The following is a 567,756-nucleotide window of genomic DNA, read 5'->3' as shown; positions in this document are numbered from 1 at the left end:
TCATTTCAGTGTTTATTTCTAAATAGTTTTAAAATGTTTACAAGTTTTTCTTTGAACCATGAGTTTAGAAGTGTATTTTTTTTATAGAAGTGTATTTTTAAATTACTAGTTTTAATTTCATTTGATCAGTGATCATGATCTGTTTGACTCCACTTCATGGAAATACACTGAATTTATGTCCAATTATGTAGTTAAATTTTGTTATGTATTCTCAAGCCTGTTTTGATGCAGTTTCTGTATTTGTGCATTATATCAAAGTAGCAATTTGTGCTGCTCATAATTTACACTTTTTTTTCGGATCAGTATTTTATATTTATTTAACATGTTTTTATTTAAGTTCAATTTGCCAACATATAATACCCAGTGTTCATCCCATTAAGTGCCCTCCTCAGTGCCCACCTCCCCTAAAAGTCTATACATTGGCATTTATTTTCCTTTGGCTATTTGACCTATCAACAGAGGAAGTATGTTGACATTTCATATTATGGTTAGTTATGTGTTGGGGTTTTAGGTGTGTAGGCTGATTTTAAAAAAGTTGAGCATTTTAAGTTGTCTCTTCTCAGGTGTGTATAGGACTCTGTTTTTAGGGACTTTATCCTGGAAGGGAGCTTTCACTGGCTAGTTTTGAGAGTTCATAGGCCCAAAAATGCCTCAGCCCTTTCAGACCTGTCTCACACCCTTTGCTCTCTCAGTATTGGAGAAGGCAACCTCCCCCCCCCCGCCCCCCAATTCAGTTTCAGTGGTGTTCTGGAGCTAGTCTCCGAATTTTCCAGTGACTGTGTTTCCACCTTTTGTGGTTTATATACCTGGTTGCTTTTCCCCTGCTCAGTTACTCATTTCTCACAGGTCTTACACCTGCCCAAATTTGGGGTTCCTAGTTTTTTTTTTTTTTAATTTTTTTTAAGTTTGTATTTATTTATGATAGTCACAGAGAGAGAGAGAGAGAGGCAGAGACACAGGCAGAGGGAGAAGCAGGCTCCATGCACCGGGAGCCTGATGTGGGATTCGATCCCGGGTCTCCAGGATCGCGCCCTGGGCCAAAGGCAGGCGCCAAACCGCTGCGCCACCCAGGGATCCCCTGGGGTTCCTAGTTTAATTAGGATGTTGTACGTAGGTTTTTTGTTATCCTACTTGTCCTGTTTTTTGGGGAGTAGGAGACGGGGAGCAGGTTAAAGGGTCAGAAATTTTACCAGCACTTCCATTTCTGTCCAAGATCTTTGCCTTTAAGATTTTTGTGTTTTCCTTCCATCCCTTCCTATTCAATAGTTAACCTTAAATGTGCATTGGACTATTCAACAATCCAAAGTTAATTAGTGTGTTAAATGCCTTCCTGAATACCGAGGGCCTTAGAACACTAAAATTCATCACCTCTCTTCCAAAGTAAAAATACTTTGTTATCCAGTATTTTAGTTGTCTCCCAACCCACATGTAAACATTACTATTTGGGGTCATTTTGATCATTTTTCTTTGTGTATCTCAGGCATTCCGAAGTAATTTGTTTTCAAAGGATGTATTTCTAGGAAGTTACTTTAAGGGAGTTCAAGATAATCACTCAGTTTTTGTTCATCAGAAAATGTCATTTTACTGCCGATTTCATAAAAAAAAAAGTTTTTTAGCTTTGTTGCAGTTGACAAAATCATATATTTAAAGTATAGAACCTATAGGCACCTGGCTATCTCAGTCAGTAGAGTCGGTCTCTGGGCTGAGTTGGAGCCCCATGGTGGGTGTAGAGATCACATTTTAAAAATGTGTGTGTGTGTGTGTATCTGTAGTGAGAGAGAACATGATTTGACACATATACATCCATCACTTCACAGTTACCTTTATGTGTGTGTTTGGTGAGAACACTTAAGGTCTATTCTCAGCAGATTTCAAATACACAACACTTACTGTTATTCTTGATAGTTTTATGGGTACAGTTCTAATTTTTATCTTTCAACAGTTTGAAGGTATCATTCCACTATTATCTAGTTTCCTTTGTAGTTTAAGTCAACTGCTATCCTCTGTCTCCTATGGGATCTCCTTTTACTTTCTGCTCCTATTAACGTCTTTTCATCATCTGTTCTGAGCTGTAGTTTCTTTAAAATGCATCTAGAGGCGTCTCTGGATTCCTCATTTATCTTTCTGCTAGGAAATTTCAACCACGACCTCTTTGAATATCACTTTTTTTGAGACTTTACACAGAGCTGAAATGAAAGTAATAACAACATAGCTTAATCTGCTGTCACCACCACTGACTAATTTCAACCGCTGTTTTTCATTCCCCAAAGTACTTTCTCTTTTAGGGAGGCTTGGCCTAAAGCGTTCTGATTTTTTCTTCTTTTGGTTTCATTGAGCATTTCATACATAGGTAACTTTATATCCTATGGTTGGGAATTCTGGTATTTGAAGTCGGGGGTCCTAAATGTCTTGTTGCTGAGTTGTTCTTATGGTGCCATTCTACATGTGTGATTTTGTGAATGCTTCCTTGGTTGAGCCTGTGGGAATCCAGAGGTTCTAAGATGGACATGTTCTCTCAAAGACGTCTTGCATTTGCTTCTCTAGGCTGGGAGCTGTCCCTGGACATTTTAGCCCTCCTCTTGGTTCCTGGCCTGACTTGGGGTACTCAGACTTGGCTCCTCCCCTTACCATTCATCCAAGGCTTAGCCTCAATCCCAGTGCTGATGAGGGTATATGTGTCCTCAGGACAACCATGCTTTTCTGTTTATTCACCATTCCTGCTTCTATATAGTCCTTGGAGGTTTCTCTGCTTCCCTGAGAATCCAGTAAGGATTTTTAAATTTTCTTATTTTATCCAAGAACTGATAGTTATGGGAGAACCCTTTGGAGGGTGCCTGACTGGCTCAATAGGTAGAACATGGACTCTTGATGTCAAGGTTGTGAGTTCAAGCCCCCCCACATTGGGCCTACCACTTACTTAAAGAATGACAGAGTATATTCTATTAAAACAGTTACTTGTGGGAGATACTAGAGTGTTGCCACTGCGATTCTAGAGCCAAAGGGCATAGTTTTGTCTTAATATTCACTTACCTTTCTCAGATTACTGCTAGATTCCTTTGTAAAATTTGAGTTTCTTAGAAGGCTGTAACAGGGCTTTCTAGCCCCAGACACTTGCTATATCTTTTAAGATTTTGTTTATTTGAGAGGGTGAGCGAGAGAGCGAGGAGGAGCAGAGGGAGAGGTAGACTACCGGCTGAGCAGGGAGCCTGATGCAGGCGGGGCTCGATCCTCAGACCCCAGGATCATGACCTGAGCCGAAGGCAAATGTTTGAGCCACCTGGCACCCCTTAAGTTTGAGTACATTTAAAAATCAGAAATATATAAAGGATAATTCAGAATATGTAATATTACGTGACATAGATGGATTGATCACTTGTCTCAAGTATCAGTTATTTTATACATATCAGACCCTTAACTTGATGTTATAAATCCCTTCAGAAGTGACTCCAAAGTACTGGTTTTCATTCAGAAAATAATTGCATTCTGCCTGAAACTTTGCAACTTTGCAACTTTTTTTTTAATGTTTCCATTTTGGCCTCCGGCCAGAAGTAATAAAATTTTTACCTGACCGTAAATTCCCTGACTTCCCTCCATTGGTCTGCAAACAATGTTCTTTTTTCCTGCCTGGAAACCAGAGCCCAGGACTGAAATGAATGACACAGTGGCTATTTGTATTATATCCTAACAGCGCTCTAGTTTTCCCTCTACTTGTTTCATTTCTTAGTGCCTATTCTAATGTAATACTAAATCAGTGTGCTTTTTTGGATCCAGCTTTACTGAGGCAAAATTTATATAAAACTCATTCACCATGTTTACAATCCATCACTTAGTAAGTTTACAGCTGTGCCAAAATTACCATAATCCAGATTTAGACATTTTCATCACACCCCCCACCGAATTTTCATGAGCCCTTCTTGCAGTCCATCTCTACTTCTCCCCAGGCAACCAGTGATGTGGTTTCTGTCTATAAAGAATCATATTCTATATGATTTTGCATCTTCTAGTATAAATTTCTTGAGGTTCACCTCAAAAACCAATCTAATTGCTGAATAGTATTTCATCTTATGTATATATCATGTTGCTTATCCATTCACCAGTTGGTCATCTGGACTGTTAACAAATTTTGGCTCTTTATGAACTTTTGACAGCATCTTTACACATAAAAGAAGTAACACCAGTCATCAAAGTAGTAATTAGTAAGTTTATTGTGCATACACTGGGAGTGCTCAAACCACGGAATGAGGCTTAAGGGTTATTATCAAACAGCGTATATAGTGAGAAAGCAGTGGCTGTTTATTCTTCACAGGGTTTGACAGGGAACTGGTTAGTGGTTACCTCATATCCACTTTGGGAAACGTTTCAAGTTTTGCTTATGAATTTTAGAAGCATAAGCAATAAATGACCCAGGTCAAGTGAGTCTTGCAAAATAAACTTAATGTGTGTGACCAAACTGGTTTTGTCGGCCCAGGGAACTGTTAAGGCTGGTCTCTGTTTTTAATAAATGCCTTTTTGGTCATTTCCTCAGGGGGCTGAGAGTACTATTAACCAGTATGGCGGGATTCTCAGTTACTACTGTTGGTGTAGTCGGGATCAAAGAATTGCATGTTCAGTGTTTTCATCCCGCTGAGTTGTCAGATTGCAAGGCATGTAGGCACCATCTTCATCATTTCTGGGGTTACTGTTGAGTTCATCCAGTTGTCTGATCACTGGAATGTGAGTGGCTGCTGCCAGGTATTGAAAACCCTCCAGAGTATGCAGTGCACTGGACAGGTGTATATGATGACTATAGGGAAAACCACACCAACGACTGAAAAACTCCCCAGAGCAGAGATAACCACTTAGAAGAAAAAAAAAAAAATGAAACCCACTTATATACATAGGCACACAGGATGTATTAGCATTCACAGCTTCATTACTTAAAACATCCTTATATTCATCCAATCCTGTTTCAGGTGAGCTTTCACCTAAATTAGGTCTCTATAGAATATGAACAAACCAGTAATGAGATACATTTCTATGGAAACAAAGGAAAAACAAAGATTAATAGTTCCAGCACACTGGAGAGCTGTCAGTTGAGAAAATTTCTAGGGTTGGGTTCAGATGGAGTGAGGGCAGGCAGGGACCGTCTGGCAGATTTTCCAGTTTGCAGTGTGAATGTCTATATATGAGTTATTCTGATGATTTCTCTGAAGTTTGTATCAAGTTGTCCAGCTTTAAGCCATTGGCTTTGGGTAAAGGGTAACTTTAGTTTCATAGTGATTCTATGTCAGAAGAGTGGGAGAAAACTGGATGTGTTAGTTTGGAGTTCTAGCCAAATACTGGAGCAAACTAGAATAATTCAGGATCTAGTCTAGTTTACAGGTAGAAAACAAAACCTCAAAGACAACAGCAGTAGAATCCAATATCCACAAAGGTATATTATTGAAATGTAATTTCTCTCATCACTTCCATTACAATCAGAGATAATGACTAATTTGTTTGCAAATTAAATCTAGTTTCAATAAAGTTGGCCTAATTAATTACATAAGTGCAGCAAGAATAGGGATTGACCATACAGACTCTTTTAAATCTGCTTTGCTGGGACTTTTTATAAGGAATCTTAGAATGGACTTTCAAAAGCCTGAGGCTAGGAAGCCAAGCCTAGGACTTACCCAACTGGGTCCTGTTAGAACAGATTATTGAATTTTTTTTTTCCAGAGGGAGCAAGCATGCATGCATGCACATGCGAGTGTGTGTAGGGGGGCGGGGGGGTGGGGGTGGGCAGAAGAGAGACAGTCTTAGGCTCCAAGTCCAGTGCAGAACCCTACTTGGGGCTCAGTCTCACAACCCTGAGATCATGACCTGAGCCAAAATCAAGGGTCACTCAACTGACTGAGTCACCCAGGCACCCCTGAACTTAAGTTTTCAAAATCTGGAGAAATCAGGTGGAAAGTGACAAATGCTTCAGCCTTTGTTGCAAATATACACTTTACCAAATTGCTGTAAGTTATAGATAGCTTAAGAGAGGAGAGAAAGTGATCCTTTAAATCTAAAGGACAGGGGTAGGGCCGCCCGGGTGGCTCAGCAGTTTAATGCTGCCTTTAGCCCAGGGCCAGATCCTGAAGACCCAGGATCTAGTCCCACGTCGGGCTCCCTGCATTGGAGCCTGCTTCTCCCTCTACCTGTGTCTGTCTGTCTGTCTGTCTCTCTCTCTCTCTCTCTCTCTCTGGCTCTCATGAATAAATAAATAAAATCTTTAAAAAAAAATAAAATAAAATAAACGACAGGGGTCCCCGGGTGGCTTAGAGGTTTGGCGCCTGCCTTCAGCCCAGGGTGTGATCCCGGAGACCCAGGATCGAGTCCCACGTCGGGCTCCCTGCATGGAGCCTGTTTCTCCCTCTGCCTGTGTCTCTGCCTCTCTCTCTCTCTGTGTGTCTCTCATGAATGAATAAATAAATCTTTAAAAAAAAAATCTGAAAAACATTAAGGGACCAACAGTGTTTTAAATGAAGTCATAAAAATTCTAATCATCTTCTTAAGTTCAATTTAGTTGTATGTAATTCTTTTGTTTCATCTTGGGTTAGCGGCTTTATGAATCAGTTTTCCATTAGAGCTTTAGAAATTCTTACCCAGTTCAGTGTTATGAAGTTGTTTAGAAGCCTGCATCTTTGAGTAATTGTCAAGATCTTTCACATGAATTTCTTTCAAAATGAAGCATTTTTGCAGGAATACTTTTGCAAAACCATCAGAGTAAAACTATGGCAAAAGACTTAAAAAACAGACACTTTTTAAAAACATCCCATGAGAGTTCCTATATTTACACCACCAAAATGATACAACTGACAAATTTGGTTATTTTTTATGATCTACAATATTTTAAGATCATACTTGGAACTATGATAATACTATACCAACACATGAAATTCTTAAAGATCTTATAATTTGAATTTTAATGACCTATATATCCCAGAAATATGATCTAAGAAGGTTAAGCAATTACAAATTATTTGATGTTTCCCATGCAATTTAATATATCAAATCAGCCTAAATAAATTAATACTTCTCTTAATTCAGAGTTGATTTGGGGCAGTTTGTTAAAAATGTCAAAAGATTTTTTTTTAAGATTTTAATTCATTTATTCATGAGACACAGAGAGGCAGAGACACAGGCAGAGGGAGAAGCAGGCTCCATGCACCGGGAGCTCGATGTGGGATTCGATCCCGGGTCTCCAGGATCGCGCCCTGGGCCAAAGGCAGGCACCAAACCGCTGCGCCACCCAGGGATCCCCCTTACCTACTTTTCATCTACAGTTGGTTTTCTTAGCCCTATTATTTCTAATAGTTTTAATTACATGTATTAGAATTCATAGCTATTAGAATCTTTAATTACTAATTAAAACTAAGAAAAAAGCAATTGTGTTGGCAAATTTATAAATATATCTCATAACTTCTAGAAGTATATTTTTCCTGATAGATTTTTTGATGTGGCACCATGTTAATTAATGGATCCAAATATCTTTTATCTCCCTGTGGATAAAATTAAAAAGCCAAAGATAAACACTAAATGCTAAATGTAAGTTTGGAAATGATTTAGATATTCAATGAATATCCATTATTCAGTTAAAATTAATATAAACTTCAAGTTAGTGCTTTGAACACTGATGCTTGGATTAGGCATTGAACAACTAAATCATCTTGTTTTTTCTTTCTGGCAAACTTTGAAGATATACTTAATTTTATTAAACTAGCAAACTTAAATTAGCTTTTACGTATCTAGGATTATCTCAGATTATATGACCTTGAAAAACATCTGGGTTCATTCCTATATTTCTGAGAGTATACCTGATAAAACACTTCATTTTCTTTAAATGAATTAAATGTCTAAGTAGGGAGGCTCTGTTTTCCAGCAACTGTTTCAAAACACAGGGAGTCACATTCCACCCCACCCCATTCACTTTGGACTAGAACAGAATGACTCACCAAGGAGCTCCAACAAGCAAACTGCAGGGGGTGCTATAAAGTTGAAGTGCTCAAAATACACAGCACAGCTGAGGTCCCAAAGAGATTTACCCTCCAATTCCAGGGTTAGTGAGGAAGCAGGGAGTTCAGTGGACTTTGTGGGTACCAGCACCTATTTGCTCACTGGCCTTGGAGACATTCAGGTTCTTCTTTGGATCCCACTTCTGTTGCCATGAGATGTCAAAAGTTCAGAAATAACAGAAGCAAAACCAGTCACCAAAGTACTGATTAGGAAGTTTATTGTACACACACTGGGAACACTCAAACCAAAACATGGGATGAAGCTCAGAGGAATATTTGTTAGCAAGCAGCTACGATAGTGAGAAAGCAGTAGCTGTTTATTCTTCACAGCGTTTGGTTATATTAAAATATTCTTAAATGATAGGGAATTGGTCAGTGTGCTGCCTCCTACGAACTTTGGAATCTGCTCAACTTTGTGTATGACTTTCAGAGGCATAAGCAAGAAGTGACCCAGGTCAAGTTAGTCTTGCAAAATAAGCTTAATTAAGCTTTGTTTGTCTGACTAAATTGGTTTTGTCTGTTCAGAGAATTTTCAAGGCTGGTCTCCATTTGTTCTTTATTTTCACACTGCCATGAATGTTCATGAGCATATCTTAACATAAATGTGTTTTCATTTATCTTCATACAACTGGAATTGTTGGGTTGTATGGTAACAGTTTTTAAGAAACTACCAAACTTATCCACAGTGGCTGTACTCTATTATATTCCCATCCGTACAGTAGGAGGTTTCTGGTTTCTTTCCATCCTCTCCAACACTGTATATTGTATTTTTGGTTACAGCCATTCTACTGGGTGGAAGTGGTACCTTCTTGTGGTTTTAAATCCATGTATTTTTTCCTAAGGGAAATGATTGCTCTCTGGTGGTGCATTCTGCACATTACAGTTGGAATAAGGGCAGTAATGAGAAGCCTAAAGCTAAAACTTGTTAAAATTTACATTCATGTCATGTTGTGCCTGCATTGCTTAGCACACCAAGTGCGATTTGAGGCCCAGATTCAAAATGTTTTCCTCATTACCACTAATAATAATCCTCAGGAGCTGGCTCTTGGCTGTGGCCTTTACTTAATCCCCAGAGGTACTTTATAGTCCAAACTCTAAGCTCTTGCGCTTCAGATCTCCTCCACTTGATGCCACACAGATCTTCTGGCGTATGGGTTTACACCTGTGGAGTGGCTAATGCCTATGAATAAGGGGAGGAAGAGGCTAGAGACAGTTTTGTTGACTCAAACCTACCACATCCTTTCAAGCTGAAGCAGTAAATAATTCTTACTAGTGGAATGAATGTAAATTCTTTTTAATGAATTGCACACCAATGGAATGTCTGCTGGCTCCTTGGCATTTTCAGGTAACACTCTGTAAATATGCCTGTAGAGAGTTGTAAAGTTTTAGGAGAATGGGTCTCAGTTGACCCCAGGCTCCTAGGCTCTGCTGAAAGGAGAGAGCAACTATGGGCATTAAAAATAGCAAAGAAATTGAGCCAAGGAAGGAACCCGGCAAGGGATTTACTTACAGGAATGTATATTTGGTAAGTAATGAAAGATGTAGCTTCAGGAAATTAGAGAAGTAGAACCAAACATTTAATGGTATAATGTAAGAACCTACAACATTTGCTTTAGTACAACAGGATATCTCACCTTTTTTTTTTTTCCCCCAACAAAGTGTCCATATGTGAAATTTCCCTAAGTTCCTGTGTTTGAGGTAAGTGCCTTGTGCTAACAATGCATTTTACTATCCTTATATGTCCATTAAATGATCATGGATATTCATTTGTATGTATATACACATAAATACATAGGCATACACAAATGCCTGAGCACAGCATAGTACAGAATATAATGGATGGGCCTCCCTGTGGTTGAGTCCCTGCTCCAGTCAAAGGGAGGCAAGAAGAAGAGAGGCCAAGCCATCCCTGAGTGACATTTCTGTACACAATAATTATACTTCATAGTAAATATAGTTGAATTCTCTTATGTTCCCAATTGAGGTTGGATATAAGGGTATAACGTTTAGGATAGGAGGAAGTCTACTCAACTTTAGCTTAAACACTAGATAGAAGGGAAAATTAAAAGAATTTTTAAACACGTATTAGAACATCAAAAATGTGGCTGCAGGGCAGCCCGGGTGGCTCAGCAGTTTGGTGCCGGCTTCAGCCCAGGGCCTGATCCTGGAAACTCGGGATCAAGTCCCACATCGGGCTCCCTGCACGAAGCCTGCTTCTCCCTCTGCCTATGTCTCTGCCTCTCTCACAAATAAATAAAATCTTTAAAAAAAAAAAATGTTGCTGCAATGAATATTGCCATATATAAAGAATATGTGGAAATTTTGATTAATCCAGCGATGCTGCCATCATCGCCAAAACAAACATAAGGAGATACTGGAATTATTCAATAGGGACATATTTTTTTTCTGCTGCTTTTTTAAAATTGGTGTTTCAGAGCCAAGTCTAATGGGTAGTATTATTTAGCTCTTCCCAGAAAAACTACCATAAAATAAATATGCTTGTCTGCCCATCTAGTCTTGCAAACAACTTTAAAGTGTTCTGCCTCTGTTTGGAACAATTCTGACATGTGTGTACAACTGCCATCCACCACAAGATTATTTTGAAGGACAGGATTTTATTTATTTATTCATGAGAAACAGAAAGAGAGAGGCAGAGTCACAGGCAGAGGGAGAAGCAGGCTCCGTGCAGGGAGCCCAATGAGGGACTCGATCCCGGGTCTTCAGGATCACGCCCAGGGCCGAAGGCAGGCACCAAACCACTGAGCCACCCGGAGATCCCCTCTTTTAAAAAAAAAAAAAAAATTTTATTTATTTATTCATGAGAGACACACAGATAGAGGCAGAGACACAGACAGAGGGAGAGAGAAGCAGGCTCCATGCACGGAGCCCGAAGGGGAACTTGATCCCGGGACCCCAGGACTATGTCCTGGGCCGAAGGCGGTGCTAAACCGCTGAGCCACTGGGGCCGCCCCAAGGACAGTAGTCTTTTTAGTAAATTCTGTGTATCTCTAAATTTTAACCCATTACATTTAACAAATATATTAACATTTTTCACTTCATAGACTTTAGGATGGCCTTTCTGTCACAGGTGAGGAAATAGTACCAGACATTCAGGTGACTTGCACAAGGTAGAGGATGATTATTGTTTTTGGCTTCTGGTTGTTTTTCCTAGACACTGTAACTGTGAATGTGAGAAGCGTCCTGCAGGGCCAAGGCATTCAGTCTTCAAAGTCATACGTTTCTGACCTAAAGGTTTTTTTTTTGTTTTTTTTTTTTTTGTTTTTTTTCTGAGCTAAAGTTTTATTTGGTTCCACTATTCTCCAACTTGGAGGGCCCGGGGGGTGCAGTGGGGTGGGGGTGGGGGAATCATGCTGTTGCCTGTTTCGGTTATTTCATATTTGCTGGGATTTTAACCTTTAAAGCTTACTTTGCATTGTTCATGACTTTAGAACTTTTGTTTTATGCTTGTTTTTTTAAAGGCTTATCACTGAGGTGTACTTTTTAACTATACTTCATTAAACAATCCATGTCCCCATAAAAAGAAAAAAACTTGTCAATTGCAGCAAGCCCTCGAGGTCCACTTGTATCCTGACTAGTACTAGTAAATGGAGAAAATCTACAAGGCATATGTAAAGTAACATCAGACTTGGAAAATCCCCCACTGTGCTAGTCATTGTTTAGTATCTGCAGATTCTCAGGATTTCCTTCTCAAATTCTGTTTTATAAAACCTCTCTAATTCCTACCCATAATCCTATTTTATGAATTGTCTCTAGTGGTAATCCAAAAGTGGTTAACTGTTAAAACAGAGTGAGGATACTGGTTGTAGATGAAATTAAAACAGCTTATTTTAAAAAACAGCTTATATTAGGGTGTCTGGTGCCTCAGTTGGTTAAGTGCCTGATTCTCGGTTTCACCTCAGGCATGATCTCAGGGTCCTGATATTGAGCCCCACGTTGGGCTCTGAATTTAGCATTGAGTCTGCCTGTCCTGGTCCTTCCCTCTCCCTCCCACTCTGCATGCATGTGCTCTCTCTCTCTCAAATAAATAATCTTTAAAAAAAAAAAAAAAAACTTATAAAGGTGCATTTCCTCAGTTTACTTTCATAAGCAAAATCCTTTATAATGAAAAGTCAGACAAATCTGTATCATAATCTGGGTTTCACCTTTTATTAGCTGCTTGATCGTAACTCACTCATCTTTAAGTTTTATCATCTATAAAGCATGATAATGACTAATGTGAAAGGTAATTTTAAAAATATAGACTATGGGGATCCCTGGGTGGCGCAGCCGTTTGGCGCCTGCCTTTGGCCCAGGGCGCGATCCTGGAGACCCGGGATCGAATCCCACGTCAGGCTCCCGGTGCATGGAGCCCGCTTCTCCCTCTGCCTCTCTCTCTCTCTCTCTCTCTCTGTGACTATCATGCATAAATAAATAAAATCTTTAAAAAAATAATAACTTTCTTTAAAAAAAAAAAAATATAGACTATGGAGACTATACAGAACATGTGGTTTAACACACATTCCTTTCCCCTTCCGCATTTTTCCATTTTCTAGGTCTACTGTGCCGTAGGGATGGGGATGTATCATGGATGTAGTAAATGAAAAGGGGAAAGGCTGAGTAGCTCCATTTTGCTCTGAGGAATTTAGGACAGATATATAGGCACAAGAAGCCTACTAGATAAACTGGCTTATGCCATGCTGTTAAGCCTGAAATAACTCAGTCTGAACAAGGGAGCTAGCCACAGGGTGTTAGTTTTATAATAGCATCTATATTAGGACTGGCTGGAGGCAAGGACAATGGCTGTCAGACTGGGAAAGTGACAGATCTGAAGTTACCTGTCACCTGGATGAAAAGAGACATGCTGTCCAGAAGCTAGGCACCCTGACCTATGCTTTGTATTAAAACACTCAAGTGTGTCACTAGACACAAAACAATCACTCAGACCACTGAATGGACAGAAGTAAACTTCATAGGGATAAGAAATCAGTCTTCCCTTGTTCTTTCACCTTAATTTAAAATAAGCAAATATCAGATTAATAGGACTATAGTCAAGTAAGGCTTGGGACTGAGCTGTGATGCATTTTAGATTTGATCTCTGCAGGCCATAAAGAAACCTATAAAAAAAAAAAAAAAAAAGAAAGAAACCTATGGTGAAATTCATTCTGTACATCCATTGGGCTTCAAAACTACCAATATTTCACAGCTTTCGATTTATCAAGGATGAATATCATTTGCTTACACAAGTAATAGGTTTTAAAGATTAATGGACCTTCAATTCCTATGTCAATGATGTGCATGTAGTTTACTTACTTAGGGACTGATCACTGCCTCCTACAGCATTGGAAAAAAGGAAATGGGAATTGTAAGCAGCTCATGGATGATGTTTCCTGAGGTGCAAGCTATGGAGCAAACTTGGGAAGAGTCATGCAGTGGGTTAGAGGCAATCAACAGCCTAGTCCAGGTTTCTTAATTTACAAATTAGAAAAAAAGATAACCTCATAGGAAATGTGCTACGCACAGGAATAGGCATTCCATGGAACCAGAAACAAAGGGCCAATAAATCTGACAAAATGGTCAACTTCATTTGTCAGAGAAGTGTGAATTGTATAAGGTTTTTCATACTGTATTCAAAGCTGGCAAGGATGTATGCCCAACCTGATACAGGCCTTACTGAAAAAACCTACAGCTAATATCATACTCAATGGTGAAAAACTGAGAGCCTTTCCCCTAAGGTCAGAGCAGGACAAGGATGTCCACTCTTACCACTTTTATTCAACGTAGTACTGGAAGCATAGCAATCAGATAACAAAAAGAAATAAAAGGCATCCAAATTGGTAAAGACGACTCACTATATGCAGATAACAGGATATTATGTATAGAAAAGCCTGAAGACTCTACCAAAGAACTACTAGAACCAATCAGTGAATTCAGTAAAGTCACAGGATACAAAATCAACATAAAATGCAATCTGTTGCATTCTTATGCACTAATAATGAAGCAGCAGATAGAGAAATTAAGAAAACAATCCTTACTTACAATTGTATCAAAAAGAATACCTAGGAGTAAACTTAAGAAGGTGAAAGACCTATATTCTGCAAACTGATTAAAAAAAGAAAAAAACCCTCTAAAACACTGACTACTGATGAAAGAAACTGAAGATGACACAAAGAAATAGAAAGACATTCCATGCTCATATGTTGGAAGAACAAATACTATTAAAATGTCTATATTACTCAAAGCAATCTACAGATTTACTGCAATCCCTATCAAAACACCAGCAGCATTTTTCACAGAGCTAGAACAAACAATCCTCAAATTTGTATGGAACCACAAAAGACCCTGGATAGCCAAAGCAATCTGGAAAAAGAAAAATATTACAAAGTGGTGGTAATTAAAACAGTATGGTACTAGCATAAAAATAGACACACAGATCAATGGAATAGAAGAGAAAACCGAGAAATGAGCCCACAATTATATGGTTCATTAATCTTAATCAATAAAGGAGGAAAGAATATACAATGGAAAAAAGAGTCTCTTCAACAAATGGTGTTCGGAAAACTGGACAGTCACATGCCAAAGAATGAAACTAGACCACTTTCACTATGCACAAAAACAAACTCAAAATGGATTAAAGACCAAAATGTGAAACCTGAAATAAAAATCCTTGAAGAGGGATCCCTGGGTGGCGCAGCAGTTTGGCGCCTGCCTTTGGCCCAGAGCGCGATCCTGGAGACCCGGAATCGAATCCCACATCGGGCTCCCGGTGCATGGAGCCTGCTTCTCCCTCTGCCTGTGTCTCTGCCTCTCTCTCTCTCTGTGACTATCATAAATAGATAAAAAATTTTAAAAAAAATCCTTGAAGAGAGCACAGGCAGTTAATTTCTCTGACATTGGCCATAGCAACATTTTTCTAGCTATGTCTCCTGAGGCAAGGGAGATAAAAACAAAAACTATTGGGACTACATCAAAATAAAAAGCTTCTGCACGGCAAAGGAAACAAAACTAAAAGGCAACCTACTGAATGGGAGAAGATATTTGCAAGTGACTTCTCTGATAAAGGGATACTCCAAAATATATAAAGAATTTACACAACTCAACATCCAAAAAAATGAATAATCCAATTAAAAATGGGCAGAAGATATGAACAGACATTTCTCCAAAGAAGACAGACATATGAAAAGATGCTCAACACCACTCATCATCAAGGAAATGCAAAGCAAAACCACAATGAGGTACTACCTCATTACTCTCAGAATGGCTAAAATCAAAAACACAAGAAATAACAAGTGTTGGCGAGGATGTGGAGAAAAAGGAATCCTTTTGCACTGTTAGTGGGAATGCAAACTGCTATAGCCACTGTGGAAAACAGTATGGAAGTTTCTCAGAAAGTTAGAAATAGGAGTATCCTATGATCCAGCAATCTCACTACTGGGTTATTTACTCCCAAAATACAAAAACACTCATTCAAAGGGATACATGCAGTTCTAGGTTTCGAGCAGCCTGATTTACAATAGCCAAACGATGGAAGCATCCTAAGTATCCACTGATAGATGAATGGATAAAGAAGATGTGTTATATACAACAAGAGAGTATTATTTAGCCATAGAAAAGAATGAAATCTTGCCATTTGCAACACGGCTAGAGCTAGAGAGTATAATGCTAAATGAAATGTCAGAGAAAGACAAATGTCATATGTATGATCTTACTCATACGTGGAATTTAAGAACTAAAATAAATGAGGGGAAAAAGAGACAAACCAAGAAACAGCCTCTTAACTACAGAGAACAAGCTGATGGTTACCAGAGGGGAGGAGTGGGGGAAAGGATTAAATAATACACTTATCAGGGACGCCTGAGTGACTCAACCTGAGCCTGAGTGGTTGGGCGCCTCCCTTCGGCTCAGGGCGTGATCCTGGAGTCCCAGGATCAAGTCCCACATCAGGCTCCCTGCATGAAGCCTGCTTCTCCCTCTGCCTGTGTCTCTGCCTCTGTTTCTCTCATGAATAAATAATTAAAAAAAAAAGAATACACTTATCATAATAAATAAATACATAAATGGGAAAAAAATGTATGCCCATCCACAGTTGGTATGAGAGCTTTTTGGGAGAAGTGGTTTAACATCAAAAATTTTAAACTTGACTTATCTTTTGACTCATATCCCCCTTACAAAAATTTATCCTGTAAAAATACTTAAAAGAATACAACATGATGTGGTATCAGGATTCCTTTAGAAAAAAAAAAATCCTTAGTATAGCACTGTTTGTAACAGAATAATGGGTGGGGGAGGGTTACAGGGAAGGCCTGTATGCATAATGCGAGAATGTTTACATCAAGGGTGATATATCCTTATTATGCAGTAGTTTGCAGCCAAAATAGGATTACCATAAAGAAGACTGATATAAAGTGAAAAGAGTCAGAATATGGAATATTCCACATTTATGTTTAAAAACAAGGTATAATTGCACAATAAACGTTCTGGAAGGACATGCACCAAACTTTATGGCTGTTAACTCTGGAGGGAAAGGGATGAAGTATGTTTGCCCTTGCGATTTTTATTCTGCATGCTTTTATGTCATTTGATTTTCCTTCAAATAGCAATCAACAGCCTAGTCCAGGTTTGTGAACTGATTTGTGAATCAGTTAAAAACAAGATTTTAACAAAAAATCCCAAATGATTTGCATTAATCAATGTAGGTTCGGGAAGCTCTGCAAGCCACTCTAGCATATCACAGACTTCCTCCTTAAGATACTTGGCAAGTCCTGTTGTAATCCCAGGTGCCAAGTCCTACCTGCAGGAAGAGTTTCTTCAAAAACTGCAGGACAAAGATGGAAAAGCAGGGCGTCAAATAGTTCAACTGAAGACATATTTCCGAAGCCCACGCAGTTGAGTACAACTCATTTTTCATATCCACGAGTGTATATACCTGTAGAAAAATATGTGTGCGTGCTCCTGTTTGTGTGTGTACTGTTGCTTACATGACCGTTTATAGGAATATTTAGCAGTAGAGAGCTACAAACCCATAATTGTTTTCACTGCCTCCCCATGAAGTAAGGTAAATGAGAAGTTAGGACTGGGCCCTAGTAATAGAGAAGGGTGATTTACAGCACTTATCCAGGGCAGGCACATGGTCTTTTGAAGCTAAAATAGAATTGTCTGTTTAGAAAGTATTCCAGGTCCACCCTCTAGTCTGTTCAAAGGCACAGGTCTTTATTATCAGAGCCTTGATGTCTCACTACAGTCTTGCTTTCGGCGTAGTGTGGTCTACAGGGAAACCACAAACCCTGACACAGTCCTGCTCTAAGACAAAACAGACAAGATGGGTACATTTATCCAACCAAGCACAGCCAAAGTAGCAGCAGATAAACCTCGGATTATGTTACGGTAAAGACCCATTGGGCTTCAAAGTCATTGAGAATGGACTGGAGGACTCTAAACACCTAGATGTCCTAAGGAAACGTAGCCTGGGTGTGACAATTTACATTTCCAACCACCTGGCAAATAGTGAACAAATACCTATTTAAGAAATTCAGGCTCCCAAGTGCCCAAATACTTGCCGGTACAAAGACTGAGCAGCACACGAAGGGCGAGGACTGCTTACCTTGGAGCTGCCGCCGGGACGCAGCTGCTCTGCTCCAGGGGGGACGGCGCGGGTGCGCCTGCAGGGCACCACCGGCAGAAAGTGCACACACACTGGCAGAGGTTGGCCTACATAAAGCAAAAACAAACTTTATTTAAAAGTGCCATAATAAAAACCGAAAAGCAAAAGATAATTTGAGAGAAACCTTTCTAACCTAAGAGATTAATATCTTGAATACAGAAATCAAAAGGAAAAAGATGAATAGCCCGGAAGGGAATCATCTATTCTTTTTTTGCTGCTCAGCATCCTCTCTCTTCCTTAAGAGAACCCTTCCTGCTGGTGAATTCATGACATGATTTAGGTGAAAACCTTCCCCGTGTCTACTGTTTGGGGCATTTGATCTAGGTCTCAGGGTATTGGCCATATAACCCACATGCTGCGAATGGCGCCTTGGTATGTGATGGGGAAAAAAAGAGTGCCACGGGGATAAAATGTGAATGAAAACATCAGAAGACACTGTTTTCCACCTAAAGAATTAGGTGATTTCTTTTTTCCCTTTGCATTCTTTAAACATAATACCCGGGACTGCTAAAGGAATGGCTTGTCGATGCATACTAAAATCACTAAGTGTCAGAAGCTGTTGGGCCATGGAAAAGCCCATATTCACCACAGCATTTCAGGGGTCGCATCTTAACTAAACGTTCAAAGTTAGCATCACTAACAATTTCAGGTGCCTCCTGATAGAACACAATGTGAAGCATACTACATCCCCTGTGGGGTCCTGCCAAATATAATCGTCTAAGATCTAACCTAGTTTGCAGGAAATAAAGGAGTTGGAGGAATGAATTGAAGGACACTTTGGGAAACAAGAGGACATCATATTTTTTAAAAGGTTTTTCCTAATATAATGACTAATGTTATGCATGAAACTTAACTGAATCTTGGTTTGCAAAATTGACCCTTCAGGGACAATTACAGAAACTTTGCCATGAACTGAATATTAGACGTTTGTTGAAAATGTTTCTTAGCTGTTAACATGATATTAGTGTTGGAAAATGTCCTGGGAAATGCATGAACCTGCTAGGGCTGAAACCTCTAATTCAGCATAAATATATACATGCACCCATTTACTTAAGGACAATATGGTAAAGTATTAATTGCTGAATCTGTTTCAAATAGTTTGATTCAGGGAGGTTTGTGGAAGCATTCTTTATAATATCCCCTAGTTACAAATAATCTCAATGTCTAACAAGGAGGTTGGTTAAATAAACTGATACAATCGTACAAAGGACAACTACAACTGAAAATTAGTAACAGACAAGATAGGACATGGGACAGCTTCTGTGAAAAAGATGAAAACCAGAGATTTTATGACCCATCTGCCCTATAGCTTCTCTGAAGAAGGACTAAAAACACTCCCTGCCCCACACTTGCTTGCCATCGTGTGCTTTACCAGTTCTTGCTGCTGGTCGACTCATCACGAGCTTGCGGAGTGACAGTGGGTGTCTGTTCAGGAGGCCCGATGGTAGGCAGAGGTCAGCCTAACCTAAGGAACAAAAAACGAAAAAGGTGGTGGCAGGTAGTGAGGTCTTTATCAGTGTTCAGCCATAGGCTGGGGGGCAGGTGTTGGGGGGACTGTGGTGCAGTAAGGGCAAGGAGTAAACTGAAGGAGCCATCAGCCAATAAGCATTCACGGCAGGCACCACGCTAAGCACTCTCCGTTACCATCTAGCGCAATCCTGATCATCTTACTAGGTAGGTCGCAAATCAACAAAGTTTATGAGAAAACCCCAGAGAGGTCAAGTAACTTGCCCAAGGCCACAGAGCAAACTCAAGAGCCAGGATTCAAATTCAGGGAGTCCGATTTCAGCACCTAGGTTCTTTCTGATTTACTAACATCATTGAGGCAGAACATTAGTTCTTTCAGAGTTACAAAGGGAGGAGAGACCCGATGGCCTTTAGAATCCCTTTCAATACCAACATTCCACCAATCGGTCCACCCAACAAACATTCAAAATAGGCAAATGATGGTCACCATTGCACCTGGCACTTAATGTGGGAAAGAGAATGATGCCACACTGATGATATTAGGCTAATCTGTGGGTGACTGAAGTTCTTAAAAGTAAGCCAAAGAGAAGGATGACCTACCCTCTACCCACCAGTCTTTCCCCATTTCAACACTTAATACACATTGTGAGTAAGGGCATGTTCTGTTATCCCACCATGTCAGACTCTTCTTGGCTATAAATGGTAATTACATATAGCAATTTTAGGAATCACTTTATTCAGGCAAAATGAAAGCATGGATTCAACCCCAATGATTTCTCTAAATTTTTATTGATTTTTTTTAACAGTTCGATCCTCTTGTGAAAAGGAAAGAATTTGAAGATTAACAAGTCAATTACATTTTTTTTAAACAGCAATTAATCCTCATTACAGAGAACAACAAACAAAAGATCTGTGGCACGTTATCTTTGGAAAGATCTTTTGCAAATTTTTCTTCTAAAAAAAGAAAACTATAATTTTCACAGATCACATATGTCTCTTTCAAAGGACTATACAAGGCAGCTAAATTTTATTCACAAAAGCCCCAAGTTGCAGTTCCATTGCTGAAGTAGATAAAATACATGGAGTCCCCCCTTACTCGTGTTGCACATCTTCCCATTGAGAGCATCACTGCTTCCCTATCCTACATACAAAATCACTGTGTGGACTAGATAGCTGGCACATTATTCCACAATAACTAAAGACAAATTCATATTTTAGATAGACCAGTGATCATTTATCAACTGGACAATTTATTCCTTTTTAAACAATTTTAATACCAAGATTTGACTTCCTCTATAGTTATAAGAAAGCAACAAATATATAATATAATATAATATATAATGGTAATAAATTAAAAAAAAAAGGCAACCCTGCTCAGGTATCATCCAAAACATGATCACATTCAGAAAAAACAAAAAAGATTTGGGACACATGCCTACAAACACACACACACACACACACACACACACACACACCATGAACAGTGTATACTTGATATCTGAGGGGGATGTGCAGTAATTTTAACAATACATGTGGATGGCCTGAACAAAAGGCAAAGTTAATACTGCCTGTGTGAAGCATCATTTGAACATCTACTTTGAAGCAAAGCACATTATCTTCCTCAGGTGAGCCACCGCCCACTCTCACCAGCGCAGCTTGGCCAGCCTTGCTGCCAGTGGTCTTATTCCCTTGTCTTTCCAGGCCAATATAGTACTATGTAGGCTCACAGGGAGCTGTAGGTTTCCTTCCTGCCCTTGTGGGTAGAGAAATATAGGCACTTTTCTACCCATCACAGTACCTGTTGATATCTGTTGCACAGCGGAACATAGTGTGATTTCCCCCGGACAAGAGGAAATTCACAGCCCCCTTAAGTAGACAGCGCCTTGCCAACTCATCATAAGAACTGAAGAACATGGCCAGTGGTCATCATTCTTAGTCTCCGAGAAGCCAACACAACTGGATTGCATATTGGAGGTTCATGTGGTAGATATCACTTGCACTGTTTGAAGGAAAAATCCCCCAACACCACTCCACCTCCAGCAAACAAAAGCACAAAGATGAAAAGGCACAGGAAAAACCTTACATCCATTAATTCTGAATAGGACGAAAAACAATCAAAATAGGCAACCCACTACAGAAAGGGAACAAAGGAGTAAGTATCGCCATAATCCTGACACCCCTCCATAGCCACAATGTACAACTCACTTTCCAGTGAGCAAAGCTCTGCATTTATGTTTCTAAAAGAAGCCCAAATATTCCTGCAAAATTTAAATACTGGTAATTGATGATAAAGAGCACAGAAGAAGTGGCAAAGTTTTTCAAAGATTTGTGTAGTGTCTGGGAAAATAAATCCTTAAGAAAAAAGTAGAATCTGTGGTGGGAGGTAGGGAATCAAGCCTAATTTGATGATTCATTTACCTTAAGATGAATAATTATGCCTCAAACTTCACGAAGCAGAACAAAAGATACAAGACCCACATTAACAGGTCTTAAAGCCACATCAAAATAAATACAGCATTATCCTCAAATTAGGATTTCAAAATCAGGCTTGGTTAACAAAGACACAATGAATATATCCAATTCAACCAGCCTCCTGTTCTGTGTATGAATGTATGCACATGTACAACACACACACGTCTCCTTTCATATGTCAGATATAAAACCTGTTCATTTTGGAGGATGCAATGGTTCATCTTTTTGCTTCTAAAAATTACTGGACAGGAATCATAAAAGAAATAGTAAGCTCCTGGTTCTATTAACATAAATATTTCAGGTACCAATTAAGGCAAGCTTTCAGCCAGAAAGGGGTGGACAGTTAGCTTCTCAAAAGCCTGAGATCTGAAATTAAAGGATGTAAGTGTGTTTGAATTTGTCTAGGGGCAAAAGCTAAATTTCTTGATCAAAACAGACCTATAAAATAAAGGAAAGTCCTTTTATTAAAAAAAAAATCAGATTCATTTAGTATCATTCGTAGAAGTCAGTCCTTCTATTGCAGTTCTCGTCCTGATAATATGCCTGCTGGACCCTCGCTTCTTTACCACAGCGAGTGTGCGGTGAAGGTTTTCACATTCTTAACCCAGTGCAATTTGGTAGATTTCAGTGAAGTGTTTTTCATTCTTTATCAGGGCCCCTAGTCTGGCTAAAATCTCAAGTTTAGTGATTCACATTTTAATTATCTACAGAAAGGACAGAAACATTCAACATTTTAAAAAGTGAAACAGTGTTCTTCCATTTCCTAGTAAACACACACGCACGCATGCACGCACACACAAAATTATAGTGCCAAAGGCAAGATTTTACACTCAATTTTCACTCCTTAAGATGTTCTGTATTTGTCTCATTTTATAATCTAGTCCTTTCAATTATCTACCCCAGTACAAATTCTGCCTTTGGGAATTTAAGCATGCAGTGAAAAACTGCTGTGATTTTTAAAATTCTTTAGATTTCTATACACAACTGAAACAAGAAAAAGATCTTATGAACATTAAGGATTCATCAGCCACTATTTTTCATACTCTATTTAAAAAGTAGCCACTGGGAATCCTCTTTTCGGTATAATGCAGTAAGAACTGGAAATATTCCACGATCAAAATACTACAAATTGATCTCTGCAAATTGATGAGTTTTTCAAGGGACAAATAAAATTTTAATACAAAGGTTGGAGGTGGGGAACACTACACAAGAAGAGTAAGGCCACTGAAAAAGCAACCAATTTAGAAGTGGCTAAGAAATCGCTTAGAAATGTCTTTAAGTCACAGGAATGCTGTCGCTCTCACCAACAGAACACACACACATACACACACACTCCAACACAATCTGCATAGATCAGAACCTGTCCCTAAAAGGACATACCCTTCCAAACTGACAGGTGACTTGTATTAGGGAATGGTAGGGGAAACGGGGCCAGGGGGGCCAAGTGAATAAGGGGGGGAAAAAAAGACTTAAACAATCCCATCAACCTGGTTCTGGTGTCTGGTCTCACACATGTAAGAGATGGACACAATGCCACAACCCACCAGGCAGTTAGTGCTCATTTAACCAAAGGTTCTGTTAAATGGCCTTGCTTTAGAACATCAATGAATGAAACAGGCCCATCAAGATCACACATCCAATTCTTACGCTCAGATACTACTACTGCTGTAACTCTGGCTTTCACCTAAACATGAGGTAACAAACCACTACACTAGCTAGGATAACAAGAGGATAGGCTGGATTAGACACTGAAGGAACAGCTTCACGCAAACAATTCATACATGAAAAATCATCACTCCCATCCTCTACACATCCTTATATTAGTGACCAAATCACCAAGTTCTTGCATTCCTCGTACAGATCTTCGACCTCTTTGTAATAAAGATGGTCCACCTTTCTTCATGAATAGTATGAAAATGACAAACATTCTTGATAGGAGTCAAAACGGAGAGGGGCAGAATGGGACGAAGGGAGAAAAAAAATGAACCAACAGTAGTGATAACACTCACTCCTCAATTTTAATGTGTGTGCAAATTCTACTTCTAAAAGGGATATAAAGAATTGGCTTTTTAAAAACACTGCACTCAAAATAATGCTTCCAATAACCTTCAAAGTTTCAATTAAAAAAAATCTGTGCTTATGGTTATGTGGGAATTTTGATTGTGTTCTTTCATTTTAGGTTATTCCCTATGAACTTGGTTTAACGTCTATAATATGGCAATAACAGTGTATGGGAAGGCCACGGTTCCTCTTCAATCCAATCAAATCTAGTTGATTGAGAACACTTTGGAGTGAAGGCATGTGGTGACAAATTTTTTTTTTTTTAAGTCTAATTAACCACCCAAATCTCCACATCCTCTCAGGGAGTTAATTTTACCCTAGACAATCAAGGGCTCAGAAAATCTACTTTTGCTATAAATATAAAATAATTTGTAGCAGAAAAATATAGCCTCTCTAAGAAGTAGTTTTCATTTTTCTTTGCTGACAAAATTGTGTGTTGGTTAGACAACATGAGTTACCACATAACTGTAGACCACAGATCAGCACCTCAAATCCCAGCTCTACTTAAACAAAAATGAAAAAGCATTTTAGCCATCTGGTCAGGTATAAATGTTGGTTCCCTTCTTCCCCAAGTAGAAAAGTCAGAATATAGTCAATGGTGACTGCCTTTCGCTGAAGCAGGGGATGGAGACGGCAGTGCCACGTCCTCCATGGTGCATGCGATCTCAAGATGGCTTCCCCATGAGCGGCAGCTCCTCCCTCCACTGCTCTGACTCAGGCTGACTGCAGCAGTGACAGAGAAATCCGAACTGGGGTGAACGCGTGGTACTCCAGGCAACAGGGGTGTGGGGGGGAGTTGCCTTCAATTTTCTAAATTGTGACAATACTTGGTATTATCAAAGCCACTGTTCATGTGCAGAAAGTGGGGTACAGTGGAGTCCTTCAAAACTTATGCTTTACAGATGACCATTAGAATTTACTAAACAAACATTCCCCCCCTGAACTTAAAAGGAAAAAAAAAATCATCCACAAAACCCTACACCAAAATTCATTGTTTAAAAATTTTTCTGGGAATAGATTGGGGTGGCTACTGAGAGGACATGAACTTGCTTTCAGAGCTGAAACTGCTTCTCCTCATTTCATCTGCCTTTTGCATCCTGTTGGTTTAAAAAAGTACGGAAATGTTTCTAGACCACTCATACGCCCACTTAGTCTACATTGCACTTCTGTCCTTTAGTTAGGAAAGGCAAGATCATCTCTGAGGCCAGCCTCCTCATTGCTGCTTCTGCACAACCACCATGTCCAACCAACGATCACATAAGTTCTTGAACGTTTAAGTGGACACATGTCCTGGCCATCTCATGGTGCTTCTCTTCTCGAGTCTGGTGTCCTGATGAGACAAACGTCTGAACTGTTTTTGAGGCTTTCAATGTGCAAAAAAGTTCCCAAGCCATCAAATCAACTTGGGCCTCCGTTAAGGTGTTTTGGTTGCTTGTTTTAGCCGCTGAAAACCCTGTCTTGTATAGTGCACCAGATCCATCAAACTGCTGTTGAGGGCCAAGGCACACACACTTGTGCTGAGCTGAGCAAAAAATTCTGCAAACAAAACAAAACCAAAACCAAGTAAACACATTTGCACACACGAAAATAAAAACGGATACCTAAAAAGTCAAAGTTTCAGCAACCGTATCCCCCACATTATTCTATACTTCATCCCAGACAAAAAAAAAAAAAAGTCACAATCTACTATAATGGCTCACTAGTTCTCCACATTCCTCCACTAGACTAGAAGGATAAGAACTGGGTTAGTTTTAGAGCTGAATCCATAATGCCTGGCAGATGGCTTGTGCCAGAAAATACCCCAATTTATGCGACTGGATCAATGGATGCGTGAACCAAAACAAAAAAAATCCCCAATGTGTTAAAAGCATCCTTAGTTTGCTATGAAAGAAAATTAAATTGTAAGAAGCTATGAGAAAATTAAGTGGCTAGAGCCGGCTGGCCACCGCTTCCCCTACAGCCAGGAAGAACTAAGGAATGACGGTCATGCGGCAGTTACACAGACGCAGTGACTCAGTGGTCGCGGTACGACACGGAGCAGTTCCTCTGATAGCAGAAGCTCTACCACCTCCTACACCTTGAATTTCTCCAAGGGCCTGCTTCTCAGAGAAGTCTCGGGAATATTCACTACGCCATACTTCTTATACTGTTGCAAACCGTCTTTCTTAACATACGCTGAAAGCAGATAACGTCACTTGCTGTTGAGGTTACGCTACTTCACATACCAAACTGGTTGTGCCCAAAGACAGCCAGTGACTTCCCTTCTTCACTTGCCTTGCCCTTTTGCTAGCATTTCAGTTCAAGCTGGAATAAACGATGCCAGAACTTCTGGACGGGCAAGGTGCTACAACCACTTCTAATTTAATTTTGCTGAGATCTAGTCACAGAAATCTGGCTCCAAGCTGCAGAGCTCATGCAGTGTGGCTCAGGCGTGAGGCAGAACGGAGGAGATGTGAGGAGAGCAAATACCTACATACTTCCTTTTCTTCCAAACACTGAACATAAAGCACAAACCAACCACATTACTCCCTCCCGATCCCCCTGCCCCGGTAATTACCACCACAGAGCCATTTACCTTTATTCTTCCTTGTAAGGACCTCAGCCTGTTCCCAGAGATCAAAGGCGGTAAGGACATGGGAAGTAATGGTGACATAAGAAGATGTCATGTTCTGGATGGTGACAGGCATACCACTGCTCCCTATGCTGCCAGCACTGGACTGGGACCCTACGGAGCTGGCAGGAGAAGGAACTGGAGAGAGAGGGGATGGTGTGCCTGTGTTTCTAGAAGGCGAAAGAAAGAAGACAACTGGTTAATCACCTACCCGAGGACTATGGATTTATTGTCTCTGGGACTGCAGTCCAAATTACAAAGTTCCAGTGTGTACTAGCCAAATTGACAATCGCTTCCAAAAGATCAGAGACACCCTTCACCTTCAGTATTTAGGGAATTTATTTCATGAAAGACAACAAAATGGGACCCACCAAGCAGAGGAAGTAAATGGATGGAGGCAACGTGTCCTTCACTGGACACAGAATCAGGTGGACCTATCTATATTCCAAATATGCTTGCTCCATTTACAGTCTACTCCCTTGGCCTGGAATCCCTTCTTCCCCCCATCCCCTCAATTCTAACTTTACCAAGACAATGCTTCACTGTGAAGACGGTTCTGACCTCCTATACATTCATTCTTTCTTTCGCTCAAATACTTACCGAGCACCTACTCTACACTCGGCACTCTTCTAGACACTAGGGATACAGCAAGGCTTCCCTTCAGCCACCACCTAAGCTGGTCTCTTTGCATTTACCTTTTAATTTATCTACTGCATTTATCACATCCCGTTTTACTTTTCTGTCTATTCCTTTTCCTTCCTTGAAGGCTGGAACCATTTCTTCCTAATCTTTGCATTTCTAGCACTTAGCACAAAGAGTAGGCTCTTCACATGTAACTATTGAATCCATGACTAAATGAATACAGGACAGCTTCCAAGGAGACTGGGCAAAAGGTATTATGCATCGGGGGCTTCACAGTCTTCCCTTCACTCCCCTTTTGGCCGTATACCTGCACATGCAGGTTAATGGGGGCCTTGATGTGCATCAAGTGAGAAATACAAGGAAAACGCTTAGACATAAAAAGTAATGGAGGGTGCCTGGGTGGCTCAGTGGTTGGATGTCTGCCTTCAGCTCAGGTTGTGACCCTGAGATCCTGGGATCAAGTTCCACATCAGAGTCCCCAAAGGGAGTCTGCTTCTTCCTTCCTCTGCCGTGTCTCTGCTTCTTGTGTGAATTAATTCATTTTAATAAATAAATAAAAAGTAATGGAAAGATGGGTCAAACAGGAGCCCCATGATTGGGTACATCTGCCCTCGGGGGCTGCAGGGACCCTAAATGTCTCCTGCAGAATGTATATTGTAAGAACTAGAATGGAAGCTCCATGAGGGCAGAGATTCTTGCCTCCTCTGCTTACTGCTTTATTCCCTGTACCTAAAAACAAGGTTTCGTACAAAGAAGGCTATATAGTGGCTGGACAAATGGTGAAGGAGTTATATAAAATAATGTGACTGACAACTTACTAAGAATTAATATCTCAGAGGTGAGAGTCATGAAAATTTTCAGAAGAAAGAAGTTACTTCTCAATCAGGGCTTTTGCTTTCTTTCTCTTTCTTTCTTTCTGTCTTTTTTAAAAGACAGGCCATAAAAAAAAAAATAAAAAATAAATAAATAAAAAAATAAAGACAGGCCATATGGGAATTTCTTCTCTTGAATGTGCTAGAAATGGGGCAATCTTCTAGGTGATATTCTTAAAATAGCAAAACTTATTAGAACCAGAAACTTTTCAAGGAGTATAACCAAATTAAAAAAAAAAAAAATACTAGGCAAGCACTATAGGGAAGAAAATTCTATCTTCATTTTAACAACCTGCACAAAAATTCTATTTTCCAACATCTTATGGCACAGATGAACAACTTCCTTCACAAAGTGGGGGTAGGGGTGAGGTGGAGGTGAAATTTAGGTAGGAATTTTTTTTTTCGGGGATCCCTGGGTGGCGCAGCAGTTTGGCACCTGCCTTTGGCCCAGGGCGCGATCCTGGAGACCTGGGATCGAATCCCACGTCAGGCTCCTGGTGCATGGAGCCTGCTTCTCCCTCTGCCTATGTCTCTGCCCCTCTCTCTCTCTCGTTCTCTCTCTCTGTGACTATCATAAATAAATAAAAATTTAAAAAAATCTAAAAAAAAAAGAAAATTTTTTTCATTTTTATTATCACTCTCATGGATCCTAGGTAAGGGTATACAGTTCTGGAAAGTTCTTATTACCTGAAATGACAAGACCACATGTCATATAGACAGAGAAAAGACTCTATCTGATTGGCTCTGCCTCTGTTTTGTGTTGTTAGGCCTATCTGAAGATTCTCAAAGCTCTAAAATGTTGACCCTATATTCCTTGTAATTATCTTTTTATGTTACTTAATCAGCAAACACCTGGACTTATAACTATTCCTCAAAAAGGTAGAGATATGCAAATAATTTAAGTTTCAGGGGCAAATCAGCACATAAATATACACAATTTTTGAAAAGCCAGAGTCCTACAGATGGTTGCAAAAAGCAAGAGGTAAAAGAAAGCACTCAATTTTGAAAATTACATAAATTAAACTTTTCATTACCTTGCAATGCATGGAGAAGGTGCCTGGGCAACTTTGAAAAAACTGCTGAAGTGTTCGTTAAGAGCACGAGAATACTTTATTGCTATATCTTTTTTACAACGAAACATCGCCATGTTCAAAATGGACTGACAACGCATGCTATGAACATAAACAGAAGTTAAAGTGAAGTATTACTTTATAGACATGAGTACAGAAAGTCATATAACTAGCCTTTTATAGCCTGAGGAACACATTGGGTTTTCCTCATCTACCTGAGGAAGACTATCTTAAGAATCTTACTGTATTGTTCAAACTATCATCAAAAGGAACTATTGGTAGGGGCACCTGGGTGGCTCAGTCAGTTGAGTGTCCGACTCTTAATTTTGGCTCAGGTCATGATCTCAGGGTCCTGACATCAAACCCCAGGTTGGGCTCCATGCTGGGTGTGGGGCCCGCTTAAGGCACTCTCTCTCTCTCTTCATCCCCACCCCTCAGTAAATATTGGCGGAAAAACACAAATACACAAGAATATCATTCAAGTCACGAGACCAAAGCATCTACTGAGTCAACAGTAAAATGGCAATAGATGCCTTTCATACAAAGTATCAGTGGGATTAACCCCTTTGACCACACATCCTACTTTCTGGTATTGTTCTACCTTCCATTATTAATTTCCACTTTAAAAAAACAAACTTCCAAATCTTTTTTATAACAGCAAAAGGTGCAAAAGCAAATACTATTTAGACAAAGTAAAAAGTACACACCATAAAACAGCAAATATTTTCTCTTGTGGAGATGAGGCGTCTGAGAAGGATTTTAATGACATTATAAATCTATAGGAAAATTTAAAAAATACACCAGGTTAAACAAAGGCAGTTAGAAAACCCCAGATGCAAAAACATCTTATTATATTTGTCTTGGTTTTATGCTGATTTTCCTGAAGATGTGTAGACATGAAAACCACAAAGAAAAAAACCCCAGGCTTTAGAGCAGTAATTCAGGCCATTCAGAAAAGCAGGCAAGGACATGTCTCTTCTCTTCTCTGGCCTGTCTACCTGCTTGAAACCACGTACTTGTGTCCTCACTGGGTCCCCTGCCCAAATACAGATGAAGAAGGGAGCTTTCACACTGAGCTGCCAGCGCATCTGATAAGAAAACCAAACTGGAAAAACCAGCCTCTCTCTGAAAGGTCTGGCATTTCACAGCACACTTGGCAAAAGGACGGAGCTGGACTCAGTCCCTCTATTCTAGCACTTCATCCAGGATACAACTTTCGTCTAGGACCCAAGAAAAAGTCTTGGATCAGTCACTTTTTTAAAGCTCTCCTTTATTAAAGTTGTCTTCCAACTGAGTTCAAATGGATTCAGGCAATAAAGGTGAGGAAAGAGGAAGCTCTTAGGAAGATGGCAAAATGACTTGGCACTTACTTAATGAGGTCTACGGTTTCGGAGTACACCGAGTAAGCCGATTTGGAGGCTGGGCTTTCCGACTCCATGGCAATCCCACACTCAATTAAGGACAAGGCGGCCTCCAAGTACTTAAAAGCCTTCCCAACCTTGTCCATCTGTAGAAGAATATGGTCAGTATTAGGCCCAAGACAGACTTTTGTTTAGTTTCTCAAACACAGTCTTTACCTTCCCTCTCCCCTCCACTGTATTAGTTTAATTATGGCCAAGGAAAACTGTGAGAACAAATGAATTCACAGTGACAACCAAAGCCTGTTGGCTCTGACCTACTGAAAAATTTCTTTTAGAGAAAATTTAATAGAAAAGAGAAAACTATCTTATTAAGACTACTCTAAGTCTTAAACTACATATTCAAAAACCAAGGCAGTAAGCACATCCTCTCCTTGTTATTAGGGCACAATTTCTCATTATATAATTTTCCTGAGAAATAGACTTTTCTACATATCTAGAATGATGCAGACACAAATTTCTTTGTACTTGTGGTGTTTATCTTACGTGCAACAGGAAACATTATGGTTTATAAGCATCTTAAATATTAATTCTAACAATAATTGTTTTATGTATTTTAGAGCCAAACAGATCATCCAATCTCATTTGGAAGTCAGGGCTAAATGTACAAGGCTATCCCTGGGCCAGCCAGCAGGGATAAAATTTCAGAGTCCCTTAAAGGGCAAGTAGAAATATGAATGAAATCGAATACTGGTGCTCACGTAAACCTGAAAGCACACCCTGTCACTGAATGCTCTCCTCACTGGAACACAGCCACCTCCTCCAAGACTGCGATGAGCACCTTCCACCTTTTCTCTACATTTGTCATATGGACCATGTGTTATAAGAGCAATGCATATCCAAGCTCGTAGTTTCTGCTAATGTTTTCAATTTGATATGTTCAAAAAGAATTAATAAAAGCAGCAAAGATGCAAGTGGAGTATAAGAAGATGGTGACAAATCAGCAAGGAAAGATGGTGTGGGGCTACTAATTTTTTTAAAAAATAGCTTGATTCTAAAATATTTTTTCTAGAGAAGACAGGGTCAGAAAATTGGTGACAGTAGGGAGGCTCCTCAAAAAGTTAAAAATAGAACCACCCTACGACCCAGCAATTGCACTACTAGGTATTTACCCAAAGGATACAAAAACACTAATTCCAAGGGGCACGTGCACCCTGATGTTTATAGCAGCAGTGTCTACAATGGCCAAATTATGAAAGAGCTCAAGAGCTCAAGTGTCCACTGACTGATGAATGGATAAACAACTGAACTGCAGGGGATCCCTGGGTGGCGCAGCGGTTTAGCGCCTGCCTTTGGCCCAGGGCGCGATCCTGGAGACCCGGGATGGAATCCCACATCGGGCTCCCGGTGTATGGAGCCTGCTTCTCCCTCTGCCTGTGTCTTTGCCTCTCTCTCTCTCTCTGTGACTTTCATAAATACATACATAAATAAATCTGCACACACAGTGTGCATACACACACACACACACACACACAAAGGAGTATTACTCAGCCATCAAAGAGAACGAAATCTTGCCATTTACAGTGACAAGGATAGAGCTAGGTATTATGTCAACTGAAATAAGTCTGTCCGAGAAAGACAAATATCATGATTTCACTCGTATACGGTATTTAAGAAACCAAACAGATGAACATAGGGGAAGGGAAGGAAAATAAGATGGACAAAGAGAGGGAGACAAACCATAAAACAGACTCGACTGAGAGAACAAACTGAGGGTTGTTGAAGGGAAAGTTGGTGGGGGGGGGGGGTGGGCAATAAAGAGGGCACTTATGTGATGAGTGCTAGGTGTTATATGTAAGTAATGAATCACTAAATTCTATTCCTGAAACTATCACACTATATTGTAACTAACTAGCATTTAAAAATAAAGAAAAATTAAGAAAAACTTGAAACACTATTTAATAAGTGCTGTCAACTTCTTATACTTGAAAAGTGTATTTTGTGTTTAATAAAAAAAAATCTGTTTTACATTCCAAAAAAAGAAAAAGAAAATTAGTGACAGAAAGAATAAGAATCAAATTGGCAAAGCCCACTCTATCAGCAGTATAGGGCTTTAGTGGTTTGCTTCACTGATGAGACTATGACTCCTCATATTTACTTACTCAATGCCATCTCTTTCATGGAATTTCCAAGATTTGTACTGGCCTTAGTGTACAAACAAAAGGAACTATAGTAAAACAATTTGCCAATATCTACTTCTCTGAGGGACGTATTCTGCAAGGCTAATAATGAAAATATTTCCGAGACAGCTCCTTCTGCAGCTCCAGAGACAGTGTTCAAGCAGTAGCATCCTCACCTCCCTACTCAACAGTGAGTACAATGCAGAGAGAAAATACATTCCTCTCTATTCAGTGGTGAACTTAACTACCTGGAATGCAAAATGAACTTATATGAGACCTTGCTCAATTAAAGGAGAATATTATAAAGAGATTGCCATTCTGGGTTTTATGCAAACCAGCATAACTTCACGGTGAAATGAGCTTTTATTAGCTATTAAAATGAGATGCAGCAAGGTATAAATCAGGACTGCCCTGTACACACGGGAATATATGGGCAGCTAAGGTAGGGAGTAGAAGAGGTGCATCTGGAATCTGTATAAATTAATAGCAAAACAGAAAGTTCCCTGGACTACTGTTTGAATAATGAAGGAACCTAGTGGCTGAAAAACATTCAACCTCAAGGTAAGTGTTAGATAACTGGCTGACAAAGCACTGAGTATTTACTCTCTTGCAAAATTCTAAAGGTTCTTACGGTTCTGGCACCAACTTTGGAGAGCTGGAAGACAGGCCAGAAAAAACACTGTCCTTTAGTGCAGACATCTTAATCTGACTCAGGCCATCCTAGTAACAGGGCTGTTTTGGAGACAGGTCTACATAGAGAGGCTTAATTTTGACCCCCTCACAGCATCCCGCATAGTAAGGACTTGATAAACATCTTGACCTGATGAACAGGGACTGATAAAGGGTCTAGTCCAGCCTTCCCTCGCCTGCCTGAGAAGAGATGCCCGCCTACAGCCTGGGGTTGAAGAACACCAGGCCAGGACATTAGTGGCCACCATGCTCTTCTCATGTGGTACAAGGTTCAGTAAGTGGTATTCGTAGGGGTTTGGGTTTGGAGAATACATTAAATAAATAAAAGCGCCCAAGTCTTAGATATTTAAACACAACAAAGGGCAAACATTATCCTAATTATACTGCAGCAGAGAAGTAAACGTACATTTAATTGCGTATGCAATTAACCACAAAAGCACCACTTTCCAGAAAGTCCCAACAGCCACTGGATAAAGACAGCTCATTTTTAAAAGTATGTTCACCAACAGTGCAATCATTACCTCCATCTTAAAATCTTACCTAATGGCACTGGTCTACTGTTCTCTCAGGTTATTATCTCAAGGGCTCTAAGACCATTCTGGAGCACAGACTACCTCATCTCCTGAAATGTTTCAGGTTAAACACAAACTGACAGACTTTGAATAGCAGACCTTGTCTTCTACATCCAAAGAACTGATCCACTGATCCAGTGGCATATATTAATTAAATCAAACACTTTTGGGTGGATTTAACTTCCATTCATTTACATATAAAACTTGTCACTAGGTACCCTGTACATTTGCCTATGTTCAGATGGAGTCAAAGAAAATAATTTCACTAAGAATCCCTTACCCCTCACTCCTTAAGACCCGCTGATCCCGCTTATTTCGCAGCCCATGTTGGCCCTCCCCACCCCACCCCTGCCGTCCAGTGATAGGGAATTCAATGAGACAACAGATATCTATCTTATCAGAAAACTTTCTACCAAAGGGATGAAAGAGCCAAACTGACCATTAACTCTGCTTTTTGCTTCAACTTTTTGGCCTCCTTCCTGTGAAAATCTGCTTGTTGTCTGAAAGAGAAGCAAACATCAGGGGTGGGTCACAGGAACCTGGAATTATTAAGACTGGGACAAGATGACCTTAAGACTATGAGGGCAGAAAAAGGATGGGAGGAGATGGGGGGGGGGGGGCGGTTTCAAATGAACGGGGTTGAGGGGGACAGAACACTCAAGGTCTTACCTGTCAAGCTTCACTGGAGGCTTCCCTGGTTTAGAGTTACCATTTGGCAAAGAAGGCACTAGAAAAGGATATGCACTATCTCCAGAAGATCCCTTTAAAAAAAATCATCATACAGCTCACACTCCAACAGTTAAAACCACTGACCACCCCTCTAAATTAGACCAAAATACCAGTTCAGAACAGAGAAAATCAAGCACTGTACAATTCAGCTTGGTCACCCATTTTCCCAACTAGATTCAACTGAAACTATAGGCTCTGGTTATACTGAGGACTAGAAAGATGTAAGACAAAAATGTCAAAGAGCACAGATAAGCTAAACATAACATTTTCTCTTAGTTGACACACATACACACCCACCCAGCCCAGGTCAGCAGAAGAGAAAGTGGCTACATTTTTCCCATTACAGCCAATAACGACAGTAGGTGACATGCAAACCAAGAACTAACCAGGTAGCATTCTTTACTGCAAGACAACTGATAGAAAATCAGCACGATAAAATCTATTCTGATCTTTCACCTCTGAACCACTTTAAGAAGAATAAACTGACATCTAAACAACATGGAATAGTAGTCATCTTTTTTATTCTCCTTCTCCCTTTTTTACTCTCCCTCTATAAGTTTAAACACAAATAACTCATTATTGCCTTATTAACAGTGATGAAGAGTTCTGAAAAATCATCATTGGGAACTTCTCTTATTTGGGAATTTAAAGTAAAGATGTAATGATGTGTTGATGTATTCCGTTCCGTTAAGTTCCAGCCTTGCCTGCTTACCTTGTGCTCTGTACTGCTTCCAGATCCCTTCCCCTCTACTTTTCTGTGCTTGGGAGTGGAAGAGTCTTTGTGGTTGCCCTTGCTACTACTGGCACTTTGGGAAGCGTCTTGGCTGGAGGGATCAGCTTCCCGCCTTGGCCTCTTTTGTGCAGGCTTGGATGGCTTCTGGGAGGATGAGGATGAGGATGAGGATGACACAGGTGGGGGGGGAAGCATCTCCTTCTTTGAGGGCTCAGAGGAGGGCCTGGATGTTCTGGAAGGAAACATCACACAAAACTAAGTTAAGGCAGAACACGAAACACATTAGCTTAGTAGTTTAGTTGTAAAATGGCTGCTGACACCAAAAATTAACAAATCACAGAGCATGAAATCCATTCTTATAGAAAGGCCAAACTTCAGGGACTTCAGGTACCTCTGAGAGATCTAGTCCTATCTATGAATAATGGATTAAGTTGTGTGATTTGTCACTAAACTCATAGAGTCTGCCAGAGATCCTAACTTCCCCAACCAAGTTAATCTCATTAGCTGTGCCCCAACCTGGACCTTTGCTGGACAAGCGGGCAAGCCCAGCTGTCACCTTCTCTCTGCTCCTTCTTCCACCCTCCCTCTCAAATCTGTTGGCTCCCACCCAGTGACACTATGCATTTACTTTCTTTTGCCAGGTCATTTTATGCAGTGATTTCTTGAATAAACCAGGGAGTGAATAATAACTTTTTATATTCACAACTTCCTGGAATTAGCCGCCTGCCCTGTGGCCACCTCTCCCCAAAGCAGGAGACTTAGTGAGTCAGCCTGGATGTTCCCAGGCTCCCGGGGTTCAAGTGGTAGTTCCATCTGTCAAGAATTTTGTGACTATTGGCATCACTTTCTCTCTGTGCCTCTGTCTCCAATTCTGCAAAGTAGGGATTATAAGAGTACCCTTCCTTTTTCATTAAAAATTATTTTAGAAAGAAATTACTTCCAGATGTTCAGGAAATTTTCCATTGTTAAAATGTCTTTGATAAACCTAGGTTTGGGCTCAATGAACTGTTCATTCCCAAAAGGGCCTCGTGGATGAAAGCAACATGAAACGAACTTAGCAAGTCATCAAAATGAGCTAGACAGTGTGTTGATCCACTCCTACTGCAGAAGAAAAATGATTTTGCCCTGTCGAGCCTGGGGAAGACTTGATCACCTTTCAAGGCCGCTGCTAATCTCTATACTCACTTTGTTTTGGAAGATTCTTTGTGGGGGGATGAAGATAATGACTGCAACTTGGTTTCTTTCTCCAGTCTGGCTTTCTTGCTGTCATGGTCTTTCTCAGCTTCAGCCTGTTAGCGTTGCATGACAAAGTACACTGTTAGGAACACAGGTGTACAGATAAAACAGAAAATGCTACACAGCAAATGGAGTAAGAGTAATTAGACTTCTGGTGACACCTCCACACACAGCAAACTTACAAGTACGTACACTGTATTTCGGGGGGTTGAGGGAAGCAATCGAGATTTGATGAGATTTGTACTGAGACAGGTTTTCACATAAGGAAGGCATATTCTTCCCACCCAGGGAAGGGAGGATGTCTAAATCATAGCTGACAACAGAAGGGTAAGTAATGGTCCTCAATATCTCACTGATGTTTTTCTAAATATAAAAGAATAAAACATGCATATTCACAGCAAGTAACAACAGATGATTTTTATAAGGACAGCCTCTCTCTTTCAAAAGGACTATCTGCTTATATACTTATACCCACTAATTTCTTTTTAAGAGATTGTCTTTATCTTTATATATATACATATGGACACACGTGTTTCTATTTTTCAAAAAATTTGAAAAAAAATGAAGGGTAAGTATAATTTTAATGAGAGAAGAGTATGAGCAGAAGAGCTATCTAATTCTATGGAGAGTCACATACCTCAAAAACATCTGTTTACACCAACTAAAGTGCAAGATAAACACACGCAATCATTAAGAGAACAAAGAATTCTTCATGGCAAAAGTCTTTTTCACTTGTCAACACACAGACCAAGCTTACAGCAAGTCTCACGTAGACTCAGTGACTTCACAGTGGCCTCCTTCCCACTGGTCTGGGCTCACGTAATGACTCCATGGGAAGAACAACAAGTGACAGTGCAGTGATTGGTGGGAGTCCTTCAATTAATTCTGATGCACATTTAGAACTAAACTCCTCCAACTGTCAGTTGTTCACCAAGAGAGAAATCTGGGACACCACCCAATCTAGGACAATCCCTAAAAAACCTGAAATCCTCTCTTAATGCCTTAAAGGAAAAAAACGTTCTTCAAATTAACTGATAGTGGGAGGCCCCAGTTTTCACCGCTGTCTCTCCCTCATTCCCTGAATTTCTCCAAGAAAAAGCAGTAAGTTAAGATGTGCAGGCTCAAGCTCTGCCCAGACGTTAATAGGCAGCCTGACCCCACTCAAAGGAAGGGTAACAGGAAAAACAGTGCCCCTCCTCCACCAGATATTCTGCAAACCAATGTGCCTGAGCATACACGTCCACTCAGCCCTTCACAACTCCACTGGAAAAAGTTTGTCTCCTTTCAAAATGGATCATTCAAGGTACCTAATACCTCCAATCTCCTGATGTGTGTACAAGTGAAAATATTAAGAAGGGAAAATATGGGTAGAGAAGAGAAATGAAATCCAAGGGCAGGCTTTCACTCTCCTAGAGGCCGATTCTGCATGGCCTGTGCACTCCCGACAGCCACCAGACAGTATCTAGATGGAACTCCAACACAGCTAGTCCAAAGGGACCAAGTTCAAAGGCTTAGTGCAAAAAATGGGAAATGTAATGATTTTTATATCGATTAAATGTTCAAGTGGTGCTGTTTTAGATATGCTGGATTAAATAAAAATCTAAAAATTATTTTCACTAGTTTTTTTTTGGTCTTTTTATATTTTTAAATGTAGCTACTAGAAAATTTAAAATTACATATGTAAAAAAAATAAAATAACATATGTGGTTTACATTGTACTGCTATAGTACTGTGCTACGGCAGTGCTGTGCTACAGTTTTCTAGTGCCAATCTGTAAATTGCACTCTGAACTTCCAACTAGTCAATGCAAAGAAGAAACTATGTAATGTACAGGTGAGGGGCCCCTGGGTGGCTCAGTCATTTAAGTGTCTAACGCTGGATACTGGCTCAGGTCATGATCTCGAGGTGGTGGGATGGAACCCCATGCTGGGCTCTGTGATCAGTGGGGAGTCTGCTTGGGATTGATTCTCTTTCTCCCTCCCCCTCTGCTCCTCACTTCCTCTGATAAATAAAATTTAAAAAAAAAATGTATGGGTTAGATAAGATAAAAAAGAGACCAGTTGCCCAGAAATAATAACCATTTATTACAGAAGACCAGAGAAAAAACATCTTGGGAGAGCAGGTAAGGAGATGATGTGATGTACATAAATAGGCACATCTCAAAGGCACAGCTGAACAAGGAGAGGGCAATTCACACAGCTATTTCTCTTGTGGCATGCAGCAGGGGCCGGCCGCAGAATTCTGGAGCACAATTCAGAAGACATGAAAATGAAAGGTACCGGCACATGCCAGGGGAGCCCTCCTAGGTGGGGTTCTGCACAGCACACAGATCCACAATTCAACTCGTCCTGCTAACATTCCAGAGACCATCAATGTTGGCAGAGAAGAGAGTGAATTGGAAATGACTGGGTTAAAACAGAACCCTACTATTCTCCCTGTCAGTTAAAACCCTACTGTGCCTGGGAAGCCCGGGTAGCTCAGAGGTTGAGCATCTGCCTTCAGCCCAGGGCCTAATCTTGGAGACCGGGGATGGAGTCCCACGTCAGGCTTCCTGCATGGAGCCTGCTTCTCCCTCTGCCTGTGTCTCTGCCTCTCTCTCTCTGTGTCTCTCTCATGAGTAAATAAATAAAATCTTAAAAAAAAAAAAAAAAAAAAGGAGCCTACTGTGCCAAGAGTCTCTGCCACCACTGGGCCCAGTGAGTTCTCAGTTTTAAATTAAGGGCTAGAAAGTTGGCCTAGCAAGCCATGCAAAAAGATGGGAGATTTACCTTTAGGCCAAGTCACAGAATTTGCTAAAATACCCAGACAGATATTAACGTGTACAGGAGGTAGTTGGCAATATATACTTTTTCCAGTGGAAGGTATTTCCAGCCAATTAATGACACAGAGAATAAGTCCCCAAGGGAAAACCAGGCATAAACTGTCCACAAGGTTACTTCCTTAAAAACAAAACAAAACAAAACAAAAAAACCCCACCAAACCCCAGAGGTGGAGAGTTAGTTTTTGTTTGTATATCTTCATGCTGCTTAGGACATGCCGGTAACCCAAAGTGGTAGACCTTATATACCACACATGAAAATAAGATTCATAGTGAGTCAATCCTCACAAACTGGACATAACCTTGGCTTGTGCCAGTCGGTGACTCAAGAGAATAGCCAAAATAACCCTCAAGAAATCACCAAACACACGAACTTTGACACTAGCATTTAACACCCATGTTGGCAATAATATGCTCATTACACTGATACGCAGAACTTACAGACAGATAGTATTTGGTAAGCTAGGAGAAAGTAAGCCATTAAACTAAATCAAACAACATTCCCCTTCTTGTGATTTTCCTTGCTTGACTGAGTTCAAGCCTGTGGGCTTGAGGTCAGTACTTCCGTACACTATGCACTTGAAACCTTGTCATCTTCTGTCTGGAACAGTCACAGAGGCTTCCCCGGAATAAACGTTTGTCAAGTGGCACAAGCTGAGCAGCTGAAGGGTGCAGTGGAGGCCCCTGGGCAAGCTGGGCTGTGCGACAACTCTCAGGGGGTGGATTTAGGAAAGCAAGCAGGGAGTCCAGCAACACTCAGTGGCAGGAGATGCAGTCTTGAATTCCAAGACTGAAAAGCAGGAGGCAAGGACTTCTGAAGGTTTTTCTGGGACAAGAAGCCATTTGAAAATGAGACAAGAGTGGGGTACTCACTCTTCAAGAGAAAAAAGAAGTCTCCTGTGCCCGTGGCTTACTTACAGGTCAACCCTGTATGAGGTCTGGGCTTTGGAAGTTCCCTTTTTCCAGAAGGATAAGCATCTCCACAAGCCTGCATCTACACAACAAAAGAAGGCTGTTGACTTGTTTGCTTTTCTCAACCAGTTGGATCAGGTGGCCCAGATTATCTGCCAAAAACTGCTCCACCTACAGGGTACAGCAGAAGGGCAAGTATGAAGACCATAAAAGGAAGAGATGGGACAGTGCTGAGCCAGGGTGGTTTCTGGGAGAGAGCGGCCTCATGCCTGCCCTGGCATCTGGCTCACCATCTAAGTACCTACAGGTAGCAGAGGGAAAATGAAGACAGCTTTTCTAGGACGGACACTCATTTCAGGCCACAGAGTTTCTAACAGGTAGAAGGTTGGTCTCCCTGATGCTTAGTTAGCTATGATAGAGACGACGAGCTTCTGAAAGGGAAATGGGTGGGGATGAGGGCGCAGGCCCTGGAGTGGCAAGAATGGGGACAATGGAAGGACTGAGCCAGGGATGACACTATCAGAGTCCGTGAACCCATCCTGAACTATGACCTTGTGCTTCTCTCCAATAATCCCTCCAACCAGATACCTGTGTACCAAAACAAAAGCAAACAAACAAACAAAAAACCCATCAGGTGTGAAAGAGAAGAACGAACATCACTGGACTGGGCAGAGTGAGCACACAGGAGTTCCAGAACTACGTTGGCTAAGCAGCCAGGTGATGTGAGAGCTTTCCCAGATCTCACCTAGGAAAGGGAGCAGCTGTACAAGCAACCCACAGGCTCTTAGCACTCAAACTCTAAGGCTGTCATCTCCCTCAGGGAAGCAAATGGGCTTGGTAGCACCTGGGGTTAGGAAAAGTAGAGAAGCAGCCATCTGGGAAATTCGAGGTGTGTCCCTGCAGGAGGTTCAAGAAGACGATGATACAGTGCCAATCAGCACCAAGAACGAGGGTGGGGACTTACTGAGAAGACAGATTAGAGGCACTGGGATAAGTATTACAAAAAACCCATTTTCCCCCCTTCTTGGTGACGAAACACACAGGCATGAGGATGGTTTATTTATTTATTTTAAAGATTTTATTTGTTTGTCAGAGCAAGAGAGCATAAGCAGGGGGAGAAGGAAAGGGAGAAGCAGGCTCCCTGCTTAGCAGGGAGCCTGAAGCAGTGCTCAATCCCAGGACCCTGAGATCATGACCTGAGCCAAAGGCACATGCTTAACGGAATGAGCCCCCCAGGTACCCCCATAAGAACAGTTTAAATCAGTCTTCACTATCATGCTCATATGTTTATGAGGCCCTTCTTGGGGTAACTAACAAAACATGATGAAATTAGACATCAATGGCCTTAGGAAACTATAAGGGATGACGTTTTAAACCCTTGATTTTGAAGAATAACTGGGAATGTTGGTCTGAATAAACAATCCAAATAAAGATGGTCAGATCTTGGATAGAAGGAAGGGACTGAACCAACCATTCACAAGCAATAAAAATGCGCACTCCCATCACATCCCATAATTTCCTTTTCCCGTTCCCCAAAACTGACATAATTGATAGCTCTGAAATGTTATTTCCCAAAATGCCAAAGCATCTTGGTCAGTGAAGCCATTATTTAGAAAAATGAAAGGACAGAGATATTTGTCTACATGATGGTTAGGACAGTCTGGCATTTTATTTGAAAGGCGATCTATACAATGATTGAAATTAAATGAGATATGATCTACAAAAGTGCCTAGAATATGCTAAAGTCATACATGGAGCTCTATGCACGTTAGATGTGTCATTAGAATATGCTCAATTGTGCTGCACTGTTTTCATTATATTGTACTTCCTGACTTCCGTTTGTCTTCCTAGTCTGCAAAGACATCAGCTTGATTTATGAATTAAGTAAGTGAAAATACAAGTAGTATTTTAAATTCTAAATTGTAAGCTAGATGATGAAATTCTGCAGTTTCTGTAGGGAGCATGATGTCAAGTCATGCCTATTTACTCCCACACTTTTCTCCATTTTTCGTCATGACCTGCCTCCCTGCCTCGTCCTTTTCTCCAGAGGCAACATGTGACAGCTTCATCAGAGCTGCCACAACCCACCATTATGTCTTTAGGATTATCTTCTCATGCTTTTAAGTCTAAAATCGTTACAAGGATTGGTTAACTCTCTGAAAATGTTTGCTAAATTTGGCACCATGAAAGAAACAGAGTTTAAACGAAAAGCTAAAGTTCAGGGGTGCCTGGCTGGTGCAGTCAGGAGAGCATACAACTCAATAGCAGGGTCATGAGTTCAAGACCCATGTTGGGCATGGGGTCTACTACAAAATAAAGAAAGAAAATACAAAAGAAAAATGAAATTTCACTCATGTGAAGAACCAGGCATGTTCTTCAACTGTTCTCATTACTTCCTCACAGATCTTTTTCTAGTGTTCACACTTAAAATGAAGATGAACAAATCGTCACCATCTGAGTTTGTGAAAGAGTGCACAGGCTTAACCTGAGAACAGCCCTGCCTGCCTTGAGGCCCAGGTGCACATGTTGGGGGGAACAGCTGCTCTGTGGGGAAGGCCTGAACAGGTGAATCAGGGTCCGGACAGGATGAAGTCCACCCATATAGGGCAGGATCTCAGGTTCATATGCTCAATATTCCTAATATCGGGCACACAGCAGGAATAAACCCAAAAGACTGTGATTCTCTGATCATGAAAAAAGTATACAGTTGATTATTTTTAAATTGATTTATCTGAAAGCTTCTAACTAGTGATATACTTTGGCAAGGAATTCCTGGTTGCCTAGATCCAAGATGTTCAAATGTAGCACAGTGGAGGAACTTCTTGAACCAAAGAACTAGCTTTGTACAATCTCAGCCCTGTGGTATGGCTCTGCTCCAGCAGTTCCCAGCTCTGCTAGACATTAGGATTTAGAAAACACCAATGGAGGGGGTAAGGTAGGGGGTGCAAATCCTGCCATAGGCAATAAAGGCTTCCCCAGGTGACCATCATGTGTAGCCAGGGTTTGGAACCACTGGTTCAGACCCTGATCCTGTCAGTATCACAGTAGAGAGGTAAACTGTTCCCAGAGGCAGATCTCTCCCTGCCTGCCAAAGCATTCAAGCAAGCATGTATCTGACTCAGATGAGCAGGTCATTATCTCTCCATCCTCCAAACAGAGAGAGATAAATGAGCCGCCCTGGTGGAGCAGGGCCAAGGGCTGGGAATGGCTTTCTAGAGCCTAGAGCGCACAGCTCAAATACTCAACAGGGAGAGCTGACTTTCCTGTTCCGGAGCTGCAAACAATGCTTCTAGACTTGCACTGGGGTATGGACTGGGACTGAGAACTGTCTGCAGAGCCTCCAATTTCTAATATTCCCATCCGGTTAGTATTTTAGAAGCGAATACTTCTCCCCAATCCAGCTAATGCAGAAGGTTCACTTGAGATTAGACAGGACCATGACAGGTGAGAGGTAAGTGATAAAATATTTCCCAGGAGGAAGGGGAGGTAAAGGAGGGTTGTGTTTTATTTATTTATTTATTTATTTATTTATTTATTTATTTATCTATCTATTTATTTATTTATTAAGATTTATTTATTTTACAGAGACAGGGAGTGGGGGGCAGGGCAGAGGGAGAGAGACTTCAAGCAGACTCCATGCAGAGCATGGGGCCCCGCAAGGGGCTTGATCCCAAGACCCATGAGACCATAACCTGAGCTAAAACCAAGATTCATAGGCCTAACTGACTGAGCCACTCAAGGGCCCCAAGGAGTGTATTTCTGAACCTTTCTCAGGGATATGAGATGCAGGCGTTTTTTTCCTAGCCAGATCCATCGCCATTTCATCCATAAAGTTTTATACCTTTAACACACACACATATCATTTGAAAAGTTCCCTGACATGGGAATATGCCCTCCTCTAGCTGGAGCAGCACTACCAATTAGGACTTGAGCTGCCAGCTGCGGTTACAGTGGTAATACACACCCTCACATCTCATTCAACGAGCTTCTGGAGAAAACAGTCACCCTGTGCTATTTGATAAAGTCATGTTATATTTTTAACCTGGTGGAGTAATTGGTGGAATCACACAGACGGGACAACAGGCTTCAGGATCTTTTTGTCCTTTGTTATTCTTAGTTCAACTTCCACGACTGAGTAAGAAGTTTTTGGTGTACTTATAAAAGTGTTAAAATTTTTATCCCTTGTCAGCAGGAAAGAGTTGGCCCTTCCCGTGCCTTTTACTCTGAATCTGGAACAGATTAGGTTGGAATGCCACTAGGGGAAAAATTCACTTATCTTTCACCATGAAGCATCAGCAAAAAGTGTATCGGGGGCTCAGTGATTCAGGATATAGGAAGAAATGAGACTATCCAAAATAGTGGTATGTCCAAGTTAACTCAGGATCTTAAGTAATGTACAAATGTGGTTTTTTTTCATTGTGTTTGTTCCTTAAATGAAATCTCCAAAAATGGTGATAAATGAAACGACAGATTTTCATTACCTCACAATATATCCTTATCAGCCCGGTATTACTCCACAAGATATCCTAACCGCGTGTTTAATAGCTCTATAACTTTTTTTTATAACTTTCTGCTTATTAATAAAAGTCTTTAATAGAGGTCACAAATTCTAAATCTGGTAGTTTCAAATTAATGAGGTGTTAGGCAGCCATCAGTTAAAATACAGATATAGTATCAGTACTAAAAAGGATCCTACCAGAAGAGTAAGATTTAATATACAGCAGTTCTTTCAGTAATTCAGAATACTGATTAAAATTTCAGTTCATGTAACATATTAATTTTAAGGGCAAAACCTAATAATGGGTCAGGTGGCAAATACCAATGTTATCAGAAAAAAAGTGCACCTGAAAATGCTAGATTATCCTAAAACAAGATAGCTTTTTCAAGGACTGCCTCACCTCTTCTCAAACTAGCCAGACTGCTGAAGGGATCCAGCATTTGGTAATGCCTGCCGGCAGAGTGGGAAGCACGCAGGTCCCCAGGGACAGGGTCATTCTGGTATAGGAGCAAAGGCTATAGCAGATCAAAGCAAAGACTTCCCGCCTCTTCTAAGACAATTCGGGTCACAGCCAGCTCCGGGCCAACAGTAGGTACAATCCACCCTGCAGAGCGCGGCCCTGCCCTCTACACTCACCTTTCTTTTTTTGACCAACTTGCTGGAGTTGTCTGCGCCTCTCTTCTCCAAATCGGGCTTCTTCCCTGTGGGGGGCTGCTTGTCCTCTGGCTTCTTCTGCCGGCCCCCTTTCCCAGGAAGCTGGGGTATCCGAGAAAGAAGGTCCAGGGTTATCTTCACCATCAAGATGGGTGGGGGAGGAGGGTCCCTGAGCGGCGACAGCAGCTTGGTGTCTCTGGCAGGCCCCGGGAGCTTGTCCTTCCTGCGGTCCTCCTGGACCACCACTGCGCGCCGGCAGCCACTAGTCCTGCCGCCACCGCCGTGGGGCGGGCCCTGGCTCTGGGTCAGGGGAACCAGGGCAAAGTGCTCGGGGCTCCTGGCCCCCGCATTGTCCTTCGTGGGCTCGGGGCCCGAGAGTGCCTTTGAGGGGGCCAGCGGCCCGCTCTGGTGCTTCTTGCGGTCACCGGGGCTGGGCGCGGCGGGCTTGGGCTCCCTGCTGTCGCCGGCGCGCGGCCTCCCTTTCGTCTTCACCTTGGGCTTGTCTTTGGAAGGCTGGTCTCTGGAGCCGGACGGAGGGGGGCCCGGCTCGCTCTCCACCTGCAGGCCGGCCCGAGGGTCCGCCGGCGTGGAGGCCTTGCCCGGCTTCTTGGGTTGTTTGGTTCCCACAGTCTGCCTCGGCAGGGCCTCCTGTTGGGCCGGGGACTTCGGACAGCTCCTCCTGCCGGGGTGAGGGCCCTCGGAGGAGCCCCGGGGGGCTTTGCCGGAGCTCTTGAGGGGAGGATCTTTGGATTCCGAGAGCTCGTGACCAGTGGTGGGGCCGCTGCTGTCGCCTCCCCCCTTGCCCTTACTGTCTGGGTGCCGAGGCGGGGGCTCTGCGCTCCCCTCCTGGGTGTCTGGTGGGGCTGCCGGTTGGCTGACTTTGGTCAGCCAGTTGTCCAGCTGCCATTTGTTTGTTGTAGGAGGCTCAGGCTAAAAACAATGGAAAAGAGAAAAACGTGAGCTGACCGATGATGATAAAAACTCTTCTTCTGTGTTAGTCAACCAATCGTACACAACCCCTGCCTCCCACCCCCACCCGGGGAGAAATGCAATCATTCCAAACCTAAGAATTCAAGTCCTTTTTATCTTTCTCTAATTACAGGTCAGAGTCTCTTAATAATTAACTCAACACAATCTTCCAGTCCGTTTGTGCTACAGGAATTTTCGCTGTAGCAGATGTTGACTAGTAATAGACCATGAGATACTGACCAACCTAGACAACTGACAATTGCTGAGAAATCTTCGTAATGTGAAGTATTTTGTCCTAATGGTAATTATAATTTAGACAGAATTGACACATTATTTTGGTTTGTAAACTATCAGAAAATAAAGGGAGAAATGAAATAAACAGAATCCTTTTATAAAGAGGAGTTTCAGAAGGCTAGTGAATAGACTAATTCTTAGTGATTACCTATAGGCTTTAACCCCCTTTTTTGGACCTAACTTTTCAACTGAAAATGACTTTCCTGAAGACTTGATTGCATTACTTTTACTTACTTAAAAACATTAAACACTTATACTTGACAAGGTTTGCAGTATATCATGGATAACAGCCTGACTTTCAAATTTTACGCCTTGGTAAAAGAGTAAGTGAAGTCACAGTAACCCACCTAAAGTTAGTCCCACTTGAATTCTTTAAAAATCAAACATTAAGTCTCCTGTTACAATCTTATCTGAAATAACATCTATTTTTCTGAGAAACACAGGGAGACTCCACAGCACACAATTAAAAGCAGTGAGATTATACTGATTATATATACATCTGACGAATGAACAGAAGTTTCTGACTTCTCCTGATACCCTGTTCTTTAAATCTTTGTTGCTATTGATGTATCCCAACTCATCTCTCCAAGTAGATTATTAACAGAAGACCCAATGGCATTTCTATCTCCAAGTTCCACTATTATCTTGCATATAGTGCTATACATGAGATATTAACTTGAGCATTTCTACAGACCTATTAATGTACCTACACTTATGCCATACGGAAACATATTCATGTCTAATACAGTAAGCAATGATCACATCTTTTAAAAGGGCAGTACAGGGCAGCCCGAGTGGCTCGGCAGTTTAGCGCCGCCTTCAGCCCAGGGCGGGATCCTGGAGAACCGGGATCGAGTCCCACTTCGGGCTCTCTGCACGGAGCCTGCTTCTCTCTCTGCCTGTGTCTCTGCCTCTTTATCTTTCTCTGTGTCTCTTATGAATAAATAAAATCTTTAAAAAATAAATAAATAAATGGTGATGGTACATCACCATTATGCTACATGTTTTTAAGATCCATTCATTCTGATAGGTGGCTTGTATGAATGACTAACTCATATACACAAAGCACCAGGAAATTAAATGAAAGATACTCCACATGGGATTTAACAGGATAGATAGATTATGGATAAGGAGATCATTCTAGTAGGGGGATGATATTTTACAGGGAGGACTGCTAACAATTTTCCCAAGAAGAATGTCCCAAATTATTCAACTCTATAAAAACACAACAACCTAATATATCAGGATGTGTGGATATAATGTAAAGAGTTTTCGGCCAGGAAAAAGGTAATAAAATGACCAGGTAGGTAGTTTGGGCTTGGTGTGATTACAACAGAAGAGCAACTTTAAGGAGCCTGGTAGGACCAAACTTTGGCCACAAAGAAGGCTGCAAAACTGTTTTATTTCTGGCTACCTCTTATTGCTGCTTAATATAATAGGTCTCCTTCAGGATCAACTCTACATACCCAGACTCTTATTTGAATTTCAGAGCAGGGAGGAAGCAAGAAGGAAACTACTCCAATGTGCCAGGTATTTATTTTGCCACAGGAAATCTAAAACTATAGTCCATATTCTAACAAGACAGGATGATGGTTAAGGGTGGAGAAAAGATTAGCACCCAATACGTACTTGTCAAACGATATTTCCTGCAAACACTTGAGGGTGTGGTAATCTGGGTGGCTAACCCGGGACAAGACATTAGGATATATCACTTGCCATTCACCTAAGGAACCAAACCCTTCAAACCCTTTCTTGGGAAGGGAATGGATCTCTCACCAGGGCTAAGTTTACAGCCCCAATTGAATCACTGACAGAGTATTTATTCGTGAACCAAAAAGGAAAGTCATTCCTGGTATAAATAACATCTACTCTCCCCCACCCCAAAACAGGGCAGTATAAGATACATTTAGTAGGGATGTCCTACTAAAGGAATGTCCTGATTACAGAAATAAAACACATTTTCTTCCACTGTGGTCCTAAAAATGTCCAGAAGGGGAGGCATATGGCCCAATTGCAGGGTAAAATTGAGTTTATGTGCCCAGGCAAGGAGAATCAGTAGGGCCAATCCTTTCTACAGACCTGCTATAAAGATGGGAAAATGTATAGAATTCTTTTAAGGTCAGATATTTGGGTGTTGAGATGGGGAAAACTTTTTACATAAGGGATTGATTGAAATAGATTCTAAAATGAATTTTAAGTCTAAGTGCTGGATAGGATCAAGGTCTGGACTTTGTTTTCTTGCCCTACCTTGCCCTGTGCCCCACTGACAGCCACCCTGGGCTGGCACAACCCAAACACTGCACATCAGGTGTGGAAAAAAAATACCAGATTGGTTTTCATTTGGCATTTTTTAAATTTTTTTTCCTTTTTTTTTTTTCATTAGGCATTTTAATAAATGTTTGAACTGCATGTCCCTTTACCTGTCCTAACTCCTCAAATTGTCAGAAGTTCATTTTAGGCTGAATTGTGATATTGAATAAAAAGTTATAAACTATGCACAAATGTCTACATTTTTTTAATAAAAACATCATCATTGAGTATGAATCCTAAAATGAAAGAAAAAGAAAATGAAGAGAAGTATGGTATAGTAGGAAAAAAGGCTTCAGGATTAGATGGCTATGCGCCTGAATCTTGGTGTTGCCACCTTTTTTACAGGTGAAAAGACAGCTCCGAACCCCACAGGGTTGATGGAGAGCTAAGTCAAATAATTCATGAAAAAGTACCAAGCATCTAGAAAAATCAACAAAGGTTGTTTATTACAAAAACAAAAAACTGGACAGTGAACAGATTAGAAAACTAAGTAGATCCCTGAATAACTGAGAAGAGAAGCATTTTTTCTGAACCAAAGCAGTAAAAGACGATGTGTCCCACATATTGTGAAAAGCTGAGATTTACGTTTCGTTTCACACTATAAAGCAGAGCTAAAAGCGGCTTTCCCCCCTTGTTCACTGCCAGCCCACTGACAGGCACAGGACATTTTAGATCTTATAAGATCACTGTCAAATGAACTGAAGACAGAGCCATAAAAAGCAAAATTCTCAGCATTAAAAATAGATTTTAAAAAAGGTGAGAAAGTTAAAATTAGTAACTGTGGCTTATTGTGGAATTCATGTTACTCTCACACAGGAGATTTACAATAAAGCGGGTATTCCTTTTAAAAGGAAAGAAGGTAGTTAAATACACTGGGGGAAATGAAAGGTTTAAAATCTAGACCCAGACAAAATATTTCTGGTGAAATCAAGTGTCAGGAAATGACACACAAACTGTACCCAAGTCTAGATAGATTTACTCGTCAACACAAACATACAAATATCAGCCTATTTGTAAGGCGATTAAAAAAAAAAGTGGGATGGGAACATTTATTTTTCAACTAAGAGTCTCTAAATTTATTCCAGTAACCTTTTGAGCAATAAGATATAATGGTTTCATTAATACAAACACCAGATTAAATTCTTTTTTCAAGTTTCAATTATTCAGCCAAATCTGTACGGTTTCCATTTTACTTGAACTGAATTCTATTATTTAATTCAATTATCTTCCTTCTTTTAGTAACCAAACAAGCATGCAGATTTTTCTAATTGAATAAGGTGAGACATAAAGCAAAGATCTTATAAACAAGGAACAAACACACAATTTGTCTGCACAGCATATTCAATATCTTTTTCCCTGAGGCACAGAAAAATTATTTCAACAGTGATTAGTATCACACAAGGAAACAGCCCCCAGATATACACAGAGTAGTTCCTACAATCTAAAAGGCATTTTTAAGTGCAGTTAATGCTGATTCATGTTTATTCACTCCAGAAAATATTTATTGAGCACTTACTCTGTGTCAGATATAAATTCATATCTAACAACAACAAAAAAATGACTTGGGAGTTCTTTCTCCAGTTTCTCTTGCTCTCAGACATGGCTGTTAAGGCTCACTACATGTTCTCCAGATGTATTCAGTTAATGGTCTAGTGGAACTGCCCTGATTGCTAAATAGCAGAGACAAATACTGGGAACTTTAATGCTTTCTTAATCAGAAAAGCTCATTTCCCAGGATTCCCGTCTAAAATATGCAGAGTTATTTTCTCTATACAAACTGGACTAGCTCACCAAAAATGTCTTTCTTCCCTTTCCACGAGGTAGTCTTCCCCAGCATAATTTTTACATCACTATTTCAAGTTTTGAGGGCATCTGACAACCCTGATTGTTACTAGACTTCTTGCATTAAACAATCCAGTAAAAAAATAGTATAAATCCTCCAGATATACTTAGTGCTTGCGATTTTGCCATCTCATCTGTTTATCTTACAATATCTCCCAAGGGTAGGGGTGACAGGCAAACACAATTATCCCTGTTTTACATGGAGCAAAGGGACCAAGAAACACAGCCCTGGTAAAATCACTTTGCCATCAATTTAATGCATGGCTTTTAGTGATTCAAAAATAGAACCTCTGACGACTTATTTCTAGTTCACGTTCTTGTCCTTTGCTAAATTGGGCTGTCTCCTTTTGATTTCCTTAATTCATGCATTCCTGAAATTTCAAAAAGAATTCTCATTAGTATTATAACAGCAGCCTACTAAAAAACAAGTTTGGTTTTTTTTTGTGGGTGGTTTTTTTTTTTTTTTTTTTTTTTTTTTGCGCAACAGAAGGGAAAAGAAAATGGTGTGCAAACATTTCTTAATGACTTACTCTTCCAAACAACACTAGCAATGACAGAGAAGAACATATTATTTTAAATAGGAGAGAAAGGCCTCTCTCCCAAACCTCTGTTGCCACATGTCTGTAAGAAGTAAATAGAAATAGCTGGCTCGGCTCTACACAGCACAAGAGTAGGAAAGAGGTGCCCGTGGGACAGAACCACTCAGTCCAGGGTCAGTGCTGGCCCACAGTGGACGCTAGCCCCAAAGGACAGAACGCTGCCGTCTTAGACTGCCTCTCTGCCTCCTGGAGGGGACACGGTACCTCAGGAGTCGGAGCTGCTAGGGGCTCATTCTCTTCGCTGTCACTTGAGCTGCTCTCGCTCTCGGAGTCGGAGGAGCTGTCTGAGTCACTGGTGCTCTCTGACTCGGCACTACTGGAATGTGCTGAGGCCGCTGCTTCTGGAAGCGACTGCGGGGCACTGCGAAGCAAGCAACCCGGAGAGAGACTCTGAAGACACCTCAAAGGTGGATTTCTCTTCCCCCCTCTCTACTCATTTCCAACCTCTTGATCATTTTTCTGCTACTCAAAAGCAAGGGCCTCCATATTACTAAATCACCATTATCATCCAGTTGAGGGAAAAGCCCATGGTGGCTCAAAACCCAGTGAAAAATCCTTAAAATAGCTCACCAAATAACTACATAAAAGAAAAGCCTGTGGGAATTTTGCTCCTGAAGAACATTTTGAGCTATACAAAATTTACATTCGATGGTAATGCTTTGTATCAGAAGTTGGTAAACCCCAACATGGACAGGCTGCCTGTTTTTCTAAATAAAGTTTCACTGGAACATGTCCACACTCATTATTTTATATATTGTCTGTGTCTGCTTTTATACTACAGAAGTAGAACTGAATAGTTTTAAGACAGGGTATGTAGCCCACGAAGCCTAAAATATTTACTTTCTGACGCTTTAAAAGTTTACTTTAATTGGGTACATTTTAGCCCAAAGAAGTTAATTTATAAAAGAGCGGCCAATACATAAAATTTCCCTCTATTTTCTATATGAAAACTAACAAATGATAGCCAGAGAATTACTGAATATATTGAATATAAATGGTGTTCCTCTGGTAAGTGACCTCAAAGGTAATCCAGTCACACTCTTAGGCAGCAATGTAAAAGAGGCCTTTCTTTAATGAGTGGCTTAGGATAACCCTCAAACACCAGCCGAAGTAGAAATTAACTACTCCAAGTTTTAAGAATAGGGCAATAACTCTAGGTCAGTGAGAAAACACGTGCTAATCGCACTGCTGGACACACATAGAATTTCATAGCTTGTCATGCCCCAGATGGAATCGGCCAGAGCAGTAAATCAATAACTATAATCTTGAAAGCCTCCACATCTTCCTAAAATACTGACCTAATAAAATTGTTTAATAAGTAGAAAAAAAATTAAAGTCACTAGTTGAAGTAATTTTAAAACACACACACTATGCTATAATTTCCTCATATAAAAATGCTACATCAAGCTTGTGGTCCTTTTCCCACTGGTAACTTAAGTCAGTGATGACTGGAATGAGATGCACTTTCAATGCTATTCCTGCTTCTAATTTATGTCCACCTTTCCTCTTTTTCCTCAACTTTTAAGTTAGGCTCGTCATAATTTTTGGGTTATTACAAGCCATGAAAAATTACTGAACAGAATAGAATATAAATAAATGAGTAGAGCTTATGAATACATGATCTTCCTTCACATGAACTCTAACATCACCTGCTTGACAGGACGGTTTTATTGCTGAGCTTCAGAACGGATGACCCCATCTCAAGAAGTACAACAGCGATAGCATAGTTTAACTCTGTCTATGGAAGACAGGTACTGGTATATTCATTAATGTACCAGTATATACGGGGAATCCCTGGGTGGCTCAGCGGTTTGGCAACTGCCTTTGGCCCAGGGCATGATCTTGGGGTCCTGGGATTGAGTCCCACATCGGGCTTCCTCCATGGAGCCTGCTTCTCCCTCTATGTCTCTGCCTCTCTCTCTCTCTGTGTCTCTCATGAATAAATTAAAAAAAAAAAATATATATATATACACACACCAGTATATACTGGCATATACTGGTAAATTCAGTACCAGAGGAAAATATTATAAAGGCAGTTCCAGTAACTCCCATTTCCAAAACTTAAAGCATCGTATTTTCTGAAATATGGCTACTGTTTACAAAGTAAAAATACTGCCATTTTCCATCACACTAAAATGTATTTTAGGTCATTTTTAAAAGCAGCTGAGGGGCGCCTGACTGGGCTCAGTTGGGAGAGTACGCAACTCCTGTTCTTAGGGTTGTGGATTCAAGCCCCATGCTGGGAATAGAGATTACTTAAAAATCTATTTATTGGGGATCCCTGGGTGGTTCAGCAGTTTAGCGCCTGCCTTCGGCCCATGGCACGATCCTGGAGTTCCGGGATCGAGGCCCACGTCAGGCTGCCTGCATGGAGCCTGCTTCTCCCTCTGCCTGTGTCTCTGCCTCTCTCTCTCTCTCATGAATAAATAAAAATCTTTTTAAAAAAATCTATTTGTGAAATCAAATTGAATAAAATGAAATGAAAGCAACTGAAACAATTAGAAATTCATGACTGGGAAAACAGGTACTATGGAAAACAATTTCTAGAAAGGATTCAGTTTTACAACTTCTGAAAAGCGCAAATAAATCTCCATAAAAATTTTCATACAAACATTGGGCTCTTCAGCATAACTTTGAAAATACTGGTTATATAATACTGAAAAAAGTGATTTGAGCTTATTTTTAAACTCTCAAAAATTTTATATATTTTTAAAGATTTTATTCATTTATCTGAGAGAGTGAGAAAGAGAGGAAAGCAAGGAGCGAGGGGGAGGGACAGAGGGAGAGAAGAAGCAGTCTCCCGGCTCCATCCCAAGGCCCTGAGATCACAACCTGGACCCCAAGATATAGCCTGTGCCAAAGGCAGATACTCAACTGACTGAGCCACCCATAAAGTCTCAAAAATTTTAAACTGATGATTTAGGTGGGTACAGGGACTTTCTCTTTTATAGAGTTAACAACCTCTCTAGGCTTATTTAAGCTTCCAAAAAATTAAACAGGTACTTTCTTCTGTGATCCTTCATGTCTTTCCCTAGGAAACAGCTATGAAAGCACTAAATAAAGCTGTATTTTCCCCATTTGGTAGAAAAATGCAAAAATTTGCTCACACATGCACACAATACCTGGGAGGTGCAGACGCAGGAGGAGGCTTCTCTGGGCTCTAGGGATTCACAATAAGGGGAAGAAGGACCAGGAAAAGAACAAAAAACAGATTAGGATAAGCAGCTCAGAAATACTAGATTTAAAAGGATCCCTGGTATTATGGGGTGTACAAAACTTACTTGTTCGTTGTCACTGTCCTCACTGTCACTGAGCTGAAGGTCATCTTCAAGCATGCTGAAATGGGCAGGGACAAAGACATTGGAGGATTTAAAATAATTTCTAATAATTTCTTTTAGCATATAAATAGAAAATATGCTTAATAACTAAAAAAAGAGAGATGGGATACGGTCTAATTTTTATTTATTCATCAAATGTCTCATTTTCCTGGAAGTTTAAGTTTTACCTTTATAACACAGTCCAGGCTCCTTACCATCTCAAGACTCACTCTTTCACACGTTCTGAGCATTAAAAAGCAGAAATACCATGAGACAGGGCCTTGTGGCCAGCCTCGGGACTCCTGTACCCAGGCCCACACAAACAAGACAAACAGTGACAACCACAAAGAGAAAAAATACACCAAATACACTCTATTTTATTCTATACTCTATAGAATAAATGATTAATCATTAGCTAACCCTGGAGAAGTGAATATCTGTCAAGTGCTGAAAACGGTGCCAAGGGACTCAAGAAAAAAGTGCTCTATGTCAGCTCAGTACCTAGTAAGGCAGATGAAGCTACAGAGGCCACTGTCACCAAACAGTGCAGGCTTCTTAAATAGCTTCGTCCAAAGGACATTATTAATACCGAACTTTATTTTTCACTGCCCCCCCCATACAAATTCTCAAACACAGTCTGCTTAAACATTAACGAGCTGAAAGCTGAAAGAATATACAAATATTATTATTGTCTGGAAAATATGCTTAACTTTACAGGTGTCATTCTAGTGAAAATATAAAAGCTCAGTTCGCTTCCTCAAAGTTATTGTAATACTTCTCTAGGCATTCTGGTTAATGATCAACCTGAATATTAAAAGCAAACATTATATTTTGATTTTTTAAAAAGCCATTTTCAATCTGCATGTGTTTCCTGAAATCTTAGCCCTTCCCTATCTCCTCCCTCTTTTACCATCTTCCATGGGGGATGCCTAAATATCAAAAGAATCAATCCTTCATTAAACTGCTTGCTCCCGTTTCCCCCAAAATTTATGAGCATGACTACTGGAGGAAATGTGCAAATGAAAAACAAAACAAAACAAAACAAAAAAACAACCAATCTCCTTAAGTATCATTAATGCTCCAAAAGGCAAAATTGTATTAGAAGTTATAATCCTTTAGTATTTCTAAAAATACTTCTTCAAATAAATAAATTAATTAAAATAAAATACTTCTTCAATAATCTGATTTTTACTGCAAACCCACTAATCTGCCACTGAAGTAAGTAAGCATGATTATTTTGGGAATCCTTGGTAAAATCATTATATTTTCTAATGAAAATAAATGATAAAACTTGGCTCTTTCATAATGACCACCTACATGCAATGTTATAATTCTGCCAAGGAAATATTTTCACCAACAAATGTACTAAAACTATCCTGCAATAAGTTTCTAAAAAATATGAAAACTGTTAGCTACTTGTAAATGTAGATGCTGCTCAATATTTATCTAATGAGAGCTAACTTCTTATTTTAGCAAGGCTAGAAAACGCAGCCTTCAGATGCAGGATTTGGTAGTAGATATCATAATAGTATATAAGAAAAAGTCACTCAATGGTGTTACTGCCAAGTCCTGGTTTGGCTGGGGCATACCCAAGCAAAAGATAAAAAGATGTACCTTTGAATAAATGTAGGGTACAACACAACCATGGAAAAACAAAAACTAAACCTGACAGTGTACCCAATATTGACCACTACCAACAAAACCACAATAAGTGGAGCTCTTTGTTTCTTACTCATTGGGTTTTATACTAAACTAGCGTGCTTTAATTTCCTGAAACATCAATAATCAGGTAACCAATCACACTTCTTCTTGTAAGCAGAAGGCTAAATATGCTGTAAGCTGTCTGCCTGGCTTCCACAAATATGTTCTCCTAAAATCAGAAAGTATATGTTCTGACTTTTAGCTCTACTTGCTCTTAGGGAATAAAAGGGAATGTAAAAATGCTGTCCCAGATTCTGAGAATTTCCCCTTCAGAGCCTTACGTAGACAATGACAAAATAACCCTGCAGGTATGACACCTAAAGAGATGAGGGACAGTGACCTCTGAAGGAAGAATGCTCCAGATTATCTCCAAAGAAACATTCACTCAAAAAGCAATAATAACCCCACAGGGTCAAACAAATCTACCCCTTATGTGGGATATACTGGTTATTTACACATGGTATTTCATCTCATCAAAATTCACGGTACAATTTATTTGATGCAAAAAATCAGTTTTTTTTTTTTTTTAAGAGTAAGCTCTAATAGGCCCAATGTGGGGCTTGAACTCATGACCCCAAGATCAAGAGTCACATGCTCTAACAACTGAGCCAGCCAGGCACCCCAGTGCAAAAATTGACGAAGTGTATTATCAGTGTCTACCAACCCTGCCAAGAGAAACCACAGCTTCTTCCAGAAACCACAGTTTATTATATCACCAGATGGGCAGCTTAACATAAACCAGCAAGATTAACTTCTAAAGTATTTTATAACAAACATGTACTGAATCTGTAATAAAAAGTAAGTACAAAGAAAAGTTACTTAAAAACCATATCTAAGTTTTACTAATACAGAAAATTAATCATGAATGCTATTGTGATTTAATTAAAAGAATCTATGTAGTTGGGGGAAATCTAACCTAGTAACAGGTAATGGTTTTATTTTTAGAGATAAGGAAAAAAATGTAAAGGAAGCAGCTGCTAAAATCCCCTACTTGTCTCACAAACAGGCCTGAGGCCAAGCACAATACTCTACCACACTTCACATAGTCTATGTAGGAGAACTGGTCCTTCATGTGAAAAACAGCAAAACTAATCACAGCACATCTGGGTGACCACCTCTGCACCCACCAGAAGGGAATCAAATTTCTCAGACCTCACTCATACCAGTAAGATCTAGGTCAAGAGAGCATAAGGCCCAAAAGACATACTCAACTGCTCAATTGTAAACTTTTCTGAGGCAGGACCAAGTCATTTTCACCTTCATATCATCTATATGCAGAACTTGGCAGGTACCCTACAAGGCCAGTTGAATGAACAGCAACCCTTTTGCTGAATAACAGTAACACATAGCTGTGCCCACTGAGTGATCAGAACTCTACCGACACTGCCTTTACGCACAACCCTGAAGGCTGCCTCTCCTCTGATCATCCCCTCGCAGTCTGAGGGAGAGGAAACGGGCTCAGAACAGCCACTGAGCCTGCCTAGATCATGAAGCTGGTACATGCTGGATCTGGAATCCAACAGCCATTCCACCTTCTACGATCGCCTTGCTCCAGCCAATAGAGGGCACAATGGCTAGAGAAAACCTGATAGGGAGGAGTATCTAAGCTCCAGGATCCCTGAAAGACTTTGATTTAAAAGAAAACAATAATTATCCTGTTGGAATAAAATGAATACACTATTTTTCTCTTATGAAAATAAATGAACTATAAGCCTTACATACTTTAAAAGTTGGTTAAATGACTAATTTCACTTCCAAACACCAAGACAAAGCAGTTATTTCAAAGCATATGTCACCATACAGCCTACCTTGGCACTGTTCAAAAGAAGCCAAATACTCAGGTACGGCAACTCTTTGAACTAACACGTAGGTGTGACCACATTTTACATTACTGGTGAGGTAGAGTTTTTACTTAAAGGTTAGAAACAATCCTCAAACCCCTTTGTACAAATGCATTCTTCAGGCAGCTGCTCTGCAAAGCTTAAAGAGCCACGTACAGGTTCCGGCACAGAGGCTTCAGTGAGTCAGAGCCCAAATGTTACTGTGTGAAGACACACAAGACAAGCCTTTATTCCTTTCCCATTCCCCAGTCCTGGGCTTGCCAAAGACTTCACTGCCAATATTCTGTAACATCTCAATTCAAACCCAAAAACTACTTAAATACGTTAATTTTTTTGGCTCAATGTTTCCTAAGATCAGGCCATACATTTTATTTGGGAAAGAGCAAGTGAAGGCAAGCTCGCAGTAATTAATAAGTCACAACCCTGGTATTAGGTGTGGTTAAGATGGCAAGTAATACTTTTCAGAAACCGCTAATGAACACGTGAGAGTGTGTGAACTTCAACAATCTCACAAACTTCAAACTGACATGGGGAATAGAATAGGCGACAGAGTGGGGAGAAAAAGGTTCAGCTCCAGAGCAGATATACCTAATTCCCCAAATCTAAAATTCAATCAGGCTGTGATTCCCTTTTTTGATCAAGGGCGGAAATAAGGACTACAAATGCTTTGCAGGAGATGACAGAAGGCTACAAAGTATGAAGAAGTCTCCACATATAATAAATGAAAAGCTGAAAAGGCAAATCTCCAGCGGCTGTGACACTATATCCAAGGGGAACTCTCTCCAAATGGTGGCAGTGGTTGGCATTATTCAAATTTATGGAGACACTGTCTATGGGAGGTTATGGGTACACAAGACAGAGAGGAAAGTGACAGGAGATCTAGTATTCAAGATTATGGTTGACAAAGTAAAACTTGTCATTAGTGTAAAGGACTATTTAAAATCCATGGATGAAGTGAAGATTATCCGAGGTCACCTGAGGACATGAGAAAAATTATAAGAGTATATAAATGAGGAGAAATTTGAAGTGAGTAAGATTAAATCCGTAAGTATGACAGGAGTGTGTGGCTGGCTCAGTGGGTAGAGCGTGGGACTCTTGATCTTGGGAGTCACTCTTGATTGTGAGTCTGAGCCCCATGGTAGGTGGAAAGATTACTTAAAAAAACAAGTATGACAAATAAGATGCTAATGCAAGAATGACATACTGGACAAACAGGAAAAACCTAGAAAAATCACTGCTGAAAAAAGTTTACCTTTCCAATGGGTAAAAAGCCTATGGAGGGGAATAAAAGAGTGAAGATGGGTACAGGTTGTTTTTCTACGTGGGGTAGTCAGGGAAGTTTGCACTGATAAGGGGATGGCATCCACTGCGGGAATACGGGGTAGTGATTAGGGCATAGAAAACAGCAAGGAAGGGGCGTCTGGGTGGCTCAATCGGTTAAGTTTACCTGCTTTCGGTTCAGGTCATGATCTCAGGCTTGGGGGATCAAGCCACATTAAGCTCCTTGCTCAGCAGGGAGCCTGCTTCTCCTTCTCCCTCTGCCCCTGCCCCCCTGCCCCTTCCCCTACTTGTGTTCTGTTTCTACCTCAAATAAATAAAATCTAGAAAGAAAAAGAAAGACGACAGCCAGTAAGGAGGCCAACGTGGCCACAATGGAAAGTATGCCAGAGTATGGGGAGAAAAGGACAGCAAAGGAGGTTAGACAGGTAAGTTGCTGGTGGGCTTTGGAGGCCCTTGTAGGGTGAGACAGAATACACATTCTTAGGGAAGTAGACCACATCTTGTTGATGTAATAGTCTAGCACCCTACAGTGGGCGGAATACACAAATTGCCTGGGGGCTAACAGATTCTTAGTGAATTAAAACATGTTCAATCTTTCAGTCCCTGTTTAAATTAGCCTATGGTCACTTACTGCAGGAAATTAGCAATTATGATCACCTTTTTTTTTTAAGCTTTTATTTATTTATTCGAGAGAGAGAGAGAGAGAGAGAGAGAGAGGTGCAGAGTCACAGACAGAAGGAGAACCAGGCTCCATGCAGGGAGCCCGACGTGGGACTCGATCCTGGGACCCCAGGATCACGCCCTGGGCTGAAGGTGGCGCTAAACCGCTGAGCCACCCGGGCTGCCCAGCAGTTATGATCAAATATGAGACTAAAATGGACCTCCAAGGGCTCCCCCAAAACCATGTTTTGCATACGCAAAGAACTACTTACTTCAAAGTTGTCACTCCAGTTAAGAATTACTATTCCCCCAATGTTTTCAAATGGCTTCAGGGCCTGCTGCAAAATCTATCAGGCCCCTTTAGCCTTCGCAGAAATTCTCTGCCTCCCTCTTATCATTCAGGCATCAGATCAAATGTCACCTCATCTAAGAGATCTTTCATGACCTCCCTCCCAAAATTATCACCACCACCCAAAAGAATTGCTCCTGAAGCCTGTCACCACACATCACCTAGTTTGCATGACATGTCACCAGCATTAAGTTACAAGACATAGAATGTAAGAATTTTCTTAGTGGCCACTGTTTCCAAGTACCTCAAGCAGCACCAGACACACAGCATGTTCACTAGTTATGCTCTGAATGGATGAATGGAAGCAATTTTTGGAAATCTCTCCAAGTCACCTGGAGCTCAGTCCAGAAAACAATAGATCTAAGGATTCCCAAGTACTAGCAACTGAAAGATAAAAGCATAAAGACCTAGATTGATTTTTAAAACCATAGTACACATGACCCTGAAATGAACATTTTTTTTCTCTGACATACAAAGTGCATTAGACCACCTCTCTGGCACTCTGCCTCTCAAATAGTTTAACTGAATGTCAAAGAACTTAATGTTGACTCTAGATTAAATTAACCTGTGAGCACTAACAGATGTGACATACTAAATATGATACAACGATTGCACTTTACAAATTAATTAGAACACTAAAGTGATTTCTTTTTCCCAGAGTTGCGTTTGGCACTTATCAATACCAGCAGCCCCAGCCCCGGATAAACACAACCACACCACTTTCATCATCTACTGAGCCCTGGTACTACTTTCTCTCCTCCGTCATGCTTCCCTTCCTCTTCACTTCCATGAGGCCTTGCTTTCCTCTCCTCCTTCAATCTATTAGGATCATAATAAATATTATTTTCTAGGTAACTATACTTTTATATATGGCAAATGAATAGTTTTGTACAGGAAGCACTACGTATGTCAGAAGATACAAGTATACCTGTCACACACTTTCAGGCACCTTTGATTTCTGTGGTTTAACTCAGCCGGAGAACTGCTTATCTCTCTGAGGAGCAAAACTGTCATAGAAAATAGTCTAAGTCCGTGGTACCTGGGTGGCTCAGTGGTTGCCTTTGGCTCAGATTGTGATCCCGGGATCCTGAGATTGAGTCCCACATCAGGCTCCCCGCAGGGAACCTGCTTCTCCCCTCTGCCTATGTCTCTGCCTCTGTCTCTCATGAATAAACGAATAAAATCTTTAGTAAAAAAAAGAAAATGGTCTAACTACTCGAGCCTGAAAGCTGATGAAAATGGGTGTAAGAGGGTGTAACTTTGCCCTGGCTCACATCCAGCTGCCTTTCTTCCTCTACCCACAGGCCTAAGGACACAGCGGGTTCCTTCTCTTCGTGTTGCTGCCTCCACACACTGCTCTGTGGGGACCTCCTCCCCTCTACTCTTATTACCAAGGGGGATGCAAGCTGCCCCCAAAGACACTGACAAGGACCTTTCATGGTCTAAAGGACTTTACTACAAATCATTACAAAGATCACAAGGTGTAAAGCTTTGGGGGAAGTTAGAGCCTCCACAGAATCATTAGAATTGTGGTCCCTCAAGCTACAGTTTCTATTCTCTACCAGCCATTAGTTTAACAAACCTCCTCCTTATTGACCTCCAGAATTCAGCAGCCAGTAAAATTTAAAAAGGAAGGAAGAAAAAAAAAAAGAGGGGAAAAAAGGGAAGAAAAGGCACATAGCTTTTAAAAAAAATTTTCTTTTTCTGGTAAAGGAAAATAAAAACAAGCAAAAATCTCACCATCTGCCAGTACCACAAATGAAATAATTTTTATTACATGTACAAAAAAAGTCCATCCTTCAAACTACAATAAATTACTGTTTTAAAAAATCTTGTTATATTGTTCTTTTTCTCTTATTTTGAGATGGAGAATTGAACAGGACATTGAGGGGCTGGCACTTGGCAGTGATTTAACTCAGGTCCCACACTCAGTCATGGTGAAAAGATAATATAACCTCTTTGCCTCGACTACACAGCTTTTCAAAAATATTCAACCCATAGCAATGACCCCTTACAAGATACATGGAACAAACACTGCCCAGAACCAAGCTGGAGCATACACCTGAAATCCTGGGAGGCTGGCAGCTCCCAGTGACTGGGAGTACTGGAGTATCAGTGACTTGTCACTGATTAGATACTGGAGTATCACCTTGTTCCTAAAAACCCTTTGCAGCTGTATGAAAAGAAAAGAAGTATCACTTTGATGCCATCAAGAAATGACAAATCGGGTCCAAATGCTGATTTGGACCCAAATTTTTATTATGCACTTTAAAGTGTTGCAAAACCCCTCAAATGTATCTGGACTTAACTTGCCCTTAATCAAGAACAGCTGGGCAACAGGATTTGTTTTTTATTAGTTAAAATCAGGCCAAAAAAGTGGCAAAAAAAATCATAAATTGTACACATCCTCCAAAATGTGTTTTCCAACACAAAAGCTATTTAAGACTGAAATTTACAAAGCTAAAATTTCTTTTTCCACAGTTAATATGTAAAGAATGGCTCAAATGCCTTTCTTTTGAGAAAGCCCCTTAGCAAACTCTCTTGTAGTACCTGAACCTTCAACAGAAGGCCTTAATCCAAGTATAAATGTAGGGCATTACTTCCTTTTACAATCCAGTGGTAGTTTATGCAAGTCATTACTTGAAAGCAGTAGGGAAAAAAAAAATTTAAGCAATGGATTTACATGGATGGGTAATTACAATGTTACATTATAAACTTTTAATAAACAAAAGCATTTTACTTACGATGTTCCCTGCTGAGAATTAGTGTGGGTTTTTGAAGATGTATCATATTGTTCTGTGGGGAAAGGAAAATGATCAGAGCAGCACAATGAGATATACCCATGAGTTTGCTAGTTGTAAGTGCCCCCCCTTTTTTTTGCTGTCCCCCTCACCCGTCTTCACCTAAACACTTAGTATAAACTCCGTCAACCATACTGCTTGCTATACACACTGCACTTGGTACAATCTCACCATTACATAACAACATATTACCTCTAGAAAGAGGACTTGCTCAGAATTGAAATATCCTGAACAGAGCAAAAACCACAGAAGAGCACCGCTTGCAGCATACCCCACACCACCTGGCTGATAAGTTCCCTACATGCTGGGGAACTGACTTTCCTTGACATCCAGTTGTGGTGGACTCACATGCAAGCGCAATGACAGGGCTGCTCTCACGCCTACCCGGTCTGCCCTTACCTACGAATCAGTGATTGCTAGCAGTCCCTTTATATGTTTCTGCCCTTGGTCGAGTATGCTCTTCCTCTCAACTGCCGCACCCCCCACCCCGCCCATCATTTAACACCTGTCCCCAATCATTTCTTCACACTACCGTACAGATACAAGATGTTCAAGGCACTGAACCCTACCCTCAATGAGCTTACAATTGCCTGAGGGACAGGTGACAGGCACACAGCTATCTACAACGTACACAAATCAATCAAATAAATTAACAGTCTAATCTAAAGAACAGTCTCTCTATTGGGAGTGACTAAGAGGACAAGTTAGACAAAGAGCAAAATGAATTGTGCCACAAAGGATGGATGAGATTTTGACAGAATGACTGCTGGCCCAAGGGAGGCGGGGGAGGGGGAGGTGGAAGGCAGAAGAGACAGTGTGAGCATAGGCACAGAAGAGGGAAGGATTTAAAACAGCACAGATTTGGAAAGGGGAAGGATGGGGTACAAAATGTGTGGACACCGTGGTAAGATGAGTAAAGGTCAGACTTCAAAGGGTGCTGAATGCCAGGATGCTAAGTTATAACTCTGTTAGGCAATGAGACACCACCAAAGGGGGTGTGACAGGAGATTACTCAGAAAGATTAATCTAGTGGTACCACCCGGTAGAACCTAGAAAGGAATGGGGAAATATTAAATGTGGAGGCAACAAACCATGTGGGTAGTTGCTTTAGGCATGAGATAGTAGGGACCTGAAACAGAACTTGAAATGGCATGGAAATACGGGTGCCTTTTAAGCAGCACTGAATGAGATTTCCCCAAAATGTCATGTGGAGACCTTGCAATGAATCACTTCATCCTCATGGTGGCAGCAGCTCTTATGCGATATTTGTAAATGCTTCCCTTTGGGGCTAGAAAGCTAGAGGTAGGATTACAAACTGGAGGGGCTAAAGTCACTCTTCTAAGCATTCACAGGGACTCTTCACTGTGTTTTAAGTGCCACAAAGCTCCAGTTATCTTCAGGCATACTTCATTCTCTACAGACTCCAAAGCCTTAAGATAGCTCCCTCTTCATCTGACGTAAAACTAGAACTCTCTAGCATAAAACGAGGCCCCAACTCTCACAAAAGTAAACAAGGTTCCCCGGAACACTAACAGAGTGGCAAGCAGCATGAAAATCCCTAGGGTAAGTATCTATGGAGCCAAGGCCTACTGGAGACCTGCCAGGGTCTGAAAACATCTCGTGGCAAAGAGATATCAGCCCACACTACTCCACTGGCTGAGAGTGCCATCCATCCTCAGCCAAGAAAGCGCTTACCTACTAGCTCATCTTGAACCATATTTTGCTAAAAGAGGAAATCAAACAATTTAAAGGATTAAAGGGTCTTTCTAAACCAGGAGTGAGCAATCACCAAACCTGTGAGCAACCCAGTTGAAGAGATGTGATCTGCCTGACGGGCAGCCCTACCTAGCAAATGGGGAGCAGGGAGAGCAAGAGGTAAAGGAGCATACAGCAATCCTGTCCACAGCTGAGTTGGTGATCCATCCGAGACTTGTGCCACTTCACTGCTTATCTGTCTCTGGATAGGCTGCCAAGATGTTGAGAAAAAAAAAAAAAGATTTCCCAATCTCCCTAAGAAACTATCAAAAAGATTTCCCAATCTCCCCCCAAGGAGCCATTAATTTATGTTCATTTTACCTTGCTACTTATAAAATACTGTGGCAGGATGATTGGGTTTATTTCTTTGCATTTGGGGGAAATTCAGTTGAGTTCTTTGCAAGATCTTATTCAGTATCGAGAGGAGAGGATGGCAAACTTTCTCTACAAAGGTCAGATAGTAAATATTTCAGTCTTTGCATGCTGTACCTTGTAGCATAATAATAAATGAATGGGCATGGCTGTGTCCTAATAAAACCTTTACAAAAACTAGCTGCAGGGATCCCTAGGTGGCGCAGCGGTTTAGCGCCTGCCTTTGGCCCAGGGCGCGATCCTGGAGATCCGGGATCGAATCCCACGTCAGGCTCCCGGTGCATGGAGCCTGCTTCTCCCTCTGCCTGTGTCTCTGCCTCTCTCTCTCTCACTGTGTGCCTATCATTAAAAAAAAAAAAAAAAAAAAAAAAACTAGCTGCAGAACAGATGGGACTCTCAGGCTAAAGTGGGTCCACCCCGGCTCTAAAGGAAAGTGTATCTGTTTCTTGATTTCCTCATCTTTCCTACTCTCCTCACATACTGTAATTTATTAACTGTGGAAAAATAAAGGGGAAAAAATATGAATGAGGAAAAGGAATGGGGTGGGGAGAGGTGAGGAAGAGTCACCTCCAAGGAGTATCTATGTGCAACCTTCTCCCAACATACAGACAAACCCTACTTCGGTTGTCCTATTTTTTTTGAAGACTAATACTTCATAACTTGGACACCTCACCATATATTCATAAACTAAATGACTGCAAATACCCTAGTCATTTTTATAAGGTTTGAAATGCCTTGTACGTAGCCAGAACACAAAAAATTTATTGAACCAAGGGGTTATCAATGAAGAGAAAAGCTGGATCCAGTTAGCTTACTTCTGTTTCCCTCTGAATTCTCAACTACTTACAATCCATAAAGAGGGACCAAACAAGAACTGCAGGACAAACACACTGAGAAAAACTAAAGAACCTATGTACTCTATTCCTCACACAAATTTCTTACTTTTGAGAGGGAAACACACACACACACATGAACCACACAAAATATCCCAATCTGTTTTATATACTATTCCTGGGTTACAATGCTTTGAGAGTCACATTCGAGATATGTACATATGTCAGGGAATTATATTTGTTACAATTATGACACATTTTATTTGCCAAGTATTTTACTAGGACATCTTCATTAGCTCTTCCTAACAATCTGAAACTTCACTTAAAGAAGTTTTATGTTTGCACTCCATTCCTACTCTTTCAACATAGGAAGCATCTCATCTTGTGCTGGGCTATTTTTCACTGTTTTTTCATATTACAATAAAAACCATGCTTTATTCTCCAATGCAATAATCAGTTCCACTTACTTTGATTTTGGGTCACAGAACTAATGTGCTGAGAATCCTAGAAAGAAAAAAATCTCTAGTTATTAAAATATTAAGGGTTATAAATCTAAGGCTACATCACTGCTAAGTCTAATGAATACTGATAAATCTAATTTTTACATATGTAAAATGGGTTTTTACTTCTTCTACTTATTTCCTCTTCTATTCTATCCTAGAATTTATTTTTCCTGTGGCATTAAGCAAAGACTGACTGATTCAAAGTCTAATGTTTTACCTTAAAACCAGTAATAACGAACATTTAAAACAAACAAACAAACAAACATCCTATCATGAGAAAATATGTAACCAAATTCTGGTTTGAGTATGAAAATAATACCATGGAAAGGAATAGCTATATTAACAATCTGCCTGCATACCAAGCTGAACAGAATACAGATCTGAAGGTGCTATTTCTATACTCTGAAGGTTATACAAAAGTACAAATGAGAAAAGGAAAATGGCAGTGTTTAAAATGCATTGTTCACAAATACTTCAGTGGAAACATCCAAGTTAGCAACTGATTCGCCTGTTATTAAAACCAGCACTAATACAAATGATCACATCAAACTTTATAAAAATTAGTAGGCATGAGAAGTATAAGATTTATGTGTTACGCATATATCTAAATTCCAAATGAGGAATCAGACCTCTACCTCTCCTACTTTTCCTGTACTTCTGTTTTCCCATGTCTAAGTAAAAAATCGCACATGAGAGAATTTACTGAAAAGTGCTGAATGCTTTCATAAGCTATAGAACCTCATACAAATATAAGACATTCTTACTGACATAGTTTGGAGAGTGAAGTGTTTGAAAACATTATGAAGCACTTCAGAAGCTAAATTAGTTGCAATTTTAACCTAATCTGCAGAGATTTCATCAGCGAGTGCTAGATCCATCTAGCTCCCAGGAATACTTCAGACTTTGCACTGGTGTGGATACAATGCCTGCTGGACTTGTAAGGAATTACCTTTGTGGGAAAAGGAAATTTGGAGGGCTCAGCAGTACTAGGCGTGTGTATTGCTGTCAAAGGAGGTGGCCATGAATGGGTCATTTCCTGGAAAGAGATTTGGAAAGGGAAGAAAAAGTAAATTATAAATAGAACATTTACAGCTAAGTAAGTTAATATTTTACACTAAACATAGAGTGGATTGGTAGTAAATAAAAAGAGAAATCATAAAAGTTATTTTATTAAAAAAAAAAAAAGACTCCTACTTAAAGGACTATGTTCCAGCGCTGACAATCTCCAACTCACAAAACAGAGATCAGTTCAAAGAAGAAAAAAACGAGAATACAGAACATGAACAGTCTTAACACTGAATATTATAAAGCATATAAAGAGTAATAGGTATTAACAGAGCTTATGTAACTGTGACCACGGAGTCTCTACTCAATGCTTTCTTTTTCCCCTCAGCTTCTTTATTGAATTTCCTGGAATTATTTAAGTTCAAAGGAAGAAGAACTTTCCTGTTTGACTTAAGCAAACAAGTAATTCAGGTCACTTGTTCCACTTGGGAGAGTTTTAATGGATTTGACCCTCCCCTGATAAACACTATTAGGACATACGAACTTTTTTTTTTTTTTTTTTTTTTTTTGAGGACAGGACCTTAAGAAATTACCTTCCCTTTCCAGTAACAAGTTTTACTTCTATTCACTATTTTCATGGAGGCAAGATTTCTCTGTCTTACAAATTAATACACTTATCTTGACATGAATTCTTTTCTAAGCACATTTATGACCTATAGTCTGCTTTGCTAAAAAAACTGGCAGAAAACAATGTCAGATTAAACATGTCTAATCACAAATATGTGTGCGCGCGCGCACACACACACACACACACACTTATGCACGCACCCACTTTGGTAAAGAGCTAAAATGTAACTGGAGATCATTAATATCAATCCCTTCGTTTTTCCCGAGGAGAAAACTGAGGTCCAAAATGGGTGGATCAGGCTGATGGCTGACAACGCACAGTGTGGGCCTCTTGGCTCATCTAATCTAAGAGCAAGAAATCCATTCCCATATGTGTCCAACTTGCCTGGGAAACTGGCTTAAAGAATGACAGACAACTCCAGCAAGCTGGTGGCCGGAGACTGTGCTGAATTACTTCAGGTGTACAACACTGTGTATTATAACGCTGCATTCTTTTCAAAGTGCAGACCAACCAGCCCATTACCACAGAAACGCCGTCTGATCCTTGAGCAACCAGAGAGGGATCTCCAGCAAGTATTTCCATTGCCAGCCACTGTACCTTTTCTCCTTGCCTTTCCCCAAGGCCACTATCTGGGTGGCTATCACCCCAGGACAGACAAATGATCTGGCACAGTAGCAAGCCAAGTAAGTGATGCTGGCTTTCTTAACTAATTTCTGCTAAAGGTAAAGACATGCCCCTGTCTACTGACTAACCTTCTGCTTTGTTTAGCACAAAGGAAGAATTCTGTCCTGAAACGGAATGGAAAGAGTAGCTTACATTGGAGCCAGAGGCCCAGACTGGAATCTGAACTGTGATCCTTACCAGCCCTGGCAGTCTCACATGCCTGGGCCCTCTGAACAGCTGTGCTCAGGGAGAAGCGAACCAAGACCACTTATTTTCCTAAGTGGAATGAGGGCAATTTAAGTAAAGAGTTTAGATACATGGTCATAGAAAGTACTCCATAAATGAAAAGCATCACAACTTTTAATTAAGTCTAATTTTTAAAGAATTTCAATACTGCACCAAAGAGAGTTCCCTGCTGTTTCATGTATTTGACTATCCTTTAAGGAATGGATCATACCGCTACAATATGAAAATGTAATTAATGCAGGTGTTTGAAAGTATTCTTCCCCTCTTCTGTTTTCCAAGAATTTCTTTAGAATCCCAATGGTATCTATGACTTTTTAGTCACCAATTATTCCCAGAAAACGTCCATTGTACTCTCAATGCCTAAGGCTGCCCCAAGCTATTAAATTAGGCAGTTGGAAAGTGCATAAACTCTTTCAGGCCCTAAGTGGTTTGCCAAAGGTCTGAAAGAATTTATATACTTCCCTAAATGCCTAGCTTACTAGGAGTTAGGCCTTGGGAGAATTGGGGTCATCAGTCAAGGAGGCTGGCCAGAGCTACATGCAAGGTCATGAATTCACTACCCACCCTAACAGTGACTTCTCACACCTGCCTCAGGCTCCACTTCTAGGTGCCATGGCTGCTCTTGCTCCTTCCTCCCTCTCCACCTGGGTCATTGTGCTCTAGGCACACACATGGTCTGGCTCTTGGTGCTTTTCTAATACACCAATCTGTTCCCACCTCAAGGCTTTTTGCAATCTTTCCTCTGTCTAGTCCTCTTCATTTGTCTGCTATAGGACTCACAGCAGACATTTTTATTATATAATTATCTTCTCCCTTTTGAGCGAGAACTCTTAGTCATATGGAATCCCCAGTGCCTAGAAAAGTATCTGAGGCTGAGTGGCTATCTGTTGCATGAATGAATGAATGAATGAATGAGTGCTGCCACTCATTGTACCAACATCACTGCAATGCTACACTGAGGTCATGCCCACGAGTGCTGCACTGACTTCCCCAGGAGGCTGTCCAGGCCAGGCCACTTTAAGTAGAAAATGTGAGCTGCTTCCAAATGCCCATGAGGACATGAGGACATGAGGGCACAGTGCCCTGTCTGGATCCTGTGTGTGACCATTTCCTAGTTTCTAGTAGTGTCTATCTGCTGTCTTCTTACCCCACATCAACTGCAGGAATTACAGGCCACCGCCTCCCCTTCATTAAAACACTTCCACTCTTAATATTTCCACCACAGAACCAAACAATATCCCCTATGATTGATTTTTTTTCTGTTAGGTAACTATTTACTGCTTCTATTGCCCATCAGAAAGATTTGTGTTAGGACCTCTGGCAATCATCATACATTGTTGTTATAAGAGAAGAACAGGAACCATGAGGAGGAGGAAAGTATCTGGATCAGCACCAAAGAGTGGGAGTTAGATTAGACCCTAGAGATCATCTATTAGCCCAGGGCCTTCATTTTACCAACAAGGAAACTGAGGCCCCAGCAGTACACATGATGTAGCTGGAGCTCCAAAGAGAGGAGAAAAGAAGGGGGACAAACTCTAAGTCTCTACTATGTCAAGACCTGTGCCCCTTCCTCAGTCCAGGACAACCTTCTGTTTGCTTTCTGTATGATTTCCAAATGAAAATACTCATCTGTTTGCTTGCATTAACCATTCATTTTCATGTATTTCCATGTAAGGAAAGTGATGTGAAAGTGATGTTGGCTGAGAAGGGAGGGAGAGTGAAAGGGTTCATTAAATTAAAATCACTTATCTGGTACTCTACTGCCATCATCCTAAATAAGATATTTCACAAGTAGTATACTAACACACCACAAAACCTAAGAGTAGCATTTGACATATATAGAAGACAAACTAACTATATTATTGCATTTGCTTTTGAAATAACTATAAAACAAATCACATATACTCTTAGAGAAAATGCTAAGGCCGTATTTTCGAAGTCATTTGTTGTTTTTATGACTCATCATACCAAAGGATTTCAGAAATACCAGGAGAAGATAAAACAAAAGCTTAATCAAGATAACCTGTTTATTATTAATCTTCCTTGCTGGTTCACAAAAATTGCTCAATTCTAGCAGTATAAAGTGTGTTTCCTTAGAGATATTTCTTTCTCAGAAGATCCTAACTGCAAAAGTAGGGGATAAAGAAAACAAAAATGATGAGACTACTTTCCAAACAACCTTTGTCAAAAATGTTGCAAGTGAGAAGGTAACCTATATAATTACTGGTTTCAGGGGCACCTAGGTGATGCAATTGGCTAAGCATCTGAGACTATTGGTTTCAGCTCAGGTAGTGATCTCAGGGTTGTGAGATTGAGCCCCACGTTGGGCTCCCTACAGTTTGTTTAAGGCTCTCTCTCCCTCTACCCATCTCCCGATTTCAATCACTTTTTCTCTTTCTCTCTCTCTCCCTTTTCTCTAAAATAAATAAACAGGGATGCCTGCAAGGCTCAGCTGGTTAAGTATCTACCTTAGGCCCAGATCATGATCCCAGAGTCCTGGGACAGAGCACCACATCAGGCTCCCTGCCCTTTGAGGAGTCTGCTTCTCCCTCTCCTTTTGCCCCTCCCCCTGTTTGTGATCTGTCTCTATCAAATAAATAAAATCTTTAAAATAAATAAATCTTTTTTAAAAATGTTGGTTTCAGTGCCCCTTACTTTACAATGAAAAATTAAAGGGAAAAATTAAAGGGAAAATTTGGGTAAGTATAGTTTGAGGAAAAGTGCACAGTGAAGATACACATGAATAGGTACCTGTGACATATATATTCTACTTCAAAAAAAAAATCAGAAAATAAAGTAAAAGATAAAAGCAAGGTTATCATTAAAACCCACACGGAAGTTAGAAGCCAAAAAAGAGGAATGAGAAATAAAACCCTCAGTTATTACAATTACAGTACTTGAACATTAAATTTAGCTCTAGATTTCCTGGAAATTAAAGCCAAAATGGGAAACAACAGTTTAATATAATTCTTCTCTGATAAAGCATGCCCCCCCTCCACCCCCAAAAAAGCATGCTAGTTCACAAGGAGAATTTTTTTTTTCCTGGAGCTTAATTCTAGGAGGCATTTGTTGTGCTTGTGCAAAAAAACCTTGAACCCATAGATAATGGGGGTTCAATGATGTATCTGTAGCTGAATAAATGATCATGGCACCATCTCAAGAAACAAGAGTGAAAAATAACCCTTTAAGGTAGGTTTATAGATGTCCATTTACTATGTTATTTTTTTAATTCCCTTAAAAATTCATGGCCCCCCTGAAGATGAGGCATACATATCAGGTGTCACCTTACAAAACACCAAGAGGTATAAATCAAGCACTGTTTCACCCCTCAGATACAGAGGACTTTCCTTTCTAAGAAGTGAGCAACTCTTGTGGGTCTTTATGAACAAGCAGGAAAACCTGAGAGGTCTTAAAACACTGGTCCAAATAATGCCTTGCAGCTTGTAGACTTCATTTTAATAAACAATCTGTCAGAGAGCTCAGTAAGGCTCTTAGGGTCCCTCTGTTATTTCTCTGGTTTATTTTGTATTGGGAGGTGTGAGGAGGGGAACCGTTGAAAGGGGTTGGAATGGCAACTGCTCCTTAAAGTCAAAGTGGATATATGTCTACCTCCCTCAATAACTCTTCAAATGGAGAGTGAAGATGAACTCTTCAAATGGAGATTGAAGGTAAATGAACTCACCTTCAAAATCTCTTCAACACAATGAACTTCATTGGAGTAGGTCTGCTGAAAGTGAAAAACAAGGAAAAGGTTAGCACAAATGAACAAAACCCAATTCCAATGACGGTTATTAGTAGATGCTGGTATTATTACAGCAATACTCTTGCAGGGATTGAATCACCCCAGGCGCCATCTTTGAGTGGTTAAGTATTGGAACTTCACATTCTCGATGAAAACAGGACTGGAGACTAACCTGACCTCATCAGTGGGGAAAGGGTTCTGCTGGGAGACTGTGGCAGACTAATATGGACTCTCAGGTCAAAGTTTCCAGAGGAAAATGCAGATCTTAAAGAAAATTAATAAATTAGTAAATCTAGGGGAATAACAGATACTAACAAAAATGGAGGCAGAAAGAAAGAAAACTGGGGTCACAGTTTGCTGCTTCACAGCAACATCTGTCCAGCCAGCCAAGGAAAATGAACACAAAGATGGAAATCATCTGAACACCTCTGTGAGCCCACGGTAAAGAGGCTAACATCGAATCAAGGATAGGTTAGAGTTGTGGTTTTTTGTTTTTGTAGTATTCTAGCTGGCCAAAAATTGGCTTTAAAGTAATGACATTCACTTTAATGTCTCTCCCTCGACTTCAAGTCAGTATTTTCATTGTATATATGTACATATATATATATATATATATATATATGCACATGTATACACAAACACCCACACAGTAAATATTTCCCCAGAGAAAGACCCCAGGAAGAGAGATTTCCTAGTGTCTTGGATGAAAGATCTATTTATACTTCTTCCTTCTCCACACCTAAACAAATGACAGCTGCTGCCACTAGTATTGTCACCATAGTGTCTAGGAAATGTCCTATTACAGTCTTTATAACTTTAAGTGCAAAGAAAATGGAAAAGTTAAAAAACAAAACAAAACACTTTTCCTTCACTAGAGACATGAAACAAATCCCATGACCTCATGCTTTTCCCTGGAAAAGCAACTTCTGGCTCTGTGTCAATTGAGAGCCAAGTGCTCTGGGCAAGTTCTATACAACAACCTCCCTCCCCCCCTTCCCTCAGTTACTGCCACTGCTATGTGCATAAAGCACTGGTCTTCCTAGTCTGTCTGGTCCAATACCTGCCTCCAGCTGGAGAGGACATGAAAGGGTTCTTTTCCAGGCTCTCATTTCTAATCCGAGTGTAATTTAATACAGCATTGGTTGCTAATTCCTGATCTAGGATTCATTAACGCACCATTTCAGTTTAAGGATGAAGGAAAAGGAAAGAAAAGAGCACACAACATTCACACTGTTGTGGAATCAAATCGAATGGAAATGTCAATGTTCACATGTAATTTAACCCACCTGGGTCTGGTTTTAAAACATGTAAATTTCACGGAAACAATTTTGTTGAAATGTCTGCAGTTTGGTATTTTTGAGGAAGGAGGTATAACCGAAGAATCAGGGTAATTCCTTTTATCTGAGTGTCCTATCAGATCTGCCTGTAAGCATTATGCATATCACAAACTACATTTGCTTACCTGCTTTTTGTTATTCAAACCTTGAAGGTGAATCAATACAACAGAGCATATAGCATATTACTACTGACTCTGATCAAACAATTCCCTTATCTCATCTGTTCCTGGAATGGGAATGGGAATCTGATTAACATGCTTGGGAATCAATGAAATAGTAGTGAAGCATGTCGGAAAGAGAGAGAGAAAGATTTGCCTACCACTTCCAACAGAATGAGATGAGAATGCTAAAAGACCTTTGGATCTTTGTAATTATTCAAGGAGTCAACACTTAGCCAAGGTGCTTCACATCACTGAAAGATTCTTTTTTTTTCTAAAGTCTTATTACATCAGATGAAGCAGAGCTAAGGAAATTTTTCTATAGCTCATTATTTATTAGTATCTGGATAAGATAAATATTGCTAGGTAGTCACCATTTAACCCATTTAAAATTGTAAAATAAGGTCTTAAGGTTCAAGTATTAATTCGGTTAATTTACTGTGAATTTTCCTATTAAGTCCATTATGAGAGTGGGAGTATTTCAATGGAGTGTAGAGATTCCATTCCAAATACATGAGGGTATTATCATATTTAAGGACCTCCAAGTGGCACTGTTTATAATTGCAAATACCTGTTAATAATCAAATGCCCAACAACAGTTTAGCTCTAGACCTTCACAGTACATCCATACAACAGTATGATACAGAAAAATAAAATAATGTGAATGCATGGGCTTGCATGGGAAGATGCTCAAGATATTTTCAACTTTTTCTTTAGAAATAATTTTATAGATACAGCAGAATTATAAAAATAGTAAAAGGAATTCCCACAAACTCTTCACCCAGAGTCCCCAAATGTCAGCATTCTACCACATTTGTTTTTTATTTTTCTCCCCGACCCATCTATGTGGAACTGTTCTACGAATATCTTAGAGTTAATGCCCCTAAATACCTCTATGAGTACCAAGACATATTTTTATATTAACAGAGGGGAGGTTACAAGATAGTCTATATAACATGAACCCATTTTATGTTCCATCTGAGATTCAAATCGCTACTCTTCTTCTGACCCAAATTAGAGACTCTTAAGCTAGAGTATAAGTACTTCAAATGTGTCTGCAGAGAAAGATCTGTAAGGACAGGCTCCTTTGTTTAATAAAATACAGTCTGGCACCTCCAAGTCTGCCACTGGAAGGAGACCTTCCAAAAAGGGAGGGGAAGTTCAACAAGCCATCATGGCCTAATCCCTTCCTTAAAATCCACTTTGGCCACCCGGTCTCCAGCTGAGGACTGCTACTCCTGCTCAGAGAAGCCAGGCTCCCGGGAACACACACTGCAGCCAAAGAGTAAACAATCAGCCTCTCTAAACACGGTCTAGTTAAGGCTAAAGATCCTCCGGTAAGACCTCCACAAACAGTAAGAGGTGACAAAAAGCAACAACAACAAAAATCTATGCTAGTTGCATCAATAAGGAAGTTCTAGTTTGCAGGTCCTTCCTTGTCCAGTTCTGCTTCCAAGGTGCAGACGGGCCTTTAGCACTTACAATCACAAATCCCACTTCTGTCTCTCACATGCAACATCTAGGTGCCTACGGGAGTGCAGCTCTGCCCTCCTGCCTGCTTTGTGGCTGCCTCACAAATCTGGTGTCTTGTGTGTAGACTGACCTCGCCTCCCCACTAGGGAATGGCCTTAACACAAGAACCAGAATTCTGATCAATTAAAAATAAAATGAGAGCAGATACTTACTGAATACATATTGTACCTGACACTGCATTAACCTTTTTACACGCCATTGTTTCCTCTGATTGATACCATCTGTTATAAGATGCAAAATCATTAGCTTGTAGGGCAGGGGTAGGGTGGGGGTGACTGTACTAAATGTACCCATCAATTGTAGATACAGCCCTCATTACAGAACCTTAAAAACGAAATACTGGAGCTTACATTCAACTGTGAGAAGCTGAAAGCTTTTCCTCTAAGACGAGGAAGATGTGGATGCCCACTCTTGCCACTTTTATTCAACACAGCACTGGAAGTCCTAGCCACAGCAATCAGACAAGAAATAAAAGGCTGGAAAAGAAGTAAAACTCTCCCTATTTGCAGATCACATGATACTATATATATAAAACTCTAAAGACTTCACCAGAAAACTATTAGAATAAATGAATTTAGTAAAGATGCAGGACACATGGGCAGCCTGGGTGGCTCAGCGGTTTAGCACCGCCTATAGCCCAGGGTATGATCCTGGAGACCCGGGATCGAGTCCCACATTGGGCTTCCCTGTGTGGAGTCTGTTTCTCCCTCTGCCTGTGTCTCTGCCTCTTTCTCTCTGTGTGTCTCTCATGAATAAATAAAATCTTAAAAAAAAAAAAAAAAGATGCAGGACACAGAATTAACATATATAAATCTATTACACTTCTATATACTAATAACTATCAGAAAGAGAAATTAAGAAAACAATCCCATTTGGGGTGCCTGGGTGGCTCAGTTGGTTAAATGTCTACTTTTGGCTCAGGTCATGATCTCAGGGTCCTAGCTAGGATAGAGCCCCGCATCAGGCTCCTTGCTCAGTGGGGAGCCTGCTTCTCCTTCTCCCTCGACCCTTCTTCCCTTGCTCATGCGCACATACGCACTCTCTCTCAAATAAGAAACAAAATCTTAAAATAAATAAATAAATAAAAGGACAAAGCTGAAGGTATCACACTCCCTGATCTCAAACTATACTACAAAGCTATAGTAAGCAAAACAATATGGGACCAGCACAAAAGTAGGCACAGAAATCAAGGGACCGGAATAGAATCCAGAAATATAAACCCATGCTTGTACAGTCAATTAATCTTCAACAAAGGAAGAATATACAATGGGGAAAAGACAGTCTCTTAAATAAATGGTGCTGGGAAAAACCGGACAGCTACATGCAAAAGAATGTAACTGCATCACCTTCTTACATCATACACAAAAATAACCTCCAAATGGATTAGAGATTTAAACCTAAGACCGGAAACCATAAAACTCCTGGAAAAAAAAAAAAAAAAAAAACACAGGCAGTAATCTCTTGGACATCAATGTAAGCAGTATTTTTTTGGATCTTGCTTAGGCAAGAACAGAAGCAAAAATAAATAAATGGGACTGAATCTAACTAAAAAGCTTCTGCATGGTGAAGAAACTATCGACAAAACAAAAAGGCAACCTACTGAATGGGAGAGAGTATTTGAGAATGATATAACCAATAAGGGGTTAGTATCCAAAATACATAAAAAACTCACAACCACTATTCAGAGAACAATCCAATAAAAGAATGGGCAGAGAACCTGAACAGGCATTTTTCCAAAGACGACATACAGATGGCTGACACATGAAAAGATGCTCAACACCACTAATGATCAGGGAAACACACAATGAGATACCACCTCACATCTATCAGAATGGCTAGTATCAAAAAAGACAAGAAATAACAAGTGTTGGCGAGGATGTGGAAAAACGGGAACCTTCATGCATTGTTGATGGGGATGCAAAATGGTGTGACTACTATGAAAACAGTATGGAGGTTCCACAAAAAAATCAGAAATATCATACAATGCAGCAATTCCACTTCTGGGAACTTACCCAAAGAAAACAAAACACTAACTGGAAAAGATAATAAGTACCTCTATGTTTACCACAGCATTATTAACAATAGCCAAGATACGGTAGCAGCCTAAGTGTCCATCGATAGATGAGTAAAGAGGCAATGTAGCTGTACAATGGATTATTACTCAGCCACAGAAAAACGTAAACTTGCCACATGCCACAACATGGATGGACCTAGAGGATATTATGCAAAGTGGAAGAAGTCAGAGGAAGACAAATACTGTATGATTCTACCTACCAAAACAAAACAGAAATAGACTCATAAATACAGACAGCAATTTGGTCACCAGAAGGGAGGAGGGGAGGGAGGATGGCTGAAATAAGGGAAAAGATTAAGAGATACAAACTTCCAGTTATAAAATAAATTTGACACAGGGTGCAATATACAGCACAGGGAATATAGTTCGTAACAGGTAACAACTTTGCAGTGACAGATGTCAGCTAGATTTATTGTGGTGATCACTCCATAATGGAAAGGTTGAATCATTATGTTGTACACCTGAAACTAATATAATATTGTATGTCAATTATACTTCGGCAACGACAACAAAAATCTCTGAGGGAATTCTGTATGATGCTCCAATTCTCCTATCAACCTCGGTGGTAGCTATTATCCCATTTTCTAAAAACGAGACTGAATTCTAGAGAAATTTAGTTACATCTCCAAAGTCACACAATGCTCTGAAGTGACTGAGCTTGGGTTTGTAATACTGTTAACACTACCTTTCCAAAAATCTCAACCTTCAGGCAAGAGACAAATACATTAGCATCTTTTTAAAAAAAATTATTTATTCATGAGACAGAGACAGAGACAGAGACAGAGAGAGAGAGAGGCAGAGACACAGGCAGGGGGAGAAGCAGGCTCCATGAAGGGAGCCCAATGCAGGACTCCATCCTGGGACTCCAGGATCATGCCCTGGGCCCAAGGCAGGCTCTAAACCACTGAGCCACTCAGGGATCCCAAATATATTAGCATCTTAAGGAGGGGATGGGACTCCAGTTGTCCTATGCATGACCAAAAACATTTTTTTTTAAAGAACAATGGTTTGCCTCTGTGAAAAGCAGCAGTTTGGTGTTCAGATCTAACCGCCTCTCTGTACTACAGGTGAGTCAGACCAGAAAAGGCAGCAATGCTGGCCTCAGTCTGATTTCTCACACCTCATGGAATGACGCTATAATCCTAAGGAAATGCATTGATACCAAAATAAAATGTTAGTAAATGTCAGTTTGTTTTAGTAAGCTAAAAAGAGCTGAACCAAAGAACCATACCTCACCACTGAGACCAGGGGGCCCTCACAACACTGTGTTTTAAGTATCTCAAGTTTCAACAGAGCAGCGCTTTTGTGACAATGCTATCCTCAAAAAGGCTTAGTGGCACTAACTGGGGAACCCAGGGGGCTCAGAGGCAGCATGCTGATGAAGGAAGCCAAAAGACCTTGGATTCTAGTTCTGGCCTGCTGAGGGCTGGCTCTCCAATTACGCATGAGAGTCAACTTCTTGACTATTTCCTCATGGTGATTCTAAAGGGACAGTATTACCCATCCTAACCCTCTCCACAGGATTGGTAAGAAGGTCACATGTGAAACCTGAAAGGCCATCATAGGCACAGATATGTGAAATAATGCACGGTGCCAGCATTACTGGGGCATTCTTGAATGGTGTGGATGGACGGAAACCCCAAGAGGATTCTCTATCGTTTAATTTTTAAAAGATTAAAGCTCATGCTATTTTTCTTCAAATACATGTCACCTTTTGGATTATGGATCAACCAGCAGTATCTACTTGCTGCACACTGATCTCCATCTAGGTAGATGAATCATACTTTTCTTGTCCCTATCTCAGACTCTCTTCCTTCTCTCACTGGTGACCACGTAACTTCCACCCAGACTTCTAGTAGCAGATTAAAAAACATCTTTTGGAAAACATTCCCCGAGCCTGTCGCTCCTGAAACTGCGCGCACTCCCACACCTGGCTATACGATCCCTGACAAAGCACCTCCTGCAGCAGCATCTCTGCTGCTTCTTGATTTCAAGTTCCAGGAGAGTAGGGGCCAGTTCTACCTTGGTAAATCACCAATCAGACACTGCTGCCATACAGAGGCAACCAATAAATGTTTGTTGGTATGCCTTCAGGCTCAGAACTCAGAACATGAAAATAAATTTTCAGATTTTAGCTTAGAGCCTTATTAAACACGGTTGTTTGTCTGAATTGTAACTCAAAGTCTTAAGTAACAAACTACTGGAAATAAACATACTAGGGACAAAAGGGAAATTGTTTCCTCCTTTAAAACATTAGGATTAAATAAAAATAAAAATAAAAATAAAAATAAAAATAAATAAATAAAACATTAGGATTACTCTTAGAAACTCTTTTCTCACATATTTGGCAAAACAAAAAAATGACGATACTATGTCTGTAAGACAGACATGAGGAAACAAGCACTCTGATACCCTGGTTGGGGGAGGGTAAAGGGTCAAAACCTCTGAAGACATCAATTAGGCAACAGCCCCCAAATTCTAATTTCCCATACTCTGAAACAGCAATATGACTTCTAGCACCAACTTCTATATGTACACAAAGACACATGTACAGTTATTCATTTCAGCCTAGTGGAAACAGTCTAAATGCCCATCCAGCGGTAACGAAGAAAACTGTGGTACATGCCCTTTACGCAGAAATACCATACAGCTATGACACAGAATGAGGACCCTCTCCACGTATTGATTTGAGGGTAATCTCCAAGATACACTGTTAAAAGCAGGAGGAAAAAACATAGGTGCAGTATACGCCAGGATCTAAATAAATGAAAAGGTGACAGAAGAGAACATCTATGTGGAGTAACTGATTACGAATGAAACATCCCTGGGTATACAGATGAGGAGAAGCCTCTAACATCAATAATGACTTCTAGAAAGGGGAATTCGGTGGCTGGGGGTGGGGTGGGGTATAGCAGTGGGAAGATGTTTAATGTAAAAACATTAACCTTTAACCTATCCTTTAAATCCTGAATCATGCAATATATTATCTATTCGTAAATAAAAACATCATTAGATTTTTTAAGTGATAAAAATGTTTACTCAAAGTACAGTCAAATGTCTTCTACCACATTTATCTTTACTTTCATCTTCCTCTAAATGACTTTCCTTCTCTCGAACACACACCTACGTGAATCTATTCCCAGCTTCTTCCTCAGGGTTCTGGGCTTGCCCCACCAAGCACTCAGCACACCGAGCTGTTCACAGATCACGGTCAGTCCTCCATGAGACTGTGAGCTGTTCCTGTGGAAACTGGGGACTGCTGTGCAGGCCTGGTCCAGTGTTTGCTAGCTAATTCACTCTTTCTTCCCAAACTAACTTACAAAGTCCTTGAAAGAGGTGTATTGTTTGGATTTGCTTTTTAAAAATCAGTCATACTTTAAAAAAAAAAAAAATCAGTCATACTTAAATACTGAGCAGGCACATATGAAATACACAAAACCTCACAGGATTGTTGTGAGGAAGAAATAAGACAGTACATGTTGAAGCCAATGCCAAACAGATAAATGCAGGCATTTATCAAGAAGATGCTACAATCAGCACTTCCAAGAGACAGATTAGAGGAGGAAACCAAAAGGCCTGTCTGAGCAAGGTTTTGACACAAAATTAATTTTATTCTGTGAATACACCATAAATTACCTACATAGCGAGGCCTATTACAAGGACCTGCTCATTCTGCCTGGGTGTGCCTACTTAGGCTGGGAAAGGTATAAAGTTGCTAGGAATAATACTTCTTCAGAAGCATCATGCCCTTTGGGCAACTATCTAAACGTCTACTTCCATACCCAGTATTTTAGAAGAATTTTTAAGATCCCTAGACAGATTTAAGGCACACTTAATAGTACACATATTTTTAAAAAGAAAGCTATAGACTGTTAATATGAAAGGAGGGAAAGTGAGGTAGGAGACAGAAAAGGCACTCTTAACAGTATTATGTAACTGTAAACCAACTTTAACTGTTAAATTCTAAAACAATTACCCTCCCATCTCTTCCCAAATATGTTCAAATAATGGAAAGGTTTGGAATAGCTTTTAAAATGTGATATGCTCTAATATGCAGCAAAGAATCACTCATGTTTCCTTGGAACCCTTTTTTAATGCCAAACTGTCTGCTGCTACACACGAAGGCTACCACAATTAATGTCATGCTAACTGCAGAAATCTCTATGGCTCCTCTCCAAATTAATTTTTCAAGGAAAGAAGGAAAGAGATTGATAAAGCACAAGATTATATTTTAAATGATGAGGGATCTACAGATCACCACCAGTTATCATCCAACAAAAATTTACTGCGGAAAGACCATGCTTTCTACTCTTATCAGGGGATCTAGGAAGAGTGGTAGATGCAAACAGGGGCGTCACAAACACTGGCAGACCTTTCCTGGAAGTCTTCTTGTTCATTGACACTCTACCCACCTTCAATTCTGAAACAGCCCTTGGTGCTTCCATTTGTTCTCCTAGGCTCATTTCCTATTTGGTAGGATCTGGGGGCTTATCCAGCTCTGTGTCTCCCAGGACCCTGGCATAATTCTGAACTAACACAGATGTGTAAGAAGTAGTATTTGTGAAATGAATTTGATTTTGTCATTTCATGGCATCGCTGACAAAATTCAGAAACAAGAGCACCAAAAGTTACGCAGTATTTTATGGTGAATTCTTTTTCCTACATACTGGAAAAGCAATACGTTTGTTCACATTTGTAATATTCCAGACATCCTCACAAAACAATGATTTAAGATACAGATATCCTCCGTGGAAAAAAAAAAAAAAACTATTATAACAAAATTCCATCACCACCCCATCAGATGTTCTTCACCCAAGGAGTAGTTTCCTAAGCTCAATTTAGGGATGTGAATTTCTCCGAGCAAAGTTTCAGATCTGAGAGTTACAGGAGATCATGACAGGTGGGAGAGGGGATATCAGGTATGCGTGGGTTGGGGTAAGGGAAGGCATGTGTCTTCTTGAGACAGGACATTAAGAAATACTCTAAGGATAAACACAGTAGAAGAATGCTGAATGCTTGGAGGATGTGGTGCCACCGCAATTCATTTATTAAACATGAGCTAATATCCCTGGTTTTTAAAAGTTCACCCTTAGGTAAACTGCTTTTTTATAGGCAAATTATTATTTCCTTGTCTTTCACAAACTAAAACTAAAAATGAAAAGAAGCCTAAACATCATTAAGGAAACTTATAAAAGCTCACAAGAAGTATTTTGAACTTTTAAAGATCAATATGATAGTTTGTTTCTTTCCAGTCACATGGATTTTACTACAGTTACATGCTTTAGTGTCACTAATATATTTTTCTAAAATGTGTAAAATTTATGAAAGCTCTTAATTTGTGTTAACTGCTACTTAAAATATTCTGGAAATTCTATTTTGATCTCTGTTAAAGTATCTTTTCATTATAGAACCTAGGATCTAGTTCTTAAGATCTGGTTTAAGTAAAAATAAGAGAAGTGAGCAGCTGTTCTCCACATATAGAACCGTAAAACCTTACTTCATCTAAGTGTACAAATGACTATGAGGGGAGTACTAAAAGGATTGGTTTCACTTATTTGATTACTATTATTTTCCTAAGATCCCTGAATGTGTACATTTTAATGTATTTCCAAGGTTTCTGTAGAGCTACATGAAACAGTTGCTATTTTTTTAAAAATACCATTTTTGTTTATGCATTATATACAGAAATATCTTCAGTAGATATTATTTATAACTATATGTCAACTAGTTTCTTGGTGTAAAAGTTAAGGGGGCAGGGGGTACACCTGAAATAGGTTTAAACTGACTTAAAAACAAAGTTATCATTGTTTGATAGTACTTACGTTTAATCTCGGTTATTCACCTACTTTCTAACTTTTGACTGTGAACCACTACCATTCACCATGTAATAAGGTATCAGAAATCCCCAGTGCTCTTAAGACTTGAAAACACTGTGCCTTTGATGAAAGATCACTTGAGACCCCATGAAGCCCATTGTGGGCATAGCAACCGTGAATGATTTAAGTAAGCCTGGCTACAAAGGCACTGCTATTAAAAAAAGAAAAAGAGAAAAGAAAAACAGAAAGAAAGAAGGAAAAAAAGGAAAGAAAGCAAAAAAAAGGTGGGGGGGGGGGGGAGTATCTCAAAGAACAAGTCTAGACACTGGTTCCATGCTAGTGATAATAAACTGGCAAGTTCTTTCAAATGGACCAAACTATGTGATCCATTCCTTCCACAACCAATTCTGTTCACTAAAACCATCTTCAGTATTTTTTTCTGAGAGATCTAATTTTTATTTTTGAGTGGGTACATTAACATGAAGTCTTTCATTAAAATATGTCCCTGTAGGGGAGGGTGTTACACTGCAGTGTGATGTTCTGTGATCATGCTTACTCCAATCCCCATCCCACCCTTCTCTCATGCATGCTCCCTCTCCCCTCTCGCTTACACACACACACACACACACACACACACAAGTGCTCTCCCACAAATCACATGAACCAATGGTTTTGAGTCAAACCACACTACTAAATTACTTTGTCAACCATGACCGGATTTATAGATACATAAACTTGTATTACTGTTCCTCCTTTGAGTGTATGTGTCTATCAAAGTTAAGTGGCAAACAGTGTTCAGGAACCATATCTAATTCTATGTTACATAGGGTGCCTGGACTTTTTTTTTTTTTTTTCATAGCTGAGCATAAACTAAGACTAGAGAGGCACCAGGAAAAAGAAAAAAAAAAAACTTTCCATCAGTTTCTGGATTAGGTTGAAAGAACCTGAAGTCATATGAATAAGATAAGCCATTTAATCTATGCTTTGTCTGAAAGAACATAAAGATTTTATCTTGGGTTTATTCCAGCAGTAATCTCAACAGTCCCCTCTGGGCTAGGTGTTGGTTGCCTGTCTCCTGGCATGATGACTTTTAAAAACAAAAAGCAGAACCTAGTGAAAGAAAAAAGGAAAGAAAATTATTGAAGCAGGCGTATATGCTCTGAGGAAGCAACCTGAGCTTCAAACCACCTTGGGGATTACTGATACTATAATAAACAGAGGAGAGAAGGAAAATAAAGATGGCCTTGCCCTTTACATCCAATTCCAAACAAGTAAATTCTCCCCTTTCTTGGGGCTTTAATATTAGGTAACAAACCACCAGGTTACTTGCCAGGGTCTACAAAACTGACCAAAGATCATTCTTGGAAAGTACAATTCATCTAATACTGCAATATTATGAATGGTTACAAATCACTTCTTTAATCCTATCATCAAAGAACATCTAAATTTAAGAGACTGTTCTGCTTTTCTATAATGTATTAAGAACGAGATTCGGTCACTCTCTTTAGGAAAAAAAAAAGTTTGCTAATTCCACTGACATTCTGGTAGACTAATAATCTTTCCCTTTTCCTGCATTATCTTTGTATGTAAATTTGGTCTGAAAGTTTAGATAAATTGCCTCAAGATTCCAATAAAGCTCATCTTATAAAGTAATTTACTATATTGCCCAAGATGAAAAAGTTTAATAACAGTGTTTGGAAAAAATATTTAGTCACTCAACAATTGCTAATATTTATTTATATTATATTATTTAATAATTTTAATAATATTTATATTATTTTATTTATGTTATAAATAAAATAATCCAAAGCATGGAACCTGCCTGGGATTCTCTCTCTTCCTCTGCCCCTCCCCCAACTCATGCTCTCGCTCTCCCCAAAAAATAAATTTTATTCTTGCATATGTCTTAAGTAGGTATTTTATATGTGCCAAGGAAAAACATTCTTTGCTTGTAAAATAAATGTACTCTAATACCCGCTAAATTTTTTAAGGTTTTATTTATTTATTTACATATGAAAGAGAGAGAGAACGCGGGCGCACACACGAGACTGGCAGGAGGAGCAGAGGAGAGGAACCAGCAGACTGTGCTGAGTGAGGAGCCCGACAAAGGGCTCAATCTCACGACCCTGAGATCATAACCTGAGCTGAAATCAAGAGCTAGATGCCCAACCGACTCGCCACCCGGGTACTCCCTAATAGCTGCTGAATTTAAAGCATCTAAGCATTCACACTATGCATGATCACAATTCTAAGAGTTGCAACAGCAAACAGTTTATATCCATTCTGAACACATGAAACAGTGACTCTACTCACTTTCCCCATCTCAGTCTCCTTGCTCTTCTCATCCCCTCACACGTGCAGTGAAATTTTAAAAGTACTTTCTGACTTTTAACGCAGAGCCCGTGACCCAAGACTCCAGCTTTTTGGATGATTTAAGGCACAGGGTAGGTCAACCCCATGTGTCCTAACTACTAATATTCTTGCATTTACTGTCATTCCTGTTTTCCTAGAATATAGAATCTAGGTGCCAGAGAAGAGATACTATGAAAAACAGTTAACCATTCTCACAGCTGCAACAAAACCAATTCCTCTTGAAAACTGCCTTTGAGAGAGGGGGAGGGGGAGTGCAAATAGCTGGGGGAGGCAGGGGCGGAGATGATGCTCTTGGAGGCCAGGGCACTTTTTCACTGACATTAGCATAATCACAATGCTGGTTTGGGGGATGCCGATGGGAAGGGACACATGCTATTTAAAAAGTCCTTTCAATTTAAAGTTCTTTAATTGGTAGACAGACGAATCCTCTGTAAAAATATGCAGTACTGGGACGCCTGAGTGGCTCAGTGGTTAAGCGTCCGCCTTCAGCCCAGGGCATGATCCTGGAGACCTGGGATCAAGTCCCACATCAGGCTTCCTGCCTGGAGCCTGCTTCTCTCTCTGCCTCTCTGTGTGTCTTTCATGAATAAATAAATAAAATCTTTTAAAAAAATAATAAATAAGCAGTATTATTTATACAGCCACAATGCTGCCTACCAAGTAACATTAAATGAACCTGAAGGGTTTTAGACCAGCTCCGGAGCAGGTGAGTCTCATCTGTTTTATTATATATTTTAGTAAAAAATGTTTAAAGAGGCATCTCAATGTCAAATGTTTCCTTAATAAAACTCAAAAACTTTTTGTAGGACAAAGTAAGCCAGTTTCTTCTGGGCTTAATTACAACAAGTTCTTTGAAAAACAAACATACTTGTGCCCAGTTTCTCTGCTCTCTCCTCATTGACGAAGATTCACTGCTGCTTAACTGTAAACAAATTCTATCTTCCGAGGGGGAAAAATGGAAACACTGTCACCTTCTCTAGCCTTTCATCACATAAATTTATATCCCACAAAGATACAGACTATGTGACCATGAACTGTTCTGAATCAATTAATAAAAACCAAGTAACTATAAGAACATTAAAATTTGTGTCCTGCCTGCCTCACCAAAGTAAAATTACTTCAAAATACTCTTTCATCACTGAAAATCAAGTATTACTACTTATCAGTTAGAATTTGGGTAGGAGTCCCACAATCATTTGAATTTGACTCAAATTCCATCTGTCTGCTAAAAAACAAAAGCAAAGCAATAAAAGCCAAGGGGAAAAAGAGCTAGGGAGAAGGAGGGAGAGGCAAGGGAGAGAAAGTGGAGGGGGAGCATACACATGTACACACACACACACACACACACACACGTAAGCTTTTAAGCTGTCAGTTATCTTCCATTTGTACCTTTACAAAGACGAAAGAGATCATCAGTATTTGTCAAGAGATCTAGAGGTTCAAGACCGGAGTTTGAAAGATGGACCAAAGAAAGATCTAAGTGGTAAGGAACTGCTAATTTTTTAATTTCTTTAAAATGCATTGCCAAAAATAGGCTATGATTTCATGCAAATACGAAACGATAATGTACTTTCTCTACTTTTACACCATTATTTCATTAAAAGAGACAGTGACAGAGAGAGGAAAACCCATAATCCAAACCAACAACCATGAAAATCTCAAGGGGTATTCGAAGTCTCTAGTGGCAGCCAAAAGGGGAGAAAAAAAAAAAAAAAAAGAACGAACGAACCCATACCACCTGTAGGCTACCTATCAAGTGTATACCAAGGGAGGGGCCATGGGAGGGGCCGAATACCTGTGGCTGGTGAGCTTATTTACCTTGTTTAGAAGGTCACACACTGCAGCACTCAACTATAGAGGTTACTCGGATCCTTCTCTTTGATGTTAGCCCCTAACAGAGGAAGCAAAAGAGAAGGAGAGAAGAGAGAAAGGAAGGAAATGAGGGAAGGGCAGGATGGAGAGAGTAAAGGAGAGGGAGAGAGATTTTTCCTTTGAGGCCTCACTTTCTCACCTCTTTCCCCACCTGAAACCTCAGGCGTACACTTACTCGTACTTACTGTGGGGCAGCTGTTCACTGGGGGGCACTTACCTCTGTGAACATGGCTTACTGCCTTCCTACATGGCAAAAAAGCTTTTCTGTTTTCATACATCCCTTTGCCAGCCCTAACTGGTGCCCCTAGGTCACTGTCTTTTGTGCTGGCGGTTGCAATGGCGGCCCTGACAGGAAACAACTTTTCATCTCTTCCCTTGTACTGAGCCATAAGAAGCAGCAAATGCTCCCAGGCACAACTCCCCTGGCTCTGCTCCTAAAAATGCTCTCTCAAGTACACCGTTGCTTAGCAATATTGGCCTTCCCCCTGTACATCTGAAATTGGCAACATCTGTCCCTTTAGCAGTGTTTTGACTTGTGCAAAGCACCATGCTCATAGTTTAAAAACATACGGCTTTATGAAATGGGCAATCCTCCACTCTTCCCATCAAAACCAGGGATGTGAAGACCCCCAAGATGGTTTAAATCTTTACTTTGCTTTCAAAGGTCGATATAAAAATCTTCGTGATTTAAAATTGACAATAGCACAAAAGCAAAATATTCAAGCCACCACTGGGAGTTCCTATTAAACCCCACCTAATAAGTGCCTACACAATGACACCTGAGGACGTGTCTGAAGTAAATCCCATTCTGCTCAAAATTTTCTATATAACTAATGCTATCACCAGGTATTATATGCAAATACGTACTTGATAAGACATAACGCTTATTAGTAAATACGTATAAGATATAAAGGCAATGAAGTAGATAACCCAACTTCATAATCGAAAATAAACACCAACACAGACAGACAGACACACACACACACACACACACACACACACACACAGAGATCAATGGCAAAGGAAGCTAAAGAACCTAAAGTCTTGAGAAAGAAAATTCATTTAATTCCAACATTATGTATTTCAAAACAAATGATCTTAAGTTTCCTAAGTTTTTTTTTATCCCTCAACAGTCTTCTTAGTATTCTGCTAAAGTTACTCATTAACACGAAAGTAGTTCATAATGCTGTAATGTTACACATAAGAAAAAACCTAACATAAAAATTAGTGTTTTTATGGGTAGTATGTATGTTCTGCAAATAACTTTACTCATCTAACACACTGATGGGAAATAAAAATCAGAGTAATAAAAAGCAAAAAGAGTCAACGAAGAAATGAACCATGCTCTGTACACTGAAACTTTGGTGTGTAGTTATTTTTGTTTCTTTAAACAAGTCAGGCTACAATTTTCTTTTTGGCCAACCAATTTTGACAGATTAAAAACACATGTTTTCAAAGACATTCTATAGGAACAGCTTCAGCTATAAAGGGCAGGGTGACCTACTGGTCTCATCAAGTCTCTACCTGGCACTCATATGAAGCAGAAAAGACTGGGTGATGCTTATGGCCACTAAAAATATACCCTAAAACGTCCTTGATTCTGCAAATTTAACCCCTAAAATCCCATTAACATGCATGGATTTATAATCCTGCTTAGCCAACAAACATGAATTCAATACTCTAGAATCCATTTCCCACTGTAGCTCAACATTCACTACTTGCCCAGATGCACACAGTAATTCTTGTGAAGTTAGGCTTTTTACTGCAGTTTACTTTTTTTATTTTTATTTTTTTAAGTTATTTATTGCAGTTTATTAAAGAAACTTGAGCAGACTTTACAATTGGGGATTCTCAGAAGTCTCAGATGTTCCTCCAAGTCATCCCCAGTGATTCTGGCCTTGCAGGATTGTGCTTATGAGCAAGGGCCTGAGTTGGACATAACTGGCTTTCAGATAAGGCTGCCAGGGACCAACTACAAGCCCCCTGCATGGAGAGGTCTTAAACACCGTGCCTGGTACCCAATGCATCCCCAATAAAATATATCATTTTTACTCTTATACTCTTACCATGACACAAAAGCCTGACTCTCTTAATTTGTTCCTTTTTTTCTGTTCTACTAAACTTTCCCACTTCTCCACCCCATCACCCAAACACAACCTTTATTAAGGTAATCAATGTGTATGAAAACTTCCTCTGGAAGGGAGAAGGGAATTCTGAAGGAATGAATGACAACAAATTTTATATCTTTTAATAACTATATAGTACTATATAGTACAAACCTTGCTTGCATCTTCCTCTGATTTATCATTAAACAGCCAAAGTCTCTTCAGCTTTGGAGCAGTCATCGCCTATGGACGCTTTTGTCTACTTACATTTCTAATAAATTCTGAATGAATTAATGTGGGCAAAAACATTTGTAGAGGCTGGATCCAGGGCCCTGGGCCTTTGGGACGGGGGACTGGGAGGATGAAGGGAGCCAGGGCAGGGGCTGTGGTGCTGTCCACTAGCAAGTGCTGATAAGCCTTGAGGGTTCAGTTGAGCCTGCCTCCAGGATACCCCTCATGTCAAGCCATTTATTGGACAAGGAGAAAGTGCAAAAAAGCTTTCCCTGATAAGAGTTTCAGGGCCAGCAGGGGAAAACAGGACTGGCCATGTCAGCACTGCCCTTCTCCATGACTGCCCTTTTACAGAGTCTACTAAATGGACAATCAATGAGAGGCCACTAGAAAGCTAAACCCTGGGTTTACTTAACCAGCCAGAGCATTATTGAGAATTTCTCCATTCTGATGCTTCTGGCATGAGACTTGTTCTTCAGGATGAATGCCATCACCTATCCCACAGTGCCAATCAACAAATAATTATTAAGTCTTCAAGCAAGGGAAATAAAACACAGGGTGTAATACTCATCAAAATCAGTTGTATCTTCATTACCATGTAGTGATCCTCTACCCTATTCTGATATGCTTAAAAAAATAATCTATGGAGGATCCCTGGTGGCTCAGCGGTTTAGCGCCTGCCTTTGGCCCAGGGCGCGATCCTGGAGTCCCGGGATTGAGTCCCACGTCAGGCTCCCAGCATAGAGCCTGCTTCTCCCTCTGCCTGTCTCTGTCTCTCTGTCTTTCTCTCTGTCTGTCTCTCTGTCTCTGTGTGTGTCTATCATGAATAAATAAATAAATAAATCTTTAAAAAAAATAATCTATGGCTCTTGTACTACCTTCCACCTCTCAAATAGAGCTAAGCCCCAACCTCCTTTAAATCCTACATACCTAATAACTTTGCAGGACAACTGGATGGCATAGTCAGAAATAAATTTCAAACAATACTATCATAAAAGTCTTCTAAAAAATATTTCTCACTCAAGAAAAATGTTAATAGTATGATATTAGTAGGAGCAGTAGCTGCTGTCAGTAGTAGAAACATTTTTAAGCACCAGTTGAATAGAGGAGATGGAAGAAGGGGGAAAGAAAATAGTGGACAAAATTTAGTTCTGATTCGAGGGAAGAAGCTCTTCATGTATGAAGAGGTCCTTCACTGGAGAAGACAAAGAAATGTTTTATTTTTTATTTTTTTAATTTTTATTTATTTGTGATTGTCACAGAGAGAGAGAGAGAGGCAGAGACACAGGCAGAGGGAGAGGCAGGCTCCATGCAGGGAGCCCGACGTGGGATTCGATCCCGGGTCTCCAGGATCGCACCCTGGGCCAAAGGCAGGCGCCAAACCACTGCGCCAGCCACCCAGGGATCCCCAAAGAAATGTTTTAAGTCACCACCAGGCCTCAAGCTTATTTTCCTTCTTTGACACTGGCCCATCTCTAACCAAACTTTATAAAAATCTTTCCTTCATGACTCAAAGTACAGTCTATACCACTTTTACCCAAACTTTAGTCATTCCCACACTATCTTGACAAGGATACCATATTGTATTGCAGTACCACCTGTACTATTTTCTTTAACTTATGATCAATTCAGTTTCTCACTTGCCTCACCGTAAGTTACAATATTTATGAAATCCTGAATTTGATGAGCTGGTACATATATTTTTTCTAATTTGCATTACGATACATAAAATAAATATTGGTGTCCCCATACTCTTAGAAGTTCAGATACTAATCAATATTATTAGAACCAAAGACTGAATGGATGTCCAGACATTTCACTGATGTTTCTCAGTAAAGCTGTGGTGACTTCCCTACTTCGTAAAGTCACCCTATTTTATTAATTTATTAAGATGCCCATCCTCTGTATCAGACTCAGGAAGCCTTCACAAATTACATGAATATGCCTACTCATGCCTATCCTTACTGGATTTGTGACCCAGACCACAAAATTAATACTATATGATCTGCAGTTCAGCACTGTAATTCCCTGCCCCTTCCCCCCAATCCATATGTTTCATGATGCCCAAAAACAACTAAAAGCTCTTCACAAGGCTGGAATTACCCCCCATGGAATTCTTATGACAACTAGTACAATTCTAAATCCTGAAAATACAAAGGAAGGAAGGAAGGAAGGAGGGAGGGAGGGAGGGAGGGAGGGAGGGAGGGAGGGAGGGAGGGAGGGAGGGAGGAAGGAAGGAAGGAAGGAAGGAAGGAAGGAAGGAAGGAAGGAAGGAAGGAAGGAAGGAAGGAGAAAAAGAAAAAGAATAAATCAATCAATCCTGAAAATACACCAGGTACTCAATACTTTACTAGTGGTACAAAATATTCATTCAAATCTCTTATTTTAAAAAGCCTATTTTAAAATTTGAATAAAATTAAATGCATGACATAGAATTTCATCACTTCACCAAAACACCCGAGAAACACAATCAAACCAACCCAAAACATTAGGACACTTATTAGGATTCCAATGACTTCCAACCATAGTTATAGTCAATAAAGACAACTGGAAGACGGGTAATATCTACAGAACCATTTCCTACAATGTGAATTTGCTTTTACTGTCACTGCAGGTCAACAGAAGTGGGACATCATGCAGCCTACTATATGCTAGGCAAATGTATATCCTGTTTCATTCTCACACCAGACCTGTAGTTCAAGTAGAAATGTCTCATTTAAAGATACAGGAAAATGAACGTAAGTATTCTGACTCCATAGTGCCATCCATCATTAGATTACCTCCCACTTGTATTTCTTTAAACCCTTAAAATTCAAAACTATTGGGGTGCCTGGGTGGCTCAGTTGGTTGACCCTGGATTTTGGCTCTGGTCCTGATCTTAGGGTCGTGAGACTGAGCCCCACATCGTGCTCTGTGCTTTGCATGGAGTTTAAGATTCTCTCTCTCTTGGGGATCCCTGGGTGGTGCAGCGGTTTGGCACCTGCCTTTGGCCCAGGGCGCGATCCTGGAGACCCAGGATCCTGGAGACCCAGGATTGGGCTCCCGGTGCATGGAGCCTGCTTCTCCCTCTGCCTGTGTCTCTGCCTCTCTCTCTGTCTCTGTGTGTGTGACTGTCGAAAGAAAGAAAGAAAGAAAAGAAAGAAAAGAAAAGAAAAGAAAGAAAGAAAAGAAAGAAAGAAAGAAAGAAAGAAAGAAAGAAGAAAGAAAGAAAGAAAGAAAGAAAGAAAGAAAAGAAAGAAAAGAAAAGAAAAGAAAAGAAAAGAAAAGAAAAGAAAAGAAAAGAAAGGTTCTCTCTCTCTCACTCCCTCTGCCCCTTTCCCTCCCTCCCACATGCATACAATATCACTCTAGAAAGAAACAAACCTAAAACTATTAAAACTACCCAAATTTCAGATTCTAAGCTGAAGCAAAGAGGTGGATCTGTTACATTTACTCATACATTTAGACAATGTCAGAATAACTATGATAATGACATAGACACAGCAGCTATTAAATATTTACTACATGCCAGTCACTGATCTAATATTTTCTTATTTAAGCCTGGTAACTACCTTATGAGAAAAATTCCATTATTATTTCTGTTGTACCAATTAAGAAATGAAGCATGAACAGTAATTTTTAGTATTTAAGTAATTTATCTGTGGTCTAATAGCTAGTTTGAGATAAAGACTCAAACCCAAGTCTTCCTTAATCCAAAAACTCATGCTCTTAATCACTACCTATAATACCTTAAAGTCCCATCTAATTAGCCAAAAAACAAAAACCCCAAGATTACAAAAAGAAATTAAAGTATATCTTCATTCCCTTCAACAACTCCAAAGTTTTTGGTGGCCCATGGATTATATGTTCTATTATAGATTTATTATTTATTCCTAGTTATTAAGTATTAACACATCAAAATTCTCAGCAATTATATCAATGGGGGTTGGGGGGGTATATCCAACAAGAAAGAATAGTTTAGAAAATCTCCAGAACACTCACACCTCAGTTCTTGAATAGTAGTACTAATTAGGTACACTTGCATATCTGTACAAATATAGAAACCTGTACCCTAAGAAACTTCAACATTAGTTGTCCATATAACTACAGGACCAATATTGTTAAGATCAGCCATTTTGGGGGTGATGGGGGCTTCTGCAGGTACCTAGGACCCAGAGCTGTTGTATCTCTTCCTCTTTTCCACTTCCTGTTTCTATCAATAAAGGCTGTTCATACCATAAAAAACAAAAACATGTATACATGTTGCTAAGATCAAAGGAAGAAAAGCAGCTCTTGTTTGCTGAATGGGTGTTGAAAGCCCATTTCCCATCATTCGCTCTAAAAACAAGAAAAACAAGAAAGCCCATTTCGAATAAAAGGGATTGAAAAATATGCTACTGGGCTCAATATAGGAAATAGCATCAGCATCCAACTGCTAGGAATTCAAATTCCTTTTCTAAAAAGAATCATGATATTTTAGAACTGAGAAGAGCATGAATGACTACTTACCTCCTCATTTAGAAAAACTATGTAAGTATACTTCTAACTGGTGACAAGGAAAATAAGAACCCATGTTCATGGTTTTGGGTAGTAGCAAACAACTTAAAAAAAAAAAAAAAGAAAGAAAGAAAAGAAAGTAGGGCCGCTTGGGTGGCTCAGCAGTTGAGCTTCTGCCTTTAGCTCAAGGTGTGATCCTGGAGTCCCAGGATCCAGTCCCCCCCCCATCAGGCTCCCTGCATGGAGCCTGCTTATCCCTCTGCCTATGTCTCTGCCTCTCTCTGTGTGTCTCTCATGAATAAATAAATAAAATCTTAAAAAAAAAAAAAAAAGTTGTTAAGTAGGCTATCCTTGTGGGGTTTTCTTTAAAATATGACTAAGTGCCTGAATCATACACCTAAAGGCTTATTGGAAAAATCTCCACATTTGGAAACAAGAGCAAAAGATAAAGCAGCAAAGCAGGACCAACTTTGCATAATTTTTTGTAAAAATGTGAAATCTGCAATCAGGGGCACTTGGCTGGCTCAGCTGGTAGAGCAGGCAACTCTTGAGCTCAGGGCTGTAAGTTCAAGTCCCTCATTGGGCATAGAGTTGTTTTTTTTTTTTTTTAAAGAAGTTTGAAAATCATTCATTTTTTTACTTGAACTAGATTACATTAAACACACCTCATTATAAATCCTCCTGGAAAAATACACTTTTTGCATGACTGGGTTTTCATCCATTGGATCTGCCCAAAAGGGAGGAACAATCAAGAGGATATAAAAATACTTGAATTCACTGAGAACACTGACACTCCCAGGGCTCAAGCAAGGACAAGGGCAAGCCAAAGTGTGTGCCTTGAAGGACCAGCCAATTGCTGCTTTGCAGGAATGCAAAACCTGTGTTTTCAGTGCTTAAGGAGAAAAAAGATAAAATAAAAATCCAGACTTCAGTGTTAAGTGTATTAATTTTCAGATGCTGGCAACTCAATCAGTACAACCATACAAGACCCTGCCCCTCTGAGAGTGAGCATTCTCTAAAGCCAGCTTTAATGCTTCCTTCTCTCACAAATAGGGGAATGGGGAAACACGATATTAAGAGCCTGCTCATTTTGAAGACATGAGTCTCTTTTTATACTAAGCATGGCCCCACACACATTATGAACATCTTCGGTTCCCTTGGGGAGATTGTGAAAAGGCCTTCTGTCTGGGGGACCCAGTGTGCGGCGGCCTCCCGGCTGCGCTGTGCGATGGTCTCCTGTTTGCCGCACGAGCGCCTGCCAAAGCCTGCTTCAGCAGATTGGCATATGCAGCCTGACAGATCACCAGAAACATGAACCAAGTAAGCAAAACAAACCACAGTGTAGTTATTTTACATGACTTGCACGGAATAAATCTGTGAACTATAGGTGAGTCATAACATAATAAAGGACTCAATTAGGTTCAGAACAACACACCAGTGTTTTCCCTCATCGTAGCAACTAGCTCACTGGAATCTTGAGAAAATATGAGGGATATAAAGAACCCTGGTGTCTCTGTTTTACCCTTTCCTGCAAGATAATTAATCTTACTAGAAAATTAAACCCAGGTTGCCAGTTGGGCATTTTCAGGGTCAATGATTCTTAAGTTACTAGGATACCAATTAATGATACCCAAGTGGCCTAGAAGAGTTAATGCCCCTACCCAAAATGATTGGCTCATTCCCAAAAAAGTGATTCATTCAATGGCAAAATATTTAAAATTGAGAATCCTTGGAGATTAACAGCAATTTTATTGTATATAAGCACTTATATAAAAAGAAACCCAAAATACACAAAAGGATATTTGGTACCTTATTTAATAGAGAGGAAAGCACCTACATACATGACAGATATAGAAAAAATCATGACTTTCCAAATTTTATAGTACATAAAACCACCTGATTAATCTCTGAACTCAATACTGAAAGTACAGCAATTAGGAGGCTAGAGCTTTACTAGGAAGACCTAATGATCGGATTAGGCTGCTTATTTTCAAATCCACACATAAGAATGCCTAACATGACCTGGGAATACTTAGTCTGAAAATGGTTAAGTCAAACAATTTCTTTAAAAAATTGTTGAACTTATTAGTGCCTGCTTCCCATCCCAGTGTCCTAAATAGTAAATACAGTCCCAAATCAAATTGTTCACCACCCTCCACACACACACACACACACACACACACACACACACACACACACACACACTTATCAGAGATTATCTTTCAGACTCTGGATTTAAGTGAATCAAGTAAGAACTTGAGCTTAGCACAGAACAAGAAAATCCCTGTTTTTGCCCCTGTCCTCACTTGTGCTAAACACAAAGGACCAAGAAACAAAGGAGACAAATGATCCTGCCCTCAAAATGTTTACCATCTGGAAAAAAACACAGACCATAGCACTAAGAAGTGCTGAGACCAGAAGTCTGGGTACCAGGAGCATAGTGGAGGAAGTCCTCTCATTCAGGGTCTGGGTGGCTGCAGAAGGGAAAGGAAAGCATCAAGCAGGGGGGCCATAACCCATGCCTGGAGATACAGGTAAGAATCCCATCAAGAAAGCAACTTGGGGAGGCAGGGTAGGGAGGGGAGAAGGGAACTGGAAATAATCTGGACTTTTTTTTTACCCTGAGCAATGAAGAGGAACTGAAGGATTTTTAAACTAGGATGACTTGATGCTATTTTCATATAATAAAATCACTATTGTGCAGCAGTATCACAGGTACTTTGAAGAGAAGAACGGGGCAGGAAGATACATTAGAAAGAAATTGTAACAGTTCAAAGTAAGCATAAAAATCTGAACTAAAGATTGAGGACTGTGAGGAAGAGAGAGGAGAGGCTTTCAACAATGTTTAGAAGGCAATATCCATTACGACTGGGTTGCCAAGTGGATAATGCAGTCTCCACTCCAGAAAGGAATGGGGACTAATGACCAGGAAGGAGGAGAATGTTCTGTGTGTATGAAGAGGTACAGGAGACGGAACGAAACCTGTTACAGATACTGACTTTGAGATGTCTGTGCAACATCAAGAAGAGCTGCATAAAACAAGCTAGAGCTGAAAAACCTTTCTGCAATTTTAAGCTAGGAAAATCAATTTGGTGATCATGAGGGTGCGGGCAGTTGAATCTCCTTATGTGCAAATGAGATCACCAGAGAAAGGCTGCAGAATGAGAAAAGATGGTTGAAGGCAGAGCTTGGGGAAAGAGGTGGGAAAGAGAGCCTCCAAAGGGGATCATTAAAGCATGTGTGGGGAGGCCAGAGGAAAAACCAGACAAACCAGGGCAGTATTTCAGGGGATGGTGGTCAATAGTGTAAAAGGCCATGGAGAGGCCAAGCAGGCTATGCCCACCTCAACAATACTCCTTGACTCTGTCCATCGGGAGTCCACTGGAGGCAGCACAGTGGATTGGTAGGGGTACACGTCAACTTGCAGTGGGTTCAGAGATTATCTGGGAGGAGAAGAAGCAGGCAAGAAATGTTTACCTACTTCTCTCTCCAGAGCTCTGGCTAGGAAGGAAACAAGAAAGAGGTAATTAAGAGTAAGGGGTGAAAAAAGGTTTCTTAAGGTAACCAAAAAGGGTGCGCAGGTGGAAGGGCAAGAAAAGGATCAGCTCCTTCTACAAGACCAAAGGGAAAGAGGTAAATGGTGAATATAAGTATAGATTGGTGGGGGGAATAATGTAGATGGAGAAAACCCAGAGATCTCATAACTGGTGGCCTCCTTTTTTAAAGGATGGAAACCTCAGAGGAAGCCACAAGGCCATCACGACTAAAACTGAGTTTTAATCACCCTCTCATCTGAATCATCTGTACCACCCAATATTTGCATGTATCAGACACTGACATGAAAGTAAGGCCATGGAGAAAGGTCAGAGCTCTTAATGTTTCAAACAGAGTGTTAAACAAATGATCATTACTTCACAGAAACCATGTTTTGTGATAGAAAGAATACTAGAGGGGTGCCTGGGTGGTTCAGTCAGTTGAGCATCTGCTTTCAGCTCACTCAGGTCATGATCCCGGGGATCCTGGGATCAGGCCTGGTATAGGGCTCCCTGCTCAGCAGGGAGTCTGCTTCTCCCTCTGCCCCTCCCTGCCTTGTGCTCACATGTGTGAGCCCCTTCTCTCTCATATAAATAGAATCGTGGGCAGCCCCGGTGGCGCAGCGGTTTAGCGCCGCCTGCAGCCCAGGGCGTGATCTGGAGACCCTGGATGGAGTCCCACGTCAGGCTCTCTGCATGGAGCCTGCTTCTCCCTCTGCCTGTGTCTCTGCCTCTCTCTCTCTCTCTCTCTCTCTCTCTCTGCATCTCTATGAATAAATAAATAAAATCTAAATAAATAAATAAATAAATAAATAAATAAATAAATAAATAAATAAATAAAATCTTAAAAAAAAAAAAAAGTACTGAAACTAGAAGCTAAGGGTCCTGGTTTCATGCCCCCAGCTCTGCCACTCAGGAGCTTAATTAAACCATTAAACTTCTTAAGACACTCCGTTCCATGGCTTGTAAGATAGTGATTTGTGCCAATGGCCCAAACTCACAAGGTTGCTGTGACAACTGAGAGAAACAAATAAGCAAGGGCTTTGGAATTAAAACGGGGTGCGGTGGGGTGGCAGTAAAATATTCTCAAGGGCCTAAGTTTTTATAAAGGGAAACACTGATACCAGGAATTGCCAAGCTATGGGAATCTGCCTTACAGGAGTTGAGTGCCCCCTATTCTCTCAGGCAGGATTGGACAGTGGTACCCTCACCTCACAAACCAGTTAAAATGTTCTTGATAACCCCACCCCTAATCATATGTTGTTTTTCGCTAGGCTCTTCATTGGTTTATTTTTAATACCTGTACATCAAATTTTTAGGGCTTTCTTCACCTAGCACCTACCTGGGAATTCCTGATCCCTTTGATCTGATTCCACCTCCATTTTTTTTTAAAGGTTTTATTTATTTATTCATGAGAGACAGAAAGAGAGAGGCAGAGACACAGGCAGAGGGAGAGGCAGGCCTCCAGTGGGGAACCCAATGCAGGACTCGATCCAGGGACTCAGGATCATGCCCTGAGCCAAACGCAGACGCTCAACCACTAAGCCACCCAGGTGTCCCGATCCCACCCACATTTCTAAAGCCTATGCCAATAAACAAGACTGTGTTCAGAGTCTTTCTACCTTCCCAACAACACCAACTCCTCATTCTGATATCCCTCTGTCTAAATTCTAACTTTTTCCAGTTCAAATTTTAACTCTAATTGCTCCTACTACCACCCATTGAGCTCTTATGTACCAAGTGCTGCTCCAAGCATTTCTTGTGGACTACCCTCTCTCAATCTAGTAGCCCCACTGTACAGGTAAATAAACTAACAACATGGCAAGGTCAAGTTCCTTGACCAAGGTCTCAGAATTGTAACCCTGTGCTGTCTGCCTTCAAGCCAAAGTAATTTCTCCTTTTTATTAAGCATTGGTTCTTGGATAAATTACTCAATAAGGAACTAAAGAATTTCACAAACTGTCCCCATTCTCACCATGAGGGCTCATCCCCCACCCCACCCCGCCCCGCTCCCCCCACCATTGCTCTGCCCTGCCTCTATCCAACCTCTCTTGATAGGCTCTTCACTGTGTCTTCCCTCAGTGTTTTCTTCTCTCCCAAATACTTTGGCTTAGAATGCACTTTTGCCAATACCCAAAACCCAAAGTGCTACAAAAGTCAACGCTCAAAGAATGTACGGTTTTCAGGAAATCTGAACAGCATGGAATGCTTTCTTTAATTCACACAGCTCAATTCAAAGCTTCAAATTCTGGCCTAATATATGTTTTCAGAGTCCTATTTGTACACTGGAACAACAACAAAAAAACCAACCCTAAGGTGATTTTCCTAAGGGACAGGGCTAGAAATAGGACCTCTAATTACTTAAATGCTGAGGCCCTTAGATTAAAACATTAAACCTCAAAACCCTTCAGCCAAAGGATTAAGGAGATTAGAGTGGGCTTGACAAATTACCACAGGGTTAGGGGGAAAAAATGCAGACAGAAAGTAGGCCAAGCTTAAAGAGGGAATGAAATGAAGTTCAAGAGAAAACTAATGGTGTGTGTGGACTCTGTACCTCTGGGGGGAGGGGAGGCTGTCAACCTAGTGATTTCAACAATTAAAGAAAACAATATCAATATAAAAATAGCGACTTATAAACTTCTCAGAAAATGTGAACATGGAGCAAAGTTAACCTCAGAAAATAACAATTTTCAAATAGATCTTGGCAACTGAAGAGGAGAAATACAAGGCCAAAAAATAAACTTGTTATGATAACAGGAACCAGGATTCTCTCTTAAAAGGAATTCTGCTTAAATAACTCATTAGTATTGGTCACTCCCATCAAAACAACCAAAATCAAAACTACTAACTCGGTCATCAACAGATTCCCCCTTGGAATATTTGGTTTTCTGTCCCTGAAGATTATCAGTTGGCTCAAAATAAATCACAATTAATCTAGACAAGAGCTAAAATGACTCTAGTGGCTATGTGAGAGCCTGGGAGAGCGTGCGACCTGGAAAGATTCTAAAGAGTTGAATGTCTACATTTTGGCAAAGGCACAACATGAGGGACCCAGGGGGGATCCAATAACTCTCCACAAACATCTCAAGTGTGAAAACAACAAGGAGGAACAGGAATTTCTTATCCTGGTACCAAATGTACTTCTGGCATTTTGAGAAGAAACAGAACATAAAACGTACAAGGAAAACAAGTCCAATTAATACCACCCAAAAATATTTTCAAGGTTCAATTGTAGGATTTCTTCTTGGGCTACTTTATGTAATTCCATTATTCATACCAACTCATTTCTAGCGATTTTAGAGGGGATTCAGTAATATCTTGCCTCTATCACTTAGAATGTTGCCTTCGGAATTTAAAGTGTTTCTTCAGACTCAAAAAATTATCAGGATCAGGAAATTAAAGGAGCAGTTTCTACTCAGCTGCAGTTCGTGAAACTGAAATCTGATTTTTCACCAGAATTCTCCAGTTTGTAAATATCGGCTCAAAGGAAACAAAAACAACCAAAACATACACAAATACATACACACTTGAACGCAGGCACATTAGACAGGCAAAACAAAATAGCCCACAGGCCCCGTCTAGCACTCAGGCTGCCAGTTTGTAAGATTCTGCTCTAAAATTTCTATCACTTGCTACTATTTTTCACTTTTATATTTAGGTATTTCAGGGCTCTAAAATTCAGCCAGCCTCTAAGCAGATACAAGTTAGTTACTATACAATATTTCTCCCAGATTCGGAGTATTCCACTCTAGACACCCAGCATCATTAGGGAGTTGTGTACACAGATAACCTTTCTGCTCTGTTACCATTTTCTTAATATTTAAGTAGAGCAGGTCTGCCAAGTTAACTGAGTGCTAGCTCCCAGAATCTAATTTAATTTGCTCAAAAAGTTACTGTAATAAAAATGCTTTTAGAAAACTGAAGCAAGCTAGATAAGATTGTATCAAAATCTTACTCCCTACCACCACCACCCCCAAAAAAAGAGAAAAGAATTTTACTTCCCCCACAAGCCTGAAAATGTTGGGGACACAAGAAAGGAAACAGGAGCAGTGGGACAAGAAAGGAGTGTCTGTAGTCTTTGGAATCTTACTCCCTTGTTTCTTCCCTGAGGCTACTCTCATTTCCTTCTCAGGACAGAAAGTCCCATCAATTCCCAGTGATCCTTTTGCCTGAGGCTCACTTGGGAGATATTGGGACCAGTAAGAGGAAAACAGTCCTTTAACTCCGTGGGGTCTATTTTTGGCTCCTGTGGGGCAGTTTTCATTGCCAGGCTCTAGAACAAATCTCATGAAAAATCACAGATATAGATGTATGAGCCTACCTGTGTACCTGCTGAATCAATCTCCCAGGCTGGGGACCAGGAATTTTATTTTTTACAACTTGTATCTTTAGCAGGCTTCCCCAGGTGATTCTGATGTGCTGCCAAGTTTCAGAAATGCAAAACTCCCCTTTGATCTACACTACCGAGCTCATAACCCAAGAGTACTTGTAACAGTCTCTGTACATCACTGGGCATTAGCCAGAGGCATATGCTGTTCCCTCTTCCTGAAATATTTATGCTGCCTAACTCCTAGCACATCTGCTACAGTCTCAATGTTTATGTAACCCTCAAATTCATGCTGAAATCCTAAATTCATGTTGAAACCCCAAAACTGATGACAGTTAGAGAAGGGGCCTTTGGGAGATGCTTAAGGGCAGAGCCCTCACAAATGGGATTAGTGCCTTATAAAAGAAGTTCAGAGAGATTCCTGCCCCCTCTCACCAAGTGAGGATACAGTAAGAAGACACCAACTAAAACTAGAAAGAAGGTCCTCTCAAGAATGTGATCCTACTAGCGCCTCGATCTTGGACTTCCAGACTCCAGAGCTGTGAGAAATAAATTTCTGTTGTTCATAAGCCACCCAGTCTGTGGTATTTTGTTCATAGCAGCCCAAACAGATTAAGACAACCCCTCACTTCCATCACTTTTACTCGCTATTCAGGTCTTGCTTGAATTCTCTGAGCTCCTTCATTCTCTAAGCCACAGTTCCCCTTCATCCGTCTTGTAATGGTTTGTGGGTTCCTTCCTTTACAGCACTTGCCAAAGTTCTTACAAGTGTTCTGAGTGGTTATTTAAAGATTTTATTTTTTTTTAATTCTTATTTATTTATGATAGTCACAGAGAGAGAGAGAGAGAGGCAGAGACATAGGCAGAGGGAGAAGCAGGCTCCATGCACCGGGAGCCCGACGTGGGATTCGATCCCGGGTCTCCAGGATCGCGCCCTGGGCCAAAGGCAGGCGCCAAACCGCTGCGCCACCCAGGGATCCCTGAGTGGTTATTTAAATGCCAGTTCCTAACTAGATAGTCAAGGTCCAAGAGGATCGAAATGACCTGTTTTGCCAACCTTTTTTTTTTTTTTTAAGATTTTATTTATTTATTCATGAGAGGCAGAGACACAGGCAGAGGGAGAAGCAGGTTCCATGCAGGGAGCCCAAGGTGGGACTCGATCCCGGGGTCTCCAGGATCACACCCCAGGTTGAAGGCGGCGCTAAACCATTAAGCCACCAGGGCTGCCCATGTTTTGCCAACCATTGTAACCCCGTCCCCAGCATAAGGCCTGGCACAACGTAGGTGCTCTAGATATTTTAGTTACAAGTCACAAAATTGATGGTGTATATGGAAGAGAGTGAGATTAACTCCACTGAGTTCTGCATTAGCAAGATACATACCACCAACATACCAGAAGTGAACGGCCTAAAGGGTGAGATCATTTCATAATAAGCAAGTTGTTCTTTTCAAGGTTTAAAATAAGAGAACTAAATTGGAAGTCGGAAAGACCATTTGTGGGGCACCTGGGTGGCTCAGTTGGTTGAGCATCTGCCTTTGGCTCAGGTTGTGATCCCAGAGTCCTGGATGGAGGACTTCTCCTGTGTCTCTGCCTCGCTCTCTGGGTCTCTCATGAACAAATAAATAAAATCTTCAAATAAACAAATAAGGAAAGACCATTCGCACATATGAATGCAAAGTGAATCACTATTACACACAGTTTTCCACTGTGGATTAATTCACACGGTTAGGCTGGCAGTTTAGTGAAAATGGAAAGTTCAATTTAAGACTTGCCATGTGTCAAGGTGGTCCAACAATGAACTTGCAGCTTCAGGTGACACCCAAGTTTTGGAAATTAGGTGACAGAAATCATTCCTCACTAGTGCCATAAGAGGCCACAAGGAAATCAGAGACCATCAGGACTCAAAATCAGATTCATCTGGAGGGGTGTGGCATGGGACCACATAAGGACATCGAAGCAGTAGCAAATTTAAACCACTCGTAAATTCTGCTAGATGCCAGGAGTTATTTTGAGTGAATTAAGATAACTGTACCATTTACATGTATACTTCAAACTCTAAAAAATGGAAACCTATCATTTCTACTACTTTATAAGCAGATTCTCAAGTTCCCAGGATGGTCTTCCACTTTTTTATTTATTTTATTTTTTGGTCTTCCACTTTTATTTCTGAAGATCCAGCTCATCCTCATTTTTCCCACCTGCTGCCCCTTGCCACAGGTTAAGCTGAGCCAGGAAGGGCTTGATTCAGGCACTTTTCAGGCAGACTAGTCCCAAAAGCTTTAAATGCCGACTATATGCAAACACAGTCCAAACTTATCATTACTAGTCTTAACATTTCTCTGAGCTGCTCTGCTACTTATGACTGCCAATTTGTCGCACTGACCTGGACAACCAAATCCCTACCAGTTTTTTGCCAAAAACATCAGGAATTTGTCCAGTCCGCACCAGTCCACTTCTATTATCCTATTCCAAGCCATCAATCATTTATCAACCCCTAACTGGTCTCCCTGCTTCCACCCTTGCCTCTCAAGCCATTTTCCACCCAGAAGCTAAAATGATTTTTATTTTCCAAAAAAGAGAAAGATCTATCACTACTCAAGATCTTCCAGCAGTCTCCAATTGTACTTAACAAGCAGAAGCAGAAAGATCATAGAACTGAGAGTTCGAGCTCTGGTTTTGCTACTAACTATAAATCTTAGCAAAATTATGTGACTTCACCCTCCTAGGCCATACTTGCAAAATGAACGGGCTGTTTAGCTTTAAAAGTCTAATATTCTAAATCCAGTATGCAATTTTATTTTATTTTTTAAAAGATTTATTTATTCATGAGAGACAGAGAGAGAGACAGAGAGAGAGAGAGGCAAAGACACAGGCAGAGGGAGAAGCAGGCTCCACACAGGGAGCCTGATGTGGGACTTGATCCCGGGACTCCAGGATCACGCCCTGGGCCGAAGGCAGGCACTAAACCGCTGAGCCACCCAGGGATCCCCAGTATGCAATTTTAAATGCCCATCTTGGCTTATTCTATTTCTCTGTTTCAATAAAACATCTATTTCATAAATCCTATACCCATCCTGAGGTCTATGCTCAGCAACACAACATAGAGATGCCCTGGTTTTTCTCTCACTTTCATTTGATATCTTCAGGCCGACAAGAGGGATAGGAGCAACTGGGTGGCTCAGTTGGTTGAGTGTCTGACTCTTGATCTCAGCTCAGGTGGTCTTGATCCCTGGGTCATGAGCTCAAGCCCCATGTTGGGACCCACGATGGACATGGAGGCTACTTTAAAGAAAGAAAAGAGGAGCGTCTGGGTGGCTGAGTCAGTTAAGCATCTGCCTTTGGCTTAGGTCATGATCCCAGGGTCCTGGGACTGAGCCTGGAATCAGCTTCTTGCTAGGCAGGGAGTCTGCTTCTCCTTCTCCCTCTGCCCCGCCCCCACCATCACTTGGGCTCTGTCTCAAATAAATGAAACTTTTTTTTTTTTAAAGAGGGATAGAGAGGAATCTCAGCCTTCCACTTGGGCAAGTCCATCTGATGTGGCAACTCTACAGCTGGAAGGTATCCACATAAGATCACCAAGTCCTGGCTGTACCCCTCAGATGGGTCATTTCAAGCTGCTAGACATCTTCCAGTTGACACAAAACTAAAACTGACATGCCCACAGAAAAACCAAGTGCAGATTTTTGTGAGACAGGCCTCTATGTGGTCAGAATATTGACCTCTTGATGATTTTTTTCCCTGTAGGATTTTAGCAAAGACTAAGTTTTAACTGTGAGAATGACTTATTCCAGAAAAGAATATCATTTTTTATGGAGAACCAACTAAAATATACAAACCACGTTCCACAAAATGAAAGGACAGTGTGGTGTAAGGAATTCACATGTACGTGGCTTGAAAATGAAGGAGGCAGGCAGACAAGAGGATTTTCCCAGTTTGGTTCGTTTTTTAAAATACTATTTCATGGAAGCCATGGGGAAGGGGTTGGCGGTGAAGAAACAAGCCACAAAACCCTCACACTCAGAAAACCAGGAAAAAAACCTCCTCTTACTTGCCTTAGGGCAAATTAAGCAAATAAAGGAAAACCACTTAGTTACTCCCACTCCCCTTCTCTCAGGGCTACCAAGAGCCAACTTCCTCTATCGCCATGCTCTATCCTTCTGTCTCAATGTCACAAACAGCCCAAGATATTGCTAATATTCTGGTTCGATATTTAGTTTACCTGCTTTGGGATTAATACCTGCTTTTTCCAACCCCCACTCTAGGCTTTCCTTTGATTCATCAGAATACTAAAATTTGAGATTTTAATCCAACCTACAGTTTAAACAAACAAACAAAAATATTTAATGCCCATTTTCTCAGGTGTGTGAACAGAAAATGAATGTTAAAATCTGTGAAATGTGAGATTAGTTAAAAGAGTTAAACAGATCCAAAACCCAGCCAGAGAGCACCAATATCCCTGCTTCCCAGATTCATTCCCCCTTTACCCCAAGACCTTAGCTCTGAATTCCCTCTTCACAGTGGTTGTTGCCCGGCACCCTCCATCTGCCCAGGGACTCCAAGGCAGTTGGCACCACAGCTGCCACTAGCGTGAGAATCCTGAAGAGAAACTAGACAGAGCTATCCTATTAAAATGAATGCTCACTGCAAACACAGGCCAAAGACAAAATACTTACATCTACTCAAACTGTTGATAGCAGATGACCCTGTGCCAGAAAACCCCATTCTTCAATCACCAAACCTATGGAGGATTTTGTGCATTTCAAATATCCACTCAGAAAATATTCAAGAACCATCGCATGGTCCTATGTTTGAAATACACATTAAATCTGAGGAGCTCTTAGGCCTTAGAGAAATCTCAGCTTGGCTTATCTCTTTTTTTCCACCAAGAAAGCAGTAAGTTAGCCAGGACCCTCTCCCCTGGACAGTCAACTGGAAATCCCATTGGTTGAATGTACCTAGGTCCCCAGCTTTAAGACTGCTGGCCGGCAGTTTGAAACTTTCTCTAGGCACCAAGTAGTAGATAGTCTGGACTCAATTGTTCTCTAATTGTTTCCTGTGTGGAGGCTGACCTATATACTAGACTGTCATCTCGCCTAGGGCAAGGACCAATACTTGCTTGGCATCCTGCCCTGCGCTTAAGCATATGGTCATGCATTTGGTATACAATGCAAATATCTGATTTGTCTTAAAATTTGTTTAAAAGCAATTTTTAGTTGCTTTTTAATTTTTTTAATTAAGAAAATATGTTTGGGACGCCTGAGTGGCTCAGCAGTTAAGCAACTGCCTTCGGCTCAGGGCGTAATCCTGGAGTCCCAAAACAGTCTGCTTCGGGCTCCCTGCAGGGAGCCTGCTTCTCCCTCTTACCTGTGTCTCTCTCTCTCTCCGTGTCTCTCATGAATAAATAAATAAAATCTTAGAAAAGAAAGAAAGAAAATGTTTAAATTTCTCCCTTATGTTTTTTAAACTCGGAAAACTGAACATACCTCATTTGATAAACAAAGCAAAGAAAATCCCACTAAGTTCTTCACTGTACAAATTATAAGGCAGGCTGATGACTGGCCATTATGAAAGGGGATCTCATTTCATTCCATTGGGCTCTAATTTGCTGCCTACCATTCCTCCCAGCACAGCACAGAAAATGTTTAATAAGTATTTCATTACAGTGAAATCTTCATAACTTAAGAGGTTAAAGGCAGAATTCTGCTATCTTGGTCATTTCTACCACTTGTTTTCCTCTCTCTTTCCCATTTTTCCTCAGCCTCTAATCAAGTCACATTCTGAAGACATTCAGACTCACTACAGCTCAAGAGCTGACTGTGGACAGAGCTATAACCTCTTCTAAACCAAAAACTGACACCTCGGAGGAATAGATTTTCCTCCTTCAAGATAAGGGTTATCTTTAAGCTAAGCATCCAGGAGTCTCCCTTGGTTTTGTTTTTAAGCCTTAAGGAATTTTACCTTCTAGCACTATGTAAGAGGACTGATATCTGGGTACACACAAAAGCCTCCGGGTGATGGATATGCAAATTAGAATGTTTATACAATAGATGTAACTAAACCAAGGACATTACCTTAGCAGATAGGCTTTCAGACAAATTCACTTCAAACATTTCACTTTGCACTACTAATCTGAATTTTGGTGTAACTGTTGCTAATTTAGAATTTCAGTGATAAGATGTGTGCTCTGATTCTCTTCATTCAAACACAATGCTGCCATTTACCAAAGGAGAAGAAAAAGGAATTTTTTTTGTTGTTTAAAAAGATCAAGTATTTTGGTTACTTGAAAAAGCCATGAATAACATTCTGTATTGTATATTTGACTCACTCTCCAATAAGACATCATCACACCCCCAGTCTTCATTCTTAGGTGATAAAGAAAGAAAAAAATACTAGAACAGAACTTTAGCTTCAGATTTTCTTGTAATTTACTGGGAACAAACCATTGGAAATGCTTTGCCTTCAATATTTTAACTTTTTTTTTTTTTTTTTTTTACGGTTTGGATCTCAGAAAAACTGAGGCTGAGGAAGTATTAACCACCACCACTCCTTTCTTTTTTTTCCTCTAGAATGTTAAAATAAGTCAGTACTCCCCCAAACATACAAGTAAAAGCAAACAAACAAAAGCAATGACAGCTCAAAACCTTCCTGAAACTTTCTCATGATAAATATGACTGGGTTGTGGGTTATACAGGTGTATACATTTTTCAAAACACAGCAAAATGTACTCATGATCTCTGTATTTCACAGTATATAAATTATGGCTCAATGTTTTTTAAAAATACCTTCCTGAAAATCATATTTCACTGTCATCAATAATTCATCTCAGACCTGAGTTCTTTGTGGGTCAACAAAATCCTAAAGCCAAAAAGGAGTCTCATAACCCAAAAGCCATTGATACCCATGCCCCCAAGTCACCAGAAACTTCCATCTTGAATTCCCCTTCACACTGAAATTGCCCCAGATATGAAATTCCACTCACCTCACCCGACTGAGATGGCATCTTCAGTTTGGTGAGCTTGGCTTTGGCAGGCACTTTTAAGTCTGTTTTTTCAAAGGTCTGTTGCCGGTAGTCCTCCGGCAGTGGTTTCAGTTCAGGTGACTCACTAGGAGCCTGATCTTGACCGTCCATGGGCCGGACGTAAGCCGTGGGCTTCTGCTGCATCGCAACAGTTTTTGAGGGGAGGGAAGGTGGGGGGAAAGTCTGAGAAGGTGGCTGGGGAGGGGCCACCCCAAGGCCGGCAACTGCCACTAAATTGTCTTGAGGGGTCTCTTTATCATGGACCTTTGCTACTAGGTCTTTGGGAGATTTGGCTGGGCAATAGCCTTTACTATTACTGTTACTGCTGTGAATCTTGCTGCTTCCTTGTGTCCGGGGAAGAGCTTGCTGGTTGGAATGTACAGATGACAGGGGGGGCACTGGGGAAGGCAAGGAGAGTAAGGGAGAAAGCTCCCTCTCAGGAGCAGAGTCTGTCACCAAAGCACAGCGGTCTCCATCAGCTCTGCGGTCACCTTTTTTGTGATGACCAGAGCCGCACACCTCCTGACCAAGGCGATCTTGGGTTGGGTGCTGGCTGTCTGGTGGGCCATAGCTTTTGACATGAGGATTTGACATTGGTTCCATTCTTGGCTGTGCCATCTTTGGGTTCTGGCTTACGTTACCAACAGGAAGTGGTCCGGAGGCAGGAGTATTAACAGGCTGGTGGTGGGCACTCGTGTGGAAGGAGTGGGATGGAATGCTGCTCCCCTTTTCAGGAAATAAAGGATATCTTGGCTTTCCCAACCTATTTTCAGAGGCATCCAAGCGATGAGGGTGGGACTTGCTGCTAAAGAACTCCTTCACTTCTTCATAGTTTCCCAACATGTTCTGTATTCGACTGGATAGCTCATCACCTTTTTCTGTCTGGAAAAGAAAAATATAGCAGAGTTAGATACTGGAAAAAAAAAATCTAAGGAAAATCATCATTTAATAAATGTTGTTACATAATACTATTTAAAGAAAAAAAATCCACTTCTATTTAATGTATAACATAAAATGTAACATGCAGTTTAAACTCAATTATCCTGTTGAGAAGCCCACCCTGGACAAATATTACTAAAGACAGGAGACTAACATTACAAAGGAAGACCACAAACTGGTAATTTGAATGGCAAAGTACAGAGAATTTTCAGTCTTTTTTCAAAGACAATCTAAGATAAGTGGTCTTATTTTCATATTTGTGACCCCTGTTCAAACTCACTTTCTATTACAGAGTGAAATATGGTGATAAATCAGGCTTTCTAGTATTCACTGAATACCTTGTAGGGCTCTCCAAAAAGGGGGATCTTTTCAGAAAATGCCTCTTTCTCTTGGTGAGCTTCCTGGTTGCGTCTTTCCTTCTCTCTAATTCGAAGCAGGTTCCGGTCTTCATTGTACAAGCTGTTTCAGATGCCACAAAGGAACAAAAACAATAAAATTTATCAGCGTCCAAGTTTCGTTTTGCATATGTACATGTGTGAGGGAGGCCAGGAGAGGTCAACAAGAAGTGATAACAAAGGAAATGTTTCAAAGAAAGCGTAAGTCCCCCAAACCACTCCTGGATTGAGGCTGTGACCCTCTGGCCTAAAGTCCTGGCTCCAGAAACCTAAGCAGTCACTCTGGAATACTGCCCTTCGTGGCTCAGGACTGACTCCAAACTGAACACTCTTTTATAGGCAGTCGTGGAAGAGCGACAAGATTAGCGTTATTTTTACTTTCAGCTTGCAAAATATGGGGTAGAGATAGAAGCTTTTCATCTGAAGGAGTCAGCAGGATGTGAACTTTAATAAGGCTGTTTTCCTGGATCACTATTATACATTTTGGAAGATTAAAATCAAAAGGTTTATTTCATAATTAAAAGATTACCAAGCACCCAAAACAGCATTTACTTCATTCTCTGCCTATTCTACCGGGAGTGTCTTGGCATGTTAAACCCCAAAAGATAATTTTAATTCTCATTTCAAATGTAAAGGATGGGAAAATCCATTTTTTTTTTTTTTAAATATTCATGAGAGACACAGAGCAAGAGAGAGGCAGAGACACAGGCAGAAGGAGAAGCAGGCTCCATGCAGGGAGCCCGATGTGGGACTCAATCCTAGGACTCCAGGATCACGCCCTGGGCCGAAGGCAGGTGCTAAACCACTGAGCCACCCAGGGATCCCCAGGAAAATCCAATTTTAGATGTCAGCTTTACCTACCGAGAAGTCTGATAATCTGATTGCCCTACTTAAACCACATAAAAATATATCCTAAATCATCAGCCCTGGCACTAAAAGGGTTAAAAATGCATTCACTGACAGACAAATGGCAGAAGGAAACCAACAAGAGTGCAGTTTTAGCTAGCATGTAATCCCAAAGTAGGCTGGCCACAGGTCAGCAACACAGGCCACACTCTCCCGACACTCATATGTGATATATAAGAATAATGATAGTAAGAACTATAAACTGACTTTTGTCCTCATACATGTATTTCTAGGGGAGCTACTGAATCCTTTCCCCCATCATTATGTGAATAAATAAGTAGGAAAAAATTAAACTGTCTTGCCAAGGTCACATGCACACCTTCACAAATTATAGTGCTGATCTCAGACACCCCTTTTCCTGGCCTCTCTGCTCTCATGACTTGTCTTATTTTCTCCAACAAGAGCCTACTTACTGTTCTCCCTGCTTCCCCAACATCTTGTCTCTCTAAACTAGCCTTCTCATAGAAAGAAATCCAACCTAAAGCTCTGGTTCCCATGCCACTACCCACATTTTAAAATAACAAGCATTTGATAGCTCTTTGCTGCTGCAGAATTAACTCTAAATCCTTGCTATGGCATTAAAATTCTCCCAATAATCTAGTACAAATCTACTCTAGATATCACCCTACTGTTTCCCTGTAGACCTGCCTCATGCATTCTCCTTGACAGTCATGTCTACTTCCCAAACATAACCTTTAAAAGCAGCCTCTTGCTCTAATCTCATCTCTAGAACTCTGAATGATAATCAATTCTCCCAGGACCATTTCACACATGGAATATGATTCACCCACAAACCACCTGTATATTCTGGGCATTCCAGACTATTCCTTGCTCCTCACTGGTATCCTGGACCTTGATGCTTTCATTCTAATCAAACAAATTTCCTCTGCTTCTCTCTCAACCTCACACCCTTATCCCCGATTTTCAGCTACCAGCAAATCTCTAGGGTGGTTCCAATGTTACCCAATCTAAAGGCTTCCTTAAATTCACCAAGCATGTGCTAATATAACACAATGAGTGCTTCTCTCTCCTCCTCCCCTTTCCCCCTAGAATGTGAGCTCCATCAAAATAAAACCTCTCACTTCTCTCTCTCTTGATGCTAATGCACGGTACTTTACATAGAAACTAACCATTACTTTGTTTTGTTTTGTTTTTAAGATTTTATTTATTTATTCATGAGAGACACAGAGAGAGGCAGAGACACAGGCAGAGGGAGAAGCAGGCTCCATGCAGGGAGCCTGACATGGGACTCTTTCCCTGGACTCCAGGATCATGCCCTGGGCTGAAGGTAGGCACTAAACTGCTGAGCCACCCAGGGATCCCTAACCATTAGTTTTAAATTAAAAAACAGCCACTATGTTTATAATGTATTTTTAAAGACTTACATATAAATTTTTAAAGATTAACTCCGGAAGACATATGCAAAAACAATTTTTTAAAAATAGCCATCTATAAAGTTATTTTCTGCTTTTACCATAGCCTTAAGGTGGTGAGGAGGCTAAGCTACCTGGCTAAATTTACCTGGATGTGGCCAAAGAATTACCTGTTTAAGCTTACCATAACAAAAACTTTTCCTAAAGAATGGATAGCTTGATGTCATACTTTACAAGAGAACTACAAAGTGAACAATTTATGTTAGTCAACATACTGAAAAAAGTTGGAAAAAAAAAGACTAAACCAGAAACTAGCTATGGAATCTTCTTCAACAGAGTCTGAATCTCACATGTTTTGGACAGTTAGAGTTATTTCTGGTTGAAAGCAGCACAGTGAACCTGATGACCACTCAGGAATTCCTTTCAGTTATTTTATAACTTTGGTAATTCTTCATTGGCTCAAAAAAAAAAAAAAAAATCATGAGGGGCAGCTGGGTGACTCAGTGGTTGAGCCTCTGGCTCAGGGTGTGATGATTCCAGGAACTGGGGATTGAGTCCCACCTTAGGGTTCCCATGGGGAGCCTGCGCCTGCTTCTTCCTCTGCCTATGTCTCTGCCTCTCTCTCCATGTCTCCCATGAATAAATTAAATCTTAAAAAAAAATCATGTAACGTTAACATACATCCATGAGAGCCAATTAAGTAAGAGGGTTGATCAGGAAATCAACTTTTTTCCTTCCAACTTGCTTTTACAGCCACTTGCAGAGCAGGTAGGGCATGCAACTGTCTTGTAAGCAACCCGAAATGCCAAGCTTCTCTTTTCCACAGCTACTTGGTACATGTACCACACACAGGTAAGAAGCAGCTTCCCAAGGGCACCTGCTTTACCATCCTCATCACGAAGGGAGTTCTCCCTTTCTGATTCTGCAGGTTACACCACCACAGTCCCTACAGCTTTATTTGCTTATGAGTGTTCACAGCCTTTGGTTCCACTTCAATAACAGACTTCTGCCCACTTCTGATTTTTACCTTGGTCTCCGAGAAGGTAACCCAAATGCAAAGTTCTCAGTTCCAGATGGAAAGTGAGGGTGTGAGCAGTGGCACCCCAACTATAGGCAGCTTGGGGTCCTCACTTAATTTTTCTATCAACTCCACACATATTTTTAAGAAAAGCTACCCTGGCTTAAAAGTACTCAGGTATTTCTAAATTGATCAGCACAGCCTTATCTCCGTTATCATGGGAGTTTTACCACACTTCAATGTTTTATTTCTTAAGTAACAAAAATTGCTATGGAAATAATAAGAACCCAATTTTACAATGTTTCCAACACAGGCTTATGGCTGCTATGTGACTCAAAAATCCAGGTACCTCCCACAGGGGAAAAAATCCTATTAAATTAGGGACTCGGCTTAATTAGAGGTTTTACTTCATTAGTTTAAAAGTTAAAACCCACACCAAGATTTTATTGGCAGACAAATGTAATACTATACCAATTTTGAAACAACCTTTGAGTGTATTTCTTTTTTAATTAACCATTCATTACCCTTCAACTGAAAAACCTAGTGAGATGAGGAAAGACCTCATGAGTGTTACTGGTAGGATGAGTTTTATGAGTTCTAGACTTTGTGAGAGAAACTCACTCTCCCCCAACTGTCCCTTGGGTCTCACTCCCCAAGGCTCCTGGGCAGGGCAGAGGTAGGCCGAAGAGACAGTAAGTGACCAGTTCACAATTCCCAGGACTACAGAGGACAGGCTGTGAGCCCTCATTCTTCTGGACTGTCTACCTTCTCCTTGCAACTGTCAGGGTTTTACCAGTCACACTGGGGAGCTTTCTGGTTTACTTGGCTTTTACTTACTCTAAGTTTGCAATGGTTTAACGAATGGTTTGCTAAAGTTCATAGGCAAATTTTTTCATGAATATTTTTCTTTATTCTATTTTGACATCAGGGGAAATATTTTTTTTTTTAAATATCAAAACAATTAGTAGTCATGAGTAAGTAAATCACTGTTCAGCCTTACACATCATCTTTAATTCAAGGTGCAAAGACGGGGTCGACAGAAGAATCTCAAACGAGGGGATTTGAAGTACATGTCCTACATGATTCACAGACTTCATTACCTTTGAATAATTACAAGGTGACTATCACTTCATTTAATTAAATTAAAGGTGGCATTTCTCCTCTGGTGTGGAGGAGAAAACATTCTCCCTTAGGGGATAACCCCATCCCAACATCATCCTTTCACTGGACTTTCTCATTGTTCCACACAAAGCTACAAGTTCTCCTTCCCTGCTTTCTATGCAGCATTTTGGATTAGGTGAGAGGTTCCCAAATCAATGAACACTAGAATCAACCTGGAGGACCTGTTAAATCATGGAATGCAGAGACCTATCCCCCAGTTTCTGAGTCTGTAATCTGATGTGGGACGTGAGATCTTACACGTAACAAGTTTCTAGGTGTGCACACTCTACTTGGCTCTATGGATCACTCTAATAAAGCTTACCAAAAATGGGAGCAAGGATGACAGTACCAGCAGGTTGCCAAGAACTGCCACCACTTAGCAGCTGTTGTTCAGTCAGCACTGATTTAGGCACACCACATCGGTCTCCTATTTAATTTTCACAACTCTGTGAGAGGGAGATTATTAACCCCATCTTCCAGACGAGGAAAAAAAAATGAAGCTCAGATTAATTTGCTATTAAATGATAACCTTAAAATTCGAATGCAGGTCTGTTTGGCAAAAAAGCAGGTATTCTTAATCACAGTTCTGCTAGCAAGTTCTGCACAGCAAGGCTATATTAAATAGGGCAACAACAATATTAAATAGGGCAACAACAAAGAAGGTGTGCTGTGTGTTCATTTACTATCACTCGTAATTCCTTGGTCTCAAAAAGGTACACATCGATGATTCAGGTTTTATCCCTGCCAGTAGAGCAATCTCAGAGCCACAAAATGTGTTTGGTTCAATGTATCCACGAGGGTCTGTCCTTGCCTCAGGACCGGACAGAGAGCCCTTTGAGAGAGGAATGGCCAGCAGCATGAAGTTACTCCTCAGGTTATAAAAACCACACCACAATTCTTATTTTAGAGCCTTTAAAAAAAAAAAAAATTAGAGCCCTTTTTAATTTACAGATTTGAGGTTACTGGCTCCATAACAACCTCTAAATTCACAAGTCCTCTCCAAAGTGCTAAGGGGCTCTTCACATTAATTTCTTTCAAGGACAGGCTGTAAATAAACTTGCACCAAAGCAGCCATTACATGCCTGATATCAGGCTCCACTCCCAGGAACTTCTGGCCACTAACCCAGGCAAGTTCCTAGAGCCTTGGTGCCACTTGCTTGGCCAGCCCAGGAGCCCCCTCCCCTGACCTGGGGAGAGAGAGACAGAGACAGACAGAGAGAGACAGAGAGACCACCAAGTCACATGATGATTTGAAGCAACCTAGGGCATTCAAAAATAAGGCCACATGTTGAAGTGCCCCTGGGGGGAGGGTGCCAAGTCTGACCACCCAGCAGATGGTCAGGAGTTTCCGCAGAAGTCTGCCTAAATAAAATAGGGAGTTACTTCCAGCGGCCATTCAGTCACCACTCTGTTGCTTTTGGATCACATACTACTGTCCCCCGTCTGCAAAGGTTCAGTACCGATGGATCAAAAAGATCTCTGCAACAAACCACTGCCCTCCACTTTTCCCCCCTCGTAAGCGAACTAGAAAGACCAAAGGGGAAACCACAGGCTCCAGCTTCCTGTGCCTGGTGGGCCCTGCAGAACACGAGTGCACCAGCCATTACTCGGGCGGAGCGGCCGCAGGTTTGCAGTCACAGAATCCTGCCGCTGTAATCCACGCGGGAGCCCCGGTGAAGCCTGGAAGTCTAACACACACCAGGCTGCTCTCGCTTTCGGAGAGGTGCTGAACTCCTGAGGAATTCAGAGCTGCCCATTCAGCCCCTGAACGCAGTCACTCAGTCGAGCCCATGCTGGGGCCTGTCAGGGCCCATTTACTCTGACTTCTCAAATGTCCCTCCTTGCCATCATGGGTAGATGCGTTACAACACTGTGATAGAATGAAGAAATCACAGTTCTGGTATGGATTAATGAGAGAGATCCTCTTTCTCAATTTCCCTTGCACTAAAAAAGAAAGGAAAAGAACATAGGTGGAAGGAGGAAAAGACACTATAAGTTACAGGAAGGGCCAACTTGAGCGTGAGCGATGGGGCCATCATCTGGCTGTGAGCACCTACGTCCAGGCTGGAGCCCACGGGCCCTGCTGCTAATCTAGGTTAGTCATGCAGGATCACCAAATGCCATTGGGTGCTTCCATGGCAACCCTGGGCCCCCAGGGCAGGCTATGCACAGCTGACTACCCATTTATCACCCTTGACTGACCACTCCACACAGACCTGCCTCTAATAGATGTGACCATTCTCTCTAGAACTCACATTTAAAAGCTGAATTCTTCCTTGGGGGATAGAGTGTAATTTCTCCAGTGTATTTATCTCCCTAGGCATGGAAGAGACATTTGGCAGGAAGGAAAGGAAAAAATCCTAAAATCTAAAACACAGACTAATTTTTGAAAAGAATGAGTCTTTTTACTGTTTTAGGAGGACTATGCCATTCTGATTTGAATGGACAAAAGAGAAAACAAAACGAAAAACTCTCAGTCTATTCACAAAAGTTGGAAAGGGTGGTTTAAAGATTGGTGATATGGGACGCCTGGGTGGCTTGGCGTTTGAGCATCTGCCTTTGGCTCAGGGCGTGATCCTGGAGTCCTGGGATCGAGTCCCACAGCGGGCTCCCTGCATGGAGCCTGCTTCTCCCTCTGCCTGTGTCTCTGCCTCTGTGTGTTTGTCATGAATAAATAAATAAAATCTTTAAAAAAAAGAGAGAGAGACTGGTGATATGATATGTCACAAAGTGACAGAGACAAAAGGATAGCAGCTTTGGGTTCTTACTCTCATGCAAGCGACTTACTTTTAAAGTCCATCTTCAGGCCCTTTGCCACCATGTTTCTCTAGTCCTACAATCTAACATTCAGGGAACATTTTTCACATACTGGCTTTACAGGACAATGTCAACATACTTCAAAGCACAAAGTTCATTTTGCCATTAAATCTGTATTACTCATCAATACACTTTAAACATGAGAAATCAGAGTGGCTCCATGTTTGAAAGAAGAAATGCTGCTTCAAAGAATGGAGAATTTTTTCCCTCTTTTGCTTTGTACATGTGAAAGAATTTGCAACAGGTTTTCTTGTAATAAAAATCACTCAGCTAAATCTTCCAAAGATTTCACCTTTATTACTTCCCCCATCACCTAACACACACAATAAATGCAAAGAAAAAACAAAGATTTAACCCTTAATTTCAAAGACCAAATCTGATTTAATATAAAAGAAAAATCAGCCAAGTGAAATGACAAAATAGAATTATGTCACTCTTTTTTCCCTGGAGGAGCTCCAAGGGGATTATCTCAAAGTACAGCTCTGCTACTCACTTTTGCTTGCCACAGAAGACTCAGCCTCATTAGAATACTGAAGGAGTTGTATATCACTCCATTTTGCAAAATTAAATCAACCTTTAAGATATTTTTATATATCTTATAGACATACTATGAGTTTTGAATTGAGAGAGCATCAACTTGGGCAAACTTGAGTAAAAGGTCAGGCACTTCCATCCTAATGAGAGACACGTTAATTTACCTTTCAAAATGAACCTGCCAGGTCTTTTTCTACATACGTTAGTATGTAGCAAAGGTCTAAAAGGATTCATTTTACAAATATCTATCAGGAAGAAGCACCAGATTAGGGTAGAGGAGGTAAGCAGTAGTATAGTGGTTTAAGGAATATTTTAACTTTTTTTTTTTTTTTTTAATGAGAAGGTATCCATTCATTATTTGTGCAGTTAAAAATTTTGATTAAGAACAAAAGAAACTGCCTCATGTAACAACATCAAGATCAGGGCTAAAGAAAAATTGAGGTGTTGAACATTTTACCACTAACTCTCACTGGAACCTATGAACACTGATTTTGGACCCTGGACTCAGTCTTCAATCATTACTAAAAATTACAGACCCATCTGCATAAAGCAGTGCCTTAGAGACTATGTTCCAAAGTTCAAACACCAGCAGCTGATTTTTTTTTTTTAGAAAACCTGTCTCACTATAGCCCATTTTGGTTACCTTAATAGATCATAAATATATTTGGAGAGGCATTTGTATCCTATTGATGGAAAAGCACAAGAATTTGTCTTCTTCAATAGTCTTAAAAGGGCAGTGAGGGAAGCTGTGTGGGTGGGGATACAGAGCTCCAACAAGAGGACGATGAGGGGAGAGGAGACAGATGAGCTACTGTGTTCCTATGCATAAGACATAGTACTTTACCTTCTAATAAACACATTTAAAACACAAGCACAAAAAAAATAAAAATAAAAAATAAAAAAATAAAACACAAGCACACACATTTTAAACATTTTTTAAAAATCAAAAAACTAGTACTGACTCAGGAAGGCCATCATGCAAACGGCACAATTACACAAACCACAACACTGAAAAGAAATCACTCCCGACCTTGAAGATTTGACAATCTATGTGCTAGGGGTTAGTAAAATTTGCTTTTAATGCTATTTGAAATGAGAACATATTAATGTAACTAAGAAATTCCAGAAAAAGGCAGTCTCTCAGAGGGGATCCCTAAAATTCCGACACTTCCTACTTACAGTTAACTGAAAGCAAGTACAGAAATGACCCTCCCCCTCCCACAGTGGCAACAGGCTCACTAGAGGTAAATCTGCCACTTGACTATTTCTGTTCCCTCATTTAGTTATAAAGGTCCCTGGTGTTCGGAACTACCTCAGACCGCCTGCCTTATTGGCAACTGTACATTTGGCACCAGTCAGAAACATGGGCAGAAGCTGTTGGCTCTCCCCTGCAGATCTCGTCTGTACTAGGATCAACCAGAGCACTGGCCTCATTACCATGCCATTCTTCTTTCACACTCAACTGACCATGAAGGACCACATCACACACCTATAAAATAATGAGGCTGGTGAAAGTCTGTATTATAATAGCCACAAAATAAAAGAATGCGGTGATCATAAACTAAGAAAGAATGGAGACTATCTAGCTCAAAGTTCTAGACTTTTATGCTTGTCTCATTTAATTCATGCTCAACCAAAAAAAAAAAAAAAAAGTTTGGGATATTAAATCTATTAAGCATCCAAAATTTAAATGAAGTGTTGTGTGGACTTCCTTACTTCTGACTTGGGAGCACAGCCCCACAAGGCTTCTTGTCCTCAGCCACTTAGCTCCACACAGCTGCCTCACAGAAAATGCCTTTATAAAAATCATGAATCTGATCTTATTACTCACCTATTTACAGCTTTTCTGAGCCCAATGCTGCCTACAGGATTAAAACTACAGTGGTTAAGCCAAGCAACACCCTTCAGTACCTGGCTTCAACTTACCTCCAACCTTCAAGGGGTAAGACCTCTTTCTGCTCATTTCTCAAACAAAAATGGGGAAGACCCCATTCCTGCGCCCCTTCCCAATACTATGAACACAAAGAACTGGGGGATGTAGGAAAAAAGCACAGCCCTTATCTCTGCCAGTTCTCTTGAGAACTCTCCCCCTTTCGAAGCCTTCCCAAATATCCCTGCCTCTCCATCAGGGTCCCTAGCCCCAAACTCCATTCTCACCTCCAATCTCTGATGTGAATGATTCCTTTCTCTGGAATACATCTATTCCTGCAAGTCTTTCCATGTTTACATTTACAGAAATGAGACAGACTGTACACGTGCCTACAGATTTTCTTTATCAGACTGTGAGCTTCTTAATGGCAAGGACTCTTCCTGAGAGCACAGGGCTTAGAACTAGAAAGTGATGCTTAATCTACTATCCTTGACTTAGTGATTACATTCAAGCATTACTCAATTCCAAACAGTCGAGAATTCTCCTGAAGCCTGCCAGTCTTACTCATTATTTGATGACAAAATACGATTCATTGTCTCATACCTAAAACTGATTTTACCAGACTGTTGTACCCATCAAATGACTCAAACCGAGAAGGAAGCTGACATCTCTCTTTCCTAGGTCAGCCATGAAAGCTGCCTCAGCTAACACCATATGTCTCAGTTAATATTAGGGTTTTTATTCTTCAGTTTGCCATATTATTAGTCATGAAAGTCCAAGTATACTACACCAAAAAAAAAAAAAAGGCTAAATAACATTTATAGCAAATACACATTCATTTTAAATCAAATAAGATTCAGAATAATATTAATAAGCTGTCCCTAGGACTAAAACTTCAACAAAAATCCCACAATGAAAAAAAAATCTCTCCATGCTGTTTTAAATGCATTGTGGGGAAAACAAAACAAAACAAAAAATACAACATCTAGAAAGTTTTAAAATGCAAATGAGATTACATGGCTCCTTCCACTGCTGTAAGATCAGCATAGGCTTCCCTTAGAATTCAAGATTAAAACCCAGAAGGTTGATCTATAAGGCTCTATCTCCAGCACACTATCTCCAGATATAAGCCCCTCCCCCCTGCCCTTCTCAAGTACTAGCCACACTGGCATTTCCATGCCTAGAACCGGTAGAGTTGTGCATTGCTGATCCCCTACTTGGATGCTCCCTCAGGAGAGTGGAGGACAATGTTGCCAGCAACACCTTCGGGTTAAATGAGCTCCTCAGTGAGGTCCCAGATTTAAATGAGCACTTGGCCTCACCAGCAGGAGTTCTGTAGCACTTCACCCTGCTCCATCTCTTTTTATCACTATCTAAAAATTATCTCGTCTATTCATTTATCTGTTCAATTATGTCTGGCTCTCAGGCAGCTCAGGTGGCTCAGCGGTTTAGCGCCTGCCTTCGGCCCAGGGCATAGTCCTGGAGATCTGGGATCGAGTCCCACATTGGGCTCCCTGCATGGAGCCTGCTTCTCCCTCTGCCTGTGACTCTGCCCCTCTCTCTCTCTCTCTCTGTGTCTCTCATGAATAAATAAATAAAATCTTTAAAAGAAAATTATGTCTGGCTCTCCACACTCACTTCCTCCAAGAACATATGCTACAGAACGTCAGTCACCTTTTCTCTCTTGCTCCACACTGTGGAGCAAGCACTAACCCATTAGGCTAAGGAGTACTGACTGAATGGATGGAAATCTGCATACAGATGCAGAACCTCAAGTAGTGTCTTTTTTTTTTTTTCTTTAATGAACAACAAATTATACAATCTGGAGCTAACAGAAACATTTTCAAAAGACAGTATTTTTTTTTTTAAACTTGGCAGTTATGGACAGCATCCCACAAATAAGATTTACACATCAATCAAATTTTCAAGTACCACACAGAAAGCAAGAGAAAAACAAATAATTCCTAAATTCATCTTGTATCTCATGAGACTGCTAAAATGCCTCTAAGGGATTTAAAAAAACAAGAAAAGCAACTACTCTCAAGAAATTATTCAGGAACAAGTTTATTTTTTTGTTTGTTAAGACGAGTCATAAGAGATCAAATATACTAAGGGGATTTTTTTTGTCACTTAACATCTTGAGCAGCATATAATTCCCCACATACATCAAACTGAATGAATTACATTCTACAGAACAGCTAAGACAACTACAGGATTTACCATTCCAAAAGGAAAAGTCCCTCCCAATGACCGAACTTCCAACACACACACATTCCAGAGAACCAATTGCAGCACATACGATAAGAAGAACTGTTTGAAACTGGGCCAATGTACCAAGTGCTGCTTCAGCCAGAATAAATGCTCAGCATTCAGACTCACTAACCAACAGCAAAAAGCAACAGGAAAAGGCTTACTTTTGGAAAATGAAAGGAAAAACAATGTCTATGTATTGATAAGAACAGTCAGGAACAATGGGATAATAAGGAAACTGGCAAGAGGTGATTTATTTTTCTAAAAAAGAAAATGTTAAGAAACATTTATTCTTTAAATGAATATGTAGAGACCCATTAGCACATTTCAGTTACTGAACAAACAAAATAATGTAGGGCTCCTCCTCTGCCCATTTAATGAAACTCATTCCATTATGGGAGTATATTGAAGACTAAACTTAAGGATGGATTTTCCATCCCCTGGTCAACACATAACCTCCAGTGGAAGCCACTGCCAATTATACTTTAAACCTAGTTAAACAAGCTGCTGTGGACATGTATATATGAAGAGATAAACTTTCTACAACTAAAAAAAAAAAAAGGCGGGGGAAGGTGGTTAGGCTCTAACACACATGGATGTAAAACACAAAGATAATCCTAACTCACTTGCATATCACACAAAACAGACAATAATGTAAGAATCAAGTGTTGGTATGTTTTTACAGAATCATCAGGTTTTTTTCTTTACCTCCTGACTTACAGTTATCTTCTTTTAGTTAACTGCCCATGTCACATTTGTTTTCACAGAAAGAAAGCTTAATGTCATAAAAGCTAGAGGCATTCATTATCTCTTCCATTTTATCCTACAGACATTTCAAGAAGGAAGAACAGGGAGATTATTATAGGAGAAGAAAGCTGGAAACGTGTATTGGTATTTTATATGGCAACAAGCAACAATTACATGTTTCTAAATATTCTCATTTTCATCATAACCCCAGCTCACCTCCTACCACCGGCTATAATTGGCATCTCCTGAAAGCTAAACAGTAAGTCATTGTTTTTCTGGAGAAGTCTCCCTTCATTTTGACCTCTGCTAAGCAGTGTTATGAGCCTTACAAAGCTTGTCAGGATTCCTTGGGCTGGATTTTGGCCCAGCCATGGACATTTATATGCAGAATATATCATCTTTTCCCCATCACTGCCAACAGGCAGTTCACTTGCTTAAAACAAAGGGTATTTATCAAACTTAATACAGCACCCTCTACCTTCTTCAACACCAGTAAACTAGAAGCTTGAGAGTTCACTTAATTTTTTTAAATACACTTCAAGAGCTTCAGAGTTTATAATGCTTTAAAATTTTAAATTTGCTTTAAAATTTAACTCTGTCTTTGAAAAGCAGAAGCAAATAGTCCTATTGTAAGGAAACAATAAGCAAACATTTAAAATAACCAAATGCACTGATGCTTTATATTAACAGTGTCTGATTGTAAAATGGTTTCTTCCAACATCATCGCATTTTAAATTTTATTGCACCTAAGGTTATTTAAGAGCACAAATGCACTTCTATGGTTTTCCATAGTCCAACTAAGACCTTCAGCCTCACAGAATAAAAACAGAAAATCTATTTGTTTCCAGTCAATATTGACTCCCTTCCTATGTGCTAGACCTAAGGACAAAAGAGTAAGGATTCTACAATCTAGCGGGAGAAATACAAAAGGGGGTAGGGGCAGACTGCTAAGATTGATTGCAGAGGCTGGTTACAAGTGCCACAAGCACTAAAGAATCAGAGGAGAAAAACATCAACTCTAAAGGAAGGAGTCTGGGATGATTTAATTAGGAGCAGTGACATCTGAGCTTGAAGAACAAACAGGGGTTTGGAAGAGGGGAAGGGGTCCCTATGCCCCTGCTGAGAAAGCATGTAAGTCCTGGAGGGGTGATCATTCACCATGGGATGTTTGCACCATCTTATTTACATCATTCCCCAACTACAACTCCAAATTTCTCCTAAAAAGGGTCCAAAGAACCACTGATAATTCAAGGGGATGACAGCCTTTTTGCAGCCACCCAATCCACCTGGTTGGCCCAGAGCCTCAGTGATATTTTAGGGCAGCAAGCCCCTAAGAATTGCCTGTGGACTTTTCTCCTCCTGAAACAATGACCTCAAATTATTTGTTCATGAAAAACCATCAATTTTAGGTAATGAACAGAGTGGGGATGTCAAAGTTCAGAATGCAAATGGACTTAGCTGTGGCCCCAGATGATCACAAAAACAAAACTGACCACTCCTCCCAGCCCTCCATCCTCCTCATTGCCCCAAAGAACACAGTCCTGGTGCCCAATGGATACAGAGCCTTGCTGTGCAAAGTCTGGCCTGACTTCCTAATTCAAATGGTTTCACACTATTTTCAAGACTTCCTTGTATCCTTGCGTGTTTGTTGAACCAGCAGCCACAATTCCACGATTTAAAAAATTCAGTAATAAATGTAAAAGGAACATTTAGTTGAACATCCCCATGTGATTGTTCCTTGATTTCCTAACATGCTTAGCTCAGAAATTTCAGGCTTTTAAGTAAAATCAATTTAAAAAGAATAAGGCTACCAGCAGCAAAGAGGGAAAAAATTTGTTTGAACATTCCAATTTGAATGATCATTGAGCAATGCTTAAATTTCAACCTAAAAATGTACAGTAAACAAAGTTAGCAGAAACAAAAAGATGGACTAGACCAGAGGTTAGCAAACTGGCTTGTGAGCCAAATCTGGCCCAGCTGCTTGTTTTTATAAATAAAGATTTATTGGAACATAACCCTGCCCATTTGTTTACACACTGTCTATGGTTGCTTTGGTCCTGGAACAGCAGAGCTGACTAGTTGCAACAAAGACTGTGTGGATAGGCAAAGCCTGAGATATTTACCATCTGGTCCTTTACAGAAAAGGTTTGTCAGCCCTTGGACTAGATCCTAAATTATTAAGAAAGACAGAGGGTGAATTTTTAAGTTTATTTTGAAGTGTTTCATTTTAAAGGAGTAAAGTACAGACTATTTCTGAAATGTCTTCTGAAACATGTCAGTCTTTCAGGAACACCAAATTTCTCTCTTATCAGCTTTCCTAACTTGAGGGCGAAAGATGAGAAATCTCTACTCTTATCTCTAATTTTAATGCCTTACTTTTTTATTCCAAAAGACTGGTATAATGTAGTGTGTGATGCACAGTGTGCCAAGCTGGCTGCCTCCAGGGTTTGGCACCATTCACTGTACGATGTTATCTATTACCTCCAGGACTCAGCTCTAATACCCTGCCTGGCCTAATGGTCAACAGCCTCAAAAGGGTTGTAGAAATAGTGTGCTGGTGGAAGCCTGGGAAACGAGGAGGCATAAAAACCAACCCAGTCACTGGTTCCAGCTGCATCTTCAATGCAGTAATAGACTTCATGCTACAGCTGTATATGATTTAGGGTGAAATGAATGGGAAAGGACAGAATATGAGGGAGACAGCAGAGCAAAGGAAAACATCAGGAGAGGCTCTGGGATTCAAAATCCCAAGGCACAGCAAGTCCATCCAACTTCCCTGAGCTATCTACTCCAGCAGGCGGGTGTGGTTTGTGGAAAATATGAAGAATTAAGCCAGTGGCTGCTATTAAAGGTCAGAACTTACTGTTCCTCAAATGTCCTGGTTCTTTAGAAGTCTGGTGGGAGACTACACCACTAGATTTGAATACCTTCATTTAAATAAAAGGACATTTGTCAGGTTGACAGTGTAAGGAAACAGGCTGACAGCCTTGATAAAATTAAACCAAGATCTTCAAAATGAATGTGGACTGAACCTCTTACACACTTTAATCTTATTCCTTGGATTTAAACCTTCTAGGGGATCTCTCACTAATTAAGGCTGCTATCTTCCCTCTGCCCCAGGGAATGCTGCTTCCACTACAACTCTGGCCCAATCACAGATTCAACTAACTATTCCCTTACTATAAAATAGCTAGGAAGTGGCTGAAATATTTACATAAGACTTTACCAAAACCTGGAGAAGAACAGAATAGAAATAAACAGGTAACATTCAATCAGATAATTTGATTGACAAATTACAACTTGCCCCGCTTCAGCTTGGGGCCCCTGGTTGTCTACAGACCCACCACCAGGTTACTTGGGAAAGCATTCCTGTATTCCCAGATTCTCTCATTCATCCTGGTAGAAGACGGAGGCTCTGAGAACCCTGAGCCCACCCATGCAGGATGAGTGACACTGAGTCCACCACTTTCAGGAAAGACCCCATTCTCCCTACCAGTGACTTCCATAGCATGATCCTGGAAGAACACAACCCAAACACCCTGGCGCCCCTCTACTACATGCACTCTTTAAGCATCAGGCTTTAATTGCACTCTGTCACATGCATCCCACTGTTACCCAGAAATAGGGAGGTCTTAAAGAATGGACAGGGGGCTCTACTCCCATGAAGCATCTTGACTGGGCAAAGAGCTAATCCAAAAAAAAAATTCAATGATTTTGGACTTAAGCCGTCAAAGCACTCTGTAAAGAAGGCTTTGCTTGTTTCAAAGAAAGCAGTCCCCATGTTGCCCAGTCACAGACTGAAGAAATTGTAGTCTGTGAGTCAGGGAGAAGTCATTTTAAAAGCAATACTCAAGGGGCACCTGGGTGGCTCAGTCGGTTAAGCATCTGACTCTTGATTTTGGCGCAGGTCATGACCTCAGGGTCCTGGGGTGCAGCCCCACAGCTGGCTCCACGATGGGGGTGGGGAGTAAGGATTCCATCCCTCCCCCTGCTTGAGGTACTATATCTCTCAAAATACATCCATCTTTAAAAAATGAGAAATACACAGAAACTAAACCTTGAAAGGAGGACAAATAAAACAGAGTGAGTCCATTTACACATCTTCTAATCATCTTCCCACATGCACACCAAATATAATGACCCTAAAATTAGTCCTACATTTTTGGAGGGATTTGGGTTACGCAGACATATACTGCTGTCAAATGCACCAGTACACTTAAAGTTTGTGCGTTTCGTGGCATGTGACTTTTGTGGTGAAAGGGGGAAAACCCTGTAAATAAATACTTTAATGACATACAAGCGAAGTATTCTGGGATCTGGAACTTACACAAGAGGCATAAGAGATTAATGGATAGACATAGCAATGAAGAGATGAGTACATATGTGAGAAAACAAATATAATAATAAAGTTAATAGTATAATCTGGGAATAAGGCTTTTTACTGTTCAATTCTTCCAACTTTCTGAATGTTTGAAAAATTTCCCAATACAGTGTTAGGGAAATTAGCCACAAGAGTAAATTCATAGGGACGCCTGGGTGGCTCAGCAGTTGAGCGTCTGCCTTCGGCCCAGGGTGTGATCCTGGAGTTCCAGGATCAAGACCCACATCAGGCTCCCTGCATGGAGCCTGCTTCTTTCTCTGCCTGTGTCTCCGCCTCTGTGTGTCTCATGAATAAATAAACTTTTTTTTTTTTTTAAGATTTTATTTATTTAGTCATAGACACAGAGAGAGAGAGGCAGAGACACAGGCAGAGGGAGAAGCAGGCTCCACACAGGGAGCCCGATGTGGGACTCGATCCCGGGTCTCCAGGATCACACCCCAGGCTGCAGGCGGCGCCAAACCGCTGCGCCACCGGGGCTGCCCCTCTCATGAATAAATAAATAAAATCTTAAAAATAAAAATGAAAAATAAATTTTTAAAAAAGAATAAATGCATAAATATGGTAGGATCTAAGAGGCTGCCAAACACGAAGAGATCCCACATGGTTCCATCACCCATATCTACAGATAAAACTTCAGACTTAGGGCAGCCCGGGTCGCTCAGCGGTTTAGTGTCTTCAGCCCAGGGCGTGATCCTGGAGAACTGGGATCGAGTCCCACGTCAGGCTCCCTGCATGGAGCCTGCTTCTCCCTCTGCCTGTCTCTGCCTCTCTCTGTGTCTCTCATGTTTAATAAATAAAATCTTAAAAAAAAAAAGACACTTCAGATTTAACCAGAAGTCTCCATCAGAAAGGGGGTAAGGTGGTGGGTACATGTGGATGGCTCAGTCAAGTGTCTGACTCAGTTTCAGCTCAGGTCGTGATCTCAGGATCATGCGCTTGAACCCCCACATTGGGTTCCCTGCTCCACACAGAGTCTGCTGGAGATTATCTCTCCCTCTGCCCCTCATCCCCACTTGGGCATGGGCACGCTTCTAAATAAATAAATCTTTGGGGGGGAAGAGGAAAGTGGAAAGCACAAATTCATCTATTAACCAGTACAGTGGCTCCCTGAAAGGAAAGAACTGAAGAATGGTCCTGAACTCTGTGAGACACATCATGACAGCTACTGTTGGCAGAACTGAAGCAGCTTGAACATACATACGCCTGCACACTGCAAGAGTTTATCCATGTGTGTACACGGAGCCAAACCTTTCCTTGCTCTTTCAGAATCTTCCACTTTTGCTCTAATGAGACGAAACAAGGGATCCAGCAGAGATACATACATGCATTTGAAGAAAGACATTTCAGACTCCCATTTGGGAAGCTTTCAAGGCAATCTCCTTAGCAGCCATTGTAGAGGCTTAATTCACCTTTCCCTCCTCCCTCCTCCAATCTTCACCTGTGTAAAAAAAAAAAAATCACTGTTTTCCCCTATTTGAGAACCAGGTTGGTTGTGAGGTTTCAGAAAATTAATCTTCTCCAATTCTTGTCCTGCTTCTTCATGTACAGATTTAATGCCTATAGAGGAACCACTGGAATCACATTTCCTTCTTCATATTTCAAAGTGTTTTCCCTGCAAGTCCTTCCCTACAAAATTACCAAGCAAGAAAGCCCTGGTCTTTAAGAAGGGCTTGATTCTATGGTTTCCCTAGTTTAAGTCACATCTGATATCTAAGATACAAAAGGCCAAGATTTTAGACATGCATTTTACACAAGTAAATTTGTAATACAATAGGTGGTTACCTTATACCTACCAATCTCCCTTTCTGCCTATTTTCTCCCTTGAGTTAGTTCAAAACGCTTCTGCAAATCAACCTCTTCCCTGCTAGGTATGTTAAGGCCCCATGTCACTGAGAAGTCTTTCCTTGCTGCCTTAAAAGGCCTGACTTAGTTCTCTGCTAATGGGCTCCCTCACCTCTGACCCCTGTATGTCACCTCCTGCTGCGGAGCAACCGAAAGGCCACTCAAGGTCCCCAGATGGAGACTGCTGTGTGTCAGTCTCCTACAGCAGCTTTGCTGAATTCGGGGAAGGCAGGGAGGAGGATGAGCAATATGCAGCAGGATGCAACACTCTGGCTACCAGCACAGTAAACTGATGAAGAGCATAGTGTCTGGAATTAGGGATAGGTTTGAACTTGGGCTCCACGACTTTCTAGCAGTGTCCTCTAAGCAAGTCATTTAACCTGAATGTCAGCCAGTTTAAAAAGATCATGGTAACAATGGTAAATTAATGTGAGGTTTAAGTGAGCTAATGTCTGATAGTACAAAGTAAACTGAGAGCACTCAGGTGAGTGAGAAAGGAGAAATCTGAAAATGTCCCTGGATGCACTTCCAGAAGTGCTCTTTATCCCACTCGGGGTTTACACTCTCCAAATTTGCAGCCTGTATATATCCTAGCCTTTGCCCTTCCCCTTGTCCCCTCTGCTTCAACAAATCCTTTCCCCTCCACCACACTCAGACGTGTTTCTTCCATTTCTTCCTTTCCTACAGGGCTGTGTAACCCACATGGTGCCCAGCAGCGTCCTGCGCGCGCGCACACACACACACACACACACACTGTGTCCTAAACAAACAGGTTAAATAACCAACACGTGGGGCCAGCCATGGCTGAGCTGGATGGAGTCTGATTACAATATGCTGATGTTCTCTGCAGCACTAATATACCCATACCTATGAGCTAGGGGGAAGCAGCAGAGCAGGGCTTCTGAACTCAGGCACTACTGACATTTTGGACCAAATAATCCTTTGTGCCCGAGAATGCTGTTCCCTGCATCGTACGATGTTTAGCAGGATCCCTGGCTCGCATCTTAGGTGATGGCAGCACAGCATCTTCCCAGCTGTGACAATCAAATATGTTTCTAGGCTTTGACAAATATCCCTGTGGGGGGTGGGGGTTAAATAACCTCCTCCTCTTTTCCCTGCCTCCCCCGTGTTGAGAGGCACTGCTGCACAGAAGAGAAATATTCCCCAAGTCATAGTGTTGGTGCTCGACTGAAACCGCAACCGCCACAGTGCAGCACACTGCAAAGTGACCCGGGAGATCTTTCCTAACAGCTACGTTTGTGAAAGGCACCTTCGAGAGTCTGTCACTACAAGCTTAGGCCAACAGGGTAGGTCACAAACTCCAAGTTCTAATTGTACCAAAGGTTTAGAACTGTTGTAAGAATGAAGTGAACGAGTGTACATATACATACTTTATGGGACTTTAGTCCCATGCCTAGCAAATAGTTAAGTCTTCAATCCCTGTGCACCATTATTAAGGATCTACAGCTGGGGTCCCAGCGCTGGGCAAAGCAGCACAGGCCTTGGCTCTCCCCTCATCCATTTTTCATATGTTCCTCCCATCCATCTCCCCAAGGAGAAACTAAGATAATACTAAACACAGTACACCGGTCCCTAGAGCTGACAGCATATGAAGCAGGGTAAGAGACCAGAAGAAAAAAAAAGGAGAATCCAAGAGTGGCATGAAAAGTGTGGTGTCCTGCAGCAGAGGCAAAGGGGTGCACACATTTCATACTAAACAGGAAGAAGCAGAAGGAGGTCAGTTTCACTCCAAAATGAGTTTCTTATAAGCAAGCAGCATTCTGAAAGAGGATGAAGGGTACAAGGGATTTCACATCTTTTATCCAGGGAAGTTCCAGCAACATAAATCTCCCTTTCCAAATAATACAGAGTTCCCTGAGTTACAAATACCTCACAACTTCAAACAGTTGCACTGTTTGTTTCCTTAATTCCCCATGTGGCAACGCAGTTGTGGGGAAAAGGCACTTCCCAGTGCGGGGCATTAGGAAATACCAATCTCCCATTTCTTCTGTACCTTTCTTCACCCTGAGACGAATTTTACACATACCATGTTTCTCTACTCTCATCTCATTCCCTCTTCCTGTTTCATACACTTTAATTAAAAGACACAACGCACAGAATCATGCTCCATTTTCTCCATCCTCCCTTTGCTCCATTAGTAAAACCAAGGACCACTGACCATACAGATTAATGTATACAGGACAAAGATGACATTAATGTGAAAGTCTAGAGTAGATTAGTGGAGGCTGTGTGCCAAGTGTCACCTTCTGGCTCTGTGACTGTGATCAGTCATTTAACCTCCATGAGCCTCAGTTTCTTCATCTGTACAACGGGAGTGAAAACCGATACCTTAGAGAGTCAGTGATAATTACCATATACCAAAATTATACATGTCTGTTCCTTCAAAGTACCCAAAGTTCACCAAGAGAAATACTACCAGGAGAATTCTTTATTTCCACATTTTCTTCCTATTAAACCTAAAGGTCTCTTACCTCCCTCCAAAAGAACCCACTTAAGCAGAAGACAAACTATCTTATTCAAGTATGGTTCATCAGCCTTGTTTAATCAATTGCACTGTTTTCCATTTCTGTACCACATGTTTGACATTTTGGCACCGTTAGTGAAGAAACATTCTGGGTTCAGCCTGGGGCCTAACCTTCATCACATGATTTTCATTGCTGCTTCTGCAAAACATTTTCTGTGCTCCAAACCTATTTCTGGAAAAAAGCAGTTTGTAAATAGGAAACCATGCATGCTTTCTTTTTAAATTCCCAACATCTATTGAAGTAACACCCACTCTTACCAGCAATTCAACTATGAAAACAGTGAAAGAAATGATTTTTTGAGTTAAATCAGAAATGTTTCTCTTTAAAAAAAAAAAATAATAATTACAGTGGCTCTTACTGTCCTACAGTTTGGGCACAATTTTTAAAGGAATTCTATAAAAAATATAAGATCTGAATTTTCTGTTCTTGGTAATTTAAACAATTAGATTAAAATTTACAGTTAAAGACAATTGGTAAAAACCTGTTATTTCCTTAACATTTATAAAATGAGATCGCAAAAACAAGAAACGCAATTTTTCATTGGCTAATTTTTAAAAAATATTTAAAAGCACAACGAGAAATAACCTGATTTCAATCTGCATTAGGATTCCGACTTCTAGGGGCACCTGGGTGGCTCTGTGGTTGAGCGTCTGCCTTTTGGCTCAGGTCATGCTTCCAGGGTCCTGGGATGGAGTCCCGCATGGGGCTCCCTGCGGGAAGCCTACTTCTCCCTCTGCCTATGTCCCTGCTTCTCTCTGTGTATCTCTCATGAATAAATAAAATCTTAAAAGAAATAAAATAACACCTTGCTTTATTCAAGGGGAGGCTTTTGGCTTTTAAAAATGTATTCCTAGCATGGCATTTCTAAGCATAAAAGACCTTACGTTCCTCTTCAAATTTAAGACAAAATGACAATCTAAAAAATCACAACCGCCTAAAGTAATCTCTAACTCATCTTTCCCCCTCAATATTGAATAAATCACCTATCAAACATATATCAAGAATGATTCAAAATGTGGTAACATTTAATGTGTAAAGAAAAAATGGAAAAGGATCAAAAGGAAAATGGTCAAGTTGTTGAAAATTATGGAAGATGTTTCTCTTTCATTTTAATCACAATTAACTTTAATATATTGTTGCTTTTGTTTTACCAAACTACAGAATATTTTAGAGCAGAAATTGTATCTATTATGGTCAAGGAAAAGTGAATGGAAAAAAATCTGCTAGGAAGTAAGATTCTCTCAAAGCATGTGGCTGGCTCAGTCAGTGGAGCATGCAACTCTTCATCTCAGGTTTTGAGTCTGAGCTCCACACTGGGTTTGGAGATTACTTAAAAATAAAATCTTAAAGAGTTAAAGAAAAAGAAAGATCTTCTCTACAGCAAATAGAGACTACAAAATCCTCCTCTGCCTAAAGTCCAATGTAAGTCACCTAACGGAAATAGGATTCCACTCTAGAGAGTTAGACTAACAATGCATTCATTTGGGACAAGAGCAAATGTACATTTTCATTTCCTCCTGGAGAAACTGAGGCAAACAACATTTCCCAAATGTCTCCAAGATAAATAAGGGGTGTCTGGCTAGTGATTCAGGAGTCCCTGGCACTCAAACCTACTCTTTTCCATTCCATGAAAATCTGCAAAGAACACAGTAATCCTGTCTAAAACTTTAATACTTCTCAAAAACAGGATGAGGTTTTTATAGGAAGTTATCCCATTAAAAGGCCACCAGCTTTTTTATTTTTTTTAAACAAAATACTCAAGTTGTCTTGAAAAATATCCACGAAAATTCCAAAAGCACGGTCAAAGAAGGGAGGTTGGCTCTAGGCATATTAATACACCTTAAAAGGGCACAGTGATTGAGTTTGACAATAGCTCTTGAATAGTGAGAACAGAATGGCTACTTTTGAGGGAGAGAAAGAGAGGGCTCCAGAACCCTCACTCCTCAAACCAAAATAAAATCCACATGGATAAAAGATACAAAGATATAGCTTTAAAAAAAATACATCAACAATACTCAAAGAAACCTTCTGGAAGTAGACCTAAGAAACTAATACCTTGAAGGGCGGGCGGACAATTTAAAATGAAGACATAACAATTATGAGTATTTATGCAACAAAAGCATTGTAACAATATTCATAAAGCAAAAACTTCAGAAGATTAATAGGAGAAATCGAAGCTCATTAATGTACGAGACTTAGTTTATCTCTCAGTCCACAGAATGGACAAAAAATATGAATATAGAAATTATGTAAAACAGGTCTAATGTACAAACCCACATTTAACTATGGACCCTGAAAATAAATACATTTTTTATATGTTCACAATACATTCATAAAATTATCATATGCCACAAAAGGTCCACAACTAAATATTTATTTAAAAAGAAGTATGAAACAGAGGTACAAGAGATGACGTGACAGTGAATGCAGGATCCCTGAGGTAACTTTATATAATCAGAAATAGCTGTGATGCATGCAGAGGTAAGAACTTTCAGTTCCTATAGTAGTTTGTTGTGATCACATTTTTTTCAAGAAGCCACAGAATCCCTTGAGAAAAAGGTACCCTAAGCTATCTGCTACTGCCTAAAATATCCAACATAGAAGAGTATCCCTTTCCTATTTCTAAATAGACTAAAAGAGCTCCACCTTCCACTGTGTTTTCAATTTAATTATTTTCAATGAGAAGTTTGTTCTTTTCCTTAAACCCTTAACATATATAATTTATTAATCCAAGATCTGTTTTTGGCAGAGGTGGAGGCCATCTTTCACCACACTTCGTATGGCAGTCTTTCACACGCATGAAAGGTTGCTTTGTAAATTAGCCTTTGTATTTAATAGCCAGGCTAAATATCCTCCTTACTGTCTAAACCTTCACTTCCTTATGACCGGACTCACTAAGCTGGGACTTCCCTAATTTTATCACAATCTTTATTTGATGGCTTTCCAAACTAAGAAAAACGTACTCTCAAATTTCTTTCCCACATGTTTAACTTGTTTATATTTATGCACCAATTAAGGCAAAGTCTTAGAAAATATAATCCCTATTTTAAAAATACAATTTGCTATGGAACTCATTTTGCCTTCATTAAAAAAAAAAACAAAAAACCCAGAGCTGACTTTTGATAAAAATTATTTTTGTGGATTAATTCTATTTCAAGAAACTGCCACATGGGGATGCCTGGGTGGCTCAGCGGTTGGGCGCCTGCCTTCAGCTCAGGGTGTGATCCCATGGTCCTGGGATCAAGTCCCACATCGGGCTCCCTGCATTGAGCCTGCTTCCCTCCCTGCCTGTGTCTCTGCCTCTCTATGTGTTTCTCATGAACAAATGAATAAAATCTGGGCAGCCCGGGGCGCTCAGCAGTTTAGCGCCTGCCTTCAGCCCAGGGTGTGATCCTGCAGACCCAGGATCCAGTCCCACATCAGGCTCCCGGCATGGAGCCTGCTTCTCCCTCTGCCTGTGTCTCTGCCTCTCTCTCTCCCTCTCATGAATAAATAAATCTTAAAAAAAAAAAAAAATGAATAAAATCTTTACCAAAGAAAAAAGAAAGAAAAGAAACGAAACTGCCTCAGGACAGTATTTCCTAAAACCATATTTGCCCTGTTTGTTTGTTTATTTATTTTATTTATTTATTTTTTAATGATAGAGATTGAGAGGGAGAGAGAGAGGCAGAGACACAGGCAGAGGGAGAAGCAGGCTCCATGCTCCGGGAGCCCGACGTGGGACCCTATCCCGGGTCTCCAGGATCGCGCCCTGGGCCAAAGGCAGGCGCCAAACCGCTGCGCCACCCAGGGATCCCTGCCCTGTTTATTTATTTATTTATTTATTTTTAAATTTTTATTTATTTATGATAGTCACACAGAGAGAGGAGAGAGGCTGAGACACAGGCAGAGGGAGAAGCAGGCTCCATGCACCGGGAGCCCGACGTGGGATTCAATCCCGGGTCTCCAGGATCGCGCCCTGGGCCAAAGGCAGGCGCCAAACCGCTGCGCCACCCAGGGATCCCTGCCCTGTTTAAAAATGCCATCCTTTCCAGTACTACCATCACTTATTTCTATGTATATTCTGAAAGAGCAGTTAGTTCTAACATATATCATGACCTGCTTTTTCTCCACTTCAGGTCAATTTTGTCAGAGGTTCTTGTGGCTGCCAGGAGACCAAGTTCCACACTCCATTATTCTGTCACAACACCAGACACCCTGTCTTTTGTCACAGTGCTTTAAAAGTTTGCAATTGTTTCATTGGCCAGGCTGTTTGCTTATTTTCCCTCCTCCACCCCCTACTTCCTATCAACTATGAGCTCCTCTTCATGTGGGGAGGCAGATATATCTGTCTGAACCAGCTTAGAGCCCTGTACACACTGTGGCTGGCTCTCAGTAAGCAATGAGGTGTTCATCGATACATGATATGAAAAATATTAAAAGTGCTGCTTGTGTATGTGAATTGGCCACAGTCATAAAGCTATTAATGCTGATATAATCTTTAAGAAGGTAAATTAATACCGAGAAGCAGTGAATGCCAATAACATGCCATAACGTTCTAAGGCTCCAAAGCTGAAGGCATACTGGGCAGACTCATTAAAGGTATCCATGCAGGAGATAGCTAACCAGGGCCTCAGAGCTCTCTAACAGAATAGCAGCAGGAGTGCTGAAAAGATGATTCACTTTAACTACCATCACACATACATCTAAAGACAATTTCAGAGCACTTCATGAGTATTTTTGTTCATAAAATAGATCTATCTTTTCCTGAAGTTTGGAACACACCACCGATTGAGGGCATATGGTCACCACCTTCTCCCAGCAGGACTCAAATTTTAAAGATAATTTCCAGAAGCTCCACTTAGATAACGTATCTTTGCATTCAAGACTGCAGTGAATGGGAACAGCTAATTTTTGCCTGAACACTTTCATTAAAACAAAACACAACACATTTAAATGACAATTTCCAGGGCTATTTTACACTTCTGAAATAAAGGATATATATAATATATTTATATTTATATTTATTGCTATTTGCAGGGTTTATGAGTTATGTATTGGAAGATTCACTTCCTACTTTGGCAAAACATACATGGATACTTTAAAAGGTTTTTTTTTTTTTTTTTTTTTTTTTTAAGATTTATTTATTTGAGAGAGAGGGAGAGAGCACAACAGGAAGGAGGGTCAGAGGGAGAAGCTGTCTCCCCAGTGAGCAGGGAGCCAGACGCAGGGCTCCATCCCATGGAGGACTTGAGCCCAGGCCTCCAGGATCACGACCTGAGCCAAAGGCAGACACTTAACTGACTGAGCCACCCAGGTGCTCCTTAGATGTTAATTTGGTTTTCTTTAAATATTCCTTAATATAAATTTGTCAAAAAGCCCAATTTTAGAAATACTATAAAGTACTTTCTACAGAAAAACAGTTGTGTTTTTAAGCCATATGTATTTAAAACATCACTTTTAATAATCAAATGCAAAATTGACCAGATCTCAAAACCACCAGTTCCACAGCCCAACTGACTCTAAAGATAGCAAAATAACTTGCAAAACATTGACTGAATTAGATCAGTTTAAACATAGGCTAGGGTGGACATACAGTCTGAAAATAGTTTAGTGGTTTCTCAAAAAGTAAGGCATCATCAAACTACCCTAGGACCCAGCAATCTCATCCTTAGGTCTCCAACCTAGCAAAAGGAAAATGTAGATCTAAATAAAGACTTACATGCAAATGTTCATAGAAACATTATTCATAATAATAGACACCCCTACCCATGAACATGAACACACACACACAAAACCGGTTTATCACATTCAGACAGCAGAATACAAGGCAAAACTAACACATGCTATGCCATAGATGTACGTCAAAAAAATTATGCAAGTGAAAAAAAGCCAGATGCAAGAAATCAAAAGATTCCATGTATGTGAAATATCCATCCACAAAAAGCCAAAATTACACACATGGAGCTAGGAACAGGCATTACCTATAAATGGACTAAGGGATCTTACTGGAGAGATAAGATGCCCTAAAAATGATCTAGTGATGGTTGTATGACTCAGTAAAATAAAAATAATTGAATTGTACACCTGAAATGGGTAACTCTTATGATATGTAAAATATACCTCAAAGTTATAAAGAAAAAACTTGAGCTAAAAAAAAATCATAAAATGAGAAGTAACAAGAGATAAAAGATCGGAGTGATAGTGAATGTATACTGATTAAAGCAAGCTATTCCCACCCCTCCTGCCAAAAAAAAAAAAAAAAAAAAAAGTCATTTACCACACTACCAAAAGACCACATAGGAGTAAAATTTCTACTTTACTCTTTAACATAATAGATAATAACCAACTCCTGGAGGTACCCCCAGAATATGAGTGACCTCGAGAAGAAGCCAAGTTTTATTCCAGGCTTATCATGAGCACTGTCATGATCTTTTCAAAGCCTACAAATTAAAGTCCGCATTAAGTAAATCTAATGATTTTCACTTTATCCTTAGAAAAACATGCCTGTTAAAATAAAAATATGAAGCTGTTTGTAAGAATAAGGCACCTGTCGTGAGGTTTAAAACAAAAACCCCACACTATTAGCAAAATGATAAAAATTATCAAACTCAATCTTTTTTTAACTCCCAATCATCTAGGGCTTTTTGTTTCTGGGCACAGTTCCCACTTAAAAACAAAAAACTATGGTTAATCAGTTATTCCGAATTTTACTAAAACCAAGAGACCTGACAAGGAGACAACATTCATCTCTTTATCCTTCCCACGTTTTCAGCTAAAAACTGATTTTGCAAACAAATATAACCCACTGGATTCCACTGTATCTTTTTACTGTGCTAATGTCAGTAAATGTGGCTGCCTAATTTCTTTCCTGTGGTACAAAGTTTATATTTACATAGCTTTTTAAAATGGAGAGTTAGGGCAAGTATGGTTTAACTCTAAAAGGGAAGTGAGTGGGGAAGGAAGATACACAGACTATAAAATTACAGAAAAACAGAATACAGATCAACGTTACTTGAAAAAGTTAGCTATGTGTTACTGTCCAGAATTTTGTACCAATAAATATCCCTTTTAACAACTTTTTAAAGTATTTAAAATTCAGCATATTAACTTAAGAGGTTCTGTTTTCCTTTAAAACATGCACACACACATCCTAATATCATGGGCTCACAGCAGCTCAAGCTACCAACTTACTAGATAGGCCATCTTAGAAATGTCTACTGTAAAATATTAATCAAGAGACAAAAATATGGAATTTCTGCCAAAACTAGGAAAACAGGTTTCATTCTTTTACACAAAAACAATGGGAACTGGTTAATTTTATACCACTTTCCACAAATTCATATCCAGAGTAAATCAGGTACACCTGCATTTTTAAGGCGACAAGAGTAAGGGAATCATTTAACAAGTTGTCCAGATGCACACTGTCCAGGATGAAAGTCACGTGATAGTCTCGGCTCTAGCATGACCACAAAAACATATGCACCAAATCAAAATTTAATTACACTGCAGGACACCACTTGTGAATTGTGCTACATATTTTATCAACTGCTCTGCTTTTGACAGGACAGTTTCCTGAAGGAAAGTTCCAAGAACTGAAGAGTTACAACACCCACATACCAGAAAGTGTTTCCTGAATTTGTTACAGGAACTGACATCTGCTATAATTTGAACATTTACTTCCCAGTAGGAGGCCCATTTAAAATTTTTGTTGAACACTATTTGTTCAACAACAGTAGACATAGACAATGTTTTGTTTAAAAAAAAAAAAAAAATCACCACCACCACCACCTTTCAGTTTCAGAGTTTGGATATAACTGACCAATTCACAGTTCTAACTTTTCCCCTGGGAACAAAAACATCTGCCACCTGATAAACTGGGGGATGCCTGGTAGAGTGTGAGTTTGTTGTTTTGGGAGGGAGCCCAGAGTGGACAGGAAAGGGTAAATTAAATATCCAGGTCCTTGAGAAGAAACAATTTGTAGGAAAGTGCTGCATGATCAAACTTGGGCACTACTTCTTGGTACCTTCTGTTTATTTTTTAAATTTAAGTGCATATGGACACTTCAATTACAGTCTGTAACCGATACATGAATTTATAGAGATGGAGATTAATTCTTCTAACAACCTCTCGTCTATTTCAATGGGGGAAGGAGGACATGTGTATATATGAGTATATTAAGTCAAAATGTAACTGCATTGCATGATATACTTTATGTATCTCTCACACACAGACTCCATTACACAAAGAGTAGTAGGATGGGCCTCTGACCTCAGAGCCAGCAGGGCTCCACCCAAGCTCCACCCGGTGGGGGTGCGGGGGGTCGGGCAGAGTAGAACCAGCACCTTGGCAAGCACTTCTAGTGTCTAGTCAAGTTTGAGAACCTTGAACTTAATAGGACTACATTGCACCTAAAATATTATTTGTCTGACAATCCAGCAGTAAGCAATACTGAAAATAAAGGCAAGATCATTTGGGGTAAAATACAGGCAAGTCAGTAACTAAAAAGTTACATCCTTAACTCTCTCCAGCCCACCCAAGCCAAGGATCATGTGGCCCACAAGTCTCTAAGTATTCATCATCATATGAGCCATTATGGAGAAACAATAATTCTTGGTACTTTTAGAGTGTGGTCAAACTGTGGGTGCCCTTTAGAGATATAATACCTAAATCCATGGTAAAGGCCACTTAGGTATCAATCGAAATACAATATATATTCCACTTCAGTTGACTTCAGTTATTTTTTGACAAGATGTTGCTCCTGGGATTCCCCTTAAGATATTAAACCTGACATCAAATTACTGCTTGAGTAACAGCCTTAAGAATCTGATAGTTCAATCTGGTTAAATTAAAAACAAAGCCAATAAACCATAACAAGAAAACAAACGTTCACCACCAGAAAACAAGACTTCCAGGATATTAAGTCTGCTAGCTTTGTGGCCATCAGGTTAAGCTTTAACTCACTGTGGATAGGTAGGGGAAAGTTTGCACAGGGGAAAGATTCTCAACACTGATCACTGCCAAGACACAAAAAAGTCAGAACTTGGGATGGTTCTGAATTTAATTTTTACTTAGGGACTCTGGGCATTAACACTAAAAGCTGTCTTATTTCTCCCCTTGAGGCCTAAAGCTAAGCTCCACCTGACACATTTATATTTGAACAAAACATTACTGTGCATTCTATCTGCTGTATTATTCTGAGCAAATGAATACATGTATATTTATAATAAACAACCTGAAGCAGAGCTAAAAATACTAGTTTTAGCTCTCCCCTCAATTTTTTTCACTTACGTAAAATAAGAATCATTTAAGCTGCTGTAAAAGTTATGCACACACCCTATACCAATAAAATGTAACTGAACCACAACAGAGATTATGATATCCAAGCATGTTATGTTTGTACTTCTGAGCCAAGAAACTTTGTCCTAAAGATGTAGGCTGAATCTCCAACTAGTACTGAGGGAAAATCAAAATACACCATCACTGTAGTTCTTACTACAACTCACATACAGGACTTTCCTTTTTAAAAGACAGATTTTTGGAATTAGGTTTATTTGCCAATCTTGGAAAACAAAATAGAGAAAATTCCTAATAGAAAACTAAGTTTATATATTTATTTTTGTAAAAGAATTTATTTATTCATTAGAGACAGAGAGAGACAGAGAGAGGCCAAGACACAGGCAGGGGGAGAAGCAGGCTCCATGTGGGGAGCCTGACGTGGGACTCCATCCGGGACTCCAGGATCAGGCCTCAGGCTGAAGGTGGCGCTAAACTGCTGAGCCTCCCGCACTGCCCGGAAGTCTATATATTTAGAAGCAATCAAATTGTGTGTTATATCTCAAAGCAGTGATGAAGATAATTGGCTTCTTACTTCCTCCACTTCACAGATATTAGGTAATATATAAATTTGAATGCTCAACACAAACGACAGTACCAAAATGAGATTTCCCTCTTATCCCTGATTAAGATAACATTTTTCTTTACGGAGAATATGTGAAATTTAAATTGCTTAAATGCAGTGTTCACTAAATTCCATTTTTAAAAGAATACAGAAGCAGCAATTGAATACCTTTTCATGCTCTCGTACAGAATCCCCTAAATCTTTTGAGAGATCACTTGAGTTAAAGTTGCCAAAGAACATCCCCATCAACCAGCTGACTGAAAAAAAATGACTCAATTCTCCTTCTTTATCTTGGAAGAAGCTGTAGTCTGAGTCAGGAAGCTCAGCTGGCTCTCAGGATGAACTAGAAGGAAATCACTTAAGAGACCTGTCTGTTTCTCTTCTGTCAAGGACACTGTTTACAGTGGCGTCATAAGGGAAAAAATGAAGATATTCACTAGGTCAAAATACTGCATAAATTATTTCCCTCTTGAAATTACTTCCTTGAACCGCACTTTCCAAAATACCATAGCATTCTTCTTTGATATCTGCTCACATTTAACCAGAGTTTCTCTGCTTTCATGAATTTTCTTCCAAGGTAATCAGTAGCTCACAAATCAGGAGGGAAGAGGACAGAGCAAAACTGGTTCTATACCAGTTTAAGAGCAATGCTTTTCGCAATGGAAAAATTTCCCTCACCAAAGAGATCCACCAAAAACCGGCTTCATAATTATCTTGGGAACAATCTGACTTTGCTTTATTATTATTTTTTAAACGTCATTAACATTAACTTCAGTCAAATTCAAACAAAAACGCTGTGGCAGAACTAACTAAACCTAATTTCCTTTTGCAATTTGTCTGAAAGTGCTTTCTTCTGAGATGTGTTCAGCCACCAGATGCTACTCTCCAACAGAATTTTAACTCCCCCACTCCCCCCTTCCTCCTGGGGGTGGGGGGTGGAGGAGGGGCAGGGCTTCTCCAAGAGCACAAGGTGCATTTTAAAACTGGTTAATCCCTGGCAGTAGTTGAAGGTATGTATACCTTTCTAGAATTCAAGGATTGCTTCAACTGGGGGCGTAGGGGGAGAAGCAGAGATGAACCAGACAAAGCCCTCCTTTCTGTTTTATCCATGAACACACTCTTCAATATAAAGCAAGCTAATCCTCACAGAAAAGTATAAATCTACAAACTATTATTAAGATTCTATACCCATTCCTACCCATTCAAAGGCTTGCCACCTTCAAAAGAGGGCATGCCAGATTGTATATTTTTATAAGGTATTCTGTGCCTTAGATGAGAATTTGGAAACTAAAGCCACAATCTGTTAACTATTTCACATTAAAGAAAGTTAAGTGTGTTAAAACTCCCATCAAAAAGTCGTCAATGTTATCTGTTGTGCTTATAGGTTCCAAAGAAAGCACACACTAATCTGAGAGCTGAGGCATAGTATAGGTATGTCCTGCTTTAACTGATACTGCATTTCTAAGTGACTGCCTTTCTCCACAACTCGAAAACTCAAACCAGGGGATCCCTGGGTGGCTCAGCGGTTTAGTGGCTGCCTTCGGTCCAGGGTGTGATCCTGGAGTCCTGGGATCAAGTCCTGCATCGGGCTCCCTGCATGGAGCCTGCTTCTCCCTCTGCCTGTGTCTCTGCCTCTCTCTCTCAGTCTGTGTCTCTCATGTATAAATAAATATTAAAAAAAAAAAAAAAACATATTAAAAAAAAACATATTAAAAAAAAGAAAACTCAAACCAAATACTAAGTGCTTTCAAAATAATGACCCAAAATATAGTTTTTAAAACATAGGCAACTTGTGTGCCCGGGTGGCTCAGTCGGTTAAGTGTCTGCCTTTGGCTCAGGTCTCGGTCCTGGAGTCCTGGGATGGAGCCGCATGTTGGGTTCCCTGCTCAGCGGGAGACTGGTTCTCCCTCCTTCCCTCCCTCCCTCCCTCCTTCCCTCCCTCCTTCTGTCAAATAAATAAAATCTTATCTAAAAATTAAAAAATAATAATAAATAAGTAAAACATAGGCAGATGTCTACCACTTCTGGGAAGGGGGAAAAAAAACCCAACTGCAAAATAATCAACTTCCTACTTTTAGGTTTTAAAATGTGGGAGAGAACTGGTCAGCTTCAATTTATAAAGGTTCACAAGCTAAGAAATACTTAGGTAGAACCTCTCATTCAAAATACTTCCAGCCTATGCAGGAGATGCTAAAAATGTGAGATAACATCTTGTCTTAAGGAGCTGACTGTAGAAAAGGAACACACCGCCTAGTCTCTTCACATGAAAAATTAGTCATGGGACGCCTGGGTGGCTCCGTGGTTGAGAATCTGCCTTGGGCTCAGGGCGTGACCCCAGGGTCCTGGGATGAGTCCTGCATCAGGCTCCCCAACATGGAACCTGCTTCTCCCTCTGCCTGTGTCTCTCTGCCTCTCTGTGTCTCTCATGAATAAATAAAATCTTGAAAAGAAAAGAAAAAGAAAAATTAGTCATATCCCAACCATAAGTTTCAAATGAAGAATATTCCCTTACAGCAATGTCAAATAATGAGAGAAAAGTGCCATGGCCATCTCATGTATTCACTATCAGTGCCACAAATTTCATTCTAAGTTCTCATCTACCTCTTCCACCAAAAAAAAAAAAAAAAAAAAAGTCAAATTATTTTAGGTAGTGCACAATGAAACAACTGTGGTTAGAACAAATCGAGCTATGAATTGAGGGTCAATGAGTCTACCAATTCAGACTAATTGTTCCAAGAGAAAATAGATACTGCAGTGGCACATGGGCAAGATTTTACTACCCTAGATTATAAATCAGAGGTGATGGTTCTGTTTCTCTTAGCACTACTCTGAACAATCTGACCCAGCTTGAGGTTTCCTTGAAATCCAAAAATATATGAATTCTTCTTAGATCTCAAAGATTACCTACTGTCCCACAAAATACAATGTCTAAATGAGTACAGACCACAGACCAGATGAGATGTAACTGGAGAAAGTGAATATTTACAACTTGTGAGATCTACTCCCATTATGCAAGCTAGGAAAACAACAGACATCATGGCTTTGTTCCTAGTTCAAGGGCATGTCTGAAGGCCAGGTTAGAAGAGCAGAATATACACAGACCTATTTCAATTACTAGCAAGTTGCACTACCACACAGGTAATTCAAATTTTTCCATTTTATAGCAAAGCACTTTTAGCAGAAATTGCTTTTTGTACACTTATAGTGAGGCTCTGCAGTTCCCTTTTCACATCTCACCTCAAGATTAAAGAGGAAGTCTGGAAGTAAGGAAATGCTGCAGAGCAGCTCAGGAGTCAGGCATTGCTCTACTATGTGACCTCAGGCAAGAAACAGGCTGGCTGGGCCTCAGTTTCTTTAACTAAACATGAAAAGTAATAGTACTTACCTATTTAAGTGACTGAGAAGAATCAAAGAGATAATCCAATTAAAGTAGCTGTGCCTGGCACACTGCATGCAGTGACCAATTAGCTATTATCTCATCTTATTCTTAATTAGTTTAAGAGCCGAGGCATTGAAATCACTTGCACCTGAGTTCAAATCCCAGCTCCATATTATTGAGTTCTGTTGGGTATTTAATTTCTTAGACCAAGGTATCTTAATCTAAGGCTTTATTCCACAGACACCCCACCCCACCCCCACCCTTGGCAGTTAAGTTTCATTAGAGGTTAGCCAAAAAAGATGCAACTTTTGCTTCTCATCCATCCAAGTTTTCCTACTATGTGGTTTCAAGTTAAGAACCCCCCTCCCCCCCCCCCTTTTTTTTTAGAACAACCAAGAACATGGGGCAGGAGATAAACCACTGAGTTCAGAGGATTAAATATATAAAGCAGACAGCACACAAGAGGCAGAACTATTTCTACATGAAATAGTTCTCTTCCTAGAAAATCCTCTTAGGAAAAAAATCTTGAATTTTATATAGCCCACACTTCAGTATTTGAGCATCTTTCTTTCAGGGGTACACCTGGGTTTTCAGACCTGAAACGTTCTTAGCCTTCTAAGACACCCCCAAATCCCTAAACTACATCAACTATCAACCCCAAGGGCCCTCCTACTTTAAATATTTGACACCAAACTGCTTTTTTAGTGAAAGTTATGAAAGAACTCTTAAATGTAACTCTAAGTTGCCCTCAGCACCAACCTGCTGCCACAACTAAAATGAACTCACACTCAACAGTCTGGGTCGTGTAAGGATCACTGATGCCTTGTCATCGGTCCTTAACCCTCGTTACAAGAAAAGGAACCGACCGTGAAAAGTCAGGGCCCGAGGTCCTTACAACAGCGTTCCTCTGACAGCAACTGCACTTCATTACCCCCCCCCCCCCCCCCCCGGTACATTCCCGGTCTTTGCCTACTCAGCAGATTCTCGCACGCTGCGCCGTTTTAGGTGGAATCCTACATGTTAGCCGTTAAAATTCTCGATCACTCACCAGCCGAAATTCTCAACCACCTTCTCCAAGGCGAGCTGCTTTTACATCAACTGCTTTCTAAAATTCCGATCAAAACAGTAGCCGCCAACCACCCCCCACCCCCACCCCCCACCCCCATCCCCCAGACAACTCAGGAGAACCCACGGGAGGTGCACAAAGAAACAAAATGCAAATTCCGGGCAAAGGCAGACAAGTCAAAAACAACTCAATTTCCACGAAAACAACCAATTATTCTGGAAGACGGGAGACATTTAACTTCGAACTCCCCGTCTCTCCTCCACGCTGCAGGAATTGTCCAGTGTGCTCTCTCCCAACTGGTTTTTTTTTTTTTCTTTTTTTTTTTAATCTGACGGTAAGTACCGAACCGCGGCACCCGCAACGATGAGGGCAATGACAAAGCTGCTTCCTGCCGGTCTCCCTCGCGGCACCCAACCTCCCCCCCCGCCCCCCTGCCCGCAACCTTCAACTCCCCCAGCCACCAGCTTAAGAAGTTCCCGTCGGCGCCGGCTCACCTGGACTGGGCTGCCATCGTTCAGTCCGCAGAGCTCAGGGACCTGCGTCCATCGGAGCCCCCGACCCGCGGCCCTGCGGCCAGCGCCGCGCTCACCATCGGCCGGCGCCGGGCGGGGGCCGCCTCCGCAGCACGACTCGCCACGCTCCGGGACTACCTGCTCGGGCAGCCTCGGGCTCCGGCCGGCCGGGCTCGCACCAGCCCGGGGGACATCCGGGCACTGGGGCCTCTGCGGGCCCGCTGCACTTCGGACCGGCTCGGGGAACGGCGCGTCCGGACTCGGAGCAAGCCAGAGCCCCCAGCGCGGCCCCGCAGGAGCCCGGAAACCCAAGCCGCCCGCGCCCCCGGCCCCGCGGCGCTCGGCAACCCCTGAGCCGCACGGGGACCCGCGCCGCGGCTCGCGGAGACCCGAGACGGTCTCCTGGCTCGCTGGAAGTTGTCCGAGTTCGTCGGAGTACCCCCTGCCAGGAAAGTTCTGGTGGTACGGTCCGCCTCCTTAAATGGGCACGGCGCTCCGCGGGCCCGAGCCGGAGGCTGCGCCGGGCGGGGGCACCTCGCCGAGCGCCGACGCAGCCCCGTCCGCCCGCCCGTCCGCCCGCCCGTCCGCCCGCCCGTCCGTCCGCCCGTCCGCCCGTCCGCCCGTCCGTCCGCCCAGCCCCGCCCGCAGGCCCCCGGCGAGCGCGCTCCTGCCAGGTTTTAACAACGTACAAACACCCCGCGGGAACACCCAGTCCCCGGGCGCTCGGAACTCAGCCCCGATCGGAATCTGGGTGGAATAACCGGGCCCTAGAGGCTGCCGCGAGCAAGGAGCGGAAACCACAGCAGCACGCCGCGGCCGCTCCTTTGGGCCGTTCCGATGCGTGCGGCCAGGAAACGTGCGGCCAACGCGCTCTTTCTCGTTTTACTCCGTTCACTTTCAGTTTTGATTTCATGACATTGGAAAAAACAAAAACAAAAACAAACAAACAAAAAAAAAACGTTTACAAAACGCCCTTCCCTTTTTTGGACGACATACTGATGACAGAGTAAACAGTAACTCATTTTGGGGGCCGGCACTTTAAAACCCAAATCATCGAGGATGCAAACCAGCAACACGGTATACAAACACTGTGCGAGAAGTACAGATGAAAACGGGTCCTACACTAAGAGGACAGAGGACCGGGGAAGGAAGGAAAACCTTAGGTGGGCAGAGATGGAGGGAGGCTGCGCTCCAGTAGCTCGGGGGGGGGGGGGGGGGGGGGGGGGGGGTAGACAGCAGCACACTGTGGGAACTGAAAAACTCTTAAATGAATGCCTGCCCAGTAGACTCATCAATTCTACCTTGAATCGTTACAGCGCTGTCCACCTCACAAAGGCATCCTCCAGACTTATTACTAGCGAGCCATGGAATACAGACATGTGTGACTTCTGGCATGAAAAACAGTGCTGGGAGGAAGGCCCCAATGCATCTCTATGCGCGGTTCTCCAAGTGTGATCAGTAGACTGCAGGAGGCCCCAAGAACTTCTCCGAGGTCAAAACTATTTTTAGGTTGACACAAAGACATTATCTGTCATTTTCAACTGTGCTGACATTTGCACTTCTGGGTGCAAAAGCAATCGTGGGGTGACTGCCTTAGCACTGACGGAGGCAGTGGCAGCAAACGGGAGGGACTAAGCAGTACTGACTTCTGCACCACCACACAGAGCAGTTAAAACAAGTGTCCTTTCCCGATGTCCTTAATGAAGCAAGCAGCAGGAATTACTTTTGTTAAATCTCAACAAGGCCTCGAGTAGAGGTCTTTTGGATGTTCTTTGTGACAAAATGTGCACATGAGCACCCTGCTCCTGCAAAGTACAATAGTCTAGAAGAAAAGCACTTGTGTAATCGAGTTGTGAGCTAAACCAGCTGTTTTTTTCATAGACTGCCATTTTTACACGAAAGCACAATTGAGGAACTGTGATCATTCCAACTTGGGTTTTTGGCAGGCATTTTCTCAAAAATGCACAAAGTGAGTCTGTTTCCTCAGGGAAAACAACTGACAGTTACCTATTGCCAATGATAAAATTTGAGCTTTCAAGCATTTTGGGAAACTTTTACATCTGCCACTGTGAGCTTAATAGCTTCCCGAATCATGAAAAGACTTTTCCAATGAGAATGGAGGAAGACTCATTCATCGCCCAGAATGATTCCATTTTGCCTTCAGATCTGTTCCTCTTAACTACCATTTTTCTCCCTCCAGCTTTATCTGGCAAGGGACCCAGAGGGTAAACCATCCAGGACTGGGAACCAAAACTATCCCCTCAAGCAATAAGGACTGCCCGGACTCCAAGCCCGTGTGGTTGACCCCAAGACAATGATCAACCTGACGTTTTGCTGCTCAGCTGCAAGCACCAAACTTTGTTCCGCATTTTCCCTATATAAACTCAGAAGTATTCTCAGCACCTTGGAGATAGTTCTTTAGGACATTAGCCCGCTATCTCCTGGCGTTGGCTTCACTGAACTAAATTCCTTTCTTGTTTCACCACCGCTTGTCTCTCAGCCCTTTAGATTTTGTTAGCGGTGAGTGGCAGAACTTGGTTTGTTTGCCCCCACCACCACCCCTACCCTGGGCCAGGTGTTCCCGCACCCTTGGGCTCCAATAACAAATTTTCTTGTGAGCCAGCCAGGAGCTGTGCTTCCGTTTTGTCCAGCCCTCTTGGGATTCCTGGATGGAGCAGTTGGCTGCAGTGCACCAGGGCTCGCCTGTTCATTTCCCAAATCAGTGACACTGACAGGCTGGAGACAAGCACTAGTGACTAGCTGACCTCAGGCAAGGAGAACAGTCCCTCATAGTGGCCAAAACTTGTTGTGGGCACACTTCCTTCCACTTACCCTGGATAGGAACCGATTGCCTTAACCACATTTGGTGAAGCAGAGAAATGAACTGAGGAATAAGTGGGCCCTGAAAGATGTGGTCCCTGGTAAACTCCTCCACAATGTACACTGGGCCCTGTCCTTCTCAAGTTCCCTGTTGTCTGAGCTCCTTGGAATCATTTTGAGCTTGCATGGCTGGTTCATATGATTTGTAACAAGGAATTTATAAAATTCGTGATTAGAAGTACCATTAGAAGAGGAGAAGGAACATGTGGCAAGTAGGGAAGTCAGGAGAGGTGTTTTCAAGACTCTTGAAATTCGTGTAAGAATGGGAAGTACTGGGGATCCCTGGGTGGCTCAGCGGTTTGGCGCCTGCCATTGGCCCAGGGCGCGATCTTGGAGTCCTGGGACCCAGTCCCACGTCAGGCTCCTTGCATGGAGCCTGCTTCTCCCTCTGCCTGTGTCTCTGTGTCTCTCTCTCTCTGTCTCTCTCATGAATAAATAAATAAAATCTTAAAAAAAAAAAAAAAAAAAGCTCAATCTGAAATTCCTTGTGAAAAGTTCCAGCAACGCAGATTTAAAAGAACTTATATGGCCAATTACTATTCTTCCTGTGCTTGTGTAAATAGTTAGGCCAAGTTTGTTAAAACTGGACTTGTGGGACACCTGGGTGGCTCAGCAGTTGAGCATCTGCCTTCTGCTCAGGTCATGATCCCGGGTCCAGGGATCAAGTCCCGCATCGGGCTCCCTGCAGGGAGCCTGTTTCTCCCTCTGCCTATGTCTCTGCCTCTCTCTGTGTGTTTCTGGTGAATAGATAAATAAAATTAAAAAAAAAAAAACTGGACTTGTTTTACAAAATAGTCTTAATTTAGCTACCTTTGTTGGAAATGAAGGTGATTTTGGAGAGAAAAGTTATGTTTCAATAACGTACTTTTGTGGATGTTAGATTCTAGTTGTGATTATCTTTAAAGGTCTGTTCACCTAAACTGCATAACTTGAGGCAAATTTCAGAGGAATTGCCACAATAACTCAGGTATAGACAATCTTCATGCCTGTTGCTCTGTGGGGATAATAAAAGGACCCATGGGCATAGGACTGAGCAGTGGAACAATGGGAGGTACTTGCTCTTAGGGATCCTTACTACTCCCTTCTCAGTCTACACTGTGTCAGAAGTTGCCCATCGGACTAGCTCTCTCAAATTAATCACCTAGGTCACACAGGCCCTCCCTGGGGGAAGTAAAGGATGGAGCTGAGTATCTGCGGGTATCCTTTGCTCCCGTGGTGGCGAGGTGCAGGTCATTAACATGTGTTTGCCTTAGTAAAAGAACAGATCACCACCACCACCACCACCACCACCACGCATGCCCCTCTTGTGGGAAATGCAGTACATGCCAGAACTGAGTAGCTAACTGCTGAGTAAGTCCAGTGGAATAAAGCTTGTAATATGTAATATTATGTACAATGTAGATTGTACATATGTACATAAAAAGTTATGTACTAAAAATATGTAATATTTTGTAATAAAATACAAATATGTATTAAATTTGTAATAAATCTAATGTAATAAATTATGTAATAATTTACATGTATATGTAAATTATGTATGTAATAAAAAGTTAAATAGTATTCAGGGATCATCTCAGGCAATGGTATGGACTTCCTTTAGTTATGTAACTCACTATTACACTGACAGATTCTATGTGGCGAGTATGGCAAAAATCACTCCCTGAAAACCAAGTGGACCCCACTCTGTTGGGTTAACTATGGACTTCTAGAAATAATGCATGGCCTTACCTTCCTTATGATTGGATTAGCCCATACATTTGGGGATGAATTATCTCCCACTGATTAAACTGGAGTTAAATCCTAGTGATTTCTCATAATTGGGATATTGTTAAAACTCGACATCATGCAAAGTGGGCTTCTTGATGGTTTTCTCCCTTAGCCGTATTTGTCCCAGGAGCCACCTCCATCAATGTGGGGGGCTTTAGGCAAGCATACAACCAGCCACCTTTAAGCAAACCTAGCATACAGTCACTCTCCTAAAATGATGAAACCACACAAATTCCAGAACTAGCCCTTCAAAACTGGATGGTCCTTGACATTTTGACTGCAGCCCAAAAGAGGAACCTGTGCTCTCATTTAAACAGAATGTTATGTCTCTATTCCAAATTACTCAAAAAATGTAACTAAAGCCATAACAGATTTAAACACACATATAACTGCTATAGATGCCCTAGTTCTAGATCCTTTTAGCAGTTGACTAAATTCGATTGCTTTCAAATGGAAATATGCCCTGCTAAGCATTGCTGTATTTCTTGGTCTTCTCTTTGGTTGTTGTCTGACTTTGTATTTTGTCAAATAAGAGCCCACGCATGTACTAGCTCAGAGATCCCCTTCTGTCCTCCTCAGCAGGAACACAAGAAACAAAATTCTCCTAACCTATCAAAATCTTCTATTCCAAAATTGCTACATTAATTATCCCTGGCCCGCAGGAAGCAGTTACAGCAGAAATGACCGCTGACTTTTCTCCTTCCACTGAAATGGAATGATGACTTGACAGTGAGGATTTGAAGGAGGTCCCAGTCATTGCCCAGATTGACTCCATTTAGCCTTCAACCATTTCCTCTTAATGATTTTGTTTTTCCCTCCAGCTTATCTGTTAACTCAGGCAAAAACCCAGCAGGCAAAACATCCCGTGATGGCAACCAACACTACCCCTCAAGCAATCACTACTCCCCTGATGCCAGCCAGACCCCACGACTGACCCCAAGACAACTGTCAGCCTGACCTTTGCTACTGCTGTGAGTACCTACGGATCTTTTTTCCATGTCTTCTCAATATAAACTTAGAAGTATTCTCAGCACCTTGGAGATATTCTTAGGACATTGGTCTCCTGTCTTCCCAGTGCTGACCTCACTGAAATTCCTTTCTTGTTTCACCACTACTTGTCTCTGGGTCTTTAGAATTTTTTAGTGGCAAGTGGCTGAACCTGATCTGTTTGCTGCCCCCACCCACACCACCACCTTGGGGCTGGGTGTTCTTGCATCCTTGAGCTCCAGTAACAAGATGAGAGAAATAAATGTGATTTTAAGAGATCTGCATAACTTTGTAACCAGTATCTTCTAATTAGTACAAAATCATGCATGGAAAAAGATTCACTGAAAGCGTAAAACAGATGAATGGATTTTAACGTATCAAAGTAAAAACCAAGACAAAAAACACCCTAAGTGATAGGATTTCAGATTCCACACTACAGCTAAGCTTTAAGAAAATAGGACTTGTTTCCTTTGGTATGATTAAAATACTGCCCCCTTTTCTGTGTGCAGCTGGATCTTCTTCATAGATTTCAACCAAAACAACATTACAACAGATTGAATACAGAAGCATATGAGAATCCAGCTGCCTTCTACTGTATTAACCTTCTACTTAACAGTAAAGAGATTTGCACGAATGTAAAATAAGGTCATAACTGTTGCTAATTTATTTTATTTCGGATTTTTTTTCAATTACAAAGTATTTAAATAACAAGTAATGGGTTTATTTAATAAATAATATTTAACGTATTAAATATCTCAATTTTAATTTTTAATATGGTATCAATAGATAAAACCCATATATAAAAAACTTTGGGGTTCTCAATAATTGTGGGGCACAAACTTATTCCATGTCATTTGCTAATACTTTCATGTCCCTCTCACCTCTCCACACTTACCACGGCTTCTCTTGCATTATAGGTTATACTCTTATTAACTATTCCCATGTAACCTCTTAGCATCTAAATCAGCTTTGAGGGATCCCTGGGTGGCGCAGCGGTTTGGCGCCTGCCTTTGGCCCAGGGCGCGATCCTGGAGACCCGGGATCGAATCCCTCATCGGGCATCCCGGTGCATGGAGCCTGCTTATCCCTCTGCCTATGTCTCTGCCTCTCTCTCATAAATAAATGAAAATTGAAAAAAAAAATAATAATAAAAAAAAATAAATCAGCTTTGAGAAAATATGGCCAGATTACCTGGGACTTGTGTTAAAAACACAGTGGAGTCTAGAACTATCGAACCAAAGTCCTTGTGTGGTGGGGTCCCACAGCTAAGCATTTCAGCATATTCTCCAGGTAACACTTGTTTCTGCTTATATGTGAGAACCACTTACCTAGATCATGGATATTTAGAAAATAATGTTAAGAGCTTTTGATTCACTTAACGGTTTAAAATCCCTAAAATCATTTTAGAAGTCATGGTTGAACAGCATTTATCTTCAGAGATCGCTATCAAACAAAATACCATCGCATGCATGTATTCTTATTGCCATCACAGAATGATAAACCTTCAAGGAAAGAAAGTATAAATTCAGAGAAAAAGTCTACTCCTAAGAATTTTCTGCTTTCCATTTCCCTCTCCCCCCGCACTTTTTCTCTTTTTTTTTCTCTTTTTCTTCTTAATACCAATTATGATCATCTGTGCTTTAAACAAATTGGTACCAGACATAAGTAAGATGAAACAGTATTTCATAAGAGCATTTACTCACAGAGTCTCCATTTACCACAGGCCAGAAATGTAACAATAGTAATATTAAAATTACGTGTTTCCTCTGTGAACTGTGTTAATTGTTCTGGCACTATTTAAATATGAGGATATGAAAGAATACAGCAAATGGTTACCCAAAAAGAGGGAATCACCAGATTATGATTACACCTGAAACTACTCAGGCTCTAAAAACTGTAAATTAGTGACGGTAATTTGAAACTGAAGCAAGATTATACTTGATTTGTAATAGATCTAAAAATACTAGAGGAAAGTGCAGAGAAATTTTCTGGAACTAGATACTGCCTGTGGCTGCAGTACAGCAATACAAACATGGGTGTTATTACTTCCAAGCATTCTGAAAACACCACTGTGTCCTAACCACAGACTTGACAGACTTATAGAGTAATGAAACTGAACGAAACAGACATTTTTGATCTTTAGGAGGTGGAGGGGCAAAAAAGTCTTTGGTGTTCGGAAAAAATTTGGAGAAAGCCCCATATATAACATTTGTTTACTTTGATGTGTTCATGATCTCCCTGGCACCCACTTAGGGAGCCCATGAGGTTCTGCAGACTTCAGGTGAAGAATCACTGGGCCCTGAAGTATGCTCAAACTGGACCAGCTCATAGACCCAACTTAAGTTTACAAGTTAAGAGGTAAGATCACCTGTCAATCTTCACTGCCCCTTTAAAAACTTAGAGCTATCTTTTTTTTTAAGATTTTATTTTTTTTTTAATTTTTATTTATTTATGATAGTCAGAGAGAGAGAGAGAGAGAGAGGCAGAGACACAGGCAGAGGGAGAAGCAGGCTCCATGCACCGGGAGCCCGACATGGGATTTGATCCCAGGTCTCCAGGATCGCACCCTGGGCCAAAGGCAGGCGCCAAACCGCTGCGCTACCCAGGGATCCCAACTTAGAGCTATCTTAGGAATGCCCAGTGCAGTGAAGAATTGCTAAAGAAAACAGAAAGATCAGAAAGATGTTATAGGACACTAAAACACCATCTATACAACAAAATAACAAGTTTCTCTGTACAGTGAGAATATGCTAATCAGTCTACATTTTCTAAATTAATCCTACAGTGACCAAGTATGCTAAAACCAAAAGTAAGGGGACACAATTTAACAAATAGGGTAGAATTTACAAGATGAGTTAGATTATTTCACAATCTAAACTTTGTTCTTAAATAACAAAAGAGTATTTTTTTATTAGCTCTTTAAATTAATGACCTTTATAAATGACACTTGAACACATGTAGTGGCAACAATATATGGCATATATAACACACCGTAAGTATGATCACAAATATGTACTAGATATTGTAGGGTTTTTTTTAAGATTTTATTTATTTATTCATGAGAGACAGAGAGAGAGAGAGGCAGAGACATAGGCAGAGGGAGAAGCAGTCTCCATGCAGGTAACCTGATGTGGGACTTGATCCCGGGACTCCAGGATCACGCCCTGAGCGCAACCACTGAGCCACCCAGGTGTCCCTGTACTAGATACTGGCATCCAAGAGAGAAGATAGAATCATCTTTCCAATGCTCCACCATTTATTTGACAAAATATACAGACCTATGTTTAGAATTACGTATATATATTTACATTTTTAATTCTTAAAAAACTTTAGAAGGCAAAATCTTTCTAACACACCCTAGTTGAAATTAAAGGAAGAAAAAGAGGGCTACATAGGTTAGCTTAATCCAAACTATAAAATATCTCTTTCAATGTACTACACATTTGGTCCACAATAATCATCCAGTGATTCTACTCTTTAATAGCATTTTTAGGTCTAAAAGTTATATAGGTCAAATCTCCTAAGAATTGCCACTTCATTTCAACGGAATGTTATTTAATGAGGACACTGCAAAAATCACTTCACAAAAAGAGGTCTGCTCAAGGTTGCCACTGGAAGATATCAAATAAAGCAGACACAGGAAAAGGGAGAAGAGGCAGAGGAGGAAACAGATGAGCAGTCCAAGGGGCCAGAACTAGCAGGGAAAACAGTATCATAAGCACCACTGGAAATTAACTACTCTCCTTTCAGCTGTGACCTCCATGCAAAGTAGTTCTCCTCTCACTGGTCTTGAGAAAACCCTCTTCTTCCCCAGGCACGCTTTCAAAGCCTTACCCCACATCTCTCAGGTCCTCTACTATGGTCTTCAAACTGGGGGTACAAGGAAATTCACAAAAGGTATGAGGGCCGAAGTTTTAGGCAAATCTCTTTCCAAGGTCCTTAACTTCCAAATACCCTCTTCAGGCCTTCCTTTCACTTCTCACTTGCCTTTCCCTAGCTGAACAGGAAAAGCAGTCCTCTCATCCCCAATCAACAGTACATTGCTCCCTGGTGTAAACACCTTTGAGGCCCCAAGGAAGAGAGAGAAGAATCCCTGAGCTCAAATCAAACAATAATCATGGGTGATTCCTCATTTAAGACATCCAGGTAGGGGCGCCTGGGTGGTTCAGTCAGTAAAGTGTCTGCCTTCAGCTCAGGTCATGATCCCAGGGTCCTAGGACTGAGCTCCATATTGGGCTCCCTGCTCTGCAAGGAAGCCTGCTTCTCCTTTTTCCCTCTGCCCCTCTCCCTGCTAATGCTGTCTTTCTCTCTCAAATAAATAAGATTGTTTGGGGGGGGGGGGGCGGGGGGGAAGACATTCAGGTAACCAACCTGTAGCAAGGCACATGCTTTCTCTGTCTAGCTATATAGCAGAATTACAAAATGAGGTGAAGATTTTCTCTGATAGGTCTGAAAATGAAGACTTGCAGTTTCTCAACATTCTACGGGGGTGGAAGCGTCGTACACAAGTAAAAAGATCCAGAACTTCCGCCCAACTTCAGCTTACTCTTCACTGAATGAATGTCTTTTTCTCTACTTCTGGTTTACACTTTTCTGCGTCTCCTTCTATTTGTGCATTGTTAGAGCATCCCTCTTTACTCTCCTCCCCAGGACTCCTGTCCTTCCGTACCAATTACTTATTCTCAGCCTACAAACAAGTTCAAGTTTTCCAAACCCCAACCCAATACACACACACACACACACACACACAGCATCTTTAAAAAAGTGTTAATTTTAGAATAATTTTAGATTTACAGAAAAGTTGCAAAGAATTCCCATATACTTCCCCAGTCAGTTTCCATTTTCACATATTATAGCATTCTGTCATCTGCTGAAACTGAGAAATCAACACTGGTTTTATTACTCTTAAACTCCAAACTTTGTTGGAATTCAGTTTTTCCATTAATGTCCTCTTTCTGTTCCAAGAACCAATCCAGAGCATCACACACTGCACTCTGTGACAGTATCTCAATTTTACTTGGCTTTTCATGACCTTCACACAGTTTTGAGGAGTTCAGGCCAAGTGTGCTATAGCATGTTCCCCTCCCTTCCTCCACTCATCTGGGTTTATCAGATGTTATCCCTTCAAGGGAGGGAGGGAATTATACTATACTTATTTGGAATTCTTCTGTGGGAAAGATTTGCTTCTCCTCCATCTATTAATTTATATAACCACTTTTTTATATAAGTATGGGCTCATGGTTATTTTATCCTTTGGGCTATAATTCACTGCTACATGATTTATTTTATTCATCAAATTGTTCCACCCCTGGCCATTGGGTGCTCTCAGATTAACTCTCTGTCCCTTTGATTTGCTCCCATTCTTTTGTCTTTTGAGCACTTCCTTACTTTCTGGTACTACAAGATGCTCCAGGCTCATCCATTCTTCTCTACCCCAATTCTAGAACCAGCTATTTCTCCCAGATGTTAGTCTTCTCTTCTTAAAAGCTATCCCCTGGGTTGCCTGGGTGGCTCAGTAGGTTAAGCATCTGACTCTTGGTTTTGGGTCAGGTCATGATCTCAGCTTAATAAGATAGAGCCCCGCATTGGGCCCCACATCAAGCTCCACATGGGGCTCCTGGCTCAGCTGGGAGTCTGCTTTTCTCCCTCCTTCTCCTCCCTCTCCCTCTCTCTCTCTGCCCCTCCCGCTGCTTGAGCTCATGCTTTAAATAAATCTTCAAAAGAAAGAAAAAAAAAAAGCTATCACCCAATCTCTTGCCATCTTGCAAACTTCCTAAATGAAGAGTAGTCAGTCAGCAACCACCTTCCTTCAAAGCTCTCCTCCAAAGTGATTTTAGGATACCACTCTAATTGGGGGGAAATAATTTTATTTTGTTTTATAATCCTTTCTGTTCACACATTCATTGTAAGACATTAGAAAATTTCAATTAACTCTCATTCTGTATGTGGTCTTGGTCAATATCATCAGTGACACTCCCAAAAGTGAGTTTAACTCAGCCCAAACCTCTCTCCATGACTCCACATTCATTCTTTCCAGCTGCCCAAAAACACCATCCAGAGTATCAAAAGGCACTTGGAAGGTTGTCTGAACATTCACTTACTGAAAAGTGTATCACCCTAGATGCCAAAAGACACCTATCACTCAGCCTGAGCTGTTGCTGGAGTCTGCAAAGGGCATTTTCTCTGTAAAGGATACAATGTTTCCGTCTCCAAAGAAGGGATGGTCAAGAACTGAGGGAGGAAGGCTAGAGCTGGTTCCACTCTTGCAAATAAAAGCAGAAGGCAGAATTTATAAAGGGCTTCCAATTAGCAATCAGGAGGGACATGAGTAACAGAAAACTAAAAAAAGTCATTATCTTTATAATGTGTTTAACTGTGATGAACAGCAATAAGCATCTTAAAATAACAGCTGCTTCCTTAAATTTTTGACTAGCAAAAACCAATGAGTGTGCACTGTAACAGGTGGTGTGTGCAGAGTAATGAAACCTTTTAAAAAAGGAAAGGCAAACAAGATGAGGGAAAGAAACAAAATCAGCCTGAGAAATGGCCACAGACTAGGCAGTGACCCCCAGCAAGTCACGCTCAACAGGGCCAGAATTATTCTGATGCCAGCTCCAACCCAGTCCTCTCCCTCTGGTCCCTTGGCTATCGACCAGTATCCATCACCCAAAATAAAGATCAGTTAAGCACTCCTTTTCCTGGCTCTTTCCTCACATGCAGTTACCACCCACTCAAGAGACCCAAAGGTCTCTTGAGATAGGAGAAATGCAGGGATACAGTGGTGGGGAGTTAGTTCTTCATTTAAAATACTTCTCCATTAAAAAAAAAAAACAAGAATTCTCCATTATTTTCAATTTAAAGATTCTTATTTTGAGAGAGCTAGAGTGAGCATGAACACAAGTACACAGGGAAAGGGTGGAGGGAGGAGAATCTCAAGCAGACTGCGCTCAGCTTGGAGCCAGACACTTAGACTCAATCCCACAACCCTAAGATCATGACCTGAGCTGAAAGCAAGTGTCAGACGCTTAACTGACTACACCACCCAGGCACCCTTCTATTATTTTCAATTTATACAACTATTTTCTAAGTACTTTTTCTTCCCTTGGGTTGAATACATCTTCACTCTCCTGTTTTACAAAAATATTTCATGACATGGGAAGATACTATAATATGGTGTAAGGGGGATGGCTGGGTGGCTCAGGGGTTGAGTGTCTATCTTTGGCCTAGGGCGTGATCCCAGGGTTCCGGGATCGAGTTCCACACCAGGCTCCCAGCATGGAGCCTGCTTCTCCCCGTGCCTGTGTCTCTGCCTCTCTGTCTTTCATGAATAAATAAATAAAATCTTTAAATAATAATAATAATAATAATAATAATAATATAGTGTAAGGTCTTTAAGAAAAGCAATTGTGGGGCACCTGGGCGGCTCAGTTGGTGAGGCATCTGCCTTCCATCCAGGTCATCAGCCCAGGGTCCTGAGATGAAGCCCAGCATGGGGCTCCCTGCTCAGCAGAGAGCCTATTTCTTTTCCCTTTCCCTCTGCTGCTTCTCCTACTTGTGTGTGTGCTCTGTCAAATAAATAAAAATCTTAAAAAAAAAAAAAAAAAAAGCAATTGCAATACAGGTGCATTTGTTAGGAACCCACTTCATCAAAATTTAATTGAATATGTGCATTAAAAAGACTGACTGGGCCTCTGAACCAAAATGCTAGCCATAGATATTTCTGGATGGAAGGATCAAATGGCTTGTCTTATCCTGGGCATTTAAATATTTTCTAAGTGTTATAAAATGAACACATATCTGCATTTCTAGTCATTAAAACAAAACAAAACAAATCACAATTATCATAAAAATAAACTACTCAAATCTTAGCTCCAGAAAGGAGACCAAGGTCATCTAATCCACATCTCTATGCAAGAATGCTTTCTCTACCTAGTTTGTTTGCAAATCTCCAATTTAATCTATTGTAATTAAAAGGCAGCCCCGTCCACCAATAGCCAGGGATGAACACCAGAAAGTTCTGTGCTCCACAAAGCTAAAATTGGCTTCCCTGCAGCCCTCATCCACTGGTTCTACTTTGGCCCTCTTAATCTTAATGTAGCTATCCAGCTTTCTTATGCTTACTGGGTATTAGAGGGTGTTTCTTCTTCAGTCCTTTTTCCTTATACCTATGTATGCTTTCATATTTAAAATGCATCTAAAATAAAATAAAATGCATCTACTCTAAGGGTATTGTGTTGGGTGAAGCCCAGTCTGCTGGATCTTTGCCTTGTAATTGAAATGTTTAGTCATTTATTTTAATTATTGATATTGTTGGGTTTAAGTTCTACCAACTTGCTATTCGTCTTCCAATTTCCCTTGAGATTCCTGTTGCTCCTCTCCTGCATTCTTTTGCAAATTTTCAGGCCCCAGCCAAACCCACATAATCAGAAACTGTTGGGGGGGGGGGGGTAAGGGGGCACCATCGGGAATTTCAACTAGCCCTCCAGGTGATTCTGTTTTCTACTAAAGTTTAGAAACCACTGCTCTAGGGCTAATAGAAGGCATCCTTAACATACCAAATTCTATTTAGAGTACCTATTCCCAGCTTACACTTTCATCATCTAATTCCTTTTGGAAATTTAAAATAATCACAACGTCTTCTAGAACCCCTACCATTCTCTTAGCTCAGGTTTTTTTCTCATATATCATCGTGCTTTTTCAATAGCTTAAGAATTCTCTCTTGCCAACTTTCTCTCCCCACTTAGCCTTCAACACTACTGCCAGAATGTATCATTCCTAAAATACACATCAGATGTTACTCTCTTGTGGAAAAAAAAGATAAAATGCGCGTTTCCTACAGCCTCCAGGATGATGACCATACTTCTTACAGGGACATCCCACACACATACCGGTTGGGTCAAACTTCAGCAGCCCTGCTCATCTACCAACTGCTTCCTCACCTTATCACCTCTACTGCCAGCAAGCTTTGCACAGAGTGTTTTCTTTGTTGGAATGCTCTCTTCCCCCTCCTCCAGCTGGAGTCCCCACTACCATTTTTCAAATCCCAACCAATGCAGCTCTTTTCCGAGGCCTCCTCTGCTAATCTTAACCTTGATGCTATTCCACGAGCTCCTAGCTCTCCTGTATATCAAGTCAACAGGGTGGGACAGGATCAAGGGGATTGTTTGCTTGTTTGAGCAGAAAGGCGGCTAAAAGATAACTCAGCTACGGAAACAGGACTGTGAAGAACTCTGCTAGTGGCAGCTGCAAGGCTGCTTCCTACACCTGAACCCCAGGGAGAGCTCTGCCCCCAACCAGCACCACCCGAGGAACTCTCTCATTATGTAATCGCTGGACTCTGACCTAGGTCCACAAATGAAGATCAGTGAACTATTTTCAACATTTCAAAAAGGCCAAAGGAAAGCATGTATTTGCCCATGGAAAGTATGTGCAGGACTGTGCTCTGGACCTTTCTGGAGCTTATGCCAACTCCGTGTGGTAACAAGAGGGAGTTCATGCTCACCAGGAAGTCTGACTGACAAGTTTATATGGATTGATTAATTTTAATAGGAAAGCGAAGTTGTTTAAATGTATAGTTTGTTTAGTAGAGAGATGCTTTCAAAATACGCAGTTCCAAGGAGAAGGGAGAAATAATAACAGAAAATAATAATATAAAACACACACAGAGGACATGTTTGAAGACAGGCTACTTCCCCACAGATGTGAATAATGGAAATGATTCAGATCCTTCAGACTGGGGCACTGGCTCACAGCCTTGACTCTACAGGAGAATCACCCGGGGAGATTTAGAAATTCCTGAAACTTGGGCCACACCCCTGGGCCAATTACTCTCTGGAGGCAGGTAAACGTCCTCAGGTGATTTAATGTGCAGCCAAGTTTGAAAATCTCTGCTTTTGAGCCTTACGACCTCAAGTGAGGGCTGCAGAGCAGAAGCGGTACCCCTATGTGGGAAGCTGCTTAGAAATACAAAATCTTAGGGGCTCCTGGGTGGCACAGTGGTTGGGAAGCTGCTTCTGGCTCTGGACGTGATCCCGGGGTCCTGGGATAGAGACCTGAACATCAGGCTCCCTGCATGGAGCCTGCTTCTCCCTCTGCCTCTCTCTGTGTCTCTCACGAATAAATAAATAAAATCTAAAACAAAAAAATAAAAAAACAAAAAAAAACCCAGAATCTTCGGTTCCATTCCAGACCTACCAAATCACAGTCTGCATTTTAACAAAATTCCCAGGTGATTCATACACCTAATAGAGTCTGAGAAGCACTGCACTGTAAAATACAGAAGATTTAAGAATTCCTTAAACTCTCAAAGACCAGTGACCAATATCATCCCAATATTAAGTCTAAAACAATAATCTCTAAACAATGTTTGAGGGCTTTTCCATTCCTTCAAAATACCCTCAAATTTTCTTGAGTACACATATAAGAAAAAGGGAAGGATTCAGGGCACCTGGGTGGCTCAGTCTGCCTTCACCTCAGGTCAAGATCCTGGAGTCTGGGGATCCAGCCCCCAAGTCAGACTCCCTGCTCAGCAGGGAGCCTACTTCTCTCTCTCCCCCTCCCCTTGCTTGTGCTCTGTCAAATAAATTTTTTTTTATTCTTTAAAGATTTTATCTTTTCATTCATAAGAAACACGGAGAGGCAGAGAGACAGGCAGAGGGAGAAGCAGGCTCCAAGCAGGGAGCCCGACGTGGGACTCGATCCCGGGTCTCCAGGATCACGTCCTGGGCTGAAGCCGGCGGCGCTAAACTGCTGAGCCACCCAGGCTGCCCCCAATAAAGTCTTAAAAAAAAAAAAAAAAAAAAAGGACAAAAAAGAGAAGGATGTAAGAATTGGAAGAGAGGAAACATTTCCCCATCTCTGCAGACCATTTTCTCCTTTTGTGAGAAAAAATAAGTTTACACAGACAAATCACAATGATCAGTAAATTGCAGTTCATAAATTACATTAAGATCTCATCTTCCCGAAGCGCCTGGGTGGCTCAGTGGTTGAGCATATGCCTTCAGCTCAGATCTTGATCCTGGGGTCCTGGGATCCAGTCCTGCATCAGGCTCCCCATGGGGAGCCTGCTTCTTCCTCTGCCTAGGTCTCTGCTTCTCATGAATAAAATGTTTAACAACAACAACAAAGAAAGACCTCATCTTCCTGCACATAAAAAGAGGTTATGTCAACTACTGACGTTTGTCTATGATAGCCAGGCTTGTCCTAAATGTGTTTTTATTTCTAGCAAATGTTTGAATTGAAACAATTCAAAACCTAATTTGAGGTCCAAGTTTCACATTCCATTCCATTCTATTCCAAGAGGGCAGAAGCTCTTCTTCAAAAACTCAAGGGGAGGTGGTTCACCAGAGGTCTGGAGCTCTGCCCCCTACCTAGGTCACATGCAAAACAGGAAGATTAAAATGAAATGAAAGCAGCATTAAGCATCTAGTATGTCCAAAGCCCTGTATAACCTTACAGGAGAGATTTAAAAGTCCTTGTCTTCTAATCACTAACTCAGGGAAAGGGACATTTTCTAGGTCCTAAATATCTTGAACATACAACAAATCTGACGAACAAAAAGTTGATTCATAACCAACCAATCCATAACCAATTAATTCATAACCAATTCATAACCAACCATAACGAATATAACCAATTCATAACCAATTAACCACCCAGCCTGGGTGGCTCAGAAGGTTTAGTACCATCTTCAGCCTAGGATGTGATCCTGGGGACCGGGATGGAGTCCCGGGTCAGGCTCCCTGCATGGAGCCTGCTTCTCCCTCTGCCTATGTCTCTGCCTCTCTCTCTCTCTCTCTCTCATGAATAAGTAAAATCATAAAAAAAATAGAAACCTCTTCATGATCAAGGATCTCTAAGTTATTGAGTTAATTAATTAGTTTTAACCACCATGTTTAAGAATTCATTTACACCAAAATCACACCAGTTTTAGTTCACCGTGTTGTCTGTAGTCTCAGCAAGGAGGAGACTTTCTGGCTAATCCAATTAGAACTCAGCCAGTTCCAGGGTCCAAGGTGAGAACTCTTAGCTGGGAACTCTACTCCTAGTTGACAGACTAGTTAGTGCCCTTACCACCTCAAAGCCAGCTGGCCTCGCCTCGTGACTTAAAATGATTAACCACTTAATAGTAGTCCCCTACATTTTATCCACTTGGAAATTCAAAGAAAGAGGACTTTTCCCCCAAATACAATATTCCCTCAGTTTGCATCCTTGAAATGGTTAGTTACAACCCTAAATACATGCCAAAGTCTGGGCACAGTGGTAAGAAGGTGCTGGGAATAATTCTGTTAGTGACATTAACTGTGAATGTTTGCTGAGCACCCACAGTATACAGTGCTTTGCCTGTATTAATTCCCACTGCAAGCCATTAAGCCAAGTAACAGTACTGCACTCCCTGCTATATCCATAATGAGGATAAGGCCCATGAAGTTGGGTGATTTCCTCAGTCACAACTGGTAAGTGGTGGGATGGAGCTATAACCCTGGCACCCTAGCTCCAAGAACTCTTGCTCTTAATCACGATGCCAAGTAGACTCTGGAGAAGCTACTGTTACACTGTCAAGCTGTCAATCACAGAACCACTTTTACAGCCTTTCAGTAAATATTTTTTCTGACATCTAGCTATGTTTCATCACAGCACTCCCAAATTTGTCATTACTTTTGAACTCAGCTAGACAGCTTCTACAGAAGGCAAATTAGGGATTTATGATCACAGTTGAAAGACATTCGAGGGGTGCCTGGCTGGCTCAGGCCAAAGAGCTTGTGATTCTTCACCTCAGGGTCATGAGTTCAAGCCCCACATTGGGCATCGAGCCTACTTAAAATAAAAAATAAATAAGATATTTGATATCTGCGACCAGGGCATCTACCATATTTCAATGACTAAAGATAAGGATATAAAAGAAGCACGTTGAGGTAAACATGGAACTCCAGTCCTGGTTTTTACCTGATATTTCAGGTGCTATGAACACTCAAGTTTCCCACCATGAAGATGTGGTTAAGAGATGCCCACCTCGGGGGATCCCTGGGTGGCTCAGGGGTTTAGCACCTGCCTTTGGCCCAGGGCGCAATCCTGGAGTCCCGGGATCGAGTCCTACGTCGGGCTCCCGGCATGGAGCCTGCTTCTCCCTCTGCCTGTGTCTCTGCCTCTGTCTATCATGAATGAATAAATAAAAAATCTTAAAAAAAAAAAAAAAAGATGCCCACCTCCATCCTAGCAGAAAGTCTGCAAAGCTGTAAGCTAATGCTACTGAGTCTGAGGTAACAGTAACACAGTTATTAATAGTGGTGTCATCTATGACAATCACTTTATGAAGAGAAAGCGATTTCAGAATAAGAACTTGGCTGAAACAATTTCAACTAATAGCATTTCTCTCTCCTTTAATAAATGCACAGTTGCAGAGAGCTATATATGTAGGTTACATATTTCCAAAAACCTAAATAAGTGGATCACAGCTGATAAAATAGTAAACAGAAAATCATTCTCTATGCAAACAATTTTTCTAATGCTCATACACTTACTTATTCTCAGCGTTGAACCAAGTTCCTGAGAAAAACAGCCTCACAGCCTACATGTAATATCTAAGCCCTAGTTTTTCAATGAACTTTGATGACATCTATAGCATGTTACCCAAAACAACTTTGGCAAGTAGCTCCTTGTGCTCTGCTTACCCACTGTTAGTGGCTAGCAGTGTTGCTCTTGGATGGCATCCTCTTTGTGGGCAGTCTGAAATTGTTCTTGGGAGACCTGGGATTTCAAGTTATACACAACCTCTGCTGTACAGCTTTCTAGAGATGTATCCCATGGCCTAGTGTTTTCTTCATACTTCTTTCATGTCAACTGCTAACCAAGACTCTTTTTGAGTATTACCAAAACTGGAGTGCTGATGGCACCTCCTGGAAGAGGACCAGCTATCTCTACAATTTATGTAGCCTTAAAGAAGTGCTAAATTGTTACTACTCTAGAACAGTTATTGCCTCTGGTTTCTTCCTGGATATTAGTTATCACTTCTTGAGGAATGAAGTCTTCTATAGAGTGGGCTGACTCCCAGCCAAATCTGACTCAGCGCAGCCCATATATTGTTGTCAAGCCCTCAAAGCTCAGAACTGTTGTGGTCAGACCCTGGCTCTGAGAGGGCAAACGGCCAGGAAAAAAAAAAAAAAGAAATCATAAAGGAGCTTTCTAGGACCTTGGGTCAATCAGACCATTGAGATTGAGCCCTGGAGTTCTTCTACATGAGGTACACTGTTAAATAAAGCCTCATCCACATGCAACACTGCTGCATGCTCAGAACAGCATAAGATTCTGAGGAGGAAAACAAGAGGGAGTGGCTACTGCATAAGGAGCAGAGAAAAAAAAAAGGAATCTAATCCTCTTATTTTACAGGTAAGAAACTCAAGTACCAGGGTTTCCCAGGTTTAAATAGATTTTAATATGATTTTCTTAAAAAATGTGATCACAAGGGAATCCCTGGGTGGCTCAGTGGTCTAGTGCCTGACTGGCCCAGGGCGTGATCCTGGAGTCCCACATCAGGCACCCTGCATGGAGCCTGCTTCTCCCTCGGCCTGTGTCTCCACCTCTCTCTCTCTCTGTCTGTGTCTCTCATGAATAAATAAATAAAATCTTAAAAAAAAAAAAAAAGTGACCACAATAATATTGTCCCACCTAAAATGTTTTCTTTAAATAAAAATAGGGGGATCCCTGGGTGGCGCAGCGGTTTGGCGCCTGCCTTTGGCCCAGGGCACGATCCTGGAGATCCGGGATCAAACCCCACGTTGGGCTCCTGGTGCATGGAGCCTGCTTCTCCCTCTGCCTGTGTCTCTGCCTCTCTCTCTCTCTCTTTCTCTGTGACTATCATAAATAATAAATAAATAAATAAATAAATAAATAAATAAATAAATAAATAAATAAATAAAAAAATAGGGGTACCTGGGTGGCTCAGTCATTTGAGCACCCAAATCTTATTTTCAGCTCAGGTCATGATCTCCCAGTCCTGGGATCACCCAATGTCGGGCTCTGCACTCACTGCAGTCTGCTCCAGATTCTCTGCCCCAGCCCCCCACCTCAGCTCAAGTGCACGCTATCTAAAAAAGTAAACTCTTTTTTAAAAATTAAAAATAGGGCAACCCAAAATAAATAAATAAATAAAAATTAAAAATAATAAAAAATAAAATAGGGCAGCCCCGGGTGGCTCAGCGGTTTAGTGCCGCCTTCAGCCCAGGGCTGATCCTGGAGACCAGGGATCGAGTCTCATGTTGGGTTCCCTGCATGGAGCCTGCTTCTCTCTCTGCCTGTGTCTCTGCCTCTCTCTCTATCATGAATAAATAAATAAAATCTTTTAAAAAAATTAAAATTAAAAATACAATTTTTAATATTAATATTAATAACATTTTTCTATAATGGCCTCAAATGTCCAGTTAGTCTTCAAATTTAATAGGTATGCTTAGATCAAACAGGATCCTTTCACTACAGGGTATGTCTCTTGGATTTTTATATAATCTACATATTTTTTCATACAGAATTGTTAGAAAAAAGATTATTCCTGTAGTGTTCTCACATTATGGATTTTGCTGAAAGCCAGCAGGAAGTGTCCTTTAACACATTTCTTAGTCCAGTGTACTTCCTATAAACTGGCTTGACCAGATTCCCATCCAAACTTTTGGAAAGACTCTTTCACAGGTGGTTTGCCTACATCCCATTGAATCACATTGCGATGTACAATAGTTACCTCTTTTTTAAAAAAAAATCTAATGTTAAATAATGGATCCAGGCGTTATCAGCCACCCTAAACCATCCCATTGAAAAGCTTCTCACCACTTTTTATTATTTTTTTGAATTTTTATTTATTTATGATAGTCACACAGAGAGAGAGACAGGCAGAAACACAGGCAGAGGGAGAAGCAGGCTCCATGCGCCGGGAGTCCGATGTGGGATTCAATCCTGGGTCTCCAGGATCGTGCCCCAGGCCAAAGGCAGGCGCTAAACCGCTGCACCACCCAGGGATCCCTCTCACCACTTATTAAATTTTTATTTATTTATGATAGTCACACAGAGAGCGAGAGAGAGAGAGGCAGAGACACAGGCAGAGGGAGAAGCAGGCTCCATGCACCGGGAGCCCGACGTGGGATTCAATCCCGGGTCTCCAGGATCGCGCCCTGGGCCAAAGGCAGGTGCCAAACCGCTGCGCCACCCAGGGATCCCTTCTCACCACTTTTTAACCTAATGATATTATCAGCTACTGGTGATCACTGCCTATTCAGTTTGAGAATGCCAATACTGAAATGATAGTATTCCAATGCTATCACTCCTTGTTAATTTTTTCCTGTAAATAACGCTTCCTCATTAACTATTCGATTACCCAGTTCAGGAAGCCATGATAAACACTTGGTACTTTATTTTATTTCCATTTTTTAAAAATTATGAGTTGGTTCCCTACCATTTTCCAAAAGTGAAAATGGATTTTGTTGTTTTAATATCAGTTTAAATCCACAGGTTTAAATGTATTTGAAACCAAATACATTTGGTTAATGTATTTGATTAATACATCAAGTGTAATTGATTAATCCACTCAGTTTTATTTTTTTGTGCACTTATGCTGACATTTGGCCGCTGAGAAACCCTTCAAGTTGTTTCTGGAGTCTTTTTTGCTATCACTCCAATAGCCTTTAATAGTGCTTTCCTTTCTGGTAATGACGAGAAATTATAGGCTCATCTTGTACATTTCTAGACCCAGACCTAAAATCAATCTTCACTCCCTAGAGTCCTGGTTCCTTTCATTGGGAAATTGTATGTATAATCCATACTGTGGGATCTGAAAGAGAGCCCTGCTGCTGGGTTGGCCATTTTTTTAGGGTTGTTGTTGTTTTGTTTTGTTTTGTTTTTGGTCAAGAGACAGGAAGAAAATGGATTTTTTTTAAAAAGATTGCATTTATTTATTTAGAGAGAGCATGCAAGCAGGGGAAGGGGCAGAGGAAGAGAGAGAATCTCAAGCAGGCTTTACAACCAATGCAGAGCCTGAGGGAGTGCTTGATCTCACAACTCCAAGATCAGGACCTGAGCCGAAATCAAGAGCCAGATGCTCAACTGACTGAGCCACCCAGGCGTCCCAAAAATGCAACTTAAAAAGATAATAGACATCATTAGTTTCCACTGATGTTTCAATTAAATTTAAGATTTTAAACAGGTTTTTTTACACTGGTGAATTCTCTCAATGTGATGAAGTAAGAGTTCCTTTAACGTAAGCATTACGTTTCTCTCTCCCCCTCTGCCCCTCCTCCACACTCTCTCAAAATAAAAATAAAAATACTGTGATTTAAAATATTAAACACTTTGAGAATTAAAGGGTTTTATTTCTTTGCTTAAAAAAAACAAAAAAAAAAAAAAAAAAACTAAGAGGGCAGCTCGGGTGGCTCAGCAGTTTGGCACTGCCTTTGGCCCAGGGCATGATCCTAGAGACCCAGGATCGAGTCCCACGTCGGGCTCCCTGCATGGAGCTGCTTCTCCCTCTGCCTGTGTCTCTGCCTCTCTCTCTCTCTGTCTCTCTGTCTCTCATGAATAAATAAATAAAATCTTTAAAAAAAAAAACAAAAAACAAAACGTAGAGTACTCTGAACAGTGTTTGTCTTCTTGTCACATAACTCACGACACAAAGCGGGACATCTATCTCTTCTACACCTTGGCCAATTGTCATATTCCTAAGTATGGATCAACTTCCAACATCTTTATCCTTGGCTCTTTCAATGTGGTGAAACGTCTCAATGTGGTGAACTAAGGATTCCTTTAACGTGTTTCCCCTGGAACATCGCCCTCCTTCTCATCCCAAGCGCTTTCCTTATTTATGTCAGTAAGTACCTCTCCACTGGTCCTCTCTGGCTGCACATCCCCAGTCAGCCACTTCTTCTGTAGCTTCCTTTATGCTCTTTCAGCATTTCTCTCTCAGCACTGTCACGTTCTTTTTCTTTCTGCGCTTTCATATTTGTTGGCGAATTTTCTCTTTCAATTATCCATTTATGTGAAATGTCCCAGGGGTTTATCACTGGGAGACAAGGAGTCAACACACCTACAGCCACTAATCACGGCAGGCTCTAACAGAAGTGCCCTGATTGGTTACTGACCATGCTGTCCTTTGTTATTTATACAGTGATTTGTAGAGTAATGAGGGAGTTTGCACTTTATGAAATTGCTGTGCTAACTGAAATTTGAACCACTGCATTTGAGGATTGACATTACTGAAACCATGATAACGGAAATTTGTGTGCACTGGAACTGTGCAAGGCAAGAACAGACTATAATTCCTATCAGTAAAGGCAAACCACCAACTTGAGAAACTATAGATTCATTTGTTCATTGTTCCTTCCCACTTTTAAGGGCTGGTTTCATCCTCCACAATTTTATTTTATAATTATGTCTAACATTTAGCAATTCCAAGATGAGCCACAAAGCAAGGCATATTTAGGAAAGTGTAGTTTCTATTTTTGTCCTCCCATCAGTTTTTCGGTTAGCTATTACTTATTCTTCTGGTATGAGCAAATACATAGACATTTTCATATTCTTCCCTTACTATATTTTACTAGTTTTTTTAAGACTTACTAATTTATTTGAGAGAGAGAGAGTATGTGCCTGCACACAGGTTGGGGGGGGGGGGAGTGGGGAGCAGAAGAAGAGAAATCTCCAGCAGACTCCCCACTGAGCAGGAGGCCCAAGGCAGGACTTGACCCAGAACCCTGGAATCATGAGCCCCAGGCAGACACTTAACCAACTGAGCTACCCAGGTGTCCCAAGCATCTGACTCTTGATTTTGGCTCAGGTCATGATCTCAGGGTCCTGGGCTGGCACCAGGAGTGGGAGTCCTTGCTCAGCAGGGAATCTGCTTCTCCCTCTCCCTCTGCCCCGTCCCCCTGCTCATGCTATCTTGAATAAATAAATTAAATCTTGGGCAGGGGGAGAGTCAGATGCTTAACTGACTGAGCCACCCAGGAGTCATGGCTTCCCTTACTATATTTTTTATTTATTTATTTTTTTTTAAATCTTTTTTTTTTTTTTTAATTTTTATTTATTTATGATAGTCACGGAGAGAGAGAGAGGGGCAGAGACATAGGCAGAGGGAGAAGCAGGCTCCATGCACCGGGAGCCTGATGTGGGATTCGATCCCGGGTCTCCAGGATCGCGCCCTGGGCCAAAGGCAGGCGCCAAACCGCTGCGCCACCCAGGGATCCCCCTATATTTTTTAAAGTAATCTTTACATCCAACGTGGGGTCAAGAGTCTCATCCTCTACTGACCAAGTCAGCCAGGTGCCTCTTCTCCTACTACTACTTTTTCTTTTTTTAAGATTCTATTTATAGGGATCCCTGGGTGGCGCAGAGGTTTGGCACCTGCCTTTGGCCCAGGGCGCGATCCTGGAGACCCGGGATCGAGTCCCACATCAGGCTCCCGGTGCATGGAGCCTGCTTCTCCCTCTGCCTGTGTCTCTGCCTCTCTCTCTCTCTCTCTCTCTCTCTGTGACTATCATAAATAAATAAAAATTAAAAAAAAAGATTCTATTTATTTATTCATGAGAGAAAGAGAGAAGCAGAAGGAGAAGCAGGCTCCATGCAGGGAGCCCAATGTGGGACTCAATCCTGGCACTCCGAAATCATGCCCTAGAGCTGAAGGCAGATGATCAACCGCTGAGCCACCCAGGCATCCCTCTTACTACTTTTCCTACTATCTTACAAAAGATAACATAATTAAACATAGTATTCTGCACCTTCATTTTTTTGGACGGGGGTGGCGGGGGTGGAGGCAGAGGGAGAGGAAAGGGGAAAAAAAGAATCTTAAGCAGGCTCCACACCCAGTGCTGGGCCCCAAGCTGGACCTCAATCTCACAACCCTGAGATCATAACCCGAGCTGAAATGAAGAGTTGGATCCTTAACTGACTGAGCCACTCTGACGCCTCCCCCCATTCTGTACCTTACTTTTAAAAAACGATATATCCCTAGAGATCATTACTTACTTTTTTTTTTTTTAAAGATTATTTATTTATTTATTCATGAGAGACAGAGAGAGAGAGATGCAGAGACACAGGCAAAGGGAGAAGCAGGCTCCATGCAGGGAGCCTGATGTGGGACTCGATCCCGGGTCTCCAGGATCACACCCTGGGCTGCAGGCGGTGCTAAACCGCTGAGCCACCCGGGCTGCCCGAGATCACTACTTTCATAATGAATAAAGTTCTCATTTCATTTTATACTTTGATAATGCTCCATGAAGTTGAAGTACCAGCTAAGTTTATTTATGTATATATGTATGTAACCTCTGCACCCAATGTGGGGTTGAACTCAGGACACTGAGATCAAGAGTTCCATGCTCTTCTGCTGAGCCAGCCAGGTGCCCCCCACAGTACCAGATTTTTTTTTTTAACCAACTTCCTAATGATATTTAGGTTATTCCATCTTTTGCTAATACATTTAGCCTGTAATGAATAACCTGTAGATACCTTTTTTTTTTTTTAATTTTTCCCAGTGTATCTTGGGGATAAATTCCAAGAAGTGAGCTGGCTGAACCAAAGAACAAATGCAATGCAATTTTGCTACCTACTGCCAAACTCCCCTCATAGGGTTATACCAGTTTGCATTCCTGCCAGCTATGTATGAAAGTGTTTTGTCCCCTACAGTCTTATCAATAAAACGTCATCAAATTTTTTAATTTTTATCACCCTAATGGACAAAACATGATAGCTTAGTGTAGTTTTCGTTTGCATCTCTTTTATTTTGCATGACGGAGCATCTTTTCTTATTAAAGAGACATTGTAAAATTGTAATGTAACCGTTCTGACAGGGTTGCTATTTTAGAATAAGTATTTTCAAAGAAAATTTTCACAAAGATAAAAAGTACTATTAAACACGCACCTTAAAAATCTAATTAAAAAAAAAAATCTGAGTAATTTAAATACCCGTCCACCCCTACATAGGCTTTATGTGAATCAGTTTATTGAATCAACACATATTTGAGGGTTTTGCTGTACCAGGACTTGCCCTTGGCATACCATCAGAAGTGTGGTTTAAAAAACAAAAAAAAACAAAAAAATTTTTTAAATAAATAAAACAAAGAAGCATGGTAAAAGGGTATGGGAATGCTAAGGATGAAATGTTCAGTGAGGAGCCCACTAGTTTAAAGACCACTGGAGTGGAGAGTTACCTGAGGTATTTTCAATAAGGAGTAGTTCACTAAGCCAAAAGACAAAGGGTTTTCTGAGTTTAGAGATGGTCTGAGCAAGGAATGATAAATGTTTACAACAGAACAAGTCTGCCTTTAGTATTAAAAAAAAAAAAAAAAGGCAGTGAGGTAGGCTACAGATGCCAGAGAATTATGGTGAGAAAAGCAGGGACAGGGACACCTTGGGTGGCTCAGCAGTTGAGCATCTGCCTTTGACTCAGGGCATGGTCCTGGAGACCTGGGATCAAGCCCCACATCTGACTCCCTGCATGGGGCCTGCTTCTCCCTCTGCCTCTGTCTCTCGTGAGTAAATAAATAAAATCAAAAAGAAAAGAAAAGAAAGAAAAGAAAAAAAAAAGAAAAGAAAAGGAAAGAGAAAGAAAGAAAAGAAAAAAGAAAAGAAAAGAAAAGGAAAAGAAAAGAAAAGAAAAAAAGAAGAGGAGAGGAGAGGAGAGGAGAGGAGAGGAGAGGAGAGGAGAGGCACAGCCAAAAGCTTAAAACTATAGCTGTAATAAAAACCTATAACTAGGTACCTCTAATCAAACAGAAAACCCGATGCTGATTATGGATTAAGTCCAAGAACAAAGAGCCCAGGAAGGTACTTCATCCAAGGACGAGGATATATCCCCCCTGTCCCACATGAGTGGGATAATTTCTATTCAGGATTAAAAACTGAGAAATGAGCAGGCTTACTGTGAAACTTTACACTGTGCAGTGTACTAAACAGATTCTGTCAGGACAGAAAACTGAAACATAACAATGAAAAATAAGCTGCCTTCAACAAGACAGCGTCAAAAAAAATAATTCTGAGATTCTCTGATTGAAGCAATCACTTCTAAACAAAAACCCCAATACAACCAAACCATTCTCATTAAACCTATCAGCAACCATTTACCTTTTCCCTTACACCCACCAATTAATAGTGCAAGAGTCAACACAACCCAGGGCAGAGTACACAGTTGATTCATCTTTGTATCCCCCACAGCACCATGTGCAGTAGGCACTCAATAAATACTTGGTGCATTAAAGAATGAAAACACCCTCCCATAGCAACATGCCCAGACTTTTCCATGGGAGGACCTTTCTCCTGAATTATAAGTTAGGGCAACTCCCTAGTAAAGCTTTCAAATAAATTCAACAACCACTTCTTGAGTGCCCGGAATGTGCCAGTGTTAGGCACTGTCCTTGGCAAGGGTATGTAAAGATGAGTAACACATAGTCCCTAACACCCCGGGGGAATTCAGTCTAGTGGGAGAAACACAAACTATAAAACACAATGGGAAAATGCCACCATGGAGATAAAATAATGTGGGAACACAGGTGAAGGAACACATAATTATGCAGGGAACGAAGAGAAAAGGTGAGGTCAGAGAATCCACAAAAATACAATCCCAGTCCCCTCCTCCCCAACACGCAGGCTCATGCTTGCTCTAAAATGATCTTTGAAAAACAGAAGGATCAAGTCATTCCACTGCGAATAATCCTTAAGAGGTCTGCAATAGGTCATAGCTTAGTTCCATGTAACACTAAGTCCACAATCACCACCCCTGCAGTTTAGTGGCACCTGCTGTGCTAGACACCATTCCAAGTACTTTACAGGTAGCTATTTAACCTTACAATAACCTGATGAGGTTGGTGCTATCGTCTCGGCTTTACAGATGAGGAAACTGAGGCACAGATTTTTTTTTAAAACCTTGTCCTATATAACAAAATGCCAAAGGCTGAGACCTGAGCCTATTTCTGGCTCCAGAGTCCTCTGCATCTTTCCCCCTTCTTCTCAGCCTCATTTCCTTCCTCTAGGTTCCTCACACTATAAAACTTCAGTACTACCAAAGTACTTTAAACCCTGTGAACACAAGTCGCTTTAAACCTCTGTGCTTTTGCATGGAAAGCCCTGCAGCCACCTCTCACAGATCCTTCCACTGCATGGCAGGAAAAACCTTGCAAGCTTTCATACTACCCAAGAGTCCTTTGTTAGCTCCCTGTATCATTGAGTTTATCACACTCTGTTATAACTATTTGTTTGCATTTACATTTCTACACACAGGTCTCCTATACTTACCCTGTGATAATTAACCTTTGTTATGCTTTACAACAATTACTTGGGCTTTTTAAGATTTTATGAGAGAGAGAGAAAGAGAGAACACAAGCAGAGGGAGCTGCTGAGGGAGAAAGAGAAGCAGGCTCCCCACCAGGCAGGAAGCTGACTCTAGGCTCCATTCCAGGACCCCAGGACCATAATCTGAGCCAAAGGCAGATGCTTAACCAGTTGAGCCACCCAGGCGCCCCTATAATTACTTGTTTAAATGTCTTTTTTAAAATGTCACCTCCTTGGGGATGGAGCCCCACGTAGGGCTCCCTGCTCAATGGGGAGTCTTCTTCTCCTTTTCCCTGCCACTCCCCCTGCTTGTGGTCTCTTGCTCTGCACACACGCTCTCTCTCAAATAAGTAAATAGAATCTTTTTATTTTTTAAGATTTTATTTATTTATTCATGAGAGACACACAGAGAGAGAGAGAGAGGCAGAGACACAGGCAGAGGGAGAAGCAGGCTCCATGCAGGGAGCCCGACGTGGGACCCGATCCCAGGTCTCCAGAACCAGGCCTGGACTGAAGGCGGCGCTAAACCGCTGAGCCACCCGGGCTGCCCAATAGAATCTTTTTAAAAAATAAAATAAAATATCACCTCCTTGGAGAAGCTAATCCTGACTCTCCTTTTTTTTAATCTAAAATTGACTTCCCTACCCTCCCAAATTACTTCCTTTCTCAGATCAAAGGGGTTTTTCACTCTCCCAGAACTTCTCACAGATCAGTTTCCAAAATTTGATTTCTTCTCCCCAACCAGAACATATGCTTCATGGGGGGCAGGAAACATAAGGTTTGTTCTGTCATTATATTTCCAACACCTAACCCTAGCACTTAGGAAGATTAATAAATATTTGTGTACCTGCTACCTTATACTATTAACTCCTTGAAAAAAAGATCATCTTAACGAGTTTTTTATCTCCAATATATAACGCGTGCAATAACCTCAATAAATGTTTGCTGAATTGAAACCAAATAAATAAATAATTGTTATGGCAGGATAAACAGGATTTCCCCCCAGGAAAACAAAGTAGTTTTAGAAGATCATTCAAGGCTTGGGATCAATATGGTCAGAAACACAGAGATAAGAAGCAGTTTTTTTTTTTTTTTCATTTTATTTATGTGAGAGAAAGAGAGACAGAGAGAGGGATAGAGATCATAAGCAGGGAGGAGAGGGAGAAGCAGACTCTCTATTGAGCAGGGAGCCGATACAGGACTCGAACCCAGGACTCCGGGAGCATGACCTGAGCCAAAGCCACCCAGACACCGCGAAGAGGCAGCTCTCAGTGAAAAGGTTCTCTGCGCAGCAGGGAGCCCAGAGGAGAGCTAAGGAAAACACTGGAGAGGTCAGCACACCAGGCTGCAGAGGGACTTGCACTATTTGTCTTTAGGCAGCAATGATGTAGCAGAGTTTTTAAGGCGGTTGTGGTTTTTGAAAGATTGTTCCAAACAGAGGGGACTAGCAGAGGCAGCTGTTAGCTGCAGATACAGGGAACTGGAACCTGTAGCAAAACAAGACTGTCGATATATATGTTCAGAAGATGGAAGGAAAAGAAAGAAGGCCTGGAATCTGAGCCAGGAAAGAACAGCACAATCTCCTACACCACAACCTGCTAGCCTGTTCTTTGTATCATGACCCGCGTATTTAGCTAGTCACCAAAATTCTTTTCTGAATTCAATTTATATGGCCAAGACGTTAGGTCCAGCTTTTTCTCTTAAGTGTGTACTAATGCTTTCCTGTGATTCTACACTGTTAGCCTTTAATATGTTTTATATGAATGCTTTTAGAAGAAATATCATCTTTCAGGAAATCACAAGCTAGCAATTCTTGATGGCACTTCTTAATGCCTTCGTCGACACTCGACACTCAGAATCAGAGGGAAAAAGCAACTCCACAGTTACCAAAATGATTACAGTTAATATAGATCACTGCATTTACACAGAAAGTTTAAGAGGCACTAGACTTAAACACACAAGTTGAACTCTTCCATAGCACCACCTCGAGCAGGAGGAGATGACCGCAAAGAAAGTGAAAATGAGCAGAATAACCACAGTTCTCGGGATCCCTGGGTGGCGCAGCGGTTTGGCGCCTGCCTTTGGCCCAGGGCGCGATCCTGGAGACCCGGGATCGAATCCCACATCAGGCTCCCGGTGCATGGAGCCTGCTTCTCCCTCTGCCTGTTGTGTCTCTGCCTCTCTCTCTCTCTCTCTGTGACTATCATAAATAAATAAAAAAAAAAAAAAAAAAAAAATAACCACAGTTCTCATCAGGAAGATCTTATGTAGGGCACTTCACTGCTTTCTACTATCTGTAGCATTTTATCGAGACGGCCCTTAGCCGAACATTTATCTATTACACAGTTTCATAATTTATCTGTGGGCCTATCTTGCTGGCTAAACAGACAGGGACTCTTATTTTGATCATCTTTGATATATCAGATTTTAATATTCTCCCTACCATAGTAAATGTTTAATAAGTACCTGCTGAATGAATGAATGAAAACAATCCTCAAAATGGAGGGATTTCCTAATAAAAACTCAGTCCTCATTCTGATTCTAGGAAATAAAGCTCAGCAAATTTGTTATTTGGATACCTCTTTTCTCTTTACCAAACCAACCTGCTTCCAGAAATAATAAGGAAAAAGAGAAGTTACCGTACTAGTCTAAATATCTGCATTAAATCTTTTTGGTCACACCATAATTTGTATGCTTCCTTTTCTCTCTAGGATAAAGTGTGGTAATTTTAGGAAAAAAAAAAAAAAAAAAAGGATAGGGGATGTCTGAAACAGAAATGGGAAGCCCAGTGTAAAACTGAGCATCAACAAAGCAATTCTGCAGAATATTTCTAGAGGACATCACTCTCTCACCCTGCCCCCTCCAAGAGGCTGCAGCAACCAGTTGTGATGGGCATGGGACCCAACCTAACTGGTCTGCCAACCTCCAGCTCCTGCCAGCTCCACATTTTGCTGCCAAATTAATCTCCCTACAGCACAGCCTATGATCAACAGGCCCAAATGAAATCATCACTGCCCTCCACCCTCCAACGCCTCTGTGCAGCCACGTACTCCTTCAAGTTGATTGCGACATCAGGCCAGAGCCTGGGGGAGGGGGGTGTCACTGACCTCTCCCACACCCACTAGTGTAAATCCTGTAGATCCTCCTTTTCTGGTTGTCTTCTGTGTCTCTCCTTGTTGCCTTTCACCCTGCTTCTACTCCCTCTTCCAGTGTTAGTAGGCCTAACCAAGATCAGCCACAGCCAATAAAAACGTAAAGGGAGGGGGGAATCCCTGGGTGGTTCACGGTTTAGAGCCTGCCTTCCACCTAGGGCAGGATCCTGGAGTCCCAGGATGGAGTCCCACGTCAGGCTCCCTGCATGGAGCCTGCTTCTCACTCTGCCTGTGTCTCTGCCTCTCTCTCTGTCCCATGAATAAATAAATAAAATCTTAAGAAAATAAAATAAAGTAATAAAAAAATGTAAAGGAGGCTACAAATGTAATTTTTAATTTGCCAGTAGTCACATTAAAAAGGTAAAGAGAAACCAGGGCAATCAATTTCAATAATGTTTTAGTTAACACCAATATAACCAAAAAGTAATTTCATTGTTTGACTTAACCGATCTAAAGTTAATGATGAGTAGTTTTACTTTCTTCCCCTTGCCTCCAGATCAGCTTTGAAATTTTTCAGGGCATCTCAGTCCGGACCAGCCATGTTTCCAGTGCCACATGTGGCCAGTGGCCACTGTACTGAACCGTAACAGCTCAGGCTCAGATGTAATGATCCCACTGCACCCATTGCCTCTCTTTTTCACCTCCTGAAAATACTTTAATTTGGCTAACCTATACACTTTCCTGAACCCATTTCCTTCCATGGCACTCCTCTGGCTGTCCCTTAAGTACAAAATGTCTTCTGGTCCTCTCCAAACTTCAATACCCAGTTCAAGCACTACCTCATTCATGAAGCCTTTCCCGTAAGCCCCACTCCTAACTCATTTCTACCTCCTTTGTACTTTTAGTTCTCATCTTGCAACTCTAATAACATTAGTGCTTTTGCAGATTGTAAACTCCTCAAGGGCATGATACTGCTATTTATATTATAGCTCTTAGAGAACACGGCACACTGCTTTGAGTACAGCAGATCATGATAAGCTAGCTTCTGATGATATGAAGTCTATAATTTACCAGCCTTATTTTTTTTTAATCTTTTTTTTTAATTTTTTATTTATTTATGATAGTCACACAGAGACAGAGAGAGGGAGGGAGGCAGAGACACAGGCGGAGGGAGAAGCAGGCTCCATGCACCAGGAGCCCGATGTGGGATTCGATCCCGGGTCTCCAGGATCACGCCCTGGGCCAAAGGCAGGAGCTAAACCGCTGCGCCACCCAGAGATCCCAATTTACCAGCCTTATGATAAATAAATGTACCCTTCACATGCACACTCAAGGTACCAATGGTTCCAAAGCAAGCTTAACCACTGCTTAAAACCAGCTGACGAAAACGAGCACTTGATGTGTAGGTGCATCCAAACCCTGCCATGGAAAAAGCAACACTAAGTCATACTCTGACTCAAAATTTTAGCAAACATCCTAAATCAGAAGCATTATCTTCCTATAAGAAGAAGACTGAGGCCAGAACCCCTAGAAATTCTGTAGCATCATGGGCCTACTACTCATAATAATTCATCAGAAATCTAACTATTAAAAATAACATGCTATAATAGAAAATGGAAAGTCCCAGATTAGATACCCTTACCTGTATAACCGAGTGCTGAAATGACAACCAGGAAAACTCCGGGCCTGATCCTAACTCTGTAATGCTTCACATTCCCAAACCAAACTTTTTCTACTTGTGAAGTGAGGGGGAAGGATATTCCCCATCCACTGCAGAGACGGTTTCTTTTGCTCATGCCTACCACAGTGTAAACTCCACAAAGCTTTCCCAAGTGACCCTGTTAAAAGGACACTCAGACAGTGCTACTCCTCTGATCAAAAATAGTTTTCCAGGGATCCCTGGGTGGCTTAGTGGTTTGGCGCCTGCCTTTGGCCCGGGACATGATCCTGGAGCCCCGGGATAGGTCCCGCGTCGGGCTCCCTGCATGGGGCCTGCTTCTCCCTCTGCCTGTGTCTCTGCCTCTCCTTCTCTGTCTCCCGTGAATGAATAAATAAAATATTTTAAAAAAATAGTTTTCCATCTCATTCCAACAACTTTCCAGTGGCCTACAAGGCCCTGCATTGTCTGGCCTCCTGTTAGCTCTCTCAGACTCCATCCGAACCACCTTCCCCCTGGTCACTGCTCCAGTATCACTGGCTGCTTTGCTGTTTCTCAAACATGCAAAACACACACTGCCCCAAGGCCTCTACACAAGCTCCCTCTGCCTGAAAAGGGCCCCCACCCCCAGCTGTCTGGCTTACACTTCTTCAGATCTTTCCTCAAACATTACCGTATCAGAGAGGCCTTCCCTGATGACTGGATATGAAATAGCACAGCTTTCCTTCACATACCTAACACTGTTTCCCCTGACCAACACCACTTTACAACCCTGAGCTGGTACATGTTTACTCTTAGTATGTCCCTATACTGGACCATAAGCTCCAGAAAAGTGGAATCCTGTGAGGTTTATTTGTTCCTGTATCCTCACTGCATAGAATAATGCCTGGAATGCAAAACAAGCAAATATTTACCAGCTGAATAAGTGAGTAAGCAACACTTTAACCTTCCTTTGGAAGAAGCAGAACAAGAGACCACTGCCTCACTTTTTCAAATAATATTTTAGAAGATGTTTTCAATATTATACATGCACATCAAGAAAAAAATTACCTATAAGTGTACGAATTTAAAAACTGAAAGTCATCTAGTGAGCATCCTAAATAATCTTTTTTTTTTTTTTTTTAATTTATTTATGATAGTCACAGAGAGAGACAGAGAGAGAGAGGCAGAGACATAGGCAGAGGGAGAAGCAGGCTCCATGCAGGGAGCCTGACATGGGATTCGATCCCGGGTCTCCAGGATCGTGCCCTGGGCCAAAGGCAGGCGCTAAACCGCTGCGCTACCCAGGGATCCCGCATCCTAAATAATCTTATTCCCAAGAAAATTATGCACAAAGGTTGGTAAATTTCCTTTCAGATCCGTTTTATGTATGTATGTCTAAACAGATAGAGCTCTACGTTATTTCTATTAAAAAAAAATCTTTTGATTTTATTCTGCAATTCATACACTGTATCCTGCCATGTTCATATACTTAAAATTATCTCATTCTTTTTAATAGCTATTTCTATTCTGTAGGTATATCCTGTATCCTAGTTTAGAATTCAAGTCCTTATTGATGGACTGATTCAAGTATCTTTCATTTGAAATGACAAAGAATGTTGGTTTTGTTTTTTTTTTCCAGGCCCAATAATTCGCCCTCTGGCCAAGACATTAGGATCTCACCTATATACATCCTGAACTCGAGCAGAAATTGATGCAGATTAATGAAGGAACAGGAAGAAACTCCAAACAGAGGGTACCATTTAATACCTGAAACCAATGAACACAATCTTCTGCTCCCTACCAAATGGCCCCTTCAACTCTACTCTCTTCTTCACACTTCAGTGAGCATTTATAAAGCTATAGATAATTCTGAGCCCTCTGTGCCATCTCTGTTTTCTCCTGTTCCTTTTTCCTTCCTTCTGAAAGATGGATTACCTCAGCCCAGCATTAACCCCCACAGACTTAAGAGTACCACCTATCAATTCTCTTTCACCCAAGTGTTCTGCAAAAGATATCCATAAAAGGGCCCCCTGAGACTCCTATAGCAGACTTTATTTCCTGAGCTGCCTTCATGATTTATACAGAAATTTCTCCCCCAATTCTGTCCCCAGCAGTGATCCCAGAGCAGGATGTTGCTCATAAATCTTTTCTCTCGGCTTACCTACCACCCACTGACCAGCTTATTTTTACAAGAGTTGCCATTTCCCATCTTCCCCTAGTGTAAGCCCCCTATGTCACGTAAGTTTTATTCCTGAGGTCTTTGTCTATCACAAGAACCAGGCACAGTCAAAATGTCGTACTTCTGCCATTGGGAGTGCAAAAAATTCTACAAGGCACTATGAAGGAATGTTGATATATTTAAAAACATACCCTAAAAATCCAGACAAAGAGGCCATAAGCATTTCTTGATGGTAGAGGTGAATTCTCATTTATTTTAAGATTTTATTTATTTGAAAGAAAGCAAGAGTGAGAGACAGAGAACATGCACAAGCAGGGAGGAGGGGCAGAGGGAGAAGCAGGCTGCCCGCTCAGGGTCCTGAAATCATGACCTGAGCCAAAGGCAACCACTTAACTGACTGAGCCACCCAGATGCCCCTCTCATTTCTTTATAAAATATTAACTTACTGAATATCTTCTTAGTCCAGGTACTACGCCAGCCCTTGGAGACACAAAGATGATAGCCCTCCAATCAGCTGTCTGATGACAGAATCTTGTAAGGAAGATAAACATCACAGCAATTTAGGAAATAAATGTCCTAATACAAGGCAGTATCTCTGACAGGCGGAGGACCATTGCTGCCCGAAGGTGGCAGGAAAAGTTGCATGGAAAAGGCGACTGAACCAAGAGTTAAAACAGTATTCCATACTCTGAACCATCCTTGCTATGCTCTCTTCTCTCAGTCCCCAAGCTAGCACCCTCTTGTTTTTCCTCCACTTCTTTGCTAATAATCTTCTCAAGCTCCTTAAAATTTCTTATGACTTAGTTTCCTCCTCTTAGGCATTTTCATTTTTTCACTGTCCCAAGAAAATCTCATGGATAACTGTGATTCAGTTTTTACTAAACATATGTATATCTTAGGCCCAGACCTTCAACCAGAGAGCTCCACTCTTAGATAACCAATTGCCCACTTGACATCTCCACTTGCAAGGAGTTTCACTGGCATCTCAAACTTAAACCCTCCCCCAAAGAACCCATAGCACCTCTAGTCTTCCCCACCTTGCCAAGAGCATCTCCCAGTAACAGAGCCAAATAATTAGCAATTGTTCTTGACCCTTCCTCTTTTATATATCCTTCACATCCAACCAGCTATAAATCTTTTCTTGTTATTTCTCCAAAATTATCCAGAACATATGTGGTCCTTTCCAGCTCTCCCATGAACCACTTAATACTCCAACTGGTTTCTCTGCTTCATCTTCCGCCCTACTACACTCCATTCTCCATTTGGTAAGTGACCTTCTAACATCATGTCAAGGATTAGCCTACTTAAAATTCTTTGAGGACTTCCCATTCCCCTAAATATAAAGTCAAGTTTCTTAGCATGGCCCACCAGGTCATTTCCTGGCCTGGTACTCTTATTATTCTCCAGCTATACTGAAGTTTCTTCAGTTCCTCAAAGGAGCCCTATATTTTGTTTAACCCAAACCCTCACAAGTATGTTTCCTTTTACCTGTAATACATTTTTCTTCTCCCTATTCCACCACCCAATTGTTTCAACTGATTAACTCTTAAACATACATTCATTTTCTGCCCAGCCACCCCTTCCTCCAATAAGTCTCCCCTAATTCTTATACAAATCTGCATTTAGGTGCCCTTTCTATAAATTCCTGCAAAGCCCTGGACTTCCTGGATAGCACTTACAGACAAATGAAGCAAAGATGGGAGAAAGCACAGCATATACCAAAGCATATAATTTAAAGAGAAAAGCCTGCACAAGGAGTTGTGATAACTTCTATACCTCTAAGCACCAGGGTTGGTAGAAAGACTGGAGTGACTAGAGATGAGACTTGAAGAAAAGGTTGAGGCTCAGGGGATGGAGATTTAGGATTCATTAAGGGAATCCAACTATAAACAGTAGATGATAGGGAGCCCTGGAAGTTTTTTAGGTAAGGGAGCAAAATGAACATACAAGAAACCTATTGGCATAATGCAGTTCCTCCTATTGAGGAATAGCAAGGGAGAGGAGGAGCAGTGTAGCTGCGCGGGGAGAGAGAATGACTGACCTTTAGAGCCAGAGGAATCTGGAGAGGGAGATGATGGCAGATGTGAACGCAGTTCTGGCTTAGAAATCTAGACGTGGGAGTCACCTATTGTGGTTAGGACAGCCAGAGAGAGACTGTACACAGAAAATCTGTGGTGTAAGAAGGAAGCAAGTCAGGGACAAAGGTTTGAGGAATGACAATTAAATTTTTATGAATCAGGAAAAAAAGGAAGTTGCGTGTGGAAAAGGGAGGAGCTCAACAGAATGGTGAAGAGCTTATGATCCAGTATGAGTGTCCCAGATAAGGTACTGGGGAGGAGGGGAAGGAAATGTCCCACCACGTGCCCAATTTACTGTGTAGCACTCTGCACACAGTAGGTGCTAAGCATTTGCTGGAGTGTAAAGTAATACACAGAGCACCTCTGTTCAGGTTACATATATTCCAAAGAAACTGTAGATCATCAAGACCCTGTCTTACTACAAAGAGATACTCTGGGAGGTAGTTCAGAAAACCACACTTATTCCCTGATTCAAAGGATGCTGGATGTGAATCCTTTTGAAAAGAAACAACAAAATTTTCTTCATACAAGTAATTATCTTCTAACATTTCAAATTGGGGGTTGTTATGTATCGGATCTTCAAAAAGGAAAGAAATCTTGCTTTAGTGTAAAAAAGTCATCTGAGGGCAGCCCGGGTGGCTCAGTGGTTTAGCACCGCCTTCAGCCCAGGGTGTGATCCTGGAGACCCGGGATCGAGTCCCACATCGGGCTCCCTGCATGGAGCCTGTTGCTCCCTCTGCCTGTGTCTCTGCCTCTCTCTGTCTCTCCCTCTCTCTCTCTCTGTCGCTCATGAATAAATAAATAAAATCTTAAAAAAAAAAGTCATCTGAGCGGATGGAATAGGGAAGGGGTACAAAGATTTGGACAACGACAGAAAAACACTGATGGAGAAGACTGGGCATGGGCAAAGGGAAGGCAGAGGCAAATACCCATGAGCTGAAATCAGCATATCATAAAGGGTCAATGGCAAACTGACTGAACCAAATGACCTCTTAGGATTCAAAAATGCTTATTAGTCTCCTAATGATATCAAGTATCAATATTTCCCTTCTGAGCCATAATAAAGCACCTATATTCAAAATACAGGCAATATTCCTGCTTTTCTGGCTACACTGCTTTCCTGAACACAGACTTAGAATGCCAAATGGAGGGGAAAAAGATGCTCTCCCCTATGGGCTATATACCCTTTACTCTGCTTTTGCTCATGAGCTCGTGAGAGAAAAGGCTTAGCAAATATGTGCATAGAACCTGAACATTAACCCAAGCCTAACACTCTGGCTCAAACAGATAACACTAGTGTAAGATGATGCTGACAAATTAGCCTAAAAAGTGAAATACACGTGATTTTTAAGCACCACTAGCTATAAGGCTTGCTGTGCTTTAAAGCAATTTGGGTTTTTGTTTTTGTTTTGTTTTTTAGCAATCTGTTTCTAAAAGGTCAATGAAAACAAATAGGTAGCAGTAAATCACTGTTTACACAATTCTGAAGACTTTCGACACAGGTCTTAAAATGTACTTTTCGATAACTAGGTCACCAAGTAATTGCCCCAAGTGACAGGATTTCACAGAAACACAAGTTAGCACACTAGGAATACAGCAAGAACTTTGAGTTGTCTTTTTGATAAAGGGCAAATAAATACCCATTATAACCATCCTCTATCACAGCCACAACAGCAGCAGCAGCAAACTCAATCATTCATTAATCACAGGTTAGTTGCAAAGCACAGAGATAATGCCAAGGGATTAAACAGGCCTCTGCTGTAAAAGTAGTTAACAATTTACACAGATGTGTCAAATAACACTGAGACTAAGGAAAATAAGCATTAGAGGTTGTATTCGTCTGGGTATAATCAGAAAAGAGAAACCATACAATAATGTGAACAGAAATCTAATACAAAAAATAATTCAGGGCAGCTCGGGTGGCTCAGTGGTTTAGCGCTGCCTTCAGCCCAGGGCCTGATCCTGGAGACCTGGGATCGAGTCCCACATCGGGCTCCCTGCATGGAGCCTGCTTCTCCCTCTGCCTGTGTCTCTGCCTCTCTCTCTCTTTCTCATGAATAAATAAAATCTTTAAAAAAAAAAATTCAACTCTGATAGAGGAAAACCATAAAGGCATAAAAAGAACTCTAAAAGGTACCCAAGGAAGAACAAACTTTGAAGAGGAGTCCCTCCCCAAAACTGAAGCTATCGCTGGTGAGAATGTGGTTGCAGCCCACTGGGTGGTAGAGAAGTTGGCTGGAACTGGTCTACACTAACAGAGCAGCAAGGAACAATCTTCCAGAGGGCAGGCAAGGGGCAAGGTAGTTGGCAGGTACACAGTAGGAGCTGGGAACAGACACAAGGCCTGGAGTGTGCAGTGTCTGCACTGAGACAATGAAAGCAAGGTCAGGAGATCCAGGCAAGGGCTGCAAAGTTACCAAGAGACTGCATGCACGGAGGTAGAGCACCAATGGTTAAGTGTGCCCACATCATGAGCATGCTCACAATGACCTTACAGGAAGAGAAAAAGAAGCAACTACAACCAGGCAGAGACTATCCCTAACTCCACAATGTCCCTTCAGTACCCTCTACTGGCCAAGCTTAACTCCAAGTTCACTGGAAAGGAGAAAGGCTTCCAATCTATTTTAACAGAGCAGGTACTGAAGGGTGACTTTGGGAAAGAGGAGCATTAACTAAACTCTGGCACAGAGGAAAGGACAAAGATGAGTGCTCAAAAAGAGTAACAAATTTCTTGGGTGATCAGAGTTATAAAAGAGGTATTATTTCAGTGGAACCTTGAAGAACAAGAAAAATTTTGAAAGACATGGGGGGAGTGGGGGAGGGTGGGAAAGAGAGAACGCATTCCGGGTTAAGGAGACAGTTTTCTTATTAACTCTGGGATGTTGGGCAAACCATTTAACCTCTTTAAGTCTTATCCACCTTATAAAATACCTATGTGGTTAAAATGCAACAGCATTTTATGTGGTTAAAATTAACAGCAGACTGTTAATGCTCTGAAAAAGCTTTAAAGCACCAGGGGCGCCTAGGTGGCTCAGCTGGTTGAGCATCCAACTCTTGGTTTCAGCTCAGGGTCCTGGGATTGAGCCCCGTGTAGGTCTCCACAATCAGCAGAGTCTGCTGGAGATTCCCTCTCTCCCTCTCCCTCTGCTCCTCCCCCTACTCTCTCTAAAAAATAAATGAGTAAAATCTTAAAAAAAGAAAAAAAAACACAAAAGTTTAAAGCACTAAATGAAAATCACTTGATGGTAATACCTTTACATGATGACTAGAATGCAAGCTCTAATACAAGCTCCTACCAGCTAACCCACTCTCATCCTAGCTCCTTCCCACCCCATCCACTACCCCTAGTTCCTGGTAGGCACTTGTGACATCAAGGAAGGCCCTATAAATCACTGCTGAATGAATGACTGGATCTTAGATTATCAGAAAAACAAAGACTTTTCATTTAAAATCAAACTAACCCAGGGGCACCTGGGTGGCTCAGGTCAGTTGAGCGTCAGTCTTCAGCTCAAGTCACAAACCCAGGGGCCTAGGGTCAAGCCTCACATCAGGCTCCCTGCTCAGCAGAGAGTCTGCTTCTCCCATTTTATCTCCCTCTGCCTCTTCCTCTTGCTAATGCTTGCTCTCACTGTCTCTCAAATAAATCTTAAAAAAAAAAAAAAAAATCAGGGACCCCTGAGTGGCTCAGTGGTTGAGCATCTGCCTTCAACTCAGGGTGTGATCCCGGGGTCCTGGGATCGAGTTCCAAAACCGAGATGCCTGTGGGGAGCCTGCTTCTCCCTCTGCCTATGTCTCTGCTCCCGGTGTCTCTCATGAATAAATAAATAAATCTTAAAAAATAAAATAATAAATCAAACTAACCCAAAGGAAACAAATGATTTATTTCCTTAAAACAAAAGGGTAAAAGAAGTATTATTAAATATTCTCTCTACATAGTTAGGCATACTTATCTTGATGGGTACCCTAAATATAGGACTGCTATTCTGCCTAAATATAGTCTTAATATAACATTTAACAGGAAATATGAAATGAGAATTTTATTAAGAAATGGATGCACAGTGTCATCTAGCACTTTGAATTACCCAAATTCTCAATAATATAAATCCCACAGTAACAAAAATCATTCTCATTCTCACTTGAGCAGCACAGATACTACTAAAAAAAAAAAAAAAAATCAATCTCAATCACCTGAGCAGGACCATTTGATTAAGCAGTTCACACACTGCCAGACCCCTGTCAATGACCAGGTGTTTCAGAGTTGCATCTCAAGGGCACAGCAGGGCTACTTCACTAAATTCTGCTCAATGGGGCCCAGACTTTTAAACCCTACTAGATGCTTTAAGAACATCACGGAGTTCAAATTCTCCAGGCCCTGAACACTAAAATTATCAAAGGCAGGTCAACAGAAAAGGAAACTAATTAATATTTATTAAATACCAATTCACTGCAGGCACACTGCTGGTTTTTTTTTTTTTTTTAAATTTATTTATTTTTACACTGCTGGGTTTTTAAAAAATTTTTATCTCACAAAATTCTTTTCTTTAGGGCAGCCCGGGTGGCTCAGCGGTTTAGCGCCACCTTCAGCCCAGGGTGTGATCCTGGAGACCAGGGATCGAGTCCCATGTCAGGTTCCCTGCATGGAGCCTGCTTCTCCTGTGCCTGTGTCTCTGCCTCTCTCTTTCTCTGTGTGTCTCTCATGAATAAGTAAATAAAATCTTAAAAGAAAAAAAGAAAGAAATAAAAAAGAACTCGAATCAATGACTTAGCTTAAAAAAAATTTTTTTTTAAATAGTCTCCACACTCAACATGAGGCTTGAACTCAGAACCCTGAGATTAGGAGTTTCATGCTCTCCTGACTGAGCCAGCCAGGCGCCCAACATTATTATTTTTATTTTGCAAATGAGGGAAGTGGAGTTTGAAGAGGTTAAGTAAACCACATTACACAATCTGGTAGGGTTAGAATTCAAGCCCAAGTCTAACTGATTTCAAAGTAAACTTTTTCCCTTGAACTTCAGCTGCCTCCAGGTCAAATTCATCAGCAGAGTTTCAGTGAGTCTGTAAGAACTCCACTCACCTGGGTCCCTACTGTAGGTTGAGGACACGGGGACAGAAGGAAAAGTAACGCTGACATTAAGAACTATTCCAAATATCCTCCCCTCCCATTCCCCTCATTGCCTTTGTTCTCAACTCTTTTGTTTTTTGTACAAGCCAACACCTATTTTTAAATATATTTTTTGGGACACCTGGGTGGCTCAGTGGTTGAGCGTCTGCCTTCAGCTCAGGGTGTGATGGCGGAGTCCTGGGATTGAGTCCCACATCGGGCTCCCCACCTGGAGCCTGCTTCTCCCTCTGCCTGTGTCTCTGCCTCTCCCCTCTGTGTGTCTCTCACAAATAAATAAATAAAATCTTTAAAAAATAATTTATTTTTTGGACAAGATATATTCTCTGCTCTCATCTATTAGATCTTCTGTTGTATTTGAAAATCAACACCTTCATCCTTAAATTAAGGAGTTTCATATCTGGCATCAAAGGCTCACTGGAGGAAGGTCAGTCTCACCAAATGTTGAAAAGATAATCTAAAACAAGAACTGCTACAATTTCTGCTCGTCGAGATGTTGACTTATGAACAGGGGCCACCACCTGACATCTGTGATACTCTACAGACTGCACGGTGCTCTCCAAGAGGACACACGACATCTCACGGCGAGGATGACAACAGCTCTGCTAGAGGCGAGTCAGGGCGATCCTATGTTTTGTTTTGTTTTTTTAAGATTTTATTTATTTATTCATGATAGACACACACACAAAGAGAGAGAGAGAGGCAGAGACACAGGCAGAGGGAGAAGCAGGCTCCATGCAGGGAGCCTGATGAGGGATTTGATCCTGGGACTCCAGGATCACACCCTGGGCCAAAGGCAGGCACTAAAGGGCTGAACCACTCAGGGATCCTGGGGGGCGGGGGGAATGACCCTATCTTATCCTAAGCTGGGCACGGGCACCACCTCTGTCCCTCAATTCATCTTTTCCCTGCCATTGGTTCAACAGTCACCCCACTCTCTTTCCTTCCTTTCCTGTCCCCTCTCCACAATCTACACCTTAAAGAAACCAGCTTTGTCCCTTCCCTAGAAAGGATGCATGTTTCTGTGACCACTGGAGCCAGGCTGAAGCACTGTCCCAGGCAGCAACCTTTTATGTAATACTCCTTCATGGTGGCAGAAAAGAACAGTCCACCACAGAAGGTCTCTCTTGCCCAAGCCTCAGACTTTCAAATCAGAGCTCAGAAAGCGGGTTAAAGACTGAGGGTCTGGTGACAGAAGGAAGGTAGCCTGAATATCAACCACCGGAGAGTCCATTAACCTCTCCTTTCCTTTTTTCTTTAAGATTCTATTCATTTATTCATGAGAGACAGAGAGAGAGACAGACAGACAGACAGAGATACAGGCAGAGGGAGAAGCAGGCTCCATGCAGGGAGCCTGACATGGGGCTGGATCCCCCCAGGTCTCCAGGATCAGGCCCTGGGCTGAAGGCGGCACTAAACAACTGAGCCACCCAGGCTGCCCATCCTTTCTTTTTTTCATCTGTAAAATATAGCCTCGTAGGAAACTGAGACTGAAGTGAAATCATGCCTATCAAATAAATACATACTGGCACAAAGTCTGGTCCCTGTGGTCATTAGATATTAGCTGCTATTGGCATCTGAGCTCACAAAGGCAGTGCTAATTGCAGCGTTGCCCACAGGCTCACCTACCATTCTAGTATCAAAGGAGATTTATATATATATATATATATATATAGAGAGAGAGAGAGAGAGAGAGAGAGATTGGACGGCCTCTAATACCCTTATCTCTAGCTGAATTGTCTTGGCTAGAAGACTGCTATTCTACCCCCCATCCAGGGACCTGCTTGCTCCCCCCACAGCTGTGACCTCTGCTCCTTTCTCAAGTTTGACCACTTATTTGGAAGATACACTCAGAAGGTGATCACCGAACATCTGGAAAGGCAGTCAGTAAACACATTAGAATTCTTGGGTGCCCAGCACTGTACTAGTATCCACCTGAGTTACAAAGGGCAATCTCTGACCTCTGGGTTAAAATCTCGTTGGGGCTTAGACTGACTGCAACAAAGGAGCCAGGTGAAAACCAAGCAAGAGATAAGCTCGATGGAAGTTGGGTACACAAGGGAGGGAGTTTACTGAAGGTGGACCTTCAACTCTGCAGAGCTGGATTTAGACAGCAGTTCCCAAGTCTTGGCTCCATAAAATGCTACATGATTAGTTGCTTTCAATATAAACACTGAACATATGAACATAAAGTGTTCAAATCTCATCATTTCGGAGAAAGGCCTCAATCATATGCAAAGCCCTGCACTACACAAACAAAAGGAATCTAACTTTGGGACGTCTGGTGGCTCAGCGGTTGAAAGTCTGCCTTCGGCTCAAGTCCCACATCGGGCTCCCTGCAAGGAGCCTGCTTCTGCCTCTGCCTGTCTCTGCCTCTCCCTCTCTCTGTCTCTCATGAATAAATAAATAAATAAAATCTTTAAAAAAAAAAAAAAAGGAATCTAACTTTAAAAGTAAAATTGAAAAAAAATAAAAAATAAAAGTAAAATTGAGGGGCACCTGGGTGGCTCAATGGTTGAGCACAAGTCATGATCCCGGGGTCCTGGAATTGAGTCCTGCATCAGGCTCCCCGTGAGGAGCCTGCTTCTCCCTCTGCCTAGGTCTCTGCCTCTCTGTGTCTCTTATGAATAAATAAAAATAAAAAATATTTAAAAGTAAAAATATATATCTAAAAGTAAAATTGAAAAAAAAAAACCGCCTTTGGACTCCTTTACAAAGTTCTAAGAATTTACTTAAAAATTGACCTCTTTCTGTACTATGCAGGAGTTAAGGGCATTTTTCTCTTGGTGTTGGGTGGGAAAAGGAGCAGAGGAAGAGTCTAAGCCCTCAACCTCCTCAGAGGTACAGAGCTCAAGAATCCTGCCTTGTTCCCCTTATGGCAACAACCACATAACAGAACCCAGTGCCCTTCAGATCGCCCTCGTGGAGGAACGCCTGTGAAGCTGCCCTGGCCTGGGTGCATTTATGCCATATTTGAGAGTCACAGCAAACCCAGGATAACAGTGGCCACCTCCTCACAGCCTTAATAGAAATCTCCAGCATGAGTAGTCAAAATTCAAACGAAGAGCAGCCCCACACTCAGCACTAGTAAACCCTGTTTTCTTTTAATTAAAAAAAATTTAGAGGTCACCCCCTCAGCTTTGTTTACAAGTAATGAGTCCAGCAGCCCCCATTTATCACCCCTGGAGATTCTTTTACACTTTGATGTGAAAAGAGTCAGGACCCATTGTGATTTCAACTACTCCAACAGCAGTCCTTTCATTTGCAAACGAAGCTCTGGCCCCAGTAAGAAACAACTGTCAGAAAAAATTCATTGCCTTTCCTTCTAATGATTTATCAGAGATGGGGGAAAGAGAAGCTGGCTCTAAGACAACTTTCCAGAAAGGATTCCCAGCACACCCCTGATGCGTTCCCGACCTTTGCTGGTTCTTTCAGCCCCAAATGCCCCTTTTCCAAATCCCATTGCTCATGAAAGGCGACCTTCTCTCTTGAAACCATCCACTTTGGAAGGGCTTTCTCTCTCTGCTTTAAGCCTTCAAAGTACTCCAAGTGGCCTAACTTTACTGACCGATTTTAGGTGTTCTCTCTCTCATGGCAATGCTCCAGAACATGAAAAATACCTGACTGGTCCATAACTGACACTCGACCATCCTAATAATTAGGTCACAAGGCACCTGTTTTATGCCACTGTTATGCTCTTACATTAAATGGAACTGAGTATTAAGGAAGTTTAAGAGAAGAGGATTTAAGGATTTCTTAACATATCTAAGAATTCAACGTGGTAGTAAAAGGTACACAACAGGACTATTAAGACTTTTTCAAGTAAACTTTAATAATTAGAGTATAACACACATTTTAAAAGTATACAGCTCTTGCTGCCATTTGCAACACCATGGATGGAGCTAGAGACTGTAATGCTAAGTGAAGTCAGACAGAGAAAAACAAATATGTGATTTCACTCATATGTGGAATTTAATAAACAAAGCAAATGAACAAAGAAAAGAGAGACCAGAAAAAAACAGACTCTTAAATACAGGGAACTGGTGGTTGCCAGAGGGGAGGCGAATGGGGGGGATGGGTTAAATAGATAAAGGGGACTAAGAGTACAGTTACGGTGATGAGCACAGAGTAATGTACAGAATTACTGAATCATTGTACACCCCCAAATAAAACTGTATATTAATATTTCAATTTTTAAAAAGTGCACAGCTCACACATGCATTTCACAGAGACATACTCTTGTAACCAGCACCCAGATCAAAACACAGAACAATACCAGCACTCTTGAACTATTAAACTATTTTTAGTAAAAAGACTTATCTTGACTCTGAGCTTTAGAGCTAACTTCCATTCTACAGGAAATACCTGGAATAGAACCACAGGGATTCTCAACCTCAGCAATGCTGACATTTGGAGCCAGAAGATTCTTTGTAGTGGGGGCCATCCTGTGCATTGTAAGATATTTAACAGCATTCCTGCCCTCTACCCATTAGATTATGACAACTAAAAATCTCTCCAGACATTGTCAGATGTCAAATGCGGGAGGTAAAATTATTCCTGATTGAGAACCACTGGTATATAAGAACAAGTTAAAAACATTAAGAGTTAATAAACTGTCATACAGACAACTCCATTCTACGACCAGTCAATGCCCCCTACCCCTGCCCCCAAGTAGGGTAGCTGCTCTAGATTAAGACTCAAGAAACAAAACATAGGGGCGCCTGATGCTCTTCATCTTGCACTTGTAAAGTTGTGCCCCACGTTGGGTATAGCAATTACCTAAAATAATTAAAAATTTTAATAACAACAACAAAGAAGCAAAACCAAACACAACATAAGCACTTTGGCTTACGTGGATCAGTATGTAAATAACTTTAATACACTTTTTTTTTTTTAAACATAATCTCTATACCCAATATTCGGTTCAAACTCACAACCCGATCAAGACTTGCATGCTCTACCCACTGAGCCACTCAGGTACCCAGAACTTTAATAGACATTTTTTCTTCTAAGGATTTTTTTAATTTATTCATGAGTGACAGAGACCTAGGCAGAGGGAGAAGCAGGCTCCCCGCTGAGCAAGGAGCACAATAGGGAGCTTAATCCCAGGATTCCAGGATCATGACCTGAGCTACCCAGGCACTCCTAGACACTCTTTTCTTAACCAGAAGTCATGGACGACCTCATGCTTTCTAATAGCTTTAACAAGACATGTTCTCTTGATATCTATGAACATCTTATATAAACCTACACAATCTAGTGTCTACAATTTTAGCAACAAAAATGGTGGCAGTCTGCAGTGCAGTCTATGAAAAACGCATCGTCTGATGGAGGCATTCAAACCTGTTGGTCAAAAGCAGAAATGAAATTGCACCGTGCCTCACATGTTAAATGTTATTCTGTACAGTAATTTAAGAATTTCACAACCAAAACAAACTAGCTGCCCTTAGCATTCCCCATAGTCTGATTCACACATCCAGCTATTAACTTCTCCAGGCCTTTGCTTCCTCCAGTACAAGTAAGCTGATTACCATCTAATCTGACCACTTTACAGGGTTATCATGAGCTTCAGAAAACAAGACTCCAATTCTGAAATGTCCTCCAGGCTTCCAGAAAACCACAGGAACCTGGAACTGAAATTCTCTTCCTCCTAATCCTGTTCCACAGATTCCTAAAAAGGCTAACTGCTACAGCTTAAGAAAAGGATTATTGAAAGAAAGAAAGAAAGAAAGAAAGAAAGAAAGAAAGAAAGAAAGAAAGAAAGAAAGAAAAGAAAGGAAAGGAAAAGGAAAGGAAGGAAGGAAAGGAAAGGAAAGGAAAGGAAAGGAAAGGAAAGGAAAGGAAAGGAAAGAAAGGAGGAAGGAAGTAAGGAAGTAAGGAGGAAGTCAGGGATCGGCATTTACGCAAAAGAAATACCTCGCTCATCCTCTCCAGCAGATCCCTCCCTACAGCCAGAAAGAATAACGAAAGCACCTCAAATAAAGAAATAACACATCACAGCAAAGGATTGTTGTCATTGAAGCCCCCCCAAAAGAAAAAAAGGTTTCCCTTCAAATCAGGAAAGCATAAATTTAGGATCCCTACAAAGATAGTCTAATCCTAAATCGTTTAACTCAATGTCCATCTTATCCACCACCAAAGACCAAAGTATCACGTAAAATGATGTCATGCTAACTACCTAGACTAGTAACCATTATACAGAAGGCACTAAATAATATTAATTCATTCTCTTCCATCTCTTAGCATTAGTAGAGTTCAGGGCTGAAGGCAAAGAGAAAAACCATATGCAAATGAATCTGAAACTGACCCACTAGCACAATGAACCAGAATTTAGAATAATCTAAAGACGACTCTAAACACGAATCTACCTTACAAGAAAGCAATTCTACTTCTAATAACTACCCAAAAGAGGGATCCCTGGGTGGTGCAGCGGTTTGGCGCCTGCCTTTGGCCCAGGGCGTGATCCTGGAGACCCAGGATCGAATCCCACATCGGGCTCCCGGTGCATGGAGCGTGCTTCTCCCTCTGCCTATGTCTCTGCCTCTCTCTCTCTCTCTGTGACTATCATAAATAAATAAATAAAAATTAAAAAAATATTAATATCTACCCAAAAGAAAGATATGTACAATATTCATAATAGCTACAAAGTGGATACTATCCAAATGTCCATCCATTGGTGAACAGTAAATAAAGCATGCTATATTCATACAATGGATTATTTGGCAATACAAAAGAATGAAAAATTGACACATGCTGGGACACCTGGGTGGCCAGTAGTTGACCATTTGCCTGTGGCTCAGGTCGTGATTCTGGGATGCAGTCCCTGTATCAGGCTCCCCATGGAGAGCCTGCTTCTCCCTCTGTCTCTGTCTCTGCCTCTGTGTGTGTCTCATGAATAAATAAATAAACAATCTTTAAAAAACAAAAATTGACACATGCTACAACATGGATGAGTCTGGAAAACTTTACGCTAAGTAACCAGTCACAAAGAAACCACATTTTATATGACTGCATTTATATGAAATGTTCAGAATAGGCAAAACTGTTCAGTAGATTAATGGCCACCTGGAGTTGGGGTGGGAAAAAGCTGAATCTACTGTGAGTGCAATTCTGAAAATGGAATGTAGAAATGGTTGCAAAACTCAGTAAGCTTACTAAAAAATCATTAAATTGTATACTTAAAATGGTGTGTAAATGATACCTCCATAAAGTGCTGTTGTTAATGACGATGTTACTTGCAAAAAAGAAAATACTACGCAGTAGCGTGTTTTTTATCCTATGTGTATGATTGAGGACAATCCCATCACCAATATCAAATGTAAAATAGACCACTGTAAAACTTGTAAGTGTATCCACATGCTCTGCAAATAAACACACATTTTGTTTTTAAAGGTCTGTTTCCTCTATCATCCTTCTTTGTATGAATGCTATTCCTGGAGTAGCTTGAAAAACAATCTCTTTTATCCAAAGAGTTGCCTCGAAACAAAGCCTTTCCCCTCAAAATAGAATTAAGGAAGCTTCTGACTCCCCTGAAATACACCATCCTACCATCATCACCAAAGTAGTAGAATTAAAAACTCATGGGAGATTTATGATGTAGGAGGTACTGTGATAAGCACTTTCCACTTATTATTCTTCTTATCCCCATTTTTTTTTCTTATCCTCTCATTTCAATGAGGTTTTAAGAATTGAACGATTTGCCCATGTAACCAACATGTCAGAGATTGAAACATAGCTATCCCACTGCAGAGTCCTACACTTTGGCTTGCTGTAACACGGATGTAATACTAGCTCAACTGGATTTTACTGGTGAAAGTATGCAGTATTCCTACAGTTTAGTCTCCCTTCCCCAAATTTTAACGGTCCCTTTGGGAGATAGATAATTAATTCTGACAAAGATTTCCTCAGGTCTGGGAGAAGTCTGAAACCAAACTCCTAAACCCATCAAACTAAGTGACTCATCCTAAACTACTTATGACAATGTCACATACTTAACAATTAGGAACTGATTTCTAAAGTAAAGGGATACAATGAGTTCTATATAAGAAACATTATTGCACTTGTAAATTAGGCTTTAAACGACTTAAGAAATACAGGAAACTTTCCTATTTCCCCAGTTCACAATCCAGGTGTGGATTATTTACAATGCCCAGGCCAATCACTGCTTCAGGAAAACACAGCCTCCAGCCATTAATTTCTCTAGTAAGCATCTGGAAGTTAGGCCCCTGATTTACTCACACAAAGAAAATCTGTCCATATAATAGGTGTTAATCAGCTTAACACCTTGTAGCTTCCTTACTAATTGAGGACTCTTCTCAATTAGGAGAGCTAAACATTATTTCAGACTCTCCTGGGGAAGGAGATTGTCCAAGAGTACAGTACTATAATATGATTCAGCTCTCACAAAATCCAATCTTTCAAATCTTTCCAAATATTGAAAAGCATATCTCAGCACATCTCCTAAAACACATACAAGAAATACCTACCCTGGATCCCTGGGTGGCTCAGCGGTTTAGCGCCGCCTTCAGCCCAGGGCATGATCCTGGAGTCCTCGGATCAAGTCCCGCGTCATGCTCCCTGCATGGAGCCTGCTTCTCCCTCTGCCTGTGTCTCTGCCTCTCTCTCCCTCTCTCTCCCCTCCCCACCCTGTGTCCTCATGAATAAATAAGATTAAAAAAAAAAGAAGTATCTACCCTTAAAGGCAGGAAATAACAAAATCACATCCCACAGATCTGGTGATACAGCCTAAAATACAATTTCTTTCATTCTTACATTTTACCTTCGTATATTTTCCACCCATCAAGTAACATTTTCACCGAATGTATCCCCACTTTACTCTCTGGCTTCACTTACCTGGGCCCAATTTCAGAAGAATGAAGTTTAGCACATACTTTGTAAAAATTAATTTTAATTTCTGGATTCCAAAAAGGAAATGAGACATTTCAGTCAAATAGATAAGAATAAGAAGGGGAGGAAGAGGAACAGACTGGTGAAATGGCAAAAAGGTATATTCTCTCAGTAAGAAAAAAGAAAAGTAACTAAAAACTCCAGGAAAAATAAAAACATCAAAGATGAAGCAATTTAAAATGTGGCATGAATTTGAACAATTTGCTCAGCTAAAGAGTTGATTTCTCCTGACCAAAATGAACCTTTCTCCTTCAAGTGGTTATCTGTGATAACTGTGAACCCATATGAAATATAACCCTATGTGAAACATGAAATGAAACTCTAGGGACACCTGTGTGGCTCAGGAGTTGAGCACCTGCCTTCAGCTCAGGGTGTGATCCCTGGTCCTGGGATGGAGTCCCACATTGGACTCCCCCTCAGGGGGCCTGCTTCTCCCTCTGCCTGTCTCTGTCTCTCTATCTCTCATAAATAAAAATCTTAGGAAAAAAAAAGCTCTAAACATTATTTTGCTTCCTGATAAAAGTAATGTAAATAGAAGTTTGAAAAACCTATTATCAATTTAGAGACAAAGCTTTCAAGGATATAATTATAAAATAAAATGTCCTATCTGGACAATTTAAAACTAAAAGCAGGGGCAGCCCAGGTGGCTCAGCAGTTTAGCGCCACCTTCAGCCCAGGGTGTGATCCTGGAGACCAGGGATCGAGTACGTCAGGTTCCCTGCAATGGAGCCTGCTTCTCCTTCTGCCTGTCTCTCTCTCTCTCTCTCTCTCTCTCTCTCTCTCTTTCATGAATAAATAAATAAAATCTTTAAAAAAAATTAAAAGCAGAGTAATAGTTGGAGGGTAGAAGAGGAAAAAATGGAAGAAAGAGTAAGGATAATTATATCAAACTATGGAAAGTTGATGGAAAGGAAAATAAAAATATTCAGGATGGACTATATAAAATATACCTAACATAGCATTTTTATTTATTTTTTAGCATGATTTTTTTTAAAGATTTATTTATTTATTTATGATAGAGAGAGGAGAGAGGCAGAGACACAGGCAGAGGGAGAAGCAGGCTCCATGCCGGGGGCCCGATGCGGGACTCGATCCCCGGACTCCAGGATCATGCCCTGGGCCAAAGGCAGGCGCCAAACCAGTGAGCCACCCAGGGATCCCCTAACATAGCATCTTAAAAATTTTATTTAAATTCAATCGATTAACATATACTGTATCATTAGTTTCAGAAGTAGTGTTCAGTTATTCATCAGTTGCATATAAAACCCAGGGCTCATTATATCATGTGCCCTCCTTAATGTTCATCACCCAGTTACCCCAACACCTTGCCCATCACCCAATTACCCCCATCTCCCCACCCACCTCTCCTCTAACATAGTATTTTAATATAAAATACATTATTACTGAGACAGTTAAAAGTTCATATTTAAATTTATGAAATAGAATAATAATCACAAACATCAAAATTGAATAGAAAACATTAAAAATCATAGTCTATGGTTAAACGCAAATAAAATTCAAAAGCTAGCAAAACAAATTCATGATGTCAGAAGTCAGAATAGTGGCAGCCTTTGAGGGAGTTAATAGCTGAAAGGGGACAAGAGGAGGCTTCTGGAGAGCCGGTATTGTCACTTGATGGGTTACACAAGAGTGTTCACTTTGTGAAAACGCACTGAACTGTACTAATAATGTCTGCTCTATTCAGTTTGTTATACTCCAGTAACAATTTTTAGAAAGAACAAAAAGAACGGGAGGAAAATGAGGGTAGGGGTAATATAAGTGAGCTGCGATTCACTAGTGTCTAATGCTGATAAATCTGCAAATCAGAGAGTAAGTCTATTATTTATAAGAACTAAAACAAATATTGTCTTTACACATTACATTAATATTTTATCCACGCTTATGACTTTTGATAGCCTTGAGCAAAGTAAGGGCTCACACTCAGACTTCTGTTTGGTTTGAACAATTAGAGTTGCATACTCAATACACATCTGTTTCCTTTCAAGTATGTGCTAGCCCTGGACCAGTTCCACGTGAATTTGATGGGATTTTTTTCTGGACTACTAAAAGACTAACCTGTCATGATTAAACATTTAAACAGTGAGCTTACTGATATATATTAAAAATTGAGTTCCATTCAGGATTTCCTCTAACTTTATCACTTGTATTGGGTATTAAAACTAAAAGGCGCATATCAGGAAGGTTATGAGTTGAAAAAATGTAACAAACAATAAAACCAGTTCTATAACTGCCAGAATGTTACTACAAATGCCATTCACCCATTCTAGTAATTATTAACAATAGCAACATATGTAAGTAATAGAATACAAAATTGTTTCAACCTTAACACTGAAAATACTGTAACTATTATAACTGAATATTCTACTAGAAATTATATGGGAGGCAATGTCAACAACTAGAAATTTTTTTTTTTTTAAAGATTCTATTTATTGGGCAGCCCGGTGGCTCAGCAGTTTAGCGCTGCCTTTGGCCCAGAGTGTGATCCTGGAGTCCCGGGATCAAGTCCCACGTCAGGCTCCCTTGCATGGAGCCTACTTCTCCCTCTGCCTGTGTCTCTGCCTCTCTCTCTGTGTCTCTCATAAATAAATAAATAGAATCTTTTTTTTTCTAAAGATTTTATTTATTTATTCATGAGAGACAGAAAGGCAGAGACATTGAGGGAGAAGTAGGCTCCCTGAAGGGAGCCCAATGTGAGACTAGATCCCAGGACCCGGGATCACTGCCTGAGTCAAAGGCAAATGCCCAACCATGGAACCACCCAGGCAGCCAAAAACTAGAAATTCTTGAAAAATCAGACACCCGCAAAAATCTTACAATTTAAATTTAAAATTTCTTCATCCACTTAAAATTTCACCATTCTGATATTTAGATTCCTTTGTAGGGAGACTCAGGTTTAATATGCTATAGAATTAAGCTCTCCCTAATTGATGAAATTCTTTTCTTTTAATTTGTTTATTCATGAGAAACACATAGAGAGGCAGAAACAGGCAGAGGAAGAAGCAGGCTCCCTGTGGGAGCCTGATGCAGGACTCGATTCCAGGACCCCAGGACCATGACCTGAGCCAAAGGCAGATGCTCAACTACTGAGTCACCCAGTTGCCGCCTTAATTGATAAAATTCAAAAAGACCTGAATCAAAATGTCAACATTTTTCTAGAAAATGACTAATGACTTCAGAGGATACATGGAAATGTAATCAGATGTGAATAACTACCAAAATTCTAAAAATGAAAAGTAGTGACAAAGAAGTGCCTGAATATTAAGATCTATGAAAATACAGTGACATAGTATGGCACCATTGCCAGAACAATCAATCAATGGAACAAAAGAGTCCAACCAAATACTCAAGATGGTGATGGAATTTAGATGCAGCACTCAAATCAATGGAGAAAAGAGATGATGTAATAAATTATGTTGAAACAACTGGCTAGCCTTTTGCTTTTAAAAAAAAAAAAGGCGGGATCCCTGGGTTTAGCGCCTGCCTTTGGCCCAGGGCGCGATCCTGGAGACCCGGGATCGAATCTCACATCGGGCTCCCGGTGCATGGAGCCTGCTTCTCCCTCTGCCTGTGTCTCTGCCTCTCTCTCTTTCTCTCTCTGTGACTATCATAAATAAATAAAAATTTTTAAAAAAAAGGCTCCTAAAGTGCCCGGGTGGCTCAGTCAGTTAAGCATCTGACTCTTGATTTCATCTCAGATCATGATCTCAGGGGTCTTGAGATGGAACCTTGCATTGGACTCCCGGCTCAGCAGGTAGTCTGCCTGAGATTCATCCTCTCTCTCTCTCTCTCTGACCCTCCCCTGCTCATGCAGTCAAACTCTCTCACGCAAAAAGATCTTTAAAAAAATTAAATTTTAAAAATAAAAACTAGGGACGCCTGGGTGGCTCAGCGGTTGAACATCTGCCTTCAGCTCAGGGCGTGATCCTGGGGCCAGGGATCAAGTCCCGCATCAGGCTCCCTGCAGGGAGCCTGCTTCTCCCTCTGCCTGTGTCTCTGCATCTCTCATGAATCAATAAATACCTTTTTAAATAAAATACTAAAAGGTCCAAGATCTGGGACCTGGCTGGCTCAGTCAGTAGAGCATATGACTGACTCCTGATTTCAGGGTTGTGAGCTCAAGTCCCACATTGGATATAGAACCTACTTTAAAAATTAATTAATTAGGGATGCCTGGGTGGCTCAGTGATGAGCATCTGCTTTCATCTCAGGGTGTGATCCCAGAGTCCTGGGACCGAGTAGCAGAGCAGATTCCCACGGGGATCCTGCTTCTCCCTCTGCCTGTCTCTGCCTCTCTGTGTCTCCCATGAATAAATAAATAAAATTTTTTTTTAATTGAAAAATTCAAAAATTAAACATCCAAAATCTGAAATGGGTCACAAGTTAAGAGGGCTAAGCAGTGAAGTGAATGTGTGATTCCAACTGTGGAAACTAGTGAACTAGAAAGTACCTGTACTCTTCCGATCTTTTTTTTTTTTTTTAATAGCAAGTCTTTCTGGGGCAACCTGACAAAGCAGATGTCTGCAAGAGGAAACAAGGGGGAGTTCTGGAGTTCCGGCTGACCCACAGGCTGGGAGGATGAACATGTTGGCACACCTGAAAAATACTGATGGCATACCATTTGGTAAGTTCTGAATTAGAACTCATCTAACCTCATGCCTTGTTGCAAAGAGCAGTGGCTATTAGATTGTATCTGAGTGCTGCTATACAGCAACGCAAGGCCGAGGTTGTTAAAACTTCAATTTTTTAAGAGAAGATGGAAGTCTAGATTGTTATGTAAAAAAACATTGGCAGATATATATGTATTTTTTTAGAACACTGTGAGGGGCCAAACAAAACCCATCTGTTGACCAGATCTGTCCCATAGGCCACCAGCTCACAAGTTCTGATTTAAATGCAAAAAATGAAACCATTCAAGTGCCAGCAAAGAACACATGACATTATTTTCACAATCTTGAAGTTGGGAAGACCTTTCTAAGCACAATCAAAACCAGAATCCATAAAGGACAAGACATTTAACTGCATAAAAATTTAAAACTTATGTGTAACTGAACATAATGAACAAGCCTAAAGACAGACGACAACAGCTTCCCCTCGTTCTAGCAGAATGTGAATTGCTGCAGCCTGGGTCACATGCCTTCCTCTGTGGGGGAGGAGAGTGCACCAAGTCTAACAACAGTACCACCAGGGCCACCTGGAACAGAGGAAGAGTTTCCTAAATGAACCAGAAAGGGAAGTAGGAAAGCATCCAGGCAGGACCTTCCAGAATTACAGGCACGAGCATCTGTTAATAAATGTTAGCTGAGTAAGTCTGAGTCTCCATCTTTCATTCTTAAATCTGTTTTTGAATATCTAACAGTATAAATAAAAATTGATCAGTGATATCAAATGAGTTACTCTTAATAACTGCTTCAGAATATTAATATGCTCCCCTCAACCAATCCTGATCATTCAGTATATGCAAGAAGGAAGTTAACTATATGTGCACACTTGGAGGGAGAGATCTGAAAGTAGTAAGATGTAACTGACAGGAAAGCCCAGGTGTCTCAGCGGCAGCCCAGGGCGTGATCCTGGAGACCCGGGATCGAGTCCCACGTCGGGCTCCCTGCATGGAGCCTGCTTCTCCCTCTGCCTGGGTCTCTGCCTCTCTCTCTCTCTCTCTCTGTGTCTCTCATGAAAATAAATAAAATATTTACATAAACAAATAAATAAACTGTAACTGTCAGAATTCCGTCCTTCAGAGTTCTCATGATAGGGCAGATTTCACGAACAGGTGCTCCTTTCTCCAAAACAGTGTAATACAGACCAATATCCTGCACACAGAATTGGGATGCTGATCTACTATAACACCTATATGTTAAAGAAATGAGGTATGAGGTTCCGAAAGCACTAGATCTAAAGAAAATATGTAGCCGGTCTAACAGGGTTGTGTAGAGAAAACTAAGATTTTCACATACCTTCCTGTATCATAAAAATGAAAAGGATCGAGCTTATTCTTTGAAAAATACATCATAAACTCAAATATCATTGCATCTTTGAATCCTGGATTTCACCGTTACCTGCTGCTACTGCTGCTCTGGACTCTTTCAGTAAACGCCATTGCTGCCAGTCAGTGGAAAATAATGAGTCTGTTCATCTGAAAGAGAAAGAGCAACCTGTGAATATTAGCCCATAAGTAAACTCATAGGTACACATGACTGGCAAGAAATTCTTACTGGAAACAGAATTCAATGTTTTCATTTGAATTAGAGACAGTGGTTCTTCATCGACTCTCAAACTGCATGAAGAAACTGGTTATCATATAGCAAAGGCCAAATCATATATCAAAGGCCAAATGTACTTTTGAGCCTCTACTCAAAGCCATTTCAGCAAGAAGCAATGCATACAAGTTTATTATGAGAAGGAAGAAAGGAAATAACATTTCCCTAGTGTCTATTCTCGCCAAGCATTGTGTCGAGCCCTTTTCAGATGGCATTTCAAGTAAACATTAAAATAAACTCGCAAGGTAGATGCTAATACCCCACATACTAATAACTCATTTTATAACTAGGAAAACTGAAACTCGGTTTTAAGTAATTTGCCTGAGGTAACAGGTTGTATCAGCACTCCGTCTAGAATCAAAAGGAAGAAAGGTAAGAGTATGCACAAGAAAGGAAATCAGCCAGTTGATCTTTACATAAGAATACTTAATAAAAAAGTAGGCCAAGTAAGAGCCAATTGTAAGAATTTACTTCCACTCCTAAAAGGTGCTTAATCCCCAAAGCCATTTTTTGAGCTCTCAAAAGAGTACTGGTCCAAAAAAAAAAAAAAAAAAATTTAAGAAAAAAGAAAAAGTTATACAACCTGGGCAGACGGCCTTGGTACTGCCCTGCGTATCTCTAGAAACAACCTCTCTCTATGGTTAACACTATCAACAGCTGTTTCCTTTTCCCTTTCTTGTATGTATGTGTGAACTAACTGCACTTATCCTAACTTGCTTTAAATAGTCTCAATTTTCCCAAACATCCTTAAGGCAAAGGATTTATTACGAATGATCTTAGTACAGATTTAACAAACTGTGATACAAATGAAAACACACTAAATTTGTACCAGTTTTAGCTTGCCTCTTATGTTTAAGAGGCTAACTGTACACTTCCGGCTGAGGCTGAAACTCTGAATATAGTCCAGCTCTACTGTGACACCTGATAAGGTCTTTTATCTCCTCCTCCTCCATGAAATTAAAATTGCTGACCACAATGTTTCCATACCAGTAGATAGCACTGTCTCTCTATCTCCCTCCCCCAAAAAAGAATGCAACATGGACTGCTACAAACATTCTAGTTAAACTCACTGGTAGAGCTCTCAGTTTTTCAGGGTCAAATATGCTTTGGAGTCCCACACTCCTCCAACCAGTATAGTAACCAGGCCTACAGGAGCCTAATTAGGCAGGTTTCCTAAATTCTCCAACTCAAACCCCAACCATTCCCGTCCCATCCCACAACCACTGCTGCTTACTCTCTCTCACTTTCCCTCTATCCAACACAATTTTATTTCCCTTTCCCCTCTTTCTCCATCTTCTTTCCCCCCCCCCGTCCCTTCCCAGCAATACTGTCCCTTCTCCCCTTTTGCTGCTCTCTTTTCTCTCTCTTGATACTAGGGCTGGCACACAGTGGGTGGTCAATAAAATAGTGTGTCATCTCAGCATTATTCTTCGTAACACTGTAAAGGCATCTGAAGAGTCAGTGATGGCAGTCTCCCACATAATCATCCCAATCAAGATGTCCACTTGCTTTGCAACCCAACAGTACCCACCCTAGGTCTTGGAGAGCAAGAGGGCAGTGAGGGAGGAGGTAGGTTGGGTTGCAGAGGAACACCAACCTTGAAAATGGTCCTGAGGGCAGCCCAGGTGGCTCAGCGGTTTAAGCGACGCCTTCAGCCCAGGGCCTGATCCTGGAGACCCAGGATCGAGTCCCACGTCGGGCTCCCTGCATGGAGCCTGCTTCTCCCTCTGCCGGTGTCTCTGCCTCTCTCTCTCTCTCATGAATAAATAACTAAAAATCTTTAAAAAAAAAAAAAAAAAAAAGAAAGAAAGAAAGAAAGAAAGAAAGAAAGAAAGAAAATGGTCCTGAAAAAAATAAAAATAAAAAAATAAAAAATAAAATGGTCCTGAGTTCCCCTATTTGTTCATTTAGTCACTAAGCCAGCAAATATTTCCTGAACATCTACATAGAATAAAAGTGAAGAAAACAGACTTGACGTCAGCAACGTGGCAAAGCGTATAGAATTTATCAAAGAAGAAACAGAAGAAAAATACATAGATATTAGATAGTAAAAGGGTTGCTATGGGCAAAAACAAAGGCAAAGTGTAGAGTGCCAGCAAGGAACCAAGGTAAGGTGTTGCAATTTTATATAAGGTAGTCAGAGAATGTTACAAAATTAAGAATGCAGCAACCGCAAAATATCCTAAAAAAAAAAAGAAGAGGATCCTGTGGCCAGTGTTGCGCTTGGGCAGGGCGCCCTGGAGACCCGGATCGATCCAATCGGCCCCAGGCATGGACCTGCTTCCTCTCCTAGCTTCTCCTCTCTCTCTCTCTTACATCATAAATAATGAAAAAAAAAAAAAGAAAGCTGGACCTTCGAATTCTACGGTGCTAATTATGTGTCAACGCAAATTCATCATTTTAAACTACTATACCACTGTGCTGGGAGATGTTGATTATGGGGAGGCTGTGCATGGGGGCCGCGTGGTAGTGGTGGGGTGGCAGGGAGGTCTATAGGAAATCTCTATAGCTTCTGTCCAATTTTACTGGGAACCTAAAATAACTCTTTAGTCTATTTTGGGGGCACCTGGGCAACTCAGTTGATTAAGTGTCCAACTTTTTATTTCAGCTCAGGTCATGATCTCAGAGTCCTGGGATAGAGCCCTGCATCAAGCTCAACGCTCAGTGGGGAGTCAACTTGCGGATTCTCTCTCCCACTGCCCCTCCTGCTTACACAAGCTTCTGCTTACAGTGCGTGCATGCATGTGTGAGCTCTCTCTCCCTCTCTCTGAAAGAAATAAATCTTTAAAACTCTTTTTTCTTTTTTAACATTTTATTTATTCATGAGAGACACAGAGGGAGAGAGGCAGAGACAAAGGCAGAGGGGAGAAGCAGGCTCCCTGCAAAGAGCCTAATGTGGGACTCAATCCTGGACCTCGGGATCACACCCTGAGCTCAACGGCTGAGCCCAGGCATCCCAAAAGTCTGTTTTTTAAAAAAACTGTTGTAGAAATGGACAAGTCCAACACTGAACATAGGCCAAAACTGTGGGTCTCACCACTGGCTTCTTGGATGAGTAGATACAGTAGAAAGTGAAAGAGACATATTCTCTGAGGGATGCAGCCCCAGGGCACAGCCAGGAACTTGTCTGTTCAACTCAAATTCTTTATTCTTTAATTTGCCAGGAGACAGGAGTCTTTCCACAGAGGCAGGTGCAAGGAGGCTGCATCGCTAGATTATTGACTGTTATCTCAATTCTGTCTCACTGAAAAAAACAAATTCAGCCCACGAAATACTGTTTAAGTGCTAACGTATGATTTATGCAGCTGTACGGGTGGCCACGCAACTCACAAGGTTAGGTTGGAATGGAGGCCTACTGTAGTCAGGAAGTTATTAACCTAAACCACTGCTAAGAAAGGAAATCAGTATACGCTTCAGTTAATGTCTCTTTCAAAGAATCTTTCTTAAAAATACAGTCATGGGACACCTGGGTGGCTCAGCGGCTGAGTGTCTGCCTTTGGGTCAGGGCGTGATCCTGGAGACCCGGGATCAAGTCCCACATCGGGGCTCCCTGCATGGAGCCTGCTTCTCCCTCTGCCTGTGTCTCTGCCTCTCTCTCTCTCTCTCATGAATAAATAAATAGAATCTTTAAAACAAAAATACAGTCACATGTATACAAGGAATCATGTGCAATAAAATATTGTTTAGAACAGTAAGAAAACTGGTAACTTAATATATGCCAACACAGAAATGACTCCATTATGATATATCATGAGATGCAACAGAACATCAAAAAGAATATCTGTATCTTGGGATCCCTGGGTGGCGCAGCGGTTTGGCGCCTGCCTTTGGCCCAGGGCACGATCCTGGAGACCCTGGGATCGAATCCCACGTCGGGCTCCCGGTGCATGGAGCCTGCTTCTCCCTCTGCCTATGTCTCTGCTCTCTCTCTCTCTCTCTGTGTGACTATCGTAAAAAAAAAAAAAAAAAAAGAATATCTGTATCTAAACAAGATGTGTAAAAAAAAATAAAATAAAATAAAAAATAAAAATAAATAAAAAAATAAACAAGATGTGTAACATGTACAATGTGAGCCAATTTGCTTAAGAAAAAAATACTTTTTGTTTATGCACCATACAAACACATGTGTGCATACATATACCAAGCTGTAAATGGTGACTTCTCTGGAAAGAGACCCTCTGTATGCTAGGAATCTTTTATTATTCGTGTAAACATACTTTTCTATAAATATAAGGACTGGGAAGAAAATTGGCCTATAAATATTAAAATCAGAAGGTCCTCCTTTATGTTTTCATTCTTTTTTTTTTTTTTTGTATTATTTTCCTAGATTATAAAGACAAGATGTGATTAAAGAGGGGGAGAAAGAGGCAGTTTAAAATTCTATTTGGAGATCCCTGGGTGGCTCAGTGGTTTAGCGCCGCCTTGGGCCCAGGGCGTGATCCTGAAGACCTGGATGTGGGAGTCCCACGTCAGGCTCCCTGCATGGAGCCTGCTTCTCCCTCTGCCTGTCTCTCCTCTCTTCTCTCTCTCTCTCTCTGTCTCTGTCTCTCATGAATAAATAACATTTTTTAAAAAGGTTTAAAATAAATAAAATAAAATAAAATCCTATTAAAAAATAAAGCAGGGACAACTGGGTATTCATTTGGTTAAGGGTCTGACTTCAGCTCAGGTCATGATCTCGGGGTCATGGGATTGAGCCCTGTGTCAGACTCCCTGCTTAGCAGAGCCTGCTTTCCTCCATGCCTCTCACTGTGTTCTCTCTTGCTATCTCTCTCTCTCAAATAAGTAAAATCTTTAAAAAAATAAAATTAAACAAAAATAAATAAAATTTAAAAAATAAAAACAAAAAGGAAAATACCAACTTGGCAGTATAGCATAAAGAGAATAGATTCAACTGAGACAGGTGATCACTTTGGGTAAATTAAAACCAACTTGGCAGTATAGCAGAAAGAGAATAGATTCAACTGAGACAGGTGATCACTTTGGGTAAATTAAATCCTACCAACCTCAGTGTTCCCATCTGTAAAATGGAAAATAGCAAATTTTACAGTGTTACTGAAGAGAACAAATTATATAATCTAGATAAAATGGGGGTGCCTGGGTTGCTCAGTTGGTTGAGGGTCTCCCTTTGGTTAAGGTCAGGATCCCTGGGTCCTGAGATCCAGCCAGGTGTTGGGGGGGGGGGGGGGGAGTGTCCCTGCTCAGCAGGGAATCTTCTTCTCCCTCTCCCTTTGCCCCATATGGCCCCACTCCACTCCTGTCTTAATGTATATATTTTTAAATCTAGCTAAAATGCCTAGCACACTGACACATCATAGGCATCTAATACATAGCAGCTCATATAGAGCTAGAGGGTGAGGGAGGAGAATTCATTGCAGCTCTTGTTATTAAGTCAGCAACACCTATGTTACATTTTATATAAGTGAAATGAATACATTTCATTTAGGAACGCACCCTGCCAGGTCTCCTATAGTCCTTCCAAATGTATTCAGAAATAAAAATGTCATGTATATCAAATTGCTTTTCTCACCAAAATAACAGGTAAAACAATTCAAATAAAAAAAATTTTGGGAATCCCTGGGTGGCTCAGCGGTTTAGCGCCTGCCTCTGGCCCAGGGCCTGATTCTGGAGTCCCGGGATCCAGTCCCACATCGGGCTCCTTGCGTGGAGCCTGCTTCTCCCTCTGCCTGTGCCTCTGGCACGCTCTCTCTCTCTCTCTCTCTCTCTGTGTCTATCATGAATAAATAAATAAAATATTTTTTTTAAAAAATTTTATTTCATTTTTTAAGGGGTTCCAAACCTAGCACATTCTAGGGAACCTTGTCTCAGAAGTCCTTATGACAAGCTAGTTAAAAGGCCTGCTCTGGAACCTACTAGCTATATGATCTCAAAAAAATTACTTTTTCTTTCCTAAGGTCTCAGCTTTCTCATCAGTTATACGGGGCTTCATGGGATTGAGACAGGGCTAAGTAAAATGTTTGTAATATTTTTAGCACAATGCCTGGCCCATGTTAAGCACTCAGTGAAATGTTAGTAGTTGTTGTTCTAGTTATTTTTCTGCCAATCAAAGCACAGGCTTGGAAGAATCCATATATTGCTTTTCAACAACAACAGAGCTAAGCAGGTCTCAAAGTCCCATGACCATGACCCAGTTCCCAAAAGAGAGTATGAGGGAAAAAAAACTCCATCCAGATTCAAAGGGTGTGTGGACTGGTCAGTAGTCCCTGTCAAGTTTACTTCCCTTCCTCTTCCCCACACATTCCTCCAGGAGTAACAGGCAATGTGTCAGGGGTGAGTCATGGATCATACACTGTTTTTGTCGGCATTCTCCCGAACTCTGCCCCAAGCAGATCATAATCTCCCAAGGCCCCAAACCGATCTGATCACTCACAGTTCCTTTAGCTCTCCAATGAATACAGTACCCACAGCTTAGAAATCCATAACGGAACACGATTTCCCCAACTGTTTCTTCATTTCAAAATCTTTGTTCAAGGGGCGGCTCTGGTGGTACCCCAAACTCAAGTATACATTTCATATCTTGTTGGCTCCCTCTCATCATTTGGACCTCTGTTCAATGATCATTCTCAAAGAGGCCTTCCCTGGTTACAGTAGCTAATGTAGAACAGTTGGGCCTTCAGCCACATCCTCCAACCAATGCACTCTCAATTCCATTATGCTCTATATGGCTTAGGAATGTGTCTAGCTGCAATAACGGCTTTTTTTTTTTAAGATTTTATTTATTTATTCATGAGAGACAGAGAGAGAGAGAGGCAGAGACACAGGCAGAGGGAGAAGCAGGCTCCATGCAGGGAGCCCAATGTGGGACTTGATCCTGGAACTCTAGGATCATGCCCTGGGCCGAAGGCAGGCGCTAAACCGCCGAGCCACCCAGGGGCCCCACAACTGCTTAATTAATATAAGTTTATACTTTCATAGCAAGTTCAGAAGAAGATGGTATAGTTTAAGCTGTTCAATGAGGCCATCAAGAACTCTGGCTCTACTCTGCTGTACTCAGCTTGTTATCTTTTTTTTTTTTTTAACATTTTATTTATGTATTTGAGAGAGGGATATGAGAAAACACGAGTGAGGAGGGGAGGGAGAGGGAGAAGCAGGCTCCTCACTGCTTTTTTTTTTTTTTTAAAGGAAAATTCCTTTATTGTGAATGTCCAAGTTCTTAGGATTCATCTTTAAAGATACTAGAAGATGAGAAAGACCACATACACCAGACTATGTTTAGTCATTAAACTAGCAAATTGCTTTGTATCAGACATCACAGTACATGAGGAAAATCTGCATTTTATGAAGAGCCACCAGGTAGTTCAAATCCACTTTATCATGAAGTGCAGCCACAGGCCAACCAGATACCTAGATAATATAGTCAGTGCAAAATTCAAATGGGTAAGTCCGGGCTTTGATGAGGCTGGCTACACTGCAAAATAGAAATAGCCTGATACAGGGCTCGATCCCAGACCCTGGGATCATGACCTGAGCTGGCAGATGATTAACCAACTGAGCCACCCAGGTGCCCCTTTAGCATATTGTCTTTATGCCTGTCATCTCGTGGTACAAAAAGGTTACTGCTGTTACCAGCTATCTTACCTACATTTAAGGCAGAAAGATGCCAGCCACATCTTTCTCCTTTTGTCAGGAAAGGAAAATCCTTCCCTAAGACTTGACTTTGTCTATCAAAAATCACAGCTAGGTCCCATGGTCTCCTAAAGTTACTGTAGGGGAGGCAGGTAAATTAGGATACAAGTTATCAGCACTGGCTAAGAACAAGCATGATCTATCACCTAAGGCTAGGTACAATGTAGTCCCACACACAATTAAGGTTCTTTTAACAACAACAACAACAAAAATGGGAATGGGCATTGGGTAGGAAAATAACAGTGCTGACCAAACTTATTTTTCATAGCACTTACCATCTGAAATTACTTCATGTACAATAAATAAATTTTAACTGCTCATATTGTCTCGACAGAATGAAAGCTCCTAGTCTAGCTCCACATATATATACACCCAGAGCCTATATTTTAAAATAATAGTCAAGTTTCTCACAGGTATTATATTTATATACAGACACTGGAATATAGTGAGTTTAGTCCAGGTTATTCTGCAGTGGCAAATTAACCTCAAAATCTCAGTGTCCTGTCAGAACAAAGGTTTATTTCATACTCTTTATATCCACTGTATATTGGTGTGTTAGGGTAGGAAAGAAGGCAACGAGCTTTTCTCCACGTTGAGAAACCCAAACTGTTGGAATCTCCACTATCTCAAAACGGAGCTTCAGGGTCTGCCATAGTAAAAGAGAGCTGGAGGGCCTCACAAGAGCCACTTAAATGCTTTAGCTCAGAAATGCATGTTACTCCCACAGAGAGCCCACTGTACAGAATTAATCACATGACTTTTTGTTGTTGTTACTGTTGTTTAAAGTTTACAGGGGGCTCCTGGGTGGCTTGGTTGGCTAAGGGTCTGCCTTTGGCTCAGGTCATGATCTTGAGGTCCTGGGATCAAGACCCACATCAAGCTCCCTGCTCAGCAAGGAGTCTGCTTCTCTTTTCCCTCTGCTCCTCCCCCCACTTCATGCTACCTCTCTCTCAAATACATAAATAATCTTTAAAAAATTTTTAAAAATAAAAATTTATGTTGTTTGTTTGTTTTTTTTAAGTAATCTCTACACCTAACGTGGGGCACAAACTCATGACCCTGAAATCAAGAGTTGCATACTCTTCAAGAGTCAGGTGCTCATTGGACTGAGCTGGCCAGGGACCCCCAGAATTAGTCACATGTTCTATATAATCATAATGAGGCAGAGAAACATGAAAGAATACATGAATATTGGTAGTAAAAGTTTCATTCCCCATGGGCTGGTAAAATAATGCATTATCCCATTTTAAAATTTAGACTCATTAAAGAAGTTCCTTGGAACAAACTCAAAGTTAGGGATACTCAATAATTGCTTTATTCATCTTATAAAGTAATACCATTAAACACACACACATTTTCCTTCAGGAGTAATAACAAGAACTATTTATGTAGCATATATTGTTCTGCTCCAAGTACCTGACAAATTTTAGTATCTTTAATCTGCTCAATTACCCAGTAAGGAAGATCTTATTAAGAATGAGGAGGGTCCCAGGGAAGGCCGGGGGGCTCAGCGGTTTAGCACCACCTTCAGTCCAGGGCCTGATCCTGGAGACCTGGAATTGAGTCCCACGTCGGGCTCCCTGCATGGAGCCTGCTTCTCCCTCTGCCTGTGTCTCCTGTGTCTCTGCCCCTCTCTCTCTCTCTCTCTCTCTCTCTCTCTGTATCTCATGAATAAATAAATAATAAAATCTTAAAAAAAAAAAAAAAAAAAAAGAATGAGGATCCCTGGGTGGCTGGCTCAGCAGTTTAGCACCTGCATTCGGCCCAGGGTGTGATCCTGGAGTCCTGGGATCAAGTCCCACATCAGGTTCCCTGTATGGATCCTGCCTCTCTGTCTCTCATGAATGAATAAAATAAAAAAAGAGTAAGTCTTTTTTTTTCTTTTTAAAGATTTATTCATGAGAGAAACAGAGAGGGAGAGGGAGAGACACAGGAGACACAGGCAGAGGGAGAAGCAGGCTCGATGCAATGCAGGGAGCCCAACATGGGACTCCATCCTGGGTCTCCAGGATCATGCCCTGGGCTGAAGGTGTCGCCCTGGGCTGAAGGCTTCGCTAAACTGCTGAGCCACCCAGGCTGCCCAAGAATAAGTCTTATTAACCCCATGTTGTAAGGGAATGGAAAAGTGATAGAAGCCAGTTCTCCATCGGTCCATGGCATTTCTGCGTATGGTACAAGCAGAGGCACCAACTGCATTTGTTCTAGACAGTCTTCAAAGATGTTCGTATAGAGAACAGCCTTGGAAAATAGAGATTGTGTCTCCTACAGCACAGGGCAACATGTTTACGGTGCAGTATAAACAAAATAATGTCTCCCTCTCTGGAGCAAAGGGCAGGCATACTTACCGCCCATTATAAAAGTTTAGGATTCCGTAAGCCCAGGATTCCTTTCCTGTAATGCAACTCATTTTTTTCTCAGGTGTCATGACTCTCTCGACATCTCGCTTTGGAAACTGGGGCTTAAGGAACCAGTGTAAGAAAATGTTGATACTCTGGCAATAGCTATTATTATGAGTAATAAAGTCATTCCCAAGAGCTCATGAAACTGTGGCAGGTTAACTTGTTAGCTTGAAAGTAGGGTAAATCTCAGAGCCTTCAGTTTTTGACAAAAAGTTAAGTAATTTGCTAAGGTGTGATAGCTAGTAGGCGACAAATGCAAGATTTAAGCCCAAGCTGTCTGGCTCGATAACCATGCTTTAAAATTTTTAAATTCTCTGCTAAATGGCAGTAGTTCTCATAGTGTAGTTCCAGAACTAGCACCATCAACATCACCTGTGAACATGTTATAATTGCAAATTATTGGGCATTACCCCAGACCTACTGAATCAAAAATCTGGGTGTGTGGGCAGGGTAGACGTGTTTTAACAAGTCTTCCATAAGATTCTGACAATAAGTTTGAAAACCACTGCTATACTGCATATATTCACTGAATCTATAAGATTGAAGGAAATGATATGGGTATATTCTGATTCACATAGGAATGTGACTGACCTTTCATAACTTGAACAGATTTCAAATACTAAGGGAGATGGTTCATAAGCCCTTGTATATAATTCTTTTAGAAGGTAAGGATCTTTATATGGTACAAATAAACATCACATGCCCTTTTTGTAGGCCTACATAATATTTTCCTTTGGAGTCACAAATAATATATCCAGAATGCTAAATGAAAATACCTGCTTTTTTATTCCCATAATGATCAGAAAGAATTACTTAGCCAAGGAGAAACACTATTTATATTTTAGAGTCAAGCTGTAATTCTTGAAAAACAGGAAACCACATATCAACAAAGCCAACTCAGTGTACCATAGTGGAAAGGGCACCAGGCTTTGAGTCACAGAGTCAAGTCATTTAACTTCTTCAACTCAATTTCCTGATTTTAAAATGGAAAATGAACTCCAACTTTAGAGCTGCAATTAGGCTTAAATGATACATTATTTGAAAGCTGTTGCTTTCAAATGGCTTTTATGCTACATGAATATTAAGTCCACCTGCATGAGCTCTTTCTTTTTCTTGATCATGGCATTATCACAGTCTCTGCAAAGCTTAAAGTACTGCCTGGCTTACTTTATGCCAGTACTTATGAGGTATAAGGAATGAATATGAGGTATTATATCAGTGATGTAATTGACTCCTCTGGGCTCCACTTATCACAATAATTTCAGCCTTTTAATAAGAAAAAGTCACTCTAACAAGAAATCCTTAGTCATGTTTAAAATGGGCCAGCTAATTTAAGAAAATCAGCTGATTTTCTTCCTCTGGAGAACACTACTGAAGGAGTTCTATCCTAAGGCATAAAACAGAAACTCCTATTAGCAACCCCATAGCCTTAGAACCTCAGAGATTCAAGTCTACAATAATCTGTTGTACATACATCAATAGTCAGGAATAAAGGATGCGTACCTACAAAGAACTACATATTTCACATTTACTTCTGCACTGTGGTAGACTTTTAATAAATGGATTACAGGGTTTATGCAGTCTCTTTTAATGAAATCTGAGATTCAAGTCAGCAAATATTAAATAAACCACTACTGTGTATAAAAAAGAGAAAGACAGCTAGAAAATTTCAGCCAATTAAGTATTGTTTGGGAACAGAATTTATGAGGAAAATATAATTTACAAAACTTTGTGTATTTATGTGAATGCAGTTCCTTAATTTACTCTCTCCAACATACTTTCTCAGTGTCCTGAAAAATTAGTTAATAATCTAAAGTTCTTGAAATCGGGAACTTCACAAGCTTTCAGCTTCAACAGACATATCTAAGTTGGCAAATAAATTCAAGTTGAAGGTCAGCTTTCAGTGCAAGGCTTTAATAGTAAGGACACTATCCCAACTATGTTTCATACTTTCAGAGACACCTGCAAGGTACATTGTTCCCTGCATCTTATAACGATCAAAATATTTATCATAAATTGGCCCTACCTTTTAAAAAGTGAATGCATAAGTCCACCTTAAAATTTGTAACAGCCAATTAACTTCATAAATGACTATGGAAATTTGTTTGATGAAAACACAAATTACAGTTGAGTATGAAACTCCTTTCACTTGCTTCTTAAAAATATTGAGGGGTGCCTGGGTGATGCAGTTGATTAAGTGACCAACTTCAGCTCAGGTTGTGATCTCAGGGTTATGGAATCAAGCATTGCACCCAGCTCCAGACTGAGCACATAATCCACTTGAGATTCTCTCTCCCTCTTCCTCTGCCCCTCCTGCTTGTGCGCACACACACTCTCTAAAATAATTTTTTTTTTAAATTGGAAAGAAAGGAAAGCGATATTGAAAACAAGTTTGCCTTTTCTAAACTTAATTTTTTTACCCATCTAGTAACTCAAGGCACTATAACTCCAACTGAACAATCACATAGCTACAGTGAATTATGGACATTCAAACATGCAACTCATTATGTAACTTAATTGAAGAGTACTCTTCCAAATTTAATCCAACAGTACCTGGGTGGCTCAGCTGGTTGGGCATCTGCCTTCTGCTGGGGTTATGATCCAGCCCAGCATTGGGCTCCCTGCTCAGTGGGGAATCTGCTTCCTTTCTCTCTCCCCTCTTGCAAAAATAAATAATTTTTTTAAAAATGAAAACCAAATTTAATCCAAAATCCAACTGAGAATCTTAGTTAATAAAGCAGTAACTGTTAGCTCAATGCACTCCTTCAAAATTCAAACCAGATAGGAAATAGGAGAGACAGAGACAGCCAGTTTTGATGTAGTCTTAACTACCTCAAAGTAGTTAGTTTTATAACCCCACAGTGAAACAGTGACTTCTGGTGGCAAAAAATGCATGCATACTCCGCATTTTGCAAGAGAAAGCAATGTTTAAAATCACTGGGCTTTTCTGACCATAAATTCACAGTCTCTGATTTTTGTATTCTAATTTAACACACTGTGATTCTTCAAAATTGTATTTTTACAAAGTTGAAGAATTAAGCAAATCACAAATGTCAAAGCCACTACAACGAATGAATAAAACATATTAACTCTGATAAATAACAGTTCATTTTCTTTCCGCAGGTGGAAAGCATAAAGTTCATTCACACTAACAAGTCCTACACCCCCAATCTCATCATCCCTGTATGTTATATTTAGAAAAATTTAAGAAAAAGAGGAGAAGCCCCCAAAATTTAAACTCCTTTTCTTTAAGTAGGCTCCAGAGCCAGCAGGGAGCCCAACGAGGGGCTTGATCTCAGAACCCTGAGATCGAGACCTGAGGTGACATCAAGAGTTGGACACCACTGACTAAGCCACTAAGTGCACCTAAACTCATTTTTTTCAAAGCCTTGTGTCCCACCCTTCAATACCTCTTTGTCTTAAAGATCTCGAGTCCCTTCTGTGGTTCTCTCTCTATTTAGCTAAACTCAAATTGGTTTCTCTAGTTTCACACAACTAGTATTATGAGTTATTCTCTTGCTTTCTCTCCTAGTCTCCATTCTCTTGGGTCATTCTTTAATATTCTACATTCCTTTTCTGCATATTTATCTTCAAAAACAGTATTTTCTGACATTGGCAAGAAAGAGACAACACCTTTAAATTAAAGCACCGGAATCATCCAGAATTTTCAACTCTCCTGCGAATTTATTTCCAGATTATCCACTCAAGGAATACTTTCCACTGAAGATGAAAGGCAAGCTAAGGAAATACATTAGACAGAGGAAGTAAACACTGAAACAGGGCCATGCCTAGGTATTCTCAAGCCTCTGAGCAGAACTGGATTCACAGTCCAAAGGCCTTTTTTTCTTTTCCGTGCCTTCTATCTCCACCCGGAGTCTGACACACGTAGCTCCAGAAATATCCCACCTTTGCCTACCTTCCACGAACTCTGCATGTCTTTGCTCTGAAATAATCTTTCACAAGCAAAATCCCCCACACTGCTCAGGCCTCTCCCTCGCCTGATGTTTCTGTGTCTTAATTTTTGAGCTTTTTTTCCACTTTGCAACCGTCCCAGGGAACACACTAAGTCTTCGCCTTAATCATGGTTTCGCCTTTAAGGTTTTAAATCTGTCGGGTTCCTTGATGATAGGTCACCCCCCACTCACAGCTCTCAGCGTGCACCCACTGGGTTAAAACTGCCCCATCCCACACTTTAAAAAACAGCAAAACATGCTGTGCAAGCGCCTCTCGCACCCCCCGCACCCCCCTCCCCGCCCCCCGCAACAGACTAGCTCCCGGAAGATGCGGACACCTCTCCACCTCCAAAGCCAAAGGCCTTCCAGGGACGATTTGCATGACAATAATGGGGAGTAAGTGAGCGTAGAAACTCCTGGAAGACCAACCTAGTGAGCAACTATCAAGACGCCCGAAGGTCCCTGGCAGATTCATTAATGTAACTACCGTTACGCTGAGGTAGCTACGACTCACACAACTCTCCAGCTCCTTTTTTAATTCGATGACCCTGCGCTTGCAACGTCGGAGGGGTCGAAAGCAGCAGTCACAGGAGGACCAGATACCGGCGGAAAAAACTATGAGAAATTCACCAGTTCCACGTTCTGCAGAGGCCGTCCCCCGGCGCCCCAGGGGCAAGTCTCAGGAGGTGCCTCCAACTTTCCCCTCCCTCCCTCGAGGCTGCGGACCACCGCCACGAGCCTCCCTCCCAATCGCAATTAGACTGGGTTGGAACCACCAAATTAGCTCAGCTAGACGCAAGGGGGAGGGGTGACAATGACGAGGACTGGAGGACGCGGGTTGGAAGAGAGAAAAGCCCCTGGTTTACTCCCCGAGAAACTTCTGGGACACTTGTATTACGCAATCCCGACGCCAGGTTCCAAAACCCAACATCCTTCCGCAAAACGCGGGGCGCACCAGCAGATGTCTGATTTGGGGGAGTGGGGAAAGAAAATGGGTCTGGGCTCTTCCTGTGGTTCCCACCGCTCCTCCCCCAGTTTTTCTAGGCTCTATCTGCCTGGGATTTGCAAATAAGGGCGACGCGAGCTCCGCGTCTCTTTCCCCGTTCCCCCCCGAAGGTTCCCACCGGAAAAGTGGGAACGCCAGCTACTTGAGTCAGCGGTGCTGGGAAGCAGGCAGCAAGGCGGGGAGGGCTGGGCGTCCCAGCAGCCGGCGGCTGCGGCGCTCCCAGCGAGGCTGACCCCGGCCCGGGGCGCACGGGGCTCCGCTCACCTTCCTGCCCCTGGCTCCTCCAGTCTCGAGTCGTGCGCCCTCGCCACCTCCGCCTTCCCCGGACCTGTTGCGGTGGGGAAGGGGCGCGGGCGCGGAGAGCGCAGGCGAACGCGTGCTCCCGGGATCCCGAGGCGGCTCGCACCGGCCTGGGCTCGCCGCCCGCGGGGCCCAAAACGCAGCTGCGCCCGCGACGCGCGCAGGCGGCGGCCGAGGGCGCAGGGGACGCGCGCCAGTCCGCTCGCTGGCTCGCAAGCTCCGCGCGCGGGCTGCGCCGGGACGCCCGAGAGGCGAGGCCACGCCCTCCTCTGGAGAGCCCGCCCCGCCCCGTAGGCCCGCCCCGCAGCCCCGCAGCCCCGCCCTGCAGACCCGCCCCGCAGACCCGCAGCCCCGCCCTGCAGACCCGCCCCGCAGCCCCGCAGACCCGCCCTGCAGCCCCGCCCCGCAGCCCCGCAGCCCCGCCCTACAGCCCCGCCCCGCAGCCCCGCAGACCCGCCCTACAGCCCCGCCCCGCAGCCCCGCAGACCCGCCCTGTAGACCCGCCCCGCAGCCCCGCAGCCCCGCCCCGCAGCCCCGCAGCCCCGCCCTACAGCCCCGCCCCGCAGCCCCGCAGACCCGCCCTGCAGACCCGCCCCGCAGCCCCGCAGCCCCGCCCTGCAGACCCGCCCCGCCCCGCAGCCCCGCAGACCCGCCCTGCAGACCCGCCCCGCCCCGCAGCCCCGCAGACCCGCCCCGCAGACCCGCAGCCCCGCCCCGCAGACCCGCAGCCCCGCCCTGCAGACCCGCAGCCCCGCCCTGCAGACCCGCCCCGCCCCGCAGCCCCGCAGACCCGCCCCGCAGCCCCGCAGACCCGCCCCGCAGACCCGACCCGCCCCGCAGACCCGCAGCCCCGCCCTGCAGCCCCTCCCCGCAGACCCGCAGACCCGCCCCGCCCCGCAGCCCCGCCCTGCAGCCCTGCCCGGTAGCCCCGCCCCGCCCTGTAGCTCCGCCCCGCAGCCCCGCAGCCCCGCCCCGCAGCTCCGCAGCCCCGCCCCGCCCTGCAGCCCCGCCCTGCAGCCCGTGCCCGGCAGCCCCGCAGTCCCGCCCCGCCCTGCAGCCCCGCCCCGCAGCCCCGCAGCCCCGCCCCGCCCTGCAGCCCCGCCCCGCAGCCCCGCCCTGCAGCCCTGCCCGGCAGCCCCGCAGCCCCGCCCCACAGCTCCGCAGCCCCGCCCCGCCCTGCAGCCCCGCCCCGCAGCCCCGCCCCGCAGCCCCGCGGCCCCGCCCCCCCTGCAGCCCTGCAGCCCACGCGGATCCGCCCAGCCCACGCCCTCTGGCTGGCACCACCCAAGCAGCTAGGAACCTCGCCGCCCTCCTCGGGAAACCTGTGGGAGGATCGAGGGGGAGCGGCCGCCGCGGACGGATACTGCAGCGACCGCCCCGGCAGCGTGGGTGACCCTGCCCCCGGCTGATGTGGGGCGCAAGCACCCTCCCGTTTTACAGAGATTCAGCTCAGGGTCAAGTCCTAAGTGTCGAGGAGCCTTCTTTCTGCAATTTCCTATACAACTGAAACAGATTGTGTCCTTCAAAGGAGATAACGACTCACATCTGGAGAGTGTTTTCCAGTTTTTAAAGGGCTTTTCACCCACAGGTCCGACTCTTCACAACCTTATAAAACAGATACATCATTATTGCCGTTCCCCAAATAATGAAACCGACGAGCCAAAAATTAAGCGTGGTGTCCAGGGTCGCAAGCGACAAAGTGGCATGGGAAACATCTCCTGAATCCAGCCTCTGGGTTCTTTGCGTTGCACCAGCTCAACGCCAGAAAGTCCTCGTGGGGCTAGGGGCGCTGGCAAGCAGAACCAAAGGAGAGGCGAAAGCCGAGGTCTAGTCAAGACGCTACCCGACTCCATCTAGGACCACACAGAAAGCATCAAAAGTCGTCGTTGGGCCTTCTCACCTTCCTCACTGAAACAGATGCCGAAAGATGACACTGAGTGGCTCAGCGGGTCTGTGGTATGGTAATGGTTTAAAGTAGGTTAAAGTATTTGGGTGAAGAAGATTGCATTTCAAGTGTAATATAAATTAAGTGTGAATTAATATAATGTATGAAAAGAACCCCCTCATGCCCTCTGTATTTCTCTCCCTCCCCCTCCTCCTCCTCCTTGTTGCTATTGCTTTGTCCCTCTTTACTCCTTCATTGTGTACATGAGGGTGTTGACTGAAAACCTAATCAATAGATATTTGCATTTCCAAATTGAACCTTTGGTTACTTAATTTCCCAGGGATTGTTTTCCAAAATCTAACTCTTCTTTCTACTCCCTGGGCGCCCGTGATGATATCGATGTGGTTTACCTTAACAGCTAAAATGGTGAAAGTGTCCCTGATGGGGATCCCTGGGTGGCGCAGCGGTTTGGCGCCTGCCTTTGGCCCAGGGCGCAATCCTGGAGTCCTGGGATTGAATCCCGCATCGGGCTCCCGGTGCATGGAGCCTGCTTCTCCCTCTGCCTGTGTCTCTGCTTCTCTCTCTCTCTCTCTCTCTGTGTGACTATCATAAATAAATAAAAATAAAAAAAAATGTTTAAAAAAAAAAGAAAGTGTCCCTGATGAAATTTGGTATGCCTCTAGATGAAAGCTTTGGAGGTCATCTCTGAGCAGGAATCACCTCTGACAGACGGGTGTTTGTGTAGTTCTTAAAAGTTTCTAATAGACATTGGTATCTACTCTAATCATAACAAATATTTTAACCTTTTTGTTATGGAACTTACATTTTATTGTAATATATTGCGCATAACAATATGTTATAATCTAAAGGTCTTACCACTCTATCTAAAACTTTTTCCTTTATCATGTTCCTTTTTACCACCCCATACTACTTCCTAATACCTTCAAACTGTGGTTAGCTTAGTAAATAAGGTTGACAGTGAAAGTTTGATAATTTTATTTTTCTGCTTTTGGAGCTGAAAGATGTAATTTTGCAAAGAATTTTTTTGTAAAAGATAATGTAATTTTGCTTCAGAGAGTAGTCCATTCCATTTATGAGTATATTCCTAAGGCAGTGTCCTATCATATCAATAACAAAGGTTCCAGTGCCTAGCAGAAACAAACAAGTAAATAACCAATTCCAATGCATACTTCTATTGATTAATTTCCGGAAAGATGGTAGGTTATTTAAAAAACACTTATCTCGGGCAGCCTGGGTGGCTCAGCCGTTTAGCGCCGCCTTCGGCCCAGGGCCTGTTCCTGGAGGCACAGCCTCGAGTCCCACATCCAGCTCCCTGCGTGGAGCCTGCATCTCCCTCTGCCTGTGTCTCTGCCTCTCTCTCTCTCTCTCTCATGAATAAGTAAATAAAATCTTAAAAAAAAAAAAAAAGAAAGTTGCCTTTCTGAGGCACCTGACTGGCTCGGTCAGAAAAGCATGTGACTCTTTCTCTTGAGGTCCTGAGTTCAAGCCCTATATTGGTGTAGAGATTACTACAGGGAGGATGAGGGAGGGGGAGAGAGGGAGAGAGACAGAATTTTTTTTTTTTTAATTTATTCATGAGAGCCAAAGGCATTCCCTGAGCCAAAAGCAGACAGACACTCAACTGCTGAGCCACCCAGGCACCCTGAGAGAGAGACAATCTTAGGCAGGCTCCACCCCCAGCACAGACCCTGACACAGGGCGGGATCTCACAACCTTGAGATCATGACCTGAGCCGAAATCAAGAGTCAGATACTTAACCAACTGAGACACTCAGGTGCCCCTAAGCAGGCTTAAAAAAAAAATAGTATTATACCATATCTAAATTTTTAAGAATTATGACATAAATAGGGCAGGCCAGACGGCTGAGTGATTTAGCGCCGCTTTCAGCCCAGGGTGTGATCCTGGGGACCCGGGATCAGGTCCTGCATCAGGCTCCCTGCATGGAGCCTGCTTCTCCCTCTGCTTGTGTTTCTGCCTCTCTCTCTCTGTGTCTCTCATGAATAAATAAATAAAATCTAAAAAAAGAAAAGAATTATGACATAAACAAAAGAAAAGTAATAGAGATGCAGATATTTAGACTTATTAGCTACACCTTCTTCTGGTTCCTTTTCTTTTTTTTGTGTTTTTTTTTTTTTTTTTTGTTTTCCTGGGACTCTAGGATCATGCCCTGGACCAAAGGCACCACTAAACCGCTGAGCCACCCAGGGATCCCCACCCCCACTCGCCCTTTTCCTTTTTTTTTTTAATTTTTTTAATTTTTTTTTTCCTTTTCCTTTTTTAAAGGGTATTTTTAAAACAGCCTCTTCATGGAAGGACTCCTGGGATGCTACCTGACAATTTTCAGCCATGATTTTACTTAAAATTTAAAGACAAACAGGTGAACCGCCTGGGACTCAGAAATTCATAGGCTGTATTCTCAGAGCACCTGCATGGTACAAAGGAGCAGGAACATAATGTTAAGATGGGGACTGGTGGGAAATGTGCCTGTATCACAACACAGACGGCTGTTTGCTTGGCCAGCCTGAAATATTTCTAAACTCTGCTGTCAGCAAGACCAGCAGTTTAAATTATACTACTCCAAAATTACTGCATGTATGTTTCAAAGGGATAATTTCTTTAAAGTGTAAATAAATCCCAACCAGACTGAAAGCTGAGTATACACTTGTAAAAGAAAACAAGCAACCTGGAGTTGGGAGGTGTGTAGATGAGGAGGTGATGGTGAGGAGGGAGGTGGAAGATTTAGCATTAACCAGGTAAAGAAAAGTGGCGGAAGAGCCAGTTCCCAAAAAGAACACAAAGAGGGGCATAGTAGGACCTTGGGGCAAAGATCACGAGGGACAGTGATAAGATATAAGACAGGAAAAGTCAATAGGAAACTGTTGGTAAAGTGCCCTACACAGCAACTAGAGTTTTCCTTTCATCCTAAGTGCAGTGGGTAGGATATTTAATCAAGGTGCATTTTGGACAGACTACTGGGACTGTCTTATGAAAATGAATAGGAGACAGTAAGGCTGCAGTCATAGTCCCCGGGGCCACGTAAGAAAGTGTGCTTCGAGCTCAGCAGAGATTGTAGGCAGACACAGAAATTCTGAGCTTTACCTCTCAACCTGGGAGGCAGATATGCAAATATAAACCTGCTGTCTTTTGCTCTAAAAAGAACTAGGTGCAATATTATTAATATTAAAATAATTAAAATAACTATCTTTATCTTATCATGAATATTTAGCAAAATATCATGAAATATTTAGGTCCCAAGTAACCTGACATTATGTTTTTTCACAAGTACAACCTGAGTTTCAATGAGTTTTTACTCATTGCTACTACATACTACTTCCCAATCCCAGTGGGGATTATGAATGTTTTTTAGTCATGTAGTAATATTGGTTTTTTTTAGTCACGTAGTAATATTGTTAAATGGATTTCATATTTATAATAGTAATTTGAAAAATCCCAATGAATCTGGAGCAAAAGAATGTGAGCACAATATCTAGATTTTTTTCTAAAAAAATGCAGGGATTTAACTGGATTTCTACAATTTATCAGACATTTCACACACAAAACTTTAATTCTCTTGAAAACATGTGGATTTATCTAGTCAATGTATAAAGAAGGAATAAGGGCAGCCCAGGTGGGCTCAGCAGTTTAGTGCCACCTTCAGCCCAGGGCGTGATCCTGGAGACCTTGGATCGAGTCTCACGTGGGGCTCCCTGCATGGAGCCTGCTTCTCCCTTTGCCTGTGTCTCTGCCTCTATCTGTGTGTCTCTCATGAATAAATAAATAAAATCTTTTTTTTTTTAATTTATGATAGTCAGGAAATTTCCATATGGTTGTACCATAGGCAAAACAAACTCAGTATAGGAAGTATGAAATAACATACTATTTCTATCCACCCATTCTTCCACAACCCAGGCAATCCAATTCTTCCTATTTTTTTTAAAGATTTATTTATTTATTTATTCATGATAGACACAGAGATTGAGAGAGAGGCAGAGACACAGGAGGAGGGAGAAGCAGGCTCCATGCACCGGGAGCCCGACGTGGGATTCGATCCCGGGTCTCCAGGATCGCGCCCTGGGCCAAAGGCAGGCGCTAAACCACTGCGCCACCCAGGGATCCCTGATTTTCAACTTTTTAAAATGATACTATGATAGACCCAGGATTCCGGTTTGAATGTTCATTACCTACCAAGTCATATTTAACTTTGCATTTAAATATCCCCCTCTGAGATCCCTGGGTGGCTCAGCGATTTAGCGCCTCCCTTTGGCCCAGGACGTGATCCTGGAGTCTCGGGATCGAGTCCCACATGGGGCTCCCTGCATGGAGCCTGCTTCTCCCTCTGCCTGTCTCTCTCTCTCTCTCTGTGTTTATCATGAATAAATAAATAAAAATTTTTTTTTAATAAATAAAAATTTTTTAAAAAAATAAATAAATATCCCCCTCTGCTACAAGTTCCCTTCCTTTTTTTGTTGTATTCATTCTTTCACTGAATAGCTATTAGAGGTCAGGTACTAATTCTGTTCAATTCTGGGATATAATGACAAATAAGAGACTAGCCTTGTCTTTGACCAGTTCACATCTAGCAAGAGAGTACGGAAGGCAGAAATCTAAACGGCCTCGAAGATTACCAGTCTTGGTGTGTATTTGCTATTTAATTTTTCTCTCCTTGAATGCAGGTGAGTCCAACCTAATCAGGTGAGCTCTTTTTTTAAAAGGGGATCTAGGGGCCTGAGGAGATGGAAGACAAAGATATTTGAAGCTAGAGCAGAAGCTCTCCATGTTGGAGAGCAGGCCATACAACAAGATCCTGAAAGTATCTTTGGGGAACTTCGAGTGGTCTTTGGCCACCAGCTGGCAATAAAATAGGAACCTTAGTCATACAGCTGCAGTAAATGAATTCTGCCAAGGAAACTTGGAAGTGGAACTTTCCTTGATCAAGCCTGTAGACAGGGATACAGCTGGCCAACACCTTGAATCCAGCCTGGTAAGATCCTGTGCAGAGGGCATGTTGCCCTCTTAGTTACAGAAACTATAAAGTAATAAATGTGTGTTGTGGGTTTTTTTTTTTTTTTAAGATTTTATTCATTTATGAGAGACACACAGAGGCAGAGACACAGGCAGAGGGAGAATCAGGCTCCCTGCAGGGAGCTGATGCAGCACTAGATCCCAGGCCCCCGGGATCATGATCTGAGCCAAAGGCAGATGCTCAGCCACCGAGCCACCCAGGTGTCCCCAATGTGTGTTGTTTTTTACTGCTAGGTTTGTGGTAATTTGCTATGCAGCAGTAGAAAACTAAAAGAGATAAAATCATTGTCAGACGTCTGCCCCGGTGCTATGAGGGAGATATGCATAGAATGCTATCAGAGCATAGATAGGGGCATCTAACAAACATTGAGGGACTCAGGGAAGACATCCAGCCAGAGGCAGAACTAGGATAATAACAAAGAGAAAGAGGGATTTGGAGAAATGTGAGTCATTGGGAAAGGGCACAATGCTGTGTGGGCAAAGGGAGCTAAATATGCACAAGTCACAAAGTGACAAGAGTTCACAGTGAAGTTTAAAAGCTAGAAATACTTCAATATGTCCAAAATTAAGAGGAAAATTAGAAAAGATGAGGACAGAGGGGTAAGAAAGGGGCGCATCAGTGGCTCAGGGGCTGAGCATCTGCCTTTGGCTCAGGGCATGATCCTGGGGTCCTAGGATAGAGTCCCATATCAGGATCCCCACAGGGAGCCTGCTTCTCCCTCTGCCTGTGTACTGTGCCTCTCTTTGTGTGTCTCTCATGAATAAAAATATAAAATCTAGAAAGAAAGAAAGAAAGAAAGGAAGAAAGAAAGAAAGAAAGAAAGAAAGAAGAAAGAAAGAAAGAAAGAAAGCCAGCCAAAATAGTCCCTGACCAGGCACTGATTGTGGTGGCCCAGTGTGTAGTCTCAACTGAGCTATTCACAGTAACCCCCCATTATATACCCATGTGTGCTGCTCAGTTGCTTGTTTGCCTCAAATTCAGTCCCTGCTCTTCCTCTATTCAGTAGTGAATCACAAGGGGTTGATTCTTGCAAATCACCTTCCCAGGTTTCTTTGCTGGGAATCTGACTTCTGTCTAGGTTTGGCCAATGGATGTTACTGGGAGGAGACTGGAGGAAAGGAAGAGAGAGAGGAGACTCCAGAATGTTTCTCTTCTCTTTCTGCTTTGGGCATGGCTCTGACCCAGTGGCTGCACCTCCTCCCTACCTCTAGCTCCCACAGGTCCTGATTGACAGCTCTGTCTCCTGGGCTCCGGTAGCACTATCTTCACTTAGTTCCAGGCTTGGAAGAGTCCATTGCTTCCTGCAGTTGCTTAATCCCCTGTCTGGTCTTTCAGCTCTTTTGTCTGTAAGACTGTCTTCCCTTATTAAATTCTATTGAATTACCCGGCATGAGTGTTATTTTCCTAATTGGATCCTCACTGAATCATCATGTTTTACAGACAAAGAGACTGAAATTCAGAAAGACTGAACAACTTGCTTAGGATCCCACAGTTAGGATACTGTGGAGCTGGGATGTAGACCAAGTGCAATGACTGTCAAGCTGCATTGTCTCTCTGAGCTTCCATCCCCACACTGAGTTAACTCCTTTGTATTTCACTGTTCCAGTAGCCTCTGAACTGTTCTCCATCCCTCCTCTGTCTTCTCTCTTTAGTGTGTTCTTCACAATGCTGCCAGATGGGTCCTCCTAAAGTGTATCTCTGGTCATGTGACATATCTGGCAATTGCAAAGAGAGTGAAGCACTGACTCCCCATTCTAGACCCCAGACTTCCCTAAAGAGTTCTTAGTCTTTCCAGCTTCACTTTGTTAAATATTTCACTCTCCTGGAAATCTACCCTTAATTTTCGCTTTTATATCTTTGCTTATAAGGTTTCTCTTCTTTTCTTTTAACAAATTTACTTATGCTTTTAAGAAGGCTCTATGCCCAGCAATAGAGCCCAGCGTGAGACTTGAACTCATAACCCTGAGATGAGGACCTGAGCTGAAATCAAGAGTTCGTTGTTTAACAAGCTAAGCCACCCAAGCACTTCTTTGCCTATACTGTCTCCTTTCCCTTTAGCTAGAATGCTCTCTTTTCATCTTTTGTTTTGTTTTGTTTAGATTTTATTTATTTATTCATGAGAGACACAGAGAGAGGCAGAGACATAGGCAGAGGGAGAAGCAAGCTCCCCATGGGGAGCCCGATGTGGGACTCCGTCCCAGGACCCTGGGATCACGCCCTAGGCCAAAGGCAGATGCTCAGCTGCTGAGCCACCCAGGCATCCCTCTTTTCATCTTTTGAGATAATAGCTCTCTCAGTTCTACCTATTGATATTTGTCCTTCAAAGCTTATTTATTCATTCAGTCAATAAATCTGGGCAAGATACATTCTAGGCCCTCAGAATAGAAAGAAGAAAATTTTTCCTATCCTAGAGAGTAGGGATTGGCAAACTTTTTCTGTAAAGGGCCAGATGGCAAATATTTTAAATATTTAAACTTTGTGGGTCGCATGGTCTCTATAGCAACTACTCAAATCTTCCACTGTAGCACAAGAGCAGCCATAAATCATACATAAATGAATGAGTGTAACTATTCCAATAAAACTTTATTTACGAAACCAGGTGACAAGGCCGGATTTAGCCCATAGACTATGGTTTGCTGATCTTTCTTCTAGAAACTCACATCAAACAAATGGAAAAGGTAGCAGGAAATGATAATGAATAAAACATAGCAAAGAAATATGGAGAATAGAAGTAATAGTGTCAGCATCTTTGTAAGAGGAGTTTCAAAAGACAAAATTTAAAAGAATAAAGAAGAGGAGGATATATTTGAAGAAATAATAAATTCCTCATAACTGGGGATCCCTGGGTGGCACAGCGGTTTGGCGCCTGCCTTTGGCCCAGGGCACGATCCTGGAGACCCGGGATCAAATCCCATGTCGGGCTCCCGGTGCATGGAGCCTGCTTCTCCCTCTGCCTGTGTCTCTGCCTCTCTCTCTCTCTCTCTCTCTCTCTCTCTCTCTGTGTGTGTGTGACTATCAAAAATAAATAAAAAATTAAAAAAAAAGAAAAAAAATTCCTCATAACTAATGAAAAATGAATGATTTCAGATCATAAAGTATCCAAGAGAAGACATAAGAAAAAATCAGACCCAGACAAGTTATAGTGAAAGAATACTAGAGATAAAGAAAAGGTCTGAAACTTTCTAGAAAGAGAGAACATACAATCTACAAAGGAATAGGAATCATATTGATGTTAGACTTTTCAACAGCCTACTGGCTATAGGAAGATAAAGGAGTAGTTATGTTATAATGAAAAAAAAATTGAGCCTAGAATCTTTTTTTTTTTAATTTTATTTATTTATTCATGAGAGACACACAGAGAGAGAGAGGCAGAGACACAGGCAGAGGGAGAATCAGGCTCCACGCAGGGAGCCCAAAGTGGGACTGGGACCGGATCCCAGGCCTCCAGGATCACGCCCTGGGCTGAAGGCGGTGCTAAACCGCTGAGCCACCCAAGCTGCCGGAGCCTAGAATCTTGTATTCAACCAAATTGTCTTTCAAATATAAAGGCATAAGAAAAGTGATATTCAGCCTCAAGTATACAAGTTCTCAGAAAATCTGCCACAGAAAGACTCACATTGAAAACGTTTTTGGGGAAGTACAAAAATGAGAAGAAAAATTAGAAATCCTGATGTATTTTAAGAGATATCAGAAGTAATTGTATCATATATTTAGGTAGTTTGCTGTAGCCTTAAAAAAGAAGCAAGTAGAACCAAAGAAGAGAGAAAGAAAAAATATATCCATTACAATGCAGAACTAAAATCCCAGTTGTTATTAATATGATGGATGCTTTGGGAGAATATAAAAAGGGCCAGGAGAATGTGCTAATATATAATCATTAAGATAATAATACAGACATGACAAGTTTAAGAAATGAATTGGAGGAAAATAAAGTCATGTTTGTATCAGTCTGGAGACAGAAACCACACCCATAATTTAGCAGGGAATATTTAATGTAACAGTTAAGAACTAATAAAAGGTGGTTAAAGGTAGAGGTAAAAGATAACTCTACAGAATAACCAACATAAGCAACAGTACTACCTCTAAGCTTGAGGGAGAATATTCACCCACCCGCTTGGAACAGACCCTACCCCCAAGGTGAAGTTGAGTCCAGACCTCCTTGGAGAGAATAAGGCTGTAGCCTTCTCCATGACAGACAAGTTCAGTGGAGGCCCACAGCAGCCCAGAGCTAGGGCACAGCCTGCGGGCCAGGGATGGTCAACTGGAAGCCATCCATTTAGGGTGGTGGTGATATCTACCACTGGGTCTTCACAGGAGACATCACAGAAACTGGAAGATATAGGAAGGGAAGCCACCTCTCTGCTCTGTCTTGTAGTGTCCCTCCAGTGCCCTCTGCTGTAAGGCCCAACATTGTACCAGCTGGAAAATAAGAATTGGTTCACAGAGTCCAGCTCTATCTGGCTTTGGAGCTGACAAATAATAAACTGATAATAGTTCTCTCCCTTTTTTTTTTTTTTTTTTTGCCCTACTCAGTGTTATTTTGGCCTTATTCATCCATGTTCCTTGTTTATAGTTCTTGAATATACTGCCTTGAGCACACTACCAAATTGCTTTTTTCTTTCATTTTTGGGGAGGGATATTTTACTATTTTATGACTGGTAGAAAACTAGTAATAATGCAGACTTAGCCCAGAGAAATGGAAATTAATTGTGTTAGTGAAATCATCAGTTGCAAATTTTTGTAAATTCATTCTAGCACATCTTACATTCTATATACGTGTGGCTGCTGTTTGGAATCTCCTTTGATCTAGTTGTAACATCTTACTAGTTTCTTCACTAATTAATGAGATAAATTAAACCTCTGACATATTCATTTTATATTTGCATGAGATTTATGATTTTAGCTTTCAAAAAACTTGTATCTTGAATAAGCCAGTCCTAGAGTAGTCAAATTCATAGAAATACAAAATAGAATCCTGCTTGCCAAGGCCTGGTGGGAGAACATGGGGAGTTATTATTTAATGGGTACAGAGTGTCAGTTTGAAAAGATGAAAAAGTTCTGGAGAAAGATAATCATGATGGTTGCACAACAATATATATGTAGTTAATACCACTGGACTGTACAGTTACAAATAATTAAAATGATAAACTTTGTTATGCATATTTTATCACAGATTAAACAATAATAATTAAAAGTTATACTTTAGGGGCCCCTAGCTGGCTCAGTGGATGGAGCATGTGACTCGATCTTGAGGTTACAAGTTTTAGCCCTGTATTGGATGTAGAGATTACTTAAAAATAAAACATCTTTAAAAAATTATACTTAAGGGCAGCCCGGGTGGCTTGGTGGTTTAGCGCCGACTTCAGTCCAGGGCCTGATCCTGGAGACCCAGGATCCAGTCCCACGTCAGGCTCCCTGCATGGAGTCTGCTTCTCCCTCTGCCTGTGTCTCTGCCTCTCTCTTTCTCGTGAATAAATCAATAAAATATTTTTTAAAAATTATACTTAAAAAATTATACTTTAACACAGGCTATATTACTATATTGTTTCTCAAATTCAGTCACAATTTTACTAGATACTCTATTACTTAAAAACTAAATTGTAAAGTGAACCTCCAAAAGCTTATATATGAAATAATAATGAAAGGAAAAAATAGTTAATATTTACAAATAAATGCATATATACAACAAACGAGAAAATATGCAAAACTACTGCAGTCCTTGTTTTTGTAACTGTTCACAGGGCCATAGTTAATATTTATGATCCCTTTTTTCCACTACTTATTTTGTTTTTTGTTTTTTTTAAGATTTTATTTATTCATGAAAGACACAGAGAGAGAGGCAGAGACATAGGCAGAGGGAGAAGCAGGCAGTCCTGGATGTGGGACTCAATCCCAGGTCTGCGGGATCACACCCTGAGCCAAAGGCAGACACTCAACTGCTGAGCCACCCAGGCATCCCTCCACTACTTATTCTGTTTTTCTTTTTCTTTTTTTTTTTTTTTCTTATTCTGTTTTTCATTTGCTCTCAGCTAGAGGCTCAGTTGGTCAGTTTCTTAGTGGAATGACCTAAATCTTCACTCTTGAAGCATCTTAGGTCTGATATTCTTGCCCCTTTTTGTTTTTATAAAAGTTTTATTTTATTTAAATTCAATTAATTAACAAACAGTGTATTATTACTTTTAGAGGTGAGTTTCTTATGGTTTGTCTCCCATAAATAAATTTCATCTTATTTTATTTTTCCCTCCCTTCTCCTAGGGTCCTCTGTTTTGTTTCTTAATTTCCATATATAAGTGAAATCATATAATTATCTTTCTTATTTATTTCACTTAGCATAATACCTTTTAGTTCCAACAATGTCATTGCAAATGATAAGATTTCATCCCTTTTGATGGCTGAGTAATATTCCATCATATATATATGTGTGTGTGTGTATATATATACACATACGTAGTATATACATACATATGTATATATATGTAGTATATATGGTATATATATGTAGCATATATGTAGTGTGTGTATATATATATGTAGATGGACATCTGGGCTCTTGCCATAGTTTGGCTATTGTAGACATTGCTGCTATAAACATTGGGGTGCAGATGCCCCTTAGGATCACTACATTTCAATCCTTTAGGTAAATACCTAGTAGTGCAATTGTTGGGTTGTAGGGTAGCTCTATTTTTAACTTTTTGAGGAAACTCCATACTGTTTTCCCTGCCCCTTTTTGAATATAGTTTTCTATTAACACTTACTATTGGGCTTGGAAGTACTAAGATATGCCTCAGGAAATGCCCTGGGTTCCAGATATAGTCCTATTTGTACTGATGGGTTAGCAGTAACCTAAGTTCCTCTTGGTAAGCGGGATCCATCACTCCAGCAGTGGAAAGATGCATTTTACTGCCTATTCATTTGTGACATAAGTCCAAGATGGCCAGGTGGCCCCCTCATCTCCCAATTTAGTGCATGTGTTGTTGTGTCCCCTGGTAGAAGCATTTCTCCCTTTGAAACAAAGACCATTAAAAAAGCAAATCTCAGAGTTGCCTGGACTGGAAGCAAAAATTTTGTGAGTAGCTTATGTGATATAATAATGAGAGGAGCCACTCCCACTTATACCCCTTGATTCCTGAATCCACGTATTCTGGCTGTGGAGAAGACAACACCATATAATGACCTCTGATTCAAAGAATATACTACATTTTGGAACACCTGGGTGGCTCAGTGGTTGGGCATCTGCCTTCGGCTCAGGGCGTGATACCGGGATCCAGGATCGAGTCTCACATCGGGCTCCCTGCAAGGAGCCTGCTTCTCCCTCTCTGCTTCTCTCTCTGTGTCTCTCATGAATAAATAAATAAAATCTTTTAAAAAAAACAACAAAATATACTACATTTTATGAGATAGAACTTATAGAATTATAAGCTGCTGCATTTCTGTTGGTATGAAATGAGTTTCTTGATCAGAAGCAGTGCTGTGCAGAATGTGATAATGGTGAATAAGGTATTCTGTGAGTCTATTGATGGAGATCCTAGCAGAATTATGGGGAGGGAAGGCATCTATACCCAGAATATGTGTATATTATAGTGAGGAAGATTTTCTGCGTTTTCAACTATGAGAGACTCCCAATGTTATCAACCTGCTACCAGGTGGCCGGGCAATGGTGCCTTATCAGAGGTCCAGTGTTGGTCTCTGCTGTTGGCAGATAAGGTATTCAGCAATAGCATTAGCCAGGTCAGGTAATGAGAAGTCCATGTAATTGAATCTATGGCTAGCTTCCATCTCTTCTATAATCATTTTGTTCATGGGCCTATTGAATAAGTGCTTGGTGTCTGGGGAAAGAGGTTGTCTGACATCCAGAGGATGCCATTTTGACCACTTGATTATTAAGAGCCTCCTCTGTAGTGAATATGTTTTGGTGGTCCGCTTCCATCCCTAACCATCCAACCAAATTGTTAGCAGCCACACATGAATTAGTGTAGGTGCATAATCTGTCTTTGTGGGGAGGACACTATTCAATTCAGTATAGTAGACAATCCTACTGAGGGTATTTCCCTTTCCAGCTGTCCATTAGGGTGCTTTCTTTTTTTTAAAATTTTTTTAAAAATTTATTTATGATAGTCACACAGAGAGAGAGAGAGAGAGAGAGAGAGAGAGGCAGAGACACAGGCAGAGGGAGAAGCAGGCTGCATGCACCGGGAGCCCGACATGGGATTCGATCCCGGGTTTCCAGGATCGTGCCCTGGGCCAAAGGCAGGTGCTAAACCACTGTGTCACCCAGGGATCCCCCTTTATTTTTTTTCATTAGGGTGCCTTCTGAGTGGAGTTTTCTTTAAGCATATTGCAGTGAAGTTAAAATTTAATTACAAAAGGATACATGCAATTTCACATATTTGAAAATCAAGTTACATATTATTAAATAACCTTTATTTTTAAAAAAATTTATGTATGTATTTATTCATGAGAGACACAGAGAGAGAGGCAGAGACACAGGCAGAGGGAGAAGCAGGCTCCTCACAGGGAGCCCAATGTGCAGCTGGATCCCAGGACCCTGGGATCATGACCTGAGCCAAAGGTAGACCCTCAATCACTGAGCCACCCAGGTGTCCCAACCTTTATGTTTGTTTGTTTATTTATTAAATATTTTATCCATTTATTCACAAGAGACAGAGAGAGAGAGAGAGAGAGAGAGGCAGAGACACAGGCAGAGAGAGAAGCAGGCTCCATGCAGGGAGCCTGACGGGGGACTCGATCTCAGGTCTCCAGGATCAGGCCCTGGGCTGAAGATGGCACTAAACTGCTGAGCCACCCAGGCCGCCCCCAACTTTTATGTTTGAAAGGAAAATGCAAAGTAGATTAGTACTTAGAAATGAATGATAATGAAAATACTACATGTAAACACTTTATTTTTTTTTTTTTTTTTTTTTTTTTTTTAAGATTTTATTTATTTATTTATTCATGAAAGACTGAGAGACAGAGAGAGAGAGAGCGCCAGAGACAAAGGCAGAGGGAGAAGCAGGCTCCATGCACCGGGAGCCCGATGTGGGATTCGATCCCGAGTCTCCAGGATCGCGCCCTGGGCCAAAGGCAGGCGCTAAACCGCTGCGCCACCCAGGGATCCCTGTAAACACTTTTAGATCACAGTTAAAGTGGTTCTTAGAGAAGAAATTATAATTTACATGTATTTATTAAGAAACAAGACAGTTGTTTTGTTTAGATTTATTTATTTATTTGAGACAGAGAGAGAGAGAGAGAAGCCAGGAGGGGCAGAGGGAGGAGAGAGAATCTCAAGCATAGTCTATCTCACAACCTGAGATCTCACAACCCTGAGATCACCACCTGAGTTGAAACCAAGAGTCAGATGCTTAACCAACTCTGCCATCCAGGTGCCCCAAGAAACAAGGTAGTTTTATTTTTTATTTTTAAAAATATTTTATTTATTCACGAGAGACAGAGAGAGGCAGAGACACAGATGGAGGGAGAAGCAGGCTCCATGCAGGAGCTGGAGGTGGGACCCAATCCCGAACTCTGGGATCACGTCCTGAGCCAAGGCAGATGCTCTACCACTGAGCCAACCAGGCGTCCTGAAACAAGACAGTTTTATTTTATTTTATTTTTTTTTACAAGACAGTTTTAAAACAAAGCAGCTACACATCTAATTATGATATTTGAAAAACAGTAATATACAAAGAAACAAGAGGGAAGCAAATAATAAGAATAAATAAGAAAATAAAGAGGGGGATCCCTGGGTGGCTCAGCGGTTTGGCACCTGCCTTTGGCCCAGGGCGCAATCCTGGAGACCCGGGATCAAGTCCCGCATTGAGCTCCTTGCATGGAGCCTGCTTCTTCCTCTGCCTGTGTCTCTGCCTCTCTCTCTCTCTGTATCTAATAAAAATAAATAAAATTAAAATATCTTACAAAAAAAAAGAAAATAGAAGCAGTAATATATTTTTAAAAATAGAAAACAGTAATGAAATATTAGATGAGATGCAAATCGCTGGCAAGACTGACAGAGAGAGACTGCAAATAAATGGCAATATGAAAAGGGGGAATTAAACAAAGTCTCAACAGAAATTAAAACTTAATAAAGTAGTATTATGAATAAGTATATATAAATACCTTTTAAAAACTAAATGAAATGGACAAAACCCAAGAAACACAAAACTGCAAAAATAATGCAAGAAGAAAGAAAGAACTTGAAAAGATCAATAAGGACTAAACAAAACAACAAAATCTCAAGTCCTACAATGGTTATACAAATAATTTCTGCCCACATTTAAAAAATTAGTTATTTATTTTAGTTTATTTAATCTTTACACCCAATGTGGGGCTTAAACTCATGACCCTGAGATCAAGAGTCACATGCTCTCCTAAATGAGCCAGCCAGGCAGTCCAATTTCTACCAAGTTTTAAGTTATAATTAATGTTCAGTATAAACTCAACACTGAATATGAAAACAAATGGAGAAATCTAAAATGTATTCCTTTGAGATCAGGAAAAAGAAAACAGTGTCCAATATTACTGGTGATATTTAGTATATACACTTAGTTGTCTTGGTGAATGGTATTGAGAAAGAAAAAAAAATCTGAAGGAATATAAGAGAAAAGATAAAACTGATATTTTTCCAGATAATATAATCATCAGTAGAGAATAATCAACAGAATCAAATCATGAACTTAGCAGAATAAAAGAGTGTACATGTTTCTGATACCAGCACAACATACACAAATTAGTTTCATTTCTCCACAATAGTTTACTATTGTAAACTAGAAAATATTATTTAAGAAAAGACACTATTTAACTTAGCAGCAATATATTTATGGGGAAAAATGTTGAACTGCAATAAAGGATGTAGAAGATGATCTGAAGTGAGAAGACATTCTTTTTTTTAAGATTTTATTTATTTATTCATAGAGACACACACAGAGAGAGAGAGAGAGAGAGAGAGAGAGAGAGAGAGAGGCAGAGAGACACAGCAGAGGGAGAAGCAGGCTCCATGCAGAGAGCCTGACGTGGGACTCGATCCAGGGTCTCCAGGATCACACCCTGGGCTGCAGGCAGCGCTAAACCGCTGTGCCACCGGGGCTGCCCTTTATTTTTTTTGTTTTTTAAAGATTTTATTTATTTATTCATAGACACACACACACACACACAGAGAGAGAGAGAGAGGTGAGAAGACATTTGGGTGGGATAACAAAGATATTAACTTTCCTAAATTAATCTATAAATTCATTGTAAATTCAATCAAAATTTTAGTTGAAAATTTTAAGGGACTTGATAAACTCACTCATAGAGAAGAGTAAAAGTATGTAAGTAGCTAAGTCAACCTTGGAAAAGTAGAATAAGAAGTAGGTCTTGTGGGGATCCCTGGGTGGCTCAGTGGTGCAGTGCCTGCCTTCAGCCCAGGGCGTGATCCTGGAGTCCCAGGATCAAGTCCTGCATCGAGTCCCGCATCGGGCTCCCTGCATAGAGTCTGCTTCTCTCTCTGCCTGTGTCTCTCATGAATGTCTCTCATTCATTCTCATGAATGAATGAATAAATAAATAAAATCTTTAAAAAAAACAAAAAAGAAGTAGGTCTTGCTTTATCAGATATTAGGGCATATCACAAAGATAAAGTTATAAATGCTGGATGTTGTTGACACAGAAATAAATAAGAAACAAGGTTGCTATATGGAGATGATAAAACTGGTTCCCTTCCTAATATTACGCACGAAGGTAAACTAAAAATTAAGAGCATAAATATGAAAGATAAAAATATATATTAATAGGAGCACCCGGGTGGCTCAGTGGTTGAGTGTCTGCCTTTGGCTCAGGTAATGATCCCGGGGTCTTGGGATTGTGTCCTGCATCAGGCTACCCATGGGGAGGCTGCTTTTCCCTCTGCCTAGGTCTCTACCTCTCTCTCCGTCTCTCATGAATAAATACAGTCTCTCTCTCTCTCTCTCTCTCTCTCTATATATATATATATATATATATATGAATATATATATTCTATACTTTCTTATATATATATATAAGAAATATATATGTTGTTTTATAGATTTACTTATTTATTCATGAGAAACAGAGAGAGAGAGAGAGGCAGAGATACAGGCAGAGGAAGAAGCAGGTTCCCCGTAGGGAGCCCGATGTGGGAGTGGATCCTGGGACTCCAGGATCATGCCCTGAGCTGAAGGAGATGCCCAACTGCTGAGCCACGCAGGCGTCCCAATGGCACAGTGTTATAAAGGGAATAGAATCTGGTGTCAGAAGACCTGAGTTTAACTCATGGCTCTTTCAATTGATTAAGTGTGACCATGAGCCTTAGTTTTCTCAGCTCCATAAAGTGAATGGTCAAAAAAAGATAAAATTTGTTATGTACTAAATATAGAAGTCAACCTACCAATACTTTGGTTTTCCATTTGGACATCCTCCTTTCTATTACGGTTGATAGTTGGTGTATGTCTGTGTCTGGGAGTATTCTTTTATTCACACATTGTAGACAGCTCAATTCAAACAGGATTAAACAAAATAAAACAAAAAGAGAAGGGGGAATTAATAACTCTTGTTATTTAAAATTCATGAGTGCATCTAACTTCTAGCATGGCTGAATTCAGATGTTCAAAATATGTTTCAAGAAGCTGTCTCACTTCATCTCCTGGCTCTGTTTGTCATAGGTTAGGTGTGCCTTGTGTGTTGTTTCCAGGAATTTCAGGCTTATATTTTCACAGTTCCAAGATGGAGAGAGCTTCTTCTGCTGTAAACTCTCCCCAAAGTTCTGGGATATATGCTGTTCCGGTTAACTTGATTCCCTCTTTCATCCTTGAGCCAAGGATGTAGCCAAGCTGGGGGCACTTATGTTGATCAGCTTAAGCTAATGTTATGTGATCATTCCTAGAATCTGGAGTGAGGTCAGGTGGACCCAAACTATGAGTACTAGAAGTGGGGTGGGGGTAGGAAACACAGGGCTCTACAATAAAAAAGGAGAGGAGGAGGAGGAGATGTGTGGGAAAGAAAAGTATTCTATTTTCTCCCTTTCCTTTGTCTTTATTGCTCATTTTGACAAGAAAACATATATGAAGATGTTGCAGGAACCAGAGACCTGGTGATTAGCCCTTGGGGAAGACCCTGACTTAAATTCAAGGATAGCTGGGTATATGAGAGACAGGGTTGTGTAGGAAGAGTAACTTAGAAATTGATAAAGTCCCTTCCTCACCTCCTCATCATACAGAAAGCTTTAAAAAAAAAAAAACTTTATTCAGATATAGTTCATACCATACAATTCACTCGTTTACAATGCATAATTCAATAATCTTTTGTAATGCAGTATTGTGTGACCTTCTTTACCATCAATTTTAGAACATTTCAGCATCTCCAGGAGAAATTCTGTATTCTTTAGCTATTACTCCCCTTTCTCTTAATTCCTTTGTCTCCATCAGCCTTAGGCAACCATTTTTTGTCCCTATGGATTTTCCTATTCTGGACATTTAATATAAATGGAACAATATGTGACCTTTTGTGACTGGCATCTTTCACTTAGCATAATGTTTTCAAGGTTCATCTATGTTGTTGCATGTATTTGTACTTAATTTCTTTTTTATGGTTGAAATAATATTCCATTGTACAGATATACCATGTTTTGTTTATCCCATTCATTGGTTGATGCATATTTGGGTTGTTTCCATCTTTGGGTATTGTTTTGGGGGTGGAAATACATTTCCATTTCCCTTTGGTATATATTTAAGGATGGAATTGCTGGATCAAATGGAAACACTGTTTAACTTTTTGAGGAACTGCCAGACTGTTTTCCTAAGTGGCTGTATCACTTTATATTCACAACAAGAGTGTAGGTAAGTTCCAGTTTCTCCATATCCTAGCCTGATCTTTTTATTGTCTGTCCTTTAAAAATATTACAGCCATACTAGTAGATGTCAGGTGGTATCTCATAGTTTTGATTTGTATTTCCCTAATGATTAATGATGTCGAGCATCTTTTCATATACTTGTTGGCTATTTGTATATGTTATATATATATATAATTTGCAAATATTTTCCTCCATTCTGTGGGTTGTCTTTCCACTTTCTTGATAGTGTCCTTTGAAGCACAAATTTAAAAATTAGTCCAATTTATCATTTTTTTCCTTTTGTCATTTGATTTTTAAGATGCTGCCCTTATTGATTTTTTGGTAATTATTGTTTTTTGAGTATAGTTGACTTCAAGTGTACAATTTATTTTTAAGTTTTATTTATTTATTTGCCACTCTTGCTGCTTTTAAAACTGACACTTTATACAAAGCTTACCTCTGTTTCTTTTATACATAAGACATCATAAGTACTTTAGATGAGTCCTAAGACTGTTTTTAAAATAATGACTCACAAGCATGGGACATCAGAGCATGAATAAGGTGAGAAGGATCCACTCAGGGGTGGCTGGATGTGAGGGGTCAGAACCCACAAAGCTAGGAGGGCATCCATGCATGGGATGGTTCAGAACTGGGTATTAGAGCCCAAGAAAGGAAGGCATCTACATATGGGAGTAGCCTGATGTGGGGAATCAGAACCTGAATGGGCAATGAAAGGCATTCATGCCAGCGGGGGGGGGGGGGGGGGGGGGGGGGGGGGGGGGGGGGCGGGGAGGGGTTTGGGAGGGTGAGGTGGAGGGGTTGGGGGACTGGGGGGTTGGGGAGCTCAGTGCACTTGAGAACCCAAATGGTGTGAAAGGACTCTCACACTAAAGGTGGAATAGCCTGGAAGAGAGTATGGGAATTCAAATGAAATGAGGAGGGTGTCTGCATGGGGGAGAGGATGGTGGAGGTGATGGGAGATTGATTATATTCAGGAATATTGACCAAATATTAAGGATAATAAGAGCCAGGTTTCTCACTATTGGAGAAGGGATTAAAAGTATATAATCTTTAGATTCTAAATATATCCAAAAATAAAATCTTTAGAAAGGAAGAAAACTAGAATGAAATTTGTGGTGGATTAAAATTGGAGGTATTGGTATAAACTCATGGCTTTTAATATATATAGATCAATATAGAATTGTAGATGTAAATACATGGACAAGTATTTACATATATGTATTCACACATACATCTCCGTACATGCATAATACATCTGTACACACGTGTTGATTAGATATGTCTTTTTAAAAATATTTTATTTATTCATAAGAGACACAGAGAGCGGCAGAGACATAGGCAGAGGGAGAAGCAGGCTCCCTGCAGGGAGTCTGATGCAAGACTCTATCCCTGGACCCCAGGATCACTACCTGAGCCAAAGACAGAGGCTCAAATGCTTAGCCACCCAGGCATCCCTAGGTATGTCTTCCGAAAGAACTTGGGAGTAGTGGCATCTCAACGGCAATCATCAAAACCAGTCCCCAGATAGTGGTCTTTAAATATCATTTTGAGAGCAGGTGAAGCAGTTTGCATAAGGTTAAAGGCAGGCACTGACTATTGGGAGACTGTTCATTCCAGGAAGGTAGAGTTGTTTACAGTCCTACAGTGGCTTGGAGACCAAGCTTTGGATCCACACTAAGAGTGAGTTGGATCCCAGCTCTGGATTTACCAGCTATATGATATATTGATAACAGGTTAACATTTCTGAGCCTCAGCTCTTCATTTGTAAATAGGACAGTACAAGGATAGAAAAGGAAAAAGTCAGTCAAATGCCTGGCATGTTGTGAGCTCTCAGTATTCTTCTTCTTTTTTTTTTAAGATTTTATTTATTCATAAGAGACACATACAGAGAGAGAGAGAGTCAAGAGACACAGGCAGAGGGAGAAGCAGGCTCCATGCAGGGAGCCCGACGTGGGACTCGATCCTGGGTCTCCAGGATCTGGCCCTGGGCTGAAGGCAGCGCTAAACTGCTGAGCCACCTGGGCTGCCCAAGAAACAGACTCTTAACTAAAGAGAGCTGATGGTACCAGAAGGGAGGTGGGTAGGGGTAAAGGGGATTAAGAGTACACCTATCATGATGAGCACTGAGTAATGTATAGAATTGTTGAATCACTGTATTATATACCTGGGATGAATATAACACTGTATGTTAACTATACTGGAATTAAAATAAAAAAAAACCTAATAAAAAAATTAGGAGTCTATGGACTTTCTACTACAGAAAATTTCACTCTTCTTTCACATATACCCACATTCACACCTTTCCTGTCCACACATCCTGCCAGGTGCCAAAGGTGCTTTGCCTCTTATAGAAGTACTCTCAAAGTTTACCATTATCTTTCTGGGACCTTTCTTCACTTCTCATGATGAAAGGCTTATTTTCTGTACCTACCTGTCTTCCCTTCATGACAGAGGTCTGATCTTGCCTACTGGATTCCATGTCTTCCACTCATAAGAGAGGTTCTTGTGTACTGGATCCCAAGTCTTTCTCTTTTTGGTTTACTCCCTCATTTTGGAGAAGCACATTCTTTCTAGTTTCCTACAAAGAATTTAGTGCAGGTATTTTTTGGGAGCTTTTGTGTATTAAAACATCCCCATTCTACTTTCTTAGTTAAATGATAATTTGGTGGGTCTGAAAATTCTACCTTGGAAAATCTTTTTCCTTCATAATTTCATCATCTAGCTTTCAGGGTTGCTAAGAAGTCTGACTTTATTCTGACTCCTATTTCTGTGTGTGGAATCTTATCTGCTTGTCTTTCTAGCCTTAATTCCCACCATATTCCCTGTTTTAGTTGGTTTGCCTTCAGCAGCAAGTAAATGAAAATCAACTCAAAGTGGCTTACAAAATAAAATGTATCTCATATAATTAGTCTAAATGTAGGATGGCTCTAAGGATAGTGAATTCACTGATCAGTAAATTATCATTGACCCCAGTCTTTTCATTTTCTAGCTTTTCCCTCTTCTTTCCTTAGATTAGGTCTCCTTATGTTCATAAAATGGCTATAGCAATTCCAGGTGTATCCAATATCCAGATACAAGAAGGTATAAAGAAGGAAAAGGTAATCTCTTCATCCGTATCTTTTCTAGGAAAGAAGAAACGTTTCTCAGAAACATCCAGTTGATTTTACCCCAGGCCTCATTGATAAGAATGTATCACCTGCCCAAGCCTAATGAGAGATAAAGGGAATGGTACTACCTTGATTGGTTTAGATTAATCAGGATTCACCTTGGGATCTTAGGAAGTAGCTGGCATCTATGCAAGCACACAATCAAGTGGAGAAGCACAGATACCTGGACAAAAGCAGAGCTATAATGGTAAGGAAGAGGGGAAATGGTTCTGGAAGGGAATCAACAATGTGTCCTTTACTCCTGGACGTATTTGGTTTCAGTAATCCTGACTTTATTACAGTTTCCCCCATGCTCATATTTTTAGGCCTCTGACTTGGCATTGGCTCCTGCTGTTTTTATCACTATAGGAAGCTGAAAAGTAGGCTTGATTTCTGGAGTCTCCCTAGGAAGACATTTATCTCTGTACACTTGACTAGTATTTGATGAACGTTGTAACCTCTCTAAGTCAAGTCAGAGTGTTGACACCAGGTGCTCCCTCACCCACGGTCCTGGCTGCAGATCTGTACCGAAGCTCTCCTGGTCTGTCACCATCAAGGTAATTGGTTCAAGGAAAAAATATTGAAGCCAAGCTGAACCCATTGGATTCTCTCCCTATTTGGTATTAGGACTGAAGGAAAGTCAGTTTCCATCTGCTTCAAACAATCACTTCAAGAGGGGCAGCTGGAAAAAAAAAAAAAAAGAGGGGCAGCTGTATTCCATCTTGTGCTTTGAGGAACAAAGAAATCTTTACAGGGAGAAGGAGCAAATGCACAGAGAGAAGCAGGAGTGAGATGGAGTGGAGTATTCCTGCCTTCCTACTCTTGATTTCAGCCCCCTGAGGGCTGGATGCATTCCTTCCCCTTGTCTCATGAGATAAGCAAGTATCTTTATTTTAAATCCCCATTTTGGGGGTGCCTGGGTGGCTCAGTCAATTAAGCATCTGCCTTCAGCTGGGGTTGTGATCCCAGGGTCTTGGGATTGAGCCCTGCAAGGAGCCCCTCATCAGGCTCCCTGCTGAGCAGGGAGCCTGCTGCTCCCTCTCCCACTCAAACTCTCCCTACTTGTACGCACTCTCTTTGTCAAATAAATACATTTTAAAAATTAAAATAAATTCTCCTTTTGATTTAAACTAGTTCCCCAGAAGTTCTGCTATTTTTTATCTACATCATCTTAATTTAAGGAGTTATGACTGATCTTCCTGGACTAGGGCTGTGAAATCTTTTTTTTTTTTAAAGAAAGGATTTAAAAAAAATTTTTTTAAATTTATTTATGATAGTCACACACACAGAGAGAGAGAGAGAGAGAGAGAGAGGCAGAGGGAGAAGCAGGCTCCATGCACCAGGAGCCCAACGTGGGATTCGATCCCGGGTCTCCAGGATTGCATCCTGGGCCAAAGGCAGGTGCCAAACCGCTGTGCCACCCAGGGATCCCCTAGGGCTGTGAAATCTGAGGGCCTGTGACTTTATCTTGTGGCTCAAGGTCTCTTTCTCTCTCATCACCAGGTTTTATTTATCGTAAACCTTGTGGGGAATCTGGTATGCTTGGGAAGGGGAGCTGAGGTGGTGTAAGCAAGAGTGGATAGAAGGGTGTGTGTTTGGTTCATGTAGAGACTAGTAAGATGTTTCACTTTTCTTCCATGTAGCATAAAGTAAGCATGAATAAATATTTGAACAAATAAGCAGTCTCTACCTCAAAAATCTGAATCTGATAAAAGTTTAAATCATAAAGTAATTGTTAATAGCTGTGGGGTCACACTGAGCTAAAAACTCAGCGATCATTTGTAATGGCTGCACCTGTGGTCATTGTGTTGGGGCGTCAGACTTATATTTATGAGCTGAACTTCACCTTCATGTTATGCAACCAGTTTGTTGTAGGTGGGGCAATTCTAGTGCTGACATAGGAGACCACATAAGAAAAATCCTGAGGAGTTACCAATAGCTGGGAATCTCATTCAGACCTTGGGATCTGAGCACTTCTGCTCAGAATTTTTGCATTGATTGTGTCATCTGTTATCATGCATCGGCCTCTTAACCAGCTTTCATCACTTCTTGACCCAATTCCTCATACGTGTGGTGTTACTTTGGACAAATTGGAACTAGAGTTCCCAGAGTCCTCTTCCTTGTGTGATTTAGAGTCGGGGAAAAAAAAAGCCCAGCATGAGATTTGGTAGGTAGTAGTGAAAGAGCAGCCACGCTCTGGAAGAAACACACAGAGAACTTTGCATACCTCAGTTGTCTCTACTTTCTACCACATCAGTGGCAGGTTATGTATGTTCTTGCTCTCCCTGGCCCCACCCCCAGTTCTCTCCAGTGCATGCCTTGCTGACCAGCAGTGCCTCCAGGCTGGGCGGTCCCACTCTGACTGACTGCTGAAGTGCCTGGTTTCTCAGATGGATTTGCAAGCCCACCTTGTCAACACTAGAGGAGGGCTGGCCAGTGACTTCTCTGATCCTTCAATTTCTGCTTTTTCCTGATTCCTCTGTTTCTTCAACAATAGTAGGTTGTAACTGTGCTTTGTTTGCTGTCCCAGAAATCATCACAGCTTCTAGCATATCATGAAATCTCAATAAAGAGTTACTAAATGATCTTTAGTTTACAGAAAGAAGGAAAGAAAGAAAGAGACTACTTGGGGCACCTGAGTGACTCAGTCAGTTAAGTGCCTTCGGCTCAGGTCATGATCTCAGGGTCCTGGGATCGAGCCCCATATTGGGCTCCCTGCTCACTGGGGAGTATGCTTCTCCCTCTCCCTCTGCCTGCCACTCCCTCTGCTTGTGCTCTCTCTCTGTGCCAAATACAGAAATAAAACCTTAAAAAAAAAAAAAAAAAGAAAGAGAGAAACTACTTATCTCATTGAACTGGCCTCGATGCCAGATAGTGGAGATTCTCTTCACTATTTTGGCTAAGAGGAAAAAGGTGCTTTCCAAACTCTTATTACTTCCTTCTTAAAATAATCCCACAAGGCATATTCTTAAAAAAAAAAAAAAAAGGCACAGATGAAATAGAGAAATGAAAGTTGCTTACTTCAGATCCTAGGGTAAAAGGGGAAGTAGACCAAAATTAGAACTTGTAGTTATGTTTTTTCTAATTTATATATTCAATTCAACTTAGTATTTATTGAGCATCTACATATAAGAAAACTTAACAATGGAAGTCAAGTAAGGATGAATAGAGAGCCAATGTGCTATGGTGCTCCTATTTGGAGAAACTTTACTCAAATTCTTTGATGTGGAGCCATTGTTGGTTATTACTCAAGTCCTATTCTCAATACCCTATCTTTTTCTCTTTCCTGAGTTGAGTCTCGGGTTGTGATTTCCACATGAACATAAACCCAAAGTAGCTTAATGAGATTCAGCAGAAATAGGTCCTCCATGCTATGGCTCATCTAAGAGAATATTTTGTTATTTCCTAGGCAGGAGTTCTTAAAATTTACTAGTAAAACTTCACCTGGGAAGCCTATTTATTTATTTATTTATTTATTTAAAGATTTTATTTATTTATTCATGAGAGACACACAGAGAGAGGTAGAGACCTAGGCAGAGGGAGAAGCAGGCTCCTTGCAGGGAGCCTGATGCAGGACTTGATCCCAGGACCCCAGAATCATGACTTGAGCCAAAGGCAGAAGCTAAAGGCAGAAGCTCAATCACTGAGCCACCCCGGTGTCCCTGGAAAGCCTCTTTAAAATGCAGAATCCAGGAGTGTCTTGCTGGCTCAGTTAGAAGAGTATGGGACTCTTGATCTCGGAGTCATGGTTCAAGCCCCAGGTTGGGTGGTGTAAAGATTACTTAAAAATAAAGATATAAACAAGAAAAAAATAAAATGCAGAATCCCAGGCTTCCGTCCTCATACTCCCCCCACCAACTCTGTCCCTGCTGATTAAAATTCAGGTTATCTACAGAATTTCTATTTTTTTTTTAAATCTTTTTTTTTTTTTAATTTTTTTTTTTAAATTTATTTTTGATAGTCACAGAGAGAGAGAGAGAGAGAGAGGCAGAGACACAGGCAGAGGGAGAAGCAGGCTCCATGCACCGGGAGCCCGACGTGGGATTCGATCCCGGGTCTCCAGGATCGCGCCCTGGGCCAAAGGCAGGCGCCAAACCGCTGCACCACCCAGGGATCCCCAGAATTTCTATTTTTAACAAGACTGCAGGTGTTCATCTGATGCAATGGTCTCTAGGCTAATTTGGGGGAAATGTCCAAAAACACCTGAAAGAGAATTGCCTGGGCATTTATTTATTTTTTTAAAAGCTGATTCTTGATTCCTCTGAATTACAATTTTGGTGGGAGTACCTGGGAATATGCATTTTAAATTCATCTCCCACTTTATTCTTAGAAATTCTCAGACCTCCCCCCTTTGAGAAGAATTGGTAGACCTCCTATTTTATATTTAAAGCCCAGGCGGGGGGTGGGGGTGAATGGGTGACGGGCACTGAGGGGGGCACCTGACGGGATGAGCACTGGGTGTTATTCTGTATGTTGGTAAATTGAACACCAATAAAAAATAAATTTATTATAAAAATAAATAAATAAAGCCTGGTTTAGACACAAAGTTATCTGGAGAGAGAAATAGAAAAAAGAAAAGCTTTCTTTGCTAATAAATATTGATTTTAGAATCATTCCTTCCTAACTCTTAGAATCCATTTCTAGCTTATTGCTATTCTAAGTGTTACCTGAAAATGTCTGGATTCCCAAGGTCAGGCAGCCTTTACACCATCTGAGGTGGTCAGGACTGCTGATAGGCCCATCTGAGGTAGCCCTGATTTGCAGATAAAACATAAGCAGGCCCATCAAACAGTGATGGGGCACAGAAGCTTTGGGGGTGTTGGAAACTATCTTCCTGAATCATGGGGTCATGGTCTTTCTGGAGCCAATCTCAGGTCACCTGTCTGCTTCCTCACCCCATCCCATACCGACGTTCCCCATTACCAAAGCCATGTCTAACATGCTGTACCCAATGCCACTTCTGTAAAAAACAACAACAAAAAAACTGTCATTCAGGTCATTTGAAAAGGGCATGATGTGGACATGTGGAGTGAAATAAGCATCCTGAGACTGATATGGGTTTGAATCTTGGCCTCCCCTCTTACCAGGCCTGAGTGTGGACCAGCTACTGAGTCTCAAAAGTGAGTGCAGAGTGATTACTGCTAGGGTGCTGTGTGAAGTCAGGAAAGCTGGTGTGTGAGAGCATTGGAGAGGGACAAAAGACATGGCATGCTCTCCTTTATTCCTGACTTCCTACTTCCTTTTATCCTCATTCCTTCCTTCTTATTCCATCTCTCACCCTCCTGGCTCTACACAATTAGACTGGTTTGTAAATTTGAGAAGACTTTCTTCAGCCCCACCCCTCCCCATGTTGTGGTGGACTCTGTCTGGTAAGACACTACTTTTTCTCACTAGCCTCTCATAACCAGAGCCTCTACTTGGTCGTCTTTGCTGTAGTGAAACTTGCTCCAAGGACTGAAAGGGAACATCTGCCGAGCACAGACAAGGGCCAAGTGCCATGGACTGAAAATACTACAGGAAAAGTGCTTAGGGCAATGGCTGGCTTGTTTAGTAAATTATAACTATTACTCACCATCGTTTTGATATTTATTTCTCAAAGAGAGCCTGGAGAGTGCGTCCAACTACTATTCTGGTCCTCTGTAGGTCAAAAAACTGAGCCTCAGAGGAAAGTAAGTAACTTGCTCCTGATCACATAGCTAGGAAGTGCTGGCACTGGAATTCTAACCCAGTCTAGAGACAGCTCCCAAATCCATGCTTTCTCAACTGCCATTATTAAGACTTGAGTCTGAGGTCTTATATTCAAAACAAATATGGGACAACTTCAGAAAAAGTTGCTAGTTCTGGAGATATGCACATTTTCAGTTTTTTTGTGGTATTAAAGTGCCTTGTAAGTGACTTCAAAAAAATATTCAGTATTTATAGGGAAAGTGACAAGATTAAACAAGACTGGAAATCTGTTGATAAACTGCTGACATTGGATGATGCATGTATGAAGATTCGGCATGTGACTCTCTGCTTGTTTATATATTTGAAATTTTCTTCATTGAAGAGTTAAAAACCAAATTCTTTCACATCTGTCCAAGATGTGGTATTTATGTGCAGTGTAATATACAGTGGCACATTATCTATGGGCCAGGAATTTGTAGTTGGTAGACTTCACATTTTGTGAGGGTTCTGTGGCTTTTGGCTATTTAGAATATTAATTTTTTGGTTTTTAATTCTGAAAATAATGTAAATTTATATTTATTGTATAATATGGGCAAGGCAACTAATAGCCATGACAATCCTATAGTGAAAGTAGAATTATCTTCATCTTGCAGATAAAAAACTAAAGTATTAGGGTAACTCTCTGGCTGGCTGGTTCTTAGCTGGGTGGAAGGGGATTTTGAACTCAGGTAGAATGTCTCAGGTCCACACACGTTTTGTTGTTTGGTTTAAGGGCACCATGTTCAAGCAAATATTCATCTAAAGTATCACTTAGGAATGATTTTACCAGAAATTAAGAAAACCATACTAATTATAGCTTAAGTGGCTTAAACGAAAAAGAACATTAATGTTCTCACTGAAAAAGGAGAATGGCACAAGGCACTCTAGGTTTGATGCCAGCACTCACGCATGCCTCCATGGCTCTAGGTTCGGTTCTTCTTTCCTTATGCTCAGCCACTCCCACTTGATGTCTTCCTAAGATTACACTTATCTTCTCGTTGTCACAAGACAGTAGCCTCACACAACTTTTCAACAGACTTGTGAGGTAGGAAGAAAGGTCAGGGGCAGTGCTACTGAATTCTTAAGCATGTTTCTCTCCTTAGCAGGAAGCAAAATCTTTCGCAGAGGCTTCAGGTAGACTTCCCTGTATGTCTCATTGGCCAAAGCTTTGTCCACTGCCACTCCTAGTGATAAGAAAAACTGGGAAATTATCTAATAAAGATAGACAAAATCACTGGGGATGACATTGATAAGTGGTTCATGAGACTGAGGACACATTAAATTAAAGAAAGTTGGATTATTACTATTATTTACAAATATATAGATCTTTACTTAAAGTTTTTTAAGAATGTAGGGGAGAGATTTATAACAAATAGCACAGTAAAGTTTCTTTCTTTTTTTTTTTAGTAAAGTTTCTTTTTAAATATTCAGAAGTGGGAATGCTGGATCATATAGTATTTCTATTTTTAATTTTTTGAGGAATCTCTACAATATTTTCCATGGTGGCTATACCAATTTATGTTCCCACTAAAGAGTTTCCTTCTATTTCTTTTCTTTTCTTTTTAAAGATTTTATCCATTTATTCACGAGAGACACAGAGAGAGAGAGAGAGAGAGAGAGGCAGAGACACAGGCAGAGGGAGAAGCAGGCTCCCGGCAGGGAGCCCAACGAGGGACTCGATCCCAGGTCTCCAGGATCACGCCCTGGGTTGAAGGTGGCGCTAAACCGCTGAGCCACCCGGGCTGCCCACCTTCTCTCCATTTCCTTGCCAACACTTTTTATCTTTTTTTTTTTTTTTTACTTGTCTTTTTGATACTAGCCATTCTGGCCATTCTGAGGTGATATCTCGAGGTTTTTATTTGTATTTCCCTGATAGTTAGTGATATTTAGTATCTTTGTGCCTGTTGGCCATCTGGATGTCTTCTATGGAAAGATGTCTATTCAGGGTCTCTGTCCATTTAAAAAAAAAGATTTATTTATTTATTTTAGAGAAGTTGCGGGGAGAGGCAGAAGGCGAGAGATTTGATTTTGTTATCTTTGCCTTAGGAAACAGATAAAAAAAAATATTGCTAAATGTGATGTCACAGAGCTTACCTCCTATCTTTTCTTCTAGGGATTTTATGGTTTCAGGTCTTTGACCTGAAGACAAGACATTTAAGTCTTTGATCCATTTTAGATTTATTTTTGTATACGTTGTAAAAAAGTGGTCCAGTTTCATTCTTTTGCATCTAGCTGCAAAAAACTAAGAGAGCTTTTCTTACATATGGGGGAGGGGGAGAAGAGGGACAAATTTTAGACTATGGGCACCAATCACAAAGCTTTGCATACAGAAGGTGCTCAACAGATGTGTGTTAAATTGGCTTGAATCTAATTGAATTAAATCTTATGATGAGCTATAAACCATTGAGATGAATAAAATTAAAAAGACTATATGGATATTGTAAGCCTGGGATATAAATCTTCAAAAAAAGAAAGTTAGGACAAATAAACTTTATATATTATATGAACGTTAATGAGTTTTTTTCTATTTACTTATTTTTAAGTAATCTCTATGCCCAACATGGAGTTTGAACTTATGACCCCAAGATCAAGAGTTGCATGCCCTACCTACGTAACTAGCCAGGTACCCTGAACTTTAATGAATTCTTTACATAAATATGTCAAAATATAAAATAGGAAAAGTTATTAAAAGTCATTTGTTAACTTATTAAAAATTTAGTACTGTAAGTGGAGGATTTAGACAGGTACATGGAATCATAAAAATATTTTGGGATTTCATAAATGACACAAAATGTTAGAAATTTTTCATATTTATAAAGTGTCTTTAGCCCAGTTTTTTTGATTCCTAGTTAGACCTCTTATATAACAGTACACTACCTCTTCATGTGGAAAGGATAAAAGCTCAATTGATATGATTTATTATTTATTTGAAAAGTCAATAAAATATGACTCATTTTAACAAGTATTTAATGAATAACTGGAGATCTCATCTTAATTTTCTAATTGCTCCTACTTTCCTATTTATTTTTTTCCTAGTTATTCTTAAAGTAACTTACTATAAAGTAATTTAGTACTTTACAGGGTGACACTGTAACATGCCAAAGCCCTCATCTATTTTTTTTTATATGGGTAGGCTTTTTGTCCTTTTATTTTTTTAAGATTTTATTTACTTATTTATGAGAGATGCAGAGAGAGAGGCAGAGACACAGGCAGAGGGAGAAGCAGGGAAGCTTCCCTGCAGGGAGCCCGATGTGGGACTCGATCTCAGATCATGACCTGAGCCAAAGGCAGATGCTCAACCACTGAGCCACCCAGGCGCCCCTTATACACCCTTTTCTTCCTTAACTGTCCTAGGAAAACTATTATCCTCTTCATCACTAAACTGAGAGGTACAGATGATGGGGGAAGAATGATTGCTGGCACAGAGTAGGTGCCCAACAATATTTTCTGTTAATATATGTCTGATGAGAAATTAACAGAATATTTTAAAAGGGCAGTTGAAAAAAGATTTACAGGTATATACCTTAAAACCTTGCCTTAATTACAATCCTGGGAGAATGTATAGTATGGTACAGAGAAAAATATCAGAATTGCATAGTCTTGGGTCAAGTTCTGTGACCTTGGAAAAGTTATTCATGCTTGAGGTGCCTCAGTTTTTTTTACTTCTCTAATATCCCTAAAATCATACCACTAAATTGATAACAGCATGTATGGTTGTGATAATTAATGAGGCAATGTGTATGAAGTCCCTTGAACAGTGCCCAAAGTGTAAACATCACATTAATGTTGCTTTTTGGTTGTGTTATGATAGTTATGGTGTCTCTTTGCATTCCTGTTTGTACCTGAGTTCTAACAGTAGGTGGCAGCAATGCTCTCTTAACCAATTTAAAAGAAACCTGCCAACTTTCTGGAGTAATCCGTGAAGGCTTACCCAATTGGATGTGTGTAGGGCACCAGTAAAGCAGAGGGAGAGAGATATCATAGAGAAAAGAAAGAGAGGAGGAGAAAAGGGGGGGGGGGGGTGGGAGACAGAGAAATGTTCAGAAATGATATAATTCAAAAGAAAATACTAAAATAGTCTTTATGAGGGTGGGGTGAGAGCTAGACTTTTTAAAAAAGATTTTATTTATTCATGAGACACACACACACACACAGAGGCAGAGACACAGGCTGAGGGAGAAGCATGTGGGACTGGATCCTGGGATTCCAGGATCACGCCCTGAGCCAAAGGCAGGTGCTAAACTGCTGAGCTATCCAGGTGACCAGAGAACCAGATCTTTACTGGATATCCTTCCACCTTCTATAGGATTTAAGGTTATTTTTGTTCTTTCTAAAAAAGATTTTATGCATTTATTCATGACAGACGGGGGGGAGAGAGAGAGAGAGAGAGGCAGAGACACAGGCAGCGGGAGAAGCAGGCTTTCTGCAGGGAGCCGGATGTGGGACTCCATCCCTGGTCTCCAGGATCAGGCCCTGAGCGGAAGGCAGCGCTAAACCCTGAGCCACCGGGGCTGCCCTGAGGTTATTTTTGTTCTTAAAGACATGTGGGAGACTGGTACTCACCATTTATTTTCTGTGTTGACAGTTTCCAAAAGTTCTTAACTGGTCCTAGATGAGATTTCAGCTGCCCAGAAAGAATCTATAATGTGTTTTACTGTTCATTTTTATCAAATTATTAATCTCAATTATAAACATATGGCTATTTTCCTCTGTGTAAAATATCCCTTCTACAATAAGACACTTAGTGGTATATTAGTTATCTGTTGCTCTATAACAAATACTCTAGGGATCCCTGGGTGGCTCAGCGGTTAAGCGCCTGCCCTTGGCCCAGGGCGTGATCCTGGGGTTCGGGGATGAAGTCCCAGGTCGGGCTCCCTGCATGGAGCCTCCTTCTCCCTCTGCGTCTCTGCCTCTCTCTCTCTCTCTCTCTGTGTCTCCCATGAATAAATAAATAAAATCTTAAAAAAAAACCACAACCAACCCCCTCCCCCCCCAAATACTCTAAAGGTTGGTGGCTTAAAATGATAAGCATTTGTTACCATATTTTCTGAGGACCAGGAATCCTGGAGTGGCTTAGCGAGGTGGTTCTGACTCAGGGTCTCCCGTGAAGTTTCTGTGAAGACATTAGCTGGGGCTGCACTTCTCTGAAGACTTTATGGAGCCTTGGAGGATCTGCTTCTAAGTTGGCTCATTCACATGGGTGGTAGCAAGAGGCCTCAGCACCTCACTAGCTGTTAGCTAGAGGCTTCTATTCCTTTGCATGTGAATTTAACCATAAGGTGACTTGAGCGTGCCCTAACATGGCATCTGATCTCTTCTAGGGTTAGTGATCCAAGAGAGACCAAAAGAAGGAAGCCACAATACCTTTTGTGGCCTGGTCTCAGAAGTCATACTCTGTAACGTCTACCATATTGGTTCAGAGTGAGTCACATAGGAAATAACTAAACAAAATTCTCAGGAATCATACATAGATATACAGGAAATGAGGTTCAAACATGGAGAAATCACAGGTTGTCTCTAATCTCTCTCAGTGGGGCCCTGGACACATATCCTCTCCCTGGATCTTGATTTCTTCCTCTATAAAAAGAAAAAAGTCACAGCACCATGTGCCCCAACTCTGAAGTGGCCTTATCTCTGTCCTATCTGGGTGTGATTTTAATTAACAACTTGGTCTCTCTTTCTCCTTTCTTATTTTTTAAAATACTTTTATTTATTCATGAGAGACATGGAGAGAGGCAGAGACACAGGCAGAGGGAGAAGCAGGCTCCATGCAGGGAGCCCGATGTGGGACTCGATCCCAGGACCCCAGATCACAACCTGAGCTGAAGGCAGACGCTCAACCACTGAGACACCCAGGTGCTCAGGTCTCTGTTTTTTCATCTCTAAAACGAAATGATCTTAGTGGCTTTCAAATTTTTTAGGCCCATTGTGAGAACTGTCTTTTATATAGAAACTGCATACACACACGCAGGCATGAGAAAGAGTCCATGTGAACAGCAAGAATATGTTTCACAAAACAATACTTTGACGGATCTGCACGATGTACTCTAACTCCCCTACCCTCCACCCATTGTATGTTAATTTATTTGAAAAAAAAATCCAGTTCAAGATCTCCTCCATTGATTTTTACAGTCTATTAATGGATTCAACATTGTGTTAAAACTAATACCTTGAGCCTCTCACTCCTTGAGGCTCCTCTTCCAGCGGTAAAAAGAACAGAAATGTTAAAGAGTGGAGTCCTCACCTTCTAATTTTGGGAAAGCAAAAGGCACCCTCATAGGTGGTCAAGCCTACCAGCTTATCCTAATCAGACAGGAGCTAGTTAGTACCTGAGGTGTCTTGTCAGGGTGGAAAGGGTATCCTGTTTAGCTTCAAAAGTTGGCCCTGAAAATCATGAGCTGTGTCTCTTTGGGGAGTCCTTTGACGTCTCTTAATTCATTGAGGAGGAACGAACTATCATTCCTCCTCTTCATAATTAGAATGACAAGTATCCCTTGTCTATCTCCTAAAGCTACTAGGCTCAAAGATAGTCACTTACCATGTTGGCAGAATTTACAGACACCATCTTTAATCCCCACAATGACCCTGCAAGATCCAGAGTATCACACTTGTTTTATAGATGGAGAAATTTAGGATTGGAGAATTTACAGAGGCAAGACCTTAAAGCCATCAAGTGGCGGATCTAGGATTCTAAACCAGTTCTGACTCTAGGAACCTCATGCGAGATGGACCAGCAGGTTAATTTTCATTTGACGTCTAAGGGGTGACCCTCTGATGCATTAAAATACAGGTTCATCCTGAATCACTTCAGAAACGGGCCCATCAGGCCACCTTTTCTAATCTGCCTTGTCCCGAGCACGACGACCGCCTAACATACCGCAGGCAGGGCTTGGGGCTTAGCGTTTAGAGCTGCCCGGGCCGCCAGGGCGAGGGCACATCCCGCTCCTCTCCTCGGGGCGCTCACCGGGAAGGTGAACGCGGCTCTAAGGGGGCGCCCCAGGGCCCGCAAGCGAGCCCCAGGTCGCTCCGATACAGACAACTCCCTCACATTTAAAAGTGCCATTTTTGGGATCCCTGGGTGGTGCAGCGGTTTGGCGCCTGCCTTTGGCCCAGGGCGCGATCCTGCAGACCCGGGATCGAATCCCACGTCGGGCTCCCGGTGCGTGGAGCCTGCTTCTCCCTCTGCCTGTGTCTCTGCCTCTCTCTCTCTCTCTCTCTGTGACTATCATAAAAAAAAAAAAATTAAAAAGAAAAAAAAAGTGCCATTTTCAGGGAAGGGCCTAGCTTACAGCTCTTTTGCTCCTAAGTCTGGTTCCGTCCAGTGTGTGCGGATCTCGGCTGCTTAACCCGGAGGCCCCGCGGCCCCAGGCGGGCAGGGCGGCACCACAAAGCCCTTTATTGAGGCCTCGGCGTGACGACGCGAGGCTCCCGCGGCCTGGGCGCCGCCGCAGCTCGGGCGCGAGCAGGCAGGAGCCGTGTGCCCCGGGGCGGGCCCGCGGGTGCAGCGCCCATGGGCGCCTAGTCGGGGCGCGCTCCGCCCCCGGGGCACGGGGGAGCGCGACCCCCCGAGACCAGCGAGCACCGGGAATCAGCGCCGGCGGCCCACCCCACCCCGAGGGCCCGGCGGACCGGGCGGGGCGCGCGGAGGGGCGGGGCGCGCGGAGGGGCGGGGCCGCGCGTCCCTCCACCCCCTCCGCCCCTCCACCCCCTCCGCCCCTCCACTCCCTCCAGCGCCCCCGCCCCCTCCGGCCCCCTCCGGCCCCCTCCGGCCCCCTCCGCCCCTCCGGCCCCCTCCCGCTCCCTCCGCCTCCCTCCGCCTCCCCTCCACCCCCTCCTCCCCTCCACTCCCTCCGCCCCTGCATCCCTCCAGCGCCCCCGCTTCCTCCGGCCCCCTCCGGCCCCCTCCCGCTCCCTCCGCCTCCCTCCGACCCCCCTCCACCCCCTCCGTCCCCTCCACCCCCTCCGTCCCTCCACCCCCTCCTCCCCTCCACCTCCTCCGTCCCCTCCACTCCCTCCGCCCCTCCATCCCTCCAGCGCCCCCGCTTCCTCCGGCCCCCTCCGGCCCCCCTCCCGCTCCCTCCGCCCCCCCCTCCACCCCCTCCGTCCCCTCCACCCCCTCCGCCCCTCCACCCCCTCCTCCCCTCCACCTCCTCCGTCCCCTCCACTCCCTCCGCCCCTCCATCCCTCCAGCGCCCCCGCCTCCTCCGGCCCCCTCCGTCCCCCTCCCGCTCCCTCCGCCTCCCTCCCGCCCCCCTCCGCCTCCCCTCTACCCCCTCCATCCCCTCCACCCCCTCCGCCCCTCCGCCCCTCCGTTCCTCCGTCCCTCCACCCCCCCGTCCCTCCGCCCCTCCGCGCCCCCCCGTCCCCCCGCCCCCCCGCCCCTCCCCTCTCCGCCCCTCCTCCCGGGCTCCGCAGGCGGCCGAGACTCCACCCGCTGCCCCGGGCGCGCACCTGCTGAGGACCTGCGCACCTGGGCGCCGGGAGGCTCGCCCCGCCGAGGCGTGCGTGGGAGGGGCGGTGGGAGTGGGCGCTTCCTGGTGAGCTCAGGTTTTTTTTTTTTTTTTGAGTCGGGGAACACCCGGGAGGGTTTGCATTCTTTCCAGGCTCGGGCGGGGCCCGGGCAGCTCCCGGCCGCGCGGAGCCACGGAGGCCGGACCGTGCGGGGGTGGCCGGCGGGGGTGGGGCGTGCGAGCCGGTGGGGCAGGGGGGGCGGCGGGGGCGGCGCGGGAGCCCCGGTCCACCGGCGTTTTCTCCGCACAGGGCAGGAGATGATCAAAGGAGTTCATGGAAAATGCGAGAGAGCACAGTGGTACACGAGGAGTTCAGCTTCAAGGAACATTTATTAGGGACTTCCGACTTTCAGAAATGCTCTTTCCAAGTCTTTTTATTACTTGGTTATTAACAGATAGTGAAGTGAACGCCATGAATTCTGTGAGTTGCAAACATTTCAGGTAAAGCGAACAGTACGGCCGGTCATTACATCAGGCGCCTATGTTAAGAAGTTAGACTGTGATCATTACCATGGCCTATGGCTTGCCAAGGAAGAACGCGGTGAAAACCCTGTTCCGGGGCAGTTGTTATAAAATGTAAGTGTTTGCATCACGGTGAGCGTAGACTAGGGGTGCGGAGTGTCCTTGGGAAAATAAAAGTACTGGAGACCCTATGTTCCTCCATGAGATAGTGGACTAGGTGACGTGTTTTCAGTTATCTGAATAGTGATTTCTTTAAGGGAAATGCTTTTTTTAAAAGATTTTATTTATTTATTTATAGAGATAGAGAGAGGCAGAGACACAGGCAGAGGGAGAAGCAGGCTCCATGCAGGGAGCCCGACATGGGACTCAATCCCAGGCTCCAGGATCACGCCCTGGGCCGAAGGCAGGTGCTAAACCACTGAGCCACCCAAGGATCCCCACTGTCTACCTTTCCAATAATTTCTAACATTACTTAAGCCTTTATAACTCTAGCTTATCTCATCATGGCCTTTAGACATTTGTATTTGCAACATGAGTTATTGCTTGTTGAATTTTACATTGTTTTATTTTTTTTAATTTTTAAATTAATTTATTTATTTATGATAGAGAGAGAGAGAGAGAGAGAGAGAGGCAGAGACACAGGCAGAGGGAGAAGTAGGCTCCATGCACCGGGAGCCCGATGTGGGATTAGATCCAGGGTCTGCAGGATCACGCCCTGGGTTGCAGCCGGTGCTAAACCGCAGCGCCACCGGGGCTGCCCAAGGGAAATGCTTTTAATTAGAATTTATGAATTATCTTGGTCTTTACAACAAAACAACAGAAACTGAGGTTTGGAGAAGTGGGTTGATCAAACTCACACAGTCATGTAAATAAGTGACAGGGATGGAAGTCTGTCTTCTTACTCCAAAGCAACTGTCACCTATGTTAAAATAGCTCTGTAGATAGTGTAAGCCTAACTAAAAATGTCTTGGTGTCAAGTATATATATAGATATTTTTAAAGATTTTATTTATTTATTCATGAGAGACACAGAGAGAGAGAGAGGCAGAGACACAAGCAGGCTCCATGCAGGGAGCCCGATGCGGGACACGATCTGGGTCTCCAGAATCACACCCTGGGCTGAAGGCAGACGCTCAACCACTGAGCCACCCAGGCGTCCCTGTGTCAAGTATATCTTAACCAAACACCTAACTGGCTGTACAAAGAGTCAGTTTTGCCTCCTGTACACTTTGGACATGTGTTTTGCAATCAGGAAGACCTGGGCTTGTGCTTCCTTGAGCTGCCCATATATTAAAATTGGAATAAAAACAGAGAAGATTAGCATGGGCCCTAGGCAAGGATGATATGCAAATTTGTGAACCATTCCGTATTTTTGTTTATTAAAATAAAAAGATGTATGTATTTACTCATGAGAGACACAGAGAGAGAGAGAGTGGCAGAGACACACACAGGCAGAGGGAAAAGTGGGCTTCCCGCGGGGAGCCCGATGTAGGACTCCATCCCGGAACTCCAGGATCACTACCTGAGCCAAAGGCAGATAGATGCTTAACCGCTGAGCCACCAAGGCATCCCCCATTCCATATTTTTATACTGCAAAGCTAATCTGTATCATGTACTGAACTGATTTAAAATAAATCTACATTTTTTTGGGGGAAAAAAAAGATCTGAGCTCTAAGCCAGGGCCTGCACTTGCTCCCTATGCTACCTTGAGTAAATTATTTAACTTATCTGTATCTTAGCCTCCACATCAGTAAAATGCACATATCAATACTTGTGTGTGTGATGTGGAATACAAATGTAAAGTACTTGCACATTGCTTGACATACAGTGAACCCATAATGAACGTGGGTGGCTGCCACATGGTATTTTTCTCTGTAATGTCCTAGTGCTACATTGGTTTTTTTGTTTGTTTTTAATTTTTGGATTTGTTTTTTAGCTTCTCTGCCATGGTCTATGACATATTTGCCATTATGAGTCAGTTGAATTTCTCTTTATAAACAATATTCTAAGAAGTAAGAGGAGACATCATTTGGGGTTCTAAAACCAGAGCTTTAGGAAAACCAGAGCAAACTCATCAATGCATTTTATTTAGTTTTGCCATTTCAGTATGTCTTCAGACCTTGAACTAAAGGCAAGTACCATGTTAGTCAACATTATTATAAATGTAATTTTTGTATTAAAGATAGTCCTGTGTCTGGAAAATCATTTAAAGCACTGATTCTGCAGTTTGGGTTATGTAGAATGTAAAAAAAAAAAAATTATTTATTTGAGAGAGAGCACATGAACAGGGATGAAGGGCAAAGAGAGCGGGACAAGCAGACTTCCCACTAAGCAGGGAAACTATGTAGAGTTCCATCCCAGGACCCTGAGACCCTGACCTGAGCTGAAGGTAGATAGATGCTTAACCAACTGAGCCACCCAGGCACCTGGTTATGTAGAATTTTATACCATGAATAGTTGCTGCAAAACCAGCACCTTCTCAATCATTCTTTTTTTTTTTTTTTTTAAAGATTTTATTTATTCATGAGGGACAGAGAGAGAGGCAGAGACACAGGCAGAGGGAGAAGCAGGCTCCATGCAGGGAGCCTGATGTGGGACTCAATCCCAGGATTCCAGGATCACGCCGTGGGCCAAAGGCAGGTGCTAAACCGCTGAGCCACCCAGGGATCCCCCCTTCTCATCATTCTTATAAGAAAGTGTTTGATATCATGTTTATAAGAACAGCTAAATTAAGAGAAAAAGAATGATAGTGACACTGTTTGGGATTCATTTGCTAAGACAACTCCTTACCTTGATTTTTCCATTATGTGTTTTTAGATTATAAAAAGTGTACACAAAATAGGGATGCCTGGTTGGCTCATTGGTTGGGGTTCTGCCTTTGGCTCAGGGCATGATCCCAGGATCCAGGATTGAGTCCCACATCGGGCTCCCTGCATGGAGCCTGCTTCTCCCTCTGCCTGTGTCTCTGCCTCTCTCTGTGTGTCTCTTATGAATAAATAAATAAATCTTTAAAAAAATACACAAAATATTAAAATAGAAGCATTTGAAAGGAAAATAAAAATGCTTTCATTTCCCCATTCCCATCTCTCCCCTGCCATCCCACTCAGAGGGAAAATGTCTTTTTTTTTTTTTTTTTTTTATTTATGATAGTCACACACACAGAGAGAGAGAGAGGCGGAGACACAGGCAGAGGGAGAAGCAGGCTCCATGCACCAGGAGCCCGATGTGGGATTCGATCCCGGGTCTCCAGGATCGCGCCCTGGGCCAAAGGCAGGCGCCAAACCGCTGCGCCACCCAGGGATCCCGAGGGAAAATGTCTTATATTTTTCTAGAATTTCTGTCTGCTATACAAGACATACACACATATACACATGTATATGTTTTTACATGTGATTATCTTGAATTTTTCTCCCTCCCTCACCGTGTCTTGTATAGTAATCATTAAGACCTTAGATTCTAAAGTCTGATTTTCTGGATTCAAATCCTAAATCCATGACCAACACACCTGTGATCTTGAGCAAGTTTTTCTACTCTTGTTTCCCAATCCATAAAATGAGCATAATAATAGCACTTGCCTACCTCATAGGGCATCTATGGTAATTAAATGTGTTCATATGTGTCAACTGATTAAAACAGTACCCAGCATATAGTAAATGCTAGATTAAAATTAGCAGCTTATTGCTCATCTTTCCAAATCCACATATAAGGATAAACCTCATTCTTTCATTATATGTATGTACCACAGTTTCTTTAACCAGGCTCTTCTTGGTAGACATTAAGACTATTTTGTGAGATTATTATTATTATTTTTATAAACAGCGCTTCAGTGAACATTCTTATAAATACATCTTTGTGCCCTTGTTAAAATACATTTATAATAATTGTAGACTTCAAGTAGCTCCTTAAAGTTACGTGATAAAGTAGCAAGGAGGAAAACAAGTAGACCTGTGTATGGAATATCCTCATTTCTTCTACTTGTACCAAAGCAGGTCTTTCTCCTTTCCTAGTGCATATGAGTTCATATTGACTATATGAGATGAGAAGCATGGAGTTGGTATTTTAAATTTCCAAATTAAAATACATAAAGCAATTTGTTTGAAGTTCGTGGTGATTATTTTTAATATTATAGTTTGGGATTTCATCCCCTTCTCCAGTTTTCTGAGGATTCTTTTGGTACTAGTGCTTTTAAATAACAATCCCTAGGCTAAGTACCAGCTCAGTTTCTTAATTCACTTCTGAGTCTCTGTTTTCTTGTCTACCCACATGGTGCATTAAAATAAGATCACACACTCAAAGCCTTAGTGTATGCCAACCACTCCACTCAATGCATGATTATTCCCTCTTTTCCTTCCCTAATATGACCATATTTGTGATCAGCCATAAAAGAATTGGAGCATACAGTTCTTAAACCGTATCCTCTTAAAAGACATGGAAAGATCGGATTGACTATAGGGAGGCTGTTTTTTTTTTTTTAATTTTTATTTATTTATGATAGTCACAGAGAGAGAGAGGCAGAGACATAGGCAGAAGCAGGCTCCATGCACTGAGAGCCCGACGTGGGACCCTATCCCGGGTCTCCAAGATCACGCCCTGGGCCAGAGGCAGGCGCCAAACCACTGCGCCACCCAGGGATCCCGGGAGGCTGTTTTTGATCAAAAGTTCCTGTCATTATGATTAATGATAATTTTTGAATATATCTCTACATTAGTATATATATATTATGCATTGATATGTTTAATGTAAGACTTCTCCTCTGGCTAAATTTACAACTCTGGAAAATCCTGAATTCCTCTCATAAACAAAATGTCGGGGATCCATGGGTGGCTTAACGGTTTAGTGCCTGCCTTCGGCCCAGGGCGTGATTCTGGAGTCCCAGGATCGAGTCCCACGTGGGGCTCCCTGCATGGAGCCTGCTTCTCCCTCTACCTGTGTCTCTGCCTCTCTCTCTCTCTGTGTCTCTCATGAATAAGTACATAAGATCTTAAAAAAAAAAAAAAGTCTAGTGGAAAATGGAACTGAGAATTAAGATGTCTTCTGTATATCCCACAATAGATGCTTAGTGATATTTATTGAATGAATTAGTGAATTTTTGCCCCAGACAGGAACCTTGGGAACTTGCACTGCTTACAAAGACCTGGTACACGAACCTAGCCAACATCAAGTTGCCTTTCTTGGAAGAAATTACATTTGGTAGTCCTGTACACCTCAAAAAAAATAAAACCACTAAGAATGTTCGCCTCCCTTCTGCAGAATGTAAGTTCTATATAAACTGTTTTAGGAAATAGCAATTTTTATCTGTATTATTTTGCTTATTATCAGAGAAAAATTTATTTATTTATTTTTAAAGATTTTATTTGTTCATGAGAGATACACACGGGGAGGGGGGGCACAGACACAGGCAGAGGGAGAAGCAGACTCCATGCAGGGAGCCCCATGTGGGACTCGATTCCGGGTCTCCAGGATTAGGCCCTAGGCTGAAGGCAGCGCTAAAACGCTGAGCCACCCAGGCTGCCCAAGAGAAATGTTTAAATATGTTCATTCGCATCCATACCCTTCATCTGTGTAGCCCCTCTTATTTAGTATTTAAGAATGTGAGTTTTGCCATGTGGTTAAATGTTTGTTTTTAACAATATTATGCCTGGTGAAAAATGTCAGTTGGATTGCTCCATGTATTTTATTTTCCAGCCATCAAACTTGAAAGGGAGTATGAAATGAAGCGCTTGAATCACTTGAAATGTCAGGAAAATGTAGCCGAGGAAATTCAGTTTTCCCTAAGAGAAAGGCCAGTTGGTTTGAGAAGACCTCTTCCGCCTAAGTGATCATCATCTCATACAGGAATCTGCACACTGTGCTTTCCACATCCAAAGGCAGTGAAGGTCTCCAGCCTTTCACTTTCACAAGTTGGTTTGGGAAGACCTTTTTGACCTAAGTGATCATCATCTCATAATCAAATCTGTACTCTGTGCTTTTCATATCTAAAGGCAACGAAGGTCTCCAACCTTTCACTCCAGCCTTTTGCTGTGCATATTCTGGTGCAGACATACGAATGCCTACTGGTGGATGAGCCGGCTCCTGTGGGTTGATGAAACAGCTCTGACGGATCTTCTGGGTCCCTGCCACATATTTCTTCCTTTGTATTGCAAGTGATGACACTGTAAGTAGATTAAAAAGTAGCAGGAATTGAGTCATTTATGTGATTGTTCATTATGATTTTTATAAAATGGCACAAAGGGAAGAGGAAATTCTAACCCAGAGATACTATATTGGTTTTTTGTTTTTTAAGATTTTATTTATTTATTTGACAAAGAGAGCTCAGGGGGAATGGCAGGCAGAGGGAGAGGGAGAAGCAGAGTTCCCCACTGAGCAGGGAGCCTAATGCAGGGCTCAGTCCCAGGAGCCTGGGATCATGACCTGAGCTGAAGGCAGATGCTTATCCAACTGAGCCACCTAGGTGCCCCATAGATACTATTTTGCATTTGTATTTTTGAGACACCAAAAGGAGAGAGAAAATTTTTTTTTAATTTTAAAAATTATTTATTTATTGAAATATTTTATTTATTTATGAGAGACATAGAGAGAGAGTGGGGCAGAGACATAGGCAGAGGGAGAAGCAGCCTCCCCAGGGGGTACTCAATCCCAGGACCCCGGGATCACCACCTTAGCCAAAGGCAGATGCTCAATCACTGAGCCACCAGGGTGACCCCCCAATTTTTTAAATTTAATTTTTATTTTATTTTTTAAAGATTTTATTTATTTATTCATGAGACACAGACACACACACACACACACACACACACAGAAAGAGAGGGGAGCAGACACAGGCAGAGGGAGAAGCAGGCTCCACGCAGGAGGCCTGACGTGGGACTCGATCCCAGGTCTCCAGGATCACACCCTGGGCTGAAGGCTTCGCTAAACCGCTGAGCCACCTGGGCTGCCCCCCGATTTTTTTTTTAAGATTTCATTTATTTATTCATGAGAGACACAGGCAGAGACACAGGCAGAGGGAGAAGCAGGCTCCATGCAAGGATCCTGATGCAGGACTCGATCCCAGGACTCCAGGATCACACCCTGAGCTGAAGGGATGCTCAACTGCTGAGCCACCTAGGGCCCCCCCACCCCCATTTTTTTTTTTAAAGATTTCATTTTTAAGTAATCTTTACATCCAACATGGGGGCTTGAACTCACAGCCCTGAGATAAGGAGTCACATGCTCCACCAACTGAGCCAGCCAGGCACCCCAAGAAAAATTCTTTGAAATATGATAGACTAAAAATTTTGTTTGGTTAAGAAAAATTTTAGATTTCATTTTAGCAACTCCTCAGTTTCCAATGTTCAATGAACCATCATTTACTATTCTCATGCAGTACTTTATTAATAAATAAATAAATAAATAAATAAGCCAGCCCAATGCAGGGCTTGAACTCATGACCCTGAGATCAAGACCTGAGCTGAAATCAAGAGTTGGACGCATAACTGACTGGGCCACCTAGGCACCCCTTTCATGTAGTACTTTAAAGTAAATAGTAGAGGGATGCCTGGGTGGCTCAGTGGTTGGGCACCTGCCTTCGTCTGAGGGCGTGATCCTGGAGTTCCGGGATCGAGTCCCACATCGGGCTCCCTGCATGGAGCCTGCTTCTCCCTCTGCTTATGTCTCTGCCTTTCTCTCTCTCCCTCTCTTCTGTGTCTCTCATGAATAAATAAATAAAATCTTAAAAAAAAAAAAAGCAACTAGAACTTACTTTTTGCTTTTGTTTCCCTAAAGAAAAATCATCTTTTCCTTTTGCCTAATTTCATAGTTTCCCTGGAATGCCCTTGGAGCATGTGGAACATAATACATACGTGAAAATGACATGAAAATGCAAAGACTTCATTTTAAGGAAATTGCTTATTTTACAGAGAGACTAGAGAATGAGGATTTGATTAGCAGAGAAATGGTAGACTAGCATGCACCAATTTTCTTAGAATTTGAACCCAATACAGCGTACTTGGATATGATAGTTCTATTTAAGTACAATTTACTGTTTGTTAGATGAATCAGTGGGTGTTTAGCATCTTATGTTTTCTTAGCCTTGTTCTGAAAGACCTCATGGCCTAGTGGTTAAGAGTTCATACTTTACATCTGATGGCCTCCTTCAGCTCTCAGCTTGGCTGCTTATAGGGATGTGACCTGGGAGAGTTGTTTTATGTCTCTGAGCTTCAATTTTCTTACATGTAAAACAGAGATGATACTGGTACCTACTTCTAAAGTTGTCTTGAGGATTAAATGGAAACTGGACCACAATGAAAACTACTCTAATAGTTATTCTGGTAATTACTGTGAGCATTACTACCCTTGTACTGCTATAATCTCAGGATCAAAGATGTATTCTATTGACTTGACTCTGTTGATCTTTGTGGAGACCAAAAGTCTTGAATTTTCAAGAATTGGGTTTTTTTCTTGTCAATATATGAATGTATGTATATGTGCCAGACCATATATGACCTGATTTTTTAGTTCAAAATCTGGCCATTGTACCTATGGTATCTCCTGATCACTTCTGTTTAAAAACAATAATTTCTGATAATCAGTTTGTCACATGTCTTTTTCTTAAGCATGGAAAATTTGTGTGCAAAAAGCCATATTGTAATACCTTTCCTGTGCAGTCCAGAAACATAGATACCATTTTATGGTCTGCTCTCAGGAACCGTGGGGGAACCTTAAATATCTTACTCCTCACTTCAGAGCCTTACCACCCTAGTTAGTCACATTAACTGGGGGGGATGAGTTATATGCTTCTATATTTCTTCAGAGCTGTTGTGAAAATGAATGAAATGTATGTCTGCTTGCTAAAAGATTTTCAGAAGAGAACATTTTATTTTTTGTTTTAAAAACTCTTTTAGGGCAGCCCCGGTGGCGCAGCGGTTTGGCGCCGCCTGCAGCCTGGGGTGTGATCCTGGAGACCCGGGATCGAGTCCCACATCGGGCTCCCTGCGTGGAGCCTGCCTCTCCCTCTGTCTGTGTCTCTGCCCCTCTCTCTCTGTGTCTATGAATAAAAAAATAAAATCTTTAAAAAAAAAACTCTTTTAAAAATAATTTATTGGGATGCCTGAGTGGCTCAGAGATTTAGTGCTTGCCTTCGGCCCAGGGTGTGTTCTGGAGTCCTGGGATTGAGTCCCACATTGAGCTCCCTGCATGGAGCCTGCTTCTCCCTCTGCCTGTGTCTCTGCCTCTCTCTCTCTCTGTGTCTCTTATGAATAAATAAATAAAATCCTTTTAAAAAAAGAATTTATTTATTTATTTGAGAGAGAGTGTGTAGGCATGAGTGCAGAGAGGGACAGAGGGAGAAGCAGATTCCCTGTTGAGCAGGGAGCCTGACTCTTGGGGCCCAATCCCAGGAACCCAGGATTATGACCTGAGCTAAAGGCAGAGGCCTAACTAACTGGCTGAGCCAACCAGGTACTCTTGGAATAAAACATTAATATTTCTTGAGAAAATTTGGGATTTGAGAAAACTTTAGTTTCCCCTTATTCTCTAGAAAGAAAAATGCCTGCTTGCAGCTTTAATATTCTTCTAACTACATTATAGGCAGATATTTCTGAGCCCGTTTAAAACTATTGTTTAATGCCATAATAATTGAAATGAAACTATATCAGAAAATAAATTTGAATAATATATGTTTATATCTCTCACCTAAAATGACATGAGAGCAGGAATGGTTTCTTACGTATGTTAGTACTCTAGTGCCTATACTTATGCCTAACTCATGTAGGCACTCAGTGTACATTTATTGATTATTATTATTTTTTTAATTTTTATTTATTTGTGATAGTCACAGAGAGAGAGAGAGAATGAGGCAGAGACACAGGCAGAGGGAGAAGCAGGCTCCATGCACCGGGAGCCCGATGTGGGATTCGATCCCGGGTCTCCAGGATCGCGCCCTGGGCCAAAGGCAGGCGCCAAACCGCTGCGCCACCCAGGGATCCCCATTTATTGATTATTGATTGAAAGTTTACTTATGGTCAAAAGTCCATAATATGAAGTATTTTTTATGTACTGTATCCTTTTTATAGTAGAGTCAACCATGATTTGATCGAATATGGGCTCAAGCAGTTTACAGTAGAGCTAAGGCTGAACTAAAATGTAATTTTACATAAAATATCTTAAAGTTGGGATGCCTCAGTGGCTCAGTCAGTTAAGTGAGTGACTCTTGATTTCAACTCAGGTCATGATCTCAGGGTCATGGGATCGAGCCCTGCTTTGGGTTCTGTGCTCAGCGGGGAATCTGCTTGAGATTCTCTCTGTCCCTCTGCCTCTCCCCTGCTCCCTCTCTCTAAAAAAATAAATCTTTAAAAAAGTCTTAAAGTTATAAAAATCTATTCTAAACTGATAAAAATTTTATTTGCACACTAAAATTTTGTTTCTTTACATCTCTGACTCCATTCACATTGTTATTAATGTCACAAGTTACATATTTTGTTGTTGTATATCTGTTAATGTAAACTTACAGTTATCTCTTACATTTTGTTTCTTAAATCTCATCCCAGAATTAAAAGTACTCCACCATTACAGTATCACAGTATTCTGTATTTATATATTTACCTTTACCGGTGATACCTATACTTTCAGATGCTTTTGTGTTACAGTTTAATGCCATTTTGTTTTAAATTAAAGGACTCCCTTTAGCATTTCTTATAGGGCAGATGTAGTGATAATGAACTGCCTCAGTTTTTGTTTATCTGAAAAAGTCTTACTTTCTCTTTAATTTTTGAAGTTCAATTTTGCCAGATATGGTATTCTTGGTTGGCAGTTTTTTTCCTTTCAGAACTTTGAATATATTATTCTACTCCCTTCCAGCCTGCAAGGTTTCTGCTGAAAAGTCTGTTGGCCACCTATTAGGAATACCTTTATACACACTGAGTTGTTTTTCTCTCACTGCTTTCAAGATTCTTTTGTGATTTTTAAAAATTTGATTATAAAATGACTCAGTGTGAATCTCTAGTTGGAGTTTGTTGAACTTCTTAAAGTTGAATATCCATATTCTTCCTCAGATTTGGGAAGTTTTGGCCATTGTTTCTTCAAATAGGCTCTCTGCTCCTTTTTCTATTCTTCTAAGACTTCCATAATGTGTATATGTGTATCTTCTTGATGGTACCCCCCAAGTCTCTTAGACTCTCTTCACTTAAAAAATTTTTTAAAAAATATTTTATTTATTTATTCATGAGAGACACACAGAGAGAGGCAGAGACACAGGCAGAGGGAGAAGCAGGCTCCATGCAAGGAACCTGATGCAGGACTTAATCCTGGGACTCTGGGATCATGCCCTGAGCCCAAGGCAGACACTTAACCGCTGAGCCACCCAGGCATCCCTCTCTTCACTTTTCATTAGCTCTGGTCTCTTGATGCCATCCTAGAATGGTATCAGAAAAAAATCTTCCAATTCAATATTTTCCTGGGGTAAATCTTCCAATTTTGCAAGAGAAAATGGAGATAAAGAGGAAAAAGAACACAACTGGTTGTTGTGTTTTTCAAATGTAACAAAAGTAGCCCAAACAAGAAAATGAATTTTCATGCTCCATCACTCTATAGCACTTCTGAACTCATGGCCAATTTTATTTCATTTATGCTTACTCACTTTCCACCCCCACCCTCTCAAGTCCCAACCAACAGATTATTTTTTATCATATTTTATTATATTTTTAATAAGTTAGATTGAGGGGCGGGGAGAGAGAGACATAGGAGAGGGGCAGACAGAGAGGGAGAAGCAGACTTCCTGCTAAGCATGGAGCCCAGTGAGGGGCTTGATCCCAGGACCCTGAGACCGTGACCCAGGCCAAAGTCAGATTCCCAACCAACTAAGCCACCCAAGTGCCTCCCACCAGATTATTTTGAAGTAAATTCTAGACATTAGTTCATCTATAATTGTAGAAATAGAAATTTCATAAATGTGAATATTTCCAATATTTGTAAGGGATGGACTGATCAAAGTGTACGTAGGGGCCGTAATCCACCCCTGTGGGCCTACAGTTTGACTTTTTTTTTTTTTAAGATTTTATTTTATTTATTTGAAAGAGAGGGAGAGAGAGAGTGAGAGAGAGAGAGAGTGCCCGGAGGAGAATGAGGGAGAAGCACACTTCCTGCTGAGCAGAGAGCTAGTTGTAGGGCTTGATCCCAGGACTGTGAGATTATGACCTGAGCTGAAGGTGGACACTTAACTGACTGAGCCACCCAGGTGCCCTCACAGTTCTACTTCTTACTGGCCAGTTGTATTAGGTGGTTGTTGTTTCAGAATGTTTAGAAGCTATTGTCTGAATTATCTTCAGATACTTTTTTCTACCTATGATATGGTGGCTCACATGAAGGTGATTTGCTCTTAGGAATTATTATGTCAGTGACTCATTTCATTTAGTGATCCTTAGGCCTGGAAAAAGCTGTCAGGAACATGGTTGGGGGGGGTCTATATATAGTCTTGGTTGGATAACTTTGAGGAGGTGGAACCTCCACATTTCTAGTTCAGATTTGCGTTATAAAATTCAAATTGCTTTACATAAGATGCTTATCTGCCAAGCAGAGCCACTCCCAAAGTTTCTTGGTTGAGTGTCCAGGATTATCTGTTACCCAGTTGTACCACTTCTCTCTACCTTTTTTACACATCTGTCCTCTCCAATTGTTCTTTCTTTCATTTGACTATTTTTCCCCCTCCGTCCATGTTATTATTATGACAGCTGAGTTGCTAACTGCTTAAAATATGGGAAATACCATTTTATAACTACACAACCAAAAACCAGTCTTTAGCAAAAATTCAATGTGTTTCTATTTCTTTAGAAATCAAAACCAATTCACTGTTTTCTTTAAAAAAATTAATCATATCCAGCTGTATCAACATTTGTTTTGGACAGTAATGGGATTAATTATGTGTTTGTTTTTGTAGTTCACATCCCAGTGAGTAGCTCATACTTTCCCTTTTAGGGTCACCTACTTCATCTGGACTGGAGATAATACCTCCAATAATTTTTTTGAAAACTAGAAATATTTTTCAATCTAAAGTCCACAAATCTGTACAATGTATTTAACATTGTTGCTATTAGTAAGTTTTAATTTTTTTTTAAAGATTTTATTTGCTTACTTGAGAGAGAGCGAACACAGAAGGAGAGGGAGAAGCAGACCCCTGCTGAGCAGGTAGCCCTATGTGTGGCTTGACCAGAGCTTGACCCCAGGACCGTGGGATCATGACCCCAGTTGAAGGCAGATACTTAACCCACTGAGCCACCCATGCGCCCCAGTAAGTTTAATTTCATAAAAATCAGATTTATGTAAGACAGTAGTAGGAAGAAAACTCAGGTTTTAGTTAATAGATCTGGGTTCCAATCCCCTCCCCCCTTTCCCTGACTCATTGGGTATCCTTGAGAAAACAACTTCTTCTTCTTCTTCTTCTTCTTCTTCTTCTTCTTCTTCTTCTTCTTCTTCTTCTTCTTCTTCTTCTTTTTTTTTTTTTTTTTAAAGATCTTACTTATTTATTCATGAGAGACCAGAGAGAGAGAGAGAGAGGCAGAGACAAAGGCAGAGGGAGAAGCAGGCTCCGTGCAGGGAGCCAGATGCGGGACTCGATCCTAGGACTCCAGGATCACGCCCTGGACCGAAGGCAGGTGCTAAACTGCTGAGCTACCCATGCGTCCCACTGAGAAAACCTCTTAATTTCAATGGAACTCAGACTGTTTCGCTTTTAAAAAATTATCATTTCTGTATATGTACCCCTATGGTTATAGCCGCATTACTTACAATAGCCAAGGTGGAAGCAGCCCAAATATCCATCAATTGATGAATGGATAAAGAAGTGTTTTATATATATATATATATATATATATATATATATATATATATATATATATGAAGTGTTTTATATATATATAAAACTTATATATGTCTTATATATATATGGCTGGAATATCATTCAGCCATAAGTAAGAATGAAATCTTGTCATTTACAATGACGTGGATGAGTGAGAGAGTATAATGCTATGTGAAAGAAGTCAGAGAAAGACAAATACCATGATTTCACTCATATGTGGAACTTAAGAAACCAAACGAATGAGCAAAGGAAAAAAGGGAGAGACAAATCAAGAAAACAGACTCTTAATTAGAACAAACTGTGGTTATCAGAAGGGAGGATGGGAGGGGGAATGGATTAAATAGGTGATGAGGATTAAGGAGTACACTTGTGATGAGCACGAGGTGTTGTATGGAACTGTTGAATCACTATATTGTACACCTGAAACTAACCTAACACTGTGTTAACTAACTGGAATTAAAATAAAAACTTAAAAAATATTATCAGTTATGAATGTATTTTAAAGAGTAAAATAAAATTTGTTTTTTTATTTTTAGAAACAGTAGCTCTGGGGCATCTGTGTGGCTCAGTGAGTTAAGCCTCTGCCTTCAGTTCAGGTCATGATCTCAGGGTCCTGGGATTGAGCCCTGAGCCGGGCTCCCAGCTCAACGGGGAGCCTGCTACTCCCTGGCTCGTGCTCTCTCTCAAATAAATAAATAAATAAAATCTTTTAAAAAAAAACAAACAAATAGCTCTGTGGATCCTTACCACTCATTTCCACTTCTATGGAGGCAACTAATTTTTTTCTTTTACTTGTTTTATTTACCTTTGTATCTCTAAATAATACTTTGATTTTGCTACTTCTTGGATTTTTGCTTTTTAGGTATTGACTTCCCAGTATAGAAGATAGCTTTTTTTCCCCCCATTTCTTTCTTCCATCCTCAACACACCAACATACCATTTCTATCTAACTGTAAATATAGATTATAATTTTGGTTAGATCAGTATTAAATGTTAATGTTATTATGATATTATTCTGTGAATATTATTATATGTAAATACTTCACAGCTGAGCTATGTAGTAGACTACTATTATTTTTCCTGCCATTGTGTGTATGTGCAATATTTAGTATTTTAGTAATTAGAGTTAATATTTGCTTAATTTACAATGTATTTTTTTTTAAGATTTTATTTATTTATTCATGATAGTCACACAGAGAGAGACAGAGAGGCAGAGACACAGGCAGAGGGAGAAGCAGGCTCCATGCTGGGAGCCCGATGTGGGATTCGATCCCGGGTCTCCAGGATCGCGCCCCGGGCCAAAGGCAGGCGCCAAACCGCTGCACCACCCAGGGATCCCAATTTACAATGTATTTATTACTAAATCAACTCCAAGCTCTTTGCTAGTTGTCAGTCTTATTCTGTCAGATGGCTTCTATCATTTTGTCTTCCTGAGAAGTCTTCTGAGAAGTCTTATCCTGCTTTACCCTGCACTATTTTCACAATCATAAGTATCTCTTCTATGACTTCTACATTATCATTATGGGAATTCACTTCACACTCTTTGATGTAGGTGCTCCTGTTTCTTCTGTGTCTGACTACCCTCTTTCTTGGTTTATTATTATTAATTTTTTTCGTTGGACTCCTTTACCTTTATTATTATAGACATCTAGGTAATTGGGGGCAGAGAAAATTGTAATGAGTGATGGAAAGCCTGTCATTTGGCTTTTCCTGTACATTCAATACCCAGCATCCTGGGCTTCACAGGCTCTGATTATTGATAACAAAGTATTATTCAGCAAAAATTCACAAGCTGCAGGGTAACTGTAAAAATGAGAGCACCCTTGGACAGTGTTGTGGGTACAGTGCTCCAAAGCCTTTTCATTGCCATAATCCTCTGAAGGATCGGACCAAAGCTGGTCACACAGAGGCCCAAAGCCTGGAGATTCTTTAAACCTGTCTAATTTCTTAATGTATCTAAACTAGTAATTTCAGGTGACATCCCTCCATGTACACACAGAAACTGCTGGTTTAAGAGGGCGGCAGGAGGAAGACAGTCAAATGTCTCCATACATGCATTATACACCTCTTTAGAATATTTAATTCGACATTCCAGTTTGAAGGTGAAATAGTCTATAAGATGCCTTCTTGATTTCATGATTTCCTCAAAGCAGAGATATCGTTTTGGCACGATTAATCTTTAAACTCCATAAAGACAGCACACACTCTATACTGAAATAGCCTCTATCCACATGGTCACCCAGAAAGAGGTAGTGTATGTTACTAGGTGATCCTCCAACTTCAAACAACTTCATCAGGTCAAAGAGTTGTCCATGAATGTCACCAGACACTGTGATTGGAGCCTTTAATTCTATCATGGTCTTCTCTTGTCTCAGGATGGCAGTCCCATCATTGATTATCTTTAAGTCTATTTTCTCTTCCAGTTGCCCTTCCTTCACCAAATGGTTTTTCAAAACATCAATTTCCCATTCTCAAATACTTCCTTCAAAGTAAGCTGTTGGGTTAGAGGAAAGGAAACAGCTTTGATGACATGTTTGGTGGTGGAGAGGTGGAGGTTCCTCCCCGACATGGTCTTGTCAGCTTCCTCCCGCCTCCTGGCGACCTCCAGAGGAGCGCCTCTGCCTTCGTGTCCAGTGGTGTCAGCTCTCCGGGGCCAGTCTGCTCACCACGCTCCGGCCCTGGCTCCTCCCTGGGGCCCAGGTACCAGAAGAAGGTGGCTATGGCAGCCTGGCCTTGAACCCCACTGACAGGATACAGGCTCGCTGGCTGCTCCCTCCTAAGGCAATGAGTCGGGAGCACCGGTGGCTAAGGGAGGCCAGTTTAATATTATTTTTTTAAATTACAGTGGAGCATATCCTCCAGGAGTGACCTGAGGAAGGGTGCATGGGAGGAAATTTTTTTGAGGTCTGTCCGAAGTCTGTATTTTACTCTCAGATTTCATTGATAGATTAGCTGAGTGTGGGATTATAGGTTGTAAAGGATGTTCCTTTAAAATTGTGAAAAATTTGTGTATTTCTTTTTAATTTTTAATATTGTTAGTGAGCATCCCAAAGCCTGGATGTTTTCCTTGAGACCTGCTTTTTTTTTTTCTCTCTGGAAGCTATAGCATCTTCTTCTAGATCCTACTGTTCTGATAGGAATCATGGTATAGGACTAATAATGTAGCACAGTGATTTGGAGCATTGGGTGTAGAGCATGAGCCACCTGGGATTGAATACCAGTTCCACCACTTATTAAGCTGTGTCATCTTGGACAAATTATTTAACTTTCCTGGGCTTTAGTTTCTTCTTCTGTAAAAAAGTGGGTAGTAATAAGGGCACCTGGGTGGCTCAGTTGGTTAAACATCTGACTCTTGATTTCAGCTCAGATCATGATCTCAGGGTCATGAAATCAAGCCCTGTGTTGGGCTCTGCATTAGGCATGGAGCCTGCCTAAGATTTTTTTCCTTCCATCTGCCTCTCCCGCAACTCATGTGCTTTCTCTCTAAACAAAACAAAACAAAACAAAACAAAACAAAACAAAAGTGGGTAGTGATAGTTGTGACAAGTAAATGAGTTAAATATGTAAAGCACCTAGAGCAGTGCCTGGCACAGTGTAAGCACTAACACAGGATTAGCTTCTCTTACCATTACCCATTGTGCTTAGTACTACACAGGCCCTTGCAATCTGGAAATTCATTTCTTTCAGTTCTGAGAAATTACATTAAATTTTTTGGTAGATATTTCCACCTTTTCATCTTCTCTATACATTCTGGAAGTACTATTATTCATATGCTACATCTTCTGCACTGGCCTTCTAATTTTTTATCTTTTTTCTCCTGCTTTCTGTGTTTTGTCTTTTGCTCCAGTTTCTGGAAGAAGCTCTCAGTTTCATTCATTGTTAAGTTTTTTATTTCTGCTATTCATGTTTTCCTCTGAAGGCTTACTCCTCTCATTTTTAAAAACTAGCCTGTTTTATTCATAATCTATTCATAAACTATTTTCCCTTAGCTCTCTGAGTTCATGAAATAGATTCCTTTCCCTGCATTGTATGTGTTTACTCAACACTGTTTTTCTGTTAATTTTTATCTCTGTCTTTCATGTGAAGAGCCCTCCCAGTAATTTAGATGTGACAGCTCATAGCTTAAGGAAGTAAAGGTGGCATGGCTAATACATGTCTGACTTCGGAGTCACAGAAGAAGTAGGAACCACAAGATAGTGTCATGGATTGGATGTGGTTGAGAGAGAAGATGTGGGTGAAGGAAAGGGAGGAATGTAGGATGAACTCCAGGTCATGGGTTTGGGAAAGGAAGAATTGTCTTGGGTGTGTGGAGATACAGTAATTTTAGGTATGTTGGTATATGAGGTTCTTGGTAGACATGAGTGGAGATCTCTAGTAGCAGTGGACTTTACAGGTATGCTATTCAAGAAGGAGTGAGCTTAGAGAAGAAAGGTGAAACCATAGGTGTCTTTGAGCTCATCCAGCAGGAGTATGCAGAATGACCGAGGGGGTGGTAGTGAACATTCTGAAACTTCGTTTGGCAGTGTAGAAGAGGCAGACCTTTAGGGGAAAATGGCTTAGATAACAAAACCCTAGGTGAATTGCATGCTGTATTTTATTTTTAATGAAAAATATTATGGTATAGAAACTTAATAGTAAATAATTGAAATTTTTGGAGAGGATCTTCATTTTTTTCAGTTGATAAAAATTTCTTCAATGAAAATATTTTCTCAAGGGTCAGAGGAGGAAGAGAGAAGGGAAAAGAGAAAAGAAAAAAACCCCATATAATAAAAACTTAGATGTAGAAGCTCTTTTGGGTGCTCTATTTATACCCTGTAGTCCTCACAACAACCCTACAAAAGAGAAAGCTCAATAATAGAGCAGAGCAGAGTTCTAACATCAGAGGAGGAAGTTTGGGGACAGGGCAGATCTTAAGTCAATGATTGACAGGGCAGCAAGCATGAAGGGGAGAAAAGAACTCTTCCTTTGTTTTCTGTCTTTAAGTACTGTTTACATCCAGTGTAGAACAGATTTAGGACATTCAGTGTAGGGCATGGGCCACCTAGGATTGAACACCAGTTAGACCACTTAATAGCTGTGTCATCTCAGACAAATTACTGGGGTCTTACTATACTTGGCTTCTCTAGCCTTTTTTCATCATGGTCTTCAGAATAATCTTCTTTTTCATTCCAGTAAATGGTGCTGCTTCCATTCCATTTTGTAGACCAAAAACCTAGGGGTCATCTGTGTTATCTTAAAAATTCTTGAAAAAGTGCCACTTTGGGAGAGAGTGATCAGAGGATTTGATTTCTCCTGTTCCTCCCTATATATGCTTTTATGTCTCTTTTTTTTTTAAAGTAATTTCTACACCCAATGAAGGGCTCGAACTCACAACCCAGAGGTCGAGTCATATGCTCTTCCAAATTAGCTCCTTCACCTAACCCCTAATTCTTCCAAAACTAAAATAACCTCCCTAAAGTAACCTCCCTAAGGTGACACAGCTTTAAAAGAGGTAGAACTGAGGGCTCCTGGGTGGCTCAGTTGGTTTAAGTGTTTGCCTTTGGCTCTGGTCATGATCGCAAGGTCCTGAGATTGAGCCCTATGTTGGGCCCCCTGCTCAGTGGGGGAGTCTGCTTCTCCTTCTTCCTCTGCCTCTTCCCTGGCTTGTGCTCTCTCTTTCTCTGACTCAAAGAAATAAATGAAATCTTAAAGAAAAAGAGGTGAAACTGAGATGGAATTCTAGATCCATGTGAATTCAAAGTCTAACCTTTTCAGAAGACTATGCTTAGTTCTCCTTTGGCCTGGTTGTCTGTATGGCCTATTAAGCAAATATTGGAGAATATGGCTGGTATGGGGCACGTAGGTCCTTTACTAAAATTTGGAATGAGGGGTGATTTTAGCTCAGTGGTTCTCTATGAAGGGTGATTTTTGCTTCCCCCTTCCCTCAGGACATTTGGCAATTTCTTTAAACCTTTTTGGCTGTCTTAACTACAGGATATCATAAAGACATCTTATGAATAAAGTCCAGGGATGCTGCTAAATATCCCACAATGCATTGGACATACCCCCACAACACATAGGACATACCCCCACAACAAAGAAATTTGCAGCCCCAAGTGTCACTGGTGTCAGACTGAGAAACCCTGATTTAGCTGATTGGTTTAAGCAACTCAGGACACATTGCTGAAACAGAAGTTTGGATCAGACTGCATGGCTGGGGTAGGGTATTTCCCCAAACGAAATGCAGACCGTGACAGGAGGAGGATGAGTGCTGGGCAGCAATTGTCATGAGTTAGATGTCTCCTGTATTCTTTTGGCTACTTATAATCACTCATACTCTTCTTTCTGTATTATAAACCCCCCTCATTTATTTCTCAAAATTGTATCTGGTTATTGCAACTGCTCCAAGTCCAGGATTTCAGTTGTCTCTAGTCTGGATCTTGCAACCAATGGCTAAATAATACACCATTAACCATAACACAGTTGGCATACCATGATGGATAGATACATATCATGAAAAAGTTTGGCCCTTTAGTCTCACAGGTGGTCTTGGGCCACAGACATGGCATTCTTCCTTTGGTATTTGGGGGAAGATGGCCAAGGAGTTGCTGAAACTATTCAGACTTCACTTAGCCATCAATCCACCATTAGGAACCTCAAAGTGAAAATCATTTATAATTTTCTTTCACTTCATTTGGGAGACAAAAGGGGAAGGAACAGACAATAAGGACATTGTTAGGGAAGTTTAGAGATGTTTTCATTGTACTTCAGAACTAATAGAACCTATAAGAAGAACCTAGTGATTGTGGCTTACTTTTTTTTGGAATTATGGACATAACATATTAGTCTTTTTCTTTTTTTTTTTTGTTTATTTATGATAGTCACAGAGAGAGAGAGAGAGAGAGGCAGAGACATAGGCAGAGGGAGAAGCAGGCTCCATGCACCGGGAGCCCGACGTGGGATTCGATCCCGGGTCTCCAGGATCGCGCCCTGGGCCAAAGGCAGGCGCCAAACTGCTGCGCCACCCAGGGATCCCATTAGTCTTAATTGATTCCTAGGGAAGGCAGTGTTGTCAATGTACTGGGAGTCTCAGGCTCTATTTTCCAATTTTCTAGTAGGCTTCTACCTTCTATTCATGTCTCCTTACAGTTTCAGTCCCTCTCCTCTTTGAATTATCCACCTCCACTCTGAGGACTTGTTTTGCTCCTTGCAACTTTCACAGCATTGGAATGTAGGTGTCATCATCTCATGGACTGCAATTGCTGGTGTCATTTTGTCTTACATCGAATTAACTTTCTGTCAAAGCAACTCCTTCCAAGTTCCAGAAGCAGACTTCCTCTCATTGTGTTAGAGATTGCTCACCAGAGGACTATTTACTGTTGGAATTTAGTCTCCTCCTTTCACCACATATGTAGAACAGGTAGGATAAGCACAACATGAACCCAACATACAAACATTTACTGGGCCGTGTTACCTATACCACCTCCTTCCCCAGAAGCGCTGTTTTATCAGAGATCAGGTGTTCCCAGGAGAATGGCCTTTAGAAATCTGGCAGTGTAGTTTAACATATTGAAATTGATTTACATGAATTGTGGAAATAGCTGACATAATTTCCTTCAAGATAAGAGGAGGCTTATTTCCTAATGGCAGTTTTCTTTTATCATGAAATCACATGACAAGTTGTGTGTGTGTATATAGATATAGATATCTATCCTTCTGTATATCTTTTACCCCTTATGGCTCTTTTAGTATTTGAAAGAAATTTTCTAAGCTATGATACAAGGTTTTGAAAAATTAGAAAATTAGAAGCAGGAGCAAAGGAGACTATTTATTTTTGATACTGACATTGTTATTTTTCTGGGTTAGATGCAACAGATGTTATTAATAATAATAACTAACACAATAGCTAATATTTATTGAGCACTTAAAATGTTCCAGGCAGTAGCTAGAAAATGTCAGATCAAAAATCTGGAAGTATATACCAGATGCTTGCAGTTGATCCCCGGTTTTCCTGTAAAATGTAGACGCTTGAGCTCCACAGCACCCTTTATTTTGATTAATTTTGGTCAGAGTTCTAGGTGTGTGTCCTCTGGCTTAGCAGTGGAGGGTGGAGAAAAAACACTTCTGATCCTTTTCAAGCAAAGGATTTAGGGTTTAACCTCTGTTGAAAATATATAAAAGTAAAGTATATAAAGAACCATTTTCTAGTAGTGAAAGGGAATATAAGGGAAGGGAGAAGAAATGTGTGGGAAATATCAGAAAGGGAGACAGAACGTAAAGACTCCTAACTCTGGGAAACGAACTAGGGGTGGTAGAAGGGGAGGAGGGCGGGGGGTGGGAGTGAATGGGTGACGGGCACTGGGGGTTATTCTGTATGTTAGTAAATTGAACACCAATAAAAAATAAATTAAAAAAAAATAAAAAAAAATAAAAAAAAAATTAAATGAGACCAAAAAAAAAAAAAAGAACCATTTTCAGCATTACTGAAAAGTGTGTGGCTTTCCCTGGTCCTACCCTTTTTTTGGGGGGGCAGTTCAGTTATGTGGTCAAAGATTTGTTTGCTTATATATTCTTTTAGGGAGGCCACTATAAAATAGCTTACAACCTATAGCAAATGCTAGGGATTATTTCTTGAATTTAGGATCATGAGTGTTTGAATTGGGTAGCTACTTCAAAATAAGAGCTATTCAGACATGTAAATTAGGATATTCCCCTCTTCAGCATGGCTATTATTCTTTCACAATGTCCGTCAACACGTTTTCTGTACACCTGTTGCCGCACCTGATAAGGCCTGTGAGTTAGAGGTGTAGGAAAGTGAAGAATAATGACCAGGATGTGACATATAGTTTGAGTGGCAGGAATAATATATTTTTAAAAGATTTTATTTATTTATTCATGAGAGAGACACACACACACACAGAGGCAGAGATACAGGCAGAGGGAGAAGCAGACTCCATGCAGGCAGCCCAACGTGGGACTTGATCCCGGGACTCCAGGATCATGCCCTGAGCCAAAGGCAGATGCTCAACCACTGAGCCACCCAGGCGTCCCAGGAATAATATTTTATATAAGTGGAACTCATGAACTTTTATTACTTCATCTATTTTTTATGTATAGTATGAACCCTAGATTTGACTCCTATGATCTTGCTTATTATTTCTTAGCTTAGCTCATGGCAGATTGTTTAACCTCTAAAACTTTCTCTGCTCTCATGGGTAAATGAAGATAATAATGGTACCTGAATGATAGGATTGTTGGGAGGATTAACTGAGACATGTGTAGGGGAGGAAAACATTTTTTTTCCCTCCCCATTTTGGACTCTCCAACTGGGACCCTGTAAATTAGACCAAAAGACAGATTAACAAGGGAAAATGAAGTTTATTAACATGTGCATTGCAAATACACATGGGAACCCTCAGAAATGAGTAACTCAGAGAGGTGTTAGAACTTGGGTTTATATATCATCTTAAAAGAATAGAGAAGTAACAAGATGAAGAGAAAGGACTTTGAGCCTATAGGGCAGGAAAATTGTGGGAAGGCAAATATATAGGGGAACTAATGGTAGGTAAGGGCTAGTTTTAGCACGGTTTGTATGTAGATTCCTCTGATGTAGATTTCTCTGGGCTGGTAAGAGTCTAGAGGTGTATCTTGGGGTTAGCTTCTGTCATTCCTGGTAGAAAGGGAAAGGGAGACACCTTTACCAATTTATGTCTGTCTTTAGGCAGATAGAGGGGGGACAGGGAGCTGTTCTTGTATCTGCTTCTTCTCAGTTGCCTTTTGCTCAAAATAATCCTTATGCCAAAGTGGCATATTTTGGTGTAGCATATTCTACTACCCTTCACATGTAAGAGACCTATCATAAGACCTGGTACATAGGAAAGAATAAGTGGTAGTTGTTTTTAATGTTATTATCACAGAAAATCAGTATCAGTAATTTGCTCTAGTGGTTGACGAATCCAATTAGTCATATTCATTACAAGGTTTTCTTCTCATAATTCTAGGGTTCAGTCTGTGAAAAAAATTTTTAAGTATTTTATTTATTTATTTGAGAGAGAGAGAGAGCATTAGCAGGGGTTGGAGCAGAGGGGGAAGGGAGGGAGAGAAAATCTAAAGCAGACCCTATGCCAAGCACAGCCTGGTGCAGAGGTTGATTCCAGACCCCAAGATCATGACCTGAGCTGAAACTAAGGGTCGATTGGTTAGTTGACTGAGCAACTCAGGTGCCCCAACGTCTATGAAAATTTATGGTTATAATCTATTAAAAAATTTAAAAAAATTTATATCAAAAAATTTTATGGTTCTAATCTTAATAACATCTGATCTAATGAGCTGACATCAGAAAAGGTCATTGGGAAAAGGACCACAAATACTATTATAAATAGCATGCCACCTGTGCAGGTTAACACGTCTTTCCAGTTGATTCTAGGTGCTTCATTTTCCCTTCTGGTTATTTTATTCTGAAGGTGGAGTAGGTACTGTCTCAGGATCAAGAGTTTGTCAGCCCACTTGTCTATGTTCTGACTTGGCCCATCAGTCCTTCTCACGCCCTTACATTCCATTTTCTGCAGGTATCTCTTTCTGGAACCTTTGGTATTTGTGAGCCTCCCTTATAAAAACCAAAGAACAAAGACAGTGATTGAGTCATCTCAGCAGTCTGGCTGCTCAGAATCATCAGACTGTTACCAACTTTTTGGAACTGCTTAAAATAACCACAATTTCCTCTATCTCTGCTCCTTTTTCTTCAGCTCCTTTTTCTTAATTACAAAACAGTAATTCACAACTGTTTCTGTATGGAATCCTATATATAGAAGCAATCACTGTGAAAATTTTAGAATTAAATTTGGTGTCTTTATGTTATTATTATTTATTATTTTAAGGATTTATTTATTTGTTCATTCATTCATTCATTCATTCTCTAGATTCAGTGTGGGACTCGAACTCACAACCCTGAGATCAAGAGTTGCATGCTCTGCTGACTGAGCCATCTTATTATTTTAACATGGCTGGAAGCATTCTATTCCTACCTATATCTACCTATCTTTTTTTTTTTTTTTGCTTTACCTTCTAACATAAACATTTTTCATTTTCAAAATATTTACATTTTAAATAGCTCCATAATATCTCATTGAATCATAATTTACTTAAATTTATTTCACTTTGGGGATTTAAATTGCCAGCTTTCTGCATTTATAAATAGTCATGGTATTGTAGATAAGAATGTATTTATAAATAACAATGCCATTATAAATAGACACATTTCCCCTCCCAAATTAATAAATTTTTTTAGTATTGTAGGTTATTTATCAAGACAGCTTTTTATACTTATAGTGACAAAGGCTATTTGGTACAAAGTGCCAGGCTTTTCCCTGAAAGGTTATATGAATTTTCAATTCTTCCTGCAGTATAAGAATATACTTTCACTTAACTTTTATCAACAAGGGATATTCATCTTAAAATTGTTTTCATAGTGATAGCACATATTAACTTGTTTTAATGTACTTTAACAATTATTAGTGATATTGATTTCTGTGTATTTTTTTCTCTATGATTGTGAACTTGTGAATTTTCGTTCAAATACTGGGCTGTTTTTTTCTGCAAGATGATGGTATTTTTGAGGTTTGTTTTTCAAAAAGAATATAGAATTAAGTTTGTTTTTAAAAATATTTTATTTATTTATTTGAGAGAGAGAACATGACAGAACCTGAGCAGCGGGCGGGCAGAGGGAGAAACAGACTCCCTGCTGAGCAGGGAGCCTGATCCTAAGACCCCAGGATCATGACCTGAGCCGAAGGCAGACACTCCATGGACTAAGCCACCCAGGCAGCCCCTAGAATTAGTTTTTAAAAAATTTATTTTATTTTATTTTTTTAGAATTAGTTTTTTTTTTTAAAGGTTTTATTTATTCATGAGAGACACAGATGGGGGGAGAGAGAGAGAGAGAGAGAGAGAGAGAGAGGCAGAAACACAGGCAGAGAGAAAAGCAGGCTCCATGCATGGAGCCTGATGTGGGACTCAATCCTGGGGCTCCAGGATCACACCCTGGGCCAAAGGCAGGCGCTCAACCACTGAGCCACCCAGGCATCCCTAGAATTAGGTTTTTTACCTTGTGTCATGTAACAGTCTATTTTCTTACTGTCAGTTTCCTTTAATTTTGAGTTAGATAAATAACTAATTTGGATTAAATGAATAAATAATTAGTTTGGATTAAATACATAATTTCCTTTTGTTTTGAATCTACCTCATGAGTTTACCTAAACTGTTGGAGCCTATAGGATTTTTTCTTTAATCTTTTTTTTAAATAAGCTCTACTTCCCAACATGGGGCTTGAACTCAAGACCCCAAGATCAAAAGTTACATGCTCTACGAACTGAGCCAGCTAGGTATCCTAGAACCTATAGGATATTTTATGTCCTTCAAGCATCTGGATATTTCCCCTTATACTAATTTTCAGAGTTTGGTTAACAATTCCTTAGCCATGTTTATTTACCTTTCCTTTTGGCACTTTCCCTTCAGCCTTTATTATTCCAGACAGAAGAGGCTGGGCTTTTCAGTTGGTTTTCTTTTCTTTTTTTTTTTTTTTTTTTAAGATTATTTATTTATTCATGAGAGACACAGAGAGAGAGGCAGAGATATAGGTAGAGGGAGAAGCAGGCTCCATGCAGGGAGCCCGACACGGGACTCGATCCCAGGTCTCCAGGATCACGCCCTGGGCTGAAGGCGGTGCTAAACCGCTAAGTCACCCAGGCTTCCCTCAGTTGATTTTCTTAAAGAATATCTTTGACCTCTAATTCTATTTGCAGTAAATAGGAATGCATGAAAATGTTTCCTGTGATTTGTACAGCTGGATCTCAAAATTAAGGTGCATACATGTTGCACATATTCAGGTGCATTTTAAGCTTGTGAGCACATGTAATAAATTTAGAGATTGGGGATTAGTTGGTTTATTTCTCCATGTTTATGCCAAATTGTGATGTTTTATCTCTGAGCTATGTTTAACTGAATGCCAGTCTTTTCAGAATGATCCTGCTATCGAATATTTTCATTGCTTCCCATCAGTGTGTTCCAGGGGATGAGGACAGGTGGAGAATTAGACTAGGATTTAAATCCTAATGTTAATTTACTTATCTAATAACCTTGGAAAAATCATATGACCCTAATAGGTCTTTGTTTACTTATCTGTGAAGTGAGAATGATAGTAGTTACCTCTTAGAATGGATGTGCAGATTGAATGGGATCTCCTGAACTACCTCACTACCTTAAGGTATACACTGAGGGGGGCACTTGATGGGATGAGCACTGGGTATTATGCTATATGTTGGCAAATTGAACTCCAATTAAAACAAATATATAAAGCAGAAAAAAAAAGGTATACATTTGGTCATGCTTTTAAAAAATTTCTCATCACTTGAATCCCTACATGCCAATAAATTTAAGATCCCTTATTTAAATCTCCTTTACAATTTTTTAAAAGATTTTATTTATTTATTTACTTCTTAAAAATTTATTTATTTATTCATTCATTCATTCATTCATGAGAGACACAGGGGGAGAGAGAGAGGCAGAGACACAGGCAGAGGGAAAAGCAGGCTCCACGCAGGGAGCCCGATGTGGGACTCGATCCTGGGTCTCCAGGATCACGTCCTGGGCTGAAGGCAGCACTAAACCGCTGAGCCACCTGGGCTGCCCAAGATTTTATTTATTTATTTTAGAGACAGAATGCAAGCAGGGACAGGGGCAGAGGGTGAGGGGGAAAGAGAGAGAGAGACAGAGAGAGAGAGAGAGAGAGAATCCCAAGCTCAATCTGTACTGAGTATGGAAGCCAGTGCAGGACTTGATCCTAGGACCCTAAGATCATGACCTGAGCCAAAATCAAGAGTCGGACACTTAACTGACTGAGCCACTTAGCTGCCCCTGAAATCTTTACAAATGACAAGACTCCAGGGGCTTACTTTTTCAAGGGAGTTTTCTTCCCAGATGGGGACAAACTGGGAAAAGCATGGCATCTACTGGTAGGCCCTGGTTTCAGCTGCTGCTGTTTTGTTGGGACCTTTTGAATCCACTGGTTCCATCCAGTCTAACGGACTGTTATCCATTGCTACCTTGCCCCTTCTGGTCCAGATCTTTGCATACAATGTGGTGGTGCCAAAGGTTGGCCTCTCAAGGGTACTTCTTTTCTTTTCTTTTTTTTTTTTTAAGATTTTATTTATTTATTCATGAGAGACACACAAAGAGAGGCAGAGACACAGGCAGAGGGAGAAGTAGGCTCCCTGCAGGGAGCCTATTGTGGGACTCTATCCTGGGACCCTGGGATCACACCCTGAGCTAAAGGCAGATGCTCAACCACTGCACCACCCAGGTGCCCCTTGGGTTGTCTTATGACAGGCTCACCAAGCTTGGTATAAACATTGGCTTATTCTTGGGCTTGAATCAAGAGCTGGTGGCAATAGGTCCTCATGTGGACCTCTGATGGCCTCCAGCAAGCAAGATTCTCCTTTCACAGCTGCTTTTAAAGTGTCTCTACCTAAGCAAGTTTATACTTTATTCAAATAGTCAGATTTTAAAAAAAGATTTATTTATTTTAGGGGAGAAAGGGGCAGAGGGAGAAGGAGAAAACCTCAAGCAGACTTCCCACTGAACATGGAGCCTTGGGCTTGATCTCATAACTATGAGATCATGACCTGAGCCAAAAACAAGGGTCAGATGCTCAACTGACTGAGCCTCTCAGGTGCCCCTCAAATAGTCAGATTTTATTTTACATTTGTATTTAATTTGTATTTTTAAAAACGATTTTATTTATTTTTTTGAGAGAGCAAGAGAGAGCACAAGCAGAAGGAGGGGCAGAGGGAGAGGGAGAAGCAGGCTCCCTGCAGAGGGCCTTGATCCCAGGGCCCCAGGATCATGACCTGAACTGAAGGCAGATGCTTAACTGACTGAGACACCCAGGTGCCCCTTAATCTGTAATTTTGCATAGTAAACATGCTCAGAGCATTTTGTCATGGAAAATAATTTGCTAATCCAAAAATAAACAATTCATAGCTAATATCCTTCTTAAAACAGGTAGAGGTGTTTTATAAAGTGTTCCTTGTCACCATCCATTGCCCCATAAGTCAACTTTCTGCTTTCTGTGAGAAAGGGTGTGGCATCTGCTCTTTTGTAGTTTTAGTTTCTTGGAACCATATTTTCCTTGTCTGGTTTTCCAATGAAACGTGCATCTGTGTGGTTAAGACACACAGAGGGGCCCCTGGGCCATTGTGGTCAGAGGCTGACCTCAGACTCTGACTCCAGCCTTCAAGACAAGCTCTGTATTACATTCTCTTGCAGAATTCCCAGACCTCACCACGAGGCCCAGGGGTGTGGCATCTCAAAGCTGACTCTGTTCTCCAAAAGAAAGTGACAGCTTCCTTGTATTATTTTGGGTACAGAAATGAGTTTCTACGTGTTTGATGAAACACATCAGGTGCTTAGTACCATATAATTCTTACAGGTGTTTAATTATTGGCTCTAGACACAGATTCTATTTTGAAAGAAAAAAAAACTGAGCGGTGCCTGGCTGGTTCAGTCGGTAGAGCTTGTGACTCCTGATCTCAGGGTTGTGAGTTCAAGCTCCGGTGTGGAGCCTACTTAAAAAAATTAAAAAAACAAAAAACAAAAAACAAAAAACAAAAAACTGAGACTAATTCTGAGGCATTCCTGAATTATCCTTACTCCCTCCCGACGTTTCCTTAACTGACCCTTTGCTTTAATATTTTCAACAGAAATGTTTTGCTAATGATGTGAGGAGTGGCTTTGGCTTAGTGCCTTTGTTTTTTCCAGTCAGCCTCGCTCTGCACAAAACATTGCCTCCTGGTTCTTTGAGATCCCCATTGAATTTGGAGAAATTATGTCTTGGCATTCAACCTATTTTCCTGGAACACAATGCGATGCTGACGACACAGGCTAGTCACTCCACTTGACAATAAATGTGCTTGTCTCATTTCACTTGGATATTCAGTGGTGAGTAAGAAGTGGAAAGCCTGACTTACCACGGTTTATTATATGTTTCGTGCCCGTGATGATTACTTTTATAATGCCATTCATGAATACATTGATCAGATCAGGATGAGTCACCTGGCTGGCCACTAGCTATTGGAATGATTCTCCACGCATGACTGGGTTGCATTATTACAAAACGTGGAAGAACAGACCTGCCCTGCCATCGCGGCAGATGTTCATTTGTGATGCTGCCTTAAGGAGATGAAGAGATGAGAGCAAACTGTTCGAGCAGCTCAGCCTGCCCTGTTAACAGTTCGGAGGAGGAGCTGCCAGTGGGGCCGGAGGTACAAGGGAACCTGGAGGTTGTTTTCACAGTGGTGTCATCCGTGATGATGGGCCTGCTCATGTTCTCCTTGGGATGCTCTGTGGACTTCCGGAAGCTCTGGGCACACATCAAGAGACCCTGGGGCATTGCTGTGGGACTGCTCTGCCAGTTTGGCCTCATGCCTCTTACAGCCTACCTCCTGGCCATCAGCTTCTCTCTGAAGCCAGCCCAAGCTATTGCTGTTCTTGTCATGGGGTGCTGCCCAGGGGGAACCATCTCGAACATTTTCACCTTCTGGGTCGATGGAGATATGGATCTCAGGTAAGTTACACTAGGAAAGCCTGGAAGTCTCCCCCTTGATAGCACTGACACTTTCATGTTAAAAACTCTGCCAATCTTTAGGTAGAGATTCCAGTGGGCAGCATTTTATGGAGTTCAGTCCTGGAAGGACATTTCTTTCTGAGCTTAAGATGTGCTTTGCTGCGATCGTCCTCTGTTTTACTGGCAACTGCTTCTCTGAGTAATTGGATTTGGTTCATATGTAATAGTGGAGGCAGATTTCCTCCTCACCTGATGGTCCGACCTAGGTGTGAACTCACTCTCGCCCACGGTGGCAGCTTTAACAGTCATGGCTTCCTGTGTCCCAGGACATAGGCTGAGAATCCCAGAAGCTGACGATAGGGGTTTGTTCGGTGGGTGTGGTAGTGATGGTGGCAGAACCAGAATGAGATCCTCGTAGCTCTTGATCAGCAAGGGTTGCCTTTGCATCTACTCTATGAAACAAGTACTTGTGGGCACAGGACAAAGGAGTTTTTGGAGTATGTGATGGACATGTCCTGTTTTAAGGGGCGGTGGTGGCCTATTGAGTTGACTTGGGGAACAACGTAAAGACTTTTATGACTAAAAATGTTCTTTCTTGTTGTTTTGCAGACTAAACATTTATCACTGTCATCTCATTCCTTTGGTTTACACCAGGGACCTATCTCCCATTGTGGTGTAAATAAATGTTCCTGGCAGACATTAGGCTTTATCATTTATTTACTCTTTAATGAGGAAGAATTAATCATATATCTTTGGGAGTACATACTTCGATGCTGAAAAAAGGGCATTTGAAGAAAGAATAGAGAAGGCACAATTGGAAAAATAAAAGTAAAAGACGGTGGTCTTTCTGGTTTTTTTGCTTACTTACGAATAGACTGTTTCACTTCCTGCCCAAGGGAAGAATGACTTATGAATGTAAATCTTTGTTCAATGTGTATGTCATTTAGTTGAGATTTATTATGCGATGCCTGAACCAATCAGAGGTGCTGATGGTGTGGGGAGTTCATTTCAGTGAACCAGCGATAGGTCTGGGTTTCTAGTTCCCTGCATGTGCTCAGTACTTAGCTTACCAATATATTTCACTTGTGAATTTTAATGGGCTCAGTTCAGGGAGATGAATTAATTTTCATATGACAATATGTTTAGTTTATATCAGGGGCTTGAAGAGCACTAATTCAAAAACATGCATTAATATACATTGCTAATTCCAATTAAAGAAAGTCAATTATTAGCACAATAATTGGAAGATGATAAATATTCTTCACATAGTCTACATATCAGTGATAAATTTTGGGACCTAAATATCTTTGTGTGTGTTTTTTTTTTTTACCTAAATATTTTTGGAAAGAAAAAGGAATTTTACTAATTGAGTATGTTGCTAGGCATGAGGTAGACACTTTCATGTATTCTTTCTCTTCTTTCTTGGTTCTCAGAATAACCTTGTAAGTGACCTTTTATTATCCTGAATGTTACAGCTGAGAAAATTGTGACTCAGGTTGGTTAAGGAGGTTGCCAAATGCTATAGCTGCGTATGGAAGATGGCAGATTTGAATTCACATCTGTTTCTCATCAGTCTGCAATTTAGGCACTTTCTTCCATGCCATTTATTAACACAACTTGGTTTTCTGTTCTGAGTAAGAGTATAAATCTTAAACCAGTGTTCTCAAACACTTATGCTCTGGGAAAGAGAACATTTATTAACTTCATTTTTTATTAGCTGACATTATAATAAAAATACCAATGAATAGGAAGTCTATAAAAGATAAAGCTCATTTTGCTTCCTCTTGCCAACTCTATCCTTGATTAGCTTCACATTAGTCAAATTATTTAACCTATAAACCTCATTCCTCATTTATAAAATGGGTTAAAATTACCTATTCCCCACAAGTCTAGATTTTAAGGAGGAAAAATACATGCAGGATGCCAGGCACTTGGTCGGTATGTAATAAATATTAACTACTTCCCCCTTTTTTTGAATTCTGGTTTTGAATCTCACAAACAAAACAAAAATAAGCAGAAAACCCCCACAAAAAACCCTGTAAGAAATGAAATTTTAAAATGATGACTAGGGATGCCTGGGTGGCTCAGCGGTTGAGCGTCTGCCTTCAGCTAAGGGTGTGATCCTGGAGTCCAGGAATCGAGTCCACATTGGGCTCCCTGCAGGGAGCCTGCTTCTCCCTCTACCTATATCTCTGCCTCTCTCTGTCTAATGAATAAATAAAATCTTTAAAAGAATGATGACTAAATATTAGATTTTTAAAAGCTTATATATATGTGTAATAAAATCTTGATTCTCAGTAAAAATTGCATTGTAGGAGAAAATTCAGTATTATTGAGGGAAACAATGTCCAAGTTCATTATATCTCATCTGACTTGATTAGCAACAAAAATAACTTCTAAGCCAAAAAAAAAAAGTAGATAGTCCTTGATAGGAATTCTGTTTTCATGCTAGATAAAATTCATAAGAATTTAGAAGAACATCTTCATTTCATAAATGAGGAAATTGAGATTTAGCTCTCTGCAGGTCTCCCAAACATACTTCTCATGCCTTAATTCTATGCTTCACCTAATCTACCTGTAGTTCTCCATGTGTTCACCCCAAGCAGGGCTTTTCAGAATCAACATGTATGAGCCAGTTTCTGCATTCTGCATATCTGATGATAACACCTATCACTGTCACCTGGGCTCATCATCTCAGCATTCCCCTGTGGCTCCTTTCGTTCTTCAACTCATTCACTCAATCCAATGTCTAGACCTGTAGCTCATCCACTTGTGGGCCCAGTCACTCACAGCCAGTGCTTCCTGTTTATCTCCACTGCTGGTTCCTTAGGGTGGGCACTAAGGACCTAGACAATTTCTTTCTTGGCCAATTGCAGTATCTTCACAGTATTCTCTCCACTTTGGGTCTCTCTACCATGGTTTTATAGTAAGTGGGTGAGGCAGACTCTGGGGTCTGACTGTCTATATTTAAATCCTCACTTGGGATCTCTTTCCTGTAACTAAATCGTAACATTTCCCTATGGTATTGTAAAGGTATTATAAATATGCATGTTATGCGTAGCAAGGTTTCTCAACACCTACTAACTTGGGTGGAAACTAAGCCAGGTCTAACCTACTTCTCGGGTTTGTTTCCCAATAAGCACAAAATAGTCTGTAGTCAAAATGGACTACTCACTGTTCTCTGAACACACCCACACTTTCCCGCCTTCCTTTGCCCCTGTTGTTCCCACAGCCTGGAATGCCTATTCTGTCCCTTCTAGTCACCAAGTTATCCTTCATTATAATCATTCTGGAAAGCAACTGATTGGTAAGTATGAAGAGCCTAAAAAATTATTCTGTTCCTGGACTGAGCTCAGCTAATCTTGCCTGGGTTCTTTTACATGTTTGGATACTGGATAAATGTAGACTGGTTTTTGATGGCCTTATCTGGGACAACTGGATTTTTTTTCCACATGGCCTCTCATTCTCCAGCAGGCTGGCCTAGACCTAATCATGCCACAGAGGCAGGGTGCTGACAAAGAGGAAGCATACAAGGTCTCTTGATATCTGGGCTGGAAACCAGTTCATCATCACTTCTACCACATCCCATTGGCCAATGCATTTTGCAAGTCCAGTTCAGATACCAGGAATGATAAAGTGGATTTTTTTTCTTGATGGATAACCTGCAAAGTCACGTTGCAGAGGGCATGGCTAAGAATGGATGACGAATTAGGGACATTTTTGTAGTCTACTGTACTAAACATGGACAGAGTTCTTGCCTTTGAGGGTAGGTCACGAGAACTAAGGTCTGGCATTATACTGTAGTAGCTAAGTGCACTCTGGAGCCAGCAAATGGGACTGTCACTTACTAACTGGGTCAACTTGGCAAATTATATAAATCCTTTAGGCTTCCTGAGTGCCTGGGTGGCTCAATTGGTTAAATGTCCAACTCTTGATTTCAGCTCAGGTCATGATCTTAGGCTTGTGAGATCGAGCCCTTTGTTGGGCTCCTCGCTGGGCATGGAGTCTGCTTAAGATTCTCTTGCCCCACTCCCTGACTTGTGTGCTCTCTCTCTCTTTCAAATTAAAAATAAATTCTTTGTGCTTCAATTTCCTCACTTCTAACATAGGGGGAAGCATAATCTACCTCATGGGTTGTTGTGAGGATTAAGTGAATATATATAAAGTGCTTAGAGTCTCACCTGGCTCAAAATGCTATGAGTCATTATATGTGGCAGGCAAAAGAGCACCTTGTCAGGGTCTGTCTTTTAGTCTTTGTCCAAGATGCTGTGTGACTTTGAGTGACTTACTTCTCTGGACTTCAATTTTCTCTTTGGTAGAATCAATGAGTTAGACTCTCTGAGGTCTTAAAAATGTACGTAACAAAATCTACCATTTTAATCATTTTCAAGTGTACAGTTCGGTGGCATTAGGACACTGACATTGTTGTACAATCACCAGCATCTGTCTCTATATAGTTCTTCTCTGCTCAAACTTAAACTCTGCACTCGTTAAACAATGACTCCCCTGTCCCTTCAGACCCTGTCAACCACCATTCTCCTTTCTGTCTCTATGAATTGGACTGGATATCTCATATAAGTGAAATCATAAAATATTTGTCCTTTTGTATCTGGCTTATTTCACTTAGCATAATGTCTTCAGAGTGCATCCATATTATATCATGTGTCAGAAATCCCTTCCCTTTGAAGGCTGTACATTGTACGTGTATATCCCATGGGTACATGTGCATACATACATCATGAGGTCCCATTCATCTGTTGATGGACACTCCTGTTGTTTCCATCTTTTGGGTATTGTGAATCATGCTGCTATGATTGTGAGTGTGCATGCCTGTTGGAGTCCCAGCTTTCAGTTCTTCTGGGTATAAGCCAGAAGTGGATCTCGGGTCATTTTAAGTTTTAAATATTTTGGACAATAGGAAAAGAAAAGCAAGTTATAAAGTCTGTGTCCCCTTCCCCCACCCCAGTTTTTAATGTTTCTTCGGAAACTGACAGAGTTGCTCCCTACCCCCCATCTCCACAGCACCAAATATGTACTTCTTGTCATCTGTAGGAGGGCATGGCAATAGCTGAACTACTTATCTGCCTGACTCATGAGCTCTGTGATCTCCTGGAGGGCTTGTTCACCTTTGCACTCTTGGTACCAGCCTGGCGGTGGTAGGTGCTCTGCAAATGCCAAGTGAAAGACTGAAGGAAAGCTTCGAACTGCTTGTATGAGATATAAAAACCCTCCTTGAAATGCGATCAGTTTATTGGTGCAACTCAGGACAACTCCCACTATCTTTGAGTTTGACAGCTTTTGATATACAAGGTCCATTCTTCCCCAAGGAGGTAGTTGTGTCCTGAGCTACTGGAATTCTGGTCACCCGTGGTGGAGCCTGAGGGGTTTGGTGGCTGTTTTTTGACCGTTGACCTTTAAAGTAGCTCTTGGTCCTTCAGCAGAGGCTTGTGAAATACAACTAAAGATTCTTCAGGTTACTCTGACATGACCTGGTAGGGACCTGAAAATCATCTTAAGAGACAGAACTTAAATTGAATCCATGCAACTTTCTTTCTTTTTCTTTTTTTAAAGATTTTATTCATTTTTTTTTTTTGAGAGAGAGAGAGAGAGAGAGAGAGAGAGAGAACTAGCAGGTGGAGGGGCAGAGGGAGGGGGAGAGAGGGAAGCAGACTCCTTGCTGAGCAGGAAGCCCCATGTAAGGCTCAATCCCGGGACCCTGGGATCATAACCTGAGCAGAAGGCAGACACTTAACTAACTGAGCCACCCAGGGCTCCTTCCATGCAAGTTTCTATAACTCTCTGTACCTTAGTTTCCTTCCCTATAAAACAAAAATAATACCTATACATATGGTGGGGTGCCTGAGTGGTGCAGCCAGTTAAGTGTCTGACTGGGTTTCATCTCAGGGTTGTAAGATCGAGCCCCACATTGGGCTCCACATGGAATTGGCTTAAGACTGTCTCTCCCTCCCCTCTGTCCTTCCTCCCGTCTAAAATCAATCAATTGATCAATCTTTAAAAAATGTACCTACACATATGGTTATTGTATAGACGAAAAGAGGACATAGGGGTGCCTGGGTGGCTCAGTCAGTTAAGTGTGTGACTTTGGCTCAGGTCATGATCTCAGGGTCCTGGGATCGAGCCCCACATCTGGCTCCCTGCTCAGCAGGGAGTCTGGTTCTCCCTCTTCCCCTCACCCTGCTCATGTTCTCTTGCTCTCACTCTCTCTCAGATAAAATCTTAAAAATAAAAAGAAAACAGAGCATATATCTAAAAGCATGAGGTATAATACTTAGCAGGTAGTGTTCAATAAATGCTGATTATTATTGTTGAGAGGCAGCAGACAGGAGTAACATTTATATTTGGGGATGGAAGACCTGGCCTTGAACTCTTTTCTAGTGCCAAATCTGTTGACCTGATCTGATAGCATATCCCATGTCCCTGTGCCTAGCCAGATGGTTTTTAATTTTTTTCCAGGGGAGAAGCAAGTGTGTACTTTCATAGCTTTGAATGTCAGAGTTCCTGATTTTATTAGTTTGATACTAAAACAACATTTGAATAATTTCAACCCAATTGCAAAATGGTACACTTTAAAATAGACACTGCATTTTAATATAATGCACATATATGTCATTTCCTTGTTTTAAGGGAGGTGCAGGATTTACCGGTTTGTCTAGACTTGCTGAAACTGTCTCATTATTCTCTGTAATAATTGGGGATGGTGATGCCATTCTTCTCAGTGCAAGTGGAATCTTGTTATATGAACTAAGTTTTGCCAACAATTTTCCTATATGTGAACAGCCAAGAGACCTTGTTTAGCCACATCCTCCATTTTTGCTACACTGGGATTTCATGGCAGTAAAACAAAAGGTATGACTTCCACTGTACTCACACATGTTCACTGTGTGCTTTTACAGCTTTGTGGGTATTTCTAACAGTTGTCAGAGCACCGTCTTCAAGCATCACAGGCTTGAACATTTGTGAAGGGTAGAAGCAGAAACCTATGTAATCAAGAATATAGTATCAGTCTGATAGAAGTCTCACATTTGCTTCCCACAGTCATGAATCTTACGTTTCTGCTGTATGTGCCAAAGCAATTCAGTGAGAAAATGCAATGCAGCTTGTCCAGGAGTTCCAGACTAAAGCGATGTAATGTGGAATTTCTTTCAGGATTTAGTAATATGAAGAGCCAAGTAATATAGCATTATCATAGGCTAAGATTTTGGAAAAACTTCCTGTACACCCTCTTCATGGATAGAGGTTTGAGAGCTGGGGCAAACTGCTTTTCTCCCTTTATCTGTTCTCTAGTTAGGAAGAAGTCTTTGCTCCAAGTAAGCATTCTTAATAGGATAAAATAATTTTAAATTTCACATAGAATAAAACATATGTGAGAACTGCTAAGAAAAGTTTGAAGGGAAAAATTGAAGTGGAAGTATTTGCTTTGTCATATGTGAAAACACACTATGAAAACTCTGTAATTAAAAGTCTGATATTTGCTTAGAAAAAACATTTTGAAAAGCAAGAAAAGAAAAAACATTTTGAATACATTTGGACATTTAACATATAATGACTTTGGCACTTCAATTTAGTGGAAAATTATTTATTCAGTGAATAGTATTGACATACTTGCCCCTCAATATAGAAGACAATAGATTAGTCTCAGACCTTCTACCATATAAAATATAAATATCAGATGAGCTAAAAATATAAAAATAAAATTTCAACTTATAAAAAAGTAAGAAGTGGGGGCAATATTCAAATACCCTCAGGATAGGAGGAAATCTTTAACAAGACAAGAAACTCAGAAGCCATTTAAAAAATTGACAGATGTGAGTATCTCAGTGTTAATTATTTATTATGGCCAAAGCCATCAGTGTAGTCAAAAATATACAATAAGTTTGACAAAGCTATTTGTATTGTACATGATAATACATACTCTAATTTTAAAAGAGCTCCTATAAGTAGAGAAGAAAAAGACAAACAAGGCTGTTTGCAGAGGACATCCAAGAGGTCAGTAATATGAAAGAAAGCACAAACTCATAGAGAGTCAGGTATATAACAGAATAACAGATAATTTTTAAATATTTTCATGAGAATTAAAAGGGATTGATCATATCCAGTGTGGGCAAGATTGTGAAATGTAACAATCTTTTTGGAAAATAATTTGGTGGTGTCTATTAAAATAAAAAACAGACCTCTGATACAGCAATTCCACTTTGAGGAATCTGTTCTACAGGAATAAAAGAATTATTTCAAGTAAAATACAAATAGAAATGTTGATCATAACTTTGTTTATAGAGGAAAAGCATTCAAAGCAATTTATTCATCATTAATGAAGTGATTAAAGAAATTAAGGCATATTTAGATTCTGGTGTACTCTGCATTCTTTAAGCAAAAGAGTTTTTGCTGTATGTATTGTCTGGAAGGGATGTCTATGATTAAGTGGAGAAAAATAGCAATCAAGCTGCAGAGTAAGGTGTATTGTGTGATTGCTTAAAAAGAAAAAGATAAGGGATCCCTGGGTGGTGCAGCGGTTTAGCACCTGCCTTTGGTCTAGGGCGTGATCCTGGAGACCCGGGATCAAATCCCACGTCGGGCTCCTGGTGCATGGAGCCTGCTTCTCCCTCTGCCTATGTCTCTGCCTCTCTCTCTCTCTCTGTGTGTGTGACTATCATAAATAAATAAAAATTAAAAAAAAAAAAGAAGAAAAAGATAAAAAGGAAAAACAAAGAAAAAGCCCCTATTCATTGAATAGCAGCTATAAAATAGGACTGTGTAAAAGAAAGGCTTAAATAAAAAACTAAAAAGAAATTAGAAGGACAAATTAAATAAGAGGAGAGAGGAATATGCAGTCACCTGTGAATTATCTAAGTATGGATTTCTTTTTTCATGTTTCATTTTTAAAAAATTTTAAGGGATTTTATTTGAGAGAGAAAACACAAGCAGGAGGGGAAAGGCAGAGGAAGAGGGAGAAGCAGACTCCTGCTGAGCAGGGAGCCTGACTCAGGGCTTCATCCCAGGACTCCAAGATCATGACCTTGAGCCTGAGCGGAATGTAGTTGCTTAACCGACTGAGCTACCCTAGTGCCCTCTAAATCTGGATTTCTGGAAATCAGCTAAGTATTTGCTCCTTAAAATGCTGCTCACGTTTGTACTTGGAAAAGCATGATTTTAGTTATTTAGTAGAAAATCTCTGTTTTTCTGATTACTGTTGAGATGTTTGCCATTACAGTTCAGTGCAAAGGGGTCATTTCACTAAGATTTTCAAGGGTCACTTAACATAGGAAGGAGGCAGAAGAGAACATTGTCCTAGCACCAGTGTATTGACACATTGGTTCATTCTTTGACTCTTAATGTTTATTCAGTAATTATTTAATGAACTCCTCTAATGTGCCATAGCATGAGACTGCCAGGTCCTGGGATGGTGAAGTCAGTAAGATCTTTGCCCTCAAGCAACTCACAGTTGGCCAGTCTGCCACACATCAATAAGTAAACAAGCACTTATGTAGGGTACAGTATATGAGGTAATGCCAGTAAAAATGCCTCAAGGGCAATGCCAGCTGTGCCCCAAGGATAAACCTTCTAAGTGTAGAGAGGTACACAGCAGCCCTGAGGAAGGAAGAGCCCAAGGCCAGCCAAGTTTGGGTAGAAAAATGCTTTCGAAACCTCTGTGCCAGCTTATGCATCATACTATATTTACAGCAAAGCCCCTCAATATAAAATATGATAGAAAAAACCTAAATAGTCAGAATGGTAGAAGTGCTATACAGTCTCCCATACAGATGGACAGATGGAGGGGATACTTACTTATTTATTTTTTATTGTGGGAAATTTCAAATATATATAAAAGTGGAAAGAATAGTGAATTCTTTTGGTCTGATACACCTCAGCAGTTATCGACATATGAATCCATCTCATTTCATTTCTTTTATTTTTTTAAAATATTTTATTTATTTATTCATGAGAGACAGAGAGAGATTGAGAGAGAGAGAGAGAATGAGAGAGAGAGGCAGAGACACAGGCAGAGGGAGAAGCAGGCTCCATGCAGGGAGCCTGATGTGGGACTCGATCCCAGGACCCCAGGATCACGCCCTGGGCTGTAGGCAGGCGCTAAACCACTGGGCCACCCAGGGATCCCCATCTCATTTCATTTCTTTCTTTCTTTTTTTTTTCATTTCATTTCTATTCCCCACTCACCCAATGGAATTTTTTGAGGCAATCTCTAGACATTATTCTGCCCATAAATATTTTAATATTTGTCTTTGATAGATTGCAAAATATGGCCATTCTCACATGCACCTTCCTTTGCAATGTGATAAGGCTGGTTCTCCCAACCAGTTGGGGCACCTGTTCCCCATCCCTTGAATCTGGGCTGGTCTGGTGACTCACTTTGGCCAATAGAATGACACAGAAGTGATGTCCTATGGTTACCAAACTGAGGCTTCAACAGACTTTATAGTTTCTGCTTCTACTCTCCTGGAACTTCTGCCAAAACTGCCAGGTAACAAGATATATTGAATATATGTCTAATAACCTTGAGCACATGTCTTTTCATAGTTTTGACAGTACACCTTTGGAACTCTCATAATCACCTTTGGCATTGTTGGGTTAGAGGGTAATTGCCTGTTTCATTTTGCTATACATTGCCAAACTGTCTCAGGGGGTGTGCTGTTTGGCATTTTCATCAGCAATGAATGACAGTGCAGAGGAGTATTTTTTTAATTTAAATATTTAAATTCAATTTGCCAACATATAGTATAACACTCAGTGCTCATCCCATCAAGTGCCCTCCTTAGTGTCTGTCACCCAGTTACCCCATCCCTCTACCCTCCTCCCCTTCTGCATGCAACCCTTTGTTTCCAAGAGTCAGGAGTCTCTGGAGGAATATTTTTAATATCATTGATCAAAAATGGTTGCTATTTCACCAAGAGTATAAACATTCCCGTAGAAAATGTCAAAATAATCATACATTGTTTTGTAGGCAAAGTAATTAGTTGGAAACATTGGAGATCTGTATTATGAGGAAGGACGACGGTGACTTGCAGGCCTAAGGAAGTACTGGAGGACCCTTGTGATCCCTTCAGAAGGCCTGAGCTCTACAGAGGGTCTCCCTCCTCTCCTCCTTCCTCTTTAGAGGGCCAGGAGGTGTTTTATCTCTGTCTCTTGGCCACTTGTGCCATGGACGCAGATCGGGCATATACAGTGTGCATGGAAGTCTGCTGTGAGAACTCAAGCAATGACTATCCAAAAGTCTCCAGACTCTCTGGACCTGAAGTTGAGGTGGATAAACTCTTGCTCTACTGGGTTGTGCTATGTGATACTCCATTTGCCTCACCTCATCAAGTAGAGCAGCATTGACAATGTCTAGTAGCTGTTTGTACGTGCTTAGACAGATTGTGTGATTTTCCTCTGCAATTGAACGACATTTTCTTGGCCTGAAGAATATCTGATTTCCATTTACTTACTTCCCGTAACTTTACTGATTCACTCTTTCAGTGGTTTCGTCACCCAGGTAGGGACAAAGGACAGCCCATGCTTGGGAGTTGGGCATGGAGGTGAGGGAGGAAAGGATGGTTCTGGTGTAGAGGCACAAGAAACAGGGAAGGCTGGATGGTCCTGAATGGACATCTTGGGTTCTCATCCTCTTTGTTGTTCTGTTGGCATGTAGCCCTCATTTGAGGGCTCTCTTTTCTCAACTTTCATAAAGCATGACCTCCTCGCTCTCCACCTGATCCACTGTTTGCTCTTTCTCTACACGCACTATGGCTCTGCTCCCCACACCCCTGGTCTCTCATTATGTATGCCTTTCCCCCTTGTACTGAAGCGATGCATTTCAACAGGTGACGGAGTCTTGTTCTTCAATTAAGAAATGTCAACACTTAGAAAATAAGGCTTTATATATTTGGAAAAAATAGGAACAACATATAAATTTATGAAGCAATAGCATTCCATAAGATGCAATAGATGTACAGTAATCAAGATAGAGTCTTTACAGATCATGATCTCAGAGTTGTGAGATCGAGCCAGCATGGGCTTCTCACTAGACATGGAGTCTGCTTAGAATTCTCTCTGTCCCTCTCCTTCTGCCCCTCCCCCTTCTCTGAAAAAAAGGAAAAAAAAAAAGAAAAAGATACAGTCTTTAAAGGTTCTAAACCGAAGGATTTTTACTCCTCTATATTATGTTCTTGCAAATCCTCAAGACCCATCATACTATATTTGTTATTCTTTTCACTTGGAGACAATCTCAAACATGACAAAGATAAACAAATGAATTGTCCATCGGAAATTGTTCCAGCTTTGTTCAACAAAGATTAAAACTGTTCTGATTATTCTCATTTGTTTTCCTGGTAAAGCTGTGTGGCTTGGCTCTTGTCAGGCTGTTCGGATTTGGTTCATTGTGCTCCTGCACCTTCATTTCACTTCCCAAGATGGCCAGATTTGTATGTCTAGTGATGACAGCAGCTCTGGTCCTGAGTTTTCCTTTGCCTCCCCAGCATATTTCTGTAGATGTCCTACTATCATCCCTAACTTAACATGTCCCCTCAGATTGATGCTAAGTGGCCAGTTCTTCTGTTAACCACAGCCCTGTTTTGAAGTCCAGAACTCTTACTTTCTATTGTAACCCATCAGTGTACTTCAATTCCTATTTCCAATCACAGGATTATACCATACCAGACATCAAAGAGAACTTTTAATTGAGTCTAGCATCCCACATCAATTCTTTTTTGCTATGGTTCTGTAACTTCTCTCTCTGGCTCGTCTAGCTGGCTCTGAGGATCTGTGCTGTGGGGGTCCCTTCTCTATCTATGGGAAGCTTGCACATGTGGTATTTGGATAACCTCTTCTGACATATTTATAACACTCCACACTGGGCAAACGCTTAGCCTTGTGGCAAGTCTGTCCTGTTCCCACCTCCTGGTAGCAAAGTCAGACAAAGACATTATAGGAACAGAAAACTACAGACCAATATTCCTTACGAATATTTATGCAAACTTTTAAAAATGCAAACATTTTTTTTAAATGCAAACAGTTTCTAAAAAAATTATTGTTTCGGAGTTGGGGAAGGGGCAGAGGGAGAGAATATCCAAGCAGACTGCTGCTGAGTGTGGAGCTTGATATGGGGCTTGATCCCAGCTTGTCCTGTGCTGAAACCAAGAGTCAGATACTCAACTGACTGGGCCACCCAGGCACCCCTAATGCAAACATTTGTAACAGAACACCTTCATACACTGATGGCAGGAGTGTAAAATGGTGCAGCTGTTTGGAAATAGTATTTCCTCAAAAAGTTAAGCTATGATCCAGCAATTCCACTCTTGGTGTACACCTGAGAGAATTGAACTCATATGTCTGCACAAAAAATTATGTGCAAATGTTGATAGCCACGTTATTCACAATAGCCAAAAAGTGGAAACACCTCAGATGTCTCTCAGTTAATGGAAGGGCAGCAATAATGCGGTCTATCCACACAGTGGATATGAGTCAATCATAAAAAAGGAATGGTGTACTGATACATGCTCGAATGTGGATGAATTTTGAAAACATTATGCTAAGTGAAAGAAGCCAGACACACAAAAAAGGCCACATATGGTATGATCATATTCATGTGAAATGTCCAGAATGGGAAATCCTATAAAGACAGAAGGTATACTGGTTGCCAGGGGCCAGGGAAAGGAGAGAATGAGGAGTGATAGCAAATGGGGTATGTTTTTTTTCTGGGGTGATGACAAAATGATGGAAATAGATAATGTTGCATAGTCTTGTGAATATGTTAAAAACCACTTTAATTAATTTTATGGTTTATGAGTTATATCTTAATAGAAAAAACTGTCTAAAGGAAAAAAACCTTTATAGTGCCTAGCAGAATATTAAAGGTAAGTAGGTTCTCAAGTAAATATGAGTTAATGGATGAGCACCAAATATTTCTGGAAAACTTTTTCTAGACCACAACTACTGCCATCATTTGTTGAATAACAACACAAGAGTGAGCTTCAAGTAACTTACCCCATGTAATCTCTAAGGCGTGTCCTGGGAGTTGGTTTTGGTCAGGACTTAAATTCATCATTTCAAACTCTTCCTCTTTTTTTTTTTTTAAAGTAGGCTCCAAGCCCAATGTGGGGCTTGAGCTCAAGACCCTGAGATCAAGAGTTGCACACTCCACTGACTGAGCCAGCCAGGGACCCCTCAAACTCTTCCTCATAAGCATCATTTTATTTTCACCTTCAGCATCACCATGACAACCTGTTCCACAGTGGCTGCCCTGGGGATGATGCCGCTCTGCCTCTATCTCTACACCTTCTCCTGGAATCTTGAGCAGAATCTCACCATTCCGTATCAGAACATAGGTCTGTATGGGGCTTGTGAAATGGAATTATAATTATAACAGTGATGGTAATGATATTAGCTGGTTTTTTTTTTTTAAGATTTTATTTATTTGAGAGAGTGAGTGAGAGAGAGAGAATGAGCAAGAGGGGGAAGGGGCAGAAGGAGAGGGAGCAGCAGACTCTGCAGTGAGCAGGGAGCCAGACGTGGGACTCGATCCCAGGACCCCAGGATCACAACCTGAGCCGAAGGCAGATGCGACTAAGCCACCCAGGCATCCCAGCTGTTGTTTATTATGTGTGCCCTCTATGTGGGTATTTTAAAAAAATATTTTATGTATTTATTCATGATAGACACACAGGGAAGAGAGAGAGAGGCAGAGACACAGGCAGAGGGAGAAGCAGGCTCCATGCAGGGAGCCCAACGTGGGACTCGATTCCGGGTCTCTGGGATCATGCCCTGGGCCAAAGGCGGGTGCTAAACTGCTGAGCCACCCAGGCTGCCCTGTTGGTTTTTAAATAAACTAATTCCCTAACACTTCTATAGATTCTATTACTGGTTCCATTTCCTGGATTTATAGGATGATAGAAGTTAGGTAACTTCACCAAGTTTGTGGAGCTGATCAGCGAAGAACTGGAATCCTGACTCTGGGATCTGATGGCAAAGTCCAAACTTTTTTTTTTTTTTTTAAATCCAACATGAATGCTTCCTTCTGATTATTAGAGCGCATCCACATGTCACAACCATACCCATAATTCTTCCATATCTCCTTTCCTGATTGTCACTTCTCATTAAACTGCCCTTTTTCTAGAGATTTCAGTAAACTTACCAGGCTTGGAAGAAAACCATGGTGAAATGATAAGGTTATTCTCATTTGCTCAGAGTTTTTGGAGAATTGGCAGAAACTGTGATTCTTAAAACTGTCAATCTGGAGTCTCAAGTAATCACTTGAAAGGCCCGTAGTTAAAAAACGTGAATAGAGAGTCACGTTCTGCTAATAACTGAAGCCCATTGAATTTGTAAAACCTGAGGGAAAGCTTAGAAATCAGGATTTTATGTGCAACTTTTTCTGATCAGTCAGTTGTTTACATATTCTGTTTCGATAATATATTCTAAAAGGCACTTGTAAACAATTAAAGCCCAACATGTGATGAGCAACTCCTTTGACTTTGCAGCCAGTATTGCAGGCATCTGGCCAGATTTGGAAATTGACACATGGAAAGTTAGGTGTGTGTGTCCTGTTGGCAAGTGGATCCCTGCTCTCCGCTGAGCCTGCCATCAATGCTTTTATTCACTCGTGCTAATTAAAAGGCATTTTTTTCCCCACCCACCTTTGGGTTACCTGGCTACATTTGCAGAATGAGAAGTTGCTTTGGTATGTGTAACAGATGCTGTTTTTATATCTGCAATAGGAATTCTTTACTTTGTGAAACAAGCCAACCCATTGGCTTCAAATGGGGAAAATAACAGCTGTGGTTGTAGAGGGGTGATCCCATGCAGAGCAACCAAGGGATTTTTACAGACTCCTCCTGTTTTCTAACTTTTACATTTCTGGCTGTCTCTAAAATTCCGTGTCACCGTCAGAGGGATTTTGAGAGAGAAATGACGAAACATGAATAGTGGCATTCAGTAGTAATGTATACCCTTCAAAGACCATCTTCCAAAGATTTTTTCTTTCTTTACATTGGAGGTGGATGCAGATATAAAATGCAGCCTTTATTAAGCCTTTATCTAAAGCCTTTATCTATTTGAAATAGAAATTGTTGAGCACTGGGCAGTCAAGGTGAGAGGGGATACCATCTGATGGATTTTTCTTCTTCTCAGGAATCACCCTTGTGTGCCTGACCATCCCCGTGGCCTTTGGTATCTATGTGAATTACAGGTGGCCTAAGCAATCCAAAATCATTCTCAAGGTAAGCAGCTCCATTAACATGGTAGTTAATGCATCCTTAGACTCAGAGATCGAAAAGACAGAGGAGGCAATAACTGGAACAGAAAAGCCAGTCGAATACAGCCCCGCACCTAGCAATTTTCCTTAAATGTCCTGCATTTTTGGATCTTACCTTCATAAATCCTCCGCTCTTGTCAGCCATGCTCTGTCTTTCCCACAGACCCATACACTGAGGCTTATGACACACTGGCAAGTGTGGGACTCTTGCTTTAGTGACAGGAAAGTGAAGGCCTGGGTGTGGCCGGAGAAAACCCAGAGCCCATGTATTCACCAGGCTCTGCACAAGTGCTCTCAAAGTGAGAGCTCTTCAGGTGTGCAAGTGGTGGAACCTCAGTGTTGAAGAGTAGGGGTGGTTTCACGAATAAGTAGGGCTGTTTTTCAGAAGCATTCCCGAGGAAGCTTCTGAGGTTGTCTTTTGTACACATGAATAAGTAAGTGCTGCGGACTAAATGAGAAAGTGTCAGAATGAAATCACGAAGCATACACCGAAGAGCCTGGCCATGGATTGATGGTAACTGGAACCTCTGACCTCCTCTTGACTTTCTGGCATTGTCTTCTGTTGCTGGAGGAACAAGCAGATGTCCATGTTTTAAAACATACCTCTAAAAACATCTAAAAATGACTTTTAAAAATATAAAAATAGCTTTAAAAATGTCGAGGCATTCTCAACAAAGAGGGCAATATCCTAGGGTGCTCCAGGTTTTTCTGATTACATATCATTTTAGAAGATGTAATAGCATTTATGCTATTTTATGAAGATTTTGAAAATGCTTCACTCGCATTTTACATTTATAAAGAAATAAGCATTTAGGGCTAATTGGAGGTTCAGCAAATACATCTCAGTTCATTTCGATGTGTGGTCTATGGTTTGGTTCTTGCTGTCTGGCTCCCCCTGACAGGGCGCTGCCACTCCCTGTGCCTGCACAAGTGGATGTTGCTTTTTCACTTTGGCACAAGATAGAACAACTCCCACTATTCTTCCGGTCCAACGAGATTAAGTGGGGAAGGAGGGTGGACAAGCAGACAGATCAGTTGTGCCACAGAGAGCTGGAGGAAGACTTAAGTGTCGTGCATTTGGATTGCATATGACTTGGTGACCATTATTTCAGTAGGAGCATGGCAGTGTATGGTTATAATTTTACAAGAGGACAGAGTGTGTTCATGGGAACCTCTTACTTTTCAAATACTCTTAATTTCTGATAAAGTACTAGCAAGTACTCTGTTTTGTTAGGATAATTTTGGTATTTCCAGATCCTCTATTGGTCCCTTAGTGTCAATGGAGAAATCAGATTAATCTGTATATGACTTTTATTATCTGTAAAGAGCAGATTTAAAACCCCTTTCTTTTGCCTGTGTCATAGCATGCGTGGCAGAGGATATTTAACAATACGCATAAATATTCTAGAGCACGTTAGTAAAAAATTAGGGTAATTTCATCATTTTGATATATTTTCATTCTGTTCTTGGTCCTCTTGTAATGTTAGATCTGATACACATTCTGAACAAATTGCTCTTGGTGAATTTTTAAACTTTGAAATCCTTTTTTTTTTTTTTTTTTTGATAGAAAGACGAAGAGGGATTTTGACAATCAGAGAACTTCTTTGTGTGTTCCAGCAACTTCCCATTAAGCAGGGGCCCAGTCTGTCTTTGTATTTGAGCAGTAAAAATCATCCCAGAGCGCATGTAAGGGTGTTCGAGGCTTATTGTCAGATGTCATTTGTTTCATGAATTTGTCCTATCCTTGAAAAACTCCATTACTCAATCCTTCTGGCAAAATCCTCTACTTCAAGCAAAAAAATACTGATCATAAAATAAAGCTTAGATTTGTGTTGAGCCTTACCAATTTCCAGCTTAGCCAGGTCAGTTGATAGGTTTCTTTTCTATAAAATGAGATTGGATTTGGTGGTAAATCCTATCTTTGTTCCAAAACTTCTAGGTTCTCAGCTTTTTAGAACAGTGATGGACTGTTCCAAATAGAATGAAAAGACCACAATGTTTACATGTACTTATTTTATTGGTTTGCTTTAGATTGGGGCCATTGTTGGTGGGGTCCTCCTTTTGGTGGTCGCAGTTGCTGGTGTGGTGTTGGCAAAAGGATCTTGGAATTCAGACATCACTCTTCTGACCATCAGTTTCATCTTTCCTTTGATTGGCCATGTCGCGGGCTTTCTGCTGGCACTTCTTACCCACCAATCTTGGCAGAGGTACAGTTTAATTATCCGTACACTTTTTTTGAGGAGGATAAAGTAAACACTTGGCCACTGGCAGGCTTTGCTGCCAGGCTGTGTCAGGAGACATTAAGAGTTTTGACTAACAAGGTGGACGGAACAGGACCACTCATCATAAAGAGGGAGGAAAGATGATGGTATTTCTCATGTAAATGAGAACAAAGGCCAGATTGATGGGAAATTGTAATCTGTGAAATTAGGATTGGGGTGTTAACACCATGTGTTGAAATCTGGACACATTTCTCTTCTTATTCTAGTAACTAGATAGGGGTGAGATGGTTTCCTTAAATATAGAGATCATTCTAGGGCATGAGCAAAATTCAAGAGATTAAGCATTTTTCCATGGTTTGTGCTAAATTCTATAAAAGTGCTAATTATAAAGGGGAAGAGGAGAAAGAACAAACTGGAGATATAAAATAGGAATTTATCTGAAATATGATCATTACAAGTTAGGGCATATAATTTATAAATTTGTGAAATATTAAAAATGATAATACTCTTGTTATGTCTGTGGATGAGATGAGTATTGACATACAATGTTGGAGGGAACATAAATTGGCATAAACTCACTGGAAGGCAATTTAGTCATATCAATAGCCTCATAAATATTTATAGCTGTTCACTCAGTGATTTTACTTCTAGAAATCTGTTCTGAAGCTAGGACTACCAGATAAACACACGAATATTGATGTGCAAGGATGTTAATTGCAGTGTTATTTATAAATATAAAAAAGGCAATTTAAATATCTAACAATAGAGAGATATTTAATTCATGATGTGTCTATATGATGGAATATGATGCATCAATTTTAATGATTTTGGAAAATACTTAAAAGATAACTTTAAGAGAAAATAGAAAATGGGATGCATTTTGATTCCCAATTTGTGGAAAAAAGCAAAGGAATTTTATCATGGAAAAATACTGGAAGAAATACACCATATGCTAAGTGTTTAATTTTGAGTAGTAAGATTAAGGCTAATTTTTAGTTTCTAAATATTTTCTTGCTATATTTCCTGAGTTTTTCAATGAGTATGCACCACTTCTAAAGTCAGAAAAGAATTATTGAAGAAAAGTGAACTTGGTAGTTGAACTTCAAAGGTGGAGTTTGAGGAACAAAAAAGCTTAAAAGATAGATTTAAATAAAAGAGAATAGAAAGTAGTATGCATTTTGGTTTTTATTTTGTAGAATAAATCTGTTTCTAGTCTACTTGGGAAACATTTAGGATTATCCCAGGTACTGGGTGAGGCTCTGCCTATTGTATGTCATTTACTTTTTTTTTTTTTTAAAGATTTTATTTATTTATTCATGAGAGACACAGAGAGAGAGCGCAGCAGAGACACAGGCAGAGGGAGAAGCAGACTCCATGCCTGGACTCCAGGATCATGCCCTGGGCCAAAGGCAGGCACTAAACCACTGAGCCACCCAGGGATTCCCTGTCATTTACTTTTTTACTACAAGCCTGAGAAGTAGTTACTATTAGTAGCTTCAAATCCTTCATAGACATTAAGTAACTTGACCAAGTTCATGGTGAAGTTACAATTTGAACCAGGATTTATTAGCCAATAATTCGGAACACAGACTATTGAGTGGCTGAAATATAATTGGGTCTTTTTTTTTTTTTTTATAATTGGGTCTTGAGAGAAAGTATTCCTATGGCAAAATGTAGTTAACAATCTTGTTTTTTTCATACCTGATGGCTTGAGAAAGATTGGGATTGAGATATTGCATTTACTTTGTGAATGGTCTAGGTGTGAGGTCCAGGGGTCTGAAAGGAGTGCGTGGCCTAAAGAAAGCATAGCAAGCAAGAGAGTAAGCAGAAAGAAAATAAGAGCTGCAGAACTTGCGCTGTACCAATTCTTTCATGCCCACATTATATCTCCCCTTGTTACCCCCACATTCCAAACCAGCTTGCATAGAGAGGCTGGTTTATATTTGGAAACACCTCTTTCCTCTCTTCACTTCCATCTATAGAAATCTGAAGACCCTCTCTAGAACTTGGAGACAGATGAAACTGCTTAACCCAGCCCCCAACGCCCTGCTTTTGTCATCCTTTTACTCCCTCCAGATTTTTCTTTTTCAAGTGAGGTTTATCTCTCTTTTTGCAATTAGAAAACCAATAAAAGTACAGAAACATAGAAAATAGAAAAGTTGTGTTCCTAAACTCTTTCACCAAAGAGTTTTAGACATTTGGTTTTAGACATTGATTTTCATTTAGGGTTTTTGTGTTTACCTTCAAGTGTTGTTTCATATCTCTAATTCACCTTTCCATTCTCCTATCCAACTCTCACTCCACGCCGACTGGCTTATGGCATATGCACTGCCTTCTAGTAGACACAGCTCATACCTGTCCCTGGAACTTTAATTGTTGTCAGTGTCCCATGGTATACGCCTCTCCCACCATCACTGTTTCATTCACTTCTGTCTCTGTGAAGCCTTCTCTAGCCATTTATGCCACTTTTCTGAATTTCTATAGCATCTCCTTGACCCTCAATCGTATTTTTTAGTGTGTTGTTACTGGACCTTTCCTGTGTGTATATCATGTCTCTCCATTCAGATTCTTAGGGCAGGGTTCCTAGGGTTCTGTTCTGAAGTGCCCCTCAGCAGGCCACCTACAGAGAATGCAGACTCAGCAAGTAATTATTAAATGAGTGGCCTAAACATTTTTACTGGCTTAAGCTCATAGCTTACATTTTTTGCTATATAGAAGATTAAAATTTAAGAGGAGTCCTTATTGCTAGTATGTAACTCTCGAAAACATTTTTCATTGGTAGGTGCAGGACGATTTCCTTAGAAACTGGAGCTCAGAATATTCAGATGTGTGTCACCATGCTCCAGTTATCTTTCACTGCCAAGCAATTGGTCCAGATGCTTAGCTTCCCATTGGCCTATGGACTCTTCCAGCTGTTGGATGGGTTTCTCATTGTTGCAGGTAAGGAGAGTCCCCACTGGTTAGATTTGATTGCAAATTGTCAACTCAATTTACTACTTTTTCAGTCTGAATATGCGTGTGCTACTCTTGTGATACATTGTTAGCTTGACATTTCTGGGAAAAAGAAAGTGTACAAACAAGTTCCTTTGCTTTCATAGCAAATATTAAGAATATGTGAAAATAAGCTTATAGTTATAAACAAATATGCTTCACAAAAAACAATGCATTATTAGAATGTGGACTCTAGGACTTGATATGTCTCCATGAGCAATAATTTATCTTCAAAATGACATTTGTTATGTTTCACCAAGAGCCATGAGGTCTTCCAAATGCCAAGTTATTTCACAATGCTTCTGTGACTAAGAATTATGCTGAATGGTTGTGAAATATTTTCCAACTATAAAATATAATACATGCAGATATTGAAATATGTATTTGTATACATATATATGGGATATATATTTATCTATACAGCCAAATATTCATCATTTTAGAGTCAGCCATTACGTAGTTTCACAGAAAGTAAATTAAAAAAGATATCGATAGGGTACCTGGGTGGTTCAGTCGGTTAAGTGTCAGACTCTTGGTTTTGGCTCAGGTCATGGTCTCATGGGTTGTGAGACCAAGTCCAATGTTGGGCTCTGCACTCAGTGGTTGAGGGGGTGGTCAGCTTAAAGATTCTCTCCTTCTGCCCATCCCCTCACTCTCTCTCCCTCTGTCAAGTAAATCAATCAATCAACTGTTAAAAAAGAGACATCAATATGTGTATACACATATTTTAATCTTGGGCCATTGTAATTTTCACTGTTATCAGGAAACAGGGTCTGAGTTCTATTCAATGATACTGATACAATTGATTACTCATTTAGCAATCAACATAAGAAGTACTTGGGGTTTAATTTTACCACAAAATAAGAGAAATCTTAGCAGAATAAAACTTTCTAGTCTTAGGTCTAAGTTTTAATTCCTTCTCCTTAGTGAAATTGTGAGGGAAGGAACATGCCTGGCTTGTTCCCAGCTATCTTCCAGCGCTCAGGAGAGCGCCTCATTGCAAGCAGGCACTCCACAGGTGTTGCTGGCTGGCTGACTGAATGAAAAAATAAATGAGCCACCAGTGGCCTGAATGATGTATGAATGGGTGAGCTGTCAGTGACCTCAATCACAAATGATCCATTCCAGAGAGACATAGCCATTTTGATACATTGAGTTATTTTGCTCCATAGTTTCATCTTTTTTTTTTTAAATGAGGTATAATTGACATACATTATATTAGTTTCAGGTGTACAATATAATGATTTGTATTTGTATATATTATGAAATGATCACCACAGTAAGTCCAGTTAACATCTGCCCCATATGTAGAGGTTTTTTTTCTTTGTCATGAGAACTTTACAAATTTACTCTCTTAGCAACTTTCAGCTGTTTAATACAGTATTATCAACTATAGTCACCATGCTGTACGTTGCATCCCCATGACTTACGTATTTTATACCTGGAAGTTTGTACCTTTTGATTCCCTTCATTGACTCCCCATCCTTCCCCCACCAGCACCCACCTCTCTATTCTCTTTCTTCATGAGCTTGGTTTTGGTATATTGTGTTTCCATTTTTGTTTGTCTGAGGTGTTTTATTTCACTTCTGATTTCTTTGTTGACCCATTGGTTGGTCAGTAGCATGTTGTTTAGTCTCCACATAGTTGTGAATTTTCCAGTTTTCCTCTTGTAGTTGATTTCTAGTCTCATACCATTGTGGTCAGAAAAGATGCTAGATATGATTTTAATCTTCTCAAATTTGTTAAGGCTTGTTTTGTGGCCTAACATATGATCTATCCTGGAGACTGTTCCATGAGCTTTTGAGAATATGTCTTCTGTCGCTTTTGGATGGAATATTCTGTATATATTTGTTAAGCCCATGTGGTCTAATGCATCATTCAAGGCCAATATTTCCTTATTGTTTTCTGTCTGGATGTTCTATCCATTGACTTAAGTGGGGTGTCAAAGTCCCTTGTTACTGTATTGCTGATAATTTCTCCCTTTAGGTTTGTTAATATTTGCTTTATATATTTAGGTGTTCCTATGTTGTCCATATATATTTACAAATGTCATATCCTCTTGTTGGATTTACCACTCTTATCATTAGGTAATGCCCTTGTCTTTCTTTACAGTTTTTGTTTTAAAGTCTATTTTGTTTGATATGAGTGTAGCTTACCCCAGCGTTCTTTTGGTTTCTACTTGCATAAAACATCTTTTTCTATCCCTTCACTTTCAGTATGTGTGTGTCCTTACATCTGAAGTGAGTCTCTTGTGGGTAGTATAGAGATGGGTCTTTTTATTTTATTTTATTATTTATTAATTAAAAAAAAGATTTATTTATTCATGAGAGACACAGAGAGAGAGAGAAAGAGAGAGAGAGAGAGAGAGAGAGGCAGAGACATAGGCAGAGGGAGAAGCAGGCTCCACGCAGGGAGCCTGATGTGGGACTCTATCCTGGGACTCCAGGATTACACCCTGGCCAAAGGCAGGTGAAGCGCTTAGCCACCCAGGTGTTCTGAGATGGGTCTTTTTAAATCTATTCAGCCACTCTGTGTCTTTGATTTGGAGAATTTAGTCCATTTACATTTACAGTAATTATTGATAGGTATGTACTTGCTGACATTGACATTCATTGTTTTCTGGCTCTTTCATAGTTCCTCTCTATTCCTTTCTTCTCTTGTTCTCTTTCACTGTGGTTGGATGACTCTCTTTAGTGGTATTCTTAGATTCCTTTCTCCTCTTTTGTGTTCTACTATAGGTTTCTGCTTGGTGGTTACCATGAGGCTTACACATAACAAATTGTATTTTTAACAGTCTATTTTAAGTTGATAGCAACTGAAGTTTGAACACATTCTAAAGCCCTACATTTTTATCCCCCTCCATGTTTTATGTTTTTGAGGTCATATTTTACATCTTTTTATTTTGTGTATTTCTTTTTTTTTTTTTTTTTTTTTAAATCTTTTTTTTTTTTTTAATTTTTTTTTTTTTTTTTATTTATTTATGATAGTCACAGAGAGAGAGAGAGGCAGAGACATAGGCAGAGGGAGAAGCAGGCTCCATGCACCGGGAGCCTGATGTGGGATTCGATCCCGGGTCTCCAGGATCGCGCCCTGGGCCAAAGGCAGGCGCCAAACCGCTGCGCCACCCAGGGATCCCTTATTTTGTGTATTTCTTAACTTATTATGGTGGTTATAACTATTTTTTTACAACTTTTGCCTTTTAACCTTCATACTGGCTTTATAAGTGATTAATTCACTATCTTTCTATATGTTTATCTTTACCAGTGAGATTTATACTTTCATATATTTTCTTGTTACTAGTTAGCACCTTTTCTCTTCAGCTTAAAGAAGTCCCTTTAACATTTCATGTAAGTGTTGATGAATTCCTTTAGCTTTTGCTTGTCTGGAAAACTCTCTATTTCACCTCCACTTCTGAATGATAACTTTGCTAAGTAGTGTTCCGGTTGGAAGTTTTTTCTTATCAGCACTTTGAATATATCATACCATTTCTTCTGGCCTGCAGCTTCTGCCTGAAATTCTGCAAATAGGCTTGTGGGGTCTCCCTGTATGCAACAAATTGTTTTTCCTCTTGCCACTTTTATGATTCTCTCCTTGCCTTTAACTATAATACTTTAGTTATAATGTGTCTTGGTAAGGCTCTCTTTGAGTTTGTCTTATTATGGTTTTTCTTGGACCTGGATGTCTGTTTTTTTTTTTTTTTTTTTCCCTGCCTTTCAGTTTGATGCTCTAAAATGAAGAAAGAGTCTCTTCTATATAAACTTCTGGGCACTTTTCAAAGGGTGCTCCTGGGCTGAGGCCTGGGGCAGGTGAGTCGGTTTGCAGTTTCTCCATTCAGCACACCTCTGTGCTTCAACTCTACCAGTTGGTCTTATTAGCCAGATGTTTTGGGGGTTCATCTCTCAGATGCCTGTCTAAAAGTTGGGGTGCCTGATCTGGGATATAAGTCCTTTGCTTCTGAGGGTGAAGCTCCATGTTTTGAGTTCCCTCCTGATAGTGGGTGGCCCTGTCTGGGGTGGTACTTATGCTGAGATTTTATCTCAGTCTTTCCTACCCACTTCTGTGTGGTTTCCCTCCCTTTTGTTGATGTGATGGGGTGGTTCTGATAGTTTTTTTTCCCCCCAGAGGAATTTAGTGTTCTGTGGGAGGAGCTAAGTTTAAGATCTACTTATGTTGCCTTCTTGAACCAGAACCCCTAGTTTCCATCTTTTTGCCTTTCTTTTTCCTCTTCATTTTTGTATTTACACATATATGATCTAAAGCATACAAAGCCCCAGAGTACATGATGCCACTACATTACAGTCTTTGCTAAAGTTATCTTTCAATACTTGTGTGTTTCAACACCTAGCATACAAGATGTACAAGAAGAGATTGAAGAATGAACACAGAAAAAGGGACACAGGTTGTGCAGAAGGCTGCCATAAAAAGAAATCCAGTTCTCCTAAAGAGACTGGTGCTTTCTTGGAGCTGAATGAAGAAGTTGCCATAACTCCTGGACCATCAGTTGCAGTGGATCTCCACACAGCTCTTGAACCAAGTAGCCACATCACTTCATGTACCTAGTAAGGTTTGCTGGCCTGGCTGGTCTTCATCTTCCTCAGTGGCCAGTAAAGAGTGCAGAGTTGATGTGTGTATCTCATTGGCAGGGCCTCTGGGAATATTTGAATATTTATATTTTCATGTGGTTTGTGAATTGTTATAGGATCCATTTTTGGGAATCTATTTGGCCTGTTCCTGGGAGCTTTTTTTGGGGGGGAGGGTTGCACAATATATTTATTGGCTGCTGTGTGTGTTCTTGTCTTCCTTTGCAGTGAAGAGTAACACTTGTTGTCATGTGAAGTCTTCCTGGATTAGATATAGCCTCCCACTGCATACAACTTTTATAAAAAAAATGTGGCCATTTTTTAAGGGCTTGGAAATCTTTTTTTGGATTATAGATATAATACAAGTGTAGAGGGAATTAATGACCACTTGAGGTTAAAATGTGAATGCCCCGTATTTTCACTTCCTCATGATAGGCTCATGTATAGCCTTCTAATTTTTGTTTATATCATTTTGAGAAACGTTGAGATCATTCCATATATACTGTCTCATAAGTCACTTAATGACATATTATGGAGAATCTTGACATGTCAGTCTTTGTTGACTACCTCATTCTTTAGAACAATGGCTTCATACATAAAAGTATTCCATTGCATCGAAGGACTATAATTTATTTAACCATTCCTTATTGGTGGGCATTTAGATAGCTTTGAACTTATTGGTATTACAATGCTGCTACAAATACCTGTACTGTTGTGCAAGTGTTTTTGGAGGATCACTTCCTGTGACTTGAATTGCCAGGCCAACCTCATATTAAAATGTTGGACAGGCTGCTGTCCAGTGATGTATAGCAGTGCCTGAGTGGGGTTGGCTTCCCACAGTTGCACCAGTCTAAAGAATGATCAATTCTGATTTGTAAAAATATCTCATTTAAAATTGCACTTAAAAAATGATGAGTGAAGAGTATTTTTCATGATTACTTGCCTATTCATGTCCTTTGCCTGCCTTTCTATTGTACTTTTTCCTTTTTTATTGATACATTGTAACCTATTATGGATATGACCCTCTGTCTTGTTTTGTGAAGATTTTACCTACTTTTAATCTTTTATCCTTTTTCTGTCTTTTGCCATATAGAAGTTTTATATTTTTTACATATTCAGCTTTATTAGTCTTTTAAAAAATGCTTTTTGACCTTCATATCTGTCAAATATTAGAATATTTATATTTCTGTGTGTATTATGAATTGTGATAGCATTTCTTTTTGAGAATATATTTGGTCCCTTTGCGGGAAGTTCTGTTTGGGGGTTTGCATGATGTATTTACTATCTTGCTGTGTGTACTGTCTGGCAGTAGGTAAAACCCATCCCCCTCTATTCTTACATTATTAAAAATATTTCCCATATATTTTTCTATGACTTTTATGGACTAAATATGTAAATGTTTATTCCATTTTGAATTTACGTTTTTGTATAGTGTGTTAAGAATATAATTTTTTTATGGTTAATTAATTGTTCCAACATCATATATTGAATCATTCATCTTTCCTGATTTGAAATGCCACCTTTCTCACACAACTTCTTATCTAATGTTTTTGCTGGGACTGTATTTAGTTTCCTTTTGCTCTGTTTTTCTGATTTGTAAGTTTTGAAATACGTGAGAAGGAGTATTGTCTAAGATTTAGTGTTTTACAATTTTCAATATTTCCAAGAACCTGTGGATTAGTATAGTGAGTATTGGGGCATTTTCATGACAATTAAGAACAGCTCTGTGGTGATACAGAAACAGACCCATTAGGTATCATAAGTATATTTATATGGAAAAGAACTATGCAGGCTGTGACATGTTAGTTCTCAACTGCTGCTTTATTTCTTGAGGATTCCCATTTGTCTACCTGATAAATGTGTGTGTGTCAAGAAGCTGGTGTGCTGTGTGCAGGCACCTGGGACATGTAGCAGTAACAAGGCAGGAAGAGTTCCTGCTGGCATGGTTCGTAGTCTAGTGGGAATAGATCCCTGCATTGAGCAGTCAGTGGAGTTGGGCATTAACAGAAATTCCCCATTCTAAAATGAGTATTATGGGCGGCCCTGGTGGCGCAGCGGTTTAGTGCCGCCTGCAGCCCAGGGCGTGATCTGGAGACCCTGGATCGAGTCCCACATCTGGCTTTCTGCATGGAGCCTGCTTGTGTCTCTGTTTTTCTCTCTTTCTCTCCCTGCATCTCTATGAACAAATAAATAAAAAAATCTTTAAAAAAAATAAATAAAATGAGCATTAATATGAATTTTAAAGAATCCATAAAAAAATGAATTTCTAAATTGTTTTTCTAAATAGGCACCTAACTCAAACTGGTGAAATCCAATGCTCCAATTCTGAAAACACGGAGTATGTGGTTAGTATCTACCACAGTCAGGACAGGTCTGGGGACAAGACCACCAAAAGCCATCCTTTAAGACAGTCACAACACAAATCAACGTGTAAGGGTTTGAAAGTAGTCTGGTCAGAAAACTGCCATCTTCAGAAGTGGTTTGTAAATGTGTCACTGAGAAGTTGAAGCAGTCACGTTGTCCTGGAGGCTACACATTAGCATGAGGAATGTAATGAGGGGGGGCAAAAAACTCCAAATGAATAAAAATTGCATTTTAACTAATTTACATAATCTGGGTTCTGAAAGTTGGTGCGTATATGAAGCCCAGAAGTAGGGCCGGAGAAATAATGTTAAGAAGGACTTCAGCTCCATGTCTGGAAAAGAGCTGCCAGAGAGCTGAGGCCACATAGCACAGTGGGAAGAACACGGGCTCCTTGCTGTATCCCACGTAAAGAGCCAGGGCACCTTGGGAGCTCTGGGTGGAAGTTAGGTGGACTTGGAGTTGAATTCAAGCTTTGCTCTGTGGGCAGCACTGGGCAAGTGCCACAGTTCATCCTAGACTACACCCTGGCCTGACCCAGTTTAATAAGTCATAGTTTAGCCTCTAAGCAGCCTTCTGACCTGCCTTTGTACTTTGCCCACCGCACGGGACCCCACGTGAATGACTACTCATTCCACAGGACAGAGCAAACCTAAAAAGTTGGTAAAATAGCTTATTAGTGAGTGTCCCGAGTTTGCTTAGCGTGACCTCTAGAATACAGTTTGGGGTGAATGGAGAAAATGGATGAAAATAGGTAGTCGTCTTCATGAAGCTGAAGACCACTTATAAACACTTCCTGTCTGTGAATTCTCAACAGTTAAAAATTCAGATGTTTCTGGGGTCAGGAAGATCTTAAAAGATTGACAGTGTTTGCTACTAAGGAATGGCAGAGCTGAAAAGACACACGCTGCTTGCCTGCTTGCTGCTACCCTGTATCTACTGTTTCCAAGATTTTGTTCAGGACAGCAGTGTGACTAGCTGAAAATAGCTTTCCTGAAAGTAGAGATGCCTATGTGACACAGTTCTTGCTAATAAGATAGAAATCTGCTGAGTGATTTCTGGAAAATTTCATTTTCTTGCCCTAGGCACTGATTGATCCTTTCTCCTTGTCAATCCTATTTCCTTCCTGGAATGTGGATTTAGTAGCTGGAGCTGAGGCAGCCATTTTCAGTGAAGGCAAGGCCAGGATAATTCTGTATCTGCTGACAATCTTGAACTATAGACTCAACTCCAGCAACTGCATACTTTTGAACCTGCTTTCTTAGCGAAAGAAATGTCCAATTTGTAGATGGCCATTTGGTTAGTTTTTGGCAACTTGTCAAATGCAATTCCAAATTATTATATTACATTTGCTTTGGCTTTAAAACATTATGCAGGTTAGGACACCTGGGTGGCTCAGGGTTGAGCATCTGCCTTTGGCTCAGGGCGTGATCCTGGAGACCCGGGATCGAGTCCCACGTCTGGCTCCCTGTGTGGAGCCTGCTTCTCTCTCTGCCTGTCTCTGCCTCGCTCTCTCTCTGTGCCTCTCATGAATAAATAAATAAAATCTTAAAAAAATATTATGCAGGTTAATGTATAATTTGTTACATTTATCTCCACCATAACAAAGTCCCTTGAATATTTCTGAATTACATAAAATGGGATCACGTTCTTTCACTGCCAAGGTGTCTATCACCAGAGGATAACTTTGGTGAGCTGTTCTTTTAATTTCTTGGATATATCCACTTAAATTCTAGTTATTTTATTTATTTTTTAAAAAAGATTTTATTTATTTATTCATGAGAGAGAGAGAGAGAGGCAGAGACACAGGCAGAGGGAGAAGCAGGCTCCATGCAGGGAGCCCGACGTGGGACTCGATCCTGGGTCTCCAGGACCAGGCCCTGGACCGAAGGCAGGTGCTAAACCGCTGAGCCACCCAGGGATCCCCAAAATCTACTTATATAAAAGAGATCTAGCATGCTATCTGAAACCACAGATGTGAACACTTGATTTTTTTTCTCAACTATTTTTCTCCTTTAAACATGATAATTCAGAAATATTCTTATTTTTTTAAAAAGATTTTATTTATTTATTCATGAGAGACACACACAGAGAGAGAAAGGTAGAGACACAGGCAGAAGGAGAAGCAGGCTTCCTGCAAGGAGCCTAATATGGGACTCGATCCTGGATCCTGGGATCATGCCCTGAGCTGAAGGCAGATGCTCAACCGGGCGTCCCTAGAAATATTTTTATTAATGGCATTTACCAAAAGTTTTGATTTGGGGACAAATGCTGTTTCTAGATTTGCAATACTTAGGACTATACTTAAGAAACTTTTTTTTTTTTGTTGTTGTTGTTGTTGTTACAACACACTTCGGTTTCTGTAGCACAGTTGTCATGGGGAAAGAGCTGTTCTGGCCACCTTGTTTCCCAGCTTCTTTGCACTCGGGGGCACCTTATGGCCAGTTCTTGCTGATGGAGGGAGTGGCAACGATGTCCTTTGCTTTTAGGCCTGCCCACCTCAGAAAATCCCCCATGGGTGGTCCTCTATGCTCCTTCCCCTTTCTGGCTAGGGGAATGGAGACAATTCCCAGGATGACCTTGGAAGTTGTGTGTTGATTATAGAAACTCCATCAGCCTGGGTTCCTGAAAACTGGAGAGAGAGCCATCTTGCCGAGCTGTTCCCCTACTTAGAACTGTTAGATACATGAGAAATAAGCTCCTATTAGGTTTGAGCCATTACATGCTCTGGTGTATATTTTATAGTACTTGGCTATCTAATGTGTTAAGAGCCACATTATATTTATCCATTCATTTGCTATTTGAGTGCCTCCATGTGCCACTCTGGCTCTGTGGCCTTGCCATGCGAACGCCAAGTGCTTTATGACCAGAGTAGTCCTAGCAAATGTCTCATCCCATTCCATGGTAGTGGAGCCAGGTCCCAGATGAGGGCGGTAACATGTTTGCTATAATGAAGTTTCCATTCAGGGGTTGTAAACTGAAACCACATTTTCTTGCCACAGTTTCCATTTCCTAGCTACATTCTTTCCAGAAAAAGGATCCTTCAGTTTTCCCCTCTCCCATCTCTGTTGACTGCAGATGATAGCTAATCACCTCCAGCTGTACTGGCTCCCAGCGCCCTGCTGGCCTGGTTTCCTGTGCTTGTGACAGGAAAACAAGGACTCCGGATTCCAACGCGCTCAGAGCAGAGGTTTCCAAATATCTTTTAAAGCAATAGAAACCTTTTCTTTCTTTTCAAGTGAAATCTTCAGCTACAATGCAATCTATAAAAAACTGATCTGATTGAAGTAGGAACAGTGGTGGTGATGCTTCTCTTGCCAGATCTGGAGCTACTTCAGATCGGGTGGGCAGTCAAATGTATGGCTGTGGGGCTCGGTGCACTTACTGATACATCGTGCCCTCAAACAACCTCTGATACTGAGGATTGGGTTCCAGCAAATCATTGCACTTGGGTAAGATCAGAAATTCAAACTTACTAGTTCCAACTGGTTAGTCCCACGAGCACGAATCAAGCGGTCTCCGGGGTTGCACTGGCATCACTCACGGCCGAGGGGAAGACTGCTGCTCGCGAACTAGGACTGAGGGAAACGTGGTCCGGGTTGCGAATGAGAAGCAGGCTCTCCGAGGCAGATCTCTTTCCCTTCAGGCAGAACCAAATATAACCTCCCAGGAAATGTGATACTGTTTTCTTTTGATTACCCCTTGTCAGCTTAGATATTCTGAGTTTTACCACAATTGGAACTTGAAAGTATCCTGATTTATGCATCAGGTACAGTAAGCTGGCACCATTCTCAGGGAGGCAGAGGGGAGATGGAATGAATGTTCTAGCTCCTGTTGGTCAGTACATGACCCTCATGTCAGACCCTGATGAAGATCTACCAGGGTTTCTTTTTTTTTTTTTTTCTACCAGGGTTTCTAACCACACTCTTGGTCCCTCTGACTGGCATGACTGGGACCAAGTGGGGAGACAGGAAGTTGGGGTCCAGGAGTTCTTGCTTCCCCTGGGGCCTGGGTGTTGTTGAGAAATAACACAGAGGGGAGGTGGGTGGGGGAATGGGATAACTGGGGGATGGGCATTCAGGAGGGCACGTGATGTAATGAACATATGCCATTGATGAATCAATAAACTCTATCCCTGTAACTAATAATAAACTTTATGTTAACTAATTGAATTTAAATTTAGAAAAAAAAGGAAGGAAATACACTGAAGGGGCACCTGGATGGCTCAGTCCGTTAAGTGTCTGACTCTTGATCTCAGCTCAGTTCTTGATCTCAGGGTGCTGAGTTCAAGCCCCTTCACACTGTGGGTAGAGCTTACTAAAAAAAGAAGAAAAAAAAAAAAAGAAAACACGGAAAATGTTTGCACACACTTTGGCTTGCTCATATTTTTTAAGATGCATTTTTATTTACAAAGTGAGATGATGTATAACAAACATAATGAAGTTACAAATGTATCTGATAACTCCATTTTCATGAAAAAGTATATAAATATATTACAGGAAATTCCATATAGTAAACATCTGCTACTTTTTTCTATGCCAGTATTACTGTCATTTAAAGCTTAAATACTGGTTTCAAGTATCCCCTATAAAATAATTCTATTAAAATACTGGAAAAAAATTTTGCTATAAACAAGATTGGTGCATTAAAAATAGACTTGGTGTGTCCTTGTAACATCAACTATAATCAAATGCTTCCTTGATCATCCCTAACATGTGCACTGTTCAGTTAGTGTTAAAAACTTTTAAATTCTCACAGGTTAAAGTAGCTGTAAAAATACAGCAGTTCGGCATGACTTATTGTTGTGAAGAATGCCCCTCTAAGGTAGAGGAGAATAAGGATAATGATACTGTGTGAACTTGCTGCCTGTGATCTTTATTTTAAGCAGAGAACAGGAACACCTGTTGGAGGTTTGGAGAGAGATGAAGAAGCATCCAGAGGCTGTTCTTTTCACGTTACTTCAAAAGCTGTGGCTGTTCTTTTTGCTCTTCTTCAGTTTGAAGACGTGTCAGTACATAAAGGATGACTTGATAGCAGAAAATATATTGATCCTATGGCCAAAAAAGAGAGAGAGAGAGAGAGAGAGAGAGAGAGAAAGTAGGATGACTCTAGATGTATAATGTGAAACACACACACACACATACATTGTGTTGGAGTAATTTTGAAAATATGGAAAAATTTTGTTATAATGTTTAATATAAGAAGCAAGATATAGAATTGTATAGTGTCATAAAAATTATAAGAAACAGACAGATTGAGAAAATGAGGAGGGGAAAAGCAGCCGTGGGAGTGAGTGGGTGGGTAGGTGGAAATATCCCAGAGTCCTGACACTTTTTTGTGCTTTGGTAATATTTATGATTTGCTCTTATAATGGAAAAATAAACTTCCTACAAAATTTCCTCTAGATTTATTGGACTCATCTTGATGTTTTGAAATGTCAAGAAATTAATACCCAAGAAGCTACACAAAATAATGTTCTTTAATATCTGGAACCAAAGAATATGGAAATCAAAGTTTTTGGAAAATTAACTTTTTTTTTTTTTGGTGAAATTACTCTGTTAGTTGGTGGTACCAGGATCTGAGTTTTTTTATTACACTCTGCAAGGAATTAATGAGTCTGAAGGTAAATAGAAAAAATTCACAATACACTAAATGGAAAGAAATAAAACAACTACAGTTGAATCTCATTTAAAATAGTTGCCTGTATGTGAGCATTCATGCCTGTGTGCATGTGCTTGGCCTAAAGACTGTAAGAATGTTGCCTAAAACATGAACAATTCTGAAGAGTAGGAATACGAGTCATCCTTTTATTTCCTTTCTGCTCATCTGTATTTTAATTTGTCCACATTTGCACATGATCATCCATGACTTTCTCTCACGCTACAAACAATCCATTAGCAAACCTACTTCACTCAACGTCCTCTTTTCCCTATATCCACACTATTCTGGTCTGGGCCCACTGCCTGCCACCAAACTGACCTCCCTGCTTCTAACCCTGCATCTTCCTCCCCAAATCAGGTCTTATTTTTGCACAGTAAACACAGAGCACCTTGAAAATGTGAATCAAATCATGTCAGTCCACGCTGATAATCCTACAATGCCTCCATTTCACTCAGAGGAAAGCCCAGGCCTTGGTCCCGTCACCTCCCCTTCTCACCTCAGCCACACCGGCCATGGCCATTCTAAAACACACAAGGCCTGCTCCTGCCTCGGATCTCCACACAGGTGCTTCTTTCTGCCTGAGATGCTCTTACTCTCAAATAGCCTCATGCCCTCACTGCACTTCCTCCAAATCTTTGCTTTAGTGTTAACTTTCTCAGTGTTGCTACCTGACTTAAAATACCTCCCCCAGTCAGCCAAGACTCCTCCTCTTTGCCTAGCTCTATTTTTTTTTTCTTCTTCCTCTAAAGCACTTATTACTTTCAAAGATCCTATATAACTTACTTGGTTAACCGGCTTAATATCTGCCTTCCTCATCACCACCCCATGAGAAGATCTTTGTTATTCTAGCAGGGATCTTCGTTCCATTCACTGATGTTCTCCAAGTACTCACAAGAGTGCCTGGTCCATAGTAGGCAGATAAATAAATTATCTGTTAAATGAGTGAATTTCCTAGGTCTAAGGAACCCAGGAAATATACAGATCGGTATGCTTTCTTTACCTAAAAAATCTGTAAATCAGGGGCAGCCCGGGTGGCTCAGCAGTTTAGCACTGCCTTCAGCCCAGGGCGTGATCCTGGGGACCTGGAATCAAGTCCCACGTCAGGCTCCCTGCATGGAGCCTGCTTCTCCCTCTGCCTGTGTCTCTGCCTCTCGCTCTGTGTCTCTCATGAATAAATAAGTAAAATCTTAAAAAAAAAAAAAAGTGTAAATCAGCTTAATATTTAGATTTAACTTGAATCAAAAATATATGAAGGGAAAGTGGGCAAATTTTAATTTTAAAGATAGTAAACTTCTATATTCTTCAAAAGGTAGAGAAATGTGAATTTATAGATTTGTAAAAATAGCTTCCATGTCCCTCCTCACAATATAAACAATAAGGGGAGGGAGCTCTCAGAACAGGCCGAGACTCTACACGAGCAGTTCCTGTAGGTCAGTGGGTGATAGTAACCCATGGTTTGATTTAGAGAAATGAAAACTCAAAACAGGAGACAGAGCCACCCATTCACTCATCCCCAGGAGTGCCCCCTCCAAGCTAAGCACCGCCAGCCTGTCTGCCTTCTGGACTTGCTGTCAATGCTGCTGAATCCATTCCCTCTCAGGGAATTTCTGTGGCAAGAATGGTACCTTCTATATCCTTTTAAAGTTGGAAATAAAGAACACCTCTAATTATACACTATTTTCTACCACCCCAATGCTCCCCCCCCCCCCCCGCCCATGCTGCCCCGTTCTCTGTATAGCGTTCAGTGCAGATACGGCATTTCTTCATTTCCTGTATTTAAATTAAAGGCAAAATTTAAGTGAGATAGCTTTAAAATATTTTCATTCTTTTTCTGAATTAGTCCTCATGCTTAAAAAAAGGTCCCTTATCACCACAAACCTTTGGTTTTATGTAATAAAGTGGGGACCCTTTAAAAAGAGAAATGTTTTAATCAGAGTTTGAAAACATCAGAATCTTCATGAAAATCCTCATTAGGAGACCCCAAGACTCACCTCTGTCTGAACCATTCCATGCCTTTGTAGTCTCATGCAGCGCACTAAGTCAGAGATGTCAAACTGCCAAAGGAAACAAGGTTTGTATGTTAGACAAAAAGGGTTACCGAATTTAAACCCCAAAGATTCCATACCTCGTTCTCCTTCTCCTTCTAGCAGTCTTGGGAAACTGTTCTGTACAAAAGAAGTCAGTGGACTGACTCTGCCATCACTTGATAATTTTATTTATGATATTTTTAAGAATTAGGGGAGGTGATTCTATTTGAAAATCCTGTAACAACAACCAAACAAAAAATCCCCAACAGAAATTCTCTTCCCTTTGGAATCTGACTACTTTCTAATATCACCATTTAAAAGAAACAAGGCAAACTACTTTTCCTACAGTTTGCTTTTCAGAATGACATTCTTGATCTTTTTTTATTTTCACTGATATTAACAATTTGAAACAAGGGAGAAATAAACTGTTTTGTTTTGTTCCACTTAAATTATTATGGTAGATACGATAGTGTGTGAAGAGCAAACTAGAACTGCTTTTAACTGAAATTCTTTAAGAGACAATGATTTTAATTGCTTACGTACAGTAAGATTTCTAACGTTTTAAGTGAGGCTTATACTAATTTAGATTTTAAGTAAAATTAAACTCATCAATTGTGTTTACTTAGTAATATTTTTAAAAACATTTTATTTATTTATTCATGAGAGAGACTGAGAGAGAGAGGCAGAGACACAGGCAGAGGGAGAAGCAGCCTCCCTGTGGGAGCCCAACGTGGGACTCGATCCCGGGACCCCAGGATCATGCCCTGGGCCGGAGATAGATGCTCAACCACCAACCTACCCAGGCATCCCACTTAGTAATTCCTTAAATATACTATCTTCTGTGCTTATATATATATATATTTTTTTTTAATAAAGATTTTTATTTATTCACTTGAGAGAGAGATAGCACTAGTTGGGGGAGGGGTGAAGGGGCAGAGGGACAAGCAGGCTCCCCGCTGAGTAAGACTGATGTGGGGCCTGATCCCAGGACCCCAAAATAATGACTTAAGCCAAAGGCAGACACACTTTACTGAATGAACCACCCAGGCGCCTTATTTTTTAAGTAAGCTCTACACCCAATGTGAGGCTTGAACTCAAGACCCAAGATCAAGAGTTGCATGCTCTACTGACTAAGCTAGCCAGGCACCCCACTGCTTCAATATTTCTATCCTTAAGTGTGATAGTGACACTGACTTTATCTTATACAAGCCTATACTGTAAAGAGTAAAATGCAATACTGTAAAAGGGACTTTTTGGCAGAGAGAGAAAAAAGAAGCAGGCTTCCTGAAGAGAGCCTGAAGTGGACCAGATTCCAGAACTCCAGGATCACACCCTGAGCCGAAGGCAAGACGCTCAACCGCTGGGCACCCAGGTGTCCCTGTATAAGGGACTTTTGAGCACATGTTTAAAACTGGTAAAACAAATATGAAATTGAAGTATTATTTCTTTTTGATTATGGTCTGGGCAGTTTTGAACATTACTAAAATACAATTTGATATAGCAAGAGAATGAAGGCATTAATTTTTTAAAAAGATTTTATTTATTTATTCATGAGAGACATAGAGAGAGAGGCAGAGAGAGATGCAGGCTCCAAGCAGGGAGCTGGATGTGGGACTCGATCCCAGGAATCCAGGATCATGTCCTGGGTCTAAGGCAGGCACCCAACCACTGAGCCACCTAGGCGTCCCCAAATGAAGGCATTCATAAAAGCTACTAAATAGAGGTGCCTGGCTGCCCCGTTGGTGGAGGATGTGACTCTTCATTTTAGAGTTGTGAGTTCGAGCCCCATCTTGCGTATAGAGATTACTTAAAAAAATACTTAATTCCCTCCCCTGCCCCAAACCCCTGCTAAATAAGAAAATTCCAAGATCATAACACGCTATTAAAAATTAGATTCCACTGTTATTTCTGGCTGAATGCTGGTTCAGTCTGTATCTTGTACTCACTTCAAGATCTTGACTGATTAATCCTAAGACCACATCTATGCATATCAGGGTCCCTGAACGTCCAATGCCAGCACTGCAGTGTGTGATGATTGGGCCGGATCTATGAATGTGTCTCATGTAAGAGATAAAAGTAAGCAAGTCATCTGGCTGAGAAGGTGTATCATGGTCTGGCCAGGCAGTGAAATTCAGATGAGAAATATGTCGCATCTCTCCTGTCTGAAATTGTACATCAAAAGAAATAGATAAATATTATATTGTTCACATATATGTTTTAGTTCTTATTAATACACTGTCCTTCAAACTTTGACTTGCCCAACTGATCAAATCAAAAGAAAGGCGCTAGAGACAAAAACAGTACATCAAACAACACATGGAGGGTCTTTATCAAGGAGGTTGCTAAATCCACATTTTAAATACTGGTGAAAACTACTTTTTGAAACCCTAAAAGCAAATTACATTTTAATATGAATAACAACCTTTTCTAAATTGCTGTACTTCATATTCACTCTGGATAAAAGCCAAAGTCATTGCAATGGCTTACAAGCCCTACATAATCTGACCCAGCTACTTCTCAGACCTAACCTGCTCCTTGTGACCACTTTGCTCTACCTACAGGGAACACTCTGTGGTTCTTTTTTTTTTTTTTTTTTAAGATTATTTATTTATTTATTTATCTAGAGAGAGAGAGAGAGAGAGAGAAGAGAGACAGAGAGAGAGAGAGACACCGAGGGAGAAGCAGGCTCCATGCAGGGAGCCTGACACGGGACTCAATTCAGGTCTCCAGGATCATGCTCCAGGCAGAAGGCGTTGCTAAACCACTGAGCCACCCAGGCTGCCCTGCCTGTGGTTCTTTAAAAACACTAGGCACAGTTCAGGTCAGGGTCTTTGCACTTGCTCTTTCTGACTGAAATTCTCCCCCCACCTCTCCACTGCCCCATCCCTGTGGCTCAATCAACTCCTTGAGGATTTTTTCCACAGCAACATCAACACTAATATTTCCTCATTAGCAAGTTAACTCCATGAGGTCAGGGATTTCTTTCTGTCTGTGTTGCTAACTGCTGAATCTCTAGATTTCATAACAGGGCCCGAGCTCTACAAGCCATGTGTTAATTAAACATATCACTTAAGGAATACTGAACAATTGTGTTAGCATAAGTAATCGGTAGGCTGGTATAAATGAACAAGAAAGTATAATCTTCAATTCTTTATAAAATCACATCAAAAACTATGAAGGAGGGATCCCTGGGTGGCTCAGCAGTTTAACTGCCTGCCCTCGGCCCAGGGCGTGATCCTGGAGACCCGGGATCGAGTCCCACGTTGGGCTCCCTACATGGAGCCTGCTTCTTCCTCTGCCTGTGTCTCTGCCACTCTCTATGTGTGTGTCCCTCATGAATAAATAAATAAAATCTTAAAAAAAAAGACTATGAAGGAAATCATTAGGCTATATTTACATGTGACCAATGGACTCAAGTCAAACCCCAAAGGGAAACCAATTACAGTGGACCCTCGAACAACAAGAGTTTGAATTGTATAGGTCCACTTATACAAGGATTTTTTTTTTTTTGTACAATACAGGAAATATTTTCCTTATGATTTTCTTAACATTTTCCTTTCAGTAGCTTACTTTGTTGTAAGAATCAGTGTATATAATACATATAGTAAACAAAATATGTGTTAATTGACTATGTTATTGGTAAGGCTTCCAGTCAATAGCAGGCTATCAGTTAAATTTTGAGTCAAAAGTTCTACATGGATTTTGGACTGCATGGAAGTCAGTGTCCCTAACCCCTATGTTGTTTTAAGGCGTTAAGCTTGTATTACTGGAGTTGGGGTGGGGGTGGGGAGGAGGGTGAAATTGAGGGGGCATGGAGGAGAGTAAAAGTAGCAGTTTTACTTAAGGTGTATCCACTTATCTAATCCATGCTAAATTGATTCAGTGGTTATGTGGCTGCAGAAGGAATTACCCAATGACAAATATTTATGCTACAATTGCCCATGTATTGCTAAATATGTTGTGTTTATAGGGGAATATTTGCTACCTGGAGATTTTTCAAAAACAGGTTATTTCTTTTTCAAAGATATTTCATTTATTTATTCATGAGAGACACAGGGAGAGAGGCAGAGACATAGGCAGAGGGAGAAGCAGGCTCCATGCAGAGAGCCTGATGCAGGACTCGATCCTAGGACCCCAGGATCACTCCCTGAGCTGAAGGCAGATGCTCAACCACTGAGCCACCCAGGTGTCCCTAAAAAACAGTTTTATTCACTCTTTTTAGAGATGATAGCACATAGCTTCTGAGCCATTCTGTTCTATCAGTGAGCAAAGGATAATGGGTGGTCACTTTAAAGCCTGTATTCTCATTTTCATCCTAATACAGTACATACTGGAGGAAACTGGCAGAGTCTGAAGAAGGTCACAGTTTAGTTTCTATTAGGTCAAAAATAGTGGGTGACATTAGTTCCAGTGAAATAGGAAGGTGGCTCTCACTCAGAAATACATTGACGCTATCATGGAAAGTGTCCAGGCCGACATTCTAACCAGGAGATGGAAAGATTTAACTCACTTACCTGAATCTCTTCTAGGGCCATTGCCCTTACTACAAAGCCCTTCAGCTGCTGCATTCTCACGAGAGCCAGCCGAAGCCTGTCATTGACCATTGTTGTTTGGCCTAGGATGTTAGGCCAATAGCGCTGGCATTTGATTTTTTCTCCTTCTACTTCTTGGGTCATCATGGCGATCACTGTAGATTTTTGTTCCCAAATCATCTGCCAGAAATCTCCAACAGTTGTAGGGAGAGGTCCTTGGCAGGCAATGTAAACGAACTCTTCTTTTCCCACTGGTATCTTAATGAAGCTGGCGTTGATATAGCCACCCTCATCTCCAAGAGGCACTCTTGTAGCATCATCTGTGAATTTCCCACCATAAAACAGAGCCATGTATATCATGCATTTTGTTTAAGGAGCCTTATAAACAGGGGTCAAAGATTAGGAGAAATTCCTCAGAACCATAAATGAAATAACAGACACATTTTAATAAAGGTATATTTCAAATTACAGTAGAATTGTTTTATATTTACTCATTTTACTCTTGTTACAAGTATATTTAAGATGTCAACTCAGCAAGTTTCTGACAATTTGAGGTTATTTATATAGATTTAGTTGAAAATTAAAATTAATAAATAAAAAAATATATCAATCGATACATTCAGAACTTCTTAGTAAGTTCCAAGAGAAACAAACATAACTTTGCTACTTCTTATCCAACCTTATTTTATGATGATAATAATGCTCAATTTAATGAATGACAATGCCAAAAGATTATTTCATAAAATAAAAATTAGTATTATAATGAAACTATCTAAGTACTTACTACAAATTTGCATAATTATTTCTTGTTCATCTAATTAAATTATATTCTTTTAAATCAGCAGCCAAAATAATAAACACAATAAATAAAAAGGCAGCTCACTTTATTCTCTAGGCATATAGGCTTCTATCTTTATCCGATGTAATTTCATAGTCAAAATATAAATTTTTAAACCAGTGAAAACTATATGTAAGCCATTTTATCCAAAATAATTAATTTGTACGTACTTACATATCAGAAGCAATTTCTACTTAGAGCATTTATAAATTTAATGGGTAATTTCTATGATTATCAAATTGACTTCAGTAATAGGCTTCAAAATCCTGCATCAGTTGCTCTTCTATCACTTGACTTCTGTCTCTTAGTCCATGGAAACAAATCCACTCAAGTAGTTTTGGATTTACGGCTTATCCCATTTGAATTTGAGAGACTAGTCTGGCCCTTTTTTTGGTGGTGGTGGTAGAGGCTGAAATAACTCCCACTTACTTTATGCTCAATCATTATTACTTTCATTTTTATTTTATTTTAATTAATTAATTAATGATTTTATTTATTTATTCATGAGAAAAACAGAGAGAGAGGCAGAGACACAGGCAGAGGGAGAAGCAGGCTCCACGCAGGGAGCCTGACGTGGAACTCAATCCAGGGATCATGCCCTGAGCCAAAGGCAGACGCTCAACCACTGAGCCACCCAGGCATCCCATTACTTTCATTTTTAAAATGCTAAGATACACTTTTCACAGAAAGTTTTCCAAAATAAATTTTTTGTCTTCCAACTTGGTTGAAAAAATTCTGTTGTATTATTTATTGCATGATTTATCACTATTGATTCTGTTACAGTTCTTTGATTTTAGGACTTCTTGATAAAGATAGGATCGTTGTATCATGCACAGTGTAATTCAATGTGCTAATATATATATAAATATGGCTTATGATTACTAAGAAGTTGCTAAAAATAAGCAAAGAAGTTGCTAGACATTAATATTTTGGCTATATCCATTTATAATTAAAAAATCACATGTTGATTGGTAAAATGGTAAAATGTGGGTAAGAAGAATTGCTTTTTTGCTCTTCTAGTGTCTGAGACAATCAAACATTATAGTTGGCTCAACCATTGAGCCACCCAGGTGCTCCTAAGATTCTTCTGATTAATTTTCAGAATACATAGATAATTTAAACAGGAATTCATGTTGTATATCTAAATGTATTTGTTATTGATGTAAGCCTCTGAATATGTGCTTCTGTGTATATATGTACACTTGTGTGAGAGATAAACTAGCATAAAAATTTTAAATCAGTTCAAACTATATTAGACATACATTTGATTTGAAACCAAATTAAACTTACAGGGAAGTATATTTTTATATCGGTTCTTTCTTCTGTTTTCCTTAGTTTGTCCAATTAGACATTGATCCAAAGGTTTTAAATCTTGAAGATTCTGCAAGGAAAAATAGAAATAAAATTAAATTTGATAAGCAGTAATTCAGCCATAATTGCCAATGCTTTAAATATGCAGGGTATAAAATTGGCTACTGATCAAGGCAGATTTGAGTGTTAAGAAATAGCTTATCCTGTAAAGATAAGCTAGTCTAAAATCCCAATACTACTTTGAAATACCAGTTGTTGAAATATGTTGCTGCAAATATCTTTAGCATGTGGTAGTCAACTTTGTGAGGCTGCACTTCGTAACTTTATTTTAAAGTTCAGTTTAAAGAGGTCTATAATTGTATTTTAGGAAAAAAACCCCACAACAACTTATAAAAGCAACTTTGTCTTAAAGTAATGAGCTGCAGCAGAATTTCTTGACAATATTGTCTGTGGGGTCATGGAATAATCCATAGTAGAGTTGTGGTGAGACAGTCCTAGGTTTTAAAGTCAACTCTCACTTTTCATTCACTCAGTAATCCATCCTTTTATCCCTCCATCCATCCAAATATATATTAAAAATACCTACTAGATACAGGACACTGTAATAAGTGCTGGGAATACAGTGGTGAGAAAGAAGGTATGATTCTGGTTCTCCTTGAGCTTACAGCTTATCGGGAGAAAGAAGCAGTAAAGAAATAAATACTGTGATACATGCTTTGGAGCAATTAACAAGCTGTTATTTTAGAGAATAATAAAGATCTACTTTATAAAGGGTTGTGATGGCAGGTCCTTGGAATGGTGACATTTAAACGTAAGCCTTAAAGAAGATATTATTTCTGCAAAATGGAGAGGGAGAATATATGTCAACTATTGGGAGCTTGTTTCCATATCTATTTACATTATTGAGTATTAAATACAAAGCATCTAATACATACATACATACATACATATATACAAAGCATCTAGCATATTCCAGAAGCTCTCAAGAGAAGTTAGCTCCTTTTGCTTCAGTGGCTATGAAAAGTTTAGGAGGTGGGTAAAGTAAGTATATGGTTTGAGGAAGATAAACAAGGTAAACCCGAAAACCAGTGGTGCTCCATTCCTTTTTTGCCTAGTGGTAAATATGGATGTTGCCAATAAGACCACATGAGCAAAAGCTCTGGACCACTGCTGAGTTGCACGGAGGGGCATATTTCTAGAACTGTATTAAATTAAAAACTGTTGCTAATGAACCATATCTACAGTGTATTAATTATGAAGTTTAATGGTTGGAATTGACACTTGACTTAAAGAAAAAAAAAGCTCTCTATCTCTACTATGAGGCAGGGAAGGTAATCATTGGGGAGATTTATCAAGCTCCAAAGTGGCTAAAAAGAGCTCTTTATTTATTTATTTTTTTAAAGATTTATTTATTCATGAGAGACACAGAGAGAGAGGCAGAGACACAGGCAGAGGGAGACGCAGGCTCCATGCAGGAAGCCTGACGCGGAACTCGATCCTGGGACTCCAGGATCAGCCCTGGGCCAAAGACAGATACTCAACCTGCTGAGCCACCCGGGCGTCCCTAAAGAGATCTTTTTAAATTGATAGTTATTAAGAGTGCTGTTAGTTAGAAGTAAAGGTATAAAGTAATGGGCATTATCAAAATTTCTCCCACTTTTGCATAAAGTTTTGGAAAAGAATCTTTGGTAGTAGCCACTTACCTCCAGCTCCTTTGAAGGAATTCCTTGATCTAATAAACCTCGCAATGTTCGAATGACTGATTTCAACTTGCTACCAGTGTATTTACCAGAGGGAAGCACTTTGACAATGGGGAGTGCAGCAAGTTGCTCATCTGTCAGAAAGGGATGATCTAACAAGAAGACAGAAGTTGATTTTTTAAAAAAAAAGATTTTATTTATTTATTTAGAAAGAAAGCACAAGGGTTGGGGAGGGGTAGCAGGCAAGGGAGAAGCAGATTCCCTAACTGAGCAGGGAGCCCAACAAGGGATGTGTGGCTCGATCCCAGGATCCTGAGATCATGACCCAAACTGAAGGCAGACACCTAAACTGACTGAGCCATCCAGGCGCCCCAACAGCAGTTAATCTTTAAAAAAAAATTTCCCCTAAAACTAATTTAGCCAATAAGGGAACTGATTTGAGCCTATTCTCACCTCATCTATTTTTATGAGAGCAAGAGTCTTAGGAATTAATAAGGTAGGAGAACAGGTAGGCAGATACCTACAGTTAACATAAAATCTGGCCATAGCAAGGCCCTTGTACCCAACTTTTAAGAAAACACTTCACTGTTCAGAATTCTTTTTTTTATTTTTAAGATTTTATTAATCTATTCATGAGAGACACAGAGAGAGAGGCAGATACATAGGCAGAGGGAGAAGCAGGCTCCCTGTGGGGAGCCTGATGTGGGACTTGATCCCAGGACCCCAGGATCACTTCCTGAGCCAAAGGCAGTTCAACCACTGAGCCACGTAGGCGTCCTGTATTTAGAAATTCTTAAGGCTCTTGGCTCTCATGTACTTACGGTTTCTAGAAGAGTTTAATTTTTATTTATTCTTTTTGCTTTTCTTGACTCAAATGACATGATTTTTCTTGATGAAAACGTATGTAGTCTTGTTATTGCTTTGCAAAACTTAAATTAGCTTCCAAGCACATAGGGAAAAGATGAAGGGAGATGCTTCAGAAATTCCTTACAATGGGACATTTCGTTTCACTAGTAACACTGGTGTCTCCTCTCTCTACCCCTCCTTGGTACTCAGTGCCAGGAGGCAGTCTGGCATTTGATAGTTTTCTCAATACAAATGAAACTGTGGGGTCTTCAGGAGCTTATCAAACGAGTGACATCAGTGTCTTAGAAAAGATAAGTATCTAATTTAGTACCCGCTCTATGGAAACTGCTTATATCAGAAGGCAACTGATTATCCTGGAAAAAAGGAGAGGGCTCTTGATACGGTAGCTACAAAGCTACACTTGTAAATTAGTTGATTAAAGTATTTTGATGATGCAGCTACCATGTAGGCAACAATAATGCTAGGCTCTGTGGGTATACAAAGCTGTACAAGATACTTCAAGAAGCCAGACATCCGGTAGGGTGAAGGCTAGCTCTAAATACAGAGTTCAGTCATAAAAAAGAACTGTAAACTTTTACAGAACTGAGTGTAAAGGCAACAGGAGCTCAAAGGCTGGAGATGAGCATGGGCTACAGGATTTGACAAGAGCACCATCAGTGACACCAACAATCTACCTAAATTGAAAAAGTGTTAATTCAACTTCTTTAATTTCCTTTAACAACTAAGACTTCAGATGACAAAACCATGTCGTTCATTCCTTCATTGCATTAGTGTAACATGAAACACTGGATAGAGCTTCATTTCTCCACTGGCTCAGTTATAAAATAAAGAGGCAGTAATAGGTCAGAGCAATGGACTCTTGCTTTTAAAAAATGAGGCTGAGATGCTGGAGTAGTAATTTCCTAGTTTTGAGCTATTCTGCCTATTTTATTATAAATAAAATGTGTTCCTCGACTCTCATTCAGAATGGCAAAATTGTGAGTTTGTGTTTCTTTTTTCTTTTTTTTTTTAAAGATTTTATGTATTTATTCATGAGATGCACACAGAGAGAGGCAGAGATATAGGTAGAGGGAGAAGCAGGCTCCCTGCAGGGGCCCGATGTGGGGACTTATCCCAGGACCCCGGGATCACTACCTGAGCTGAAGGCAGAGCTCAACCACTGAGCCACCCAGGCGCCTGACTTTGTGTTTCTAAGTATTTAACACATTTATTTGTGGGTTTTCCCTCAAGCCACTGAAAATTTCAGCTTATACCTGTGCAAATACCTAGCTATATAATTGAATGTTGGTATTTGTCTATGTGATTTTATTTTACATATAGGGCCAAATAATGTACATTTACAGTTAAATAACACATCCCTATACCCAGAAAACTCATTTTCAAATGCTTATTTTTTATCCATATTTTTCACAAAAAAATTGCTCATAAAATTCTTGCCTTCACTGGAATCTTCATGGTTTGTTGTTTCTATTGGCAATTCATCACTTCCCCATGTTATCTCATCGTCATCTTCAGGCTTCCTTTCTTGTGACTTTTGAATCAAGCTATGATAACAAAACACATTGGTAATATTTTCTTGTTTTGTCCCCAAAATAAATTTAAATATTATGTTCTTGAACCCCTTGTTTCCTCTACAATTATCATGAAATATAAAAATAGATCATCTTATTAAAAAAACCCAAGTCCAGAATTCCTAAAATTCATTGGTAGGTGGAAATTAAACTGAAGTGCAGAATTGTTTAATATAGTTTAAAAAAATGTATCCTCAAACAGATCCTGTCTTTGGACCTTAGAATGAAAGAGTCCTCTTGGGAATAGAGAAAGTGGTGGTTTGTTTCTGCCCTTCAAAATGGATAACCCATTACAATTGTGTTTGTATAGTTCTCTCTCTCTCTCTCTCTCTTAAAGTAGGCTCCATGCCCAGTGTGGAGCCCAGTGTGGGGCTTGACCTCATGATCCTAAGATTAAGACCTGAGCTGAGATCAAGAGCTGGATGCTTAAATGACTGAGCCACTCAGGAGACTCTCTTTTTAACAGTTACCTACTGTTGTACTGTATGGATGTACCTTAATTTATTTATAGAAGTCTCTATTGATGAATATCCATATTTTGCTACAATTGGGGGCTAGAAGGACACTTCTGTATCAGGGTACTCACTTAATGTACTAAAGCACAGTACAAATTCTCATTATTCTATGGGTGCACAGTAGATGCCATCTCCCTGGTAAGGTAGATGGCTAGGGAAGAGAATCTAGGCAGAAGAAATGTTTAGAGATGAGATGAAAAGGATAATATAAAAGGCTGAATACATTTTTACATTTTATGATATTCAGGGGAAACAAAGCAGAATACCTCTGATGCCATGAATAGATACCATTAAAGCAAGACACGTACAATGCTCCTCAACTGTCAATAACAGGGCAGTAATTATGCTGCTTTTATGGTGGATCCTTTCCTCTTCTTCAGCCAATTGTGGGTTATAATTAACATTTTTTTTAAAGATTTTATTTATTTATTCATGAGAGACACAGAGAGAGAGGCAGAGACACAGGCAGAGGGAGAAGCAGGCTCCCCACAAGGAGCCGATGCAGCACTTGATCCCAGCACCCCGGGATCACACCCTGAACCAAAGGCAGGTGCTCAACCGCTGAGCCACCTAGGTGTCCCTATAATTAATATTTAATTTGCAAGCTCTACATCTATAAGGTTGCCTTTGTCATCTAGTAATTCTATTTTGTCTACAAGGGTATAGTTTGGAGATCTTTCCATCAGGCATTCCTCTTATTTCTCATTCTTTTGATTAACTGCTTGTAGTATTTCATAGGTGCTTGTATGAGTATACCTTAATTTATTTTTTGTATATTATGTTTTTCTTTAGAAGTATAAATGATATTGCAATTAAATTTTTGTAGAACTGTCTTTGCACATATATGGTAGTGGGAACAATTCTTAGAAATAAAATTACTAGATTGAAGGTTATGTACTACAATTCTTTGAATCTATGACACCCATAATTGTAAGATAGACTATTATTTTGTTTACATTAAGAAATAATATTTATGATGATAAGACCCTTCATGATTTAAGAGATCTTAAAATTAAAAAGTATATATGAGTTAGTAACATGCAAATAAAACTTATATGTTAATAGTGTGTCTAATTGACACCCAAATAAATTACATACACTAATTTACCCTTCCTCCTTCCTCCTCTTTCCTAACAGAGCAGAGCCTGTATCTTTACAATTATTGGCAGCTGGCCCAGATATTTGCTAATTTTAAAAATTTAAACTGTACACATTTCTACAATAATATGTACTCCTTTTTCTAATTTTACTTGTGAAAAATTCACTGTTAATTTGCTTTTCTAGGAAAAAGCAAGTAGTTCTCTTTGATTGTTATCATCTAATATGGAGCAAAATTTATTCATGTACAATCACTTTGTTGGCCAACAATACATATAACTTTTTAAAATATTAAACAATATATTGGAAAAATCCTATTTTGATTTAGAAACTGTTTTCAAAAAGAAACAATTGTGGGGTTTTAAAATGTTTCTTATCTTCTTTGGTTTTATTTTAATTCTACTAGAAGACAATAATCATCATTTCTGGTACATTCCCTTTTTGACCTTTCTTTCATTTTTTTCCCCATGGTCAAGGATATACTTCTGTTTTTGAGGAATGTTTTAAAAAACACATTGTTACATGTCACTAGACCCTCCCTGTAATAGTAGTTTAAAAATATTATTAATATTCAACCACAGGTCCATAATTTAGTCAAACTTTTTTTATTGGAAAAGGATAAATTAATTTCAAAAGCAACATCTAAATGAAAATCTGAGCACTTCTAAAAAGAAATGAATTATTATACTTTAAAAGATTATTTTCTTACCTTTCAATTTTTACTTTTTCTTCACAATATTCTTCACAGCCATTCATTTTGACAGACTACAATACAGAGAAATAAAACTCACATTAACCCATTAAAAGAAAATCAAATAATCTCATAATGTTCAATTCTTCCCTGTTAGTTATTTCCTATATTTACTGTTATGTCCATCCTCATGTAACAAAGACATACATGACATTCAAATAATGTCAAACTGTGGCTAAGGTATCTTCAGTGACCTACGAGTTTTTGCTGGTTCCACTTATTCACCTTCACATTCATTTTGGCTTTTCATTTCTTATTTAAGGGATATTAATGGTATAGAGGTAAGGAGAAAGCAAGATGAAAAGTTAAAGTATGATTATTTAGATATGCATATTTGGTATATGCTGCTATACTATTTCAATTTTAAGATCTAAAAATGGGCTCTCCAGAAAAATCTTAGTAATATTCAGTGTGTTAAATTATCTTGCCTTTTTATTATTAAAGTGAGGAGTCTCTCCATGAAGAACATAGGTCAATCAGCTCATATTATAATTGAGTATGATGTCTCAGAGACCCAAATACTGTAGGAGCAGTTTGCTACAATTAGGAGATACCAAATTTCATTCTTTTTTAAAAGATTTTATTTATTTATTCATTCATGAGAGACACAGAGAGGCAGAGACATAGGCAGAAGGAGGAGAGGCAGGCTCCATGCAAGGAGCCTGATGTGGGACCCAATCCCGGGACTCCAGGATCATACCCTGAGCCGAAGGCAGACACTCAACCACTGAGCCACCCAGGCACCCTCATGTTTCATTCTTATATGGTTAATAAATAATACATTTCAATCTTTATTAGGACAATTTTTTTTAAGATTTTATTCATTTATTCATGAGAGACACAGACAGAGAGAGAGAGAGAGCGAGAGAGGCAGAGAGGCAGAGAGGCAGAGACACAGGCAGAGGGAGAAGCAGGCTCTATGCAAGGAGCCTGAAATGGGACTTGATCCCGGGATTCCGGGATCACACCCTGGGCCGAAGTCAGGTGCCAAACCACTGAGCACCCAGGGATCCCCTAGGACAAATTATCTTAACAAATGGGAAATTCCCTTCATTTTAAGACTGAATTATCGGGTCTCTACCTCTACAATCTATCTGGTTTTACTTTCCATTTATCTGTGGCTTCAAACCCATGGGTCTTTCTTTTACTTCTTTGAAAATCGCTCACCTCTTTTCACCACAAAGTTCTTCCTATGGAAGGTACCTTTTTTTATTCAATGTGCCTTTTCCTTCTGAGGATGTTCCCTTACCACCTAGTCCAAAGTAGGTCTCCTTGGTTACTCTCTTTCGTAGCACTTTTTTTCTTTTTAAACCTCATAGATCTTATCACAACTTGTAATTGCATATTTATTTGGGTGTTCACTTAATCATTTTCTTGTCTTCTCCATTAGACTGTAAGCTCCATGGGGTCAGGAATCATATCTGTTTGTTTACCACTGTGTGCCTACACATGCTTATGCCTGAGCCACAGAAGGTTGTCTCACTTGTTTTGAGGAAGAAAAAAGTAGCATGTTTTTATCCACTGACAACTAAAAGGAACCTTCTTGAGACCTTACCTGTTTCTAGAAGTTGATTAATTTTAGGCTGGGTTAGATTTTTAATTCCAAGTGAAGTCATTTGGATTTCTTACTTCTCATCATAATCTTGGTCTAAGAATCTACCATGAGTGCAATATTTTGAAAAGTATAAAGTCTTTTATAAGAATCTAGTGCTATTAACATGAAAATAGTGAGATAAAGTCCAAGTGGAAATAATATATAGTACTACTGTAACAATGATATCAATGATAGTGATAACAATTTCCCATCACTTTTGCAAAATTCACCTGTGTATGAGGGAGAACTGGATTAAGGAGACTGGCCTTCAGTCTCTCTTCTCACTCTGGATTATAGGCTCTTTGGAGGAGGAAGTAGCTATAGTGTTGCCTCAACAAAAAGACTGCTGATCTAGACTTTCAAGTCTTTGCTAAGCAACTCCTCCAGATGGAATGCTCTTTCCCATAGCATCTCCCCTATCAAATACCTTTAAAATGCTAATTCTCTAGGAAGCTTTAATAACCATACCCATCTACTCCTGTATAGTCCCTATTATTCCCCAATTCTTTAAAACACTCTCTGAACTCCATATAAACATTTATTAGCACATCTTTCTACTATAGTTTTATTTTATCTTTAAAAATATATTATTTATTTGAGAGGAAAAAGTGAGAGACAGAACACAGTGGAGGGGGAGGGCAAAGGGAGAGGGAAAAGTAGGCTCCCCACTGAGCAGGGAGCCCTAATGCAGGGCTTGATCCCAGGACCCTGGGATCATGACCTGACCTGAGCCAAAGGCAGGCGCTTAACCGACTGAGCCATCCAGCCACCACTTTACTATGGTTTTTAAAATTATGCTTATTTCCATGTGTACAACTCCCAAATTGACTACTAGACTATGCAAGCAAATTTAGGACAGAAACCCTGACATACCTTCTTACCCTGTTACCCCAGATTAATCAGAGTCAAACTAGTTCAGCAATAGCTAAATGAAGTTTTGAAAGTTTGGATGATAATTTACATTATGTATATGACTGGTATTCATTCCTTCATTCATAAATAAGACTCCGACATTGACCTGAAGTATTTCATTAAGAGGTAGTCAAGTAGTCAAGTGTAGGGATGTCTGAGTGGCTCAGCAGTTGAGCTGAGTGTCTACCTTAGGCTCAGGGGGTGATCCCCTCAGGGATTGAGTCCCCCATCAGGCTTCCTGCAGGGAGCCTCCATCACTGCCTCTCTCTGTCTCTTTCATGAATAAATAAATAAAATCTTTTTTTTTTAAAGAGGTAATCATGTGTAGAGTGATAAGTGACTGTGCATTATACTATACTCTTTATAATACCATGATTAGTAGCTTAACCTTTGGCCTATAGGGTGAAAACCCTAAAACTTCCAGGATTGTATATACAATCCAGTCATTCCACTCCTGAGTATTTACATAAAGAAAATGAAAACATGAATTTGAAAACAAGTACTCCTATGTTTATTGCAGCATTTTTTTTAAGTAATCTTTACACTCAACATGGGGCTCGAACTCACAACCCTGAGGTCGAGTCACATGCTCCACCACCTGAGCACTATTGCAACATTATTTATAATAGTCAAAATATGGAAGCAACTCAAGCATCCAGTGACAGATGAATAAAAAAGATGTAGTATATATAAAAAATGGAATATTAGCCATAAAAAAAAGAATGAGATCTTGCCATTTGTGACAACATGGACAGACCTAGAGGGTATCATGCTAAGTGAAATAAGGCAGAGAAAGACAAATATCATATGATTTCACTTAGATGTGGAATCTAAAAAATAAATGAACAAATAAACAATAGAAACAGATTCGTAAATACAAGAACAAACTGGTGGTTGCCAGAGGGGATAGGGGTGGAGGGATGGGCAAAATAGGTGAAAGGGATTAAGAGGTACAAACTTTCAGTTATAAAATCAGTAAGTCATGAATACTAAAAGTACAGCACAGGAAGTAGAGTCAATAATGTTGTAATAACTTTGTATGGTGGCACCTAGGTGGTAAATTACATTTAATGTTGTAAGCAATGCATAATGTATAGAAGTGTTAAATTACTATGTTGTATAACTAAAACTAATACAACATTGTATTTCAACTATATTTCAATAATAAAAGTTACAAAGGGCTATAGAATACACTGTTAAGAACCAATTCAGTAAATAATCTATTTGTTTAGAGTGATCCCAAAGAGGTGCAGTTATGAAAAACTGATATTTTCAGAAATTGTAAGAAACTTAAAACTACTCAAATATAGGCAATATTCTAGAAATACAAGATGAAACAGAAAACTTTTTCCATAATCCTGGCTTAGTCTTCCTTTCAGCTATGGAGATTAGTCATATTTGTCTTTTTCGAATTTGTCTGCTTCTAAATATAATTCTATAGTGATTTTAAAACATTTAGAGTCTAATACAAATGGAACTTCATGTTTTTATCTCAGTACCTTGTTTCCTCCTTTCCTGAATGTTATTAACTTTTTTGTTTTGCTTACTATTAGTCAAAATCTCTTCTGAAGTCCCATTCATTCAAGTGTCAATCTATTAATTTTAAGGATGGACTGACCCAAAATGTTTGTTCTTAAACATCTTGAATTCTCAAGATGCAAATTTGTGGGATCTATCTGTGCTATGGGTGGTAGAACAACTTATATGATATGAACCCTAATTTTATTTATTTATTGATTTATAAAAGACTATTTGAGAGAGAATGGGGGAGAAAGCACAAGTGGGGTGCGGAGGAGCAGAGGGAGAGGGAGAAGCAGACTCCTCACTGAGCAGGGAGCCTGATGTAAGGCTTGATCCCAGGACCCCAGGATCATGATCTGAGCTGAAGGCAGAAGGTGACTGAGCCAGCCAGGTGCCCTTGAACCTTAATTTTTAGATTTGTACTGGACAGTTTTACATCTTAATTTCTTCCAAGTGAAATTTAAAATTATTTAACCAAGTTATTCTGCTTCTTATATTAAAAAAAATCAAAATATTTTATGGGACCATATTTAATTTATGGGTAAATCTAGGGAGGATTTAAATTTTAGGTTTTTTCTATCAAAGAATAAGAAACATTTCTCTTTAATATTTCATTGCTTCTTTGTAGAGCTTTAAAGTTTTCACAATACAGGTCTCACACTTTTTGGGTTGAATTTATGCCTATAGCTTTTATTTGTTTTTAACTATTGTGAATGAAGTTTTACTTAATTGTATTTTATAACTGGTTCAAGCAAAGACTGTTATGGACTGAATTGTGATTCCCCAGAATTCACAGGTTGGAGTACTACCCTCCAATGTGACAATGTTTGGAGACAGGAGGTATTTAAGGCTAAATGAGGTCATAAGGATGGGACTCTAATCCAATAGGACTGGTGTCCTTATAAGAAAAGGAAGTGTACCAGGAGTGCACAAACACAGAGGAATGGCCATGTGAGGACACAGTGAGAAGGTGGCCATCTGCAAGCTAAGGAGAGAGGTCTCGTCAGTAACCAACCCTGCTGGCATGTTGATCTTAGACTTCTAGCCTTCAGAATTGTGAGAAAATAAATTTCTGTATTTTAAGCCACCTAGTTGGTGTTATTTTGCTATGGCAGTCCAAGCACACTAGGACAGACTCAAGCAAACTCAAATGCCTATGGGAACCAACCAAATAAATATGAACCTGTGAATGTCAGGGTTAGGGCAGGTGATGAGCAGTGCTGGAAAATCAGAAATGGTAGAGTCAATGGAGGCAGTGGTAAGGCTTCAGCAGAGAAAGCAAGGTTTAAGTAAGGAGATACATAATTCTAACAAGATACAGTAGCCTAGAGTGTTTATCTAGGTATTATCTTAGATTTTACCTCTGTAAAATCTTCAGGTAGAGGTGAGCCATCATAGTCTGTATCTTCTGCTCTCTCTTCAGATAACTTCCTATTGGTTTTCAATGAATCTGGGAGAGAAATAAATCGACCAAAAGGAATTAAAATGCTCCTTGGAGGTCTTTTTATACTCCTTCATTTACCAGCTTATTCATTCTGATTCATCTACCTGGAACACAGGCATCTTCTGCTGCATTATTTTGGTTTAAAAGATTCTGAGCTTCCTCATCCACCACATCCAGCAGAGATTGAATAACTTCAGCTTCTTGGGGGTCATCATAAATATCATCTTCTTGTACATTAGATTCTTGAAAAACAATAAATTACATTCAAATGAAATAAAATAAAGATTTTACTTTAAAAATATTGATATGAGAAGGAAATACTATGGCAAATTGAATATAGCAGGTCTTTCAAATTTTAAGCATCTACTTTGAAAAGTAGCCATGACTGGAAAAGCAGTTTCCACTCATGGAACCTAGCCATTTCTAGTTCTAGTATTACCCTGACTGCCATGGCAAAGGACAACACAAACACAACTTAAAAAGAATAAGCCAAAATCTATGTCTGTGAATAAATCTTTTCATGAGACTCAATAACTTAATGCTTATTTTCCTAAATTAATCCCAAGTTATTAATTCATGAAAGAAATTCAACTAGAGAAGTTCTGTTATAAAGATTAAGGACATATTGGAGTGCCTGGGTGGCTCAATCTGGACTTGATTTTGGCTCAGGTCCAGATCTCAGGGTCCTAAGATCGAGCCCTTGAGTGGCGTTCCTCTCTGGATGTGGAGCCTCTCTCCCTCTGATTCTCTCTCTCCCTCTCCCTCTGTCCATCCCCTCCCCATCACCCCCACATGTACTTTCATGTGTGCTCTCTCTTTAAAAAACAAACACCCCCCAAAAAAAACCCCAAAACAAAACAAAAAAAGAAATAAAATTTATCCAAGATTAAGGATATAAAAAGGCAGCTCAAACATCCTCAAGAAAAATTTTCTAAAAATTATTAGGTGAGTTGCTGCTTCAAAGAATATAAGAAACACTAACAAAAACAGCTATCTTTTCAATCATTTAAAAATATTTTTAACATTAGAGATGAGAATGAATACAGGACATTTGTACAGTAATGCAGTTAATGAGTAATTTTACATTGTTCTTTTATTTCTTTGAACAATAATCTTTCCTTTTTACACTATAGAAATATGTATGCCCAATACCTAATATTTCTTCATTACCTGAATTATTAGGGCTTTTAGAGTTACTGGATGACTGATTTGGAAAACTACCTTTGGAGAGAATCAAGTTTGCTGATCCCTTCATCTGATAAGTAGAGCATTTTCCTTTGGGGTACAAAACTTCAATTATTTCTTCCCCATTAACCTAAAATATGAAACCAGAGCAAACAATTAGTTTACTACTTTACTAACTTCCTGGATTAGAGAGGGACTGTAGATTGCCCCACCATGTCCTTCTTTTCCCCTTTCTTAGTACAAAATTCATTTTTTATCTCCCCATAATAGATCTGTGTTTCTAGCACACATCAGTACAATGGAATGTACAAAGAGGATGGGACTTTCCATCATCGAAAACCTCTGGAAACAGATTATACAACATCAAATTAGTATTTTTATTCCAAGAACTCTCATAGTGTTTACTACTATAAATTTTGAGTTGCCAAAAAACCCCGTATTATGTAGTATTTCCTAAATTTATTTGACTGCAGAGATTTCTTTTTTGAGGCATATTTTATGGAACTTGTCTTTCATAAAACTTTTTAGGAAAGTCTTCTAGGATCACTAAACTTAGAAATTGAGAGAAAGGGAAAAAATATTATAAGTATTTGTGAAGCTATGACTTGGACACAGACTCTAGTTTAGTACCCTGGTCAACTGCAGGATATAAAGATTTTCAAATCTAGTCTAAATCTCATCTCAATTTAAGAAAAATAACAATGAGTTCATAACTATAAATTAATCATCGAATAGAATGTAACTTTCTAATTCAATGGTAAGTTGTGAACACTTCATAGTGCATGGCTTATTGAAAGAAAAATGATTTGAGGGATCCCTGGGTGGCGCAGCGGTTTGGCGCCTGCCTTTGGCCCAGGGCGCGATCCTGGAGACCCGGGATCTTATCCCACGTTGGGCTCCTGGTGCATGGGGCCTGCTTCTCCCTCTGCCTGTGTCTCTGCCTCTCTCTCTCTCTCTCTGTGACTATCACAAATAAATAAAAATTAAAAAAAAAAAAAGAAAAAAGAAAAATGATTTGAGTAAAAATGCAACATGAAATGACTGGAATAAGTTAAAACAGTTATATACAAACAAAAGGTGGTTTGCTCTGAAGATTTTACTCTTTTTTAATCAAGATAAAAAGTAGAGGGGCGCCTGGGTGGCTCAGCAGTTGGGCGTCTGCTTGGCTCAGGGCGTGATCCCGGAGCATGGAATCGAGTCCCACATTGGGCTTCCTGAATGGAGCCTGCTTCTCTCTCTGCCTGTGTCTCTATCTCTCTCTCTGTGTCTCTCATGAGTAAATAAATAAAATCTTAAAAAAAAAAGAGAGAGAAAGTAGATGCAATAGAATTATTTCCTCATAAATAATTATTCTTGTTTCATAATGTCAAGTTTTACTGGACTGTGCAACTCCAGTCTTCATGAGAAATTCATAATACAGACATTGGCATTAAGGACAGAATATTATTTGAAAGACTTCCTGGAAGATTTGAACTCCAACAACAAATATTTGCAACCACGAATAACAAAGGTCCCACTTTCTAAGGATTGTATATTAATCTAAACAGAAAATCTCCCCTGCTCCCTTTCAAAAACATGCTGATATTTAAAAGGAAAATAAACACCATACAGCATGACTAACACTAAATACATAAAATTTCAGGTGTTCCAGCTATGTGTAATTGTAGACCTTATGAATAAACAGGGAATAGTGGGTGTTCTTGTATCTCAATCCATAAACATACCAAGACATTTTTATTTTTGTGTCCCAATCATTTCTGCCTAATAAGTCTTCTGCTACAATACGTTTCCAAGACTTGCTGGACCAGTGAGATGAAAGGCACTGAATTTTGACCTCTGATCACCAAATTTTCCTTCTATGCTAAGTTCAGCTCTGACCCAGAAAGCTTGTTGTGATGACAGAATTTTCAGATTACTAGGAGAGCAATACCTCAGCTCTGGATCTTACATGGAAAGACTTAAATAGTGGGGTTTGGAACAGACTGTATGGAATGTGTGTGGGATTAAACAATTCTGCAAAATGAAGATCCAGCTGGGACCATTTTAGAATGTACATTACATGCCAAAAGAAAATCATAAAAAGAAATGCTAACCAAAGAAATGGGCATACATAAGGCCTTAAAGAGAAAGCTCAAAGTGGAATTCAGCTATATATTAAAGTAGTTTTGTTAGGGGCAGCCCGGGTCATGATCCTGGAGACCTGGGATTGAGTCCCATGTCAGGCTCCCTGCATGGAGCCTGTTTTTCCTCTGCCTGTGAGGAAGAGTCTCTGAATCTCTCATGAATAAATGAATAAAATTTTAAGAAAGAAAGGAAAGAAAGGAAAGAAAGGAAAGAAATGAAAGAAATGAAAGAAAGAAAGAAAGGAAGGAAGGAAGGAAGGAAGGAAGGAAGGAAGGAAGGAAAGAAAGAAAGAAAGAAAGAAAGAAAGAAAGAAAGAAAGAAAGAAAGATAGTTTTGTTAAATCACCTCCAGATTTCTCTGAGGTAGTCTTAAATGATTTAAGTTCTTACATTTGATTATGCAGCAAAGCATTTTCCATGTCTTTTAAATAGCAAATAAGCCTGTATCTTTTATCAGTACTGTTTTTCCTTACTAGCAGTATAGACCTGTCATTTGAGAGTCACTGCTGGTCAACATTAACCCAAAAGACCAATTCAACTCTTCATTATGTATGTTCTTCTCTTCTGGGTATCTAAGACACAACCCAAGAATTGTGCAAAAAAAGAAGGAAAAAAAAAGAAAAGAAAAGAAAAGAAAAATCCCAGCACTAAAGCTATCTATTTAAGTAAGCTTATATAAGAACTGAATATGTGCCAAAGATGTAGGACTGCTTGTGTGGGAGCTTTACACTGTGTGATTTCCTTAGCAAGGCCCATGGGTTCACTAAAATATATCCTATTATCATTACATGTATCTAAAAAGGGCAAATATTTAAATGTGAAATCAGTTTGGTTCAAGACACAACCAAGCTGGTTGGTTGGTTGGTTGGTTGGTTATTTATTTATTTGTTTGTTTGTTTGTATTTTTTCCCAAGCTGGTTATTTAGATAAGGAAGTATAACACGAAGAAGATGGCCTTTTCCTTACCTTGGAGAATGAATTACTAGGAGTGAGGGCAGGCTTGTGGCAAGGCTCCAAAGTGTGATGACCTAAAAGGGACAACACAGAAAGTTAGAACCACAATAGAGACATCAAAATAGTGAAAGAAAACCCACATTTCTGTGCATGTTCTTATTTTTATTAGTACACCAAAAGAGGTCATATTACAAAGCGATTTAAAACCAATTAGATGGGGGACACCTGGGTGGCTTAGTGGTTGGGCATCTGCCTTTGGCTCAGGTTGTGATCCCAAGGTCATGGGATTGAGTCCCACATCAGGCTCCTTGTGGGGAGCCTGCTTCTCCCTCTGCCTATCTCTCTACTTCTCTCTGTGTGTCTCTCATGATAAACAAAAACAAAAAAAAATCTTTAAAACAAAACAAAACAAAACAAAACAAAAACCAATTAGATGGAATCAAATATTACAAAAGGGTTTATCCCAAGGAAAAAGCTAATTTCTTAACAAAAAAATACTGTAGTCTGCATGAAAGCTCAGTTTGGGCTGAATAATTCTAGTGTGAGACACTGAATATAAATTATCCCAGCTGAATGGGAGAGATAATCACAGGTGCTGACCTATACTCACTTTACCACTTAAAGGAAGACAGCAAGCCATGTATATCATTTCATAAAGGCTATCGATTTTTTTTTTAAACTTTTTATTTTTTTTTTAATTTTTAATTTATTTATGATAGTCTCACAGAGAGAGAGAGGCAGAGACACAGGCAGAGGGAGAAGCAGGCTCCATGCACCGGGAGCCCGACGTGGGATTCGATCCCGGGTCTCCAGGATCGCGCCCTGGGCCAAAGGCAGGCGCCAAACCGCTGCAAGGCTATCGATTTAACATAGTAAAATAAGTTATGGATACAATTAAGTGGAACTTTTTTTAAAGATTTTATTTATTTATTCATGAGAGACACACAGAGAGAGAGAGGCAGAAACACAGGCACAGGGAGAAGCAGGCTCCTCACAGGGAGCCCCATGTGGGACTCAATCCCGGGTCATGCCCTGGGCTGAAGGTGGTGCTAAACTCCTGAGCCACCTGGGCTGCCCAAGTGGAAATTTTAATATATGTCTACACCAAATGTTAATTTTAACTCTTAGCCATCAGTATGAAGATTCAATACATTTATTAAAATGAAATTCTCTCTTATAGTTAAAAAGTCATATTTAAAAATAATCTGATTCATTAAATTTTTAATGAATTTTATTTTTAAGTGATTTTGAAAGAGATAGTAGAATTTCGAAAAGTTAAAAAGGAAAAGAATAGAAAAGAAAAAAAAAATACAGGTATGTGTATTCAAGGACTTCTATTTGAGAAAGACCTAAATATAATTCTACCTAGAGCAGCACCTGGGTAGCTCTGTCATTTACGTGACTTTGGTCAGGTCATAATCTTATAAGTTATGAGAACAAGCCCTGAGTTAAGCCCCCACACTCAGCGGGGACTGTGCTTGAGAGTCTCGCTCTGCCCCTTCCCTGACTTGTTCATGCAAGCACTGCTCGCTCTCTCTCTCTCAAATAGATAGATAGATAGATAGATAGATAAATAAATAAATAAATAAATAAATAAATAAATAAATAAATGTTTAAAAATTTTTTCGCCTAGAAAGATGAAGGTTGACATGAAATTTGCAGGGATGAATTTCTATGATTACGTGGATAATGTTACAAAGACTTAAGAATGCCTTTTAATATCATTTCCAGGAAAAATACTGAAAAAGTATACCAATAATAAACTACTGGTTCGAAGAATCATACTGGAATAGTACAAAACAAAATAGTTTATTATTTATATTCTCTCCCTTCTATTCCCCAGCTGTCCCTCATACCTTGTCTCCAAGCAACCACTAATCTGCTGTCACTATAATTTTGAATAAATGGAATAATATAGTATAAACTCTTCTGTCTGGCTTCTTTCACTCAGTGGTCTTATTTTGAGGTTATTTTGATGATGTTGCTATATGCCCCAACAGACCATTTTTATTAATTACTGATTAATATTCTATAGTTTGGATATATTGGTTTATTCCTGCAATAGTTTTTGGACATTTGAGTGGTTTTTGATTTTGGCTTTTACAAGGGAAGCTGCTAAAACATTCATGTACAGGTTTTTGTGTATGGATATGTTCTTTTTTTTTCCTCTTTTTTTAAAATTTTTTTAAATTTTTATTTATTTATGATAGTCACAGAGAGAGAGAGAGAGAGAGAGAGAGAGAGAGAGGCAGAGACACAGGCAGAGGGAGAAGCAGGCTCCATGCACTGGGAGCCCGACGTGGGATTCGTCCCGGGTTTCCAGAATCGCGCCCTGGGCCAAAGACAGGGGCTAAACCGCTGCGCCACCCAGGGATCCCTTTTTTTTCCTCTTAAGTAAACAAATGGGAGTGGGATGGCTGGATCATATGGGAGGCACATGTTTAAATTTTTAAGAAACTGTTTTATAAAAATGGTTATATCATTTTATATTCCCATCACTATAAAAAAAGTCCCTATTATTGGTAACTATTTGATTATCAGAATTCATGAAATCAGTTCTATGGGAGTCAAGTCAGAGAACCCCAAAAAGACAAATCACTAGGCAATTTCTACAGCAGGGACAGGGCACAGCTTTCTTTAGCTCTGAAAGTTAGGAACAGGTGGTAGAGAGGTTATTAGAAAAATGCTCTCCTGAGTTCTGTGAGATAGTCAGACTCTAATGTGAACTGAACTATTAGAGAGCAACAAGGATTCCTAAGGAATTCAAGATAACAGAGAAGGAGGCAAACAGATGTGCTTTAGTATTTAGCAATAAACTACAACTGCAGTAGTGAGATTCCTTTGGTATTTAGATATCACTACCTGATAACCTAAAACTTTAGTTATGTATGAAGTACTGACTTCACATTTCAATACAGTAATTTCAACCCCATTTCCCTGTGTCTATCATTCTTATTATTATATTAACACTAGTATTTATTTATATATTTATTTAAGATCATATTTATTTACTCATGAGAGACAGAGAGAGAGAGAGAGAGAGAGAGAGAGAGAGAAGCAGAGACACAGGCAGAGGGAGAAGCAGGCTCCACGCAGGGAGCCCGACATGGGACTTGATTCCGGGTCTCCAGGATCAGTCCCTGGACTGAGGATGTTGCTAAACCACTGAGCTACCTGGGGTTGCCCAACACTAGCATTTAAAAGCTACATTTACTGGGGCGCCTGGGTGTCTCAACGGTTGAGCATCTGCCTTTGGCTCTGGGTGTGGTCCTGGGGTCCTGGGATCATGTCTCACATCAGGCTCCCTCTACAGGGAGCCTGCTTCTCCCTCTGCCTAGGTCTCTGCCTCTCTCTCTGGGTCTCTCACGAATAATAAATTTATTTATGAATAAATAAATTTATGAATAAAAATAAGTTTATTTATTTATGAATAATTAAAATTTTAAAATCTTAAAAAAATAAAAAAGCTACATGAACCCAATTATGTAAATGAGAGTGTGGAACCAGACACCGCAGTTCAAATTCTGGCTCAACAATTTATTAACTCTGTGAGCTTGGGTAAATTATAAAACTGCTTTGTCTCAGTTTCCCCTTCTATAAATGGAGAATAATAGTAATACTATTCTTACAGGGTTGTTATGAGGATTAAAGCAATTAGAAGAATGTTTAGTCCAGAATAAGCATTAAATTTATGTTAGTGACTGCCACAACTACTTAATACTACAATTTCTATTATTATGCTAGAATGTAAGACAAGATATTTTGTTTATTCATTGCAATATTCACAATGCCAGACCAATGCCTGGCACAGAGAAGAGATTCAATAACTGAACATATTATGTGACAATCATTTTGACAAGCTTTACACGTGTTATTACTGTATTTATGTTTCATTATAACCTTACAAGATAGATATTACTAATATTCTTATTTTACTGATAGGAAATAGATATGGATCAAGTAACTTGCTAAGGTCACATAGAACTTAATATAGTCAGGTCTACTTGGCTATAAATTCCATGGTCCATGCTGCTCTACTATTTCCTATTACACACTGAATTTTAGAGATGCTTTTACATAAATGTAATTTTTTGCACTTTAGATCCTGAAAAACACTCTGGAAGGGCAATAAAAACATTGTAATGATAGTCTGATAGTCTCCAAACTTGCTTTTGGGAAAAACATATTTATCTCTGCGTAACTATGTGTGCCATAAAATGAATGTATCCTTACCATTGGCTTTTGTTGACTTTGGCGTTGAAACAGCAGACCTCTTAGAACTTGGGACCACTGGATGACCATCTCTGTGTCATTAAAAAAAAAAAAAAAAGGAAATGGCAACTCCAAATTAAGATCTTTGTTTATATACCCTCTGAACCACTTGCCACTATTGAGCCTCAGGAATTTTATTTTAGATGGGCTTTGGGAGGGTCTAGGCACCTCTGAAACTGTAGACAAATTTTATCAGTTTTCATCTACATGTTTTCTGGAGGGAGATATTCTTGACTAAAAAAAGATTAAGAATCACTTCTTTACATGATCTTTCTCTGGGTTTCAGTTTAATACACTACCACATTTTCCCTCTTATTTAAAACACTTGCAATATTCATGATCTAATTACTTATTCACTGTCACTCAGGTGATAGTTCAAAGATAACTTAGGAATTAGAGATCACTAAGGTATGTATATCTGAAGACCTTGATGCACGTTTTTTTTTTTTTTTGTAATTATTTAAAGTGAAAGAAAACCTCAACAAAATATATATATTCAAAGGATTGTAAGAAGGATAGTGTCACCCAATGTGAAAAGCTGTCAAAAAGTACCTTGGAAGCAGAGGACTAGTATGCAATCTTATGGTGCTAGTACTTGAAAGAAAAGGGAGTCTACCTAAAGTATACAGTGCTAGGAGAAGCAATTTGCCATGGGTTCTAAGCTCTTGTATATCCTTCTGGGTATCCCAGAAGTGCAAGGCCCTGACTGTTTTTTTATCTGCACCAATTCTCATGGCTGTTTGTGGTGAACAAGCTTGAAGTATGAGGTAACAACCGCTCTCTCCAAATAAAAAGCAGATTTTCTTACAAGCTGCCATAGGGGCAGGCTCCTCTTCTCCTCCTGGTATTCCTCTCCTGTAATACAACCCACTGCATGTTCAGGAATCCACTAGGCCCCATGTGTCTTCAGGAGACTTAGAAGATGCGTGGAATCGACACCAGTACCATGCCCATGCTGCTTGTGGTTACTGAAAAAATAGTTTGTCTCTCATCCAGGAATTTCATACTCTTCTATCAGCACCCAAGAAATCGTAACTAGTTGGTTTATTAGCTTGCAAGTAGGTTAAGACCACAGACCCTGTACAGTTCTTGACATATAGATAATTACCACAAATATATACTTCTCCGCTTTGCTACCCTGTGGACTTTAAAGAGGGCAGATATATATAATAGTGGAGAACGCTGGAGGAAGAATGAAGGGAAAAGTAATTGTGACTTGCCACCAATATATCTGTAGTGACTACAGTGATGAGAAAAAGCAGAAAGGCAAAAAAAGTGATTTCAGGGTTAGGGTAAAGGGTACTTTATGGATTTTGAGGCAAAAAAATTTCAGCTAGATCTATGGTCAGCAGAGATGTCAGTTTTCACAAAAATATTTTCCAGGTTGTTTGAACACTTTCCTCCTCTGCCAATTAAGATTTAGCTACTCCTATGAAAATAAACGTTAAGACAATCTAAGTTTTAGAAACATAGGAGGGAAACAGATCAGGGATTACATTCAGAGAAAGATGTACACAATCTGATTTAAAGGTTTAGAAGGAACAAATGTTTATGATCAAATGATTCAATTATGGTTCCTATATTTTGAAAGACATACTATGTAAAACTCACCATGTATCACAGATACCAATGTAACATAAATCTGTAATCTAGAAAGCCTGGCTGTACGTACATTGTGATAGGCAGAATAATGGCCCCATAAAGGTGTCCACATTCCAATCCTCCACATCTATGAGTATGTTACTGGACATGGTAAAAAGGACTTTGCAGATGTGAGTTAAGGATCTAAAGATGGGAAGATTATCTTGTACTATCTGGGTGGGCCCAAAGTATGGGCCCTTATAAGTAAAAGAAGAAGGCAGGAAAAGACAGAGTCAGAGAAAGAGATGGGACAATAGAAGTAGAGTGCTGTGACTACCGGCTTTGAAGATGGAAGGGGCCCATAAACCAAGGGATATGGGGAAATCTCCAGGAGGTGGAAAAGGCAAGAAAATGGATTTCCTTCTGGAACCTACAGAAGGAATACAGCCCTGGTAACATCTTGATTTCCAGTGAAACCTACTTTGTATTTCTGACTTTCAAGACTATTAAGAGAATAAACTTGTATCATTTAAGCCATTGTATCCATAGTAATTTGAAGTTAATGCATTCTTTTTTTCCATCTTATTTCTATTATTAAGTGAAAGAAAAGTTGCCATTAGCACTTCTTATAATGTGAAATTGTTATGAGGTATAGTGAAAGTGGTTTCTATGCCTCATTGGTTGTAGATATGAGGTTTCCCAGCTCTGTGAATGGCCCAGGACTGGCCTAGGCCAATCAGTATATTCTTTGTCCCTTTACCTCAATTCAGGGGCTGGTCTTAATTTAGGTCTAAGGCAATCAGCAGACAGTCTTTGCCGTACCATGGTCATTGGTGAGATTTGTCAGAAGACTGTTCTGGAGAGTACAGTATGCAGGTGTGAGGCATGAAATGGAGAGAGCCACTTAACAATTATGAAGGAAATACATACACAGAAAAGAGAATAACTGAAAAGAGCAAAAAATGGAGCCAGACCCCTGATCATACTGTATCTGATGACCACCTTATTATGGGCTTTTAAAATCACAATAACCAGTAAATTCCCTTTATTGCTTAAACCAAGTTGAGTTGTATTTTTCTATTACTTGCAACTGAAAACATCCTGACAAATGTGGTAACCACCCTATTAACAAATGCACACACATATCAAACATTCATTCACTTAAAGTGCTCTTCGAATCTCCCATCAAGAAGTCTATTCTGGGAGTGGGCTGGCTGGTTCAGTTGGAAAAGCATCTGACTCTTGATCTTGGGATTGTGAGTTCAAGCCCCATGTTGAGTATAGAGGTTACTTAAATAAATAAAAAACTTAAAAAAAAAGTTTCCAACTTTATTATTTTCTGCCGGTGTAGTCTGTGAATTACTAATTCAGGAATATCTTTTTAAGATAGCATAAGTATAATCAACAGTCTGAAACTTGTGCAAACACACACAACCCACATGTAATTGCAAAATACCTTGTTGCTTTCAGCACCACTGAAGGAAGTGACATGTCTAATGCTCTCTTAGCTTCTTCCAAGGTCATTCCTTGTGTGCTGACTCCATTCACATAGTGGATGATGTCTAATAGCTGGAGATTACCCTCAAGGGCTGCAACTGACCTTGGATTGATATCACTAATATATACCACTTGATGAAGGCTGTCATGACCTCCAGATAAGGAAAAACCTTTGGGAACAGAAAATGTTGGTTTCCTTAGTCTTAAGAGTACTTTCTTTAATCTAGCCAAGAAAGTCACACTGCACAAAGTTTGAATGTGCATTACCCAACTCCTCCTTGTTGCATGTTAATATAATGTCAGGTAGCAAATGAGGCAGCACTGGCATCCTGGGTAATTCTAGAACTCGTCCTAGAAGTAATCTGACTGTTTTGGGTGCAGCTCGGAGCAGATTCACTGCATCTGTGTGAGTCATGTTTGTAACATCTGTATCATTAACCTACAAAAACGAGAAAGAGGCAAAACAGGATTAGAAGTTGCCATGAAAATACAGCAACTCCCTAGTTGTATATTAGCCAGTAAGAGAGTGGTCTCTAATTTATTGTTAATTCCCTTTACTGTGGAAATCGTAAGTATAATGATCAAGTAATTACATGCAAAGTAATAATGTGTAATACAAATGCCTCGTTATTTTGCTAATACAGGAAATTTATCCTCAGAGTAATTTAAGAAACTTTTTGTCCCTGATAACCAAGATGACTTATTTAATACTTTAACTGAGATTAGAGGGACTTTCTAATTAGAAAGGGAACTAAAAATTTATAAAGGCCTTTATCTTTAAAGAGATGGAGATGGAAAATATAAACCAAACAAACAAATGGAGTGTTAATTAACTCAGCCTTCTTGGTCTTCCTTCTCCAGCCCTGGCTCAGTCTTGGCCTACATTTGCACAAAACCATTCTGGTAAAGTCTCACCTTTATGAGCCGGTCCCCAGGTCTTAGCCTTCCATCACTTTTGGCTGGATCCTGAATGACATCATGAACATAACAACCAATGCTCTGATTGCCTTTGGTTACTGTAAAACCCAGGCTTCCTTTTTCTGATTTAATTAGGGTAATGAGAAGTTCTACTTCCTAAGGGAAGAAAACAGTGACTCTTCAGGTTGTCTATCTTTGTCCATCAATGAACACAAAGGACTATTATTTCTATTGAATAATAGAGGAGGGATCCGAATTTTAAAAGGTTACTGATCTTAACCAAGTGAAGAAGTTAGGTCTATCCAATTCTAAATAGAATGTACCTCCATGTAAAGTTGGGTTTATTTTATGTTTTTAAAAGATTTTATTTATTTATTCATGAGAGACACACAGAGAGAGAGGCAGAGACACAGAGGGAGAAGTAGGCTCTCTGCAAGGAGCCCAATGTGGGATTCGATCCCAGATTCTGGAATCATGCCCTGAGCCACAGGCAGATGCCCAAGCACTGAGCCACCCAGGTGTCCCATAAAGTTGGCTTTTGATACAACACTTATGTGCTTGTTTAAAAACAGCTGAGACAAAATTTACTCATGCTTCACTTTCTGTATTTTCAGAATAAACAAGGACACCTTAGTGGTTATACTCTGATGATCAAAGAATACATTTTGAGCAAAAGGTTCAGAAAAAATCTTCATATATTTCTAAACAGCCTAGACAGATGCCAAGAGCCATTAAAGAAAAGGTTTTCTGGTAAAAACACAAAATCTTTTGGTGACTAAATATTACAACTTCATTTACTTGCATAAAAAAATTTTTTTGGAAGATTTTTGAATGAGATGAAGGTTGCTGACAGCTTATGGGGTGATGACACACTTCTAAAGGAAATCATTCTGGGCAGCCCGGGTGGCTCAGCAGTTTAGCGCCACCTTTGGCGCAAGGCGTGATCCTAGAGACCCGGGATGGAGTCCTGCGTCGGACTCCCAGCATGGAGCCTGCTTCTCCCTCTGCCTATGTCTCTGCCTCTCTCTCTGTGTGTCTCTATGAATAAATAAATAAAATTAAAAAGAAAAAACCAAACTTGATTAAAAATTAAGTAGATAACTCATCAGAATTTGGGAAATAGTAGATATTGTCTTACATGCTCTACACATATTTCCACAGTCCTTATTACAATCCTATGAGGTTACTTATAGCCAGAACTACTAAGGCTCAGAAGAATTAAGTAATTCTATAGGCAACTGCCCGATTACAGCAAATTAGTGGTAGGGTAAGGATATATACCCAGGTCTTTTTGCCTTTCCGCTCTGATTCACAGCAGAGAAATATACCAGATATGTTATCTACTTATTGGACATGGATATGAAGTTACTCTAAAGGGAAATTGTGTATGACTACACCTTACTTGAGGAAATATGCAATTTTCTTTACAGAGGAAATGACTCACCAGCTCAAAGTCTTCAAGGTGGTTTTCCAAGTCATTTTTCAAAGATGTCAAGCTTTCTTGTCTAGTTGGTTCAAAAATGTGACGTATATGATATCTATCCATTGAATTAGTGGAAACAGATTCTGACTGGGGTTGATAGCTCTGCCCAAGAGTCGTGTTTGGTGGTAGAGGGGAAGGGGGATTACTACAAAGACAGAGAAGCAAGATTATTTTCAAATACATTTTAATCCAATATAGTAAGTTTGTGCCATAAAAAGAAAATGCTTATCAAATATTCACATCTGCTTTTGATTGTAATCCTAGTTAATTTTTTCCTGACTCTGGACTATGAATTTATTTCATACCTGTTATAAGCTAACATAACAAATTTTTATTCTCTGTCCAGGTTTTATTTTGAAGCTCTTTAAGCTGCATAAATAAGACAAATTAAATAAACATACTTTTGATTCCTAGTTTTTAACTCAAGGCCAAAGCTAATTTTATCAGAAGCTTAACGTGTGTTCCAACATAAAAAGAAAAAGAAGAAATAAGAATACAAGTCTTATTTCTGTGGTTATTTTGGATGATACAATGGCGGAAAAAAAAAAAAACCAAAACACTGAAGAAACTTGAACAAACCTGGTTGCACCTGGATATACACAAAGATATAAGCAAACAATAAAATGTATGAAAAACTATTAGAAATATAAATGCAGTCTTTTTTTTTTTTGCCTTTATATTTTCATTTTTCCCTGTCTTCTGCAGTTCCATTATCTTACCTGTGTCTCCTTCCTTCCAACCACTTCCCTTTATCTTTGTACTCCCTACTCTCCTGCCCCATCACTATCTATATAGGTCCCTTCTCTTTCTTTTAATATGAATGATGGTGAAATGTAAACAACTTTCCCAACTGCAACTAAATATGCTCAAGAGAGCAGCAAGTCTCAGGTCGAATGGTTAGACAGCTTAGAGAGGTTAGTCACAATAACTAGATATCTAATACAGTCATCATCTGTCTGATTACTGTGAAGTTTGTTCACAAATAGACATATTTCATTCTTAGAGAAATGTAGGTTGCTGCTCCCATTGCTAATAATAACCAGATGCTTTGAGTGCTACACATACTATTGACAATACCTGTCCTCAAGTTCTGGTTTACTGGGTATTTCCTGAGGATAGTAAAACATGGTACAAATGGTATCTTCTTGACTCTTAGGTGCTTCATGTTGACTTTGTGCCTGTGATACCACGTTGCTTAGAGTCTGATGCAAAGATGAACTCCAGCTCATATTTGGTATCTTTGTTAGAGCTTTCACTAAGTCTTCTTCTCCACTCCCACTACTGTCACTATAACTGTTTCTCCTGGATGGGGATGTGCATTGTTTCTTGCTTTTGTCATACATTTCATTTTCATCTGAGCTGGTGCCTTGCTCCACACATGTTGGTTGAGAAGAGTCTTTACTGTTGTTTGGAATTACTTGTGCTGGAGAGTGCAATGGGGTCTGTAATGGACATATTTAAAGAAATCGGAGTGTGACAACTTATTTTAACTTTAGAATATTTAATTGAAAAGCAACTTGTTGAACAACAGCACTTTCTTTTTTCTTTTTTTTAAGATTTTATTTATTTCTTTGAGAGAGAGAGAGAGATAGCAAGAGAACATGAGTAGGGGCGGGGGAGAGGGAGAAACAGATTCTCCATTGAGCAGGGAGCCCATGTGGGGCTTGATCCCAGGATCCTCAGATGCTTAACTGACTGAGCCATGCAGGTGCACCTTCTATTAAAATATTCAGTTAGGGCAGCCCCAGTGGCCCGGCCATTTAACGCCACCTTCAGCCCGGGGTATGATCCTGGAGACCTGGGACTGAGTCCCACGTCAGGCTCCCTGCATGGAGCCTGCTTCTCCCTCTGCCTGTGTCTCTGCCTCTCTCTCTCTCTCTGTCTGTCATGAATAAATAAATAAAATATTTTAAAAACATTCAATTATTTTTTAATAAAGGTAATTTATGCTCATTAGAAAAACCATATGTAAATATCATATATAAAAATAACTGTTAATATTGTATAATATACTTTATTTTTTTGTAGAACATACTTTAAAGCAGAATTACAGTATATATTGTACTTTGTATCCTACTTTTTTTTTTGAAGATTTTATTTTGAAGTAATCTCTATACCAAATGAGGGGTCAAACTCACAACTCTTGAGATCAAGAGTTGCATGCTCCACTGGCTGAGCCAGCCAGGTTTCTGTCATGAGTATTTTCTGAAGTCCTTAAATACGCTTTGAAAAAAATTTGCATAGAACTGTATAAGGATCCCACAGATGGCTCTACCTTTCCAGAAAGAAGCTTCACCTCAGTTTCTCATTACTTCCTTGTAATTTTCTGTTTAGTAATCAGCATGCAGGATGTTTTAAAAAGCCTTGTTAAATATTTCCAGATTGCTTTCTGGAAAGATTGTATCAATTTACATACTCATTAAGAGAGTTCCACTCAATTCTTCCTATCCAGTGCTCAAAATCAATGCAGTCTCATAAAATGCTGTTTACAATACACCTTCAGAAATGATATTTTCCTATTAATCCTAACACTACCCACCGCATCACTGTGATATAAAGGCCAAAGTTTCTGGGGCTAGATACTCTTGCCTTTCACATCCTGGGGGTCATGTTTATTGTTAATGGAATGCTCTTTTAGGTAGACAGGACAAAAGCTGTCTTTCTTCAATAATAATATTATTATTCATCTATGTATGGATTCCTACCTATTAGTTTGTAATTTGTAAATAACCATCACAATAGACTTTGGAACCTTTAGCTATTCCTTGACATAAGAAAGGGAAATGGACAAATATATTACATACTCTGTGATTTCCATTATTAAAAATAAAGGAAAAAAAATCTTAAATAATTTTCATTTTTATCTAAACTAGCTCACAGTGAGAATTATGCTTCCCAGTCTGGTTCGATGAAGAAACGGACAAAAGTGACCATTATTTTGTATCTTTTCCTATTTATGCTTAGAAAACAAACTCCTAAAATTCTAGAATTCTAGAATTGGAAAGAAGAGAAAGTGAATCAAATTACTCTATATTACAAATGTAGAATGCACTCAGAGGCTAAGGGGCACACACAAGATACTCCTAGCTAAAGAATAAAGTAGGATAAAACCCAGGAGATCAATCAATGATGAAATCAATATAGCTGAATTAATCACTCAATTGCTATTCCATAAAAATATGAATTACTTTTCATAGATCTCACCAAAAGAGCAGGGTCAATTTCTGGTAGCACACCAGGTGAAGGTCTACAGAGAAGCAAGGATACTTCTGGAGATGTTCCCCTGAGAGCAGATATGACTTCCTAGGAGTACCATGAATGACAAATGAAGATACTGTTAAGCCAGCATTATGAAATCATTATGAAAGGCCAACCCATCTCATTATTAAAAGTGTTGCATTCAACACCTAGGGGGGCTCACCTGTTGAGATAGTCCTTTCAAAGAGGCTCCATTCACTTTTAAGATAACATCTCCCACATCAATTTTTCCACTTTCTGCTGCTGGCTGTCCAGGAAAGAGTTTCTTAACCCTTACTATGCTGGCATTCATTTGTTCAGGAATAAGACTATCTTCTCGAGAAAAACTGAATCCTAGGCCTGAGCTATTTTTAAACAATTTTACCTCAAATGTATTCTCTGGAGAAAGAAAAGATATAAAAAATTTAAATATTCTTAGCATGCTATGTACACATATCAACATACAAACACATATACTTTAAGACACATCTTAAAAAAGCCCATTTTCTCAGAATATTTACAGTTTTAGAAGCTCTTATTGTACTTTTATTCTGTATTCAAGGGGTTCTACTTCATACTCTCTGTCATTAAGAAAACTTAATAAACTCAGCTATATGAACTAAGCTACTTGAACAGAGGAGAGGATTTTAATATCACGGTTCTGAAAATAAAATTATGCTTTAATCTCACGTGTTTTAAAAGACTGTGGAATAACATAAAAAAAGAGAGAAAAATCCCAGGAAGGAGAAGAATGAGGGAAATTCAGGTAAACAATGGAGGAAAGATGGGAAGAAGAGCACAACAAATGCTAGAGGAAGTAGGGGAAAGTAAGTTGACATTGTAATGTTTTAGTGAGGTATAATTTACTCCAGTAAATTGCAATGGCATTATTAAAAAATTCTCATCAACAAAAGAAACTGAAAGAATAATAATAATAAAAGAATGAAAAAACACATTTAAAAAAGGAGTGATGGAAAAAATAAAGGATACCAGCCAGTGAGATAAAGTGGGTATGCTAATTTTATTTTCATAATCAGATAAAATAATACAGGCTGGGCTATTTCTTCTGCTTATTTTTGTGACTAATTCAGAAGTACTAACATTAGGTAACTAACATTTGGTAATCAAATAAGGATTTAAAATAAAAGACAAAACAATTGACTATATACCACCACCATCACTTATAAAGGACACTTATGCCCCTTAAAGTGAGATATATGGAATTTCAGAATAAAGGGTACTTTTCTGTATTATGAAAGCTTTTAGCCTTATGAAAAACTTAGCACTACATCATTCTTAATTCTCTTTTTTTACTACCACCATGACAGTGGCATGTTCAAGGGTCTGCAAAGTTTTTAAGAAAGACTACTATTTGGGAACTATAAGGTGAACTTCTGCCAAGGGTTAGCTTGACAAGTCCATAAAATTAAACAAAAATACAGAAAATATAGAAAATGTTAAGAGTCAAGGTTTCATAGGGGTTTGAAGTCATTCTCAGCAATTATTTATATTTATTTTTTTCCCTGGAAAATTTCATTTGAATTTTATAACTATTTAAAGCATTATTATGTGACTATAATTTGTTTTATATATGACTTCATTATTCAAGGTCTTCCAGCCTCTAAGAGGTACAATTATGTGTCTTTTAAAAAAACTGGTATAGTGCTCCATCAGATTATTATTTTAAAATATATTTTATTTATTTATTTATTCATGAGAGACACAGAGAGAGGCAGAGACATAGGCAGAATAGCTATGTCCCTTCTTTCGCAGGGAGCCCAATGTGGGGCTCAATCTCTGGACCGGATCACGCCCTGAACCAAAGGCAGATGCTCAACCAATGAGCCACTTAGGTGTCCCACTCGATCAGATCATTTATAGCCGACAAGAGTAATTAGAGAGACACAGGCATGAATTATGATCCAACATATAAAAATTAAATTTTGACTAAGTCACAAAGAAGTTAAAGGTGAGATGACAGTTGCTCAAGGCCTGACCTTCAGTGACAAAGCTGTAGTCTTTGACATGAATCATTTTCTTCATTTTGTCTGGGTCTTGACCTTGGGAATCTGGATCTGGAAGGATGCTCTGTGAGGTCATGGGAACATGTTCTTTGGATGTTCCTGGAGACTGCCCCTTTTCTAATAACAGATGAACCACCTGGACAAATGGAATAGCATTTCATTAAGAAGAATTATAATAAAACAGATAAATTTTTTTAGGACTTTGTATAGTTGACAGTATAAAATCATTATAGTAACTACCTAGTCCACCAAAATTTAGAGGAAGAAAAAAATAAAAAAACAAAGGATTGAAAATTTCAAAATCAAGGTTTTCTTATTTTTCTGTATAAAAAAATAAATAATTCAAAAGAAAACCATATGAGACTCTTAATCATAGGAAACAAACTGAGGATTGCTGGAGAGGAATGGGGTGAGGTGATGGGGTAACTGGGTAATGGACATTAAGGAGGGCATGTGATGTAATGAGCACTGGGTATTATATTAAGACTGATGAATCACTGACCTCTACCTAACATACCCTAACATACATTATATGTTAATTACCCCTAACATACATTATATGTTAATTAATTTAATTTAAATAAAAAAAATTTCTTGGCATGCCTGTGTGGCTCAATCAGTTAAGAGTCTGACTCTTGATTTCAGCTCAGGTCATGATCTCAGGGTTGTGAGACTGAGTCCCACATTGGGCTTCATGCTGGGTGTGGAGCCTGCTTAAGATTCTCTCTATCCCTCCCCCTACCCCTAAAAAAATTCTCTTCTAGAAATAACATAAACTCGTTATAAGAGATTTGGACACTAGAATAGAATCACCACTATACTACATATATAGACCATTACAAATAATTTGGTAAACTTCAGAAAATAATTTAGCCATTGGGCTGAAAAATGACTAGAAGTGAAAATCACTAGATATTTGTAGATGTTTACAAAAAATTAAAAAGAAATGCAACCTCCACCTTTCCTCCTGTCAGATTTGGCAATATTTGAGCTAAATGTGATATAGAAAGACAAGTTTCCTCAGTGAAAATCCTCTGTCATATTTGCTTCCCAATTTGAAGGAAAAGAAAATACCAGAACATTTATGTGAATCAGGCTTGATTTCTTGACTAGCAAATCTGGAGACCTCAGTGAGATATTATTCACACATTATTATGTTCTTCCAACATATCTTAAAAGCTTGGTATGATGAGCTATTATTACCTGTCCTGTATTTCTCAGTGTTTCCACAGCTTGCTTATGGGTAGCTCCTTCTAGACTAACTCCATTGACGGCAAGAACACGATCACCTATAAATTAGGCAGTAATTTTGAAAAAAGCAAATGATAAGATAAAGATTCTATATGTTTTTAAATATCTTGTGGCATTGTTTTATATTAATTTATTTGAAGAGAGACTCAGACAAATTCTGGAAAAAATCATGTCACAGAGTTTCATTATGTATCTACTTTCTTTCCAAATTTTGTGATTAATCTTAAATACAATTTTGAACAAGATATTCTATGTATTATAAAATCAACTTAAATCATGGGGAAAAAAAGATAAACTGACTGTAAATGTAGAAAGATTGGAGGAAACTAATCTAGTTAATTTTTATTAAAAATGTAGAACTCAGTGTTTTTACAAGGGCACTATTCCTTTCCTATTTTCTGGCAATTTGCTTCCTAGAAAGTACAAAACACAAACTAAAACACTGTAAAGATATTTTCTGATATTAGAGAATAGGCTGGAAAGAAGATTTTTGGGAATGATATCAAGGAGTTTTTCATGCTTTGGTCTTAAAATAATTGCATGTATTCTTATTTTGTATTATGAATATTTTAAGGTCTCTATCAACTTTCCAATTTCTTGTTTATTTGTTGAAGTAATAATCTCATGTATAATTTCTGTAAACACACAAATACTCTACCTTTGTGAATTCTACCATCAGACTCGGCTGCTCCCTTGGGAATAACAGCTTTCACATAAATGCCACCGTGTCTTACACTGGTATTCACACCTCCCTAAGTGGAAAATGACAAATAAAATAACATTTTGTCATATGAAAAATTTCACACCCCATCTTTCAAATCTGAGACCTAGAAAGCATTCATCAGCCAAAGCAGCAGTACCACACTAGCACATGCAATTAATTCAAAACCCAAGAATATCTCTAGCCAACTTTTCCAGATGTAGTTACTTTTTACTAAGAAAACAACATGCCATATGTTGAGTATATGAATTGCTCTCCCTTTGTGAGTCTACATCATGCATTATGAAGAAGCAGAAAGCAAAATTAGTATGAGAGCATGACTGTCAGAAAAAACAGCATATGGAAAAATTTACTTCAATCATATTTGCTAAACTGCAACTTGCAAATCTATGAGTCAAGGAACAGATTTTTCTTTTTCATTTTAAAAGGCTTTGGTAGATAAGTTTTGTTATACTGTAAATGAGATCTGAGTAGATTCTCCATCTCTTGCGGATATACAGCTTTTATTTCCCTTCCCAACAGGAAGATAATAAAATTCTAAAGAAGTTAAGGGCAAGAGGTAAAGATATACAATATTTTTAAAAGTGCTCGAAAATCAGGTTTTGTTTTTGACCTCTATATATTCATAGTGCTATTTTTACCATGTTTTGAAATGGCTTTTCCTAACTAACAATATCCTTCAAATGTTACAAATGTTATAGTTTAGAATTAATAAAAATCTAAAAATTTTCATCAAATAGCCTATACTCATATTTAACCATCTCAAAAGTACAAATGTTCCTTGGGAACCTCTAATTTTAATATACTAATCATGTTTACAATTAAGATATATTATGGTGGGATGCCTGGGTGGCTGAGCGGTTTAGCGCCTGCCTTTTTGGCCCAGGGCATGACCCTGGAGTCCCGGGATTGAGTCTGCGCTGGGCTCCTTGCATGGAGCCTGCTTCTCCCTCTGCCTGTGTCTCTGCCTTTCTTTCTCTCTGTGTCTCTTATGAATAAATAAATAAAATCTTAAAAAAAGATATATTATGGAGAGAATGGACATATAAATACACATTAGAATTTATTTATGATGTAGGTTAAAGTGTATTATTCCATGCTCATGTAGAATTGTCAAATGCATACTTATTAATTTTATATTTTCTAAGTCTTGTATTCAGATTAAGCATTATGAAATCTATGGGGTTTAACTAAGTAGCATTTGTCTAATTTCTTTTAAACCACAGGAAAAAGTCACTAGCCCACAAGTTTTTTAAAAAAAGTTTTAAGATATAATTCAATTTTTAATTTGGCAAATATTTGACAGGTTTCCCTTTTGAAGTAAAATAATTACACTAATAAATATGCATACAATAGGCTGCTGGAAATAGAGAAGAGAAAATATTTGAAAACCTTGTCAAACAGTACCGTGACACTTATCCCCAAGCTGTTATCATTTTTAGCCAGTTCAACCTCAAAGATATCTCCAGGTTTAGGAGGTGATGAAGGAAAAGTTTTAAAATTCATTTTGTTGGATGTATTCACTGAGGAGGAAGATTCCTTAACAAAGAAAAACAAACAAAAGGGTTTTTTGTTAGAGTCAAAATGAATTACTACTGGAAGATGAATGTTTTTTTAAGAAAAATTAAGGAAAAGCAAGATATTAAGGGATAGAGTAAATTCAGAGATCATGAGGGCTGGAAGCCATCTCAGAGATCATCTAATCCAATATCTTTATATTTTATGGTTGAGGAAATTGAGGTCTAGAGATTACAGTGCTTGCTTCAGGTCAAACAGCAAGATAAGGCAGAGGGAAGCCCAGAACCCAGTTCAAACCTGGCTTTTACATAATCTTTGTCCGATGATTTTTATGTTCCCACATTTACAAAGTATTTCTATTTCCTTTTAAAATCAATATATATCAAGCAGCAGCTTTCAACTGGACCTCTAAGATGAGTAGGCCTCATGTTTACTTTGCTTATATTTACAAATCTAATATAAACATTGGCACAACAGCTAAAGCCCCATTTATAAGGGCATAACCCTCTTATGAGGAATGTTGGTTCCTCGGTGAACAAAGGGCTTAAGATTCTTTTCTGAATCTGCTTGTGAATGTGAGTTCACATTTATATCATTTCTAGGAAATGAGCAATTTTATATGTTGTTGTTCTTATTACTTTCATATGTTCAGAACTTCAGAAAAATTTAGGCTATTGACAGTAAAGTCAACTTCCCATTATACAAACTATGTAGGAACAACTTTTTCAGATCTTAAATTATCTTATTAGTATAAACATTAAGTATGCAAGAGACAACTTATAGATAACTTCATTCCTTTCTGTTATAAGGTTGCAAGTTCCCAGAATAATGGCCATTTTAGAGTTAGTATTCAAAGCTGCTAATTTCTCTGAAAGTTAGCATCAAATGCAGTAGCAGTTAGTAACATAATATATAAACTAAACTATTCCTCCTTTCCAGAATAACATAAGCAGTTTATAGATTATTCAGCTCTGTAATATATTTGTTGTTGTTTGCTTTAGAAAATGAAAAAAACCCCAAAAAGACAAAAACAAAACCACAACCCAGAGATTCAAATTAAACTATGCCTTTTTTGATGTTTGATGATCCTGACTGCTGGAATAAGTAGCTTCATCCATGTCTGAATCTCCACGGTCAGAGTAATCTGTTGCATCAGAAATGCCTGTTTTTTTAGTTTTGCTTCGATTACTGTCAGTAGAATTCCTCTTTTTCTCAATGGTTTTGGATATCACAGAAGGGGAAGGGCTGCCATGCTGTGATTCCTGCCAGGTTCGGTCACCAACAGGGCTGGCAAAGAAACCATTGACCTGGCTCTGCGACAAGCTGGCACTTTCAGTCCTAGAATCCTGAGAACTCAAGCTTCCTTCCCGCAGGCCCCCAGACAGCCCAAAAGAGCTCTCTGAGATGTGTCTTGGGATACCATGTGGCCAGCGGTGATCCTCAGAAGAAGAATCTATAGCATTGCCTTGCATGTAGGAAGGTTTCTTCATGTAGTTTTTCATGCCACTGGCAACGTGCACAGGAGTAGAAGGCACTAGAAGTCAAAATCCATCAAGGAGAATAACAAGTTAGTGACACACATGCCTGTGCTTCCATCCTTACACAGTGTTTCTTAATGATTGTGGGAGGATTTTACACAGGGTAGCATATTTACAACACCCAATCCAGGTCCTGGAGCCAAAATAAGGATCCGACAAATGTAAAAGGTGTGTTCTGCTTCCTTTGCCCCCTCTTTTGGCTATTCCTGTTGCATTTTCTATAAAAATACATACCCCCCTTGCCTGAACTCCCCATCTCCATTCTCCAATACCTACATCAAGTTGAATCTCCTCTGTGAGGATTTTCTTGATTCCCTAACTAGAAATAATTTGAGTTGCCAAAACTCCTTGATCCTTATTAATGGTTATTTATTTACTTGTTTTTAAATTGTATTTCTAGATTGCATTTTTTGGACTCCAAATAGTTATCAAAGCAACTCCAAATTCCTTATATATATATGGTTCTTACCAAAAGCCACTTAAAGCTTTCCTAAGCAAGACGCAAATCATAGATTTGAATTAAAAAATTACAGGTGTAAATTCATAAGAAATGAAAAGTTTTATGTTAGCAAGTGAAGCCAAGGAAAATTTAAAAGAGGAATGAGCAACTGGAGAGAAAATATTTGCAAAAATAACAAAAAATAATCAAAGAGTTAATATCCCTAATTATGCAAAGAGTTTCTAGAAGTAAGAAAGATTTAAAACTCCTATGCAACAATGGTATAATATGTAGACTGGAAATTCAGAGTAAAGTACAAATAATTAACATGTGAAAAGACATTCTCACTGTTGCTCAGGGGTATGCAGTTTAAAAAATTTTCTACTTATGTGGCTGACAAAAATGAGAATGACTGATAATTTCTCCCACCACTGCTCGTGTGAGAAGAGCCCTGTCACATCTACACGGCTGACTAAACATTAATAAAACTTGGGCAAACAGATAGCATTTGTCGAAAATTTAAATGTGCATACTCAATCTACTTCTAGGTATCTAATCTCTAGAAATATGTACATTTCCCAATGGTGTATATACAAGTGTATTTGTTGGAGTAACATTTGTAAAAGAATTATAGCTAACTTGAATATACAACAAAAACATTAAATTTTGATACACCCATGACATGATATATAATGTCATGTGAAAAAGGTGTATATTCATGGATGTTCAGAACATAGAGTGTGCAACTTGCAAACGGATGTTTAAATTATAGACAATCATTATACTTTTAGTTAAAAAATTGTATGTATACAGGAAGTATTTTTTTTTCAAAAATTTATAATATATAGATAATGACATAGACACCAAAGACTTTCCCTAGAAAATAGGGTAAGGGGACTTTTATATTTTACTTCATTGATTTTTAGATAAATTGGATTTATTTTAATAAACTAGTATGTATTCTATAACTTTAAAAACATTCAGAAAAATAAAAACCTTCCTCTTTGATGGTTGATTCTTGAGAGGAATAGCCCAATGTACATACTGGTAATGTTCTAGGTTCTTTGAGTTTTACTTCCAAGTTACACTATAGTATATATAGCTACACATATGGTAAGATTAATCTAGCTGAACAGAACTATACTTTAACATCATGCCTTTAACTTTTATTGAGAGTAAATAGTAAAAAATAAAATAACCACATGAAAGTCTGCTGAAAAGAAAAGTTTATTGATCCCTCCACTGGGTAAAAATTTTCTGCTGAATGGTCTCAGTACTTGGACTTTTTCCTAATATTTATCATAGTTACAATGAAACATTTGTTTAGTTGTTCAGTATATGTTCCCTGAGAAAGTATAAGTCCCATGAGGGCAGAGTTTCTGTGTCTTGCACATCATAGGCATTCAGTAAATATTTGTTCAACAAATGAATGAATTTTCTATAAATATCTATTGAAAAGAATATCAGGATGGGAGTCCCTTAGAGTTTTATTTAGGGGGAAAATTAATTTCTCCTGAATTCACATGCTTCCTTTGCTAAAAAATAGTGAGTAAAAGACCCCCCCATCCCCCACTTTTTTGTCTTGGCTGCTTGAAACTCAGAAGTATGCTACATTTTCATGCAATCCTCTTCCTTTGCCTAAGATGACTAGACTACAATTAGATTATAAGGTTCTTTTGGGCAGTGATGGTGTTTTCTGTTTGTTGTGTTTGTTCAAGTAACAATTACTGAAAAATACTATTTATATATGTACATATTTTGTAAATACTTACACTCTATATAAATATAAAAATATTTAGTGAATAAAAGAAACCACAGTCAAAAACTTATCTGTATAAAATGTAAGAAATTTATGTCACAACATACTGTATGAAATGTTTGTTGTTTCTATTTTATCATAATTGTCTGAAATTATGCCTAAAATTCACTATCTAAACTTGTTTTTCGCTAATATTTATTCTTTTATTTATTCTTTTATAGGTTTTTCAGGATCTATGGGATGAAGGTAACTTGCATATAATTAGCACTCTAATGTTTTTGAAAAATCTTGTTAATAATGACAGCTAAAACTCACATTTGAAGTGCTTAATGGGTACTAGGCAATGTGCTAATTCTTTACATATATTAATTCATTTAATTTTCAAAACCTATAAGATAAGCACTTCTATATTCACCATTTGACACATGAGTATAGTGAAGCTTAGCAAGTTCAAGTGATTTATTCAGGGTATACAGTGTTAAGCAGTGGAGAACAGAATCTGACCATAGACTTTGGAGCCCTTCTCACCACCCAGTGCATTTCAGTGCATGTGCCACATGGGCTTCTTTTGCAAACACTGCCTTACCACTTGAGCCTCAGAACAACAACTCTGCACGCTAGACAAGGCAAAGTCAAGATCACTGTCTCCTCTTTAAAGAAAAACAACTACGGCCCAAACTCAAGTCACCTAATCTTTGTCAAGTGCCTTTTCTCCCACAGTACGCTAATGGCAGGAATTATAAGACAAAATGATATGGTCTTTTAAAATTTCTGTTTTTATCCTTTTACTTTTTATAATCTTGTTCAAGATAGGACTTTATAGATAACTATTACATAATTCTATTAATCAGACAAGGGTAAATAATTTAATTTCTGATTTGCCCTAAGAAGTGATGGAATGCATCAAGTACTCAAAATTCACTTAAGTGACATAAATTTTGCACAACAAATCCATTTTTACTCATATAGTACTAAAAATGAATGAGATAGAAAATCTTGAAAGTGATGAATGAAAAGTTATACTAATCCATAATATTAAAACAAACAGAGATACATTATTAAATTTTGAGAAAGGAAATAAGGAGCTTTAATCCAATTGGAGTTTTTATCCAATCCATGATATTGAAGTTCTTTTGAAAAGTGAAACAGAATACAGAGCTAAGAAACATCCACAACATTGCTTAAATCCAATTTAAGCTTTAATTCAATCCACAATACTGAGGTTCTTGTGAAAGTGAAACAGAACACACAGCTAACTAACATCCACAACATTACCTTTGGGTATCTTCTCTTTTGGCTGAGAGATAACAAGTGTCACATCTTCAGGTGCATTTTGCAAAATTTCAATTGCAGCATGGTGGCTGACCCCTTCTAGACTCACACTATTCACGGATATTAAACGGTCTCCTGTAAAAATAGATAATCCAGTTATTTTCAAAAACACAGAGAACTTCATGCTGTGTTAGAAATGTCACTGCCCAATATTATTTTTCATTATTTTTATTTTGCCCAATTTTGCTTTTGCTATGTGTGCAAATTCACACTTGTCAGTTTAAGTACTTAGGAAAGTACCTAAATGTAAATAATGTACCTGGCTTTAAGCATCCATCCAAGTCAGCTGGTCCTCCAGGGGTAATTGAACTAATAAATACACCTAGATCCAGTCTTCCCATCTTCTCCCCACCAATAATTTGAAATCCTGTGAAACAACACATTTAAAAAACAACTCCATGATACTGGTGCTTTCAATGACTAATGATCAGTTTGTCCGATATACAGAAGTGTAGAGATTCTCATATCGGATATGATAAATAGGTAAAACATGTGCAATAGGACTGCTAAATTTGGAGGAAGTTTTGCTTGTAATCTTTCACATTTCCTGACTGGGTGGGTAACCAGTATCTTGATCAACAATGCCAATGTTATGTTATAGACTTTTTCTTTTTGAGTTCTTATATATCTTTAAGATCTCACAGTGACTTACCTAAACCATACTTGGCATCTTTTTTCAGGTTCACCAAGGTGATCTCCCTTTCTGGTGAAGATACTATGCTCCATCTTTTGTGTAGCACGTCTATTGGAAAAATAGAATATTAAGATAAATGCTTAGACATTGAGACTGCTTGTCCCAATTTAAATGTTAACAAAATTCATTAATAGGTTACTTGGTCACATATTATGCCACCATCTTATATTTTGAGATTTGTAGTTCACAAAAGTACTGATTATCATCACATGGTTCAATATATGATTTTCATGCCACTGATATTATCAAATTTTTTCCTCATAAATGATTCCCTGTGAAATAAGTATATGTCAGTTACAAATGAGTAAATAAATTTCAAGATTTTAAATGGTTTGAGGAGATTTATTCAGCAAGTATAGGCAAGAGCCAAACCTTAAACTTACATTTTCTGACACTGTTTTTCTGTTGCATCACAGCTGACTTCCTGAATTTGACTATGTTAAGAATTTTCCACTTAGAATATTTATGGTAAGTTGTATGGTAAGGCAGCAACAAGACAAAAATGGATTTACATTTTAAAATCCTGTAAGTAACGACTTGGCTAGCACATTTACATTCTCAAAGGACTTTCTTTTACTTCCTATTTGTGGAGCAATCTCATGAGTTAGGTAAAGCGATTTTAAATCAGTTTTGCAGATGAGGAATAATAGTTTATGACTTGTTCAACATTACAGCTAATATCACTCCCAGCAAAATGCCTTTAGTCAAGAGATTGGAATGTTAGCATCAAACTAGAATTTACTTTTCTTATTTCCACTGATGGCTTTTTTTTTTTTTAGTAGGTTTATCATTCACAAATATCTCCTAAATTAAACCAATAAATATGCCACTTAACTGTCATGTTAATAAAATTACTTCATTTACTTAGTAATCTGAGCATGTGAACACAGACACACACACACACTTTCTCTCATCTCTTCCTGTTTTGGGCTGGATTGTGTCCCTTTCTCTCCCCCCCCCCCAAATTTATATATTGAACCTCTAACTCCCAGTACCTCAGAAATTAACTGTATTTGGAGACAGATTAAGAAATAATTAACATGAGGTCTTTAGGACAAGTCCTAATCCAGTAGGACTAGTGTCCTTATAAGAGGAAATTTGAATACAGACAGGTGCATGCATATGCGCACACCAGGGGAAGACCATGTGAAACAGAGGGAGAAGACTGCCACCTACACGGTAAGGAGAGAGGTCTCAGAAGAAATTAATGCTGCCAAAATATTGAACTCAGACTTCTAAATCTCAGACTTGATCTCTGAACTGTGAGAAAATAAATTTCTGTTGTTTAAGTCAGTCTATGGGATCTTGTTTTAGCAGCTCTAGCAGATTATTATACTTACTAATATCAATTATAATTTGATAGCTCAAACTAGTTTGTGTGTGATGGGTGGTAGATGAATGCAATACACTCAGAAAGATATTTTTTGTAAACTAAACTTTCAAATTAATCTCTACATAATTCTTAAGCATATTGAAGCTTTTTGAAAATTACAGATTTGCCAATATATGACTACCCATAGATTTAAAATTTAATGAATGTTATAAAATACGTAGTAATTTTGTTACATAACATGTATTAATGCTTAAATGATGCAAATGTGATACTTCATAATTTAGAAATTAACCACTTTAATATCAGAAAAAAATAACAGCAATCACTTGCTCTCTGGAGTAAACAAAACTTATCTCTTAAACACCAAGCACTAATGCAAGCTGGCTAGCTCTCTGTCCCTATTTCATTTTTTTTTTGACCAAAACTTAGTTATAAATTCAGTTATAATCAATAGGAGTAGTAGTAATTCAGTATTTTCAATTAATTTATAAGATTCCAAAAAGAAAAAATCATCGGATAACATAAGAACGTTATCCATAGAAGGTATATCCATATCCATATCATATGTATGTATACACATACATACACACACATATAAGCATAAAGTCCAAGAATTAGTTAATGCTTAGCTTAATATTATCATCTAAGTATCCAAAACACTTTTATCCTAAAATAGACAAGTATCTCTAACTTTCAGCTGAAGCCAACAAAATACAACAAGACAAACCCATAAATAAAATGAAATGAATAAGAGGGTATGGTTAGGTTAAATATTAAATGTAGACTTTTATTACCACCATGAAGACAAAGTTCATTTGCTTTGTGCAAAGTGTTTTTGCCCTCAATTATAAAACTGATCAATATTCTTAATGTGTCTAAGGAGTATATGTTAGAAGTCAAAGGTATTGATTCAAAGAATAAAAATGCCATTTTATTTTCCAACGTATGTACTAAGAAAATTGGTTATTTATATTACTTATTTGGCTAATAGGTGTGTGTATAAAAAGATATTTCCTATGTAAACATTATTAGAATATGTATATAAAACACACACACAAAATAAATGTGCAATATTTTTATGGATTTATTTATAGAAGCAACAGATTAAGCTCTCTATATTCAAGGATTCGCCAATAGGATTTGAGTAATCATTCATCCTTCAAATGTTGACTGAGCAACTTTTCTGTCTAAGTCCCTCTCTAGGCAATTTGGGAAAGCAAAATGAGATAATATATATAAAAGCTGCTGCATAGGAAATGTGAGCTGAATCAGATCAGGCTACAAGAGCAAAGTCCTAGCCTGGCCGATAAATAGAAATGTTAATACAGTCAATGAAATAGCTGCATTATGATGACATGAGTCAGGCCTGTAAGAGAGGCTTCTTCCTGCCACAAATAAAGACTTAAAGGAAAGAGGGTAGGATTTTAATAAGTAGATTATGAAGATGGTTATACAGTAATATAAGGCATTAGCAAAAGCTGGGATGGAAAGAAGGCAGAAAGGGTCCTGGAGAAATGTCACACATCAGTTTGGCTAGAGTACAAGATTTAAGTAGGATGGAGATAAATATTCCTTTGGAAAGAGAAGCCTTGCGAACCCATTGTTTTTTTAACAGGGATATCCTCCACCTCACCTCCCACTGATATACAGTAACTTACTATTACTAATATGAGCCCAGAAAGAAGGAAGGATGGCGTGCGGCTGCATGTTACTTGACAGTGCTGTGCCCAAGTCCAGTTTTTATTTGTATTCTATATGTATTCTATTCATGTACATGTTCAAAATACTTTTCCTTTGGTTAAAAAAAAAAAGACAGAGGAGGAAGTATCTGAGTTATATAGTACATGACAACTCAAGTAAACTGGAAGGTATGAATAGCATTTATGAATCTGAAAGGCAGCTAAATATTTCAAGTACCAAGACATTTCTGAGCTATTTTTATTATTATAGAAAAACAAGCTTTAATATTGAAGGAATATGTTTCTAAATCCTTAAAAGAATCTCCCCCCCCCCCATTAATATACTCTATGAACACAGCAAATTTTATCATTATCTTAAAGTGAAAACGAGCTTCAACTTGAAAGGTCCACTTCTTTAAGTAATACAGCTGGTGTCATCCCCATTAATGTTTACTTGAAATATATCTTTAGAATAGCCACTAAATGTAGAATTTAGAAAAACAATGTGTATGCTCTCTGTGTTAGACACATTTATTCCAATGTTGCCTTTCTCATCGACCTTAAGGTTCATGTGGATATATATAGTTCCCAACCAAAATATGCATACTAACGATAGATGTACCTACAATTAAACTTAATTTCCTAATAAGAGTGTATTTCTGATAAGGCCAAAGTCATGTCAACAATTTTTTTTTTGCAAGAAAAACTGATTTTTGTTGATTATAGATATAGACCCTTTCTGAATAGGCAGCTCCCTGCCACTGATTCTATGAGGAACTGAACTGCAGGTGGAGGAGACTCTGGACAAATCCATCACTCACTCTAGGGAAGAAGATCCATTTCAAATCCTGGAGATGATGGGTCAGCAGCACCATATTGGTATAAAAACAAAGATAGGTATTTTTTAATATTTATACTACCTACCCAATGGTAGGGTAAGGGGGATAATAATAAAATCTTCGGGGTTTTATTTCTGTGCCAGTACTAATTAGCTTGTAAAACTGGGGCCACATGACATCTCTGGAACTTATTTAACACATAATATAAAGGCTTGGTTTGAATATACTTTAAAGTTCCTTTCAGTCTCAATTTAGTTAACTCTATTTTTTGCTTCTGGTTAATTCCTGTATTTGTTGAATACAGGACTTCAATTTTTGGACTTCAATTTTTATTTAACTTTCAACTTTGTATGTATCCTACTTAAGACTCAAATGAAAAAAATCTAGTATTAACATTACATTTGTCCTTGACAAATAAAGTGTGTTTTAAAATCTTGTTTATGTACCAATTTATTACTTGTAATTGAGATTGTCTACAAGGACAATAATCAGTCTTAATACTGGGGAAAAAAGCTTATTTCAGTGTCTGTACCAGGTTACTCTCTACTTAACTCACTTTACTGGAGATTTTTTGTATTTTGCATTTGTTTTTAAGAACCCAGTGTTTGACCCCATTTTTGTGGTTTAGATAGGAAGAAAGTTGACAAATTTAGCTAAGAGGTACTTTTCAATTATATAGTAATCCTGACTTGTGGCAAACTACTTTTTTTGCATAATTCTTGTATCAGTTCTATATTTTCAGTTTTGGTTTTTTACTCTCTTGTGAAGAAATATTATAAGCATGAATGTGGTTTTTTTTTAAAAAAGAATATTAAGCATCTTTATTTTTTTTGAAATCACAATTAATCTGAGGTTTGTAATCCTTCTCATATCTCTGTTTCATTAGAAGGTTCATGCCTTTTATTTAATCTTTTTCAAGTTTCACATTCTTTAAGGGTCCCTGAGTGTCACAAAAGGTTAAGATTGAATTCTACTTGTTGGTTCTTTTATTAAATGATAAATAATTCAATATTAACTGATGCTAAATTCTGTCTTCTAATAATCCTTGCCAGCAAGAAAGAACACTGAAATTAGAATAAGAAGTCCTATATTTTATTCATGGTCAAGTAATTCTACTTTTGGATACTCAGTTACCTTATTTGGAAAAATGTGTTTGCCATGCTCTCTTGTATGAAAACTTGGTTCTCAACAGAACGGTAAACATGAGCAGATTCCATGAGAAATTTTGAAGAAAACTGAGTTGTCTGTAAGCCAAATGGGGGTACAGGAAGATGGGTTGGCCATCTTCCTCAGGGACCACACATTCCTCAGCAGGAGGCACTAACCTCAGAAGATGAGGTTTCTGAAGGTTTAAACAGAGCAACTACCCTGCACATGTCATTCATTGGGTGTCCACTGTAAATTCATACTCTTTTCCATCAAACCTAGGTTTAAACACATTTCAGGTTCTCATTTTTTAATAGATTATTATCAAGCTTCTCTCAAAAGTTTAGCTTGGAGAAATAATGCCTACAAATGATTGGGCATTATTATCTAGGACACAGTCTGAAGAGTAGATTAGAGTATGGGCTCTGGAAACAGATCACATGTGTTCATATCATGGCTCCAGCATGTGCCAGCTCCATGACGTTCTGGACAACTCAACTTCTCTGTTTTGGTTTCTCATTTTTGAAAAGGAAATAACACTAGCACCTTCCCCATAGGATTGTTATGGGGATTAAATGAGGGATTACACAAAGTGCTTAGAATAGTGTGTGGCACATATAAGCCACTCAATAACCATTAGTCAAAATTTTTACTATTATAGACATGTTAAATTGAGGCAAAGATTTTAGGCAAACAGGTAATCTAAACTCAGTCTATGTCAGGCATTTGATTATCATAAAGCTATATAACGTGGTCTTAGTAACTTAAGCTCAAGTTTAAGTTCACTAATTTTTTCTTTAATGATATGCCCTCAAATATTTTGAGGATACATTAAAAAAAGAGATTAAAAAACCCTTCATTTGCTATGAGTATATAAGACACTGTGTGCATTTTAACTTTTTGACTTAATTTATTTATCTTCTATGTATTCATTTATTTTAAAGATTTATTTATTTATTCATGAGTGACATAGAAAGGAAGACCAAGACACAGGCAGAGGGAGAAGCAAGCTCCTCGCAAAGTCTGATGCGGGACTTGATTCCGGACCCAGGATCACGCCCTGAGCAAAAGGTAGACGCTCAACCACTGAGCCACCCAGGCGTCCCCTGATTAATTTTACTTCCAAGAAAAATTTTCCTCTCTTGAAGAATTGCTGTGGGTATTACTATTAGAAAATAATAATTACACAAAATAGCACTTGGTACCTGACAGTTTTAACAGTATTTCTATTAGAAAATAATAATTATACAAAATAGCACTTGGTATCTGACAGTTTTATCTGCAGTTAAAAATTGCAATTTCATAGGGCTCAACCCACTCACATACCTTCATTTTTGCCTTGGCTCTCAGGAAAATTAGAACTAAACTTAAGGTAAGACTGAAACATTTTTGGAGGAAAGTTGTACATACACAGCAATTAAATGTTCTTTGTACCATGAAAGTTGTTAGAAAGATTAGATAACAAAAGGTAAAGGTATTTTATAATTTAAACTAAAAAATTTGAATACACTGACTCAAGTCACTACACAAAATTTCTTCCTTTACTTTACTTCTTAAGACTCCTTTTAAACTATAAATACTTAGGTTTTCAAATTCTTTTTTTTTAAAGATTTTACTTATTTGAGAGAGAGAGAGACAGAGATAGCACATGGGCAGGGGAAGGGGCAGAAGGGAGAAGCAGACTCCCCACTGAGCAGAGAACCTAACTTGGGCTCAATCCCAGGATCCTGGGATCATGACCTGAGCTGTAGGCAGACACTTAACTGAGTTACCCAGGCATTTTTTTTTTAAAAGATTTGAGAGAGAGGGTGAGAGCACAAGCACATGCGCGAGTAGGAGGAGGAGCAAAGGGAGAAGAAGAAAATCTCAAGACTTCCTGCTGATTGTGGAGCCCTGTGTGGGCTTGATCCCAGGACTCATGAGATCATGACCTGAGCTGAAACTGAGTTCGATGCTCCACTGACTGAGCCACCCAGGTGTCCCTTCAAATTCTTTGCATAACATTTAGGATAAGATTCAGAGATAGTCCTGTTTAGTTCTCAAGCATCTCTCTGGCCCCATGTGTCTCCATACTGAGACACTTGTTCCCTGAATCTGTTATCCTCTCACTTGTCTCTCTGTCTGATCACACTATGACCTTGGTCTGGAACGCTTATCCACAACATTCTGTCTGAATTTCCTCAAGATCCAGTTCAAGCATCTGCAGTTAAAATAACTGCCTCAGTTAAAACTGTTTAATCAAGATTATTTCCCACTTGAACTACTATCTTAGGTTTCTAGAGGTCCTTATTTATAATTCGTCATTTCTCTAGTATATCATCTAGTTTAAATCACGTGTCTCATCATATCACTATTGTGCTGAAAAAATACAACTCTCCTCTGATTCCAATGTAAGACCTAAAATCCTTAGTATTGAATTGAAGACTCTTTGGTATTATGTCCAAGACTATCTCATAAGGTACAAAAGAAAAGATACGATGGAAATGAGGGGAAAAACATTTTATAAACCTACCATTTTCTTTTAAGGGTACTTGGGATGAAGGATTTCCAGAACTATGCAAAGTCATTCCTGTGGTATAAATTAAATTATTAGACAGTTTATAAAATGGTCAGATATTCTAGTAGTAATTTCTGATAAATTCATAAGAATCAAAACATTAAGGCAGCAACTTTTTAAAAATTTACACTCAGAAAAATGTCTTCCCTCAATGGGCTTATTTACTGTTTTTAATGTCTAAATTAAGCATATCAGCTTGTTTTGCAGAATAAATTTAAACACAAATGTATTGTTTCTGGCAAATGACATCTTGATATGTCAAATATGAAATGATGAAATTGAAATGAATTTTAAAAGCATTTGTTCAAATGTTAAAATAAAATTTAACATCCAGTAAGAATGAATAATCTTAATCAAAAAGCAAATGCAGAAAATAAATGTTCTTTCATGAGTGGGTTTTATTCTATCTGTGGTTTCCAATGAAATATTTACTATTCTACATATGTGGATTTTTATGTAGATAAAAGTATTTCTAATGAAAATAGCTTAAAATCTATAAGAGGTGGGGCTTCCTTAGAAACCTATTTTCTAAAAAATTGAACTAGGCTATTTTTAACACACAGGGTGGTGACCTTTAGGGTGAAATCTTGCCTTTTATCTCCAATTTTTAATTTAATTTTCACCAATTAATTTAAATTGGTGCTAGTATCATCTCTGAAAGCTGTGGAAGCCTACATTAATAAAGTAATGTTACTTTCTATAAATATCAACTGTAGAGTTCTCTTTTGACTTCATTTATTCCACAGATCTTCAATCCAAGTACAGATTAAAAAGTGTTTTTTAACTTTGTGTAATTAGGGTTAAATGTTCAAACTTTGGTGTGAGAGTTAACTTGTATTCCTTGGTAAAACAGCAACAGAAGAGGGTGTCCTTCTTTCTCTTTTGTCTCCCTACGTGCTGACTATTCTGAGTAGTTGTTTACACCTCTGTGCTTAAATATCTACTCCTAGCAAAGATTCTAGTGCATTTCCTTTTTAAGACTCATAAAGAAACAGGAAGCCTGATCTATTTATCTTATAAGACAGTACGTGTTTATAAACTTCTATACCTAAATAATTAATATGCCCCAGCTAGCTGGGAGAATTGGAAGACTTATATCAACTGAGAATTTCCACCTACCAACCATAGCACATTTCATAAAATGATCTGGTTTGAGAGATAATTCTATTCATGCTAAGCTGAAAGTACCCTAAATAAACCTTTCTTTAAAAAAATACAGTATGAAGGGAGCCCAATCCCACAGGTTTGTACGGAAAATCCAAAGGAAGGCTGTCCAAAGCCATGGCACCAGAATGTCTGGGTTCTCTCAGTACGACTGCCATGGTTTTTAATTGTGACCGAGAGAAAGTGAAGTCTGTGCCATGAAATAATCACTTGTTAAATCAGTTTTTGATTTGATTTGGTGCATTTTAAGTAGCCTAAAATTTCGTATTCATAAGCAATTTTGCCAAATAGGACAAAGAAGCAAAAATAGTATCTCAGTAACTAACATTATTTCATTCATTTCACTATGAGCATGAGGTATGGGAGAAAGAAGGTAACCTTGTTTATGCTGACCTATAACATATGCTTGACCAGGGTCTTCAAAGGATGAGGAGTCTGATTCATGTTTCTTCCTTTCAGGACTTCTATTTAAACTTGCAACAGACTTTGAACTAAAGAGGGAAAAGGAAGGTAGGAGGGGGATGTATCAATGTAAAAAAATATGGCGAAAGTAATGAAACGTCAAAACAAAAACAAATGTATGAAATGTTGAATTTACAAATATGTAGTTGGGTAATTATGTTCTTACTTATTAAGTTTTGTGAATCCTGCCCAAGATTCTGTCTCAGATCTTGCCATCTGGTGTAATGGTTTTCCTACCAACTTCGCCATGGTTTGTGGTGGGGATTCCATGTTAACAATGGCATTTTTCCGATGAGGATAAAGAGAGGCCTGACTGAGATCGTGGTATGATTTACTCATCCCTCTAGGCTTTTCCTCCCAGGAAGTTTTGTCACTCTTCTCTTTTGCATTGTTTTGCAATGGCTGGTAAAGCGACAGCTCTGAGCAGGACAGCCTCTTCAGAATCTCAGCGTGAACTGACAGAGGTCGAACGGCAAGTTTGTTCAGGGTGCTGCTGGCCAGACTGCCAGTGCTGATTGCTCGTCCCATATTAAATCCTCTAACGGACTCTGCTTGCAGATTCAGGCTCCTAAACGAGGCTCTCTCTACAAGGAAACAGGATGGCTTTACACGATGGAAACACTGCAGTACCTTTATGAGAAGAGTTATTTCAATAAATAAAACACAGCATGCAGTTTTTAATTGTTTTAATTGCTACCGTAAGTAGTAGCTTTCCAAGTGTGGCAATCCAGGATTTGAAAAAGGAATTTAGAAGGTCCTGGTTTTCAAACCATCTCTCCATCCTTGTAGCTTTCTCACAGCCAGAGCCTGGTAAGCATTTCCTACTTCATCTAATGAACCTTGAGCATTTCATAATGTTTGGGCTTCAGGCTTGCTGACTCCAGATTCCCAATTATGGGATTCAGTTAAAAATGAAAACAACATTTGACATAGAAATTTCAACCCCAGTACTGTCTCTGCTCAAATACCTGCAAGCCAAGGATGAGGAGAGGGAACGATGGAGCCTGGACAGGCCAACATGAAAAAGAAGCTATGCAGAGGAGAGTTTTATCCAGAGATAAAGTTCTTGATCTTTATATTTTTTAAAACCCATGCCAGATTGTGATGGTTGTGCAACTCTGTGAATATACTAAAAAAAACACTGAATTGTATACTTTCAGTGGGTGAATTGTAGAGCATGGAAATTATGTCTCAATAAAACTATAACCAAAAAGAAAAAAAAACTTTTACAGAGAATTATTTTTTTTTGTTATTTCATAACTATGCCAATCTCACCTTCCCACTTGGTTGACTTTTCATGATTTAACTGAGGCACAGGGGCCATGGGAGAATCAAATATTACTTGTCTTCTTTCATTTTTTTGGTTTCTGTTAATAAACGTGATTAAGGAGCTGGAGTTCTCTTTATGCTTAAATTCCTTTCACTCTTAAATACACATCCAAAGTCTTTTAGAGGCTAAATTATAGATACTCTATGACAAGTGCTTGGTTATTCTATTTTGTGAGAGCCAATGTCATGTCAGTATTTGAGCATCTGAGGCTATTAACAAAAGCACTGTATCACAGAATTTTAGCATCAAAATCCTTTCCTGTAAATAAAGTGCCAAGAGTCAATCAATTTCAAATGATTTAGTTCATGCATTAGTAATCCACATTACAAGGTACCCCCAGTTTGGTGCCTTCATGGAAAGTTGCATATTATAGGCAATACAGCTTGATCACTATGTAAAACAGCTCCAAAAACTTCCTTTTAAAAAGAAAATGTCAAATGTTGCTGACTTAGATTTTTATATCCTGCTTCATTTATCTCCTAATTCCTAGGAAGATTAATAATTAATATTTCATCTCAGGCATAAAGAGCTAGGAAAACACTGAAGATTTTTAATATGCATCAGAATGAAGTTTAAATAAACATGTTTCATTGCCAATAGGATAATTCAATGTTCTTTCCCTGAGGTAGAAGTGGACACCAAATTAAAACATGAGAATAAAAATAAGTTATTGGTTTAATCTTCAGCTTAAAATATAGTTTTACTGGTGTAGATAACGTGATTTCTATTTTTTTTGCTTTAAGAGTAGACTGTCATCAAAGATGCAAAACCGAGTCTTACACAGATTCAGCTACCAGGAAATGCCTTTACACCTAACAGCTTTTTCCACCCTTAAGGAAAATGTATACCAAACTTTGGTAGAAAAAGGAAGACTGCTTTGAAAACATATCAAAGATTATGCTAGTCAAATCCATTCACAGCCTAGTCCTGCATATATTCATTAGATGGGAGCAAAAACCATCCATTTATCTGGTCTGTCCTTCATCCCTTTCACCTGGAAGGGACTCCAATATGGACTGCTACAATGGGAAAGGATATTAGAATGAGCCTACATCATAATACTAATGTTTCACATTTGAACTCAAAGTTCTACTAATTCCATATGGAGTCTGCAATCCACAATACTTAATCTCTGCTTGTTATCATTCTGTCCCTTGTACTATATAGTATTTCCTTATATTATCAACTTAACTGTTACGCTCTTTTGAAGAGAGGGACTTCGTTTATTTACTGTTATTCTATAGCACCCAGAATCATATCTTACAGGTAGTAAGTGCTCAATAAATGATTATTAATCTTCATTTCATTCTATGCAAATTAGTTCTTTGAAAACTAATCAAATAGAAATGAAGACATCAGGGTTCCAGCCTCATTTGACCTCTATGAGGTTAGGGGAGTCACTATGCTCTGAACCTGTTTCCTCTCCAGTAAAATTTGAGATTTAAAGGACTCTAGGGTTCTAGCACCAACATTCTATGATGCTAAAGAAGCAATATACATTTGTTAGCCCATCAACCTCCTACAGATACCACCAGTTATTTTCACTTGTCTGGTACAGATAGTTAAGTAGGCAGGTAGTTACTTCTAAGCCATCTTAAATAAAAAATTCCTTTAAAGGCTTAACAGAATCTAGGAAAAGATGTAGATAATACTGTCTTAAAGTGCCTTCACATAGGAGTTCAAGGATACAGAGCTGTTGTGTTCCTTGGTGCAAACCTTGAGATACATAGGACATTCTGACTTCATGGATAAGGAAGATGGGACTCCCAAGAAATCAGTTATCTTCCTAATGGGTCACTATACTACTACTACTTCTATTAGTGGTAGTAGTGGTAAAACAATGATGAAAATGATAACAATAAGGATTTTATTCAATATTTACTCTGTGCAAGGCACCCTTAAGGTGCTTACATGTATGAATTCATTTAATGTTTACAACCTCATGATGTAGGTATTATCATTATGATAATCATTTTACAGATGGGGAATTAAGGAGAGAATTTAAGTGCCTGCCCAAAGTTTCAGGGCTTTTAAATAATAATAGTAATAGTAATAGTAATAGTAATAATAATAATAATAATAATAAAGCAAGGTTTGGACCCCGGCAGTCTGGTTCCATAGTTCATGCTCTTAACTATTAAACTATTTTGTTCTTCAGTATAAGAAATGTTGAGGATGAAAGGCTGGCTTCATAGTTTTGTCTTCTGATTTTTTTCATTATAGCACATTACACCACATCTGTAATGATGTAACCTTCAATTGTTCAATTTTGGTTTGTTATTGAACAGAGTATCAGTCCAAACAGGAATATTGATAGCTCTAATAAGTTTGATATCTCATTGCACTTTTAAAATATGTAAAAGCATATAGTTTTTCAGCAGAGCAAAGTAGGGAAAGAAAAGGAATAATGAAATTACTTTGCAGCAGTAGTAACCATATTTTGGCATGCCTAAAAATCATTTCTGAAGAAAGACTGTTAAAATGCAGAACTCAAAGATGGTGATTCATCAAGTTTCAGGTAGGTTTCTGGAATCTTCATTTTTAGTAAGCATTACACCCCTACCATCTTGACTTTGAAAAGCTGAGAAACATCTACTCACAGGCTGCCATCACCTCAGTGTGATTCTATGGGGAATACATTTTTCGTAAGATTTCAGGATGTGAGAATGTTCAAATACAGTATTCATAGGACTCTGCTATACAAGGTCATCAGTGCTATTCCATTACATTTAAAAATCTAATTCTTCAGAGTATTTCACAGAAGTCTATAAGAATTTATTATGCAGAACCAGATATTGTATAACTTTAATCTCTACATGTGGTCTTATAGAGTAACCTTTAAATATTTCAGTTCTGATGGAGATATTTTGTTCAGAGCTGAATTAGTTTCTTCAGCTGGTTCCTTTTCAAAAGGAACTGAACCTCTCTCCTGACCATTTATAGTGAGTGTAGGGGTTATTCATCTTAGTCTCTGAAGAGGGACACACTTAAATAAAACTAACAGGTGGGAAATCTGCCACTCCCAAACTGTTACAGTATGTGACTTCATTGTCCTGGATGCATACTCCCTCTGCCACCTGCCTTGTGTCTCATGTTTTTTCCCTTACCTAGAAAGCCCTTCCATTTATCTTCAACCTACTTAGTTATTTTTGTCCTTCAAATTCCAGTTCAAGTGCCATCACTGGAGTATTCTAGTTTCTGATCTCCCTCTTTTCTTACGTGTAGATAGTGTAGTTTGCAAGTGCCATCACTGGAGTATTCTAGTTTCTGATCTCCCTCTTTTCTTACGTGTAGATAGTGTAGTTTGTATGATATAATCTGTTACTAAAACCTTGGCCCTCTCATGTGTATTATTGTTTCCTATATGTTGGTCTTACCTCCCCAAATAGTATGTAACATTCTATAGGTAGAGACTATGACCCAAATATCATATTTACATCAGTGAACCTAATGGTTAGCACAAAATAGACCTTTCAACAGGTACTCCTTGACTGATGTGATGTTTTCAAAATGAACACAAAATTAAAATTAAAATTTTGGTTTCATTTGTGGCACCTTTATAAAGTTGACTTAGTCATTTAACATCTATATCTTGTAACTTTCATCCTAAACATGGAAATTCTTTTAAGCTTTGTGGCAAAAATGAAGCTCATACCCTGAACATCTGACACAATTTGTTTCTTCTTACCAATATCTTGGGCATCTTGGTTGCTCTGTCTTGCTCTCATCTGCAGCTGGAACTTATGCTGGGAAGAGCAGAGGTGTAGCAGGTACTGGCACACCTTACTGTTGTCTGTCTGGAAGGCATGTTTTATTCCATCTGATGTATTTTGCAATGTGATTTTCTTTTTCTAAAATATTAATCAGGGGTGATAATAATTAGGATGTTTTCCTACCACTTTATTACAGGACTAAATTCTGCAAACAATAAATAATAAGTACAGATATTATTTTTATTTCACATTAGGCATGAGTATTCCTTGACCTGCACCTAAAGAATATAGAAAAATAGAACCCTGTTATTATTACAGATTCTGCAAATAAATGAAATTAATATCATTTACCACTTTCAGAAATTGTAGCCTAAATCAGATAGTATATCTGTTATCAGCAAGGGAAAAATTTCTTTTAATGAGATTATTGATATCTTGAGTTTACTGCAATGTTTACAAACACCAAAACTGTTCGAAAAAGACATTACAAAAATATGTTCTTCATGGATGAGAAAATGAAATTCAACAAAAATTGATTTATTAATATATAAGAGCTGTGATTCTGCCAAGAAAAATCTTGCTGGCCTGAAGGCTGGGATGGAAATTGTGAAAAGTTCAAAGAATATGTGGGAATAGAGAGGCACCGGATAACATGGCTGCTGGGATGAGAGATAGAACAGTATTTAGAGAAAGAGTGTTTCTTGCATTTAAGTTCAGGGGAAACACCAATTAATATTATCTCTTGTACGTTTCTTGAAAAATAAACATCTCTTACATAAGAGGGCAACCTTTGTAGTGGGGCTTGTAGATGATCTGTAAGTCTGAAAAGACTAGCATTCAGCATGCCAGGGATCTAATGTCTCTAGAGAATTGCTCAAGTCCAATTAGATTTTACTCTAGCTCTTGGCTGCTTCTACTGTGCAAATTATTCCCTGTACTCACAACACTTGTCTTCAAATGCAGAAATAGGCACAGAAAAGTGAAATTTGGTAATGCCCACAAATGACACAGTAACAGAATATTACTCAAACTTCAATCATGCAGCGCCTTCTTAATAACTTCTGGTCTTGTTTATTTATAAATTTTTAAAACTTTGCTTACTTATATAAGTTCACTTAAGCTTTGTATCACAACTATAAATAGAAAACCAGTAGCACTTGCCAAAAATAGAATTCAGCTATTAAAAATAGGTAATCAGGGGCACCTGGTTGGCTCAGTTAAGCATCTGCCTTCAGCTCAGGTCATGATCTCAGGACCCTGGGATCAAGTCTCACATTGGGCTCCTTGTTCAGCAGGGCATCTGCTTCTTTCTCTCTCTTTGCCCCTGCCCCAGCTGCCTGCTTGTGCTCTCTCTTTCTATCTCAAATAAATAAATAAAACCTTTGAAATATATATGTAATCAATTCAATAAAAACAAAATAAGAGTGGCACCTGGGTGGCTCAGTTAAGCATCTGCCTTCGACTCAGGTCATAATACCGGGGTCCTGGGATTGAGCCCTGCATTGGGCTCCCTACTCTAGGTAGAGCCTGCTTCTCTCTTGCCCTCTGCCTACCACTCCCCCTGCTTGTGCTCTCTCTCTCTCTCAAAAATAAAAATATTTTTTAAAAATGAAAAAAACAAAAACAAAATAAGGTTATTAAATTCTAGCTGGATGTGTTACCAGTGAAATCTCTGGGACCCTGTTCTCTCTTTGTCAATAAAAGGAAACCAGCAAGTATTTAAGAGGAGTTAAAGACTCAGTAGCACCAAACTAGGATCTTGATGATCAGTAGTATACATATTACTGATTCAAATAATTGGGGAATTTTTTTTCCTAACAAACATAACCACTGTCAAGTAATGCCCTACGGTACTGTTTTCCAAGTTGTAAAGCTGTACAGGTTTGAAACAAATTATAAGTATAATTGATTCTAAGTGTTTACTGACAGACTGGACAAGACATGTGCCCAAGGGAATTCAACTGTGAGGGATGAGAAAGGCGAAGGAGGGGGACTTTTTCCATTTCTCCAGAGGCTAGTGGGAAAAAAAAAAGGGGGGGTTAAAAAGAGCTCTGTGTAGAAGGAACATCAGGATAAACAAGTTCTGTCAAACACAGGAAGTCTGCGTGGGAATGTGGTCTATTCTTTATTACTGGAGATCTTTAAAACTGAGCTAGTCGCAGCCAGTTCTATATATATGGCAGGGCTGGTGTGATAGCTTGGCAAACAAAAGAGAGCTGAATGTTAGACAATTTATTTGATTTGTTACCTTTTCTAAACTGGTCCAAATTAGATTTGTATTTAATTTATCTAAGGTTTCCTCCAGATACTTGCCCTGCCAGTATTTCCATTGGGGAAGGTAAATGATACCCAGGTAATTTCCTGGTCTTGACAGTCTTGGGAAGATGAGGCTGTCTGGGCTTTCCCAAGAGAACATGTTATCATCTGGTAATCTTAGTGGTACCTCTGGGTTTCACAGGAAACCAACTAACCATCAAATCTAGAACTGATTTCAAAGGTCTTAGGTTGAAAATTAACCAGAGTAAGTTGGGACCCTGACATTGGTATCCTTATAAACAATGTTTTAGTGAGACCATATTTCAACCCAAATATGAATTAGATATGACAGTAGTCCCTGAATACCATCAGGAAAACAAATAAATATCTTAACACATTTTTTTATTCACCTCTGGGGTTTCCCAATTGCATTTCAATGTTCAGACTACTTTCAAAATCAAAATATGCCTTTACAGCTCACCATCTTTCATAAACATGATATTCTAAAACTTTCTCTCTATATGGGGTACACACTAAAACTTAAAACTGCAGAAAGTTCTGGGACATTAAAAATTTTTTATTTTATAAAACCCAATAAATCTCTGGACTGCTAAAATTCAAATACAGTTGCTGTGAGGGGCCCATTATTGAGCTAGACAAAATTTACTAGGGTTAAAATAATTATTTTAAAAAATATATTAGAGGCGTTTCTCCATGTGAGAAGTTAGTATCCTAGAATAAGTTCTGAATTAATAGAAAGTCAACTTGGTTGTAATTTAACTAAAGTTAATTGAGCATGTAACTGGCTAGGAATGTATACTATTCTTTTAAAAAAATCACTTCCTGAGAAAATTAAAACCAAATAAAAGTCTCAATGATACTTCCTACAACTAAGAAGAGTTAAGTAGTATTAAAATGTACCAGCCTTACTGAATAGAAAGATTTAAAGTTTACTTAAGGAAAATCGATTAATATATTATAATTGAAATTGACAACACATTTTAAAATATAATGAAAAGGGGTTTAAATGGACATACGGAAAAAGAAATCTTCTTGGTTTCCCTCCATGGAAAGCGAAGGACCAGTGTGCGAACTCCATTGTGAACCTCAAACACAAGGACACCTTTAGAATAGACTCCAAGCAATATACCAGTTTGAGACTTTTTCTCAGGGTGCACTCGATGAAAATGAACTCCATACTCCGTCAGTCTTTGGCAGACCTGTTGGAACAATATCACATCACAGCAATGCACCTTGATAAAAGGTAACATAAAGGTAGAGAAGTTGTACCACTGTAGTTTGATATGGAAAGGACAGTCTTTTCAACAAATGGTGCTGAAACAGATGGATATTCACAGGCAAGAAAATGAAATCTTGATCCTTACTTTCTTGTCCGAGTTCACGTAGTTGGTTGAAACAAGAATTCAAATCAAAACTGATTTGAATATATCAAACTATAAAATCCCAAGCAAATTCTTACCACTACATTAATCTGCTTTCTACCTTTATTAATAAAAATATAACTTAATATTTATGTCCTACAAGTATAAAAATGTAATTAAGGGAAAACACAATTACGTAATTGAACATCCTTAAACACTGACTCAACTTAAATAAAACAAACCAGTTTTTTTTTTTTTTTTCAGTTTGGTTTTCTTAGTAAAATCCTAGATTAAAGGTGATGTACGTCGGTGAGTGCAACCCCTTCATAGACACTTGTAGGGCTGAGAAACTTGGCTCCCTTCAATATGGAGCAGCAAATGGAAGGCATACTGTTACGTACTAGGTAGCTGAAGCAGGGGAATATTCTGAAAGTTTCTCTTCTCAACAGAATATACTTGCTATTCTTAATGGAAGTTAACACAATACTATCTTTCTTGCTCATAAATGCACCATTTATCTGAGGTCTCAAAGAAAGCTGGTGGCAGAACTGGAACCATAAAACCATTTTTTTCTGATCCCCTTCCATTATGTGAATTAGTCAGCACTGGTAAAACACCATTTTTAGAGGATGTAATTGAATTTTAAGCCTTAAAAAAAAAAAAAACAAAGCAAAATAATTCTAGAATCCATATGAACTCCCCTCTTACAGCTAGTCAGTCAAAAAATTCAGTTGTTACTTCTTTACAATGGATCTTGATACATTTATAATGTATCTTGAGTATGGAACAGAATAAAGCAGAGAATCCATGGGCATACAGGTATGAGTTCAAATCAGTTTTGCCCCACACACCAGCCACTGATGTTGGGATTATTACATTTCCTCCTTGAGCTTCAGTCCTTTCCTTCACAAAATAATTAAAATACAATGGTTTTAGTCCGGTAATGCACTGTATCAATTATTGGCGCTTGAGCTTTTAGATACATATGTCCTCCAACATTTGTTGCTTACTTTGAAAAAGATACAAACTTTATCATTTGTAATCTTGCATGCTTACCTTTAAAAATTCTAACTCTGTCTCTTTTTCAGAAGCTCCCACATAGGTATTATGCAGTTTTGGTAACTCTTCTTTCACATAGGATAAATCAAGTTTCTCCATCACTCTGGGAGGCAAATAATGCTCCAGTCTAAAATAAGACACACCATGAACCTAGAAAACAGAATGTTTTTTTTTTTTAATTTTTATTTATTTATGATAATCACAGAGAGAGAGAGAGAGAGAGAGAGAGAGAGAGGCAGAGACATAGGCAGAGGGAGAAGCAGGCTCCATGCACCGAGAGCCCGATGTGGGATTCGATCCCGGGTCTCCAGGATCGCACCCTGGGCCAAAGGCAGGCGCTAAACCGCTGCACCACCCAGGGATCCCAAAACAGAATGTTTTTATAAGCAATACTGTTTGCCCTCTTCCTTCTATTTTAAAAATCCTGCCTCAACCAAGAGGTAGGTAAAACACTTCTATTTAGACCTCTCCCCAAGGAGTGAGTTTTAGAGGAAATGTATCAGTCTTTCTCTTTCATTCAATGAGGTAATGTGACTGAGCTGATTAGCAAGCTTAAAGAGACAGACAACGAGGGCCAAATGTCACTATGGTTAGAGTTAATGTTGTGAAGGTTGCTACTCCAGCGGCACTGACTCTTGCCCTTGCTTCCTCTTAGATTCACTTTTTCCAGGAAAACTGGCCTCAAACATCTGTTCACTGTACAGTGAGCTTTGCTAGGTTCTCAGCCCATCACTGCATGGATCCATGTGGAAGGCAGAAGACCCCTTTGATCCAGATTTGGCTGATAGCCCTTGGCCTAATATCTATTAATTAGGATTGGGAGAAAGAGGGGTAAATGCTAGATATTGTGTAACTATGAAACAGGAAATTTTACACAGAAAAAAAAGAAAAGAAAGCTATACTGTATGATTTTATATACCAATGTACGTGGGGAACCTGGTCACTTTGTGGTACCAAACTAGCCTCAAAAATCTCCAGATCTGGGGCGCCTGGGTCACACAGTTGGTTGAGCATCTGACTCTTTGTTTCACCTTAGGTCATGATGTCAGGGTTGTGGGACCAGAGCCCTGTGTCAGGCTCTGTGCTCAGCACAGAGTCTACTTAAGATTCTCTCTCCCTCCCCCTCTGTCCCTCCTGCTTTGCTCTCTAAAATAAACAAATAAATAAATCTTTAAAAACAACAACAATAACAACTCTAAATCTAAATAGCAAACACATCAACCAGGTTCAGTTTTCACTTATGCTAAGGATAAAAATATCAAGATAAAAGAGTTCCTGGAGAAAAAACTAAATCCTACCTCTGGTTGATAATCTCCATATTCAGCCTGGAGAGCCAAGGATGCCAGTAATAAAGAAGTCTCATCATCACAGTGCATCCTCTCCTCCAAGATATCCTTTCGCAGCTGAAGATAATACTGATGACAGGTCAGGGTATGTCTAGAAAAATAAATGCACATGCTAAACATCTAGGCTTTATCTTGAATCCAGGGTGAGTCTTATTATTGGCATATAAGCTGAGTTCCCAAGATGGTTTATATTAAGCTTTTAAGGCACAAAAATTTAATAAGCTATGTTGAAAGAAATATTTCTTTTATGATAGAGATGACATTTTCATTGATCAGAATTAAATAATTCAGTACCAGTAAACTAAAGGGTCAAAAGACCAGAAGCCAAAAGAGAAAAATAGAAACTCTTTTGTACTCACTGTATTAGACTAACGTCATCCATGAAAAATTTAATTCGGAAAAACAAAGTAAAATTAATGGTGGCTTTGCTCTTTTTCTTTGGTTCTTCCTTCCATCCCTCTGGGGCCACTTTGGTTAATTTTAAATCAGGATCAACAAAGAAATATTCATTATCTAAAACAGAATGAGAAAACATCCAGATAAAATAAAAATACTTCAATGTTTTCTTCTGATTCCTTTTTTTTTTTTTTTTTGTCAGACTTACATAAAATAGTCTCACACAAGAATAAAACAAGATTGTCAAAAAGTATGGAAAGGAACTCTAAGGCAACTGCAGACAGATGGGGGCAATATGATATGGTTGAGTCTTCTATAGGCTGAGGGCTCTAAGGCAGACAGAATTGGATTAACTCTACCACATTATTTACTATCAGTGACACTGAATAAATTCTTTAACTTTTCTAGACATCAATTTTCTTGTCTGTAAAATTAGGGTAGTACTAATTCCTGCCTTACTGTATTATTGTAGGGATCAAATGACCTAATGCATATAAAACATTTGGTAAAGCACATGGCATATGGTAAGCATTCAGTAAATATAGCTATTATTTATTATTATTGAGCTTCCAACTGAAAGCTAGGAGGAACAATACTCATTTTATTTTGTAATTCCATCTAATTATTATTGACTCTTTCCAAATAAAAGATTATTCAATAAAATCTAACTTATCCAGAATGTTCAAGAAATCAGATCTATTATAAATAGAAATTCTAATTATTCATGTGAATGGTACTACCTGATTAGTCTAAAATTTTAAATAGTAAAGTGACAGAACATTAGTAGGCACTAATTGAATGTTTATTGGATGACTTGACAAAGTGAATTATAGTTTTTAAGAAATAAGAATTCAATAAACTAAATTGAAGGAAACATTTCTTTTGTGACAAAGAAGACATTATCCTGATATCGTAGGGTTTCAGGATAATTTGATCCTCAGTTGCAATGTACGATACTCTGTTGTCTAAAGCTAAGTTAAATTTTGAGGTAAACAGGAATTTGAAATATTGAAGAGTAATTTATAAGTATAATAATTTATTATAGTCCATCTCTAAAGCAATAAGAACCTTTGGAAATTCAAATTGTTAAATAGGAGTGATTTCTATAGAAGCTATGTTCTGAGACCACTGGGGACGTAACAAAGTTCATGTAAAGCTTAAAAAATACATAAAATGACTTTTTGAAGTCACAAAGTGAAAACATTTAAAAAAAGACTATGCTTTTAGGACAGTAGGCTAAAGAAGTTGATGTAGAGATTCAGAAATAGGATCCTGCTATATATTCAAATTCAGATTAGCGGGATACTATTTTCTAGAGTACATATGTAGGCAATTGATACACATAATGGTCCCCGAAATATAGTAACTAAAATCCACTTTAGTATAGTGACAGATAAAGAAAAATCTTCATAGTCAGGTATAGAAGATACTAAAAGACACAGCTATTAAAACAATGAACCTAATCAGGAGAAGGGGTTCCTAACTCCTACTTCTCAATGCTGACATGTTCATGGAGTTAACATTTCCCAAAACAAGTTGGGCAATAACAGGTATAGAAGTCAGCTTGTTGCCAAGTTTCCATATTGCACCCTGAGCTTAAAATATCTTGATACCTTTGAGGGTAGCTAAAGCAAACAAATGATGTTCCACTAAGCCAATGTGGGCCACAACCATATCAAACACATCTTTACAAATAGTTTTGGTATCACAAGTCAGTTCCAGTCTCTGCCCACTCAGAAGCATTATGTTTACTTTTCTTCGGTTATCTTCATTTTTCCCTTTCTTGGCCTACAATTGGAAAAAAAAAATGAATGACACTTATTAAAGTAAACATTATAAGAATTTTAACTGTTTTTTTTTTTTTTAAAGACATTACTGAAATTATTTTCTAAGAATGACACAAATTGGTTTTATTACTTACAAGGATAGACCGTGGCAAATCCAAAGATATAAATGGTTCAATTGTCATCTTCACAAACTCAGGGCCAAAGAAATTCTGCAAATCACAGAAGTAGAATCAATAGTTTTTACCCTTTAATCTAGGTCTTTCCATAAAAGGCAAATAATATAATAATAATAAATTACATGTAAAGCCACAATAGAACTAGGTGATCTGAAACAAATGTAGGAACTCTCAATAAAGAAGTATAGTAGATTTTACAAAGAACAGGAATGGGATATGCCTTGTGCCAAATGTGAACAAAAGTTCTTCCTCAGTTTCATGTTCCACCAGCGATGTCAAATGTAAAGCTTTGCTTCATACTATTTTACAAATTGAAGTAATACTGAGTTATGAAGCTCATACTAAGGATTTGGTTTAGTACTGCCAAGGCGTGAAGTGATTGAACACTTTGTTTTAGGGAGTGATATTTGTGTCCTAAAATAAATCATAGTCAAAGGACATCTACTTTGTAATTACAAAATATACATATCCATTCATAATCATGTTCTTGGAAACCTGTGACACTGTGTCTTTTTTTTTTTTTTCTAAATAGTGGCAGCTAGGGATACTATAGATATTAGTCTTTGGTCCCCATTGCTGCCTCAGTGAGAAAATGTTATCTCAGCAGATGAGGGAGATCAGGTGCTGGGGAAAGTGTATCTATGGCTTCTTCTTCTTCATCTTTTTTTTAAAATTAATTTATTTTTTCATGAGAGACAGAGAGAAAGGCAGAGACATAGGCAGAGGGAGAAGCAGGCTCCCTGCGGGGAGCCCGATGCGGAACTGATCCCAGGACCCTGGGATCATGACCTGAGCCAAAGGCAGATGCTCAACCACCGAGCCACCTGGGTGTACCAACAACTGTGGCTTCTTAATCTGCTCTTTCCCTGCACCTTTTGTATATCCAAAAGTTTCTGCCAAGAGTGGAGAACTGGATGAGGAAATAATTTAAAATAAGTTAGACTCCAGGTGGGAGCAGGATTCAGAATAGACTGAAAGATTATGTCCAAATGGGCAAAAAGTAAAATGAAAGGGCTAATCCTGGGACCAAATGCAGGTGGTGTGTATGTATGTGTGCTCAAGTGCACACGTGAGAGCATATGCACTAATGTGCATGCATGTGTTTGCACTCATGGAGGCTACTGGAGTCTTATTTTTGTTGATTTCTTCTTTGGTTGCTTGATGTGGGAATTCTATCCAATTAGCCAAGCATGGAACATGTTTGAGATACCATGTAAGTAAAACTTTAACATTTAGGGCTTGTTAATACTTAACAAACCAGTGGGACACATTTTAAATGAGAACAGAAAGCAGAAGAAATGGTCAGCCATGGGAAATATGGAATCTAATATAAATCAACTAAGGCAACAGTATAAACAAGTCAAAATATGTCCTCACAAAAGTAACATTAAAAAGTTAGACATTTATGTTTTAGCAAAGAACATTAATTAAATGGTATAATTGTTCCTTCAAATACTAGCACTGTTTTTTTTTAGCACCAAAAACATACTTTTCCTGCTCTTTTCAGAAAAAACATGTGGTCCTTTAATGACCACTGGTTCACATTCTGTGGTCACTGATTAGTATGCCTTTGATAAAGAGATGTCTGTTTTTGAAATAGCCAGAACTGCTTAAAAGGGAACACAGGTTGTAAGTGAGACAGCACGTGAGAGTAGCGTACTGTAAAGGTACAGAATACCACTTAGGAATCTCTAATGAGCCACATTCTGCATTAGCGCTTTGAAATTATGATTCAGGAAAAAGGTATATGGATATGTGCTCTTTATGCTTTATGTGTCCCTTTAATTACTGGAAGCCCACACTATTTTGTGTGATATCCTGCCTTTACCTACTATTATATGACTTTACTTAAAGTCATTTAACAGCATTATTAACAATAGAAGTCAAGTCTTTGAATTTGAGGTTCAATGCAATTTTCACTACCCAATACTGTTTCTTCTTAGAAAACTATGAGAGAAATTTGAATTCTATCAAGTCTAGGGCATACAAATATGCTTTTAAGACAGTTCACTGAAACAAGCAACAAAACCCAAAACAGAATGGGGGTATTACACTCAGTGCAGAACTAAAAAGAAAAAAAAATTCATCCTAGATCTTATCACTTTTACTACCATTTATTTCATATTTGAAGAATCACTTGTTTTTTTTAAAAATATTTTTAATTTATTTATTCATGAGAAACACGGAGAGGCAGAGACACAGAGAGAGAGTAAGAGACACAGGCAGAGGGAGAAGCAGGCTCCATGCAGGAAGCCTGATGTGGGACTTGATCCTGGGACTCCAGGATCAGGCCCTGGGCTGAAGGTGGTGCTAAACTGCTGAGCCACCTGGGCTGCCCTGACGAATCATTTGTAAAGGAACAATACAAACAAGATATTGCCTCACCTATCAAATTGGTGATGATAAAAAAAGAATGACAATATCCAGACTAGCTAAGAATATGGTGAAACAGGCATGACACAGGAAGCATAAATTCGCACAAATTTTTGGAAGGGTGGGACGCCTGGGTGGCTCAGCCGTTGAGTGTCTGCCTCTGGCTCAGGGCCTGATCCTGGGTCCTGGGATCGAGTCCCACATCGGGCTCTCCACAGGGAGCCTGCTTCTCCCTCTGCCTATGTCTCTGCCTCTCTCTCTGTGTCTCTCATGAATGAATAAATAAAATTTATTTAAAAAAAATTTTTTTTGGAAGGGCAATTCGACAATATGTATCAAATGTTTTTTTTTTTTTTTTAAAGACTTTATTTATTTATTCATGAGAGACACAGAGCAAGAGAGAGAGAGGCAGAGACACAGACAGAGGGAGAAGCAGGCTCCATGCAGGGAGCCTGACGCAGGACTCAATCCTGGGTCTCCAGGATCACAACCTCAGCTGAAGGTGGTGCTAAACCACTGAGCCACCCGGGCTGCCCAACAGGATCAAATGTTTTAAAAGGTGCTTGCCTTTGACTTGGCTATTCTACTTTTAGGAAGTTACTTACAAAGAGTTAGCTAAAGGAATGTTCATCAGAGCGTTGCTTGCAATAGCAACAACAACCAATTAGTTGGGGCACTTGGGATGTTATGCTGTATGTTGGCAAATTGAACTCCAATAAAAAAATAATAATAATGTAAAAAAAAAAGAAAGAAAAGCTAGATGAAAAGAATATAATAAAACTATGGAAAATCTTGAAGGGCACACACACACAAAAAAGAAATATTTCCAATATCCAGGGGCACCTGGGTGGCTCAGTCGATTAACCATCTTCTGCCTTTGGCTCAGATCATGATCTTGGGGTCCTGGGATCGAGTCCCACATCAGGCTCCCTGCTCAATGGGGAGTCTGCTTCTCCCACTCCCTCTGTCCTTCCCACTTCCTGCTCATGCTCTTTCTCAAATAAATAAATAGAATCTTTAAAAGAAATAAGTGTTTTCAATGTTCAATAATTGGAAACTGATTGAAGAAATCATGGTACATGATAAATTCACATAATGGAGTACTTTATACAGCCCCTAACAATAATACTATAGAAGTTATAAAATATTCAACATATTTTACATGAGACGGCTGTTCATTTTGAGCTTATGTTTGTAAAAATATATAGGACATATGCTGAAAGAAAAATTAACTAAACACATTTTAAAAACATCTCTGATATAAGATGTAGATTTGTTCCCTTTTGTCTTTCAATATTATAATACAAAGATATGATGCTTGAAGCTCATGTGATCATCTTTTGATTACAAAGTAAATCACTATCAAAATTCTGAGAATGGCAGAGCAGAAAGTTGGAATGTATCTGATAACATTCTTGAGCTTCTGAACCAACCTTGAACTCTCTATTCTTGATCTTCTTGGTTTGTGGGATAATACATTTCTTAATATTAAGATAATCCCCTACAATACTGAATTAATCCAGTTGACTTTAAGGATCATGAATATACTTTAAAAATATATAGTTAAGATATTCTAAATCCATCTAATGTTATTTTAAAAATGAAATGATGAAACAACTAAATATTTATTTTAATATCAACCAACATGATATTTAACACCAAGGGAATTAATATGGGATTTTTATTTCATCTACAGGAAACTTTAGGACATCTATAGAATTTGAAAATGTTTTGCATAACATTTTCCTGTGAGTATGTTAACTAACTGGAATTTAAGTAAAAACTTAAAAAAAAAAAAATTCCCTGTGAGGCCGAATTATAAATGCAGTAATCTAAGAACTGACTTACCCTCAGTTTTCTTTGGGTCATGGCTGTTTCAAGGGCCATTTCTCTTAAGGGATCCCTGCTGATGTCAAGCATAGAGGCTTTGATTGTGTCTCCTGGATACAGGCTCAGCCGAGACTGTCTAAGGGCCATTCTGGCTTGCAGCTGCATCATTTCTTCTTCTTGTCGTTTTAGCATAATCTCTTGATTAATTACATTGCCTTCCAGGGGTGTTTCATATTGTCTACTATATAGAAAAGAGAAGAAAATAATGATTTTAAGTCTAGTCAAGAAAGAAAAACAGGTTAAGTAAGGTATCCAGAATTTAAACAGTTTTTATTTTGTCATCTGAGAAGAACCCTTGCAGTAACATTTCAATCCTACTTTTAGTCAATCAATATAGCATGCTGTCCCATTTTCACTGAATAGATCTATATGCTCCTCCTCTTCTCTGAACATTTTAGCATCCTCTGAAAACTGCTTCCACTGCAGTTCTCTTCAGATAGGGCTGTTTATTCTTATAGTCCTATACCATTGGGCCGGGAGAGGAGATAGAGTTTCCCCTTAATTTTTTTTTTTAAAGATTTATGTATTTATTTATTTGAGAGAGAGAGAGAGATGAAGAGCAAGCACAAGCAGGAGGGCAGAGGGAGACAGAGAAAGAATCTGAGGCAGACTCTATGTTGAGCATGGAGCCTGACACAGGGCTGGATCTCACAATCCCAAGACCGCAACCCTAGCTAAAACCAAGAGTTGGATGCTTAACTGACTGTGCAACCCAAATGCCCTTAGATTCCCTTTAATTCTTATTTCAGCTTCCAGAACATTGCTGACTGACAATAGCCTCCAGCTTCCCCTGAAGTACATGCTATGAAATTGCTTAATCCACTGCTCTGCTTTTGCTCTAGACATTTACCATCCTGTTGGTCAAGTCTCCTGTTTTCATTAAAGATTTAAGTGCTTAACTCAGTCCTTTCTCCATTAGTACTCCTGTCATCATTCAAGATGGTATTACACAGACTGAGAAGTCCTCCAGCACTCCACCTCAGCCGGCCAGCTATCTACTCCCATGGTTATACTGCCTATAAACAATAACAGCACTACCCCTAAAATGTCCTATTTCTATCCTCCAATAGCTTCTCCATATAATCTTATTTTTTGAGCTCACTACTTTTAATACCCTTCTTCAAATAATTCACTGACTCCACTGCTTTCTCTATTTCCCCTCTGTTGCCCTTACACTGCTTGAATTCGAAGGCCCATCATTAAAATTATTCCTTTGCAAATAATCTCAACTCTCACGCAACTGTGGAACTACGCTGACCAATCCCAATGGGCTCTCAGCACTGCCTGGCAACTCGTTTTCTTTGAGAACTATTTTATACCTTCTTCTCTTTCTTTTTCAAAGCTCAAATACTCTCCTCCTCTTCTGACAACCTTTCCTCAGTTTTCTTTGTGAACTAAGAAGCAATCAGGAAATAACTTCCTCATCCTTCTACGACCAAACTTTCCAGATCTACATCCATCTGCTTTGCCTTCTCTTCTGTAACAGTGATGGATCTTCTGCACACTTACTTACATAGGCCTGATATCTCTACTGGGCATGGAATTCCATCTCGTCTCCTACTCAGACTTTACTCCTGCAGTAATCCTCTTACATGCATCAATAATATTGTATACTATGTTATTCTCATTAATACCCACATCATGTACTATTTCCTACTCAGAACAACAACAAAAAAGGCCTCCTTTGGTTCTATATCCCCTTTTGGACTCTATCCCATGTTTTCCTGTCTTTTAGAGTAAATCTCTTCAAATTGTCATTTAAGCTTTATCTCCACTTCATCTCTCACTCTCATGGACTCAGACCAATAGTTTTAGTCCCCACTTCTCCATCAAAGCTGTTCACAAAAATGACTGACCTCTTTGTTGTCAGAGCCAAAGGATAATTCTTGATTTTCATTTTATTTGACCTCTAAGCACAAAAAGACATAATTGCTCAGTCTTTCCCATTTTGTTTTGTTTGAGAAAGGAGGAGGGGCAGAGAGAGAGAGGGAGAGAGAGAATCCTAAGCAGGCTGCACACAAGGCATAGCACCTGACATGGGGCTCCATCTCACGACCCTAGATCATGACCTGAGCCAAAATCAAGAGTCAGATGCTTAAACAACTGAGCCACCCAGGTGCCCCGTCCTTTCTAATCTTAAAACATTTCCCATCTGGAAAGCCATGATCATTTTATTTTCCTTCTGCTTTACTGGCTTTTCCTTCTTGGTCTCTTTTGTTGATGTGTCCTCCATTTCTAATATCCTAATGTTAGTCTACAATAGTGCTCAGACCTCCAGATTCTCCTTGTCTACATATATATTCCACACCTACATGATCTTATTTGGTTGCATGGCAATTAATTGCCTTATATAGGCCTATACCTTAGTCTCTCCTCTGAATTCTATTTGCCTAGGTGAGTGTTCTTGTTGGATGTTAATATGCATCTTTAGGCTAATATGTCTCAAATCAGATTCTTGATATTTTCCCCCTCGTCCAATGTTTTCTCAATCATTCACCAGTTGTTTACAACACAACTGGGAGTCATTCTTGATTCCTCTATCCTACACATCCCTTATCTAATTGAGCAACAAGTCCTGAAAGCACAACCTTGAAAATATCTATATCTGACTCTTCTTGATCACTAGCAATCTAATCTGTGCTATATCCATCCAAATGGAGTACCATCATTACTTCCTAACTGGGCTTTTACTTTTGTGATGTCTTCTTCAAAGAACAGAACAGAGTAATCCCATTAAATGCAAATTAGACATGTTTTCAAGCTACCCAATGGCTTTCCATCATACATCCAAAGTGTTCACTTAAACTTCTGAGGTATGACATAATATGGGTCCTATTTACTACCCACTCTGCTTTTCTCTCATCCTGCTGCACCCACACTGTCCTGCTGTATTCCTCTGACATGCAACACCTCTCCCATAATTCAAGGCCTCTGCTCTTGTCATTCTGTTTGTCTGGGAGGAACCCTCTGCACCTCCTGATATCTGCATAGTTCACTCTGTCACTTAAAATAGTTTTCTGTTCAAATGTAACCCTTGGGAAAGGCCTCCTCTAATCACCCTACTTGGGTAAAAGGAACTTGGACATCACAACTTTGCACTCTCTATCCCTTCAGTCTGCTTTTTAAAAAATGTCTTTTTTAATTAAAAATTTTTTTATTATTGAAGTATAGTTCATAACAATGGTATATTAGTTTCAGGTGAACCACATGGTGATATGATAATTCTATATTACTCAATGCTTACCATGTTAAGTGTAGTCACCCTACAATGGGCACTTGGGCTGCTTCTAGATCTTGATTACTGTAAATAGTGTTGTGGTAAACATAAAGGTGCATATGTTTTTAAATTGGTGTTTGCATTTCCTTTGGGTAAATATCCAGTAGTGGAATTATGGATCATATGGTATTTCTATTTTTAAATTTTTGAGGAAACTCCATACTGTTTTCCACAGTGGTTGTACCACTTTATGTTCTTACCAACTGAACATGAGGATTTCTTTTTCTCCACATCCTTGCCAACACTTGTTCTTGTCTTTTTTATTTTAGGCATTCTGGCAGGTTGTGAGGTGATATCACATTGTGATTTTGATTTGCATTTCTCTAATGATTAATAATGTTGAGCATCTTTTCTTGTGCCTACTGGCCATCTGTATGTGTTCATTGGAAAAAGGTCTATTCAGGTCCTCTGCCCATTTATAAATTGGATTATTTGGCTTTTTTTGGTGTTGGGTTGTATAATTTCTTTATATATTTTGGATATAATCCCTTATCAGAAATACCACTTACAAATATCTTCTCTCATTCAATAGAGAAATTCAAAATTTCATTTTGTTGATTGTTGTTTGCCTCTATGCGTACTCTCTATCCCCTTAGCCTGCTTTATTTTTCTTTAAAGTACCATTATTGTCTGATGGGCATTACTTACTTGTTTTTAATGGTTTATTGGCTACCTCTCAGCCCTAGAAATTCCCCCGAAGGACCCTTTTTTTTTTGGTCTTGTTCATGACTATCTCTAGTACCTAAAAGTTCCCAGTACATGGTAGGTGCACAGCAATCATTCCTTGAGCAAATGACAGGTTGTAATTTTATGGCTCTCTCAATGGGGGCCAAGGATAATAATAAGAATCTAAATCTATACATTTTAACTTGTACCTGTTATTTTCATCAAATATATTAGCGTTCTTGTTCAAATTTTTTCTACCAGAGTCACAAACAGGTACCAAAAATAACTATCATTTTATTTCTTCCAACACAATATCTGGTAGAGTTCCTATAAAAGCTAAAAAATTTGAGAGACAAAAAACCAAAATAAAACCTAAACAAAAACCAAGAAAATAAATGAACAAAAAAAACAAGAAAATCTGGATCATTTAGGAATGAATAAACAGGTTGTTTTAAGTTGGAAAAACAGGTTATCTCATCAAGTAGAGAGGCAAAGAAGCAGTGGGAACTGTACTATGTATAAATTGTACTTCAAAAGTTAACACAGAAAAAACTTAGAGATGTTCTTTGGAAAACAGCTTTGAACATCCTTTTTGGTCACTGAAAGACACTTTTGATAACTCAGAATCAAAAAATTACTCACTCTGCTGTATCTGACTCATAATTTCCTGTTAATTTCCCCCCACCCCTATGATACAAATCAATTGTACTGCCTGGATCTGGTTTTCCATTTCATTCTAGCTAAAGGGAATGGAAATTTTTATAAAGAAGAATGTAACATGTCTAAATACAGCACTATTTATAGATCTCACAAATATATGACCTAAAGAACAAAACAGGACCTCTTAATTGTGTGCCAGCATGTTAAGGATGTTATCAGAAACCTTTGTTCGTTTGCATTCAGAAAACTGCATTTGAATAAGGAATTTAGAGTATTTTAGTTGATGTGTCTTTCTGTGGGTGGAAAAATGGGTGGGATTGTCTAAAAGAAGTAGAGTTTAGCATCTTACATTAAATATAACATATACACAGACTTATCAATCTACTTCTTGAAAAATTTTTTTAATGTAGGTCTATCTAATAGAGATGCTATGAATGCCACATTAAGTTTATTTTCTCTCAAAGTGTGAAATAAAAGATAGTTTATCATTAGAACATGATTTGATGAGCTAAAGTGGCTTTAATGTCTGACCTCCACCTCTGAAACTAGTAATACATTATATGTTAATTAATTGAATTTAAATAAAATTAAAAATCCCAACCATTGGAGTAAAAAAAAAAAAAAAAAATTTAGTATCTCCTAAAAATAAAACCTAGAAACAGTTGAAACAAAGATTCTCTCATAATTTTTAAAGTAACTTATCAAGAAAATTGAAGAAAATTGAAATAAGACTCACAAAATGATTTAATTTTATTTGAAGGAATATGTTTTTAAATAACTAACAAATGAACCATAAAAATCAATTTTTAATACATAAGACCAATAATTCTTCAGTTGTTACTTTACTTATGCTGTTCATCAAGCAAAAGAGTATCATGCTATTTATATAAATTTTCTCTAAATTGAATTTATAAGAATACTTTCAGTTCACCACAGAGCTTAGTGCATTTCAGTATTTGCTTCTTATTGCTGTTAATCCCAAAATGCTTTTGTGTCTTTAAGAAAACTGTATAATATCAAATATAAACCTATCCTCATTCTTTCTTACCTCTTTGTTCAAAATTACCAAATCAGGGTTATCATCACAATGGGATCCTAGTTATACAAAATTCTATTATGTAAATATAATACTGTTTTAGATAAATGAATAGTAGAACTTTCCTCAAAGGAAAGTATCATGTACTATTTTAAAATGCATAAGGGAGAAAAGATAAAAATTTAATAAAAACTGCAATATTAAAAGGAATAACTTTAGTGTACTGTATTCAATTACTTGGGAGTCTAAACCCTAGATAAATTGTCTGTTTTAATTACATGCCTAGGGTTACCTGGTCTATTCATAGTTTACAGGTGTGAAACAGTGTCTGCCAGAATTAATTAGCTAAGGGGCAAGTTTTTGTTAATCTCCAAATGATTCTTTTGTATATGGTGACACTTGAACTAAATGAACTACGGTATCAAATTAGAAAGATTTCCATTGTTTAGGAGTAAATTCTGAAGCAACCTCTTGTTCTAACAGCAATTACAAATTTCAAATTAATGTATAACATTAACAATATGCTTTAATTCATGTAAGGGACCTGTGCACACATGAAAAGCCTACACATGAAAATATTCTGTATTGATTTGACACATTTCAGTTTAAACAAAATACATCAAAATATAGCTATAATACCACCATCTTAAGCATAGCACAAGAATAATATCTAAGAGCTTATAAGAAAGCTGAGTATTTCAGTATGAAAATGAATTTGAAACAGTCCAAATAGGGCTTTAAAAAGATACAAGATAACTTCTTTTAGCTAGTAAATACGTAGCGAATAATTAACTTTTTACATAATAGGTTACTTAGTAGTAACCCACTCATTATCCATTCAACAAATAACACACCCTGAAAACCTGCTTGTTGAGCCTGTTCAACCTTCAAAAAAGAAAATATTCTTTTAGAAATCAAGGCTTACTATCTTTTCACATGCTTAATGCCATCCGTTTAGAACTTCCTGTTAATAAGTTATTTTATCTTCATATTGACAATTTTAATTTCAAGCACAAACTATAAATTATCAGAGCCAAATCTTTCTTTTTTAAAAGATTTTATTTATTTATTTGAGAGAAAGAGAGAGAACATGAGTAGGGGGGGAGGACACAGAGCAAGAGGGAGGAGCAAAGCCCAATGTAAGCCCCACATGGGATCATGGCCTGGAGTGAAGGCAGATGCTTAACTGACTAAGCCATCTAGGCACCCCTGGTGCCAATTCTAATTTTAAAAGATTCCAATAAGCTCAAACTCAAACTCAAACTCCTACATGTCTTTCACATAATTAAATGAATTCCGAATAATTTAAAGAGGGCAAAAGAAAGGAAAATTGAGAAAATAGAGAAAAGAGGATAATTCTCCTTGATTCTAATAATAAAAAAAAAAAAAACCACCTGTTGCTGGAAATACATTATTACTATTTTTTTCATATTGCTTACCTTGGTCTCTGTGACTGGCCTTGACTTGTGCTTTCATCTACCCCTGGGAGACCACTGTTGGATTCAAACCTCTTGGAAGCTTCACTTTTTTGTACTAATTAAAGAATGAAAAAAGGAATGGAAAAATAAATAATGGCATAGGTGATAAAAATATGAAGTAACCTTACTTAAAACTCAAACATTTAGCAGATACATTAAGGAGAATTTTATAAATCATATTCATATCACTAAATTAATGACATATCATTAAACTCTTCACCAATAAGTCTGTTATTTTGAAAGATAATGAATTATTTCCTATTATGAAAATGACTACATTGCTGTTTAAGCTCCTATAATACTGTCAAAATGAGTAACCAGCAGCTTTTTATAATTTTCAAATTTTATACAGATTTATTCTTTTGATGCCTTATATCTCAACATTGCTGAAAAAGAACATTCATTGTTTCTTAAAAACAGTTTGGTTATTCAGATGCCTCTCACCTTGTCGGAAATCTGATTCAGAGGAAATAATAGATGGACTTTCACTGGAGGTACTAAAGATATCACTGTGGTAGGTTTTATATCTTCGAATTGGTTCTAAAAGGATTAAAACAAACACATTAGAAAACAAATCCCTTAATTGTTCCACATAAATAAAATAAAATGTTACATTTACTCTTATGAGATTAGAACATTTTATATATTGCTTTAAATTTAGCAATTGCTGGATGGTATTCAAATGATGTGACTCTAGTTTTGAGGCAGTTTGGCATACTGGTTAAGAACCTGGACTCTGACACCAGATTACCTGGGTTTGAATCTCAGCTCACTACTTGCCAGGTGTGTGACACTTTAGGAAGGTAACTGAACCTTCCCGTGACTCATCCTCTTCAGTTGGAAAGGGGGTATAATAATAGTGCACACCTGGTAGGTTTGCTGTGAACATTAGATGAGTTAATATATGAAAAGCTCTTAGAACAGAGCTACGTGGGATCCCTGGGTGGCGCAGCGGTTTGGCGCCTGCCTTTGGCCCAGGGCGTGATCCTGGAGACCCGGGATCGAATCCCACATCGGGCTTCCGGTGCATGGAGCCTGCTTCTCCCTCTGCCTATGTCTCTGCCTCTCTCTTTCTCTCTCTGTGACTATCATAAATAAATAAAAATTAAAAAAAAAAAAAGAACAGAGCTACGTAAGTATCATTATTAAGCAGTTTTTGAATGCACTATGTAAAATTGTTTTACATGCTAAAAGGGATAGAAAATCCAAAGACATAGTCCCAAGCTCAATAATTTAAAATGTATTAAGCACAAAATACTAAATTCAAGACAGTGTTTAGATCCACCAGAATGAGATGAATAAGCATTGGGAGTGGTGGTGGGGGCTGTGTGGGGTTCTGCAATGTGTGCTCTATATGAGGTAGGCAGGACAACATTAAGATAAAAATTCTAAATGTTCCTAATTCATCCTCTCTTCTTCATACTAATGAGCATAGATCACTATTCATCTCATGTCTGGATTATACCATGTGTCCTAGATTCCTCCTTCTGCAGTCTTGCTCATTTCGTATTATAATTCACATTACAGAGTGAACTTTTCAGAAATGAAAATCTGAGCATCTTACTATTATTTCTTAAATTCTTCAAAATACAATTTAAAAACTTGTTAGCTTGGTATTCAAAGCCTTTAATAACCTGGTCTCTGACTACATTTATAACAGTGGCCCTTCGTATTGTGGAGTCACAGATTAATTTGTTAGAATTTGATGAAAACTACAGACCTCTCTCCATCCACTCCCCAAAACATACAAAAACACAAACATTTAAATAGAACTTTAAAAATTCAACATAAAAATATAGATGGAATGAGTTATCTGAATCTTTGTGGCAGAGTGGAATGTCTGGACATGATCTTTGTCAGTAGATAATAAGCCTACAGATTGAGAGAGACTGAAGTTGCAAATGATGGTGGGGACAATTGATGAAAAAATGTGAAGGAAATGGGATGAAAAAAATAACCCAAAACACATGAATGGTCATTTCAGCAAAGAGGAAGAACTTTTTCTTCTTAAGAGAAAGAAATGATGGACAAGGGAAAAAGTGAAAATACAGAAGGAATCCCAAGATACTCATATCAGAAGTTGTCTACTTCTGGTAAGAAAAAGTGTGTCACTTCCTGGGATCCAGTGGCCGGGAGCTTGAGAAGAGTAAGGAAATTCTGCTATGAACAATGTGATAAGATTCAGTAAAAACCACATGAAAGTTTTGAGAGTTTAGATTAGGCTAGAATGCATGAATTTCATTGGAACCAATCAGATTTTTTTTTGGCTTTTTCTTGGCACTAGAGAAAGAAAACCATGGGAAACACATAGAACTGAGTGGGGAGACCTGGGATGTACAATAACATACAATGGATATATGTGAGGGATTCTTTTTTACTAGTTTGCAAACTTGAGAACAGGAACATCACAAAATGAATAATTCCTTGCACTGCAGGGTGTTCAGTAGAGATTGTTAAAAGAAAAAGGGATGAATAAATGAATGAAATAGTCAAATGGCACCATAGGAACCAGGCTTGTAGAACCAGGATGGAAATGATGGCCTGGAAGAATTAGGAGGTCATGCTGAGACAAAGCTTTAAATAAAGAAAAGAGGAGTAAAAGGAAAAATGGCCATGGACTTGACGGAGAGGAAGTTGCCCATAGTTACCTGGAGAAGTAGGCATGATACCCCTACTTGGTTCAGTTTTGTACACACTGAACATGAGTGTGAAATAATGCCGTAATTAGTGGAGTTTTGGGATTGAGAGTCCAAATATTTACTGGTACTTTTTAAAAAACGATTCCATTCTACCACAAGGAAGTCTCATGGTAAATAAGATAATTTCTTAAAAATTCCTCTGGTTTAAGAGAAGTGTGATTTGGGAAGATTTTAGAAGACCTCAAAGAATGTTTTTTTCCTAATTGTATTTAAATTTAATGAACAGTTAAATGGTTACTTAAGACCAGCTGCTATTTTCCAGGAGGCACTGGAAAAGTTTTTTATGTTGTTATAGAACTGCCATATTAAATTTTTGAAGGATTTCCCTAAGGTAACTTGAACGAATTACACACCTGGCATCGAAAGGTATAGAAGAGTAAATAAAACCAACAAGGACTCAAATGTACAGAGGCAATATGGTTTTTACCCTACAAAGAAAAGTACGAAGTTGCAATGATCCTTTTTGGTAGACAGAGAACTTCAGTTACTTGGATGTTAAGCCATGCAATGACAACTTTACACCCCACACTGAATGAATTTACTGTTTCATAACTATTTCTGCCAAGTGGCTGTAAGGCAGTAAATACATTTTAAGTTGAATTTCCATTCTTCGGTGGCGCTTCATAATTGTTCTTATATTATTTCATGTGTCCATGTTCCCTTTCCTTTTTTCTAATTCTTGGGTCCCTTCTGTCAGACAAATTAATGTAATATTGATTATCCCCTCTTAAAAGCAAAATAAATCATTTTCCCTTGATGAACTGTTGGTCTATAAATGTTCTCAGGACCACACCTGGGGGGAGGAAGGGCACTGACTTATGATGCTTTATTGCTTTATAGTAATGGGGCACTGGCACTCCAGAAATGTGGACGGGATGACTAGCTTTGCAGCACTACCAAGGAGAGGAGAAGATTTTGTTTTTTTCTTCAAACACTGTGGAGTCTATGTTAATTAAAGTGTAGGACTCTCTGTTGTAAGCTTCTTATTTTCTGGATTGTATCTTTTAAAATGATGTTAGCCATGTTCCTTTCATGCAATGGCATGGTCAGATTAAAGTTCCCAGGCAATATTTACTACTCAGTCATGTTTACAAAGGCTAGCCTTTTTAAGTATGGGCTTTCCACTTCTGAATAATAAATTTAACCATTTCACGAATTATTATGAAATTCACTACAAACATAAAATTATTACAAATGTGTCCTTTACCAAGAGTGTATCTCACATTGGTATATATGGAGAGCCATATTTTATGCTTATAGACCAAATGATCTGATAGGAACATTGCCTGGCTTTCTAAGATGACCTACTGAAAAGCATCCAGTAGACACTAACTAGTTGCAGAGCAGCTTTTATCCTCTGTTCTGGTATGCAGAAGAAGGGTAATCTCTAATTATTCATGAGGTGTCTTAACATTATTGACAACTTTTATTTTTGAAGGATCCAGGTACCACAGATGTGTTTTCTGTGCATAATATAAGCACTTTTGATTTGGTCCAGATCTCAGGAATGTGGTATTAACTAAGTGATTAAAAAAGAAAAATTATTATGAAGACTTCTACACAGACACAAAAACAGAGAGAACAATATCCATCTCACATATCCATCTCCTAAATCATTCAAACCTAGTGATTGTTATTTTAATTATAAAATGTCAGACTATTTTTTTAAATAATGAAATGCTCCCAAGTATTTATTGTATACTACAAAGTTTTATGAATGCTGCTGTTCGTGTGAGATATTTGTAGTTTTCTTTTCCCATAATATCTTTGTCTGGTTTTGACATATGGTAATGCTGGCATTGTACTTAACAGGAAGTGTTCCCTCTTTCTCTGTTTCTTTTTTAAAAGATTTATTTTTATTTTTTTTAAGATTGTATTTATTTGGGAAAGAGAGAGAGAGAATATGAGTAGGGGGAGGAGCAAAGGGAAAGGGAGAAGCAGACTCCCTGCTGGGCAGAGAGCCTGATGTGGAGCTTGATTCCAGGACCCTGAGATCATGACCTGAGCTGAAGGCAGACGCTTAACCAATTGAGCTACCCAGGCACCCCCTCTCACACCACTTTAAACATATAAAGTTATAGTATGCGATCATGAACACTATACTTTTAATATTCAGGATATTGTGAAGATTTACACGATATTCTGAGCTTACATAAAGCTATTTCAGAGGAAACGTTCAAATCTACAATCTTCACATTAAAATGAATTTAAGCTAGCACAAACTATAATCTAAAAACATCATTTACAAGTGACCCATATTCAAGCTCAGACAAGTGACATGCAGAAAGTAAGACTCAGACAACTACAACATCAGGAACTAAATAACCATAAAAAGTTTTTAAACTTTGCATTTTTAAGGTTATGGCCCTAATGAAATATTTCAATTTTCAAATAAACCAGAGAAACAAGAATAATATTATGTTTTCATGTATTAAGTATTTTTCTCTGTGCTTTCTTTTGAGGGGATTACTTTTTAGAGATTAAAGATTATACCTTTTATACGTTCAACAGAGTCCACTATATTCTATGTTATACCATGCTACATGATCCATAAATAGAACATATTCTAAAATCCCTTGAGATCGATAAAATTTTTAATCAGGAGGAACAGAACTTGTTCAAGTATAAATACATGTAATTGAGGAAAGATATGTGCAGAAATGCTCTGTGAACTGTAAATTACTTTACAGACATAAAATTTGTGCAGAGTAGGAATAGCAAAAAAAAAAAAATGAAGTCTCCAGTTCTCTTGATCTACAACAGTTTTGTGTAATGTAGCAGCCACCAATCTAGGCTGTGTCTTGCATCTGGGCTGGCTATGCAACTCTAGAATCCTCCAGGATCCTGCATTATTATGACTTCATTACCCCTTCTAAAGCATTCAAACAGTACAGATCTCTAAAGGAAATTGACCGCATTTGCTGTTGGTTGGTTAGGTTATGACTTCTCTTAGAGTTGGAAAAGGAGGTGGGATTTCTCCTCACTGCACAGAATTCATTAGAAAATATTGTTGAATCACATATCTGAAATAGCACTTACCAAATACTGAATATTAATAGCTACATTGCAATACTCAGTTTAGATTAATACTTATTGAGTATCATGTAGGGTATAGTGGTAGATACTAAGGAAACAGCTATGAATGAGACCATGCCAAATTTCTGATGTTTATAGGAGGAGAAACAAGCTACTTAAAACAAATAATTTCAATGAAAAATGGGCCATCACCCTAAACTGGAAGGTGAGACAAAGCTTCCTGAACATGGCTATGTCTGAAAGCTTTTTTTTTTTTTTTTTTTTAAAGATTTATTTATTTATTTTAGAGAGAGGGAGAGTGCACTCGAATGAGGTGGGGGGCAGAGGGAGAGGGAGAGAAAGAAAAGCAGGCTCCACGTCCACACAGAGCCAACAAGGGGCTCGATCTTAGGATACTGAGATCATGACCTGAACCGAATCAAGAATTGGAGGCTTACCTGACTGAGCCACCCAGGCACCCCAGTTTTGGATTTTAAGAGAGAGATAAGTTTTGAAGAAAAATTTCTCTCTCTATATCATCACTAGAAGTATCCTACATGGTGAACTGTAGTATTTATAAACCCATCCCCTTGTTTTTCTGAAATGCAACTCTAAAAATGTAAGAAATCCAACCTTCTCATGAAAATGGAAACATTAAGATGCCTCAATAATAAGAGCAGGCTCACATACTTTAGTGTTTACATATTCTAGTTGCACAACACAAAGTTTAACCTGTATTCTCAAGACAGTCACAGAACAGCAAAACTAGGCTAGACCAGAGGTCACAATATTGTTTTCTTTAAACAATACTTAAGATTGAAGTAGATTGATTTATAATTTCAATATTTAACTGTAGTCACTTTTGAACAATTTAATTATATCTGCTTTTCATATTCCCTTCTTTTTTTTAAAGATTTTATTTATTTATTCATGAAAGACAAAGAGAGAGAGAAAGGCAGAGACACACACAAACACAGAGAGAGGCAGAGACACAGGCAGAGGGAGAAGCAGGCTCCCTGCAGGGAGCCCGACGTGGGACTCGATCCCGGGTCTCCAGGATCAGGCCCTGAGCCGAAGGTGGCGCTAAACTGCTGAGCCACCCGGGCTGCCCTTCATATTCCCTTCTAGTATTTATACAGAATGCAGAGGAGTTTTGACTATTGGAAGCAAACTGCTATCCCCACCCAGGGTGTGGAGTACTGTTCAGACTATATTCACAGTACTGGTTCCAAGTCAATCTCTCATAATCAGGAACGTGCTGTCAATCCACATGGCAATGTTAGATAGGGAGTATGTGGTAATTACATACAAGAGAAATGGTGACAGAAACTTCTGTTAGAAAACAGACAATTTGTCAGATTTTGAGATGGGAGTACAGAGTGGAAAAAAGATACTAGGAACAAAGAAGAAAGAGGAAGAGTAGACTAAGACAGTCCTATACGAAGGTGAAAAACGTAAAATGAAAAGAATAAAGCCAAGAAAGAGAGTCCCATCAAAGTTTAAAACTAGTTTTCATGGATAAACCTGTTACTGTTTCTGTCTGCCCCTTCCTTACTGCTTTTTGTATGTAGGGAACTTTCTGAAAGATTAAATATTAATTCAATAATTATATAAATGATCTTATATTGTAAGTTTTAAACTTCAACTTTCTCAGGGTCTTTTCTGTTCCTTTCTTATTTTTTTTTTTTTTTTTAATTTTTTTTATTTATTTATGATAGTCACAGAGAGAGAGAGAGAGGCAGAGACATAGGCAGAGGGAGAAGCAGGCTCCATGCACCAGGAGCCTGATGTGGGATTCGATCCTGGGTCTCCAGGATCGCGCCCTGGGCCAAAGGCAGGCGCCAAACCGCTGCGCCACCCAGGGATCCCTTCTGTTCCTTTCTTATTTTGTTCTCAAGGAAATAGGAGCACTCAAAGGCAACCATTCATTGCTTTTTGATAATTTATCTTATTTCATTGGCTACTGGATCATTGCCTTACAAAATCCTAGTATAGGAAAGCCCATTAAAATACTATCTACCACAATAGAGCATGTGACACCACAGAGCTCCATCTTAATCCCTATCCAGTGTGGTTTGCTGCAGAAAGAACCAAAAGTGCCTCATTCAGCCTTTTTTTTTTTTTTAAAGATTTTATTTATTAATTCATGAGAGACAAAAAGAGAGGGGCAGAGACACAGGCAGAGAGAGAAGCAGGCTCCACGCAGGGAGCCTGATGTCCGACTCGATCCCGGGACTCCAGGACCATGCCCTGGGCCGGAGGCAGGCACTAAACGCTGAGCCATCCAGGGATCCCCTCATTTAGCCTTTTTAAAAAAATTATGCTATCTCATTTTACTGTATTAAAAATTATATAATTTTATTAGGAAGAGACTTAAGGGGTTTATTAGGTGGTTAGTTGAATAGCCAACCTTTCAGCCAGTAAAAAAATTTCCAAACAATGTATCTGACATGTATCTGGTTTCTGCTTGAAATCAGAATGGCAGAGTGGAAAAAACCTTACTCTGAATTTCAAGAGATCTGGATTCTAAATACAACTGTTCTGAATTATGAATTATGTATCTCCTTTGGCAAACTAGTCTACTCTTGGCTTTTGAAAACGAAAACTTTGGTTTTAGTATCCAGATTCCTTCCAGTACCAACTCTGGTCTCCCCTCTGCTAGTTGGCTGGTTGATGTTGTTAGCTAAGGAGATGCTATAGAAATGATTTAGGTAAAGGCTCCTTTCAAGAGGATGGATTAAGGAAAGGGTTATACATCTAGCTGAAGAAAACTGTATTTCCTATTAGTTCAATGAGCCTCCTTGCATGCTTAAAAGGACAGACCAAAATTGGAGTTACTTTTCTTCCAATTGCTGTATTAATCCAATGAACAGGAACATACCGTTTTTAAAAATTCGGAAGTTACACACAGTTGGAAATTCTTAAACTGGAGCTCTGAAATCTAGATGGAAGTCCACAGTCTCCCATAATGATGGAAACTCTATCATTAACTAGTTATGCAATCTTGGATAAGTTATTAACTTCACTAACTCAGGGGTATGTACTATAAGACATCTTCTAATTATGTAATTACTGATAGCCAGTAGCAACTACCAGACTTAAAGATCACAAAAATTGTACAGAGAACTATTAATATTTTTAAATGGCTTAAAACAAGAATATTTAAAAAGAAATGTGTACATTAGCAACAGCCGCTGTTCTGCTTGATTTCTCACATATAAAAAGCATCTGTGGAGCCTACTTTTCATGAGAATTAAATGAAATAAATGGGATTTGTATTGTTTTCTATTCTTTTTTCTTCTTTGTATATTAGCTAAAATCTTAATATTAGTAATCTGCAGTTATGTTTGAACAGCTAACAGAAATTATCTCACTTTTAGAAAATGCACAGGATAAAACCAACCAATTACTCAACTAAATAACTAAGAATTATCACTTCTGAATTCCAAACATCAAACATTCTTTTTGAAGAATACTTTTAGTCTAAAGCAAATATAATTTATTACTACTTACGAGTTACTATATAATAATGGAGTTTATTTAAGATGGTGTAAGCATTTCCATAATATACCAACATTTTCAAGGTATCTCTTTAAATTGGTTATAAAATACATTCTGGGAGAAAATGGGTAGGTTCTTTGTGAGAACAAATGCTTTTCAAAATTGTTCAATAGCAAAGAAAGATTTCAGGATAAAAATGGTCCTGTATCAAACAATTCAAAGCGTATTTTATTTTTAAAAAGAAATCTTTTCCCTTTCTTCTTTTCTTGTATCTCTTGTAATGAATATAAAATTTCTAAATTTGGAAGTTAGGTTTTGTAGCAAGTTACTCTTGTTAATAAATAAGGGTCAATAACATTATACATCATCTTTGTAGATATATATGCATATTTGGGAACAAGTTGTAAACAAGTTGGTCTATTTGAGTTTCTTTAACACATGTGCCTGCACACATTCCCTGACAAGATAACTGGCTCATATGTAAACTAGGACATAATTTGGCTTAATACTCATTTTATAGGTAGTCAAAAATCACCTATTTAAACAAAATATGTCAGATTATTGTAGTATAATTTAACACATTAAATATACTTCCATTAGTGTTTGGTTTCTCTACTGTTTAACTCTGAAACCAAGGTTCAAGTGTAAGAAAAACACTTTTCTCAGACTTCACTAATCCAGATTACAATTAATTTACCAGATACTAAGTAAATAATCTTTTAAAACACAAAAGAACATTAGACATTATGATTTAATTTTTAATATTCATTTGTTAAGAAAATATTCAATTTCCTTAAATTTAGAAATAGTCATCTACATCAGTATAAAGCTTCACTATTTATACTCTGAGACTATCATGGTTTTATCTATTTGAATAATTAAGGGTTTGTTTGTTTTGCACAATGGGGAAGAATTCTTCACATAAACATCTCTATGAGGGTATGTCATAAGATGATTAGGCTAAGTTATTATTCATATGTTAGCTGTTGTGCAATATTAGATAATCATGAAGTACAATTTCTGAAAGAGAAGACTAAGCTACAGAAAATATCTTTTCTGCTACAACTCTAAAAGCTTACTGGTCAGAGTTAAACAGTAAAACTATGCATAAAACAATTTTCTAAGTTATTTTCTGCCCTTGAAAGTTTATAATCAAGATTATAAACAATTGTCTAATGTTTTCTTTAAATGCACATATATATGCCTGTATAATCAGTTAAGAGTTTGATAATTTCCTTTATAATTTCAAATTCATCACTAATTTGCAATTGGAAAAAAAAGAAGGAAAGCTTCTTTTACTAGAAGTAAAGCACGATGTGTAGAGTATGTTGAATATGTTTAGTCCAGAGCTATGCTTAAGTAACAGAACAAACCTCCAGCAGAACACTTCAAAGGTAATCTTATATAATCAAAAATACTTCACTGGAACAATAGCCTTGAAAATGAATATGATCCCTTGATTATGCCACTATACTTTTTGAACTAGAAACACCTTAAAGTTTCCTTTCAGCTATGTCCCAAAGTTTGTCTATGAGGCAAAGGGAGATAACAAAACTTTAAACTTCAAAAATGTAGAGGATTAGGTTGATAACTCTAATTTTGTTATCTTTTCCATTTATTTATGTTAAAAAATAGCCTCTGTCCATATCTAACACATTTTACTCTACTCAATATATTGAAGTTTGTGTGTCAATCAGGAATTGTGAACCAGAGCTCTGCCCTGCAAATAAGAATTTATCATTGATAAAGTTGTTTATCAGTGCACCTCATACTAATATTATAATAATTTGATTGGCCAATCACTTTACATTATTTAACCTATTTTTGTCAAGCATATTTTACAGATGTGATAAATTGCACTTGGAGGGATTAAGCCCAGTTGCTGACTAAGGATTACTTACTATTGATGCAGTAAATAATTCAAACCTAGGCTGACTATAAATCTATAAATCTAAATACCATAACTTTTAAAATATAGATTTAAACTTCATTCCAGATGAAACAATTTATGGTCACCAAGAGTTGTGTCCCTAAGTTTGTTTTTTGAAGTTGGTGGTTTGGGAACCAATGCATTATCACCAGGCTACTCTGCCTCCCTAGAATTGCTGATTTTGAATAACTGCCTCTTATTTCCAGTCCTTTAGGGAAGCCTCTTACGAGTGTGCAAGATAGACGGTACTGTGGAGAAGTAGAAAACATGGCTCCTGCCCTGAGAAGCTTACAATCTAAGAATATGCAAAATATTGAAGGGTTATAGAAGTGCCTGGACTGGGAGACTTACTAAAGATGACTTTGTGGGAGCATTGGAGTTTGATTAGGGTTTTGGTGGAAAGGAGGACAGAAACTGACAGAGAAGAGACTAACCTGGGTATAAAGGTTTGGCAGTGGAAATAAGACTTGTGGAATGGTTTAATAACCCTTCTTTATTTCAAATCACAATTTCAAATATTTCAATTAAATTCTCTCTCAAACACATACAAAATTACTAACCTTCTACATTCATGGCTTCTCTCAGAACCTGAAGTTTCTTTTGTCTCTCTCGAATTCGGTCCAAAGCACTTGATATTGCTGAGGAAGTTGGCAATTCTCGGGCATGAAACATTGGATCTACTTTCTGAGGGCCAAAGATATCCAAGGCTATGCTTCCATCTGAGTATCTTGCTTCCTTTTTCCTAGGGGTAGTTGAAGTCCGTACTGTTACTGTCTCAGGAAGATACTGTCGGAATCCACCAGTTTCCCCAGAAAAGTCTCTGTCAGCTGTGCAAAGCAAATCCATGGATGAAGCCCAAATCTTCTTCTTAGGAAGCACATCAATGCCAGGGATAGTTCTTTTTTCTGGGCCACTAGTTTTGAACTGGTAAGGGGAAGAGGCATTTTCAGAATCTTCATGTCCAGAATTATTATCTGATGAAATGTCCTTGAAATAATCTTCCTCATCTTGTGTATCTCTGATGGACAGAAATCCCATTGATTTACTAAGCCCTTTGTTAAGAAAGGTCTGATGAGAGAATGGAGACTTGTGTATGTCTAGTACATCAGAAGTAGCGCTTCTTCCTGGAATGATAAGAATCTATCATGTATGCATAGAATTTTTAGAAAATAATTGGAATGTAACCTTACTATTGACAGTGGAAGTGCTGGTAATCTCCTAAATTTTCCTAATGAAGGATCAGAGATGAAAGGGAATGGTAGTGATAGTGAAAGTGAAAAGAAATGCTGTGTTGGTATTTTCTAGTCATTTAAATATTTTTAAAGAAGAAAAAAGAATTCTTGCTATATTACAGATGAAAAAGGATTATAGCATTTGGAATTCATAAGTATCAAACTTTTATTATGATTAGAAACTATTTCAGAAAATTTAATTGTTTGAAATACAGATAATTTGATTGTTTAAATTATGTAAGAAACTTAATTTTTCCATGGCAGACCATCATGTCCTAAAATAGTTTTTTCTCTTGAACATAAAGCATCAATATTTGTCAATTGGAATAAAGTACCAATTATTTTATTCTTTAGTCTTTGATGTTGATACAGTAAAAACAGTAAGTCATTCTAATTTTTTTATGGCACCAGTCTGTAAATGCATCGAGACACAGCAAAAATATCCAACCAGTAATTCATTTTTGGAATCCTAGCATCAGTAACACAAAAAATCATATATCTCCCCTATAAAAAAAGAAATGTAGAAAAATACCTTCGAGTTACTAATGCAAAAGCCCATAAACATTGAAGATTTCCTGTGTGACCTTCTGTGATCCCTCTTTGATAGCTTATTTGCTATGTATACAGTATAAAATAATGACTAAAACTTTCATAGGAATAATAAATTGCTTAGCAATTCATCTGAATAAGTCAATTTCCTCTTCAGGGTGACAGCTATAGGCTTTAATTCTGTGACTCCACATTTCACCTTAATAATCTTAGAAAAGTGAATTCATTTCAGAGTGGTCAACAAATAACTGCTCACCGGAGAATTGGATTCAAACATTTTGCTTTTTTTGCAACTCATCTTTCCCTGAACACGGATCCACTTAAGTGCAAATACGGATAACACCAATATTTGGGGGCATGTCATATAAAGAAGACTGAGAATATATCACACCACATCTAAATATAGATTGTCATAGACTTTAGCCTCTAATGTAAGATAATTTAAAACTGATAAACACATCTATGTTATAGTATTTTAGGAGTAAATTACATTCTTAAACCACATATTGAAACTCATTAATTTAAAATTTTATTTAAAAATAGAGAACAGAGAATACATTAGGTGAAAGATAAGAGCTGAAAGGACCTAAGGATCATACAATCATAGATGAACTCAACAATCTGCCTTCTTTTACTGCTTGACTACCAACAAGTAGCCAAAACTTAGAGAAAAATTTAAAAACTGAGAATTTTGGCAACATCATAAATTCATAATCAAACACCTTGGACACTCAATGTCAATGTGTTAATAGTAATTTCATTCACTCTGCACAAGGCTTCACTTTTCCTCATTCTTCAAATTTCCCACATTAATTCCCTCTTCTCTTTTCTGATGATCTTGCTTCATATTCCATCAAGAAAACAGAATGTCAGAAGAGTGCTTTTTCATTTTCCCATGGCTAATTCTATACATCTACCTGTGTCTGCCAATCTTTTCCCTTGCTTCAAAAGATGACATTTTCTACCAGTTGAAGGCTGATTCCCAATATATGTTCAATCCCCTTCTTCTTCTAGGTTATCAGAGATTTTACTTTGGTTAACTTCTGCCGTCTATCTTAATTAATCCCCTTTTCTATTGAGTCATTCCCATTAGTATACAAACATGCTTTAATATCTCTTTAATAAAAAGCAAATTAAACAAAACCTCTCCCCTGTTACCACAAATCTCTGTGCTCCTGCTGTCTCCAATTTCTTATTTCCCATTCAGATTCTACTCACATTAGTAAACTTCCAACTCCTCCATACTTTGGCAACTATCATTATGTAAAACTAATGACCTCCATATTGCCAAATCCAATAGATGTTTTACATTCACATCTTACCTCTCAGCAACAACTGATGGTGATGACACTTACTTAATGAAGCACTTTCCTCTCTTTACAAGACTGGTTTTCTCCTACATCTTAGACTGCTCATTCTGAGTCATTGCTTTTTCCTCCTCTATTAGATATCCAAATGTTCGATTTCCTCAGGTATCAGTTTTAGAACCTTTTCACTCTTTTCTTATATAATTTCATCTACTAACAAGGCTTTAAATAATTATCTACATACTCTTAACTCCCAAATTTATATTCTTGGTACCAATGTCTTCTGGGAGCTCCAATCTTCTATGATTGAGACTTTTTTTTAATAAAGATTTTATTTATTTATCCATGAGAGACACAGAGAGAGAGAGAGGGAGAGGCAGAGACACAGGCAGAGGGAAAAACAGGCTCCATGCAGGGAGCCTGACATGGGACTCGATCCTGGGTCTCCAGGATCACGCCCTGGGCTGAAGGCGGTGCTAAACCATTGAGCCACCCGGGCTCCCCAATGATCGAGACTTCTATTAGTATATCTTAGAAGCACCTTAAACTTAACATGCTTAATACTATTTTTTGTTTCCCATATTTAGAGATGTCCATTCAACCCCAATCTTTCTAATTTCAATACATGGCATCACTATCCAAATGATTGCTCAAAACAAATATGGGCACCATCCTGAAATCCTTCATCATCCTTACTGCTAGTATCAAATTCATCAGAAGTGTTGGCTATTTAACTTCTCAAATATATTTTATTCCATGTGATTATTTCTGTTTTCACCGGCATCATCCTATTTCCAGTTAACATTATCAATTGACTAGAAAACTGCAACAGCTTCTGGATAGGCCTCCCTACTTATTTCTTCATCCAACCACTCTCTATAGTCAGCAGCCAGAGTTATCTTCTCAAAAAATAAATTCCATGATGCCACCACCCTTTTCAAAAAGTCTCAAAAGCATACTATTACGCTCAAAATAAAATCAAGACTCCTTTTAGATCTGTCATTTAAATTTTTTAAAGTCTCATCTCCAATTCTTTTATTCTTTTCAGGCCACAGGTTTTCCTGTAAAGCTCTTATATGTGAGGATCTCTGTACATACTGTCTTCTAAGCTTTGAATGGTCTAGACCTTTCTCATGGTTAGTTGTTTCTTATTCTACACTTTTATCTTAAATAGGACTTCTTCTACCCTGACCACTATTGAAGTAATCACTTTCCAAGTGTATGATGAGTCTATCCCATTTCTAACAGATTTATCATTTTCTTGCAGGTCATTAGTATTTACTAACAATGTATTGGTGGGCTATGGCATCCTAAAAGAGCCATATGAATCTTAAAACTTCTTAGCAGCCATGTGAGTTTTAAAACTTCTCACCAGCCATATGAGTCTTAAAACTAATTGCTAATAAGGTGCCTCTTGGATAACTAAATGCTAGGTTTCTGTCTGTATGCAAACGAGTAGATATAAAAATATTTCAGTTTCTAAGTACTAAAAGTCCAGAAAGTTAAAAAAAAAAAAAAGTACAGAACGTTAACATTTTAAAATTCTGTAAGGTAGTACAAAATTATAATGAAAATAATTCATTTAAAAGTTTGCATTCCCTTTATACTCTGCTTCTACAAAATATGCCAAATTTAACTATGGCTCAATATGCTCTACATGCCTGAAAATCACATTATGATAGCCAACTTAAAGTCTCATGAACATTATTTGTAAAAGATGATTTTGACCATAATAAGGTCTCTTCTGGTAGCCAATAAAACAAAGGAATGGGAAAGTAGGAAGAGGAGTGAAAAAGAAAGACGGGGTGGGGGACGGATTAATACTCCTGAGGAAAATGGGCAACAAATTATGGAGGTGTGAAACAGGTTCAAAGTAATTTGTATATACCTGTTAGAGATGGTCTAAAGTAAAATTGTTAAGAGCTATAAGCCACAAAAGTATTAAAAGGAGAAACTGAGTGTGGATCACCTCTTGAAAGAAGAAAAAGGAAGTGACAGGAAAGATATATTTGGAGCTAAGTGGTTTCTCCAGTGGGTCTCAGAGGCTAGGACTGCTTTTGTTTGCTTTTTGGGTGAAAAAGGAGACATACCTTTATCTAGGTAAAAAAAAAGAGATGGATTTGGGCTGGTACAAACACACCATTTTCAAATCACATATTCCTAACTGGCAGGAGTCTCAATGCATTTTGTCAGGTCAATGATACTCACTTATCTTCAACTATACAACTAGATATGTAATTGCATGATGAATACTTCACAAGTGGATAGAATATATATACAGCGTCACATATCATATTATGGTTGCCTAATATTGCTAAAGCACTAGGGGAAAAATTTCACTAATCTGGGACCTAAAAATGAGAGTTCAAATATAGAATCTGGCCCTTTAAATGAGGAAAGACCCGGAATTTTAGGCTCATGAGGTGCACAGTCAGCTAGACCAGTAAAAACCATGTACATTGTTAACAACAGTGCTACTTACTTACTAACTTTGAGACTAGGTAAAATGCAATTTCTTCAACTGCTCTCCAAATCTTTCTAAACATGTGCTTGACTATTATAACGATTTTATTTAACAGGCAATAAACAGAACTGCAATCATAAGTACATTTAATAGGTGTGTTCACTACCCAGTTTGATCATAGGAAGTTAATGTTATTTCTGAAGGCAATGCCATTGGAGCTACTCTTAAAAGATTTCAGGTGGAAACTTCTTTAATATTTCCCTATCCTGGGAGAGTTACTAGCTCTTTCCACTATACTCCTAGAGCACACTGGCCCTCTCTTAGGACATTCTTTCACTATATTAAAATTATCTATTATAGTAGATATCTCTCATCACTCCCACTCATTTCCTCACTCCACCTCCAACTGGAACAATAACACAAGAAACCATGTCTTACCTGTTTTTGTATTTCTATTTCCTGATTAAAGACATTCCAAAACAATGTGTGTAGAATAGATTGATTGCATAACTTTTTGAAACCTTTTTAAAGTCAATGTAGGTAGTTAATCTATCAGAAAGATTACTATCAAAACACACCTGGGTTTTAATTCTAGCTTTATCAAATTCAAACCAAGAGCTTGGGCAAGCCACTTAATTTCCATGTTTCTTATTTCCTTCATCTACAAAACTGGATATAACTTGTTATATGTTCTTCTTAAAGATGGCAAGAGAAATGAACATCCAATGAACTATCATGAGTTCTTCTGAACAAGGGCAACATAAAATTCTAAATTCCGCTCTTCTTTGTTTCTGCTTTATTTCCCTCAGCTTTCAATTATCTAGCAAGGGGGAATTCAAAAGTTCTTTTGAGAGGAAATCATGAAACCAGAAATCAAAAGAGTTACAAAATTCTAAGTTATACAGTTATAAAAGTTCTAGTTTTATAATTTAAAAAATCAAATTATTCAAAACAGGATAAAGGGTAACTATAGGTGGATTTTCCATCTCTTGAAAAGGCTCAGAGTTCAGAGAGAACTTACAAACAGCATTAGATTTTATACAATTATGAGCATTCAAATATAAAATGAAACCATAAACATATTCCTTTTGGAGAATACATAGCTTACAGGCAAAACAAAACAAAACCAAACAAACTAAAAGGGAGAAAAAGAAATAAAAGATTTTATCCATTTTATTCAGGGGAGAGAGAGAGAGAACGAGGCAGAGACACAGGCAGAGGGAGAAGCAGGCTCCAGCAGGGAGCTGGACGTGGGACTCGATCCCAGGTCTCCAGGATCATGCCCTGGGCTGCAGGCGGCGCTAAACCTCTGAGCCACTCAGGGATCCCCAAAATAAAAGATTTTAAGAACATAAAAAGTCTTTATAATAGAAAATATTCCATTTATTTTAGTTAAGTTGAATAAAAAATCTCCCTCCTAAAGTACACTGTTTTAACTATACTTGTTCTATATGATTAACATCATCCTTAGATATCATCATTCACCTTTCCCCCACACAAGACTCAAGAAATTTAAGCATATCTTAGAAGCTAACTTCAAAATGACATTTCAGTATTTAAAAAGGCTCCCTGATTCCCATCCGTCCTCACAAGTGTGTTCAAGTACATAAAAAAGAAATGTGATATTGTCAATATGCCCAAGTTCTAAAGCACTATCATGCTGATCTGATCATGGTGTAGGTTTCCACCTTAAGCTTGGCAGGAAATGTTTGATTTATACACTGGCAGTATAAAATAACAAAATGGGGGCTGACAGCCCACTAGTTTAGGCCTTAGCTTTTGTAACAGATCTGAAAGGTAAGATATGAGGAGAGACTTTTATTTTTTGAGGAGAGACATTTTAATGTAATTTACTCATAGATAAAAAAATGTTATTGTTAAGTTTCAGTTGAACAATCAAATCACTTACAAGGCATTAGCCCTAAAATTGCTTACTTCTTTTAAACTAATTCTGTATCTCACTGCCCATTTAGACGTTTTCTTTATTGAAAACTACAGCCAGGAGCCTAATAAACTAAAACTATCACTACAGAAAGGTTTCACAGGTTGGTCTGCATCAAATAGAATACTTTAGTCCTGATGCAGTAAATCAAGGCTCTTTGTTGCAAGTGACTACTGACAGTTAAGAACTGGAGATGCTCAAAAGTAACACTGGTGTCCTAGAAGAATGTTTTTTCTGCACAAGGTAATTTTTTTAATCTTAAGGTTTTACATTATATTAGTATATGCCATTGACTATTTGCTGCTAATTGCTTGTCTGATGATGGCTATAATCATTACATTACATTGATTCTGTCTTTGAGATGTGGTTTTACATATTTGTCAAAGGTAAATTAAGACAGTCCTTGAGCAGTACTACCATGGAAAGTAATGGCTAAGAACTGAAGAACCCTCTTATATTACATTTAATCTCAAAAAGGCTATTGTTTCATTAAGTATAAGGACCTCTAATCCTACTCAAAATGTAAACATAAACAAAATTTGGTTTATCTTGATTACAGATTATAATTTCTTACAAATTCTCTTGAGTTTAGATATCAAGGAGACTTAATTCTCCAATAAATGGATATGACTATACAATCATAAAATCAATGGACAGTCCATTTAAAGATTTCTGTTAAATTTTTGAAGTCACTACAGTCAGCCCTAGATCATCTGCATTTGGGCAGTCTATTCATCATAAGAATTCTAAAGAGCTATTAAGACAATAGGATTAAATATTTCTTAATATTATAAAAACAAAATCACAAATGAAAAGCATTAATAATTTGGTCTAAAACTTGATATATTTGTTGTTAAAGTAATGAAATAGTCTAATAATATGAGTCAAGATGGTGAATTACAGTTTTTCTTTTTACTTTGCATACAACTTAATGTTTAAAATAGGTTATCTAAAAAAAATAAATCATAGAATCTCATATATTTCTTTATGGAACCATTAAAATTATATTATAAATGTATTATAATACATCCCTCTCCCTAGTATCGATGTCCAGGAAGCTTGACTTTGTATATACTTTTATTAAAAAATATATGTATATATGTAAATGACAAAATAACCTGCTATCTAAAGTACATTAAGGACTAGGTATTGATTCAGTTCAATCGCTAATTGCTACTACTAAAATAGTATGTATATGTAACAATAAGACTTTGAATGGTTGTAAGTAATATAATCTAAACTATGTTAACACTTGAATCTTTATAAAATTTGATAAACTAAATATGGCAGAGCAATCTTCTTTTTTTCTATAGCATTTATGATGAATAGGGATAAAATGGGAGTCTCATATATATAGGAACATTTATTATTTTTAGAAAAAAAAACAAACTACATTTAAAAATTAGTAATAGGGATGCCTGGGTGGCTCAGCAGTTGAGTGCCTGCCTTTGGCTCAGGGCATGATCCCAGAGTCCCAGGATTGAGTCCTGCACTGGGCTTCCTGCATGGAGCCTGCTTCTCCCTCTGCCTATGTCTCTGCCTCTCTCTCTCTCATTCTGGGCTTCTCATGAAAAAAATAATAAAATCTTAAAAAAATAAAAATTAATAATAATATACTATAGTTACTAACCCAATAAATAACAAATAAGCAAATCAACTTCAATTCCACAACATGGCCATTTAATAATAGTAGAAGGTGATAGAAGAGAATTCCAGAAAGAAATGAAAGAACAGGAAAGAGATATAAAGAAGGGAGATAGGAATGGAGAAGGAAAGAGAGCAAGAGAAGGAGAGGGATTATGAACATAAACACTACTGGAAGGGAGAGGGAAAAGCTAGAAAAATGTAAAATAAGAGAAACAGAAACCATTAAAATCTAACATTCACTTATTAAAATGCTCATTATGTCTCCTTGAAAAAGACTCTCTTAGCTTGCTATTGACATTTAACTATAATTTTCTATTATTATTCAATTCTAAAAGAGGAGTCTGAAATTCTGAAGGATTAACAAAATGTTGCTTATCTTGGCACTAAGGTTCACACTATATCATACCTCAAATCCTGCAAGTTTTAAAATAAAGGGAAAGACTTTTACCTACAAGATGGTGTATTTATATATAAATATGGAAGCATAAATATAGTAAGAAATACAAGAAAGGGTTAAACATACTCTTCAAATTGCCATCAAAGCACTGAGAAAACTAAGTGAAAGTCTGTCTTTGGGTTTTTTTTGACCCATGCATAAATTAATAATACATATATTAGAAAAGGAACTTTATATAACCAGAAATAAATTAATTATATCGATGACAATGAAAGGTAAAGTACTTTTCCAGAAAAATAGTCGTAATTCACCATAAGTAAAATGGATGTTTCAAACAGACACTTAACTAAACCATTACAGAATCACTCCAACAGAAACAATTTTATTGCTTTTCTTTGACTTCTCAAGATAAGCAGTACACTTGCTTTGGGCACATTTTTCCTCCTCAATACAAGAATTCTGAATTCTGCAAAACATCTGGTCCAGATAATCAAGTGTCTATTTACTTTCCACAATGAGAGTTTCTCATAGGCTTTAAATAAGGTAGCTGTGCCCTGATTGTCTGATTAAATTAAAAAGTTACGCATTTTAGCTTTTTAATCGGAGCATTTTCAGTTAAAACGTTTTATTAGAATATATTTATGCAATGTTTACATTTACTTTGCCCAGCCAAGATTTAAGACAATAAAATACTCACCTATAAAATATTTTTATTAATGTTTAGATTAACCTAATTATCAATATTGCTTGAGAAGTAAAGCGAACAAAGACAATTTTTAAAAAGTACATTTTATAAACAAGCCAAGCTTGAAATTTAACAATGAAAAATCAATTTTCATGTAAAATTTTATTTTTTCTGCTTTCATTTTACCTGTTTGGGATTTCTAATCATTTTCTAAAAAAATTAATTTTATAGGATCCATAATTATCTAATGCTATTAGCCAACAGTAAAACCACTCTTCATCAATTTCTATTGACTAAGTATCTTATAATCTAAGATAGTATTTGATAACTACAAGTCATAAAATCAGCTTAGGGGGTTGTGATTCCCATTTAAAAAATGAACTAGAAAAGAAAAAAGAATGCAGCAAAAATAGCGTTGCTTTCTGAAACTTTGCTTCAGTAGTGTTTATGTTCATAATTTAGGTTTGTTTCACCTTGCTTTAAAATGTATTTTTAATATAAAATTCCATGATAAAGATGATAAAGTAAAAAAATGATACTATTGCTATAATACCAATATTGGATAGGAAATGATTTACTGTGGGAGTTCTTAGTAATGTTTGTTGCATAATTTTAATGGATTTATATATTAATATAGTTAGTGTTCCTATCTGTTTCCTGTCTCCACTTTGCATACTTATGTCCTAATTATGGTCACAATTATCAGAATTCCAAGCCAGATAAAAACAATTTCATAAAAGAAACAATGCAATAAAGTTAGAGCTTAAAATTTTCCTATAAATATACTCTTACCTGTTGGTAATCCTTTTCCTCTTAATCGGTCTCGAATAGCTTGGCTTCGATCAGGCTTTTGTTCACTGTTATGGGAAAGTTGATCCGTCTGTACACATATAAACAAAATCAAGTTTAACAAAACAATCTCCCTTTCATTTTCATGGTAATTATCTACAGAACGACACTAGTCAGACAATTTTTGGAGACTATAGTATTAAGAAAAGACACTCCACATTTGCTATTATTAATTTGTATTCCTTCAACAGGATTTATGTAACTTAGTTCTGGCCAATTCATCTTCAGGAAATGTAAAGCAAGACTGAGTTATAGAAGAGTTATTTGCTAACTAGGGAACAAAGTTAGCCAAACTGAAGTAGTTAAAATGAGTTTCCTCTGAAAACAGCATACCTGAAGAGTTCTTTGTTTCCTGTAACTACGTTAATCTCTTAAGTTACATTATGGTTTTAAAAACACATTAATTCTGGGGTAATAAAGCTTTCTCCTGATTATAACTATGGATGGAAGGTATTGACTTAAAATTATTTTCAAAACTAATTTTCTAGATTTTTTTCTCCCAGAAATTACATTTGAGAAATGTTTTAAACTAAATGGACATATTGAGGAATGACAAATTTAAATAAAAAACAAGAGTCTTAAACTTTAAAAACTTTAACTGATGGTACTCATTTAAAATAAAGCGTATCATTTTTTCCTCCCTAGCTGCTTGAAACTTGGCTGCCATCATGAATGACACAGTAACTATCTGGACCAGGAAGTTCATGACAAACCAACTACTTCAGCTGAAAAAATGATCCTTGATATTCTTCACCCTGGAAAGGCAACAGCACCTAAGGCAGAAATTTGCAAAAACTAGCCAAAGTATATAAAACCATTCCATATGTTATCTTTGTGTTTGGATTCCTACCCAATTTTGGTGGTGGCAAGACAACTGGCTTTGAGATGATTTATGATTCTGTGGATGACGCAAAGAAAAATGAACCCAAACACAAGACTTATAAGACATGGCCCATATGAGAAGAAAAAGATCTCAAGAAAATGGCCCAAAGAACACAAGAACAGAATGAAAAATGTCAGGGAGTCGGCAAAAGCCAATGTTGGTGCTGGCAAAAAGAAATTAAGTATCTAATGGTGAGCTGGAGATTGGACAACAGAAGGAATAAAGATTCTGCAGGGACTTTATCTGTGGTGATAGTGCAGATTTTTCATGAGAGGATAAATAACTTTTAAAAAATTAATAAAATAAAGGATATTAGAGGGGAGGCTAGTAGGGAGATGGTTGAAACCGGTGAAGGGGATTAAGAGTACATTTATCATGATGAGCACTGAGCACTGAGTAATGATGTACAGAACTGCTGTATCACTATATTATACACCTGAAACTAATCTGACACTGTATGTTAACTATGCTGGAATTAGAGTAAAAAAATTAAAAATATATTAGCCAAAAAAGTATATTACCTTTAAAAAATAAATAAAAGTGTATCAAATTTGATCAAATTCCAAACTATAAGGGGTGAAAAATTAGAACACTGGGTTTATTTAAATGATTGAATAGAAGCTTCAAGAAATAAATGGAGAGATAATAATGAAGACAAATTATTTAAATCTGGCACCAAAAGCATGCATATATATTTGTTTACACACATACATACACACACATTTTAATATTCCTCTATTAGTGAAACTTGTTTGAGTATGGGTTAAAAATTCACTTAAGTTTAAGGTAGGGATGCCTTGGTGGCTCAGTAATTGAGCATCTGCCTCTGGCTTGGGGCATGATCCTGGGGTCCTGGGATTGAGTCCTGCATCAGGTTCCTTGCAGGGAGCCTGCCCCTCCCTTTGCCTATGTCTCTGCTTCTCTCTGTGTGTCTCTCATAAATCAATAAAAAATAAAGTCTTTAAAAAAAAAAGTTTAAGGTAGTATATTCAAGGTATTATTTTTCCTACTTATAAGACTTATAAGTCTTATAAGATGGAAGTATTTCTGAAATGATATTATCCTTTAAATTACATAAATGATCTAGGTAGTGTATTGCACTATATTGTCAGTTACTAAAAAGATAAAGAACATCCTGCATCTTTGGGAATCTGTATCGACACTACTATTAATAACAGCGGCCATTTATTGAGCAATTACTAGAAAGCAGGGACTACTTTAGGTGCTTTACATACTTTACGTTATTTAATACTCAAAACTGCTATGTGGTAGGGTTATTATCCTTGCGTTGCAGATGAAGAGAGAAATAGCGAGGAAACTTCAAAGAACCTTGAAGCAGCTCATCGACATTGAAATAATTATCTGTAAACTGTTCAGTAATATGAGTAGATGATATGTGTTACTACTCCTATTTTACAGATAAGTAAAATTGAGGTCAAAGATGCTTTAACATTAAATCAGTAGAAGAACCAAGATAAGTAAACTGGCCTGTTGACTTTTACTCTATGTTAATTAAGTAGATAAGAATTATGGTTACTTGAAATGAATTTCACACTTAGGACCAAATCATTCTATCAGCTCCTGGAGGCAACAACAGCTTTGAGGAGCAAAATGGCTAACAGCGTGGGCTCTGGAGCCTGAGAGATCCACGTTCCAATTGTGTCTGTCATTTACAAAGTGCATGGTCATGGGCAGGTTATTTCATCTTTCAAAGCTTTGGTACCATTATCTCTAAAATGGGCGTGAAATTATCTTCTGTATCCTGAGATTGTTAAAATGAACAAATGTGGAAAAGCACATAAGCCATTTAGCACAGTGCCTGGCACAAAACACTGAAAAAAAAAAACCCATAGCCGTTGGAATTCCTTCTGTTGGGTGACATCCAGGAGACTAGCAAGAGCAATAGAAAGATGAGAGGAACATTGTTATTTCTTAGTAGAAATTTGCCTCTGGAAAGGCACACTATCTATGTACTAACTCTGATTGACCCTTCTTTTTTTTTTTTTTTTTTTGATTGACCCTTCTATTCTCTCCTACTAAACATTCCCATAACATATCCCATATCAGACTTACTACTATTCCTCAAACATACCCTGCTCTTTCCTTTTTTTGGCATTTATCCAGACTTACTTTCCTCTGCCTAGATTACTTCCTATCAGACTATTGGATCTAGTTCAAAGTGCTATTTTTCAATGCAGTTATACTTTATATCCTTCCCCTCAAACCTTCATAGCTTTTAAATTTCTTCCTGTGGTTTTCATACCTTCTTCCGCATTTTATATATAATTAATTGTAGAACTTTATGGTTGTAGAACTTTACATAAGAGCTCATAGAAGGTAGCAAATATTTTATTCAAATTTTTATCTTCAAAAAAAAATTTTTATCTTCTGTAGTATGTAGACAGGATTCATATGTAGTTGAGCAATATAGTTACTGTCATAAACTGCCTTAGGTACTAATTGTAAAGAGATGGAGATCTTTTATCTAATATGGGCAACTATTAGAAGGATATTAGAATTCCATGGAGGAATATTTCTTCACAGAAAGAAGGAAGAAAAAAATAATTCCAGGATTCTTAGTATAGGAATAAAATCAGCAAGACAAAAGTTTTAGAGGAAATGTGGTATAATAGAAAGATCCCTGGACTAATAGGAAACATATGTCCCACAAGCTGTGTGAGTCTCAATTTCCTTATTTATAAGCTGAAGGAGTTAATTACAGATTAATGTTTCCCAAAGGTTAGTGTCATGAGACAATAAAAAAAAAAAAAGACCTAAATAAGTTAGGAAATGTTTTACCTACATGCATATGACATGTAATATAGTCTAGTGTATTAAAGGCTCCGAGAAGTTCTGTAGTGAAAATATACTTTAATTTCTCTTAAACAGGTTTTCTTCAAACATATTTAATCACAAAGGAATTTTAAAAAACAAAACTATATTTGATACTATGTAGGAACTTTGGTCTGGATAGAAGGCTTTCATAGATTTTTAGTAGCTTTACCTTTGTTCAAAAAAAAAATCACATGCAGGAATATAAACAAAAAAATAAATTAAAATGGAGCAGCTCTAGTTAAGGAGGGTATAAAATAACCAGCCGAGAACCCTATACACTCAGCCTCTATTACCTTTATTCCTTTCACTGTATAAATACAAAGGCTGCATAGGGTACAGTTTATAAACCATTTGCCTGGAAGAATCTATGAGCCTGTTTCTTGTCAACTAGCAGGCCGTATGGCGTTTGGATATACCCCAGCCAGCCATACAACATCTTGGTTAAGATGGCAGAACTAAACCCCTAGGGAAGAAGAAGTAAGAAGCCATCAATAACATTGTGTGACAGTGGCACATCTGTAGTCCACACAGAAGAGTAGAACCTCACTCAGGTACCATAACTCTAAGGGTAAGAACAGATAAAGTTTGGATCTAGATCAGATATCAAAAACCAAGGAGTATCCAAGTACTATATATTCATGTCTTTTGGTCCCAGATAAAGTATAACACATAGAGGTGAGACTATAGGTACAGGGTTTGCTATTCTTGGGGTTCTTCACATCTATGACATCTATAACGAGAGAGAGAGAGAGAGAGAAAGAGTCCAGGTCTTGGGGTACTTTAGTAGAGATACAAGCATGTATCACCCCTACACACCAGGTGACAGTATCCACAGAAGGTGGGGAGGATTTCAAGACTACCCAAGGGGTCCAGATAAGTAAGTGGCCAAGAAAGATTTAAGCAACAGAAAGTGCATTTTTTTAAGAAAGTGCATTATTAATGCTAAAATCCATTTTGAATGTCAATGTGTGTTTTTTTTTTTTAAAGGTTTTATTTATTTATTCATAGAGATGCAGAGAGAGAGAGAGGCAGAGACACAGGTAGAGGGAGAAACAGGCTCCATGCAGAGAGCCCGAAGTGGGACTCGATCCCGGTTCTCCAGGATCACACCCCGGGCTGCAGGCGGCGCTAAACCGCTGCGCCACTGGGGCTGCCCAATGTGTTTTTTATAATAGACAGAACCACTAGCTGGAAGCTCCTTACGAAGTAACAAAGGAGGCAAGAGCAGACATTTTCAACTCTAACATGTTCTAAAAAAAAGAGAGATTCTCTTAAATACTAGGACACTAAAGTTATTGCACTGGGCTTCTAAATTTTAAGTACTGTTTTTTAATTTTTTTTTTTAAGATTTTATTTATTTATTCATGAGAGACACACAGGCAGAGGGAGAAGCAGGCTCCACGCAGGAGCCAGACGTGGGACTCAATCCCGGGTCTCCAGGATCACGCCCTGGGCCGAAAGCAGTGCTAAACCACTGAGCCACCCAGGCTGCCCTTAAGTACTGTTTCAATTAAACAATTAACATTAGCACAAGAAATTTAATGTTCTTAGTCTTCATTGAGAAAAATGCTACCTACCTATAGTATCTTTAAATAAAATTTTGCAATATTCTGCTAAATTTTAAAATATGACTACATGTACCAGTTGGAACTATAGCTTACCCCAGAAAGATTTCCCAGAACCAGTTTTACCAACTGCTTCACATAGGAAAATGAAGGTGCACAATTGCTATTCCTAATGTGGGCACTGCAAGCATCCAGGACGGTCCGAACAGAAACTCGAGCATAAATAACATCTTCACACATTCCAAGCAGTATGCTGTTGAGATGATCTCCAAGCTTGATAGGCTGAATATAAAGAAGGGAAAAGCCACTTTGATAAGTGTGGGTAAATCTTATCCAACATGAGACAAGCTATCACAGGAGTCACAGGAACCACCCCAAACACCTTCAAATACTTGGAGGAAAGGAATTCCTTATCATGTACACACACACACACACACATATTTTAAAGATTTTATTTATTTATTCATGAGACACAGAGAGAGAGAGAGAGGCAGAGACACAGGCAGAGGGAGAAGCAGGCTCCATGCAGGGAGCCCAACGTGGGACTGCATCCTGGGACCCAAGGATCACGCCCTGGGGCCGAAGGCAGGTGCTAAACCGCTGAGCCACGCAGGGATCCCTCCTTATCATATATACTTTATATATATTTATATTTTTTATATTTATATATTTTTTACTACATATATAAAATATATATGCATATATATTTTACTACATTTTACCTTTTCATAACCCCCCAAATTAGCAAAAGATGGTTAATATACCTTTCCCCAAATAGGAAGTATTACAGAAAAACTCAGGTTTTTTTATATGATAAAGAAATGAAATTCCTGAGTTATTCAAATATTTTGGTAAGCAGTTACATGTGTGTGTGTGTGCGTGCATATGTGTGTGTACATATTCTGAGTGAATAAATGATTTCCTAACAATCAAAATATGTAATATAGTCAATATATATTAAATATAATTTGACTCTGATGATAACTTAGATTTCAAATACTGCAATGACTTAAGATCATCTAAATATTAGTTCTCATTATGCTGGTGACACAGAGGACCTGGAATGTAAGATTTTTTAATTAGTTGACATGATTTGTAGAATATTCTATCCAAATGTCCAATAAGCATACTAAGAAATACAAATTAAAATCACAAAAAGAAGCCAGTACAACTCAACAGAATGGCTAAAAAGAAAAAGACTGATAATTTGACGTACTGATAAGGAGAAAAGCATTGTTGGTAGGAGTTTAAACCAGTACATCTACTTAGGTTAAAGCATGCTTTTTCTATGACCCTTCCTTTCCACTTCTCATCCGTTTGGGTATTATGTCACCCTTTAGATCTCAGATTAGATGCAATGCCCTTTAATAAACTCATCCTAACCCTCTAGGTCTAGTAAGAGGTTCCAACTCTGGTTTTCCATAACACCCTCCATTTCCCTACCACAGCATTCACACATTGTTATAATTGGTTATTTAATTGCTTGTACCTATGGATGTACTCTACAGGCATGGGCCATTATATTTCTGTATATGTCTACTACAGTGTCTGACACAAGATAGGGGCTTTTGAAATGGCATTAAGTATTTGCATACTGATAGCAAAATACAAATGAAAGTTTCTACTTCTTCAATTTATACATTATATATTGACTTAATTTTCAGTTATCTGAAGAGTATAAAGTGTGAATCATAGGCTGTGATCACATTTTACACGTAAATTAGGTTGTACAATATATGACACCAATATTTCTGGTAATAATTTAACCTTTTCACTTGAATTTATAAAATTGAGGTTGAGAAGAGAGAGTACATACACAGTATTTTTCATGATACAAAATGAGACCAAGTTGAAGATTCTAAGAATTTTAGAATAAAAGCCTAAATCATTTACTTCTTAATTTGATAACAACACTGATACTAGTTATTTTTTGTTTTTGATTTCTAAATGCCTAAAATAAAACCTAATTCTGTATACTATATCTTTGTGTTGATGAAATACAGTTAGTTTTAAAATTTCCATTACAATTAATTATTTTTATATTAGGTCTTCAGGAATCAGTTATTTTAGAAAATAAGGACTAGAAACAGCCCAACATTCATCAGAGCCCAAAATTTTAGGAAGTGTTGCTTTAATGTTGGTGTCCGCTGCCATAGGCTTAGTGAAGCATGATTTTGAAGCCTTAAGAAAAAAAGTAATGAAGTATGAAGTATCCATTGAGACATAATGAAAGCAACTATTCCTACATGTCTGCATCAAAAAAGGTTATCACTTTAGTTCAAGAATGAATCATCAAGGGGCAGCCCCAGTGGCTCAGTGGTTTAGCGCCACCTTCCGCCCAGGGCATAATCCTGGAGACCTGGGATCTAGACCCACGTCGGTTCCTTGCATTGGAGCCTGCTTCTCCCTCTGCCTGTGTCTCTGCCTCTCTTTCTCTCTCTCTCTAATAATAAAATAAATAAAATAAATAAAATAAAATAATAAAATAAAATAAAATAAAATAAAATATAAAATAAAATAAAATAAAATAAAATAAAATAAAATAAATAAAATAAAATAAAATAAAATAAAATAAAGAATGAATCATCAACATTTACAATCCCTCTTACCAAACATTACATTAGAAGAAATATAGTAAACTCCCATTTTTCTTGCTATAATTTTTGAAGAAGTCACTACATCCCGGACTAAATGTTGAAATGTAGGTAGTAACTGCTATATTTCTATAAACATTCTGAGAACCATAATGGCTTTAGTATTGCATTATACCATTCTGAGACTATGACAACAAACAGCATAGAAACACTGGTATGCCTAATAACATGCTGTAGAACTTAAATAATATAAGCAAGAACTTTTTAAAAAAGAGTAAAGCTGTACAGATGTGCAGATTAGACTTACTTGGCTCTGAGGCACTTCATGGTCAGCCCCCCAATACAATGTCATTCCAAGAGAATAAATATGGATCTAGGGATAGAATTAAAAAAATCATTTTATGGTGTAAAAAAAAAAAAAAAAACAACCTTAAAACTTTAGCAAGTACTAAAAAAAAGAAAAATTTAGTGAGTACTGTATATTCATGACTTTTTGTCCCAGATAAAGTATAACATATGATTTGAGAAAAATCATCATTTCATATCTTACATAAATGTTAAGAGCTTAAAATAGAAAAAACTGGAAATTATCAGAACAGACTTTTCCCCTTAACTCCCCAGCCTAACATCTATGAATAATTTTTTTACTTCTTAAAGTTTCTTTATGCAAACTCATGCAAACATATTCTTTCTTCTTTTTAAAATGAAGTAATCTCTATGCCCAATGTGGGGCTCCAACTCATGACCTCAAGATCAAGAGCTGCATGCTCTATTGACTGAGCCAGCCAGGTGCCCCACAAATAAATTTTTTTCATAATGTCAGAAACTTTAAAAATTACTCTGCACTTACATTTTTAATTTAGCAAGAGATATATGTGACGTCATTTTGTACATGTAGGTATTTCTCTTGAATTGATTCTCTGAGATTATGGATTGAAGAGTAACTCATCTACAGTTTTGATACACATTGTTAGATTCCCTTACACAGAAGTTGTATCATTTTGCATTTCTACTAGCAATATATAAGAGATTTTTTTTCACAAGCTTTGTCTATAGAATGTGCTACAAAGATCTAGATTTTTGCTAATGTGAAAAGAAAAAAATCCTATGGAAATTTTTTTTTTCTACACTGAAGTTTTGATTAGCATTTTTCTCACTAAGAATGGATGGGGTAGTGGATGGAGAAAGAAGCTGGTGAAAAGAGTTTTTGCATTGTTTGTATGCTTCTTAAAGATTACAAAAATAACTACCCATTTCTCTGCTGATAGGAGTGATCCAATAGGGAAAACTGGAACTGCAGGAGAGAGCAGAGGTTGTTGGGAGTACACTGCTGAATAAGGAGGTGGAAGTTAAAGGATAAGTAAAGGAGTTGGCTTTACAGAGGCACTCGGACAAGTCATCTGTCGTAAGGAGACCAAGAATGTGGGAATTTATGTGTAATCTGGTAGTGGGATCCTTCTACTTCTTTACTGTGAAACAGGAAGTGAGATGAAAGTGATGACAGTTAATATTATAAGTAATCATTTCCCATTTTTCCACCTGTTGAGAAACCCAAGAGTTAAACTTCTAGCCCATCTCAATTGATACTGTATAATCCTACTCCAGTGCCATCTTATTTTCTCGTCTTACTTTCACTTTGCACTTATTTTCTCACCTTTTTTTTTTTTAAGTTCTCTAAACGGTCTCAAATTCTCTTTCGAAACAGGTGAGGTGTACACAAATAAAATTGAATATCCTTCTTACACTTTCACAACACTTTAACCTACTCCAAATTTGTCTCTTAAATCATTCCAGATTCCAGACTGGAAAAGTTGTTCCTCTTTTTCAAATATTTCAGATCCCAATTTTAAAGAAATCTCAATTTTTCATAATGACAAACAAGGTTCATTCTGACTTGCCTCTACCTCCTTTTCCTAGCCAGATTTATTAAGTTTCCCTATTATTACTCTTTTGCCTATCATAACCTAAATACTTCAGCACTACTAAATAATTCTATTGCCAAAATAAATTCTTCTGTTTAATTTTTCTTAAGTACTTCTTTCTACCAAGAATTCCTTTCTTCATCTGTCAATAAAATTCTTACACATTATTGATGGTCTAGAAATGTATGCAATACATATTATCGCAAACAGGAAAAAGCATTCTCTCTTTCATGTATAGTTATATTTCATTTGCATCTCTAATGAAACAGTCAATTAATATTGCCTATAATATAATTAAGATGGGTCCATGTTTGTATTCCTTAAGGAAGTCTTTTTATACATCTTACTATACCTCTTAGCAGCTAACACAGAACTTGTACATAGTATATATGCAATATATGCCTGCTGAACTTAATTAAACGTACATTAAGTTCAAGAGAGCATAGTCCAGGCTATTTGTATATTTCTTTTTAGGTTTCTTTTCAAAGAACACCTTTTTCAAGAGCCTCATATATGAAACACACTTCTCATGGCTTTAGCATAAAGAACTAATTACATATTCAAATTTATTTCTCTTAACACACTAATATTGATTTGTGATTCTGAGTGCTTTAAGATTATTTTATTTACTTCTCAATATGCTAAATGAATTACTATATATTAATAATTTTTATGCATGACTATATAAATCAGCATAATTCTTAAAATTAGGTTATGAAATCTTATATTTGTTTATCATCTATGTATATAGTGTAATGATTAATTCTGTGTCAACTTGACTGGACCAAGGATGCCTAGATAGTTGGTCAAACATTACTCTGGAATTTTTGTGAGAGTTTTTTGAATGAAATTAACATTTAATTCAGTGGACTGAGTAAAGCAGATTGCTCTCTCTAATGTGGGTGGGTCTTATTCAATCATTTGAAGGCCTGAATAGAACAAAATGGTTTATCCATTCCTGAAGAACAGAAAATATCTTTCTGTGTGACTGCCTCTGAACTAAGACATTAGTTTTCTTGATTTTGGACTTGAACTGAAACATCAGCTCTTCCTGGGTCTCAGGCCTGCTGGCTTTCAGACTGAATCACATCATCTGTTCTCCTGGTTCTCAGGCCTTTGGAATTAGAAATGACAAGTATAACTAAACTTGGGAAGTAGACTTAAGAAATTCAGACAATTAAGTGAATATGTGAAAAAGGAGGAGTCAGAGATAAAGATACAACAAAAATGTGACATGGATAGAAGGGCACTTAAGTGAGCAAGGTAATATAACTCACAGGGAACAGAAATATATATTTTTTTCTTTATAGTTAAAATGGGCTGGAATGTAAACTCCATAAGTGGGAGGACTTTGTCCCATTTACCACTCTATACCAGGACAGCACTTAACATATAATAGAAATATTTAGTGGGTGTTTACACTGTGCTGGGTACTGTTCTAAGTATTTTATAGGTATTATTTAATTTTCTAATAACCTTATGAGGCAAATACTATCATTATCCCTTTATATATAAGTTACCTGAGGCATAGAAAGGTAGGCAAGTTGTATGGGGTCACATATCTTTCAAGTGACAAAGCCAGAAATTTTACTCAGAACCCACACTTGATAAATATTTGTTGAAAAATAAAATGGGATACTAATGAAACAGTCATCACCCAGAAGGCTCATAGAACACCTTCTACTTCTACAGGCATCCTCTAAAGAGGAGACGTTAAGTCTTTGAAGATTTGCTTACTAATCATGAGACACTGGGTAAAGTACTGCAGTCTGATATGCAGATAGCTTGCACTCAGTGATCTCTGTGAAGAAATAAGAGCTGCTTTATGTGTGCTACATAGCTCCTTTTAGCAAAACCCCTTGAGATTGTGTGGCTCTGCATTTAATAGCAACAAAGCATAAATATCTTTGGGTGAAAAAATTCTGAATTGTTTCTACTCACTCAACAAATTTGAGAGACTGTAAGTGGCAGATATGGCATAGAGCAATGTTTCTTTAACTTCACTGCAGATCAGAATCATCTGGTAAAATACAGACAGTGGGTCCTATCTCTAGGGTTTCTGATTTAGTAGATCTGGTGTAGGATCTGAGAACTTGCTTTTCTAACAAGTTCCCATATAATTCTGATGTTGTTGGCTGGAGGACAACACTTTGAGAACCATCAGTACAGAGCAGAGGGGATAATATAACAATGAGTAGGACAGGCAGGGTCCTTTCTATCTCAAATCTTCTGCTATAGTAAACAAGACAAGATAACATCATGTACAAGAGAGTATATGGAAAGTACAAATAGGGAAAAGAAGGCAATGAGGGCATGAGACAAGAGTCAGATGGCACGAAAGAGTACTTGAGGCTGAAGGAAAGGAATGTGCAAGGGTTAAGAAGAAAAAAGCACTCAGTGCATCTAAGACATTACAATAAGTCCAGAATGGCAGAAACATAGAGTTTGAGGAAAGGCTGGTGCAGTACACCCTCAGAGGCCATGGTAAGGAGTCTAGAGCTTCTTCAAGTCCAGAAATGGCAGAAACATAGAGCTCAGAGGAAAGGCTGGTGCAGTACACCCTCAGAGGCCATGGTAAGGAGTCTAGAGCTTCTTCAAGAGAAATGGAGAGTCTGAATAATTTTAAGCAGCAAAAGGACAAGTTCGGATATGGGTTTTCAAAAATGCACTGACCATAATTAAAGAACAGACTGGACAAGGTCAAGACTGAAGGCAGGGAGATGATTAGAAAGTGTTTGTGGCACTGGTCATTCATGATGGACTGGACAAGGTATATTCACATTGTTGTATACCAGATCTCTAGAACTTCTTCATCTTGCAAAACTGAAACTATACCCACTAAGGACAAATTCCTCCTTCCCCCTCTCATCAGCCCTAGGTAATCACATTTTTACTTTCTGTTTCTATGATCTGACTACTGTAGATATGTCACAGGAGTATAACCATACAGTATTTGTCTTTGTATGATTGGTTTTTTTGCTTAGCATAATGTCCAAAGGGTCACCCATGTTGTAGGATGTGACAGGATTTCCTTTTTAAAGCTGCATAATATTCCCCTGGGTGTGTATGGCACATTCTCTTTATCCATTCATCCATCACTGGACATTTGAATTGCTTCCTCAGGGGTATTAAGAATAATGTCACCATGAATATGGGTATAAAAATATCTCTTCAAGATCTCACTTTGGATTCTTTTGGAAATATACCCAGAAGTGAGATTGTTAGATCACACTGTAGTCACATAGGAATGTCCATACTGTTTTCCATAATAGTCACATCATTTTACATTCTTAAAAACGGTACATAAAAGTTCCATTTTCTCTGCATCCTTGATAATACTTGCTATTTTCTATTCTTTTATGATAGCCATCCTAGTGAGTGTGACATAGATATCTCCACAACTCCAGCATTTAAAATGTTCAATTTAACTATGTTACCACCTATTGGACTCTGGCACTAGACAATCTTGGAGTTTCTTTAGTGATTTGCATAGTGCCTATCATATAACAAATATCCTTGTCAAATTTATGGATGAATAAAGAAATGGGAAGGAGGGGAGAAAGGATGCATTAATAAGATTTAATATAGAGTAAGTATAGAATAATGTGGTAAGGGAATTTGGTCTTTTATTTTTAAGTAATCTCTGTACCGAATGTGTGGCTTGAACTTATATCGCTGTGAGATCAAGAGTCACATGCTCCACTGACTGAGCCAGCTAGGTACCCCTGATCTTTTCTTGACAAGTTCAGTTGAGGCTTCTGCTAAGGTTGGAGAAGTGAGTTTCCAGTATTACTGTTATAAAGATGACCCGTGATATTCAAGAAGAACAGAGGTAATAGGAGCCATATTCCTGACATTTAGACTACAAATTAGTGGCAATAAACACTTAAAGTAAGATTTCTTTAGTTTACCAGGGATATAGTAAAAATCCCTGAGCATATCAATATTCTTGAAGACAAATCACAACAAGAATTTGATTCAGGTTCCAATTCCAGCAAACTGGTTTCAAAAGAATTGCCAAATTAAGCACAGCATGTGCTATGCAAGCAGGAAGTGAACAATTATCAAGTAAAACAGAAAAGCCAGAGGATCAAAAAGCTTAGTGTGACCTGTATAAACCTGTGTAGTTTTATAGAGGCATGTTATCTTGAAAAGTAAAATTTTAAGGCAAATAAATGAAAGTGCCTGTTTATAGAGCTGGTAGTGAGGTAAATTTTTTCATACAACTGTATATATACAGTTTACAAAACAAGTTCCGTTGAATAAAGAGAACATTTTTATGCATCAAGATCTTACTAAATACTCATTATTATTCACGATATTGTGCTAGGCATTGAAATTATTTTTAGAAGTTTTATATGCCATCAATGGTAAGCATGTATTGAATACTAGTTAATGACATATCCTTAACTCAGAAGTAATGACATGCAGTTACCATCCTTCTATAGTACACCTCTGTCCCATTAAAATCAGAATACTAGAATAACAAATTTTTAAAAAGATTTTATTTATTTATTTGACAGAGAGAGAGCACAAGTAGAGCAGCAGGCAGAGCAGCAGGTAGAGGGAGAGCGAGAAGCAGGCTCCTCACTGAGCAGGGAGCCCGATGTGAGACTCAATCCCAGGACCTTGGGATCATGACCTGAGCCAAAGGCAGATACTTAACCGACTAAGCCATCCAGAGGCCCCTAGAATAATGATTTTTAATTTTTAACTTCCATACTAACAATATTAAGTCAATCTGTTTCCATAAATTTATTGGCCATTAGTCATCAAATAAATGTATGTTCTTTTGCCCCCCTCCAAAAGAATACTAGAATATATGACTATTCCTCTGACCTTTTCTTTATATTTACATTACAAACAGGAATGGGATTAAAAAACTTGACTTTAATTTTCTTTATATTTAGAATTGCACTGGAGCTTTTGAGGCATGAGGTAAACCAGAAGTTCGAATTAGATTCACTAAGAAATCAGCTTTAACACATTAATGGTAACAATGCCACACACATCCTATCCCAGCACTGGCTCCTAAACACTCAGCCTAGTAATAGGGAGGCATCAAATCATTTTCCCAACCATGTGCTCTAACAGTTATACCTAAACACAGGGCAGTTTACTTGTTTGGGTATCTTGCATCACAGGGCAAAATGGGAAAGCCTTTAGCAAATTAGAAAAGCACTTGTGCACCTGAAATTTCTACTAAGCACTTTTCTCTTTTATTGTGGATTTTAAATGCTTTCAAGAATTCATAAACACCTGTTCAAAACTTTTTATAATTAGAAGAAAACCTACTAAAAATCAGTAGAAGTTCTTAAACTAAGTCTTTCCTGACTTTATTGCAGTGTTTCTTAGTTTTTCTGAGGTCACCAGATCTGCTTGAGAGACTGATAAAGTTATAGGCATTGTTCCTCAAAAGTGCTCAGACATGCAAAACTTAGTTTGCTATTTCATTGGTTTGTAGATATCCTTAAGTTCAATTAAGATCTAGAGATCTCAAGGGTTAAATAATTTGCACAAACACCATATCTATTTCCTATATTCCAATTACCCTCTATCTTTTAAAAGTTTATTATTAGGTGTACCTGCATGGCTCCATTGGTTGTGTCCCACTCTTGATTTTGGCTGGGTCATGATCTCAGGGTCAGGAGATGGAGCCATGTGTCAGGCTCCATGCTCATCAGGGAGTCTGTTTGAGATTTCTCTCCCTCTCCCACTACCCCCTCCCCTGCTTGTGTGCTTTCTCTCTCAAATGAATAAGTAAATCTTTCTTAAAAAAATTATTAAGTGAACCACAGAGAGTGTACAGAATGAATACATGCTATTTAAATAGTAACAATACATAAATATATATATATGCTATCCAGCTTAATTAGACACCATCAATACATTTGATTACCTTCATGATATATATAACTGACCAACACTGTATACATTCTATAACATATAAAGTCCCTTTCAAATACCTTGTTTGATGTAATAAAAATTTGTTTTGGCTAATGCCTTAATTATTACCTTTATCTCATAGTTATTGTCTCTGTTCACTTGTTCCTTTGCTTGTACCGCCCAAAATCCTTAAGGAGTTCATGGAATATACAAGATAGATAAACCTGGATTCTCTATCAGTGCTAGTCAGTCTTTTTTCAGAAACACAATGGCTCAAATCAAGATGCCCTCTATTAGCTTAACCAACAGACACACGTGCACGCACACACACATACATACATTACACACACTTTCTTTCTTACCTTCTCAATCCCTCATCCTATCTGAAAAGAGAAACATTCATTGTCAGTGATAGAAGGATAAATTAGTGCAATTCCTTCACATGGCAATTGGGCAATGTATATCAAAATTTAAAATGCACACATGGGGCACCTGTGTGGGCTCAATTTGTTAAGCTCCCGACTCTTGGCTTCAGCTCAGGTCATGATTAGGGTCCTGAAATTAAGCCCTGTGATGGGGCAAGGAGTCTATTTGAAGATTCCCTTTCTGTGCCCTTCCCCCAGCTCCTACTTTCTCTAGCTCTCACTCCTTCCCTCAAATAAATAAATCTTTAAAATAAAATGCACATACTTTTTCATTTAATAATTTTACTATTAGGAAATTATTAGATTAATCTTTACACTTACATGGAATAATGTATGGGAAATGATTCATACCCAATTCTGAATTCTTCAAAGTTCCATACTTAAATTATCACAGCTGGATACACTATTCATACATACATATAAATTTTTTAATAGCCTTGACAATGAAATTAGATCTGATGTCAATAATATTGCCATCCTCATACTGGATATTCCCATCATAAACTTTTCTCTTTTTTTTTTTTTTTTTTTGTTTTTTTTTTGTTTTTTTTAAACTTTTCCTTCTTAATTGTTCCATCAAATGAATTGTCAAACTTTGTCAGCTTCCCTTCCATTGTATCCCCTTCATCCATGCCTTTATATTCTCAAGACATTACATGATTTTCAGTTCTTTCCCCTAGATTATTAAAACTCCTCAGTTAGATTTCTATACAATTCCTATACATTCTGTTATGTGTGTGTGCAGTTTAGATTCTGTATACTGCATAGATTCCTATATAATACAATTCCTATACAATCTTTCATCTTACCTACTTATCCACTTTTGTCAAACCCTCTAAAAAATCACGAATCATATCACATCACTCTTGTAAAAATATGTCTCAGAAGAAAGTCTCAAGGTCTGGTGTTCAAAGTCTTCTTTATTCTGATTAAATAGCCTTCTTCTCTTTATCCACAGCCTTGCAAATAGCTAATGCTCTAGTCTAGCTGGTCTAACCAAACATTCCCCTATCACAAAGGATAATTTCTTACCTCTTATCATTACATATACTAATAACCTTGAGTGGAAAGCTCATTTCTACTTATTTTTACTTTTTAAAATTCTATTCATTCTTCATAGCCTAATACAAATGCTATCTTTTCTGTAATTATTATTCTATGCTAAAAATTAATTGCTCCTCTTCCAGCTTCCTAATATACTCTATCCTTGTATATAGCATTTATTTCAATCCATATATTATGATTGTTCTAACATGTTGATCAGGATCTATTTTTTTTTTTAAATAGGCTTCACACTCAGTGCAGAGCCCAGTGTGGGGCCTGAACTCACAACCTAGACGATCGAGACCTGAGCTGAGATCAAGAGTTGGATGCTTAACTGACTAAGCCACCAGGTGCTCCGATCAGGATCAATTTTTCTAGTTATTTTTGCATCTTCCTCACAAGCACAGTGCTTTACGCACAGCAGGCATTTAATACAGATTTTAAAACATGAATTAATAATGGTTCACATTTAAAAAGTATTTTTTCTTAGATCCATAAATTTTTATAAAACCATTCTGGATTCTTAAAATAAATATGAACTTCTTGAATATATGATCATTTAAAATTCAATGGCTTTTTTTCAGAGGGTTGAGGCAGGGTAGCCCAGCATCTTTTACTTTCCCTACCCCTACTAAAATAAAAAACAAAATCAAGCAAAAAACACTTAAGAGTTACCTTTTCAACATCTGAGAGAGAAGTTAGTGACTGATTTTGAAGAACCTCTGGTGCTGTGAATGCACGAAGATCCTGATTGGAAATATTTTCATCTGTAAATGACACACTACCAGATGGCAGCAACAGCAGAGACCATGGAGAAATGATGAAACCAAGGGCAGCAGGATCAGCTATGCTTACTGGTTTATAACCACACAGAAAAAAGAAAGGGAAAAAGAAAAAGAAACTGCTTACCATTATAAGTATAGATCATTTAAATGACTATCCCAACCTATTCATACATATGTTAACATGTAGTTACATACACCAAATTAACATGTTACAAAGAGAATGGGTTTCATATATCTACTACTGCTAGCATTATTAACAACATCACCTTGATTTGTCTTAACTTTTTAAAGTTTAGTTGGTAAACTTTGGAGAGCAGAAATAGAGAACTTTCATTGTCAGTCATAAAAATTAAATTCGGTTCAAAACCTTTACCACAGTGATATAGATGTGCATAAAGATCAAGTAGTTCTTACACTTTGGGAAGATCGTGGGTTCTTATGTGGATTTGGTGAAAAGTATGGTCTCTTTTTTGAGGAAATAGATAATAAATATAAAGTTTTGTACAAAGAGAATAATGGATCTCCTTATAGCCCATTTATGGGTCTAAGCTCTCCTAATTTAGACTATAATGTTCTGAAACATAGAAAATAATTCCTTTGATAATTCATCAGATTTGGAATTAGTAAAGCTTTCAACTATTAAAAAGTCTCTTGCATCAAAATATATATTTGTCTGAATTCAGATTTTTTGTCTTGTGTACATTTGTTATTTCACTAGAATTTTAGACAGCTTTTGTACTACCAAATGTGATCACAGGGGTCCCTAACATTTTATTTATTTGTTTGTTTATTTATTTATTTAATTTTAATTAATTTTTTTCCTAAGATTTTATTTGCTTGAGAGAGAGAGAGAGAGAGAGAGAGAGAGAGAGAAAGCACAAGCAGGGGGAGCTTCAGGCAGAGGGAGAGGGAGAAATAGGTTCCCCACTGAGCAGGGAGCCTGAAGCAGGCCTCTATCCTAGGACCCTGGGATTATAACCTGAGCTGAAGGTAGATGTTTAACTGACTGAGCAACCAGGTGCCTCTAATTTTTATTTTATTAAAAAAAATTTTTGTTTGTTTGTTTTAATGTTTGCCTGTATGGGTACTTAACAGCACATGTTTATGAGTATTTTTTTTTAATTTCCTTGGATTTTAGCAGGCCTACTCCCAAAAGTAAAGGTATACATTAAACTCAACAAAATAGACTTAATAGAGGGAATATTATTTTGTCCTCCCATTTCAAAAGGAAGTTAATACACATTTTAAAGTAACTGCTACATGAACTAGATTACAGACTCAAGAAACTGTTATAGGAAAGTAACAAAAGGCCTGGGTCTGCCAATGCCACTATTATTCATTCTGAATAGGTTGTACTAATATCTTTCTAAGTCAAATCATAAGGGCAGCCCAGGTGGCTCAGCGGTTTAGCGCCGCCTTCAGTCTGGGCTGTGATCCTGGAGACCCGGGATTGAGTCCCATGTTGGGCTCCCTGCATGGAGCCTGCTTCTTCCTCTGTGCCTCTGCCTCTCTTTCTCTAGAATAAATAAATAAAATCTTTAAAAAAAAATCATAAGAAACTGACAAAAGTCTATGGTACAATTTGTTAAACATACTATGGTTATCTATACTTTTCTGAAAATAACTTTTATTAGAACGAATCATCCATCCTTTCTGACTTTTTAACCTCTATTTGTGATCAAGAGTCTGATCATCAGAATTTGACTTATGTTAATAAAAAGTAAACAATTAAAATTCATTTCTTTTCTGAAGATTAAAAAGACAATTCTATGTTCTCCTGCATTTTTTATGAACCTGAAACTTGTCTTTAGTTACTGTGTCAAGGAAGAAAAAACATGTTTGAATGTATCCTTTCATCAGTTAGCATATTTTAGGTGGCCCTGAAACTGAGTTACCCACCAGTGGTCCTTATAATCCCACCCAATCCACATCAGGCAATGAAAAATATATCTCATAATTCTTATGGTAAATATGTTTTAATGAATAATCACAGTTCGTAAGCCTAGGGATATTATCTTTCACAAACACTTTACACATTTTCTGTTAAAAGTGCCTTCTTGGGTAGTTCATGCACAAATATTATACAATCCAGCTAACAAGAGCTCAAATAGGGCAGTGCAATATTTTCTTTGCCAAAGGAGGTTATCCACATACTGATTTTTCCCATGTCATAGGTATTACAAAACAGTCTACAATCAATTCACTTCAAATTAGCAATAAAAGGGAACAAACTAGGAGACCAAAAAGAAAGGCAATCCATTAATATCTGGTATGAGATGATGATGGCCTGGAAGCACATAGTAGTAGTAGGGGTGGTGAGTTCCTATTGGAACCCAAATGTATTTCACAGGTAGTGACAACAAAATTTCCTGACAAACTGGATGTGAAGCAAGGGAAAAAATAATCAGGATGACTCCAAGATTTTGGTCTCAGTAATGCAAAGGATGGAGTGTCATCAATGAGGCAGACCATAGGTTGCTGAGGTAGGGGTTGGGAGATGGTGGTAGGAATCAGAACTTTACTTTGGGACCTACTATGTTTAAGATATCTTAGATATTCAAAGGGGGGTATCAAGTAGGCAGCTGGATTTGGAATTTGGGAGAAAGGTTTGAACTGGAGATACATTTTAGGGGGCACTGGCATTATGGACAGTATTTAAAGTCTTCTAATTAGATGAGCTCACCGAAACATGAGTTGATAGAAAAGAAATCAAGGGCAAGGACCATACCCTAGGGTACTCCAACATTAAGGCTGGCTGCTACTTGTCTTTTTTTTTTTTTTTTTCTAAAGATTTCATTTATTTATTTGTTCATGAGAGACAGAGACAGAGAGAGAGAGACAAAGACACAGGCAGAGTGAGAAGCAGGCTCCACACAGGGAGCCTGATGTGGGACTCGATCCCAGGACTCCCAGATCACGTCCGAGGCCGAAGGCAGGCACTTAACGGCTGAGCCACCCAGGGATCCCTTGTTGGTCTTTTTTTCCAGGTGGTTCTCTCTTGGGCATCTGTGCAAGCATGGTGCTGTAATCTCCCTCTCACACTTATTGCACTCATCACTGCCAGTCCCTACCCCACTATTTTAAATAATTGTCTTTATTAGCTTTCCTATGCAGTTTCCCAGTATCTAATCCTAAATCTAAGAGGAGGCTGGGATTCTAACTATCATATCTAATTCTTGTTAGTCTTATTGATGATAGGATTATGATATTTAGTGTAGCTGTTACCTCTTGAATTTATAAATAATTGGAAATCATAGCTAACTCAAGAGGCATAAATACCAATCAGAAATCTAAAGGCTATGTCCTTGCCATATTGGATGCTAGTGTCCACTGAGACCAGAAAAGAGCCAGCTACACTCCTCTTCCTCAATAGAGGCCACAGACTAACTCTACCCCATCCCTGACAGGGTAGCACAGAACAAAAACTGCTGAAGGTGAAAGTAATCTATAATTGCTTAGCACTACAAAATTAAGAGATTTATTTAGCAGCACAACTTAGGTCAGCAAAACTACTGTTACTCTGGCAAGAACTTTATCTTTCAGGGGCACCTGGGTGGCTCAGTGGTTGAGTGTCTGCTTTCTGCTCCGGTCATGATCCCAGCTCCTGGGATCAAGTCCCGCGTCGGGCTCCCTGCATGGAGCCTGCTTCTCCCTCTGCCTGTGTCTCTGCCTCTCTCTGTGTATCTCATGAATAAATAAATAAAACCTTTTTTTTTAAAGAACTTTATCTTTCAAATTGTGCTTTATACAAGAGGATTGTTTGTTTTTACTGAATATCTAAAGCATGCCATTATTATAAACACCATTCATATTTAAACATAACCTTCCCAACATGACAAGTCATTTGCTTAGACAACCTACAGTACTACTGGGGAGATAAAATATATTTATAAATAAACACAAGAGAGAAAGCATAAAGTATCTAAGAAAGAAAAAAAGAATACCAAAGGGAGTTCAGAGGATAGCATAATTACTTCAACTACAGTGAAGAGAAAATTAATTTTTTTTTATATGTGGCCCTTTAATATGAGTAAGATTTGACCATGGTTAAGAGGGAGATTCCAAAGAAAAGAAACAGCCAAAGCAAAGACATGTGGTCAGGAAATTATTAAGTTTGTACAAGGAACAGCAAGAACTTTGGGCAGAGAAATGGTAGAGAACAGTAAGAAACAGAATTACCAAGGTGGGTCATATTTTTGCTTGTTAGAAAACACACAAAGAAATGACAGATATTTTCATTGTTTCAAATGTGATTTTTAAATGTTTTGTAATAAAGCTAAAGCAGCTGCAACAACAAACTACATTGCTGTCAAATACCCAAAACACACACATATGACATTTAAGTATTAGATTCTTTTGACAACAGTCAAACCACAAAATATATTTTTCAATAATTGTAAAGGGTTATGCAAACCTCCAAGTGAGGAAATTTAGAGTAGTGGTTCAAATCAGTGTAATTTTCACTGTCCTTGTCTAACCACAAGGAAAGAATTTAAAGCAAATGCATTCAAAATCCTTCACAGAATGCTAACAAAAGAATATTTAAAAATGGAATTCCAGAAGCTTGTAATTTGATGTCCTATAATGTTTTACTTGTGTGATGATTATCCTCAAGAATGCTATTATTATGAAACAGTAAATCAGATATGAACTTATTCCAGTAGGCAAATGATTCTATTTATAGACTTTTACCAACATTCCACAGAAAAGGGGGCTTAAACAGAATTTCAAGTGGTTAGAGGCAAAGTTAGAAATAAGCAAAAATCTGATATGCAAAGAAACGTCTTACTCAGAGCTTCTTTCTGATGTTCCCTTAAATTTAGTCCCATGTTCATGCTTTTTAAAAAGATTTATTTAAAAAAATATTTATTTGAGTGAGCAAGCTAGTACCTATGCAAGTGAGTGTGTGTGAGGGAAGGGGCAGACAGGGAAGAAGAGGAAGAGACTCTCAAGCAGACTCCAAGCTGAGCATGGAACTTGATGTGGGGCTCAATCTCATGACTTTGAGATCATGACCTAGCTAAAACCAAGAGTTGGATGCTTAGCTGACTGAGCCACCCAGGCACCCTACCACAACTTTTTTATTTTTTTCCTGAGGGAGCTTACTTTCTATTGTTCATTTTACTTTTTGGCCTTCCAATTATGATATAAAAATTAGGGAAGTGATCACAACCGGTAACAAACATGACAAGAAAGCTAAACAAAAGTGTCAGATAATCCTCTAAAGACTTAGAACAACAACATCATTTGACCTGAAAAATATCTGCCTATTTAGGTACATATACAGAAATTGTAGTCCTCCTATTCCATATGTTCTATTAGAGGGCTTATCAAAAATCTATGCAGAGGCCACTGTTCCAAACTCCAAAGAATTTGATGAAGTCAATCTATAATACACAATTCTCCAAAAAATTCAGCTCCTTTGTGCATACAAATATATACAGCACTAAATAAATCATCTGGTATAACAATGCACAAACAGAAAAAAATAACTGGTTCAGATTGTTTGAACATTTTCCTGATTAGTAAAACTTTGTGATAAATTAAGATTCACTGGAAATTACAGTCTATGCTACAGATCAATTCCCAATTAAAAATTTGTTGATTCCTCATAAATTGTTACTACTTATTTATTTTTTAAAAGATTTTATTTATTTATTAATGAGAAACGGGGTGGGGGGGGGGGACAGAGACACAGGCAGAGGGAGAAGCAGGCTCCATGCAGGGAGGCCAATGTGGGACTCGATCCTGGGACTCCAGGATCACACCCTGGGCCGAAGGCAGGTGCTATACTGCTGAACCACCCAGGGATCCCCTGTTACTACTTTTTCAAAACTTCAGTTTCTCCAATATGAATCAGCATAGAATAACAATCCCATTTTGAAAAAAAAAAAATGTTCAAATAATTGGAATTGGAATTAAGACATCTATATAATGTACATTGACAATGTTTACATCATGTATATTTTCTTGACATAGTCAATTGTTCAACAGTAGTTAATAGACTCCTACAAGGCTTTGGTCCTCAAGAAATTATATTCTGGTGTAGTAGTCCCAAACTTTGCTAATAATCCAAATCTCTAAACTCAACTAGATTTGGAAAGATATCAGGCACTGTCAGCTTCATTTCATTCCTTTTAATATCTGACTTCATTAATTTAGTATGTAGTCTCATTTAACTAAGAGAGGAAGTATCGGGGGTTCCTGGGTAGCTCATTTGGGTAAGTGTTCAACTCGTGATTTTGACTCAGATCACGATCTCAGTGTTAAGGGATCGGGCCCCATGTCAGCCTCCATTCTCTGCTGAGAGTCTGCTTGAGATTCTCTCTCTCCCTGTGCCCCTCATCCTGCTCATCCTCTCTCTTTCTCTCTCAAATAAAAAAATCTTTAAAAATTGAAGAGAGAGAGAAAGAGAGAGAGGAAGTATAGTATAATGGTTAGGAGTTCAGACTAAAGCCAGAATCCCTGGGTTAATATCCTAGGTTTGATATATATAGCCTACACTATGATCTTAAATAAGTTACCTAGCCTCTCTTTGCCTCAACTTCCTCATCTGAGTAGGTAAGGTTGTTACGAAGATTCATAAAAAAAAAAAAAAAAAAAAAAAGCCCTTGAAACTGTTCCTGGCACAAAGTAAATATAATACAAAAGCAGTAGCTATTATGCTCACTTTGGCAGTGCATGTACAAAAGTGGTAGCTATTATTATTTAATAAGCCTTTTCTCTGAAGATAACACATACAGACAGTATATCTAAGAAAAGTCACTTTTAAGTTCATCCTCAATCATCTACTTAGCTTTTCTCTCCCCAGTGGAAGATAAGGAGCCTATCATATATAACAAGTACTATAAATTTCAGGAGAATAGATCAAATTAGATTTTTAGGAATTTTTTGGCATCTCTTACCTAGAAGCCAATAGAAATATAAATGATTTAAGATACAAACTACTCTAAAATATTATTTTTTTTTCTTCAATTCCTTGGGGGAATGTACATTCTATAAGTGTTCTATTTATTATATGGTTTCCTAGTTACCACAGATATCAAATTTTAAGAAACTAGTTAAAATTTTATAATCAATCCAGTTTGTACTTACTCAGTACCTACTCATGTGAAATTGATGTTTTACTGTACCTAGTGATTATCTTTAGGTATGACATGAATTATTAGATGTTTATTTGAATGTATACATATCAACATACAGTTTAAAAATTTTTATTTTTAATAGAAGTTATAGCATGCTGATAAAATGAAATTAGGCGGACATGCCCTCCAAATTGATGTATTTTATGAGCTTTTCTTCATGATAGTAGGAGAAAAAAGGCATTTTTAGTTCTTCATGATGACATTTACTCACACAAGTATACACATTTTTTTTTCCTTTTTGCTTTTAAACACTAAACACATGCAAGCCAACTATCCAAACCATAACCACTGGAATCTTGGTATGGCATCTGATCAATAGGCTTCCAGTAGTTCTGTTTTGTTATGTACTTACAAGATTCTTGAGGTAATTCCAAACCACGACTCTTGTTAACAAAACACCAATGAGATCTGAGTTTAACAAAAGTAGTATATAGGGAATTTACATAAGTAAAATTAAATTGGGGTTATGATTATTAAAAGCAGCAGGGCTTATATGGCTAGATAATACAGAGAGAAGGAAGCAGGTCTCTAAGAATTTGCTCTCCACTTCAGCAAACTTTTCTGGCCACCTGATCCAAACAGCATGGAAGAAACTGTAGCAGTTCCTTTCCTGTCTTCTTCCATTCTTATATTCTGAGGAAGCTGCCTATTTTATTCTTTTCATATATTAAGTTCCTCCTCTTTCATCTTCCTTTGGTGTTCACTTTTTTCACCAACCTTTTTTACATTTATTAATAAAAACTGTGCACCCCAAAATTATACCAAAATACTGAATAAATGCTTTTTAACTATGTTTTTACACACACGTTTCTTCTTGAATGTAAGTGTTTTAATGATATTAACTATGTATGAATGTCTTAAAGTTCAGGGATAATGAATGCCATTACAATAACATAATTACAATATTTAAAAAAAAAAATGAACGTGTAGGCAGCCTGGGTGGCTCAGTGGTTTAGCACCGCCTTCAGCCCAGGGCGTGATCCTGGAGACTTGGGATCGAGTGCCACATCGGGCTCCCTGCATGGAGCCTGCTTCTCCCTCTGCCTGTCTCTGTCTCTCTGTCTCTCATGAATAAATAAATAAAATCTTAAAAAAAAATGAACATGTTTACAATTCCAACTCTATACCACAACTTCACAATCTTTTAAAGGTGTCCTTTGCCCTGCTCTGCTAGGACATAATTTATCAATTTACTTTTTGCTGGTCACAACAAAAGGTTATTTTGTTGCTTCATTTGAAAAATAAAGTTTTCTTTCAACCTTCGACACCAGAAAATTTAAATTATTCACTGAGAGATGAATGTTTATTTTATTCTACATCATTATTACTTTCAGTTATTTTTTCCAACTAGGATTCAAAGGAAGTGTCAGCTTTGTTAATTAGAATATTGAAACAAACTTAGAAGTTACAAAGTATCTGCCTCAGGAAGGGTTGGGGTAATTAAGAAAGTACATAAACCTCCTGTCTCCTAAATCAGGATTTTGGTGTGAATTCTGGAGACAGGGAATAGGATTCTACATAGTATTTTCTAAAAATTTCCTGGGTATTCAGATACCCATATCAGTTGAACTGATACACATATAAGAACTACTGCCCTTAACAGGGTCGATACAATGGTACTGTAGCTCAGTTGTTTCTTGACCTTGTACTTGCTCCATTTCTAAGTCAATTAACTGATAGTAAGAACATCATGAGATGTAGAGTATGTTTGACTTTATATTCTCCTGTAACACTTAAAACTTTTTTTTCAGTTTATAAAGCCACAAATAGAGGCTTTTTTTTTTTTTTCTTTTTTTTTTAATGATAGTCACAGAGAGAGAGAGAGGCAGAGACATAGGCAGAGGGAGAAGCAGGCTCCATGCACTGGGAGCCTGATGTGGGATTCGATTCTGGGTCTCCAGGATCGCGCCCTGGGCCAAAGGCAGGTGCTAAACCACTGCGCCACCCAGGGATCCCCTAGAGGCTTTTTTTTTTTAGAGATATGGCAAACCAGAAAGTGTTACAAGTAACTCTTTTATCCAAATTATAATAAAGTCATTTTGTATTAGAAAGGCAGAATGACTGTAAGAAATAACTTTAGACTAGAAGTGAGACCTAAGTGGTTCTCTATTTATAAGGAAAAAGCTGAATAATTGGAACCAAACTGAAGATCCCACTGCCTGCATTTAGAAATAAATTGCCTTACTCACCTAATAACATTGTCTTCATTTGGTTTTTCTTTCTTGTTCCCAAAGTAAAGCAAACTACAAATGAACTTCCTATGCATTTTGTTTCTTCTTTGACTTTTTCTATAAATACAGTGAATATCTATGTTTTATCTCCTCAAGCTTTGCAGTGAGCACCTCTGATCTTCTATCCTGTCTGAAATATGCATGTGTCATTAAGCCCACAACTTGTACTTAGAAAAGATACTGAGACTAACACCAATTTTTATTTCCCGAAGGAGGGTCGAAACTTCAGAGCAAAACTATTTCCTATATATGTACTCTTTTAAGTTGCAGACTTCTAAAAGACAAATTGGCTTGAAAGTGGTTTCTTTCTTAAAATACACCAATCGTATTTTATTTAACCACCCATTCAAGTAGTTGTAAAAATGTTCATCTTGAATGGTTAAGTCTATTTCAAAACTTGATTATATATCTAGCTTAATAATTTTGGAGCCAAGTGCCAAGCTTCTTAAAGCACTGGCACTTCTACTGCCACCCAGCAACTTCCTGACAGCCTCTGTAGATCAGAGTGGCTGCATTATATTTTGCCAGACAAATTAAACTGTAACTAAGATAATTAACAAAAATAAATTTTATATTAAAAGCCATTTATAAAAGAGCAGGTTTTATTTTTTTCTCCCTCCAACACAAAGTTTCTAAAAAACATCTTCTTCCATTCTTGCTATCTGAATAAAACCTGGGGGGGGGGGGGTGGAAAGATTACAAATTTTCAAGAATGCACTTAGCAACTTCTCTTTACTTTTGACGACCTGGAATTTACACTATGACTGAAAAACCAAAAATATTAAGGGTGACTGTCATTTATTTCATTTTTCAAGAATTGAATGAAAAGGTCAATAAAGATGAGTTTATATTTTCAGTTTCTAGAAAAAGGAAATACACAGTTTACCAGAGAGAAACTGACTTTAATTATGATGACATGATTCCACATAATCATGATCTGAAGCTATTTTTGAAAAATATTTTTGTGACGACTAATGCCATTCTCTGCTGCTCTTCAGATATCACCTCCATATTTACATTTTCAAGAACTTTTCCTTCTCAGAGAAAGGGGAGAAGGAGCCTTGTTTGAATGGTAAACAATTCCACTGTCCAAAAAGAAATATTAGGATATATTTTGTGTAAAAATGTTAAACATGACTAATACACATCACCAAAGAAGGTAAGAATAGTAACCTGTTGCTAAATGATACTAGGCATAGAGCCCCCTTTTAATTTTTATATTTGATAAAAGAAATAGAGAAGTAATCATAAAATGCTTTCTTTCAAAAGCTTAGTTACATACATAATGTAACTAATATAATGTTACATAATGTAATAATGTACATAATGTAATACATACAGTTACATAATGTAATAATCTCAGAATGTTGAGTAGAAGTCAGATACACAAGAGTTTACATTGCATGATTCTATTTATATGATGTTTAAAATCATATAAATTTATCTATGTAACAGGTTGTAATAATGATTTCTCTTGGTAGTCAAGAATTAACCAGGAAAATAAACTCACATATATATGTATACAACATGGAGGCAAGAATATAACAATGAGGGAAAGATGGTCTCTTCTTTCCCAATGTTGCTGGGAAAACTGGACAGCTACAGGCAAAAGAATGAAAGTGGACTACTTTCTCACACCATACACAAAAAAAAAAAACTCAAAATGGATCAAAGACCTAAGTGTGAGACCTGAAACCATAAAAAATCCTAGAAGAGAGTGCAGGGAATAATTTCTTTGACATAAAACACAGGGAATAATTTCCCTGACATAAGCTGTAGCAATGTTTTTCTAGGTATGTCTCCTCAGGTATAGGGAATAAAAGCAAAAATAAACTACTGGGACTACATCAAAGTAAAAAGCTTTTGCACAGTGAAGGAAACCATCAACAAATAAAAAGGGAATTTTCTGACTAGGAGAAGATATTTGCAAATGATATAACCAATAACAGGTTAATATCCAAAATATAAAAAGAAGTTATACAACTCAACACCAAAAAAACAAGGTGACTTAAAAATGGATAAAGGGCCCATTTTTTTTTTTTTTTTTTTTACTAAAGACATCCAAATGGCCAATAGACACATGAAAAGATGTTCAACATCACTAATTATCAGGGAAATGCAAATCAAGGCTTAATGGTATGTCACGTCATCTTACACCCATCAGAATGGCTAAAATAAAAGACAAGACATAATAAATGTTGGTGAGGATGTAGAGAAAAGACAAAACTGTGCATTATCAGTAGGAATGTAAATTGGTGCAGCCACTGTGAAAAACAGTATGGAGGTTCCTCAAGAAATTAAAAATAGAGGTACTATGTGATCCAGTAATTCTACTACTGGGTATTTACACACACACACACACACACACACACACACACACACAAACCGAAAACATTAATTCGAAAAGGATATATGCAGCCCTATGTTTATTGCAGCATTATTTACAATAATCAAGGTATGGAAGTCACCTAAGTATCCACTGGATACTTATCCAAATGGATAAGGAAGATGTGGTGCATACACACACACACACACACACACACACACACACACACACACACACACATATTACAGAGCCACAACAAAGGATGAGATCTTCCATTTGTGATGACATGAATGAACCTAGAGGGTAATATGCTATGTCAAGGCAGAAAAAGAAAGATACCATATGATTTTACTCATATGCGGAATCTGAAAAACAATCAAAAAGCAAAATCAGATCTATAAATATAGAGAACCAATGGCTGCCAGAGGGGAGGGAAGTAGAGGGTAGGCAAAGTGAGTGATGTGGGAGGTACAGGCTTCCATGAATAAATCATGAGAATAAAAGGTATAGTATAGGTAATATAGTTAATAAGATTTTAGGGGCTCCTGGATGGCTCAATTAGTTCAACATGGAACTCTTGGTTTCAGTTCAGGTTATGATCTTAGGGTTGTGAAATCAAGCCCTATGTTGAGGTCTATGCTAGGCATGGAGCCTGCTTGAAATTCTCTCTCTCCTTCTCCCTCTGCACCCCGCCTCAACTACTCTTGCTCTCTCTCTCTAAAAAAAAAAATAATAATAATAATATTATAATAATATTATAAGAGCGTTGTATGGCAACAGATGGTAGCTATACTTGTGGTGAGCATAGCATAACATACAGAAGTTGAATCATTATGTCGTATACCTGAAACTATACAACACTGTGTGTCAACTATAACAAAGAAGAAGAGGAGGAGAGGAAGAAGAATTCCTATTCAATTATTATTGAATAGGAAGCAGCAGGAGGGAGACTTCAAGTGTTGGAAAAGTTCTATATCTTGATCTGGGTGATGGTTTATATGGGTATGTACTTTCATAAAATTCATCAGGCTGTACACTTAATAATAATGCTCTTTATTAAGTAGATGAAGGATTAAGGGGTACAAACTTCCAGTTATTAAAAAAAATAACACTCTTTATATACATTATATCTCAACATTTTAAAAAATCTTTAACTATGAAATTAAAACAATATATATTGTGAGTAAAATTATTTTTATCAGCCTAGGAGGATGTTAGAAAACACAACCTGTAGCAACTTTTTTAAATGTAACACTTTAAATTATAAAGTGGCTTGTCACATGTGGAGCCAAAAAAATTTCAAATTGAAACAGTGTTTTGACTGTGTATTTATAGGGGATGCAAGGTTTGCTACAAGTGCTTCATACACTTGTTAAGCAACTGACATTATTCATTTTAAGAATGCTAAATATTAATTTCATGTTTTATAGTTTGTTTCCAGGGAGAAACGTGGGGTAATGGTGTCTGGTTCAAATACATTTAACTTGAAGGACCTGTTCACTGTGGCTTTATAAAGGCAGGGCAAGATGTAACTTGTCAGAGACAACTGATACACCCTGTTAATCAAGAAAATTATGACTGTAGATAATTAGGAATGTAATATAAAGAGACTAGTTAGCATTGGTCTTTAAAAAGCTGTGGAGACTACTCAAAAGCTTTTAATCCATAAAAACTTTCTATATTTCCTATAAAGGCTTATCAAGCAAACAAGGAAACCAGTTTGAAGTTCAGTGCTTTGTCTCCCTTCTCAAATATGAATTCATTTATTTATTCTCCTTTGGTTCTACCAGAATGGAAGTTTTATGTTTCTTTTTGTTTTCCATTTATTCTTGCAAATTTTAAGGATATTTGACTATGCAAGCTCTGAAGTTGATAAATGTACCATTCCCATAAGTCAAACCCTCAAACTATTTTAACTCCTAATCATCTACCTTAGTCTAAATGTTATTTATAATTTTAAGTTGTGCATCATTATTATTGATGTTTTACTTTTTTTTTTTTTTAAAGATTTTGTTTATTTATTTACTCATGAGAGACACAGAGAGGGAGAGACATAGGCAGAGGGAGAAGTAGGCTCCTTGCGGGGAGCCTGATGCAGGACTCCATCCCTGGACCAGGATCACACTCTGAGCCAAAGGCAGACGCTCAACCGCTAAGCCACCCAGGAGTTCCTATTATTGATGTTTTTATTTATTTATTTATTTATTTATTTATTTATTTATTTATTTATTTATCTATTTATCTATTTATTTATTTTTTTTATTTTTTAATTTATTCATTCATTCATTCATTCATTCATGAGAGAGAGGAGAGAGAGAGAGAGAGAGAGGCAGAGACACAGGCAAGGGAGAAGCAGGCTCCACGCAGGGAGCCCGATGTAGGACTCGATCCCAGGACTCCAGGATCATGTCTTGGGCTAAAGGCAGACGCTCAACCGCTGAGCCACCCAGGGATCCCCAATATTGATGTTTTAATACAGCCATTCCTGTTTTAGATTTATCATCAAGTTTAGTAATTATTCTGCACATCATTCCTTTTTTTTAAAGGATTCATTTATTTCTTTGAGAGAAAGAGCCAGTGAGAGAGAGGGAGAGAGCGCAGGAGTGTGCGCATGAGCAGGGGGAGGGGAGGGGCAGGAGGAGAAGCAGACGACGGACACCACCACCACCACCCCCCACCACCCCCACCACCCCCCCACCCCCTCCCCACCCCCCGCCGCTGAGCAGAGAGCTAGATACCAGGCTGGATCCCAGACCTAGGGATCCTAACCTGAGCGGAAGTCGCTTAACTGACTGAGCCATCCAGGCTCCCCTCATTCCTTTTTGAAGAGTTCCTTCTTCTGGGTTAAAGTTCTTTCTTCCAGAAATACATCTTTTAGTATTTTCCTTAATGTTTTATTGACGGTAAATATTCACTTTTTACATGAAAATGCTTTTGACCCTTTTTCTTAACCACAGTTTAAGAGGACATTAAATTCTATTTGCACATTCTAATACAATATGGCTTTTAAGAACTGGAAATGATTAACTCCTCAGATCTCCTGCACAGTTTACTAATTTTCTCCTTTAAAACAAAAGAGGATCTGTGTAAACTGCTATTAAAGATCTCCTATGAGGTTATAAGCCTAGAATCTATATATTTAATTTCTAGATGTTTTAATGTTTTTTTTCATCCTGCCTGTGTTACTTTGCTAAGGTTACCACTACAAATATCAGAGCCAGAGTAACTTCAACAGAATTTTCACACAATTCTGGATTGTAGAAATCTAAGAGCTTGGTGCCAGTAGGACTGGTTTCTGTTAAGGCCTTTCTTCTTGCTGTCAGTGACCATCTTCTTGTGTCCTCACATAGTCTTTGCTCTGTGTGTGTCTTCTTATTAAAACATCAGTCATAGTGGATTAGAGCCCACTCAACCTCACTGTAACTTATTTAACTCTTTAAAAACCCTACCTCCAAATACAGTCATATCATAAATTATCAGGAGTTAGGATTTAATATATGACTCTTGAGAGAACAAAATACAGCCCAAAACACTGCTTGTTTTAAAAATGTTCAGTGTCTTGAATCCCCCCTTTTTTTCAAATCACTTAGTATATTAAACTTTATATACTAATTTATACATACTTATTAGATGAATCTGTTATAAGAATTAGATGATATTAATTTTTAAAGGTGGGGGATCTACTGCTCTTTGATCAATAGGGAGAAAAATGAATCAAGACAGTCAAGGTCTTCAGGAAATTTGGGGGAAGCTGGATGGCTTAGTCAGTTGAGCATCTGCCTTAGGCTTGAGTCATGATCTCAGGGTCCTGGGATCTGGCCCTGTGTCAGGCTCCCAGCTCAGGGGGGAGTCTGCTTCTCCCTCTCCTTCTTCTGCCCCTCTTTCGACTTGTGCTCTCTTGCTCTCTCTCTTTCTCTCAAAAAAATAAAATCTTTAAAAACAGACCCACAGTTTCAAATTAATAAGAAAAAAGGCTAAGTTCTAAATTTAAGAGTAAGTTTTAGGAAATATTTGATATACTTTTAAAGCCACTTTATTAAAGCATGATACGACATATAATAACTGCATATACTGAAAGAGTACAATTTGATTTTCTGACCTATGAATACACTTGTGAAACTATTATCATAATCAAGATAATCAAGATAATAAACATGTCCATCACCCCCAAAACATTTTCTCATATACTTTGTAACCCCTGTATTCTATCCCTTCTTGAACCTCTCATCTCTAAGCAACCACTGATGTGCTTTATCACTATAGTTTAGTTTTAGTTTGCATATTTTAGTTTTAGATCAGAATCATACAGTATTTTTTTCTGTCCAACTTCCTTCACTCAGCATAATTATTTTGAAATTAATCCACAAAAAAAATTCATCCATATTGCTGTATGTATCGATAGTTTGCTCCTTTTTATTGCTGTGTATTGTTTCATTATATGGACATAAAATTTGCTTATCCATTCACCTGTTGATGGACATTTAGTTTGTTTCCAAGTCTTGCCTACTGCAAATAAAGCTTAGACAAGTATCCACATACAAGACTTTCTATGGACATTGGTTTTAATTTCTTTTAAGTATGTAGGAGTGTGTATGATAAGCGTATATTTAACTTTTTAACTTTTAACTGTTAAAAACAGTTTCAAAATGTGAAACTGGATTACTTTACATTCCCACTAGCAGTATATGAAAGTTCCAGTTCCCTGAAGTTCTTGCTAATTCCTGGAATGGTCAGCCTCTTTAATTTTAAGCACTCTAATAGATGTGTAGTAATATCTCATTGTGGCTTTAATCTTACATCTTTCTGATGACTAATGATATTGAGATTTTTGTAGTTCTCCAAAGTCTAATTATTTCATTATTTGAAACTGGAAATCTGTTTATCTTCTTCGGAAAATTAGCTATTCAATTTTTTTGCCCATTTTTGGGGGTTGTTTGCTCCTTACTAATAAGTTTTGAGAATTCTTTATATATTGTGGATAGAAACCTTTTATCAGTTACATCATTTAAAATATTTTCTCCCAGACTGTGACTTCTCCTGTCATTTTCATAATAGGTTAAGAAGGGGGACACTGAGGTGGCTCAGTTGATTAAGTAGTCAACTCTTGGTTTCGACTCAAGGCATGATCCCATATCCTAAGACTGAACTCCAGTTTGGGCTGCGCTGAGTGTGGAGCCTGCTTAAGATTCTCTCTCTCCCTCTCCTATTGTCCCCCACCCCCACCCCAACCCCAACCTCCGCGGCCTTGTGCACTCTCTCTCAAAAAAATTTCTTTTGGCCTCCATGTTCATAAATTATATTGGTCTATGGTTTTATTTTTCTCTAATGTCTTTGATTTTTAAAAATTTTTTTACTCATGAGAGACACAGAGAGGCAGAGACATAGGCAGAGGAAGAAGCAGGCTCCCTGTAGGGAGCCTGATGCAGGACTTGATCCCAGGACCCTGGGATCACAATCTGAGCCAAAGGCAGATGCTCAATCACTGAGCCACCTAGGCATCCCCCTTTGTCTGATTTTGATATTAATGTTGACTTCATAGAATTAGTTGAGAAGTATTTGCTTTTCAGTTTTTTTCAAGTGTTTGCTATAGAATTGCTATTATTTCTCCCATACAATTTTAGAATTCTCTAGTGAAGCAATGTGGGCTTAGGGTTTTCTTTATAGAACATTTAAAAATATACATTAATTCACCTTCATAAATATAGGACAATTCAGGTTGCCTACTTGTTCTTATGTGAACTTTGGTAGCTTTTGTCTTTTTAGGTGTGCATTTCAATTTCAACATTGAATTTCAATTTCCATTTCAATTTTTTCAACTTCTTTGGTCCTAAGTTTCCCTTATTATTCTTTTAGTATCTGTAGAATCTGAAGTGATGTCTCTTTTGTTGCCTGATACTGTTTCTCTAAACATTCTGTTGCTATGGTCATAGGAGAGCTATCAATTTTAAAACTTTATTGTCATGTATACATGGAAGTAATTTTATGGCTCTAAATAGGCTCATAATGACTTATTTCAAAATAGTTATACTATTTCTGCCGATATTAATTTTTATAAGCCATTTGAACTAGGCCTTGTTTCCTTATCTCTAAAAATGATTAGGTGAAATGCATGAAGATCTTCCCAGATCAAAGAGTTTGATTCCATAAATAAAAATATTTATGTATGTGTGGTTCTGAGTTTGTATATTTCCTCTATGTTATTTTTCCCTTTCAGTAGCCAGAAAACTTCCCTGAAAGTACTTATTAATGAAAGTGATTGCACAAAATAAAAAAATGAACTTATTATTTCACTTAATTTTAATAATTAAATAATAGACAATTCTTTAGTAAGACATTTTTACAAGGTGTCCACAAATTCTGCTTTCTTCAAGAACTGAGGGAGAGAGAAGTTCATTTGATATTTGTCTCAGATATGTGCAGTAATTTGTTTTCACTTACACATATAATAAGTGTTTACAATGAAATACAGCCAAAGGAGTCTATACACCCTGCTCTCTGCAACCTTATTCAATATGTTTTCCCCAAAGAATAAGAAATATAACATCTTCTTAATTTTCCAAAGATACTTGCTGTTAACTCTTTTTTTTTGTATGCTGTTAACTCTTTGAATGTTTTATTTTGACAGTGAAGTTTGCTTGTTTTTTAGCACTTGATCAAGATGCTTTATTCTATTTTTAACTTATTCAATTTACTAATTTCATTATTATCTTATTTAATAAACAGGGAGCCAAAAATGACTACATATGAAGGGCTTTATATCCTTGCCTTAGTAAGGAAGATTATCTCTTTACCTCTGATTAGTCATGAAGAAGCAACTTTACCAACAACTAATCATCCACCCTAATATCTTAAAAATCCCTTAGACTCAAAACATCTGTTTTCTGCAAAGAGCAACAGTTCCATAACAAAAAAACAAAACAAACAAACAAAAAAAATCGCTGTTTTGGGGAACTAATATAATTGTAAACTGAATTTTCCAAGGCAGCAATAATTTCAGTTCTAAAGATGATCTAAAGAATGGCATTGTTTTCTTATTATATAGGACCACTCAGTCCTTGCATGAGTTCATCCAGGATTTAAAAGCTAAAATCTTAAATGAATATATTTTCTAACATTGACTATGCCTCCCAATCAATTAATAAAGTGGATTGAGAAGCATACAGTTAGAAAGCTATAATATACAAGGATCCTTAATGAAATTCTTCCAAAACTTTTATTTCATTGCCACATTTAATCTCCTAATTAAAAAAAATAGGCTAAAAAGTAAAATCAGTTGTCTACTGTTTACACGTGATCCCTAAATTACAATACAGATGATTTGAAAATAAAGAAGAAGAAAAGATATACTAGGTAAATTGCAAGAAAAGGAAGCAGAGGTGGTAATATTAAGAAAAGACTGGAAAGAATGTAAGCCAATTTATATTGATAAAATATCCAGTCCATTTAAATTAGTCATTAGCCATTATATGTATTATACAAAATAGCATGAAAACACATGTTGGCAGTATTAAGAAGATAGGCAAAGACATCGTAATAATGGAAGATTTTAACTATCTCTATGAATTTGACAAATTATGTATATAAACTAATGTTACAGAAAAATTTTATTTATTTTATTCATGAGAGACATACAGAGAGAGACAGAGACATAGGAAGAGGGAGAAGCAGGCTTCATGCACGAAGCCCAATGTGGGACTCCATCCCAGGGCCTCCGGGATCACGCCTTGAGCCGAAGGTAGATGCTCAACCTCTGAGCCACCCAGGCATCCCACAGAAAAATTTTAAAAGCACTAGCATTAACATGCCTAATTTGTATCGCAGAAATAGAAAATACACATTCAAATTCCTACGCTATGGAATATTTTACAGAATAGATCATATGCAAGTCCGCAACAAAATCTTTAAAAATTCTAAAAAGTAGTCACACAAGTAGTAGTCACATAGTATTGCACAACACAATAAAACAAAAAAAAAACCTGAAATAAAAGGAGAACCAATGATCAGGATCACCATTCTTTAAATGTGTGGAATTATAGTTTTTAAAAAGTTTTATATTATTACTCCTCTGAAAAGAAACTCATTTAAATATGGTGTCTTTCAATAAGGTCATCCTTAGATATCATTATTCTATGAATAATAACCACAATAATTTATTTTATTTTTTTTAATATTTTGTTTTTAAAAAGGCTAAGAGCCTTAAGTTGCTGGGAGGCTCAAAAAGAGGAAGAAACAACATTTTCTTGATTTGTGTTCAATAATCCCCTAGCGGAAATGCTTATTTCCAGGTCTGCATTCATAGGAATGCATACTGGCACTCATATACTGAAGAGGACACAGGAGCAACGTACAAGTTCAAGAAGATGGGAAAATTGCCATCCATACGAAATGAAACTAAGGTTTATATGATAGATGCAAAAAGATAAAACCAAGAGAAGAAAATGCATTTTAGAAAAACTTTGGGACTCTTGGGTGGCTCAGGGGTGGAGTGTCTGTTTTGGCTCAGGGTGTGAACTCGGAGTCTCGGGATCGAGTCCCACATGGGGCTCCCTGCATGGAGCATGGTTCTCCCTCTGCCTGTGTCTCTGCCTCTCTCTCTTGGTTTCTCATGAATAAAGAAAATCTTAAAAAAAAAAAAAAAAAAACTTCTTAGAGACCATTGTATTTTACTTGCTTTCCCCTTCCTAACATCCCTACTGTTATTGATAAGGATGTCTACTAGAAAACCAAGACCAACACCATTCATTCACAAACTAAGCAAACTAATAATTGTTTTATTTCAATTTGTTATAATAGTCAGAAGAACTTGTGCCCATAAGACATCAAACCAAGGAATGAAAAATTAGAGATTTCAGATAAAATACATCAAATAAGCATAAATTTCTTCTAAATAAATACAAATTTCCAATCAGCAATTATAATAGTTGGTAATTTCTAGACTGCCAAAGAAGCCAAATTCAATTTCTCTATATTACTGATGTTACCCTGTGAATTGGATTGAAGGTGTTATGGTAACTGCTCCCATTGGATAGTGTTTATTTATTTATTTTTTTTGGATAGTGTTTAAAATCTAAATGCCTCACACTTCATTTTATAACATATCAAGTAAGTCTCTTCATTGTAATGTGTCAATATGCTATGTAGTAATTGTATCTTAATGACAGGTACTTTACATTAAGACATTCAATCTCTATTAACATTATAAAATTTGAAAGAACAAAAAACCCTAGGTATTTGCAGTATGCAAGATGCTTTGTATTGCACGAGTCATGGCTAGGGTAGTGATCCAAATAAAAAGAGGTATTATCTTTCCCTCCTTTGAACATCTGTAGTACTTACTGCCCCCATCACTCATTTGGCACAGTTTTGAAGTAGTAAACTCTTGACATGCATCTTGTCTGATGTGAGTGAATTCTTAAGGGCAACAGTGTAATCCTGTACTTATTGGGATCTTCCACACAAAATCTCACAGGCAACAGTTGTTTCTTAAATATTGAACTATTGTTAATTAACTAAAGAATGCCACCAACATATCCTTCCTTCAACAACATCTTTGGAGCATAGTTACTGTTCTATACTCTGGAGTACCCATACTTCCAAATTTTCTGAAAAATTAATATGAAGCAAGCAAAGTACTTAAAATTGCTACATTTTAGGTAAGTGGCATTAGATAAAATGAATACATTTTCTTTAGAGTAATCCTAACTCTAATCAAAGATCTTCAAACACCTAGTTTATAGCAGAATTTGGAGAGCGCTTACACTGTTTCAAATTCCTGTTCCTGGATTAGAAAATAATAGGAACAACAAGAAAGTTTATTACTATCTGTCTCCAAACATTCTTCCTCTCTGCTCTAGACCTTCCTCTACTCAATGAGTGGTCACCCTATCACCTTCCAAAAGGTTCCCATGGCTCATGGTCTTCAGTGTTTCCATTGTATAGTGATTCTCTAACCTGTATCAGAGTATCCTTAAGGACTTTTTAAAGACAAATTGCTGGGCTCTACCCCTACAGTATCAGTAGGGTAGCTCATAGATAGCTTCATCAAGGAACCTTCCTTTTCTTCCTCATGACCAGGTCAAATTCTATTAGGGCTTTTCATAGTCACGGAATTCCTTCCTTTTTAGAACTTGTCGTGGTTGCATTTTTTTCATTTGCTTATATAAGTATTGTGGCTAATAGCAATTTTCTACATCGGATTTCAAGCTCCAGACAGGCAACGTTTTTGGTTTTGATCACCATTATATTTTCAGCACTTACCACAATATTAGGGACAAAGAAGATGTTCAAATGAAGAAGATCTGAGCTTTTTAGCCCAAAGAAAGATAAGAAAAAGTATTCTTTCTATACATTGCCCCCTTATGTTTTTCAGCTACCTGATACTCAAAAAAAAAAAAAAAAAAGAAAAAAAGAAAAAAGGCAGTAAAGAAAAAAAACAAAACAAAACAAAAACACTTACCTTTTCTGAATAATTCTTGGAGACTTTCAGCACTTTGATTTAATACAGCCCATATTTCTTCTTCCTGCAGGGGTCCGCCCCGAACCTCCAGGGCCTCAGCTAGTGACACATGCATATTACCTGAGAAACAAAAAGTAACAGATGGGATACACATCAGCAACTTGTACTGTACTTGTAGTAGTAGAAGTTCTACATCAGTGATAAGAGACTGAGGTTCCTGTCTACCTAATTTCTCAATATGGGCTTCAATCTAGATATAATCCTACAGCTTAAATTCACAGAGAATAAAGGAATTGGGGGGGGGGGGGAGCCTTCAAAACAGTTACTTGCCCTAACCCCATAGAATCAGCTTCAGAGACTGAATTGGAAAATAGGTGGTGACTACTTCATGGGAGGAGACAGAAACTTCAAGGTACCAGAAGGCAGCAAAGTGCAGATGATTAAATCAAAACAGCCAGAATGAACAGAAGGCCTTCCAGATTATAACTCTAGGCTTGGAGTTCCTCCAGCCATGGTGCATGAAGCTGAAGTAAGATAGAACACATTTCTTCCATTCACTAATTGATTCCTATATCTTCAATATATATAGTAAAACTATAAATTTTATACTGAATGGATTTAACTATGTCTAGACAGCTTTGTTACCAACTCACCATTTGCCCTTGGGAAAGTCATTTCACCTCTAAACCTCAGTTTTCCATCTGTGACATAGGAATAATAATAATAATAATAATAATAATGCCATTTTGTGGTATCTATAAAGGGCTAAAAGGTTATTCCTATACACATGCTTTGTAATTAACTCTATAGAAGTTGAATTAATAAAAAATGAGAAGGGTGCCTTTGTGGTGACATTTTTACAGGGTCAATTTTTCCAATAGCATTCAATTAAGTCGGTGATATAATGATACATTTTAAGGTTTTCTATGGGGTACAATAATCTGATTTTCATTGTAAGAGAGGGAAATGAAGCTACTCAATATTATCATAAATAAAGTTTCCTACACTGGCATTCCATGAAAAGAAATTGGTAGGCAGAAGCAGATGGTTTGGAAAAGAAACTAGAGGGAGTAGAAAATGCTAAATCCTTGTTTTCTATAATTATATCCTTCATTAAATTTTAAAATTAACCTATTTTAAAAAAAGCTGTTTTAGACAAAACAGCTTTGTTCACTCAACTAACAGGAGAACTAATATATTTTTTAAATTTACATTTATGGTACTTTAACCCAGACTGAAAAAAAGCAACTCCAGCTACAAATGAGGACAGCCTTGTCCTATTACTTTCCTTTTCAAATGTTTACTAATAATAAAAACAAACAAGTAAACAAACCCACAAATGTTTACTAATAGCATTTTATGCTTAGAATCTACCTTGAGGGGTGTGCACTTAAATGCACAACGTGGTAGTTAAAAGGGAAGATATAAGATATTGCTTAGAAAAAGCCAAAGGCATTTTACTTAGCTTGTACAGAAGTGATTATTTATTTCAGACACTCTCCCAGCCCAAAAAAAAAAAACTGTGTCTTATGCACTTTTAAATGATAGTACATTTTAAAAAAAAAATGATTAGCTTTCTTCATTGCTAAAGACATCTGAGTTAATATCTTCTACATAAAACACTGTCTGAAATTGGAAGTTTCAACAGACGTGTCAAGGTACCATTAGCAATCAAATGCCAACAGGATTTGTTTTTGTTTTTTTTGCTTGTGATTATACCTCATGTATTGTAAAGAAAATGATCTGTATTACACAACGTTTTAAATCTTAAAATACAGGTTTTTACTTATTTTTAAAGAAATAGGTTTTTGGGGATCCCTGGGTGGCTCAGCAGTTTTAGTGCCTGCCTTCGGCCCAGGGCATGATCCTGGAGTCCTTGGGATGGAGTCCCACATGGGGCTCCCTGCATGGAGCCTGCTTCTCCCTCTGCCTGTGTCTCTGTCTCTCTCTCTGTGTCTCTCATGAATAAGTAAAATCTTAAAAAAAAAAAATAGGTTTTTATAATTATTTCCTATAAGAAAATGAAAAAGTAAAAGTAACTTGTAGACATAGAATTTTTTCAGTAGTTTGACTTTTCTATCTATAAAGATTACAAATTATACTTCTGTTGCTTAACTCAATCAGGCTTAAGTATATTTTATTAATTCTCTGTTAATTTTTATTAAAAATTTTTTTCTATTCAGTGTAGTAAGATCTCTCTATGCATCTCTGGTTGGAACTTGTTAGAACTCCAAAGCATAGAGGGAACATTGTTGTTTCAAGCAATATTATCTAGCTAACAGAACATGATATTTATAATTTTGTTTGTGAGAAAAGAGGCTTAAGATTTTAAAAAACTGTCTTACCCCTCTCATCACTCAATCTCAAAACTTAATGTAATGTTAAAGCAGCTTTCTAAAAATCAAACAATGATGCCATGCCTTGTATTGTCTACTATGACCATGTTTGGCAACTGCTTACCATCATCATGCTTCTTTTCTATTACTTTTATTCATCTTTACTATAGCTTTCCAGATCATTAGTTCTGAAAGGAAAGAGAAGACAAGGGAATGAAAGAAACAGAAGTAGAAGGATGAAAAAGAAGTGGAGAAAAAAAAAAGCCTGAAGTTAACCAATAGATGAGGGAAACAGTTTGTCACAAAAATTCTTTTTTTAAAAAAAGCTATCTATCTGACAGGGAGAGAGAGAGCACAAGCAAGGGGAGTGGCGGGCAGACAGTGAAGGAGAATATATGGGGCTCAATCCCAGGACCCTGGGCTACCTAAAGCAAATGCTCAACTGACTGAGCCACTCAGGTGACCCTGTCATGAAAATTCTTAAAAGTGTATTACTTCAGTTACGCACAGTTATAGATAACCTGGTGTACAGATGTATGACTGGGAATTATTTTACTATCAAAGAGATTCTGCTTTATAATAAACATAATTGTATTCTTCACTTTTGTTTCCTTCAATGTGGTTGGCTACATAAATAAGTTTAAGGGAAGACTTTCAAACAAGAAAAATTAATTACATTACATAACCAGAATCATTATTGTGTTTTTAGTGAACACAAGAATTAACTGTCATGACCTTAAAACTATGCCCAGTCAAAGCCACAAAAGCATTCTAACAGATGTCATTTTAATCCGGAGGGATTTGTGGCACTCACAAATAGGAAGCATAGAAAAGTGATTCCAAAAAGATTGAAATAGTAAACAGATTAACTGAATCCCATCAAGTCATGTAACAACCTGCCTGGGGGGCAGACTAATGAATTAAGTATGTTTAAGTTGATTCTAAGGAATAGGGCTCCAAGATCATCCTATTTTAAGAACAAAACAACTATAGAATAGAGTTCTGTGTGTGCCATTAGTTTGGGGCAAAGATCCACTCATGACCCTGGCTAAGGACTTCTTTGGTCATTAAGAAACTCTAAGTTGAAAAAAAATAAAAAATAAAAATAAAAAAAAGAAACTCTAAGTTGAGAAAACAACATCCAAAATTATACATACCTTTTAACCTAAAAGGATTCACAATGAAGTTTATAAAGAGAAGCCAACTCATATATTAGTATTTTAAATTTAAAGAATTTGTGGGGTGTCTGGGTGGCTCAGTTGGTTAAGCATCCTGAATCTTGCTTTTGCCTAGGTCATGATCATGGGATTGAGCTTTGTGTCGGGCATCCTATGGGGGGGGGGGGGTCCTGCTGCTTGAGATTCTGTCTCTGCCCCTCCCTCTGCTCATATACACTCTCTTTAAAATAAATAAATAAATCTTTAAAAAGTAAAAAATAAAATGAACGAATTTGTATGTATTTGGTATGTTGTTTCTAATGTTTAAGAGAAATAGTTCAGGTAGAGTGCCAGATACGCTTTGTGATGCCAATTTAAAAAAATGTAATTAAGAAAATGAGTTCAGACTTGTATTTTAGGAACTCCTGGGTGGCTTCACATCAGATCATGACTCAGGTCATGATCTCAGGGTCCTGGGACTGAGCCCCTGCTCAGTAGGAAGTCTGCTTCTCCCTCTGCCCCTCCACCTGCAAGTTTTCTCTCTCTCTTTCTCATATAAATACATAAAATAAAAAGACTTGTATTTTAAACTAAAAATGCCACTGGAACATCTCAGAGAAATTAAATCTTAACATACTTTTAAGTTTTCATTCATTGGATTTTTTTTTTAAGATTGTATTTATTTATTCATGACAGACATAGAGAGAGAGAGGCAGAGACACAGGCAGAGGGAGAAGCAGGCTCCATGCAGGGAGCCTGATGTGGGACTCGATCCCAGGTCTCCAGGATCACACCCCGGGCTCGATCCCAGGTCTCAAGGATCACACCCTGGGCTGAAGGCGGCGCTAAACCACTGGGCCGGCGGGGCTGCCCCAGATTTATTTAAGTACTCAGGAAGGTTTTTTGCTCAGATAACTGAAATACTTTTTTCTAAAGATTTATTTATTTATCTTAAAGAGAGAGAAAGAGAAAGCACAAGTGGGAGGGGCGAAGAGAGAGGAGAGAGAGAATCTCAAGCCGACTCCACAATGATGTGGGGCTTGATCCTACAATCCCAAGATAACCACCTGAGCCAAATGTTTAACTGACTGTTTATTTCAGGCACCCCTGAAACACTTCTAAAACCTGACTTTTAATTGTATGAGTGCGGTTTAAAACATTTAAGAAAATTTAACTAATAAAGTTTGAAAATGTGCTTATATACCCCAAGAACTCCTTAAAAGTAACTACTAAAATCTTCTGCAAGTATAATAAAATAATTAAATTGACCTTAGACGTTTAAGAACTAGGACTTTGAATTTTTAATTTAATAAAAAATTTAAAATAATATTCAATAAGCTTTTCTTCATACAGTAATACTTCAAAGGCCATTTTTTTAAAAGATTTATTTATTTATTTTAGAAGAGAGAGAGTGTGTGCACACATGAGTGGGAGAGGTGGAGGGAGAAGGAAGGAGAATCTCAAGCAGACTCTGCACTGAGCATGGATCTGATGCATGGCCACTTGGGGCTTGATCTCATGACTCTGATCTCACTACCCTGAGATCATGACCTGAGCCAAAATCAAGAGTCAGATGCTCAATGGACTATACCACACAGGTGCCCCCAGAAACTTTTTTTAAAGTTAGAAAATCAGTTAACCCAGAAAATCACTCTGGGTTATACAAAGCTTTCTTAGATACAATATCATACGGAAAAGGGAACCTTCTTACATGGTTGATGGGAACAAACTCCGCAGCCACTCTGGAAAGCCACTCTGGAAAACATACCTCTGGTATGGAGATGTCTCAAAAAGTTAAAAACACAGCTGCTCTACAATCCAGCAATTATACTACTAGGTATTTATCCAAAGAATACAAACATAGTGATTTGAAGGGGCACATGCACCCTTGTGTTTATAGCAGCAATGTCCACAACAGCCAAAATACTGAAAGAGCCCAGATGTCTATCGACAGATGAATGAATAAAGATGTGGCATATATACATGCAACGGAATATTACTCAGCCATCAAAAAGAATGAAATTTTGCCATTTGCAACAACGTAGATAGAATTAGAGGGTATTATGCTAATCAAAATAAGTCAGTCAGAGTAAGACAAATACATATGATTTCACTCATGTGGAATTTAAGAAATCAAACACATGAACATATGGGAAGGGAAGGAAAAATAAAATAAGATGAAAACAGAGAGGGAGGCAAATCATAAGAGAGTCTTAATTCTAGGAAACAAACTGACAGTTGCTGGAGGGGAGGTGGGTGGGGAGATGGGGTAATTGGGGGGCATTAAGGAGGGCACTTGATGGGATGAGCACTGGGTGCTATGTGCAACTGATGAATCACTAAATTCTATCCCTGAAACTAAAAAAAAAAAAAAAAGATACAATATTCAAATGTGTGATTCGTAAAAGAAAAAATGATAAATTGAAATTTAACAAAATCAAAACCTCTGCCCTTTGAAAAGAACTTTTATTTATTTATTTTTTTTAATTTATTTATGATAGTCACAGAGAGAGAGAGAGAGAGGCAGAGACACAGGCAGAGGGAGAAGCAGGCTCCATGCATCGGGAGCCCGACGTGGGATTCGATCCCGGGTCTCCAGGATCGCGCCCTGGGCCAAAGGCAGGCGCCAAACCGCTGCGCCACCCAGGGATCCCTGAAAAGAACTTTTAAAAGAATTCTTAAAAGCCACAACTTAAAGGAAAGTATTTGCAGATCACATAACTGATAAAAAATTTATATCCAGGATATATATAAAGAATTATCAAAAGTCAAAAATGGGAAAATAATCCATTTTTTTTTAAATGGGCAGGAGATTTGAATAGACACTCAGCAAAGAAAGTATATGATGGCAAATAAACATGAAAAGATGCTCAGCATCATTAATCGTTAGGAAAATGAAAAATAAAACAACAATACAGGGCAGCCCGGGTGGCTTAGAGGTTTAGCGCCACCTTCAGCCCAGGGTGTGATCCTGGAGACCCGGGATCGAGTCCCATGTTGGGCTCCCTGCATGGAGCCTGCTTCTCCTTCTGCCTGTATCTCTGCCTGCCTCTCTCTCTCTCTCCCTCTCTCTCATGAATAAATAAAAATCTTAAAAATAAATAAATAAATAAATAAATAAATAAATAAATAAATAAATAAATAAATAAAACAAGACACTGTTGCATAGCTATCAGGATGGCTAAAATGAAAAAGACTGTACAAACTGAATATTAACAAGGATGTAGAGAAACTGGAACATTTATATGTTGCTAGTGGGAATGTAAAATGGTTCCCTTTGGAAAAAAAATTTTTTTTAATTTTTATTTATTTATGATAGTCACACAGAGACAAAGAGACAGAGAGAGAGAGAGAGAGAGGCAGAGACACAGGCAGAGGGAGAAGCAGGCTCCATGCACCGGGAGCCGGACGTGGGATTCAATCCCGGGTCTCCAGGATCACGCCCTGGGCCAAAGGCAGGCACCAAACTGCTGCGCCACCCAGGGATCCCGAAAAATTTTCATTAAAAGTTTTTTTTTTTAATTAAGTATAAGCCTACTACATGGTCTAGTCATTCCACTCCAAGGTATTTACTCAACAGAAATTGAATCACACAGCTATAAGAAGACTTACATGCAATGTTCATTGCAGCTTTGTTTGCAACAGCCAAAAACTGGAAACAAGCAAACGTCTACCAACAGGTGAATGGATAAACAGATTTTAGCATATTTCCACAATGGATTATTAATCAGCAATAAAAATGAATGAACCTTTATTGAAACATGCAACATCATGAATCTCAAAATAATGTGCTGAGTAAAGGAAACTAGACAAAAATGTACATGATTTATGATTACATATGTAAAAAATTATAGAAAATGTAAGCTTATTTATAGTTAGAGAAAGCAATTCAGTTGTGGGAGGATGGCTTGCCCTGTGGAGAAGTATGTGGGAGTGATTATAAAGGGACATGAGAAAATGTTTGGGGATGATGGATCTGTTCATTAACTTGTGATTATGGTTTCATAGATGCATACATATTTCATAGTTTATCAAATTGTATAAATATGTATCATTTATTACATATATGTCAATTAAGTCTCAATAACATTGTTTAAAAGAGAAAAAACTAGCTAAACCTGACAAAAGTGAGATAGCATTGCTTATATTTGTCCCATGAAGCTGTCTGAATAATTTTTACTTTCAGAAGAAACTAAGCCCCAACTTCAGGTAACACAGATTAAAAAAAAAAAAAGACTTGGTTTCTACATGTTAACTTCTCCCATTAATAAAAAGTCTGTAAGACTACAAAAAACAAAATCTATGAAGAAAGTCTAAGATCTTCCCTCTTCAAACAGCCAAAGCATATCTAAAATGCCATGTAATTTAGATGTTAGTAAAATTAGAATTTATACATTGATAACACTATCTTTTTAAAAACCCATTATTCAAGATAACCATCCTTTGTTTTCTCTCAACTTCTAATTTTGTAAGCAGTTAAACCCAAAATAATCACAATAATCAGAAGACCTGTTAAGTAATGTGAATTATTCTACCTTTTAACTATTGATCCAAAATGGTCAACACCAAGACAGATATATTCAAAGTAGAAACAATAAAAGCACTTTGAGTCTAGAGGACTCAAAGCTAATCTCTCTAAATAAATAAATACATTACAATTTCTTTCTATTAGGGTGTTGGTACAGATAGATCAGATAGTGGGGAAAAAGCATTATTATCTGATATAGTTAGGAAAGATTAAGAAGAATTGGGATTTTTAAGAGAAAAAGATAAAATTCAGTGAAGTTTGAACTTCATGTTGCCTTAAGATAGAAAACAGCATGTGCTAAACATTTTTATTGAAGTTGGAGCAATGCTTAATATTTGTCAACTTTTCCATTATACTTTTCCAGTGAGAAAAGAGAAACTAAAACACAAGTCTAAATTGCATTTTTGGGCCTCTGGCTCATGTCAACCACTTATCTAAATAGAAATCATATATGCCTGTTCCCTGTTTTCAAAGACAGCTTCAAAAAACAAGAAGAAAAATACTGAAATTCTTAACTCTCTCTGTATCATTTAAACTTTGGAGAAAAGTAAAACGGAAGGGAAAATCCCTAATTTCACATGTTACATTTCTTCTCACCAACTGGGAAGTACCAACAGAAAGTAATGTAATGGTAGAATTTCAGTTTTGAGTATTGTCTTTCTACCCCTCCTACCCACCAACTGACTTTTGCTAAGATCCTTGCCTTAGAGTACTTACTGTTCTTCCTCAAGAAATGTAGACTTAAAGTGTATCGGAGTGAACAGCCACTAAAGGAAACAAATATGCATAAAGCATAAAAGACTAAGAAAAAAATATTTGTCCATTATACCATAATAAACAAATTAGTGTGGTAGGCACAACTTTAAAATTGCCCTCAACATTCCTTTCATGTTGTATACTGCCTATGTTGGGGCACACACCAAAGACCAAGGGGTGGCCTCTAGGAGTGGACAGTGTACTCCAGCCAACAACCAGCAATAAAATGGTCCTGCAATCACTAGAAATTGGAATTTTAACAACCAGGGAGCTTGGCATAGGATTCTGAGCCTCAAATGATACTGCAGTTCCAAATAACAACTTGATTTCAGTCTGCTTAGATCCTGAAAAGGGGAACCAGCTACTCCATACCCAGACTCTGACCAACAAGAAATGAAAAATCATAAATTTGTGTTGCTTTGAGATGCTAAATTTTAGGCTGATAATTTGTTACATAGCAACAGAAAAGTAATATGGACCTGGGTACCTGAACATGGGATGCTGCATTAGCAATAAAAATGTGAAAGTGGCTTTGGAATTGGATATTGAGTAGAAGATATAAGAATTTTGAGAAGCATGATAGAGAAAGTCTAACTTGCCTAGAATAGATTTTTAATAGACATGTGGATCTTAATCTGGATGCTGCTGGTAAGGACTCAGAAGGAAATGGGGAACAATTTGCAGGCAGACCTTGGAGATATTGTAGGTACAGTTTCAGACCACCACAATAAAATGAGTATTGCAATAAAGCAAGTCAGATGAAATTTTTGGTTTCCAGGGCAGATAAGTTATGTTTATATTAAATCTATTAAAAGTGTAATAGCATTATGTCTAAAACAATGTATACACCTTAACTTAAAAACTTTATTGCTAAAAAATGCTAACTGGTATCTGAGCTTTCAGTGAGCTGTCATCATTTTGCTAGTGGAAGGTCTTGCCTTGATGTTGATGGCTGCTGACTGATCAAGGTAGTGGTTACTAAAGGCTGGGTGGCTGTGGCAATTTCTTAAGATAACAGTAAAAATACCACATTGATGGACTTTCATAAATGATTCCTTTGTACATGCAATAATAGCATTGCACCCATAGCAGAACTTCTTTAAAAACTGGAGTCGGGATGCCAGGGTGGCTCAGCAGTTGAGTGTCTGCCTTCAGCTCAGGGTGTGATCCTTAGAGTCCTGGGATCAAGTCCCACATCAGGCTCCCTGCATGGAGCTTGCTTCTCTCTCTGCCTGGGTCTCTCCCTCTCTCTCTCTCTCTCTCTCATATGAATGAATGAATAATGAATAAAATCTTTAAAAATAAAAAATAAATAAAAAATAAAAACTGAAGTCAAGGGATGCCTGGGTGGCTCAGTCAGTTGAGTGTCTGCCTTCTGCTCAGGTCATGGTCCCAGGGTCCTGGGATCAGGTGAAGTCGGGCTCCCTGCTTAGTGAGGAGTCTGCTTCTTCCTCTGCCTCTCCCCCACACCCTAGCTTGTACTCTCTCTCGTTCACTCTCTCTCTCAAATAAATAAATAAAATCTTAAAACACACACACACACACAAAAACAAAAAAAAAAACAGAGTCAAGCTGGGGCACCTGGGTAGCTTAGTTGGTTAGACATCCGAATCTTGATTTCTGCTCGGTCATGTGTGGGATGGAGCCCTGTGTTGGGCTATGAGTTTAGCAGGGAGTCTGCCTGAAATTCTTTCTCTCCTCACTCTGCCCATCCCCCTCTCATGCGACCACACTCTCTTTTTCTCAAATAAATAAATCTTTAAAAATAAATAAAATACTGAGGTCAATTCTCTCAAACCTTGCTCTATCAACTAAATTGATGTAATATTCTAAATCCTTTACTGTCATTTTGACAACCTTCACAGCATCTTCACAAGGAGATTTCATCTCAAGAAATCACTATCTTTGCTCATCCATAACAAGCAATTCCTCATCTGTTAAAGTTTTATCATGAGATTGTAGCAATTCAGTCACATCTTTAAGCACCACTTCTGATTCTAGTTCTCCTGCTATTTGCACCACATCTGCAATTACTTCACCACTTGCACTCCTCAAAGTCATCCGTTAGGTTGGAATCAACTTCTTCCAAAAGTCCTATTAACGTTGATATAGTTCCCTCTTCCTCATGAATCACGTTTTTAATGACATCTAGGAAGGTGAATACTTTCCAGAAGGCTTTCAATATATTTTTCAGAGATCCATCAGAGGAATCAGTATCTATGGCAGCTATAATAAGCCTGACAAAATTATTTCTTAAATAATAAGACTTAAAAGTCAAAATACTCCTTGATTTACGGGCTGCAGAATGGATGTTGTGTCAGCAGGCATGAAAACAACATTCATCTTGTACATCTCCGTCAGGGCTTTTGGGTGACCAGGTGCATTGAAAATGAGCAGTGATGTTTTGAAAGGTATCTTCTTTTTCTGAGCATGTAGGTCTCAACAGTGGGCTTAAATATCCAGTAAACCATATTATACACAGATTTGTTGTCATCTAGATTTTGTTGTTCCATTGAAAATATAGGCAGGTTAGATTTCACATCATTTTTAAGGACCCTATGATTTTCCAAATGGTCAATGAGCATTGGTTTCAACTTAAAGTCACCAGCTGCATTATCCCTAACAAGAGAGTCAGCCTATTCTTTGAAGCCAGGCATTAACTTTTCCTCTCTAGCTACCATTTCATCTACATTGAAAATCTGTTTCCCAATGCCTTCATTAACCATCTTAGTTAGTTAGATATTCTGGATAACTTGCTGCAGCTTCTACATCAGCACATGCTGCTTCACTTTTACTTTTATGTTATAGAGATGGCTTCTTTCCTTAAATCTCATGAAATAACTTCTGCTAGCTTCCAACTTTTCTTCTGCAGGCTCATCACTCTCAGCCTTCAGAGAACTGAGGAGAATTGGAGCCATGCTCTGGGTTAGGCTTTGGCTTAAGGGAATGTGGTGTGGCTGGTTTGATCTTTTATCCAGGCCACTAAAACTTTCTCTGTAAGAGCAATAAGGCTGTTTCACTTTCTTATCATTCCTGTGTTCATTAGAGTAGCATTTTTAATTTCCTTTAAGAACTTTTCCTTTGTATTTACAACTCGGTGACTGGCACAAGAGACCTAGCTTTTGGCCTATCTTGGCTTTTTCCTTACTAAGCTCAATCATTTCTAGCTTTTGATTTAATGTGAGAGACATAGGACTCTTCCTTTCACTTAAACACTCAAAGATCATTGTAGGGTTATTAATTAGCCTAACTTTAGTATTTTGTGTCTCAGAGAATAGGGAAGTCTGAGGAAAGAGGGAGAGAGATGGGGGAACAGTCAGTTAGTGGAATAGTCAGAGTACAAGCAACGTTTATCGATTATATTCACCATCTTATATTGGCACAATTTGTGACATCCCCAAACAACTACAACAGTAACATCAAAGATTACTGATCACAGAGCACTATAACAAAATAATTTAAAAATTTGAGGGATCCCTGGGTGGCGCAGCGGTTTGGCGCCTGCCTTTGGCCCAGGGCGCGATCCTGGAGACCCAGGATCGAATCCCACGTCGGGCTCCCTGTGCATGGAGCCTGCTTCTCCCTCTGCCTATGTCTCTGCCTCTCTCTCTCTCTCTCTGTGTGACTATCATAAAAAAAAATAAAAAAAAAAAATTTGAAATCTACAAGAGCAAATGCTGTTGGAAAAATGGCACTGACAGACCGGCTCAAGGCAGGGTTGCCACAAACCTTTAATCTGTAAAAAAAAAAAAAAAAAAAAAAAATACAATATCTAAAGACTGCAATAAAATGGGGGTATGCCTGTATTGGAAATTGGAATAAGAGGGATCCTTGTTATGTAGTAGCAGAAAGCTTGGCAACACTGTGTCATGCAGTAACATGGAAAACAGAATTTATCAGTGATATAACTGGATATATAGCTAAGGACATTTCCAAGTGATGTGTTGAAAGTGCTGTCTGGTTCAACTTGTTCTTTATAGTAGAATCCAAGGAGGGAGAAATAAATTGAGGAAATAGCTATTAAAGAGAAAGGAACCAGGCCTAGATGATTCCTAAAATGCCCAGCCTCTCCAGGCATCAAAAGAATGCTAAAAATAAAAAAAAAATCACTGACAAAAACACAATACAGAAAAAAGATGACCTTTAAAAAAAAAAAAGATTTTATTTATTTGAGAGAGAGAAAGAGAACGAGTGTGAGGAGGAAGTGGGGGAGGAGAGGGATAAGCTGACTCCACACTGAGAATGAAGCCCCATGCAGGGGCTCTATCTTACAACTCTGAGATCATGACCTGAGCCAAAATCAAGAGTTGGAGGTTTAACTGACTGAGCCACCCAGGCACCCCAAAAGAGGACCTTCTCATAAAATTTCAGAAAGGTCAAAGGCTAAGGATTTAGTCACACATAAGACCCTTTCAATATTTTAAGGGCCTCCAGTAAACTTTAGAGTTGTACCTTAGTCATCTCAGCAGGAGGAAAAAACAGAAAAAGGATGAGTTCATTTCTTGAAAAACCTGCCAGTGTAGCTTTTGTCTAATGTAGTGAATTCCTCTGAAATCCACTCCAAGCCCAGAGTTTGAGAAAATTGTTTCAGCATAAACACTATTAGTTTGAACAACAATAACAAAAAAAAAAAACAAAAAAACCAGAAGGAATATAAAATGGAAAGAGGCTGTTAGACTCCTCCCAAATGCCACTGGCAGAAAGAAGTCTGATAAAACTAACTGCAAACATATGCTTCCTTCCTAGAAAAGGAAGAATGTTTCAGAAGGTGGAACCAAGGCTAGAGGGTAGAATTGAGAGCCATGAAGTTCTGTTCCTAGGCTTTGAAGCCTAACCAAAACCCAGCTGGAGTCTGTCAACATGGATTTCAGAACTGTTATGGCCCAGTGACTCCTTTTTTAACTTTCCATTCTGTCCTTGCCTGTTTTGAACCATAATCTCTACAATATTATCCCACACCTGGACCACCATTTTATGTTGGGACACTCTTTAATTTGACAGGTTCACAGATGACACACAAGAGCCTCACTTACATCTAATTTAGATGATTTAAATAAGATTTTGGACTTTGAGCTGATGCTTTAATAGGAAAAGAACCCTGGGAACCATGGGAACAGGTGGATTTTGCTTCTGTGTATGTAAGGGGTGGGGTGGCATGAATACTTCGGGCCCAGAAGGTAGACTGTGGTAGGCAGAATTCTGAGGTGGCACCCAGGATTCTTGCCCCTCTGGTATACCAGAACTGTATAATCCCCTCTCCTTGAGTGTGGGCCAGACCTATCAGTATCAAAGGATAACCAGTTGATTAGGTTATGCTGAAGAAGACTCTATTGGAGTAGATTTCAAAGGGATTCAAAGACAGGGAGATTTCTCCTGCTGGCTCTGATGAAGCAAACAACCAAGTTCTGAACTGCCTGTGGAGGGGACCGAGTGTCAAGGACCTGAGAGTAATAAGACATGTAAGAAGATACGAACTTTAGACTATAGCTATAAAGGAACTGAATCCTGCCAACCACCAGTGACCTTGGAAGAAGACCCCAAGCCTCAGATAAGGCTAGCCCTGGCAAACACCTTGATTTCAGTCTGATGTGATCCTGAGCAAAGGACCCAGTTAACTTGTACCTGGACTCCTGACCCACAGGAACTGTAGAATTATAAATTATGCTGTCTGAAGCTACTAATCTTGTGGTAATTTGTTATACAGCAATAGAAAACTAATACTTCCACATATAGATTTTGAAAAAAATTTAACACAGTAAGCTCTCTTCCTACACTTCTAAGGTTCTCTGGTTAATATTTTCGGGCCATTAAAAAGGATCTATAAAAAAGGAAATATTCTGAATAAATTCATCACTGTCTTTTTCAAACTTGAAGACCTCAAGCTTCTTACAAACCCATCACTTCATGTTTTAATTGACAAAGCAATTTGCACTGAGGTGCCTTTTATAATATTGTTTGGGATGTAATGTTAGATGGTCCAGAAAGGTTGACCAAAGCTCATGCTACTCCAAAGTGAAGTACTAACAGAAGTAAGACAGTGACAGTCTATTAAAGAGATACCTGCTACTTTGCTGATTTTCCACCATTTAGCATTCTTATAATCAAGCAGTATATCCATTTATGATCTAACTGATAAAAAGCTGGCTATTAGAGATGTTAGAAGGCAGAAGGGAACAAAAGCTACCTATTCAGCAAATATTAGAATATTAAATGTGAAAGTGATGTCTAACTTTTCTTGTCCCTTCTTGGAAAAATACTAAATCTAAAAGGTTTGGCAGCCCAGGTGGCTCAGTGGTTTAGCACAGCCTTCAGCTTAGGGCCTGATCCTGGAGACCCAGGATTGAGTCCCACATTGGGCTCCCTGCATGGGGCCTGCTTCTCCCTCTGCTTGTGTCTCTGCGCCTCAATCTCTCTCTCTCTGAACTAATGAATTTAATTTCAAACCATGAGGTTTGGCTTCCTCTCTTATTCTTTGGCAATCCAACTAACTCTTTAAGAATGATTTTCTCAAGGTATAGTTTGTATATCTACTATTTTAATTAATTACATGGTTCTCTTGTAACTGTCATAAATAAGAATGACTAAATATGCAAAACAATGGAAACCTTTTTATATAAGATAAAGGAATTCTGGCTTATAGACAAATGACAAAATCACTTTGGGTAAATTATTCAAATTTACTGTTAATATATTACAGATCAGAACTGGAATCATGTGCTCCACTACAATTCATTTGTCAAAAGTCTGACTTTAATTTCTGATTGCACCACATCATCTTTTCTAACTCTAATCAATGCTGCTCAGTGTGACATATAATCTCCATCCATTCTCATAAAGCTAGTGTTCTCTATATCCAGTTTTTATTGGAGAATGCACCTGCTACCAAGACTTCACCAATCGTATTAGGTCAGATTATTCCTAAATCTAGCTCCAGCCTTGAGACAGCCTTGTTCTAAATACTAGATTATCAATTTTAACTATGTGTTGCCCCATTTTTCCCCTGGATATACACTGTCCTCTGGCGTCAAATTCAATAAACCTAAAGCCTAAAACAATCTTTTTCTCCAAATTAGCCACTCTAACTATTCCAAACAGATTAATAGGATCACTTTTCCTCCAGCTGCCAGGTTTAATGTCCCACTTCTTTATCTTCATTTTTTCTCCCTTTCCCCTTCATCTTGTCACCAAAACTGTTGCTTATTCACTCTAAATTTGTCCCACATTAATTTTTCTTTCAAGTCTCATTTTTCCTACTATTCATTCTTTCCCCTTATTTTGTATGTATACATATGTTTGAATTTTAAAAAAAAATAGTGATTATTCTGTAAATATGCTTCTATGATTTGTTTCTTCACTCTAAAATATTTTGTGAGAGTCTTCCATGTTCATGTGTGTTACTTATTCACTTTTTACTACTGATTAGGATCCCATTGTTGGGATTTGGATCATTTCTAGTTTTTTGCTAACAAAAATAATGTTGCTATGAACATTTTGTATGCATAATAATTGAGTAGATTTTGGGTCATACAGTGTCATCTTTGACACTTTGATGAGCCAAGTTTCTTTTCAAAGTGATTTTACCACCTTATACTCTAACAAGTAGCATAAATGTCAGTACTAGGTATTGACAGGGTTTGTATCAAACTCACAGGTATGAAATAGTATCATGTTATAATTTTAATTTACATTTTTATAATTATTAATTGGGTTGAACATTAAGCTTCTACATTTAGTTACTACATAATTTGCTAGGGTAGCCATAACAATACCACCAACAGGGTATATCTTCAACACTAGAAACTTATTTTCTCACAGTTCTGGAGGTCAGAAGTCCAAAATCAAAGTGCTGGCAGAATTAGTTTCTTCTGAGGCCTCTCTCCTTGGCTTGTAGATGGGTGTCCGTCCTCTCCCTATGTTTTCAAATGATCTTTTGTCTGTCTCCTAATTGTCTCTTCTCATAAGGACACCAGTCACATTGATTGAAGGGCCACCTTGAACCCAGTTTTAACTGAATTACATTTTAAAGATCTTATCTCCAAAGCCAGTGACATCCTAAGGTACCACTAGCTCTGTAATTTTTGGCAAATTAGTATCTCTAGGTTCAGTTCTCTTCTCAAAACAAATTATTTACCGTTCCTATCTCATAGAAAGTTAGCAAAAATGAAATAAGATGCATATGGAGTTCTTGGTTCAGGGCCTGATATAGAATATCAAATCAATAATTGTTATTCATCATCATCGTTCTCAAGTAACATAGAGAAATCATACAATATAAGAGCATGTGGATTTAGTTATCCGGATGTCATAGGTAACTTTATTAAAAGAAGTTTTAGCCATGTAGGAGAGAAGGCAAATTGATGTGGAGCAGAAAAAAAAAAAAGAATCTTAAGGGTTGACTTCTTTCTAGAAGTTTGGTTGGTAATCAAAGGAATAGAGTTAGGATGACAAATTTCAAAGTGAGGGTTGATCTTTTAATTTTAAATATTTAAGAGACTAAGCTTGGGTGGCTTAGTCAGTTAAGCCTCTACCTTTGGCTTATGTCATGATGCCAGGGTCCTGGGATCCAGCCCCTCACTGGGCTCCCTGCTCAGCAGGGAGTCCACTTTTCCCTCATCCTCTGCCCCTCCCCCCACTCATATGCTCATTCTTTCTCAAATAAAAAATTAAATCTTAATAAACAAGTAAACATTTAAGGGACTTCATGTTTCTATGCTGAGGGAAAGAGCCAGTAAAGAGGTTGAAGGTACAGGAGGAGGTGGGCAACCAATAGGGAAGGTTATGAAGGTGGAGTGATTACACTTCACATGCTTCATCAGGTCCACTAAAGTCAAGATACAGAAGCACATGTGCAGTTGGTAATAAGCTAGGTGGAGGACTCTTGCCTAAAAGTCTTATGAGCTGAGTGAAGCAGTCCTTGTGATCTGTTTCAAAATACTTATTACATATGTCTATTTGCTTGCATACTGCAAAGACTGACTTTCAGTGTGTATTCAGGAATCTGCAGTTCTGCAGCTAATTCTCATACACAGTAATGTTAAAGAATCACTGCACTAATCGGGATAAAACCAGCACGCAATTCTAATAATGCCTATGATCATTTTGATATTAATTCTAAAAGGGGAGCAATGTCAGATGTTCTTTATTACTCAGAGATCAGCCTGTTGAGTACTTCCTTACCATGCTTATCCTTGATATCTAGCAACTGGAGGCTCTTGAACTAACTCATAAATAAAAGAGCTATTTTAAATGGTACTCTTTCAATGTAGAAAACTAGAAAACTAACCAAAGCACAGGGACTGCTGGAGTTGGATTCTATAGTATATAGCTATAGAATCATATATCAACTTATAATGAGAATACTGGCCCTGGATATTCTCTTGCTTGGCTGCCCCCTAGAACCAGAGTCAGACCTTCAGCTTTTCCTGGGTGCACTTAGCAGCCAATGAATAAGAACAGAGAAGCCAAAAGTTTGCTTGGTGGATATGATAAAAGAACATGAGTTGAGACTTGTAAGGAGTTACTGAAGGGGTGGACCACGGAGTCTAGGCTAGATGAAAAAGATAATAAAGGTAGAAGAGAGTCAAATAGATTAGGAAAAAATGGAATGAGCTATCAACAAGATTATTTAACCATTCATTTATTTAAATATTTATTAAAACTTTATTGTGTGCTAGGCATTGGTAGGTGCTGTGTTTTTAGTCATTCAACCAACAAATATTTATTGAGTACTCACTATAAGCCAAATACTCTTTTAGACACTAAGGATACAATAGTGAGCAAACCAGACGAAAACATTGGGGTCCAAGGAGTTTACATTTATTACAAAAGAGAGATAATAAATAAGGAAATAAAAGATCATATGGTGATTAACGCTATAGAGGAAAATAACTCCAGAAGGAGGGCTAGTGAATAGCAGGGAGGTGAAAAAGTATACATTTAAAATAAAATATTCAAGGAAGTCCTTGCTGAATTTGTCACTTGAGCAAAGATCTGAAAGAGCTAAGAGATTAAGCCATGCAGGTATCTAGGAAAGAATATTCTAAGCAGAAAGTAAAAAAATCCTGAGGCAGAAGAATGTCCCAGGAATACCAAGGAGAAACAGTGAATAAAAGGAAGAAAAATATAAGATAAATTACATAGGGTCTTTCAGGTCAGTGAAAAACAATGCTGGCACACACACTGAAATGGAAACCTCACTGGAAGGTTTTGAGGAAAGACTGATCTGACCTATTTTAAAAGGATCACTCTGGCTGCTGTTCTGAGAATAGACTATAGAAACAATTAGGAGGCTGTAGCAATAATCCAGGCAAGAACTACTGGGCTTGGCCCAAATGGTAGCTATGGGACAGGTGAGAAGAAATCAGATTTTGGAACTATCCTGAAGGAAGGCCAAAATGATTTGCCGATATGGATGGCTCTTTGCCCCGAGACATTGGCAGGATGGAGTTAACATTAACTAAGATGGAAAAGACATGTGAGGAATTGATTTGAAGAAGTTTCAGAGTTCAATTCTGTACCTGTTAACTTTGTGATGTTGATTGGACATTCAGTGAAGATGTCAAGTAAACAGCTTGATATGAGTCTGAAGTTTATGGGAGAAGTCTGGGATAAAGTTATACATTTAGATATTTTCAGCAGATAGATGGCATTTCAAAGCGCTGAGATTCACGAGATCTCTAAGGCAGTACATTCAGATAGAGGAGATACCCAAGGACAGAAGAATGGTAGGAAAAAGCGACTGAGTACAAATGGTTTACCTGAAGCACACCTCTTCTAGAGATCCCCGGTTATCTCAGAATGGGTTTGGTTTTTCAAACTGTATTTGTTCAAATCAGGATCTAAAGAATCTATACATTGCATATCTCTTTTAATCTGAAATATTAATCCCTTAGTTATATTATGCTATTGATTTGTTGAACAAACTGATTATACTCTTAAAGTCCTCTTTTTTCACTCATTTTAAGCCCTAGACACCCATCATTAGAAACAGATGAATTACATTCACAGCAAATAGGTAAGGTTTTTCTAGCCTTCCTTTGCTTACTTTAAAAAGGATTTTATGTATTTAGTTATTACTCTAAGACTGTCTATAAGCCTGCATTCTGTATTTTTTTTTCAAAACCACAGTTTATTTTTGAAGAGGTACTTTATTAGCATTAGAAAAAAAAACTAAGCTAAAATAAATGATAAAGAATACTTATAGTTTATGTTCAGACTGGTCTATAGGGTATTATGGAATAGGGCAACTGCCCTAGTTTTCACACTGTACCAGTCTAAAAATAAATTCAACAGGATTATACTATGTTGTATGGTAATTACCCAATGCGCAATCCAGAAGGAAGAAAAAATGACTAAATGACAGGTTTGCAATATTAACTCAACCTTTTGGAGACAAAGCAAAAATTTTAAGAAGGAATAGTGTTTCTTTACACTTCTGTCTGTTATGAATTCCACTGTAAATGATAAACTACAGAACTTATAAGGTCAATTAAAATGTATTGAGGAGGGTGCCAAGCTGGCTAGCGCATAAAGCATGTGACTCCATCTCCCAGTTAAGTTTGAGTCTCACATTGGGTATAGATTGCTTTAAAAAAAAACATCTGAAAAAAATGTATTAAGGACAGAACTATGTCTAATATTGATAGTTGGATTATAACGACGGACTGTTTATTAGAAAAAGGAGGAAGGAAAGAAGAGGGAGAGGGATGGGGGAGAAAAAGATAAGTGACCAAGGAACAGCATCAAAAGAATGAGAGAAAAAGAAGAAAAAAAAAAAAAAAACTCTAGTTTCACTTTAGTTCTTATGTTTATTTATGTGTATAGGTTCCCAACCATTTATATGAAACTCTGGACCAGCTATATTTTAATGAGAGTTTCTTTGATTTTAGAAAACTAATGACATTCTAATATTGTATGTTATGAAACATTTACAGCAAAGGTCTGGATTAGCATCCAGTAGCTAACATTACATTAATTACAGCTAACATTAATCCAGTAGCTAACATTAATTAATAACATTACATTAACATTAACATTTCTGTGGCAAACTGACAAATACTCGCACCAAGCAAGATAAATAAAAACTATAAATAGTTTCAAGTCAAGTCAGGTTTTGTCACCAAAAAAGCTCAGGTCAGTTTTACCTTCAAGTAAGTCACAAAAATGTTTTTGCTTTTTCTGGAACTGCAAAAAAGGGGTTGTGAACATAAATTTCATTAAAGAGGCTCACTATAAGAATTTCTATTATCTTAGGGAACACTTTGGCATAATTCTAGGGACTGGAGAGTGGACTTGAACCCAATTAAAATTTACATGGTAAAGTCAAGATTATATTAAGGACTATTTATTTTTACAGGGGGCTTAAAATTTTTTAAAAATTAAAGGTTCCATTGCCTATTATGAATGTAAGAGTTTCTGGTCCATTAATTGTTAAAATGATCATACCCCTAACAAAGGACTTTCTATTTACACTCATAGCTAGTAGTGTAAATGCCGCATGTATACCCCAGAGGCCAAGCTTTGTCTGCCTTTTGAATATAAAAAATTCAACAAGCCAGTGTGAGAAACTGGAAATACAAGATGCAGTCAGAGGTAGTGGGTAGGCTACATGAAAGAAGGTAACATTGTAAATCTGGGTTTCGCTGATAAATAGGAGAGGCTTCCAGAGACTATAAATATGTAAACAAAAGAGGGAAATCCTCAACAGTAATCAATTAGTTATAAACACTCAGGTAATTAGAGGGAAGAAGCGCTGGGGTTACAAAGTAGTAATAACTATTTGACAATTATTTCTAAACTCACTTCCAAAATAGTGACCTTTATCTGTTTGAGAAGATCTAAGGGTATCTGCAGATGGCTAGGTCTCCAGTAATCTGGGTTGCAGAAACAAGACTTAAACACAGGCATCTGATTAATGAGCATAGTGGTGAGTTAATTATGTTGTGTTTATTACTGAAGGAGAATGTGACTCAGTACATATGAACACTATAATTCAAAGAATGTGACGCTTAGTATTTTCTGAGTTTTGTTATTTAGATTATAGCACATGTAATACCATGACATCTTAGCCTAAATGGATGGAAACCCTCAAAATTATATGTTGTATTATATAAATAAAATATTCCATAAATCTAAATGGATGAGGTATTTGGGCATGTTCTCAACTTTTAGCTCTTCCTGGAACAGTTCCACTTTCATTTTTAAAGGTATTAGGGCACTACACAAATACCACAAAAGATCATTCCAACACAGGGCTCAAGAGGTATAGTTTTCTTTTTAAAGTTCTTCATTTCCAAAGACCTATTTGAACCTGGACTTTGGTTAAGGAGACTTAATTTTGTGACATGTTCTATCTAGAACAAACTCTATATTATTGACACTGTTTTAAAATGAAGTATACTTATTCTCTTCAATCCTATTGTAAGAACTTCACAAGTTATAGAATCTATTTCTCTCCCTGAGGTCAAACTGCAAACAAACAAAACCAAACCAAACAAACAAAATGAGAAAGGTTTCACTTTTGAGTTGAGCTAATTGGCAGACTCAGTATATTATCAGGAGAGTAAGCTTTGTAACAGTTCTGTTCAGTAACACAGGAAAGTACTGTATTATCTCAACAATTCCATGAGGTAGGTACTACGATTATTTCATGTTACAAATGAGGAGCTGAGGCACAGAGATTAAATAATTGGCCCAGGATTATACAGCTAGTACACTGGGGAGCTGGGATACGAACTTAATTAAGCACTATGAGTATCTTCATCTCATAATGGGGATTGTTGAATTAGTACATGCAATAGTCTTTGAACATGTGCCTGGCACATAATAATTGCTTAATATATGTTAGCTATCATTATTAAAAATTAGATTACTGAGACTTCAGTCAAGAAATTTAAAAAAAAAAAAAAAAAAAAAAAAAACCCTCCTGGATTTTTCAATCTTTCTGGTAGCTCACAGCTGGAAATTGGATAAAGAAAGGGGGAATTAGGTTGCAGTTTTACAAGGAAACTAGCCTGAGATACACTTAACTACAGATGAAGAAAGAAAATTCAGTCTTTGATCTTTTAAATATTTAATACAAGGGTAAATCTTAACATAAAGAAGAAAAAAGGCATTGCTGGCTGTTTTAGTAAGCAAACATGCTGAAACTCCATTAAAATACAGATACTGAAGAGACAATTCCAGAAGCCTTCCGTATCCTTGAGGCCCTTCTCTTCCTAGGAGTGGAAAGGGGACAGTGGAGAAGAGACCCAAATACAACTCCTATCACCATATTACATCTCCATATTTCTAAATGTCTTTTCTACATCTCTTGATTATTACATTTGGCTTACAGTGGGGCTTTTTTTTTTTTTTTTTTAAGATTTTACTTATTTGAGAGAGAGAGTGAATGAGAGACAGAGAGAGAGACCATGAGGAGGGGAATGGGCAGAGGGACAAGCAGACTTCCTGCTAATAAGCAGGGTGCTTGCCACTGGATCCCAGGGTGGCTAAATCCCAGAGCAGCTTGATCCCAGGATTTTAAATCCCAGGACTCTGGGATCATGACCTGAGCCAAGAGGCAGACGCTTAACCGACTGAGCCAGCCAGACACCCACCCCTATGGTGGGGCTTTTCTAAGAGTAATACTTATGAGAGAATTTCTGTAGCTAAATTTTAGAAAACTGAATTCCACAATAAGCAAGTTACTGTTTTTAATTATGCTTCAATACTTCTGATTAGGTCATGGAAAAAGTTCCAGTTTAGTGCTTGTTTTACTTGCTAATCTCCCTTTTAGCAAACAGAGACATGTCCTGAGCTTGAAACCTTGCTGCACAGGCAGGCCACCCTATCATAGCTGACATTTCATAACATAATTATGTTTCACATATCAAAATGGTATTGACTTTTGCACTTACCTTCCACTAATGGGGCATTTTACTGGTTTTCCGTGTAAGAAAATAATATTGATCTAAGATTTCCTTTTTAAACAAATTCAAGCAGGAAAATGAAATATTTTTAAAATATTAAGTAAATGACATTAGGATGTAGCAAAGATTATAGTATGTGGTATATTATACTTCCCATCAAACAAATAAAGACTGGAAGTACAAGCTAATTCTACTCTTAAGAGAAAATGAAGATGATTCAGTAATGGGCTCATTAACATTTAATGGCTATTTGTCCAGGGAAATAGACCAAAAGCATTCTAGAACTTTTTTCTCCAAATTTCATGACCCATGACTGTACATCAGAATTTCATGTCTACATAGACAACATTGCTGATATAATGAAACATACACTATACCTCAATTAAATTTAATATTCCAATTAGAGGGACGCCTGGGTGGTTCAGTGGTTTAGCGCCTGCCTTCAGCCCAGGGTGTGACCCTGGAGACCTGGGATCGAGTCCCACATCGGGCTCCCTGCACGGAGCCTGCTTCTCTCTCTGCCGATGTCTCTGACTCTCTCTCTCTGTCTCTCATGAATAAATAAAATAAAATCGTAAAAAAAAAAAAAAAAAACATTCCAATTAGGTCACAAGATGTGTTTATATATTTTTTATATTTTCCAATTTAACAAAAGAAATAGTATTTTTTAATGCTTTTCCCTAAATCAATTCATAATTCACTCTCCTTTCAAGTGAGTCTAGTTTCAGGCTAGCCAATTTCAACATTACAGAGAGAACTGGGGGTAAGGGGGCACACAGAGTAAAGCAGATTTAATTATATTGATTTGCCCCATTGTGTAGCTAAAAGGTAATTCTTCCTAATTCCCTCTGTGAGGCAAAGGGTAAGAAATGGGAGAGGAAGAACTTGAAAAAAATTTCCTTCATATTTAGTATTCTAATTCCCCGTAGTCATTTTTTTTTCTTAAGATTTTATTTATTTATTCCTGAGACACACAGAAAGAGAGGCAGACTCAGAAAAGCAGGCTCCCTGCGGAAAGCCCAACGCGGGACTTGATCCCAGGACCCCGGGATCACACCCTGTGCCAAAGGCAGATGCTCAACCACCTAGCCACCCGGGTATTCCCTCCCTGTACTCTTTTCTAATTATGCCACATAAGATATATATCTGGATTTTCTTCCCCATAATTAAAAATATGGATTCATCATACAATGAGTACATGATCAAGGCTTGGAGTATCTTGAATTATTTTAATGCTTTTCAAAATATAAACAAAAAAATTATATTCCGTATATAGTTTCAACTTTCATTGATTGATGTTAAATATTCCTTAAAATACTAACAATTTTTATTTATCTTTTTGAGATAGTGAGAGAGCAAGCATATGAGCTGGGGGAGGGGTAAAGGGAGAGGAAGAGAGAGAATCTTAAGCAGGCTCCAGCATGGACCCCAATGTGGGAGGGGCTCAATCTTAGCACCCTGAGAGATTATGACCTGAGTCCAAATCAAGAGTCAGACAGCTAACCTACTGGGCCACCCAGGCACCCCCAAATACTAATAATTCATTGGGATTTAAAAAATAAAAACTGAAGCACTAACCTTGATACATATTAAATCTTTCAATTCATATCCTTGTTTCCAGTGACACATCCCACTTATGGTCCCCTTCTGACCTACTGTTTCTGAATCCTAGGCGTCTCCAGGGTTCTGTGGGACAAAATGGGTCACTCTTTTCTATCCCATTCTGTATATTTTCTGCACTTGATTTCTTTTACTTTGATTCCTCAGGTACTTTTGTTCCTTACTATCATTTAAAAATTCTGAAACTGGGCAGCACGGTGGCTCAGCGGTTTAGCGCTGCCTTCAGCCCAGGGCCTGATCCTGGAGACCCGGGATCGAGCCCCTGCATGGTGCCTGCTTCTCCCTCTGCCTGTGTCTCTGCCTCTCTCTGTGTCTCTCATGAATAAATAAATAAAATCTTTTAAAAAAAATTCTGAAACTTCTACAAACAGGTGGTCCCTGTTGGTTCACTTTGTTTTTAAGAAACAATCTGAGCAATTTTATTTGTTAATTAAATGAAAATTTCTGTAGCTTTATTGATATATAACTTAATGTCTTCTTTATCCATTCTTTTTTATTCATTCATCAGTTGATAGACACATTGTTTCATTGTGTTGCTGTTATAGATAATGCTGAAATGAATATGGGAGTGCAGATATCTCAAGATTATGTTTTCACTTCCTTTAGATATGTAACTAGAAGTGGGATTGCTAAATAATATAACAGTTTTACTTTTAACTTTTGGAGGAAATTCCACACTGTTTTCCTTAGTGACTGTACCAATTTACAGTCCCACCAACAGTGCACAAGGGTTCCCCTTTCAACACATCTTTGCCAGCCAAAACTTATTGTTTGTCTTTTTTGATGTTTTACTTTTTATTGTGAGTTTGTAGCATTTAAAAAGCAAAGACTTAGGAAATTAAGCTGATAAATGTGCTCAATCCACTTAAATTGGAAGTTTAAATACTTTTCTAATGTAATTTACACACTAAATAATTACATATCCTCATTTATAGGTAAAGTACATAGTATATAGACTTAATTATTGTAGGGTAACTTCTAAACAGAGAAATTGATCATTTGAACTTTTTTAAAAAAGATTTTATTTATTTGAGATAGAGAGAGGGAGTACATATGAGCAGGGGGAGGGGCAGAAGGAGAGGGAGAAGCAGGTCCCCCTGCTGAGCAGGGAGCCCCATGTGGGGCTTAATCTCAGGACCCTAGGATCCTGACCTGTGCAGAAGGCAGCTGCTTAACCGACTGAGCTACCCAGGCACCCCTGAAAATTTTTTTTTTAAATCAGGAAGCTCCATGTTGCCAATTTTTTTTAAAGATTTCATTTATATTCATGAGAGACACAGAGAGAGGCAGAGACATACGCAGAGGAAGAAGCAAGTTCCCTGTAGGGAGCCCAAAGCAGGACTTGATCCCCAGACCCAGAATCACGCCCTGAGCTAAAGGCAGACGCTCAACAGCTGAACCACCCAGATGTCCCCATGTTGCCAAATTTAATGATCTTCATCTTATAATCAATCTGCAACAGACATGTCATTTCTCACATTCAAAACTAAATTCTTGATTTCAACTACTAAACCTCTCCTCCAGTGTTTCTCATCTTGAAATGGAACTGAGCCACAATCTTTAGAATGACTTCTCTTTCCCTCATATCCCATATCTAATCTGTTAGAAAATACTATTGATAGCTCTAATTTTAAAATATGTCTTAAATCTATCTGACAAGTCTCATGACCTCTATTCCTATCCTACAATCTTGGCTACTATATATTGTCCAGAACAGTGCTGTCCAATCAAACTTTCTGTGATGATGGATATATCCTATATTTGTCCTGTTTAGTATGATGAAGTTAGTAGCCACATTTGGTTATGGAGCCCTTGAAATCTGGCTAGTACAAGAGAGGAACTGAATTTTTAATTTTTTAAACCTTTTTTATTTATTTATGAAAGACACAGAGAGAGAGGCAGAGACATAGGCAGAGGGAGAAGCAGGCTCCATGCAGGAAGCCCGATGTGGGACTCGATCTGGGACTCCAGGATCACGCCCTGGGCCAAAGGCAGATGCTCAACCATTGAGCCACCCAGGCGTCCCTGAATTTTAAAATTTTACTATATTTTAGGGGTATCTAGGGTGGCTCAGTTGGTTAAGCATCTGATCTTGATTTCAGCTCAGGTCTTGATCTCAGGATCATGAGTTCCAGTCTCAATAAACAGTTATGGAATCACTGAATAAACTTAAATCTTTAAAAAAAAAAAACATTTACTTAATTTTAATTAATTTAAATGATCACATAGAACTTGTGGCACCTGCACTGAACACTAGAAGTCTAGAAGACTGTAACAGTATGGTTATAATGGGTCTCTTTGCTTCCTCCTTTACCCACTTTATTCCAATACAGTAGGTATAGCGATCCTCTTTAAACGTAGTTCTAATCATGTCATTCTTCTGCTTCATGGTTTCCCATCTCACTTAGAATGAAATCTCAGCTTCTACTTAGTTTTATAGCTCCCTACATAATTTTTCTTCAGGCTATGTCTCCACCTCAACTACTCTCTCACTTTCAGTCCTGACATACTCAATTCTAGCCACAGTGACTCAAGTCCTTGCATTTGTCTATAACACTCCTGTCTAATCTATCTACAAGGCTGAGCCTCCTCCCTTTATTCAGTCCTTGACCAATTACCTCACAGAAAGGTGTTCCTTGAGCATCCAATCTAAAATAGCATTACCTCCTAACTCTCTTTCATGTCTTTATCCAATTATATAATACAACATTTATAATACCTAACAATCTATTATAGATTTAATCTTTACTGAATGTCTCTCACAGCAAAATGTAAAACTCATTAGGACAGATATTTTGTCTCTGTTGTTAACTGGTGTATCCCCACGTGCCCATGACAGTGTCTGACACACAGTGGATTCTCAATAAATATTTACGGAATGACTGAATAAACTTAAATCTCATTTACCCTCTCTTAGTCTCACATTTATATAACAAATGTTTGTTCAGTGCTCATTATTTATAAGGCACTGCATCAGACAATGTGGGGAATTTAAATTGATAGCAGCCCAGACCTTGTAAGTTGGATTACCACTGGAAAAATCTTAAAGTTCCTTAAATCCTAAAATGCTGATTCTATGACTTCAACTGGAATTAGTTGGGGCTGTTTCTCATGAGGATAATAATAGGAATATAGAGCATGTCTATCCTCTAATATTAAAACATTTGCCATCTGGAAGGAGTAATCTTTTTGCAGTATTCCTAACAGAATGCAGAAATGTGACTGAGTTAAAATTAGATAGTTTTCAGTTCAATACACAGACTTTCTAACAATACTGAAAAATTCTTGAGGTAGTATCCTGAAATGGTCAAGCAGAGGGAAATAGCCATATGTAGGGGACGACATATTTTCCTTTATTAGGAGAGTGGAGTGGCCTTCAGTGACTTCTAACATATTTTCCAAGTCCAACATTATATTGACTGTACAACGCTATAATGAATGCAATTAATATATCAGCCATTTACTGACATGTTGCTTCCTGTTTGTTCCAAGTAATAAGTCCCAAAGCTCACAGACAGCAAGGAATGAAAATGAGTCAGAGTTAACATACAAATATTCTGTTGAATAGTTAAAGAATACTTGTACCTGTATTTTAGAAATATATCCAACTAATAGGTTGAATCATATGAAATTGATCATAGTTGACCATTTTTATGGTTCAACTTAAAAACTTGCCAGATTTGGGCAGCCCAGGTGGCTCAGCAGTTTAGCACCACCTTCGCCCAGGGCATGATCCTGGAGACCCAGGATTAAATCCCATGTTGGGCTCCCTGCATGGAGCCTGCTTCTCCCTCTACCTGTGTCTCTGCCCCTCTCTCTCTCTCTCTCTCTCTCTCTGTGTGTGTCTGTCATGAATATATGAATAAAATCTTAAAAAAAAAAAAACTTGCCAGATTTGAGTACCACAGTTCCAATGTTATTTCTGCATCAGTGCTATTAGAGTCGGCCATAATTTAAAGATATTTGGTTAAGAAAAACAAAATAATTCGGTAACGTCTTCATCTAAAATTTCACTTAGACCAACAAAATAGAAGTCCTTAGTTCCAATCAGCAGACCATAAGAGAGTTGGTCTTAAAATCTACAACTAATAGGTCAATTAATTCTTAAGATCTTTTTTTTTTAATTCTTAAGATCTTAAAAAAAAAAAAGCTGGGATCCCTGGGTGGCGCAGCGGTTTGGCGCCTGCCTTTGGCCCAGGGCGCGATCCTGGAGACCCGGGATCGAATCCCACATCGGGCCCCCGGTGCATGGAGCCTGCTTCTCCCTCTGCCTGTGTCTCTGCCTCTCTCTCTCTCTCTCTCTCTCTCTGTGACTATCATGAATAAATAAAAAAAAAAAAAAAAAAAAAAGCTAAAACAAATTGTGTACTAAAATATGTGGTAGTACTAAACATGTAGCGCAGTAGCAGATTCAAACTTATTAGTGAATAATCAGAATCTGGATGACAATCTCTCACTTCCATTTGCAGTTACATTTTAGGCAATCAGTGCAATTATAGTCCTACCAGGTTTTTTCTTCATTCAAAAACCAAGCATAGTTTTTAAGCCTGCTCTTTTATGAAGGGCATTTCAATGTTCTTAAACCTAAATCTATACCTTAGCAGTCTAATGTTAGAGATATTTCCAAAATCAGTAATACTATAATTGGCACCATTCATTCAATACCAAGGTTTTTGGATAAGCAAGTTGTACATTCTCTATTATAAGACTATTTTGTTAAAAAAAAAAAGACTATTTTAAATCCATAGCCAAAAAAATAAACAAACAAACAAATAAATAAATAAATCCATAGCCAACACAGAACAATTTTCATATCAGGAAATGAATTCTGATGGGGGTTTTTCATTGTTAAGGCCCAAAGTGATTAAATTTATCTGATAATTCGAACTAATTTTTTACTGGAATTGACTAATTGACCATGACAAAAGTATTCTGGCAAAGGCAAAGGGAATACTTAAAAGTCAAACTAAAAATGACTTCATTGAAAAATAATGAAAATTCTTATGATAAATAAGGTGGTTCTTTTTGAAGAACAGTGTCTCATCATTTTGGAAAAGTAATCACCAATAGTGTAGACAAAAACCCATATGAAAATAAAACTGCACTATAATACAGAAAATTTCATTTAAACTACTGAGTCAAACTAAAGAGCAATTTAGAGTGTGGTTACTTTGTTTTGTTTATAAATGAGAGTACTCTAGAATTGTTTTCCTGTTCAGCTTATTAATAAAGATTTCATCTTAAACAATGTTTACAAATCTGTCATATATTAGATTACAACAAAAACTACTCTGAATAGCTGAAAATTCGCTATGATCATTCATACTAAAAGTAAATGGTCTTGGTACTTAACTTTTCCTTGCCATGAATCTCTTAGTGTCTTAACCTTAAAAATAGTAGAATTGACAACTATGAATTTAAAAAATATTCAGCTTCCTAACACTCTCCCCCAACCACTCTTCTTCCTTGTTGGCAAAATCTGTCTTCCACTGCGGGGAATGGAAATACTAGATAGTTCTCAGCCTCCTGCAGTTAGGAAGGATATAGGCAGCAACCCAATCTAGCTAACTATACTGAAACACCATCTAGTGAAAGGGAAACCAGGAAAAACTTTCATCCCTAATAAAAAGATACATGAAAGAAATGGTCTTTATTCTTTGTCTAGCTATGCAGAAAAAGAGTTAACATAGCAGGCCTACTGGTGAAGTTGGCCTTTGGCTGGGGTCTGGGAACTTAGATGGTGAGAGGGTTCCCACCATTCCCACAACTTGGAAGAGTGCCTCATTGTGTCTTAACTGTCTGTGCAAACAATGTGGTTTACACTAAATGCGTGCTTTCCTTCTGGGAGTCTGGAATTTTGTACATGCTAGGCAGACAGTACCCACCTGACTAGCCCCCACTAAAAATTTGAGCACCATCTAATGATGGTGAGGGAATTAAGCACATCCTGTGCAACTCCACTGGGAGATGACTCTTCTAAGTATATTCCTGGTTTCCTCTGGCCTTCACCCATTGCCTTTTTCCCTTCGTTGATTTTGTTTAGTACCCTTTTGTTGTGACAAATTTTTTGTGCCGAATCCTGTAAGTTCTCCTAGCAGATCATGGAACTTGGCTTAGTCTTGGGGACCCCCAAAACACTAGCCAGTGGGGTGTCTAAAGGCAGTATCTGGAACTGTAGCAGCTAAATTTACAGCAACTATGAGAGGATTAGCCGTAAGAATTTGAGAGAATATTCGGAAGAAGAGTAGGGAGAAAAAAAAAGTGGGGAGAGGGGAAAGCAAGCAGGAGCAAGCTATGAACCTTATGAAATGAATGACTGAGTTGCTGAATACACCTTTGAAGTTCCTACCTGTAGACATTTATGTTTAACATTTCAAAATTAAGACCTTTTAGCATTTGCAATGGAAATAATCTTTGTAAGTAAATTCCCAAGCTTTCTAAAAAGTGATCATATAAAAGTAAAATAGGGTCATTTAAAAACATTACTCTTTGGATATTTTAAATATTAATTTCTCCAGAAAAGTAAGAAAATAAAAGAAATACAGTTGGAAAAGTTTTCATTTCATGATATCTCTTTAAATAGTAATATCTAAGTTTGGAGAATGACTATATTTCAGTATATTCAGAGCATTATCCATTTCATCTAAGTTATTGAATTAATGGTATAAAATCATTGATAATTTCCCTTTATGATTCTTTTAATAAATGTAGAAGTTGTCATGATGTCACCTCTGTCATTCTTGACACTGGTAATTAGAGTCTTTTCTTCTTCCTGTACAGTCTGGCTAGAAGTTTATACATTTAATAGCTCTTCTCAAACAAGTAATTTCATGTTTCATTAATCATTTTATTTTTTTTCTTGTTTTCTGTTTGTTATCTTCTCTGATCTTTATTCTTCCTTCTACTTACCACTTTGTTCCTTTTTCTAGGCGAAGGCTGGTTTGAGACTTTTTCTACCATTGGCATTTAGTGCTTTAAAATTTCCTCTAAGTCTTGCTTTAGGAGCTTACACCCCACACATTTTGACGTATGTTGATATTTGTATCCAGAACAAATATTTTCTCATTTCCTCTTTGAGCCATGGGTTCTTTAGAAGTGTCATTTAGTTTTCAAGTAACTGAGGATTTTCCAGAGATGCTTTGTTTCAACCTGAATACATTTAAATGCATTAAAACTTTTTTTATGGGGGTGCCTGGGTGGCTCCGTAGGTTAAGCATCTGCCTTTAGCTTAGGTCATGATCCTAGAGTCCTGAGATCAAGCTTGTGTAGGGCCCCCTGCTCAGCAGGGAGTCTGCTTCTCCCTCTCCTTCTGCCTCTCCCCCCTTCTGCTCTCAAATAAATGAAATCTTAAAAAAACAAAAACAAAAGGATAAAACTTCTTTTATGGTCCAGGATATGAACTTGGTGAATATACTGTACGCACTGTAAGAGAATGTGTATTCTGCTGTTGTTGTGTGAAGTGTTGTATAAATGTTATAAATGTTGTATAAATGCCATCTTAGTTGATTGTGATATTAAAATATTATACCTTATTGACTTTCTACTTATTCTGTCATTTATTGAGAGAAACATATTGAAATCTCCAACTATGTGGATTTCTCAATTTCTCTCACAGTTCTCTTTCTGCTTTCTGTGTATTCTGAAGTTCTATTAGGTGCATAAATGTTTAGACTTGTTACATCTTCTTGATATATTAAACTCACTGCCATTATAAAACAGTATTTTTTCAACCTGGTAAAATTCTTTGTCCTCAGATCAACTTTGTCCGTTATTAATATAGCCAGTTTTCTTTCAATTAGTTTAGTGAACATGCTACATCTTTTCCTGCATATAGTTAGGCCTTAATTTTTTAATCCAATCTGACAAGTTCTGCTATTTAATTGGAGGTTTTAAATAATTTACATTAAATGTCATTATTGATATAATTGGATTTTATTGGGGTTTTTTTGCCTATCTACCCCTTTTTTTCTGTTTGGATTATTAATATTTTTATGATACCATTTTAAATCTTTTGTTGGCTTTTAGCTGTAATTCTTTGTTGTTATTTTATCATTGATAAAGGATTTGTATCGCACATCTTTAACTTATCCATAGTCTACGTCAAGTAATATATCAAAAATATAAGAATCTACATTTGTATATTTCCATTACTCTCCTCCCAATTTGTGATATTGCCATGCATTTCATTTTTACATATTATAACCCCCATACTACATTGTTATTTTTGTTTAAAGTCAATTATTTTTTTTAAAGTTTATTGCACATAAGAAAATATGAGTACCAAAAATAACAATCTTTACCTATAGGTATTTTTTAAAACCATTCCCATGTGATTTCAATATTGTTGTTATTAGCACAAGCCAGGGTACCCAAATTTAAACTTTTTCTACCATTTAGCTGATCTTGTAAGTAAAGTGATAAATATTATAACTGCTTTTTAAAAATGAAAGAGAAAAATTGTTAAATTATTTAGGTTTGTAGTCCAAATATTTAGTGAGAACTGGTTGAAGCAATTCAAGGGTTGGTTCCCTGATGATAGAGGCTCATCACTTCCCTGGGATAGAAAAATATGTTTTTCCCCCTTCCATAACTCCAGAAAGCATATTCTGAACTATGTAAAGTTAGAAATAGAGACTTAGATTTCTTGGCTCTCACATCTGCATAAATTTTTTATCTAAAAACTATTAGTGTTAAAAGTGCCAACTTGGATGGCCTTGACCATTCAACTGGAAATAATCTGATACGTGTCAGGAATTAATGACATCTGCCAAGCTGTCTGCTAACTCCCCTTTATTCCTACCTCAACTCTTGATCTCTTTGCACTATATTCACCTGTTCTGTAATAATTCCTCCTTGATAATTATAATTATATATTATAATATATTATAAATATATATTTCCTCCTTCCTTGGAAAGGCACTGCAGAAAAATCACAAAGTACCTAAGCTTTAGTTAAGAGTCTGGCAGAATGAATTTAAGTCTCAGCTCCTCCATTTACAGTTATGTAATCTTAAAAAGTTATTTCACCTTCCTAGAACTTACTTTCTTCATTTATAAAAGAAAAACAATAATGGTATTTAATTATAGGGTTGCTAGATAGATAAAATCAAATGTAATAGGTAAAACTCCTTGGTAAGTGGTCAAAATGTCATCCATTATTTCATCATTGCATTTTGGGATTTTTTTTAAGTGGGCTTATTAATCTACTTGTGTCAGCCTTTCATCAATTACCTTTTAAAGACACTTAAATAGGGCAGCCCCGGTGGTGCAGCGGTTTAGCACCGCCTGCGGCCCAGGATGTGATCCTGGAGACCCAGGATTGAGTCCCACATCGGGCTCCCTACGTGGAGCCTGCTTCTCCCTCTGCCTGTGTCTCTGCATCTCTTTCTCTCTGTATCTCTCATGAATAAATAAAATCTTAAAAAAAAAAATAATGAAGACACTTAAATAAGAAAAATAGGGTATATATCATGAATGTAGTTTGCACTTCCAGTGTTCTTCAGTTGACTGTGTAGATCCATTTGGTATCACTTCTCATTTGTCTAAAGGACTTCATTTCTTATAAAGCAGATCTGTGAGTGATGAATTCTTTCAGCTATTACATCTCTGAAAAAGTCTTTATTTCACCTCATTTTTGAAAGATTTTCATTGGGCAGAGATCCAGGTTGACAGTTTCCGTAAAGATGCTGATGTACTGTATTCTTGCTTGCATTATTTCTGACAAGAAATATACTCTCATCCTTATTTTTTCTTTGGCTAACTTTAAGATTTTCTCCTTACCACAGATTTTGAACAATTTGAATATGATGTGCCTTGGAAAATTTTCATGCTGGTGTTCGTTGAGATTCTGAATCTGTTTACAGCTTTCATAAAATCTGGAAAAGTTTCAGCCATTATTAATTAGATTTTTTTTTCATCAGGTCTTCTTTCTCTTCTCTTTTAGGGATCAAAATTTCATGTATAGTGGGTCACCTGAAGTTATCCCAAATCATAGATGTTCTGTTCATTTTAAAATTCTTTTCTTTATGTGTTTCATTTTGAATCATTTATACTGGTGTGTCTTCAAGTTCACTAATATTTCCTTTTACCAAGCTCAATCTGCCATTAATCCCATCCCCTCTATATTTTTCATCTCAGACATTATAGTCTTCATCTTTAGAAGTTCATCGTGTTCCTACTAAACTTTTGTACATATGGAACTATTACTAAAAAAAACTATTTTAATGCACTTATCTGCTGATTCTAACTTCTGTATCAGTTTAGAGTCAGTTTAAATGATTTATCTTCTCCTTATGGGTCTTATTTTCCTGCTTCTTTGCATGCCTGGAAATTCTTCATTGGATGCTGAATATGTTTATAAATATTCATGAGTTTGCTCAGGAATGAAGTTAAATTACTTGAAAACTTAGAAATTTGATCCTTTTGGGTATAGCTTTTAAGATTTGTTAGGCTGGTCCATAGTAACACTCAGTCTAGGTCTAATTATTCCTCACTACTGGAACATGATTATTTTGTGCACTCCGCCTAGTACCCCATGAATCTTGAGGTTTTCCAGTCTACTTTGTGGGAACAGGGAATATTCCTGACCCTACTGGAATACACAAGTACTCTTTCCTCTAATTATTTTGTGTAGTTCTTCTCCATGCAGGAAGTTTCCTCACATACCTTTCCTTTTAGGTACCCAGCTGAATACTTGAAGGAGACCCTCTGTTGGTCTTTGGGGTTCTCTCTCTGTGCTGCTCTTCCCCCTCCCTTGCTCTGTTAATTCTAGCTGCTCAGTTTTCCTAGTCTTTTCAGCAACAACTCCTGAATCCAAGGAGGTTACCATTCTCTACTGGCTTCCCATATCTTGTACCACAGCCCAGAAACTCTCTCAAGATAGTAAGCTGAGCAATAATAAGGCTCACCTTGTTTCCATCTTTCAGGAATATCACTATTTGATGCCCAACGTCTTAAAAATTGTTTCACAAATTTTGTGCATCTTTTTTTTTGTCGTCAGCAAGAGGGTAAGCCTCATCCATCCCTGTTATTCTTTCTTGGCTAGAAGTCTAAGTTTCACTAGCTTATTATGTTTATTTCTCTGTACTGAACCATTGTAAATGGCATCTCAGTTCAATCATCCCTGATGGATTGAGGTCAAATCTTACATGGTTATGAGGCTGACTCTTTAGATTGTTTCTGTGTGGGTCTTTTCACTAACTGCCTTAAAGGCAGTCATTCTTCTGTTTAAAAGCACATTTCAAAGAAATAGTACTAAGGCTAAGGAATTTTAATGGTATGGGGAAGAATGTCTAGAAGTTTGTGCAGCTAAGTAAGTCACAAAGTGATTTTCATTCTACAGAGTTTCTGTAAGAAGGATTTTTCTTCTTTTATAATGTTTGCAAATGAAAAGAACATTCATGGGAGGAGCAGGGAGATACTCAAAGTGGAGGCAGGAAAAAGGAAGAATTGCAGACCTTGAGAAGGGATTGAAAATAAAACTTTTCTAAGAAAAATCACAGAAACCAAAAATCTCTAATATGTTTCCACATCAGACTTTGTCTTCTATTTATTTTAGAAAATAGTCTTTTTCTTTTCTTTTCTTTCTTCCTACACAAAAATCCAATGTTTACCTAATATGCCAAGGTAAAATATTAATCAAAGCAGATAGTTGGAAGCATTATGATTATCCCTTAATAAATGTCAAAACCAAATACGGCAAGTTCATGCAAGTGTAAGGTAGTTAAGCTAATTCCTACAGGGAATTTACACCTGTGGCCTATGGGCTTTATTTGGCCTGCAGGCATGTTGTATACCACCGATGGAGTAATGGCTACACATATTCTACAAAAGTGTTATTTTGTGTTATTTGGTGGCCAATAATTATAAATTGGAAGATTCATGAATCAGAAACATTTCATATAAAAATCTTGGGGAAAAAGATGTGGTAGCACTCAAGATGGGTAGCAGATGTCTCCTTTAGCTAGATTCTGAGCCCTTTAGTTCACTACAGTGTCAGTTTCCATCACCACTGCTTTCCCCTCTCCCTAAACCACCCCTGGACTTTCTTGCCTTTTTAGGTATTTAGGTCATCTAATTGGAGGTATGTATAATAATGTCCAAAATTAACCCACTTTTTTTAACTTAGAAAACAAACATATAAAAGCATTACTATTTTTTTTTTTTTGAAAGGGAGATAGGACTCCCAGAAAGATACATTGAAAAGAGTACTTATTTTCTTTTTTTTTGAGTATTATTTTCTACCAATTGTAGGAAAGCTGCACCTGGGGCACACTTTTAAACCGTAGGTTCCTGGGGGTCTAGGAGGTTTCCCAAAAAGTTTATTTTTAACAAATTCATATTTTTAACAAATTCATTAATTCATATTTTCAACAAATTCATTTTAACAAATTCAGACATAGCTCACATTTGGAAACCACAATCCACCCTACCTTTAGCCTATGTTTCAAAAGGTACACATAAAAGGAAATAAATTAAAAAGAGCTAAAACAATGTTACTGAAAAATTATGCTCTGGTATAATTTCCTCCCAATACACTCTACTTAAGCAGGAAAAAAATGTGAACTTTAGGTACACAATAAAAGCAACTCTGTATTTAGTCTTCAGTATTCATGCCTCCACCAAGAAAAGTAGATAAACAAGCATGTTTTTAAATAAGTGCTATACCTCAAATTTCTATACTCCAAAAATGTCTATATATTGGGGTTTCCTTGTACCTCAGCACTTTTTAAGAGAACTGAAATAGGGGTCTAACTTCCACTTCCAACTGTAGAATGATCCTTCAGCTGTACCCAATATTTATCAACCTCAGTTAAAAGAAAATTTCCAACTTAAACAAAACAACATTACTAGTGATAAGACATTCAAGTTTGCTTTACTATAACAAATTTTTAACTACTAATAAAAAATGAGGATTAACAGGTCAAAAGTATGAGAAGTGGTTGATGAAAAAAAAGAAAAGCAGAAAAATGGAGCATACTATTATATAAAAAAGGAAAACTTTATTTGTAAAAATTCTTTTCAAAATCAAATAGATTTTTAGCATATTAAAATGGTACATGTTTCACATTAAGAAAAACTAAAATATCAGTTTGGCACATCATTCATTAATGTTTCCTCCTGGCTTTGGAGGCATTACTGAAAATGAAGGGACAGGGAAGGGACCTGGAGATAGGAATAGAAAGATGACAATATGTATGTTTTAAAAGCAATCTTTACCTGCTATAATGAAATTCAAGTCTGTACAACTCATTTCCTTCACAGGGCAACAAAACTTTACTTAACAAAAGAACTACATGATCACTGAAATTATTTGCATGAGAACAGTATACAACTTTTAAGTGCAAAAAAAAAAATAGTAAAAAGAAAAATATATATGTGAAAGAAGTTATGGGAAATGGTTAATAAGTGATTTTAACTTTCTGTCTCAAAAGACTTCTGGATACAAACTCCACTTCTCTAAAAAAGAATGTGTCAGCCAATTATATTGTGAATGATTTAAAACCACATGATAAACTAAAGTTTAGAAACTTTTGGAGCTCTCCTATCAGATACTTTTTACACCACCACAAAGAAAGCATGTAGGCCTACTGAAAGAGCTGATTCAGAGGAGAAGAAAAGAAACTTTGTTAGCAGTCACCAACAGTTTGGGGCTCTGTAAATAACAGCTGTCAACTAAACCAAAAGACAATTTTTAAATGCACTAAGAATGGAATAGAGAGTTGGTCAAAGATTCTTAATCACCATACCTTAATAAGATCATTACTTCTAACCCTGAACTAAAGGTTATAAATAATTCTCACTATTAAAATGTAAACAGGCTTAAGGGACCAGACTGACAAGAGTCATAATGCTGCCTCTCCCATTTAACTGTCTATATTACTTTGGGCAAATCTCTATCTCAGTTTCCTTACTCGTAAAAATGAAGATAATAGTAGTATCTACCTTAAGGCTGCTTTGAGGAATTAAACTTTTACTACATGAAACAGTATACTTTATAAGTGTGTATGTTATTATCTAAACATCCTTGTAAATCAATAACCTAACCCTCAAGTACATCTTCTAATTGTCTAAAGCATTGGCTAAAAGAATATGATGCATTATAATAAGTAAGCCTTTTCAATATTAAAAAAAATTTCACGTAAAATATAATCTGTTTCTCAACAAAACAATTCTTTATGTCATAGCACTTCAAAATCTGACCTTTCAACTCTTAAAACAGGTTGGTTTTCCCTTACATATCACCATTTAGATATTTTTGGTTCTTTCTGGTCTTTTCTAAAATTAAAGCTTTCATATTTGTATTCTTTTTGTATTTACCCAAAGAATACAAAACTACTAATTCAAAAGGATACATGTACTCTGATGTTTATAGCAGCATTATCTATAACAGCCTAATTATGGAAACAGCCCAAGTGTCCATCGACTGATGAACAGATAAACACACAAATACACACACACAGACACACACTGGAATATAAGCCATAAAAAAAATGAAATCTTGTCATTTGCAACATGGATGGAGCTAGAGTATAATGCTAAATGAGTGAGTCGGAGAAAGACAAAAACCATATGATTTTACTCTTGTGTGGAATTTGAGTAACAACAATAACAACAACAAAGACGAGTCTTCGGAGGGGGAGAAAAAGAGAGAGGCAAACCAAGAACCAGACTCTTAATTATAGAGAACAAACTCATGGTTACCAGAGTGGAAGGGGATGGGGGATGGGCTGAATGGGTGACTGGGATTAAGGAGTGCACTTGTGATGAGCACTCGGTATTGTCTGTGTTGACTCATATTGTACACCTGAAACTAATATAACACTATATATTAACCAACTGGAATTTAAATACTTTAAAACATATATGAAATTAAATAAAATTATATCTCAAAAAAGGTGTTTTATTTTAAATCAGACTATAATTAAAGATTTATGTTAATCAGACTATAATTAAAGATAATGTTAAATACATTTAAAAACAATTTCTACTAATTTTAAATACATAAGACTAGCTTCTCTATTTTCATTTAATGAGCAATGCACATTCTCTAAATTATGTAAGAAAAAAATGAAAGTTTTCATAAAAATAAAGCAAAATAAAAACTATGGTTTTAATCATGCTTTACTATGTTTTATCTTTTTTCTATTTAACATATTTCCATGACCTTTGTTTGTTTGACTGTTTTTTAAAGATTTTATTTATTTATTCATGAGAGACACAGAGAGAGAGGGAGAGAAATAGGCAGAGGGAGAAACCGGCTCCTCACAGGGAGCCCAATGTGTGATTTGATCCTTGGACCTGGGATCATGCCCTGAGCTGAAGGCAGACGCTCAACCACTGAGCTATCCTGGCATCCCAACATATTTCCATGTTATAAACAACCTCTTTTTTAACTGAATTTTTGATGATCACAAAATTCCATTGTAAGAATTCAGAATAATTCATTCCTCCTCTGTAAGCTACTTACGTTGTTTCCAATTTTATACTATAACAAAAATGCTGTGATGAGCATTTAAACATTTTTAAAAGATTTTCAAGGGGCAGCCCAAGTGGCTCAGCAAATTAGTGCCACCTTTGGCCCAGGGTGTGATCCGGGAGACCCAGGATCAAGTCCCACGTCAAGCTCCCTGCATGGAGCCTGCTTCTCCCTCTGCCTGTGTCTGTGTCTCTCTCTGTGTCCCTCATGAATAAATAAATAAAATCTTAAAAAAAAAAAAAAAAAAGATTTTCAAAAGGACACTTTATTTTTTTTAAGATTTTATTTTTTTATTTGACAGAGAGAGAACAGCAGGAGGAGAGGCAGAGGGAGAAGCTTCCCAACTAGCAGGGAGCCGGATGCGGGGCTTCATCCCAAGACCCTGAGATTCTGACCTGAGCCACTCAGGTGCCCCAAAAAGACACTTCATTATTTTTACTTTACTCAACAGTTTATAGGAACTTGATTGCTACGAAGACCACAGGTTAGAAGGAGACCCCAGGGAAAGAAAGCTGAAAGGAAAATACACTACCATTCCAGGAATGACTGTTAAAAAGCTCATGAACAATTTCATAAATTTAAATTCCAAAATAGACAATGGAGTTCTCCTACACATTTTCTATGCAAACTGAGGTAATTTCTTGCCCTTCCTTGATATTGTTCATTTTAAAAGATACGACTCACATGAGAAGCTAGGTAAGATCATTAATTCGAGCCAAACAGATTCAAAATCCCCGTTCCACTACCAGCTAGCTAGCAGTGTGACCTAGGACAACTCATTAAGTCTCTCTAAGCCTTAATTTTCTCATCTATAACATAAGAATAATAGCATCCATCTCACAGGATTGTTATAAAAATAAATAATATTCTATGCATCTGATTCTTAAGATAGTTATGCCTAGCATGTAGTAAATACACAAACAGCATTATGTCATTTAAGTGTTTCCAGTTTTCTATGTTTTGGTGGTTTCAAAGACATCATATATATATATGATCTGTGTGTAAATTATTGGCTTAATCTACAGATTATGATGGCACAGATGCATATTTACAAATTGCTATATTATGCAGTTAAGTTTTAAAATACTGTTCAGTCTAAAAAGCTAATTGTCAAAATATAGAGATATGAAAATTTTTGTAAAGTCCCTCATTACGATAGTAAAAGAGGATTTAAATAATTTTTAAAGGTTAAATAATAGTTTTAATGGAATCATAAGAAATGAATTTCACTGTTTATACAACATACCATTAAAATATTTCTCCTTTTAAGGTGCCTAGGTGATTCAATCAGTTAAGCATCTGCTCAGGTCGTGATCTCAGGGTCCTGGCGTCCAGCACCGCATCAGGCTCCCTGCTCAGTGGAGAGTCTGCTTCTCCCTCTCCTTCCACTCATGCTCTCTCTCTCGCTCTCAAATAAATAAATATTTTTTTTAAAAACTTTTTCTTCAGACACAATAAATTCTTTTTCACATGATGAAAGGTCAAATATACTTAAAGGATGCTAAGTGAAGTGGGAGTAATTTATAAGCTAGAGTGACATTAATTTTCCTAGGTTTTTGTTTCCCTTATAGCTATTTGGTAATATAAAAAAGCAGTAGAAAAGGAAAGTGCACCAGCCACCACTATGCACACTTTATTAGTCAAGATAATGACAATCCGTTAGGCCACTTAGCCAGATAAGATACTATTTTTACAGGCCTACATTGACTTTTGTTATTACTTAACAATCAACTAAGTGACTTTAGGCAATCCACCAACTATTTGTAAATAGCCAAGAGATTTAGTATTATGTTTTTCAGAAATTAAAGAATGAAGCCAGTCCTGAGTTGGTAAAATACAAAATATATTTTTAAATTATACTTCTATATCACATTTGATATAGTAGATAAAACATTTATCTGAATTAAAAATGGAAAGAAGGGTTTATTTCAAAACGTTTTAGGAGTTGCTATCTGCCAAGTATAATGCTAACTTCTAAGAAGAGGATTAAAAAATCTTTTGTGGCAAAGGCAATTTGCAGACAACATTCCCAATTAATTTTAAGTTTTGAATCCTACTGATAACTATAATCATAATAATTAAGTATAAAAGCTGACAGGAGGGGATCCCTAAGTGGCTCAGCAGTTTAGCGCCTGCCTTCAGCCCAGGATGTGATCCTGGAGTCACAGGATCGAGTCCCACATCAGATTCCCTGCATGGAGCCTGCTTCTCCCTCTGCCTCTCTCTCTCTCTCTCATGAATAAATAAATAAAATCTTAAAAAAAAAAAAAAAAAAAAAGACAGGAAAGTCACACTAGTGGCAAATAACCCAACTACTATAGCAGAACACTAAACAGGATGAGATCTTATTTATTTTTATTTATTTTTTTAAGATTTTATTTATTTATTTGAGAGAGAGAAAGAGAACACGAGGCAAGGGGAAGGGGTAGAGGGAGAAAAAGACTTTCTCACCAAGCAGGGAACCCAATGCGGGACTCAGTCCCAGGACCCCAGGATCATGACCTGAGCCAAAGGCAGGCGCTTAAACAACTGAGCTACTCAGGTGCATGAGACTTTTATTTTAAACACTTTTTCTGAATTTATAGTTTAGATAGCTAATTTTAAACATAATTCCCAGGCAGCCCAGGTGGCTCAGCGGTTTAGCGCCTTTGGCCCGGGGCGTGATCCTAGAGACCTGGTATCGAGTCCCAGGTCGGGTTCCCTGCATGGAACCAGCTTCTCCCTCTGCCTGTGTCTCTCATGAATAAATAAATAAAATCTTAAAAAAAAAATGTTATAAATATAATTCCCAATCCCAGATTAAATGAACCAAGCACTAACTAAACTACAAAGCATTTTCAATTGAACATCAAACATACTTTAAAGTCAAGATCTTTTGTCAGCTTGTCTTGTTAAAGTGGTAGATAGCAACAAATGATAAATATATTTCCATCCATAGTTGACTTAGCTCAGTAAGAAATAAGAAAAATTACTTCCCATTTGACACAATCCTCCTCCTAGCTTCAGTGAAGTTTCCTCATTATTCTAGGCTTCATATTCTATTTGACCATGCAATAATCCTTATACTTACTTTCCATTTTCTGTCAATGTGGATTTAGGCAATCACTGTTCAAATTATTCAACTTTAAAAAGACAGGGCCTATAAATCCTTTTTTTTTTAATTTTTTATTTATTTATGATAGTCACAGAGAGAGAGAGAGAGAGAGAGAGAAGGCAGAGACATAGGCAGAGGGAGAAGCAGGCTCCATGCACTGGGAGCCTGATGTGGGATTCGATCCCGGGTCTCCAGGATCGCGCCCTGGGCCAAAGGCAGGCACCAAACCGCTGCGCCACCCAGGGATCCCTAAATCCTTTTTTTAAAAAGATTTTATTTATTTATCCATGAGAGACATAGAGAGAGAGGCAGAGACACAGGCAGGGGGAAAAGCAGGCTCCCTGTGGGGAGCCTGATGCTGGATTCAATCCCAGGACCCCAGGATCATGCCCTGAGCTGAAGGCAGACGTTCAACCACTGAAACACCCAGGTGCCCTGGCCTATAAATATTTTATCAATATCCCATTACTTTCCCAGCAATGATGATTTCTATCTGAACTTTGCCTCTCTCCTCAAACTTCATATTCTTCACCACTACCCAAAAATCATACTTAAAAGCAGGTAATCTTGCCCCTTCTGACAGCACTTTCTTAAGATAATAGCATTAAGTGTGAATTCTCCTACACCACCTTATTTTCGTGTCTATGCATCAACAGGCCTACATCTGTCTTCATAGCTTTGCCTTCAACCTTACAGAAAAGTTGCTCTCCTGTGACTAATGCTAACAATTCTACCTAGGGCTCATTCCTTCCCATCCAGAGCCTCACAAAAGGAAATTACTGTTTCACTTTTTCTGGTATCACTTCCTTTAGAATCTGTCATTTTACCATCATGTCTTAAAAATATTTTTTTTCTGACCTATGAAATCTTCTAGATCATCCAAATATCACCTGTTTTGCCACCAAATGCTATCCTCCATTTCAATTTCCTTCCTATTCCCCTCCTTATCAGTAAAGTGCTGCTTTTGAAGGTAATAACATTCTATTGATCATACCATTCTTTTTCTTCTACTTTTCTTCAGTCATCTTTCTTTGGCTCCCTGTGGCATCTGGCACCTTGGCACCAAAAGGTCGTATATTCCCTGACAGACCTTCCTAAATGCACTTCTTTAGCATTGCACTTCCCCAGCTCTTTTACTCTTTAGATACTTCCTTCCCTGTCCCAATACTTCCCTCACTTTCACAGGCCATCTTCAGTGCTTCTTAAAAAACCTCCTCTTCTGAATCTACTCACTCAAATCTTTTATTCTGTTGATAACACCATGCTCAGTCCCAGACATCTAAGAAGATCTTCAAAATAGTGTCAGGCTCTAGCCCCTATATGAATTCTGATAGAATCAAGCCACACTTTCTTCCTTAACAGTTTTCTTGTACTTATTCACTGTTTTCTAATATATATAAGGGTTTCCTGTCTGCATTTTAAGCCTAGATTTTAAGTTTTTTTTTTTTTTAAGATTTTATTTATTCATGAGAAACACAGAGAGAGAGAGAGAGAGAGAGGCAGAGACACAGGCAGAGGGAAGAGCAGGCTCCATGCAGGGAGCCCGATGTGGGACTCGATCCCGGGTCTCCAGGACTACACCCTGGGCTGAAGGCAGGAGCTAAACCGCTGAGCCACCCAGGGATCCCCTATTTTAAGGTTTTTGATAGGAACTATTTTCCTTTTATTTTTCAATATTTCTCAAAATACAGAAAAAAATTCTGAACACAGAATAGTCAAATACTTTACAGCTGTATAACTTTTTTTTTTTTTTGTAAGATTTTATTTATTTACTTGAGAGAGGGAATGAGCAAGAGAGAAAAAGAGAGAGCACAAGCAGCAGGGGAAGAGCAGAAGGAGAAGCAGACTTCGGCTGAGCAGAAGCCCTATGTGGGTCGGGGATTATACCTGAGCCAAAGGCATTCAACTGACTGAGCTACCCAGTGCCCCTGGGTAGCTGGGTAAATTTACTTATTTAGACAAAAACCAAGACATTCAAAACAAAATAAATTTATATTACTTATAAAACATTTTTAATTGTGGTTATTTTAACTATACTCAATCCTGTAGGTATTTTTTTCTACCAATTTCCATATTTTCCACATATTCAAAGGGATATGGCAGGTTTGCTCACTTTATTTCCTTTAAAATGTCAATCAATTTAGCCTTAACACCACCTATATGTAGCTACTATGTCTATAAAGATCTTACATAGAGGCACCTGGGTGGGGCAATCAGGCACCCAACCCTTGGTTTTGGCTCAGGTCATGTTGGGTTGTGAGATCAAGCTCTGCAACAGGCTCCTCACTTAGCATGGAATCTGCTTGAGATTCTATCTCCCTCACCCTTTCTCTCTCTCTAAAATAAATAAATAAATCTTTAAGAAAAAAACAACAATAAGTAATATAATAAATATCATAAATTTAATAATAAATAATAAAATAAAAACATCTTACATTAAAAAAAAAACAATCTGATAACCAAGGCATAGTCAATAACCTAATCAAGACAATATATACTAGAGAGGCTAAAATTTAGATGATAAATGCTTTGTCTCATACTTTTGTCTCATGATTATTAGTCATATTTCTGGCTGGTATTTCCCCAATACATATACAGCTGAAGCGGGAAGTGAAAAGGTAAAGAATTCTTGTAAGCTGATTCACTGGACACAATCATTTTGTACGTGTAATAACTCAGGAATAAAATTCACAAAACCTTATGAGGTAGGTATTACTATATCCATTTTACAGATCAGACCCAAGATTAAATTTATTTTTTTTCCCCAAGATTAAATTTCTTATCCCAGGGACACCTGGGTGGCTCAGTGGTTGGGTGCCTGCCTTCAGCTCAGGTTGTGATCCTGGGATCTGGGATGGAGTCCCACATCCGGCTTCCTGTGAGGAGCCTGCTTCTCCCTCTGCCTATGTCTCTGCCTCTCTCTCAGCCTGCATCTCTCATGAATAAATAAATAAATAAATCTCTCATGAATAAATAAATAAATCTTAAAAAAAAAATGTCTTATCCCAAATGCCTCTAATTACTAAGAGCTAAATGCAAATCAAAGATTACCTAGATTTAAACTGTGTTCTTTCTACTACACTGCTTCCTAATGTATGTCTGAATGTGAATAAATCATAACACAACCTATAGTTTCCACAAAAGCTAAAAACTTATAAAAAATGAATACATTAACTCTGTTTTGCTAAAGGTCAACCATAACTCAATTTAAAATGTCAATGATAAGTCAAATACTAATTTTTAAAAAAATTGTGTGAAGACATATTATTACAAGAAATTAAGTATCAAACAATACAAACTATAAAAGTACCAAATAATTTTAATGGCCATGATCCAGCCTGCACAGAGAATAAATCCCGTTTCTTAAATATCTTCCAGGTCAAGACACTTTCATTAACATTATTTATGGTTAAATATCAATTGGCAAGTCAATAAAACCAAGCTCCCTCCCATCCCCCAAAAAACCTAGCATATGATCTATAATTTATCTTTGCATACTACAACGAAATTCCACTAAACTGGAAACAAATGGAGATCAGCTGTTAAGAACTCTGGCAACAATAATTGAATCCTCAATATTTATTCTACTTAATTAGTTTTGGGATAGCCAAGTTATCCAGCAAAAGACTAGAACTCCCTGCTTCCCTTGCAAGTAGGGGTGGCCAGTATAAATAGAAGTCACTAGGTAGGACTTTCAAAAAAAACTTTTTGAAAGTATCTGACTTATCTGAAAGGCACACCTTTTTTTGCCATTTTCCCCATTTCTTCCATATTCTGCCTGCCTGGAAAGACAATACATTTTGAATAGAATGCTGGTAGTCATTTTGTGACCACAGACCATCTTGAGGATGAAGGCCATGCACTAGGATGTGGAGAAGAAAAAAAGATATCTGAGTTCACTGCCATGTCCTGAAACTCCCATACTTGCTCTGGAATATTATGTCAGAGAAAAATAAATCCCTATCTTCTTTAGGCCACTGTACCTTGTACACAGTATTTAGGTCTCTTGTACTAGCAATCCAATGCAATTTCTAATTGTAAAAAGCAGAACAAATAATTCATTGCAGTGGTCTTGGATGGAGCAAACACAAAGAATATCTCAGGCAGCATTTCCCATATCAGCGCTCCTTTTTTTTTTTCTTCAAAGATTTTATTTAATTATTCATGAGAGACACAGAGAGAGGGGCAGAGACATAGGCAGAGGGAGAAGCAGGCTCCCCACAGGGAGCCTGATGCGGGACTCAATCCCTGGATCCCGGGATCATGACCTGAGCCGAAGTCAGACACTCAACCACTGAGCCACCCAGGTGTCCTTCAAATCAGCACTCCTATTATGAGAGATGCCAAGACATCTGTACTTGCTGACAAATAAATGAAATTTAGTTAATTAATAAGGGAGATTAATAAGGCATACTAGCATATTAAAGGTTCTAAAAGTGTTCATAGTATTAGTTGGGAAGTATGCCCATAAATACATTCTAAGCGATTTTAGTCTATGCCCTACAACACTCTCAGGAGCACAGCAACAATTTCTAAAAAATTTACAGTATTAGCTAATAACTGTGTGAGACTGTGAACATGTACATTTAAATATACTAGAATTTATTTTTTAATGTACTAGAATTTATATATCTAAGAGGATTATCTTCAAAATAGATACTTTAGAAAAATACATACCCTTGTCCTCAAATATAATATCAGAAACATTTCCAGGACTCTCTTTTCTAATTACATTTAGAGCCATATTTTAAAAATCACTTCTTTTACTTTATAAGCACTTTTCATTTTAATTCAAATTATATTCCTTAAACATTCCCCTTTCTAAAACAAGAATAAATCTATTATTTAAAGGAATCAAATCTATTCTCAAAGAGGTGTGCCACTAAAATGGAGATTCAAAAAAGCATGCTACGTTAACTCCAAAACAGGAGATGTTCTAAAAATGGGTAGTTTGAAGAGAATGACATTTATTTTTATAAGTTCCACAAAGTGGCCAAAAATCAGGCACACATCACCTACACCAAGAAGCGCAAGTAATGAGTGAAAGAAATATGTAACTCAAGGAAAAAAGTAGTGCTACAAGCTCAGACAAAAAAGCACATTTAAGTTCACATATTACTTTTACCCAGTGTTAAAAAAAACCAATCTGTTAAAAACCACAGTATACCAAAAATAATAACAGCTAATATTTATAAAATACATACTTTGCATTAGGTACTGCTCTAAGTGTTTACATGTATTAACTCATTTTGTCCTTAAAATAATCCCATAAAAGAGTCCTGATTAGGGATCCCTGGGTGGCGCAGCGGTTTAGCGCCTGTCTTTGGCCCAGGGCGCGATTCTGGAGACCCGGGATCGAATCCCACGTCGGGCTCCCAGTGCATGGAGCCTGCTTCTCCCTCTGCCTGTGTCTCTGCCTCTCTCTCTCTCTGGGACTATCATAAAAAAAAAAAAAAAAAAAAGAGTCCTGATTATTATCCTCATTTTGCAGATGAGGAAATTAAAGTACAATGAGGTTAAGAAACTTGGACAAATTTGGGACACCAACAGTGGTTTTTTTTTTTATCCATTTAGTTGGAAGAACAGTATTACTCATTTTTCATTTAAACCGTGGTATCTCAATACAATCTTAAAATTCCTTTGAAGTTAGAAGTCTTGATGTATTAACATAAACACTGAGAAAGAGTCAGTTGTAATCTTACTTAAAAACATAACTCAGTATGGTGTTCATCAGTTACACCATGAGAATGATATATTATGTGGCCACACTAAGATGCTTCCTTTTATTTAAGGATTAAAGGAAATTCCTATTAAATTTTAATAATGGAGAATACAGTCTAGATTTTTCATTCTAAGAATTGTATCATATGAGTTGTGGAGGGTATGTTGACTTGAATTATAACTGAAGTAATAGTATTCCTGCTACTGTGTAATAGCACATTTCCTTTTTGCTAGTAATTTGTATACATCTCAAAGCAGTGTCAGAATTTCAAAGTTCTGATTGAACTGAGCTGAATGATAAATATCGGCAATACAGTTATATCTATCAGACTTGATAATTGATCATTCCTGAATTAAAGTTTCTATTATATTTATATACTTTTTTTTTTTAAGATTTTATTTATTCATGAGAAACACAGAATAAGAGCAGAGACATAGGCAGAGGGAGGAGAAGCAGGTTCCATGCAAGGAACCCGATATGGGACTCGATCCCGGGGAATCCAGGATCAGGCCCTGAGCCAAAGGCAGACTTTCAACCGCTGAGCCACCCAGGTGTCCCTATATTTATATACTTTAATTATCAGGGTTTTGTTTTGTTTTTTGTTTGAACAAAACACCTATTCTAGCTTTCATGAAGTACAGCTATAAGGATCTATTTTAGCTTTGGTAGATTTTCACACAATACTTAGAAAACTGCAATACATTACATTTGAAACACTGTCTGACACTCATACCTTTAAGTATAGATACTAGCATCAGAATAAAATTAAAACAGACTGGGTGAAGAGTGAATTAATACTATGTTCAAATAATTTCATAAAATTACATCTCAGGACAGGTCAAGAATATGAAAGACACTGAGGCGGGAATAAATCAGAACCTTACAATAAGGGAAATTCTTGTACCAAAATACTGATTATTTTTTACTTCAAAACTGAATTACATTATTTTCTCCAGAAGAGATATCTGACCACACTAAGACCTAATGTAATCAATCATTTCTTAATAGTTTAAATGTTTATTTTAAAAATTACACTTTTCTAGAAAAAAACGTGTAATACTTAGCAGTGCTGAGAGAAACTAAATTTCTTAAGAGTTCCCTTATTTTTAAAAAATGCCTAGGCTCTACTTTCTTCCAAAAAAATCCAAAACAAACAAACAAAAACACCAACTTTGAATATTTCTACCACATTCCCAAGTTATATAAATTCTAACTTTAAGTTATTCAACACGTAAGTTTCATTTTTGTTCCACAGGCTACATTAGATCTAAGTGGGAAAGCATCAAAACATGAAAATGATAATGTACACAAAACATTCCATCAGGCATCCTTTCAACAAAATAACTCATTATTCTGGATGCAACTTGTCTGATCTGAGTAGGTAAAAAAAGAAAAGCATGTGTTTATGTTAAAAAAAAAAAAAGTACCATCTACCAATAGAAAAAAAATACTTTTAATTTAAAATAATGTGTTTCCGTGTCTACTCAGAACACCCTAAACCAATAAAGAAAACTGGTATTTTAGATGTTAGGGGAGAGGGTATACAAGTCAGAGGGACTATACATATGGTACAGTTTATTCTAAGCTGTGCTACAGTAGTTAACAAATGGTAAACACCAATAAAATTCATGACATCTATTAGCTTCCAACCACCTCAAATTGTTTAGGAACCTCATTTTGTGTTGAAGGGGATGCTTTCCCTAGTGGGAAAAAATAAAGTCTCTCATGTTATGTTTATGTTAGAACTAATATGATCATTTTCTAATGGAAAATTCAATCATATGACAACTAAGAGTCTTCATAATTAAAAGAAAAAAAAACCCCAAAACACCTTCACCAGATAGAAAAACCTTGAAGCGAATTCCAACACTTGCAAGGAAATGATGACTTTCTCTATTTCCTGACTTGAAACTGTTGTAGTACACGAGAAATTAAGCCATTGGTTAGATTCAGGGCATACAGATACAAATAATACACACAAGTACATTGAAGTTCCACGTCTCAGTTAATTTTGAAAAGGAAAAACTTATAACTAGGTATAGCAGATTGGGAAAAGATGTAATATAAGCATCAAATATATGGTATTTCTCTGCATTAGAAAAAACTATCAAAAAGTATATATTTTAAAGTATAAATCTGAAGAAAATGAATATACACACCCATTTCAGATGTTGAGAAAATGGAATATAAATTTCAAAACCTCTAGGTAGTATATCAAGTATACTATAATAAAAAGGTAAAAATTTTTAAAAACTCTTCAGGTAATAACAGAATTTTGTGATTACAGAAAGGTTCCATATCTGAGCTGCCCAATATAGCAGCTACTAGCCACAAGTGGCTACTGAGCACTTCAAATATGATTAGTGGGAATGAGAAATTGAATCTTAAATTGCATCTAATGAAATTAACGTAAATTTAGCTACATGTGTCTGGGACTACAGCATTGGACAGTGCAGCACTAAGGAAGTAGAGGGTAAATTTGTACCCTAAATTCTGATTCAAATAGTAAAAGTCTTGTAGATGAGCAGATACATAGATGCTTCTAAGACATAGTGTTTTTAAAAAAAAAAAAAAAAAAAAAAAAAAAAAAAGACATAGTGTTTTTTTTTTTAATTTTTGTGATTTATGAAGAGGAAAGAACTATGACATAACATGAAAACGTTGCTGCATTTATGGGGACAAATTTTCTATACTCATCTTCTAGAGAGGACTAGAATATTGGTTCACAAGTTTGCTCCAAGTTGTAATTTCTGAGGGAGCTCCAAAAATATGGATGCCTGGGTCTCTTCCCCCACCACGCTTCTGGCTTTATTGGTTTGGGTTGAGTCCTGGGCATAAAAACTTTTTAAAGCTACCCTGGTGATTCTAACATGCAGCCAGAGTTCATTATTACTAAACTTGAAAGAAAATGAAAAACTCTTTATTAAGCATAGACACAGTGTGCAACTAAAGACATTTCTTTGCTGGTAAGCAAAGAGGGCCTTGGACCACCCAAATTCAAATCAAAACACCTGAGGGCTATATATGAGCTACACATTCTAAACACTCAGAAATACAATCATAAATTTTTGTTTTCACTGTATGTTATTCAATTATGTAAAAGAGATTAGAAAGGAACGAAATGAACTATTGAGTGTCAACTTGCCTTTGCCAATTTTGTGTATATCATTTAATTTCATCCTCAACATACCTTGGGAGGTAGTTATGATTAATTTATTTACAGATTGAGGAAAGTAAATTTAAAGATATTCTCTAGAATTGGACACCTGCTTATCAGACATCCAGTCCATACTCTACAGCAAAAAGATTCTCTCTAGGGAAATTTGTTACAGCCAATTTTCACACTGGAATCAAACAAAACAAAAAAAAAAAAAAAAAAGGAAAAGAAAGAACAGGATTCAGTGGTGGAGCACAGGACAAGGCAAACACACTAAAATAGGTGCTTAACCAGCCCTGTTGCCGTATTATCCAGGTAGCTGATAGCAAACCCTGGGAAAAACAGGTTTGTCTAAGGTTCAAATCTATACCAGCCTCTAGACTAGACCATTTAGAAGTATCTGCCTTTTATACTAAGAACTTAAACAATTGGTCTCCTACTGCCTCATAAGCTATTAGATATAGTCACACATTCTTCGGACAGGATAGAACAAGATGCTTCTTCACAGCTGCCTAACACTAAACAGGAATAAGACAGGGGGTTTAAGGATTTTTTTCACTTAACCCCCTTTATTATTGGAATAATAATAATAATATTATTAAACTGCTCCTCACAGAGCAGTTTACAGACCACAGTTTTGATATGACATATTTATACTTAGTGTGGAACTTTTATTTTAACCTAGGTCACTGAAAGTCTTACATTAATTTACCTATTAAAAGCAATCTTTTAAAAACTCAGTTCCTGAGTTGTTCAATCCATCTTAATTTTCAAATTAAAGACGAAAGTTTCTCAGACAGGGAAAAAAAAGGATAAATCCAGAACAACAGACCCCTACACCCTACCTATCTATCAGCGCTAATCCTTCTGAGACTCAGTATCTTTTCTCCTTTACAAGGCCCCTACCAAGTAAAGTGACATTAACACGAGTCACATTTACTTCCATCAGAGGCTAGAAAGGAGAATACCTTCAACTCACTGTTCTAATTAATGGCACAGACTTCTTCCCAGAGCATATTCCAAAATAAGAATATATTGACAAGATTAACTCCTAAATGCACTGGCTTGGTGTATGATAGTGTTTCTTTTCAATTTCAAATGCTATTAATTACTATTTAATTATACCACAAAAAATTTCCTAATTTCTTTAAAAATCATAAATACTTATTTAAAAAGAGGAAGCAGTAGCAGTAGCTCATCCCCAGTAGTCCTTTCCTTCAGTATGTGTGGAGCTGGGCAATTGGATGAGCTTGGAAAAAATATGTTCAATTGCTATAAGTGAAGCTACAATGCACCCCCATCCAATCCTTGGCCTATTAAAAGTGGAATAAGGTAAGAACTTGGCATGCTTTTTCTTAATAATAAAGAATACATAAGCTCCATTCATTAAAGAATGATACCTATGATCTACCCAGAAACAACTGATTAGCCAATTCCCACATTCCCTTCCTTCATTGGGGGGAGGCCTCCAGAAAATTATAATGTTAAGTTCTACAACTTCTGATCCCTATTACAGTGCCAAAATTCATCCCTTAAATTGGCATTGGTTTTTAATAATACGTGTTACTCGTGACATGAAAAGTTATTTATGAATATTTTTGGAAGCTAGTAATCACCCTCCGAAAACTAAGTAGGCCTTACATCCAAGTAAACATTTTGGCGGGGCAAATGTAAATTCAAAAGACAAACCTTAAGTAATGGTAAAAGTCTAGTGCAACTTTACAACTCCCTAATTGTAAAGTCAAAGTCACTACAAATTAATCTTTTCTTAATAACTAACCAGAGATATTTTTCCTAGCTTCAATTCCAGCTTCCATCCTACCTTCTCCCCCACACAAACTCCCACAGAGCCTCTAGAACATCAAAGTTAGAACACAATGTGATTCTGCAAAGGTATAATAAATTTAGGATTGGTCGATAGAGCAGTTAGTTCGCCTCTGAGTTTACTTGAATCAATACAAGCATAAGCTTAACAAAAAATGCTGATATTAAAAGGAGAAGCAAGGCTTATCAAAGCACGACCACAAGCAGCCAGTGAGCGTGATGCAAGTTTTTTCACTGCTAACCCAAGTCACCACGAATTCGAGAAAATACCAACACTTGTTTCATATTAGAGCGGCTTTTCTTTATTTCCCCATCCTCTGGTTAAGTCTATAGATGTAAACGTTTAAGTCTTGCTAACTAGTTACGAGGGCCCTTCAGACCGCAGATCAGGTGTCCTACATTTTGTTCAGGTCCCCGCCTTGAAAACAAACCCGATTGCCCCATTTTCTGAGAGGTAAACTCAGCTCCAGGCAGCTCCCTATGAAGTCACCGCGTTTGTTGTTTCAAAGATGCAATTAAACGACCAGGACACAAGGCTGCGGAAGAGATTAGCTGCAAGTTGCGTGGAGGTGTCAATCATACGGGGAAGGCCAATGAACACCGCATTGCTCCAAATCTAGTTTAGTGGCAATATTTCTCCCCATTCCCTCTTCTCCAGTATATTCGCAACACGGGGCAATTAAACTTTGTAAGAACTTACTCGACCTTAGCAAGCTTTAGCTTTCCGTACTAAGAATCCTGCAAAGAGCAAAGGCGGGGTGGGAGGGGGGTGGCGAGATTTAACAGAGGCAAGGAGAAGAGAAGCAATAAAAGAGCTTGCATCAGGCAGCGTCTCTCCCTCGGCCCGTCTTCCTCCTTTCCCGCCCCCTCCGCTCTGAGCCCTTACACACACACACATTCTTCTGGGCGGCCTCTAGACCACAGCATGTCCACAGCCATTTACAGAAATTAGAAACAGACTCCGGGATCCCCTCCCGTGGCCCGCACGGCGCAGAGCCGGAGCAGCACGACGGGGCGAGGTCACCCCCTGCTACCTCCCAATCTCTGGCTCCCCCAGGAATCCGGCCTTCCTCCGCGGAGAAGGCGGATCCACCTAATGCACAATGGAGGTTCATCCCATCCTCCCCCATCCTCCCCCATCCCGGCCACCCCACCACGGAAAGCAAAGCGAAGTTCGTTCTCCCGCAGGGCCACAGAGGAGCCGGCTCGGGGGCCCAGGGCAGAGGCTGAGCGAGCAGGGGGGGGGGGGGGGGGGGGCGGGGAGAAGGCGCAGAAGGAGCGCGGTGCACTTTGCTTTGCGCCTCTGCAGATGCACGCCAGAGCCCCGGGCCGCTCCCGTCCTTACCCCGTCTCCCGGAGACCCGGTCCTGCTACTGCGGCGCGAAGCAAGGGCCGAGGGGACGCGGCGTCGGGGCGGGCCGCCGGCTGCAGCCTCGGGCGCCGAGGGCCACCGCCGCTTCGCGGAGCTGCTGCGGGCGTGCGCCGGGGGAGCCGAAGAAGGAGCCTGGGGACGGGGGGAAGGGGAGCCGCATCTCCTTCTCCTCCTCGCCTCGGAAACGCCCCTCCGCGGCGGCCCCCGCCGCCCGCCGGACCCCGGAGCGCCGAGCACCCTCTCCGCCCTCCCGCGCTCGGCGCGCCTCCCAGAGCCTCTGCAGCCACAGCCTCCGGCGCGGGACGGCGCGGGCCGGCTCAGCTCCTGCAGCGGGCTCCGAGCGCTGCCGACCGGGCCGAGGCGGAGCGGGGGGCGAGCGAGCGCAGCGCGCCAGCGAGACGGGCGCCGGGGGCCGCGAGCATGGCGTGGGACCCTCGCCGCACCACGGCCGCCGCAGCTACTAGCACAGCCCCCGCGGCGCCGCAGGCAGCCGCGCGGCCCGCCCCGCCCGCCCCCGCAGCCCCGGCCCCGCCCCCCGCAGCCCCGGCCCCGCCCCCGCGCAGCCCCGGCCCCGCCCCCGCTGCCGTCACTCAAGCCCGCCCCCTCCCGGCGCTCCCCTCCGCCCATTGGCCCTCCCGGCCTCCGGCTCCGCCCCCTCCCGGGGGACGAGGTCGCCGCGGAGACCGGCGCCCCGGTTCCCATGACAACCGGTGCCCGGGGCCTCGCTTTTCGGGTTGTGGCCGAGCAGACGCTCTGGCAGATCGCGGGGCTGCAAAGTACCTGTCCCCCTGCAGTGCGGACTCCTAATTTCAGGCCAAGTTGAAAACGCAGCCGGTCGCCCCCACGCCCCCACGTTCCAACTTCAGAAGCGGGACTTTGGGGCCCTAGGGAGTGTGAGGAAGAGGGGAAAGTGTCTAACTGCTTGCTCTTCCCCTGTGAATCTAGATAGCCCCGCCCCGCTCGCCCTCCCTTGCCTCCAGCCTTGTTTCCATATTCTCCCCGGGCGGACTGGGGCTTTGCAGGGGCGAGGAGAAGAGGGAAGGGAGGGCAGCGCTGCGCCCGGTCGGTGCAGCAGTGCAGCAGCGTGCAAACGGCGGGGGGCAGCGCAAGCAGGCTCTGGGCGCATCCGCAGAGCTGTGCGGGCAGCGCTCGTCAGCCCCATATGCCCTCGGGGAAACCCAAATCCTCCTATTTTTTGTAGGGGGGGAAGTATGTAAATTCTTAGGTTAAAAGTCCTCTGAAACTAAGATCATCCTCAAGTTAAAAAAAATTAAGTGAAAGGTTCGACGTAATCGAATAAAATAAAGAATATCCATTTTTCTATAGTATAGGACTACACATTGCCACTTGGCAAAGTTATGTCCTGGTAGCTATTCCCCCCTCCTGCAGACAGAAGGATTTGGGTTTCAACAATGAGCAGGGAAGTCTTCCTGAATTCAGGAGCAAACACTATCTTGTCATCTGAGTCTCAAAAGTTTGGGTTTATTCTCAGAGGTCTAAGGGAACCTGGTCCACTCTGGATAGGGTGGGTACCTGGGGGTACATGGGGTCCTGGGCTGATAGTGTTGTGCCCCAGGTGAATCTAAACCTCATGGCTGCCTCCAAAATGGTGAGATCTGAGGCGAAATTAAAACTGCGATCCTGGGTTCCCTAGCCCCCTGAGGCTGCTGTACATGTATGATGAATGAGGGAATTAATAGTAATGATTTACCTTTGGCGAGCACTTGACTTTTCATTATCTCATTTACTAAATGAATAACTGTGATGGATGTGTTCAGTCAAATATGCCTTGCAAGTATGCACCGAATGTAATTACTCACAGCGCTAAATACAATGGAAAATGCACAGCAAAATTTTAAGATAAGGTCCTTGCCCTCAGGGAGCTAACCACAGAGAGCCTAAGAAAGAAAAGTAGCATTCTTGAAACAATTTGAGATTATGGCTAGAATGTGCAGCCAAAATGTAGCAGACGAGAGAAAGGCTGTGCTGGGTTGAATGGGCTGGATTAGTAAGATTAAGGAGCCAGAGGAATTTAAAATGGCCTTTTAAAGGGTAGGTAGTGGGATGAATGACATGTAAAAAGACAATTGAAGGAAACAACATTAACCAAAGTGCAACAACACAAATAGAGTGGTGAAAGTAAATAACAGTGAGAAGGCCAGCCCAGTTGAACTGGAGACAGAAGTGAGGGATGGGAACCCTTTCCCCAGTCCTTCCCTTATTTTCTGAAATAGGAGTTTTTAAGTGTTCTGATTCGTGTATGACAAGGGTTAAGGTTGAACATCTGCCTCGGCTTGCCACTGAAAGAAAGTTCATGTATTTATTAGAAAGAAAAGCAAATCCATAATACTTGGAATAGCTTGCAAGTTCAAGTGGGAAAGAAAATATAAAAAGTATAGTGTTGGAAATTTTCTCAAAAGTAGACAAACCAGTGTTGTGAGCATTGTTTTTTTGTTGTTGTTAAGTCCATTTCAGGCGGTTGCCCTCAAGGCTTTTTCACTAGTAATCCTTCTGTATGAGGTAAAAGGCTGGTTACACAAAAGAGAAATCTACAAGTTAATCTCCTTTTGGATATAATGTAAAATTAAAATACATAAAATACAAGTAGAGCCCAGAACTATGTTACAAATGCTATGGCAAAATTTAGAGGAATTATGGTATATAGGAATGATTCAATAATAGATTCAATAGTATATGTATATAAGAATGATTCAATAATAATACATTTGGTTGAGAATATATTAATAAGTCAAGGAAGAAAAAAAATCTGTATGAGTGTTTCAGGTGATAATGAAATGAATTTTGTAAAATCCAGCCATCATTCCTTAAAAACTTTAAAAGAATTTAGAATAATTTAACAATATATATTTTATACCCAATCCAGAAACTTGTTTTATAATGAAACACAATTATTCGCATTGAAGTCAGAAACATGGCAAGGGGGCTCATTATCATACCATGAAAGGATATGATAGATATATGGAATAGAAATCCAGTGACATATGGAATAGAAATACAAAATTAAATACTGAACATAAGTTAGGATTGTCATTTGTTTGCTAATTATATGAAAACTCCAAAGATCAATTGAAAAACTCTTAAAAGGTAAAGTGAACACCAATAAAAAATAAATTTATTATAAATAAATAAATAAATGAAAAACTCTTAAAAGCAATAAAAGATGAAGTAAAGTAACCAGTTTTAAAAATTAACATCAAGAGGGCAGCCCAGGTGGCTCAGAGGTTTAGCACCGCCTTCAGCCTAGGGCCTGATCCTGGAGACCTCGGATTGAATCCCATGTCAGGCTCCCAGCATGGAGCCTGCTTCTCCCTCTGCCTGTGTCTCTGCCTCTCTCTCTCTCTGTCTGTCTCTCATGAATAAATAAATAAAATCTTTTAAAAAAAAATTCAAAATCAAGGGATCCCTGGGTGGCTCAGTGGTTTAGCGCCTGCCTTCGGCCCAGGTCGTGACCCTGGGGTCCCTGGACCGAGTCCCGCATTGGATTCCCTGCATAGAGCCCGCTTCTCCCTCTTTCTTGTATCTCTGCCTTTCTCTGTGTCTCTCATGAATGAATAAATAAAATCTTTTAAAAAAAATTAACATCAAAATGGAGAATTTTCCCATGTACAAACCATAGTCAGAACATACAATATAAAAGGAATCCTATTTATAATAACCACAATTAAATAGCTAGAAGTGAATAGTAAAAGAAATTAATAACTTACTTTAAAGATTTATTTATTTATTTATTCATGAGAGACACAGAGAGAGAGAGAGGCAGAGACACAGGCAGAGGGAGAAGCAGGCTCCATGCAGGGAGCCCGACATGGGATTCAATCCGGGGTCTCCAGGATCACGCCCTGGGCTGAAGGCGGTGCTAAACCACTGAGCCACCAGGCTGCCTTAAAACTTACTTTAAATGTGAATTTATGAGACAAAAATATTTGAATAAAGAAGAGATAGGGTGCCTGGGTGGCTCAGTTGGTTGAGCATCTAACTCTGAGCTTAGCTCGGGTCATGATTCAAATCCTGCTTTGGGCTCCAATCTGGAGGAAAAAATTTCCTTTTTTAAGGAAAAAAAAAAGAAAAAAATCATAAAAAATAAGAGATATACTTCCTCTCAGGGGTGTAGGTGGTACAGTTGGTTAGGCAACTGACTTTGGTTTGGGCCCCAGTATGTTCCCAGGTTCTTCACTTCAGGATCATGATCTAAGGGGCGTGAGATTGAGCCCCAAGTTGGGCTCTGTGCTGGGTGTGGAGTCTGCTTGAGATTCTCCCTCTCCCTCTGTCCTTCCTGCTTGTGCTCTCTCTCTAAAATAAACAAATAAATCTTTAAATAGGGATCCCTGGGTGGCGCAGCGGTTTGGCGCCTGCCTTTGGCCCAGGGCGTGATCCTGGAGACCCGGGATCGAATCCCACGTCGGGCTCCCGGCACGGAGCCTGCTTCTCCCTCTGCCTGTGTCTCTGCACCTCTCTCTCTCTCTCTGTGTGACTATCATAAATAAATAAAAATTTATAAAAAAAAAAAAAAATAAAAAAATAAATCTTTAAATAAATATCAACACTCAAACATCATATAATATCTTTTAAAAGTAATCTATATATCCAGTACAATTTTAATCAAATGTCTAACAATACTTTTGGGAATTCGAGAACATAATTTAAAAATTCATTTGGAATATTAACCTTTTAAAAATAACCAAGAAAAAAAAATAAAAATAAAAATAACCAAGAAGATCTTAAAAAAAATAAATGAGGAGGAAGTACATTAAAAGCTATTAAATTATAAATCACAATGGTTAACAGCAGGCTTGACACCAGATCGCACACAATATAAGATAAAATGGTTGACTACAGTATATACTAAAGGAGGAACATGCATCATTAAATAAACAGTGTTGAGAAATTTATTTCTTGTTTATCTTTTCAGACCCACACATACACATATTCTTTTTTAAAGTAATGTTAGCTCAAATCCTTATCTAACACATTTTTTAAAATTTTGTAATATCCTTTGATTTCTATTATCAGATCCTCTAGATATGCCTAGCTCTTTTGAATGGTTGTATAGTATTCTGTTGCTTGCATGTGGCATAGTTGACTTAACTTCTCCCTTTTTAATGAACACATAGGTCATTCCCAAACTTTTGCTATTCCTTTCAATTTGAAATACATTTCTTTGTACCTGGTCTTGTCTTATATGTAAAGCAGAACTGGAGGCTTAGCTTCTAGAAGTGTAATTGCTGTATTAAAGAGTAGGCACATTTTACATTTTGATAGGCAAAATCAAGTTGCCCTCGGGACACCTGGGTGGCTCAGCAGTTGAGCGCCTGCCTTCAGCTCAGGGCGTGATCCTGGAGTCCCGGGATCCAGTCCCACATCAGGCTCCCCGCAAGGGACCTGCTTCTCCCTCTGCCTGTGTCTCTACCTCTCTCTCTCTCTCTGTCCTTCGTGAATAAATAAATAAAATCTTTAAAACAATTTAAAAAAAAGTTGCCCTCTATAAAAGTGGTACAAACTAGTTACAGTTATCCTAATACAGATGGAAAGTTTGCTGGCACACTTTGTTTCCTCACACCCTCACCACCACAGCATTACCAAACCTTTTTGATCTTTGCTAATCTAATAGGTACAAAATGCTGTCACATTGCAGGCATAGTTTTCTTTCGCTTATTAGTAGTTTTTGTATGCTTACAAGTCATTTTACTTTCTGTTACTGAAAATATTGTTCCGTTTTTTCTTCTAGGTTCTCATGGCTTTGTTTTTCACATTTTATTCTTTGCATAAATAAGGAATTTATTTTAGTGATGGCAGCAGATACCCACTTGTCCCCCAAATCTTGAAAGAATTTATTTTGCTACATAAAATACAAAGCTTCTATATAGCAATAAAAAATGAATATTAAATTTACAAAAGAAATTCAGAAAAGCAATGAATATTTGAAAATAAAGGGGCACTTGGATGCCTCAGTTGGTTAAGTGTTTGCCTTTAGCTCAGGACACAATCTCGAGGTCCTGGGATGAAGCCCACATCCAGCTCCTTGCTCAGTAGGGCAGCTGTTTCTCCCTCTCCCCCTGCCCCACCCCGTCCGCCTCACTTCTCCCCGCTGATCCTGCATCCAAGTGAGCTCTCTATCTTAGATAATAAAATATTTTTAAAAAAGAAAGTAAAACAACTGTATAAAGAAAACATTAAAAATGAGGTGTCTGTAACTATCAAATGGGAAAACATTTATATATATATAATATACATAAATATATAATATATAAATATATTAAGATTTATTTATTCACTTGAAAAAGAGAGAGAAAGGGCACATGCAAGAGCAGGGAAGGTGGTGGTCGGGGATCAGGACAGAGGAGAGAGAGTCTTAAGCAAACTCTGCTGAGCTTGGAGCCTGACACAGGACTTGATCTAAGGACCCGGAGATCATGACCTGAGCTAAAACCAGGAGTCCACCAGGTAACCAACTGTGCTACCCAAGTGCCCTATTTTAAAAAATCTTTAAAGACTTATAATCTTCGGTACTGGTGAAAACATGTGGAACAGGTACCATCTCATGATTGTTGGTAGAATTATTGTATTTGGGAGTACAACTGCAATGTCTTTCATAATATATAATGTTTATATCTCTTAGCTTATTCCACTTAGGAAATTTATCATATTGAAATATTTACATATATGACCAGAGATGTGATCAAGAATATTTATTGCAGTATTGCTGGTAGTCATGATTAAAAACAAAATGTCCTTAATAGTAGAATGATTAAATAAACTATGATTGTCCATATGTATTATCCAGTGACAAAATCAAATTGCCATACAAAATAATATGATTTCTGTTCAAAAATACATATATCTAGGGGAGCCTGGGTTGCTCAGTTGGTTAAGTGTCTGACTCTTGATTTCGGTTCAGGTTGTGATCTCAGGGTCCTAGGATCCAACCCCAAATGGGGCACTGCACTTGGCACAAAGTCTACTTGCCCCTCTCCCTCTGCTCCTCCTCCTGCTCTCTCTCTCAAATAAATAAATAAAATCTTTAAAAAAATACATATATCTATTTGTATGGCAATATTTATAACAACAATGGTTCATCTGAGGATTAGAATTACAGTAAACATTGCATTTCTGAAATGTTTTTACTTAAAATCTTTATAGCATGTGTGTGCTACTTTTGTTACAAAAGGTCTAGGATATTAAGAAGACAAACTGCCAGCTGTAAAATAAATAAGTCCTGGGGAGGTAAACTACAGCATTGGGACTATAGTTAATAATACTGTATTATATATTTGAGAATTACTGAGAGTAGATCTTAAAAGTTTTAATCACAAGAAAAAAAAACTTTTTTGTAAATTAATTAAATAAAAAATTCAGTTGCTCAGTCCCACCAGCAAGTGGCTAGTGGCTCCTGAATGGAATAGATACAGAACATTTCCATCATCACTAGAAGTCCTTTTGGACAATGCTACTTTAGAGTCTAGCATAGCTGATTTCTCTCTTAAAGACTAAATAAAAATTATTTCTCTTTTGCCAGCTTCTGTAAACAAACAAACAAAAAGGTCAACAGATGATCACTATTAACATAAATTAAATAGCTGGCCTTAACACATTTTTCATTGGGGTCCTGGACCTCAGAATATTCATCACTTATAGACTAACCTGTGTCACACTCTAAATCAGGAATATTTTATGTGGGACCCATGGACCACCCCTTAATGGACTCCTTAAGATTATATTTCAAGTACATGTATTTGTGCATTTTTCTAGGGAAAATATCCATACATTTCAACAAATTCAGAAAAGGGTTTATAGCTTTCCAAAATGTTAGGATTGTGTGCTTTAAATGCCAATGATTTAAAAATACCACCTTTACCTCAAAGGTTGAAAAGAATTCTAGGCTAATCTAAATCTGTAAATAGCAATGTTTTCCCAGCTGGCTTCTTGTGTTCATCTCAATATGAAATATTTGTATTCTGGCTTGTACCAACTGTGTTAGTGTTTTTCCTCCTTTAAGCCCAGAAACATAATTATCCTTTTTTGCTTACAGAGTAAGGACTGTGATGGGAACTTTGCCCAGAGGAGAAGCAGAAGCAAGATAAGTAATCTACCAAAACATGAGCAGGTAATTGGAGCACAAAGTCTGACAGTGCTTAAGGAAGACTTTGTGAGACAGTACTGACACTTCCAAGTGAACCAAGAATTAGCTAGGGAAAAATGCATCAATGGAAACCAGATAGGACTACAATTACCCTCAGGTCCACTGAATAAACAGGTTATTTTCTTTTGGTGGTAGCTGAAGTCTCTTTAGAATGTGAGAATTCCCCTAGGATGTAGAGTTACATGACAGCAATGGCACAGATAACTCTAAACATCGGGAGGTAGCCAGGTAGCTGAGTACAATGAAAGAACACAGCATTTGCACTCAAAAGACCTAAGTACAAATCTTGACACGTCACCTCACTTCTTTGAGTGTCATTTTCCTCATTTATAAAGTGAAGGAAATAAAAATAGCTGATATGTCCCACACATAATAGCCTGTAATGTTCTTTCAGAATTCAATAGGATTGAATGAAATATGTGTATGAAAACTGTAAAGTGCTATTACAGAAAATCAAACAACGATAAAAGCAAAAGGTATGCAGATTTTTGAATTAGTGTTCTAGACTTATTGATTTTTTTTTAAATAGTCTCAGTCATTCTGAAGAGAAACTTTAAAAAATATTTATCAGGTAGTAGGGCTAGCTAGTCCTGTGAAAGGTTAAGTTTGAAAAATTTGTTGTGCTCCTGTAACTTCCACTTTTCTTTACCAACAAGATTCTTAGCTCTTTTCCAATTTTCCCCTGCTGGCCCCACATTGACCAGGCCTTGTTAGTTCTCTGATAGGGCTGGTAATGTGTTAGGCTAAAAACATTCACCTACTCCTGCATTTTCCTGTTGCTTAATGGCTCCCCCGGAGCCACAATAGTTCCTGAATGCCTCAGCTAGAAATTCTCATTTTTAGTTGCTAAAGAGTTAAACTGCAGAAGTGCCAACTTTAGAATGTAGAAGTTAAAATTCACCATACCTTCCAGCTTTCTCTCTCAGCACATTGGTATAATCTGATTTATCAGATTAGGTAGTTGTCACATTAAACCCTGAGGGTGAGAGATACTAGAGAGGTAAATTTTAATTAACAAAGGGAAAGAAGGAACAAGGGAAGCCAGTTTCGGTATGAGTGAAAGAGAAAGAGACAGGGAGAGAAGAATTTGGTGGGGGAGAGGTGTGTGCTGTGATGATGAGCTGCTGGGCTGATGATACCAAGGGAGGGGATCACGGAAGTATGTGTAGTACTAAAGGGGTGTGGCACTGAAGTCAAACTGCCTAATTCACTGTTTTTACTAGGGCTGGTCCCGTCTCTGACTCATTTCTACTACTTGCCCTGGCAAGTTATGTAACTGCCTATTCAGTTTGGTGGGAGGGAATAAGGCAAAGAAGCATAACCCTTCTATTTTTTGAAACTAAGCCATGTGCAAACATACACAAAGTAATTTAATGTGAACATGCTGTCATCTAAATCTGACCTATAGGGACTTGCCTTAGGATTCATGACTGCTAATCTTAATTTTCTTAAGTGTTCCCAGAAATGGAGACCAAATCAGAAATTAAGCTTTCTAGTTTAAGCTCCATTTTAAAGAGGGTGATTTCACATTGTCTGATGGTAGTGAGCTGCAATGCAAGAAAGTTGATCATTAAAGGCTTTGTTAGGTGGAGTCAGAGTGTTTAATAAAAAACAAAGTATCACTTCACAAAAAATTTCTTTTTTTTCTTTAAAGATTTTATTTATCCATTTGAGAGAGAGAGAGAGTGTGAGAGAGAGAGAGAGCATGAGCAGGGAGGCAGGAAGGGGGAGAAACAGTTGCCCTGCTGAGCAGGGGACTCCATCCGAAAGACCCAAGCCAAAGGCAGATGCTCACCCGACTGAGCCACCCAGGTGCCCCTGTAAAACATTTCTTAAAAGTTGATTTTTACATTTTATCCTATAATGTCTAATAGAAAACATAGGAGGAAAAGTAGTCTTATCTGCAGGCACTGATTATCAATTTAGGGCCAAATTCTGACCTAGCATATTCCTATAAATGAGAGAAATGCTGGATCTGCCACATTTTACAATCACATGAGGAGAGGAAATTTCTTAGAGAGTTGAAGTCTTAGGATGAGTAGTCTTCAGTTCACCTTCAACTTAGAGAACTATTAAAAATTATACATACATATGCAAATTAAGTATTTTATTTTTACCAAACCCCTATCATTATACATTCATTAGTCAACCTTTTGATGTTGAGCCAAGGCTGTTCTGACCATAAATCCGCTGTTGAGAGTTGAAGATTGTCTTTTTGACATTAACCTTGCCTAAATGCAAAATCTACAATTTTCTCATTTGGTTTCTGTTAAAGGAAATGTAGAAGTTGAGGACACTTGTGTAATACAGTCCAGTTTTCTTGCCTCTGGTAATTCATGACAGTAATTTGTCTTTCTACAGCATTCAACTTCATTTTTAAAAAATAGTGGTAAAATATACATAACCTAAAATTCATTACCTTAAGTGTTTTTAAATTTCAACTTATACTCTCATTTTATTTTCATTTTGCACTTGACACTTAATAAAGTATACAAAATTAAATTACCTCATTACATTAGCAAGAATAACTCACATTAATAATTTGGGAAACTGGGCGGCCCAGGTGGCTCAGCGGTTTAGCGCCGCCTTCCGCCTGGGGTGTGATCCTGAAGATTCGGGATCGAGTCCCATGTCAGGCTCCCTGCACGGAGCCTGCTTCTCCCTCTGTCTGTGTCTCTGCCCCTCTCTCTCTCTCTCTCTCTCTCTCTCTGTGTGTGTGTGTGTGTCTCTCATGAATAAATAAATAAAATCTTACAAAAAAAGAATTTGGGAAACTAAAACAACTGATTTTTTAAAAAGATTTATTTATTTTATAGAGGGAGAGAGTGTGCACTCATGGGAGCAGTGTTGTGGGGGTGGTGGAGGGGCAGAGGGGGAGAGAGAGAAAGAATCGTCAAGCATATTCCCCCCCTTGATGCTGAGACAATGTAGGGCTTGATCCCAGGACCCTGAGATCATGACCTGAGCCAAAATCAAGATTGGCTGCTTAACTGACAGCCAGTGGAGCCATCCAGGTGCCCCTAAAAAATTGATTTTTATGTAAGTTTCATAAGGTCAAGATTTTAGTCTGTTTTATTTACTGTTTTGTCCCTAACTCCTAGAATACAGCCTGTCACATAGTGACACTCAGATACTATTATACTGGTAGTTATAACTCAGCTGGAGGATGCATAAATGTGCAGGTATGCTCTGATACAGCTTGTTAGTAAACATTCAGCAGCCATGGACATCAGTCTCTGTGTTAATCTTATGGTTTGAATAAATGAGGGTCATTTAATAGAGCTATTTTATTTTGAAAAATCCCTATACAGTGCTTAACACAATACCTTGTATGCAATACATGTTGAGAAAATATTAATCTTTGTTGATTGTTGGTTGATCTTTTTATTCTTGTTACTCTACTGAGGCAAGGAGAAAGAGAAAGGGGTGAGGACAAATAGAACAAATATTAATATTGAGAATATATACATATATATATACTCTCAGAGTGTGTGTGTGGGGGGGACTTTTCTACTCTCTCAAGACAGTTCTGGAACTTTGCCATTAATATGAACTCAAAGAATAATGAACTTTCTTCCCTTTGATCAGAGAATATACTCCAATTACTCAGCTTTCAGTAAGCATTCCCTTGACTCATTGTAGTTTGAGTGATCCTCCATTCTCTTGTCCAGTTCTCTTAATGGGAAAGTCTTTTCAATACCATCAATGGCAACTTGAATTAGATGAAGAGTTAAAGCATCTATCAGCCAAAAACCTTTTAGCCAAAAATCACTGTCTTTAAAACTCTCACCAGCCTGAGCTATAGACCGGATGGATTCCAATTATACTATTAACTCAAATTGAGGCCCATCTTCTTCCATATGTAGGACTCCAGACTCCTGAAAATGTGTCATCTACCTCCCATACTTCCAGAATTTTCCAAGTGAAGGTTTACATGTATTCTGTAATGTTTGACTTTGTGCTTGTACTCAAACCTCTTCCTGAAAGTCTAATGCCTGAACATCACTTGCAGTAGGGTGTTTGCCATTTCCACTGCTGCTTGTGCCCTCCATGGGATAATCAGTATTGGTGTTAAGGAGATCATCACTCAGTGCTCCCAAAGCTGTCAACAATGAGCCAGAGCAGAGCTGGGCTCAACTGCAGAAGTAAGGCCATCATTGTGTCATACTTAGTCATGTGATTCCTGAAGCAGCACTGCTTATGTTCATTATATCACAATGTCTCTGATGAAATTAGCTAATTTAAGTAGATAGAGGTGAAGGGACGGAGTCATCATGCCAAGCCTTTCCCTTTGCTGTCATCACCTTACACACATTCACTATTCACACATATACTCTTACCCTGTTCTTCAGCCAAACATAGAAAGTATTTCTGTGCGTGAACTTTCTCAAATAGATGCTCTGAATAGTCCTCGTGTTCAGTTAATAGTCAGACTCTGATAATCAGAATATTGAAGGAGGATGTGGTAGGGAATCAGTACCATTCTTTTTTAGTTAGGAGAGATAGCCTCTGGTTAAAGCATAATCTTTTACTTTGGGCATCTGACCATGTTTTTATCAGTAGAATATAGACTCTTTGAGGACAATGCGTCAGAAAGGCTATTAGCTGTGTAAGTAGTGACTTAAGCAGAAAGGATTCTTTTTCTCATAAGAATCCAGGTTGTAGGCAACTGCTCCTGATGTCCAAGCCTGAGTCATTGCAGTTCAGTTCTTCTTTGCCTTCCTCTTCAATCATAAGACTGTTGAAACTCTATAGATATTCAATCCTCTTTCAAGACCAGAAGAAGGATGGAAACATATGAGGTCAACCTTGGTTATCTATCTATCTATAGAGAGAGATCTATATATAGAGAAATATTATTTATATATAGACATTAAAAAGAAATATAATTATCTATAATTATATATATTTATATTATGTATTATAATTATTACAAAATTGTATTATTATAATTTTAAATTTTTAAATAAAATTATAATTATATTTATACTTATATATAAATTGGCCAAAATTGTATTCTGCTAACTACAAGGAAGCAAAGAAGCAAGTATTTAGCTTTTCTAGCTTCTAGCAAAGGCAGGCATGGGAAACAAGGTTTGAAAAAAAAAAAAAAAAGGAAATGGATATTGGATTATTGAAGCAATCATCAGTATCTGCTACTTTAGTATCCCCAGCATGGGTAAACTCCAGACAGAGTTTGGTTCAGTGAGTAGTGAGAATAGGGTGAATAGGTTATATGGATGTAATAACAATAAGTTTTTCCATGAATCTTTAAGTAAACAAGCAAGAACTTTATGAGCTATTTCAATGTAAAACAAATTTTAAATGAATTTTTAAAAATAATATTTTCATAAAATAATGTATTAAGTTTCTTTATATCACTTCAGCAATTGTATTAATAACATATTCAACTATAACCACAGTAGTAAAATCAAAATATAAATGTAGTTACCAACTAAAATGCAGAGGTCTTACAAAAGAGATTGTATTTTATGTGAAGTATCATTTGTTTCTCAGTTATTATAGAAAGTTTTCTATCAAATTACTAGGCTTTCAAGATCCATTGGTTTAGTTTCCAACTTCTGTTTGGTGGTCATCAGTGTCAGGCCACTGCTTCTTTCTTCCCCCACGGTGTCATGTAAGGATGTTTTCTTTAGATGACACAGATGATTATTTCAGTTTTGCTCTAGTTATAGATTAAGCCAAGTAAAATGTAACAGCTCTAAGGCACAAGAGGCCTGTAATGGAAGAGAAAACAAAAAGCCAAAGTAGTTAATTTAATATAATCACGAATGAACTTAAAGTTTACATAGTTTTGGTAAAACTAGGGTCCTAGGGGATCCCTGGGTGGCGCAGCGGTTTAGCGCCTGCCTTTGGCCCAGGGCGCGATCCTGGAGACCCGGGATCGAATCCCACATCAGGCTCCCGGTGCATGGAGCCTGCTTCTCCCTCTGCCTGTGTCTCTGCCTCTCTCTCTCTCTGTGTGACTATCATAAATAAATAAAAATTTAAAAAAAAACAAAAACAAAAACAAAACTAGGGTCCTAAGTTAATATTTGTATGATAAGTACAAAAACTCTTGTTTCATTTGTTCTGTTTTATCCTTCTATTGTAATCATTCTCTAAAAAGTATATATTTATATTAGTGATATGGCATTTTTCCCTTGAAAATAATATAATTGTATACTGTACTTCTAACAATGTAAAGAAAAATGTATTCATTATTTTGCCTTGGACTGTTAAATTTCTTTTTCCCAACATGGACTGCTTTTGACTTGGAAAGAACTATAGATTCCTTTTGGCTTATTTTTTCTATTCTTTCATAAATGAATTTCATATTTGTTGTTACTTTCACTTTTATATGTGGTAAGTATTGCTTGTACACTTGAAGACAAAGAAAAAAGCTTATAGATTCATTGTAAGATTCTGAGAATAAAGGCACTTGATTAATAATATTTTAGCAGACAATAAATTCTTATTTAGGCACCTGCAAATCACTTAATTCACTTGTCACCATAGTGTTTGAAGATAGGTATGAATGACTTACCGTGTTTTTATGATTTCTAGAAACTCCTCAATGCCAACTAATAATACCCAGTAACATACAGTTCAACTGTTATATCATGCTTTTATTCCTTTAATATTTTGTGCTCTCTTCACAGCACAGATATTCCTACTAATATTTTTAAAAATTAATAGTATATGCAATGATGCATGGATATAGATTGTACAAAGAATTTCAAGTTCTTACATCTCATTTTCACCAAAAAGCACACATATACAATGACACACAACTCAAAGAAAGATAACTTTGTCATGCAAAACTGAACAAGAGTGAACAGATAAATTTGTTCAGACAGAACATCTGCCAAGGGATCCCTGGTGGCTCAGTGGTTCAGCATCTGCCTTTGGCCCAGGTGGTGATCCTGGGATCCCAGGATCGAGTTCTGAGTCGGACTCCCTACGGGGAAACTGCTTCTCCCTCTGCCTGTGTCTTTGCCTCTCTCTCTCTGTGTCTCTCATGAATAAATGAATAAAATCTTAGAAGAAGAAGAAAAAAAAAGAATATCTGCCAAGAGGATTTGATGTGATTGAAATATCATTGGTGAAGTTTTGATAAGGTACTAATCATTTTTCTTTGCTTTTATTTTCCTGACTGTGAATATATATAATTTTCATGGAAGAATCTTTTTCTTTTTTTCCTAAATATATTTTTAATTTATTCATGAGAGACACAGAGGAGGCAGAGACACAGGCAGAGGGAGAAGTAGGCTCCACACAGGAAGCCCAACGCAGGACTTGATCTTGGATCCCAGGATCACGCCCAACTGCTGAGTCTCCCGGGCTGCCCCTTCATGGAAGAATCTTGACTTAATTTTCCTTTTTTTCTTTTTTAAAGATTGATTGATTGATGATAGACATAGAGAGACAGAGACATAGGACAGAGGAGGCAGAGACATAGGCAGAGGGAGAAGCAGGCTCCATGCACCGGGATCCTGACGTGGGATTCGATCCCGGGTCTCCAGGATCGCGCCCTGGGCCAAAGGCAGGCGCTAAACCGCTGCGCCACCCAGGGCTCCCTAAGAATTTTTAAATAACATTTGTTATATTAAAGTCTAGCCACCTTAGACTCACCATTTAACAAATTAGAAAATTTAAGTCCAGAGAGATGACATCTATATTAAAGATACTGACTACTATAACAATTATATAACAATGATTAAAGTATTTAATTATGAAATAATTATTTAACAATTTTTAAAGTTTTTTAGTTTCAAGGCACTAAAAAATTGTTTTAAGCAGGTGTATAATATCTATGGTTTTAGGATGTTTTTAAAAATTACTTGTTAAGCTAACTTCAAGAAAACTTGTACTGTACTTTAACAACTACTTAAGTTTGGAAACAAATTCATAATGAGACCTAACAATATCCCTTGTATAAAAATAAATCAAGGGTGCCTGGGTGGCTCAGTCAGTTAGGCATCCAACTCCTGGTTTCGGCTCAGGTCATAATCTCAGGTGGTGAGACTGAGACCCGGGTTGGGCTCTGTGCTTAGCGGGGAGTCTGCTTGAGATTCTCTCTCGCCCTCTCCCTCTACTTCACCTCCTCCCTCACTCTCATGCTCCCTCTCTCTCTCCCTTCTCTCTCTCAAATAAATAAATAAAATTAGTGGTTGTAATTTGGCTAAATTTCATATCATTTTCTGTACTGTTAAATAGTAATTACTTAAAATTTAAATAACACTACTGTATCAAAGATTTTAATTTCTCATTTTTACAGAAAATATCATTCTCGGTATAGTCAAAGATCATAAAACAAATGCTGAAAGTCTAATTAAGTGGGGAAATCAAATTTTTTTCAACAAGATTTTAATGAGAAGCTATGGGACTTGGAACTGGATAAATAATTAAACCCTTGCATCTTTCTTTCTATCATTTATTTTCCATCCCCCAGCCCCATGCAACCTGGGCAGATCAGTTAGAAACATATTTCATAGCATGGAACTCAGGATGGGGACTTGGTAGAGTATAAAAACGAAAAAATGCTGCACATAATGACCCACCAAGTTAACCTAGGAATACTCTTCTTCACAGGGCTTCACAGTATGGTGGATTTGGCTTGAAACTGTGAATTCAAAGGAGAGTTTGTTTTTCTCTGGCCCTTCCATGATTCTTCCCAGGAGCAAAAACTATTATATATTCATGGGAAAATCACTATTATAGAATGTCAATGGTGTTTGAATGAATGGCCTTCTATTCCAATTCAAATAAATATTATCTTTGGGTATATATTAAATTTATAGGCCTTCTTTTATTTCAAGTGGGAAAAGAAATTACTTTAAACATAGGAAGAAACCTAGGAGACAATCAGAAGTCACTGCATCATGTCTATTTGAATTTCTTTAAGCATGTGAACGTACTCTTCTCAAATAAAAGACTATGGGAAGAAATGGAAAAATCAGCTGCATGCCTCAAAACAAGGAGAGAAAATATTTCAAGAAATAGAAAATAGGGGATCCCTGAGTGGCTCAGCGTTTAGCGCCTGCCTTTGGCCCAGGGCTGATCCTGGAGTCCCAGGATCGAGTTCCGCGTCAGGCTTCCTGCATGGAGCCTGCTTCTCCTTGTGCCTATGTATCTGCCTCTCTCTCTCTCTGTGTCTCATGAATAAATAAATAAAATATTTTAAAAGAAAGAAATATAAATAATGAGAAAAAATTAACTATCTATTAAATAACTGCCATAACAAAGAAGGTATATGCCCCTTCCAACTTTTTTTTTTTTAATTTTATTTATTAATTCGTGAGAGACACAGAGAGAGAGGCAGAGACACAGGCAGAGGGAGAAGCAGGCTCTGTGCAGGGAGCCTAAGGCGGGACTCCATCGGGGGACTCCAGGATCACACCCCGGGCCAAAGGCAGGGGCTCAACCGCTGGGCCACCCACGCGTCCCAACACTTCCAACTTTCTAGAGGTTAAAAAATAATGATGTGCTATTAAAAATATGATAAAAACTGTCATAGATTATATTAGCTCTCTAATTAGGAAAATTAAATCATGGGGATCCCTGGGTGGCTCAGCGGTTTAGCGCCTGCCTTTGGCCCAGGGCGCAATCCTGGAGTCCCGGGATCGAGTCCTGCGTTGGGCTCCCTGCATGGAGCCTGCTTCTCCCTCCTCCTGTGTCTCTGCCTCTCTCTCTCTCTGTGTGACTATCATAAATAAATGAAAAAAAAATTTAAAAAAAATTCTTATATGAAAGTAAGAAATACAACAGTACATGTGGGAAATACAAGAAAATACGCACATATATATGCATATGCATACTTATCTAGATTTGCTTTAATTTACATAAAGAAATACTGAGAGGACTCATGCCATTAAAAATGCTATTAGAAACAGTTACTGGTAAGGAGCAGGGAAGAATGGGCAGCATTCCTGACTGTGGACAGCAGAGGATGGAGACTTCTTACCGTATACATTTTGATGTCATCTAATGTATGAAACATGTGAAATTACCTAGTCAAAGAACAAGCACAATAAAAGGCATGTATACAGAACCTTACACAGGAGAAGAAATATCTGAGGAAAGAAAATAAAACTGTGGGGAAGGAAATAAAGATGGGGAAAATTCTTGAAAATGGCTTTTGTTCTCTCTGAGAGTACAGGGATAATCGGCTAATCCAATGTACTGCTCTAGGAGTAACATGAACTTTCTTCCTTTTCTCTGCAGCTCATCCTGTTAAAGATCTGTTGTTACTGTTACAAGATATTGAGGGGGGTGAGTTTCCAAGTTGTATTTGTATTTTCTATATGGATCTTTAAAGGTTGTGTGCTGTATATTTAAAACTAATTATTAAGAATAGCAGTGTCACCCTTATTTAACTTGCTTTCAACATTTAAAAAAAATAACTTCATTGTTCTCTAATATAGATGCTTTTACATACGTAATAATAGAGCTGGTAATCTGTCATTATCTAGTAAAGCTATTTTTTCTTTTTTGGTTATAATAAGGTCTGAAATAGCTTTTCCATTAGGAATCTGGATCATCAGGATTTTCTGTCTGAAATGCATCATTATGTTGCAGGTTGGAACTTGATATGCAAGATGTCAATCAAGACAAAAGTTTTCTTTTTATATATTCTGTCTTCCATGCATTTTTCCCCTTCTTTTTAATTTCAATCAAAATTTACTGAGAGACAACTCTTATACGTGGCATTTTTCTAGACACTTCTAAAATATGGAAAACAACGATGAAGCTGAAAATAGTTTATGATTTGAATGTTCATAATTACTTCAACATTCAAATACTTCAGGTCTTTTACAAAACAGCAAGAAGTAGAAAAAGTAAACAAACTCAAAAACAAACAAACAAACCCCAAATAGTCCACTGGCCCTTATTCCCTCCTCCAGTTATTTCTTTGTAGAGGCAACTGGTTTTAATTTTTCCAACTCTTTCTTCTCATATTTACCTTCATGTTTCTATATAACATCTATGGGCTGCTATTGAAAGGCGGCATACTAGGATAGTATTCAAGAGCTGCTAGACTTCAAATTCCAGCTCCTTAATGACCACTTCCCTTTATCTTGGTCACTGTTTCTTGACAGGCACAACTGACATATCGTGCCAGCTGACTTTTTGTTGTAGGGACCTATTCCGTGCATTTTAGGATGTGTAGCATATCCTGGTCTCTACCCATTGGATTCGAGTAACACTGTCACCCCAGGGGTAACAACTAAGAATGTGTTTAGGTATTGCCAAATGTCCCCAAGAGAAACAAAATCACCCCAGTTGAGAACACTAATCTTGAGGAAGTAAAGATTTTCTGTGACTTTGTTCCTTCATCAGCAATATGAGGATTATACAATTATATATATAATTTTTACAATTACATATCCATTAGACTTCCATTCCTCCCATTTTCCCAATACAATTATCACAATTTCTATTTATGTCAATATTTAGCCTTTATAATGATTATGTATTACTCAAAATTGAGTCACATAGTGGATTAGTATATTAATTTATTTTCAGTATATTTATTTCTTGTATTTTTTTTCCTCCTAGAGTAAATAATTGCATTTTTTGTTTTTGTTTGCTTAGTTTTCTATGTAGTTAAACATCACCAAGCTGTCTGTTAGAAACATAAATCTACCTGAGAAGATTAGACGTGTTTGGCAAATTAACAGTTTTTCTTTCCCTCTTTTGGAGACATTCTTCCCAGAGCTTTGCATTCTCCTGCTCCAATGTAGACCTGTTGCTCTTTAGGCCTTGCTGCATAGGTAGGATCTGGAATTTCTTTGCACCATTGTCATGGGATTTCTCTTTATTGTGTGTTTGATCCCCTATTTCTGGATCTTATGTTCTTCCTCTAGTTTTCTCCTTTGATTTGGTGAATTACACCCTCCAATAGATCCTTCAAATGTCTAAAAATACATTTATTTTAATATGATTATATTTTGGAAATTGTTTCCCCTCAAAATATTAAAGGTTATGTTGCATTGTCTCTTACAGGGTTGCAGTTGAAAAGTTTGATACCATACCAATTCCTGAATCTTTGTATATATAAATTGTTTCTCCTCAATGGAGTATTTGCAATCATTGTCCATTTTGTCCATTGTGTTCTGAAATTTCATGATAAGGAGCATGATATAGATCTTTTTAATATTATTATGGTGGCTACTGAAAATTCAGGCCTTTTAGTTTAGGGAAATTTTCTTGTAATATAACTTCATTAATAACTCTGTTTGTCCCTTCCACCTGCCCGGTACCTCTGCTCTCTCTTTAATCTTTAGGTATCTTTAATCACATGCTGAACCTTGAATTTTCTGATACTCTATTCTCCCTTAATTTTCTTCTTTTCTCCTCTATTTTCTGGAAATCTTTTTGATGTTCTCTTTCTTCCCTCCTTTCTTCCTTCCTGTCTATCTTCCTACCTACCTTCCTTCCTGTTTTTTTTTTTTTTTTTTTGGCTTATATTTTAAATTACAGAAGCTCTTTTAAGTTCTTTGAGTGATCCTTTTAAAAATACATAATATTATGTTATCTTTCCTAGAAAGCAATATCTTCCTCTCTCTGAAGGTACCAATGATACTTTTTTTTTAAGATTTTATTTATTTATTATTCATGAAAGACACAAACAGAGAGAGAGAGAGAGAGAGGCAGAGTCACAGGCAGAGGGAGAAGCAGGCTCCATGCAGGGAGCCCGATGTGGGACTTGATCCCAGGTCTCCAGGATCACACCCTGGGCCGAAGGCAGGCGCTAAACTGCTGAGCCACCCAGGGATTCCCACCAATGATACTTTTGAATATTTTCTTTCTCTCTCTTTTTTTTTTACTTTTGAATATTCTCTTTGCTCCTTGTACTGTTTTCCTCCAATTGCCTTTCCTCCCCTGTTTATTGGGTTTGTCTTTTATGTTAGAGGCTTCTCTCAAATATTCTGTGATCCTTGTCTGCCCTTTCATGCTTAAGAAATAAAACTGTCATTATTTTCAGATGGCATGATTGTTACCTCCAAATTCAAGAAATAAAAAAAATACTAAAATTAATAAGTAAATTATTTAGTTGGATCATAGGATACAAAAATCAATTATCTTTCTTTGGAGTGACCAAGTAGAAATTGAAACTTCAAAAGATATCACAACAGCATCAAAACTTGAATATTATGGGATAAGTCTAAGAAAAATATGGAAGATTTATACACTGAAAACTGTAAGACATTGATGAGAGAAATCAAACAGGACCCAATAGCTGGAAGAATACACCTTGTTCATGGATTAAAAGAATTGCTGTTTTTAAAATGTCTGTTATTTCATATTCATCTATAGAATCCATCAATTCAAATAAAAATTGAAGCAACTTTTTGGTAGAAATGGACAGACTTATTCTAAAATTTATTTGGAAATGCAAAGTTATTTTGAAACAGAAACAAAATATATAGTCAAATGATCTTCAACAAAGATGACAGGGTAACTTAATGGTGTAAAAGATAGAATTCAAAAAAATAATGCTGGAAAAATTGAATATCATATGCAAAAAATTCTAATATGAAATTTTATATTAAACCGAAAACCTACCTCCAACAGATTAAAAAGAAATTAACTTGAAATGAATCATAGACTAAAAGCTATAAAATTTCTAGAAGAAAGCTGTAAAATTTTCTAGAAAAAAACATAGAAGAAAATGTTTGTGACCTTTGGCTAGCGAAGATTTCTTAGGCTTGAAAAGAATAAACAATAAAACAAAGAAATTGATACATGTCAATATTAAGACCCTAGGGTTACCTTGATAGCTCTGTCAGTAAACCTTGAGACTCTTGATCTCAGGGTCATTCGTTTAAGCCTCAAGTTAGGGGTAGAGTTTATTTAATAAAATCAAAACAAAACAAAAAAATGTTTTAAAAAGGCAAACAAGAATTAAGGCTTGTGCTCTTCAAAAGACTGTTGCAGGGCAGCCCTGGTGGCGCAGCGGTTTAGCGCCGCCCGCGGCCCGGGGTGTGGTCCTGGAGTCTCAGATCGAGTCCCACATCCGGCTCCCTGCATGGAGCCTGCTTCTCCCTCTGCCTGTGACTCTGCCTCTCTCTCTATGAATAAATAAATAAAACCTTAAAAAAAAAAAAAAAAAAAAAAGAAAGTGTCGCAAATGAAAAAACAAGCCACAGATTAGGAGAAAATATTTGTTAAAAACACATTTCATTAAGAATTTATATCCAGGGATGCCCAGTGTTTGACGTTTGGCTCAGGGTGTGATCCCAGTTCCGAGATCGAGTCCCACGTCAGGCTCCCTGTGGGGAGCCTGCTTCTCCCTCTGTTTGTGTCTCTGCCTTTCTCTGTGTGTCTCTCATGAATAAATAAAAATAAAATCTCAAAAAGAAAAAAAAAAGTTATATCCAGGGGCACCTGGGTGGCTTAGTCAGTTAAGCAGCCAACTCTTGATTTTGGTTCAGGCCATGATCTCAGAATCCTGAGATTGAGCCCGACGTCAAGCTCCATGCTTAGTGGGGGGTCTGCCTAAGGTTCTCTCTTGCTTTCTGTCTCTCTCATGTAAATAAATAAATACTTTTAAAAAGAACTTATATCCAAAATATATAAAGAATTCTCAAAACTCAAGAAAACAACCCAGTTTCTAAAATGAGCAGAAGATTTAAGCAGACATTAAAGAAGATAACCAGATGGCAAATAAGCATATAATTATTAATAATTATAAATGAATAATTCATTAATTAGTGAGTAATAAACATAATAATTCATTAGGGAAATGCAAATAAAACTAAAATGAGATAGCATTTTAAAGATTTTATTTATTTATTCATGAGAGACACACACAGAGAGAGGCAGAGACACAGGCAGAGGGAGAAGCAGGCTCCATGCAGGGAGTCCGATGTGGGACTCGAACCCGGGTCACCAGGATCAGGACCTGGGCTGAAGGCAGGCGCCAAACCACTGAGCCACCTGCGCTGCCCAACTTGGCACTTTCTTTTTTTTTTTGAACATTTTTATTTATTTATGACAGTCACAGAGAGAGAGAGAGGCAGGGACACAGGCAGAGGGACATGGAAGAATCTTGACTTAATTTTCCTTTTTTTCTTTTTTAAAGATTGATTGATTGATGATAGACATAGAGAGACAGAGACATAGGACAGAGGAGGCAGAGACATAGGCAGAGGGAGAAGCAGGCTCCATGCACCGGGATCCTGACGTGGGATTCGATCCCGGGTCTCCAGGATCGCGCCCTGGGCCAAAGGCAGGCGCCAAACCGCTGCGCCACCCAGGGATCCCAACTTGGCACTTTCTTACAGAGTCGACAGCTTCATGGAGATAAGACCTGTGCAACTGAATAAGGCCTCATGCTTAGGAAAGCCCCACACTTGACTTAATGTTCTACCATTGCTATCTTGATATTCTTAATAATTTTGTTTTGTACTTGTGTTTTGAATTTGAACTTGAACTTGTGTTCTGTTTTTCTGAACTTGTATTTTGTAATTAAAGTCTGTTAGAATACTGGAACACATGCAATATGTCTGTCACTACTTGCTGCTCTATTTGCATATAGTGTTCAAGGTGCCCCATCATTACATGATTCCAGCAGGCCCATGATGCATGAGAGTGTAGTGAGACTCCCAGAAGTTTACCCTGAAACCATTACACAAAACTGATTAAGTGCTTGTCCCCAATGTTTTCATCATTACTTGAATTCTCAAATTATAGCATCTGTCATTGTATTTACCACATTATAGTATAATTATGTTTTATTATTTCAGAGGTCAGCAAAACAGTAAAAATTTAGTTAGTAAATATTTTACACTTTACATCCCAAGAGGCAAAATCAAGGATATCATGTAGGTATTTATATAATAAGAGAGAAAATAATTTTTAAAGATTTTTTATTAACAAAATTAAGACAAAATGATATGTATGATTTTTTGTAATAACTGGTATATTTATTAAAGAATGGAATTCTCTTAGGATACCATTTCTCTTACTTGTGGTTCAGTTAGTGTTTCTATTCATCAAATTGATTGCAAATGGTTATCTGTGAAAATCATTCTCCGCTCATGAGCCTTACAAAAACAGGCAGTGAATTTTCCTGACCTCTGTTCTATTTATTTAATTATTCATCTTTACTATGTTTTGGGATCTGGAACCTGTCCTTGGTCTTATTTATCTTTGAGTTCCCAGGCACACTACGTAGAACATTAAAAGTGCTTAATAACTGAAAACGTTTTTTTTTTTCCAAGCAGTGAAGAGATGTGAGACTTGGTGATCTTAGACTTACCTTAATGAGTAATACTTTGACTTTATGTATCACTTTTCCTGTAAGGATTTTCAGATCTGTTATGTCATATCCATTATCTAATATGTAATAAGAAAAGGATAGGTGTTGTTATTCCCATTTAACTGATAGGAAAGGGACACTGTAGTAGACTCAGGACTAGAATTAAAGAATTCTGATTCTTAGCTATAGAGAGTTTCAAAGGAATTTTGCACGCATCCTCAGGTGTGCATATTCTCGTCCATTTCAAGAATTTTAAATTATCAGAAAACTCAGAAGTATAGGCAAACCAGCATGGACTAACATATATAAGGTAATTACTATAACATCTACGGGGAAAAAACACTAAAAATTTGACTATAACGTAAAAAATTTCCTAGAAATTTTCAAATTTTTCAAACGACGAGACACTAGTGTGCAGCATAGGTAATTTAAAATGCAGTGTTAGGGCAGCCCCAGTGGTGCAGCGGTTTGGTGCCGCCTGCAGCCCGGGGTGTGATCCTGGAGATCCGGAATCCAGTGCCACGTCGGGTTCCCTGCATGGAGCCTGCTCCGCCCTCTGCCTGTGTCTCTGCCCCGCCCCCCTTCCCGTGTCTCAATAAATAAGTAAAATCTTTAAGAAAAAAAAAATCTTGGGGTGCCTGGGTGGCTCAGCCAGTTAAGTGTCTGCCTTTAGCTCACGTCATGATCTCAGGGTCCTGGGATCCAGTACCCCTGTTGGACTCCCTGCTCAGTGGGGGGCTCTGCTTCTTCCCTCTGCCCCTCCCTAACCCGCTCATGCTCTCTCTCTCTCTCAAATAAATAAATAAAACCTTAAAAAAATAAAATGCAGTCTTAAAAGATATATACTAAAACGAATGTGGCTACCATAAAGAAATGAGGAAAATGGTGGTTATCAGTGAAAACATGATATAAGTTACTTTTATATCTATCTGGCAAATTTAGGAAAGGAACAGGGTGTTTTGAGTGAGACAAACTTGTATTTTTTGTAGCCAGTAATTTCCTAAGAGATTCCACCCTAGTGTTTGTTTCCTATGGGTCCATTAGCATCACTTCAATATTATTAGCAACAGTATTTATCAGGTACTTTTTAGTTCTGGTTTCTAGGGATAAAAATAGATAGTAGACCTGACCCTTGACCTAGGGAAGAGGAAATAAATTGTTATGCAGTATAACAATGAATGATACAAAATGAAGTAAAGACTGCATGGTTGTTCAGACAATACTTGCCAGATGAGTACAGGAAAGGAAGGGGTGTTCTATGAGGGTATGAATATCTGCAGTAGGGAGATAGTTGGGAAAAGCTTTCTGGAAGAGATAGCACTTAGACTGTGTCTTCAAGAAAGGTAAAGGAGAAGTGATAAAATCCTTAGGAAGGATTTGATCAAAACCCTGAATCAGGTAGAAAGAACGTGAATGGTATGTTCAGGAAACAATAGGTAGGCCAGTTTATCTTGAGCAGGAGTTCTGTGTATGTAAGGAAGTAGTTGGAGATACATATGAAGTGGTAGAGAGCAATGTGAAGAGAAAGACCAAGTAGAGGAACTTGAAAGTTGGCTGTGGGAAGTGGTGAGCTGTCAAAGAAATTTAAACAGGAAGACGGGGATGGGATAGGCAACAAGCATTGTAAAAATGCTGAATCTTATCTATGCCTGGGCTGAAGCACTAAATACTGGATTGTTTTTGGTACATGAATGTGTGCTACATTAAAAATGCTACATCTATGTACTTGCTTTTTTTTTTTTTTTTTAAATTTATGATAGTCACACGGAGAGAGAGAGAGAGAGAGAGGCAGAGACACAGGCAGAGGGAGAAGCAGCCTCCATGCAGGGAGCCCGACGTGGGACTTGATCCCGGGTCTGAAGTGCTAACTTTTAAAGAAAATGTGTGTGTGTTTGAGAGCAGCTTTGTAGTCTACCATAGTGTTAGGAAATATTTATTTTAATGTCTTCTACATTTAAGATTTTTGTATTGTGTCTAACTTTTAATATCACTACAAAGTAATAAAAATGCTGGGAATTAAAACTTATAGTTTATTTTAACATGGATTTATTCTTCTGAATAAAGTAATAAATGAGTATATGTGTGATTTAAAAGTATACTCTAAAAAACCAAATGAATAAACAAAAATAAATAAAAATATACTTGGATTTCATCAATAAAAATGCACTGCTCTGGGCAGCCTGGGTGGCTCAGCAGTTTAGCGCCGCCTTCAGCCCAGGGCCTGATCCTGGAGACCCAGGATCGAGTCCTGCATCTGGCTCCCTGCATGGAGCCTGCTTCTCCCTCTGCCTGTATCTCTGCCTCTCTCTCTCTCTCTCTTTCTCTCTCTGTGTCTCTCATAAATAAATAAAATCTTAAAAAAAAAAAAAAAGTACTGCTCTGAGCTATTAAAAAACAAAGTTGTCCATAGAGGAGTTTGATTTGACTAATGTGTTGTTAATGTACAGTAGGAGGCTGACCCATCTTTTCTTCTGTCCCCACCTTCTCATATTCTGAGTGAATTGGGGAGCCATCTGGCTACCACATGTGCAACCAGCTGTATTCTAAGGTGGGAATGGGAAATGTACGAAGACTTCTCACAGAAGCACATTTGTAGGGTTAGACTTCCTCCTACTAGTCTGGATGAGTTCTCAGGATGCCAAACCACTAAGCACACTTTCCAGTGTGGGAGGCCCTTGAACCTCCCCCACCTTTTCTGGCTTGAATAAATGTAGATTGTCCCACAAGCCTAGGCAAATACTCCATTGTGTTATTCTCCAGAGTAGTTTGACCTTGTATACTTGAAGAATTCCTCCCCAAGACTATCTTGCCCTACCAGAAATTTTCCCTTTTCAGAGCTTTGGGGCCTAAATCCAGCCTAAAGAACGTTTGCTTGTTCCGTCCATTTCCTTAAAATGTGGAGGAAGACGGGAAAGGATCTCTCCCATGGTTCCATACCTGAGTAGGGACACAAAGACTTCTCTACATTGCAGAGCGGGGAGTGGGAGAACGAGATTCATTTGGTGGTATCTCAGCATTTCTTCATCCATAGGCAAGTACATGCCTTGCACAATTGTTTCTTATCTTCTTTCTGTGGTCAACTAGAATTCCTTTTGAATCAAGTACTAAATCTTAAGGGAGGAAGGGAAGGGAAACTGTACTGGGGAAACAAGCAAGAGGCCAGCTGTTTGCAGGGAAACGACTCCTGCACTACTTCTGAGAATTACAGTCTTGTTCCTCTGGTCTCCTTGTGTTTCTTTTGCAAAACACCATACATCCAACATTTTTTAGAGGTTAGGAGACAATTGAACTCAAAGGTGCGTGGACCAGAAGGAAGTAGGTTATGTGTATTAAGTAATCATGGGCCTACTTACCATGATGAGACCATAAACATGGAAGACAAAATTAAATAGATATTTCACCAGCACATAAAATCTGGACACTTTACTTGTCTAGGTATAAATAATGCCACTATTTTGAATAAGTTCTCTTTTAGATATTCTGAATTTCCTCTCTCTCCCGGAATTTTCAGAATGATCTTATCCACTGACCTCAATACCTTTTTATGCCTCCTTCACATTTTATAAACGAATGAAATGTTTATGTGAAAAATTAGAAATTTCTTGTAAGGAAACTATAAATCAAGATACAATTATGAATAAAATTTCTCTCTTCAGTATTAAATTTAAGTTCTACTTTTTTTATTTTTACAAAACTTTACCTGACGTTTATCCCTACTATGTATTTGCCATCCTCTCTGCACACTTGCTGGCTCTTCTCACTGTATTCATTCGACACCTCACAAATATTTACTAACTCAATATATATGACACATGCCAAGAGGTATGTGGGGGTTTTTATATGCTTGTAAGGAAGAAAGAAATAAACATAACAATACAAGGTAGTATTTGACTGGTACCATAACAATGATACAGAGAAAGAACTTAGAACATTTAGATGAGACAGACAGGGACAGAGACAGAGACACAGAGTGAGATGTATCAGTTTCGGCTGGGGGAATTCTGGGTAGACTTTATGGAAGAAGCAGCATATGAACATCACCTTAAATGGATAGGATTTCAATAGAGACAACTCTAAACACATGGCACACGGGGTAGAGAAATGGGAAAGTGCATACCAATATAGAGAATGATTTGTCATGTAGTTTAACTTATGTGTGGGAATATTGCAGCAGATCAAGTTGATGGAACAGATTGGCATCTGATATTAGAAGCACTGAGGCTGAGTCTAGACTAAGAAATTAAAATTTTATTCTGAAGGCATTAGTTCTTGAACTTTTGGAACAGAATTATACAATCTTGTATGAATATAATCTGAATGAAAGTTAGAATGAATAGTCAATCCAGGAAGGATCAAGTGGGAGGATTTATCAGAGGCTAAATTATTTTAGCCTCTTTTAGAGGACAGCACTGTAATAATCGAAGCAGGAAGTGGTACATGCCCAAACTGGGGAGATAAAAATTAGAATGTGGTGAGGCGGGGGGTGGGGGCGAGCACCAGGAAGGTTCATCATATTTTGCAAAGGAGGAAATAGTTTCTATTTCTTCTAACTAGATTGTCAGTTTCCTGAGCGCAAGGATTTTGTCAGTGTCTTGTTTCCTTCTTTATTACCTAATTCATCCACTTTTATATTGTGTGCTTTCAAATAATTATGACTTGTGTAGGCTTCTAATTAATATGTATGTATATATGTATGTATGTATGTATGTATGTATCTGTCTATCTATCTATCTATCTATCTATCTATCTATCTATCTCCAGCACAACTAGTTTTTCATAAAAAGCAGAACTTAATATCGGAGCAGTTTTTTATTCACTGTAAGTCAACAAAAGAAGCAACAATGAAGAGTTGATTCTGGAAAAAGAAAGAGGAGGTTTATGAATTGCTCTCAGTGAAAAATGAAAGAGCTTTTGAAACTGAGCTCAAATATGCCTGGAGCACATGAGAGTCTGGTTTATTAAGGCATGACTGAATGATTAGTAGAAATACTACCATTACTACTACTACGCATTATATTATTCACATATCATAAAAAGCCAGGATACACAGCAACTGACAGAGTCATCTAGGAAATTGAACAGGGCTTTTACTACAATGTGAGAAGAATTTAATGTGCTTTGCTCTATTTCTGACATGAATTATAAGAGCAAAAGGCTTTATTCTTTGCACAGGTCATTAAATATATTCCATGATGTCCTAGTACCCAGCAGGAAAGAATCTTCCAACTGTATGAAAATGATTTTAAGCATCTTTGTTTTGAATTGAAAATAATTTACCAAGCTTTCTACCCCAAGATCAGTAAGGATTATTGAACAGTTTGTTTTTTTCCTTTCTGTTTTGCAATGCTGTTTATAGCTTGCTGCATCAGTTAAAAAGAGGAATGCCAATATATTACTACTTAACTACTTCAGATTAGCTGTTAGAGAGATAAGAGTGATGAATGGTGTTTAGCTCCAAATGGTAAAATTGACCTAGTTCTAAGCTACCAGATAGAACAGACAGGTTTATCAACTACTCCCTAAAACAAATATTTGCAAGCATTTGGCAAATAAGCGTAACTGATTCTATCCAAATCTTAGAATAAGAATTCCATTATAAGCTGCAATAAATATTGAAAGAAAATGTGTCCTTATTTTGAAAGCTCTCATTTAAGGAAAATGGAACATATCTCTATTTTAGGAAGAAAAGATTATTTTGTAATGTCCAAGCTAAATGGGCATATACACTCTGCAAGCTATCTGGCACACTATATGAAATTTAGAAAATATTTTAAATATCTAGCAATTGAGATTTACTCAATTGGACCTGAAACTTGGAGTAAATTATTCATTCATAATGAAAATTCTTGCTATTTTCCCTAAATTATATAAATTATATATATATATATACATAAATAATGAACTTTAACTTTACCATGATTTAATTGAGTATAGCAGAATATTTAAACAAATGTTTAATCCTGAAATCATATGACTAGTCATGTGCTAAATCTAAAAAATGGATGGTTTTATATTAAGGAAGGTGGAAGATGAGTGGGCATGAAGGGTACAGTACAGCATAAGATATTTGAATAGTATAGTTTCAAAAGTTTCAAAATTAAAAATGTGTTTTTGCCTTTCCTCTCTTTACCCTTTCTGCAAAGGTAGTCATTGTGTTGTATTTTACACAAATTATCCAAAATAGATCAGGGGAGAGATGAAAGACTTTATTGTGAATAGAGAGACCATTTGCTGGTAGCATGATCAATTTAATGGAACAGTAGGACTTTTTAATTTATTTTTTGAATAGTAAGACATTTTAAGAAAACCAAATGCATAAGCAAACCAAATTTGGAATACATCTAATAATAGAGATATCTCCCAGTGAGAATTCCCATCTCATTATCATTTAAGATAATTTAAATATAGTTTTTAAAATCCTGTGATTTCTATTTACTTTTTAAAAAAATATTGAAGTACAGTTGACATACAATATTAGTTTCAGGTGAACAACATAGTGATTTAACAATTCTATACATTACTCAACGATCACCATCAACAATGTTATTACAATATTATTGACTACATTCCCTATGCTGTACTTTTCATCTCTGTGACTTACTTATTTTATAACTGGAAGTTTGTACCTTTTAATCCCTTTTACCTATTTCACCCATAATTAAAAATCCTGTAATTTTTAATATATATATTTTTTAAAGATGGGCATTATTTCTTAGTAAGAGATGCTAGTCATGTGAGAGATAGAAAAAAGCAAAGCCATTGGATTTGGTTAAGTCAGAAGATAGACTTTTGGGGATGTCTTGACAAAAAAAAAAAGGATAAGTGATAATAACAAGAAGAGTGATAAAAAAAAAAAGCGTCAGTTTTCTTTTCTCATTTTAGTAGCAAGCATTTGCCACTGAATGAAATTGGTATGCAGATTTACTTTCACAGTCAATGTGAGGCCTAGTGCAATAGCAGAGAGACTAGTCGTGACTGGGTTTATTATGCAGTTCTTTGGTTCTCAAGGAGCACAAGCCTGAACAAGCCAACATGAGTCACTGTATGGGACTGTATCATAATAATGTTACCATAAAGATTTTTAGGTGAATGGCCTCTGTGGACTTTAAAATGTCCTTCTAAGACCTGATACTGTATTCTATCTGCTAGAATTTCCTGAAGGTTTATTTATTTATTTATTTATTTTTTTATGATAGTCACACAGAGAGAGAGGCGCAGAGACACAGGCAGAGGGAGAAGCAGGCTCCATGCAGGAAGCCCAATGTGAGATTCGATCCTAGGTCTCCAGGATTGCGCCCTGGGCCAAAGGCAGGCGCTAAACCTCTGCGCCACCCAGGGATCCCTCCTGAAGTTTTTAGATCTAACTTTAAGTCACAGCATTCTCTGATTTCTTCAGAGTACCAAGCTGTACAGTGAGTTGCCAAATGTCAAAAAAAAATTTACTTTGTAGCAAGAGAAAGCAATAAAATAGATCTTCAAAGAGGCAACCTAAATTTTACAGACTGAGAAAGTAATTCAATTTAACTATGTTGCAAAATGAGAAACTTTTTCTGTCCAGGTTGTTAAAACTTTGATGCTGATAAGAAGGAGAAATGAAAAGGCCAATGGCATGGTTATCTGTGAGGCATTTTGTAGCTTATACTAGATGTGTCCCTAATTTAGTCTATGTCACTGGGCAAATCTCATACTAATCTCTCTTTGTCTTCGTTTCCTCAACTATAAAAAGGGGATAATAATACCAACCTGTCTCAGAGGGGTGTGGTAATAATTAATTAAGGCCCATAAAAGGCTTTAAAGGCCAAAGATGAAAGGCACCAAATAGACAAAGCCTCATCATTAGCCCTGAAATTGATGGAATATAAAAACTTGTTTAATGGTGGAGAAATTCTGAAATAAGAATTAAAATAAGAGGGCAGCCCCCATGGCCCAGTGCTTTAGCGCCGCCTTCAGCCCAAGGCCTGATCCTGGAGACCCGGGGTCAAGTCCCAAGTCAGGCTCCCTGCATGGAGCCTGCCTCTCCCTCTGTGTCTCTGCCTCTCTCTCTCTCTCTCTCTGTCTATCATGAAATAAATAAATAAAATCTTAAAAAAAAAAAGAATTAAAATAAGAATACACTTTCCTGGATCTATGGACTTAAATTTATGAATTGGTTCATGAGTATATTTTGTTGAGGTGCTCTATATTTAAATTTTCAATGTAGGCTAATCAAGGAATGAAGACCATACTAGTTTGAAAACAGAAGTGATAGCCAGTTGAAATTAAAATTATATATTCTGTTTACTTTTTGTTTTACCTCTCTATATTATCAATAAACAAATCAGGATTTTTATGTTTAAAGTATGAGGTTGGAAGAGCTTCTTGAGGGTAGGTGAAAGAATAAAACATTAAAGTTGGTGCCACTATTTAGCATCAAGGTTACGATGATTCAACTTAGGATGCAGATGTTATTAAATACTACCTGAGTCAGTACATTTAATCAAGAGAAGTATGTTTCTCTAAATGTCTGAATTTAAGAGCTAATGGAAAAAGTATATGAAAATAACAATTTCATTTTTAGGAATATAACTCCTAATGCATCCTACCCACTGCCTCCATGACATATTCAGTTTCTTGGATGCCAAATAACTAATATGAAAACAAAAAACATTGTGATGAATCTGTCACTTCTATGTTTTATAATAAGAAAAAAAATGTCACCTACTTTTGGATGAAACTAAAGAGCATTTTGATTTTATTACGTTTCAGGAACTACTGCTGAGTAAATGAACAATTTTGCCCTTTTGTAACATCACTCAATTTATCCGAAGCTTGCAACTAGAGCCAATAAGATTCTTGAGATATTATTTCCTAATTAAATAGCTGCTCAGTTGGATGAAATCTTAGATGATGGAAATAAGCAATAAAACTGTCATGCCTGAGTTCTACCTTTCTTAGGCTTCTAAGAGTGTACTAGTTTTCATTTTTAAAAAAATATTTTATTTATTTATTTGACAGAGAGAGAGAGAGGGAAATAGACTCCCCAAGAGCAGGGAGCCAAATGCAGGGCTCAATCCCAGGACCCTGGGATCATGACTGGAGCCCAAGGCAGTCACTTAACTGACTGAGCCACCCAGGCACCCCTGTACTAGTTTTTAGTGACAGTCTTTCCTTAGGTTGGTTCATGGGAGCAATTCATTACTGATGTTTATTTTGCTTTGGGTGGGGCTGTAAAACTACTCTACAATAACATAACTTAGGAGGTTGTTATTTTAGAATTTTTCTATCCTATACTGGTTGTGGTCAAGAAAAAGACAAACTGGAAAACAAGAAGTTATAATATCTTTAAAACATTTATTATTGCCATTAAAAAAAGTGATTTGGTTATAGTCCAGTTAGAATTTCATTAATGGAACCCTTCATATTTCTTTTGTTAAAAACTCATTTACCCTTTACCTAAAAATTTGAATGTAAACATTAACTGTCAGCGTTGATAGCTGTGCAATTAACCAGCTTAATTTTGGTTAGAAGATGAATGATTCACTGCTTTCTTGTGTCTGATGAGTAGGCCGGGCACTGTATTTAAAATGGCTCTAACCCAGAGGGCAAGTCCTACTGGTTTCACTGCCCAGCCCACTCAGGAAAAATAAAAGTCCTAGAGGTTACAGCTGAGCACAGACTGAGCATGAAATCTTAAGGGCATCGTTCAACTTGACTATCTTGACAATGCTATAAAAATGGTTTTCATTTTTCACATTGTTAAATTTTAAAAAAATTAAAGATTTTCAGACTTTAGAAGATATTTTCCAACTTTTCTGCTTTATTTATTTGCATCTCAGACGTAAAAGGGCTCCATAATAAATAAACACCATATTTTTGCTTTGCCTGGCATCTAATTCTTTTTGCAATCACAGTTCCATTTTCTTTCTTTCTTTTTTTTTTTAAAGATTTTTATTTATTTATTCATGAGAGGCACAGACAGAGAGAGAGGCAGAGACACAGGCAGAGAAGCAGGCTCCATGCAGGGAGCTCGATGTGGGACTTGATCCCCGGACTCCAGGATCACGCGCTGGGCTGAAGGCAGACACTAAACCGCCGAGCCACCCAAGGATCCCCCCAGTTCCATTTTCTGAAATTAAAATATTTCTCCTTTCTCTAGGGTCTGTTTTATGTACTGTCTCTTTCAGTTGACAGATGTAGATTATCTTCATCTCCAGTGCCCGAGCCAGCAATTTCTTTACAGGTGCCTCTGGTCCAAGATTGTATAAAAGTATATCTTTATCTATTTTTGCTAAATATTGCATGAGAGTTAAAATAAGTTTTTTATTCTTTTTTTATGCACATGTATTATATTTTATTATATTGAGACAATAGATGAGTATATTTTATTAGAATATCATCTAGAACTTTGTAAAGAAATAATAAAGCATTTCATTTAAGATAATTCAGTAAAGATATATTCAGAATGTTTTACCCAGAGAAGAGGAGGGATGAATATAAGTTCTTTATTTCTGCGGTGAAAACAGTTCTGAGAAGGAAATTTATAGCAATACAGGCTTTTTTCAACAATAGAAAAATAGAAAAAAAAAACAAGAAAAATCTCAAATAGATAATTTAACCTTATACCTACAGGAACTAGAAAAAGAGAAAAAATAAAGCTCGAAGTTAGTAGATGGAAGGAAATAAAGATCAAAGCAGGAATACATGAAATATGAGCACTTGGGAGGCTCAATCAGTTAAGCATCTAACTCTTGATTTTGGCTCAGGTCAGGTTGTGAAATTGAGCCCTGCATTGGGACTCTGTGCTAGGTATGGAACCTGCTTAAGACTCTCTCTCCCCCTTTCCCTCTGCTCCTTTCCTCCCTCTCTTTCCCTCTTTAGAAAAAAACAAAAATCAAGAAATGCATGAAATAGGGGCTGCCTGGGTGGTTCGGTGGTTGAGCATCTGCCTTTGGCTCAGGGTATGATCCTTGGGGATCAAGTCCCACATTGGGCTCCCTGCAAGGAGCCTGCTTCTCCCTCTGCCTATGTCTCTGCCTCCTCTCTATGTGTCTCTCGTGAATAAATAAATAAAAACTAAAAAAAAAAAAAAAAAAAAGAAAAGAAAAGAAATACGTGAAATAGAGACTTAAAATACAATAAAAAAAAAATCAATGAACCCAGGAGTTGACTCTTTGAAAAGATAAACAAAATTGATAGGCCTTTAGCTAGACTCATCAAGGAAAAGGAGAGAGGACCCAAATAAATAAAATCAGAAATAAAAGGGAAGTAACAGCCAATACCACAGAAATACAAAGTATTATGAGACTACTATGAAAATTTAGATGCCAACATATTAGACAACCCAGAAAAATGGAAAATTTCTTGGAAACATATAATCTTCCAAAACTGAATCAAGAAGAAGTAAAAAATCTGAACTGACCAATTACTAGTAACAAAATTAAATTGGTAATCAAAAAACTCACAACAAACACATGTCTAGGACCAGGTGGCTTCACAGCTGAATTCTACTTAAAAAAGAGTTAATACCAATTCTCCTCAAACTATTTCGAAAAATAGAAGAGGAAGGAAAGCTTCCAAATATACTCTATGAGGCCAGCATTATCCTGATACCAGAGCCAGACAAAGATACTACAAAAGAAGGGAACTACAGGCCAATATTCCTGATGGACAAAGATGCAAAAATCCTCAACAAAATATTAGCAATCTACATTCAGCAATACGTTAAAAGGATCATTTACCACAATCAAGTGGGATTTATTCTGGGGATGCAAAGATGGTTCAATATTGGCAAATCAATCAATGTAATACACCACATTAACAAAATGAAGGATAAGAATTATATAATCATCTCAATAGATGCAGAAAAAATATTTGAGAAAATTCAACATCTGTTCATGATAAAAACTCTCAAAAAGTGGTTTAGAGTGAACATTATTACCTCAACATAATAAAGGGTATATATGAAAAGCCCACAGTTACTTGAGGGTGAGAAACTACGAGCTTTTCCTCTAAAATCAAGAACAAGACAATTCCTAGCCAGTGATCAAACTGGAAGTCCTAGATACAGCAATCAGACAAGAAAAAGAAATAAAAGGAATCCAAATTGCTAACGAAAAGTTAAATTGTCACTACTTACAGATGACATGATACTATATGTAAAAAAACCCTAAAGACTCCCCTCCAAAACTATTACAAGTAATAAAATACGATATTCATATTGTTGTTCATTTTCATATTATTTCACATAATATAGTTTGATAACTAAATTATATTATTGTGGGACACCTGGGTGGCTCAGTGATTGAGCATCTGCCTTTGGCTCAGGGCATGATCCTGAGGTCCTGGGATCGAGTCCCATAATGGGCTTCCTGCATGGAGCCTGCCTCTCCCCCTGCCTGTGTCTCTGCTTCTCTCTCTGTGTCTCTCAAGAAAAAATAAAAAAATCTTTAAATAAAATAAAATAAAATAAATTTTGTATGGAGCCACAATAGCCAAAGAGATCTTGAGAAAGAACAAAGCTGGAGGTATCACAATCCCAGATTTCAAGATATATTATAGAGCTGTAGCAATCAGAACAATATAGTACTGGCTCAAAAATGGTTACATAGATCAATGGACAGAATAAAGTCCAGAAATATGCCCATGCTTATATGATCAATTAATTAGTGTATCTTGGTGAAGGGTATAAAGAAAAAAAAAAAGAAAAAGAAAAAGAAAAAAGCTCTCTGTTTTCCAGAAACGTGTACTTTCCCAGGGTAGCTGATGTAGAGAACTCAAAGGTCTTCAAATTCCACCAACCTATGGATAGAGATCAAGTTATACTAAATCCAAAAGCACATGTTGCCTCAGCTTTTTCTCATTCCTCTTCATGAACTGTCTCTTGCCCCTCACTTCCCACCTATGTGTTTCTGAGACAGCATAGAAAGCATTTGATCAGTTTGATAAAGTGACCAGATGAAATGCAGTGGACCATGAAATGCTATGGCTCAAAGCAATGAAATCCATACTCTGGACAAAATATAACTTAGTAGGCAGATTAATCTTTTGGTATCTTCGGATTAAGCTTTTTTATTTTAAAAATTGAGTTCCTAATATTATAAGGCATGATGTGATTGGTAATACATTCATATCTAGTCAAAGAGTCACGTTTTTGATTTTTTATGACCCCAACGGAGACAAAGATAATTTAAAAATGCTCCCCATCCTTAATTTACCTAATAATTTCTGCATTTTCCCTTACAAAACCTTATAAACTTTTAATAATGAACAAAGTATAAACTTGTTTTCTTCCCTTATATGATATTTCATCTTGTTCATTTAAATAACCCAGTGAATGTAGTCAAGGAATAAAAGGTTAAATGATTAAAAGTTATATGATATAGAGCATGGAAGTTTGTTAAATACCAGCATTTGGTTGCTCAAGAATTGATTCCAAGCCAAGGCATTTATTGGATCCTGATTCTTATTTTTTTATTAAAAAATTATTATTATTATTAAAAGATTTTAATTAATTTATTCTTTAATTAATTTATTCATGAGAAGCACAGAGAGAGAGAGGCGGAGACACAGGCAGATAGAGAAGCAGTCTCCATGCAGGGAGCCTGATGCGGGACTTGATCCCAGGACTCCAGGATCACACCCTGAGCGTGAAGGGAGGCACTCAACTGCTGAGCCACCCAGGCATCCCTATTTAAGAAATTATGAACCAATAAGCATTTATTCAGCCATATTAAGACATTCTGCTTATGCATCCAGGACTCAAAAATGCAAAAATCTTGAGATGATGTTTATTCTTAGAGAAGTCAGTCTAGTGGAAGAGGCAAACATATGGAGAAATAAATTGAATAAAGATGAATAAATGCCATGGTTGTTGCTAGGAATGTCAGAGATTGCTTGACAATCAGGTGAACTCTGGATAGTCTTGAAGATAGAATGCTATATAAAGAAGAGGGAAAAAGGGCATTTCAGGCAAGGAACAAAATGTGCAAAGGCATAGAGTTTTGAAAAGATATGTGAGAAGTTCATTGTGGTTTGGAGCTTAGGGTTGTGGTGGAGAATGGAAGGAAATGAAATTGGAACAGTGTATTGGGTTTACATCTGGAAGAGCACTGTACTGAGACAAAACAGCCTGGCTTTCACAGGACAGCTAGTGGGAAATCAGGAGACATCATTAAACAAGGGAAGGATGTAATCATATTTCTTTGGTAAGAATATAATTATGGTAAGAGTTTAAAAAGGGATTATAAGAGAGATAGATGGGGCAGAAACCAGGTAGGGCACTATGTCATTAGTCTAGGATAGAAATCTTAAGAGCCTGAATTGAATTAGTGGCAGTAGAAATGGGAAAGAATAGGCATTCTTTTTGGATATTTTTTGGATATATTTTTGGATATATTTCTGAATGAAAATGAATAGTATTTGGCTGTGGATGGTTAGGAAGAGGAGGGACTTTAGGATGAGGTTTTCGGATTCAGTTGGGAGAATTGAAGATATTGATTCCATTAACCATAATGGGGAAGGTGGGAATATTTAAAGAGATATGATTATTTTAGTCTTTTTAATGCAGTAGGTTGAAGTGCCTTTGGGATAGCCAGTTGACAAGTACTTGCAAAAAGCAAGATTGGAACTTAAAGATAGGTTGGAACTAGAGATACACACTTGGGAATTATGAGCATATAAATAGCTTCTAGAATGTAGATGAAAGCATACATCTAAAAGTGTAGAAGAAGGGCAGCCCTGGTGGCTCAGCGGTTTAGCGCTGCCTTCAGCCCAGGGTGTGATCCTGGAGACCCCAGGATAGAGTCCCACGTCGGGCTCCCTGCATGGAGCCTGCTTCTCCCTCTGCCTGTGTCTCTGCCTCTCTCTCTCTCTCTCTCTCTCTCTGTCTCATGAATAAATAGAATCTTAAAAAAAAAAAAAAAGTGTAGAAGAAATGGCCACCAAGGATGAAACTGGAAAACATCAACTTGTAAGACAGTGTCCCTCATTCATTTTTAACCCTTGAAAATGCCTCCTCTTGAAAATACAAAAATCTCAGCTTACCTCTAATCATGGTAATTCAGATATTTCCCCTCAAAATCCTATTATAGCATCTAACTTCTTCACTGTCTACCGTCTATTTCTTTTAAGAATGTCTAATTAAAGAAGTGGTCTAGGAGCAAAGAAGCCATTGAAGAAAACTGAGGGGTTCTTAGAGAAGTAAAAGGAAAATCAGGAATGGATAACATCTTAGAAGACAAGGTCATATTAACATTTTCCTACTGCAAGCCCAGACCAAATCATATAAATTGAATCTGAGCAATGCCTTAATCATAGAATGGGGTAGAATGGTCGACTTGGGTGCCTATGTTCAACAGAGCCATAGAGGTTTGATCTTCCATTAAGTTCTCCAGCATACTTGGCAGTGTGCACTTAGTTTTGTTCCCCATAGGGGACAGAAAGACCTCAACTCCACCTCCAATTTTTTTTTTTTCTTGAAAGCAGCTGAGATAGATGGAAGGAGGAATCTGAGGGTGTGTGGCTCCATGCCAGTAAGCAAAGCATGTGCTTGCTTTCCATTTTGATTGACCCGGTGGCTACTCCTGGCTCAACCAAAACTAAGTGCTGATGCTTTCAGATCACCCAAAGCCCTGTAACAGCTTTGGAGATTCCTTGACCTTTTCTCTTCTCTCTTACAGAAGAGTGAACGACAATTCAAGCACCATTTAGGTAATTTGTTTCAATCCTGCCTCCTGCCACTTAGACTGTAAACATTCAAGAAAAGATGGGACAATGGGAAGCTCCTCCCCCACCTCCCACTAGCCCTTGTCTACTTGTTTGGGTAAGTACTGCACTACTCACTGGGTCCTGAGGAGTCTTATAAGCCTTAACTCAGTTCTTATGATCTCTTATCTTTTCTCTTCCAGAAAGCCATGTCTGTCAGTATCCCATTCTTGTCACCAAAAGTTGTCAAGTTAGCTTGCCATAGTTTTGTATATGCTGGCGAAAGACAAGACTCCTAGGTCAGGAAAAAAAAAAAAAAAAAAAAAAAAAAAGGACTTATTACTCATAGCATATCAGACAAGCATGAGCCGCATGAGCTTCTTGTTCATGTCATTTGTGCCCCTGAAAATTTTACGGAGGTGATGTGCGGTGGCCCAGGTGAGTGCCACACAAGCAGTGGGTTTGCATCACAGTTGAAGGACCCTGAGCTTAGGAAACCCCAATCAATTAAGGGGGCTGCAAGATAAGCTGCCCAACTTTTGCCCTGGAGGGAAACATTATCTTAATTATAACGTGCAGCAAACAAACCTGCCCTCTGCTCTAAAGAGATATACTCCTATCTTCTTCCAAGGTTGTTCTTTGTACAGACATCCTTGGAAAGGTAATCCAGAAAAAAGAAAAAAGCCAGTTCGGCTCGCTGTGCAACCCATGGCGAATTGTATCTCAACTAGTAGGTGCTAAGTATGCTTCTTCTCTTTCTTTCTCTCTTAAAATTTCCCTTTTGTATTTCTTATTTCCTCCTTTTTATTTGTTTATAAATTTCAATTTAACCCACTAAAATTATCTTTTACTGATAGATATACTCAAATTACAAAAGTCAGCAGAAATAAAAATCTGTCTTTAAACCTCTGAAAATACGATTTAGACCCAAACTGTTATGACAGCAAGAAGTTGCAAGAAAATATTTGGGAAAAAGAAAACTCATGCTATTTTTGAAGTATATATTTTGCCATCTTTAATGAAAATTCAAAATTAGGGATGACCTTTTTGACAAAATTTCACTCATTGTTTATAAGATAAACTTAATTACAATTACTTATTGGATAAACGATTCTTAAAAGTATAACAAAATTCTTTTATCTGGTTTTGCCTAGTTAGAAAATTCATAGACAAAAGCAAAACAAAATTAAAAAATTGATATTACTGGGCAGCCCGGGTGGCTCCGCGGTTTAGCGCCGCCTTCAGCCCAGGGCGTGATCCTGGAGACCCAGGATCGAGCCCTCGTCGGGTTCCCCACATGGAGCCTGCTTCTCCCTCTGCCTGTGTCTCTGCCTCTGTGTGTCTCATTAATAAATAAATAAAATCTTTAAAAAAAAATTGACATTACTGCATTTAGCATATATGATGTGGTTATTAAATAGTAGAAAACATAAATTTCTATAATAGTGAAGTAGGTTTATTTGATGGACTAATGCATATACACATACCATTTTTACTGTAAATACTAGAAGATTGAGGTCAGACTAATTATGTAAACTGCCACAAATCGGGGTGACTATAATGTGCTGTGGATAGCATTATTGCTGTTACTTAGTTCTTTTTTTCCTCTATTTTAAGGAAACAAGAAGATTGTACTTGTCTGGCTCCTTGAAGTGAGGCATAGCCAAGTGGCTAGTTTTGGCCTATGAAATGTGTGTAGAAGCGATATATGTCACTTTTGGGAGGAAAATTTATTACCAATGTTGTGGAAACATGGGCTGGTAAAAGGTACCATAATACTAAGGCAACGTAGAAAGTAGGCCAACATGCAAAGAAAAGCAAGCTGCTGAGGACTTCATGTGAGCAAGAATTAAACTTTAATTCTGTTAAACTTCGTACATTTGGAAGTTTTCTTTTTTTTTTTTTTTAACTGAAGCTCTGCCTTATAGTGACGTTCCTACATCTTTTTAATTTTAATTTCTGATACCTATTGAATGCTATATTGGCCTTGTAGATCTAACACAACAAGACAAAACAAAAAACTGTTGTCACACTTGAATGACATTAGGACTTACTGTGAGTTCCTGACTCAGTGAGTTTGGATAGTAAGTAGTTCTCTACGTGTGTAGTTTGGAGTCCTAAAT

The 567,756-nt window shown here is 38.8% G+C and overlaps 4 protein-coding genes, 2 long non-coding RNA genes, 1 other non-coding gene and 1 pseudogene across 28 annotated transcripts; 4 read left to right on the top strand and 4 right to left on the bottom strand.

Moving 5' to 3' along the window:
* Positions 1 to 19,913: 19,913 nt before the first annotated feature.
* On the bottom strand, positions 19,914 to 221,058 carry AFF1 (ALF transcription elongation factor 1). Of its 5 annotated transcripts, none has more exons than XM_049104811.1 (22): positions 220,918 to 221,030; positions 207,246 to 207,426; positions 205,448 to 205,524; positions 111,094 to 111,214; positions 109,778 to 110,698; positions 72,903 to 72,944; positions 67,628 to 67,714; positions 66,643 to 66,679; positions 63,159 to 63,210; positions 54,547 to 54,601; positions 54,388 to 54,425; positions 51,470 to 51,626; positions 45,234 to 46,181; positions 36,319 to 36,422; positions 35,113 to 35,365; positions 34,341 to 34,432; positions 34,111 to 34,171; positions 30,242 to 30,378; positions 29,579 to 29,647; positions 28,836 to 28,973; positions 26,252 to 26,457; positions 19,914 to 25,212 (listed from the first exon to the last, which is right to left on the bottom strand). In XM_049104811.1, the coding sequence occupies exons 3-22, from the start codon at positions 205,486 to 205,488 to the stop codon at positions 25,091 to 25,093; spliced, it is 3,681 nt and encodes a 1,226-aa protein (XP_048960768.1). In that variant the 5' UTR covers positions 205,489 to 205,524; positions 207,246 to 207,426; positions 220,918 to 221,030; the 3' UTR covers positions 19,914 to 25,090. The 5 variants fall into 5 exon arrangements, with proteins under 5 accessions (XP_048960768.1, XP_048960767.1, XP_035565461.2 ...); XM_049104810.1 differs by having other exon boundaries at positions 72,903 to 72,947; positions 220,918 to 221,029; XM_035709568.2 differs by lacking the exon at positions 207,246 to 207,426 and having other exon boundaries at positions 72,903 to 72,947; positions 220,918 to 221,058.
* Positions 221,059 to 237,323: 16,265 nt separating this feature from the next.
* On the bottom strand, positions 237,324 to 258,181 carry LOC118353073 (uncharacterized). 3 transcript variants are annotated; one of them, XR_007407808.1, is made up of 7 exons: positions 257,863 to 258,181; positions 255,613 to 255,686; positions 251,481 to 251,757; positions 245,370 to 245,549; positions 244,153 to 244,299; positions 240,261 to 240,363; positions 237,324 to 237,460 (listed from the first exon to the last, which is right to left on the bottom strand). It is a non-coding gene; the product is annotated as an uncharacterized LOC118353073 (long non-coding RNA). The 3 variants fall into 3 exon arrangements; XR_007407809.1 differs by lacking the exons at positions 237,324 to 237,460; positions 240,261 to 240,363; positions 244,153 to 244,299 and having other exon boundaries at positions 244,319 to 245,549; positions 251,431 to 251,757; XR_007407807.1 differs by lacking the exons at positions 237,324 to 237,460; positions 240,261 to 240,363; positions 244,153 to 244,299 and having other exon boundaries at positions 244,319 to 245,549; positions 257,863 to 258,179.
* Positions 258,182 to 258,973: 792 nt separating this feature from the next.
* Positions 258,974 to 289,321, top strand: C32H4orf36 (chromosome 32 C4orf36 homolog). Of its 3 annotated transcripts, none has more exons than XM_035709566.2 (6): positions 258,974 to 259,110; positions 259,479 to 259,659; positions 264,643 to 264,797; positions 265,230 to 265,420; positions 265,526 to 265,698; positions 289,162 to 289,321. In XM_035709566.2, exons 2-4 carry the CDS (start codon positions 259,595 to 259,597, stop codon positions 265,361 to 265,363), a joined length of 354 nt encoding a protein of 117 aa, XP_035565459.1. In that variant the 5' UTR covers positions 258,974 to 259,110; positions 259,479 to 259,594; the 3' UTR covers positions 265,364 to 265,420; positions 265,526 to 265,698; positions 289,162 to 289,321. The 3 variants fall into 3 exon arrangements, with proteins under 3 accessions (XP_035565459.1, XP_035565460.1, XP_035565458.1); XM_035709567.2 differs by having other exon boundaries at positions 258,977 to 259,110; positions 259,525 to 259,659; XM_035709565.2 differs by having other exon boundaries at positions 258,992 to 259,110; positions 259,334 to 259,659.
* Positions 260,811 to 260,918, top strand: LOC118353147 (U6 spliceosomal RNA). Its single transcript, XR_004811465.1, has one exon. It is a non-coding gene; the product is annotated as a U6 spliceosomal RNA (small nuclear RNA).
* On the bottom strand, positions 265,470 to 275,938 carry LOC112645854 (serine/threonine-protein phosphatase 2B catalytic subunit gamma isoform-like; annotated as a pseudogene).
* On the top strand, positions 289,202 to 317,384 carry SLC10A6 (solute carrier family 10 member 6). The gene is made up of 7 exons (XM_025425480.3): positions 289,202 to 289,341; positions 289,441 to 289,966; positions 304,187 to 304,305; positions 306,107 to 306,195; positions 308,262 to 308,437; positions 311,235 to 311,392; positions 315,789 to 317,384. The coding sequence occupies exons 2-7, from the start codon at positions 289,590 to 289,592 to the stop codon at positions 316,001 to 316,003; spliced, it is 1,134 nt and encodes a 377-aa protein (XP_025281265.1). The 5' UTR covers positions 289,202 to 289,341; positions 289,441 to 289,589; the 3' UTR covers positions 316,004 to 317,384.
* Positions 317,385 to 322,767: 5,383 nt separating this feature from the next.
* PTPN13 (protein tyrosine phosphatase non-receptor type 13) lies at positions 322,768 to 525,991 on the bottom strand. 13 transcript variants are annotated; one of them, XM_035709561.2, is made up of 48 exons: positions 525,498 to 525,989; positions 469,572 to 469,691; positions 447,304 to 447,482; positions 437,659 to 437,724; positions 434,854 to 435,039; positions 429,418 to 429,505; positions 418,963 to 419,526; positions 407,702 to 407,797; positions 407,219 to 407,312; positions 400,099 to 400,321; positions 395,836 to 395,910; positions 395,528 to 395,702; positions 393,878 to 394,031; positions 393,471 to 393,609; positions 392,170 to 392,322; positions 390,769 to 390,951; positions 387,451 to 387,613; positions 382,599 to 383,016; positions 382,349 to 382,461; positions 380,762 to 380,818; positions 373,211 to 373,300; positions 372,818 to 372,925; positions 372,502 to 372,633; positions 368,558 to 369,024; positions 367,365 to 367,511; positions 365,910 to 366,003; positions 365,204 to 365,289; positions 363,974 to 364,136; positions 362,161 to 362,375; positions 361,944 to 362,042; positions 359,817 to 360,181; positions 358,701 to 358,884; positions 357,254 to 357,412; positions 356,606 to 356,777; positions 356,298 to 356,508; positions 353,222 to 353,292; positions 349,001 to 349,062; positions 345,948 to 346,041; positions 344,831 to 344,968; positions 344,644 to 344,732; positions 339,214 to 339,269; positions 336,758 to 336,864; positions 334,457 to 334,605; positions 332,733 to 332,823; positions 330,587 to 330,924; positions 328,019 to 328,234; positions 326,037 to 326,099; positions 322,768 to 323,435 (listed from the first exon to the last, which is right to left on the bottom strand). In XM_035709561.2, exons 2-48 carry the CDS (start codon positions 469,684 to 469,686, stop codon positions 323,340 to 323,342), a joined length of 7,503 nt encoding a protein of 2,500 aa, XP_035565454.1. In that variant the 5' UTR covers positions 469,687 to 469,691; positions 525,498 to 525,989; the 3' UTR covers positions 322,768 to 323,339. The 13 variants fall into 13 exon arrangements, with proteins under 13 accessions (XP_035565454.1, XP_035565453.1, XP_025281191.1 ...); XM_035709560.2 differs by having other exon boundaries at positions 345,897 to 346,041; positions 367,380 to 367,511; XM_025425406.3 differs by having other exon boundaries at positions 345,897 to 346,041; positions 382,364 to 382,461.
* Positions 525,992 to 526,166: 175 nt separating this feature from the next.
* LOC118353071 (uncharacterized) lies at positions 526,167 to 567,507 on the top strand. Of its 2 annotated transcripts, none has more exons than XR_004811271.2 (6): positions 526,167 to 526,300; positions 533,572 to 533,646; positions 543,910 to 543,957; positions 565,609 to 565,639; positions 565,837 to 566,071; positions 567,251 to 567,507. It is a non-coding gene; the product is annotated as an uncharacterized LOC118353071 (long non-coding RNA). The 2 variants fall into 2 exon arrangements; XR_007407806.1 differs by having other exon boundaries at positions 565,609 to 565,751.
* Positions 567,508 to 567,756: the final 249 nt, after the last annotated feature.

Source organism: Canis lupus, chromosome 32 (genome assembly GCF_003254725.2).
Source record: "Canis lupus dingo isolate Sandy chromosome 32, ASM325472v2, whole genome shotgun sequence".
Lineage (NCBI taxonomy): Eukaryota > Metazoa > Chordata > Mammalia > Carnivora > Canidae > Canis > Canis lupus.
This window is presented reverse-complemented; position numbering and strand designations above follow the sequence as displayed.

Bases quoted from the DNA above. Each gene is read 5' to 3' on its own strand.
- AFF1 (XM_035709568.2), bottom strand. From the start codon at position 205,488: ATGGCGTTTACTGAAAGAGTCCAGAGCAGCAGTAGCAGCAG. The intron at 66,680-67,627 runs GTAATTCCTTAC...TTTTCTTTCTAG, and splicing joins AATTTCCTTTTCCCACAAAG to GATTCTCAGCACATTAGTTC. The intron at 34,433-35,112 runs GTAAGCAGGCAA...TTTTTTTTAAAG, and splicing joins GAAGCAGTACAGAGCACAAG to GGATCTTCTGGAGATAGTGC.
- PTPN13 (XM_035709560.2), bottom strand. From the start codon at position 469,686: ATGCATGTGTCACTAGCTGAGGCCCTGGAGGTTCGGGGCGGACCCCTG. The intron at 394,032-395,527 runs GTATCAAGATAT...ATTCTGTTTTAG, and splicing joins TGCTTTAGCTACCCTCAAAG to ATAATGAATATTTCTTTGTT. The intron at 372,926-373,210 runs GTAAGTCACTGT...GTTGTTTCACAG, and splicing joins AGATGCCAAGTATGGTTTAG to GATTTCAAATTATTGGTGGG.
- C32H4orf36 (XM_035709566.2), top strand. From the start codon at position 259,595: ATGGCCTATGGCTTGCCAAGGAAGAACGCGGTGAAAACCCTGTTCCGG. The intron at 259,660-264,642 runs GTAAGTGTTTGC...TTTTTGCCCCAG, and splicing joins CGGGGCAGTTGTTATAAAAT to ACAGGAACCTTGGGAACTTG. The intron at 264,798-265,229 runs GTAAGTTCTATA...TTTATTTTCCAG, and splicing joins TCGCCTCCCTTCTGCAGAAT to CCATCAAACTTGAAAGGGAG.
- SLC10A6 (XM_025425480.3), top strand. From the start codon at position 289,590: ATGAGAGCAAACTGTTCGAGCAGCTCAGCCTGCCCTGTTAACAGTTCG. The intron at 304,306-306,106 runs GTCTGTATGGGG...TCTTCTTCTCAG, and splicing joins CATTCCGTATCAGAACATAG to GAATCACCCTTGTGTGCCTG. The intron at 311,393-315,788 runs GTAAGGAGAGTC...TTCAACACCTAG, and splicing joins TGGGTTTCTCATTGTTGCAG to CATACAAGATGTACAAGAAG.